This window comes from Cupressus sempervirens, chromosome 2, assembly GCF_028749045.1.
Source record: "Cupressus sempervirens isolate cs-2001-9-10 chromosome 2, ASM2874904v1, whole genome shotgun sequence".
Taxonomy (NCBI): Eukaryota; Viridiplantae; Streptophyta; class Pinopsida; order Cupressales; family Cupressaceae; genus Cupressus; species Cupressus sempervirens.
This window is the reverse complement of record NC_143119.1, coordinates 416,998,092-417,548,628: the sequence shown is the minus strand read 5'-3', so window position 1 is coordinate 417,548,628 and position 550,537 is coordinate 416,998,092. Positions and strand designations below refer to the sequence as shown.

Genomic DNA, 550,537 nt, shown 5'->3' with positions numbered 1-550,537 from the left:
AAAGGAAATTCCTAAGTTTAGACCCCATCTTGTGGTGGAGAAACTTGGAGAGTGAAAGGCAGGAAAGTGGATATGTAGGGATGGCCGATAAGACTGAACTTATCTTCACCATCTTTCCTACTTTTGTAAGCCATTTATCTTTCCAACAACCAATCCTAGCTTCTAACTTACCCAAGATATTATCCCATACCTTACCAGATTTCGCACCCTTTTCTAGCTCAATGCCAAGATACTTACAAGGAAAAGTTCCTTTGTTATAACCCATAATATGATAGATCTGGTCTTCTAGCATAGGATCTGTGTTCAAAAACTAAATCTTAGATTTAGAGTCATTCACTCTCTGACCGGAAGCTTTCATATATAACTCTATGATGGATTTAAGATTAATAGCCTCTACCTTTGAACTTTCACCTAGCAAAATTGTGTCATTTGTATACTTTTGATGTGTAATATTAGGGACATTATTGGTGACAATAATGCCTTTAATTTTCTTATTATTGTAAGCCTCAGTTAGTGCTCTCCCAAAGGCTTTGGCCATGATGATATATAAAAATGGAGACAAGGGATCTCCTTGCTTTATGCCCCTGGAGATTTCAAAAAAGCCCTCTAGAGATCCATTAATGAGGACCAAAATTTTGGTCATAGATATACATTTGAAAATAAGGTTTATCCATTGGTGGGAAAACCCAAATGCTTCTAATGTTTTATAGAGACAATGCTAGTCCATTATATCATAGGCTTTTTGGATATCAAGCTTCATAAACATGTATGCCTCTTTATTCTTTTAGGTAGAATGAATCATTTCTTAAATAGTAAGAATGCCATCCAAGATGGATCTACCCAGTACGAAACCTATATGTGTCATGTCCCCTTTTCAAATAATTAAAAAATAATAATCTTTGCTGAGGCAGGCAGGCCCAAGAAAGTGAAGTTTTAGAAAAAGGGGGTTAATCTTTGGAAATCGTTGGACTAATAAATGAAAATTATTATTAAAATATGTTTCATTAACCTCTCTTGGACGTGAGTTACAGTTATGCCCTCTTTTAAGGGGTTTTGGAGGCATTTTGGGCTCATTCCATAACTTGATTTTGCTGATTCTTTGTTATTCTTCAGAGGTTGCCAAACCTGTGGAGAAGGAGACCCAAGAACGGGAGTTTGCAGGTTTCCAAGAAGGCTAAGGATGGAATTTTGAAGCCATTCCATGTGCATGCTCATACAGAGTTTGCCTTTGTGCTGAACAGTGCAGATTTGTGGGTTTTCGGGTGTGTTTTTTTGTATGAGTTTGGTGTTTACAGTTGAGTATTTCATATCAGTTTGGGTTGCTGCTGTATTTCATACTTTAAGGTGTTAAAATAGAGCTGAATATATGTATTGGGACGTGATTAAACTTCTGAGATAGATTATTAGTGTTTTGTGGTGTTTCCGAGCATTTTTGTGTTAATTTCGGGAGCCCGATGAGCATAGTTTTTGTCCTACATTTGTGAACTGTTGTGTAAAGGCTATACGGATCTGGAAATGTCATTTTGTAGGCTGTTATGCTGCTGAAATTTCTATAAAAATTTCCATTTTCAGATTTATTAATAATTTGTGAAGTTGTGAAGCTTTTGGCACTATTTTCAGCATACCCGATTTGGGGTTTCTTCAGAAATTTGGTGGATCTTTGTGATATTAGTTGTTTGATCTTAAAGATCTGATTAGAGGTTGGAAATATCATGCAAAAATCAGAAAAGGGACATTTCAATATGTTCCTTAGAAATAATCTTAGGGAGGATTAATTTGAGTCGATTAGCTAATATTTTTGAAAAAAAAATTATAAATAGTATTACACAGAGCGATAGGCCTAAAATCTCTTTGGTTTTTAGGCTCTGAATTTTTAGGAATCAAAGTGAAAAAAGAATAGTTAATCTGGATAATAAGGATCCTCCCTTTTGCAAAGCTTTAATTGCTTCCCAAAGGTCTATACCTATGATTTCCCAACATTTATGATAGAAAAATGCCTAAAATCCATCTAGACCTAGGGATTTGTCTAGATTCATGTTGAAAACCATCAATCTAACTTCTTCTAGTGATATCGATTTATTAAGCGCTTTATTATCTTCCTCCATGACCAATTTAGGGATTATATTGAGCAAAGAGGCTTGGGCTACTCTATTGGACCCCTCAAAATTATTTAAATTTTTTTGAAAGTGCTCCACAAAGATATCTGCTATTTCTTTTGGGTCATCAGTCAAGATACCCATTTGATTACTGATGCTTGCTATTTTACTTTTGGCCCTGTTATAAATGGTGGAGTTTTAAAAATATTTTTTGTTATGATCTCCTTCCACTAGCCACCTTTCTCATGACTTTTGTTTCCAAAATATTTCTTCTTTAGACAGTATATCTTCTTGTTTAGCAAGCAATTCTTTTTATAATATATAGCTGTCATTATTCATGCCATACTTGATGACTTCTTGATTTAATTACTCTAGTCTTTTCTCTATGTCCAATTTTTCTTTAAATATGTTATTGAAGTGTTCTTTATTCCATTTCAAAATCTCTTCTTTGAGCAGCTTCATTCTGGACACAAAAATGAATATTTTAGAACCTTCAAACTTACCTAGCGACCACTAATCTTTGATGTGACTTTAAAAGCTAGAATCTAAAAACCACATTTTTTTACACTTAAATGAATTCCTCACTGGTTTAAGAGGCTTAGAAAAATCAATTCTGACGGGAAAATGATCAGAGCTAGCAATAGGGAGAATCAAGGATTGAAGGGAGAGATTATCTGAATCTAAGTCTCCTTTGATGAAAAATAGGTGTAGTTTTTATGCAATGTATGCAAAATCCTTCTGTCTATTGTTCCAAGTGAAATTCTTGATATTGCAGGGGATGTCAATTAAATTAAGACTCGCACACTAATTTTTGAAATCTTTACTTGATTGAGTGATCTATTGAGATCCCTCAGTTTTCTCATTCATATTTAAGATAGTATTAAAGTCTCCTCCTAATACAATTAAATTATTCTAATAATCTATCAAAAACTATCTAATATCTTCTCATACTTATCTTTTCTCTATATTACTAATTGGACCATATATGTTAATGAGGACAAATTTGAGATTTAATTTTAGAATTTTAACTAAACCACTAACCCAGTGGTTATTTGAACTTAGTAAATCCAAATTTACTTTCCTATGATCCTAGCTAACACCTAATCCTTTGGAAGCACCTACAGATTCATGAAAAATAGAGCTCTAGTTACCTAGTGAATTTCCTAATTTGATTCCTTCTTTCTTGTTTTGTTTAGTTTCCTAACTTATTATCATTTCAGATTCAAAATGTTTAATGTTTTTTTTTTAATATTCTTTTTTTTCTAGGGGCATTTAAGCCCCTTGTGTTCCATGTTGTGATCTTCATGAGTACTTGGGAAGGATCTTCCCATTCCCAATGTTAAAAAGCTGGCTGATTTTTTGCTTCTCTTAGGCCATACCATCTGCTTCTCTGAGTTCCTTGAGCAATTTCCTTCCTCTCCTAGATTTCAACTTGCCACATTTAGGAGATTTCATTCCTTCAAGATTTTTTATGATACCCAACTATTCCAGATTCTCATTTGCACTGTTAACTTTATCAGATTGATTATTCCCTTTGACCTTCTCTTCTTTGTCACTCAATTCTTGTAGTATCTTATCTATTATATGCTAGTATTTTGTGGAGAGTTTTTCCTCAACCTCATAAATCCTACTTATTGTCACAGTGTCTGTGCTTGACTTATTTTCTTCTTCTAGAGATCTAAGGTCCCTTCTTAGATCTTCAAATGTATAGTCATCCCCTCCCAACTATAGAACTTGTCTTAAAAGATCTTTTTTTTTGTGATAGACTAACTTTATCTTCATTCTCAAAATCAAAAACCCGAATTAGATCTTCTGAAAGCCTTTCTAAAATTCTTTTTTCCTCCTCTGTAAAAACTTTTGCTTCTAAGTCTTCTTTTTCTTCCAAATTCTTATTTAAAAAATCTTGGAAGATTTGTACTGGAATGTCTTCAGACTTGTTTGATTCTAGTATGCAAATTTTGAACTTATCTTCAGAATAGTCTCTCTTTGGGGAAGGAGTCTACCAACATTTGTAAAGCCACTTCAAGATCTTTTTATCGAGATGTTGAATTCAGTGAATCTTCAGTCTGTTGCTTTTGAAACTGTGAAAGGGGTTTGGTGAGTATACAATTTTCACTCACTAATCCTTCTCCAAATAAGAGAGATTGTTCCAAGACTTCAATATTTTTAAGAGGGGAAGCAATGCACTTCTTGCCTTCCATATCGGTATCTAAGGAGTACTTCTGATCACAATTTTCCTTAGTTACATCTTTCCTTTTTTTGACCTTCCTTTCTTTCCTCTTATGTTTTTTACTCTAATCACAACTTCTCTATACCAAGGTCCTCTTGTCTAAATTGGGGCTCTTTATCAATTTGTCTGACTTCTCCAGTTTTGGAAAGTGCCATTTCAATATTCTTATCTATTTTAATGATCCCTTTTTCTTAAAGACCCCCTCTGATATTATCCTAATTTGTTGTAGTAATGCTTTGCTAATTCCCAACCATTTGATATGTAGGATCACACTCTTTCTTTGCTCTGTCATTACTTGTCTCTTCATCCCTTATTTCATCTACTGAAACTATGATGCTCTTTAAGCAAGCACCCTTAGCTTCATAATCCTCTTGCATCATATTTAAATTCCTTTTTCTGATCGTGGAGAGGGGTCTGTCAAGATCTGAAGTCTTTTGAAGTGTACTGAAGTTTAACACCTACTCATCATTAATTCTAATAATCTCTGTGATCTTTCCCTCATCTCTCTAGATGTCCAGATTGTATATAGATTTGTTCATAATGATTTTAATAGGTTCAAGCTTCATCTTGTTTACTTTACAGTTAAGTAAAGGTTTGAGGTTATTACATCTCTCAAAGGAGGCATCTAATCTGATTAACTCTCCCATAGATTGACCTATCCTTTTAATGATACCTAATTGATTTAGTTCTGGAGGAATAGGGTTAATGGAAAACCACATTGGTATAACAAAATTTAAATTATCTTCATTATAGTTAGGAAGCCAATCAAGAAATTTAATAACATAAACATTATAAAACCAATCAGAGTCAGTAAGAAAAAATATTTTTACATCCTCCTCACAACAATGAATAAAAGCCAATCTATCTATATAGTAAGAGATACTTACCTGGTAGCCACAATAATCCTCCAAGCAATCGATTAGGTTGTGCAACTCTTCCTTAGGGTCATTCCAATAGGTGAATAGACTAACCTCCTAACATTCCTAGCAACAATCTTCCCTGTCTTGGTTGCTAATAATTAGTACCGTGTTTGCTTGATTTGGTGGATCAACATAGGAGGGTTGAGGGGAAATTGGAGTCCAGAGAGAAGAAGGGTTAGAAGAAAGCAATCTATGGTGCAGTGGAATGTAAAGACTAGGAGAAACTAGCGTTGAATTCTTTAATTGACTAAACTAAACTGTATCTTCGATGAAAGCGAATCTGGTTTGCTAGGTAAAGAAGGGATTGAGATTATGGCTCGCATAATTAGTGAGATTGAAGACATAAATCTACTTGTCTAGTTCAAAAGTTGAATGAATCAAATGATTTTCACCGAGGAGGGATGATGAAATAGCCAAAATTCTACGCCTAGGGCACAGATCCAAAACAAGATTTTCCTCACAATCCCATATGCCAACTAAAGCAGAGAACTGATTGGCAACCTCAATGTCAAAAATGACTCTTTCTCAATTTGCATAGCTTGAAAGTCCCAATACCTGAGAGTTGCTAAACGAGTAAAGATGTGCTCTATTTACTAGCAACGATGTTGGAACCTGTGGAAAAAACCCTCGATTTTTGGAGAATGGTTTACTACGGGAGAAGTCTCTAGCTGCTATTTGATGCAGATTAATTTTCTTTTTTGCTGCTCTGCTATTTGTTCTGAAATTCACTTTTTTCGCCATTTTTCTGCTTAATCCACTTGCATATCATATAATTGCTTTAAAATAGAAAATCCAAGTCTGATTTAAATTTTAAGTTTTAAAAATTATTTTAGTTTATTTTTAAAATTAGTTAGGTTTTAACTTTTTAAAATTAGGCTAGTTTACTTTTTTCTGTGTGGTATTTGTATAGGCTCATTGTTACAAGCACAAAAGTTTGTTAAGTCTAAACTCGATGTGGGACTTCACTCTTGCTTGTTAGGGAAAAAATAAATTTGGTAGTACACTTTGATTATTTTATCATCTTTTTTTTTAGAAATTAGCCTATGAGAAGTTAATCTATATTTTCTTTTAGAAAATTCAATTTTGATTTTGATTTTTTTAAAATTGACTTAGTTTTTAAATTTATTTTTAAAAATAGTTTATTTTTAGAAGTAGTTTCATTTTTCACCTTTTTTAATTAGTTTGGCTTTTATTTTTTATATATGTAAAATTTAAAATTCTCCACTTCTATTTTTTTAGTATTTTCTTATCAATTTTTTGTAATCAAAAAAAAAATTCTTTAGTCTATTTAAAATTATATTTCACTTGTATTGAAATAAAATTATAATTTAATTTATACACATTAAATTATATATTTTTTATAAACATCTATTGATTCATCATTACAACTTCTAATTTTATTATAGTTTTATATCATTTTTTTATATAGTCTAGGTTCTAATTTTTAAGTGTTTATTAATATTTTATATTATATTAAAAAATATTAATGTTTCTTTAAAAAACTAATATATATTTCATGAACTTTAGATTTTTATATAAATAAAATATAAATAATATATATGTTTTATAATATATTTAATATAGGTCATTAAAATATATATACTTAATATAACATATATTTTTAAAATATAATATTACTTTATTATGATTTCAATTGTGTAGTTATTTTTATACTATTATTATAATTATTCATTACTAATTTTATGTGTTTATTTAATCTATACTCTAAGATATAAGTACAATCAAATCAAAATCTCAAATATACATGAGCCAATCCATTTATGATCTATAAGAAAACATAAACCAAAAGTTAGCCATCAAATAGGGTCTCAAAAAACATAATCTATGAGGACAATATCATTTAAACAAAGAGTCTAATTCTTCATAAATGAAATATTTACTCTCTAGAGAAGTATCATTGCAAAAACAACAAAAGTACACTAAGATAAACATATACATACATGTGTGTGTGTGTGTGTGTGTGAGAGAGAGAGAGAGAGGTAGACTAGGTTACTAAGAGGGGAGGGGTGAATTAGGAAACAATAAAACTTTAAACTTAATCCACTAATTAAACCATCACCACATAATTTGATCTAGTTGCATGCATGACAAAATGAAAGCAGTAAAAAAATCATAACACTTTGAAACAAGATATGGTAACCCAAAAACCTTCCAAATAGAAAGTAAAATTGGGTGGGGATGATACCCAAAAGCTGTATGACTGTAGTATAAAGTTGGCTTGTTAAGGCTTACAATTGACCACTTCTAGTGATCTGCCCTGTTAGGAGCAGTAAGGATAGTTAGGTCCACCTTGTTAAAGGATTTACAAACATACAGTGAAGTATGAACTCTATTAGGAGATTTGGAATAAGACTATTAAGTCCACCTTCTTAGAGGATTTGACTGGTGCACCTATTAGGATGAACCGGTGATTGATCTCTAATCTAAAACTTTAATGTGTTGAATGAGATTCCTTGGATTTAAATGATCACCTAATTGTGATAGATAAGTCTCTGATATACCTTATACTACTTATAGCCTTCTTCAATTTGCACTCATCTACTTCTTACTTGTTCACATACTATTACTTACATTTTGGATATGATACAATAAATTACATATATATCAATCCATTTAATTACCTTCTGGAGTCAGCTACAATAACCAATTCATCATAATTCACAAGGTCAGCCCATTGTTGTAACTTGGCTTCTAAAGACAACTCGGTGATGTTCTGAGACTTAGCAAACACTATCAACACTTAGCAAACTCTGGTACTCAGTTGACATTGAGGATCAGTTCATATTTATCACTTTGAGTAGTAGGAACTCAGTCAACACTATATGACTCAATGAACACTAAGAAACTTGGTAGATACTGAAATGCTCAGTTAACACTGCGATGCTCGGTCAACACTGAATTCACTTGGTTAACATTGTGAGCTCGATAGACACTGATATAATTGGTTAATACTATAGAGCTCAATTAACACTAAGATCTTCATCACTTCTATTGGAAAGCTCAGTAGACTCTGCTACACTCGAGCAATATTGTAAACTGTCTTAGATGCTTGGTAGATACTATGAAGCTCAGCATGAACTGCAATCTGACTATTTAGCTCAACAACAACTAAAACCAATTGACTAAGTGTTAAGTCACTAATAGACAAATTGACTTTAATGTCAACAATATTCCCCTTTGGCATTAGTGATAAAAACACTTATCATACCAATAATCTGAATCTCCAACTTGGTTTTTACCGATGTATGTCATTGTAGCTTGGTAATCTCTTACTCTATTTTTACTCTTTTTTTTTTTTTTCAAAATTACTTTTGTAAACATATTTTATGCTTATATGTACATGTTTTTCATGTCATATTACTACTCCCCCATACATATATATGGAGCATGGTAATATTCTCCTTTTATACAAATAATCTTCTCCCCCTTTTTGACATAAATGCCAAAGGTGCAAAATATTTATAAGTTAATACCAAAATGTGACAAGAAATCACTGTGTACCTTCAAAATTATTGCCATGGTCTTGTCCCAATTCTCTTGCAATACCTTAGATGCATGGAAGGCTATATGTACTTTTGTTGAAAGCTCCATCATGTGATCAACTATGGAGAAGTTTTTGTCATGGATCAATGTCTTTGCATGTGCAATGTGTTTTCATAGTGCATCCATGTTGGGAAGGATCATGCCTTGAATATCTACAAGTGTGACCCTAATCTTGGCTTCTTCCCTTAGTAATTCTGCTTGAAGATCTATCAAGTACCTAATCTTCACAAAATGTGCAGAGTTGCAACTGGGATCAAGTGATGATTGCCATGCACTTACCTTCAAGTCCTCATCTATCTTGGATAGTTTATCCTTGATTTCCTTAATAAAGATAGATGTATTACTTAACTTAACAAATAAAGAAACAACATTATTTATAGATACTTCAAGTGTAGCAAGAATAATAGATAATTCTACTTGGTCAATAGCTATCTTGTAACGCCCCACCAAGGATCCAAAAGAACTATCCTAAAGTTTTACTAAGTTTGCCAAACATTTTTTTTTAAAGAATAAAAAGCATAACAATCATAAAGTAGTAGAAGCTATATCATACAATCATACATAAGCAACCATAACAGATTACATTCCTTAAGGACCCCAAGATGTTGAATCACATTTAAATTTAAATAATACTAAGTCAAATAAATAACACATCCACGTAAAAGAACAACTACAAGTCCAGTCCATTTAAATAATATACATTTGTTCTGAATGCCACTTGGTAATAAATTTGGAATGCACAATCATCCACTATACATGTCATATGGTATGAAAGGCTAAAAGAATAAATATTTATTAAATAGATTACATCATCCTTTTCAAATCCATGAGACAAAGTATGTTGCAATAAGTAAAATCATCCATCAAATAAATATAACCAGCCATCATAATGCACAAAAATATAATGAAAGGAAATGCAGACAAGGAACTCCAGCCACGACATCTACAGATGGATCTCAATGGTAAAAGTAAAAAGCACTACCACTCGACCTCGTGGTAACCCAAAAAGGTCCACTCCCACTGCACTGAGGAGATAGTCTCAAGTCTCAAACAATATATCAATCACAAAAATCAAAGTAATATCTAAGTCAGGGAAAACCCTAAAAGTAATCTAACTCAAAGGTTCCAAGATAATACGATATCTAGACCTAGAGGCAAACAAAGACACATAGGGAATCTACTATGCATGTGGGCAAGTGTTATCGTACGAATCAATGCTAGAGTTACCCTGGTAGTCTAACTTGACTTCGGCCCCCTAGCAACTCTATGCAGCACTAGTATCATTTTGTACTGACAAGGCATAGTAATGATGCATGGTCACAACCAAGCACCCTCTCTACTCCCATCCTAGTATGTACTAGCACTCGAGGCGTGGACGAGGAAAGATAAAGACTTGTATTAGGTTCATTTTACTCTCATTTAGTGTAGTGTTTTCACTTATTAAATAACCTACAATGGGTTACCTTGGCAGTCACTTTGGGCTCCGGCATCCGTTGCAAGCCACTTTCCAACATTACATATAGATAACCTATCCTAAGCTCATAAAAGTACAAATCAAAGAATCCTAGTATTCCCCTCAGTCCTATACAAGTGACTGGAAAGCATCAAAAGATAATTCAAAATAACACCTTAGTTCTTTACAAGCAACTAGAAAGCATCTAATCAAAGACTCAGAGGTCAAGACAAATATGTCATACCATTCGTCTCATTATCAAACAAGAACACTAAAAGCAATAACGAACAATAGATCCAAACTCATCATAAAGCATACCAGACACATTACCATGGTTGAGTTTAAAAGATCAAGATCAAAGCATCATCATGACATCACAAACACAAAACTCCCGAGCCTCTAGTAGACGTCCAAAGACTGGTCAACACTCTAGTCAACCCAAACCCAAAACATAAGACAACATACAGTTAACAGTGTAGTTTCATAGTTTCATTTGATTTTGAAACACATAGTTTACGTTAACAGTAGGGTTTAAGTTTTCATTTTAATGTAAGTTTTCGAGTATATAAGATTAAATTTTAACCCTTACAATTTATCCCATTCTCGTATTTGAACAAAATACACAATTACCCTTATCTTATGAGATTACAAAGATTATAATTAAATATCATAAGATGGCTTTAAAAAGATCATCTATTAAATTATTAAAATAATAATTATTGATTATTAAATAAAATACTCATGATTCTATTGATAATCAAATTATTAAATATAGTGCCTGCCCCTAGTTCACATTTCTGTTATCATTGTCAAATTCTTTTAGGCTGATTTTATGCATTGATTAGTTTTAGAGATATTGGATTTATAATATTATGATAGTATTTCATGTCTTGAATTATAAATTTATCGGTTATAATTGCTTAGTTGTTTTCATTTCACATGTTGTTAATGATGTCTTGATGATTCCTAATTAGTAAATGTGGTTTCTTTCATAACAATGTTAACGTGATGTCTTTAATGATTATTATGTTGTATTGATAGAGATGCATTATTATATGTACGCATTTGATATTAGACTTGTGATTTTTATGATACTTACCCCATACTCGCATGTGTATGGTATGCGTGTTTATTTTATCTTTCTGTCTGACGTGTTTGATGTGGTTAAGGGAGGGAGTCGTAGTCACCTACTAGTCGAGATCTTCACGATGAACCACTCCCTGCCATTGCCTATTTAGATTAGATATATATTGTATACATGTACATGCTCGTCTTTTATGCAGGATGCAGGTATCGGGCATCAACTTCCCTGAATTGCCAAGATGAACGTGCCTTATTACAAATACTCAAATGGTGAGAATGGGAAGATAACGATTAGGTCCAATCCTAGCCATAGCCTATAATACTTGTCCTACAAGGACGATTCGTAACAGACTGTCTACCCTTTTTAAAACCCATGAGTAATTTGTGCGTATGTTGTTTTGTGAGTCTTTGGTGAATTTTCTGTTAATTAAGTCTAATTAAAACATTAAATTAATGACTTAATTTAATGGAAATTTATTATGACATTTTGAATATTTAATTATATTTAATTAATTGAGAAATTAATTAAATTAAAAAAAAGAACTGAGTTTGAAGATAAAAGTTATAAGAATAGATTTAGAATGTGTTAATATTTAATTAATTTAATAATAATATATTTAGAGTTCATTTGTAAATAAATGTTAAATATTATTATTATGTAAGTTGATAAATATTTAATCAATTAAGTTTCAAAAAATATATATATATAAGGTGAAAAGAAATTAAATTATGAAAAAGATTTAAGTTCGCATGAATGATTTTAAAATATAGAAATTAATTAAAAAGATAAGAAAACATGTGAACTTGAATAAAGATATTTTAATAATGTGTACATTAGATTTAAAAAGTTAATAAATTAATTTAAAGCGAAGTCAAGTGGAAAGTTAAATAAAGTAATTTAATAATTCATTTGTCTTAAATAAAAAGGAAATTAATTGTGCATGAAAGAATTAATTTAATTAATTAATTATAATTTTAGAGTTGTGGGGATAGAAACCCTAAAAGGTAATTAGTTCTATATTAGGGGTTTTCGGGTCATTATTGCACACATAGGTTTATGGAGAGCAACTCGAAGGGTTTGGAAAGAAAAGAATTTTACGTGGCTTGAAAGATTTTGCTTGCAGTAGGAATTTGCATCTAGCTGTCAGAGGTTAGCATTAGATCCAGGTAGGATCTCGTGGCTTGATTGTATAGTGGGTTTCACTCTTCAAGTTTCTGTTTGCTCCGTGTCTTTTGCATGTGTTGTTTTTCTGGTATGCAATATTGTTCTTGTTTGAGAAATATCTGTACATGGCTTAGATGAATACTTCGTTGAGTTTATTTTAGAGGATTGTATTTGAATAAGAAATTAGTTAAATACGAGAATCTATTGGACATTGAAATCAAGCTTGAGATTTAAAAGATAAACGTCCTCTTTCAATAGATTTTAAGAACGAATATTCTTTTGGGAAAAAGTTTGAAATTAAAGAAAAAAACTGAATTAGAAATTGAATGGTTAAACTTAGTTTTCCTATCAGAATAATAATGTAAAGGTTATTATTATATATATATAATAATAATAATTTTATTGTAGAATTTGTTTGAAATGGATATCATAAATTTTTAATAAAATCAAAATTTATCAAATTATAAAATAGTTCCTAAATTTCAAATATAATAATTAAAAAAAAATTAATGTGCTGGACGGAGGCAATTTAATATTATATAAAAAAATAAATTTTAAAAAAAACAAATATGGGGAGGGGCGGGTTTTACCCACCCCCTACCCCCTTGTCCTTCTCGTGTGGTGGTCAGTCGTTGTCGCAACAGTGACTGCTGCTACAGCAGCAACCTACTACGGCAACAGCTGCCGCAGGTATTATAAGGGTTGTGGCTAGTTTTAAAAGCTGGCGGGCTTAAAACATTTTTAATATATATATTTTTAATTTTTATTATATTTTTATTATAATTTAGTTTTATTAAATTTCAATAGTATTGAAATTTTAAATTATTAAATTTAAATTACATAAAACTTTAATTATTAAATTTTAAAATTATATTATTATTAATTTTTATTAATAACTAAATTAGTTATCAAAGAATGAAATATGGTTTAAAAAGATTATTAATTAACTTAATTAGATTTGATTTAATTAAGAATTATTAATATCGAGAGTTATTTAACGAATGTGTAAACCTATCTATTATTGTTAATGATCATGATTCGATTAAAATTAGTAAAGTGTTACTTTTATAACTTGAAGAAATAAATGGGCACACTCAGACTATTCTTTTAGGAAAATTGACTTTTATTATGAGAATAACTTTATATATTTGAGTCGAATAGTCGAATGGGTTATTGGGTGGGATAAACTGAGAATCTTATACACTTAAACGTTCATTGAAATGCAAATTGAAAACTTTATTTTTGACTCTATTGTGTCTTTTCAAATCAAACCCAACTATGAATTGTATTGTTTGTTTGTAATATCTATGCTTTTGGATTTTGGAGTCGATTAGGTGTTGACCAGTCTAGGACGTACACCAGAGGTTTTAATGGAATTTCTTTTATACCATTTATGTGGCTGGATGTCATGATATGTCTTGTGATTCAAATTGAGATTATATTTATGAGTTTTACTTATGGAGCATTTATGTGTACTTGGATGGGAGAACCATCTTATTTTTAGGTTGCCTGTTAAGGAACCGAGTTCGATCATTATGGGTGTTGTGGTACGGGACACAAATGTGTTTTTATGTGCTTAGGAGAGGTTGTCTAGGTACATGACTTGGGAGTGGCTTGCAATAGGGGTCCGAGACCCAAAGTGGTCAGTGCCAGGGTAACCTAATGCAAGTTATGTAATAAGTGATAATCTAGTAATTAAAACTTTTGGGGGGGGGGGGGGGGGGGGGGGGGCGCGGGGGGAACACACTAAAAAGATAAGTTAAAGATATTTGACCCAACCATGCCTTGAGTGCTTGTATAGACTAAGGATGGGAATGGGATGAGTGCCTCGTCTTCTTGAGAGGGCTTTTTGGTTCCCACATGTGTGATGTTGAGGGTCCGAGGTTTAGAGTAACCAGTCCAGGGTAACTCAACACTTGAGGGTCTGGGGTCTATTAAGAGATCAGTCCAAGGTAACTCAGGCAGCCATGTGATGACACTCCCTAGTATGTAGCCTGAGTCTCCTCTGTAGATTTTGTGTGTACCTCTGGTGGTGTACTTATTGTTGGATGTGTTTATTGTGGTTATTACTTTCATTGATAATGATTGGTGATTCATGGATGATGTACTTTTGACATGTGGTTATTGACTTGAGGAGGATATCTTTCATTCACTTTATCTTATGATCTTGGTATTTGGTTTATACTTGGTTCGTGTATGATGTTTGGTTATGTGGTGTTGGTATTGGATTGAGTGTTCTTACCTTTGGATTATTTTATCTTCTTGAGTAGCATGTGTTACCTTTGAGGTAGTTTTGGCTATTAGGGGTACCTTGCTTAGGAATGTTTTATGTTTGATTAGCCGTATGAGGATCGTTCATTATCTTCCTTGCACGGTGGGAGTGCAAGCCTGACTAGGTAACCACGCGGTCGGGAGGTAGTGTCTTCTTACCATTTGGGTCCCCCTTCACATTGCTAGCTGTTGGATGTTCGTTGCAAAAGATGTACCTTTATCATTCTTATTTCTTATCTCAGAGACTTCTTTTCAGATGATGTATATATGTTATCATGTATTATGATGTATTGTATCTATTCTCACATACCTTGCGACATGTGCATTGGATGTTATTAATTAGATGTACTTTAATTGTATTAGTTATACTTATGCATTTGCTTATGCGATTTTGTATCGATTATTTCTTATGATCATGAGATGTTGTACTTGGAACTTAAACTAATTAATTTTAAATTATTAAATGTGACTCAACGTAAAGGAACCCTTGAGGAATTGAAATTGTATCTATAATTGCAAATGTGTATGTTCTTATTGCTTCCGCATTAATGTTATCTTGATGTTGTTAAAACTTTTTTTTAAAAAAATAGTTCAGTAAACATTGTAACATTTTAGGTTTATTTCTCTTGGGTTCCCGAGCGGGGCGTTACATTAAATAATAATAAAAATACATATATTTGAACATTATTGGTTTATATTAATTCAAATTAACTCCCTTAACATTTATCATTGAATAATCTGAATTACTAAATTAATTTAAAAAAATCAATCAGTAAATAGCTGAAGCCTTATATTATATTGATAAAATTAAAATAATTACAGAGTTTCTTCATTATGATGGGCACTGGTAGGAAAGAACGGAGCAAGAAAACCTCTAGTCTAGCCCGAGACTGAAGTCCTTTAATATAAAAAGATAAAAGGGGCATACCCCAGTAGATATTTACATGATTATTTGTGAGCATTTATGCTTTGTAACCTTGGATTAGATATTCCACGAGAGCTCCAAATAATGCAGTCTTGAGTTACATTATTGCCCCGATTACAACAAGACACCACAAGCTAACCACCAAATAGAGTTAGAAATTAGAATAAAATCAAAACCATCACATTAATGCATGGAGGGCCAGAACCTTAAATAGCCCAAGTGGTTCGATAAATGATACTCAAAATAAAAGTGACTGGGTTTAGAGGAATGAATCGCTCTGTTAAGTATATTCTAAAGAGTTAGATTTTTAAAAAAATGATAAGTTAAAAAGAAGGGTGACAATTTTTTAAGAGGATTTTAAAACCAATAGATCTGAGTGCAAAATTTATTATTTTATTTCCTTATATTGATCTAACTCTAAGTTCTTTGGGATAGATATTAGAAAATTGCCTGCTCATGCCACATTTTTTCTCTAAAAATTGAAAATTGAGAAACACGTAAAATAAGGACATAGCCATGGAGGAAAACTCCAGAGAGGAAGCACGAGTTGAATGCTCAGAAGAAAAACCATAAGGCCAATTCGCAAATGATAGAGAATGAAACTAACAAGGAAGAAAGAGTATATTGTATTGCATAGAGCATCATTTATGGAGGAATTTAAAAACCTATTCAACAGAGAAAGTAGTAATAATATAGACTAAATGACTGCTTATAAAAATGCAGCCTTATAACATTCATATAATGTGTCCTATACAACTGCTATAGGGAAAATGCAACCTCACTAAATTAAGCTAGCTTAACCAAAATACATAAAAGTTATACCCAAGATGAGGCTGGATTAGACCTAGCCATCAAAATTGACCCAGTTCACCTATTCTAATTTTTTAATTCTATTTTTTGAAAACCATAATAAATTATGAAGCTTCATGGAGGTTTTTAGCCTTTGAACCCAACGTAAATTCGTATGCAGTCCTTCCTCTACTGGATTTATCATAGTTAGGAAGATATAATTCCATTGCTTCCAAGTTCGAGAGGTCTACCTTTGGATGGATGTATGCATCAAAGGCCTATAGGTAATTCATCAACCAATCTCCACCTAGATCCTCTATGATTCCTCTCCATCTCAACAAGAATTGAATGCTTGCTTCCATCCTCAACCATTCTCTAAAAAAAGAATTTTGTCTCTGATAACCAAGCATGGATGCCTAGGACTACTAGCAAGTTCAAGGCTTCCCAATTCATGTTCCATAGAAGCTTCGAGGAGGGGGATTCTCAACCTTTCATCAATGTTGGCCCTACTACCTCTAGCCCTAGTAGCCAACATGGGTCAAACAGGTTGTAGCTAAGCCTAACTATATCCCATTTCTCTACACCTGCCTTAGCAAGGAAACCTATCTATTGCCCTAAGATGTCACTATTAGTTTTCCATGAAAACTCATTATTAAAAACCCCTTCTCCCAGTGCTCAGCTAACTACAATATGGCTCATGTTGTCTATCGACCTCAAAATTCTATTCCATCTTTCTTGTTTTACTAGACCATAGAAAGCCATGGTACGATTTTGGTGGGCATGATACAAATAGATGTTGGTATCCATGGGGAGGCTATATGATAGATCCGAGCTCTATAGTGTAATGTGTGAGCGTCAGAACTAAAATCCACTTTAATATAGAGCTTGGGGGGAAAAAATGAGAACAAGGAATGATGAAACCATCACCTAAAAGGGATTGATAAGATCACTCAATTTCATTATTAAGAAGATACTTGAGGTACGGGAGAAAGATATGCATCAAATTCTAGTATGAGAGCCCGATTTAATGATTGTTAGGAAAATCATGAATTCGTAAGATAGTTGGGAGTGAGTATTAAAAGGGGATATAATAAAATTTTCCTATCTCACTTTGATTAATTAATAACTAATTTTCTCCATTTGTACCTTTGTTTTCTAGGCTATCTACTTCGATGTTACCTTCTCTATAGATATGCAAGAATCTTACCTATTCAAAAAAATTTAATAGTTTTAGAGTTGCTTCTAGTCTAGAGTTTATAATCCATTTTGGTGTTCCTCCTTTCCTGAGGGCATTTAATATTATCTATGAGTCTCCTTCAATTATAATCTTTTTAATTCTAAGGTTAATATAGATTTTTAGACCTTCTTCTACTACTTCTAGTTCTGCCATGTTATTAGTTGTTATGTCTAGTAGCTTTGCTCTTTTAACTAGCCAATTTCCTATTACTTCCTAATCATGCATCCTATTCCTACCTTGCCTAGTTTTCCTATAGAGGCTTCATCAAAATTTAATTTTTTCCATCCTCTTGATGGGGGTTCCCATTTGCATTATTTCCTGGCTATATTATTTTTCTTTATATGTGAGGGGTAGATTAATGAGGTGTGGCCATTGTTTTTTAATCTCTGCATCCCATTCTATGAATGATCCTTCTTCTTTTAAACTTTTTCTCAGGTCACTATTCATAACTTCGGTAATGGAAACTTCAATTTTGGTGCAAATAGCTTGAAAGTAAAGTTCTTGATCTTGAAAAATGCATCTATTTCTTTCTTTCCAAATTTCCTGGGTTAAGATAGTTGGAGTGATATTCCATAATTTTGTATGTACTTTATTGGTTGAGTCTTTTGGCCAACCTATTAATTGATCTTGCCAATTACCTGCTAGGGGGATTGTCTAGTTGAGTTTGGTTTTGAGCTAGCCCCAACATTCCTATGCATATTTATAGAGGTATAGAAGATATTCTGCTGATTTTGAACTTTCCTTACAGAGAATGCATCTTGAAGGACCTTCGAATCCCATTTTTTGGATTCTATCGGCTTTTAGAATTCTCTTTTGGATGACCACCCATAAAAATATGATTGCTTTAGGAATTCCTGATGGGTCCCAACATAGATTAATTGGGAGGGTGCTTACTTCTCACCTTTGAGAGTTTGTAATTTTTTTATAACCTTCTTTGACTTTATAAATCCCATCCTTTGAGGCTACCCAATTCAGTCTATCCTCTCTGTTTTTAATTGAGATCAGATGATTTTTGAGGATATTTTCTAAGATCTCTTGATCCACCTAGTTAAGCCCACAGTGGGTAAAAGATTTCTATTTCTAGCATGTTTGTGTCTCTAAGCGAGTTACTTGTATATAGTCTTTTACTTTAGAGCCCCAAATTGACTTTAGGTGTGTTTTAGCATCTAAGGTAGCCTCTATGAGGTCTATTGGGGGGTGCCTATTCCATGAGTCTTCCTAGAACATTGCTTCATCCCCTCTTCCAATATCCCACATTAGGTATTTAGTTATCAGATGCTGATAATTCACTAGGAATTCCAAGTTGTTGAGCCCTTAGGGTCTTTCTAGTTCTGAATAAAGAGGTTTTGTTGGATGAATTGAGGTATTTTTTATATAAAATTATGGCCCATTTTCTATCTCTTTCTTGATACATTCTCCAAACTTGTTTACCTCTTAAGGCTTTGTTTTTCCATTCTAGGATTTTGATTCCTAGACTCCCTACTTCTTTAGGTTTGCAAATTTTGTTCTAGCTGATTAAAGTTGTCTTCTTTTTTTTCCTCTAAGTCATTCCAAAACAAATCGTGTAATTTCTTTTCTATTTTTTCGTTTATGTACTTAGGTAGTTGTGAGCAAGAGAGTTGGTAGGTGGGTATTGCTAATAAAATGGATTTAATTTTTGTTGTTCTCCCAGCCTTGGTCAACTATCTTCCTTTCCAAGTCTCAGTCTGGTTGTCAAATTTCCCTAGGATTTGATCCCATCCTGGATTGGTCTTGCTACCTTTATCTAAGAATATTCCTAGATATTTAAATGTTAAGATGCTCTTTTTAAATCCTAATTTGTTGCATATGTGATCTTCTCTTTCTGTTGGTGTATTTAAAAGAAGATTTCTAATTTTTTTGCATTAATTCTTTGACCCAAGGCTTTTGTATATGTTACTAGAATTTTTTGCATGTGTTTTGCCTCATTCATGGTGTTGACTCTTGCTAAGATTGTGTCTTTAGCAAATTGTTGAGGTATCATATTTTCTACATTATTGGTTACTTTTACTCCTTTAATTTTGTTGTGAAATTGCGTAGTTTTGATTGCTCTTCCAAAGGATTTTGCCATGATGATAAAAAGGAATGGGGAGATAGGGTATCCTTATCAAATCCCCCTTGATATACTAAAGAAGCCCTCTAGATTATCATTGATGATTAGGGAGATTTTTGGGGTGGATATGCATTGAAAGATGATGTTAATCCATTGTTTTGAGAACCCAAAAGCTTCGAGAGTTTTGCATAGGAATCTCCAGTCTACTTTGTCATAAGCTTTTTGGATATCTAGTTTTAATAACATGCATGCTTTGTTGTTCTTGTTTGTAGAATGGATTGTTTCTTGGATGATCGAGATACCATCAAGGATGGATCTCCCAAGAACAAACCCTATCTGTTCTTCTGATATGAGTTTAGGTAGAAATATTTTGAGATGATTGGTTGACTTTTGAGAACACTTTGTAAATAGTATTACATAGAGCTACAGATCTAAAGTCTCTTGGTTCTTCACTTATGTTTTTTTAGGGATAAGCATTAGGAAGGTATGATTGATTTCTAATAAGAGGGATCCTCCATTCCTAGGAGCTTCCAACACTTTCCATAAGTCTTCTCCTAGGATGTCCCAACATTTTTGGAAGACGAGAAAAAGGCTTATTTAATACTTTATTGTCTTCTTCTATAATTAGCTTGGGAATATATTTAAGCATTTCCTCTTGTTCTATTCTATTTGAGGTATCATAATTATTAAGAGTATCTTTGAAATAGTTAACGAAGATTTTTGCTATTTTCTTTGGATTTTCTGTTTGCTCACTGTGAATTTTTTTATTTTTGATATATTATTACGTGTCTTATTGTGTAGTGTATTGTTGTGGTAGAATTTCATTTTACAATCTCCTTCTGATAGCCACTTTCCCCTAGATTTTTGCTTCTAGTATATCTCTTCTTTTGCTAGTATTTCTTCTTGTTTGAGAATGTACTCTTTTTGTAATAGATAAGTTTCATTATTCATTCATTTTATGATAATTTCTTTATTTAATTTATCTAATTTCTCTTCTATATCTAGTTTTTCTTTAAAGATGTTAAATTGTGTTTTGTTCCATTTTAGAATCTTTTCTTTTATGATTTTTAACTTTGAAACAAAACAAAACATTTTTGAACCCTAGAAATGTTCTTCTTGTCACCATCCTTTTATTTGTTCCATGAATGTTTTGTCCATAAACCACATCTTTTCACATTTAAAGGGGTTCCTACTTGGTTTAGCCTATTCTTTGATTTCCATTTTTATGAGGAAGTGATCTGAACCTGCCATTGGTAGTATTTCTGCATTGATCTCTCTATCCAAGCTGCTTAGCTCTCCTTTTAGAAAGAACCTATCTAGTCTTTCTGTGATATAACAAAAGCCTTTCCTTCTATTGTTCCAAGTATATAAACTGTTTTTAGTAGGGATGTCTATTAGGGTGTTCTTCCCAATCCATTCTCTGAAATCTTCCATAGCTTTAGATACTAAACTTATCCCACCATATTTTTCCTTTTTTTTTAATATAACATTAAAGTCACCTCCTATGATGATGGTCTCATTCAGTTTTGTATTGATGAATGAACTAATTTCATTCCAGACTACGAATTTCTGTATTGATTGAGTAGGCCCGTAGACATTTATTACAGTCATCTATATGTTTGATTTTGTACTGATGACTCTGCTTCCCATCCAGTTATTGTAGGAAGATATATCTTCTATATTGACTTTTCATGTGTTCCATATGATTCTGACTCCACCTAAGCACCCTACGATTGTTTAAATTTTGATTTCCATGTTCCCAGTTTTTGACTTAATTTTATGCCTTCTTCTTTACTTAATTTAGTTTCTTGAATTAATATGATATCTAAGTCAAATAGTGTGAGATTACACTTTAATAAGTGTCTCTTGCCCCTAGCATTCCGAGTAGTGATTTTCATTGTTCCTTGGGAAGGCTATTCCCCTTCCCACCTTATAGAATTTTGAAGATCTTAGTTTGTTCTTTTACCAGTCCTGTAGCTTCCCTCAATTCCTTTAGTGATTTTCTTCCTCACTTTTGCTTGAGTTTCCCACAATTAGGTGTCTTTAGTCCTTCCTAATTAATTGATATACCTATATTTTCCAAGTTTTGTTCTTTTATCACATTTCCAACTATGTCTAAATCTTCTTTTGCTTGAATGTCTTCTATTAGTATTTCTTTGAGCATCATTTTATTTATTTGATAATCATCTGCTTTTGAGGTTTGCTCTTTTTCTTATGATCTTAATTCTTTGATTCCATTTCCCCTGTTGGGACTATCCCCTAAAGCTCCAAAGTCATTCCATATTACATGCTCTTCATTTTGAAAATTTATTTGCTCTATTTTTGGGGTTGTTCTCCTTGCTTATGCTTCTAATCCTCTTCCTTCTTCATTTAGGTCAAACATGTCCTTTCTATTGCTAGGAGTATGCCAAAATTTGTAACTCTTCTTTTTTTCTTTTTTGCTGATAGTGATGTTGCTCCAACAAACTGAATCTACTGGTGGGATACTTTGGTCTTGTTCTGATATCTCCAATTTATGGGCTTCTTTTTTATTTCTATCTTGCTCTGATTCCTTTTCTTTATATTTCTCTTGTTCCATCTATTTAATACCTAGTTTTTCAACTAGAGCTTCAGATGTCCCTTCTTCTAGAACTTTGGTCTGCCTATTTCTACTTTTTGATGTCTCCTCTAGATTTGGTGTGAACATCCTTTTTCCTTTATGCTCTCTGTGGATGGCTTCTTCTAGTATACTTTGATCTATCAAATCATTATGTATTAATAGGATCTCATGTGATAACATATTCATTTTTTTAATGTTGAGATCCATTTCTTCTATTGTCTCTATTTCCATTTGGCAATCCTTAGATTTTTTGAATTTGTGTAGTGAGTGCTAATAGCTCATGTTTGTCATCCATCCATTTTCCTCCTTGCCTTCTTCTTCCAAGCTCTCCTACTGATGCTCCTTTACTGTCTTTGTATTTCCCATATTTTGACTTTTATTCTTTTTTGATACTCTATGATTGTCTCTTTTATCCTTCTCTAATGATCTTTCTGTCATAGTTTTTTCCTTTTTCTTATATATTCTTTACCTTATCTTTTGACTATCTTTTAGATTGTTCTTGATATGCATATTGTTGAAATTTGGATCCTTAATTTTTCCTATTTCTCCTATATATTTACTAAAAATTAAGTTGTAAATTGATCTGTTTGTTATGATTTTCCTACTTACTTCATTGCTGAGATTTATTTTCACCAAGACTGTAGTCTTGTTGGTTTTAATTTTGCTGACTTCGATTCCTATGAGAGATCCTAGAGTTTTACCTATTCTTTTAATGATATTATTCTCCATTAATTTTGATGGTATGTCTGTGTATTCCATCCATTTGATTGACTATTTATTTTTATTATAGTTTTCTTTAAAGTTTGGTTGCCATGCTATGAAATTAATGTGATGCCCCTTATAGAAATAGTTTGATAAACTTAAGAATTCATGTTTTGTTTCTATATCTTGACATAGTATAAACCAATGTTTATTAGCATAGGGGGTTATGTTACTTACCTTCTTGTCCCATCTCTTGGCTAGATTGCATTCGAACTTACTTTTGAATTTTTTTGGCCTACTCCAATGCACATAAATACCCTTCTCGGTGCATTCCAACCATCTAGCTTCACTATGAGCATTACTGATGATTATAGTGTCACTATTCTTGATTTTGGCAAGATGCCCTAGATTAAGGCTTCTTCCTTTTCTTAGATTGATTGCTTCTTGATTTTTCTTTCGGTGCGAGGGATATATGCCCCCTTTGCTGGAGGAATTGCTCCCTTCCCTATATTATTTTTGGAGATAAGTACCTGATAGTCATATTTTCTAGTTCGTGCCCGTGTACTAATTGATGAAGGGCCTAATGGTATATTGTTTGGCTTAGAAATTGCTTTAGGTTGATCCGTTCTTCTTTTGTGGATGATTTTCCCTGATCTAGGGTTTTAATATTCTAAAATTGAGTATTTTGTTCTGGTAAAGAAATTTTTTGACTCCGCAATCTCTGAGCTATGTCATCTTCTTTGTTTTATGATGACAAGTGCCATTTTTTCCTTTTCTTGTTTTGAGTGATTTGCCATCCATCCTCATTTTTGCATGTTGACTTTCTTGGATGATTGAATTTTGTTCTACATGGAGTTAGATTAGGTTTTCAAAGTTGTTTGTTTTGGGTTTGCAAGTTTGTTGATCTTGTTGATTAGATGAGAGTACTTTGAATTGGTTTCGATTTTGCAATATGCCGATATCCTTCTTCTAGTGCAGATTTGCCTAATGGATAAAGGCAATTTTGTTCCCATGATTTTGCTTGAACGAGTATTCCTTTAGGGGATTCACTGATTTCAATATTTTGCACTAAATTAACAATTATTAGTTAATATGTATAAACTAACATTTACTAAAATTTAATATTTTAATAAAATTAAATTTAAACAAAATAAAATAAAAACAAATAACTTTACCTTACTTTTTATTTAAAAGCCCATGGGATTTTGGCTACCATGGCAGCTCTACTATTGTGATAGTGGAGTATCGTCGTAGCAATCCTCTGTGATCATGACAAAAGAGCTATCATGCGATCTCTTAAACAAACACTAGCAACCCTTTTTCTACCGCGACGGAAGATGGAATGGGAGGTGGGGGTGTGGTGGCCCTGCCCCATTAAATTTTATATTTATTTTATATTTTTTTTAATTTAAAAAAAAAATCTCAAACAAACCCCCCCCCCCCCCCCCCCCCCAAATAACATTTTTAATATGTATTTTTTTTAATAAACATAGAAAACTTAGTCTGATAGGAAAACCTAGATCAATCGATCAATTTTTTAATCTAAAATTTCCATTTCTTTTCAAAACCCTTCCTAATTTGTTTAATAGCTTTTAAATCTACAGAACAAGGGTTTTACCAATTTTCAATCCTCACATATACAGAAGAAATTGATATAAATCATAGTAATTCACAATGAAAGATAGAAAGGTTAATCTCAAATGAAATTTGGAAAAGAAATTCAAGAATCACGATGAAGATAAGAAATTTGAAGAAAAAAAAAACCTTTGGGTGAATAAAACACGAGGCTCTACCTAGTTCTGATGCTAATTCGCAATCACCCAAAGATTGTGAGAGAATTCTCTTCTCTCAAAACCTTCTCCTTGAAAAATATCTTCTCTAAAATTCCTAGTCCCTATGAAATGAACTCTCAATCTCTGATATGGAGTTCTTCCCTAAATTTGGGGCACTAATTGTGTGATCATGCAAGGGAACTCATTGATCATAATCTTTTAACTTTTTATTTACTTTTTTGAATATTCATGCATACTTTATGCAATTTTAAATATCTTTAATAAATTAATTTCTCTTTCACTCTTTATTTAATTTTTGAAGCTTTTTTTGATGAAATATTTATTAACTTAAGTAATAATAATATTTAGCATTTATTTAAAAATGATCTTCTAAATATATTATTATTAAATTAAATAAATATTATTATGCTCTAAAACTATACTATAAATTTCTCTTTGAATTTAATTATTTTTATTTAATTAATTTCCCAATTAATTAAATAAAATTAAATATTGAAAATATCATAATAATTTTCTATTAAATTAAATCATTAATTAATCTTTTAGTTTGACTTAATTAATAGAAAGATCACCAAAGACCTATAAGATGAAATATGAAAACCCATCATAAAATACTAGGGAGTGCAGAGGAGAAGAAACAAATAGAGGATGCCCTAATGGAAACGATGGCTAAACAGAAATACTCTCCCAAAGAGCTAAAAACACAAGTTCCTGATGTAATTCATATAGAAGTTGCACCAATATGGGAAAATGTAGTAAATGTTTCAAGAAACATCATAGAATAGACCTTGAGACAACTCATGCTAAGTCTCAATGACAAAGAGGTAAAGAAACCATTAAAGAAGAATCAAACAAAATTGACATACCGATACCAATATCTCGAAACCTTTCTTCACCTTGCTACTAGAAGATGCTATTTTTCTCGGTAGGGTTTCAGATACGGGAGAAATCTTTAACAACAATTTCTTCAAATTGCTCAAGGGTTCTAAAATCACTCTTTTCTCTAAAATCTAGAAATTTGCAATGGAACAATACATTTGATTTCCTGCTTTTAAATTTTATTTTCTTTATGATAACCTTTAATGCTTCATACAAATGTTTGCTCAGTGATAGGCTATTCTCCACTTTGTTTGGTCTTTATTGCTTGGAAGACACCTTTAACTTGGTACTTGGTAGAGTCACCAACTCGACATCTGCATCCAAAACTAGGTAAAGATATGCAACCCAACCTTTCTTAGTAAGGTCTTGCAACTTGACCTTGCTCAATAAGGTCTTCAACTATCATCATAGCTCGATGATCCTTGTGCGTCTTGAATGCTGATATGGATCTTCTACTTGCTAATTGGAACTAGTATGGGATGACTTCTTCTAAATATTAGTTCTAGTAATCTCCATGGATGTCTAAGTTGAAATGGTTGAGTTACCCAACTCATTGTCCTTGGTGTAAATAGTTTCATGACTTTGTCTTGCATTCTCTAGAGATTTCTACATTCATTGTTGCCTCATTTGTTTTCTGATATTATCAATCTTTGCTTTCTTTTCATCTCTAATTCTTCCTCTGTCCATACAGTTCTTGGCAAGATGTCCAAGTTGTACATACAAAACACCTTTTTTTAGTGTCTCTCTTCCTCATGTGTTTTTTATACAATTTTCTCCAATGTGTCCAAACTCACCACAATAGTGACACCTACATCATGTATTGCAATCCCAACCAAATATTGCTTTCACAATTCTCTCTACTAGGTTCCACTTCTTGGTGTTGTACTTTGAAGATTTATGTCCTTATTTGTTGCAATTGTGACACTTTCCTTCAAACTTAGGTTTCTCTATGCATTCACTTGCTCTATTTCCATGCTTATTATAGTTGTAACACTTTCCATTAGATTTTTCTTTACCATTGCTCCAACACTTATTTGATGTATGACCTATCTTACCACAATGATTACAAGTAGGTCTTTTACTCTTTTGAGCTCCTTTCTAAGATGATTAACCTTCATCTATGTCTATGTTGACTTTTCTCAATCAATTGATTCATGCTTTCTTGAGATTTCATCATTCTCTCATTGGTTTGTTTTTCCATGTTGAGATCATTTTGCAATCTTTCATTTTTTGATCTTAGGTTCATAAGATCTTGATTTTCATCATTGAGTTTATCAATAAAGTCTATTTGTTGAAGAGATAGTTGATGAATTTCATTGTCCTTTTCTTCTATTCCTTCTTTTGCTTTGTCTTTTTGTTTCAAGACTTCACACATTCTGATTGATTGGGTTTTTTGCTCTCTTTTCAGCTTTCTGACCTCTTCTTGAAGATTGAGATTCTTCTCAATTAGGTCTTTGATTTTTGCATCAACTTCATCTAAACTTCTTTCTTGGCATATGTCTTCAATTTTATCTTCAATGCAGGGCTTGTCATTTGTTTGTGCTGCAAGATCTTTCCTTCTTTGCAAGGATTGAGATAGTTGTTCCTTTTCTTTCTTAAGTTGTCTAATAGCCAATTCTGGATCCAATTTTCATTCTCAATAGTCTTTTCTAGCTTGTATACCTCCATTACCTCTGATATTTTCTCAAGCCGTTAAACTTTTGATGTGAGAACCAAACACTTTGATACCAATTGTTGGAAATATAAGGTAGGCTAGGTTACTGAGAAGGGACGGGTGAATTAGGAACCAATAAAACTTTAAACTTAATTCACCAATTAAACTATCACCACAAAATATGATATAGTTGCATGCATGAAAGAATGAAAGCTAAAACATTCATAACACTTTGACACAAGATATGGTAACCCAAAAACCTTCCAAATGGAAAGTAAAATTAGGGTGGGGATGATACCCACAAGCTTTATGACTGTATTATAAATTTGGCCAATTAAGGCTTGCAATTGACCACTTTTAGTCTTCTACCCTATTAGGATCAATAAGGATTGTTAGATCCACCTTGTTAAAGGATTTAAAAACATACATTGAAGTATGCACTCTGTTAGGAGATTTGGAATAAGATTGTTAAGTCCACCTTGTTAGAGGATTTGATTGATGCACTCGTTAGGATGAGCCAGTAATTGATCTTTGATCTACAACTTTAGTTTGTTGAATGAGATTCCTTGGATTGCAATGATCACCTGGTTGTGATAGATAAGTCTTTGCTATACCTTATACTACTTGTAATTCATACTCATCTGCTTCTTACTTGTTCACATACTATTACTTACATTTTGGATATGATAAAATACATTACATATATACCAATATATTTAATTACCTTTTAGAGTTATCTATAATACCAAATTCATCATAATTCACAAAGTTAGTCCATTGTTGTAACTTGGGTTTTGAAGACAACTCGGTGATGTTCTAACACTCGACAAACACTATCAACACTTGATAGACTTAAGCACTTAGTTGACATTGAAGCTTGGTCCATACTAATTACTTTGAGTAGCAAGAACTCAATTAGCACTATATGATTTTGTGAACATTGAGAAACTCAGTAGATGCTAAAATGCTCAGTTGACACTGTGATGCTCAGTCAACACTAAATTCACTTGGTTAACACTACAAAGCTTGGTGAACACTAAGATCTTTATCACTCCCACTAGAAAGCTCAATAGACTCTACTATGCTTAGGTAATACTATAAACTATCTCAAATGCTGGTAGATACTATGAAGCTCAGCATGAGTTGTAATTTGACTATTTAGCAACTGAAACCAATCGACTAATTGTTAAGTCATTAATAGACAAATTGACCTTAATGTCAACAATGTATGTATATATATATGTATGTATTTATATATATACATATATGTATATATATACATGTATGTATTTATATATATACATATATGTATATATATACATACATGTATATATATACATATATGTGTATATATGTATATATATGTATATATATGTCTATATGTATGTCTATATGTATGTGTGTAAATATACCACTAGTACATTTTGGCCCATTTTTCAATGAAACTTGGTTGAATTTTCTACCCATGTTGGCCGAATTTTCAACCAATGGCTTCGTGGCTATTTTTGTTGTCAAAATTTTGACATATTCTTGTATTGGTCAGAATTTTGACCAAACATTTGGTCGAAATAGGTTTCCTTTGGTTGAAAGTTTCACCAAAATTTGGTCATATAATTTGTCAAAATATTGACCAAGCTTGGTCAAAATGGCCACCAAGCATTGGTTGAAAGTTTGACCAATGTTGGGCCTTCATCAACTAATATGCGAAACCCATGACCAAACCGTTGGTCGAAATGTCGACTAAAGTTTTGTCGAAAGTTCAACCAATTGTGGTCTTTGATCAACTAGCATGCCAAACCTAGGACCAATGTATTGGTCAAAATTTCAACCAAACTTTGGTGGAAATGTCGACCAAGTTTGGTCCAAATTTTGATCAATATGATTAGTTTTTTTAGGGTCTACCACCACCTTGAGATGAGATTTCACAAACTAGACTCTCTTGGGAGCAAAAGGCTGGACTCTCTTGGTAAAGAGAAGCTTAAGAACATAAATCCTTCAAGCAATTCTTTAGAAGGGGCCATATGTAGCACAAACAACCATTGAATTGTACCTCAAATGATTTTCTTGTGAAAGTTCATCTGTGATTTATAGCCCTTCGTTGTCACCTTAAGTAAACTAATTAAACTCGAGGATTCAACAAGAAACTTGGAATCAAATCAAGGAATCAATCATACTCAAAGATCAAATGGAGTTCTCTAACTTTTTAAGTCACTCCCACAACCATGCTCATGAGCTTACTAACACTTTTCTTTGTTCCCATCTCTCCAAGCACCAATACCCTCCATGGCCACCTAGTGCACCTAGTGCCTCCACCATACCAAAACTCTAGTCGGGCTTCAAACCTTGATCCTAACACCTAAGATCATCTCAACATGGTACATTTTCCATGTTACAAATTCCCATTCACTCCTATCCACTCATCATTAACCCTTTCTCTTCTATAGCTTTTCTAGGCCTGCCTAGTAGCCATTCCAACATTGAAATCAGCAATTCTCTCCCAAAACCCCCCAAAAAACCTATCAAGGTTTTTGCACTTTCAAATACCCTTTTGAAAGTTACTAAGTTCATATCATTATTAGACTTTCATGACATGACTGGTGAACCCTTCCTTCACCCCCTAACCCTTCAACTAGGCCTAATTAGCCCTTGCCCAAAGAAGCAACTCTATCATCCACTAATCTCTAGGACTCCACAACCCAAAAAAGTCTTGAAAAAGGATTAGAATATGGGTTAAAATCATTAGGGGAAAATAATGCATCAAAAAATATCATTAGGGGAAAAGAAGGCATTAAGTTTTTCACAATTTTGTAAACTGTCATATTTGTTGCTATAGAAAGATTTATTCATTTAAATATGAAATGACGAAGTTAATTTGAAATTATAAAATGTTTCCTCACCACAATTGCAAATATTTCAACAACCCCATTCATTGCATCTCCAAACTTGGTCTTGCCTATCTTAAACTTGCTAGTTCCTACAATATCTTTTGTATGTCTAGTAAAGTACCTAGAGAAACAGAATATGGTTAATATATGAAATGCATGAAAGTGACAAAGACAAATAATTTATAATAGAATAGTTTAAGTTGCTTTTACTTACCTTATCAAAAGGATAATTAATACAAAAAATGCAACTGTGAGTCCAACCTTGCCAATAAAAGTGGCAACACCATTTAGCCGAACTTGTTGTAATAGGAACCATTTTTGTGTGTTCAAAATTTGAGTGTGAAACTAATAGTAGTGAATAGACATAATGGATAATTTGATAAGTCGGGAAGAGTCCAGGACAAAACTATTAGTGGAGTTTATTCCCCATTATCGTCTGATATACTTGCCATTAAAACACCCCAGTCAATATTTAATCCTACTCCATTAACCTATGATAAGCCAGTAAAATATGTCAACTAATTAAACATAGTCAAAAAGTATAACACTATTTCTTTAAGATAAATACTTACCGATATTGTTCCATAGTCATCTACCACATTACATCCAGACATCAAAAATGGATTTTTTAAATCTTTGTGAATCTGTAGCCAAAATAGGGAGTTAATCTAATAACAATATCCTAGCAATTGGCATCAGAAACTTATAAGATATCTATTACTTCAAAAAACATGCCATTGTCACAACATAAGAGAGATTTGCACACAAATTTTCTTTCCCTAGTAATGTTGGATTCATCAATTGACAAGGAACGCCCTTCAATTAGAATATGATCTACAAGGACCTGAAAAGAAATGATAAATATCTAAGAAATTAGTAATTCATTTTTGAAATAGACTAATAAAAGAATGTGTAGGATAATAATGTTAGGTAGTTTACATATATACCTAATCACCAATATTTAAAGGTAGAACATTGCCAACAAGAAGATTAAAAATGGAAACTTCAAATCTTCTTCGCCCTCAAATAACCTAAACATGTAATGTAAAATACTTTCAAATCAAAGAAACTAACAATAGAAGAAAAAGAGACCTAAAAAAAACTTGTCTATTGGTGAAATGCAAGATTGAGGGAAACAACAACAAGATATATACTTATAGTTGAATGTTCTTTTTTCTTCATTTAGACTTTGGAACTGTAGAGACTACTGGTAGTCACTAATTGCTACAAACAAAAAAGAAAAGGCACATAATAGTTTGTAAAATACTCTTCCTTCACAATGGTGGTGGTAGGGAATCTCTTAATGAGCCATCAAAGTCAAAGGACATTTTTTAGAAAATTTCTATGTTACATTGGCCCAAAATATACAAGTGTTCGCATTCATTCTAATTAAGTCTAATAAGAAATACACATTCATTTGCATATCTTTATTAATATACAGACTTCCAATTATAAGTAGATACCAAAATAATTGCTAGTAATAACACCAAAATAGATATGGAATTACATGTGACAATTTTGTGTACAAATTCAAGGCTGAAAACATTAAAACAATTTTGATGTAAACCTAAGATATAATGCACACCTTACTATGAGCACCTTTGGTTAGACACAAGGTACTGGAAAGATGATTGAAAAATGGTCGTGATATTCTAGTAGCAATTTGTAGAGCCTTTTGGTTTAATTTCCATGTCTATAATATTTAATCAATTACAAGAAACAGTGGTAAAGAGACCTTCAGAAGATTAAAAAAGATAAAATAAACATATTAATCTAATACCATGATCATAGACAACAAGAAAATATCACAATGTAGGCCACATGATGTTAGCATATAGCTATGCATTTAGGACAAGTTATTCATAAAAGCCTTTGGAAGAATCAAAATATATGGCAAAATCATAGCTGCTACTTCTTTTAACCAATTTGGATATTGCACTAAGAAACTTGATGATGTTAGTTCAAGGCATAAATCTACAACACCATAAGCTTGTTCTTTTGATGCCTTAGAACCTGCAAAGATAAATAATATCGATAATGTGTCTGTTTAAAAAAATAGATAAGGTACAAACATGCAATATATCAACTTTTTTCAATAAAGTATTAGTTTCCACATGTCTTAATGAGTATAATATCCTTGAGCGAAAGATTAAAAAATAACTAGATGGGGTAGTGGGGGCTAGAGAGTCATCTTGATGGGCTTAAAAAGATGCATTGTACAAAATTTGTTATTGGAACAAAACCTAATGAATACAATAGAATACTGTACAAACTTTGTTGAGGGATGAAAACCTAATGAATGCAATAGAACACCATGCAAACTTTGCTAAGGGATGAAAACTTGATGAATATAATATAATAGTAGTTGAAACAAGTAGAGGTATCGGGATCAAGATTATATTGCTTGGTAACTAAGCTAAAGATGATCAAGAATAAATAGCTACTTTGGAACAAAAAAGACTTTAGTAATAGTTTTGAAGAAAAAGAAAGGACAGAGTAGGAAATTGAGGAGCCCAAAAGAGTAGTGATTGATAAAGTAATGGACACAAAACTCTATCTCAAAGAAAAGAAACTATTAGCTAGTTAGGAAGATATCCTTGGTATGTTAGTTTGAGCTTCACTTGGTTTTGAGAATACTTTAATATTCTCTACTTAACAAGGCCAACCACATGAAGATGGAAGCTCATCTAGCCTCACTCCCCCTCCACCTAACATCAATCTAAATTCCCCATTATCATCTAATTACATACTTCATTCATTCATTCATCCATTTATGAACTATAATATTCAATCAATACAATCGCATAACATTCATTAATATCATATAAAATTCATTAATACACAATACTAATGAAGACTTCATTAACACATAAAAATATCCATTAACATGAAATAAAAATCAATATTAATATGCAACATTCATAGATAATAAATTTTTTAAAAATTCTTTCATTATCCAACAAAGTTTATCAAACAAGGTTTATCAAAGAGAATTTTAAAAAAATCATTTCTTCTTTTTGTTTTCTTAGCTCTCTTAAGAAAAAGGCTAATAGGAGCATTAATATCTTCCTCATTCTCCTCCTCTTGTGGCACATGTAATTTCAAATTAGGATGCCTCCTCCTATTTTGAGGAGCAGGAGGTTGCTGCACTAAAAAGGGCTCTGTTGCAAGAACAAGTAAATGGGTTAAATTGGCATACTCTTTTTTTTTTTTAAATTGTTACAAGTATTCAATTAATCGGTACAACATAACATGCATTTTTCTTACCTAACAATTCCACATCATGTACATTAACATTTTGATCCATTGCCACATCAACATGCTAAACACTTGGAACATGCTCCAATCCTTGACCATGATGTTCAACATGCTCTAAAATATTCAAAAAAAGGTTACACGTCAAATTGTAATTGAAGATGTTAAATTGTATTCATAATTGCATAATTAATTTCCACTAGAAAATTAATATCTCCACCACTATGATGCACATCATGGCCTTCATCATGCACAGGTTCTATGATAGGATATGAAGGCTACAGTGAAATGTTATACAATCAATTTATGTTTGAAAGTAACACCAAAAAAGAAATTTCTCAACTATTTAATTTGATTTACTTTTCATTTGACCAATTTAGCTATGTCTCATTTGGTACACTAGATTCTTGGGTATGGCTTTTAGATTCTTGGTATAAGCGTGCAACCACGACTTTATAGTCTTCCTTCAAGGCAATTTTTTATCTTCATCCATGGGCTCTACATTGAATTTTATGCCCTGTATATTTTGCTTAATATCGTCATCATTGCATGTATGATTTGATTAAACAAATTTTTTTGTAACATTATATTAAAAAAATTATACAAAATTCCATTGCTGCTACTTACAAGTCAAGCTTGATGATTCATATAGCCACCGCAGCCAAGTTTGTGTTGGCCAACCTTTTCTACTCTCGCTTTTGTAGCCATTGATGTGTTTTTTAGTCTATGAATAGTTTGAAACATGTTAGATTATAGATTTACAAAGATCACTAATTAGTGCATGATTACATTCTACTTAACAATATCGTGTCATACCTTCTTTTGCCCTCTTTTGGTTCATTTCCTTTATCACGTAGCCTTTTCTCTTTTGCATCTTCTATTATTTCATTCCACTCCATTAGTGTAATCATAGGAGGATGGTCATACTTTGGGTTCTCCTCTAGACCCCTTCTATATTGGTCCCTCACAATCTTTATATGTTTTGATGCTCTTTTGAGAAGTAGGGCAGTGTGTAAAATGGTTTTTCCAAAAAGGTCCTCAAAAGATGTAATGAGCTGATTTTTTAATTTAGAACCCTGGTCATTCCACCTTTTTGTAAAAAATAAAATTGTTAGATCAATAACTTTAATATAGTACAATAAATGGAATTAAAAAAAATAGTATAGCAATGATATGAAACTACGTACCTTTTACCTATGGTGGGTCCAAATATCCTCAATGTCATATCAAAAAGATGATCAAAGAAAATATTATTTCCTACAAAAACATCATGGGATTATTAGTTCAAAATGAGTTATGTATAAGTAAACTACAATTATACTATAAATAATAAAAAATTTAAAGCAACTGGAAGCTTTCATAGTTTTAATGGAAACATGGTTTTCTTATTTAGCAACAATGTCCCCGCAAATGAACTAGTACTAGTCACATGGGTTGCTCCAAGAAATGGATCAGCTTCAATAGTACTAGTCTCTATTGCTCTATCAATTGGAGGTCTATCTATTAGTGCATAAAATAGGTCCATGAGTATAAAATCTACCTAGTGGAACCAAATATTTTGCATATACTTTTTCACCTTCTTGCTTGCTTTCATTAAATATTTCTTGTATGTTCTAAAAGGTTTTATGAATAAAACAAAGATTCACTTACTGCATCTTTCTTTTTTACAGAAACTTGGCAACTAATTATGATGGACACGACTTCAAAATATTCTCTATTACATACACATTAGATGGTGTAGTCTTATTTAGTGACATAGTGATTGGTAATATTCATTGCATGTAATTTAGTAAGAATTCAAAATTGTTATTCACTAGTTATAGTGAATGCCTCCCAACTAGCCCTACTAAATACAGACCCTGCTTTATTAGAGTGGATTTATATCTCTTATTAGATGTCTCTATCTTGTCCTAGTTAGTGCTGAGAATCTTCCACACAACCTTTCATCGGTGTTGAATGAAATGTTTCCAATATTGACTTAATTATTTTTAATGTTGACCATATTGCTCCCTCCTTATTCATTGGTGATAATGGTTTGTAAATATATACATGTCATGAATTGAATGTTGCACATTGAGCAATCTAATGATGTACTAGTGAAGGTACATATGTTGATGCTAGTTATTTGACCCATCTTATGTGTTGGATGGGTATCATTTTTTATTGCCTATGGATGTGGCTTGCTACTATAAGTGAACATTTTCTTAGTAACTACTGAGTTCATCATATTTTCACATCACCAGTTAATGAGGAACTTCCATCAGTAATAATCATCTAAGAATATGTTTATTACACTCTGAGAATATTCACTTTAACTTTCATTCACAAAGACTTCTTTTATCCAAACTATTGCTCAATTCTTTAATTTTGCTATTAGTATTTTAAGGTTATTGCTATAGCTGCAATGATATGAAATTAGATTTAGGGATACATTGTAGTGATTGAGTTTCAATGGTTTGAAGTCCAACATGGTGTCACTATAGGCAATAATGATTGGGTTAATCACTGAGTGGAGAGGGTTCAAGAATACATGGTGATGAGCAATAGAGTTATCACTATACTTTATAGTAATGTGTTTTCTTGCTGAGTGGAGAAGGTGCCATTTTGATATGTTAATGAGCAATAAACCTTTGGATGTCACTGTATGTTATAGCAATTATAATCTATCACTAAGTGGTGACTGTGCAAAATATTTTGGTGATCAATATCGCTAAATCCTATGGTGATCATTACTAATCAAAGCAACAGAGGAGCAACCTAGGTAGTTAGCAATGAGATGAAGTCATTATTATAGCTTGTGGTGATCATCACTAATCAAGAAAATAAGATTTTAGACATAGCGACAAGTGATAAAGAAAGGCTATTGCTACATTTTATATCAATCATCACTAATCCAAGTATTAAAAAGGGCTTTGACAATCAATGATAAGGGTTTTGTGATCACTGAAGCATATGGAGATGAAAGGCTATATTATTTAGCAGTTATCATTATATGTTGTGTTGATAAAGTAAGTATGATCATTGATGGGCATGGAGTTGAAAATAGTTCATTATTGTAGGAATTTGATTATGGTGATCAAGAGACTCATATGTTCATATCGTTAATGGCTATAATGATGAAAAATTTAATATATTTTTATAGGCACAGAAATGAGTGCACAAGATGACCTCTGCCACCAGTTCATCTACTACAACAATAAAAAAAAAGGCTTTATGTTTTGATTCATGTCAAAAATAAATACATGAATACAACCTCTTTTGTAATAAAAGGGTAATCATTACAATGTCATGGTCACAAATTCTCATAAGTGAGCTAGTTAAGTTAACATTTGTGTTCAGTCTTCGTAGAAGATTTCTATTCAAAAAAGTATTAGGAATAGTCATGGAGAGCTTTAGTTCTATTCAAAAAAGGAAAGCTGAGAAGGTTAAGAAGGTGAAGGCTGAAAAAAAGTAGAAAGATGATGATGAGGTGTCGTGATGAAAATTGAATGAGGATCTCATTAAACAAATGGAATTCGCAGGCCCCAAATCTAGAAGAGGCAAATTTGCTTCTCCAGACAAGGTGGAAGACAAGTACAATGAGGTTGGAGATGTCTGGACTCGGACTAGAGGCTATGAGTTTTTTCTATATCATTATATGAGAAGAAACCATAAGGCACCCATATGTCATCCCTGGGAGATGAATTTGGGAAAATTAATAGTGTCAAATGTATTCTTCATTTTGGAGTTGGTCAAGGTCATTATTAGCAAATATAATGCTAAGGATAGATGTATATACGACAAAGATGGAGAAAAATTCATGGAAGTATCTATTAAATGAAGCATTTAGATTCACTGATGGCCTGACAAAGAAATTGTCTTTCACTAAATTGAAAAATGAATTTGAATGGTTAGATATCTCATACATGCAGTAGAAGGTGATGTTTCATAAGATAGAAAAGGAGTCTTTAACATTAGTAGATGGGCCTCCCTTCAATGTCAAATTGTTTAATACATACTTAGATATGACTTATCAATCATTCAAGTAAGTAGGGGGAATGGAAGCACATGATTTGATGGAGACTGGCCCTATGGTGTTAGCATCAAATGTATAGATGCTAGAACCAAGACCTTGTGATTACACAGTGTATGTTGTTGACAATATTCATACTACTTCTGTTAATTTTGATGATGTAGAATACACTACCTTTAATCATTACTCATTATTTATGCATATGGTTTTATATTTTGGACAAAAGAAAGGATTATGGGGTGAGGGTTTAAAGTTTAATTTAAGAGAGTTCAATGGGGATAGGAAACCAATTCAAATGTGGATGTTAGTATGGGATTATAGGTTCAATGCTTCTTATTATCTAATATTTGAAAATTACTTTGTGGAACCTTTGTATACATTGTTTGGATACCACTCTTTCCCTTCAATCAACCCTGACATCAAAAGATTCTTAAGACCTAAGGAGAATGGGCTAGGTGAGAAGATTAAGCATAATTGGGGAGACTAGTATGCTTATGACTATTTCACAATTGTAAGAGTGTTTAGATTTTAAGGGAGACCATACAGATTGCCTATATCAGTGCCAGATCAGGTTTCTTATTTGGACATTGTTAGAAAGATCTCAGAGTCTAGCAAGCAACATTTTGGATGTAAGGGGAGGAAGAATTCTTTCCTTCCTATGACCTTATCATTTGGAGATTTTACTATTTTTTCAACCAAGTCATATGATAAGATAGAAGAAAAATTGCAAAATGAGTATCATATGTATATTGTGGATTCTTGGAGTAACTATGATCCAAAAGGATACATTCATGTATGTATAAAATCATAAAATTTGGGTGATTACATTCACCATGAAAAAGAGTATGACTAAAGCTTCAAAAACATGGAATTGATTGAAGTACAACAAAAGATTGAGAAACAAGAAAGGGAAATGGAAGAATAGAGGCAGAAAGCTAGGGAGAAATTGAGAGAAGGAATTCAAAAAGTTCCAAATTCCCCTGTTCAAGCTTCTAGAATTATAGAAAGGTTAGTACTTCAACATGTGGAACATGATGTGCAAATCCTAGAGACAATAGATGCCAAGAAGGATGAGAGACTTTTAGAGTCTAGAAAAGTTGTGAATGATGATGCTTTCATCAAATTCAAAGAATTTATAGTTGTACTATATAAACATAGAGATAAATTGTTGAGGCAAAGTATCCCTAATATCTCTTCTTAGAATGAGCAGGAATTAATGTCAAATTTGAAGGAAGGTACTAAGAGAGAGGTTGAACACATGAATCTGGCAAGAGGGAGACAATTGTTGAATGAGGTAGCGGCAATGGTTCTACCTAGTTGGGACTTAAGTGCATCATATATTTTTGACAATTTGATCAAGTTGAGAAAGTAGGATATGAAGTTGGATGTGCAAGGAGTTAAAGATGTTATTATCGGATCATAATTTATTAAGGATGAAAAATCTATGTTGCTTTGGGTTTTATATCCACTGCATAAGAGGCCACAAATCATAAATGTTGATCAAGCATTTGGTCATTTAATGACATTAAAAGTTGGTGTCACAAACCCAAACAAAGTTGCAGGCATGCAAGTAGATCTTGCATTATTCAATGAAGTAAGTGTTAAGTAGCTTACTTTTGAAAGAGATAATTGGAAATCTATGTATGAAGATTTGTTGAAAATAGGATAGCCTTAGATGCATCCAAGGATACAATCATCTGATGAGGCCCTAATTTCTAAATTGAAGAGGTTGCAAGGGGAAAATGCTAAATTAAAAGATATCTCAATGATCAAAAGGGAGGTTGCTAATATCATGATTATAAATCATTTCAAGAAATTGATGGTTAAATTAGGCCAGGTTTGAGATGCTTATAATGTGTATGAACCTTTGGCCCAAAGACATAATGAGATGTATAAGAAATTGGTTAAAGAAAGAGATACCCTCAAAGAGATGAAGATATAAAAGAGGTTGAGAAAATGATCAAACATCATATTGTATATTCTCAAGAATTTCAGGTTTCTTTCAGATTGATGGAAAAATTAGTGATAGAGCATGGAGTTGTATCTTGGCAAGAAAAAATGGTGACATAATTAGTCAAGATAGATGGATGAATACATGCCATGTGATGTAGATAAAAGCCCTAGAAGCAACACAAAATGATGATCTAGAAATGACAAAGGATAGCGTGTAGATAGAGTGTATGTTTGAGATCAAACTCAAAGCTTGGGAAATTATCAACAATGTAGATCTAGTAGAGGATGACAAGTATGCCAAACACATTAGGCTATGGGATGATTTTATTGAATCATCATCATCAGAACTAGTGACATAAAGCCTTCTATTTTATAATTATGCTTTAAAGTGCATTCAGTTTGTTGTTAATATGTCAAATAGTTATAAATTTTGTAAACAAACAGACATGCCCTTTCACAATGTAACCAATTCGATGCCTATAATTATAAGGGTTGGATTTAAAATAGGATATCATAGGATAGAAAATTTTACATTGTATATCAGAGGAAGTCAATTCTTTTTGTTCACTTTGGATTTTGTCAACTGTATGCACCAAAAACATATGTAATAATGTGGTGAAGCATTTTGAATTTAATATAAAGGACTATATGCTCATTTGATCTTTTGGTGATATCGATTATATCTCTTTCATTTTGTTTCCTATGATCAAGTCTTAAAAGTTTTCTTTAATTGATAGTCAAATTGAATTTATGCAATAAGAAATTTTAGTATTCGAAGAACAGTTGTGTTGTGTTAATTGGCCAATTTGGGCATGAACACCATCCAAAAAAAAAAAATGCATGATTAGCACACAACAAAATATAACAAAAAAAGATTTTACCAATTGTACTTGGCATAGTCAAAGATGTTTGCAAGCACCTTGTTGTTGACAGTGCACTCCGCAATATCAGAGCAATGGCCAAAGGAGGCATCCACACTTCATCATGAGCTAGAGAATAGATTGTTAGTAAAGACATTTGCAATGGATAAAGATCAAATGGGATAATAGCTAGAAGCATCAGAAAATAAAAGTTAAATGTTACAATGTTGATGAAAACAAATAATGTTGCACTAGTAGGCCCACAATCTTCTATTATTGCTCATATTGTTTCACAATGTGTACAACTGTTACATTCTTTCTTCTCATAAGAATATGAGAAAGTATTGATTAAAGAGAAAGTGTAATAATATTGTAATTTTCAATAATGTTGAATATATAGATTAAATATATATTCTAATTTGGCATATATTTCACTACGAAATCAGACCCATATACATTACCCCTTGTATAACATTATTATATAACTTTTCAAACTTGAATGTTTAGAAGTTACCATTCATCACTATATAATAATCAATAGAAGGAAATCTCTTAAAGTGAATTTTTAAAAAGATAATTATCACCAAATAATAATTATTCTAATACTAGACATTACACACCATAATGAAGATCAAAGCTATTGATGGATGAATTAGGTGCAACCATATGGAACACAATAGATGCCCCTTCAAATGTTGCAAGGGGCAATAAGGAAGTGGTAAGTAATTAAACATATTTTAACGATATAAAAGGGTACATACGTTTGCTAAGTAATCAAACATTTTTTAACTTAATTATGTTAGCTGTTGCCTAAAATGTTCTTGAGAATGGAGCTGCTTTAAGTGCAACAAATAACTAGGAACACATGGAAAAATACAACTTGGGCATCAATATGGGTTCTGCTGGCATAATAGGATAAAGAACACCTTAAACAGCATAATAGAATTATAGAATCCTCTATTGATAATAGTCAAGTATCAGAGCCAACTTTTGATCCTAGGACCTATAGGTATGGGGTAATTCTAATATGGAATCATATATCACATAAAAGCCACATTCAGTTGTAAATTTTGATCATAGAATATGAAGTTGCATTTCATACTATAAATCTTATACGTAATATGACCTACAACTTACAAATGGATTTGTTAATAGTAAATAAGTTATTAGTTGAACTCAATGGTCATAACACTCTCACCTATCATCATCAAGCACAACCTAAACTAGTCCAAACTAAATCTGCCTTAAATAAACTCAATGGTGTAATAATGTTGTAATTTTCAATAATGTTGTAAAGAGAAAGTGTTGCTTACATGAAGGTTGTGTGCTACAACCCTCACCATGTTGGCCACGTGGTCTCGCAAGTGCCACAAAATCCTATAGAAGAACACACAATATTTTAGATCATGTGATACATAAGATACTATAAAATATAAACATCTATTGAACTTTTATTATTTCTTGAGATTAATTACTACTTACCTTCAAATATTTGACTCTTCATATCAATTCTTCTTTTAGTGCCTCTATCTCCTTGCTTGTGTCACTCTCAAAGATAAGTATAAGAATTTCATTAGTATATCTTTGTGTGAGTTGGTGGGCCATGAATATGGGGTTAGCACTAAGGAAAATGTCATCTAGAAATGCTATCATTTCCCTTTTCCCCATCAATAAGTATCAAGTTATGACATCACTATCAGTAAAATTCCATCAAAATAACTCTAAAGTGATAAATAAAAGAACATAATAACATGGCATTTGTTTCTATATAATTTGTACAATTACAATAATTAAGGTTTACCTTCATTGAAGAAGGTGTGTGAGATGGTACATCCCTCCTTGTGCATTGTGGTGTATCCATGTCACCCTATGAAAAATATATCCATGTAGCCATAAAGCCATAAAGAAAAGAACTATTAATAAATCCTTCAATATTCTCTATTGCATGATGCATTCATCGAAATCATAGTTGACATTAATCATATGTTGACATACATTCCATTTATCATGTTATTCATCATCATCTTCATCCATGTCATCATCATCGTCATCACCACCATCATCTTCATCACTATCATCATCATCTTCATCACCATTATCATGACCATCATTGCCTTGATCATGATCAGCTTCATTAGCATGATCATCATCATCATCACCACCACCATCATCATCACCATCATTGTCAGCATCCCCCAAATCTTCTTCTTCTTCATCATCATCATCATTGTGTAACAATCGTTCATGATCATCATTTACTTCGTCTTTTGATTCTTTAGTTCTTCTTCTTCCATCACATTATACTTTAGTGACCTTCCTCTAGGATCATGTCTAACAACAAATGACCAAGCCAATTTATGTAGAATCCTAAAGTAGAAAACTTGCTCACATTGGCTTGGAAGAACATAGGACTCATCTCCAACTAGCTCAAATGACCTTGTATTAATCATTCTTAATCTACTATCATGTTCAATAATAGTCCAATTAGGATCATTTCGATTCAGTCATAGCTTGTTCCATTTGATGATAAAAAGAACTAATTTGAATGAATTAAAGTCACACTCAAGTATATCATTCAAAATGCCATAGTATCTATTTTCAGATTATTTAGGATGTATTTCATTTCTAGAAAAAATATTGGTGACCTCGAAGACGGCACTTATCCTAGAATCATAAGTTTTCTTCATTTCATCTAACTTTTTTGTGTAAAATTTACGGTCATGGTAGTACATAGCTTTGTGGTGTTTAATATGCAATTATTCAAACATGTCAAGATTATTTACATCGATCTGTGAGTTGATATTAAACTTATGGGTCATGATTAGTAATCTTCTGCATATCTTTCTATCTCTTAAGCCATATGCTAGATCAAGTACCATTAGCGTAACATTGGGATCTCTGTTACGATGAGCTTCTTTAACCAATAATGAAACCCCATCCCATATTAATGAGAAACCATTTTTTTGACACTGTTGAATCCATACCATCATCCAATCAAGATTGTTTGCAATATAAAAATGTAGTGCATCTCACTCATGACCAACTATAAAAAAAAAAAACTAGACTAGTTAAAAAAAACTTATCTTGATGATAGATAAGAATTAATTAACTACAATAACATTTTATAGTTATCTCTCACTCTCCTCAATCTACCTTTCCCCATTAGGTACTCCCATTCAAATTGGTTAATAGAGTTGGGATCCCAAACGCAATCTATATGGATATTTGCTACAAACTTCGAAAGATATTCATTAATGTACACCATGGTTTGGTATACCATATATCCCTCTACCATAAAACCCTTAGGACATACTCTTTGTCGAACTAACCACTTCATAAATTTCAAGTGCTTCTCAACCATCCACATTGACCTAGTTTGTACAGGTCCAAACAATTCAATCTTCTCAACTTGATGTATGAGGTAGTGTTCTTGAGCATTGAAAAAAGTTTAAGGTAGACACTTTTGCATTTCACCCATGAGCTGTGGAATTTTTTCCTTCCAATATTTTATATCTTTTTTATCAATTTCTTTAGATGATAACTACCTAAAAGAAATTCAACACACAAGAACATATAAACAAGATTTCAAATAAAAATATATAATATATTACATAAAAAGTAAAGCAAGTCCTAAATATAATATATGTACAAAAAATCTAAGAAATTACACTTCTAACCTCATGTATTTTTCAAGATCATATATGACTTGTTTAATACTATTGTGAAACTAGTGTGGGAGGGATAGAGGTAGGACATACTGCAATCATTAAAAATGATCTTTTCAATATATTTATGAAATAGTAAAATAGGAGGTACATGCAATTTTACAAATATATTGTAAATATAGAACGTGACTTACCTTGGCAAAGGTATGCCAATCATGTATTTTCAACTTTGGCCCAAATTCACCATTCTTTAATACAAGATTGCTTATATTTGAAGCAAATCTTGTGGGAGATTTTTATTTATGAGTTCTTTTAATGCATCACTTTTTTGCTCCATTAATAACCAAGGAAGTGCACACATATTTATGTGGTCTCTATTGCTATTTGATTCAATTAAATCTTTCAATGCATGATTGGATTCATGAATGTCATTGCAAATTTTGACAATTTTTTCTCTATCATGCCTTCCATCTAATATTTTCTAAAGTGTCTCTGTTACATTCTTTCCAATATGCATAGCATCAAATAAATGCATGATTGAGAGATCCTTGTAGTACGATAACCTACTAAATTGAGTAGAATAACTTTTTATTCCTCTAGGAAGTTGGTCATTTATTCCTTAATGACCTTTATGAACATCAATTACATCATTACTAAATAAAAGACAATATCAAAATATAAATTTCAAACTTCAAACCACAAACTGAACATTACCTCAGTGATTTAATCGATCATATTCCAACTTCCATAGATGAGGGGTCATTCTTCATGGCCTTGATGTTGTCTCTTCTTTCCCATTATAAATATGTTTTTCAATAATTTGATACTTATGATTATTGTGGAGAAAGTGCCTAAACTCATCGATCACCTGCTTTCCTAAACTTCTTGATTGATGAGATTTCATCTTCAGACCACAAACTGGACATGTAAATTTTTCCTTTTTCTGAAGACTTAAAAGATCATGTACAATTATCATGTGCAACTTAAGCATACAACAATAATGTGTAAGCACTATAAAAAACTAAAAATATGTGACCTTAACAATATAACATATCAAAAAAATGAGTCAGCCTAGGGTCATCATGTATTGTCCATACAAGCATTATATGGAATTTAAATTCTCTTTGTCCTATTGGTCTATAGTTGTCATACATAGTGAACCCATTCTATAACTTCAAAAACTCATCAATAAGGGGCTTAATATACAAGTTCATATCTTTAACTTAGTACTTACCTAGTAATTGAATGAACATAAACATTACATAATTATTATGACCATTTTGATGCATTGTTTATAAATTAATTTAGATAGCTATTAAATGAAAAAATAATTGTTACAATAATTGACAACATTATGTACTCCCTCTTTATGGTCATCCAAAGAGGAATGTTATTGTTAATAAAAAAATAGACCACAATAAGTAAATAGATCTCATATCTCCAAATGAATTGACACCATTTGCTACTAATGAAAGCTTGAGATTACGAGGTTCTTCTTTAAAGTGTGGTCATGTTCCTTCTATCTCTTTAAATGCAAAACCATCCACATGCATTTACATAATGTCATCTTGACTTCTATTGCATGCATGATAATCCATAAATTGTGTCAAGCTAGTACACGTAAATAATCATTGAAGACATGGAATAATGTGAATGTACCAAAGAACCTTGCGAGGCACCTTTTTTGTTATTTGATCTGACCAATATCTACTAATATGATAATCAAGGCATTCTATTGTAAATTCATGTTGTTTATGATATATAATGTGATCATTGGGACATGCATGTATTGTCTGATACTTCATTCCAATTTGATTCATAATGGTAGATAATTCTCAGTACAGACGAGGTAGAATGTTTGATGGTGGTAATAAAGACTCACCTGTCAACCTACAACAACAAATATAAATTGTTTTTTGATTAGGAAAATAGGTTTTACAGGGATCCTGAAACCTAAAGTTTTACAGCAGAAAACAACTTAAAGCAGAAAAGACAAAAAAAAAGCTGGACCAAAAGGCCAGAAACAAAAAGGCCCGAAGCCTGAGAAACAAAGGCTAGGAACAGAGCCTGGCGGGCAGACTAGTGTCTCTTCTTTTCCATTGCTTGCAAGGTTTCTGCAGCATCACTTTCCTTCTGGTTGGCCTCTTCCTCCTGGATCGTGGGGAGGAAATGCATCTGGTCCCCCTAACTTTCCTGGATTCCAGTCTCTTTCTGAGGATCTTCCCGGCTGGTTCTGTGCTCTGTACTCTGCTCCATGTTCCCCATAAGACCGAAATTGGTCAAATAGTCCCCCAGATTAACAATGTTTTCATTCAAGGTATGGAGGGTATCCACAATTTGTTTAGTCACAATCTGGTGGACAGAATCCAGCCTTTGGACCTTCTGCTCGAGCCAGGTGATTCTGTCCTCCTGATTGTCTTTGGGATCCTGGCTTCTGTCTTTTTCTTGGCTACCCACCTGGTCTTTACTACCTCTGGCCTCATGATCCTTGACATCCCCCCTATTGTTGGTCTAGTTGGACTTGTCCTTCAGAGTCTCAATTTCTTGAAAAAGCCACTTAATGGAGCGGAAATTGTCAATCAGGTTGTTCTTTGCATTGTTGAGAAAGTTATAAATTGTTAATATAAAGAACAGTAATGGTATGCTAACATTGAAGATGACAAAAATGGCATACCTTGGCATACATGATATTGCTACATTGGATAAACCATTCATAACCTTCAAGTTTACCAACAACACTATAGTAGAGAGAAGATTTATTTGGGAGCCTTGGTATAGGGGCTTGTGTGCCTTCTCAAGAATTGGCATATCAAGACCATCTTCATCATCATTTTCAAATGCGCTAGTACCATCATCGTGATCATCTTCATCAGCTATGCCAATACCATTTTATTTAATCATGTTCTTTCACACATTATCTTCTTCTTCCATGGGAGTGTTATCCTCAACTTGGATATTCACACCTTCATGTTCCTCCAATTGGAAATCTGCATTCACCAATCATGAAAATCGTGGTCCCCTTTAATGTGACCATGTTGCCTAAAATGACTCTGAGCTATTGTGATTAGAATTCTTCGATTCTTTAAGCCCTTACACTTTTTGCAAGGACAATTACATTTATCAACTTTTCTTCGAAACTGAGACCATAATCTAATAATTCTCTTGTTATTTTGTTTTGGGTTCATATTGTCAAGCGTGGTCTTTCTTCACAAGAAAATATATCTACAAAAATATTGGAAATGTTGTACTTAACACTTATATCTGCACATATGGTTTTGAAGGAAACATTTGGTGTAATTAATGTGTATATCTGCAAAAATATTGGACATGGTTTACTTAATGTTTATACCTACACATATGGTTTTGAAAGAAAAATTTGGTCTAATTAATGTGTATATCTACAAAAATATTGGACATGTTGTACTTAATGTTTATATCTACACACATGGTTTTGAAAGAAAAATTTGGTGTAATTAATGTGTATATCTGCAAAAATATTGGACATGTTTTACTTAATGTTTATATCTACACATATGGTTTTGAAAGAAAAATTCAATCTAATCAATGTGTATATCTACAAAAATATTGGATATGTTGTACTTAATGTTTATATCTGTACATATGATTTTGAAAGGAAAATATGGTCTAATTAATATTTCTATCTGCAAAAATATTGGACATGTTGTACTCAATATTTATATCTGTGCATATGATTTTCAAAGAAAAATTTGGTCACCTCGCTCAAATTCACCCATATTATAATCAATGAAAAGTTGTCCACTTAAAATTCTCTTTGTTAATTATAGAATATACAATGCTCATTGTAATTTATTTAATCAACAACCTCATCACTTCGTATTTAATTGTCTGTCTATAGTAATTTTATAGTTAACATGGTACCCAGGAGATCTCGTTATAGCACAATGGAAATTATAAATTATTGTGACCATGAGGAGTACTTGAGCTCACTCAAGGAGAATGTGTTAGCCCAAATTTATAATCAAAGTGTTTTATTCCTTAGCTCCTTAAGTATTGCTGCACAATCTAAACTTTCTGATTCTTACTCACATTTATATCTATGATAAATTCTCATGGATAGTTATTGAAACTATACCTCTCCATGTTGAAATCGAATTTCAAAGATTCACCAATGTTGCTTCTCACTAAATCCTACATTCATATCACTCTAAGATTTCCTTTTGGGTGAAAATGTATGTCTTGTATTGGGTTAAAGAACATCTGTGGGTTCTTGTCACTTGAAATGTACATGGTTTGGTATAGACCTTGTTGACTTGTGGAAGTTTGTGATCTTGTGAAAATTGGCATGATGTCTAAGGATGTGTGCCAATGCACCTCAGTATGAGGAATGTATGCAAAATGCACTTTATTTTATTTTTTTTGGATTTTTTGAAATATAAGTATGAAAAAATGCACACTAAGGGTATGTATGAAAATTGTTTTTTGGAATTTTTGAAATTTTGGATTATGAAAATTTGACATCAGCAGTAGAATCCAGGAAGAATTTGATGAACTTTAGACTTCTCTTTTGGACTATTTTGATCAACTCAAGCCTCTAACTCTAAAATAGACAATTAAAAAATAATGAGTTATTCTAGGACTAGAAGTGATGTACTCTCCTGTACAACATATTTTTGATTAATTTACAACATATTGCAATTTGAATCCATGGATGATCATTGGAGGGAGGTCAAAATCATAGGGAAACTGAAATCTAATTGAATATAAACAATTTCATTTCAATGTTTCATGGGAAGGATAAATAGAGTTAAACGTGTAACTTGTTTGAACTAAAAGACTTGCTTATTCCCAAATTTTAACGTCTCAAGACTTGCAAGAAATGAAAGAAACCAACCTCCACTTGGAAGCAATCTATGATTAATCTATTCTAGCACATGAATGAAGTTACCATCCTTGTTCATGACACTCAAGTGATCATTTTTGCCAAGATCTTATCATTGATAAGTAAACTAAAAATAATCTCAATGCCCGCTCTCTACCAATCTATAATCACAAATGCATATAGTAAAATCATTTTCTATTCTTTCAATCTCGAGTTGCATACATCTTATAGCCCTTCAAGTGTTTTGGGTGCCTCTTCGAACAATCCTTGAGACTCAATAGTCTCCTTCCACATAGGTGTATCTTTAAAGTATGATGCGCCAAAATTGTATGTCCTAACTACTACTCCACAAGAAATAATCTACAGAAAGAAGAGATCAATCTCATTTGTTATTGAACACAAATCATAATCCCAAAAATATATAGTCATATTTGAAGAGCACAAGAAAATTATATTGCTTGAAATCCTTTTGCAATTAAACATAGAAGAAATCTTTCTAAACTTTGAGCTTCTCGTACATTGCAAGAAAATTCCTTTGAATGCCTCCTTCTCAAAAAACAATGCCATCATCGAAGGGGCACTACACTACTGAAGCAAAGTAGCAAGGGTTACCTAAAATTATATGTAGTGTTGCCGATGCATCTTATGGTAAAAAAGTTATGCATTGAAAACCCAACTTTTACTATCCTGATGTTGTTTGGCCCATCTTTGCTACCAACTTAAAAATTCTTGCTAGGCACAATCATTCAGAGTGACATTCACTTGCATTCAAAATTCTACAACTAATAACCTACATTTGAAATGGCCTGGGGTCGATGACTGACTTGAGAAATGAGCTCGATACCTCCTCCCACACTCATGATTGATTAGCTCATAGTGAAAATCAAACCTCCTGCACACTTTTCTCTTTTTTTTAAATGTTTATATTAATCCATTTTGGTCAAAATTTTGACCAAACAAATTCATGTTGCTAAAAAATTTGACCAACTCAGGATCTTAACCAAAAAAAAAAGTGAACATCAAATGGAACATGTCATAAGGTCAAAAATTAACACCAAATATACTAGTGTACACACACACACACTACATATATGCATACATATGTGGGTGTGGGTGTGTGTATTTATATACATACATACACATATAAAAAGCTGGACATTAACCTCAAACCAAATCATATATTAATATTTCTAAAAATTATAAGACAAATGATACTGACCTTTCTACAATAGAAGAAAGAGACATCCTACAATCATTAAAAAAGAAAACCAAAAAAAAGGAATGAACCAAAACACAAGCATGAATCCACCATACAAAAAAAGCAAGATAGACAAACCAAACAAAAATGAGAAAACTCAACAAAGGGATTCCATTGAAAGGGGGAAACTAGAACACAAACCAATAAAAATTAGAAAGAAAACCACCAAAGAGAGGTGTATCTAGAAAGACCCCAAAATTAGAGATGTAGTATCTCTCTTTTTTGTGTTCTACATGTCATCTTCATGGATGTGACTTTGGTTTTTCCTATTTTTTGATCATGTTGGACCCCTGAGTGCTACACCTTTGGGGTGATTGGACTTATGTTGTTGCATCAACAGACTATGTATGCATTAGATATGGTTGTGTGAAGCATGGTGCTTTGGTTGGCTATGTACCTAATTTGATATGCCTTTCTTTTGTTCTATATGTGTACTATTAATCCTATGTGATTAGTTGAGATGATATTATTATGTGGTTATTAATCATGTGTTACGCGTTTATGTGACATTGTGACATACACCCTATATAGTTTATTCTTGTGTCCATTCTGATATGATTCTTGTGCTTTTGATCAATATGTGACTTATGAGATTTATGGTGTTTTTTGATGGCTTCACTAAGGTATGTACCAATGGTTACCTAGATGGAGATGGTATAACAAAGTTATTTTGTAAGTACTCTTATGATGTAATCAGTGGTTGCCCTATGTGATGTGTTTGACTACTAAACCTTATTCTAGTGCATACAATAATGTTATTTTATATGTTAGATTATGTTTATAATAGTATTTTGATCATGTCTATATTATGATTATTTATGATTTTATCTAGTGTATATTTTAATCAAGGTTATAGATGTTATATCTAGATGATTTTTTGGGCTTTTATGATATATTATGCCATATTATTGTTGGGTATTTTAGTTTATTACTTCCATTGATATATGCTTAGAAGAATTGTGAAATGCTTTATTTAAATGTTTTAAATTCAATTGTAATGTCAAATATGGTTATATGCTGTGTACTAATGTATTGTGCCAATATTATGCATTTTACCCATTGGTGCTAGTATGAAGTGAAACGAAGTTGTAATCACTTTCTTGTATGATCTATACAGTGTCATGTTCTCCTTTGTTGTGATTATTTGTCACATATGTGCTTCAAATATTTCTATATGTATCATATCCATTTGGTGTTTATATTTTTATAATAGGTACTAGGTACATTAATTATGATTTATAAGAATTAAGTGCATACCTATATCTCTAGCAAAGGCACTAGGAGATAGTGACTTTGCCCTTGCATCCCAAGCCAATATTGTCCCTATATGGATGATGCATATGATTATTATATCATTATCCATTTGGCAAGTGATTAGTAAATTTGGATTCATACTACATTTATGATAGACTAGTGAACGTATGTGCATTAGAGTTCCTATAGTTGTTGCAAAAGGATTTTTAAAATGTTGATTTAATGTATTTTAAGAATTTCAGTCATTTAATTTTATTTTACCAGCTAATTTTTCATAGTTTGATTCCATATACTAGAATTAATTTATTTAATTTTGGTTAAGGCTTCGATTGATTATTTAAATGTCTAAATGATCTAATTTATAAGTCACTTTGGAAAACTGCTTATATGAGCAAAAGGTGAGTTTTATACTTCACTTGAGCTTGGAAAGTTTTTGAGTTTTTGCTCCAAAAAATTTTTGGAGAAACTATTTCTTTTCTTGTTGGGAGTGTCTCATGAATAAAAGCATTATGTATGATAGATTTTTGGATTCATGGTGGGATTCATATCTGTTGTCATGATATTCATCTAGTTTGGTGGAGTTTTCTTTTTGTGCATCATTTTGTCAATTTTTTCTCTTTTGTGTGAGGTAGATATCTTCACATATTTTCCTATGCTTTGTTCTTTCATTTTACTCAGATTGCATTAGTTTTGTCGGTTGATGATGTAGGAGAATCCTAAGGAGTTAGCAATCCTACATGTTGGAGAGATTTTGGCTTTGGAGTTGAGGACTCAGTCACCAAAGGGTGGTACTCGATCATTATTGGGTGTAGTGTTGCCAAGGAGCTCAGTTGTTGAAGGTTTACTTGGCATCTACACTATATTTCAGCATATATTTTATAGCCCAACAATGCTTGTAGGAGCTCGACAGTTCTTGGCTGGTGATTGTTGATGCTTAGAACTTTGGACTTTCTAAATGAAGTTCTTGCAGATTTAATCAATCATCTTGGTTATTTGTCGTAGGTTTATTTAATGGGTTTTGTAAGCCTTCTAAGGCATTTGGGTATTTTATATTTATGGTAGGCTAACTTGTGGCTTAGCTATGTATTTAATGTACTAGTTTATTTAATTCATAACTTGCTAGGATGACTTATGGCTTAGTTGGGTATAAATAGAGGGTATTGTGGAGTCTTGATTCATTATCATTCCACATGGAGAAGGAGTAGCTGAGAGGAGTGAAGTGTAGCAAAGCTAGTAGCTAAGTGTGGGCTTGGAAAACAAGAAGGTTGCTTGGTGGCTTATGAGCACAAGCTTAGATTCTTCTTGGAGTTTCTACTAGATTATGGTTATGAACTAGTTAATGGTTAGATCTTGTGAGGTCTTGTAGAATTACTATTGTATTTTCTTATGTATTTGGTTCTAACCTAGGAGGCCTTACAACTGGGCATGTTGAATTAAAATCTTATGATTTTGTTATGAGAATTGGCATGGTTGTGGATCTTAATCTATGTGTTATTGTTTATATTCTATTTTGTGGTTAATTTTTGGGGGTTATGACATCTCTTTTGTGGATTCTCCCACCTTCTATTACATCAAATGATATTAGGGGTTAAGTTTTCCTAAGCATATAGACATATCACCGAAGTTGAGGTAGTTTGCACTAGAACCTAGGGTGAAGATTGTCAGAGAGAAGGTTTGATCTAGTTGGAAATTTGTTACATAGGGTTTGTGAAGATCTTGGAAGATTCCTTCAAGAAGATTGGACCCTACAGGAAATTGAAGATCTCTATGATGTTGCAGAAACAAGGATCTCAGAGAAGTTTAAAATAGATTTAAGATCTAAGATGGAGTTGATGAAGAATGAGATCATGAGGGTCATAGCTAGTGTACCTTGGCATGTGGGTACTGAACATGGTTATGAGGAAGCCTTTGAAGACTTTGAGGTTGCTAGATTGAGTGGTGAGGATAAGACTAAATGTGTGGAGAGATATATCTGACACTCAGTTCAAGCTAAAGAATGAGATAGATGTTTCTAATTTCTCGGGTACTTTGAATCTTGAAGACCTGATTGATTGGATTGATGAGATGGAATACTACTTTGAGTTAGAAGATATTGGTGATCTATTTAGGGTGAGGTTGGCCTAGACTAAGTTGAAAGGACATTTTTCTCTTTGGTTGAAACAATTGCAAAGAGATAGAGAAGAGGAAGGTGAAATGAAGATCACTCATTGGAGATTAATGGTGACAAAATTGAAGGCTAAGTTCATTGATGTTGATTATGAACTTGAATATTTTAAGAGGCTACATAATCCAAAACAAGAGGATTTTTCTATGAAATAATATACCGAGGAATTTTACAAGTTGACTATTTGGTCTAGACATAGAGAATTATCTAAGGAAAATATGGCAATGTACATTAATGGCTTGAGATTTAATATTCAAGATGAGATTGGTATGCTGAATATTTCTTCTATCGAGGATGCTTATCAATATGCTCTAAAGGAAGAAGATAAGTTGAAGAGAAGAAATAAAGGTAATTCTCATGGGAAAGAGAAGAAGGATCTCTTGACAAAGGATAAATTGAGTTTAGATGAAGAACCAAAACATGTTGAGAAAAGGAAGAGGACAAGTAGTGGTGCATTTAAGGGTAATTACTACGGATGTGGTGTAGAAGGTCACAAATATTTTGAATGTTCCTAGAAAGTTGGTGATAGAACAATTGTTGTGAAGAAGCTTGAAGGCTCAATCAATTAACCTCAGTAGGGAGAGAGATTGTTGGGTCAACGAGTAATATTTGGTAAGAGTTCACTAGACCCTTGTCAAAGGAGTAATTTTTTTAGGACTCATTGTAAGTCTAGTTGTAAAATTTACAATGTGATTGTGGATGGTGGTAGTATAGATAACCTTGTTACTAAGGAGATGGTTCAAAAACTTGCTTTGAAGAGAATGAGACACCTTGTCCTTATAGGATTGGTTGGTTACAAGATGAACATGTTTTGGAAGTGAGGGAGCAATCACTTGTTGATTTTTAGATTGGGTAGCAAAGGGTCAAGTGTTGTGTGATATTATGGACATGAATAGTTATTACATATTTCTTAGTAGACCTTGGCACAATGATTGTAGGGCTATGCATGATTGTGTCAAGAATGTGATTACTGTTGAGAAAGATGGCAAGAAGAATTCCCTAATTCCTTTGCAAAATGAAGAACTTGGTAGCATGAACCTAAGTATTGGTAGTCGAGTTGAGTTGAAGGATTTTGAGAGGGTTAGAGATCAATGTGGAAAGAAAACCTATGACATGGCAAGGATGGGTGTGAAGAAGAAAAGATGGAACAAGGGAAAGAGTGTGCAAGTTGAAGAACTAGTTTGGGATTTATGTGCTAAATCCTAGAAGATGTTCCTCCAGCTACTAAGAACATCTTTTCACACCTGGGGTGTCTAATGCAGGAGCATCCTAGGGTAGTTAGCAATCCTACATGTTGGAGGGATTTTGGATTTGACGTTGAGGAATCAGTCACCAAAGGAGTGGTACTCAGTCATTACTGGGTTTAGTGTTGCCAAGGAGCTCGCTTGTTGAAGGTTTTCTAAACATCTACAATATTTCTCAACATACACTTTATTTCTCGTAAATGCTTGTAGGAGGTTGACAGTGTTTGGCTGGTGGTTGTTGATGCTCGACAATTTGGGCTTGTCGAATGAAGTTCTTGTAAATTTAAGCAATCGTCTTGGATTATTTAATGAATATGGTGTGCGATCATGACATGGAGTGATTGTGGGAGGCTGTAGACCTATTTGGGTCTTGGTTATTTGTCCTAGGTGTAATTGATGGGGTTTTAAAGTCTTCTAAGGCATTTGGGTATTTAATATTTGTGGTAGGTTGACTTATCACTTAATTATGTATTTAATGTAAGGGTTTATTTAATTTGTAACTTGTTAGGCTGACTTATGACTTAGTTAGGTATAAGTAGAGGGTCTTGTGGAGTCTTGAGTCATTTTCATTCAACATGGAGGAGTAACTGAGAGGAGCAAAGTGTAGCAGAGCTAGTAGCTAAGTGCGAGCTTAGGAAACAAGAAGGTTTCTTGGTGTCTCATGAGCACAAATTTAGATTTATCTTGGAGTTTCTACTAGATTGTGGTTCTAGACTAGATAGTGGTTGGATCTTGTGAGGTCTTGCAGAATTGCTATTGTATTTGCTTATGTATTTGGCCATTACCAAGAAGGCCTTACAGTCAAGCATATTGAATGAAAATCTTATGATTGTATTATGAGAATTGGCATGGTTGTGGATCTTAATCTCTATGATATTTTTTATATTACACTATGTGGTTAATGGTTGGGGGCTAGGACATCTCCTTTGGGGATTTTGTCGCCTTCTATTGCATCAATTGAGAGGAAGTTTTCCCCCACAAGTTTGTTTTTTCTTTTTATGCCCAGTTGGTTGAGAATGAGCTTTTCATATTGTATATGTGTGGGTTTTAAAATTTTCATATTTTTATGGTATCAAATTTTACATGTATTCCCATGATTTACATTTCACTCGATGTTTGGCAATTTGGATGCAAAATGGGTAATGGGTTTTAATTTCATTGATTTTTGAGGAATTTGAATTTTGGATGTTTTTATGTTGCAATCATTTCACATGCCACCCAAATTTGTATTGGGATTTTGTTAAATTTTTTGAGAATTAAAATGGATTTTCCCTCCATATTTCCAATTACCCCATGGTTTTGTTTTGTGGTTTTTGGATTCATAAATGAATTTGTACTATCAGCAAAGTACCCAATTGAGTGTATTTCTATGTTTTCTTGAGATGTTACCTTATTGGATATTTTGCCTCTTTCTTGGTTTTTTTTTTTGCATTGAGATGTGTGGTGATGGTTTTGAGCCCACCCACAAGCATATTGAGCATGCCTTAATGGGATCATTCAAGACATGTACTCTTGGCTTGAAGCTAATCAAGTCATTGAGCATTGGGGTTGGTTTTTTATTGCATTTCCTTGTGGCACTCATTGTATAATGAGAATGGTATGTAGGTTAGAATTGGTTACCTTGACCTAGAAGTGGTTGAAAGGGTAATGTAAATAAGTTATTAATTATAAGTGATAACCAAATAAACACTTGGGATAATGAAACATAATATAAGATAAGAGAATTTTACTACCTTGCCTCCTAAGGGAGTTATAACAAAGGTGAGTTGGTATCTAGCCTCTCAAGGGAATTTGAATGAAGACTCAATGCTACTTGGGCTAGTACGAGCCAAGTAATGACACTCCACTAAAGTCCCTACATAATAGCCTACCGAGTGTCATGAATAGTGTTCTAGAATATTTTATTGTGACCTACATGAGACTTTTTTAATCTTAAGTTATTCTTGGTTAGTGTGTTGTAGCCTCTTGTGTATTTTTTTTGAAGTTGAGTTAAGATCAACCCACAATACCCAAGAATCACTTGCATGCAAGCCTCTCACAAAAAGAGAGAAGCAAAGCTATGAAGGCTTGAACTCAAAGATCCACAAAATATGAGATATTCTGGATGTATAAAAGATATATTAAAATTGTATTGAATGAATAAGATAAACTTAGGGAGTAGCTAAATACCTAAAAATTGTTGTTGAAAGACAATGCAAATGGTAACCAGCAACAAAGGCCTAATCAATTACCCTAGCACAACCAAGTCTCTGTAAAGAGGAGAAATAGAGAAAGCCATATGGAAATAATGTCCCAAAAGATAGGAAAAAAATGATGATCATGAAGAACACCACTAAAGCATGAAGCTGCAAAGATTATCAAACTACTAATATGAAGAACCTCCATTTAATAAGACATGATAAGATAGAGAAGACTAAGTTTGAAGTATTGATCAATCAAATATGAAAGATATCTTTGTGGCCTCCAAAAAATAAGAATGAAAGAGCATCCATATGGTAAATTGTCCATCTCACTAAAATGCATAGTTACCCATCCATTGCATCTGGCCAGTACATAGGAACAAATATTGAATACATAGCTTACTCTATCAAACCAAGAAAGCATTAGATCCAACAAAACCCTAGAGCTTGTAAGTAGATATTATTATTGATATTGGATGCAGAGAGATGCAAGAAATTATGTTGAACAATGTGTCATTTGTTAGAAAGAAAAAGGAACCTCATCAAATGTTGGTTTGTATCAACCATTACCCATACCTGATAGACTTTGGGAATGTCTAAGTATGGATTCCATTATGGGGTTACCTAGAACTAAAAAAAGTTTTGATAGTGTGTTTATAGTAGTGGATAGGTTCAACAAAATGATTCATTTCATACCATGTAAAACCACTCATGATGCAAGCTACATCACACTTCTTTTTTTCAAAGTCATCGAAATTCATGGATTACTATTTAGTAAAGTGTCTAATAGAGATGTCAAATTCATGGGTCATTTCTAGAAATTATTATGGAGGATATTGGGAACAAATTTGTCCCACAACTCTTCATGCCATCCTCGGATTGATGGTCAAACTAATGTAATAAATAGAGTACTTGGAAATCTTCTCAAATGTCTAACAAAGAAATATGGGCAGACTTGGGATCAAGTTATATCACAGATAGAATTTTCTTACAATGACAGTATCAATGAAACTACTGGTAAGAGTCCATTCTAGATTGTTTATGGAAGACACCCTAGAGGAGTTTGTGAACTCAGGGAATTAAAAGAAGATGGATCAATCAGTGGATATGCTAAAGATTTTGCTCATTCCATGAAAGAAGTGCATGATCAAGTAAAGAAGAATCTGATAGAGTCAAATAAAAAATTGAAAGAAAAGGTCGATGAAGGAAGAAGAGATGTGAAATTTCAAGTTGGAGACTTGATATTAGTGCACTTGAACAAACCCAAATTACAAAAAGGAATGCCCAGCAAATTGTAGATGAGAAGAATTGGTCCCTACAGAATTTTGAAGAAATATGGACATAATTCTTATAAATTTGATTCACTAAAGTAATTTTTGTTATCATCAATCTCCAATGTGAAAGACCTAATTGCCTGCAAAGGACCTGAGATTTCAAAGGATACTCAAAAAGAAGAAATGCAAAAAGACGTCCAAGAGAGCAAAATACTAGTAGAACAAAAATTATAGGTAGAAAAGATACTAAATTCCATAATGAAGAAAATGAAAAGGCATCGAGTATACATGGAGTATCTCATTCAATGGAAAGGGTTACCAATTCTAGAAGCTACATGGATCAATGAGGAAGACTTCAAGAAATGAGGCATTAGTCCAACATTATTGCTGACTAAGCCAACTTAATCTCTTTTCGTAGAGGGGGAGAATGATGTGGAGCACCCTAGGGTTTTACTCCAAGCTTTAGTTCATTTTCATACTTATGATCGAGGAGTGGATCACATAAAATAAAGGGTCATCGAATAAGCCACCAAAGATGTCAAACTTTCATTCATTTGACATCTACAAGGTCAAAACTAATTCTTCAACATAATCCCATAACTGTACAAACTGGCAAGATAGTCAAAAAATAAGCTTAGCACATGACCAGAACACATCAAACAAAGCTAGTGAAGTTACGAAGGAAGGAAAGACAATCGATTACATTGAACTGCTAGTGGTTAAGGAAACATAACCATAATGAAATAATGATGAACAACAGATTAGACCATTTCACATTGTCATAATCAAGAAATGCTAAGTTTGACTAACAATAATGAAGCAGTGACTAAAGGCAAAATAGATCATTTCACATTGTCATGAACAAAAGATGTTAAGTCAGCAAAGAAACATCAAAGATGCAATCAAAGGAAATCAAGGTTGACACATGGTCATGACTATCAATGACTAACCATGGAGTAAGCTAATGAAGCTATGACTAAAGGTAGAATAGACAGTTTCCCTTCATTGTGAATAGAAGATGTTAAGTCAACAAAGCAGTAGCAAAGTAGTGACCAAAGGAAATGAAATGAGTTTGCAAGGTCGCAACTTAAGAAAACCATCCTTCACAAGGTCACAAGAGTCAAGAGATAGTTAAGGAAAATAACTATGAAGCCACACAAGTCTACATTCTCATGGTTTCAAGGGAGAGTAAGTAGTTAGGAAAAGAGGTGTGAATCCGCGACTAGTGTTTGCAGTGTCACAAAAATGAAGCAGACAATTAGAGGATAAGTCGCAAAGCTACGACCAGTTCTCGCAACATCATAACAATGAAACAAATAGTTAGAGGATAAGCTAAAAAGGCAAAAAAAAATTAAGAAGATGGCCAGGCATAACGTCACAACTTGGAATGCAATTAAGGAAGAAAGAAGTGCAAAGAGGTGAGAAATACTTGTTCGTAACATCATAGCTAGAAAAGTCAAAAAGAGAAAGAATACATGGAGAAAGGAAAAAGACATGTCAACTAAGAAACAATTACAAATGAGGAAAAAATTTGTAGAGTCGAAGAAGGTGGTTGAATGTTGAATCTTGATGATTTGTTGAACAAGCTAGCATGGAGATAAAAGTTGAAGGGTCTCAAATGGAAGAAAAAGGAAGAGAAGTTAGAGAGTTGGAGAAGGAGCATTATAAAAGCTAGCAGAGAGTTATTTTATAGTAAATAAAGTTTTATTGAATGTAATGTGATTTTCTGAATTCAATAAAGATAGTTCAAGTGTGTTAATCAATTTCAATATGTAATTTATCTTTTGTTGGTAGAGCTTAGTAGAGTAGAATTGTGTTGTGTAGGAGTAGCTTAATAAATGTATTCTTCTTGATCCATGTGTTTAGTCAAATGGACTTCTGCAGTCAAGAAGAATCCTCTATGCATATGTTCTTTTCTTTTTGTATGTGTGTGTGGTGGAGCTAGCTCTAAATTCAAGAAAGGCCTAGGCAAGCAAGGCATGTCTCAGTTAGGAAACTTGGAGAGAGAGAGAGAGAGAGAGAGAGAGAGAGAGAGAGAGAGAGAGAAAGAGAGAGAGAGAGAGAGAGAAAGAGAGAGAGAGAGAGAGAGAGAGAGAGAGAGAGAGAGAGAGAGAGAGAGAGAGAGAGAGAGAGAGAGAGTGCATGATGGATTTTTATCAGTCATGAGAAGTAGTGGCTTGATAGTCTTTTCAATGGGTAGGAAGCCTTGAGAAGGGGAAGAGATTAGTTCCTCTAGTATTAGGGTCAAGTAGTAATCCTCGGGGCTCAATAGTGAGTCTAAAGAGTTTTAGAAGAGAGTAGAACTCAAAGTAGAAGGTGACCTCCCTACCAAGAGGTAAGACAGGTAAACTAAAACTGAATGTATAATCTCATGTAGAAAGAAGAACCAGGAACATTGAGAGTGTACAAGAAGTACAAACACCTATAAAGGCGTGTGTCATCAACACATCATGAGGCTAATGCCATGGAAGGAATACTCATTTGAAAAATGAAGATGAAAAATGGCCAACATGAAGCCCCCCAAGGCAATAATTCAACACAAGTACAACAAGACACAAAGATATGCAAGATACTAAAACACAATAGAGTGGTAGTTTATCTTAGTACATTTGCAAAAACTATTGCAAAATATGTTAATAAGAATTAGAAAAGACATAAAGTATGTACAACTAAAAGTACAACCCAAGATGCGTCATCCCATGTAACGAAAATGATCCCAAACCTCAAATACCCAATATATCCACCAAAGTGCAAAAAATGCAAAAAATAGAATCAAATGTACCTAGAGTAGAATTTGGAAGAAAATTCAGCATAGCTAGAAAGAACACAAAACAATATTTTCAAAAATATATGGTTTTCAAAAAATGGAGTCTAGATTCTCAGAATATATCTTTCGGAGTGTAAAATAGAACCCCTCAATTTGAGTGCATAAACATGAAACCAAAAACCAAACCTAAACCATCATGATGGCTCAAAATGATCTTTTCAACGATATATGATTTGTCAAAAAATACCTCTACACACCCAAGATACGACCAAAAAACCATTAATATATTTTTAGGATAAAACAAATCAAAGAGATGACAATTTAAAGGTTGTTAAATTTCAGCTCAAGTTGATGATGTCAGTGACCTACACATGTGTTGACATGCATTGGTATCGCTAATGTCAGCATATTTTTTGCATGCACTTTTTTTAAGCACTTTAAAAAAAAAAAGGAATGCTTTTATTATAAAAGCATGAAACTTTTGTAAATAAAAGCTTTGTGCTCCAAAAAATTTGTAAAAAAGACTTCTCAATTTTTTATTTTTTTCTTATAAAAATAAATCACTACCTCGAGAAGCTTACCCAGGTTTGAAGGCAAAACATTTTCCTTACTAGTCAATTGTGTCCAAATTGGACAAATTTTATATGGGAATAATGGTTTTTGGTGCTACAAATCCAACGATGAGGTCCATTTGGGCTCAGAGTGCACCAAAAAAATTCCTCCCATATCTAATAAAAAATCCTCTGAAAATAAAAGATCTGAAAAATCGAGGTCAAACCTCTCATGAAGAGAATAGAGGCATGAAAGTTTGAAGCTTTTATACCATGTTGAAGTTGAGGAAAGATCAACCCATAAATCTGAAGAATAATTTTCATGCAAACAATTGTCACAGAAAGAGAAAAGCAAAGATAAAAGATGCGACATCCTTGATGTGCAAAAGATAAATTGTAATGACATTGAATGAATAAACGTTACAAAGAGAGATCTATCCTTGTAAAAGAAGATCAAAACTCTAAAAGGTAACTAACATATGTTGCGTGGTAATAATTAATTATTATATGCCTAAAGTCTAGTACCTTAAGTAAACTAGAGATAATAAGTGATCTAATAATTAAATCAAAATTATTTAATTAATTACTCTAACATTTTTTTCCCTTTGTGATTATGGTCGAGTTACTATCTCCATGAGCATAGTTGGGTAGGCCAATGGGTTCCACATAGTTGGGAGGAATTCCTAGCTATACTATTGTTGGGGATTGGTGTATAGATATGAAGTTCCTCCAATTATATGATTTGGTATGTGTATGATCACTCTCTTCATTGCATAGATATTTGAACATATGCATGCATAATTGAATTGTAGGTTTGATGTTGATCTACCCTTGTATATTTATGTTTTAAATTTATGTTACAAATCTATAATCAAGTGGATGATTCCTTAATCTGTATGTATTTGATACTCCTCAATTTGGACCTAGATTTCATTTTGTTTTGTACATTGGTATCATTGTGTCTACTCTTTTGTTGTTTAGAGAATCCCACCTCTTACATATTTTGGCGATAATGACTTCATATTTGGGGCTATGCTTAATTCAAGTGGATGTTAAAAAAATTGATGTGATAAGATTTTTTAGTTCCATCATGTTGTAGAGATTGGGAAAATCCCTTTTTATGTATTTTAAACAAAATCAATTTGAATTTATACGAAAAAGTTATCACTTCCAAAACAAAGTCCATATGAAGTTTAGTGCAATATCATATGACCAAGGATACTCTATCTTATAGAAACCACATGCTTGTCTCATATGGGAAGTAATTTGTCATACAAGACCCATTCGTGTGTCATATGATTCTCTCCTAGCATGCTATACCCTTTTCTCATATCAGAAACTATTCAACACTTTCATCCATCTTCTAAAAGACCTAATTTGTGTTTTGGATATACTTTTTCAAGTATAGACCATCCCATCCAAAATAGATTGGGTTATTTCTTATTGGTGTATATTTAACCCATGTTATATGTGAATTTTAGTACATTAGAACCAAATAACATGGTAAATGAACATCTTACTTGGGATAGATAGATCAGTATCCACCTCTCAAGATCTATGCATGTTTATCCAAATCTCCCTTGAATAATCTTGAAAATGCATGTTCTCCATTCTAAGTGTAGGGTTTATAGCTTAGGAATATTTTGAAGTTTTAGAAAGAATTTATTTTGTGTAGGTGAACATATCAGCTATGTCATTTTTCCCAAGTTTACATCTTGTTTAGATGGTCGATTAATGCACTTGGTTACTCCATTATGTTGTGAGGTTAACTATAAGAAAAAAAATGGTGTATATTTTATCAGTGTTCTAAGGATTCATGAGGGGGGCATTACATCTGGTATCATAGACCATGTTTATATATTGGGATCACTATGCATATGGTTCCCTCATAGTAGATGTTGTGGACATGTGAGTGCATGCGAATAGAGTTTTGAGACAATATTTTCTTAAATCTTGTGTGCCTATGTTTTATGTTTCGAAGTATTCTTGAGGAACTGATCTGAGTAACATATGGTGAAAGAAGTATAGTTCTTTGATTTTTAAACCTTTTGGGGATGGATAATATATATGTATGAGAACCTCTTTAAAGCATTTAAGACCATATGGTTGGTGTGTTGCTCCATGATTTTGATTATTTGGTAGCTCTATTTGGTCTATATGTGTGGATGCATTAGCAACTATGGTTATATTGTCTTTTGTTCTAACATGACATTTCATGCATATATGTTGATCCAAAATTGTTGGAGGAGTTGATATGCCCCTGTATGGCTTGATTGTGTGTGTGACCCCTTAGCTAGAGTCATTGATTGGTGTCTGTGTTTGGCCTTGGGTGCTTATTATTTTACTCCTTTTGGAGTATGGTGAATTATATTCATATGTTTATTTCTTAATGAAAATGTAAACAAAATAATTCATGTTAGCTATATATGACATCTTACTTGTTGTATTTTTATGCATACTTCCTATAGAGTGAATTTATGCACCCTAGTAAATTATGAAAAGAGACATAAATTAGTAATGAGAATAGAATTAATTATTGCAATTAGATCATTTGGGTTGATGACTTATGTCCATGAATTGCTTGGCTCTTAATTATTTTGGGAAATTTATGTGGATATGAAGCATCTAAGATGATTTCTTATTCAGTGGAGTCACATGAACCTAGAATGTTGTACTTTGTGACCTTTCATATACCTTGCATTAAGTGCAATAAAGTCATTGTGGCAATAGAGATTATTTGCTACTTGTGTGATACTAGAATTGTTATTAGACCCTGTGCATTGGGTGTTGTCATATTATTCTAACTAGTTTGATGACTTGTAATGTGAGTTTTACAAACCTCATTGTGGGAAGATGACTTGTAATGTGAGTTTTACATACCTCATTGTGGGAAGAACATTTGTGGTTGTTGATCAATCATTCCTCAAACCATTATTGTGTAAGCCCTCTTGTATGATCATGTTGAGCACCCCTCTAAGAGGTTGATTCTCATGCTCCAACCCCAATCTTCTTATCCTTGTGGAGTAAGTGCACTAATATGTTAGTCAATTAAGTGGATACATGGAAAAAAAAATCAAATATGAACAAAATTGATCGAATATCAAATATAATACTTGGAATTCAATCCAATTTGTTCATTGTGTACAAATATTTGATTTAGTTTGTTCATTGATGTATATGAAATTTTATATTTGATCCATTTTGATATATATGAAACTTGACATTTTTGAATCTTAAATTTTTTGCAATTGAAATTTTCAAAAACTTTTCTTTGTGTATATGCCTTGAAATGCAATCCAATTTCTTTATTGTATATAATTCATGTGGCGTATACCTTTCAACTAGATTTCACATATTTTGTATACCCAAGTGCTTAAGTACAAATAAGTGTAATGCTTTGAGATATCATCCTCCAAAATGTATTGCCTAATTTTCCTTAGTGCATCTTAGGAAAACTTTGGTCAAGCATTCTTGATAATGCTTGAGATATCATGTGGGAAAAACAAGGTCATTACTAGCATTTAACTAGTCACCTAGAGCCAATGGAGTTCTAGTAGATTATTTGAGCCCACAACAAACAATTTGAAAGATGCACGATTATGAAACTTTCAACTGAGCAACAATGTAACTTTTTCCACTAGCCGAGACCAAGTCACCAAATGAAAACCAAGTGGAATATCCAAAAACTAAGATGTAATGCCCCGCCCGAAGATCCTTAGAACAAGCATAAATAAAAGCCAAGATTTTTTAAAAAAATTTAACAAGTATGGATGCACACGAAAATCAACATACAAGGATCACAAAGATCACAATGAAAGACTAAACAAACTTCCAACACCAATGGATCTCCAAATGCCACTACTAACCAAAAATGACAAACTACGGAAGTCACAAAATGCATTCAAAACTGAAACATCCCAAATTCGAAAGGTCAAATACTAGGGTTAGAGAATGTAATAATGGGTATCCCAAACACCTTTCAAAACCTTTCATTTGAGAAGAAAAGTGTCTATTGGTTGCCCGAGTAGGTTTTCTCACAAACCCATATGATATTTCCAAATAGCCACAGGCAATACTTTACTAGTATTGTACGACATTTATACAATGGTCATGCGATACTTTTAGGGTTTAGGCAATAAAGCTCCTAAGGTTGTATGAAACTCTTCCAACATCGTACAACAATTTTCCAATGGGCATGTGATACTTTCCTATATTGTATGACATTTTCCCTTAAGGCATGCGATACTTTCTAGTATCACATGATATTCCTTCTTTGGGGGTGCAATACTTTACAAGTATCACCCAATGCTAGGACATTGTCTCCCAAGAAATGTAAGAAACATTCCAAGAACATTTATAGGGATAAAACAAAGAGTTAGAACCTCCACACTAGGAAGTACTAGATCCACAAGTTGTGGCTTGGACACCTGAACACAAAAGCAGTAAGACAAAAAAGATAACTAACCATCTAACCATAGTAGTATAAGAAAATGTACTGAAAGCAACATCACAATGTTAAAAAATAACTAAACTATTGTGTGGCTCCTCCTAACTATAATAGCATCATGAGACCTCGAAGGCCCTAGTCATCCTCTACATGTAACATCCCAAATTGTCAACTAGATAGTCAAAACTGTCTTACGAGGGTGTCACTACTAAACATAATAACATCATAAGAATAAGGAAATCTATCATGCTAAACCAATAAGCAATAGATACTACAACTAAGTAAATCACATCATCTAATCATATGCTAAACATCATAATATAGTAATGCATCAAATAACTAACATCATCTAAACATGATACCCAAGTATCTCAATAAAAGTATAAATCACAAGGTAACATTCTTTGGAACCCAAAGAACCAAATGAAATTGAGCAACGGTCGCACTAGGATAATAGACCATCTCTATAAACTAGTCCCCAGTAGTGGTATAGATAGCTATGCCTCCCAACCATGTGGAACCCATAGGTCCACTCCCGTTGTGCTAATGGAGATAATGATCCAACCATAAACACTTATAAAGAAAATATCCATGGCTAACACTCATGCCAGATAGTAAAGATGATTGGAACCAAGACCATGATTCAATGCAAGTACCATAGGTCCTAGTTAGACACTCAATGGGTCAACTATGTAGGGACTCGTTGGAGGATAATTCACTTGGCATCGAGTAGTTCAAGCTAGTATAGTGTAGAATTAACTACCCAACAGAAGGCTCTCACACTATGTCCTCAAAATTAACTAGATGCTCACACATTTTATTATCTTAAATTTACAACCCATTAATTTATTTAATTATCAATTAATTAAGCCTTCTTCATGCCAACCTGGGAAATAGTCACCAAGGTTGTGGTAGAAGCCCCTCCATGATGCTACCCTGCCCTACCCATACTCATCACACAATGAGTCCTCGTAGGCATGCATATTCTTAACCCACCCCAATGAACATGACTCAACTAAAATACAAACAGAAGATCAAGCCTCACAAGTCACCCAAAAAATACATGTGCATGTGCTTGTGTGTGGTGCACAACCATCAGGAAGATCATAAAAACAAGGGTTGGATGAGAACACAAGCAATAAAATACTCAATTGAAAACAAGCTTAGGATAATGGATGTGACACACATCCCAATGCAACATAAAAGTGCAACAATGGCTTGATTAATATCCTATAGATAATCCAAGTCCATGACCAACATCATGCCAAGAACCTGAGAAAATTGGGTGGCACACAAATTGAGGTAAAAACCTCAAAACTCAAAAACTTTGAAATTAAAGCCCATTTGGTCTTAGGGCACAAAATACGCAAAAATCTAATAAATTGAGGTTTAGTATGCAAAAACAACAAGCATAATGGTGTGAAACCCCTAACCCTCATCTCGAAAATTGGGGAAACGCTCATACCTGACCAACTGGGCAAAACTAGCAATCAGAAATGAAGGGGAACACTAGTTCTCACCCTCCTAACATATAGCTACCAAAAATGGAAACAAAAACTAAGCTGAAACAAAAAAATAGGGGAGCCCTACTTGACAGCCAAAGGGCTAAAACAAGAATCAACCAAATAAAATAAATATCCCATGGAAGCTGCCAAAAGTCGTAGCAAACCAAGTTCTCTTGTGTTAGATCCAACGAGACCAATCTCATGAAGATCTCACGCTCGTAGCTCTTACAATGAACAAAAATGCAATCCTCTAAAAGAGGATTTTGGAAAAAGCTCTCAATTTTCTAATTTCCAAAAGTGAGAAGTGAGGAATAAATTTCCTCTTTGGATGCTTATTCACTTTTTGAGTGAATAGTTGATTAGGGTAAATAACCAGGTGACCTAGTTAAACCTCGAATCAACCCAAACGAAAATAGGTTGTTCCAAATAATTGGAATTCATCTATGGCAAAGCTGCTAGAAATTAAAATTAATTAAAATAAAGCCCAAAAACCCTTAAACCAAAATCACAAAAAACCTTACAAACTTTTGCGACAAGATGAACCTCTAAATGCACATACACATTCACAAGTCTAATCACATAATGCAAATGAGTCTAGATTTCTTAAATCATCAAAAGGTTTAATTTAAACAATCAAATATTATATGTCGACCATACAAGGATGACATTGGCTAGATATCAACAACTGAATCACTAACTCCATATGTCACTACCAGGGGTATAAATCTTGCAAACTAAAACATGTGATCAAGTATAGTTGTATATAATACATAGCCGAAGCAATAAATGCATTAAATGACCTAATTTAACCATTTATTCAATCATACTAAATTAATCTATTTACATCACTCGCATTCTCATAAAGCATAACAAAGCAAGAATGAAGTAAATTACCATAGCATTAAATCCAACAAATAACATAATCAAAGACATGTCCAAATATTGGATAACCAGAAATCATCATAAAACAATAGTAATCTAACATCTATGATACTAGAGATCAAAGTATAGCATTTGACCCTCAAGTCATCTCAAATGTAAAAATAACACAAGTATCTCTTGGAACAACATATAACAAGGTACAAACTAAAAACACGAGAGGCACTACATGAGGTACATGATTTTAGGCCCTGGTAAGATTTTCCTTTTTCCAGATAACAATTTTTGATACCCCTCACAAGATCCAAGATATTTTCCTCCAAAAATTTATGCCCAAATTGGCTTAGTGCACCTTATGAACACTTTGGTCTGACATGTTGGGTAATGTTTGAGATACTCCATGGGAAAAATGAGGTCATCATTAGTGTTTACCCAACCTACCAAAGGCAATGGAGTAGATATTTTTTGTCCATGATGAATGATTTGAAAAATGCATGACTATGCAACTTTCAACTCAGAAACAATGCAACTTTTGCCATGTATTTAATGAATAAATGGAAGTGCACAATAAGATAGGACCTCCACTTACCATTGGCATTCAATACAAGAGAAAGAGGGGCTTCCAAAATATAACTCAAGTTAGAATAGAAAAAACCAAGGCGATAAAGGGATGTTAGTGCTAAAATCAAAATATATCAAGGAAATAAGCAAGCTAGTCCTTTTTCATGCATTGTAAAGTTTGATTAAAGATGTGTAATTGCAAATGCGAAAATGAGCTAATTAATTTAATGAGAAGTGTAATATATGTCTTGATTATAAATATATGCAATTAGCTCAATTAAGATATGAAAATAGGTCTAAACTAAAATATGAAATCAATGATTAAGTAATCACCTTGAAATTTTTAAAGGAATATGCCTTTTTTCCTTTAAAATTTTGAGAATATGAAAATGTGAGGGAGCTTCTGATTGCAAATTCATGATCATAGCAAAAATCCCCAAAAACACTATTTTTTCGTAGGGCTCCAGGAATACATTGACTTGGTGCGACATGTTTCGAATGCTTTACCATGAATTCATCATGTTCCTAGGGTGCAATACCAAAGTCAACCCAACTTCATCAAAAATGGTTCGGTGAATGATTTTTAAATCTCTGGTCATAATTCAACTATTGTTTCCCTACACAATAAAATATAGTTTTTAATGTTGTTGGATGAGGACTTTCCTTGGCCAAGTCCTATATTGAGGAATCAACCTTGAAATTAAGATGTAAATATAATGATAAAAGGAAATGTTAACATGTAGTAAGATTGAATATATCAAATGGAAGATACAATTTTTTTTTAATGCAATTGAATTTGATATGTGATCAAGTATGTAAATGTAATTGCCTTGACTCAAAGAAACCATAAGGAAATCAAAGAAACCAAAACCTTATGAATAGGAATGTATGGGGGATAGCATGATACAAGCTAAAAGAACTTGAATGATTTGGAATGATGGATCTCCTCCTTAGAATCTAAAATCCAGTACCACCTTGAAGGAAGAAGCTTGATGCAAGAAGGATATGTTTGAACATGATGAATTCTTGAAGAATGCATGTATGCTTGCTCTTGTGTATGGATGGATGCTTGATGGATGAAAATGAAATGCCTAAGCCTCCTTATATACTAATTTTTCAAACCAAAAACTAAGCAAGCCAACTCAAGAGCAAGAGTAAACAATTGACAAACCCAAGGCACTTTGGGCCCTACAATCAACATTTCTTGGGGAAGAGGTCGACTTGGGCTAAGCACTTTCTAGAACAGGTTGATCTATTCTAGAATAGGTCAACCTTAGTCCACTTGTTCCTAGTAGGGGTCCTAGAAAAGGGTTTGAGAGGCCTCACAAAAGTGTAGAAAGAAGAGGGAAAAGTTGAAACTGTTGGAAATTAAGGCCAAGAAGGTGATAAAATAGAACCTAAAGGACCATGGAAAAAGATAAGAGATGGTCTAGAAATTTAGAAAGGACTAGGAAGAAGAGAGAGACATCAAAACTACTCTGTGGAGGGCTAAAAGGTCTCAAAATAAAGTGTGTCCATTTTAAGATGGTACATTTAGCGGGTGTATGATGGAAGTCATACTCTTTGTAATGAAGGAGAAGAGATAGGGAGATAATGTTACAATGAGATAGAACACCATTAAGCTCAAAGAAACAAGCCCCCAAACCTAAGATCCTAACTCCATTATCATGTATAAGAGAATAAAAACAAAGTAAAAATTAAAAAAAGGAAAGGAAAACAAAAATAAAATCAAAAGATACGAAAAGGGGGTTAGTACCAACACTAAAATCAACTAGTTAAAGAGACCTTAGATAAGGAAGTGTCTCACTCACTAATATCATATTTCAAAGGCTATTACAAAGCATAAGAGATCACATAGAAAGGGTAAGAGAACTACAAAGGATTACACCCCTCATGATTCTATCATGCTAGCATACATACATAAATGTATGTATGTATATAATATTTCCCAATAAGGTTTATATACCCTACAATGAGTCACAAAAAACAAACAAAACAAAAAAGTAGATCAAATGGTGTAGCAAGTTTGTGTGTCTAGTAGTCAATTGTGTGCATCTATCAATGACTTTTGCATGCATGTGTATGTGTGTCCACCTATGAATCAATTCCTTGGTATCATCATGGAGTGTAAATGTATTTTCTCTCTCTCTAGATGGAAAAGTGTCCATTATCTATAAAGAAAATGTGTGTGTATTTCCCTAGGATGGAGAAGTATCACTGATACCCATTAGGGAGTGGCATGGAAAAGGTAGAAAAGTAAATATATTTCCCTAGAATGGATAAGTGTCACTAATACCCATTAGGGGTGGACATGTAAATGTAGAATTAAAAGTTCATTAAGAGTAAACTATATTATAAGGAGGGTATATGCATGCCCCCTCCTTATAATTACTATGTAGCCATAAACATCATGAGGAAGAGAATCAAGGATACCTACTTCTAGAAACAAGGACATATCCTTTAACAACAATTTGTTTCACAAAATTATTGAAGAGAATTGACTCTTGTAAGCTAAGAAATATATAAATGATGAAAGGATATTTCACTTATGAGAAGAGACCCTTGAAAGGAAGATCTCTTGTTAGAAAGACATCTACCTTCAAGAGGCATATTAGAATGAAGATAATGTATCTCCAAGACAAAAAAAAAAGGGGAAGAAGGACAAGAATGCACCTATTCACCCCATTTTATATTGGTGGAATAGGGATTCTTGGATGAAGGATGGAAAACTTTGAACACGGAGTAAGGAAAAATGTTTATAATGAACATGGTTTTGCAAATAAAGGAGAGTTGATCACAAACATGCACCTCTTGTGTATAGTAGAGAACCATGATCAAGACACAATAGAGAAGGGAGAGAAACCTCATAGGATGTGAAATTTCAAACAATGTAATATTCTAGAAAATATATCACATATAAAGTAAACTATAGATGATTGTTAAATGAAAAACATTGTTAGGTAGCAATAATCACACTGTCCATGAAACAAAGAATTACATACCCACAAATTAGAATGTACCACAGAATAATGTAAATCTATAGAGAAATGAAAGAGGGAGATGATAAGATACCATGTTATACTTACTTTAGTGAATGTGAAAGGAACAACAAAGAGATAACAAATCCTTAGAAGATAAGAGGGTGCGTAAGATAATCCTCTAGGATAGATCCCTTATAACATGTATAATAAAAAGATAATGTTGCACATAGAAATGTAACACAACAAATAAATGTAAATATATTGTAAAGAATGCACACCTAAAAGGGAAAATAGAGAGATATATTAAGCATGCTAAAACATATCTCCTAGATGCCAAATATATGTTTTGTATAAAGGATATTAAAGTATAGAAGACATGTGCCAAGGAGCTTAAATAGATTCCAAGAAAAGATGAACCTTATCCCCAATAAAGAGGGACAAATTGAAAGACCTATTGTGCCTCTCTTGAACATATTATTTAAAATAATAGAGACTGGCTCCATTAGGGAGGAGAAATGCTAAGTGATTTTATGAAGCAGAAATAAAATATCTCGTGTATAAGAAATCTTACAATTTCCAACTTTATCGTGAACATACAAAATAAATTCCATACAATCACAAAGTAAATGTTCATTATTGTAGAAAAAATGGCATGAAAATCTAGCTATATTGTTCTTTTGATAAGGTTAATATCTAAATTTAGGTGCAGTAAAAAGATAGTGATACACTCTTAATGCTAAGGCTTTCTGAGTATCATTAGGAGGTAAGGTTGGAATGTAAAGAAAATTGAAACAAAGAATATAACCATTTTCACATAACCCATAATAGATTTGAAATAAATATGCAATTAAAATCCACATGCAAGAGAATAGACAACATTACCACAAAAATTATGACACAAGATATACCCTGGAAAACCCTCCTTGAGGGAAAAAACCCAGCCTCCAAAAGCATCCATCACCATGTATTATTTAGAAACAAATAATATTGAAATAAAACCATGGAAGCCTTCAAAGCCATAGACACAACCAAGCAATCCATGTGAACAAGCATGAATCCACACATCCCATGCCATACTTCCAACCTTCACAAATGCTCCCTTGGCTAACCTATCAAGTGTTGTCCCACTTGACTCTTTCCCTTTTTTCCTTTTGTCTTGTCACACAAAAAACACCCTTGTGGTTTCTTATATAGTAGCAAGTCCCACAAAACCACTAAGTGGCATTACATAAACCATGTGCTACCTAAGCCCTTGACCCCACATTTAATATTGGAAATTTAATTCTTTTCTCCAATATGAAATAATTACATGAAATATTATCACAATATTACAATAAAACCATCAAGTATATCCCATGGGAATATTTACATGTTGCACATCCATCTAGGTGCAACATTACATAATAAAATAAAATAATAAAATATAATAATATTATGCAATGTTTGCAACACCCATTATCTCCCACTTGTTGTATACATTGCATAGGGTCAATATGAAGTCACATAAATGAAAAAAGAAACAATCCTTCCTAGCACATCCACCATCATGGATCAAAGTACATGAAGTGCTCCATCTTGGTACCCATAAAAAAATTAAAGTATTCATCATCTCAAACATGAATGATCTCACCTCCTATTATGTCACTATCACTGGACATACATAGAAGCCATCCAAAGAGAAAGTCACCCAACCTGTTGCATTAGAAGATCATAAAAACTTGTACCAACTAAAATTCCAAGCACAAAAAACCTAATCCAAAGGTAATCACATGTATCCATAGTTGTCAAAATATCCATAGTTGAAATAACACCCACAGAAAGTGCCAAACTCATCCAAGTATCCATATCTCCAAAGGTATATCAAGTGAATCTCACATCATCAACATATCCAATCTATAACTTGCAATCAAAAGCCTTAAGAGAAATACCTACCACATATATACCAAGAAGTTCCCATTGCAAAAGATAATGTCACATCTCTAACCAATCCACACACAACATCTAAAAGAAGTGAATCCATGTAGTCTCAAGGACATCCACAACACATAAACAAATAACCTGCAAGAACAACTCTCATAAAAAATTTCCAACAGTCTCCAAAGCTCTCCACAACCAACAAAGGAAAGAGATGAAGGAATAACCATGTCATCTCTAACATGACATACATGAGCACAAACTAGTGATCACAATATCCAACCAATCTCAAATCCAATGTAAGTAAAATCAAACATCTAGAAAGATAACCAAGACCAAAGAGAAACCATGCAAATCATAATTTGTATCGTGTCCTTCTACACATACCTCTAGATGTAAACTATGCAAGTATTATCTCCTCTATAAAACCACAACAAGAAGCATCAACAATACCCAAACCATACCATATAACTAATCATGGATGTAAGCCTCTCACAAGAAGATCAAACTCATAAACCATTCCTAATCCAAGGAAAGTGCCCAATATAAAACCATCTCCCAAATTTAACCAACATAACAACATATGCAAATGGAGATAACTAATGCTAAACCATCTCTCAAATGAACCCTCTAGAACTGAGTCGTATACTGTAGCGCAAGATCCATATCCATGAAAGACAAGCATAAACATAATGCACTTGAGAGAAACAATGGGCTATACCTCTCAAATTGCAAACCACCGAGTAGACCAAGAGTGGGAAATGAGAATACTCATCAAGATATCCAAGTCTCCAACCAAGACTCATCTAAGAACAATCTCCTCTGAAGTCCATATCAGGTGAATACCCCTCAGACTTTTGGTTGAAAGTAAATAACTGTCCCAACAAATACATCTCTAATCCAAGAGAAATCAGAATTACCACTATCTCTAAGTATCCATGAGCACCTGTAACCAATCAATCCATGCCAACTCCAAATGCAACATAGCAATGTCATGAAGTATTCATCTTATGATTAATATACTCAAAACCAAGAAACTAAACCAAGATCAATTTCAAAGTTCCAACCATGGCCTCAGGAATATAAACATGACAACATGATCTAAAGCATCTCAACAAAGACAACATACTCCATATGAGCATACTATAACATGTTACAACTCTAAATGCATATCAAGAGTATACCATGATATAAAAAAGAAACCATCCTCACACCAAGGATAAAATATCAAATGAAAGCATAAACCACACCTTTACCAAGAACCCCATTAGTCCTCAAGATGCAACCATCTCCACACACCATGAAGAAAAACCATCTCCACATACCATGAAGAACCATCTCCACACACCATGAAGATAACCAAAAACTTCATGAGTCCTCATAATCTAACCACCTTCACACACCATGAAGATAGTAAGTGCACCATGCAAATGTCAAAGATGCTTATGCAACAATAGGATCTAAGAAAAACCTCTAACATCTACAAACACTAAATAAATATATCAATGCCAAAAAATCTCACTCAACTATGGTACCAAGTCACCTATGGCATCATAAAATCCATCTCCTACATGAAGATCCTCTAGGTGTTAATACCACGTGAAACCAAGATCTCCAAACCAAGAAGATACAAACCAAAACTAGGAACTAATCTTGCACTGTCACCTCATCACTATCACAAGCTCCTACTAAAGAATTTATCCAAGCTATCCATGACATCATGATAAAAAAAAAACCATCCTCTAACCATGAGAATAAACCAAGGCATCAAACCATCAAAGAACTCAAAGTGCACATCATGAACTCCTCAAAAGAAACCAAATAACCATGATCCTCAATCAAGAAGATATATACCACCATAACCAAATTAGGAATCCAAACTAATGAACATCAAGGTTGTACTTGTATATCCAATCATGTCATGCCAAAATATATGGCACTATGATCACATCCATGAACTGAGCAACTAACTCTCAATATGTCCAACTTGTTAGCATAAAATAGTCAACCACAATCCTCCACCATGACTATACCTGGTAACAACATCTCGTCCCTTCTACATAAAGAAAAAATTAGAAAATTGTGTGACTTAGGGCATAGACAACCCAAATCCAACCCACCAACCAAAATATGCATCAATCATGAAAGATCAATGGGTAAAGATAACCCATATCCAAGCCATAAATATAACCTATAAGTATAGACTGCTTACAACACTACACAACTTGTAGACCCAACAAGTCATCATACATATCCAAACCAAATACTGATAACTATTTTATCACCATGAGACCAATTTGAAATATGAACTGAGTATACGATGATATCAAATCTTAAATCTCTAAACATACAATTTCATAAACTCACAATGCTACCATAGTCAATATATACCTCAAACTATTTAGATTAATATATCACTAAATAAACTATGTCAAACTTACACCAAATTTGAATCAATGTATAGAGATCTCCAAGAGCTTTCCATTGACTACTCCAAGTCCAAAATCTGACTCTATATGCCCAAGCTATGCCCTAATATGTGCTCAAAATAAATAACATCTAACTTTTAGGCTCTTAAAACTTGACAAAATGTCAAACTCACAGAACCAAACCTACACCAAATTGTAGTGCTCTGAATTATCTTTCCAACACCTATAAGAAGTCTAGAATCCAATATCCTGAGAGAAAGTTATGGTTGTTTTACTAAGATAGTCTTTTTACCAATTTCACTATGATTTATTTTTGTGACAAAATTTTTGACAGGATTAAATTTGACAACCATCACTGGATGAAACTAAAAAACTTTCGTTTCCTCTGAACATGGCCAAACTAGGGCATGTTATGTATCAAAAATTATGGAAACATCGACCCAGATCCAATGGTGAGGTTTGTTTTTATCTAGGAGGCCATTTCTGCAAGCTACCCCCTAAAACCCTCATTTAAATTAAACATCCAAAAAATCCATTTTGTCCAACAATTTCACATACCCAAAATCTATCAATATCTCATCATAACAGAAAATCCAAAATTATCAGAACTGCAATAAATAACTCATATATCTTATCATTTCTTTTTTACTCTCATGCATTCCCATGGATTCAATCTAGGGTTACAATAATAAAACCATAGCTCTAATATCACTTGTAAGGAAACTTGCAACAAAGAATATCATTTCCACATAACCCCTAATAGATCTGAAATAAATATGCAATTAAAATCCACATGCAAGAAAATATACAACATACCCACAAAAATTGTGATACAAGCTATACCCTAGGAAAACCTCATTGAGAGAAAACAACCCAGCCTCCAAAAGTATCCATCACCATGTATTATTCAGCAAAAAATACCATGGAAGCCTTCAAATCCATAGCCACAACCAAGCAATCCATGTGAACAAGCATGAATCCACACATCTCATGTCATGCTTCCAACCTTCACAAATGCTCCCTTGGCTAACCTGTCAAGCCTTGTCCCACTTGACTCTTTCCTTTTTTTCCCTTTTGTCTTGTCACACAACAAATACCCTTGTGGTTGCTTATATAGTAGCAAGTCCCACAAAACCACCAAGTGGTATTACATAAACCATGTGCTACCTAACCCCCTTGACCCCACATTTAATATTAGAAATTTAATTCTTTTCCCCAATATTAAATAATTATATAAAATATTATCACAATGTTACAATACAACTCATCAAGTATATCCCATGGGAATCTTTACATGTTACACATCCATCTAAGTGCAATATTACATAATAAAATAAAATAAAATAATATAACAATATTATGCATTATCTCAACATGGAGTTGGAAAAAGAAAGTGAAGATGAGGTCATGGAGGAGGAAAATGAGGTAAAGTATTGGAAGGGGCAACATAACCAAGACCTCATTAAGGGTGTTAGTGAGGAATGTGGATGGGAAGCTTAATACCATGCTCATGGATACCAAGACCTAAATCCTTATTACATTTCTAGGGACTATATTGTATCTCGTTGTATAAGTAGTGTGAAGGGTAGATCAAAAGAATGGTTTATCTTGAGGGTGATTGGAAATATAGTGTAAGGAGGAATGGAATTAGGAGGTGTATGTATAAGAGATGGGGGTAGGTGTGGGAGAATGTGAAGGAGATGACACATTGAAGAATTGGTTAATATCAAAGTTAAGAGGCACACTTTGAAGGTGATGGAAGGTATAAGGGGTGTGAGGGTATTGATTGTGGGGAGGATTAGGATTAGGAGCATTAGTAACAAATCTGTCAAACCATCCAAAAGATGAAAAAAAAATGCACATTAAAGTCCAATGATTTTCTTCAAATATGTTTTATTGATAAACCTTGTATTAATTAACCTCACAATAACATATACAAGAAAATAATGTAAAGACATGAATGTCATGAAATGAAAGAAACTTGTATAAACATCATATGCATGATAAAGAGATGCAAGATCAAGAGTTTTCATAAAAAAGAATTATACACCATAATAGCTTAGAAAATACCATTGAAAATAAGATCTAGCTACAAGATAGAAAATCCATTTCACATAATGAAAATAAATGACAAGGGAGATCAAGGGATCTAACCCCAAACTTGATAAGAGAGAAAGAAAGATTACACTCCAAGAAAGAAGTTTAGGTGTTGGGTTCACCAAAATGTTTAGGTGAAATTGATATCAAATAAGATAAATTAAGATATGCCTCAAGTTCACCAAAACAATTAGTGGTGAAATCGAAGCACATAGTAGAATAGGGCCTCCACTTACCTCTAACATTCAATACAAGAGAAAGAAAAGCTTCTAAGCATAACTATTAATAAATCTTAAGGTGATATTAGAAAAACCCAAGGAGATAAAGGGATGACAATGCTAATCTCAAACTATATCAAGGAAGTACAAAATCAAGTCCTCTTTTATGCATGTAAATTTTGATTAAAGATGTGAAATTGAGCTAATTGATTTAATGAGAAGTGTAAGATACATCTATGTGCTAGATATATGCAATTATCCCAATTAAGATATGAAATTAGGTTGACACTAAAATGTGATATAAATGATAAAGTACTCACCTTAAAATGTGTAGAGGAATATGTTTTTTTCTTTGAAATTTGTGAGTCTGAGATTGGGAGGAAACTTCTAACTACAAATTCACAATCACAATAGAAAACCCAAAAAACACTATTTTCCCAAGGCTCTAGAAACACATCGACCTAGTGTCACATGTTCCAATTGGTTTCGCATAAAGTCACCATGTTCTCAGGAAACAATAGAAAATTCAACCCAACTTCTTTGGAAATGATTTGGCGAATGATTGATAGATCTATTGCCATAATTTGGCTATCATGTTCTTGAAAATAGTAAAACTTAGTTTTTTATTTTGTTGGATGAGGGCTTGCCTTGGTAAATCCCTAGATTGAGGAAAAAACGTTGAATTTGAGATATAAATATAATGATAAAGGAAATACTAACGTGTAGGATTGAATCTATCAAATGAAGGATACAATTACATTTGTAGATGCCATCGAATTTGATATACGATCAAGTATGTAAATGTAATATCCTTAACTCAAAGAAACTATAAGGAAATCAAAGAAGCCAAAATCCATTGAATAGAAATTAATGTGAAATTCCATGATGAAGGATGGAAGAACCTAAATGATTTGGAAAAATGGATCTCCTCCTTAGAAGCCAAACTCCACTATCACCTTGAAGGAAGAAGCTTGATGCAAGAAGGGAATGCTTGAACTTGATGTATGCTTGAAGAATACCTTATGAACACATATATTCTTGCTATTGTGTATAGATGGATGTTTGATGGATGAAAATTAAATTCCTAGGAAACCTTCTCTATTAATTTTTGGGACCAAAAGAAAAGCAAAGAGACCTAGGAGCAAGAGTAAACAATTCACAAACTTGAGGTAGTTATGGCCCTATAGTCCAATTTCCTCAGGAAAAGGTCAACTTGGGTTGCCCTCTTCCTAGAACATGTTGACATGGGTTGACCTATTCCAAAATAGGTCAACCTAAGTTTCCTTGTTCCTGATGAGGGTCCCAAGAAATGGTCTAAAAGTATTTGCAATATAGGAAGTCTGAGCTATGCCTAGTAATGATCTTACTCTTGATGACTTGGAATTTATCCTACATTGAATTAAGTAATTTTGATAATAGTGTGCCTACAATTGGGAGTGCTTTCAAGATTTCACTAACCATTGGTAGTACACAAAAAGAAAAGAGCAGTAAAGATGAAAGTGAGTTAGTATCATAAGATTATATGGATGAAAATGAAGCATTTCTTGTAAGGAGATTACCAAGATGTAAAGGTAAATTACCTATGATATGTTTCAAATATAATGAAGTGTTTCATATTGCTACAAGATGTCCTAAAAAGAGGAGTGACATAAATGATTAGAAGGATCATAAATACAAAAAGAACAAAGACTACAAGGACAAAGGGAAGAAATCATGTTGTATTGGTGAAGAATAGCACACCGAGTCAAACATTGAAGATGGAAAAAAAGGAGTAGAAGTGGTGTATGTTGTTGTAAAAGAAGACCCTAATGAGGAAAGGTATGAGGATGGTAAAGCTCTTATTTCACATGTTAGTAAGAATGACACATGGATCACTGATAGTGGATGTTCACATCAAATGATTGGAGAAATTGGTAAGTTCAATAAACTTGAGGAAAATAATGGTGAAATTGTTAAACTAGGGAATGGTGTTGTATGTCTAGTGAAAGGTAGAGGTTCATTGATGTTAAATGATAAAAGCATGTGTGATTATGCATTTTTGATATAGGGACTAAAATATAATATGTTGAATGTTTCTTAGTTAAATAATACAAGTCCTAATTTGGAGTTTCATAATAGGAAAGTCAAGATCTATGATGATGATGATGGAGATCTAAATGGTACTAGAGAGAAAACAAAAGGTATTCTAGTTCATCTTAATCCTACAATCAATACATTTCCATCTATAAAATTTGAAGATGTGTGGTTGTGGCATAAGAGGGTATGTCATGTCAATTTTGAGAATATGGTCAAGGTCAGTAGAAAAAAAAAGAGTTAGAGGCTTACCAAATTTGTATAAACTCGAGCATACTAGAGAAAATGAAATCATCTTGGTAAGATGACCAACTCAAGCTTCTCAAGAAAGACACATACTTCTAATAAAATTCTAGAATTAGTGCATACATATTTATGTAGACCAATGAGAGTAGAAAGTTATTATGATGACAGATATTTCATATTATTTGTTGATGATTATTCTAGGATGATGGCATTCATGTTTATGAAATTAAATTCACATGTTTTTGATATGTTCAAATGGTATAAAGCTAGTGATGAAAAATAAATTGGTAAACAATTAAAATGTTTTAGATCTGATAGAGGTGGTGAGTTTATGTCTATTGAATTCACTAATTTTTGTGTTGAGCATGGAATTAAGACACAATTGTCAACACTAAGGACTCCAAAAATGAATGGGAGTGTTGAAAGAAAGAACATGTCAATTGTGGATTTTTCAAGAACGCTACAAATTAAAAAGGGAATTGCTCAAATGTTTTGGAGAGAAACCATTAACACTACAATCTACACTCTCAACTAAGTTCAACTGAAGAAAGGAACAATCAAGACACCTTACGAACTTTGGTATGGTCATACACCTAATGTAAGTTATTTCAAGATAGTTGGAAGTAGATGTTAAACTCATAAAGATACAAGGAATGAGAAATTTGATTCTAAAGGTGATGAAGGTATTTTCCTTGGTTATTCCTCTAAGAGAAAAGCCTATAAATGTTTGAATAAAGCTACTAACACAATGATTGAAATTGCAAATATAAGAATTGGTGAATTTGTAGAAAAGAATGGCAAGGAAAGAAAAACAGATAGTTGATGGTTACAACAAAAATATCTATGTATATGAAGATGCTTCTAGGGTAATGCCCGAGAAACAACATAGAGCTACCTAGCATCAACTTGCATTACTTGAGTTAGAGACATAATAACCTAAGTAGGATGCAAAGCCCCAATTGAGTGAAGATAATGATGAAAATCAAAGAACAAAATTTGTGCTAGCAAAGTATGTGAGAAGGAACCATTCACCTAAATAAATCATTAGAGATAAAAGTCTTGGAGTCATGACAAGAAGTTAATTGAAAGATAGTACATGTTTGATTGTTGAGTTTGAACTAAGAATTGTGAAAGTCGCACTTGACAATAAAGAATGGATTTATGCTATGAATAAAGAGATGGATCAAATTGAGAAAAGAAAAATATGGACACTAGTACTGAGACCAACTAACAAGAATGTGATTGGAACAAAGTGGATTTTCATAAACAAACTGAATGAGAACTGTGAAGTTGTGAGAAATAAGACAAGATTAGTTTGTAAAGGTTATGAACAAGAAAAAGGAATTGATTATGGCAAGACTTTTGCACCTATTGCTAGATTGGAAGGAGTCAGAAATTTGTTGCAATATGGAACTTATAAGAAATTCAAGGTATATCAAATGGATATTAAGTTAGCATTGCTGAATGGAATACTTGAAGAAGTTTATATAGAATAACCAGAAGGATTTGTCAAGCCTAATCAGAGGTGCATTATATAGACTGAAACAAGCATTGAGAACATGGTATGAAAGGTTGCATTCATACTTGATTAATATTGGATTTGTGAGAACAAGTGAAAATAGTAATTTGTATTTGAAGAGTGAAGCTGAAAACATGGTATTGACTGCTAAAATATTTGTGGATGATATCATGTTTGATGGTAATGATTTGTTGTGCAAATCATTTTCTAGTCAAATGAGTAAGGATTTTGAGATGTCTATTTTGGTGAGATCAAAAATTTTATTGGATTACAAGTTCATCAAACAAAATATGGTATGTATGTGACTCAGTCTAAAGAATATTAAGGAGATTTTGAAGATATTTGGTATACATATGGTGACACAATCCAAATTATATTAGGATGCTATTGCTGAAGTGAATGAGACACAATATAGATCAGTGATTAGGTAGTTACAATATATTATGCATGGAAGACCTAATATTGCACATGCAGTTGGAATAGTTGCAAGATTTTCCTCTAATCCTAAGGAGACACATATGACTTCTATTAAAAGAACATTCATATATCTGAAAGGAACTAAAGAATTTGGATTGTGGTACAAAAAAGATGGTGATTTTGAACTTAAAATATACACTAATTTTGATTGGGCTAAAAATGTTGGTGATAGAAAAATACAAGTGGTGACACTTTCTTCTTAGGAGAAGGATTAATTGCATGGTTGAGCAAGAAACAAAGCTATATATTACAATTTACTACTAAAGTTAAGTATGTTTTTGTTGCAATCAATTGTTCAAATATTGTTTGGATTAAAAAATTGTTGGAAGGAATGCAAGAAGAGGTTATTGAGCCTATCACTATCTATTGTGATAATACTAGTACAATAAACATATCTAAGAATCTTGTGATGCATGCAAAAACCAAGAATATATCTGTCAAGTATCACTACTTGAGGGGGGAAGGACAAGAGAAGCAAGTGAGGTGAGTATATGTGAAATCTAAGGAACAAATTGCAGACATATTCACTAAGCCATTTCCTAAGGATGTTTTTGAGTATCTAAGAGGTAAGCTAGTGGCCCTTTGCCTATCCAAGGTTAACTAAGCAAGGATGCATGTTGCATCAATTCATGGATGACAAAATATATTTTTTTGGAGTTGATGCAAGAGTTCACTCTTTAGGGATTATTTCCTAAAGATGTGTAAGTGATTGTAATGAAACTGATGTAAATAGTACATGCAAGGTACATGACATTACTACATGGTTTTAAAAGTTTCACATTGAAACTTATATTTACCTTTGGCATTGTTGTCAAAGGGGGAGAGAATCAAAGAAAATGTGATGAATTACTCTAGGCGAGATAATCTAATATAAAAAAGAGAGAATCAAAAGCTGAGATGATGTACATATGTTCTTGCATGGAAAAGTATACCCAAAGGGAGAGAGTTTGTCAAGACAAAGATGTCGAAGATATAAACTGAGTAAACCTAATGTTGAATATGTCACAGAGAACATGAATGGAGTCAGAGAGTTGAAGAGTTGTATTGTTGTCAATGCATACATTTGATTATCTTATGATGTAATGTTTTGTAACATAAAATCTTATGTTTATGTGTTGTCATCAATGCCAAAGGAGGAGATTGTTAGCCCCAACTGATAATATTTTCAATGTATTTGAAAGAGTCATATAAGTTGTTATGTTTTCATTGATATCAAGCCCTTAGTTGGTTAGACATTATGCTAATTCAGTGGAGTACCATATCATTCGATTGATGAAGATGATTTGATTAATGAAGAGGATTTGAAGAAAGTATGATGTTCAATGGATACTTAAATGAGTTAAACTATGACAGTATAATGTTAATTTGATCATGTAATGTTGTGATTAAGAGATGATGAGCATGTATATGCTAGAAAAGTTGCGCTAACCAAAATACAAGGTAAATGAAGAAATACAATATTAACTGGCCTGCTATAGTTGTCATCGAGCACCTGACAAAGAAGAGTTGAAGTTTAGTATTAACCAAGTAATTTTAGTGTTAGCCAAGTGATGTATTGCCCAAGTAAAGTTGGAATGTTCACTGAACTTGAATAGGAAGAACAAGTTAAGAAAATAAGTATAGAAATTTAAGAATGTCCATAATGAAGGGTGCTCCCCTTGATACCACAACACAACAAAAACAGAGAAACACCACCAATTGAGAGAACAAAGTATGAGCTTCTTACTATTTCCACAAAAGCAGAATTACATAATTATAATATGCAAACCCATGGGTGCCTTCCTTACAAGAGTCTGCAAGACCAAGTTGCGGATATCACCTAGAACTTCCCTAGATAACTTACGAGCCTTCCTTATATAGGCACTTTTTAACATTTGAGAAGATTCTAGAAAACTAAACCCTAACCCTTGAGGCCAACCAACCTCGTATTATATTATTTCATTACACTTTATTGCATAGGATCCATTCAAGATAATTTACAAATTACATTTTCGGATGGGTCCACTTATGGAGACCATAACTAGAAAATCATTGACCAAATGGGCTATTATAACCTCATTCTGGAATCCTCGACTAGCAATCTACAATGTTTAATTGCACAAGTGTCTATTCAGTTGAGGTTTCATCTTGTTTTGGAGCCATTCAGATATTCATCACTGGACCTGGAGTTTGGATAGCCAAAATTCATACCAAAAACCTGCAATAACTACACTAATACATATGATATGATAATGAAACTCATCGAGTAGGCTAATATATCTAAGATGAAGCTCCACATGAGATTAGAACAATTTGAGCACACAATATCAACTTACTAAAATTTTCAAGCTCCCTTAAATAACTACTCTACACAGGTATAACCCTTATTGAAAATAGAAAACTAGAAAACTAGAAATATAAATATTTTTAGGTGAGGCAAGATTTCTCTTACACCCAGGATGCTCATGCATCAAATACTTGGAATAATTTGATAAGTGACCAATCATGTCTCAAGTAGTCAAAGGAAAACCAAGATGGTCAACCTCCTCTTGTGCTGGCCATGATGAATCCTCCACTGGTCTCACTTTCCATTTGATCAGATACTCTTCATATGTTTTGTTCCTTTTGCTTCTTTTCACACGATTGTCTAATGTCTCCTCAATCTCCTTCATCACTAAAGTACATGATGAAATACTCCACTGTACTTCTGAAACTTCATCATCACCTCCTTCATATTATTTTGTCAGATCTAAAATGTTAAATATAGGTGAAATATTCAATTCAATAGGCAACTCTACTTCATAGGTATTTTTAAAATCATGCCTTTTTATTATCTTACATGGTCCAAACTTCTTTATTTTCAACTTATTATATGTACCTACTGGAAATATTCCTTCCTCAAATGAACCATGACTTCATTTCCAATCTGAAATTCTTTATTCCTCTTTTTCACATCTTCATTAGCCTTATATTGTGTATTTATATGTGTAATGTGATTCCTCGCCTCCTCGTGGATATTCTTCAAATGTTCAGAAAAATCTTCTGCTTCAGTGCTACTTATTTCTCATTTATTCAACTGCCTCAATTCAAAAGCATTTCTAGGATTCCTCCCATGTACAATCTAAAATGGTGATTTACCAGTACTCCTTTTCATAGAATTATTGTATGCAAAGTCTGCCTATGGTAAGATCAAATCTCAACCTTTTGGCTTATCTCCAACCAAACATCTCAACAAATTCCCCAAACTTTGATTCACTACTTGTTTATTCATCAGTCTATGGATGATGCAATGAAATGAACTTCAAATCTATCTTCAATTTCTTCCACAATGTATGCCAAAAATACCCAAAAAACTTGGTATCTCGATCAGAAACTATGCTCTTTGGAAGACCATGTAATCTCACCACTTCTCTGAAAAATAACCCCACCACTTGAACAACATCACTAGTCTTCTTGCAGAGAATGCAATGTGTTATTTTAAAAATTTTGTCAACCACCAAAAATATCGAGTCATGCCCTTGTTGTGTTCTTGGTAAACCAAGAACAAAATCCATGCTGGCATCTTCCCATGGCTTCTCAAGTACAGTTAATGGCTAATATAACCCTGTATTTTGCTTCAATCCTTTTGCCATCTGACATACTCTGCAAATTTGTACAAACTTCTTCACATCTTGTTGCAACTATGGCCAGTAATAATTCTCAATAACCAAAGCAATGGTTTTATTGCTACCAAAATGTCCAGCCAATCCTCCACTATGCTTCTCCTTAATAAGATTCTCTCATAGAACTCTTGGGAATGCATAACTGACTTCCCTTCAACAACATATCATCTTGGATTATAAAATCCAACCACTTTGTCTTGTGAAGTGTAACAAAGTTGTACAAGCTTTTCAAGCCTCACCAAAATCAAGATCCTTCGGATACAGATTCTTGAGTTCCTTGAACCCAATTACCTCAATCTGCATTTCTGTCAGCAAAAGTTGAAGTTAGTAAAATTATTTACTACATATTGGGCTTGGCTTTGGAGTGGGTTACATGTTTCAGTGTTTCTCATTGTACTCTTAATCCTTTTTTAACTAGTTGGATGTTCTTACTCGATTCTTCCAATTTTGGTTGCCTTTGTAAAGTTTTCCAATTTTTGCTCACGTGCCACAATGGAAGAGAGATAATCCAAAGAGAGAGAGACCATGCAAATGAGTGGGATTTGGTGGTCTATAAGAGTTGGGCTATTTCTAACACACTTATGTCCCATGTGGTGCTTCAAGGATGATTATTTTTCATTTTTGGACAATAGCATTCTCAAAAGTCAACCTATGCTAATAGTTTGTCCAACAAGTACTCTTGGTTTCAAGTAATAAGAGATTAAATGGAATACGGTCCCCCACCCCATTATTTTTTTCTTATAAAGATCAACGTTGATCATACAAACAAGAGTAACTTTTTTTGGTCTAGTGTTGTGTGTGTTATTTCTGATCATAATGGAAAAGTTTGTTGTGTCTTTGAAACTACTAAATGGCTCAAATAATGAGGTGGATGTTTAAGCTCTATCTTTGTGCATCAAAATTGTTGTTTATAAGATGTTTTCCAATATTTTGTTGAAATGGTACTTGTTAATTACAATTATTGCTATGGAGAGGAAAGTTCACTCTTGCAAGGTTAAAATCTATAATGGATCCATTTTGGTTATTTCTTTCCATATTTCACAATTTTGAATTTAAATATTATTATCGAGAGGCAAACAAACTAGCTCATAGGGTCTTGAATCTAGCTATGGAGAATGATTATTATTATTTAAAAAGTTGAATCTAAGCTATTAGAAATTTCATTTCCTTACCTTGATGGCATTAATTGATTGTGTCTTATTATCTAATACTCCTCACTGGCATTACGATGTTGGTTTTTCATTACTAATTACCTTTCTTCTTGTGCAATTGTAAAGTTTCCTCTTTTCTATTTTGAATGTCCAATGTATTTGGAATTGTCTCCCTATATTTCCTCTATCTAGTGCATATGTTGATGGTTTCTTGCACGTGTATGGGTGTTGTTGATTGTCTTTCTACTAGCTCAATTGAGTATCAACTATCATCACCTTCTATGTGAAATGTGTAAATGGACAACCCCCAAAAGAAAAGTAAGAAGAAAGATCTTGCACCATTTTGTGGGAACGAAGAGGTTGTTATTGAAGGGCATTTCATCATAAAGTGTGCAACAAATGAGTATATTTTAAGTAGTTTAAAAACATTTTGAAGGTGGGTAGCCTTAATGAACCTTTTGAGATGAGCCTTCACAAAATGGTAAATTTATTGGGCAAGAAGCATATTAGAAGAGATGGCTTGGAAAGAAACCTAAAAATGGATTAATTTTACTTTTGCTTCTCTAAATGGCTTAGCGCATACAATTTGGAATTTTTCTAGGCTTTGATTAGTTGCATTCTTCCATGGTCAACTTTCCTTGTCTTTGTAGTCTTCCCTACTATATTTCTCGTTATGATTGTTGGTCTAGTTGGTGGTTTTGCATAGGATTCTTAATGCTCTAAATAGTTGGAGGATGAGTTATATCTCAACGCTCTTACCCTATTCAATGACACTTGCCTTATTCTATGACATATGGCGACCATGCACCCTTGTCTATCTACTTCTAAGGATATTGCCAACTCCAATGAGCGATGTGATGGGTAACATATTCGTTCTAATGCTCAAGCCCAAACTTTGGTTTTTTCCTTGGATAAAATTTTGGTGCAACTTTATTGTGTCTTTTGTGCTCGAAGAATTGAGCTTTGTTTTTTAATATAATGCTTTTGTACAATTGGTTCATAAACATTTTTTTTGTTCTTGGCATGGCCTCTCCAATCCTTGTGTACAATCCTCCTATTGGTACCATGCTAATCTTTGGGCCTTGCATACTTCATTTTTTTCTTCATTTATATAAAATGGCTTTATCACTTTTAATCAATTAAAAATATGTACTGACATGATTAAGTGTATTTTTTTGCTATCAAAAATTTAAATTTAAAGGTTAAATAGTCTTCATTTTTTTTAATGTTTACTATGGTATTATTGCTGCAAAAAGCATGTGTTTATTGATACGCCATTACATGGGTGATTAAACATATACTATCATATTTATGTTGGTGTAATACAAGAAAATGTCATTTATTTGATGTCCAAAATAGAATTTTACAAGATTAAGTCTTCAATTACTTCCTTAGTTTATCATGGGAATTCATCATTTATTACTATGAGTATGTATTAATACACAATCTCTAGTATGATTGGCATGTAAAATATCATATCTATGTTTTAGCAACACAAGAAAATCTCAAATTTGTATGGATATTAGGGGCTGCAAATGCCCATTATTGAACCTTTTAGACAAATAATAAATATGAGATGATACATTCAATCAAATGCTACCTATGGACGCAAAATTGTTCCAAGAGAATTTCAATCCCTTAGCTATGATATGCTTTATGTCATATCTTATTTTAAGTATACTGAATGTAATGGATCCACTTTGTGATATATTGCAGAATACTTCAACTTTTGAATTGCTCTTAATCCCAATTGTCTCACTGTCTCTCTTGATAATCCATGCCTGAAAAAACATTGCATCTTGTTCAAACACTATATTTGACTATAAAATATTACATTGAAATTAGATCAAACACTACATTTAACTATTAAAGTAAATTACTAATATACCATAATTTCCTTATCTGAAGTACATAAAAAATTCTTACCGTTTTCCTATATCCTTCCACAAACAACCACCTGCATCTAAACCAAAAAATTGTCTAATAATTTTTTTCTCTCTATCACTCAAAGTGGAGTTGATCAAATTATTAACATCTTCCTGCATAGAAAGGCAATAATCAAAAAAATATTAGATTTACCCAATAATTTTGCTAACTATAATTTCTAATTCAGAAATTTTACATTTTTTCTAATTTAACAATCTTATAAAAAAACATTATAAACCTTAGAAAACTCACCTTTAAAATACTATTTCCTTCAATAAACCATGGTTGGTTTTCAAGGCTAAAATCAGCTATATGCTGTATGCAACAAAATATTAAATTAATCAAACCTGGAAATCCAGACCATATGATTATTGGCACTACTTTTATAAATATCAAGAACAATTTAAGGATTTTATGTAAGGGAACTTGTAGTTACATTTCTTGAAATGTCACATCGCTCATCATTTATATACCGTTCTCCCTCCATGGAAATAATCCTTGTTTGAGCCTATACAAAGTACAGTTTATCAAATTCATCTCATAAATACATAAACTTTCACCAAAAAAAAATCAAGTGACCTACCCTGATAGCATTCTTCACTTGTGCAACCGATACATTTAAGGTCCTTGCAATTCTCTGCATTGAATTTCAATTAATCTCATGGTATTCCATCTTTAACTAATGACTTGTATGCAATCTGCAACAAATAACTTTTAAGTAATTTGAAAAATCTATCACAATGTTAGTTGAAAATGAAGAAAATGCACCTCAATTGTAGGAGTTACATTCTCCTCTTTTAGAAGCATTTTTACATTATTTATTGAACCCAAAAGATGGTGAAGGTAATCAGGTAACCGTATGATCCTTGAATGCTTAACAGCAAACCTCCCTATAGCCTGCAAACCACATTATTATATCATTGAGAAAAAGTTTGGGTGCACACAGATAAGATATAATTCAAAATGAGGCTTAAGTTTTGGAAACAAATAACTTGAATGCATCCTAGCTTCCACACACCGTCTGATAAATCAACAATATAATGAAAACACTTTAAACTTGGCCCACCAATGCAGCATGCATGTATTTGGTTAACCTCTTTCAACAACTATGCATGCAATTGAAATATGTGTTATTAAAACATGCATATAACTTGATTTATATCACCTCTATTTCAAATATAGAACTAGTTTAAATCTGTAGTATCATCACAAATATGACCATATCTTGGAATTGTGTGCAAGAGAGTAGAGCACACGAGAATATTCTCATTGTTGAGTTTTCAAACAGGTTAATTTCTTTGAGTTCATGAGCATCAAAAGTGAATTTTGAAATAAGGCATCTCTCAAGATAGTGAAGATAAAGAAATTGACACTAATATTTCCCTAAATACTTCTTAGCATCTTCTTGAGTGTGAATGTCATGTAGCTGGTGCTTTATCTAGATTTGAGTAAAGAAAATTTTTAGTCAGTGAAACCCTGAAATCGCTATAATAAACACATTATCTGGTGGAGTTATTTTTACATAGTTATACTATCAAAGAAAAAATCATATGCACCTCCTCCTTGATGTGCTGCCTTCTACATATTAATGCATCATATTAATATGAAGAAGAAAAACTAATATAGATTTGATTTGACAAGGAGTATAATTTATTGAAGAAAACCGTAACATTGTTGAAGTAGGATACAAACAGAGGGTTAAGTGTCCATCCTTCCATAGAGAATTTACACATTCCTAAAAGTTCAAGGAAAAAACTTTCAAAACAATGACAAGGTACAATTAGCTCCAACTTTTAATATGTTTTTAATAGCTAAATTTAAAAAAAAAAAAAAAAAAACTCACACAATCATGCCCAGAAATCAAATATGACAATGTTTTAAATTGTCAAACTTGCATTCAGGATCTTCTTAGTTCACCTGTGGTCCTTAATTTGCCATCCCAAGACAACTTTGGAAGGAACGAATACAGGTTTCTCTTCAGTCAAGCTTTTCTCAATTTATTGACTGTGCATTGTCAATTAAGTTTCTTCATCCACACACCAAAGTCATCTTCAGTCGATAGTCATTTTTTGCAGTTGACTATACAACACATTTAACTGCATTGTTTTCTCATTTACATTTCTCTGTCTTCTGTGTGAGTTTATTATACATTTGGTATTACAATGGAATGTTTGTAAGTTCTTTGATTGCAGTAAAGTGGTCTAACAGTTTCATTATACCATGGAGATCCATGAGGGAACATGTCCATGAGCATGGACCCATGAGAATTTTAGACAAGGCCTTTTAAAGCTTATATATAGCCTCCCTTCAACACTCTTCAGTTGCTTAGAGTAGATATCAAAATGATTTGCTACAGTTTCAACAAATGTCCAAATTTAATGTTCTTGTGGTAGTTCAGCCTTCAGTGTCAAACATGGGTGCACCATTCACGTGTGATAGCCATGTGCAATTCCAATGTCCAAATTATTTCAAGGTGGTTCTTTCCCATTCACAGTGACCATTTGCCAACTATAACATGGTTGCAGTTCAAAGTTCCCTTTTGCAGTTCCCTTTTGGACGTTCAATGTTTCAGTTTGCAAGCTATTAGTATGGACTTCCTGAAATGCTTTTCTTGCAGGCTGCATAGCATTCTGGGTTCTAATGTCTATTGCATGAACAATTTTCTCATAACATCAATGCTACTACAAGTTATAATCTGGTATCAACTGGGAGCTAATCATATTGCAGACTTGACCCATGGTAGTTTTTTCTGCTGCAAATGTACTTATTATAAAAAATTGTGCATCCAACATGGAATATTGCTTCTTATCCGAGACATACTTTTGGATTCCAGGTAGCTTTTTTTAAGCATATTTTAGTGTTGTGCTGTTTGCTTAAAGATAATGCATTTAAGCTTCTAAATTTGTGTTAGCAGCATTGCAGTTAAAGAAGATTTATGGTTAAACTTCTCATTGATCATAGTTAAGCATTTCTGAATTTGAGTTATCTTTTAGAGCCACAGGCTACAACGTAGTCCTGTTGAAATTTAAAGAAAATCTTTTCTTTCATTTGAAAACAGAAATACTGAAGCAGTCAACCACCAGCAGCAAAAGCTAATAAAACCTTTCATATTGAACCATAAAAACCCTCCAAATATCATCGCTTGTCCCAGTGCTGACTGTCACCAAGCACACTCCGCCATTACTTTTCTAAAATTAAAAATAGCATTTAATTCTAAATTATTCATTCCTGTAGCTGAGGAATTGACCTTGGTTGATAATGATTTTCTATTCTTGGGCAAGAAAGATAAAACTCTGAATGGATCCCCCTTGATCAAATTGTTCCTTGCCATATGCTGGAAGTTGCAAAAAATCGAAAAAATTGTAGATGTCTTTAATTCAATTTCTAAGGAATGGGCAGAACAGAGTTTCCCATCCAGGCATGCCTCTCCTACAAACCCCACCTTTTCTCTTTACTTTGTCAAAATTTCAGACTTTTTTATTCTAGCATCCCAACATGAGTGTTTTGATTTCCCAGACTTTTCCCCATCCTTGATTCACAATAATTTACACTATTTTATTTTTCAAAGTCACATTTGTAGTCATTCCTTTGTTTGCATGCCTTGTGGCATGAGTTCCTCAATATCCCCAACCCCCAACTTTCAAATTTCCTTCGTAGGAGTCAAAGATGCTGGAATCTCTAGCATTACACTTTTGGCATGAGGAATGAGTAATCCCATCCTCCAAATGCGGAACCTCTAGCATTATACTTTTGGCATGAGGGATGGATAATCCCATCCTCCAAATGTCAATAGGATTGGGCCAAGGTTCTAGATGTAACTGCAAGAATTTTGAAAATCCTAAATTGAGGAATGTTATGGTCATTTCCCCCTATTTTCACAATGTTCCAGCCTTTGGGTGTGTAACCAGATAGTTTCTGCCTGTCCAATATCTACTTCCAATCTCTAGATCAAGTCCCCACATCTCCCATTCTCGATCCTTCTCCATGTCAAACTTTTGCATTACTTCTAAATCACTTCTTCCATTCCCCATGTTCCTTTCAAACTTTAGAAGCTTCTGAAATTCAAAAAGTTTAAGTATGGAGTTGCATTGGCCTTTTTATAAGTTTTGTAACTACTTGAACTGACAATAACTACTTCCTTCATGTACTTGTCAAAGTTCCAACAATTGGAATGTTAAAGGTATTAAAGGCTCATGAACCTCTAGAAATGCAAGAAAATCTCTCTCTGAGCCAAAATGTTAATTGAAGGCATTGCCCAAATTTCACTCATAGCTCATTTTGGCCAAGTCTTATCATTTTTCAAGTTAGGTGGAATTTGTCTTAGCCTCTTTCTAAAGCCTATCAACGTTTGCATTTGCAATCAGTTCGTGAACCAGGGTTGGAGTTCGATAAGCATTATTGATCTTGTTCATTTTATGTTTCCTTTGCATATCCTTTGTTTTGCCAAGTTGAACCTTACATGTCGCATACCACGAACACTTTTTGAACGTTATTCAAGCCTTTCTCTTTTCCATTTCTCTTTGTCGGAGTTTAAGTTAGGTTCATAAAGTTGTGTGGAAGCCCGACAACACAATTGGAACAATCTCCTTTATTTTCTTTGCAAATCTTGTCTTTTCTAGTTCAAGTCGTTATGGGTTAGCTCGATGGTAAAACGTGCACTACCCGGTCAACCATCCCTTCGTTAGTGTTAGTCACCCGAATTCAAACTTGTCTATTTTATCTAGATAACACTTGGTTTGGAGAAGTCTTTCATAAAGGCGTCAAGAAAATTGAGCACTTCATGAAGTGGTGTTAGAGTCTAACACCCGAAGTTGAACTTCTCACTTTAAAGGAGAAAGAGAGTGAAAAGAAAGAAGTTAAGGCTAGACAGAGGTACTAGAGAGAGAATTGGAGTTCAACAATCAAATAGAAACTTCTACTTGAAGGGAAAGAAGTAAAGAAAAAGAAAGGATAAGTGGGCATGGGTTTAATTTAGTTCATGAAGCCTCGTCAACACCTCTAACCACCCTAAAATGGGCTAGCCTGACTAGAGGTCCTATTTGTCCTAAATCATAATCTACTCCTTAATTATGTTAGTACGATTGTCCGATCACTTGCACAAGTCATCAAAATCCCTAATCAAGCATTCAACCATCATTAATTGATCACTAACCTATTTAATTAAATCGACCCCATTAAATTCTCTTGGCTAAAGTAATTAACTAAAACAAATTGATAAAAACTCCTAAATTACAACTCATCTCTAAGTGACAGATAAGTTGCTACTTGACCAATGGGACTTAACACACATGGATCACCTCACATGGATCAATTATGGGTTAATCATAATCACACATTGAGAGTTAATCTTAACCACTTATTTTATCTCAATTTCTATACAAGGAATGATTTTTGAGCTCATTTGATCCACACCTTTACATTCATATCCATATGCTGCAAAATGATCCCACTCACTTGCATCTTAAGTACATGTTGTAGGATTTTAAACTCATCTAGCTTGAATGTTTAAATCTAGATAACTTCAATTTTATAATGGAATCAACTCATTTAGTCTTAATTTGCTTCTACATTCTAATTGCATTGTTTCATGTTTGAATCTCTCATTCTAGGATGCATTGTCACTGATCATGGATCTACAAATGCTTGAGAGCACCTCAAGATGCATTTCATACTTGTTCTAAACAAAAAGCAATTGGACACTCTCGTTAATTTTTTTCTTTGTAATTTATATTGTATGCTCCTTATGGACTAGCAATCTAATGTTCTATTCAAGCTTGGTGTTGTTTGTGTAGGTACACTATTTCACACACATATTTGGCACCCATCGTGGGGCCTAGCCTCAGATCTTTCTCATCACTTTTGAGCTATTTGTCAAGTTCTAACCTTTAGTTTTGTAGATACAAAGCTGTTTCTAGGGTCAAAGGGTCATTTCAAGGAGCCTTAAGGATTGTTTCTGGTAGAGGTTGTGCTTCCTATCTCTGAGGTCATTTCTAGTGGCTATTGTGTCTCTTCTATGAAGGTTTGTTTATGGGATTCTTGGGTCGTTTTTAGTATATTGGGTGGATATTTTGCAACCGATAGTTTTGTGAAAATCCAATCACAAAATAGGTAGACCAACCAAAGCGTGTGAGACAAAATCTCTCCTACATAAAAGGGAAGGCTCCCCCTTCTCACCGTTCCTTGGATCAACTCAAGGTAAGCAAGAAGTTAAGAGATTTGTAAAAGGTGTTACCAATATTTTTTCCTCTTAACTTTCAAGAAAGAATCCACTTCATCGTGGAGCGAGTAATGGGCAAGATTAAATCTCTAAACAACACTTCTATCTACTAGTTGGAAACATGATACCGATAAACCAACACCAACTCAAAGGTTGATTGAAAGCATACTGGTTTGGCTCTAGGTCTTGTTTTAATCTATTCTATAAGAATAACCTCTACCATTGGGGCACAAAGACTTCCAGAAGTAGGGAAATTCTAACTATCTTTCGTGAATTTGAGATGGTAATACAAGCTGTAGGCAAAGCTTCTAATCTATGTATCACCACAATCGCTCCCAGTCAAAGATTCAGCTTCAATTTCTTCTTAATTCACTAGAATCTATTACTGAACACACAATAATAACATGAATCAAAGACAATAGGCTCAAATTACAGTCAAAGCTTCTAATTTGCTCTAGCACAATTCCTTTCAGTCAAAGCTTCGAATCCAATTTCTTCTTTTATTCACTTTTCTCCCAAATTGGTACTATACAATCAAAGTTATGCTTGCACAAGTTTGGCACAGCTTCTTTACATACAACAAAAGATGATTTTTACAATGAGGGGGGCACTCATATAGGCAAAGGAGTTGAGAAAAAGATGGAGGAAAAAGTAGGAGCAACTCAACCAACTTTGACCCAGTCTAACTAACAAGAGTAATTATTGGATTACATGTCATTACACATGTAAGTCGTAGTACATGTAATTACACATTTTCATGTAATACATCCTCTTCAATTACAAAAATGAAAGAAGAAGAAGAAGAAGAAAGACAAAAGAGAATTAAAACAATCCTAGGGATTTTGAAGGGCCTTGTACTTGGCAATGCAATCTCAGATGATAACAGGATTAGGAGCTCCCATATTTCGTGCCACTACATTTACCTTGATAATCATGGTGTTATGTCTTTTGATAGCCTTTGAATCTCTTTGATGAATTGTCCGTTGTCATTTGAAATCTTGATGTGATCAAGCTTTTTCTCGTTCAAGTTGTCGTGAATTCTCCTTCGTAGATTGACACATTCTGGAGTCTCTGACACTTTGAAAACCTTCTCAATGGTGTCCGGATGTAAACTCGGAACAACTTGCCGACAAGTATCTACAACTTTTTTCTGTATCCAATTGTTTGGCGCATTCCCACACGAACCCAAATTCGCGGACAACCAATGGGAAAATGAAGATCAAATGAATTACTGCTTCTTGAAAATAAAAGCATGTCTTCTTGACGGGATATCTCTATTCTTTGAAGAAGTTTTGACATATCTTGAAAAGTGTGCAACAACATGAAGATGATAACATCTACCAATGAGAACTTTGGAATTTGAGTTACAATGAGGAATCCATGAGGGATGAGTGTTCGAAGTATGGGTTATGTTGTCTTGTATTTTGTCACCACAAAATGTAGGTAACAGTACGAAACTTTTTCAAATTAATTTCGCATTTCTCTAAGTTTATTTCATTATTTAATTGGTTAGTATTGATCAACCAATCAGTACCAATTGATACAATGAATCTTTTTATTGAAGGCCTTCGTCAAGTTTTTTTTGTTTTGCTTTTTGTCGAGCCTTTGCTTGATTTTTGAAAGCTTCACAGTCCGTTCTTTGCTTTTGAGTTTGCGTTTGTTTGTTTTTAGTCATTTGGTTTTGCTCATGTCACGCCTTTCGTTTTCTCCTTCGATTCGGTCTAACCTAGAGGTCAATCGGAGTTGTCAGTCAAGAGATATGGTTATTTTAATGTCTCAAAAGTGGACATTTTAGGTGCAACAGCACGAATTTAAAAAATGATGTTATATTTTCATTTTGGCATTCACTTTTTGAAAATATAACATTTTACTCACTTTTTGTTATGTTTTGAAGTTACTTTTTATTTAAATTTATAACTTAAAGTGACTATAGTGCATTTTATGTTATAATTTTAAGTTGAGTTACTTTTTAATTTTTCACTTAAAGTGACTATAGAACTATATAGTTACTTTTCAAATTTTTGATTTTTAAATCAAATACTTATATAAATGTCACTTTAACTTAATGTTTATGACTTATATTGATTAATATAATGCATAAATATTATTTTTGACTCATATTGTTAACATTTTTATAAAAATAACTTAAATGCATAATTTAAAAGCTCAAAAGTGGACATTTTATGTGCATATGCATGTAAAAAACCATGAAAAGTGGAAACTTTTCATGTTAATGCATATGAAAATTCATTTTGAGGACCTTTTTCAAGTTATTACATCAAAAGCTTGTAAAAGTGGACCTTTTTGATGCAATGACATAAAAAGTTGAGTTTTCATGCTTGTGCATGAAAAAGGTGAGATATGTTTATAAAATATGTAAGTGACTCCAAAAAGTGAGATTTTGGAGACTTGCACATTTTAAAATATGTAATGGACTTCAAAAAGTGAGATTATATTCAAGATATATTTTAAAACATGCATTGGACTCAAAATGGTCCTCTTTTGCCTTCCAACATATTTTAAAATATGTAATGAATATAAAAATGTCCTATTATGTGAAGAAAACATGTTCTTGCTCCAAAAACCTTTGATTTTGCTCATAAATTTTGATTTTCTCCATGGATTTGAATGAAATCAGTTGCATTCATCATGTTTTGGAGAGGTGATCATTTTGCCCTCATCAAAAATCAAGTTATTGCACCCAAAAACGTGTTTGAAACTCCCAAGCTAGGGCACGTTGTTGGTATAAAACTCCATAAATCTTCAAAGTTTGATCACATTTTTGTATGGAATCAAATCGTTTTGGCCCTATTTGCTGATTACATCAAATGGTGATCACCATTTTTGTGTTTAAACATCAAATCGTTTTGTTTGGAAGATCACATTTTTTGCTTAGAGAAACACGTTTTTGCTTAAAATGCCCGGAAAATTGGGGTTTTAATCCACTTTTATGCATTTTGAAGTCACTTTTTTGCATTTTGATCCATGTATGTGCATTTGGGGAAGTCATTTTTGCATTCACAAGTCAAAAATACTTTAAAACATGCATTTTTTAATCACGTTTTTGCAAAAACGCTCCAGATTTTTTAATATAAAAGTCATATTTTTGTTCAAAAAACTCGAAAAATTGCATTTTCAGCCCATACATTTGATCAAAAGAGATTGTTTTTGAGTTTTAAATGCATGATATTGTTTTTGGAGACCATTTATTTGGCACTTTCATGTCAAATCCGACCATTGAATGTCCATTACATGCAAGTGTGGAAAAAGTCAAAAGGTTGTTTGAAAATCCGGATTTAAGAGAGAATTCGTCTTAAGACTATAAAACTTGCTATTTTAGCTCTTTCTCCTTCATTTTTGGCACATATTCTTCATGTAAGTGGACCTCTTCTTTCTTGCATTTTAATTCATGTTTATCTTTGCTGATTTTATGAATAAAATTGTTGAATGGATGCCATTTGTGAAAATCTTTGCCTTAGAATATGCATTTTTCTTTTAAATATGAATTTCTTTTTCATTTTGATGTCTTTGGTTCTTCCCCAAGTTCCAAATTCGAATTTCATCTTTGGAGTGCATTGCATCTTGGCATGTTTTGAGTTGTTTTCAAAGGTATGTTTTTCTTTTGTTTTGGTTTTGTGTGCTTGTTGCCGATTTTTCTCCATTTTGGAGAAGTTGCAAGTTTTTTCCCAAAAACTTGTTTTTCCTTCATTACATGCAAAAGCATTATCATTTTTCACATTCCATTTCCATGTCATTACATCTCACATTTCATCTGACAAATGTGATTACTTTTTTTTCACCATCATTCGCCATTTACACATGCATGTAATCCCATTTTTCACTCCATTTTTATCCATCTCATTTTTCACTTTCATTCGCACGACACGATTACACGAAATGTCTTACGTGTAATTGCATCTAAAAGGTCCAATTTTGACTAAAAGTCACTTTTTAAAAAGTCAAAAAGATGTCATTTTCTCCTCTCCATATGCATTCACACCTCCATGAGAAAATACATGTTTCTGTATCTTTCCATGCTTTCCATCTTAGCCTTCATCCCCATATGCATGTAAAGTGTATCTTTCATTCACACTTGCATCTCATTTCACCCTCCACCTTCCGTTACATGTTGCATTTACATGTAATCCATTTTCCGTGCAGTGACATCTTGAAAGCTCAAGTCACTTTTTGAAAATTGGCAATCTCCATTTACATGCATTCCCATGCACCAAGCACTTTACTTCAAAAAAAAGAAAAAAAAAAGAAAAAAGGGAGTTAAAGGTGCTGATGGAAAGTTGTTTCGAGTGTACATCCGAACATCGTCAAGAAGGTTTTCAAAGTGTCAAAGACTCCAATTTGTGCTGATCTACGAAGGAGAATTCATGACAACTTGAGCGAGAAAAGATGGATCACATCAAGTTTCCACATGATAATGGACAATTCATCAAAGACAGCTAGAGGTTATCAAAAGACGCAACACTATGGTTATCAACGTGAATGCAACAGTACAAGGTATAGGAACTCCCAATCTTATTATCATCTGAGATTGCATCGTCAAGTACAAGGCCTTTCAGAATTGTTCTTTTCTCTTCCGTCTTCTTTCATGTTTGTAGTTGGAGAAGACGCATTACATGAAAAAGTGTAATTACATGTAATGCGAGTTACACGTATGTAAAACGATGTAATGCGAGTTGCATGTAACCCTTTATTTTCTGTAGTTAGACTTGGTCAAAGTTGGTTGAGTTGCTCCCACTTCTTCCTCCCCCTTTTTCTCAACTCCTATGCCTATATAAAGGAGTGCCCCCTCATTGTAAAAATTATCTTTTGTTGTATGCAAGAAAGCTCTGCCACATTTGTGCAAGCATAACTTTGATTGTGTAGTACAGATTTGGGAGAAAAGTGAATAAAAGAAGCAATTGGATTTATAGCTTTGACTGGAAGCAATTGTGATAGAACAAATTAGAAGCTTTGACTATAATTTGTGCCTATTGTTTGGATTGATGTTATTGTTGTGTGTTCAATAAAAGAGCATAGAGAGTTAAGAAACAATTGAAGCCCGAGCTTTGACCAGGAACAATTGTGAAAATCGATAGCTAGAAGCTTTGTTTGTGGCTTGCATTTTCATCTTAATTCGCAAAATAGTTAGATTGTTGTTACTTTTAGGAGTCTTTGTGCCCTAATTGTAAACATTTTACCACATAGAAGTACAACAGGACTTAGAGCCAAACTGGTACATTTTGGCTAGCCTTTGAGTTAGTTAAAATTTATTGGTATCACTGTTTCCAGCTCTTGATAAAAGTGTAGTTAGAGATTTACCTTGCCCATTATTCGTTCTACGAGTAAGTGGATTCTTTCTTGAAAGTTAAGAAGAAAGGATATTAGTAACACCTTGTTTAAGATCTCTCAACTTCTTGCTTACCTTGAGTTGATCCAAAGAACGGTGAGAAGGGGGAGCCTTCCCTTTAAGGTAGGAGAGACTCTGTCTCACACGCTATGGCTGGTCATCCTATTTTGCGACTAAATTTTTACCCAAAACTATCTATTGCAAAATATCCACCCAACAGGTTAGACACTTATGGAGCACATATGATGGCTGGAAATGAACCAAAAAGCATATGTATTTGGATGGAAAGGGCCAAAGTCGAACTTGGAAAGATGGATTGCATGTGAGCAATGATGGGCTTTTGTGGTATGGCCAAGAATGCAAGTTGGGATGCATATGGATGTGTGCAAATGTAAAAGTGTGACCTTTTACCAAAATCGGATTCTTTAGATGCGATCGCATGTAAAGTGATTTACATGCAATCATGACTTGATGTAATCATGCAATTAGGTTCGAAGAATGAGATTATGTGTAAACACATATAAAGGATGGAATCGCGTGTAAATGGAGATGGAAGATGAGATTACATGTAATTGTGGATGGAGAATGGGATTACATGTAATCACATGTGGAGAATGAGATGCAATGTGCTACGACATGTAATGATGGGTGTGGATTGAAATGATGCACTTGCATGAAATGGTGAAAGGTGGAATGAAGTGAAACGTGCTCAAGTTTTTGGGAAAGAACTTCCCAATTTCTTCCAAACAAAGAAAAATGAGAAAGCAAGCAAACAAGCACAAAAGAAACATGTGAAGAGGCAAGTTACTTTAAAGTGCAAATTCGAATTTGGAGTTTGTGGAATATCCAAAGTATGAAAATGAGAATTTTCATCATATTTAAAGAAAAAATGCACTATTCATGGTGTATATATCAACAAGTGTGCAACATCAAGCTAAAATATGCATGGAAATAGCAAGATAAGCATGAATTGGTGAGCAAGCATGAAAATGTCCACTTACTTGGAGATTAAAGAGCCAAAATAGCAAGAATCAAAAACTTTGAAGACCAACTCTCCTCCAAATCCAGATTCTTAAACAATAATTTGAGTTTTTCCATACTTGCATTCAACAAATATCAATGAGCAATGATGGGTCGAATTTGACATGAGAATGCCAAAAGCGTGGTCTCCAAAGGCAATAGCATGCATTGAAACTCAAAAACAACCCCTATTGATCCAAACATATGGGCTGGAAAAGTCATTTTTTGAGTGTTTTTAACAAAAACGTGCCCTTTTCATGCAAAAATCTGGGTCATTTTTGCAAACACGTGGCTCACAAATGCATATATATTGATCATTTTTTACTTGTGAATGCAAAAATGACTTTTCCAAATGCATATACATGAACTCAAATGCAAAAACTTGGCTCCAAATTGCAAAAGAGTGAATGAAAAACCCAAATTTCTGGGCGGTTTTAGCAAAAACGTGATTCATAGAAGGCATGAAATGAAACATTTTTGACATCTAAAGGCAAAAACGTGTTCTTCAATAGCAAATATACGGATCAAAACCTCAAAACGACTTGTATTTGAGCCAAAAACTGATCAAAATTATCCCAAATCTGGGCTTTTTTAACAAAAACGTGGCTCTAAAATGCAAAGATCTGAGTCATTTTTGTCTTGGATATGCAAATCATGACCCCAAATGCATGTGTATGCATTAGAACTCAAAAATGCCCCCTTTGTGATGGATATCAAACCATTATATGGGCAGATCTAAGCATTTTTGATGAAAAAAGTGTTCTTGGAGTAGGAAAACATTAAATTTTTTGCCCTTGAATCTTCAATTTTGGGTTCAACGAAGACATATGCATGCATTAGAAGACAAATCACACCTTTTGGATAAGATTGCATGTTTTAAAAACATGCATAAGAGTCTCCCCATTCAAATCGCACCTTTTGGATGCAAGTGCATGTTTTAAAAACACATGTAATGGAGTCCATAAGCAAAATTGCACCTTTTGGAGGTCATTGCATATTTTGAAAACACTCAAATATGCATGTCTCACCTTTTGGGAATCATTGCGTATATTAAAACACAAGTAATGACATGTTTTATGTGTTTTCAAATTGTCTTTTCATTCAAAATCGCACCTTTTGGATGCATAGGCATATTTTAATGAAAATGTGCTTGTAGACATGTTAGCACGACTTATGTGATGAATTAAGTACATGCCAATTTTAATTTTTGAAGAAGTATTACTCAAATGGGTTATAAATAATATTTACACTATATAGATAAATATATAATGTGCAAATATCATTTTAAAAGTAATATTTACTCAAATGTTTTGAAATAAAACTCAAAAATGAAATCAAACTATATAGTTAATATAGTTACTTAAGCGAAAAATTAAAAAGCAACTCAACTTAAAAATATAAAATGAAGTGCTCTATAGTTATTTTAAGTGAAAAATTAAAATGATAAAGTAACTTAAAAACATAACATAAAGTGAATTTATGCTTTTCAAAAAGTGAATGTCAACTTCAAAATATAACATGATATTTTAATCCATGCGGTTGCACCTGGAAAGTCCACTTTTTGGGCACTAAAATGGTCATATCTTTTGATTGCCAACTTCGATTAAGCCCTAAGATAGATCGAATCGAAGGGAAAATCGAAAGCAATAACTTGAGAAAAACCAAAGGACCAAAAGTCAACAAACACACTCAAAAATGAGAAAAATGGCATTGAAGGCTTCAAAAATCAAGCAAAGGCTCAACAAACAGAAAAATTAAAAAGACTTGACGAAAGCCTTCAATAAAAAGATTCATTATATCAATTAGAAATGATTGGTTGATCAATACTAACTAATTAAATAACGAATCAAACTTAGATAAATGCGAAACTAAGCTGAAAAATTTCGTACTGTTACCTACATTTTGTGGTGACAAACTATAGGACAACATAGTGCTCAAGGGTCCCCTTTAGGGTTTCTTGAGTCATTTTTTGGAAGGGTAGTTGATGCTAATTCTTCTTCAGCAGTTTCCAGTAACTTGATTTACAAAATTGAAGATTTCCTAATGACTAAGGTGTGATTTGATGTTGTTTGATTGGTCTATACGGCCTAACATGTGTTTGCAGGACACTTGACAAAGAATGCTTGTCAAAGAATGCTATATTTAAACATCATGACTACTAATGCTTGGCTTGTAGGTTGTCTTTGAAGTGGATTTGAAATGTTGTGTTTGCTTCGTGATTTAGTAGGAATCTGGTAATTAGCATTGTACTCTTTGCCTACATTGATGACTTGTAGGGAAGTATACTCTTCTCCTTCTTAAAAGAACCATAAACCTAGACCAAGTTAGGAGGCATTCCTAGAGGCAAAAAGGGCTTGATTGCAGGTGATTTTGTTAGAAGTAAGGGGGTTATGCTTTTCTCTCTTCAAGAGAATCAAAACCCTAGAAGCCTTTGACATTTTCATAAGCATGTTGGCTAAGGTAAATGAAATTTACTTGATGTTTCTTGGAAAGATGAAGAGGTAGATAAGTATGCTCTTCTCTATATGAGAGAATTAGAAACTTAGGCCCTTGAGTCCGATCCACTTTTTAAAATTTTATCTTTGGAGGACCTATCGGTTGAGTTAAAAAGATCTCGAGAAGGACCCAAGTGAGAATAGGTGGGCATCAGCCCTTCCATCTCATTATAACCAAGACACTCTCTTGAGATGAAAATCTCAGTTACTTGTTCATTTTGGCCAAGGAACCATGATTTGATCTTTTCCTTGGACACGATTGGATTTTGTGTAGAGCGGAACCAATTGAATCTTGCTTGCAAGACTACACACATTCAGGTGCTCATAGGGCCGAGAGGCCTTAATCCTACTTGCAGGACTATAGAGGATGGGTATGAAAGGATTTCTCTTTGATTAAGAAACTAAGTTAGTTTTCCACTCGGATAACCTTCGAAATGTTGGTTATACTTGTTCAAGGTGAATAGTAATCACCTCAATAAATTCACCATATTGAGCCCCTATTGATGTTACTATTTGGGAATATGGCTGCCATCATCCATTGAATGTTGATTGGCCTACCATAAGTTGAGAAGCCTTTGGGTGAACAAGTCGTTCAAGTCTCTACCTAGGTCATATAGGGAGGAAAGATGTGTTTGATGGTCTAAACAACTTGCTTGATGTGCTTGAACTAACATGAAAGATAGTCTACCTCAATTAACAAGCGTTCAAACATTTGCACTACTCTCGGACCTACAGACAAGTTCACATCAGACAACCAAACAAGTTAGTCTTCACGAATTTGACCCTACATCTTGACCAAGTGGAAAACTAATCTCTGGTGTTGCAGAATATCATTTCTAACTCAAGGTCGTTTATGGGAACTAAAGGGTCACTTTTGGCTAAAGAGTCATTTTTGGATAAACGGTCATTTTTGGGAGCTAAAGGATCATTTTTTGGGCTTTAGTTGCCCTAAGGCTACGAATATTCATTTCTGGGAGACCCTATCCTATCTGAAGTGTCATTTTTCTTCAGTTGTTTCTATGAAAGTGAGTAGTTCGCCATGTACTATAAACAAGGTCTTTGCATATTCTAGTACCCTTTTGGATCCTCTATCAAACCTAGTTGTTAGAGTCATCAAATCTGATGTTAGACTTTTTTTCAAGTGTGCCCAAGTTACATTGTCAAACATTCAAACCAATCTTGCTAGCTATGTGCGTCTTGCTACTGTCAATCAATACTTTTGGTTCTTGGCTCAACATCAAGGTAACAATCCTTCTAACGCTAAAACTTATAGATCCTTGTCACATATCAAACTTTGTCACAATTACTTATCAACCTATTTTGGACACACATACTTTCATAAACACTATACCTCTTTTGACATTGGGACACTTTACTTCGAGACTCTCACATATGAGGCTTTCATGGTTCTTACAAAATCCAAGGCATATAATTTAAACACTAATAATCCTTTTACACAAACTGAAAAACTACCCAGACTAATAACATTTGAACACTGTGAAACTTCACAAAGGAATCCCCTATTTGACTTAGAAACACCTACTACACAAAGTACAACTCGAAGGAATCCCCTATTTGACTTAGAAACACCTACTGCACAAAGTACAACTCAAAGCACTCAAAGAACAACACCTACAACTACTACAAGCATGTCTCAACATCAGTATGAGTGTGATAACAATCAAGAAAATCAGAACAATCAAGACATTGATGATAAATCCATCTATCCTCATTGAGCAATGTCAAGCTTTGCAATTAGAATTTCAAGAAATGAAGAAAAAAAAGAAGGCCCCATAAAATGAGTATTCCTTACGAGCAATCCATCCTTTTCTATTTGATCATGATTCACACATTTTCCCATCTCCTTCAAACATATAAATGCTAAGGTGTGACAATCCAATCTTTGATCAAGAAAATGATGAACCAGATATAGCCTATTCACTTGAGAGTCTTCTCTATCTACAAGAACATCCAGAAGAACCTAATCATCCTTAAAAAGGATCTTTACTCCTTTGGGACAATCATATGAATTAGTTTTGGAAAAACTTCCCAAGAACAATCTCATCATGTTGCCTCAAACCGCCACCCATGGAATATTATTCTTGGGCAACTACTATGCATATCATCAAAATAATAAGCATAATGTTTCATGGAGTTGAAACATAAAATCCAAGATCTTATTGATGATGACTTAATTGAAATTGAAAATACTAATGACTTGTCTAATGAAGATACTATTCTCAACCAAGATCAGATTAATGAACCCATGTCTAGTAGTGGTTCTATTGTAGGCTCTACTTCTTCCAAAACTCATACATCTCTTAAAGCATCAAATGTAGCCAACATGACTCCATCAAACAGAGAACATAATGCTTTTCATACTGACTATGTCTACTGTAAAGGGCTACCTCTAGAACAAATCCAAGCTAATCTGCATTTGGCTGCAAATCTTTTCAATGCTTCTAAAATCAAAGATCCTAAACCTTCATGAGCTACCATGACTATCGTGCATACTCCAAATAGTTCTTCATCAGCTCTTCAAAAATCCATCATGCAGACCCAAGATACTCCATCGTCATTAGAGTGGCTCCATATCAAGAGGAGTATCCAAAAGGTGAAGAAACAAGTATCAATAAAGATCAAGATCAAGATCCCTGCATGCCCTTTCATTTCTTCCAAAATGTTATCCCTCCATCTCAAGAACAGCATATCCTTCCACGTCTTATATTATCCACCTCCCAATCAAGATCAAGATATCACTTCCACCATTTCCAATGAACTTATTGAAATCAAGAGAAAACTACTCTTCCTAAGCTATCCAATGATCCTTGTCAAGATCAAAGTATCTCCTTTTTCTCGTGTTATACTTCTCCATATCCACCTCAAAAATCCCCCATTCTTCCTAATTCTTGGCATAAGAACAAATACCCCAAAGCTTCAGCTGCTCCTATCAAAGTTATTCACAAGCCTATTGGTATAAAAATGTATCCTAAAGATAAGAGCCTTGGCCATGTTGCTCACTCTATAGATGTTAATATCCCTATCCATTATTCATTCGCATCTTCCAAATCCATCCTTGGTCCTTATATCTCAAAGCCAAAACCTTCAAACCTTCTGTCTAGATTGGGTCCTTATATCCCTCCATCTCCCACACCTATCACTTCTAGCTTGTCATCTATTTCTCCCATTATACCTCAAGATCAACAAAGACATCTAACCTCGACAAATTTTCATCCATCCATCCATCTAAACATGTCATATCAGCCCCATCCATCCACAAATCCCAAGTATTTTGGAAGCAATTCAGATGTACAACATAAAAAGAAGAAATACAAGAATCAATTTACATCTAAAGATCACCATCTTCTATCTAATCGACATGTGAATACAAAGAAAGAAGAAATATTCAAGAAACCACACAGGTCCACTAGACAAAGAAGAAAACCAAAGAAAAGACGGGTTCCTAAATCCATCATTGAAGAAATGCTTCCTAAAGCATCCAAAAGAAAAGAAAAATCAAAAGCTAGGTAGATTCCCAAGTCTCTCTTACAAGACCTGAATATTAAATGCAAATCAAAGTTGGCATCCAAGCTTCCAAAGGCTTCCTCTCTATCTTCTTCCAAATATCTTCAAACACCTCATGCATCAAAGCCTCAATCTACTCTATCTATGTTTCCTCCATCATTCCACCACCCTTCAAGGAGTGTGTCAATGTTAGTATTACCTACTTTTACATCTACCCTTGCGCAATCCTTTCAATGCCCTATCCACTACCCCACACTTACAGCCTTATTCTCCATATACCTTTATTTGTTTTATAACCTCCTTTTCATCAACCTATCACATCTTTGAGCATGCATTTTAGAGGCCTTAGCCCAGCATAAGATGTCCTTCAAGAGGAGCATTATCCAAAGAGAAAAAGGCTTGGTTTCTTTCCAAAAATTCAATAAAAGAAAAAAAAAATGAAAAAGAGAAAAAGTGCCTTGGTGAGAACCTGGTAAATAAGCACCTTGGCAACAAAAGTAAAGAGAAAAAAATCCGTCCTATGGCAAAAACCACTTCTTTTGACACCTTGGACAAGTACCATGATGAAAATCTGGCAAATAGGTGTTATGCATAATCCTCAGCATCCAATTACTGCCTCTTTCACCTTTGCTTGACAATGTTGAGCTATCCATGAGCATTGGTTATCCTATCCATCAACTACCATATCATGATCTTGCTTATCCCAAATCATTCACTCATAGCCTCCAGAGCTAATTCCATCCTGATCATTCTACCCTACCAACCTATCCAATTGACCCCTTGGTTTGATCAAAAGAAAAAAGAAGAAAACATGGTTCTTCAAAGCCTCGCGACTAACATGTCCACTCTTTTGAGCCTGCATGCTTTCATGACATCAAGTTATTATCTTATATGCTATCAAGCTCATTGATTTCCATTAATTATCCAAATTATGCTTCATATGGCTATATTGCCTTTTCTTAGCTTGGGCAATCTTGAGGAGACAACCCTTGAGGATCGCAATCACCTGCTTCAAACATCATTACCTATCCATCTCATTCTTCATCTTGCTAATCCATAATGTCTTACACCTTGCTAGACACCGAGGGAAAAACAAGGTGATTTTTCTTGAGAATTGGTAATCTCTAAAAGTAAAAATAAAAGTGAAAAATATTCCTGAAGAAATACAAAAAATTAAATGTAAATATCATAAAAATCCAAAAAAAATTGAAAATATCTAAAAATCCAAACAAATCAGAAAATTTAAAATCTAAAAATCTCAAATCTTAGGTTGTCCTAAATTTATCAGCAATACAACATCTTGTATCATCTTTATCCACATCTCGTCCTTTGGAGAATCGTATCTAGCCAAGGGCAAGTTCATAGTCATCCTATAGAGTATTTCCACCAAACTTTGTTAGCCTAGGTCATCGTCTAGGGAAGTTTTCGACTGGCATAAGACAGTGTTTCTTAACACTCACACAACACAATCACCATCACTATCATGAACAATGGTGTTTCTTAACACTACCTACCTATAATAGACATCAAATTAGTGTTTTCAACACTTTAATCAACAATATTTCTCAACACTTTATCGGATGGCAACTAACGTTGAACCTAAGCAACAATGTTTCTCAATACCACATATGTACAAACAAACATTCTCATCCAAACAAAGAAACACATGCTGAAATCACAAAGTAAACAATTGATGCATTTTGAACTATGAATGCTTATATTTTTCTGACTCTCTCTATGATATCTTTAGACTAGAGGAACATTGCTGAACATTTGATTTTTCTTTGCATTATTGTTGATTTTCAATTGTCATAAACCCTAAGCAACAAGATGATGTCTAAATGACTAGAGAAGCAAGCACTGGGTGCATGATGTTTTCTTTGTTTTCCACCTATGATGATTGTCCCAATGATCCTAAGGTTTTTCCTAAAGTAGGGTATCCATCACGATTGGATCGCCACATGTACCTCGAACTACTTTATATGGAATCTTCGATGAGGTTGCATTATTCTCCTTGTTTGTTTGTTTGTTTAAATTAACTTCCTAGTAAATGTGTATGCAGGATTATGTACCCAAGGATATGAACAAAAAAAATAAGGGTCATTATGAGTCACTAAACATATTTTACCCACGAACAGACAAAGATTATCTAAATTAAAAGGGAGTTACAAGTCATTTGGGCCTATATACCTTGATGCTTAAGTTCACTTTCAACATTGCATTTGTTCTAGGTAGTATTCATATCTTCATGATTTCTAAATCTATCAATGGAGATTGTACTCACCTAAGATGTTCATTACCAAACACTCCATGATGAAAATTTGATCCACTTTGAATGATTGGTGACAAGTCCTAGAGGTTTTAGTTTAGCTACATTCATAGTTAATTTAGTTACATAAATATTTCGTTCGCATGGACCATTGAGCTTAGAATTGTTCCTATTACAAATGAGATCACTAATCCACAATGGAACTTGAAATATCACAAATCAAAATCCAAGTTCGATTGCTTGTTCAAATCAAATCAATCAACAACAATATCATCAAGTCATAACTAAATAATTCTATCATAGGTGTATCAAACATCTAATTGCAAATCGAAATCTGAAAGATCCCCAATCCCAGTGACCTTGGAAATTGACGTTTGTTTCAAAATTTGAGACTTCAACCAGAATTTTGTACCTCTTAATAGACTTATAGAATTCTGATTTCTTTTTGGTTTTTTCTCCTTTTCAAGTTTTTAGGTGTTTTTGAAGATATATGCAAGTAAATGACAAATAACTTCGAACTAAGAATGATGAGCACCATTCATATATTAAAAACACTTAACAATCTGTAAATGATTCAAATCATACCAGGCGTAGTATTCAGATTTTTGTAGTCAAAGAAATAAATATATCAAATGGATTTGTTGATGTCTACAATGAACCTGACGCTAGCTGTAGAAGGGTTTTACAATCGGAAAAGATGGAGAGCTTGCTGTCACAAACCCCTGTATGATCTCTAAACTGCAAAACATGGTTGCTAATAAGGAATGGCAACGCCCACAATACAAGCCCGAGCTGCCTCTGGAAGAAATGCCCAAGCTAGAATAGGCTGGCCACCTAGCTGAATGTGATGTTTCCTTTTGATAAATGGTGCTATGAAGAATGTCGATCCTTGCCACAAAGAATAGTACCTTCCAACTCGAATACTGAATCACCAAATCCTTGTTGAGGTTTGTGTCCCAACACTCCAAACTCAGGGTTTTCGTCCCAAGCCTCTCAATCGCTCCACCAGAGCCATTTCCAATCTCACGAGTTCCAAATCTCAAAAGATACTCCACAATTAGGTTTTCATCTCCGTATAACTCCTCCCAAGTACAAATTGAACCCTAAATGAGAATTACACTTTGCACTTTATAATAAAATAACATTTTCCCAAATAAAGGCGTCCAGGCTATATGAAAAACATTACTTTATTAAAATGTCATAACTCAAAGTGCCAAAAAGTCTCCGGATAGTGAAAATAGTTTATAATAATCCAAGCCATTTCCAACGAGCTATAACACAAGGGGGGCACATCTGACCAAACGAAGCCATATTCCCCTTATTACTTTGAAATGGCTATATAAATAGCCTTATTATAAATTATTTAAATGCTAATTTAGGATATATTTAAATATACTAAAATATTCCCCATTTTGCCTCTGAAAGCCCAAACCAACCAAATAAACATGAAACTGACCATGTCACCTATCTATGACTAATACTAGATGAGATGGGACAACTGGCATTCCCTTCCCTACAATCTAGGGATGCTCCTAGAAACTAGGGAACACACCCTGTCATCCTAAAATTGAAACCATGGAATGGTCCCTTGGAACCTCACATCTGGAAACTGCCACATCCTCCTAAAATGTAGGGATGGATCTAAAATCAAGGAACTGCACCTAACTGGCTCCCAATTGCCTATAAAGTCAAGCTCGGTCACTGAATATCCTGTATGAGTCTCTATCCACAACTGCTAGCCTACGAGAGCCCCATGATAGGCTAACTCACACAACTCTGCTAGTCAGGCTAAAGAGGGGACATGACAATCCTCCCTTCTCGGAGATGCTTGCCCACAAGCAACTTGAATGCCGGGTGCTACAAAATGGATTCTCCCCCCAAGTGGTATCCCCTATTGGTGGACCTCTCCAGCGTACCAAATACTCTTGAATCACCCTACTTCTTAGTCGTCATTCCCTCACCTCAGGAACCAAAGTCAACTTACCTTCCTCATCCAAGGGAGGTAAATCAAGTGATCCTATATTATGCTGCCCTAATGCCTTTTTCAAGCATGATACGTGGAACACATTATGAATCCTACTATTAGGTGGTAACTCAACCTCATAAGTAACCTCTCCAACTCACCTGAGAACTCTGTAAGGTTGGTAAAAACAAGGTTTGAGCTTCTCAGATCCCCCCCTTTAAGGGTGCTCTGTTGGTAGGGTTGTAAGCATAGGAAAACCATGTCATCCACCTCATACAATCTCGGTCCTATGTCGATCAGCATACATCTTCTATTGATTCTGTGCATGCTGTAAGTTCTCCCTAAGAACTCATGATATCCTGGTTCTCCTGTAACCAATCATGTGCCAAAGGAACTCTGTTGTCACTCAAAGCCATATCAACAAAAGATAATGCATCGTAGCCATAAAGAGCTCTAAAAGTAGACATATCAGTGGGCATGTGGTGCGTAGTATTATAACAATACTCGCCCAGATACAACCAACGCACCCATGCCTTATGCTGCCCTGACACATAGTTATGCAGATACCCCTCAATCCACTTATTAACTATCTCCATCTGCCCATCCGTCTGAGGGTGGTAGCTGGTACTAAGTGTCAAATCTATGCCCACGAGCCTAAAAAGTTCCTTCCAAAAGTAACTCAAGAATCTGTTGTCCCTATCACTCACTATGGTCTTAGGGAGACCATGGAGTCTGAACACCTCCTTGAAGAATAGCTTAGTTACTTAGGATGTTGTGAAATCAATTGCAATCGAAAAGAAGTCGGCATATTTAGTCAACCTGTCCACAATGTAAATACAATCCTTCCCCTACACTCGAGGAAGACCTGTAATGAAGTCCATAGAGAGTCTCGTCCACTTCTGCTCTGGTATAGGCAAGGGCTACAGCAAACCAGCCGAGAAAGTATGCTCTGTCTTGTTCTGTTGGCAAGACATGCATTCACGAACATGGTGAAAGACATCATGCTTGAGACCCTTCCAAGAGAATCTCTCCTGTATCGCTCTATATGTCTTACTATAACTGGGGTGCCCTACTAAAGGAGTATCATGGAGGATATGCAAAATCTGTCCCTTTAATTGTGATTTAGGAACAAGGTAGATTCTTTTTTTGTAGTAGATGATATCATCAATCACCCTGTATTTATTATCTTACACCAATCCATCCATGATCTCACAAGCATGCTGGATTTTGGAATACTCAACTAAAACTTGAGCCTCCCAATCTGCTGAAATCTCACTCAATGAACATAGGGCAGCAAGTGATGGTTTCCTAGAAAGTGCATCAGCAACAATATTCTTCTTCCCCTTAATAAATTCTACGTCAAAATCATAGGCTTGAATCTTGCTTACCCACTTTTGTTGATGAACATTAAGCTCTTTTTTATCATGGAAATATTTCAGACTATTGTGGTCAGTTCTTACTATGAATTTGTTGCCAACAAGATACTGTCTGGATTTGACTAATGCATGCATAATAGCAAATATTTCCTTATCATAAGTAGAATACAACCTCTCACTATTACACAACTTCCAACTCTCATAAGCAATGGGATGTATGTTCTGCATCAAAACAGCCCCTATACCCTCACCTGAAGCATCACACTCAAGTGCAAAAGGCTATGAGAAATTAGGGAGTGCTAAAACGGGACATGTGCTCATAACCTCCTTGAGTCTGTCAAAGACTCCCTGTGCCTGCTCTATCCATCTGAAGGCTCCCTTCTTCGTGAGATCTATCAAGGGTGCTGCTAACTAAGAGAATCCCTTCACAAACCTTCGATAATATGCACATAAGCCAAGGAATCCACGTAACTCAGTAATGTTCCTAGGATAGGGTCAATCCCGAATTGCCTAGATTTTCTCCTTATGCACCTTCACTCCATCAATACTGATCACATGGCCCAAATATAAAATCTCACTGAGTCCAAACTCACATTTGGACAGCTTAGCAAATAGAGACTGACTCTCCATGATGCTAAGTACCTCCTCTAAGCATCTGAGATGATCCTCCCCAGTACTACTATAAATCAAGATATCATCAAAAAACCCTAGAACCAATTTCCTCAACTGCTTGTTGAAGATATGGTTCATACAGGACTGGAAAGTGGCCGGTGCATTTATGAGACCAAAAGGCATCACAAAGGATTCATAGTGCCTATAGTGACAACGAAATGCAGTCTTATGTATGTCCTCGTCCCACACACGTATTTGATGATAGCCTAAACGAAGATCGATCTTAGAGAAGTAGATAGCTCCATTAAGCCTCATCAAACAACTCATTAATGTGTGGAATGGGAAATCTATTTTTGATTTTCTTGTTCGAGGCCCTATAATCTATACACATTCACCATAGAAGAAGCAAAAGGACTAGAGCTAGGGCGAATGAACCCCGTGTCTAACAACTCATGAATGGTCTTCTCAATCTCATCCTTGTATGCTCTAGGATGACGATATAGAGTGGTGATTACTGGCTTAGCTCTATCCTCCATCTCTATCCCATGCTCAAATCCTCTATTAGGAGGTACACCTAGGGGTGTATCACCAAACACTCGACCATGTCAATCCATCACTAACTGTATATCAACATGAAATGTCCTGCCATCCTGAGGTGTAGGTGTCTTGGGTTTCACATAACAATGTGTAGCCCAAATCACGTCATCATGTCTAATGATAGTCTCCATCCTGCGAGAAGACACCTCCCTAGGTCCACCATCTGATGATGTCCTCAAGATAGTCTTCTTCCCTCCAGAAAGGAACTCTAACTGCATACAACGGGGGTCAATAATGTACCATTCAATGCCCTATAACCACTGCATGCCCAAACCACATCATAATCCTCTAGTGGAAGTGCATAGAAATCGTTTGTCAAGGTATAATCCCCCATCTGAATTCTAAGTCGAGGGATCTTCCTAGTACAGCCCAATACTGTGCCATCTGCAACCTTCACCCCAAAACCAGCAAACACCTCATACTACAAGCCATGCCTATCCACTAATTTCTTATCAATAAAATTGTGCGTGGCATTTGTGTCTACCAAGCTCATAACCCGCCAGCCCCGAAGTGTTCCTTTCAAACGAAAGGTGTGAAATCTAGGATAACTAGATAGAGTAGCCATAGTCACTTTAACTGATGCCAAGGGCCTAGAAATGTCTAACTCCAACTGCGGATGCTCCTGCTCAATCTCATTCGGACTATCCTCAATATCAGTGTCGAGAATCTTCTCATCTCCCATCTCAGATGCAACCTCAATCAAATGAACTTTGTCTTTACCAAGGCAACGGTGTACAAGCTCCCATGGCTCCTTACAGGAGAAGCATAACTTTCTCCTTCTCAAATCATTCCTCGTCTCCTGGTCCATCCTAGGAGGTCGAGGTGATGGTATACCTCTACCTTGGGAAGTGTTAACCTTCTGTGGAGGCCGAGAATCCCTGAATGGCTTCTTACATGTCTAATAAGAAGTAGGGGTGGTGCCCAGTCTCAAAGTCACATCAATGGGGTCCTTAAGAGTGGCTGGCTTGAAAGCACATACCAATCCCTTAAGCCTATCCTACAGTCCCTCAATAAATAACATCACGCTATGCCTCTGAGGCATATCAAGTACCATAACTGCAATACGCTGAACTCATTAACATACGCCTCTGCATGTCCAGTCTGTCTAAGATGCGCCAACTGCATATAGTTGAGTTTTGTGTCCTTATAGTCAAATCGGGTAATGAGATGTTTAGTGAACTCTGCATAGGAGTGAACCATTGCATGGATTGGTGACCAATCCATGGTGCCACCAGTCATAGGCAACCTCGTCTAAATGCAAGACTGCAAACTGAATAGCATCACACTCAGGCATGGGCCTCAAAGATAGATATATGTCGAGCTTGTGCACCCAAGCTCGTGCACTCGTACCACCAGTACCATCATATCTGCTGAGGTCATTGTTATGTTGTGGCTTGTGGATCCTGTCTCCTCTAAACCTGGCAGCATCTCTCCGTTGTGCACAATACTGGGGAAGAGGAAAAGCATCCCTAACCTCCAGAGGTAGGGCTCTCCACTCATCCATGGCTACCATAACTGAATCCTAGAATCCCACCTCGGGTGGCTCTACCTGTGCAAGATGCTCACTCAGTACGAACCATAGAAGTAGGGGTCTATCCCTAACTGGTGTACAAAGGCGTGCATGTCTGTTGGAATGAAGGGAATTCCCAACTAATGTGTGGGATCTATGACTATGCTGACTTCCTGCGATTGAAACTGATATGCTCTGCCCCTATCTCTCATGCTTGCCTCCATGTCTATCCAACTCCATCCGTTCCAAGATACCCTGTAACCTTTCCAAGGTATGAAATCCTGGGTTGTGTAGTGATGAAAGTTTGACTCTCTTCCTCCTCCATTTGGTTCTATCTGGCACCTCTTTGTTCATCTGCCATAATAATTTCTTATTCAATTCCAAACCCTTGCTCGAATTGAGCTCTCCTACGTGTATAAAGTTTTTTTATCTCAACTCTACCCAGATGCATAGAAGTGTCAATAAAATTCACAGGTTGGCAAGATCAAAGCTCTAATACCACTAAAAGATCCTCAATCCCGATGACCTTGGAAATTGATGTTTGTTTCAAAATTTGAGACTTTGACCAGAATTTTGTACCTCTAAATAGACTTACAGAATTCTGATTTCTTTTTTATTTTTTTTCGTTTTCAAGTTTTTAGGTGTTTATGAAGATATATGCAAGTAAATGAAAAATAACAAATAACTTCGAACTAAGAATGATAAGCAACATTCATATATTAAAAACACTTAACAATTTGGAAATGATTCAAATTGTACCAGGCATAGTATTTAGATTTTCGTAGTCAAAGAAATAAATATATCAAATGAACTTGTTACTATCTACAATGAACCTGATGCCAACTATAGAAGGGTTTTACAATCACAAAAGATGGAGAGCTTGATGTCACAAACCCACAACCACAAAACGTGGCTGCTAATAAGCAATGGTGCCTACAATACAAGCCCAAGTTGCCTCTAGAAGAAACGCCCAAGCTGGAATAGGTTGGCTGGCTAGCTGAATGTGATGTTTCCTTCTAATAAATGGTGCTATGAAGAATTTCAATCCTTGCCACAAAGAATAGTACCTTTGAACTCCAATATTGAATCACCAAATCCTTGTTGAGGTTTGCGTCCCAACACTCTAGACTTAGGGTTTTCGTCCCAAGCCACTAGAGCAATTTCCAATCTCACAAGTTTCAAATGTCAAAAGATACTCCACAATTAGGTCTTCATCTCCTTATAACTCCTCCCAAGTGCAAATCAAACCCTAAATGAGAATTACACTTTGCACTTTATAATAAAATAACATTTTTTCCAAATAAAGGCATCCAAGCTATAGGGTAAACATTACTTTATTAAAATGTCATAACTCAAAGTGCCAAAAAGTCTCTGGATAGTGAAAATAGTATATAATAATTCAAGACCTTTCCAAGGATCTCTAATGCAAGAGCACATCTGACCAAACGAAGCCATATTCCCCTTATTACTCTGAAATGGCTATATAAATAACCTTATTATAAATTATTGAAATGCTAACTTAGGAAATATTAAAATATTCCCCATTTTGCCTCTAAAACCTCAAACCAACCAAATAAACGTGAAACTGACCATGTCACCTGTATGTGATTGATACCAGACGAGATGGGTCAACTGGCAATCCCTTCCCTATGATCTAGGGATGCACCTAGAAACTAGGGAACACACCCTATAATCCTAAAATCGAAACCATGGAATGGTCTCATGGAACCTCACATCTAGAAACTGCCACATCCTCCTAAAATGTAGGGATACCCCCTAAAATCAAGGAACTGCACCCAATTGGCTCCCAACTGCCTGTAAAGTCAAGCCCGGTCACTGAATATGATATATGAGTCTCTATTCACAATTGCTAGCCTACGAGACCCCCATGATAGGCTAACTCACATAACTCTACTAGTCACACTAAAGAGGGGACATGACAAAATCAGATGCTTTGAATCATCCAATGAACTTGGAGATCCTAGCTAAACTATATTTTATCAACACTAAATCAATTCTAATCAAATTCTAATTGATTCTAAACATCTTCAACTTGATCCAGACGACTTTTTTATCAATCTAAGATCATCAACAATACTTGAAATCAAGATCTCATCAATTTTTATTTCATTTTTTCTCCCGATGGGGGCATGATCATACCTAAATCAATCAATTTCTCATCAAATCTAGTAAGGGGTTTTATCAAAATCAGTCAATCAATTATCAAATCAAATCAACGAATCAATCAAATCAGCTATCAACACTAGGGGCATGTCAAATTCTCTCCATCAAGTTGGGATTGTCGGAGAATTGACTTTATCAAGAATCATATCAAGTTGATTATCTACGCCTAAATCAAATCATCTTACAATTGATTAGTTTCGTCGCACCAAATCAAACTAGTTATTCTGTTTTATCAAGCATCATTGCTTTGATATCTTTCTGACATTGATCAATTTCATCACTTCAAATCAAATTGGTTATTTGTCATCATCATAATCTTTTAGATGTTCAGTTTCATTGCTTCAAATCAAACTAGATATTTTAGTTAGCTCATATCACTCTTCATTCCATCAAGTTTGAAGTCGGTAAGGTCCATTCTTTTTCCATCAAGTTTAAAATTAATGGCTTAAAACTTTCAATCAATTGAATTTCATTTGATCAAGCTTGGGATTCTTACTTTGCAAATCAAGAATAGTTTCATTGCTCCATATCAAACTATTCTTCGAATTAACATCATCATTTCTTTGAATCAACATGTTGCTCGCACATTGATTCGAAGAGGGGCAGGTGTAACCAGCCTAAAATGGGCTAAGTCTACCTAGAGGCCCTATTTGTCTTAAATTAGAACCTACTCCTTAATTATGCAAGTACAATTGTCCAATCATTTGCATAATTCATCAAAATCCCTAAACAAGCATTCAATCATCATTACAACTTATGACTAAGTGACAAATAAATTGTTAATTCGTTAAAAACAAATTGATAAAAACTCCTAAATTACAACTTATTACTGAGTGACAAATAAATTGTTAATGGACCAACTGGAGTTAACAAACATGGATCAATTAAGGGTTAATCCTAAGACACATTGAGAATCAATCTAATGGATAGGAGTACATCGACACAAGTTACATAACTGGACATTGTTTGAGCCCTTATTTGTCTTAGGCACCTACAAGATCACCAGAACCAATAGATCTAGCACTAGCACCAGAAGCACCAATAGCTTGAATTGGTTCTCAATCTAGTGAGCACATCCATAGAAACAACTCATTTCATCTCAATTTCTATAAAATGAATGAATTTTAATCTCATTTGATACACACTTTTACATTCACATCTATATGGTGTCAAAATGATCCCACTCACTTGCATCTTAAGTACATGTTGTAGAATTTCATACTCATCTAGCTTAATTGTGCACTTTGCATTTAAATAACTTCAATTTCATGATTGAATCAACTCATATAGTCTTAATTTAGGTGCATTGTAATTGCATTATTTCATGTTTTAAACTCTCATTCTAGGATGCATGGTCATTGATCATGGATCTGCAAATGCCTGAGAGCACCTCACAATCCATTTCATACTTGTTCTAGATAGAGAGCAATAGGATGCTCTTCTTACTCTTTTGCTTTGTAACTTGCATTGCATGCACATTATCGACTAACAAGCTAATGTTCTATTAAAGTGTAGCATTGTTTGTGCAGGTACACTATCTCACACACACAATGCCCGACAATGAAAATTGAACTTTCTTTATAAAGATCAAAAAGGGGAAAATTGTAGTACTCTGTCATTAGAAGTCCAACGTAAGGATATTGTCCATGGTAGAAATGAATGTAATGCCACATCATCAGCCCCATTGGTGAAAGGTAAAAAGGAAATAAGGATCAAGATTTTTATCTACTATAATGATCCGTTCATCCCGTGTGCCAGATAGCAGTTACCCGTTGGTCCCATGTGCCTGACAGCCAACTACCCGTTGGTCTCGTGTGCCTAATGGCCAGCTACCCGTTGATCCTATGTGCCTAAAAGGCAAGTACCCGTTGGTCCCGTGTGCCTAATGGCCAGTTACCCGTTGGTCCCATGTGGCTAATGACCACTTACCTAATGGTCGTACAGTATAGCTTCATGGAGTGAACAATGATGTAGGGACTATTTGGGGTGGGTTGTACAGTAGCTTGGAATGGAGTACAAATGGTGGTGTCGATTGACTGTACGGTAGCTTGGAGAGTTGTACGGACAGAGATGGCCGCATGGTATGGTAATGTTGTAGCACGGACAAAGATGGTTGTACAGAATGGTAATGCTGCAACACGGACAAATGCGTTGCACGTTGCGTCAAACCAAGGGTAGCCAATGGTGTACAATAATAACGCCCCTATTAACATGTAACAACTATAAATTTATGTAACATCTATTACTTTTGAAACATTATTTTGATTTCCCATAATAATTAATTAATAATGATATTAGATATCTTTATATTAATTAGTAATAGATATAATAATTAACAAATTTATTGATTTAATAATATGATACTAATTCCTTAATGATTAAACAAACAAATAATTAGTCTACTAGAGGCATAAGAAATAGGTGACTTTGAATAACATAATATATTAATCGCAACCCTTAGAAAGGGTCACGAGGTGGTAGCCCCGCCATGTATAAATAGTTAAATGCATTATGGAAGAAAGGGGGAGCAAACTTTAGCAATTATAAGGAAGGAGACAAGAAGGACAACACTTGGCCACGTGGACACTATTGATTAGCAGACATAACATACCATTGAGGAAGGAACAAGGGTATGGAATAAATCGAGACCATTGAGTACAAAATGCAACACAGAGCACAGAGGGATCTAAGAAATCGTTGAATCTTAAGGAAGCTAGTAAGAGGTACGAGCATAACCACTATCACAAGCAACGACGTAGAGAAGATAAGTGATGACGTGGGATCCTTCGTAGCATTTCACACACTGCCTACAATCTAGGGGGGACACGTCATAAAGTAACAAGGACTGTGAAGGAGGCTACTTGCATAGTAACGTGGATGCATAGACTTCGGATAGTACAAACGGGACAGTTAGTTTAAAGGTCACAAGTGTAGGCATCTGATCCTACTAATGAAATAAGGGGGTGTGCCACGTAACCGGTAAGTAAGGTGATATATGTGAGGTTTTACTTTATTATTATTATTGTGGTAAAGTAATGTTTTCTCACCTTATTATTATTATTAATATATTTTGTATTAAAATGTCAAATATATATAAAGGAAGAGTAATTGCAATATACAAGGGTATTGACAAGTTACTCTAGGAATAATATATGGAAATATAATTATTGAGTTTAAATATTGTCTACCGTATTGTGAAAGATCCCTGATAGATGCCCTTGCTGATCTGCTGTAGTTTTTAAATTAATAAACTATATTTTCCTGTGATTTCTTTGATGGTCTTTGAGAATAGACAGAAGTTGCAGAAGGTTTTGTTTTTGTTTTGTGTTTTTTGATAGTTTTCACAATAGTAATGAATAATGAACAATAAACATGAGAGGAGACTGAAAATAAATAAGAACATAGAGCCAAATCAGAATTGCTATAAATCGTACCAGGCAGATTTCTGATTTATAAAGCCAAATAATAAATCCAATGCAGTTCCAAGGAGCTTACATCCAACAATGATACCAAACTGCTGCAAATGGCAGCCGTAAGACTGCAAGGAATCACGTCCTAGCTGAAAGAATCAATCTGTAACGCTGAAACCATAAATTTGCAACCTGAATCCACAATAAAGAATGGCGTACTCTATCCCTGATAGCAACACACACTGTCTGAAGAATCCAATGCCAATAACTGCTGAGGGCTACGTCCCAGCCAATCCAGAACCTGGGGTTTGCGTCCCAGATGAAGAATTGCTCTCTCAGAGCCAATTCACAAAAATAAGTTTTCCAATATGCAAAAGATAATAAGAAATTAGGTCTCCATCTCCTTATATCCCCTTCCAATTGTAAATTGAACCCTAAAGGGAAATTACACTTTGCCCTTTAAATAAAATATAATAAAATAACATTTTCCCAATTAAAGTCGTCCATGCTATAGGAAAAACATTACTTTATTAAAATTCCATAGCTAAAGGCACCAAAAAGTCTACAGATAGTAAAAATCATGTATAATAATTCGAGACCTTTCCAATGAGCTATAACACATAAATGTACCTAAGCAACTGATGCCAAAATCCCCTTATTACTCCAAAATGGTTATATTATTAACCTTATTTTAATTTATTTAATCACCAACTTAGGAAATATTTAAATATATTAAAATATTTCCCAAATGGTCCCAAAAGGCCCAAAATGACCAATCAAACATGAATCTGATCTTGTCACCTGTCTGTGACTGATGCCGGACAAGATGGGTCAACTGGCAGTCCATCCCTAAAATCTAGGGATGCTCCTAAAAAGTAGGAGACAGCCCCAATCAACCAAAATTGAGTCCCAATGACTCCCCTGCTGTGTGCACCTCTGAGAGAACTGTCACTAAACTAGGAGTTCCTCCTAAAAAATAGGAGATGCACTCTAAGTCTCCAAAATGTTCGCCAAGGTCTCAAAATGCCTCCTAGACCACTCCTAGTCAATCCCTACAAATTAGGAATCTCTCCTAAATTATAGGAAACTGTTGTCTACTGCTCCAAACTACTTGGGAAGCTCATGCATGACTCTCAAAGCCCCTGGGTTGGTTCCCTCTATGCTCTGTTGGCTTATGGGAACCAGTTAATAGACCAACCTTGCTAGAAATGTTGTCACTAAGGAAGGGCAGAAATTGGGGACATGACATATTGGTATTGGTTTAAGAAGTGATATTTGTGTACATAAGATAATTAATTATTTAGTACATATATTTCTTACAAAATGATTAAGAATCCATAGTGCCAATATAAGGACATTGCTCGCCTATATAAATGGCTTCGTGCCAATATAGAGTCAGGAGTCATTTTAATATAAATGGCTAAGATGGGAATTGATGGAATCTCATAATGCTAGTGCATGTGATGTGATGTGATATAACCTATCGTATAAATGGCTTATTGTGCTAGTGCGAGTAGTTACTTTATTCCATGTATAAATGTCTAAATGAGTAATGCATATATAGTGCTAGTGCAAGAAGTGAGATCCTCATATAAATGGTTATCATGCCAATGCGAGAGATGAGTAACACTGTATAAATGGCTAGATGAGAATGAGATAATGACTAGAACTATGACAAGAAGAGTATATTTATAATTGCTATTATTTAAGCCTAACATTAATTTTGCAAGTATTAGTGTCCCAATCTAATCCTAAAAGTGAGGACATTCTATGTACCGATAGAAGGTGGATTCAATCATGCAACAAAAACTTATAGATTCGAATTCATGAAACAAGGCCAAACAAGAGATTGAGTACGAATAATCCTTCAATTAATAATTGCCAAAAGATGGTGCTCCGATTTGCCAGATCCGAGCAAAGTACTACATACAACAGAATAGGGTGAGGGTTGAATCCCACCGAAACCGAACAAGCCAAGTGGGGAAGATATTTCACTTCCGAAATGGCGAACAATAGAGAATCCCAACGGGAATTTGCAGTACAAAGAAATAATCCAAAATGCATACCTACAACTAAAATAAAAATAGGTCCAAGATATATTAAATCAATCAGAACCACAAATACAAATATTAACCGGGGCCCCATATTAATTAATTAAAGTAACTAATTAAAGGTCCTTTTATTATATTTTTAAATCCTAGGACCAGCTAATTAATTAATTTAATTTAATTATTACATTCAAATTTGGGGACATTACAAATCCTCGCTGCCCAAAGATTGCTTGCCCTCAAGGAATGCATCATCAAACGGAACGCCAACAACTCTAGGGTCCCAAATCAAACGCGCAGGCGAGACAAGTGAAATGACATCAATCCTCCGCAACACCACATTGTCATCAAACTTTCGCTGCACCACTCTGATATAAATATTGTCTCGTCCCGAGTCACCAAGATCCCAAACTTGAAATTCATTTGTGTAATCCATCATGATTGCTACTAGGGAATAGACTTCATAATTAGCCAACTGTAAAGATTGCTCCTACAAATAATCCTCGATCGAATCCGCATCACCAGGAGGCTGAACAACTACTAGTAGAAATTACTTATTCAGAGGGTCACTAGTAGAACCCGAATTTCCATCAAGTTGATCATTGAGCATTGGTTCAATGATATTTGTGCAAGTACCTTCTTCCAAAATTTCCTTCATCTTGGTCTTAGGTACCAAGCAGATTGTGTCTTTGTGGCAAACATTTCGCCAACCACCTGGTATCTGTCATCTTGTACTTGACCATCCAATAGTTGGCACGCAAAAGTATTCTTGGAGTATTCGACTAATAGATGTGCCCTCTAATCGGCTGGAAAATGAGCCATAGTGTAATCCAAGTCAAAGCTCTCCATTCTCCCAACAGGCTGGCAGAATCACCAGCTCTGATTATACAGCCCATTCTATATGATCCATCCTGTACGGCCCATTCTATACAGCCCATCCTATACAACTCATTGTAATACCGTACAACCTCACAGCCTTACATTCACTTGTCCCCCTCGCCATACATCATTTGTGCTCCATTACCAACATCGTATGGTCATACTCTCATACCGTACAACCCTTCATAATAGTATAATATTGCCACCGTACAACAAGTTCTACCATCAACACTAGCATACGGTCACCTCCATTAACATCTCTGGTAAATAATTAATCGTAGGGTTGTGAAAGAAAGGAAAACAAAACATCATAGTGGTATCAAAGCTGGTAATTTTGCTAGCCTGTTGGGAGAATGGAGAGCTTTGACTTGGATTACACGATGGCTCAATTTCCATTTGATTGGAGGGCACATTTGTTGGTCGAATACTCCAAGAAAACTTTTGTGTGCCAACTATTGGATGGTCAAGTGTAGGATGACAAATACAAGGTGGCTAGCGATGTCATTTACCACAAAGACAGAATCTATTTGGTACTCGAATCAAAGATGAAGGAACGGATTTTGGAGGAAGACATCGGCACAAATATTGTCAAACCAACACCCAATGATCATCTTGATGAAAATTTGGGTTCTATCAATGGCCCTCCAAATGAGAAGGTTTCATCGATGGTTGTTCAACTTCCTGGAGATGCTATGGACGATTCCTTGCAGGAGCAACCACAGTGGGTTGAATATGGAGTTTACACTTCAATTGTGCCTAAGTTGTGCATGACTACAATTTTTTCGTGTGAAGTGCTTCCTCATAAAAATAATAGAATCCACATGTGTTGTGAAGTTCCTAAGGAGATCGATGATATCAGAGTGGCGCACCAGAGCTCGAATGGCGGTCTACTCATCTCAATTAAATTTGTGATCCTGAAGAAGCATGGAGTTTTCAGTAGATATAGCAATTGCATCTGTGCATGGTTTGGGATCCTCGAGTTTGCGTATTGTTTGAGGACAAGCAATCTGTGGACGGCGAGGATTTGTAATGTCCCCAATTTTTTATGTAACAATTTAATTGAATTAATTAATTAACTAGTCCCAAAATTTAAATAATATAATAAAACGACCTTTAATTAGTTACTTTAATTAATTAATATGGGGCCCAAGTTAATAATTGTATTTGTGGTTCCAATTGATTTAATATATCTCGAACCTATTTTTTATCTTAGTTTTTGTTGGTAAGTGTTGTTGTCAGCTATCTTTATACACCCTCGAAAAGGTTTTCCCTGACGGGTATTGAAGTACAGCTTGTAGATAGTTGTAGATATGCATTTTGGATTATTTTCTATGTACTGCGAATTCCTGCTGAAGTTCTTTGTTGTTCACCATTTCAGAAGTGAAAGACCTTCCCTATTTGGTTTGTCTGATTTCGACGGGATTCAACCCTCACCCTATTTCGTTGCCTGTAACACTTCACTTGGATCTAACAAATCAGGGAACCATCTATTTGTGAATATTGATTGAATATGCCTATGTTCAATTTTCATTATTGGATTTCATCTTGTTCGTGGTTGTATTGTTCAAAGTCACTTCCACTACCCCCACGTCTTCTTCTGTACAACTACACAAACATACAGACTCTAGATTAGCACACAGTCATTTCGTAGTAACACTGTACGGCCCATCCTGTACGGCTCACTGTAATACCATACAGCCTCACAGGCTTGCATTCACTTGTCCCCCTCACCGTACATCATTTGTGCTCCATTACCAACACCATTACCAACATCGTACGGTCATACTCCCACACCGTACAGCCCTTCATAATAGTATCATATTGCCACCGTACAAGAGGTTCTACCATCAACACTAGCGTACGGTCACCTCCATTAGCATCTCTGGTAAATAATCAATAGTAGGGTTGTGAAAGAAGGGAAAATGGAACATCACATCTACGTCAGAAATGTCCATGACACGGTGGCAAAAAATATTTATCATTGCAAACTCTGGCTTCTGCCAATCCCACGGATACCAACTATTTCTAGATGACACAAATGTGGCAATATCATCACTGGAAGGGCAGATCATTTAAAACATTCCAAAAGCACCAATGCATGATTTAGAACAGTTGGAAAGAATTCAAAGAGGAACTGTTTTAGATTGTATCTAATTTAAATTTTATAATGTATTTAAAGATTCAATTACAGAAACTAAAAGGCATATTGCAGAAATCTAAAAATATGTAATACAACGACATTAAAAAGGTCCAAATTTTCTAATCCCCCATGTCTTTTGAGGCATGAGTGAGATCAGGAGTAGATCTATATTCAATTCTGAAAATAAGGGAGAGACAACAGTTATTTACCTTTTGACATGTTCTATTGTACAGCGAAGGGGAGCCTTTGATCTCTCTCACATAATCAAGGAAATAAAGGAGGATTTTATGAATCTTTGTGTCCACTCATATTCCCTTTAGATTGTCATTTTCCTTTGTGTTTTACAATCACTCCTTGATATTTATCATTTTTTACATTAGATCATGGGTGTGACTAGTATTTAATCTTTGAATCTTAACTTGCTCATACTGCTTAAAGAATTTTTATATATTTGCTGACTCATACTTGTGTGTGTCGTGCTGAATGATCTTTAAGTCATTGGTTTCCATTCCTTGATTTCCAAATCTCTATCCACATTCACACCATGGTGATGGGAGGGTGTTAATTTACCTTTCATGCTTCCTGGCTAAAAGCATACCCCGCTTTATTAGTTTTAGATCATATGAGGTAGTTGTACCTCTAAAATCTAGAGGAAAATTGCTAATTCAATAGAAATTTCTCCAACTGTTAATTTCTGATTCGTCTTTCATATTGGCCATTAAGAGTCATTTTCACAATCAGTTTGAAAGACCAATCTATTAATTAACAGATTTTTGGTGACTCTGCTGGGGAAAATCAAATCAGTGTTGATGTTGCGTTTCCTCAAATATCTAAAGGTGCCTCCTATAGAACAGAGATAGGCAGCTTTGTTGCTTCTATAGATGATAGTGACAATGACAAAGATGAAGGAGATTCCTCCTATGATACAGTTAAGAAGAATTTGTTAGACGTGGATTTCTTGAAGAGCTTCTATAGTGGTGTGTGGTTCCAGCCTCAGTTCCAGCCTCACAAAGTTCATCCTTCCTTTCTCCGAGTTTTGCAAAATACTGGGAAAAGACTGATGGTGAGAATACCTTGCTTGCTCAAGATCTGAATATGCCCAAAGAAAATAAATCTGCATACAGGTTGGCCTAATCCAGATACTAGAGAAGCTGAACAATCTTGGTCAGCATAGATGATCAAGTGGCAGAACTGAGACATGATGGCGAAGTTGTTGAAAGCTAGCTATTAAAGTGATCAGAATTCCATAAATTCATCTGCAAGAATGAAGATCATCGAGGCAGATTCTAGAGGAATTTTAATGAAGATAAAAAGCCAAAAACTTTCTTGGAACGCATGCAGGCATTTATGAAGGAAAAATTATTTTCTCTTGAAGGGAACAATAAAGAGATACCATCAGAAGATCCAAATGTTGTTCTTTTCCCTAATTGGTGTCTGCAGGGTTCAGAAGATGGCTTCTTATGTGGAAAAGGTGTCTCTCTTTCACCCCTCGTGTTCAAAGATGAAAATTTGTCATGATCCTAAACCTGAGGTAGCTGATTGTGGTTCTAAAGAGCATAGTGGTGAGCACAAGGGGGAGCTCCAAAGGGAGACTGTTAAGAAGTGCATCATTCTTGAATATCCACTGAAAAAAATGACTCGTATTGAAACAAACTCTTTGATTGATGTCATCGTGGAGGAAGAGGATAAGGATGGTGTAGCATGTGCAAGAATATTTGGAAAGCCTTGAGGAAATTTTGGAGATGTGTAGTGCCTAGGAAAGGTAAATGATGTTTCAATTTTGCAGTCTCCTCTTTCTGAAAGTGAAGATATGTAAGTTTTGTCTTTCCTTCCTAACTTTGATCAAGAGTTGCCTTGTGAAGAAGAGAATACTATGATGATGGATGAGCTGATAGTTGTAGCGGATAAAATTTATGTTGGGCATTGTCATGATCTATTGAAGGGGTGTTCCATTCGAGACTTAATCATTCCTCTGACAAGTGTGTGTAAGATGATGCAGATAATGACTTTCTTTATGCAGATTCTTTTCAGCCTATCCAGTGTGATATGCATACTCTCTTGGTGCCTCTAGAAATGTATCATGAAAGATGGCTCTTTGGTCATGAGTCCTTGCACCATGATTCAATTATTCTTGTGAGTTTTCATTTAATTTGCATACCACTTTTGTATCTGCTATTTCTTCATGGATACGAATTCCTTTCTCGCAATAGATCTGACTTCTCCCAGCCTATTAACGGCTTCGCATGAGTATCTCTAGTTTTGTAGCTTGAGGTAGGGTCTCCTTGTGATGTAAATGTGTAAATAAGTTTTTGGTGTCTTGAGGGCTAAGGTGGTTTTGTCTTTCCAATTTTGGTGTGCTCATTTTTTTAGTTTGTGCCCAGATCCCCTCCATCCTTCTGCAAAGCAACACCCTGTCCTCCTGTTGTTTTTGTGACTCTACTGCACAATGGATAAAGCATTAATCCTTTCTAAGACTTTAGGTCCCTTGCATTGTCTTTTGCAGCCCATGTTCCCAGTCAAGCCAACTGTTGTTGAATTTCGCTCATAGCTCATTTTGGCTAAGTCTTATCATTTTTCAAGTCAAGCAGAACTTATCTTAGTCTCTTTCTAAAGCATGTCAATGTTTGCAAGCAGTTCAAGAACCAACACTGAACTTCAATAGGCATTGTTGAACTTGTTCATTTTATATTTGTTTTGCATATCCTTTGTTTTGTCAGAGTTCAACTCAATGCGTCATGTCCTAAGAACATTTTGTGAATTTTATTTAAGCCTTCGCCTTTGTCATTTCCCTTTGTCAAAGTTTAAGTTAGATTGACGAAGTTGTCAAAGCCCAATGGCATAATTGTAACTCGGTCTCCTTCATTTTCTTTGCAAATCTTAAGTCTTTCCTAGTTCAAATCCATATGGCGGAGCCTTCATTATCTGGTCAACCATCCCTTTGTCGGTGCTAAGTTACCCGAAGTTGAACTTATTTATTTTATTCGGCTAACACTTTTTTTGTAGAAATCTTTCATAAAGGTGTAAGGAAAATTGAGTAATTGATTAGGTGGAGTTAAAGTCAAATAGCAAAAATTGAACTCCTCACATCAAAGGAAAAAGTGAGGTAAAAGAAATAATTTTGTTAGCATGTCAGCAAATATGAGCAATAAGCAATATTAAGATTGTGCAGAAATAAGTTAGAGAAAAATACAATAACAAATAGATTTCACGTGGTTCACCCAATACGGGATACATCCACCAGAAAAACAGCCATCCACTCATTTTACTATCCAACAAAGAGAAAATTATAAGCTGATGATATTTCACATCATGCAGCCACTTATTTGTCAAGCCTTTTGAGGCGGTTTATAATGTTGGTTAACACAATTAACTAAAAAAATTCATGATCCTAGCAAGGATATGTTATGAGTGTACAATATTTCCATGATCAATGCCCACATACTAACAGTTAAGGCTAGAGAGAGTCAAAGTCCAATAATCAAATAGGAATACTTAAAGGGAGCAAAGTAAAGAAAAAGAAAGGATAAGTGGGCACACAGGTTGATTTAGATCGCCGGGGCTCGAAAATGAAGGTTGAACTTTCTTTATAAAGTACAAAAAGGGGAAAAATGTAATACTCTGTCATTTGAAGTCCAGTGAAAAGATATTTTCCATGGGGAAAATGAATGTAATGCCACACCAATATTTTCTGCTGAATCGGACATGTCAATGGCATGGTGGCAAGAAAGATTCATCGTTAGAGACTCTTTGACTAATGCCAACCCGATACAAAGCAGTTATTTTCAAATGAAGTGGATGTGACAATATCATCACTTGAAGGGCAAAGCAATTGAAACATTCTAGAAGCCCCCATGCATGTCCTCAAACATCTAGAAAGAGTTCGAAGAGAGGAGTCATTTTAGGAAGACGTATCTAATTTTATTTTTGTAATGTATTTAAAGATTCAGTTACAAAAACTGAAATGCCTATTGGGTACATCTATAAATATGTAATAATCCAATAACATTAAAAAGGTCCAGATTTTCTAGGATGTAAAAATCCTTACTTGCCTTCCACAAATTTGCTGGTTAAAAATGAGAAATGTTTGGATTTTGTGTTTCTATTTCTGATTTGATAACTATACCTTTTTAAAATTATTTTCAGACATATATGAATTGATAATGAACAATATTGCAAAATGACACTCTCAGAATTCTCCAAAATTTATTTGCTCTAATTGAAATGCTGATGGAAAATATATTTGAGGTGCAAAACACAACAAATGATCTATGAAGTGCAGTTTTTAATTTGCAGGAAACCACCACAAATGCAATTGAAAATTCAAGTCATTTGCATTCATAAAATTCTGAAATAGATAAATAACCACTAGAACCTGATTGGCACAATCAGCATTATTGATTCCCCTTGAATTAGTGAATTGCAAACTCAGAAACGCATGTGCTGATCACCATGTGAGTGCAGAATGTGCCACGATATCCAAAGTGGTATGCCGTCAATGATCCAAGCTGAACGCTGAACCTACATAGCAGATTGCAGGTACTATGGTCGCCTTGGTTTCTGAATCACGTGCTGCTGACTAGGCAATCTCCACACAATTGAACCAAAATTGCAGACCTATTAATGGATGTCATCCAAACCAAGGGAAATGGTGTCGGTTCACAATTAGCCTCCTAGAACCTCAAAATGCTGCTCCCAAATAATAGTCAGCAGCTCTAACTTCTCCTGCCGATTCACTTCTTTTCCACACTCAATCTAATAGCAAACCCTCACACCTGCTCACTTTCGAATATGATAAATTTCTTCCTTCACACAATTCTCCGTAGACACAGATCAGAGAGTTGGAGAAAGCTTGATCAATTGTTATATAACTAGAAATACTTAGAAAGAATCCTCTCCTTAGCCACAACAAACAACAGTAGGAGTAATTGCCAGCAAATTTCAAATCCACTATACTTCAGAAGTGAAATGAAAACACTTCTTAGCTACAGTGATGAATAGTAGAGAAGTCGGGCAAACTTAGCTATACCTCATTAGCTAAATTGCAAAAGAATTTCCAAACCCTTATATATCAACAAGGGCATACAATTAAGAACTCGGGAAAAAGCCACAAAGGCACAAAATCAAATATATAATCAAGCATGATTTTCTCAATAAAATGAGCTCATATTTATAATGCCTTTGTTGACAAAAGTTTCCAAAAAAACTGAAATTGCGAAAGTTTCCCAAAGAACTCAACTCTTTTGGCAACATTCTGATGATAACTCAATCTTCAGCTTAAGTGAAATTATAAAGTTAAGTTATAACTTGATAAATAGTCATTTAATTATTTAGTAATACTTTGGCCACTAAAAAAATAATAACTCCCAAAATACTCATCATTTAAATATGTTGTCTGAAATAGGAGTCATACCTATTATTTCTCCATGTGATCAAATGCACTTTCCAAAAATAGAAAGGGTCCATCTCGATCAACACCAACTTACCACAAATAGTAAGTACACAAAACTAAGCCCAAACGAAGTCCGATCTGAGCCAAACAAAGACCAACTTACAGCTTACTGAGATGTGGAGAAGATAAGACTCTCCCAAGCCAAGCCACTGCTACAGAAGACCCTCTATCCACAATAATTAGCCTACGAGGATCACAATAATAGGCTAATCCCTTAAACTCAAATGCTGACAAAATTGGGGACTTTACATTCCTCCCTCCCCGAGATTGCTTGTCCTTAAGCAATTCGGCAATACAATGAACTCCAACCTCCAATACAATGAACTCCAACCTCCACCTGGATCCCAAATGAAGAAGTACATGGCATCCCTACCAACACTGAACCAACTACATGCCAATATCATCGAGTCCATCAACATCACCTACAATATAGCACCCAACATCTGTGCTAATGATGTGAAAGTCAGGGCATCACCAAAAGATAACTCTATAGGAGATCTCAACATACTCTTCTTCCCCGTAGCCACCCATATAATATATACTGGACTGGGATCGTGATCATCACCAACAATCCCAAAAAAAGATGTAGCTACAGGAGAACCATATGCACTCATGCCAACTATACCTATAACTACATCCTCGTCAGAAACTGTGGCTACAAGAACATCACCAACCGTGGCTATAGAAAACTGAACTGCATCTACAAATAGTGAAAACCGAGTCCAACTCCTCTCTCGTGGGTGATCAAAATCAATCTCAAACAGCAGATTGTCATAAGACAATGTTGCATCCATGTCAAATATAGGATTGTCCACAAAGTGTACCTTATCATCATTGACATGTATACTATCATCAGGGCACACATCTACAACCACTACATATATATTGCTAAACTCCTTGCTAAATGGCTCAACCGACATAGAAGTGGTTGTTGATATGACAATATCCTCGCATGCTCCTACGCTCACTATCGTTGCATCGCCATCAAATACATGATCCTGGGAACTCATGCCAACAGCTGCATCATCTGACTCAACCTGACATGAATACTCGTCACATTCCACCATAATTGTGCCAAACACATGCGGTGTCTCATAAGAAATGTCCCGCACATCTGTAGCCACAACTATATCATCACATTTCGCTCTTCGAAAAAGTGATATCAGGCTCTGCTCAAATCTCGGATTTGAAATCAGCTGGGTCATTTGTTTGTGATTTTGATTCAATTTATTCACTAACACATCCAACTATTTGACAATACCCTGTATCTTAGAATCTCCATCCCTAGGCGTAGAAGTGTGCCCTCTACGGGTATAATGAATACCAAACCCCCTGTCACCATCCATAATGTTGAAAACCAAATCTCCAAAATAAGGCACTAATCAAACTAAGCCCAATTCCTGCAGGTTGGCAGGAAACCGCTCTAATACTACTATAAAAACCCTTACTTGCCTTCCACAAATTTGCTGGTTGAAAATGAGAAATGTTTGGATTCTGTATTTCTATTTCTAATTTGAAAACGACGCCTATTTAATATTCTTTTCAGACATATATGAATTGATAATGAACAATATTGCAAAATGACGCTCTCTCAGAATTCTCCAAAATTTATTTGCTCTAATTGAAATGCTGATGGAAAATATATTTGAGGTGCAAAACACAACAAATGATCTATGAAGAGCAGTTTTTAATTTGCAGGAAACCACCACAAATGCGATTGAAAATTCAAGTCATTTGCATTCATAAAATTCTAAAATAGATAAATAACCACTAGAACCTAATTGGCACAATCAGCATTATCGATTCCCCTTGAATTAGTGAATTGCAAACTAAAAAACGCATATGCTGATAACCATGTGAGTGCAGAAGGTGCCACGATATCCAAAGTGGTATGCCATCAATGATCCAAGCTGAACGCTGAACCTACATCGCAGATTGCAGGTACTATGGTCGCCTTGGTTGCTAAATCACGTGTTGCTGACTGGGCAGTCTCCACACAATTGAACCAGAATTGCAGACCTGTTAATGGATGTCCAAACCAAGGGAAATGGTGTCGGTTCACAATTAGCCTCCTAGAACCTCAAAACACTGCTCCCAAATAACAATCAGTAGCTCTAACTTCTCTTACCGATTCACTTCTTTTCCACACTCAATCTGATAGCAAACTCTCACACCTGCTTCCCTTTCGAATATGATAAATTTCTTCCTTCACACAATTCTCTATGGACATAGATCAGACAGTTGGAGAAAGTTTGATCAACTGCTATATAACTAGAAATACCTAGAAAGAATCCTCTCCTTAGCCACAGCAAACAATAGTAGGAGTAATTGCCAACAAATATCAAATCTACTATACTTCAGCAGTGGAATGAAAACACTTCTCAGTTACAGTGATGAACAGTAGACAAACAAACAAAGACCAACTTGTAGCTTACTGAGATGTGAAGGTAAGACCCTCCCAAGCCAAGCCACTGCCACAGAAGACCCTCTATCCACAATAATTAGCATACGAGGATCACAGTAATAGGCTAATCCTTAAAACTCAGATGCCGACAAAATTGGGGACATTACATAGGAACCCTTATTCTTCGAAGCATGAGTGAGAATCAATCAGGAGTTGGCATCTATATTCAATTCTGAAAATAGGGGAGAGACAACAATGATATGCTTTGGAACATGTTCTATTGTATAGTGAATGAGAGCTTTTGATCTCTCTAATTTTATCAAGGAAATAAAGGATGATTTTATAAATCTTTGTTTTTGTCATATTCCCTTTAAATTGTCATTTTCTATGATATGTTGTGACTTTGTGATCCAATTCAATGGGCATTATCTTAGATATAACAATCCACCACATGCTTCAACTAAAACATCATTCACTAATAGATTAGGAGTAGGACTATACTTGTATGCATTTTATGATTCTACAATCTATCAAGGGAAACATGGATAGATAGCCTATAGAATTAAAGAGAATTATGTGCTGCATACCAACATCTTGTTGTTATGCAACAATGTGCTCATTGGCTTAATAACAAGTTTTATATGCAATAGGTTCGTCATTGATCTAGTGACAGCCTTTTTTGTCTAAGCATACACCAGGTACTAGTACAACGCTTCCAATTTTGTTCATCTTGAGTCATGATAAATCTCATTGAGGATACCTCTAGGGAATCCCCCCTTGGATCTAGATGAGCTTGAGATGAAGAAAAGATTACCCACTCTCAACAATTGGTCCATTGCTGCCCTACTAGGAAGTTTGTTATGCTAGGTCTAACACCCCTAACACTAAAAGAATAACCTACCTTTGAAGATTTGGAAACTTAAGTACCAATAGATTTTTTTTATTTTATGTTCATTGGAGATTCTCCCTAAGTTCTTTCAAAATGTCTTGGCTTTGCTATATCGAGTCTCCTTCCCTTGGCAACTTTTATCTACATTCACCAAACCAAGAAAAAATAGGGCATCATATCTAGTCAAATCATTGAGCGGAGCTTTACCAATCGACACATGAATTTTTGTAGTAACACTCTCCAAGGTAGAGTCATTTGATCCATGTTGATTTTTGTCCTACTACATATTCCTCAATTATCCTTCAAACTTCTTGTTGACAATTTCTTTTACCCATCTTTTTGAGAACGATAGCTAGTTCTAGGAGTACACCATGGGATCTAAATGCAAACCCAAATGCTCAAGTATCACCATGCCACCACTGTGACTCGTTTTGTAATGCCCATAAAATCTCAATCCTGTACATGTCAAGTTAAACAACTCCTGCCAAAAAGTGGTTTGGATCCTACCATCTCCATCATCCATATTTTTATGCAATCCATATAAATTGATCACCTCTTGAAAATAATTTGACAACCTGAGAAACTACGACAAAAAAGTGTGCAAGATTAGTTAACTTGTTCTCAACATAAATGTAAGTTTTGGGATATCCATGAGAAGATTTGTGATTGAATCCTTCCAGTTCTGAACAGGATTAGGCAAGAAGCGTGACAAACTCGTACTGAGTTAATTCCTTATTTGTTGATAAATGATGCATTCTACCAAATACTTGAGGGCATCCTCAATCTCTTGCAGGGCTAAAGGTTGCATTGTGAAGAATCAAAAACCTTCAATTGAGCATTAGAATAACCTTCTTGAATCTTAGATCATACAACTATACTGCAAGCCAAAAATTTCATAAATTTGTGTAAAACAGATTGCATACAGTCCAAAATGAGGTTGCAAACTCATAAATTATCCAAAATGGTATCAAAGTCATCAAAGCAATCGCATTGTTTTCAGCAGATCTAATAGTTCAGACTTCTCACAAACAACACAATACAAGGAAAATTTCTTAAAATCTGCAGATGTGTACCTATATATGTCTGGAAACAGTAATCCAAAGTATGAAATTGCAGAAACCATTAATATGAAGATAGTATGGTAGCCACAACACTACAGATCTTTTGTGTAAATCCGTAACACCAGCAATATGGAGGCTAGAAATAACCGATTAATTACTGAATTTCCTTCATTAGTAATAACAAAATACATATTTTTTGAAAAAATCAGTAAAACTATGACTTAAAAAACTTGAACAATTGTGAAATACGGTGGCAGGAAATGATGATGGCAATAACCCGAAAGCTAGAATTGATGATGGGCAAATTTTCCAATATGTTTCCTCTATCACTTCTCTTCCCCATTTGACTTGGTTATCTCTTGCAAATGTATCCAAATAGGAATTTATTCCACCTAATTTATGCTACACTACTCTGATTTTATTGTGAACACCTTCTTAAGACTTTTTTGTAGTGCCATAACTACTTCAATGGAAAGATATCCCCATCATGCCTCTTCCCCAACTCTTGATGAAATACAGTGACAATCTTAGACCAAGATCATCAAGAACCGTACTATGAATCCAAAACAACCAAATACCATCATAAAAAGTGTCTCGCCTATGGATGAAGTCATAATTTGATGTTCTGTCCTCTTAGCCATGACAAATCTCAAAGCTCCAACTTCAATGTCTTGAAGCACCTCCTATTTCACTTTTGATCTAAACTTCAGCTCCATAGTCTAATACTTTAAGGAATTCTCTCAGAAAATATAACCATCGCACATCCAAATCCATGACACTCTCTCCTTAACCAATATAGAAATCATCAAACATTCAATGTCTTCCCAAGGTGATGATAGGCTGATATATGTTTACAATGCAAGTAATGGTGAAGCCATGTGTAACATTGAATCATTTGAGGTATATTGTATCTAGTCCCCTCTTAGATGCCATATCCTCATCTATGAAGTTAAATTGGCTGGATACACTACAGTCAATACTATAATCTTTTTCCCATACAAAACCCCACAAACTTTGAATGCGTGATACTTAGGTGCACCTAAAAGTGAGGCAAAGATACCTTCTTTAACTTCTTTGTTTCCCCTTACTCTATCTCTTCTTTGTTTCTCCTTTCTCTATCTCTTCAACTTCACATTTAGGATTTGATGGAACATTTTCACACATCACTCCACTGCAAAAGGGCCCCCCTCTTTGTTTTCGCTTGCTAGCTTGGTTTGTTGCAGGTGTTTGTTAGTTATCCTAAGCTTGGCAATATTTTGGTATCTTAGTCTCCTAAGCAATTAGGAATACTGGCAGTGTCTTGTCAAGTCTATGAGGGAACTTTGATCAAGTTGTGAAAGAGGTATGGGGTTGAGGAAGTTGTAATTGCTAAAGCTTGGAATTGAAGGTGAAGCCATAAAAAATACACTAAATATAGTTGTGAAAATGTTGTGAAATGTCACTGAGGTTGCAAAGAGTTGTTTAAATCTTGTCAAGGTTGGGAATCCAGGTCTTGAACATGAAATTTGGAAAAAGCTAAGTGGAATGAAAATTCGAGTCAAGTTGTTAGTTGAAGTTAAAAGAAATTTCCAAATCCTTAGTCAAAAAATGCAAAAATCCGAGTTTTAAGTGGAAGGATGAGAAAACTTGTTCATTTTCAGCTCCATCTTGCAAATCATTTCCAGCTCTACCATTGAAGCCCACCCTAGAGATGTACGGGGAAAATTGAAAAGATTCAAGGAAGTTCAAAATTGCAAATGAAGATCTATGCAATGGAGATGAAACTTCTTGTTTGCAAGTTGAATTTCAAAAGATAAAAGTGAAAATCCTTAAGAAAAAAAGGAGAGTAAAAATAGTTGGTTGAGAATGCAATAATCCAAATGATTTTCAAGAGAAGAACAAACTTTTTTAAGGATTCCGGCTTCCCCTCTCAAACCCACCTTAGGCAAAAAGATGAAATTCAAGCTCTTGTTTGTGAACGAAAAAGAAAAATGAAGATGAGTTTCAATCTTCAAAATGGAAGACTTGGATTGCAAGTGATCATTTCCAGCTTCAATACTCATATGTGCCCTCATTTGACGTCATTTCCAGTTTCAATGCCTATTTGAGCTCACTTTGTTATTACATCTATGATTTCTAGCTAGTTTGTAAAAAGCTGCTCATCTTAGAAGGATTTCCAGCTTGCTTTAGGATTTCTGTCCAAGTACATTTGCATTTACAGCTTATGTTCTAAATTGTGTGCAATTTGAAAAGAAAAACAAGGTTGGCCTTCTTTGAGCTACTTAAGATGCAATCTTTCATTAGACACCTTGAGCACTGTATAAGGAGGTTAGCGAAGGTCATTTCAAGGCATCATTCAAACACAAATCCAAGGCAGAAAATCAGAAACAAAAAGCAGGCTCTAGCAGTGAAATCAGAATTCAAGAGCATTCAAGGGCAAATTGTAAGGTGCAACAATCAGAATTAAGAGGTGAAATATGGATTTCAATCAGAAAATGGAAGCATTCTCCAAGCCCTTAATGCAAAAATCATCTCAGAAGGGCAAAAATATATCAGATCTCCTGCAGAAGATGTGATTTAAAACATGGAGAAGGCAAAATCAAAAATCAGATGGAAAACAAATTCAGACAAATTTGAAGCGTGAAGACAAACAAATTCAAGGAAGATTGGAGCAATTTTATCAAGGAGGAATCAGAATTCAGGCATGAAAAAGTCATCTTAAGATTTTGCATTAAGAAATGTAAAAGGATTTTCAAGTCCATTTACAACTTGTGAAGAAAAAAACAATCAAATCCCAACCCAGAGTTGATTCCCATTGAAGAACTTGTTTGATCATGAGAATATTTCTAGAGTCCTTGTACTTCCCATTTTACTCATAGATTTGATCCAAGGGTTTCCTTTGTCTTTGCAGGAATTGAAGTGTAGGACATCAATGAAGAGCTATGATCAAGCTCCGGCAAGGGAGGTGGAAAACAAATTAAAGTTCAAGAGAAGACTTACAACATGAGGAGAGGACTTCAAGATCAATGAAAAGGATTCATCAACAAAGGCGAAGGAAGAGACCAACACATCAACAAGGCAAGTTAGAAGATTCAAACTAAATACAAGCACAAGAAGAAGATTGTTCTACAAATGGAGAATGTTATCACAATCTTGGACCCAAGATCAACATGAAGGACCCAATTGTTACAATAAGAGGAAGAAGTGAAGACGAGCAATTTCAGAACAACTCAAGGAGAAGATTTTTATAATGATGAAGGATGAAAATGAGGAAGAACATCAATGAAGAAGAAGAAATTTGGGAATATGAACCATCACAGCCAATCAAAAGGCTTAAAGAAGTTGAGTGTCAAGAGATACACCTAGAGATGCAGAGAATTATTTATGATAATGAAGAAATGGAATTGAAGCAAAGATAACAAGACATACGTGCTGAGGTGGCACCCTCTCATCTTCAACCAATCATTTAATTCCAACTCAACATGTCCAAGCTCATCCAACCAGACTCATTCACAAGTGGACATGTAGAAAGCATTTAACGTAATACTACAATGAATTTTCTCACTGGATCATCCTTGAAAGGATATGTACCTAAAGATTTGTAATCATCTTATTGAATGACATTAAATGTTTATAATTAGCAGTTGTAACTAGCCTTAATTAGGGTTTGCTTAGAACCATCTCTGCAACACCAATAAAACAGTTCTAAATTCGTCAACTATAAATCTCATTGTAACATTATTATTCATTTGTAAGGATGTTTGGCCCTTGATTGCAGGAATGCACAAAATTATGGGCAATAAGTTAATCATTTCTCTGAAGAAGCTATAATATAGTACCGCTGTGATTAATGAAATTCTTCAGCAGGCATTTAAGAGTCTGTAATGTCATAGGACCCAAAACAGACACACAGCACATCTTGCTAACCATAATTGAAGGATTTCTCTATGCATAAAACCTTAAACCCTACAGCATAACTCTTTCTCTCGGGACCCTTTTTCAGATTCTTATCCACTCAAGTGATGGACATGCACATACAGCAGTCAAATGTAATGAAACCAATATATAGTAGTCGTGTCATTAATATATTGTTTGGGCATTAGAGATGGATACACCGGTGCAATTTTGTTTGTCCAACAAGGAAAAAAACTGCTTACCAAATCAGCCTTTCTTGTACAGTCAATCTCGATATGTATACTCCAATGTCAATGCATAAATGAGAACTACAGTGTTAAATTGGGATTGGCAAGTAATGCTAGAAGAGTATTCATATGAGCCTAAATAATATGTAAGGAGGGGAGTAAAGAGTAAATACATTACCAGGCGAATCCACCAATACACAAATGTTGATAGCTTGACTCCCTTAGTGTAATCAAACTTTTTTAGGCCACGAACAAGTCCTTTCACACCTTCCTGAAAAACAAGACAAGGAGATAGAATGTTTGAAAAAAAAATTGCCCAAATAAAATTGTTTGCAATGGCATTTGGAATTCACTATATTTATTTCCAGATCCTTTTTTACATGTTTGAGTGTCAGTACCTGAGTCAATTCTTGGATATCAATACCCATATTTTTGTACTTGTTTGCAACTGAAATCACCAGAGGGGTGTTAGCCCTCACCAATTTATCTATTGCCATCTCTGATTCGAAGAGACTTGCATAAAGCTCTTTTGGAGAGAGATTTGTATAAGCAGCCCATTGTATATAAGAGGGTTCATATCCTAATTTTTCCTGCAGCCTGAAAATAATCAGCACTTAGCACAATCAACAATCCTTACACAGGGCTTGTATTTAAACTTTTTTTTCTATCATCTCTGTACTTTTGCCCATGACTTATCAGGAAGATTCTATGAATATTTCTGATGAAAGGAAATCCAGTAAATGTTATAACATCCTAGATTCTTTTCGTTGGTTTGGTAACTCAAAGCAATGACATTTCTAATTATGAAAAAATTATGTTCAAATCCAATTAACCTTCCAATCGTGGGATATGTAACCACTCCTAGCCGGAAGGTATCTGATACCAATCTAAACAAGTATGTAGATCCAAAACTGACAAATTCTGTTCGTTTTCTGTTCAAAAATGAGGCTTACACTTTAACATATAGACAAAACGCATTAATGAGGAAATTAGAATGCACATTTAGAAGGTGTTCAATGCTTTAGGAACCTAGGCATATTCTTGCTTCTGTAAACATGTTTTAACAGCTACTCGTAACAAGCAGAGCAGAATACTCTGACAAAGAGAATCAAAGGCTCAAAAGAAACACTACATTCTTGAAAGATTCAACTTCCACGATATATGATTGAGATGGAAATTCAAGAATAACCTAGAATCAGTTCTGCTCTGCGTATCGGTGATTTTGATTCTTGGCATCATGTTTTCAGATTATGAGCGCAGAGCAATGTTATTATAATATTGGAAATGTAAATTAAACATTGAAAAACTGCACCTTTTTTTGCAGTCCTCCAATTGAGCTCCAACTCTGATTTTCTTGGCGAAGTGAATGACCTGTTCCTGACTAGGAAATTCTTGATTATGACTGTCATTCATATTTTCTGACATGTAACGCTGTAAACCATTTGCTTCAACACGGGCAGACTGTCTCCATCTATTTGGCACTGGGTACATTTTTCTATCTTCAGATTTCTCTTTAGACATACGGAGTCGTCGGCGTCGAGCAGAAGGGTTCCCGGAACGAATAACTTGAAAGGATGCAAGAGAGTGTCCAGGACTTATTCCAGCTATTTCAGAAATGCGTTGAGGATTCTCTACCTTACACGGCGCTTGCACTGTTTGTAATGCAGTGTAGATCTTAGGCCTTTGGGCACGGATGGTATTTTTTTGAGCAATGAAGCTAATCTTTGAATTTGGATCAATTAAACTGGATAAACACATAGCTGTAGTGGCTGTCATTGGTCGTTCCTCGCCTTTTGTTTCACTCCTCGTAGAAACTGCATAATATAAGCTGCAAATCACGAGTCTCAATTTCAAACTCCCTAGTTGAAAAAAAAAGAAAAAAAGAAAAATCCTTTCGTATACCAATTCAATTTGCCGTTTTCAGAGTGATCTTAAAAAATTGAATTATGATACTGAAATAAACAGAATTTCTTACGGGGACAGAGATGGTGTGCACTTCAACATCCAATTTTATTTCATTTCAAGTCTCAACAAAAACTAATACAATACTGAACTTCACCGGAATTGGATTTCCTCCGGTGAAACTCATAGGAATGACAAAATCAAATTGGACATTTGAATTTTAATAGACCATAAATTCGAAATTTGAAGAACAAAAAAGCGTGTTATCCATCATACAAAAGCATTCCAGAAAACAAATTCAGTTCCTGGTTGACTCCAATGACGTAACAGAGTAATCAATGGAGCTAGCATTTAGTGGGCTTACCTGTCATCAATGTATTCAATTTTACAGCATGACAAGCTAACCAAGCCAAAATGAGGGGCTATGGAGGGGATCTAGAGCGCGTCTGAATGTTAATATCTGGGAATCATGGGTGGTGATGGCATTAATAAGACAACTTACATGCCAAATTGGGTTAGCAGCGTAACTACTCCTGGCATGCTGATGAGCATAGAAATCAAGTTTCTGCACTCTATTCACATTCAATGGTGAAGAGGCGGCAGTTCTCAATACTGCATTGCCCATCGTTGATGTCTCCGTCTGATCTGTTTTATTTCTTTGGTGGTGGGTATTGGGTGAACCCCTCTTACCTCCCCGCGAGCGGCCTTCACCACCCTTTTTATGACATTAGTTGGATTTCCTTACTGTCCTATACGCTATTCCATGGAAAGTAATTTGCATGTGTACAACTTGAATAAGCTATTTGGGCATGTAAAGTTCTTTGTTACAACGGATTTTTAGTCCCTGCCTAAAGACAGAGGACTTATGTTTTCTTTTGCCCCTCCCCAATTAATTTCATTTCCCCAAACAAAACTAATATTCTAAGGTTTACAATGTCGAATTTTTTAAATCAATTATTCTGGTGCTATTTCCTTTTTTTTATTGGTTCGCAAATTTCCTGGGGTTTATGGGTTTTTTTCCATTCAGAAAATCAGTAAAATATTAAACACTATGGCAATGGGCGGCAGTGGACAAATTATATTGCTTATGTCATACGTGCTTCAAAGTGACTGCCGCATATGTTAAATTAGTTTTTCAAAATGGTACAGTTCTATAGTGTATATTTTGTATTTGATTTGGATTATTGACTGCCACATATATAAAATTAGTTTTTTAAAATGGTACAGTTCTATAGTGTATATTTTGTTTTTAATTTGGATTATTTAAAAAAAATAAAAATAATTTTCAATAATAATAATGATTATAATGATTTTTAATTTTATTATTTTCTAAATAAAAAATTAATAAATTAATTGTAATTATACATAAATTTAATTTTTTATTGAATAATTAAAATTTTGGAGTTAGGAAAAGTTAAAAATAAATATAAATTAATATTTCTATTTGAACTTTTAAGATTTATTGATTTTCTTTCTTTAAATCACATTTGAAAATAAATTCAATTATATAAACATTAATAAGACTGATGGAGAGTTAAAATTCATTGATTTTGGGTATTGCAATTCAAAACTCACCACTTATTTGCTTTGTAATTTTCTTCTTATTTTATTTTATTTAGAAACATGATGATTTTAAAATATATAAGATGTGAAAGTGCAACAAGTAAATTTATAATTTTGTTTTTTAATTCAGAATTCAAAATTTATTATATTTTTCACAATTTTTTAGTAATTATTAATTAATTTTTTTTTAAAATCATCATTACCTTACCAAAATAAAATTAATTAATACACTTGTTAATAAATTGAAATTATACTTTTAAAATTTCCATGCTAAATTAATTAGTCATATTACTCCTTAAATTTCCTTAAAATTACTTAATCCTAAATAATTTATCTAAAACAATCTCCTTCTTGCACTTAGATTTAATACTTTATACTATTCAAAATTTCTAATATATTTCACCTATAAGGCAGGGACTTAAGCTCTCCGAGAGCTCTTCTTTTATTAAGATTTATAATTGAACTTAGAAAATGTGTTAATGTTGAGTTTATTAGTATGTTAGATACCTTGGCTATGGAGTAGATTATTTATACCTAAGATAATTATTTATTTACATTTATTTATACTAGTATAGATATCTTAAATAAATCTATTTAAAGAAATTGTGATAGATATCCACTACAAAATAATTGTAATTTAATTTACCACATCTAAAATATTAATATTTCCTTTATCTCCATTTATTTAGTTTTTTACTAACTAAGCTTTTATTTTAATTTCTTAAAAAATGGATGATTTATATCTCTAAATGTGAGAGATATTTTATGTGATATTTATTAAATTATTTTTAAAAGTATATTCTATTTATAATAAGATTTAAACTTTGACATGTAGATGGTTGTCAAATTTAATCTAGAATAATAAAAGTTAACATTAACACGCTCACACCATCCCACTCCCCCATTCTGCCATTGTAGAATGCCTATTGGCGTTAAAGATTGAAAAATGAGAAGAGCGGTGATGTAATTTTTACTTTAATTAATAAATATAACCAATTATCATATTAAGTGCAAATAATATATTGTATAGACATTGTCTTTTAGATCAAGAGCGAGGAGTCGGAATGTGTGCACCCTAATTTTGGAGGTTCACATGGGTCGCCATGTGGATCCCACACTCTCTCTTTTTCACCACCCCAACTGGCCTATTTGGCAACTTGAAATCAAATGTAGAGCCCATTTCAAATTGTCTCACCACATGTTCAAACACGATTGGTTGAAGGTAGGCAAAACTTGACATTTCAATGTGTCAACTGGGATGTGTGTGACAACCAAGGCAAACATAGGAGTCTTGCCTTGCATGTAGACTAGGGTGGTTGCATCGCATGTCACTGCAACACCACCCTGGCCATCAATACTTCATGTAACTACCTTACACTGCAACATGCATATGCATTTACTACACATCAAGTCACCTTAATTTCACTTAAGGGGATGCCTTTTAACATCACAAATTCATTGAATACACTTTCTACATGGATCAAGACTTCTAGCATTCCTTTCATTCGTGTTCATTATGGAGTCTTTCACCAGTTGGGAGTTGTTGAATAGAGAACCTTGCAAACATAGAATGTTGTCATTATTTTCTCAATTTTGGAACACCTTCTGCTTCAACTTTGTAGATATTTGTTGGATTTTTATGTTTTCTATTGTTATGTGGAGCCTAATCAGACTCAGAGGTTAATTTTTTCCCACTTCATTGAGTGCAATTTCCCCCCAGTTTCTCCTATAGGGTTTGGGGATAGCACCCCCATGCTAAGAGTCAATGGGGCAATGCCCCTTGCAATGTCCAAGGGTAGCACCCAGTGACCCAAGTCAAGGTCCTAGGGGTGCGCTCCTTACTACAATACTGGGCAAGATCGAAGGGCAATGACCCTAAAGCCAAAAATAAATTTACTATTGTAAAATGCATCTAAAGTTAATTTTTTCCTTATTGGACATCATATTCTAGCCCTAATTTTTTAAGTGCCAAAAATCTTATATGAAATGGCTTAGGGTAAGGGATTTTATAATGTATGATGATTTAGTAGCTTCTTGCGATGGTATTGAGTCGCAAGGGATTGCAGATTGTAATCTGATTGAAATCACTACATGTAATAAGAATATTAAACTCGATGTTTGGTGGGCATAGCCTAGGGATTGGGGGAACCACGTTAAGTATTTGTATGTTATGTTCTCCTATATGTGCTTTATTTCTTTCTGATATTGGTCATATTTACATATAATTGTTATTTTTGTCTCTCTAATACTAACATTTTCTAAGTTGTCTCATTTTGTTTCTTTGTTTCTTGCTTAATTTTTTAAGTGGTTGTCGGAGAAACCTTTGTTTGCATGCAATATGCTAAGTAATTTGAGGTGAAAGACGTAGATGACAATGAGAGGTAGGAGGAGATATGGGAACTCGTTTACCTTTTGGTCTTTGATGGACATGTGGATATCGTTCCTCACTAAAGCCACCTCTCACCATTAGGGCCAATGAAATCTATGTTGTCTGATTTTGTTTACATGTTTTGCTAATAGTAACCTCCATTGTCCTTTTTTTTTTTTTTGTATTTGATTAAAAATGATTGTTGTGTATTGCTTTGTGCTATTGAATATGATTTATTGTGTAAATTAACATCATCAACCTCAAGGGAATCATACTCTTGTGTTATAGTGTCACTAGCATATTCGCAACGAAGGAAACTCAAAATTTTTTTATAGCAAGCATTTATGTTCACATTATGCCTCCTACTATGCACGTATGTGTTTTATTATTCGCATTTTACAAGTATTATTGGTTTTTGTTAAATAAATGTTGGGGTTTAAGGGTTTAATAAGATTTTTTCTTTAAAGGTTTTAGAATGCACTAATGTTGAGCTTTAAGGTTTTAACAAGCTATCTACAACATGGTTTGACAAGGATTGTTAATGGGTTGCAGTTATTTTTCATTTTCTCTATTATATGGTTCCATTTGAAGTGCTTTTTTTTTAGTAATGTCTTTCAAATAATTTGTATGTCATTTGTTGTGTATGGCTTTGGCATTTTGACTCTTACTAGTTTCAAGATTCTTTTTGCAAATTAGGTTTTGTAGGTTTTCATTTTTTGAGTTTTGCAGGTCTTCATAGTTTAAAATAAGTTGTATATCTTTTGGCTTCTATTTGCTTGCCACAATTTCAAATTTAGTGTTAAGGTTTTAAATTTGAATTCCAATGTTGGGGGTTAAAATTGTAATAAGTAGTCTGCTTGATGGTTTTAATGTGATTGTTAATGCTTTCCAAGTTCATTTTATTTTATCTATTTTGGGTTCCCAATTTTAATGTGGAGGGTTTATAATTTTATTTGAATTATTAAAGATTAAGGTTTTGATAAGTTGTGACCTTTTTTTGGATTGTATTTCACTTTTAAGGATATACAATTCATTTTTATTTTTTTAAATAGGGTTTCAATTAGTTTTAAGGGTTTTCAATTTCACTTCCAATGTTGGGTGTTAAGGGTTTAATAAGTTATATGAGCATTCGCCCTAAAATGGCCTATCATAATTTATAGCCCTAATTTCCATTGAATCACCTTAAACCTAATCAAAATTATCATATCAGTTGAACATTAGGCCAAATTGTGTAATTGGTTGAACCACCTAGTTGCATAATTAATCTCTAATTAGACATTAAAGGTACAATATCAAAAGAATTAATCTATTTAATTATTTATTTATTAAAAAAATTATTAAATCAATAACTAAAAAACCTCATTTTCTAGAGTTATTAAATAAAATAAATTAATCAATCGATTATATTTTCCAACTCATCACTAGAAGACAAATATGCCCATTTAACCAACCGAGTTCAATCACATGGATCAAACAAGGATGAATCTGAACTACTTTTGCAATTGAATATCAACCACCAATTTCCTATGAAATCTTATAAAAGAACATCAACCCAAGCTTATTTTCAATCTACAATTCAAGTAACTAAACTATTTCAAACTCGTTCTAGGATATCTAGCAAGAACTGTGAAAGCATTGAATATCATTTTGAGAGTTGATTTCATTCTAGATCATCATGTTGAATCATGTAGACTACACTTCCACATTTGATCATATATTTGCATTTATTTTCTTAATTTTAATGTTCAATACATTTTTTTATCATGGATTTCATCATAATTTGTATTATAGTCCAATCACTTGAAAATGATATAGTCTAATCAAAAGGCCTAATTGCCCTAAATATTCATCTAGAGATCAATAATCAAGCAAGAGATATTAATTAACTATCCTAGCATGATTAATTGAATCACAATAAAAGTTTGTCTTACTAAGAAAATCATTTAAATTTAATTAATAAAATGTCCTATTATCCACTAAACTCACATAAGGACAAAGGACTTAATTCCGACTAGTCAAACCAAAGTGCAAGAGTCACTCAACTTGCAATTGCAATCATCCCTAAAAGATACATCTCAACCCTCCAATTCAAATGGAAATCTATTAAACCAAGCTCAAGCTTGAGTCATTTCATATCTAGATTTTTCACATAGCCATGTGTTGTCCTTTTTTTGTTTAGATCAATTCTCTTTCATTCATAGCACACTTTCGTGCCATCAATTGTTCTAGCTTGCTTCAATTGCATATCAATTATTTAACTTAGCTCATCAATAATATCTTTTACATTAATGTAGATTGCATATTTTTGAATCTTCCATTTCATAGCAATCTATTCATTGACCCAATGCTTAATCTAAGAGAACATTCATAATTAGATTAAATTCACTATGACTAGGAAGCTATACTTTGGCTTTGATTGTTGTATTTGATTGATTTATCATTGTAGAAGTGTTTTGTTTCTATATTTGGATGTGTACCATCTTAAATTGGATGTGCTTCAATTTAATAATGATTCAGTAGCCATTTTAAGTGGGGTCTTCATTTATTTGCATTTCTCCCATTTTTCCCATTTTCTTCTCATTTCCCCTAGGTGGAATTATGGTGGGACCTAATAGATCCTCCTTGGCCTTCCTATTTCATGGCATAAAGATCAAGGTATGATATAACCACTTGGGTCTTTCCTTTCCTTCCTTCAATCACTCAAAATCTATTTTCCACACTGTAATGAACTTTTCTTGAAAATTGCACCTAATGCCTAAAGACATGGACTTGTTTCGGGATCCCAAGAGAATCTTGAGGGTTTTGGGGCCTAGTTAGCAAGGACATAGTGCATCCCTTCTCAATCAAGGATGCAATGCATTCTTGTCCAATCAAGGACGAATTTCATCCTTGCTTGGGGCTTATTTTAGGTCCGCTTCTGGGGTCCCAAGTTCAAATTGATCCAAGGTGTTATTTTTAAAGTATAGTAGGCCCACAAGAGAAATTTAATTCAAAGAACTTTGTAAACAAGTCAATTTACCTCATTTTGGATCAATTATTCATATCACACACTCATAATATCATTCACACTCAAGTCTTCAAGTCTTCAAGCATTCAAATGATTAGTCATTGAAGCCATCTTCAAGCACATTCAAGGAGACCCTTTTGCAAGTTTTTTAAGGGGAGGTTTCTTATGTTTAAGGTGCTTTCAAAGGGATTCAAGGAGTTCATTTGGGGGCTTCATCATTCATCTTCTATATTTGGGCTACAACCCTTCAAGACCTAGCTTCCTTCCTTGGGAATAGTAGAGATTTTCATCAAAAGAAGGTTTCTCACTCACATTCATCTTCATTCATATTCCTCTTGATCCAATTCCATTGGTAAAGTAAGCCAATTACATTTGATTTTTGAGATTTTACTATTTTAAGGTAAATTTGTGCATTTACTTTACATTTCTAGCATTTCAAATATTTCAATTCCAAGGTTAATTCATAAAATAGGGTTTGACCAAGGTGAACCCCCCATTAACAATACAAAATTCACTATTTTTCACATTGTGGGTCTTGAAAGCAAGAAAAAGTTGTGGATTTGAATACCATTTTTGTCAATATTTAGAGATTAAAAAATGGTTTCACATTCAAAGAATGTTGATTAGGGTCGTAGTTCATCCCTATTGCCTAAAGTTGTCCTTGCTAAGAAAATTTGACTTTTCCAAACAATTAAATGATTTTTGGGTTTCAAAGATCTCACAATTTCATGTGTAGGGCTCAAATTATTCATTGATTCGAGTTATATGGGCATAAGAAAATAAAATTCAAAGTTCCTCTTCGTTCTTAAGGTGAGTCTTCTAATTACCTTCTTTATTTTAGTACATATACTTTCTAAATCTAGTGTCTTAACTTCATTTCATAGCTCTTTACACTAGAGTTTTAATAACTTTTTAAATTATTTCTCTAATTCTATAACCATTAGATATTTGTTTAAATTAGTGCCCCTTCATCATCTAGTTGGCATTAATCTCCTTAGATCTAATCACCTTACAATTAGAGTTGAAAGGATCAATTTCCTTGATTTCCCTTTGAGGTGTTAGATTATGTGATGGACTTAGGTTTGTTTCCTTTCTTCACATTTACCCCTACACATATTTGGTGAACTTGACGAGTGACATTTCCACTTCTGATTTGGTGTTAGATTCCCCTTTGCATTTTGGAGTTAGATTGTTGCATGTAATTGTATATCATATTTGTTAGAGAAAAGGATTGATTTAATTTCATTTTATTAAATTGACTTTACTCCCTTCTTAAGATTTCCCTTTATGCACATGCATATAATTAAATATTAATTATTAAATATCATTTACCTCTTAGGGTTTCCCTTTTAAGTTTTATGATATACTTCTATAAGGATTGATCAATTGTAAATCTCAATTCATTCTTTCAGTCTGATAATATAATCTTTTCATATTTTTAGAGCCAAACCCTTGCCTTCTCTTTGTCTTTGCTTCTTTGTGATAGGTTCTTGCATGTAGGTGTTCTTCGAGTTTTGTGGATTTGTATTGCTCAAATCCTTCATGGTATTAGAGTTGGATCTATTGTAGCTTGTTCAGGTTTTTCAAGAAAGTGGGAACGAGGGTTTGTTGGATCAATTCTAGTATATTCTTAATATTTTTTGTGAAAATAAGGGGATCTCTAAAAATTGAAGCTCTTTGAGTCCAAAGAGACATCACCATTGGATTATGAGTGCATCAAAACCCCTATTTTCATATAAATTTGTCGATTTTGGACAACATTGATTAGGGAGGAAAATTATTTTTTGTATACTAGGGTTGTACAACCCTAACATGCATCTGAACACATGTATGATTTTTTTATTAAAAAATCTCAAAAAAAACACTTTTTAAAGAAAAAAGTGGCATTGAAAAATTAAAAAGTTTGCACATAGTGAAGGTGCATGCATTGATTTTTTTAAACTTTTCTTAAAAACGTGCAAAAGATGCATGCATAATGCTAACATCAACAAAGTACTGGTGCAGTAGGTCTGACAGCTATTGGTCATGACATTAGTATTTGTTGAACCAAAATTTGATGGTCATTCACCCATAAATGTTTGAGTTATTTTGTCCTAAAGACCTATTGATGGTTTTTTGGTTGTAGCTTAGGCATACAGAGGTATATTCTAACAAATCTTATATTGTCGAAAAGTTGATTCCGAGACAGACACATTTATGAAGGTATTTTTTGGACATTTTTCTATTTGTATGCCTACTTTTTTGCTCAAAGTTATATGGTGCTTTCTACCTTTCGGGGGGCATAACTTGCTTGTTTTAGCTCTATTTTCTGGACCCAAAAAAATGTCAGAAAACTCTTCTCAAGAACTTTCTAGATTATTTTTTATTTCACTAGTACATTTTTCTAGGTATTTGTGATAATCAACTGAAGCATTTGTTCTCTTTTCTTGTATACACATTATTTATGGCATCTGGGGTTCATTTTTTGTATCGTGGAGGGTGTTTTATTTTATTGTTTATGTCATTTACATCAATAAACCAGAACTATTAAAAAAAATACCTTCTAAAACAATGGTCGAGACCTCTTTTTATCTAGAACTTCTGACCCCTCATAACTATCACACATGGAAGTCCCTGATGACATGACTTCTCTGGTCAAAAGGGATGTGGTCTTGTTTAGACACAATACAACCAATTTTATAGAGGCTTTTTGAGGTCATGTAACATAGGAACAAGATGAATGAGGTAATGTAGTTGATTTCTTTATAGGTATCTAACAGTCTACAATTTCATCTTGATGGGTGCAATACCCCTCTAGCTATGTGGAACAACCTTAACGGCTTGTTTGGTATAGTGAATGAGTTTAGGGCACTTTAGGTTGAGGTAGAACTTACCTCTGTTGTACCAGATTCTTTTCCTTCCATTGAGGACTTCTTGATGAATCTCAAGCATCATAGATCTTTATTATTGAGGGTTGTGGGAAGATCAAGACTGACATTAGGTGTATTTACCTGATTCTTTCTAAGCTTTGTGAAAAAATTTAAGATTTTTTCTTCTAACTTCCATTCCACCATGGATGCTTTGGGTACTAGATTTACCATGCCATCCTTTGAGGTTTTTTGTGATCATTTGACTCGAGAGCAAGCTAAGATCTCTCAATTGGATTCTCTCATAGGCTCACAAACTTATGCATTGGTAGCTCAAACATCTTCTAGAAAGAAGAAGAAGAAACAAAAGTCACATCCTATAGAGTCTCAGATTGATTCTAGCCCTCACATCTCATCAGGCCCACCTCCTCCTAAGGGGGATAAATCAAAGCCAAATAGACTGAAGTGTGCTTACTGTAATAAGCCCAATCATGATGATTCACATTTCTATGAGAAGAAGTTAGATGACTATGCCAAATAGGTTTCAGATTTGACATCTCTCCTTTAGAAGAGAAACATTTATATTCCTTCTACTTCTCATAGATCTTATTCTTCATCATCATTTCAATCAGATGGTAAAGACATAGGAAAGTGTCATGCACTATGTATAACTACTACTCCACATTCTTCTAGATGGTTAATGGGATCAGGTGCTTCACACCATATGACATCTTCTTAGGATTTTTTCTCTTCTTTTAAGGCTTCTCCTACTCCACACATTTTGATGGGGAACAACATTGTTATAACTGTGTATGGGAAATGTTCTATTGATATTGATGATGGTACATTTCATGATGTATTATGTGCATTGTGTTCCATCTTCTTCCTCCAACCTTCTATGTATTTAACAGATTACACAGTAGAACAGGGAAGACAATTGAGTTTGCACAAGATTCAGTGCATTTCAAAGATAGTGAGACAAGCAATATTGTTGTTATAAGGAATTTTGATCATTCTTCCCACTTATACTCTTTCTCTCATTTTGCTCCACCATCTCCACTATCAAAGATTCATTATCCTTCTTCACAAGAGACTACCGAGGTGAAGTCAAGTCACTTTAACTTATGTATTGTTCTTGAGACCAATGTTGTGACTTCTACACCTGCACCTCATGTTCAAATTCCATCTATTACACAAGATTACTCTTCAACATTGCCTAACATTGCAACTCCAGACATTGAGCCACCTAGTGTAGTTGCTGAGGATATATCACAAGACATGCATCTCCTCTCAAATGACAGATTCAACACACCTATTATCCCACCTCCATTGGAGATTCTATTTAAGGATTCACATGCATTCTCCTTTGAGCATCAACTAGGACTTCCAACTTCACCTTACATTTAGGGGTTTCATCCTCCTTGTCCAGTGCCTTTTTTTCGCTTATATTGGAGTGACATTGGTGTGTTCATCGACATAAGAGTTCTACCATTCTTGGGGGGGGGTGCTATGGAGTCTCAATCCTCTATCATGGGGGTTTTCATTGTACTTATGGTTTTGAGAAAGTCTCTTGAGACATATCATTTGCACTTTCCCTTCTATCTCTTTTTGGAGTAGGGTTTTTTCCCATTGAGTTTTCTCTATTTCTTCTTTTCATAGAGATTTGGTTATGATTGGGTACCTCATCAGGCCTTATTGTTGGGACCCAAGTTTTCTTTCAGCTTTTTAGTTTCCTTTCTTTTTCATGTATTGTTTCTCATCTTAAGGGGGGTGTTAGAGTAAAGGATTAATATAAATTATCTTTAATCCCTTCTTAAGATTTCCCTTTATGCATATGCATTCTTATTTAATAATTAAATATTAGTTATTAAATATCATTTACCAGATTAGGGTTTCCCTTTGAGGTTTTACGATCTCCTTCTATAAGGATTGATTACTTGTAAATTTCAATTCATTCTTTCAGTCTGATAATATAATATTTTCATATCTTTAGAGCTAAACCCTTTCCTTCTCTTTGTCTCTGCTTCTTTGTGACAGGTTCGTGCATGTAGGTGTTCTTTAGGTTTTATGGATTTCTATCACTCAAATCCTCCAGTTATAAACATATCTATTATTTTTGCATTGCATTCTTCATAATTTAGTTCATACCACAAGGTTAGATTTCTTTTGAGTGGTCTTTCTCTCTTTTTTGGTGTATGTGCTTCATTACCTTAAGCTCTACTTATAGTATTCATGTTAGGAGAATTCATAAACTCATGGCTTCCTTTGATCCAAAATCTTTGTATCTTCTCTTTACAAACCTTAATGTTACTATGGTTTCCCATTATGCTAATCCTTCCATGGAGAATGATTCTTTCCATTCATCTCATGATGAATATGAGGCTTTAAGAGTTCCTCCTGAACAAGTTCATAAGCTTGCTACTAAGATTAAAAATATGCACGATTTACTTACTCAAGAGGATCACAATATTGATATTATTATTGCTTTTGATGCTCTTAAGAAAGTGATACATAATGATGAATATGGTGTTGATCTTTTTCTTGGTCTTATTCACCTTATTTACTCTCATGTTATGCCTTTTTCTCAAGCCACATCTAAAATAGGAATGGTTCCACCTATCACTAGTGTTGAACTCCTTGCCTATTTCCACACCTATATCTAGCATTATTGCATATGTTCTTCCTATTGTGACTACTTTAATTTAATCATCCAATCATCCAATCATGAGTCTTCCTATTTCTTTTATATATGTGAGTGTTCTAGTGGTTCCCTTATCAATTGAGCCAAAAGAATTGAAACATTTGCTAAGTGTTCCATGTTTTATCTTGGCTTAGGGTTTAATTCCTATGAGTCTTTCTTGCTCGATGCTAGGAATCATAGCACAATCTTAGCCAACTTCAGAGACTAAAACTAATTAATTCAATCTCCACACTTTAGGCTCTGTAGACATATGATGGATATATGATGTATGCAGACAAATAAGATATAGGATATCACCTTCCAAAAAATTGTACTTATTTTTAGAAATAGAAGAAGACTGGTCTTTTTTCGTTGGGAGAATATAGTCAATTTAATATTAGCTACAAATATCAAATTGCATGAAGATGGGTGTGCTACCATCAATCGCTGGATGGAGAACTTGAAGTCATAAAACCCTAGTTGATTGTATATAACTTCAAAAGATGAAGACCAATTACACAAAACACACACAAGCATATGTGTTTTTCTTGTTCGAGGGTTTTCTCTAATTTCAATCTATCAACAACAATGTTAATCCAAAAGGACAATTCACAAATAACAATATTGATGATCGATTCCTGGACTTTGGAATAGAAACAAAGTATTTTTATTAATTATGAAAAATAAAAGTATAATTGGGTTGTGACTCGTTGCAATATCTATTCTATTCTACATACATATATTCACTATTTTATATTTTTATTATCTACCCCTATGTATCCTTTTTTCTTTTTACTAAGGTCCTAGTACCCTTTCTTATAAAAAATGAAAAGGTGCAACAAAGCTTCATACTTGTACAAAAACCTAACTAATAACTAATTGCAACCATTCACCAAAATTTACAATAACAAGACTTAAAAAGCTCAAGAAAATTATAATTCGCGTATCATGTCGAGAATTTCAACAAAGTGATGGTTCCCCTATAGATCTTGGAAATCTGCAAAGATCTATCACACCTTGACCTTATCCTCTTCAAGCTCCAATTCATGGTTGTTGCTAGTGAAGCTTGCATATCTAGTCTGTAACTCCCAAGTAGCAACATACATACAATTGAGGACATCCAGCTGGTCTTCCTGGGTCAGAGTCAAGTTTGGTTGCACAACAGGCCTTGAATCATCCTCTACATTGTAATTTTATATTGGTAGTCCCATGGTTTTGTTTCTTTGAGACCTGCAAACTAAAACACAAATTTTGTATTATGAGAATGTTGTTGACAAGCAACCTCATGGCATCCTTTTAACAATGGGTAGAAGTGCATTAACTTCGACCATCTTTCCACATGAACCATCATAAAGTAACTGTCACATCTAATTTAAGACCAACAAATATACTTAATTGTTTCTCATGCCTCTCCTACTTTGAGGTTGAAGAAACAACATGCATATTTGACTTTAACATTGATTTTCACAATTATAGCCTTGAAGAAATCTCCCCTTTCTAAAGTTACAAGATCGAGGTAACATTGTTCTATAGCTCGAGAAATTGTGAAATCAAGTTGTTAGGAATTCATGATCTGCAAAATTGCAAAATGAGATAAGTTTGATTTTTCCTTGTGAAAAATTGTGATATTAGATGATCATTATTCAATGCTCAACAAATCACAAAATCAAACATAGAAGATTTTGCCAACTTTAAAATTGGGTCCCACTTTATATCACTTGCCAAATATTATGATATTTTGGATATCTAATATCCCATAAATATTATATTTTTGAAATAGCAAAAATTCATTATTGCATAACCCTACTTAATCTAGGACTCCAAAAATGAGAAATGGCTCATCCTGAAGGAATTTTTTTTGGAGTATCATTAATGGCTCTTTGTGGGGATGCATATTACTTTCGAATATGACGGGAATCCAATTATCTCTAGAACAAAAATAAGAAAGACAAGTAAAATCAGCCCTATTCTAATAATGTACAAGTAATGAACATACCATATTAAAAGAAAAAGGGTTCAAGATATTGGCTATGAACAGGAAACTCCTATATGTTCTCATTAGTATCCTATAAAAAGAGTGATTTCTCTCCTACTTTCTCAGATATGATAAAAGAACCTAGCCATAAAGCATCAAATTTTCCATATTTTCCTTTCTCTCGATCCTTTACATTCTATTTCAGCACCCAAACGCCAACATTAAATGTTCTGTCCATTCTTATTTTGTCATGAAGATATGTGTGTTCAAATGGAGTAGATGGTTAAAGTATAGAAATGACTTATCATGGAACAATTATTATTTTTTCAATAATGTCAAACTTGCTACTTGCTAGTGAGACAATTGCTAATTTGGTCTAAATGCTATCATTTGATTGATTGAAAAGAAAGGATGACAAGAGTACCTAGAGGAAGGTTGAGTTAGATAATATATAAAAGGAGCACTAAGACCAAGTAAGACTTTGATGATATAGTGTATTATTTATCTACTTAAAGCTATAATGAAAGGATACTTGAGAAAAGACAAGAAGAAGGATAAGCAAAGAAATGTGTTTGCCAAGCCTGACCAAGAAAATAGTGGAAGGTGAGCAAGTTAGTGTAGGCCAAGCAGAAAGTTAGTTGAAGACAATCGAAGGAAATTCAATATGTATCAGGCAAAGAGAATTCTAGTAGGTGTCGAGCAAAGGAAGTTTAATATGTGTCAAGCACTAGTAAGACTTAGTGTATATTGAGCAACCTAGTGTTGATCGAGCATCAAAAGACAATTATTGCTAAGCAAACAACATGTTATTTTTGAGTGCAAGTAAAATGACTTTGATCGAAGATTTGAAGAATATGATCCAACAAATTTGATTTCTTGAATTGTGTGAAGCATGTGGAAGATAAGTATGATGAGATAGTGGCACATAATTCATGATAAACCATTTGAAGACAAATTTGAAGAGGATTGTAAGGGAAGTTTCTAGAGGGAACAAAATGGAAAAGAGGGTAGATTCGATGAATTTGACCTAATCCTAAGATGGACAATTATGGTAAAGTAGAAAAAGATCTAAATTCTCTATATAAGGAGATAGCAAGCCAGAAGTGAAGTGTTATAGTGTGAACCAGAGATAGACAAGGAGTCTTTAGGTGTTGCTTCTTTTGGTGGCCGAAGGAATGAACCTCCAGTTGGCATGCTAAACAAGAAGGCTTAAGGACATGAAGGCTTGAAGGGTAAACAAGCTATCAAAGACAAAGGAGATTGAATGCCAAGTAGAATGGAGGATTGAATAAGAGATCTATAATCTGCAAGCGAGTTGTTTTGTTATCAAATCAAGTCCCATTGTTACTTTTTATCAACTGTATGAGTTTGGATAAATCCTTTGGATTAAGGTTGACCTAATTGTCATGAGTAAATCCTTTAACAAGGTGACATTTTAATGGAATGTTCTGAAGTCCTCTAACAAGGCTCACTCCTAATAGGGTGATTGAAATCCTTTAATCAAGGTCACATTTAACAGTGTGCATTGTAACCTTTAATAGGGTTGGCTCCTCATAGAGCTCACTTCATAAGAGTGAAAATTGGTAGCACGTTACTGGTTTTTTTCCCCAAATTGGGTTTCCACATAAAATCCTTGTGTCAAATTGTGTGAATAATTTTGTGGTATTTCATGTTTTCATTTCTGTAAAGCTCATTTGACCTAGGACAATAATATACTATGGTTTGAGATATTGGATGATCAATGCATGCACATGTATTTGTTAAGTACTGAAAAGTTTTATATGTATATTTGGACCTTGGTTAACTGATTCACCCCCCCCCCCACCCTTCAATTATTCTAAAGTATTCCAACAATGTGACCCTTTTCTTGTTTTCAATGTTATGCTCTAATGTTGCTCTCTAGTACTCGTCTAATTTTGCCAATGCATTAATGTTTTCATCCATAAATTTAATCTCATGTATTTTCTCTTCCTTAATGAATTTGTAAATTGTTAATAGGTTATTCTTAGGAATCCTAGCTTCTTTTCCATATAGAAGTTCAACTATGAGAGTTTAGTGGCCTTTTTTCCTGTAATCTTGTTCGCCCATAATGCAAGAAGCAACTTTGAATCCCAAGCCTTTTTGTTATAACCCAACATCCTTTTGATGATCACAAATATACTCTTATTAGTAGATTAATCCTGGTCATTCCCTTGAGTATGATAAGGAGAAAAGTAGGAGACAAATATACCATATTTACTACAAAAATTGGAAAACTCCTCTGATCTAAAGCACATACCATTATCAATAATAATCTTTTGAGGAACTCCAAACTTGTTCATTAAAAAAACTGTAACAACCATTCTAGTGGAGGGTCTAGTTGGGATTTTTATAATGATTTAGAATAATTGTGGTGGGGGGGGGAATGGGGGCGTGGTGAATCAATTATCATCAGGTCCAAATGTACCAATTTAACTATTAATCACTTCATACAGATTAATAAATCTCAAATAGTCACCCAACCTCTATAGCATATCATCAACAATTTATTTTTCATGCAATATCTTATCTCTTTGTCTCTATATGTGTTTATTACCTATAAATAAACTACTCTAAAATATAGCATGCAAAACAATAACATCCACGCATGAAAATAACACTTTGACACCACGATTTAATATGGAAACCCCAATTTGGAAAAAACCAACAATAAACATGCTACCAACTTTTCACTCTTCTGAAGTAAGCTTGGTTAAGAGCCAACCCTATTAAAGGTTATATAGTACACTATTAAATGTGACCTTGTTATAGGATTTAATCACCCTGTTAGGAGTGGCCTTGTTAGAGGGCTTTCAAACATTCCATCCGATTGCCACCTTGATTTAAAGGATTTACAAACTGACTATTAGGTCAACATTGGTTAGAATGTAACAGTAGGTTTGATCTATAAAGTACAATTCACTTTGAAAATTTAGATCTCCATTTTCCCATATAGTGGTTCATTGATAGGCCTCCATTGACATCTTAATCATTGATTGTCTTGACATCTCCTTAAGCAATCACACTTCACAAATTCTTCACACTTCACCTATGTTGTTTTCCTCTTCACAACCTCTCCTTAAGATTGCTAATCAATAATGAACCAACCTTGCAACTCATTCCTTATGCCTCCTTAAATAGGTAATTTTGATCTTTTTTCGCTTAAATGTCACCATTGATCTTAAGGTTGGGTCAGATTCATCAAATCCTTCCATCCTTTTATTCTCCTTATTCTAGAGAATTTTGATTAAATCCTTTCCTTTTATCATGTAAAAAACTCTCCTCATGCATTAAATATGCTAATTCATCAATCGTTATCTTCCACACACTTTGACTAATTCAAAATTTCCACTATGTCAACCTCAAAATCAAATCTTTCTCAAACTAATACTTTTGTTGTCACTCAAAAATCATTGTGTTCTTTAGCTTGATCATCACTATGTAGCTTGGTAGATAATAGTTTCTCACTTGACATCAACATACTCGCTCAACCACTACTATGCTCATTCATTACTATATTCCTTCATACATTTTCTCATCCATAACTAACACTCAGCTTGAACTATTTTGCTTGGCCTCTACTTAAGTTCTTTAATCTTTTGCTTTAGCTCCTTCATTAACTATGCAATACTGGTACTCAATCAAGCTTATCCTTATGAATTGTTTCAACTCTTAGCTTCATCCAATTGTCTTTTGTACTTCATGTATTGATTGAAAAACACATCATCTTGTCAAGGACTAACTTATAAAGTACCCAATGTATTTCCATGATATTTAACACATCTCAACTCAACCTTTCACTAGGTCATCTCATGGTCTCTTCTCTTCAAATCCTCTTCATTAATCAAATGGTATGGCACTCTACATTGTTAGTAAAATGTCTATCTAGTAGGTTTGACACTCTATCTTACCAATAGGTTTGACATCGATGACAACATAACAATTTCTCCAATTATAGTTTCCAACAATCTCCCTCTTTGGTATTGATGGAAACAACTCACATACTTTACTTATTGTACTAGTTACCATTCAATCCAAAAATCTTCAATATTGTATTGTTAGATCCCTCTGTATTGGTGTTCTTTCTTTCTTAGTTTCATTTTGATTCTCATCCATGTGAGGATGCTCCCTCTATCAACTCAATACATATTTTTTTCTTGGCAACATATGTCTCCCTCTTTGTATCCATCCTAGTATGGTAACTCACTTGTACACTTCTCCCTTCTACTCACACATTCACATCTCTTAAACTTATCAATATTGTATGGTAACTTACACATTCTCTCCCTCTTTAGTAATGCCAAATATATTTACCCATACACACACATTTTCATGTCACCATTCTGACTGATATAATAATTTCATATCAACATCATCTCCTTGTAGCTTCTTCTACTTAGAGGTTAGTTCCTTTCGTCTCTTTTTCATAGCTTTAGGAAGCTCCTAAAGTGTGACCTCCTGCATCAATCTATAAGATATTCTGATTATAACAATTGATGTAATGCAACATCTGTACTCATTTTTCTTTAGGTAGTGGAATGACCCCTAACTTGCCTCGTAGATACTCAAAAGCATCCTTAGGTAGTGTCTTAGTAAATATATCAGCTAATTGTTCCTTCATGTTTACATATTCCAATCCCACTTCTTTCTCTTGTACTAGCTCTCTCAAGTAATGATACTTGATCTCAATATACTTAGTCTTTGTATGCATCACATGATTATTTGATATGTTTATAGAACTTGTGTTATCACAATAAATCACAATAGGTTCATTGGTCTCTTCCTTCATGCCTTTCAACAATTTCTTGATCAATACAATGTTTGAATAATTTACTACTACACCAACATTTTCAAACTCTGTTGTAAATTGTGAAATACAATTTTACTTCGTAGTTGCCCATGAAATCAATATTCTTCCCAAGAAGAAATCTCATCAACTTGTGCTCTTTTTTCATCAACACTCCCTGCCCAATCAACATCTGTGTAAACTTTCAGCTTAAATTTATCACTTCTCTTGTACCATAGGTCATGGTCTTCTATTCCTTTTAGGTATCTCAACATTCTCTTTATTGGCATCATATGATTCTCTCTAGGATTAGCATAGATTATTGCAAAAATTCCAACAAATAATACAATGTCAATTCTTATGTGTACAACATATTGTAGTTTTCCAATTATTGACTTGTACAATGTTTGATTCACCTCAAGAGAATCATCATTTTTCAACAATTTGTGTCTAGTCACCATAGGTGTTCCAATTGGTCTTTAGTCTTCCATACCAAAAGACTTCAAGATTTCTTTGATATAATTTGGTTGAGTAATGAAAATACCTTTGGTCATCTTATAAACTTTCAAACCAACAAATAATTTAATCTCTCCAAACATTGACATTTCATACTCTTTTCATTTGATCGGCAAATGACTTGCTCAAAGAGTATTTTCCTCCAAATATGATGTCATCAAAAAAAATCAGCTACCAATACCCTATTTTAAGCTTCACTTTTCAAATACAAATTGCTATTATCATTAGTTCTTGCAAAACCAATTTTTAGCAAGTAATTGTGTAACCTTTCATACTATGCTCTAGGGTCTTGCTTCAAACCATATAAAGCTTTGTGTAACTTACATACCATATTCTTTTTGTTTGAATCAAAAAATCTTTCAGGTTGTTCAATGTAGACTTCTTCCTCCAAAATTCTATTAAAAATATAGATTTTACATCCATTTGGTATACTTTAAATCCTTTGTAAGTAACATATACAAACAAAGTTCTTACTCCTTCCAACCATGCAACTAGGGAAATTTTTTCTCCATAGCAACCCCTTCCTCTTGTGCATATCCCTTACAAACTAGTCTTTCCTTATTCCTTGTGACTTCACCTTTCGCTTTCATCTTGTTTCCAAATACCTATTTAGTACCAATCACATTCTTATCTTTGGGTCTAGGTACCAATGTCCATGTTTTCTTCTTCTCAATTTTCTCAATTTATTCATTCATTGCCTTGATCCAATCTTTACTCTCTAAAGCATCTTTGAAAAATTTAGGTTCAAACTTTCATAATAAGCATGTTTCATTCTTTAATCTTCTTCTTTTCATGGCTCTTGAATCTTTATGTCCAATAATTTGATCTGGTGCATGATGTCTTCTCATATACTTTGCTAATACAAGTTCAGATCTTGGTTCCTCTAGCTATTTTCCACTAGATTTTGTATGTTCAACATCTTCTATTGTCTCTAGTTGCAACTCAGTTTCCTTTGTCTAATGGTTGGCACTCATAGTCTGTTACTCAACTCCTATAGCCTGATGCTTGATAGACTACTGATGCTCAACAAAACTCTTCTATAGTTTCTCAATAGTTCTTGGCAGCCACCTTTTCTGGTTCAAGTAAGGTGATAGGTTCACATTCATAGATATAGTCAAACTTTATATAATCTTTAGGTTATTTCTTGCATTCTTCTTCATTTTTCTTTGCAATGCCATCAACTCTAAAACTTTCACTTTCCACAATTTTGTTAGTGTTGGAATTCAAACACTTATAAGCTTTGTTTTTGGTAGAATAACCTAGGAATATGCCTTTATCACTTTTTGCATTGATTTTAAATTTTCTTGCATCTTTCTATATGTAACATTTGCTTCTAGAAACTTTAAAATAATTTACATTTGGTGCATATCCATACTAGAGTCCAAAAGGTGTTTTGTTTGTTCCCTTCTTCACTTGAACTCGATTTAGAGTGTATATTATAATGTTAACTTCCTCTCTCCAATACTTCTATAAAACATTATTCTCCATCATTAGTGTTCTTGTACAATCTATAATTTATCGGTTCCTTCTCTTAGCTATACCATTCTGTTGTGGTGTCTTTGGTGCATTCATTTGCCTCTTGATTCCTTTATTATTGCAAAATATATTGAAATCATTTGAAATGAATCCACCATCTTTATCTGATCTCATAAATTTCAAACTCTTTCCTAATTCTTTCTTCACTACATCAAGATACCACTTAGACATTTGAAATGCATCAAATTTTTCTTTAAGAAACATCACAATCACTATTCTAAAAAAATCATCTGAAATGCATCAAATTTTTCTTTAAGAAACATCACAATCACTATTCTAAAAAAATCATCAACCATCAAAATAAAGTATTTATCACCATAATAGCTTTTTATTACAATAGGAACACATAATTCAGTATGAACCAACTCCAAAATATCATCAAAAGAATAGGTCTTGCTCTTGAAACTAGACTTTGTCAATTTACCCATTTGTCATTGTTTTCACATCACTTTATCAGGTTTTCTTAATCTTGGAAAGCAACTAACTCTTTTCATTTTACTAATGCTTACTAAGTTATCAAAGTTCACATGACATGGCCTCTTATGCCATAATTAAACATCTTCACATTGTGCAAATAGACAAGTATCTTTAGATAGGTCTAGATAGAACAAGTTACCTCTTGATTTCTCTCCATTTCCAACTAGTTCACTAGTAGTATCATAGATATTTGCCTTCTAGTTTTGGAAATCAACTTTGTATCCCAAAATTATCAATTATGCTACAATAAAAAATTTATATTTTAAGCCATCAACCCAATATACATTGTCACATTTGATCTTTTCATTTGGTTTAACTGATCCTTTACCCTTCACATAACATGGTGCATCATTACCAACCATAACACTACTTCCATTATAATGTTCAAGCTTATCAAACTTACTTGTATCACCAGTCATATGATGTGAGAAACTACTATCAATTATCCATATACCATTCTTACTCACATGTAAGATCAATGCAATTTTCTCATCTTCATCAGATTCATCTTTTGTTCCTACATAAATAACTTCTTCATCATGATCATTATAATTACTATTAGAACCATCCTCTTTAGAAATATGGAAATATTTATTAACTTTGTCTTTGTAGTCTCTATTGTCTTTGTTTCCTCTATCATCTCTCCTTCCTCTGTACTTGAAATCTTTCCTTTCATCTGTGTCATCTCTATCAGGGCATCTAGCAACTATATGACCAACTTTGTTACATGTAAAAAAAGATAATAGGAAGTTTACCTTTGTATTTTCCTTTTCCTCTACGAAGTCTTCTTACCAATAATTCTTCAAATTCATCAAGATCATCATCATATCCACTGTCACTTTCTACATACTTGCTTTTCTTCTTTTTCTTAGATCTGTCAAGGGTTAGTTGTGCTTTGAATGCAAATTCAATATTAGTAGGGGCATAATTATCCAAATTTGATAGTTCAAATTTAGTATTTTTACTAATCAGACTATCCAAGGTCACATCATTATTAGGTGTACACTTGAATTCTTGAATTGTAGATACTCTAATTGCATAGATAGGAAGTAAAGTCCTCAATACCTTACTTAATAATCTCATTGGTTATATGTCCTCTAACTCATCTAATAGAACTCACCACTTCTTTGATCTGGCTACAATAGTGTGCAATATTTTGACCTTCTGACATTTCATGTCATTAAATTTTTCCTCTCACGATTTCTATCTTGGCTCTCAACACATTCTTGTCTCCATCATGGATTTTTTCCAACTTGTCCCACATTTTCTTAGCACTAGTGCATTACTTTACATCATCAAAATTTGTGTAACTAAGGGCTACTAAAAGTTCATTTATCATTTGGTTGTGCTCCTACTTCTCTTTTATTTATTCAATCACCATAGGTCTAGGTACCTCAATTTATTATTTTTCAAGGTAGTAAGACGTGGAATCTCCAATTCCATATAAGTGCAATCTAACCAATCTTTTCCATTCTGGGAAGTTCTCCTTGTTTAGCTTAGGTACCTCTTTCTTGTACATCTTGATATTTGGCTTGAGTCCTTCAAACTTTCCTAAGAAGCAGCAGTGTTCTGACACTAATTGTTATAATGAATTATAATAACTAAGAGAGCGGGGGTCGGGGGGGGGGGGGGGGTGAATTAGTTATCCTCAAGTTTAGATGTACCAATTTAACTTTTAATCACTTCATAGATATTAATCAATCTCAAATACTCACTTGGTCTCTATAGTATATCATCAACAATTTAACATTTCATGCAATATCTTATCTCTTTGTCTCTATATGTGTCAACTTCCACATGCAAAACAATATCCACACATGAAAATAACACTTTAACACCAACATTTAATGTGGAGTCCCAATTTGGGGAAAACTACCAAGTAACATACTACCAAATTGTCACTCTTCTGAAGTGAGCTTGGTTAAGAGCCAACCCTGTTAAAGGCTATACAACACATAATTAAATGCATTCCTATTAAAGGATTTAATCACCCTGTTAGGAGTGGCCTTGTTAGATTACTTTAGAACATTCTATTAGAATGTCACCTTGATTAAAAGATTTACAAAATGACTGTTAGGTCAACCTTGATTAAAGGATTTTGGAGTGATAAAATGGTTAGAATATAACACTAGGTTTGATCTATAAAATGCAAATCACTTTGAAAATTCAGATCTCGATTCACCCATCTACTAGTTCATTGAGTAGCCTCCATTGACATCTCCATCACTGATCTACTTGGCATTTGCTCAAGAAATCACATTGCACAAACTTTTCACACTTCACCTCTTCTATTCTCCTCTTGACAGCTTCTCCTTAAAATTTTCAATCAATAATGAACTGATCTTCAAACTCAATCTTTATGCCTCATTAAATAGGAATTTTTTATCTTTTATCACTTAAACACCACTGTTGATCTTAGGGTTAGGTAAGATTCATTAAATCCTTCGATCCTTTTTTTCTCCTTCTTCTTTTAGAAAATTTTGATCAAATCCTTTCCTTTGATCATGTAACAAAATCTCCTTGCACATTAAATATGCCAACTCATCAATCCTTATCTTCCATACACTTTGACTAATTCAAAATTCCAACTATGTTAGCCTTAAAATCAAATATTTTTCAAACTGTAACTTTTTTTGTCACTTAATAATCACTATGTCCTTCATTGGTCATCATTGTGTAGCTTGGCACAAACTATACTTTATCACTCATCATCAACATGCTCACTCATCCATTACTATTTTTAGTCATTACTACATTCCTTCATACATTTTCTCGACAATAACTAATACTCAACTTCTACTTGAGTTCCATAATCTTCTGCTTCAGCTCCTTTATTGATCATGCAATATTGATACTCAGTCAAGCTTATCCTTATGACTTGTTTCAACTCTTAGCTTCATCCAAATGTCTTCTATACTTCATGTATTGATTGAAAAACACATTATCTTTTCGAGGACTAACTTATCAAGTGTCGATTGTATTTCCATGATATTTAACACATCTCAACTCAACCTTTCACTAGGTCATCTCATGATCTCTTCTTTTCAAATTCTCTCCATCAATCAAATGATATGGCACTCTAAATTGTTAGTAAAATATCTCTCCAGTAGGTTTGACACTCTATCTTACTAATAGGTTTGACATCAATGACAATATAACAATTGCTCCAATTGTAGTTTCCAATAGGGATAAATTCTACCCATTTAGTCAAATAATCCATGGGAACCAAGATCCAACCATGCCTATTGCTTAATTTATTACTAATATCCCCTATAAAATCAACTCCCCACATATAGAATGGTTCTTCTTCTTGTGAGGGTATGAGAGGAAAAGCTCCATAGTATCTCAATTATCTTGGATTTTTTTGACATGCTTCACACTTTCTAATATAAGCACAATAGTCCCTGAAAAGATGTGGTCAACAATATCCTACTCATAGAATCTTGTGAGTACTTGTCTTGGTAGAAAAATATCCTCCATAGGTCCCTTCATGCATCTCTTTCAACATTATGGATTCTTGATTAACATCTAGGAAAAATGTAATATGTCATCTCTATTTTTTCGATAAAGATCCCCTTGGATAAGGATATATTTTGTTGCTATAATTTTATAGTTATTTTTTTATTCTCATTCAAACCCTCATGATAATTCATACACCTTAGGTAATATACAATATTAGATTACCAAGGATACATTTTCAATACTTACTTGGGAGTACTCTTCTTCCACTTGATTTATTTGTGTCGCTTCCAAGTTAGAAATAGTCACGAGCTCATCTAATCCCTAACCTCTTACTAACTTGGTTATTTGAATATTGATATTCAATTCTTGGATTTGACTAATCCATCGACACCTTCTTCCTATAGTCTTTTTTTGTCTAAAGATATCTTAAACTACAACATTAGGTACATATGCTACAACATCAACACCTACCAAATATGGTCTAAAATATTTAACCATTTCTACCAAAGCATATGCTTGTTTCTCATTGATGTCATAATTCAACTCTGAATTTTGCAAGCTTCTTCTAAAAAGGAAATTGGTTGTTCATGTCCTTCTTCATTTTTTTGGACCATGACTACAATAATTGTATGATATAATGCAAAGGAGAATATTTGAATAGGTTTCTTGAAATTTGGTGCCTTAAGAACAATGGCCTTTGTTATTGCTTTCTTTATATTTGCAAAATCATATAAAGCTTAATCATCCCAAACCAAATTTTCTCATTTCTTTATCATTTTGGACATAGGCTTAATAATTTTTGCAAAATTGGATACAAATCTCCTTACAAAATTAGTCTGCCCAAAAAATTATTGAATAACTTTAACAGTTTTAGGAATTTTTAATGTTATCAATAGAAAACAATCTATCAGGATATATTCTTACACCTTCTTTGGATACAATATGTCCCTATAATTTTCATTCTATGAATCCAAACTAACACTTTTTGGATTAAGAGATATCCCATATTCAAGGGATCTCCTAAAGATTTTTTTCCAAATGATTATAGTAATCCTTTTCTTTCTTTGAATAGGTAGTAAGGTCATCTTGATAGACCACCAATATGTGATCACTAAGTCCTCAAATGCAACATTCATCACTCTTTGAAAAGTTGCTCCAACATTTGTCAATCCAAATGGTATTCTAGCATAGAAATGTGTTCCCCATAGGGTAGTAAATGTCATTTTATATTGTTCTATTTCCTTGACATGTTAATCTCATATTGGTTTTGACATATGAGTGACAATATACTTAAGTCATTTACTTAGTTCATGCCGAACAAGTAATCCATGCCGAGTGACAAATATTTAGTATGAGCCGAGTAACTGGTAGGTGTCAAGTCACTCAAGTGTCTAGCAGATAGTTTGTGTCAAGCTATTTAGATGTCAAGTCATTCAGAGGCCAAGTTACAACATTGAAGTTATTGTTGATGTCGAGCATCAAGGACTTCAAGTGTCGAGTTACACAGTTTTGATATTGTTGTTTGTAATGACACAAACTTATATGTAAACCATTTTTGGGCCTACTGAAGGGTTTCTTTATGATCTTTTGATGATAAGGATGAATCTTAATTGTGAATCCCTATGCATTACATGCATCCAATCAGAAGAAGGGAAGGATTAAGCGACTAGATGGGTGAATCATAATTGTTGATTCATACCTAACCCTAAGTCACCTAGGTCTTCTTAAGGAGGACAAACCCTAAACTTTCTAAGAATTCTTAAGGAGAATTGAAGAGAGTTTGCATGTGCAAATAGAGCATTCATGGTGATTAAGGTGTTATTATTTGAGTTACATTGCAGAATCAGTTAAAGGAGAACATAGGAAAGGAATCAGAAGATGACAAAGTTACATCTGATCAGAACGGATCAAGTACAGATTAGTATAGAGGTGATCTAACATCAAGCTGCATAGTGCTAACCGAAGGATCGTTGCTGAATCATTCTAGTAGGTGAATTAGTTAAATCTTTTAATAGAGTATTCCTAACAAGCTATTGTAAATCCTTTAACAGGGTGCTTACTTCATTGTAAGTTAAAGTCATCTCACCTAGAACACTTCTAACAAGGTGTTGAAATTCTTTAATAGGGTAAGATCTAACAATCTTGTAAGCCTTTAATAGGGCAAACCTTTCACAGGGTAGATCATGTTTCATGTTCAAAACATTGTAACCTTCATTGAATACACTTTATTACTATAGTAGTTAAGATTTGTGGGTGTCATCCCCACCCCAGTTTTACCTTCTCCTTGGAGGGTTTATGGGTAACCAAACATCTTGTGTCATATATGTGATTGAATGTTTTACTTTCATACTATGGATGTATATGCTTAATTTGGTATTGCGGTTTATATGCATAGATTATGAGATGGATTTGTGGTGGATGTTTTTGAGCTTGAAAGTTTTAAGTGTTAATTCACCCCCCTCTCGAAGTTTACTTGCCTATTGTATTTCCAACAATTGGTATCAGAGCCTAGTTCTCTGGAAAGTAAAGCTTTGCAACTTTGAGGAAAGATCTTGGAGATGGATGTCTACAAGTTGGGAAAGACTATTGAGAACCAAAATGATTAAAATACAACTTTTCCTACATTAGCTGAATGAAGCAAGAGATAAGTCAAAGCAATCATTGAAAAGAAAAAAGGAAATAGCTATTGAAGAGAATGACACACAGTACCAAGAAATTGACACTACTAAATTGTTTGCAGATAGAAACACTAATGAATTTGATGCAATAGTTGCAAATCTGATGGAAAAGAATGGAAGCCTAACTGAAAAGTTTAGAAATCTCAAAAAAGAACAAGAGATCCAATCAATATTTCTTTGTGAAGTGACCGAGCAGAAAAAGAAAGCTGAAGAAGACAAAGTCATGATTGAAGATGACAAAAGGATTTTGACAAATAGACTGGAAGAGAAAACATCAGAGGTAAGTAAGATTGCTAACATGCAATTGGAAACTTTGAGTCAAATAATGATTGCAAATCATGAACTGAATGCAAAGGTTATTGAGATTGACACACTAAAGTTGCAGAATGAACAACTAAGAAATGATTTGAAAAGAGAAAAAGAGTTTGCTAAAAGTTTCAATAAACCTATTAAAGCCATCAAGTACTTAGAGAAATTGATGAGATCCCCTAGATCCAACAATGAAACTTCTGGATTGGGTTACACTAGAACGAAAGAAGGAGAATCATCCAAAAGTGGTGAAGAAAGAAGTAACAAAGGTAAGAAATCCAAACCTTCTTGTCATAATTGTGGTAATATTGGTCATACTGCTCATGTTTGCAGAAGCAAGGCTACAAATCAAAATCCTAAGAAAAAGTGCATGGATCATTGCCACAAATGCAAGAAAAAGGTCATCAGGCACATGAATGTAGAACCAAGACCTTAAGTACACAAAGATTTCAAGGATACTACTATAATTGTCAAAAGTATGGACATAGAGCATATGAGTGTAGATCTAAGCCTAAATGGTCATCAAACAAGCAGACAAAGGTAAAGCACAATGACAACTCTTATAATTGGGATTATAATACTAGGTATAGTTGTCACTATTGTCAAGAGTGGACATGCTACTAAAAATTGCATAAGAACACATTTCAGAAGTGATTACAAAATATGGTTGAGTCAAACCACATGTTTTAGTTGTTTGAAGACTAGTCACATAAGTAGGAATTGTCCAACAAGGTCAAAGGCACCAAGAAGTGATTTCAACAAAGGTAAAGGAAAGGAAAATGTTGAGAATGTTAGAGGTGATATGAACAAGACATGGAAGAGAAAGGAAGATTGTAGTACATCTAGTTCAGATGGGATCACTTCACCCAATGGGTCAGGTGATCACACCATCTCCAATTAAGCAATCAAGAGGTGTGCATGGGACTGATATTTAAAAGATATAATATATATCAATTCCAAGGAATTAGTTCTAAAAAGATTATATTTGCATGAAGAAAGATGCAAAGTGTTGTTAATAATCTAGAAGAAATCTTTAAGTTTTGTCAGTGTTCATGTTACTGCCGAGCATGAAAAGTTTCACTATGCTTGCTGAGTGAAATGTTAGTTCATGTTGAGCTATCACAAGGTGATAGTGTTGACCGAGCTCGTAGTGTTTTCCGAGTGTAAGGGAAACTTCATGGAAGCTGAGTGAGTTGAAATCTCTATTGAAGCAGAGCTTATAGTTGTGTAAGCACTTAGCATTAAATGCAAGGTTTTAAGGTCTATATGATGAATTTCTACTCATTTGACATCATTCAAATTTGAAAGAGAGCAGGAAGAGTGAAAGGTGATTTAAAGAAATCATTCCTAGCATTTTTAAGCAAGATCCAACAATTGCTTGATATCATCACAATAGATTTTCAAAGGTATTTATTATGTGTCGAGCTACATAGTTTGAATTTTCACAAACCATAGTTTACATAATGGTGTCTAGTTCTTCAGCTCCTAAGGTTAAAGAGGGTGAAGAAGTTTTGAATGTGCAATTGGTAAGCAAAGAGATTAGACAACCTAATTTTAGAGCCATTCCTAATATTGCTTAAAAGTAAGATCCATCTGGTGCGTTGTCGATGATACCACCTCGAGTTTTGATGATTCAAGATGTGAGATATTGCTAGACATGCAAGGTGGCTAGCATAGGAGACATGGAGATTAGGGAAACCTAAGGGAAATTGTGTGAAAATGAAGTGTTGAAAGAAGAATTCAAAATTGTAGAGAGGAAAGGGTTAACCTGTGCCCTGGATTTCCCCAAAGTTAACCTGTAAAAAAAGAGAACAAGCATTGCAGACCTACATTAGTACTTTCTGTTAGCGATGTTAGTACCTTGTTGACATGATGATATCAACATGTGCAACATCCTTTTTTATGCATTAAAATAAACTTTTAAAAAGCAAAGGTTTTTATAAAGTTTTAAAACTTTATAAGAGATATTTTTTTCTTTAAATCTCTGTAAAGAGGAGAAATAGAGAAAAACCACATGCGAAAAACCCTACTCCAAAAAGAGATGGAAAGAATGCTCCAGAAGATAGGAACAAAAGATGATCATGAAGAACACCACTAAAGCATGAAGCTACAAACATTGCCAAACTGTTGATCTAAAGAACCTCCACTGTATAGAATATGACCAAGTAGAGAAGAATGTCTAAAGAGTTGATCAATCGAGGATGGGAGGTATCTTCATGGCCTCCAAAAAAAGAAATGAAAGAATGTCTATACGGTAAATGATCCATCTCACCAAAATACATGGTATCAGAGCCTTGCCTACTACTGCCTGTTCTTATTTGAAGAAAAAGAAGAATGAGGGTTTGATAGAAGAAATATGGGATTTTTTAGTTTATTGTGTGAAAATAGGGGGGTCTCTAATTTTTGGATCACTTTAAGAAAAAATAGACCTCACTGTTGTGCTTAGAATGTCCAAAAACCCCTAAATCCATAAGGCACTTCAATTTTGGAGACAGAGAAATTATGGGCCCTTTTTTAGGCATACCAGGCTGTACGACCTTTGGTATGAACTATGAGGTAATTCTTTTCAAAAAGTCACCAAAAAAAAAAAAAAAAACCTTATAAAGTTTTAAAACTTTATAAAAACCTTTGTTTTTTATAAGTTTATTTTAATGCATAGAAAAAGGATGTTCCACATGTTGGTGTCATCATGTCAGCAAGGTATTGAGGTAAGAAGGTACATCTGACAATAGTGCAGGTCATGACGTGAGCCAAAATTTGATGGCCTTCAAACCGTCACCTTTTTTAGTTTTTTGTCATAAAAAGCACTTGGCAATATTTTGGTCATATCTTCGTCATACAGAGGTATTTATTGACAAATCTTATATTGCTAGAAAGCTCTTTCTAAGCTTGTCATGATGGTGTAGGTTATTTTAAATTTTGATGTTTTTTGGTTTCTCATTTATTTAGGCAAATCCAAAAGTTCTATTTTGCACTCCAGGAGACATATCTTGAGCATCTGGTCTCCCATTTGGGAATTTTTTATATCATTGGAAAGATCTTTCTGATCTCTTTCTAGTGATGCTAGTTTTTTTTTCCAAATTCTTCTCCAAGCACATTCTATTCAATCTTTTGCATTTTTGCATTTTGGTAGATATCTTGGTTGTTTCAAGTATGGGGTTTGGTACAGAACTGGCACACTTTCTGAGACAATTTTGGTACTTCTATGCCCATTTTGGGCATTTTGGCACAAATCTTGAGGTGGTATATTTTATTTTATTTTCTAGCACTTTTTTGACCTACATGTGGTTTTTTGGCCATAACTTGCTCACCGGACTTCATTTTTTTATCCAAAAGAAGCGTCAAAAATTGATTCCGAGCCCATCATGATGGTGCAGTTTATTTGGATTTTTTATGCTATTTGGTGGCCTATTTTGGCTATCAAAGTCAAAAGTTATATTTTTCACTCTGAGAGACATATTTTGAGACATTCTATTTTCTAGATTCTGGTCCAGGCACACCCCATTTAGTTTTTTTTGCTTTTCTACATTCTGATGGATATCTTGGTTGTTTCAAGACTGGGGATCAATTTTGTTGTTTTAGATAATTTTTCATGGGTTATAATATCTATTTAATTAGCCTTATGTCCCTTTTGATCTTTGTTGACATCCTTTTGTAGAATTTTAGCAAAAACACTAAGATAAAGTGCCACTTTATTGCATTTCAAGATCTTGGACATCTTTGTGTTTTGTTGTACTCACACTATATTCTAAAGTGCCTTGGAGGGTTTTATGTTGGCCATATTCACCATATTCCTTTGTTAAGTGAGTGTTCCTTCCACAACATTAGCCTTATGATGCGTCAATGACACATGCCAGTATAGGTGTTTGTACTTCTTTTGCACTCTTGATGTTCCTAGTTCTTCTTTCTCAATGAGATATGCATTTAGTTTCAGTTTTCATGCCTTACCTCTTAGCATTAGAGGGGGATTATGTTGGTTCTATTGATTTCTTTGTTTGATGGAGTGAGCTATGTATATAGTATTTGATCCTATGTACTAGGCAATTACTGTGGCTAGATACCTATGCATTTCGGTGAGATGGATCATTTACCATACAAACATTCTTTCATTCCTATTTTTGGAGGCCATGAAGATACCTTCCATCTTCAATTGATCATCTCTTCAAACTCAGTCTTCTCTACCTGGTCATGTTCTATATAGTGGAGGTTCTTCAGATCAACAGTTTGGTAGTGTTTGCAGCTTCATGCTTTAGTGGTGTTCTTCATGATCATCTTTTGTTCTTATCTTCTGGAACATTCTTTCCATCTCTTTTTGGAGTAGGATTTTTCCCATTTTGTTTTCTCTATTTCTCCTCTTTACAAAGATTTGGTTATGCTTGGATACCTCATCAGGCCTTGTTGCTGGGACCGAAATTTACTTTTAATAGTAGTTTCTAGTTTTTTAGCTACTCCCTAAGTTTATCTTAAGGTGGGGAGGGAGAGTTAGAGTAATAAGATATTGCCTTATTAATTAAATCATTTTGATTTAATTATTAAGTCACTTATTATCTCTAGTTTACTTAAGCAAAACTTTAGGCATATAATAATTAATTCTTTTATTAATTATTAGTATGAAACCTAGGTTTTACCCTATTAAGGTTTTGATCTCCTTTTATAAGTATTGATCTCTTTGTAACCGATTCATTCAGTTTTGATTATAACAATCTCTTTTTTGCTCATCAAGAATGTCTCATCTATGGATCTGGCAATTCCTGCCTCCATAATTTTTGCCTTTCTCTTTCTGTGAGGGTGTTTACATGTAGGTGATTCTTGGGAGTTGTGGGGTTGATTATTCATCAACTTCAACAAATTCTATATGGTTGGAAAATGGATAGGTGAAAATCACAAAGAAATTTGTACATAGAGTAAGAGGGTATCTGACACTTGACCAACCTAAAACCATGAGCAGTGAGTCTAAAGAGGTCATTGAGAAGAATATAGGGGCTGTGTGGAACAAATGAGGCATGATAATTGATACTATCTCAGATCCCCTAATTTCTTTTGTAGTGAGGATTATAGCACATAATTTCTATCAATCTAGTAGGTTCAAAAATGTACCATGTAGTGTTGTTGACATGGGCTATAAGATAGTTAAGAAGGATCATACATATGACCTTGTCGAGTTGCAGATGCAACAATTGTCAAAAAATTTGGGAGCTATAAGGAAGACCAAAAGTGCACAATGTAAATTTGGTTCAATTCTTGTGTGTGTATTCTTTTATGTACAAAATACATTCTCTAATTTTGGTAAAGTTGCATGGAAAACAAATAAATCTATTGCAGTGCATATAGGTGAATTTATTGAGCAACTTGGAAACAACTTTGAGTCAATCACGACTAACTACTTTGAAGATTTCAAGCACTTAATGAAGGAAAGACTGAGGATACCCATTTCACTAGTTGACAAACATTTTAATGATGTTTTCTTTCTAGTTAACACTGATTTTACATATGTTCAAGTTGCAGTTCCAAGGGTAAGGTGGCTAAGACCACTAGGTTATGAAATCAATGTGGATGAGGCCTCTATAGCAATCACAACATTACTTGCAGAAGATTTAGATGCTAAAGCTACTACCTTTGGGAATTATGATGTGGAAAAATCTAAGATAATGATGGATTTGAAGACTACCACAATCATAAGGAAGAAGAACAAGATTGTGAAGAAACTTAAAGAGAAATTTGGTAAAAGAGTAGATGAAGAAGAAGAAGAAGAAGATGATGATGATGAAGAAGAAGATATTCCTACTCAAGCACCACTAGCCTTAACTCAAGGTCAAGGAGAAGATTAAGAAGAAGAAGTAGAAATTGAAGAGGGTGTCAAGGAAGAAGAAGCCAATGAAGCACCTGAGCCAAAGAAGAGGAAACTTAAGATGCCAACAAATAGAAAACCAAGGAAGGTTTCAAAACCTAAGCCTATAGTTCCCTCTACTAGAGCAAGCATAAGGGCTACTACGAAAAAGGCTCAAGAAGAAGATAAACCAAAAGAGAAGAGGGCTAGATCAACTAGCAAGGAAGAGGAGCCTGGGAAGAGACCAAAGAAAAAATACATAGCTCCAATTGAATCTGATGAAGAGAAGATTGAATCTGATGATAATAGCCAATTTCAAGTGGTAAGTCACCGTCCTTCTTCAGATTTAGATAATATATGTGAAGATATAAGGAACAATGCTGATTTATCTAGTCTTGCACATATTGAGTTTGGAAAACTTGGAAAAGTTGAGATGAACCAAGTAGAGGAATTATCTCATAGAGTTGAGAAAAAGTGGCAATATAGTCTCAATATAGAAAGACAAATCAAAGAGACTACACTTGCACAATTGATGCTAGAATTGGATATGGTAACAATATCTAAGGAAATAAAGAAGCATGTAGGGAAATTTGCACCAAAATATAGGGCATTCTGCATATTATAGAATGATATTGAGGATGTTGTACAAAATACCACTCAAATTTGGAAATCATTATATGGTTTGAAAAAACCTAAGGCAATTGACCAGACACCAATTGAGGTGGGTGAGGACAAAGATGAACACCATCAATTAATTGAGGTTACTGCAGTTGACACTAAGATAGTTGCACAAGAGGAAGGCATTGAGACACATGAAGAAACATAGGCACCAACTGAGGATGAGCAACAAATAGAACAAAGTATACAAGATACACTAGTGTCGAGTGCCAGTCCTCCACATTAGGTGAATATAGACATTGATACTATATAGATAAAGGATGTTTCTGATACTGTCACTCAGAAAAGCAATCCCTTTATAGAGGAAGACTTGAAAAATATACTGGTAGAATCCAGCACCTAGGCTAAGCTTTGTGAAAATCCTATACTAGTGAGTGTTGATGAAATTGAGAAGACAAACAAGGCATTTGCAGGGGAGGAAGTACAGAAAAAAGTGAAATCTACAACCCTTCCTCAATTCACATTTGTACAACCTACATTACCCATTGTGGTCTATCAAAGCAAGGAAACAATAACTTCCACTATTAGTACATTGGTACAAAATACTCCAGTCTTATTCAATTTAAAGGAAAATGAAAATGACAAGAATGAGACAATTGGAGAGCATAAAGATGAAATAGAAAAGAATGAAGGAACACAAGTTCTAATAGGTCAGGTAGATACTCCTAAACCTATAGTACAAGATCAAGGTGCATCTGTGAGTAAAGAGAAAGGAAAGGGTAAGATTGAAGAGCTAGATATGACTACAAAACCTAAGAAGCAACTAGCAATACAAATACTAGTGAATTTTCTAGAATTTGCTTCTCCTCCAAGTCAAGCTCTTCATAGGTTGAGTATAGAAGCTATACCCTTGCAATCATCAAGGCCAAATCCAAGCACATCTAAGGTAGAGGAAGTTGCATCATTTGTTGATGTGAACTTGGATGAAGTGATTGAGTTGCCCAAGTTTGATTTTGCAACCATCACTATTGAACAAATGAGCATACTCCAGGATGCTCTTGCAAGGAAGAAGAACCAAGAACTACTTAGATAGAAGCATAGGCAGAAGCAAGATTTGAAAGATATCAAGGACATTTTTCTTAATGCATTTAGCCTACCAACACTAGAAGAAACAAAACCAATCATAGAGAAACTGACTAGTTTAGTGTAGAAGGTAAATGAGTCAGACCTAGATTTAAATGTAAAATCACTTGAATGGTCTAAAAGAAACTTTCAACACAAGATTGATGAAAAGATATCAAGTGCTATTGCACTATCATAGGTTGAGCTAGCAAAAAAAATTGACAGTGTGAAGAAGTTACTAGAGAAAATTTTCTCTTTGTACACCAAATTGTGTAATCCAACACTCTTTACACAAGAAATAAGGAGCCACATACCAAATTTGGAGAGTCATATACAATCATCTGGTATAACTCTACCAAGGTCTCCAGCCTAGAGTGAGAAAAATTCTAGGAATTTCTTGAATTCCCAAAGTCAATTAGTAGTGTTACATATAGATGAAGCAAATATTAAGGCTAAATTGATCAACATCTAGTCTATCCTAACTCCACATATGGAGATATTGCACAAGGAACTAGCCTTTGCTGAAATATTCATGAAGAAAGATCCACATCTTTCTACTCATGAAGGCTTAGTTCACCTTGCTACTGAGCTGGCCATCCAAATCAAGTCATTGGAGGTAGCTTGTGACAATTGGGATGTTGCTTTAAAAATAATGCTTGAGGTCCACAATTTTTTTTTGGAAAAATACACTCTAAGTGTATAACCCTTTGACATAAGTGTAAAAATGGGGGAGAAATAAGAATATGTATGGGGGAAGATAACATTTTTGGGGAGCAATAAATGACAAGAAATAAATTACTTAGATCAACTTATGCAAATCTACTCAGGAGGAGGAATGGTTTTGATTTAGATACAGAATGACGCAATCAACTCAGGGGGAGTTACTAAATTTTGAGCTATGAATGATGAGTCATAATTTTTTTGCAAAATTGTGATGTTTTGAAGTTTTGTATATAAGTGGGTATTATTTGAGTTATGATTGAAAGGCTAAAGGTTATTCATGCATGACCACATATTTTTCCACTCATGTCAAAGGGAGAGATTATTAATCTCATATTGGTTTTGACATATGAGTGATAATATACTTAGTTCATGCCAAAAAAGTAATACATTTCGAGCATAAGTTGTTAGATAGTATATGCCGAGTGACAAATATTTAGTATGAGTCGAGTAACTAGTAAGTGTCGAGTCACTCAAGTGCCAAGCATATAATATGTGCCAATCTATTTAGATGTCGAGTGATTAGTGGATGTTGTGTCATTTAGAGGTTGAGTTACAACATTGAAGTTACAGTTGATGCCAAGCTTCAGAGACTTCAAGTGTCAAGTTACACAGTTTTGACATAGTTGTTTGTAATGACACAAACTTCTATGTAAACTATTTTTGGGATGACTTAAGGATTGTTTTACAATCTTTTTATGATAAGGACGAATCTTAATTGTGAATCCCTATGCATTACATGAATCCAATCAGAAAAAGGGAAGGATTAAGTGATTAGATGGGTGAATCACAATCATTGATTTACACCTAACCCTAAGTCACCTAGGTCTTCTTAAGGAGGAAAAATTCTAAACTTTCTAAGAATGCTTAAGGAGAATTAAAGAGAGTTTGCATGTGCAAACAGAGCATTCATGGTGTAAGGTGTTACGATTTGAGTTACATTGCACAATTAGTTAAAGAAGAACATAACAAAGGAATCATAAGACAATAGAGTTACATCTAATCAGAAAGGATCAAGTAGACATAAGTATAGAGGTGATCTGACATCAAAAAACAAAGTGCTAACTAAAGGATCATTGCTGAAACATTCTAATAGGTGAATAAGTTAAATCTCTTAATAGAGTAGTCCTAACAAGCTATTCTAAATCCTTTAATAAGGTGCTTACTTCATTGTAAGTTAAAGTCCTCTCACCAGGCACACTTCTAACAAGGTGATGAAATCCTTTAACAAGGTGAGATCTAACAATCTTGTGAGCCTTTAACATGGTAGAACTTTCATAGAGTAGATCATATTTCATGATCAAAACATTGTAACCTTCATTGGATAAACTTTATTACTGCAATAGTGAAGATTTATGGGGGTCATCCCCAACCCGGTTTTACCTTCTCCTTGGAGGGTTTTTGGATAACCAAATATATTGTGTCATATATGTGATTGAATGTTTTACTTTCATGCTATGGATGTATATGCTTAATTTGGTATTTCAGTTTATATGCATCAATTATGAGGTGGATGCATGGTGAATGTTTTTGAAGTTGAAAGTTTTAAGTGTTGATTCACCAACAACCCCCCCCCCCCCCCCCCCCCCCCCCCCAAGTTTACTTTGCTATTGTATTTCCAACATTGACATTGACTTGGTTGTAACAAAAAAAACATCCATCATAGCCAAGAGTTCATTTCTTGTAACCTTTTGCAATAAAACCTCCATGTTTGGAAAAACATAATTACCTTCTAATGATGATGTATTCAAATTTTTGAAATCAACACACAATCTTATATCTCCATTATTCTTTCTAATAGGAACCAAATTAGAAACATGTGGAATATCTATTAGGTTTGATTATACCACCATCTCTCATTTTAACCAGTTCTTCTTTCATTTTAGGGTCTAGCATGGGGTTTATCGGTCTTTTCTTCCACTTGAAAGGCTTGGTATTTGGTTTCAAAAGTAGTTAGTGTCAGAACAAGTCTTCTCTATATGCCTTTAAATCATCATATGACTAAGAAAACACATGTCTATATTCCCTTAATAAAGCAATTAATTCTGACCTTATTCCATTTGATAATTTTTTCCAATAAAAATTTCCCTAGGAGAGTGCTCATTCCCAAGATTAACTTTCTCAATCTGTACATGTATAGCAACATGTGTGTGAGTCTTGAGTTTTTCGTGTTCATCAAAGATGTTCTCCAAAGCCACTAATCCTTTTGGTATATTGTTAGACTTAAGTTGTACAATTTCCTCTCCACAAATTGTATGCTTGCCATCTTGATTATCAACAAGATCACTCCAATCAATACCAATATCTTGATAATCTTCCTCATATATTAGGAATTATAGAAAAAAAATTTATCTTTGAAAACTTTCTAGTTATGTACATTATTAGGAACATATAGCCTATTTTTTATTTCAACCTGCACAACTTCTCGTAATGGAATGCCAATTTGTTTGATGGCTTAATTAGCCATCATATCGGCTAAAAATTTATCAGTTCTATTAATCCAATTAATTGAAAATACATTAAAAAAACTCTAGTAAATCCCATACATAATTTTTGTATCTTTTTAAAGTTTAGTTCTTTAACATAAATTTATCTCTAATTTGATATATTATTAATTGAGAATCTCCAAATAATGAAAGCAACTTTATTTTATAGAATTTTATCATATTTAGTCCTAGGATTAGAGCCCCATATTCAAAAATATTATTTGTGCATTCAAAGTTCAACAAAAAAGAGTACCTAAACACTTTACTTGATGGAGATGTAAGAATTAACCTGACACCATTACCTACACTTTACAATTGCAATAGTGAAGATTTGTGGGTGTCATCCCCACCCCAGTTTTACCTTCTCCTTGGAGGGTTTCTAGGTAACCAAAATCTTATGTCTATGTGTTAATTTACTTTATGCTATTGATGTGATGAATGGTTAGTTATTTTAGTTTCCAAGAAAAGTTATGATATGGATGTATGGTGATTTATTTTTTAAGGTTAAATTTTTAAAGTGTTGATTCACCCCCCACCCCCCTCCGCCCCTTAGAATCTACTTTCCCATTGCAACACATGAGATGACTATAAAATAAGGGTTTCAAGAAAGAAATAGTTGTTTTGAATTGAAGGTATGCTTGTGCGGGAAGCTAAAGAAGAATTCGAAAGTTGTGAAGTAAGGTGACCGAGTAGTGTAGTGAAGAGATATTGCAAATTAGTCACAGAGACATGATGACAGTTTGGATAGAGTTAGTGCAAATAGAAGGATCAAGGTGTTGTTACATTCTAACTAGTGCATTAGGTGAATCTCTTAATAGAGTAGTCCTAATAGGCCTATTGTAAATCTCTTAATAGGGTACTCATTTAATTGTGATGTTTAAATCCTTTTGTAAAGGTAGACTTAATAGTCTTGTAATCTTTTAATAGAGAAGATTCCTCATGGGGTAGATCATCATAAGTGATCAAATTTTATCCCTAATTGACACTTTGTTACTACAAAAGTGAGGATTTTATGGATATCATCTCCAAAAAAAATTTACCTTCACCTTGGAGGGTTTCTATATTACCAAATCTTGTGTCATGTGTTGTATACTTATTTATGTGATTTATTCATGCAAGCAGATGGTAGATTTGATATTACATGTTATTACATGATGATGCATGATTAAGGCTAATATGGTGAACAAATGTTAAGTATGATTTATGTTTGAAGTGGTAAAAGTTTTGAAGATCCTTATTCACCCACTAGCCACACACCCCCCACCCAACATTGTTTCCATTAGATTTCCAACATTTGGTATCACAACCCACATCCCTAAGAAAGAGGTTTAACCACTTGAGAGTTAAAGATCTTGGTGGTGGAGGCCTACAAATTGGGAAAGATGATTTAATATTAGATGTTTTATTTTCATATTGCATTGGAACAAGTTAAGGATGCAAAAGAGGAACTAAAGAAATCCTTGAAAAGAAGGAAGGAGATGGAAATCCAACAAAATGACACATGATACCAATGAAACTGATGCAACAATAGAAGATCTATTAGAGAAGAATAACATTTTGAATGAAGAAGTAAGAGAACTTAAGAGATAACATGAAATACACTTAGTAAGGTTATGTAAAATCATTGAACAAAATAAAAAGTTGGCGAAGTTAAGACAATGACTAATGAAGATAAGAGGTAGATGGCTACAAGACTTGATGAAAGGATCAATAAAGTACAAAGTATGACACATAATCAATTTGACATGGTCAATTAATTATTAAGTGTCAATCATGGATTTTCTAGGAAGGTGGAAGATATTGTAGATCTAAGATCAGAGAATAATCAAGTGAAAAATGAATTGAGAGCTAAAAAATAAATCATTGAAAGAATGAAAAAATCTAGAGAGGTCATGAGGCAAATTGATGAATAGCTAAGAGCATAAAGAAGACCTTGTGATACTAATAGATTAGTCTATACCAAGTTCATATCATTGATTGAGCAAGGTAAGTCATCAAAGCATGGACAAAAAAGAAATGAAAAACCAAAGAACAAGAAGCCTACATGCTATCACTATTAAAGACTAGGTCATACAACAAATTTCTATAGGAGAAAAATTGGTAAGTCAAATCCTAAGCCAAAATTTAATGGTCATTACTTTAAATACAATAATCATGGACACCAAGCATATGAGTATAGATATCTAGATGTGTAGGTTATTGCTACACATGTCAGAAGTATGGTCACAAGGCACAATATTGCAAATCTAATGCAAAACATAGTTGGACACCCAAAGGTCAAGGCAATGCAACTATGAAAGGTAATCCAATAGATTAGGATTACAATACTTAGTTTATTTTTCAGTTATGTGGAAGGTATGGACATATTGCAAAAAATTGTGCAAAGATACATCTCAGAGGAAGATTAGGAAACTAGAAGTACTTTAGACCAGTATGTTTTCATTGTCTGAAGATCAATCACCTAAGAAAAGAATGTAGGAACCAAAAACCAACACCTAATGTTGAAGAGAACAATGGAAAAGAAGAGGTTAATGATGAAATAGTGAGAAGCCAAATGAATCAATCTGGAAGAAGAAATTTGTTGGAAGAAGCAGTGCAAATGATGAATTTATGATCACCCAATCCAATGGATCGGGTAATTCCAATACCTCATACTAAATAAAGAGGTATATATTGAACCATATTTCAAATTGTCAAATTATCCATCAGTGCCTAAGATTGAAAACATAAAAGTCCAAATTAGCATGTGATTAGATGCATAAGGACTTATTTGTAGAGTAGATTTTCTTGGATGCCAAGTTGAAAAGTTAGTGATAACCAAGTGTTAGCATTGGAGGATGAAAAGTGTTAAGTGATCGAATAAATTTTTAAGTGACCAAGTCATAGTTTTGGTCGAGTTCAAACTAAGGTTTGTGAAGTGTTACTACCAATCTTTTCAGTATTGACCGAGATAATTGTTGTGCACCCACTATGTGTAAGGAATATTAATTAGGCCCTAAAATAAAATTTCTTTAGCTATATTGAATTTTTTAAAATTCATTTTGGTTACCTTGCATTGAATTTTTCAAGAGAATTTAGAGCCCAAGAAATTTGTGAGTGAATTGTGTGAATTTATGAAGATTTACTACATGTCCTCAACATTGTGAGAAGATTTGTGAGACTTGCATTATGACTAAGAAAAGAAGAATTTTGAAAGATCAAACCCTAAGTGACATAATGGCATCCAATTTGTCTACAACAAAGAAGAAGATTGAATCAAAGGTTAGTAAATGTGAATTAGTAAGAAATGAAGTTGTTAACCCACCAAAATTCAAAGCTTATCCAAAGATTGTGCTGAAGGGGGTGCATCAGGTTCTTTATCCTTGATCATGCCAAGAGTCATCTTGATTCATTATGTTTGATCATGTTATATGTTTAAAATTGGCAAGGTAGTATCTTTCAAGTTGAGGAATGCTTATCAAAAGCTGTGTTGATGATAAATTGAAGGAAGAACACAAACAAATTGTTGGGAAAGGGTTAACACGTGCCCTGAATTTTCAAAGGGTTTTAAAAATTTAATGGATTAAGATTGTCTTTCACTGAATTCATCATATGAAGATATAGTTGGACAGTGGAACAATTGATATCACTATGAAATCATACATCGAGACATTGATTATCCTGTCATGGATAAAGTGAAGACAATTCATTACCAGAGCAAATATGTGATTAAGGCAAAAACACTAGCAGTATGGAATAAGTGAGGCATGACTATCTCCACTATTATTGAAGCCAAGATTGAGTTTATAGTGAAGGTAATTGCACATAAATTACATTAGTCTATCCAATTAGATAATTTTCCTTATGTTATAGTTGACATTGCAAGGAAAATTGTGAAGAAAGACCACAACTATGACCTTTCTAGTCTATAATTGACATAATTGGTTGAGAATATGGAAAACATCAGAAAAGAAAAGAACACCATGTGTAAGTTTGGTTAAATACTTGTCTATATATTGGTTTATGTTTGGAATTATTTTCCTACAATAGGTAATGTCACTTGGAATAAGAAGAAGTCGGTCACTCAAAAAATCAATAAATTCATGAAATAATTGGGAGACAATTTTTAGAAGGTCATGGATGGATATTTTGAAGAGTTTAAGCATAAGATGAAAAATATGACAAGGATTCCATAATACCTAATTGAAAAATATTATGTTGATGTTTTCTTTCTAATTGAAATAGAAAAGTCTTATATTTAGGAAGTAATACCCATGATGGAATGGTTGAGACCATTACCATATGAAATAAATATTGACAAAGCTACAACTACAATTATTACATTGTTAGATGAACCTATTGATAAGGATGCCAAGCCATTTGGTAGATATTAAACTACTAAAGTAAAGAATACAGTGAAGATCAATGCACCTAAGATTGAGAAGAAAATAAAAGGCATGATAGAGAACTTGGAAAAAATATTTGGTAAAAGAGTCAAACAAGAAACACCATTGCAGATCACTAAAGGTAAAGGTGAGGATATGTCTAGTAAAGAAGAGGAAGAAGGCAATGAAGAAGAGAAAGTAGAAGGAAAAGGTAAAGAGATTGTGCTTTCCAAGCCTTAGAAAAGAAAGAGTACAAAGAAGGTCACCAAGCCTATCCCAACTACACAAAGAGTCACAAGACAAAGGACAAAGGAAGCTACTATAGCAATGATCAAGCCCAAGAAGTATCCAAAGCTACTAAATATTCTAAAAGAAAAATATTGAAAAAGAGGAAGAATACTTTAGAAGAGGCTAAGCCTAGAAAACCATGAAAGAAGTAGAGGAGGAGAGTTATTATGCCAAAGTATTATGAGGAAGATGATGAAGAGATGATTGAGTTAGAAGACACAAGCCAATTTAGAATTGTAGTACACAAGCCACCTCATACTATAGATGAACTTTGTGAAAATATTAGGGGGAGTGCAGGAATGGAAGGATTCAAGTACATAAAGTATGATAGCTGGACAGTATAGATAAGGCCAAAGGTGATGTTGTAGTTTTGGATACAATGGAAACATGTAAGTACACACCATTAGAGTTAGGAAATTTGATACCAAATGAATTATATAATAGAATTGATGAAAGGTGGTAGTATGCCTTAAAAAATGAGAGACAAATAAGAGAAGGTACATTTGCAAATATAATACCTAACCTAAGCACAAAAAAAATCTCTAAAGTCATGAGTAAGTATAACATCAAATTTTTTCCTAAGAGAAGAACATTTTTTATTTTGAAGAGAAAGATAGAGAATATAGTATAAGAGAGTAAAATAATATGGAAGAAAATCTATGGATTAATGGTTGATAATGAAAAGGAGGATGAGGTCGAGCAAGCTGAGGTTGAACATGTTGAGATAGATAACACAAAAGATTTCAATGATAATATTGTTCAACAAGGTGGAGAACAAATAGAGACATTCACAATTGAAGATGAACCAGAGGGAAGTCTAGTGAAAGATGCAACAAATGAGAATGCAATGGATGAACCAAAAAAGTAATCCATGTTGACTAAGCTAGAAAGGAAGGAGGAAGATCTATAATCAAAGTCAACACATGAGACCTTGTTAGATCCAAACCTTATGATTGTAAAAGTTAAAGATTATCCTAAGGTTGACACACAAGTGAGCACTCAACAAGTAAACTCAAAATTTGTTATTCCTACTATTCCTATTGTTTCAGTTAGTCTAGTTGATAAGTTAGTCTAGTTGATTATCAAGGTGATGTTAATGTTGGTGAGGCCAATAAATAGAGTACACTAGCTAATGAAGGTAAGAATGCACAAGATCCTAAATAGAAAGATGATGCTAGAGAGGGAAATCATAATGAAAATGAGAAGGAAGAAAATATCCATAATAATAAAGAAGACAAGTCTACTACTAGTGAGAGACCACATGCCTCAAGACCCATACAAGAGGGATAAAAGGAGGTAGAACAACTAAGTTCCACCAGTGAACTCAATATTAAAGGTGACAAGGAGAAGAAACATGAATCAATGTAATAAGAGAACAAACCTAAGGAGAAGAAGATAGATGAAGAGCCTAAGAAGTTAGAGGAGACAAAAGATGAGCCTCAAAGGCTGAGTCTAGAAGTACCTATACAAGAAGATCAAAATATTTCAAGCTCCAAAACACCAAAATCTTAAGGAAATCAATTGAAGAAGAAGGTAAAGTAGTTACACAATCCATAAAGGGTAAGCCTGTTACTCTAGATGAGGAGACTATGATTCCTAACTGGGACACATCTAAATTAAGTGTTGAGTAGATGAGGATACTTAGTGACTTGTTGGATAGGAAGGCCAAGAAACAGGAGATGAGAAAAGACCATCAACAAAGGCAAGTATTTTATGACATCAAAGATATATTTCTTGATACAATTGTTATTTATAACTTAGATAATAATGGCCCCATCATTGACCAATTGATCAATATTATTGATAAGCTATATGACCTTGATATTGATGCTGAAGAAAAAATTATGCAATGGTTAGAGAGGAAATTTAAAATAGAGTATTGGAGAAGGTTGCAACTAAAATTGCAATGAAGAAGGTTGAGCTCTCCACTCTTATTACAAATTTGGAACAACTAGCTACTAATGAAAATACATTATTTTTAAAAATATGCAATGTTCCAAGATTCACAAAGAAAATAAGGGAGAAAATGGATAAAATTTATGAGGATTTATGCAAGTGTGGATTACTTATGAACTTGGATCCTAGTTCTAATTTAGTGTATTTTTTAAAAATCAGGTTTCTCCAAGATAAATAATCATAATTGTTACAAGAGGAGGGCAACACCAAAAAATAGGTCACTTCCATCAAAGACTTATTATTACCTCATTTGGAAGTAATTAAAAGGCACTTACAAGTTTCAAAGGATCTAATGAAGAGTCAACAAGTGTCTATAGTAGACAACATGGTGGATCTTGCAGCCATAGTAAAGCTTGAAAGACAATCTTGAGACACTCAAGAAGAATTAGGAAAAGACTATATATATTGTAAAGAGATTGCACCACCCATTTTTTAATGAGTTTGGTATACTCCCCATGTCACAATTTAATGTCACTAGTCAACGTAAGTAACAAAAATGTAAGAATTTGTCTTAGGGAAAAATTCACCCAAGACCAAGAAGCACAATAACTAGCACAAAAGACCAACAGAGTATGACCAGAATAACAATATGATATTCAATTCAATGTATAGTACACTAGAGGTGCCTATATATAAAGGCCTCTATGATGCATCTAGAATGCCTACAAGTTAGCAACATGATAAGTCTTACAACTAGGAACATGTCCACCAGGTGTGGGTTATCCTCCATTACGCACATGAATTAGTGTGACAATGAGAGGCTAAACCTACAAAGGTATAGCATGTACAATTATGTTGTAGACACCATGTGCTAAAATAGAGTTTCTTACTCCAGCATTGTCAACATGACAACTCAAATGAGTACGCAAACTCCTAGGTGTCTAACCTAAGAAATAATAAAATAATGCATTTATCCTAAGTAAACTTAAGTAAAGTGTAAATAATAATTATTTACAGTAACAACCCCCTTAAGTGCAACTTAGGGGAATGCACTTAAGCTCACAAAAGATAGGATGAAATGCATAATGGGTCCTGGCAATGAGGAAATGTTAGGTACCCAAGTACAATGCAATGCTGAAATGTAATGAAATGCAATGCTGAAATGGAATGAAATGCAATGCAATCTCTCTACGAATGGAGAAAGAGGGAAAACCTCGTGGCAAAAAACCTCCCCCAAAAAGAGAGATATGTACAATAGAGAAGAGAAGGATCATGTGATCCCCTTGGTGAAAAATCCCTCATCCCCAAGAGAACTCATAAATGAATATACTTGACCTCCGTGAAGGGCTTGGTGAAGATGTTGGCTACCTACTACTCAGTGGGACAATATTGCAGTGTGATGACCTGCTCATGGATCAACTCTTTGATATAGTGCGCATGAACCTCAATATGTTTGGTCTACTGATGTTGCAATGGGTGCTTTGAGATCTCAATAGCACTCTAGTTATCACAATAGATGATTTTGGGTCTGGGTAGATCAAAGCCAAACTCCTTCATAATTTGTTGTAGCCAAATAGCCTCTATTATTGCATTCATAGCTCCTCAATACTTAGCCTCAGTCGATGATAGAGAAATGTTGTTTTTATTTTTACTCTGCCAACAAATGGGGCTAGAACCAAGATGAAACATATATCCTGAAGTAGACTTGTGAAAATCAAGGTCCCTTGCATAGTCCGAGTCTGTGCATCCCATTAACTAAAGACCTATATCAGTCACATAGTGTATCCCATGTGTATGTGTACCCTAGATATAATTTAGGGTGCATTTGGATGCCTTCCAATGAAGTTCATGTGGTTCTTGCATGAAGAAAGAAACCATGCCAACTACAAATGAGATGTCAATGCATGTATGTGTCAAGTAGATGAGGCTTCCCACCAACTATCTATATAAAGTCGCATCAACAAGTGGAGAGGAACACTTTGTCTCTAGCTTAACACCTAAAAGGAATGGGGTGGATGTAGCCTTGTAGTTAGTCATGTAAAACCAAGCTAGAAGATCAAGATCATACTTGGGCTATGATAGTGTTATCCCTGATGAAGATTGATGTATCTCTATACTAAGGAAATAGTGAAGTAGACCCAAGTCTGTCATTGCAAACCTGTCCAGCAAAGTAGCCTTAACATTGTTAATGATGGATGCAGTACTTCCTATAATGATCAAGTCATCCACATAAAGCACAAGGAGAAAATAAGAATCATCCCTCTGAAGAATGTAGACATTCAGATCAGAATGACATCTGGTGAAGCCTTTGGAGAGTAGGAAGGAATCCATCTTGGTGTACCAAGCTCTAGGAGCTTGTTTAAGTCCATAGATAGACTTCTTCAATTTTCAAACCAAGCTAGCATCCTATATGAATCCCTATGGTTGCTCCATATATATCTCCTCATAGAGATTACCATTCAAAAAAGTGCTCTTCACATCCATTTGATGAACAACCCATATTTGAGCTACTGTAATAACTATTGTCAAGTGAATGGAATTCATCTTTGCAATTGGTGCAAAGGTCTCAGTGTAATCAATGTCTGGTACTTGAGAAAAACCTTTTGCAACAAGGCAAGCCTTATGTTTATCAACACTTCCATCCGCTACAAATTTGGTCTAATTGATCCACTTACACCAAACCAATTTTCTTCCCTTAGGAAGAGAGACTAAGTCCCATGTATCATTTCTCATAAGTGAGTTATATTCTTCCTCCATTACCTTATCCCATTCTGGAATACCTGATGCTTCTTTAAATGATTATGGATATGAAGTAACTACAATATAAGCATGTGGGAGTGAATTGTGTTGTGATCTTGTCCTCCTTGTATCCGAAGGATTCCCTACCAATGGTCCTGCCGCATCTAATGTCTACTTGGCCCATCTAGTTCTAGTGGAAGAAGATGTAGTAGGAGTATCCTCAACTTCAACTGGCTGATGCCTCTATGTTGGTCGAGGATGAAAATCTTCCAAGTCACTATTTTCACTATCACTTTCTTCAATGAAGGAGGAAGAAGAAGGTGTTGAAGAAGAAAAGCTTGGACAACTTTCTTCAAAATGTACACTCCTCTCATAGAATATATCATGTGTCTCTAGATCCATTAACTTGTAGGCTTTATGCAAGTCTGCATATCCAAAAAAAATGTAAGATTTTCTTTGAGCTTCTAATGCCTTGCATTTCTATGGAGGAATTCTTGCCCATGCAGGACAACCAAAGACTCTAAAGTGCTTAACCATAGGTTTCCTACCAATCCATGCTTCAAAAGAAGTTACACCATCCAAAGCTTTGTGAGGACTTCTATTCTGAATATAGTTAGCACAATTCATTACTTCCACCTAAAAGAATTGATCAAGAGACTTGTTTTGTAGCATGCAAGTGGTCATCTCTTTGAGAGTTTTGTTTTTCCTTTCAGCAACACCATTCTGCTGAGGCATATATGGTAGTGAATGCTGAAGGTCAATTCCCTCTTGAGTGCAAAAGTCTATTAGTCTTGTGTTCACATACTCCCCCCATTATCTGTTTGAAGAACTTCGATGAATTTTCTTGACTGATTTTCCACTTGAGCTTTGAACCTGAGAAATTTTTCATAAACTTCACTCTTGTGAGCCATGAAGAAAACCTAAGTAAAGTGAGAATAGTCATCAATGAAGGTGAGGACATAACGAGACTTGCCAAATGAGGGCACTGGAAATGGGCCTGACACATCACTATGAACTAATTCAAGAACACATTGTGCTCTCCAAAACTTCCCCTTTTCATACATTTTTTTTGGATGTTTCCTAAGTGAGCAACATGAACAAACACCTTCTAAACACTAAATTTGAGGTAGACCATTGACCATATTCTTACTGCTAAGCTATTGAAGATATCTGTAGTTGAGATGTCCAAATCTCTCATGCCACTATTTACTTTTTACGTTTGAATATAATAACAAGGCTTGTGCATTTGATTTTGGCACAAAGGAGGAGAAATTTTAAAGCCTTGAATCATGATTGAATCATGAGTCATCCTTAATTCTTTTCAGTACCACTAAATTTGGAAGAAATTCCACTTTATTGCCACCTTTATAGTGAGTCATTTGCTAACATATAGAACATCCTTGAACACTCCATTTTTCATCTCAATTTCACCTTTGCCTTCAACTTCCACCTTAGTATCATCACCTACAAATATGTGTGGTACCTTTGAATGTGTCATGGAAGAAAAATCTCGCTTTGATGCACCCATATGATGTGTGGCACCTGAATCAATGATCCATTCCCCCTAACTAACAATGTTTTTGAGTAAAGCATGCCCTTTGCCCTTAGAATTCGAGGATGAATTACCTTTGTCCTTATAAGAATTAGACACTGGAACATTGTGTTTCTTCATGATGTGCTTCAACTCATCAATCTCCTTGTGATAACACTAATGTTCTTCATGACCCATCTTCTTGTAATAGGCACACTTTTTCTTCTCCTGATTAGAGCCCCCCTTTTTGTTTGTATTTGAGGAAGACTTGCCTTGTTGATTTGATGGTGGTGTTTTCTTTTTTGTATCCTCTTGTTTTTTATTCTTCCACTTCTTCTTTTTGCCCTTTCCTTTATTTAAACTTTGACTAGCTGAATTTTGAGAACCCTCATTATTTGCCACCAATGCCTTAGACTTAGATGACTTGAGAATTCCCATTGATTGCAACTTCTTTTCTTCATCGTCCAATAGTTAAGAATAACCATCAAAAGTGACTTTCTGATAGGCAACCCCTAATGTAGTCTTGGTGGTGTTGTAAGAAGAAACAAATGTGGAGTACTCAGATGGCAACTTATTATGAATGAGATGGATCAACCTGTCATCTTTAACAAGACTACCATAATCATCAAGCTTTGTTCTTAATTCATTCACCTTAATGATGATCCTATATAGAATCAAATGTCTTAGGATCTCGGGAGACAAGCTCATCTTCAATTTTGTAAACATCCTCTCCAGTCACTTTACAATATAGGTTTATGAGGGCATCCCAAGCTTCCTTGGATGTTTTGTACTTCTAGATTTGATAGAATATTTTGTCTTCAACCCCCAACATAATATCACCTAGGGCTTTCCTATCTGCCATTTCCCAAGCAATAATATCACTTTTAGATACTTGATCACCTATTGGTTTAGGAAGGGTACCATCAACATATTGAGAAACTTCATTATGCATTAATTGACACCACATTTTAATTGACCATGTAGCATAGTTATGTGGTGTTAATTTTGGAAACTTAAGAATTCCCATGACGTAAGAAATGAAAGCTAACAATAGGAAAAGAGGAACACAACACCAAGAGACACCCCCCTGCTTACTCCATCAAGAAACACCCCCCCCCCCCCCCTCCACAAATGAAAGATTTTGGCACTTAGTGCGATTACAATTGCAACTTTCCAATTTTGGCCTTATTGGTCTTCTAATTTGTTGTTTACAACCTCCTTTTGGAGTCCAAATCCGAAACTAAGCAATGCACAACAATTTAAGCAATACAATGCAAAGAAAGGATCTAATTTTGAAAGTGGTATTTTTATCCACACAAGCCTATAATATGATTGAAAATCTAGAAAGTAGACAAAAAATTACACACTTTCAAAAAAATGAAACCTAATTTGGAGTCCATATGAGTCTGTACAGAGAAATTGAAGTTGCAAAATGCACGATTGGATAGGTATAGTCACCAAAAACTAAAATTTTTGACAAATCCATGCACCAAATCTAGAAAAGAACACCACTAAAAAGCTTAGGAAATTCTACCCAAAATTTTAAAAAAATTGTATTTGATTTGGATCATGGATGACTGAGATATGGCCTCCCAAAGTCGGACTGTCAAATCAAAAATGAATTTGGAGAGGGGTTTGATCTAAAAAATATGAGGTTAAATTTGACATCCAAACGACAGTCACAGTAGTTCAGATTTGCCTCTGGATGATGGTCAAACAACTGTCAAAATTAAGACAGTGAATCACTGATGTCAGCAAAAAATAGGTCCCTTGGCTGACGTGGCAGCTGACATCAACATCATATAGACTGTATGGATTGGTTTGATGTGTCTAGGTCTAGATCTGATGTGGCTTGATGATGTGTTAGTCGTACATTGAGTTGGACACCTACGTGGTTGGGCCTACATGACAAGCTGACTTAGATGTCATGGTGACGTGGAGGGGTCCACTAATTGGGCTGTGTACAGAGTTTCCTATGGATGTGGAGGGGTTTATTAAGCACCACATGGTGCTCTAGATGCAGTCCTATTCCTATGCCACATGGTAGGACAACTATCAGGGTTGCTAGTGACTTTTTAACAGTGGTTGGGAATGATAAAGTTGCTAGGAAATAGGCTTCGTCCAGAGGATGTGCAGAGTATTGGCATCGTGTAGAGGGCCGTCAGAGTATATTTGCAGTGGCCAAAGATTTGTTTGCGGTGGCCTCAATAGGAGATCAATGACATGTGATTATTGGAGGCAGGTGTAAAATCCCACATTCATTGTGGGAACAAATTCATAGGGTGATAAAAGGCAAGGTCCATGGATGAAAAGAAACAAAGCTGTCAGTGATGGTTTAATCATTGCTAGACTTGGTGTGTCTTCGCCATATTTAAATGTTGATCATCGAGAATTTGTGGAGTAATCGACTAGAATTTGATTGATGCCATTAGTTAATATATGTGCTAGAAATATTGTGTGAGCCGCTTAATAAATGGAATATTTCAGATTCTTTGAGAATATTCCTCCTACAGGGGCTAGGATTTCACCACCCAATTCCTGCAAAAAAAATTTATGTGCAGGCCCAATAGGCCATAAAATATTCCAAAAATAGAAATTCAAAAATATTGGCAAAGAAATATAAATGTAGATCTAAAACAAATTAAATGTGCAGATCTAATAGATCTTACCGTACTTGCAAATTGGGCCTTCGGGTGCCAATTTGTAAATTTTTTTTGCCTCAAAATCAACTATGGCCCAACATAGGTGAATTTATAGTCAATTTTCATCGAATCAACACTCTGAATGCAATGGTGAGGTTTACTTTGGCTCTAGATGCTCCCAATATCTATGAATACTTTGGATCTAGATCGAGGTGTCCTTCGAGAGGTGAAGCAAGATCGGTCTCCAATGGCTATGAAATGATGCCTCTATGGCTCTGATACCATATAATAATTTTCCTTAGGAAAAAATTCACCCAAGACCAAGAAGCACAATAACTAGCACAAAATACCAATGGAGTATGATCAAAATAACAATATGATATTCAATTCAATGTATAGTACACTAGAGGTGCCTTTATATAAAGGCCTCTATGATGCATCTAGAATGCCTAGGAGTTAGCAACGTGATAAGTCTTACAACCAAGCACATGTCCACCAGGTGTGGTTATCCTCCATTAAGCATAGGAATTAGTGTGATGATGAGAGGATAAGCCTATAAAGGTGTAGCGTGTACAATTATGTTGTAGACACCATCTGCTAAAATAGAGTTGCTTACTCCAGTGTTGTCAACATGACAACTCAAATGAGTATGCAAAATCCTAGGTGTCTAACCTAAGAAATAATAATATAATGCATTTATCCTAAGTAAACTTAAGTAAAGTGTAAATAATAATTATTTACACTAACAAAAAATAAGGGAGAAATTTTCTTATCTCAAGTATGAGTATAAAGGGGGAAATGTATGAAGATTTTGAAAAGAAAATGCAATGTAGCACAAGGGGGAAATTAAGTAATAAGGATATAGAGTTGAACCAAAAAAAATTAGAAAAATATTTTTCAAATGTAAGTTACTATGTATAATGATTGAGATACAAGTATGGAGTACACCCTAAGGAGGGGTAAATGTTAAAGAAAAAGGTTGATTTAATTTCATTAATTAAATTGCCTTTTCTCCATTCTTAAGATCTCACTTTATGCACTTTTTGCATTCATTTAATAATTAATTAGTAATTATTAAATGACTTTAACCTTTTAGGTTACCCTCTATAACTTTTTAGGTTACTCTTTTGGGTTTCAATCTCCTTTTAAAAGGACTGATCTTTTGTAATAATCTACATCTTTCCTTTATCCAAGAATACAATTTTCATGTTTTTAGAGCAAACCCTTGCCTCCTCTTGTCTTTTTATTCTCTGTGACAGGTTTTCTACATATAGGTATTCGAGGGCTTTGTGGATTTGATTTGTGTATTTGCTCAAATCCTTCATGGTATTAGAGCCAAATGTGTTGTAGCTTGTTCAGTATTTGGAGAAAAATGAGAATGAAGGTTTGATAGATCAGATCTAGAGTTTTTTGGGTATTTCTTGAGAAAATAGAGGGTCACTATTTTTTAGAGTAGCTTGAGGCCAAACAAACCTCACAAATGGATTCAGAAGGTGTAAAAAATCCTATTTCCATATAAATTTCATATGTTTTGGACACCATTGATCTGAGAGACAAATCTTTTTTGCCTAGTACGGCCGTACATCCTCTGCGCACACTCCGATGCAAGATTTTTTCTAAAAATTGTAAAAAAAAACTAATTTTAGCGAGTTTTGACCCACTGTGTTCAACTAACCACAGTGGCATTGCTACAATCACTGCTTAGCGGCTCTATAGTGGCTCCGCTAGTGGCTCTGCAATGGCTTCACGCCCCACCCTACCACCATAGCTTGGAGCGGTGCTTTTTCTAAAGTTTTTTTATTTTTTTATTTTTTTAAATAATTTTTTTCTTGCATTTCTAGGGGCTCTGTTGAGTTTTTCATCGTAACTTGAGCATACGAACATCTTTTTTCAATTTGAAAGAAGCACTAGAAAGCTGGTTCTGAGATGGAGATAATGGAATAAGAATTTTTGGGTTTTGATGTAGTTTGGTTGCCTATTTGGGTAGTCAAAGTTAGATGTTCTATTTTTCACTCTAGAGGGCATATCTTGAGCACCCAAACTCCATTTTTTGAAAACATTATATTTTTGGAAAGCTAGTTTAGTTCTCTTTCCAAAAATGCTAGTTTATCTTCCATATTCTACTCCAAGATCTTTCTATTATGGTTTTTTCTTTATTGCACTATGGTGGATATCTTGGGTGTTTTAGGTCTAGGGATCATTTTCGTGGCATGAATTTTTTTTTTGGGGTTGTACTATCTATTGTAGCAGCTCTTTTCCCTTTCCAATCATTGTTGATATCATTTATAAGCATATTTATGCAAACACACTGAGATAAAGTGCCATTCCTTACATTTTTGGAATCTTTCTCATCATTGTGACTTATTGTACTTGCACTACATTATAAAGTACCATGGGGGGATAGTTGTTTTCCTTTTAGTGACCTCTTCCTTGTCAAGTGAATGTCCCTTCCATGACATTAGCCCCATGATGTGTCAATGACATGTGCCTTGATAGGTGTCTGCACCTCTTCCTCACTCTTGATGTTCTTGGTTCTTTCTATTTTGTAGGAGATATTGGCCCACTTTTTTAGTTGCCTGTCACCTTAGTCTTGTCTGCATTGGGGGGGGGGGGGGGGTTCTTTTCCCGTTTCTCATAATTCTTTGGTTTGATTGATCAACTCTTTAGGCTTTGGTGTTTTATGCCTTCTATATCTTCGAGTTCAGTTGTTTGCCTTTGTTTGCCTCTTGATTTGATGCAGATTACAGTCTTCTCTACCTAGTTAGGTTCTATTTTAGAGGAAGTTGTACAAATCAGTAGTTTCTTTTTGATAGAGTTTGCAACTTCTTCATGCTTCACTGATGTTTCTTCATGATCACTCTTTGTTCCTATTTTTTAGAATATTCCTCTAGTTGGAGGCTTTTGCAGTCCTTTACTAGGTTTTTAGCTATCTCTTTTTGCAGTAGAGTTTCTCCCACTGGGTTTTCTATATTTCTCTATTTCATAGAGATTTGGTTGTGATTGGGTACCTCATCAGGCCTTGTTGCCAAGAACCAAGTTTTCTTTCAACATTGTATTGTAGTTTTCTTGCTCTTTCTGCATTTTTTATAACTACATTGTTGCTCATCTTAAGGGGGGGTGTTAGAGAAAAAGGTAAATTAAATTTCATTAATTAAATTTCCTTTTCTCCCTTCTTAAGATTTCTCTTTATGCACTTTTTGCATTCATTTAATTAATTACTAATAATTATTAAATGGCTTTTACTTTTTAGGTTACCCTTTGTAACTTTTTAGGTTTCAATCTCCTTTTACAAGGATTGATCTTTTGTAATAATCTACATCTTTTCTTTATCTGAGAATACAATTTTCGTGTTTTCAAAGCAAACCCTTGACTCCTCTTGTATTTTTCTTCTCTATGATAGGTTTTCTACATGCAGGTATTCGAGGGCTTCATGGATTTGATTTGCATATTTGCTCAAATCCTTTAATAAATATTTTGAAGTTTTGTTATGATAGATTTTTTGAGCATGATAATTGTTTTTGACACTAATGCCAAAGGGGGATATTTTTTACCCTAAGGTAATCTTAGTATTGTCTATTAGTGCAAAACACTAATTCATTTACTAGGAAGAGTTTGTCATTCAACACTACAACCGAGCAAGTACTAAGGTTAAGTTTAAATAAGAGGAAGTGTATTAGTTCATGACGAGGTAGATAGAGTTGCCAAGAACATCAATAATCACCAAGGATTCTAGTTATTTTTGAGTGCTACATGAGCCAAGTAGTTCAGAGGGTAAAAAAGTTCAAGTTGATTATAGTTCATGTCAATGGACAACATGGAGAAATAAGAAAGATTGAGCATCAAGAAGGTATATGTGCCAAGTTACACAGTTTGAGTACATTAGTTTGGAATGGCACAAAATCCTATGTAAACCATTTTTCCAAGAATGAATCATGTCTCTATGTTTGAGGAGGTAATTATGCATGTGATTATGCATCATTAATCCCTATATAGTGTTATAGACCAATAAAAAAAATGGAGAGGTCAAATAGTAAAAAGGAAGAATTTGGATTGTTGATTGTGATCTAGAAGCTTCATGAGATGGCTATAAAAGAAGCATTTCAACCAGAAATAGTTCTTGCAAATTGAAGGTATGCTTGTATGGGAAGCTAAAGAAGGATTAGAAAGTTGTTAGGTAAGATGACCAAGTAGTGTAGTGAAGAGATATTACAAATTAGTTACATAGAGGTGGTTATAGTTTGGATAGAGAGCATATGTTATCAACATCCAAAGGATCAAGGTATTGTTACATTCTAACAAGTGTATCAGGTGAGTCTCTTAACAAAGTGGTCCTAACAGGCCCATTGTAAATCTCTTAATAGAGTACTCACCTTAATTGTGATGTTTAAATCCTTTTGTAAAGGTAGACTTAATAGTCTTGTAAGATTTTAACAAAGTAGAAACCTCATAGGGTAGATCATTAGAAGTGATCAAATTGTATCCCTAATAGGCACTTTTTTACTACGTTAGTGAAGATTTTGTGGGTGTCATTGCCACCATAGTTTTACCTTCACCTTGGAGGGTTTATGCATTACCAAATCCTATGTTATGTGTTGATTACTTTTTTATGTGATTTATTCATGCAAGTAGATGGTAGATCTGATTTTATATGATGATTCATGATTATCGTTAATATGGTGAACAAATGTTAAGTATGATTTATGTTTGAAGTGGTAAAAGTTTTGAAGATCCTGATTCACTGCCACCCCACCTCTTAGCATCTAAATTTCCCATTAGCTTTCCAATAGTTTCTAGATTATATACTATGTCATGAAGTCTTTATCCCAAAGAGGTGACCATGGTCTAAAGTCAAGTCTCACAATCTAACATAAGGGGTCAAGGGTTCATATCCCATGCCCTTTTCTACTCTTAATACTAACTTGTTTTTAATTCCAAGTTATTAACTATCTCCTCCTTTATGGTTCTTCAAGAGAATATTAAGTGAGATGCTAATTAGTGTTTTTAGAAGGAGGTAGGTCATGGGTTTGAGTCTCCTAGAAGGTTTTAGTGTACGTTTTCTTTTTATTATCATCTTTTATTTCCTCTTAAGTATATTTTATTTTACTTTATTTCTTTATAAAACTAAACAATAAAACTAGACTCACAATGTTTCTAAATTAAAGTAATGTATGCAATTAATAGTAAATATATATCTATTTATGCATATATGTATGCACCCATATATACTCAGATAAATACATCCCATTAACCCACACATACATCATGAAATCATGATCACATAAACCACATTACAAAGTATCAAAGTACCATCTCAATACCAAGACTATGCATAAAAACCACCAATATAAAAATAAAATGTCACAATACCAAATTTGAGATAAAAATACCAAAGGATTCACAATTGGTAGTTGACTCCCTAATCAAGAATTATTAGCTCAGGGTGCCTATATAGATCATGTTCCCATCTCCCTTTTAATGACAACTGATTTGAGCATTTTGAGGCATTCTCAGACCTATGTAGCTAGATGGAGTCTATGTCTGGTAGCTACACACAATTGCATCACCAACTGACAAGATACAATACAAATGCGTGTGCACCTGCGTGCGCACACACACACACAATGCGAGGCAATGAAGGAGGAGTGTGACATCATGTAAATCTCCCAAAGAAGTGACTAAAATTGCCTTCCTCATCTAGAAGGCATGCTAAATGGAGTAAACACACATATAAGTATATAAGCATAATGGGTTAGTTGGGTCAGCTTAAAACCAAATCATCATCATAAATTAAATGCATCCATAAACAATGTGTCCAACTTAGATATTGAAATCATGATACCAAATTTTAATTATAAGCAACATATAAAGCATAACTTGAGGTACATATTGAACATTATACTTACACCATATATTTAATCTTCTAAGAACATTATATAGGACATGATAAAATACAAAGAAATTCCTAAACATTATAAGAAGACAAGAATGTATAAGAATATAAATGTTTCTAAACATATTACAACATAAGAACCTAGTTGATTGAATTGCCTTTATAAGGTTTCTATGTAGATAGATATCATTATTTTAGTGATTGTTTGAAGGTTATTTTAGTTTTATTTATGATAGTGTTTATCAAGATATAAAAATCAAGGTGCATGATAAATAACCTTATCTTCCAAAATAGCCCAAGTGTATTAATACTATCACCAAACTCTACTCATTCTAGCTAGGACTAAAGGGGTATTACATCCTCCACTCCTAAAACTTGACTTACTCCTAGAAGTCATAATGACTCTGTTATCAAATTTCATAATTACCTACCTCAGCTAAGCTGTCATATCATAATTAAACATAATGATTTATTAGGAGTCAAAATTTATCATAAAAAGTTCTCAAATGCGTGTTCATAGCCATGTTTATTTCCATGAGTTAGTTTTATGACTTTACCTAATTTTATTCTATAATTTTTACCTCCTTCAATAGACCTTATGGAAAATCATTCATTCTCTAAAATTCTTAGTCTATGTATTAACACAATCTATATAGAGACCTGCCAACATCCAAAATATATATGATGACAATGTTTTTATGTAAATATTCATGATTGATTCATAAGACATAGAATATTAGTCTTATTATTTCCATTATGCCTCCTTTATTGTAGTTCCATTAAATGAACTTCAATCCCTTAGCTTTTTTTGAAAGGTAAATTTCAAAGCCAAGAAATGTAGTTATGATTTTATTCTAGAAAATTTATGTACTAGCATAAACAATGCTATAGAGAATGAACGTTATCTAGTTAAAGGTACTTATTACCACTAAAGGAGGTAATAGAAAATAATTTCAATACATTTTTTAATTATATATCTCCTCAATTTTATTAGGTAAGGGGTGGAATTTCTTTGGGTGAGATGACATCTTGATGGTCTTTGTTTGTAACTATTTCCTAGTATCAAAACATTTCCTTGATTAAAATTGCTTCTCATAATCGTCCCAAGTTTTCCTAGCTTGAAATGGCTTTGGAATTTCTTACAATAATTTAAAAAAATTATCCTCAACATGTGATTTTCTTGATATCAAGTACATCTTCAGTTATTTTCTCATAGTATTTTGTTATTTATATACATGACTTGCTAGCCCTTAAGAATGATTTCGTACCACTAATCTATTAACAAGAATAATATTCATACTTTATTAGTCATTCAACTATTCAACCCTTCTTAAGAGTGAAGAGATATATAATAAGAAGAGTGACTGAAGACATAGTATTTTTGACAACTTCTTATTTATATTTCTCTAAATTGAGTTTGGGAAAGAAAGAGAATATGTATCTAGTATTATGGTTTGTCAATCTTCTAGACCTAAACAAGGATATAATCTATCAATTTATTTATCTAGAAATTTTAAGTTGTCCCCTATAAGAATATTTTAATTTGAGGTAGTGACCAAACATGTTCATTAGCTAAGATATATTTACTTAGGTATCAATGTGATCCTTTTTCTATACCAAAACCAATAGCCTTACAATATAGGGTTCTTTGAGACTTAGAATCTTATCATCTCTTGACCTTTATATGACTATAAAGGATAGTTTTACAATAACCTAGTATTACCTTATTTACTTAACTCCATTATACTAGGCATCTACATCCATAATCATAACCCATGAATTTAGGAGGGTGTTGATGACCTGATTTTTAAGCTAGCAAGAATTTTGTCAAAAATTGTGAAAATTAGGTGGAATTGTGTTTGTCATGGTTAGGGTTTTTGAAAATTGTGTTAACCCTCATAAAAACCCTAAGGAAAATTTTATGTTTTATGTTTCGATGGAGTTCATTCAAAATTTATTTGCAATAATTAAATAGGGATATAAAAAAATTCTTGCTTATATCTTTATATCCCTAAATTTTGAGTTAATGTCGCTTTATGTTTCATGACCTTTTGTGTCCTTTAAGTTATGATGTTACAAAATCTCTTTAATCACAACATCACTATGTTTTGCTTGCTAACCATGTTGAAGGTTGTGAGGAGGAAAAATGGTCTATTCTTACCTTAGCACGGCTTTGTAGCGATTATTGTCAACATTCATGTTGGAGGTGCAAATGAGCAAAACAATGGAGAGCACAAGATCACAAGTCATTTTTGGTTTAAGGGAAATTAAGCTACGATGTTGTAAATAGAAGGAAATAGTTAATAAGAATGTTAGCACAACATCATAGGTGGTCAAATAGAAAATAAAGCCTAAGTCACAAAGATGGAAAAAGACAATAATGATTTCCTTTTAAGGTCATTGCATACTCACAATAAGTTAAGAATAAACTCAGGTCAAAGTGGCGAGGTTGCAAAAGCTCAAGATTACACCTTCATAGGGTTACTAGTTGAGTCAACAATCTAAGTCATGAAGTAGTGATAAGGAGCAAACAGTCAAGTGAAAAGGTTATCACATGATTGTACAACTAAACCATGAAGAAAGATTATAAGTTGCGAAAATGCAAAAGATATATGACAGTTAGGAGAAATGCTTATTGTTCTTTCGTAGGGGTTTGAAGCAAAGTGATAGATTAAGTTGTGATCAAGTGATCAAGTGGTTAAGTTTTAGACCGTCACAACATTACATGAGTTTACAATAGACCTAAGAATATAGTAACGAAGTAGTGAAAGCTTTGAAACTACACTTTTACAAGCCTCAGCTGAAGTTAAGATTTTTGGGTTGCAAAATCGTGAAGTGGTAATCAGGTATAAAAGGTGGTCACAACATTTTAGGGAGAAAAAGTTGACTTTAGGTCAAAGATGAGAAGTAACAAACGATTTATGATCACATCTTCACAAGTAAAAGACCGTGGTTAAGAAATAATGTTGCAAACATGTGAACAAAGAAGTTGTTTTAGTAAAAGGTGCTTATCGCACTCTCGCACAGTTCTGTAAATAGTTAGATTGTTAAGTTGTGATGTTGTGAGATGAAGAAAACATTGAGGAAACTAATCAGTGAAGCATCTCCCAATTAGAGTAAGTATCTTTTTTTATAGTTGCGACAAAGTGACAATGATAAGATCAAAAACATCACAAAATCACAAGCAGGAAAGATGTTAAGGGCTAAGTGGTGATGAAGATGTGAAGTAAGGAATAAAAGGTTATCGCCTGATCCCAATAGTTAGAGGAATAAAGTGTTAAAGGGTTATGAAGCAGTGACAAGCATAAAGCAAGGTGTTCATAGTTTCACAAGCCAACATACTGAGTAGTGAAATGAAGTTGCGAAGGAGTGAATAAAGGCAATTACAACATCACAAGCCAGACTTAATAGTTAAAGAAAGAAGGTGTGAGGTTGTAAAATAGTAAACAATAACCTATTTCACATGGTCATAGCTAGAAACAAAGAAAGAGAAGAAATTGCGGTGAAGCAGTGAAAGGGTGGTATCGCATAATTACAACTCTTCGATATGAAAGCATAAAATGATTTTCAATGACCATGTTTAAGCTAGATAAAAAAGTGACAAGTTGGATGTACAAAATGTGAAAAAGCATAAATTTTGTCAAGTTTTCGAGGATTGATATCTTTTGAAGTGTTCCAATTTGAAATTCCATCAATGTCGCACTCTTGTTGCAGAGATAGATAAATTCTGAAAGATACAGAAGTTTTCATTACTAGTTTCATAATTGTTTGAATTTTTTGAGAAAATTTTGAGTTGCAGAGTGATTTTAAATGTTTTTTCAGCATACAATGTATAGAGTTGAATGAATTATTTGAAGAAATGGATCAAAAGGAAGGAGAGTTGATTACACAAGCAGTAATTAAAGAATCTACTTCATAGACAAAAGGCCCTAGCTCGTTTGTTGAAGAATGGATACACATTATTCTTGGTTCTAGAAATGCACAAGCTACAAATGATCACACTTTCAGAGATCCCTATGTGTTTTGTAGAGATACAAAGGTTCTAGATAGAAATGGACATGAATTGTTTTGGTTCTTCTACAAGACTAGGATGGAGAAGGTTCCAGTCTGCAACCCTTGGGTCAAAATTGGGCAAGCTGATCATGCCAGACATTTTTGTGCACGTGGACCTGGTGAAGGCCTTAATCAAAAGCTACAATATAGTAAGTCCTTCTACTAAAGATACATAAGAATCTTCCTAGCCCTAGATAAAGAGACATTCATAGAAGCATTTGATTTGGGAGGCCCAATGTCATTTCCTATTGACATTAATGAATTAACTGAGAATTTCAAGAACTAGAAGAATTTTTATATGGGTCGAGCAATGACAAGGCATATCCCCATGTCCCATAAAGAGAAGGGAGAAATTACAAAGACGAAGGAAATAGAAAAGATCATGCCTCTTGAGTTCTTCCAAAGATACTTCCAGAATACTATTTTTGACTTGAATAAAGTATTAGGTTCATATGGAACCATGAATGCCCTAAGGGGACACTATGTCATGGAATTGAATATTCAAGATCCCAACACCAATGTTGGGTATGATTTTGTAGCATACATAATTGAAAAGATACATGAGGAGACCACTGCTACTCAGAAAAGACAATTAGAGAATTTTAGATTCCCTCATTATTCAATGATCATGCATTTAATCTTGTTCAAGAATGTTGATGCATTTGATCAAAGCTGCTTCAAGTCCACATAGGAGTGGGGAGAAAAATTAATAGTGCAAAGGTAGACAAGGGTATGAAAAAGGTTCTACTCATATTCCAATGTCATTTCTTTCTATAATAATTTTTTTCATCCTATTTTAGAAATGATAGGATTAGTGAATGAAAGAATCCATAGAAGTGCTGAAAAGGTTATTAAACCTAAAATGTGTTTTGATGTTGGTAAACAATTAACATATGATTGGGGAAGTGTCTTTTTGTTTGAAGAATATACTATTATTAGAGTTTTTGGTTGTCCTTGACCACCCCACATTCTACCCAAATATGTCCTTGGGAGACTAGGGTTTGTAGAAGTGTTTTGGAAATTAATATCATTGAATAGAGAATATTTAGGAAAACTTGTAAAAATAGGAACATTCTTGTCTAGATGCACCAAAGTAGGAGACTTTGAGATAGGCAAGAATGCCATTGAAGAAATAGATGCTTACCTAAGAGCCTATAAATTGTCAACTAGACTAGCCATGACATATGACCCCTATAATGTAGTCAAAAATGCCTTGAAGAGCATGAGAGGATATAACCTACCCCGTACAAAATCTATGTGAGAAGAGGATGTCATTACTGATAGGTTAAATGAGGATTTTTGTAGGGAAAGGATGATAAAATATAGAGATGTTTTCAGTTTTGAACATGAGATGAAAAAATATGAACCATCCTTTAAGGGATGCTTACTCGAGAGATTATAAATTGCTAACTAGACTAGCTAGGACATATGACCCCTATAATGTAGTTAGAAATGCCTTGAAGAGCATGAGAGGATATAACCTCCCCCCTACAAAACCTATGTGGGAAGAGGATGTCATTGTTGATAGGTTAAATGAGGATGTTTGTAGAGAGAGGATGATAAAATATAGAGATGTTGTTAGTTTTGAACATGAGATGAAAAAATATGATCCATCCTTTAAGGGATTCTATCCTAATTAAGGCTACTGGTCAAGATTGGACAAGTGTGTAGAGATTTTTGATGAAATAGTAGCACAAGTCCTTAAAGTAATAAGGAAAAAGGTTGACCCTAAATATTCTAATGATGACATAGCTATTGAAGTCACTGGTGTTGAAGAAGATCAATTTGAGAGCTCAGAGTGCACAGAGCAAATAAATAAGAAATACAAGATGGTAGAATTATCATAGAAGGCTCAACAAAATGCCCCACAATTTCTTCCTAGGGGCAGTCAATACTTTGATGATATCAAAAGGAGATATTTGGTATCTCAGGCATACGAGGATGAACAAAGGGCCAAGAAGCTGCAGTTGCAAGCCCAAATGATTCATAACAAAATCATAGAAGCAACTGAGTTCATGATTGATAACAATTTCATCAAGACAAAATAGTTTATGATATTCCTCTTCAAATTGAAGAAAAATGATTTTTCTTAGCCAGGGGACTCTGACAATGTAGTTGCTGGACTTGTTTAGAAATTACAAGAATATGACCCTTCCATTGAAGCCCTCACTATTGAAGAAGCAAAGAAATTGGTGAGATGAAGTGGAATGATTGTCTTCCCAGTATGGGACATAAGCTCTTCTTTCCTACTAGACCAAATGAGAAGACAAGATAAGTCTATCTCATTTGAGGATAAAAATCAGGGAGAGCTAAGAGGCTCTGGATATAACATTGATTCCTAGACAATGGCAATATGGAGTTTAGCTCCAAAGGACCAAAATCCTGCTTTGATGGAAATCAAGGAATCCCCAAGAGGGAATGTTATCTTTTGGAATGTACACTCCACATCTAGTAGCCAAATTTATGGTATGCACACTTCAATGGCTCTATTAGGTAAGAACAAGATGGATACCCTTCAAGAATAGTTAGATGGATCTTATGAAAGATATATTAAAACTAGGAGAAGCTATGAGGAAGAAATTAAGAAGATATATGTCTTAGAATAGAAGAACCTCAAGCTAGAAAATGAGGTAGAAACATTGAAGAACATTATTAGAATAACTACATAAGTTCATGATAGAGGTGTGCAGATAGAAGGCCATGTACCTAAAACAAGGGAAGCATCAGAACAAGCTATGGAAGTTGATGAGGAAGAGGACTTGGAATCAGACAAGGAGATAGAAATCAGAACAATCGAGAACTTGTTGATTCACAAAATAAATGCACTAAAACTAGTTTCTTAGAATGTGCATAGCAACTATCTTATGTTGCAAGGAGTAGAGTATAGATGTTCAGAGGCTATTGCCCTATTGTCTCCATTGTTCACTATATAGGGTCCATATACTCCATTTTTTCATAGTCTAGTACCTATACTTACACAAAAGAATTTTTTTCCAAAGGTAACTATCATAAACACCAACAAAATGATAAATAAGGCGAAAGATCTAAATAGTTTCTTTGGTATAAACTACAACTGACACAAAATAAAATGAAGACAATTTCCATAGGGACACCCAAGGTTGTATTATAGTAGGGAGGAAACAAGAATGGTTGAATTGATTTAGTTATCTCACATGTGTGTTCTTCCTTTTTAACTATGATATTGTTTATTCTCATTTCATATATCGATGATGTAGATTATATGGATGTATGTTATTGCAATATGTATTTTGTCTTTATTCAAGCTAGTAGATTTACTTTTATGCTCTTGAGTGACCATTCTTTAATTACGTGGATTTGGTACTCCTCGGTGTGGAGGCTTCATGTTTTCATGCATCCCTTCTTGAATTATTTTCTTGCTATTGGTTTTATGTCACCTAGGAAGGGCATTATATCACATGACTAAGTGAAGTCTCATGTGAGTATGTATATACTCACATGGAAGGGTGAAGTCTCATGTGAGTATGTATATACTTGCATGGAAGAGAAAGGTCTTGCACAAGCTTGGTTGGGTGTGTCACCTAGTTTGCAGAGTATACTCATCTAATATCCAATGCTGACTCATGTAAGCATCTAGGTCATTTTGTTGCATGACAAACAATGAGTGTTTCAACACACTTTGAAAAGATATAACTTATAGTTTTGGATACCCTTTGGGTCTTACATCTTCTTGGATCAGAACATATTAGTTATATGAAATTTTAAGTACAAGTTGGCATACTCTTATTTCTTATACTTAAGATATATTTTATGTATGTGATGATTCATTTAAGATAGTTTCCAGTCCTCCACAAGTTAAGATTAAGATTCTAGAAAATCTCAGGGCTTTAGGATTTTAGACTTAGCCAAATTTTAGGGTTTAGCATTTGTCTTTAAGCATGATGTCTAGTAGATGAGTGGATGGAACCTTGGGCTCTCATCTTGTGCATGACCATTTGAGGGCCTCTTCTTATTATTCTCAATTATGTTATGGTTAGCTGGAAATGGACTTTTATGTTTAACCATGCTAGGAAATTTTACTTTGGGCTTACAAAGAACATCTCCTTGGGTATTCTCATAATTTGCATGATCTTTGGTTTGTAACTTGTGGTTTAGTTCTTGGGGATCTGTTTGTAATACTTTCGCTTGTGTAAGTGAACATGTGAGTTTAGCCATGTTCCCTATTGTATTGTCTTGATTAGATGTTCCATTCTTGCACTTGGTTACTTTATGTTTTTGTTAAGTAACTTATCTTAAGAAAAAAAATTATTCAGTGCGTGTGTTATCCTTGTGTTCCAAGGATCTCCAAGTGTGACATTACACTCACTCTATTTCCAATCTTCTCTATTTGGTCTTTACTTGGTTGATTCACACCTTCACTCTTTCACTTTACTCTACTTGATCTCCTCTTTTCTTTGCTTAGTTCATTCATCTATTCTTTCCTTCAACAATTTCAAAAATAATTACCCACATCAGCAACCAATTTTTTTGTTCAACTACTCCTTATATAGTAGTCTTGGTGCTTCCAGATTCTTCAAATTATCGCCACTTAATCACAATTGTCAATCTCAAGTTCATTGCATGTACCCACTTGTAAAATATAACTTCTCATAGAATTTTGTGTTCATTCTTATCCTTCTTCGATCTCCATCATTAAGTCTTCATTATATTCTTCCAATCATATATCTTGTAACAAACTTTGACTCACGTCCTTGAACTTCTCAAACATTCTTTATTTCCACCAAAAGTCAACTTTAGATTCTATCTTTACAAAAAAAAAATTTCTTGTTTTTACTCAATGAAAATAAAATTTTACTTGGGTAATATATCGCTCGGTTAGTACTAAATTCACTCAGGTAACACTAAACTTTGGCTTTTCTTAGCAAACACTCGACAAACACTCTAGTCACTTGGTGCACATTGTCCTCCTTTTTTAACCTTGTCACTTGGTGTAGCTTGTATAACACATTGCATTACAATATTACATGATTATAGTAGGGAGGAACAACATAAGCATGAATTATCTCGATGATACAACAACATAAACAAATCACCCCAAGGGTATTGACCACTCACAGGTCTTAACACGATCACTCAAAAAGAAATAGAATCAAGGTTGCATCCACCAAGATGACTTACAAGAATCAAATGGGAGAGGCAATACAACAAGCAGAAAATAGATTTGATTAAGCACAATAGTGCTAAACCTAGCAGATCAATTTATATTTTTACTTTCTAATCAATGTAGTAGAAAAGTCTCATTAATCAAGTGGACCTAAAAAGTTTGTGAAATCCTATATGGTAACATCAATTAGTGATGCTTGTAAGTCCTTTAAAGAAGAACACTCTTTAGATAGGATCAAGGAGTGATAAGGTCAGGATGATCTTTTGGTGTAAATCCTCTAACAAGGTCACACTAACAATGCATATGTAAACCTTTAACAAGGTTGTCTCCTCACAGAGGTCACTTTAGCAGAGTGAAAATTTGGGGTTTCTAGCCTGAGGTAGTTTTTCCTTTTATAGGACATCCACATTAAAAATATTGGTGTCAAATGTGTGATTGGTGTTATATCAGAAGTTGATTTTCATGTTATTTACTTTTTATAGAAACTAGGTAATGACTAAGTTTTATTACTAACATTCAGTAGTAACTGAAATAGTGAATGAACATATTGGAGTAATTTGATTATAAGTTTTAATTGTGAAGTTGAATGAGATCATCGAGTTACTATTTATGAATTTTTTTTGGTATTAAAATGTTTGAAGGGACTATAGGATAACTGAACATAATTGATTCAACCCCCCAAGTTATCTAACAAATAATTGACGAAAAACACATTTATAAGTAAATAGATAACACTTAGTTAATTCAATAACATTTCATATTAAAGCATTATTTAAAAAGAAAAAAAAAAAAACATTTCTCATCCATATTTTCTCTAGAAGGCATTCATTAGAATTAAGGGCAATACCCCATGCAATTGCTAAGTTTATTTTGGCAAGTAATTTGTGGACCTTATGACCTCATGAATTGATTTTTGTTGCTTTTTTAGGAGACATAAAAAATAGAATGTTAATATGAAATCTTAAGAGTAAATTTGCTAGATAATTTTTTTTGAGCATAAGTAGGATTCAAATAAAAAAGAAGGAAAATAATTTGTAGAGCCATATGTTATTTTTGTCAATAAACACTGATTGCTTATTCTAGGCCCCTCTTTATTTCAAAGCTTATTTTTAATTTTTAAGTAGTTGTTGCTCTATTGATGTAGATATACTTCTAAATTATCAATTTTCCATAATTAAAAAATGTCATGGGAATACTCCATCATAAATTTAAGTATAAATTGTGCTTAAGTAGCCACACAGAGACATAGAGTCAACCAACTATGTTGTGAGATGGGCATTGGAAAAGACCAAAAGAAGTGTGAGATGAAATAGTGTATTTTTTGCAATTCCAAAGAATAAATTTTTTTCAAAAATTATTTTATTATGTGATGTCTAATAGTTATGTAAATATCTAGACAACTAACACTTAATTGATTTATTTAATGAAGGCCACATTGTATGAGAAAAAAATTGACATTGAGAAAATATATTACAATTATTTCTTTACATTTATTTAGGCTTACCATACTATCTGTGTTGTGATAGATTTCAAAATGCATTAACTACGAGAATTCAACATGGTTTTTTAATGGTGTTGACCAGTTTTATCACATCATTTTTTGTTGATCTCAAGTTTTGGATTTGGCAGATCATTGTTCCTTTGAGTGAGTGCCCCTGCAAGTTTGTCCCAAAAGTGTTCCATAAGGTAAGGATTTTAATTTCCTAGATGTGGTTTTACCAATATAAGACTTCCATAATGCTTGCAACTAGCTTGGAAATTTTATTTTTAATAGGATTATTTGTTGGCCATGCTCCTCTTGAAAGTATGTTTCGAGATTGGGTTGCCAAATCTTGGGCACCTCATGTGCTTCACCTTAATGGCATGCAAAATTTGATCAAAGTAGTTTTCGTTCTCTATTTTGGGAACCCTTCTTGTAACACCCCACCAAGGGATCCAAAAGAATTAACCTAAAGTTTTACTAAGTTTGTCAAACATTTTTTTTTTTAAACAAGAAAAATAACATACACATCAAACATCAAATAGTGGAAGTAATAACATACAATCATCTATAAGCATCCATTACTAGTTACATTTCTTAAGGATCCCATGACATTGAGTCACATTTAATTTAACTAATACTAAGTCTAGCAACTACCACATCCATAAGAGACAATAATTAAAAAGTCCAATGTCTATTTAAATAATATACATTTGTTCTGAATACCTCTTGGAAAATGAAATTCGGAATGCTCAATCATCCACTGTACATGTCACATGGTATGAGGGGCTAAAAGAATATACATTTATAAAAATAAAATTCCATCATCCTTCTCAGATCCATGATACAAACTGAAATACAATAAATGAAAGCATCCACCATAAAAGATATATCCATCCATCATAAAAGATATAAACATCCATCATAATGATACAAAGATAGAATGAAAGGAAATGTAGACAAGGAAACTCCAGCCATGGTAGCAATGGACGGATCTCAATGGTAAGAGTAAAAAGCACTACCATCCGACCAAGTGGAACCTAAATGGCCCACTCCCACCACCTCGAGGAGATAGTCTCAAGTCCCAAATAGGGTTTCAAACTAAATAACAAAAGTACTCCCTAAGTCTAAGAAATCTTAAAAGTAATCTAACTCAAAGGTTCCAAGATAATTCGACATCTAAACCCAAATGCACACAAAGACGCGTAGGGAATCTACTATGTAAGTGGGCAAGTGTCATCGCATGAATCATGCTAGAGTTACCATAGCAGTCTCTCAAGACCTTGACCCCTTAGTGATCCTTATGTGGCCACTAGTATCCTCTTGTACTAACAAGGCATACTACAGATGCAAGGTTGCAACCAAGCGTTCTCTCTACTCCCATCCTAGTTTGTACTAGCACTCAAGGCATGGGCAATAACATATAAAGACTCTTATTAGGTTCATTTTATTCCCATTTAGTGTAGTGTTTTCACTTATTAAACAACATACAATGGGTTACCTTGGTAGCCACTTAGGGCCTTGGCCCCCATTGCAAGCCACTTTTCGACATTACATATAGATAACCTACCCTAAGCTCATAAAAGTATAAATCAAAGAATCATATAAAATCACCTTAGTCCTATACAAGTGATTAGAAAGCATCAAAAGATAATTCACAATAATACATTAGTTCTCTACGAGTAACTGGAAAGCATCCCAAGAATACTAATCGAAGACTCTAAAATGGTTAAGTCAAGTAGGTTATACATTCACCTTAGCGTTACACAAGAACATTGGAAAACAATAACACAAGAACACTGGAAAACAATAACAATCAATAGGTCAACACACATCATAGAGCATACCAAACACATTACCATGGTTGGGTATGAAACATCGAAATCAAACATCATCATGACATCACAAACACAGAACTCCTGAGCCTTTGGTAACATCCTAAGACTGGTCAAAGCTAGGTCAAACCCTGAAACTTGAAAACATAGACAAACATAAAAAACAGAGTAGTCTTATAGTTTGGTTTAATTTTGGAAAACACATAGTTCTAGTTTACGGTAAGGTTTCAATCCTTGTTTCAGTATAAGTTTTCAAGTGGATAAGAATTACAGTTCTACCCTTGCAATTAAACCCATGCATTTATTTGATTAAAATAAAGAATTACCCCCATAATATTTCAAATCAATTCTCTAAAATATTCTAAGGATACTCAATAATTTAAATAAATTATTAAAATAATTCTCACTAATTTAAAATAAAATCATTGGCAATTTCATTAAAATCAGAATAAAAAAATTAAGTAAATCCATGACCTTATTAGCTAAATTTCATTACAAAATAAATTTAATTAAATTATACTTAATTGCATTATATTATATTATGTTAAATTAATTAGTAATTAAATACTTAAAATAACTATATTTTAAATAAATTATTAAAAATTAAAAATAATTAATAAAATTTTATTTATTAAATAATATTTAAAATTAATATTAAAATAACATATTAAAAAACTTAAATAAATTTTTTTTTAATACAAATTATACACAACGAATTTATTAAAGGAGGCACTATTTTAATAGCTGTCGACCCTTTTAAAAGGGCAGCAACCTACTGACGCAGGCCTGTGACAATACTTGCGATAGCAGTGGCTGCCGGTGTATGGAGGGAGGGTATGGGGTTTTTTCCCACCCCTTCCACATCCAATTATATATATATATATATATATATATATATATATATATATATATATATATATATATATATATATATATATATATATATATATATATATAATGTTACAAATCGATACCAATAAATTTCATTTTACTAAATTTTATAATATATATAATTTTAAAAAAAAAAATAGCCCCCTCCCTTTTTAAATAGTTTAAAAGATATATTTTTTATAAGAGATTCTAACAATACCCAGATAGGGAAAGTATGACAACCCATTAAATTTATATGCTAAAATTTCAATTTTATTTCAAACCCTCCCCGATTAAAAATACTAAATACTTTAATCTACAAAACAAGGGTTTTTTATTACTTTTCTAATCTCCACGCATATAGAAGATATTGACATGCATTCAATAATTTACAACATTGAAATGTTCAAGGGTTCATCATAGAGAAATTCAGATTTACAATCCATAGGCATGAAGAAGACAAGAAAGGGAAAAAGCATAATAAATTGTGCGAATAATCACAAGCATCTACTTGGACTCTAATGCTAATCGCTACACCCAAGAAGATTGTGAGAGAAATTCCCCCTCTCAAAACCTTCTCTCTTCTGAAATTCTTTCCTCTTCCAAAATTCATTGTCCCTCAAAAATGAACCCCCAAGTTGTGATATGGAGTTCTCTCCTAAAATCGGGGCACTAATTATGCGATCACCTGAGAGAACTCTCTGCTCACCAAACTTCAACTCATTATGAACTTTTCTTAATCTTTTTTCATGCATGTTTAATGAATTATAACTTTAATTAAATTTTTACTTGACTTCTCTTTTTAAATTAATTTGTTAAATTTTAATTTCATGCGTGCATCATGCAATCTTAAATTTTTTAATAAATAAATCTTTTTCACCACTTAATTTATTTTCAAACATTTAATTGATAAAATATTTATTAACTTGAATAATAATATTATATAGCATTTATTTAAAAATGAACTCTAAATATATTATTATTAAATTAAATAAATATTATCATGTTCTAAAATTATTCTTATAACTTTCATCTTTAAATTTTAATTCTTTTTATTTAATTAATTTCTCAATTAATTAAATTAAATTAAATATTAAAATATCATAATAATTTCCCATTTAATTAAATAATTAATTTGATCATTTAATTTGACTTAATTAATAGAAAAATCACCAAAGACTTATAAAACAAAATACAAAAACCCATTATCTAAAAACCACATACAAGATCAAACTAAAGGGTTATAATCACGAATTAACATCATTTGACTTATTCAAAAGGTAAACAACTCGAATACTTGCCCTAATGTACTAAGACAAATGGCTTAAAGGTTTAGGATTTGGACTTAATAATTTATCTTCCCTCTTTTACCATTGAGATAATGCGATAGGGTATGCTCATCTTGGCAATTCTAGGAAGTTGATACCCGGTACCTACAATCCGCATAAAATCCATTCATGTACAAACACATTATTCTGAGCTAAATAGACAATGATAGGAAGTGGTGCATCGTGTAGATCCCGACTGGCAGGTGACTACGAATCCCTTCCTTAACCACATCAGAAATACCATACATAAAGAAAACACACACACACACACACACACACACCACATACATGCAGTATGGGGTAAGTATCCATAAGAAATCACATGATAATCCATCTAACTAATCATCATCAATAACTGAAAACAATGTAATAATCATCATGCATACATGAATTATAGAGTACCAAGTAATCTCATCATATAATTAGTTGAATGTGAAACAATATCTAGTAATCTCAAAACAATACTGTAAAATCCAATTTTTCCAAGTCTAAATTATCATTCAACATACTCAAGGAATACAGTTAGTTATATCATTGATGTTCATGTGAATAAGATTTACCGTTAAAAATAGTTATACAAAATTTCTTAACTAAAAACTTGAATTACCCTCAAATGAAATTACTTCAGAAATTAAAAACCACATACCTCAAAAAATTGAGTTCAAATTAAACTAGGGAATGCTTCTGCAACCATCTGGGTTAGTCCACAAATACACTATAACAATTTCATATGGCAACTATAATCTAAAAACCACTATCTTAAAATCATACTTCTATTATTTTAAATTAGGGCATCTCACACCACTGTATCAATTAGGGCATTGTTTACCTTCGATTCATTTAGGGCTTATGATACCGCTATCTCACTTAGGGCTTCCAATACCACAAATTCATTTTAGGGCTTCCACGACCACAAATTCAACTAGGCTTCCATAACAATAGATTCAATTTAGGGCTTCCACGACCATGGATTCAACTGGGCTTCCATGACCATGGATTCAACTAGGGCTTCCAATACCACTGTATCATTTAAGGTTCCAGTTGTCACCCAATCAATCAGGGCTTCGAATTTACTTTCCTTCCAATTACTTATCTATGATAGTTTCTCAAGAGTAGATAAATTCTTATATTCAATATTCATATAAAAGAAAACAATTCACAAATCAATCCAGGTGTAAAATAACGATAACAATGAATTTAACTCAATTCAATCTTACCTCTTCATAAATAAAAATGATAATACCTATTTTTGATAAACAAATGAATGCATAGCTCATCTCTGTCTAACTCATGTTTGACATCTTGAGTGAGGTGAAACATTGTTAGGGGCTTAACCACCCAACCTCGAACCACAACATATCCCCACATGATCTCTAATGAGAAAGGCCCTCCCTACCCAGAATTGACAAGGGGCATCTTAACATCCACTAGGCATCATGATATATAACATGCCATATGACTTGGCAACAGGAGATCGTCATAATGGGAATTTGCATGAGCTATTAATTAATTCATATTAAATGATAAATATTGAAATGTCATAACTGATACTGGTTCATATTATTGATGATTCCTTTCTCACACCTCATCATCCATCTTTTTGGCTACATAGCCGGGTGAGTCCCAGGTATCCATAATTTTCAAAATAGCTAGTTCTAAGAAGATTATATGAATCCAAAATTTCACCCTCTATGGTTACATGGTTATGTTCTTTAAAGATTCCAAGATTGATTGTTTAATTCTTATATCCTTCAGCATAATGATTATGGATCTATACTAAATTTTCCTTGGTTTCAACAAAAGATTCATAATACTTGTCTTTCATAAGAGTAGAAAAACATTTATATTCATAGTCATTGTAGTATATCCAACCTGGTTCTAAGGCTTAGCAAATATTGATTTTTTTTTTGCTTTATAATCTATAAATACTAGTTCTTCTTGAGAGTATATCCAATATTTCAGAGGTAGATGGGAAATACTCTTGTATAAGCTTGTATTGATATGATCCCCTTATTAAACAAAGTTCTAACACAAATTCTATATTCTAATACAAAATCTACATTCTGCTTTATAACTTACTATTCAATACTTAAACTTTTATACAACCATCATGAGAAACAAAGAAACTTCTACAAAATTTACATGGAACAAAATAAGTACTGTAATTAATGGTGATAACATTGGCATGATTGTTGATCCATGGATTTCATTTTATTTCCATCTTACATATCCATTACTGGGTAAATCATATGGTTATTTATTCTTTCAAAAACATAATGAATAAGGCAGGATGTCGTCTGATAAAGTGTTAGGAAAATAATTGGATTCAGAACATAGAAACCCTTACGTAATTTTATCCAACTCATCTCCTTGCTCCCATGGCTAGAGGCAATAGTCTCTTGTTCGATAAAGATAATACACATAGTAAAAATCAGTCGCATGATTAATGACCATGGAAAGCCATCCAACAAGCGTTACATGATGACTAGCAAGCATAACTTGAAACAATGTCTTCTTTATGAGGATTATCACTAATTTAGTAACTACCGACTTAAGAAATAATACCACATTCAAACCTTATAGGAAATGAATATGAAAAAGGGTACATGGGTTGTGGTAGGGTCTGACGTGACTCTACCAAAAGTCTAAATAAAAATAACCTTAATGTTTGGTATGATTCTGCCTACCAACTCAGAGGTTTGCGGCTTGATAGAATTCAATCGATGGCATAATATGAACTCGGGTTCACTCTGAGAATATCTATCAAGGTTTCAATTGCCAAGAAAATTGAATTTTGAAAGAGAAAGAAGAATAGATGTCGACAGTCAAGGAAGTCCATAATATAGAGTAAGCCTGTCTCTACGGCTACCTACAGTTACAAGATTCATTTCAAATTCCTGAGAAATCTAAATGAATTTTAAAAAATAAATTCTATTAAATATGCCAACAATAATTGGTTAAAAGCAAGAATAGTAAAAGGAAGAGAATAGAATTGGAAGATTAAAATTTGAAGATTATAATAATACAATTATTATAATTCGATCATTATTATAATGTACAACTATTAAATTATTAAATACTAATGGTGCCAAATCATTTGATTATATTTAAATGATCATTTATAAACAATTATTAAAAATACTAAGACTAAAGATAATTTAAAATCCTTTAATATACATTTAATATTTTATCTCAATTATTTTAATTAAATTATTAAATAACTCATGCAAGTCCCGCAAATGTATTCTGGCTAGGTCCTTTACCCATCTGCCCAGTGATGGTGATGCCCTGCCTAATTCTTTTTTGACAGTGCTTTCACCCCTTCGACATGCTTCCTGAAAGGAAAATTCTTCATAATTAAATTATATATTATTTAATCATAAATAATCATAACAATTTACCTTTCATCTTAATTCCATGAATTCGTGATTAACAATCAACTAACATGTCATCTTCTCTTGAAATCATAACGACTAACTATCTTACCAATTCGCCAGATTATATCAAATTAAACTACCAACTGACTTCATGTGAATCTCAATGGCTATCTTTCAAGCTGGGTCAAAAATTGGGATGTAACAAATACTACTAATAATCAAGCATAAAATTGTTCTAAAAGAGTTCGACAATAATACCAAAAATGCAAACTAGGTGCATGCACTACATCCACTCCCCTAGACTTAGGCTTACTCTTGGAAGCCTACAAGAATGGTAAAACTAAAGAACTCATTGTGCGGGTCTCATTGGATTCTTTCCCCCTATGGGAGGATGTGACTCCACTAAGAACACTACAACAATAATATCCAAGATAACAAGGTACTATGATAACCATAAAACATACTACTTTCAGTCACTTAGAGCAATATGATTCTGGTTTAATAGTAAACCAAAAACCATATTGATCCAACATTCATTCTTTTAAAAAGTACTAAAATGGATCCCCTAAACACTCTAATCAAAGGATCAACATCCCAAATCCATTGGAAAACATACAAGATGCTATAGTAACCATAAACCATACTATTGTAAAGCATAAATAAAAGACACATATTTTGAAAATAGTACAAGTTCAATTTCTAGTTTTGCCTATTTTTAGGTTTACATATATTATAGTTTTGAAGTCTAAGTGTTAAAGTTTGAAGTGTACAACTAAAAGTTTAAGTTTTGTTTTAGTTCAACTAGTTCAAGTTTCAGTTTGAAATAAATATACATAACAATAAAAGTTTCATTTTTGTTCAACTAGTTAACAACTAGTGGCGTTCCAATATACCTAGATCTCCCAATGTAGAAACTCAGGCTCTGATACCATATGTAATCCCCTGCCAAGGGATCCAAAAGAATTAACCTAAAGTTTTACTAAGCTTGCCAAACAGTTTTTTTTAAACAAGAAGAATAACATACACATCAAACATAAAGTAGCGGCAACAATAACATACAATCATCTATAAGCATACATAATGGGTTACATTTCTTAAGGATCCCATGACATTGAGTAACATTTAATTTAACTAATACTAAGTCTAACAACTACCACATCCATAAGAGAGAATAATTAAAAAGTCTAATGTCCATTTAAATAATATAGATTTCTTCCAAATGCCTCTTGGTAAATGAAATTCGAAATGCTCAATCATCCACTGTACATGTCACAGGGTATGAAAGGCTAAAAGAATATACAATTATAAAAATAGAATTACATCATCCTCTTCGGATCCATGATACAAAGTGCAATACAATAAATGAAAGCATCCACCATAAAAGATATATCCATCCATCATAAAAGATATAAAGATCCATCATAATGATACAAAGATAGAATGAAAGGAAATGCAGACAAGGAAACTCCAGCCATGGTAGAAACAGATGGATCTCAATGGTAAGAGTAAAAAGCACTACCACCTGACCACATAAAACCTAAATGACCCACTCCCACCACCTCGAGGAGATAGTCTCAAGTCTCAAATAGGGTATCAAACCAAATAACAAAAGTACTCTCTAAGTCCAGGAAATCCTAAAAGTAATCTAACTCAAAGGTTCCAAGATAATTCAACATCTAAACCCAGAGGCACACAAAGACACGTAGGGAATCTACTATGTAAGTGGGCAAGTGTCATCGCACGAATCACGCTAGAGTTATCTTGGCAGTCTCTCAGGACCCTGACCCCCTAGTGATCCCTATGCAGCCACTAGTATCCTCTCATACTGACAAGGCATACTACAGATGCAAGGTCACAACCAAGCGTTCTCTCTACTCCCATCCTAGTCTGTACTAGCACTCAAGGCATGGGTGAGAACATACAAAGACTCTTATTAGGTTCATTTTATTCCCATTTAGTTTAGTGTTTTCACTTATTAAACAACTTACAATGGGTTACCCTGGCAACCACTTCGGGCCTCAACCCCCATTGCAAGCCACTTCCTGACATTACATATAGATAACCTACACTAGGCTCATAAAAGTATAAATCAAAGAATCATATAAAATCACCTCAGTCCTATAAAAGTGACTGAAAAGCATAAAAAGATAATTCACAATAACACATCAGTTCTCTACAAGTAACTGGAAAGCATCCCAAGAATACTGAGCGAAGACTCTAAAATGGTTAAGTCAAGTAGGTCATGCATTTACCTCTGCGTTACACAAGAACACTGGAAAGCAATAACAATCAATAGGTCAACACACATCATAGAGCATACCAAACACATTACCATGGTTGGGTATAAAACATTGAAATCAAACATCATCATGGCATCACAAACATAGAACTCCCAAGCCTCTGGTAACATCCTAAGATTGGTCAAAGCTATGTCAAACCCTAAAACTTGAAAACATAGACAAACATAGAAAACAAAGTAGTCTCGTAGTTTGGTTTAATTTTGGAAAACACATAGTTGCAATTTACAGTAAGGTTTCAATCCTTGTTTCAATATAAGTTTTCAAGTGGATAAGAATTACAGTTCTACCCTTGCAATTAAACCCATGCATTTATTTGAATAAAATAAAGAATTACCCCCATAATATTTCAAATCAATTCTCTAAAATATTCTAAGGATACTCAATAATTTAAATAAATTATTAAAATAATTCTCACTTATTTTAAATAAAATCATTGGCAATTTCATTAAAATCAAAATTAAAAAATTAAGTAAATCCACGACCTTATTAGCTAAATTCCATTACTAAATAAATTAAATTAAATTATGCTTAATTATATTATACTATATTATGTTAAATTAATTAATAATTAAATACTTAAAATAACTATATTTTAAATAAATTATTAAAAATTAAAAACAATTAATAAAATTTTATTTATTAAATAATATTTAAAATTAATATTAAAATAACATATTAAAAAACTTTTTTTAGCAAAAAATTTAATACAATTTATACCCGGCGAATTTATTAAAGGAGGCGTTGTTTTAATAGCCACTGACCCTTTTAAAAGGGCACGGTAGCAGTGGTTGCCGACATACGGAGGAGGGGGGGGGGGGGGGTATGGGGTATTTTCCCACCCCTATCTCATTCATATTATGTTTTAATTTTTTTTTTTAATATATAATGTTACAAATCAATACCAATAAATTTCATTTTATTAAATTTTATAATATATATAATTAAAAAAAAGCAATAGCCCCCTCCCTTTTTAAATTGTTTAAAATATATATTTTTTAATAAGAGATTCTAACAATACCTAGATAGGGAAAGTATGACAACCCATCAAATTTATATACTAAAATTTTGATTTCATTTCAAACCCTCCCTGATTAAAAATACTAAATTCTTTAATCAATAAAACGAGGGTTTTTTTATTACTTTTCTAATCTCCATGTATACAAAATATATTGACATGCATTCAGTAATTTACAACATTGAAATGTTCAAGGGTTCATCATTGAGAAATTTGGATTTATGATCCATAGGCACGAAGAAGACAGGAAAGGGAAAAAGCATAATAAATTGTGCGAATAATCACAAGCATCTACCTGGACTCTGATGCTAATTGCTATGCCCAAGAAGATTGTAAGAGACTTTTCCCCTCTCAAAACCTTTTCTCTTCTGAAATTCTTTCCTCTTCCAAAATTGGTTGTCCCTCTAAAATGAACCCCCAAGTTGTCATATGGAGTTCTCTCCTAAAATTAGGGTACTAATTGTGCGATCACCTGAGAGAACTCTCTACTCACCAAACTTTAACTCATTATTAACTTTTCTTAATATTTTCTTTATCTTTTTTCATGCACGTTTAATGAATTATAACTTTATTTAAATTTTTACTTGACTTCTCTTTTTAAATTAATTTATTAAATTTTAATCTCATGCACGCATCATGCAATCTTAAAACTTTTAATAAATTAATATCTTTTTCACCTCTTAATTTATTTTCGAACATTTAATTGATAAAATATTTATTAACTTGAATAATAATATTATTTAGCATTTATTTACAAATGAACTCTAAATATATTATTATTAAATTAAATAAATGTTATCACGTTCTAAAATTATTCTTATAACTTTCATCTTTAAATTTTAATTCTTTTTATTTAATTATTTTCTCAATTAATTAAATTTAATTAAATATTAAAATATCATAATAATTTCCCATTTAATTAAATCATTTAATTTGACTTAATTAATAGAAAAATCACCAAAGACTTATAAAACAAAATACAAAAACCCATCATAGGAAAACCACATACGAGATCAAACTAAAGGGTTATAATCACAAATTAACATCATTTGACACATTCAGAAGGTAAAAAAACTTGGATACTTGTCCTAATTTACTAGGACAAATGGCTTAAAGGTTTAGGATTTGGACTTAAGAATTTATCTCCCCTCTTTTACCGTTGTGATAATGCAATAGGGTATGCTCATCCTGGCAATTCAAGAAAATCGATACCCAATACGTGCAATTGGCCTAAAATCCATGCATGTACAAACACAATATTCTGAGCTAAGCAAACAATGGCAGGAAGTGGTGCATTGTGTAGATCTCGACTAGCAAGTGACTATGACTTCCTTCCTTAACCACATCAAAAATGCCATACATAAAGAAAACATACATGCACACCATACACATGTAGTATGGGGTAAATATCCATAAGAAATCACATGATAATCCATCTAACTAATCATCATCAATAACTAAAAACACTGTAATAATCATCATGTATACATGAAGTATAGAATACCAAGTAATCTCATCATATAATTAACTGAATGTGAAAGAATATCTAGTAATCTCAAAACAATACTACTAATAATCAAGCATAAAACTTGCCTAAAAGAGTTTGGCAATAATAGCAAAAATGCGAACTAGGGGTAGGCACTACACTTCTCATGTGCAGGGAGTCCTTAAAAATGACCTGCCGTTTGTTTACTCGTCCATCTTGGTTTCTCAACCGTAGTCACGAGACTTTCTAGTCTTTGATGAGAAGAATATTATGTTTGAAATTTAATGACAGATAGTTGACTGAGAGGTGGGGGGGGTGGGATGAATCAGGAACCACTTAAAACTTTTCACTTAGAATACTTCTACTTTGCTTTATTAGACTGTCTAAGATATTATCATGCATGGAACATAAAATAATAAAAAAATCAACATCATAACACTTTGACACAATATTTGGTAACCTAGAAACCCTCCAAGGAGAAGGTAAAATTGGGGTGGGGATGACACCTACAATGGTTCACTTCCTGTAGTAACAAAGTTGTCTTGTTAGGGCTTACAATTGATCACTTCTAGTGATCTACTCTATTAGGAGTATGAATGACTATTAGGTTCACCTTGTGAAAGAATTTTACAATAGAATGAAGTATGTACTCTGTTAAGAGATTTTAAAAAGGATTCCTAGGTCCACCTTGTTAGAGGATTTACTTGATGCAACTATTAGGATGCAATCAGTAGGATGATCCTTGTTTGCAACTTGATTTGCTGATATAGATTGTTTGAAGATTATAATCACATGACTATGATAGATATGTCTTTTCTCAGCACTTTATACTGTTTAGTAGCCTACTAATCAATCTACTCTATCTTCTTCTTGCATTCCATATTCTCTTTCTCTACTTTCTTACATCACTTACATTCATCTCCATTTCATAGATTCCATCTTAGATAAAACAATTTACCTTTCTTATATAGCCATCAAACAATATTTTCATTCTAAGTTGACTTCAAAAAAAGAGGTGACTTTACAATAATCAAATTACATCTTTAGGTCAGTTGAATGTTGATGCTTGGGTCACATTGTGCACTCAAGTATTATGCTCATGCTCGAGTAGTTTAGTAAACTTGGCTGATACTCTAGCACTTGAGTAATACTAGATTTTTGAGTGATATTCTGGCACTCAGGTGACACTGGATGCCTTGCTTGAACTGAGAACTTGACGAACACTATTAGTTCAGTTCAAACTGCTCACTTGATTTATAGTGTGATGCATGTCCATGTAATAGTGCTTGGTTAACACAAGATACTCTCAATTTGATCGGGCTACACTGAAGCATGTTGACTGAAGAAAATCTCGCTTGCAGTACTAACCAACCTTCTTGAATGACTTAAATGTTTTGTCACTAATTGATAATATGTCTTCCCTTAGGGTCAAAAATCTCCCCCTTCGGCATTAGTGACAAAAGCACTTATCATGTGTAGTTTTGTCATCAATCCAAAACTCTTAATCAAAAAATTTCAGTCAAACTCCCCCTTTCCATATGCTTGGATCTGTAACTCAGATTGAATTGAAAAAACTGTGGCTAAGTCACAACTGAATGATTCTTTGTTTTTTCAAAATTGTTCTTGTCCATTTGCTTTATATATACATATACATATATGATTCCCCTTGTACATATTCCTCTACGTATACATAGATTTTCTACATTTCCCCCGTGTTTTTGTTACAAATGCCATAAACATATCTTTACAAGGCTATACAAAAATGATTGAGAAATCATGATGCACTTTCAAAACTAAAGACATAGTTTTATCCAATTTTCTTTTAATACCTTCAAGATGTGCAATTCAATCTGAAGTTCAATTGATAACTCCATCATGAGATCTGCAACTAAAAAATTTCTATCATGAATTAGTGTCTTTGCATGTGCAAGATGTTTTTGTGCTACATCCATGTGGGGAAGCATCATACTTTGAATAACTATTATTGTTGCCCTAATCCTAGTTGCCTCCCTAAATAGTTCAACTTGTAAATCTATCCAAATTATGACCTTCACAAAATGATTGGAGTTGGAACTCAGGTCAGATGCCAACTAATTAGCACTATTCTTCAAGTCTTCATCAATCTTGGCCATTTTGACTTTTATTTCCTTGGTGAAATTTGGTGTATCACATATTTTGAAAATAAAGAGACAACATTATTTACAGCTCCTTCTAATGTAGCAATAAGATTGGACAATTCCACTTGATCAATGGAAATTTTCTTGGCTACATTTTCCAAAAGTTTATTCTCAAATTTTCTTTCTGCCCTTTGCAAAAGTTTTTATTGACCATTTAAATATTTATTGAATTTATTCACAATATCAACTAATTTCTCAATGATAGGGGCTTTATCATTTACCTCAATTTGCATCATATCCAAAAATATGTCCTTGATGTCTTCAAGAACCTTTCCTTTGTCCCTTTCTGGCTTGAGTTTCCTCTGTTGAGCCCTTACCCATTTATGATTCATCTTAGTTTTCATATGTTCAACCTTTGTTTTCTTAACCAAACTTTTTTGTATCTCGATTCATACAATTTCTTTCCAAATGACCTACCTTTTTGCATACATAACATCTTACATTATTATAACTTTTCCTAAAGTGTGTCCTTACATAGTTTACTCCAATGTGGCCATGTTCTCCACATAGATGACATCTTCCCCATATTTTTTAGTCCCAACAAATAAATGCTCTTTGTCTGGTTCCATTGTGTTGATTATTTGGATTCCATTAATTTGATCTATACTTAGAAGCTTTGTGACCTTTCTTGTGACATGTGAAATAGTTTCCTTCAAACTTTGATCTAGTTTTGCATTCATTTGCTTTGTATCCATACTTGTTATAGTTATAGAAACAACCTTTCAACTTGGGTTGTATGGTATTACTATGGAAAACATTTGATTTTACCTATTTTTTCAAAAATTTTGCATGTAGATCTTTCGTTCTCCTATGCTCCTTGTTGTGATGATTCTCCTTGATTAGTATACCCTAAGCTAGTAGTGCCTTTCAATATATTTAAAGTCTATTCATATAATTGATTCACACTTTCTTGTGACCTCAACCTTCTTTTATTGATTTCCTTTTCAGCTCTTATTTCATTTTGGAGTTTGTCATTCTTTGTTCTTAGATTGGTGCTTACATGACTTGCATCATCTAGGTGATTTTCCATATCTTCCTAATGTTGTGATAGCTACAAGATTTCATTGGCCTTTTTTTCTAATCTTCTTGCAAGTAATCTCTTACCTTAATTTACCATTTCTTTGTCATTCGCTGCTTTGTTCTTTAGTTCCATGACTTTACATAGGCTAACTGAGTGACTTTCCTACTCTCTTTTCCATTTTCTTACTTCTTCTTGTAGAATGGTATTTCTTCCTAGTAGATCTTCTATGGCTGCATTTGCTTCTCCTAAACTTCTTTCTCTACGTAAGTGTTCTATTCTTTCTTCTATGTATAGATTGTCAGTCATCTACATAGCTAGCTCTTTTCTTCTTTTCAGAGAGTGAGTGAGTTGCTCCTTGAGTTTCTTGACTTATTCCATACCCATATGTAGATCAAGTTTGTCATTATCAATAGCTTTCTCTAACTTATACACTTCCATTTCCTCAGATCTTTTCTCTCAAGTAGTTAAGCCTTTGATACGAGAACCTTGCTTTGATACCAATTGTTGGAAATGTAATGACATACATGTGATTGAGAGGGGGGAGTGAATTAGGAACCACTTAAAACTTTTCAATTAGAATACTTCTTCTTTAATTTATTAGATTGTCTAATATGTTGTCATGTCTCCTTTTCAAATAATTAAAAATAATAATCTTTGCTAAGGCAGGCAGGCCCAAAAAGGTGAAGTTTTGGAAAAAGGGGATAATCTTTGGAAGCTAATGGACTAATAAATGAAGATTATTATTAAAATATGTTTTATTAACCCTTCTTGGATGTGAGTTAGGGTTATGCCCTCTTTTAAGGGGTTTGGAGGCATTTTGGGCTGATTCTAGAACTTGATTTTTGCTCATTTCTTTGTTATTCTTCAGAGGCTGCCAAACCTGTGGAGAAGGAGACCCAAGAATGGGAGTTTGTAGGTTTCCAGGAAGGCTAAGGATGGGAGTTTGAAGCCATTCCATGTGCATGCTCATGCAGAGTTTGCCTTTGTGCTGAACAGTGCAGATTTGTGGTTTTTCGGGTGTGTTTTTCGTAAGAGTTTGGTGTTTCCGGTTGAGTATTTCATATCAGTTTGGGTTGCTGCTGTATTTCAGACTTTTAGATGTTAAAATAGAGCTGAATATATGTATTTGGATATGATTATACTTCTGTGATAGATTATTAAGTTTTTTGTGGTGATTCCGGGCTATTTTGTGCTATTTTCGGGAGCCCGATGAGCATTGTTTTGTCCTCCGTTTGGAAGCTATTGTGTGCATGTTATAGAGATCTGGAAATGTCATTTTGTAGGCCATTATGCTGCTGAAATTTTTGTAAAAATGTCCATTTTCAGATTTATTAATAATATGTGAAGTTGTGAAGTTTTTGGCACTATTTTGGACATACCCGATTTGGGGTTTATTGAGAAATTGCTGGATCTTTGTAATATTGGTTGTTTGATTTTGAAGATCTGATTAGAGGTTGGAAATATCATACAAAACTAGTAAAGGGACATTTCAGTGGTATCAGAGCCATGATCTTGCCAGCCTAAGGGTTTGTAGAAGTTTGCATGTCAGTTTTGACAACTACCTAGATCTTGCATGTCAATTTTGACAACTACCCAGATCTTGCATGTTAGTTTTGACAACTACCCATATCTTGCATGTCAGTTTTGACAACTACCCAGATCTTGCATGTCATAATTTATGATTGCATGTTGCTTCTAATCAGCTGCATGTCAAAATTTATGGTTGCATGCTACTTCTAATCATTTGCATGTTAGTTCTTGGTGAATTTGGTGGTTGCATGTTGCTTCTAATCAGTTGCATGTCAAAATCTATGGTTGCATGCTACTTCTAATCATTTGCATGTTAGTTCTTGGTGTTTGAAGAAGTTATATCCTATTGGGGTTACACTCTACTTTATCCAGAATGGACAGGTATAGTATAGAGTCTCAGAGGACACGATCTTGGACAATTGATATCCAGAGTCAAAATAGTAGAAAGGATGGTTATTTAGACATTCGAGATAAACTTATGAAAATAAGCCATGACATGTCTAAACAGTTGGTTGAGCACCACCGTATGATGAATGACATGTTGTCCGACCCAGCTAAGGTGGATAAGCTGACTGGATTTCTATTTGGCAGATTTTCTCACAGGGCAGATGACACAATTACCAAGAACTTGCATGAGGAGTTTGAGAAACTAGCTTATAGCCAGGAAAAGGTCTCAGATTCTACTTTGCCACAGGAGGTAGTGGGTTTAGATGATGATTATGAGGATGTTGTTGTGCATGATGGTGAGATACCTGGTAGAGATGAGCAGACATTGAGCATTCATGACTTTGCTGAGAAAGAGTACCAGGCACAGTTAGATGCTTCATCACATGAGGTTGAGGCAGGTAGTACTTCACATGATTTGTCTAGCCAGCTAAAGGTGAACAAAGATAGTATTGTGACTTCATTATCTCATCATGATAGGATGCGAGATATGATAGAGGATCACATTCAGATGATTCAGTTACAGGGTAGACATAAGGGAGTTAAGGAAAAGTCTCCTTGTGTTGACTTACAAGCGATTAGGGAAGGAATGGGAACGATGAAGTTGAGTTATTTACATCTTCTATCAGATCATGACCATCTTCTTTCAGATCATGACCATCTTCTTAGCCTTGTCGGAGACTATTCAGATGCCTTGAGGAGGAAGGAGGAGGAAGTTGACAGGCTTTCTCACGAGCTTGAGGACACTCGAGCTTCTTTGGTGAATACTCCATTGGCATTACAAGCCTGGGAGAGACATGGGGATAAGCATGGCATGGAATTAAGTTTAGTTTCATCTTGCACTCCTAATACTCAGCTTTTTGCGAATGGTAGATCATATGTGGACATTGGTAATATTGCAAGTTCATCTTGCATTCACATCCAGGATATAGGGATAATGTCAGACAGGTATGTGGAATTAGTTGGTATTGGTCATATTACTCAGGTGAGGATTTTGCTTGAGTTACCAGCTGATTATAGTTTATGGATATGGACTCGAGATTGTTATATTGGCATTTGGGATTTAGTTGACTGGAAATCTTTAACACTTTTTGGTAGCAATGATTGTTTGGGTGCTATCATGGATTTGATTAGCAGATTGCACGGTGTTGTCTTTTCTTGTGCCAGGAGCTTATCCGATGTTGGTATTAGTTTTTATACATCGGTGTTGGGCTTTGTTCATATATCCAGTCGACCATACTTGCTGGAATGTGTTGATGATATTTCATATTTGGCAGTGTGTACAGATGAGTCCCAGGATCATATTGACATTGATGACATCCAGGAGGATGCAGTGGGCAATTTTGAAGACTTAGTTTCCTTGGGTACAGAGGAGTTGGACAGCAGTGCTAATGTTTTTGATACTCCGTATGTTGATATGAGCTTTAGATTTGATTCACAGGATATGGATGGTAATACTCTAGAGACTAGTAACTTTGAGGATACTCCTTTAGACAGTGCATTAGAGGAGGTTTGTAGGAGACAGTCAAGCCAGTGCCATCATGTGTCTAATCAGTTGAGAGTTAGTGACCGAGACATTGCTATCACTTGCCAGCATTTCGATGCTGCTCGTCAGTTGTTAGCAGTTTATGAATGGGGTTCTCCTACTAGTGATGAGCAGGAAGGCAGTTATCTTTCCTTGACAGAGATCCACTCTTTATGGGAGGCTATTCGGATTTTTAGATAGAATTATATGCAGTTGGTAGCTGACAGATATTATCTTATGGAGTGGGGTAGTACAACATATGATGCATTGTTGGCCAAGGAAGATGAGGTGAGTGAGCTTACTGAGCAGCTTGAGGTGACTTCTGAGATTCTTGAGAGTACACAGTTGGCTTTCAAGGAGTCACAATTTCATTTGGCTAAGGTGACCATGGAGTTAGAGCAACTACAGTCTTTACCTGATTCTATACAGTCACAAGCTGTGGTGTTTGGTGATCCAAGGATGTCCATGGCCGAGATTGTCAGAGACAGTGGAGATGGGGATGCATCCATCCTTGATACTAACATTGGCATATCAGGCTCATTCCCACTAGAGTCAGGTTCAGTTGAGTTGGGTGTTGTAGCAGATTGTTGTATGCCTGACATGGTGGTGGCCTCTAGTAGTGATGGCACAGAGACTAGAGATGTATCAAAGATCATGTGTGATGTTGGTGAGCCGATAGTTGGCATGGTTCCTGCTAGTAATACTACTCCCTTAGTGATGTCTTTAGAGGTAGTAGTCAGTTCCAACTTGGTTAGTGATCGGTTGCAGTTAGTTACATCTAGATTGCAGTCTGAGCCACTGATTGAGATTGGTGCATTCTATCAGCATTACATTATGAGGTATGCTCATCAATTTACCTTTGATGACCATGTTGATGAGATGATGATATAGAGATGTACTTTGGTTCCTAGTGCTTATCATCAGTTATGGGATAGTTTGATGCCTCGGGATGAGAGTTGTGATGGGCACGACATGGTGATAGGTTTTGCAGTTGACAGCTTGATAATACGTGACTTAGAGCAGGAGTTTCAGAGTGATGCTTCAGCGGGTGTTGTTATTGATTCTACTCCTTTGGCTATGACATCTCCTGACTTAGCTGGTGATCAGTCACAGTGGGTTGTATCACTTGTTCATGGTGAGCTATTGATTGAGGTTGGTTTTTTTTATCAACATTATATTGCAAGGTATGTACATCAGTTAGCATTTGATCCTTGTGTTGAGGAGTTGATGGCAGGCAAATTTGGTTTGGGTTCCAATTCTTGTTGTTTATCTTGTGATGGCTTTTCACCATCAGGGGTGTATGGGAGTTATGGTTATGAGATAGTGGTCGGTGATCTACAGAGTTGTGTTGATTGCAGGAGTTGTACAGTGTGTGGATTCTCCATACTTGGTACAGTTTCATTCGGGAGCATTCACCATTGTTGCAGAGTTGGATTGTACATTCCGTATAGGCTAGTGGGATGCGTTGATGGTATTTACTGTGTTGATAGTTTGATTTGTCCACTTTACTTGGGTTCTGATGTTCTAAGAGCTTGTGTCTCATGGGTTTCTAACTGTGGTAGTGGTGATTTTGGAGTTTGGTTGAGCTATAATTGTCAGTTTGGTTATGGATTCCTCTTGGTTATATTGCAGAGGATATTGCAGGAGCCTGTGTTAATTGGTAGCAGTATAGTTCATGACTACATTTGGGATCCAGGTGGATTGATTGGTTTATTGTTCAGCCATTGCTTGAGGACAAGAAATGTTTGGGAGGGGAGGACTTGTCATGTCCCCTTTTCAAATAATTAAAAATAATAATCTTTGCTAAGGCAGGCAGGCCCAAAAAGGTGAAGTTTTGGAAAAAGGGGATAATCTTTGGAAGCTAATGGACTAATAAATGAAGATTATTATTAAAATATGTTTTATTAACCCCTCTTAGACGTGAGTTAGGGTTATGCCCTCTTTTAAGGGGTTTGGAGGCATTTTGGGCTGATTCTAGAACTTGATTTTTGCTCATTTCTTTGTTATTCTTCAGAGGCTGCCAAACCTGTGAAGAAGGAGACCCAAGAACGAGAGTTTGCAGGTTTCCAGGGAGACCCAAGAATGGGAGTTTGGAAGTTTCTAGGAAGGCTAAGGATGGGAGTTTGAAGCCATTCTATGTGCATGCTCATGCAGAGTTTGCCTTTGTGTTGAACAGTGCAGATTTGTGATTTTTCGGGTGTGTTTTTCGTAAGAGTTTGGTGTTTCCGATTGAGTATTTCATATCAGTTTGGGTTGCTGCTGTATTTCAGACTTTTAAATGTTAAAATAGAGCTGAATATATGTATTTGGATATGATTATACTTCTGTGATAGATTATTAAGTTTTTTGTGGTGATTCCGAGCTATTTTGTGCTATTTTTGGGAGCCCGATGAGCATTGTTTTGTCCTCCGTTTGGAAGCTATTGTGTGCATGTTATAGAGATCTGGAAATGTCATTTTGTAGGCCATTATGCTGCTGAAATTTTTGTAAAAATGTCCATTTTCAGATTTATTAATAATATGTGAAGTTGTGAAGTTTTTGGCACTATTTTGGACATACCCGATTTGGGGTTTATTGAGAAATTGCTGGATCTTTGTAATATTGGTTGTTTGATTTTGAAGATCTGATTAGAGTTTGGAAATATCATACAAAACCAGTAAAGGGAAATTTCATATGTTGACATGCATGGAACATAAAACAATAAAGAAATCAACACCATAACACTTTGGTACAACATTTGGTAACCCCAAAAACCCTCTAAGGAGAAGGTAAAACTGGGGTGGGGATGGCACCCACAATGCTTCACTACTACAATAATAAAGTTGGCCTGTTAGGGCTTACAATTGATCACTTATGGTGATATACTCTATAAGGAGTATGAAGGATTGTTAGGTCCACCTTGTGACAAGATTTTACAATACAATGAAGTATGTACTTTATTAAGAGATTTTACATAGGATTGCTAGGTCCACCTTGTTAGACGATTTACCGGATGCAACTATTAGGATGATCCTTGTTCACAACTTGATTTGCTGATATGGATCCTTTCAAGATTGTAATCACCTTATTGTGATAGATGTGTCTTTGCTCTGCCCTTTATACTGCTTAGTAGCCTACTAATCAATCTGCTCTATCTTCTTCTTGTATTCCATATTTGTTTGTTGTACTTGCTTACATCACTTACATTCATCTCCATTTCATATATTACATCTTAGATAAAGAAATTTACCTTTCTTATATAGCCATCAAACAATATTCTCATTCCAAGTTGGCTTCAAAACAAGAGGCACCTTTACAATAATCAAATTACATCTTGAGGTCAGCTAAATGCTGATGCTCGGACAATTCAGTGAACTTGGGTGATACTTTGACACTCAGGTAAAACCGCATGCTTGGGTGATATTCTAGCACTTGGGTGAGATTGGATGCCTTTCTTGAATTGAGAACTCAATGAACACTATTAGCTTGATTCACATTGTTGACTTGGTTTACATTGTGATGCCTATCCATGTGATAGTGCTCAGTTAGCACAAGATACTCGCAATTTGCTTGGGCTACAATAAAGAATGTTGACTAAAGGAAAGCTTGGTTGTAGTGTTAATTGACCTTCCTAAATGACTTAAGTGTTTTGTCACTAATTGACAATATGTCTTGCCATAGGGTCAAAAGATTAAGGTCCCTATTTGGATTGAGTTTCATTGTCTTCCCTTGCATTGTTGACATTTTTTGTAAAATATTGCAAGGAACCTTAGGAGCATTATTTGCATGAAGCCAAATTTTTTCTTCCATGTTCTCCCTTAGAAGAGAGTTTGTGTAAAAATTGATCTTGGTAAAGAGCTCAAAGAAACTATTGACATTCACATGGGTGGGCAATATATTTCCTAGTGAGTTGTATATTTGGATTTTCCCAATACATGTTTCCATTGTAAGTTTGTAGATTATAAGATCAAGGATAGTCCCTTGGTGACTGCTAAGACCAAGTCTCCTCCTAAGGACATGGTTCAATCTAGAGCCCCAGATACCCCAAAGGATGATGTAGGTTGGATAATTGTGTTCCGTAAAGGAAAATAGTACTAGTTTTCTAGTCCAAGTAGGATTTTCCTTCTTCTCCTTTCCACCCAAGGATTATGTGCCATCAAATTTTTCCAATGGGTTTTCTCCCTCGTGAGGAAGTTCAAACCCTATTTCTCAAGGGATTTCTCTTTATGTCTCCTCTTAAAGTTCAAAATGATTATATTTCTTCGTCATTGACGTTAGCCGCTATGTTCTCTCTTAAAGTTTAGAATGATTATGTTTCTCGTTCACCAAGAGTTTACATTCCATATTGATTTCTTTGGTTTCTAGTGCTTTGGCTTCCTTATGTCATTCTCACAACCCTTTGGGGAGGGATACCATCAACAATGAAGGGTTGAGGAAAAGATAGGTGATCCTAGGGGACCTTTACCTTATTTTTTTACTCATATTCAAAATTCTTTCATAATCATCTCTCCTCTCCTGAGGATGATGACATGAATGATGCCCCAGAATAAATTTCATTTCTTGTAATGATCAAAGTCTCATAGAGCCAATAGTGGCATGTTGTGATGGTTAAGTTGTTGTGTTTTTATCCTTGCCATCAAGGTTCAAATCTCATGGGGATGAGGTCCCCCGTTTGTGGCCTCACTGGTTCATAGCTCCAGGTCAAAGCGTTTACCCCTCTTTTTTTTTTATAAAAAAAGGTCTCATAGACATCTCACACAAGTACTTAATGCACGATGTTCATCATAGGTTTCTTGGAGTTGATGTTTCTTGCCTTCAAGAAGTTAATATTACTATTTTTTTCTCAACGAGGCATGTCACATTATATGGTCCAATAGTTTAATTTTTTCTTCCAACCATGAAGTTGGTTGTAGAGGGGAGGTTACCCTTCTTTTACCACATTGGCAAGATACTATTTTTAGTCATTTTGAGGACACCATGCACAAATTAGTTTGAGTTCTTATGCAAACTAACAATCATGCTTTTGGAATAATTTATACTTGTGCTCCAATGATGCAATGTAGAGAGCTTACCTTTGGTGGTGGATAGATGACTCACTATCTTCTGCTAATGGGGTTTTGTGTGGAGACTTCAATATGGTTGAGATGAATTCTAATAAAGATGGCATTTCACCATTATCATGGACAACTATTAAGACAAATGCTTAATTCTATACATGTAAAAAATAGGCCTTTTAATCCCAATATCAACCACTACCTTTTGGATGCACTATGCCATACTTGGAATAATTTACAAGCTTGTTTTGATAGAGTTTTGAAATGTCTTGATCATGCCATGATCTCTAGTCAATCTTTTTTCTCATTTGGAGACAAATCATTTTTTTTCCAATTTGACCATTTGTTAATGTCACTTTGTCAGATCACTTTCCTATAAAATCTAGAATTAAATGGATGTCTTTCCACATTCACTTAAGTCTCAAGTTTTTCTCAACACATTACTATTGATTCATCCTCCTACTCTAGTCCACATTCAAAAAAATAGGAATTCAGAGCCTAGTGCTACTCAACCAACATGTTGGATTATGTGGTGGAATAATGTGATTTATAAAACAACTAAATTTCTTCATTTTTTATGGAAGATTGTTGACAACTGTGTTGCTAGAGGTGATCAGATTAAAGCATGTATGCATTGGTTAAAGTTGGATTGAGCTAGCAAGGATTTGTTCTATTGTCTCCATGCTCAAAATTCCTCGCTAGACATTACATGATTGAAGAAGGCAATTCAGCTATCATAGAACTTTCATAAATTCTTCAAGATTTCATTAATCATTGCTAGATTTTTTTTACTGCTCAAGTACCTCCCACTACCAGTCAATAGGCCTTGGAAGATTGTCTTGAAGTAGTCTCTTCTCATCGTTCTGACTCCTAAAGGGCTTTCTATGATCATTCATCAATCGTAAAAAACCTTAAGGTTAATTATTTTACCATGGAAGATGATAAATCCCCGTGATAGCTTACCATGTGAATTTTACAAACCCCTTTAGGACTATCTCAGTTCTGACATACATCATGTATATATTGAAGCATTTCACTTAGGTACATTAGGAAAGGAATTAATGAAGGGAATATCAAGTTCACATGTAAAGTTGACGATCCCAAAGATATTTGTAATTGGTGCCCAATTACCTTGTTGAATGTATCTTACAAATTATAGCTAGAGCTCTTGCTTTAAAAATTCACCATCTTCTCCAAATTGTGCATCTCAAGCAGACCAATTTCATCCAATCCATATTTATCTTGGATAATATTATGGTTGTTTGCAGGGGCATGGAATGAGCCTATCATTCTAACTAGAAAGTCATTTTTCTAAAAAATGATTTTGCCAAAGCATATGATCGCATTGAATGAACTTTTGTTTTAGACATTCTTATAGCTCTTGTCTTTGGGCCCCACTTTATCGTTTATGTGCAAATCTTGTTTGTTGATACCTATGCTTGTATTACAATTAATGACTAACAATCACATACTTTTTTCTTGTACAATTTTCTCCATCAAGGTTACCCTCTGTCTCCATCCTTGCATGTCCTTGTGTGTCTCCATCCTTGTGTGTCCTTGTATGTCAAAAGTACTAGCTATGGATTTATAATTTCTTTAGCCCATTGTGACCATATTTTTTTTCTCTTGGCACATGGTTCTTTTGGGTAACCCCTAAATTCTTGTCGTCTTTTTTGCAACTCTAGCATACTTTGAGGATGAAAATCTTATTTTACATATGGAAAGACATAAATGTGACTATATTTACACATGCCCATACTGATACTAATTTTTCTATCTAATTTTTCAATTTTTGCTAAAGATTACATATGTAATAATGTGATATTACAGATCCAAGTATAGGCTAACAAGGTGGTTCTTGAGGTGGCCCACTTGTAAAAGCTTTTTCTATATTGGGGTAATGCCCCTTATATAGGTCCTAGAGTTCCACCAGATAGTTCTGTTAGTAGTGGCTATTTACCATCTTGTGGTCATCGTCATGGTCGCAACTCCCATGCCAGACATTCACACACACCACATTCCCCAATTCCCTGACATTGTTCATGTGATTGATGGGATTCCAATCACAAACGGTTTGGTTCTCCACCTCCTTGTGACATTGCATTTGGGTGGCTCGTTATTGGTGGTGTTCCTCCTACTTGTCTAGGTTGGCCTAGTTTAGGGAAACATTTTGGTTGGTCATCCTCCTCTAAATGGTTTCCTAAATTGTTGCTGGCTATTTCTCGCATCAAAAGGAGAAGGAGATTGAAGAAGAAAACGTAGATCGGTGGACTCCTCAAAACCTTGAGCCAAATCCCACATAAGGTTGGGGGAAGGAGGACAATCGTGACCCTCCTTTAGTTGGTGCTCCTTTGGTTGCTGAGGGGTTCTTTGTTTTGGACATGCCCATATGTTTATTGCATTTCTCATGTTTCTTAAGAATGCCCTTATGTGCATCGATAAAAAAAAAGAATGCCCTTGTATTTATTGGGTTACTATTCTTTGGAAAAAAAACCTATTTGACGCTATAGAAGGGTGAACTATATTTCCTCCCAAACTATTTTTTTTATGTACTTCAACTTAAAAATCACTTAGCCTTGCTAAAAATCATCTATCTATCTATCAATTTTTAATTTAATATATATAATTAACTATTTTAAGTTTAAATTAATTTTATTTTTATTTTTATTTTTTCCCTTTTCAAGTAGAGGACGGCTTTAATTAAAAAATATATAAATATCAAGTCGTGGAAAACCGTTTCTTGTACTAATAACAATAATAACCGAATGCAGGAATGCCATCTTTTTGGTTGAGGTGCTTCTATCAACCTTCTGGCGCCTTATTCCGCTTTCTAATTATCTCCATATAAATTTAGCAAGCATTTTTCAGTTTGCCTCTGCTAGAGTTTTTGGCGATGCCCCCAACGAGAGTCATAAGAGGAGGAGGTCACGCTCGTTGCAGTGTAGGCTATGGTACGTTTTTCCAATTTCCTCTCTTTGAACCCGACTAATATTCAATGGAGGGGTTTTCTTTTTTAATTTACTGTTTCTTAAAACGAGCTAGAGGACTTCAAACTAATCCTTTATGTTCCTGGCAATAAGTGGGTGATATTCGAAGTCACATAATTTACTGCAATTTTTTGTGAATTTTTGTATATGTGTTACCGGAGATTCTGCATATTTTCTAAAAAAATTACTCCAAAGAAATAAGCTATATTGAATCGAAGCACTAGTCTACATTCATCATAAGTTTACAGTAGTTTGGTTTCAGCCTCAGTTTTAATGTCAGTTTCCATATAGTTCACCTCCCGTTTCAGTAGAAAGAGGGCACGGTAAAGCCATGCTTTCATGGAGAAAGAGAACTTCTTGTCCAACTATTCAGATGTTTTCTTCAGCAAGGGGAAAGCCTTTAAATTATCTAAGATCATCTCAATTTTATGTTAACACTAATTCTTTAACAAGGTGGATGGTTCTTCGTTCAACACTGTCTGAGTAGAGTTGATTCTTCTGCGAGACCTGGACAAATAAAAAATCAATCTAAAGCTAGTTCAAGACACCAATTGACACTATCTAAAACATTAAAAAAGAAAAAGTTTTAACCCCTTTTGTCAACCGAATTCTTACAAGATTTCTTTGATGGATTTAAGGGATCATTCTTGTAAGAAAGATTTCTTTAAATAGTTTTTAAATCTTGACAATTAGATCTAGACTAGAAGAAGTCATCATGGCCAACTAGAAACTTCAAACTGATTCCGAGATCCTCCAAATTGAGAAAAAGATATTAGAACGTGCAAGATTAACTTGATAGCCACCAAACAACAGATCAACAGGGTGAAGTCTTTTCCTTTTCTTTTCTCGTTAGGCACATCGATGAATAGTATTGCTATTTTATATATGTTGAGAATTTCCGAAGGTTTATTAAAAGGATTCTCTAAATCTCTTTGGTTGCAACAGAGATTCCCTTGAATCCTAAAGATAATAGAGACCACAGTCACCCATTTTTCTGATTTACATCCTATAATCCAATTTACTGTCTCTTTTCTAGCACTTTCTCAATTAACCCACAAAAATCAGTGACCAATTTGTTCATTTTGTCCATGCATGAGGTAGAAGAATATCCACATGAATTATAATAGATTCTATGCAAGGGGAGAGTACATTTTGACAAACATGAAACCTTTCTTGCCAGAACATTTTTATAATCCTATGTATTAAGCACTACTACATGTCTATGCTATTATGAGGTAATTGGTAAATACTTGCTTATTAATAACAGAGACCGAAAAGTCAATTTATACAAAAGGAAGAGACGATGTTTCCTTAGGAAACGATCGTAAAGAATAGAAACATTCTATTCCAGAGAAAGCAAAAAACGAAAGCAAACTAAAGCTAAAGATATTTACAAGATAACCATTAACTAATAATAGATGTCTTATCTATTATTGTAATACCCTCCCTTAATGGTTAATCTATCTAACACACCAAGCTGTCCTCTGAATTTGACAAACTTATCAGGACCAAGAGGCTTGGTGAGAATGTCTGCAGTCTGATCTGAGGTAGGAACATATTGCAGATCTATAGTTCCGTCTTCAACCAGCTATCGTATGTAATGACAATGAACACCCACATGCTTGGTTCGTTCATGGAAGACTAGATTCCGTGCTAACTTGATAACGCCTTCGTTATCAACAAACAGAGTAGTCGGTCCTGCTGGTGACATCTGCATATCCCCAAGCATCCGACGAAGCCAGACAGCTTCACATCCTGCCTTAACAGTCCCTCTATATTCAACCTCTGTAGAAGAGAGAGAAACTGCCTGCTGCTTCTTGCTGGTCCATGTGACTGCACCGGATCCCAAACTGAACACATATCCAAATGTTGATTTTTTATCATCAACAGAGCCTGCCCAATCTGAATCTGTGAACCCATTGAGTTTAGGATTAGAACTCCGAGAATACAAAAGTCCATAATCAGAAGTGCCTTTCACATAACGAAGCACACGCTTTGCTGCCATCCAATGATCAGCCTTAGGAGCTGTCATAAAGCGTGAAATATAGCTGACTGCGAAGCTAATATCAGGCCTAGTAGCAGATAGGTAGATGAGGCTGCCTACTAGTTGCCTATACGTAGTATCATCAACGGAAGGAGAATCAGACTTGGCTGATAACTTGAGACCTTTCTCCATAGGTGTAGATGCAGGTTTGCAATCCTGCATTCGGAATTTGTCTAACAAGGCTCTGGCATATTTGGACTAAGAGATGAATATACCAGAAGACTGTTGCCAAACTTCAACACCTAAGCAATAATGCATGAGCCGAAGGTCAGTCATATCAAAAGACTGGCATAAGTGTTGTTTGATTCCTTGAATCAAAGATGCCAAACTGCCAGTGATGATCAGATCATCCACATAGATAACCAGAAGGATGATGTCACTGTCAGTAGCCTTGATGTACAGATTTGAGTCTGAAGAACTCCTCTTGAAGTCTTGATCACTGAGGTACGTATCAATCTTGATGTACCATGCCCGAGGGGCCTGCTTCAAACCATAGAGAGCTTTTACCAATCTGAGAACCTGATGGTCTTTACCAACAACCTTGAAACCAGGAGGCTGCGTCATGTAGACCTCTTCATGGAGATCACCATTCAGGAAAGCACTCTTTACGTCCATCTGATGGACCTTCCAGCCAAACTGTGCTGCCATGGCTAGGACTAATCTGATGGTGCTCATCTTTGCAGTAGGAGCAAAGGTCTCCTCATAATCAATGCCCTGACGCTGAGAAAAGCCCTTTGCCACTAAACGAGCTTTGTACTTATCCAAAGTACCATCTGATTTGTATTTGATTTTGTAGACCCATTTGCAGCTAATGGGTTTCTTCCCTGGGGAAAGATCAGAAAGGACCCAAGTGTTGTTCTTCAGCAGGCTCTGGTGTTCAGATTGCATGGCCTGTTCCCACTCTGGAATTCCTTTAGCCTCGGAATATGTTTGAGGTTCAAACACACTGTGAATGTTGGCCATAAGAGCAAAGTTAACAGAATCTATAGTTTTGCTCTTTTTCCGAGTAGTTCTCCCATCAATGAGCTCATCATCATGAAGATAAGCAAGTGTCTTAGCCCACCACTTAGGCCGGAGAGGAGAATGACCAACAGTAGTACTAGGAGATGCTTGATCAGCAGGATCCTGATCAGAAGAATCTGGATCAAACTCAGGTGAAGCATCTTCAAAACTAGGTGATCCTGCAGGAGAAGCCGAAGGTGGCTGTACAGGTATCACTGGCAGGACTGGAGCTGTAGGAGCTACTGGAGCCCTCCCATCAGGTGGACCTAATGGAAGCTGAACTCCCAAATCATGAACCTGCATAGGCTGGTCTGCTGGATTAGGAACAGGAGAAACAGGCATGAATGGTCCTCGCTGCTCATCAAAGACTACATTGCGGCTGTATATGAGACGAGATGTCTCAACATCAATAAGGCGGTAGGCTTTGTGAAGACTGCTATATCCAACAAGCATCAGTTTCTGAATCTTGGCATCCAACTTGGTGCGTGAAGCATCAGGGATCCAAACAAAAGCAAGAGAGCCAAAAACCTTCAGGTGACTGATTCTGGGCTTGCGACCTGACTAGGCCTCTTCCGGAGTTTTACCTTTGACCGCCACTATGGGTGACCGGTTCAACAGATAAACTGCAGTGTTAACTGCTTCTGCCCAAAAATGCTTCGGAACATGTCTGTGTTCGAGCATGGAATGAGCCATCTCGGTGATTGTCCTGTTTCGACGTTCAACTACACTGTTCTGTTGTGGCGTGTGGGGTGTGGTGAACTGGCGTTGGATGCCATGTGTATCCAAGAAGCTGGAGAAAACATTAGAACAAAATTCCCTCCCATTGTCTGATCTAAGAGTAATAATAGATTTCCCAGACTCTTTTTCAACTAAGGGTTTAAACTTCTGAAATACAATAAATTCATCGGATTTCTTTTTAAGGAAATACACCCACATTTTTCTATTGAAATCATCTACAAACAACAGAAAATACCTGTACCCAAGAACAGAAGGAGTGGCCATAGGGCCGCAGATATCAGCATGAACAAGCTGAAGTACTTGAGAAGCTTGCCAAGAATCGCCACTGGGGAAAGGTGTACGATGTTGCTTCCCAGCCTGACATGCGTCACAAACTCCAAGGTGTTGGGTTTGAATCTCTGGCAAACCAAGAACAAGCTCATCCCGAGCAAGTTGTGAGAGATAATGCACATTTAAGTGCCCATATCGCTGATGCCAAAGTGTGCTGATGGAAGATCGCCGAGCAGCCATAGCTAAGTCCTGAGAATCACCAGAATCAGTAAGTCTGAAAAGACCATGATCCTCAAGACCAACTGCAACAGTAGACTTAGTCGCCCGATCAGTGATGGTGCACTGATGTGAACTGAAGGTGACTGCCAAGTGTGGAGAATGTCACAGCAACTGACTGACCGAGAGTAGATTTAGTTCCATCCTTGGAACGTAGTACACATCAAGGAATATGAGCTTCCTCCCAATAGACTGAATTTGAATGTTGCCTTTACCAACAACCGTGTACTCTTCTCCACCACCAAAGATAACAGAATCTGAATAAGGCTGGTAGTCAGTAAACCAGTCTCTGTGGTGAGTGAAATGTCGAGAGGCACCTGAATCAATGTACCAGGCAGATGACTGTACATGATCTGCGGGTCTTTTAGCCATGAAGGCGTAAAAGGCAGATTCCACCTGCTCAGTGTGCTCTGCACTGTTCCCTTTGGGTTGCGAACCTGATTGCTTAGACTGGGCAGCTAAGCGTTTCTGACATGCAACCTTCATGTGACCATACTTGTGGCAATAGTTGCATTGAATGTTCTTCTTTTTGGTACCATCGGATGCTGGAGCAGAAGACTTCTGCTGAGATGGTTGCTGAAACTTGCCCTTATCCTTCTGAAAGGATTTCGCAGCAAAGGCTTGCTCAGTGGAGGTGGAACTGGAGCTGCTACCGAACTGTTGTTTCCACCGATCTTGCTGAAGTAGCAGGGTGCAGAGATCAGTGAACTTTAGATCAACACCAGTAGATGTGATGTTGAGAGTCTCGATAAAATGCTCATAGGAATTTGGTAAACTCCGAAGAGTGATTACCACAATATCCTCTTCCTCCATCTTGCGACCGATGGCAAGTAACTGATCACGGATTTCCTGAATCCGATTCAAGTGTGCCTGGAGCGAGGTACGCTCATCCATGACAATAGAAAACAGAGTGTTTTTCAGAAAGAAGGCTTTGCTCTTGTCGGAAGTCTCATGAAGACCTTTTAGATGTGTCCAATTTTCGGCCGCTGTCTTGCCGGATGGAATCTGAGAAAGCTGGTCATCAGCTACAGAGAGTTTGAGAAGCATTACTGCTTCTCGATTGTTCAGATCCCATGTATCTTGATCAGGACCCGGAGAAGTCGGACGCTGCTTAACACCCAGAACAAGTTGATCGGTGTTTCGATATTTGAAGATTGCGATGATGCGCTGCTTCTAGGTTCCATAATTGCGACCATTGAATTTGGAATTATGCTCGAGCAGAATATTTGTCAGAGATGCCATGGCACGTTTTTCAATGAAAAACTGTGAAAATTTGTGAAGGCACGTTCTTCGAGGCAAAAATACGGAAGACCCAGAAGAATCAGAGAATGACCCAAAAGAGAGCTCGAAAAACCCAGAAGGAATCTATTGTCGTTTTCTGAATCCGCTGGCTCGAAAATTGAGGCACAAAAATCGAGGCACCCAAAAAAAACGGATGACAACCCAGTTGAGCTCTCGAAAAACCCACCAAGAATCTGCAAACAAAAAATTTTTTCGACCCCAAAAATTAGGGTTTCGAAAAAAAACGGCCCTAGCTGAAAAAAGCTTGAAAAAACTTCAGATTTCTTGATGAAAAATGGTCGAATCTGCTTCCCAGAGCACGATGACAGACTGAGATGGCTAAGAGCATGAAGATTTGATACAGAAACATGCAGATTTTCACCCCTAAAACGTGAGTCTTCAAAAAATGGCCACGATTTCCATGCGATTTGCAGACCTGTAATTTGGGAATTTCTCCAAGCAGAAAAACCCTAGGTGGGTTTTGGAGAAATTAGCTGAAATAATTTTGGAAAAATTTAAACAAATAATTTCAAGAAGAAATTATAAATTTTTCCGAAAAAATTTAAATATTTAGCTCTGATACCATATTACGAGGTAATTGGTAAATACTTGCTTATTAATAACAGAGACCGAAAGGTCAATTTATACAAAAGGAAGAGACGATGTTTCCTTAGGAAACGATCGTAAAGAATAGAAACATTCTATTCCAGAGAAAGCAAAAAACGAAAGCAAACTAAAGCTAAAGATATTTACAAGATAACCATTAACTAATAATAGACGTCTTATCTATTATTGTAATATATGCAAGAGGGATTAAAGGCAAGGGGAATCCTGAGATACCTAATAATATGATTTCTGCCAGCTTGAATCCAAGTTGATTCAATAATATTGCCCGCACCCAAGATGAATAGACCTAGTATGAAAGATCTTGGAACGATAAGCTATTCAATAAATATCAGTTCTTGTATTTATACATATTTAATTTATTTTTCTCTAGATCAAGAAACAAGTATCATCTGCAAATTATAGCTTAAAAAGATCGTCATTATTTGGAAAAACATGCTTCCTTACTAGAGGTCTCAAAGAAGAGTCCATTAGGAAATAGTAAAGTGATTAAGAAAGGAAGGTATTAATGTAGAATTTTGTTTGGTGCACCACTATCTAACAGAAGGGTCCACGAATTTTCTATTGACCTTTACCTAAGCCAAGGTCTCTAGAAAGAAAACTTTAACCATCCTACAAAAGTAAGTGTCAAATTAATAAAAGGCCACCTATCCTATCATAAAGGATCTACTTTTGAGTCGGTTGAGTTTTTCCCTCACTAAGGAGGGTTTTTCCTAGGATAATTACTTTGTTATTGTTTGATTGTTTTTCCATTTAATTTGTTTTATTTCTTTTTATTATCTCTGGTTCAAAATTTAACAGTTGAGATTTCTTTAGAACTTTAATTAAATTTAAACATCCTCATTCTTAAGGTTAGAGACCTTTAAATTGAACATTACTAGTCTCAGTACTAGAAACAATTTGAAAAATCATTTCACTTGGGTGATGGTAAAAAAGAATGCAAACAATATTACTCACAATATTATCCTTGTGCATAGGTGGGAATCGGGAGAATGAATATTTATTTCATCATATAAAACCTATTTAAATTGAAATAATTTTTTTTAGCTCCATTTTGGTCACTAATGGACTTACCTCTTTATAAAGGTTCAAATAATTCTCAAATCTTTCTAGCTTTTATCTTTAGTCATCAACCATAGTGAGTTTTAAGAATCCAAAGGGCCTTTATATTCAAAACTAACAAATTTAAAAACACATAGTTCTCTCTAGATAATCTAAGTTGCCAATTCGGAAGTGGATATGGGATGCTGGGATGAAATTTTTTTTTGGATGCAGATAGGGGAGGAAGCATATCTATTTATATATGTATGTATGTATTTATAAATTATATATATAAAATATGCAAAGAAATGCAAGAAATATACAAAAACAAATCATTTGATAGTATTACTACGATACTTCACCCTTTATCAAAATTCAAGATATTTCAAAATTCATATCAATATGTGCTTGTTCAACATTAGAGTTTAGTCTTAGACAATAAGTTATAAGTTCCAATAGGTCATGTTCAAGATTCCAACAAATAAAAACTTAGTTCATGATTGAAGATTCAATCAACTAATATGCACCAGATTCGTATGACTATGATACTTCACCCTTTATCAAAATTCATATCAATATGTGCTTGTTCAGCATTAGAGTTTAGTCTTAGACAATAAGTTATAAGTTCCAATAGGTCATGTTCAAGATTCCAACAAAATAAAAACTTAGTTCATGATTGAAGATTCAATCAACTAATATGCACCAGAGTTTGAATCATAAGGATTTGCAAGAAAATCCACATTCTCATCATCATCTCCAACCGCTGAAAGATCATTTGAACCAAAAAGGGTTCCACTTATGCTAGATGTACCACGTGCCACATTATCATCATTAGGATGTGCAAGAAAATCCAAATTCTCATCATCATCTCCAATTGCTAAAAGATCATTTGAACCAAAAAGGGTTCCACTTATGCTAGATGCATCGTGTGCCATATTATCATCATCACCATATCTGAGTGTAGTAAGATCATGAAGTGTTGCATCCAAATTTGCACACTCAGGGGCTACATCTCAAAGCTTTGTTGTCTCGTCCTTGTAATGATCATTCTCACGTGACAAGAGACACAAGTTGGTGTAGACAAAGACCAAGTCCTCAGCTTTCTTGGAGCCTAATTGGTAGCATACAAATGAAAAGCAAATTAATTTTAAAGAATGTGTGAAACACTAAATTCTAAACATAAAACAAAAAAAATTAAAGACTTACTTGTTATAGGACCCTGATTACAAGAGGTTGAAGATGGTTGAAAGGTTGACCATACATGTACCACCATTTGATAGTTCCCATTCTATTTTGGTCCTTTATAGCAAATGTAGAATGCTTCAATTTTAAAGCAAACAGCTCAAATTCTAGCCTCACTTTTTCATGCATTTCTTCCAGTGGGAGGAGTCTTGTAAGAGCTTTGTGGCACCCCTTGGCAACCTCCTCATCTGCAAATGGTGCATCTCTACTGGACATACCAAGTACCTCCTCACTATAGTACTTAGGAGATAAGACATATGCAAGGAGGTGTAATGGGGTACTCATCTTCTCCCAGCAATGGTGGATGATTGCTTCCACTTGATTGCATAAGGCTTCTCTTTGTGTGGGGTCACTCTCATGTGCTTGTATAGAATGTTTTACCTTCTCAACCATGGTGGCCATGCCATCATACACATTCCCCAAGAAAGGTTTATCTATATTAGAAAAGCGGAGCATAGTCATGATGGGCTTGGTGAAATCTATTAAATATGCCACACAAGCCCACTAACTCTCATCCAAAACCAAATCCCTGACCCTTTGGGCTCTTTCTGAATTTGAGGCCTTCTATATGCCCGATTGACTAGAGATGACCATTTGGCTCAATGTATCTTTTACCTTGAGGAGCCATCTCATAACAATTGTATGAGATGCGAAATGCATCTCAGTAACCTAAGCAAGTTAACAATATGTCAATTGACAATAAAATTATAAATTTGAACTAAATTACAAATCCATGAAACATTGAAACTTAGTATTTTCAAAAAATTAATTCACCTTCAGCGACTCCAATTTGGAGTGTGTTCTAAACATGGATTGTGACATGTGGTGGTTTGTCACAAACATTTGTATCTCCTCCCCATTTTGGTATATTTTCTTCATCCAATCTATTTGAGTGCCAATCTTTTGCATGACCAAGTTAAGGAAGTGTATGGTGCATGGGGTCCAAAAAATATGGTCATAATGACTCTGAACCAATGCACTTGCACCCCTGCAATTTTTGGCGTTGTTTGTGACCACTTGTACCACATTCTCACTACCCATCATCTCGATGGCCTCGATGAGAACTCTACAAATGAATTCAGAATCTTTCACTTCCCCCTCACAATCAACAACCTTAAAAAACATTGTCCCTTTAGGGAACACTCCAATCACATTAATCAGTGGTCAGTTTCTTGTAACCTTCCAACCATCTGACACAATAGTTAGACGCGAAGTTTTCCAAGAATTTTTGATTGGTTGAAGGTCTTTCTCTATATGTGTCTTTTCTTGTTGCAATAGAGTCGTACACACCTTTTAATACCCCAGGCTTGTGTAATCAGCTAGTGATTCTTTGATTGCTGCCACCATTTCCTTCTAATATGGTGATTTCACCAAGTTGAAAGGAAGCCCATTTGCATAGAGGCAACATGTAATAGCTTCATCAACGCCGTCTCTTGCCTCCATTGTAAATGTGGTGTACAATGAGCCTCTTTTGTGGGTTGAAATTCCTGCTTCTTCCTCATCCTCTTCTAGTACAGGTACTTGCAAGAATGGGTATTGGGAGGATACAATTGGTTTAGTGGGTGCATGCATTTTTCTCTTTGAGGATGGATCTTGATAGTAACGTTTTTTGATCTTTTGATCAATGCATCTGTAACTTCTTGTTCGCTTACAAATGAAACTATTTCTGTACTAGTCATCCGAGTACCATTTTTGCCTTTGCACATTCCAAATCCTCTCCTAGCAGGACCCATAAAATGAAGCTTCACTCGGGAATATGAGCTCTTGAAAGATTTTCCTTTGTTACTTTGACATTAATTGCACTTCCAATAGTATGAGCCACCTCCTGAAACTTGTGATATCCTTGTTGTATGCCTCCACAAAGGAGATTCTATATCAGTTTTGAAATTATTAGTCCTTCGCCCTCCTTGACCCCCATTGAACTTTGACTAGCACTACAACTGGCATCCATTTTTTCCTAGTTTTTTGCAACCTATTATATAAGAAAATAAATAAATTATAATTAGGTCCTAACAACTATGAGAAGTAGGTTGTAGTTGCAAACAAAGTTCCAAAATGAGTTGTGAATGCTTCAACATTCACCTTTAGGGTCATTCTAGGGTTTCATTGCAGAAAATGATCTAAAAAGGTCAATTAATGCACATGCGAATCAGGTAACTTCAGTTTCTTTTTGGTTTTTTAATGTGTTTCTAGGCACTAGGCCCACGAGTGCCTTCAGATGCGTCTGGAAGCCCTGTGGAGGCTTCCCAAAAGCCAGCCACAGGCTTCGTGATGTGTTTGGAAGCTAGTACCTAGTTTCCAAATGGCTTACAAACACATCCGAAAGCTTGTGGCTGGCTTCTGGGAACCCTCCACAGAGCTTCCATATTCATCCAACATCTTTTTAGATCAACATCCGAATCCAGAGCCCAGGTGGACGAACTGGTATCCTAGTAGATAACCATTGGAAGCATACACAAAATATCAAATACTTGCCTAATAAAAACAATCTCAAATTTTCTTCCCTCATGCATGATAACTCATACCCATTACTATAAGGATAATATTGAAATTCACAAATATTGGCTGTTTAGATCAACATCCGAATCTAGAGCCTACGCGGATGAACTTATATCCTACTAAATAATCATTGGAAGCATAGACAAAATATCAAATACTTGCCTGATAAAAAAAATCTCAAATTCTCCTCCTCATGCATGATAACTCATACCCATTACAATAAGGATAATATTGAAATTCACAAATATTTTGTTATCATTTATGACCAATATAACCATAGCTTGTCTTTTACTTTTAGTATGGCTAGTGTAGAAAGAGGAAGTACTTGGCCAAAAAACTATAAGAGAAGCTTTAATTACATAAGAGAAACATTTACCTCTTGAAGCAATAAAAGCTCTAATGATTTCTTGAAGCATTGAAATTCTAACAATAGACTTTTTATTATGAGGCTCAAGCTCAATTACTTAGTTAGGCACGTGAGGGCAATTTTAATCTTTTATACAAATTTTCTTTTCTTAGCACCTTTTCACTAAACTCTATAAAAAATTCTCGAACTTTAATTTCTTAATCTCACATTCTAAATCTCCATTCAAGCTGGTTTCTCAACACTATTATCCTAATGTCTCATCACAATTCATTGGCTTTGTACCACCATCATTCATCTACTCCATCTCTTTATTTCCCATGGTTTCAGCTACTCTTAACATCTTGATGCAACCTCTATTAGGCACAAAATTCTTTTTGTTTTGGAAATTTCTATGTGAACCTTAGAATTGTAAGACTTAGTAGGTAGTTAAGGGTCTAAATTTCTAAATTTCTAACAGCAGCTAAATTTCTAACAGCAGGTGTTTCTTATTGAATGAATTGATTTTCAACTAGTATGTAATCCAATGTGCCAGTCACTCCTTATTTCAAAACTATCAAAGGGCTGAAGGAAAATGAGAGAGAAATTCAATTGTAAGTCTTTGGGTGAAAATTACAACTTATTCCTAGAAGGAACAATCTCTTTGCACTTCTAGAAGAGTTACGTTATTCTTGCACATCTATTATAAGAACAAGTGGTCCACTCAACACATATTACATCTAGGTGATGCTTATAAGGGTAAAGCATCAAAAATTCTTGGGGGATGATCCATTCTAGTACCAATCTGATTGAATCATTGAAGCATGATTAATGCAGGATGTTTCCCCATGATCAAGCCTAGTTAAGTGCGCTTGAGCCTGGAGTAGGATTGGGATGGGTCATCTCCTAGGAAGCCTTGATGCTTCATCCTTGTGAGCACCAACTATATGGAATGAATCCCAAGTGGACCGTTGATGCCCATGAAAGATGGATTTGTGTATTCTACTCATGAAATATGGGCTGATAAGTTTGACTTGAAAACTATGCAGCTCAATCATGATAAAACATCACAATAAATACCTTTCTCAATTAAAAATATAGACAATCCTTTCATAAATGTTCAATTTTTTACATTAAAAGAAAGAGCTCAAGCTTCTAACCTTACAAGCTCACAAAAAAAAAAAAACATTTTAAATTAGTGACTGTAGATTGTAGTATAATCTCTTCTATCCATGACATGAAAATTGGTGCTGTTTCAATCCTTTTTGCACTTGCCTTTGAAATCTACCACAGGATGATGAAAACAATCAGTTTCTCTAGGACTTACGTGATATATATCTTATGTTTATCATCCACCATTTGAGTGTCAACACAAAACAACTCAATCATACTGTCAACTCCATATGAAAGCAGGATTACCTAATGAGATATAAAGTGTTTTGTCTGCTGTTATACGAATCAGAACTACTAACATAAATTTATTCATACCTTCACCCCTTTCAAGTATCTCCTCGTTGGAAACATTATGGCCAAAGCTTGCACAATGAGTACAACACTTGTAGACCCCTCTTCATATAATTTTTCCATGTGTAAAGACTGCTAACTCATTTGATTTGGAAGATAAACTTCTGCTGTCGCAAATCAGAATTTTAGTAATATCCTCTGTACTATATTTGGAACCAAAAGTTGAATTCTCACATGCCCCTCCCAAGTGATTAAAAGTGGTATTGTCTTGAACAAGTGCCCCTTCTAATGCACCCTATTTTAGCAGTGGGTGGTAGTCAGTGAGGCCAGTCCATTATTATGATCCTTGTGGTCTGGCAGGATGTTTTCAATTGTTGATGATATTGGCATTTTCAGTGATATATGTTGATTTTAAGTAATAAACTTCTTTTGTGCACCAAGTGGGGGTATTCATCATTAATTCACATGGAATATAATCCTTAGTCTTAAAAGCAATGCTTTTAAATGAAAGGTGTGTTGAAGAATCCTTTTGACTGAAAAGTGTCTTCATGAAGCTTTACCTTGTTATTTATTATGAATTCAAAATTATTAAATAAAGGCTTTATTACGATAATAGACAGTTTCTATATCTATTTAATAGTTATCTATTGTAATCTATTGTAAATATTAGAATCTTTCTAATATTTAGTTCATTGTTAGTTATATGTTACCTAGAATATAATGTTTCTATTCTTGATGACTATTTGCTAAGGAAACATCGTCTATTCATTTGTATATATTGATCATTTGATCTTTGTTAAAATCAATCAAGTTTTTAAATATTTTCAAAAGATTTATAATTTCCCATAGAAGTTATCCAAGCAAATTTTTTAATATTTTTTTGCAAATTGATCTAGAGGATTAATTAGTAGATCCATCATTTTTCTTGCAGATTTTTGAGTTTTTTTCCAAACCAGTTAGGTTTTTTTGAAAATCCTAAATTTCTGTATCGGTTTTGATTTTTTTTGTAGATTCTTTGTGTGTTTTTGGAGAGCTCAACTGTGTTGTCATCTTTTTTTTGGGTGCTTTGATTTTTGCATAGTTCCAAGAATCACGGCGATTCATGCGATTCACGCGATTTGGTGATTCGATTCAAGCCAAACGATTTTTTGTGAATCGGTGAATCGAATCAGCGATAAAGGGTTTATGAAATAAGTTACTCACTAAATTTCAAGGGTTTTTTAAATTTTCCGATTCATGGCCGATTCGATTCCGATTCATGGCCGATTCACGATTTGATTCGGCCTTGCTGATTCCGATCCAATTCCGATTCTTGTTACTTTGGATTTTTGTGCCTCAATTTTTGAGCCAACAGATTGAGAATGTGATATTAGATTCTTTCTTGGTTAATTGCAGAGTGACGAGACTTGCCGCAAGTCGGGCGAGTCTCCCAAGTTGGTGAGTCTCAAATGGTTTACTAGGTCAAAATGATCTGTGACCCGAGCTCGGCGGTCAGGTGAGGTGACTCGCCTGACTTGCGAGTCAAGTTGTGACTCACTGGTCAAGATTGACTTGACCCGACCAAATTTAAATTTTTTTAATAAGTTTCTAGAGGTTTGTATGAATAGTCTTAAGATTACAAAAGTTTTCTCTTTTATTGTGTCTATTCATAATTTCGTACTGATTGAGAATGAATAACTTATAAGAATTTTCAATTTAGCCTATTATCTAAGGCTAAAAAAAATATTTTAAATGCTAATAACACTAAAATGGTTATTTCCATCAGATTTAACTTTTAAGTCTCAACTCTAGATGAGACTGAATGAACATCCATAGAAAAATATGTAAAAATCTTAAACATATACATATTTGTAGCCTGAAAACAAGAATTAGGTTCAGACAACTACCTAGGATGCATATAAAAAACTAAACTTAAAAGTCAAAATTGTACTTTATTGTAAATTTTTCAAACTTGAATATCATGATAGATATTCATAGTTCAATGCCGAATTAAGAATAGCAGCATTGAACTTCATATGGGTCTTGACTCTCTATAATGATCTCCATTGTTAACATCAACATAAGATGTAGGTAGATTTGAAGAAATAAGTGTTATTTGTACTTGGTAAAAGTTTGTTGTCTAGTTGAGTCCTCAAACAATGAAATCGATGTATGTTGAAGTATGTGATCAAATTACCTTCTATTTCATGATGTTATTGTGTCTTTAAGCTTTATTCAATAATGGGTGCATGGAATGTTCTTTAAATCATAAAAAAATTCAAAATTTCAAAGTTTTTTCACTTTGTTGAGTCACTGCCGAATTTGAGCCAGGTCACGAGTCAAGTTACCCTTATTGAGTCCGAGCCGGGTTTGAATCACATTACTATGGTTAATTGAGCTCTCTTTTGGGTACCTATTCATTTTTCTGGGTCTTCTGACATTTTGCCTCAAAGTGCATGCCTTCACAAATTTTCATGTTTTCACTGAAAATGTGCCATGGCATCATTGACGAATATTCTGCTTGAGGGAACTTAGAAACTCAGTGGTCGGAATAATAGCACTTGGAAGCAGTGGATGCTAATCATCTTTGAATATCGTGACAATGATTAGATGGTTTTGGGTACTACAACTCATCCTGCTCATTCTTGTCTTGATAAGATTGCTGATGATCAACATAATTAGGAGGTAATGATGCTTCTCAAATTATTAGTAGTTGATGAACAAGTCCCTCGGATTCCATATAGCAAAACAACTGCCGAGATATGGGAGCACCTAAATAAACTACATGAGACTTCCAATAAAAATAGAGCTTTTTTTCTCAAGAACACTCTGTTTTCTATTGTCATGGATGGGCAAAAATTGCTTCTAGAACACCTAAATAGGATTCAGGAAATCCATGATCAATCGCTTTCCATTGAATGCAAGATGGAGGAAGAGGACATTGTGGTAATCACTCTCAAAAGTTTACCCAAGTCCTATGAGCATTTTATTGAGACTCTCAACATCATTTCTATTGGTGTTGACCTCAAGTTTACAAATCTTTGCAAACTTTTGTTTCAACCAGATCAGTGGAAACAACAGTTCAATAGCAGTTCTAGCTCTACCTCCACAGAGCAAGCCTTTGTTGCTAAATCCTTTTAGAAGGATAAGGGCGAGTCTCCTTTACGGCAGTCATCTTTGCAGAAGTCCTCTGCTTTAGCATCAGAGAGCTCCAAGAAAAAGAACATTCAGTGCAACTACTGCGACAAGTATGGTCACTTGAAAGTTGAATGTCAGAAATGCTTAGCAGCCTTTTCTAAGCAATCTAGTTTGCAGCCCAAAGTGAACAATGCAGAGCACATTGAGCAGACAAAATTTGCCTTTTATGCCTTCATGGGTAAAGGACCTGTAGATCATGTCAAGTCTTTAGTCTGGTACATTGATTCAAGTGCCTCTCATCATTTCATCGACTGTAGAGACTGGTTCATTAACTACTAGCATTTTGTAGATTTAGTTGTTTTTGGTGGAAGGGAAGAGTGCACTGTTGTTGGCAAAGGCAACATTTAGATTCAGTGTATTGGGAGGAATCTCATTTTTCTTGATGTGTACTATGTTCCAGGGATGGATCTGAATCTACTGTTAGTCAGTCAATTGCGTGACACTCTCCACGATTGGATGTCACCTTCAACTCACATCAGTGCACCATCACTGATAGGGAGACTTAGTCTGTTGTTGCAGTTGACCTTGAGGATCATGGTCTTTTGAGACTTGTTGATTCTGGTGATCCTCAGGACTTAGCTATGGCTCATTGGCAGTCTTCTATCAATTCACTTTAGGCATCAGTGGCATGGGAACTTAAATGTGCGTTATCTCTCTTAGCTTTCTCGAGAAGAGCTTGTCCTTGGATTGCCATAGATTCAGAGTCAACAACTTGCAGTTTTTGATGCATACCAGATTTGGAAGCAACATTGCACACCTTTCAAAATTGGTGATTCATGGCGGGTTTCTTAGGTACTTCAACTTGTTCGTCGATATCTACGACCCTATGACCACTCTTTCTGTTCTTGGGTCTAGGGATTTTCTAGTTGTTTGCTGATGATTTCAGTAGAAAGATGTGGTTCTATTTTCTTAAAATGGAATCAGAATTTCAAAAGTTTAAATGTCTAGTTGAAAAAGAGTTTGGGAAATCTATTATTGCTCTTAGGACAGACAATGGGGGGAAATTTTGTTCTAAAGAATTCTCTAGCTTTTGTAATATTCATGGCATCAAGCATCTGTTAACTACAACCCACACCCTACAACATAATAGTGTAATTGAATGTCAGAACAAAACAATCATTGAAATGGCAAGATCCATCCTCAACCACAAATATGTTTCGAAGAAGTTTTGGGTAGTAGCAGTTCACATTGTAGTCTACCTTTTGAATCACTCACCCACTGTGGTAGTCACTAGCAGGTCTTCAAAAGACGCTTGGTCAGGTCATAAGCCTAGAATCAGTCACTTGAAGGTTTTTGGCTCTCTTGCCTATGTTTGGATCCCTGTTGCGCCACACACCAAGTTGGATACCAAGAGTTAGAAACTCATGCTTGCTGGATACAGTAGTCTTCACAAAGCCTACCACTTGATTGAGACTTCTTGTCTCCTGTATAGTCGTGATGTAGTCTTTGATGACAAATGAGGACCATTCATGCGTATTTCTCCTATTCCTGATCTAGTAGATTAGCTTATGAAGGCTCATGATTTGGAAGTTCGGCTTCCATTAGGTCCCCATAATGGGAGGGCTCTAGTAGCTCCAGTAGCCTCCCATAATACCAGTGATACCTATTCAAACACCACTGACTTCTCCTCCAAGATCATCCAGATATGTAGATGCTTCACCTAATTTTGATCCAGATTCTTTATATGAGAAACCTAATCATAAAGCAACCTCTAATACTAATGTTGGTCTTTCTCTTCTCCGACCTAAGTGGTGGGCTAAGATAATTGCTGATCTTCGAGATAATGAGCTCATCGACAAGAGAATTGCTCGAAAAAAGAGCAAATCTATGGCCAACATTCACAGTGTGTTTGAACCTTAGACATACTTTGAGGCTAAAGAAATTCCAGAGTGGGAATAGGCCATGAAATTCGAACACGAAGGGCTGTAGAAGAATCACACTTGGGTCCTTTTTGATCTTCCACCAGGTAAGAAATCCATTGGCTACAAATGGGTCCACAAAATAAAATACAAGTTTGATGGTGTTTTGGATAAGTACAAAGCTTGTTTAGTTGCAAAAGGATTTTCTCAGCGTTAGGGTATCGATTACAAGGATACCTTTGCTCCTACGAAAAAGATGAGCACAATCAGATTAGTCCTAGCCATGGCAACACAATTTGACTGGAAGGTTCATCAGATGGACATCAAGAGTGCAAATTATTGCAATGGTTGCAGTTCATAGATGTGTTGATAATGTATTAGGAACTTCCAGGAAACTATGACAAGCAAACATATATGATATTCTATTACCTCTGAAAGTAATGGAGAGTGCTGAAACATAATGCAAAGCATGTGATTGTTTCATAAAGAAATGTGGTCTATTGGAGTGCCATGATGTAATGAACTCTGCTGGCTCACACTAAGCAATGCTAGAGAATGTTGTTTCTTTTGTGTGGTTTTTGCAATATATGGTTTTTGGATTTTTCAGACATAAATAAATGCTGAAACAAATAGCATGAAATGTAACAATTGGTATGGTTGCTAATCTAGAATTACAATTGCAATTCAATAGAGACAATTATTACAGACAAAATTCAAGGCAAATGAACATACTATATAACTTGGATAAGCGTTGATGTCTGATATAATTATTGCAGCAGACCTAGAATTTCCCATGCCAACTCCAACTTTTCAGCTTCATGGAAAAGGCTGCCAGTAGATTGCAACATTGATCTTGCAACATCAAACTCACACCAAACATGACCCTTAGTATAGCCGCTGCTGTAGCAAACAAATTGCAGCCTTATACAGGTTTTGGCTGCTCTACATTCTTCAACGCCACCTTCAGATTTGGCCGCCCAGACAATACTATGTCTGCAGATTAAAAACACCAGTTCACAGCTTATTTCAATGCCTTCAAACAACAGTTTGCAATAGAAATGAAGGGCATAGACAGTAACGTCCAGCAGCAACTTCCTTGAAGAAAAATCATAGCAGAATGATGGATAATAGGTATACAACAACACCTAATTGTCGAGCCTTATTGCAGAATTAACCTCAGAAATCGAAGCACAATTTACCATGTATTTCAATGGTTCAAAGTGCAAACAATTGGAGGAATCAGTCCTCTCAAATCCCAATGAAGAAACCCTTCATGAAACTCTCCAAAATCATAAAAAAGAAAAGGAAAATAGAATGAATTCATTTCTAAAGAAGCATTGCTTTTATAATAAATAAAGATGACTTCTTTAAGACACCTTCCACTTAAAAGCCCCTTTGCTTTATCCTCAGACACATATTTGAATAGTATAATTTATTAATTCCCTTTTGCTTCAAAAATGACCTTTTCAACCATATTATGATATTCTAACACACAAGGTCATTGTTTCTTGTGCCCAAGATTTCAAACTTATCAACCCAATTTTGACAAGCTTTGACACTAAGATGGCCAATATACAATACCAACAAAAATAGAAACCTTAGTTAAATAATAATTATAATTCACTTGTTTTGTGAAAATGACCGAAGAAGCATCAGAGTCGCAATTTGACAACACAAGAGTGATCCTGATGAAGAAAGATGATGAATGAACTTGACAGGGTGACTTAGTAAAAATAGATGCTCCCTCCAAGTTTCTTGGAGCCTATACCAGAAGCCAGAAATAAAAATTGAGACCATCTCTCAACTCCTCTAACTCATTTGAACTCATTGGAACCATCTATTGACTTACAATAAATAATAAGTCCCTCAAAACAGAGCCAAAAATCATCATTGGCTACTAGAGAGCCTAATAACTCCACGACAAGGTACTCTAAAAACTAGTATCAACCTACAAGGACCCAATGATAGAGTGAATCCATCAAATCTATCACAACTCAAAAGTAGGGACATTACTATTCACCCTCCCCAAGATTGACTTCTTCAAGACACCTTCCACTTAAAAGCCCCTTTGCTTTATACTTAGGCACATATTTGAATAATATAATTTATTAATTCCCTTTTGCTTAAAAAATGACCTTTTCAACCATATTATGATATTCTAACACACAAGGTCATTGTTTCTTGTGCCCAAGATTTCAAACTTTTCAACCTAGTTTTGACAAGCTTTGACACTAAGATGGCCAATATACAATACCAACAAAAATAACAACCTTAGTTAAATAATAATTATAATTCACTTGTTTTGTGAAAATGATCGAAGAAGCATCACAATCGAAATTTGACAACACAAGAGTGATCCTAATGAAGAAAGATGAATGAACTTGACGGGGTGACTTACTAAAAATAGATGCTCCCTCCAAGTTTCTTGGAGACTACACCAGAAGCCAGAAATAAAAATTGAGACCATCTCTCAACTCCTCTAACTCATTTGAGCTCATTGGAACCATCTATTGACTTATTATTATAATAAGTCCCTCAAAACAGAGCCAACACTCATCATTGGCTACTAGAGAGCCTAATAACTCCACGACAAGGTCCTCTAAAAACCAGTATCAACCTATAAGGACCCAATGACAGAGTGAATCCATCAAATCTATCACAAATCAAAAGTAGGGACATTACTGTTCACCCTCCCCAAGATTGCTTGTCCCGAAGCAATCCCAGAGAAAAAAAAAACGTCATAGTCCACTTGGATCCCAAGGGTAAAATTATGCAATATCATTTTTGTGCACAACCTACTCCTCTAGCATCAACACCCAAATAACTGACATTAATAATAGAATCATCTAAAAACTAATTATAGGATGTATTAGGCAACTCATTGGAACTCAATCAAATTGAAGCATTGACTCTGTTAACACCTAAGTCCCAATATAATTGACCCTCACATCTAGTTGTATCGTGGAGATAGTAGAAACCATAGGTGCCTGTGACACAACCTCCATCTCTATTCTCTGAGCTATCTTGGATGTGTCGATATTGCAAGTGATCTAACTTGCAGTTGCTGATCCCATCTGCAAAAGATGATGCTTACCTATCCCATAAAGAATGGTATGAAGTTGGTGCCAAACCACACTTGCACAAAACCAAGTCATCTACCAGTGGGTCAAAAGAAAGATGATGAGCACTCCTCACTTGTGATTGTAGTAAAATGCTCTAATCTCTGTCAAAGGCTCATTGAAACCAAAATGGGCATCAAGAGATGGCTCCAATCCCTTTGTTTGAACAATTGGTTGGGCAGGATCCTAGGTAACCCTCTTAGCAAACTCAACCACAAAATCCCTATGGGGAAGTTTTGTAGCCAAAGTCTCGACAATATTTCCCACCAAACGTTGAATATCACGAGAATTCCATATGAGATTACCTTAGAAGCTTTGTATGGTCCCTCATGCAATTTTGGACTCTTAAGCAAATACTCCATAAATGACTTTGTGTAGTAGAAATTATATGAATTAGCATCAACCTATTCCCCTGCAATTCCCAACTGATCCCTCTGAAACTGTATCACTTATGTCTGTGACTATTAGCTTTGACACTAAGGTGGCCAATATACAATGTCAACAAAATAAGCAACCTCAGCGTATTTAGTTAAATAATAATTACAATTCACCCATCTTGTGAAAATGACTGATGAAGTATCAAAGTCGAAATCAGACAACATATAAGTAGTACTGATGAAGAAAGATGATGAATGAACTTGACAGGGTGACTTACTAAAAATAGATGTTCCCTCCAAGATTTTTGGAGTCTAAACAAAAGCTTGAAATAAAAATTGAGAACATCATTCAACTCTAACTCATCTGAGCTTATCGAAACCATTTGTTGACTTACTATAAATAGTAAGCCCCTCAAAATAGAGCCAAAACTCACTATTGGCCACTGGAGAGCTTAATAACTCCATAACAAGGTCCTCTAAACACTAGTATCAATCTACAAGGACCCAATGATAGAGTGAATCCATCAAATTTGCCACAACTCAAAATTGGGCACATTACTGTTTGCCCTCCCAAAGATTGTCTCTAAGCAATTCTAGAGAAAAAACAAACATCACAGTCCACCTGGAGCCCAAGGGTAAAACTATGTAATATCCTTCTTGTGCACTTCAAAAAAAGATAAGTTTATCTTTTTGATTTTTAGAACTTTAAGATGAAATGTATAAAATTTATTTATTTATTTTAATCATATCTTTAAATATATTGAGATTCTCATCTCAAAATCAAACTATTGTTTTTAGGATCAATTAAAGGAAGATTGCAAGTAGATTCAACACTAAAAACTAGAAAGGAAGGTTATTAGTTATGACCTTGAGGAACAAACAAATTTGGAATTATAAATAACCGTCTCGGAAGGGGACATTATACAAAATCTTTATGCTTAAGTTCATGATGGATAGGGAGTGTGCATAGGGGGAGGAGTAAATTTGTCGCATTGGGGCAAGAAAATCCCAATATGGATGAAGATTTGAGGGAGCCCCAAGCTGAGCATGTCCAAACTCAAGAAGCAGTAAATCTACCATCCACCATAGAATCAAGCATATGCTAAGTGGGTAGGGAGTGTGCACAAGAGGCGTAAATCGGTCACATTGGGGCAAATTGTTAAGGTTGTAGCTTCTATTGGATTGTTTTTTATATGAGATACCTTGATGGTAAATCATCTTTAATAAATATCTTATATAGATATAATATATATTATATGTGTAATATAATATATATATTATATTATTATACATTATATATTATTATATAATAATATAATAATATATTACATATATGGTTAACATATTAATATTACATATATGCTTAGGATGAGTTACATATATGGTTATTTATATTACTATTATATTAATATGTTAACTAGTGATGTTTAATTGTGGAGACATGTCTCTTCATGAGACATGTCTCCTCCTTGCATATTTATAAGCCTTCATTTGCATTTGGAACACAATTAGTAAAAATGACATTATTAGTACATTTGCAGCGATCCTTGAAATTCACATGGTATCAGAGCCAAACTATAAATGTAAAGAAAGAACTTATTTTACAAGAAGAAAATCATTGACATGCTCAGCAAGGGAGAGACAGGGAAATTTAAAAAAATAAAATTGAACATGAAATTAACACCGCCATAAAACATGGTAAGAATTTGACTGAAAATTATTGGGAGAGTGCAAACTGTTGACAACGTTTGATATTACAGTCAAAGTGGATTTCAAATCTTTGTAATTAAAGGTTTAATGAAGCCACTCCTCGCCCAACTATGACACATGATATATAAATTAATTTTTCATGAATACCTACCTCACTTACAATCAGCAATGTATATGAGAATCTCTAATCCTTTGGCTTGGAAGATCACTCATGATTTAGTAATTTAGGTAGTGTGAGGACGGTGTATGGTTATTCCTATCAGCGACAAGTGCATATTAGCATCAACATACACTCTTTAAAACATTGAAACTTACACAGTCACATGAACAAATAGAAATATTCCATGGAGCATAATAAATTCTTATCAATGGTGATTTGTCTATTATGAATGTTCTTGTTGAAGGATCTGAACCTTCATGACACAACAGGTAGAAGTTGATGAGAGTAGGGAAAGAAAGAAAATGCTCAATTTCTTATAAAACTCAATCTCCTCGCTCACAACATGTAGATCTTAAGATATTAAGTGTGATTAACCTTATTAACTTAGTTGCATACACATAAAATAAATAGCAGGAACACATATTATCCATATTTGGAGAAATGCTTGTAGAGTCAGCCATGATTAGATGCAAGCCCAATTTAAAGTAGATGTAAGGTTTGATCAGAACCAAGCATTACATGTGAGCCTCTACTCCTAATTCAAGAAGATAGATGCCCTAATTTTCCATTTTGCACTCATTCAAAATGTTCGTGTTGAAATAGCAATATAAGGTGGAACAATGATATCATAAAAATCTTGCTAATATTCAAGCAAGAAATTGAATCCTGATCTTGATGTTGTACCGTTATTTAGAAGGATTTTGAAACAACTCTTTTAATGGCTCTTCCCTTGACCTAATGGCTTTTGTTGGTCAGAGTGACAACATCATATTGATCTATCAAACTTCCAAGGTTTGATGTATCTCAAAATTTATGAAGGAAGATGCAACTCATACAATAAAAGACCAGGGTACATTCTAAGAAACCAACCTATGATCGAGCGTACAATATAAAATAACCAACCCGTGCTCAAGTAAATAGTCCGAGCATTCAATCAAAAATTAGGCCCTTTCACGACCAGTAAGGGGCAATCCCAAGGAACGAAGGTCGGGCCATTCACATCCAATTGGATTGACAGAGGTATAGATGCACAGTTGTATGGAGTCCATGCCCACCGATTAAACCCATCTGCACTTATTAAGAAAAAGAGAGATTGAGATCTAGAGGGAGCCTGGCAATTTAGTAGAGGCAACCCTGAAAGAGAGGGAACAATTAGAGGATGTGATTCAGTCAACTCTCGGCGATCTCGGTCATATTGATTCAGAAAGTGAGCACGCTTAAATTTTTAGTCACTGGGGAAGATTAATGTGTTGGAACATGGGTATAAAACTAGAGCAGAAACACAAGGATCATTGCGAGAGGATTGAATAGGAATATAATTCATCTATAAATGGAAGTGTTCTTTTCAAATCTGTTGAACTAGACTATTTGATGGTTCAAATTAAGCATGTGGGAATTCTGCATTGTGGGGGGGGGGGGGGTGAATGATTACCTTAACCAATGTTTCACTCCCCATTGGAGGCATTTTCTGATTTGATGTATATGGACCTTCATTGAAACAACTTGTATCAAGGATGTTAATGAAAGAAGAATGGTACATTAGGAAGCTTATGACAATAGTTTCAAAGAAGTTGTAATCAGATTGCATAATATGAGTCTCTTGAAGCAAATATCTTTGATGATTGAGATTATGTGTATCCTTTACATTAAGAGGGAGTATGACACTTCTTCAAAGACAACAAAGGAGCTTAGAAGATTAATACTCAAAGGGAGTCTAGAAATAGATGTGTATGATTGCATGACTTTGATGGGCCTACTTTTGAGTGCATCATGAGGAAGTATTGTCTTATCACCAGAAAGTCAGAAGATTGATATTAGATTCAGAGAGAGTTCGAGAGGCATTCTTGGGTGAAGAGAGACTCAAAGAGAGTAACTACAGGACCTGACTTCCCAGGATCATTGTTCAGAAGGAGAAATTTTGAGATGCAATCCTTTGTAGATGATATCTTCTCTATGAGGAGAAGTTCTAAGTGAAATTCCTTTTAATGTGCTCTCCTTTATGAGAGAGAAGTCTGAGGTGAAAATCCTTGTTCAACCCTCTAGTAGTAGCTATGGTGGTTCATGGTGGATATCATGTAAGTTACTACATGATGTTGTTATGATATGTAATGAAAGGTGACGATCTTTCATTGACATATATAAATAGAAGGTAACCATTGTAAGGTGATGATCTTATAAATGGTAGACCTGTTATCATGACAAATTTCATTAAATTGTTGTCCTAGAGTGCTGGAAATCATGACAACGAATAGTCAGAAGGTAACCATTATAAGCTTGCAATCTTATAAATGGTGGACCTATTATCATGGTTCTTTGGGCTGGATTTTGCCGAAAACCATGATAATCAACTTGTTATAGTTCTTTAGACTGAATCTTGCCGGACACCATGACATAGGTACTACTATAGGCCACACTTAAGGTGGTGTTTTAAAGTTATGGAAATTGCTTCAATTGTGTGTTATAAAAAGTGAGAAATTTAGCCTCGTAGTGAAATTAATATCATACTGAAATGATATCTCTTCATATTCTTGAGAGCATAATGTGTTCTATAAATCCTCCCTAGCTAAGAGTGTAATGCCCCGCTCGGAGATCCTTGGAACAAGAATGAAATGCAAGCAAGAATTTAAAAAAAAAAAAAAACAAGTATAAGTGTACATGACAACAACATACACAGATCACAAAGATTGCAATAGAAGACTGACAATCATCCAAACACCAACAGACCTCCAAACGCCACTACTAACTAAAACATAAATGAGAAAACATAAGAGATCAACCAAGCTAAAAGCCAAATTTTGACTCTTGAAAATTGGCTAAGTTTGAAATCCTGAAGCCCTGAAATTTTCTAGAATCTTTATCTTAGCTTGTAAAGGTTTGGAACCTATCTCAAATGAATCGTCGCATATATTAAAATATATCTTATGTATAAGGACGATATATTTTAAACCCCTTAGGAAATCTGTTTTGAACTAGGAAGGTGTAAAACCACAAAGGGTATCCAAAACCAATTTCCAAACTTTTCTCCGACAAGCCTAGATAGCCCCTTTTTTTTGCACGAAGCCCAAGAATACCAGATTCTCGCGCGAAGAAGTTCATAGTGCCGCATGAAGAAGTGCCTTCTCGTGCAAAGAGTTGTGACCAAAACACCTATACTAGTGTAGGGTTTCGTGCGAGGAAGTGCCCAGCCACGTGAAGAAACCCACCACACCGCGTGAAGACTTGCATCCTCGTGCGAGAACTTAAATCAGCATGCACACACAAAAAGCAATAAAAAGCTAAGGAAATTACAAAACAAAGTTCCTCCACACCGGGGAGTACCGGATCCACATTTCGAGGAAAGAACACTTGAATCATAATTGAAAGATGGAAAACTGGAAGCAAAGTCTAACCATCTAATCAACAGCAAAGGGAAGAACATAAATGAAACATCGTAGTGAACTGAAATAACATCGCAATGAGAAAAATAACCAAACTAAGTACGCGGTTCCTCCCAATCGTCAATGGCATCATAAGACCATCGTGGGCCCTAGCCATCCTCCGCGCGTAACATCCCAAGCCACCGATCAGATCATCAATACTATTGTGATAGGGACGTTACTACTAAAACATGCTACAACATAAGCATAAGGAAATCTAACATGCTAGTAGTAAAGCATAAGACAATCCTACAAAGTAGATAACCTCGCCTATCACATGCTAATCATCATAATAATGAAATGTGACAGTAACTATCATCATCTAAACATGATATACAAGCATACCAATGAAAGCATAAATCACAACAAAGCATACTTTGTAAACCGAAGTACCAAGTGATAACATCTAGCAACGGTCACACTAGGATACAAGAGCGTCTCTGTACACCGGTCCCTAGTAGTGGTGAAGGTAGCTACACCTCCCAACCACGTGGCACTTGTAGGTCCACACCCACCATGCTAATGGAGATAAAGATCCAACCGCAAACACACGCAAAACAAACATCCATGGCTAACACACACGCCAAGCAGTATGATGACTGAATCCAAGACATAGACAATGCATAACTACAGGTCCTGGTCAGACATCTCAAAGGGCTACTAAATAGGGGTTGACATCGTGGAGAGTCGCTTGGCATCCAAAAGCCCAAGCTCGAATCACGTAAATGCGAAACTTTTCATTATCTTAAGTTTTATTACCACCCAATGTTTTATTTAGTTATCACTTATATAAAGCTCCCTCTGCCAACCCATGTCACCATGATCTTCGGGCCGTGAGATAGAAGCCCCCTCCATATGCTACCCTACCCTACCCATACTCATCCAACGATGAGTGCTCGTAGTCATGCAAATTCCCAATCCAACCCCAATGATCACAACTTCTGGAAGTACAACGGAAGATCGGGCTCGCCAAGTCACCCGACAGATGTACACGTGTGTGGCGCACCACCATCATGAAGATCATACACTAGGACTAGATGAGAACTCAAAGCAGAAAGTCAATCAACCGAAAACATATTCGGGATGAAGGATGCTACACGCATCCCAATGCAACATAAAAAAGCAATAAAGGTCCGACCGACATCCAAATGGATGATCCAAGTTCATGACCAAACTCATGCCAAGAAAATTGGGCGGCACGCAAAACGAGGGAAAAACCCCAAAACTGGAAAAATTCCAAAATTAAAACCCAAATGGCTCATGGGTGCAAAAACACCAAAAATCCAATAATATTTGGGTTCGGACATCATATGCAAAAATGGCCAGCATAATGGTTTGAGACCCCAAACCCCCATCCCAAAAATAGAGGAAATGTTCATACCCGACCAACTGGGTAGAACCAACAAACAGAAATGGAAGGGAACATTAGTTCTCAACCTCCTATCAAACAACTATCAAAAACAAAAGCTGAAACAGAGCAAAGACCATAAAATGGAAAGGCCCTACTTGAGAGCAAAAAGGGCAGATTCTGAAAATGGCCTAATAAAATAATGAGCCTGCTGAAATTGCCAAAAGTGGTGGAAAAGCAAGGTCTCCCTGAGCCGGATTCAATGAGACTGATCTTGCACAAAACCCACGCTCACAGCTCCCAGAACGAACAGAACAAGAATTCTTCAGAAGAGGATTTCCAAAATGACTCTCAAATTCCTATTTCTGAAAAGTGAGAAGTCCATAATGAATTCACTTTTCCATTACTTATTCACTTTTTGAGTGAATAGTCCATTATGGAAAATAGCCAGCCGGAGTAGCTAAACTCTAAATCGACCCAAACAAAAACAACTTATTATTTGTAACGGAAATTCACCTAGGGCAAAGCTGCCAGAAATTAAATCCAAAAAGATTTAAAGCCCGAAAACCCAAAATCACAGAAAATCGCTTAACACTTTCGCGACAGAGCGAACCTCTAAATGCACAAACATGCTCACTGGTCTAATCACATAATGCAGATGAGTTCAGATTTACTAATCATGGAAAGGTTTAGATTTAAACAACTTAAAATAAGGATACATCAACCACACAGGGACGACATTGGTAAAATATGAATAGCTGAATCACTAACTCCATAGGCACTGCCAAGGATATAATTCCTGCACACTAAAACACACAATCAAGTGCAATTGCATATAATATAATAACTGAAGCAATTAAAACATTAATTAACTAATTAATCCATTTACATCACTCACGTTCACAGAAAGCGTAAAGAACAAGAATGAAGTAACTAACCATAGCATAGAATCCATCTCATAACATAATCAACAAATATGTCCAATAAACCATAAAACCGGATATCATCATAGATCTACTGTCATCTCAAAATAGCATCAACAGGAAAATATGATAAATTGAACAGCATAGCAATATAGCATCTATGTTACTGAAGCAATGTATAACATCTAACCCTCAGGTCATCTCAAAGTACATATAACAATAAGAGTATCAAGTATCTCTCGAATCAAAATAGACAAGGTATAGACTGCAGACATGAGAGGCACTACATCCTCCCCCACTAGCATAGCCTTACTCCTGGAAGCCAACAAAAAGGTAGGGGTACAATCCCATTAGTCGTGTAGCATCTTCCCAAGTCGCAGAGGTGTCATCGCTCGGGTCCCATTGGACCCTTACCCGCTCTATGTCCCGACCTCATAAGGTCAGCCTCCGCTGTTGTAGGATATGAATGGGCTCCAAAGTAAGATGCCCGTCCGCTACCTGCAAAGCATCCCAATCAAGAATATGGGTCACATCCGGAATATATTGCCTCAAAATAGAAACATGAAAGACATCGTGGATGTGCGATAGGTTAGGTGGCAACGCTAGTTGATAGGCAACAGGACCAATCTTGTCGAGGATCTCAAAAGGTCCGACAAAACGTGGCGCCAACTTAGAGCCTTTCCCATAATGGATGGGGCTCTTCCTTGGATGCACTCGCAAAAACACCCTATCGCCAACAAAAAAGTGACGATCCAACCTATGGGCATCTTCATACTTCTTCTGCCTATCCTGAGCAGTAACTAAATGCTCTCTAATACAAAAAACCTACTGCTCCATATCCTGAAGTATATCTGGACCCAAAAGAACTCGGTCCTCTAAAAGATCTGTAATATCCCTTTTCGAATATTATACCAAAACTCGAGATATAAACTTACAAATTTAAATCCAAACAGTAAACTAGTATGTGATACAAATTTCAGAACTTTAATCGATTTGTTACCAGCAGATTTGCATACGAGAGAACTCATAAAAGATTGTTTATTCCTCCAATATTTAGAAGTACATTATAGACCAGTAATTAATCACCAATGGTTGCCTAATATCGTTACTGTATTATACATCAGCAATACAATAACATGCAACAATTCAGAATATCCAATCTTACAAACAGAAATAATAGTCAGATTGGCAATACAGATAAAACGTGAAAGAAGGCTAGGTTTGCGTCCAACCTCCAAAGTTTCTTCAAGGGTTTGCGTCCTCAAAGAAATAACCAACAACTATTTCCAACTTCTAGATTAATATTTGTCTTCAATATTATAATCTTCATATATCCTCCCATGTGGAGTCTGTTGTACCTTTATACCTTTTCCTAATGTGATGCACGCTCTTTTAGGCAATGTGGGATAAAACACCTTTTAGTCACTTAAGTGAACATAGTAACTTTAAAAAATAAAGTGACAAGTTAAATGACTTTAATAGTCACTTAGTCAGGAGACCATATAATCATCAGGCATTAAAATAGCTGACCAAATGAACTCAGATAATCACATGCAATAGCTCGTTGGAAAGCTCTCAGCGAGACACTTCCAAACCAACACCAAGGTACCGAAAATACTAGGCTCTGATTACTTACTAAAAATAGTAAGCATCTGGACAACCTGCCAAAACTACTCTGATGGGTCTGGAACTGGAAATGTCTAGGCCAAATCTTGAACTTAGCCCTGCAAAGAACCTTTCCGCCCCTGAAGCCAAGGCGAAGCGAGCTAGCACATAGAATTATAATGTCCCAGAAAAAAAGGGACATTACAAAGCCTCCCCTCTCAAAGATTGCTTGCCTTCAAGTAATCCGCTCATACTTGTAGAAACCAAATGCCAGGATCCCATACTCGCCTTGAGAAGACGATTCTACTCCTCAGTCAATGTAACCTGACATGCATCACCTCAAATCCTGAATAGTGAGGCAAAACAAGAGGAATCGATGTGCCAAATAACTGAATGCCAGGATCCCAAGGCTCACCATTAAGGGTCACCAACTGCTATCTGCTGTGGCCCTGTGTACCAATACCCTCAGTCAGAATGAATGTCTCACTCCATAAGTGACCTTGTGAGTCTCTACTGTCAAGTGAAAATGGGAGCTCGGCAATATGCCAATATCCACCACAAGATGATAATATCCAAACTCTCCTCCTAGCTCCTCGATGAAAGGCAATACATAAGGACGCTCCCCCTAGATCCCAAATGAGAACTCGCACACTGTCTGAGATACCTTTGACCAACTCCTGTAATATCTGCACCACTGTACCACTGTACCATCCCTCCAATATTTGTACCGATGATAATGATAGATCCGACCAATCTAACTCAATCACTATATCACCCAGGCGAAAAGAAAGTAATCCTAATCTCTAGAACTTTGATGTGTTAGAAGGCTGAAATACACAGATCATATTCACAGCATAATCCACTAGATGTAAGATACTATTAACACCTAGATCCCCGATCAACCAATACATCGTGTCAAACTTGTCGCCACCTAGATCCCAAAACAATCTAACCCCACATCCATTCGCCATATGGAGGTAAAAATACCTGGTAGCGTCTATAACATAACATCTCTCTACAGCTTCTGCTAAACTCCCATGGATGTGATAACTAACCAAACCATCATGCCAACTGACACCATAGTCGTCCTGTAACCATGTACCCATAAGAAAACTTTGTGACATAGAAGTAGCAAACCATGTTGGATACATATCAGCATGATGTATAACTGACAACTTTCCCTGCAAGTAGTCCCCCACAAACAGCTGAGTTGGATGCTTGCATCCGCTAATCCCACCTTCCGAAGATGGTGAATACATCTCACAAAGGATGATATAATTCTGGAACCAACCCACACTAATGCATCATCAAGTCCTCTGTGTGTGGGTCAAAAAAAAAATGATGAGCACTCCTCATTGTGTATTTGCGGTAAAATGCTCCAACCTCTATCAATGGCTCATCACTAAAAACACTTGAATCAAATAGCTGATCCCCCTGACTCTGAAAACCCACAAATGACATCCAAAATCAGTTGCATGGAATGAAGTGACATATTTGCTTCCAGGAGATGGAAATAAATCAACAAGAGAGCTATACTCCTAACCGGGTGACACTCTGCGAATGCCCTGTGTGGATGATGGAGTAGCGTCGTGTACTACCACACAACTCTCAGGAGAATCCATCATTGTGACACAAGAGTTACTAGTAAATTGTCCTGTATCAATTGTCACGACATTGACCTTAGGAGAACTCGATACAACTAGTGGTTCTCTATTGTTCTCCACCAAGGTACTCGTCCCAGCTGAAATATTTGTAATAGATGTAACCACATCCCTACTACAACCCATGGATATAAAATTCTTATCAACTGCCTCTGTATGTAACTATACTATATCTGCAGTTGGTGGAGACTATGCCAAACTCAACTCCTCTGTAAGCTTCTCAATTTGTAATTGTGACTCTTGAAGGGCCAACTGGGCATTCTGCAAAGAGTCCATAGTCACCTCAAGCTCATGAGTGAGCTTATCAACCTTTTCATTTCCCTACAATGTAACATAACAAATGCGATCCCACTCGAGAAGAAAATCTCCATCTGCAAGTAGTTGTAGGTAATTTTGTTTCATCATTCCAATCGCTTCTTGGAGTGCATGTATCTTTGCAAGGGAAAAAATACTATCACCATGCTCATCTGTCAAAGGAGTACTCCAACCATAGGTGGTCAACATTTGACGAGCAACATCAAAATGCTTAATGTTTGTGGCAACCATCCTGTCATTAACCTTCAACTGGCTTGCTAAATGATGATCCCCTTGTGACGAAACATTTCCGCACAAATCTTCCGATTTGTCATCCGCACTGTGATATAAGGCTGAATCAATGTCACTCACCATATGATAAGCAACATCGTGTATGCTATCATCTAGGCACTTCTCAATATCTAGGGTTTTGTTGCCATGCACCTCATAGGATGACTCAACTGGTAAGGTAGAAGCTGCTGATATAACAGTAGCTTCATGCACTTCCACTTCCAAGGTGACTATGTGCCCATCAATATCATGATCTTGGATTCATTGTCATCAAATGAATTTTCTGATTTGTTTTCTAAGGTCTGATTTTTGCTCTCCATAAGGTCAGCTATGTGATGGTCACTAACTGCTGGGAATTCATCATAGAGGCTTGTAGATACTATAGAGACCTCTTGTTCCTCTTTCTCTTCACTCTGTGATGCAGTCCTCTTAATAATGGAAATCATACATCATGCCACTTTGTTTAGTTTTGCAGGGTCTGAAATCAATTCTGTAATGTCCCCATTTTAGCAGTTGACCAAGTGTGTGTGCGTTAGCCTTGTTCTACATGGTCCCGAGGGCTAACGAAGGGTTTAATGGGCTCTTGGAGTGTTTTGGCCTAGTCATTTCCAGTTTGGGCCAAAACAAAGTTGATTTACTCAGTTTCAGGCATACTTACTATTTTTAGTAAGTCGGCAGGACACAGTGCAGGTCAATTTTGGTGATTGGATTCGATACTCCTCAGTGAGAGCTTTCCGATGAGCTATCACTCGCATTATTCGGAGTCCGATTGCTAATACATTTTAATGCCTGAAGTTTTATTAAAGTAACGTCTAATTTAATTGTAAAATATTAAAGTGTTACTTTAATATTTGTTTTATGGTGATGTGTACCCAAGGGAGACATAAGGGGTATTTTAATATATGTTTTATATATTACACATCTTTTATCCCACATTGCCCATATGAGTTGAGCGGACCCTTGGGAATTGAATAAAAGGAAGCATTTGCGGCTTCATTAGAGAGGTTGAATATGAGAAGAAATTGGTGTGTGAGTTGCAGCTCCGTTCTTGGCATTTGAGGACGTCTATCCTCTCTTGTAACATTCTAGACGTCATTCCCTTGGGGTTTGGCCTTTGGAATTCTTTGTTATTGGCTTCATTATCAAGCAATTTAGTTGCATTTCCGGCTACAGGCAGATTTGGTATTTTGCTCATATCTTCTTCACTACTTGTCCGAGGCTTATGCCGCTTGGAGGGAATGGTATTATGAAGGTAGTGGACTGATTGAAGGACAAAGTATTGTAGCAGCAAGTTCGTAGGCATGGGCTGGAGTATTATGTCAATACTGCTGAAGTAATTAGTGAGTTGATAAATCTGCCATGTATTTGGTTTTATGAATTTTGAAAATAACATTTTATTAGCAGCAGTTCATTTCCACTTTGCATATCATTGTAGTTTCTTTCTTGTTTATGTTGTATGATACCAATTGCATGCACGAAACACAACAAACAATAAACTTTTGATTTTCGGAGTTATAAGGGGTTTAAAACATTAAACGAAGAAATAAGGAGTTGAATGCAAACTGTTTGACATAATTCCTTTCAGCAATTTGGTTTAGTTTTTTGGGACATCCAGGGGTGCCCATTACAGTGGTATCAGAGCTATAAGTCCTGCCATCTTGTGGAGGTCTTATAGGGAATTTGGAACAGCCGGATAGAGGGAAAAAGTGTTTGACGAAATGTCAAAACACTAAAATCAGAAATAAATAAAAAACCCAGGCTAAGCATTTATGTTTGAGCATGCGACAGGGGTCTTATAATTTCCGTGATACCAGAGCAAGACAAAATAGGATTTCAGACTTGCAAAGCAAACAGTCTAGTACATCCGTGTAGGTGGACATTGAATCCAACCATACAGATACAGAGGAGATATTCTTTGATCAGGACAATAATATGGGTGATTGAGATGACAGGAATACAGGATTAGGCGGAGGCGGAAATGCTGGTCCAGATCAGGGGGAGGTACTGTTCAGACAGTTATTGGATACATTAGAGCAGGGGCAGCGTATGCAGCAGGAGCAGAATAGGCGAATGGACATGATGTTGCAGCTCATGGCTAGATAGATGGGTGTCAATATTAATCCAGGTGATGCCAACAACAGAAGCAATAACAATGAGGGAAACAATAACAACAGGGGAAACAATAACCATGGAGGCCAAGGCAACAACAATGGTCCTGAGAATAACATTAATGGTAATAATGGACACGGCAACAATGGGAATGAGGCTGATAACTTTAGACACGTTGCACGCCCAACGCGGACTGCGAGCTTGAGACCTCTTCTACCCACTTTCTCACCCAGAGATCCGGTTCAACCAGTAAACGAACCGCAGATTACCGAGTTACAAGATCAGTTCAGGAGGGACTGGGAGGCTAGTGGACCGGAGTTTCAAGCGGATATTTCCCTCAGAGATTATATGGACTTGAGGATGAGACACATGCCTAGAGCAGGAGGGAGGAATCAAAACTTTGAGCTGAGGAAGAAAGTTGGAAAACTTTCTTTACCTTATTATGATGCTTCAGGGAAGATGACTGCACGAGCTTGGGCGCAGAAGGTAGATACATACTTGCAACTTAATCCTATGCCTGAGGAGGAGGCTATCAAGTATGCGGCTATGCACTTGGATGGCGTTGCACATGAATGATGGCATCATGGCATGGTGACTTTGGGGCATAATCAGATTACATCCTATGAGGAATTCACCGAAACATTGATTGAGAGATTTGACACTAGGGATCCCGAGTTACATTTCAAGGAGCTAGCACAGTTAAAACAGTCAGGTTCTGTGGATGCTTACATTGTCGAGTTTTAGCGCTTGTCTGTACTTGTTACTGATATCTCTCCTAGGAGATTGGTGGTGTTATTTTGTGATGGTCTTGCTGATCCATTACGAGGTTGGGTGAAGGGACATGATCCACTCACCTTAGCTGAAGCAACTAAAAAGGCACGAGATTTAGCCCCTTCCGTATCCGAAGGAAAAAACCATTCAACAGATTCTTCCTACCGCAAGGACAAAGACAAAAAACCGTTTCAGAAAGAGTATAGCAAACCCAAAGAAGGATCAAAAGGACTAGACAATGAAACCTTGAATGAACTTCGAAAGAAGAAGCTGTGCTTCCATTGTAGAGAGCCTTGGGACTTATCTCATAAATGTTCTCTCAAGGCTAAGGCAAATCAAATGGAGTATTTTTCAGCAGAAGATTCAGAGTCAGAGAGGGAGGATCAGTACTCCGATTCAGATGAGGGTAACACTATAGAGGAGAGCAACATTCCTAAGGATAATAGATCGTTGGCACACTTGACAGGGGCCCAAAAGGCAATCACATTTAAGGTCAGGGGTACTATCCAGGGGCAGAAAGTGATATCTCTTATTGACACTGGGCCTACACATAACTTCATAGATCCACAGTTGGTAGCCAGGAGAGGGTTACAAACAGAGGAGCATGATGGGTTTAGAGTCATGGTGGCTAACGGTGATAAATTATTATGCACTCGGAAGATATCTAATCTTCGCATCAGGTTTGGAGATGGCTATGAGTTGGAGGATGAGTTCTATGTTGTGGACATGGGAGATTATGATGTCATCCTCGGCATGACATGGATGGCTTCACTAGTTGAGTTCACACTCAACCTAGCGAAATTGGAGATGAGATTCCAGCATGAGGGCAGAATTGTGGTACTTAGAGGACTTTCAGATGGAGGTTGCAGAGTAGTGTCCTTGAGGAGAATGCAGAGACTTTTTCGTCATGATGATATAGAGTGGGCGACAGAGTGCTACATTATGCCAACTTCACTAGAGCCACAAGAAAAGAGTCATCCACCAGATGTCCAGAAGATACTTGATAGACACGCTAAAGTATTTAGCGATATTCCTCATGGGGTTCCTCCTGACAGAGGGATGGAACATGTTATTGAGCTCGAGGAGGGAGCCAAACCAGTTATGATTACTCCCTATCGTCATCCTAAGAAACACAAGGATGAGATAGAGAAGGCAATTAAGGATTTGTTGGAGATGGGGCATATCAGGCCCAGTAAGAGCCCCTTTGCTTCAGCAGTTGTATTGGTAAAGAAGAAGGATGAGACGATGCGCATGTGCATCGATTACAGGGCACTGAATAAGAAAACAATTAAAAACAAGTATCCCATTCCTAGGATTGATGAGCTGATTGATGAGTTGCATGGGGCGTGCTTCTTCACCAGAATTGATTTGCGATCCGGATACCATCAGTTCAGGATGAGAGCAAAGGACATTGAGAAAATAGCCTTCCGATGTCACTATGGCCACTTTGAGTTCATGGTTATGCCATTTGGTCTAACCAATGCACCCGCTACATTTCAGAGTTGTATGAACCAGGTATTCAGGAAGCAGCTGAGGAGATTTGTCTTGATCTTCTTTGATGACATCTTGGTCTTCAGTAAGACCTGGGAGGAGCACTTACATCATCTGGAGGAGGTGTTAGCTATTCTGGAGAGAGAGTCATTGTATGCCAAGGAATCTAAATGTGAGTTTGGCATGACTGAGCTTCTTTACCTTGGGCATATCATTAGTGCAGATGGCGTTCGGGTTGATCCCGAAAAGATTAGAGCTATTGTAGAGTGGCCTACTCCCACAAACCTTACACAGCTTAAGGGATTCTTTGGTTTATGTGGTTTTTATAGGAGGTTTGTTAAGGGATTCTCACAGATTGCTACACCCTTGATAGATCTTACCAGGAAAGGAGCCTTCATGTGGACAGGGGCAGCACAGAGGTGTTTTGAGCATTTCAAGCAGGTAATGTCTTCATGTCCAGTTCTAGCTCTATCGGATTTCACGAAGCCTTTTGAGCTTCATTGTGATGCATCAGGTGATGGGATTGGAGCAGTATTGATGTAGGAGAAGCATCCCATTGCATTCGAGAGTAGGAAGCTCCGAGGAGTTGAGAAAAGTTATTCTGTCTATGAAGAAAAGTTACTCTTTATGGGAGGCTATCCGGATTTTGAGACAGGATTATATGCAGTTGGTAGCTGACAGAGATCATCTTATAGAGTGGGGCAGTACAGCATACGAGGCATTAGTAGTCAAGGAAGAGGAGGTGAGCGAGCTTACTCGGCAGCTCGAGGTGACTTCTGAGATCCTTGAGAGAACACAGTTGGCTTTCAAGGAGTCACAGTCTTGTTTGGCTGAGGTAACCGTGGAGTTAGGGCGACTGCAGTCTTTACCAGTTTCTATACAGTCCCAGACTATGGTGTCTAGTGGTCCGAGGATGTCCACGGTTGAGATTGCCAGAGACAGTGGAGATGGGAATGCATCCATCCTAGATACTAGTAGTGGCATATCTTGTTCCCTTCCACTAGAGTCAAGCTCGGTTGAATTGGGTGTTGCAGTTGAGCATTGTAGTTCGCTCGACATGATGGTGATCTCTACTACTGATGGCGTGGAGACTTGTGATATTGTACCAGAGATCATGTTTGATGCTGAGTAGTCGGTAGTTGGCATGGTTCCTATCAGTAGTACTACTCCTTTGGAGGTGTCTTCGGAGGTAGCGGCGAGTTCGGGCGTGGTTAGTGATCAGTTGCAATTAGTTTCATCGGGATTGCAGTCTGAGCCACTGACTGAGGTTGGTGCATTTTATTGGCCTTACACTGTGAAGTATACTCATCAGTTTACCTTTGATGACCATGTTGATGAGATGATGATACGTAGATGTACTTTGGTTTCTAGTGTTGGTCATCAGTTTTGGAATGGTTTGACTCCACCGGTAGAGAGTTGTGAGGCATATGACGTGGTGTTGGGTTTGGCGAGTGATAGCTGGATGGTTCATGATCAGGAGATTGGGGGTGATACTGCTGTTGTTGATGATTCAGCCGTAGTTCTTGTTTTCAATCCCTTGGCTATGCCATCTTCTCACTTAGCTAATGACCAGTCACAGTTGGTTGCATTATGTTTGCAGGATGAGTTGGTTGGTTCTTTTTACTGGCATTATATTTCAGAGTATATTCATCGGATTGCTTTTGATTCATGTATTCAGGAGTTGTTGGCAAATAGATTTGGTTTGAGTGATTGCTATCTATTGTGTGATGCCTATTGGCCGTCAACGGGGCATGGGAGTTATGGTGATGCCAGCATGGCTGGTGATCTGCAGAGACATGTTGACTCCAGTTGGTGTACAGTGTGTGGATTCTCTGCTCTTGGTGCAGTTTCATTTCGGAGTGTTCACCATTATTGCAGAGATGGATTGTGCGCTCTATGTAGGCCAGTGGGATGTGTTGATGACATTTGCTATGTTGATAGTTTCAGTTGTCCTCTCTACTTGGGTTTTGATATTTTCAGAGTTAATGTTTCATGGGTTCCTAACTGTGGCAGTTATGGAGTTAGAGTTCAATTGAGCAGTGGTTCACGATTCATTCATGGATTCCTCTTGGTTATTTTGCAAAGGATTTTGCAGGAGCTTGCGTTGGTTGACTGCAGTACAGTTCATGACTTCATTTGGGATCCAGGTGGATTGACTGGGTTGTTGTTCAGCCATTGCTTGGGGACAAGCAATTTCAGGAAGGGCGGATTGTAATGTCCCCATTTTTGGCTGACCTCGTATAGCGTGCCGGATTTGCCTATCCTCGACTCTCGTAGGCAAATGGTGTGGAGAGAGAGTCAATTCTACGGATCAGATGGTCATATTTTGCTCTTGAAGAAGTGTTAAGAGGTTATATTTCATTATTATGTGTTATCGGGGCCTACATGTTATAATTTTAAGTTGAGTTGCACTTTTTATTTTATAAAATTACTTTATTATAAAAAGTGCATTATAATGAGATTTTATAAAGGATGTTTCTAGAAGTTCTAGAAAAAGTGCATTATAATGAGATTTTATAAAGGATGTTTCTAGAAGTTCTAGCAGCTTCTTAGAAAAAGTGAATAAATAGAGGGCTGGGCCTCTCATTTGGACAGGCTTGGATTTGAGATTTCTTCTACTTCTTCCATTGTGGAGCAAATTTGTAGTCTCTTGGGTCTGCAAATATTATTCGATCTTTGGGAACGAATCACTCCCCTAGATTGGCATAACTGAGGTAGTGAAATATCTACTGAAGGGTTGCATAATTGGAGTTGGTATTCAGCCATCTCATTGGTACTTCATCGAGAATCCGTTGTAGGGTTTGTCCGTGGTTGGAATAAGGGCTCAAATTCATCATAGCATTGGTGGATCATTTTGGCAAGGGTTTGAAGACATAATTGGCACATTTTCAGAATTGCAACTCCAGGGTTTGGAATCAAATATTTGCTCATATCTCCTCAACCTATTGGGGAACTATTCTATGCTTTTGGGAGGGCACAATATGACCCTAGGTGACCCCAATTAGGGCATTTTCGTCAGCAGTAAAAATACAAAAAAATCAGATATTGAAATCGCAGTCTCCCAGCTACCTGGTACGGCCAACACAGGGTTGCAGATTTGTCACAGTTGGAGGGCGGTTTGGGCAGATTTGGGGTGTCGACTTCATCAGCCGTCATCAGCAAATTAAGGCAGCGATCCAGGTTCTTTTACATTGCAATTGAGTTGATAGTTGATGGCAAAAAATGTAAAAGTTGCATTGTATTCACTGCTGTAACAATCATATATATTCCAATCTGAACAGTGATATCATAGCATTGTATTGTCTTGTCAAGGGTTTGGTAGATTACAATCAAAATTGCATAGTTAGACAGTTCATTAATATCTGCTATTTAATTCAGTCAATTTGTGTGTTCAAATCAGTCCTTTGTTGTAATCAGATTAGGACTGCATTTATGAGGGTTACATATGGTCTTCCATCTATAATCATATGCATTTGCACCACATTCCATAAATGTCGGTAATAGCAAGCTGAAATTTGCCATAATCTGAATATTGTTATTGGTACTGTTATTGTTCATTGGCATTGTACTTTGTGGTTTCGTTGCACAACAATTAGCCTTATTCGCAGCTCTATTCAGTTACATGCCAAGTGTTTGACAAATTGTCTCAATCCAGTTTGAGGGTTTCAGTGGCCTTTATAGTAAGGGTCATTACACGGGGAGTTGAGAAAAGTTATTCTGTCTATGACCGAGAGATGTTGGCCATAATGCATGCATTGGCCAAATTTCGATCATATTTGGTAGGTGGACGTTTTAGGATCAAGACTGATCACAACAGTATTAAATACTTCATGAGCCAGCGTGATCTTAATGACTAGCAACAAAAATGGGTGACTAAATTGCAGGTTTATTACTTTGACATAGAGTTTGTCAAAGGTAAGAAAAATGTAGTGGCTGATGCCTTATCTCGGAGACCTCACTTATGTGCTCTGGCAGAGATTTCAGGAGATTGGAGAAATCGGATTATAGCAGAGTATGTGGGAGATGCCTGGGCTTTTGGATTGATTTCAGGTACCATACAGGATGATCGCTATGAGGTGATAGATGGATTGATCAGAGTTCACGACAGGGTTTATTTGATTCCGTCATCACATTTGAGAGAGGCGATACTGAAGGCATTTCATGATGCACCCACAGCTGGACATCCGGGGGTCTTCAAGACCTACAGGCAGATCTGAGAGCGGTTTTCATGGAAAGGGCTCAAGGATGATGTTCAGAGGTATGTCAGGGAGTGTGTGGTTTGTCAACAGAATAAGGGAGAGCACACATTTCCTGCAGGGTTATTACAACCCTTGCCCATTCCTGATAGGAAATGGGAAAGTATTTCGATGGACTTCATCACTGGTTTACCACGAGTGCAGGGAAGGGATTGCATCTATGTGGTGGTGGACCGCTTGACGAAGTTTGCTCACTTCTTTACTATTCCATCCACTTACATAGCAGCACAGGTGGCAGATCTTTTCTTTAGAGAGGTATTCAGGTTACATGGGCTGCCCAGATTCATTGTCAGCGATCAGGATAGTAAGTTTATGAGTTTTTTTTGGCAAGAGTTGTTTAGGTTGTGTGGTACAGATCTTACACCTAGCACTAGTTATCATCCGCAAACAGATGGGCAAACAGAGATTGTGAATAAATGGGCGGAAGGATATTTGAGGAACTATGTAACTACACAACAAAAGGCTTGGATCAGATGGTTGCATATGGGAGAGTATTGTTATAACACCACTTATCATATGTCCATCAAGATGACTCCTTTCATGGCACTCTATGGTTATGAAGCACATAGCTTCATGGATTTAGTTTTGGGGGACAATAGAGTGCCCAAAGCCAAAAACTTATTGCAGGATAGTCAGGACATCCTGAAAGTGCTCAAAGAGAATATACAACAGGCCCAGAATCAACAAAAATTGTATGCTGATCAGCACCGAATAGAGCGTAGCTTCGAGGTATGGGATATGGTTTACTTGAGGCTACAACCATATAGACAGTCATCGCTCAAGAAGAGCGGAGCTGAAAAGTTGAAACCTAGATTTTATGGTCCCTACAGGGTGATTCGCAAAGTGGGCAAAGTCGCCTATGAGCTTGAGCTTCCAGAGGGTAATCGAGTGCACAATGTGTTTCATGTGTCTAGGCTTAAAAAAGCCATTGGTCAGAGTGTAGTACCTTCTGCAGATTTACCCCCTTTGGATGAGGAGGGGAAGCTTGTGTTAGTACCTGAGGCTATTCTGGACACCAGAGAGAGGAAGCTTAGAAACAGGATAGTGAAGGAGTATTTGGTCAGATGGAAAGACCTGCCGGAGTAAGATTCTACATGGGAGAGTGAGCAGGTTATTCAGCAGGCTGGACTGAGATTGCTTGAGGACAAGCAATTTCAAGGGGGGCGGACTGTAATGTCCCCATTTTAGCAGTTGACCAAGTGTGTGTGCGTTAGCCTTGTTCTACATGGTCTCGAGGGCTAACGAAGGGTTTAATGGGATCCTGGAGTGTTTTGGCCTAGTCATTTCTAGTTTGGGCCAAAACAAAGTTGATTTACTCAGTTTTAGGCATACTTACTATTTTTAGTAAGTCGGTAGGACATAGTGCAGGTCAATTTTGGTGATTGGATTCGATACTCCCCGGTGAGAGCTTTCCGATGAGCTATCACTCGCATTATTTGGAGTCCGATTGCTAATACATTTTAATGCCTGAAGTTTTATTAAAGTAACGTCTAATTTAATTGTAAAATATTAAAGTGTTACTTTAATATTTGGTTTATGGTGATGTGTACCCAAGGGAGACATAAGGGGTATTTTAATATATGTTTTATATATTACACATCTTTTATCCCACATTGCCCATATGAGTTGAGCGGACCCTTGGGAATTGAATAAAAGGAAGCATTTGCGGCTTTATTAGAGAGGTTGAATATGAGAAGAAATTGGTGTGTGAGTTGCAGCTCCGTTCTTGGCATTTGAGGATGTCTATTCTCTCTTGTAACATTCTAGACGTCATTCCCTTGGGGTTTGGCCTTTAGAATTCTTTGTTATTGGCTTCATTATCAGGCAGTTTAGTTGCATTTCCGGCTACAGGCAGATTTGGTATTTTGCTCATATCTTCTTCACTACTTGTTCGAGGCTTATGCCGCTTGGAGGGAATGGTATTATGAAGGTAGTGGACTGATTGAAGGACAAAGTATTGTAGCAGCAAGTTCGTAAGCATGGGCTGGAGTATTATGTCAATACTGCTGAAGTAATTAGTGAGTTGATAAATCTGCCATGTATTTGGTTTTATGAATTCTGAAAATAACATTTTATTAGCAGCAGTTCATTTATACTTTGCATATCATTGTAGTTTCTTTCTTGTTTATGTTGTATGATACCAATTCCATGCACGAAACACAACAAACAATAAACGTTTGATTTCCGAAGTTATAAGGGGTTTAAAACATTAAACGGAGACATAAGGAGTTGAATGCAAACTGTTTGACATAATTCCTTTCAACAATTTGGTTTAGTTTTTTGGGACATCCAGGGGTGCCCATTACAAATTCATTCATTCTTTTATGATTTTCATCCAACCTTTTCAACTCTGTTTAAGCTTTTCCATATCCCGGTCCCACTGCTTACTTGAAGTAAACGTGATTAACTAACTGATTCAATGTTCAGTTCTCTGTAATAAACTTCCCAGTTCTGTAATACCAATGACTTGCTCCGTAACTGAATGATTGTTTATAAACTCCTGCTCAATAATTTATCAGAATTATCATCAAACTATATTTGCTTCTTGTGGTGGCAACCTTTAAATTGTCATCTAGTTGGTTCTTGCTGTAGGTATCATTTTCCTTTACACTGAAACCACAAAGAGTCTTCAGCTTTAATACTGTCCTATACAACCTTGAGTGTGCTCAAATATTACTGTACTGATTCTTTTTCTATATTTCCGTCTCTGCACTTGTTATACCTGATCACAAGACCCTTTTCTGCAAGCAGGCAATGGAAACAAATCTAGCTGTTGTAACTTAAGACAAAATGCAACTTTATTCCAACCAGGACAACCCTTCTAAATAATTACAGATGAATAAGAACCGCAAGTAATATCAGAAAATGATTAATACTGTACTAATCCACACTTAAAACTTCCTCAGAAATACCGAATGTTTGGCATTTGACATTAAATCGAACATTTCATAAGCAGCTTGAATATACCCTGTTGCCACTATACTATTCTGGAGCAATTATATCAATAGGGAAACTGAATAATAGAATTGTGGTTTTGTCAAACAGTTCACAACCCCACTGGAATAATATCCACTATATAGATAGTTTTAGGTGTTGTACATAACCAAGGAATTCCAAAACTGCTTTGATGTTTTGAGAACCATTTATGAGAGCTTACCTTTCACATATAAATTAACAAAGACAGTAAAACTCTTTGTTCACCTAAAGTAAGATTTGAAAATCTGATTACAATGATATAAGACAATTTATTTTGAGATTTTGAACTGGGCATCATTAAGTGTCTTTGCATTACCAGTCATAAAAATAAACCTTACAAATGCTGATAACTAGATGATGAAAGTCCCAAATTAACGCACAAGAAACTCAGTTAAATGACAGTATGGAATTCTGAATGGAATGAGATATACAGTCCCGCGCTTTTATTGATGCCGAGTGGAGTGTAGTTCAAACCACAATGAATTAATCCAACACCTGCATTTAACAGCCACCAACCCTTGATTCGTCTGTGCTTGTGTATGTATGAAGGGACTCCTGTAGCTTACGTTGAGCGCTAAACATCTACCTGACTGTCCCCACTTCTCAAATCACTACAACCCGACACGTTCCTGCTACTAACTGTTGAGCCACGACTGGAATTGTTCTGCCTTTAAAACCCACGACTCACTGTAATAACCCATGCTCAGACCTGCAAACGAACCGTCGACCTTCAACTTGCGGTTAACATTTAACGTTGATACCACTATATGCTGCGATCGTGAGTGGTCTCCAATAGTTGGCGTCCTTCGAAATTGGTAATTTTGTCTGCCACAACATCTTTTCTTCCTCCTTTCATGTGCCTGGAAGTTCTCTAGTCTACCTACGGCTAATCCCTACTACCTTCGTGTGTAAATCTGTGCCTGTAACTTCTCAAAAACAACATTAACCATGCTCGCACCACTGGTCTATGGTATTAAACGCTGCTTGTTCCCCATTCGCTCGGCCCTTATTAAAAAAATACTCTTCGTGCCTGCTATAAAACCGACCCTAAACTCGCATCCTCTGTAACTTGTGCTAGGTTAAAACACTCTCATTCAATGAATTTCCCACCCTTCATTACTGCACTCGACCATGTATTCTGAGGGCATCCCACGTGAGGGTTTGCTGTCGGTTACTTCTAGAAATCTCTATCTTCCTATTCGCAGACCCTATATTAACTTGGACATTTTTTACATGTCCATCCGGACTAGTGCGATGATCACTCAAATACCCCTGGCAATGTATCTCTTGCTCGAACTTGGAAATGGCGACTGTATCTCAACCCGTGAGGAGTATTTTTGATGTACTTACAATGCACGACATTCAACACTTGTTCCTTTCAGCCGCTTGTCCATCCATCTGCATTGGTGTTTAACTTGAACTAAAAGAAAACAACCACTTTCCAGTCTGTATATTCACAACCTGTATATTCTGAGTTTGCCAGTTATTTTTTTTATATAAACTAAAATTCATACCTCCTTCATCTTCCTTTTCCTTTGAGTCTTCACTTCTGTAAATTATTGAATCTATTCAAACCTCAGATTTAAGTAAAATGTGAGTACTAGATTTAAAAAAATAGACTTGTACTTCTAACATTCCAAAAATCTCTCCAGACTGTTACAAATACCATTGTTATTAAGCCTCATAGGCTGGCAAGACCTTTGGCTTTGATACCACTGTAATATCCCTTTTCGAATATTATACCAAAACCCGAGATATAAACTTACAAATTTAAATCCGACAGTAAACTAGTATGTGATACAAATTTCAGAACTTTAATTGATTTGTTACCAACAGATTTGCATAAGAGAGAACTCAGAAAAGATTGTTTATTCCTCCAATATTCAGAAGTACATTATAGACCAGTAATTAATCACCAATGGTTGCCTAATATCGTTACTGTATTATACATCAGCAATACAATAACATGCAACAATTCAGAATATTCAATCTTACAAACAAAAATAATAGTTAGATTGGCAATATAGATAAAACGTGAAAGAAGGCTAGGTTTGCGTCCAACCTCCAAAGTTTCTTTAAGGGTTTGCGTCCTCAAAGAAATAACCAGCAACTATTTCCAACTTCTAGATTAATATTTGTCTTCAATATTATAATCTTCATATATCCTCCCATGTGGAGTCTGTTGTACCTTTATGCATTTTCCCAATATGATGCACGCTCTTTTAGGCAATGTGGGATAAAACACTTTTTTTGTCCTTTAGTCACTTAAGTGAACATAGTAACTTTAAAAAATAAAGTGACAAGGTAAATGACTTTAATAGTCACTTAGTCAGGAGACCATATAATCATCAGGCATTAAAATAGCTGACCAAATGAACTCAAATAATCACATGCAATAGCTCGTTTGAAAGCTCTTGGCGAGACACTTCCAAATCAACACGAAGGTACTGAAAATACTGGTCTGATTACTTACTAAAAATAGTAAGCATTTGGACAACCTGCCAAAACTGCTCTGATGGGTCTAGAATTGGAAATGTCTAGGCCAAATCTCGAACTGAACCCTGCAAAGAACCTTTCCACTCCTGAAGCCAAGGCTAAGCGAGCTAGCACACAGAATTATAATGTTCCAGAAAAAAAAGGGACATTACACGATCCCAACTCAAAGGGGTTCATCATGGTCTACTGTACAAGGCCTGAAAAGGTGACTTGCCAAGAGAACTATGATACCCATTGTTGTATGCAAACTCAACAAGGTACAAATAGTCCTCCCACTTCACCTGCCTATCCATAACATACATGCGAAGCATATCCTCCAGAACTTGATTCACTCTCTCAGTCTAACCATCGGTCTTTGGGTGATAAGCTGAACTAAAATTGAGTTGCGCACCCAAAGCATGCTGGAGAGATGTCCATAGTGTAGAAGTAAACACTGGGTCTCTATCCGAAATGATCCGACGAGGAATCCCATGCAAACGAACAATATCCACTAAGAAAACATGTGCTATAGAAGAAGCTGTGTAGGATGTTCTCATGGGTGAAAAATGTGCTACTTTGGACAACTTGTCCACTGTCACCATGATACAATCATGTCTCCATGATGACATCGGAAACCCTGTGATAAAGTCAATGGATATTGTATCCCACTTCCACTCAGGAATGGTATGTGGCTGCAAAAGACCCGTTGGATGCTGATGCTCTGCCTTCACTCTTTGGTAGTCAAGACATCTAGCAACAAAATCAGCAACATCATGTCTCATCCCTGCCTAGAAGTACAACTGTTTGAGATCAGCATGCATCTTCTTGACTCCAGGATGTGCGGAATACGGTGCATGATGTGCTTTTGACAAAACTAAGGTACAAAGATCACTAGACACGGGTACATAGATATGCCCCATGTGTCGCAGTAGTCCATCCGACTCAAGAACATAAACTGAAAACCTACCCTCAAGGGTACGTCTAGACTCAATCTCTGCGCTCACCTCCTAATACCAAGTGTCACTAGGCAAAGCCTCCAAGATATGGCTTCGCAAGTCCACTCCCAATGACATCACTGATACCTCATATCGCCTCCTGCTCAACGCATCCGTGAGGACATTCTCCTTCCTGTTGATGTAATGAACATCAAAGTCATACTCACACAGGAACTCCATCCAATGACTCTGTCATGCATTCAGATTTGGTTGGGTAAAGATATACTGCAAGCTCCTATGATCGCTATGCAACTCAAACTTGTGTCCCAAAAGAAAATGCGTCCAACGGACAAGGGCATGCACTACGGCCGTGAGTTCCAAATCATGAGCGGGGTAGTTGAGCTCATGGTCCTTGAGTTTCCTAGACTCATATGCAATCACTTGATCATCCTGCATCAACACCGCACCCATGCCTTCTAACGAAGCATCTGTGCAAACCATAAAATAACCTACAGGATTAGGCACTGCAAGGACTGGTGCATTGGTCAAACACTCCTTAAGAGTATTAAATGCTGCCTCGCACTGGTCTGACCAAATAAACTTCTTCCCTTTCCTCTAAAGAGAAGTGATGGGATGAGCTATTCGTGAGAAATCCTTCACGAAGTGATGGTAGTAACCTGCCAATCCCATAAAACTATGAACTTCTAAGACATTAGTGGGTGCCGGCCAATCCATGATAGCACGAATCTTCTCCGGATCCACTGCAATTCCATCACCAGTGATGATATGTCCCAAATACTTCACCTCGGACTAGAAGAACCCACATTTACTCAAGTTTCCATATAACTGATGGTCTCTTAAGCACCACAATACCTGACGTAAATGGACTTCATGCTCCTCCATAGTCTTCAAATAGATCAATATGTCATCCAAGAATACTATGACACACTGATCGAGGTAAGTGCGAAATACACCATTCATCAAATTCAAACACTGATGGCGCATTGGTTAACCCAAAGGGTACAACCGTGAACTCATAATGCCCATACCATGTATGAAAGGTTGTTCGATGAATATCAGCCGCTTGGATATGACGCTGATGGTATCCTGACTTCAAATCAATGTTTGAGAACACTCGTGCTCCCTTCATCTGATCAAACAAATCATCTATCCTCAGCAAAGGATAACGATTCTTCACCGTCACCTTATTCAACTGCTGGTAATCGATGCACAAACGCAACGAACCATCCTTCTTCACGAAGATGACTGGTGCACCCCATGGGGATACACTAGGACGAATATGGCCCTTGGCCAACAATTCCTCTAACTGCAATTTGAGCTCACTCAACTCTTGAGTAGTCATGCGGTAAGGAGCTCGTGAAATTGGTTCCACTCCTGGTACAAGATCAATTCGAAAATCAATGTCACGCTGCGGTGGCATACCTGGAATCTCATCAGGAAACACATCAGCATACTCACGAAGGAGTGGGTGATCATCAAGTGTCACCATACGACTCTCGGCTTCCTCAAGATCACTGACAGACACTAGGAACAACTGACAACCCTTCCGCACACTCTGCTTCAGCTGATTAGCTGAGATCATACAAAGTGAGACTGGTCTTTGAACTCCCAAAAGTTCCACCTGCCCACCTGTGTCATCAACACACTGTACCACCTTACGATGGCAATCGATATTCGCCTGATGGGTGGCTGACCAATCCATGCCCAACACAATGTCATACGATCCCAGAGGTAGAATGCGTAAATTCACTGTGGTGGTGAAGGTTCCCAAATTCAAAACACATCTCCTAACCAACGAGTTAATAGCCACCTTAGAACCTGTGGCTAACTCAACCTGCCACCTATCAACTTGACGCATTGCCACTAGCCCACATCGCTGAACAAGAGATGGTGAAATAAAAGAATTTGAAGCACCGGAGTCAAACAAAACTGAAGTTGAAATGCCATGCAACGTACCTATAGCCTCGACTACTGTACCTTGATGCTCAGCTTGACGGTTGTCAACCGCCGCAAAGACTCTTTGATTTTGACCCGCATCTCCTACAGTAGGCTCAGATCTCGCTACGTCCTTACCAGGTCCTGAAGATGGTTTAATGGAACACTCAAAAGATCTAAGGGCCAGGCTGACCACAAGAGTAACAATTTCCTCCAAAGTTGGCACCTGTTCCACGGCCACCCTGAGTAGCACTCGAGTAAGGTGCACTACCCCTACTGGAATTCTGCTGACTGCTCTGAGGAGGATGGTCTTGCTGCGATTTTTGTCCTCAGTTTTGATTGTCTCCTTTCTTTCTTGATGAACTAGAAGGTTGCCTCTTCTTTCCCCAAAACTTCTTCTTACTCTTACCATGATAACCACCCTGAGAGGGTTTTCGTTGGGACTGGCCCTTCCTTGAAGACTGGGAAAACTAAGCATCCTGTCCAAAATTCCGAGCACCTTGGTTTTGAGAACCAGATTTACCACTGTAACCCCTAGCCTCATTGCTCTCTATGATCCTTGCCTTCTCAACGGCAAGAGCAAGTGTCCTCGATTGATGAGCACGAACATCTCCAATGATGGAGTCTCTGAGGCCCCTAACAAAATGTTGGGTAATGAGTGCATTGTCATGACTGTAGCTCAAATAATGTTTCAGACCAAGAAATTTCTTCTCATACTGATCAACCGTCATAAAGCTCTGTTTAAATTCATGGAATTCATCAATGCGAGCCTCACGATATTGTGGTGACAGAAACTTCTCTTTGAACCTTTCTTCGAAGATCTCCTAGGTGAGATCCGCGACATTAATACCAAGTCTTTCGCTCTCTCCATCCCACCAAATGGAACTATGTTCCCTCAGCTGCGTGATCGCACAATGGGCCTTTATGTTGCTCCCATAAGGTAATAATGAGAAGCAACGCCCCATGTCAAGTAACCAGGTCTCAGCCTTGAGTCCTGTTCCCTGGCCATCAAACTCTGGTGGTTTGGACCTCTGAAGTTCCTGCATCATCTCAATCTGCGTGAGATCAAAATCATCCCAGCCATGGCCCCTCCATCAGTGCCTTCTTTCGCTGAGCGGTGTACGAGAACGTTCACGTTCACGCTCATGTTCCTCCTCTCTATGCTCCGAACGGTGGGACTCTCCATGATGAGATCCCTCTTCCCGCTCCTGATCATGCTAGTGCTCCTCAACACGAGGGCCCATTCGAGCAAGAATTTCCTGAAGCACTGGCATCAATGCCCCCAAGAGATTCTGGTTAGCATTGTTACCCTGTTCTCCCTCTCCTTCCAGCCGTTCTTCTTCTCGGTGTTCATCTCCACGATTACCACTACGGGTACCACCACAGCCACCAGGTCCACGTAAAGGAGGCATCGCTACGGGAACAACAAGATACTGTCAGAACAAACAGATCACAAGCATAAGAATTAAAACTATGAACGAACAAGATATCAAATAATAAAACATAGTATAACAATACACAACGGAAAACAAAACCATAGTGGAAGCATAACACAGAGATCCCAATGTTGCAACATGGGCTCTGATACCAGATGTAATGCCCCGCCCAGAGATCCTTGGAACAAGGATGAAATGCAAGCAAGATAAATTTTTTTCTTTTAAAACAAGTGTAAGTGTACATGAAAACAACATACACGGATTGCAAAGATTGCAATAGAAGATTGATAATCATCCAAACACCAACAGACCTCCAAATGCCACTACTAACCAAAACATAAATAAGAAAACATAAGAGATCAACCAAGCTGAACGACAAATGCTGACTCTTGAAAATTGGCTAAGTTTGAAATCCTGAAGCTTTGAAATTTCCTAGAATCTTTATCTTAGCTCGTAGAGGTCTGGAACCTATCTCAAATGAATCGTCGCATATATTAAAATATATCTTAAGTATAAGGATGATATATTTTAAACCCCTTAGGAAATCTGTTTTGAACTAGGAAGGTGTAAAACCACAACGGGTATCCAAAACCAATTTCTGAACTTTTCTCCGACAAGCGTAGATAGCCCTTGTTTTTCACACAAAGCCCAAGAATACCAGATTCTCACGTGAAGAAGTGCCTTCTTGCACGAAGAAGTGCATAGTGCTGCGCGAAGAAGTGCCTTCTTGCGCAAAGACTTGCGATCAAAACACCTATACTGGTGTAGGTTTTCGCGTGAGGAAGTGCCCAGCCACACGAAGAAAACCACCACATCGCACGAAGACTTGCATCCTCGTGCGAGAAAGTGCAATATCGCGTGAGAACTTAAATCAGCACGCACACACAAAAAGCAATAAAAAGCTAAGGAAACTACGAAACAAAGTTCCTCCACACCGGGGAGTATCGAATCCACATTTCGAGGAAAGAACACTCGAATCATAATTGAAAGATGGAAAACTGGAAGCAAAGTCTAACCATCTAATCAATAGAAAAGGGAAGAACAGAAATGAAACATCACAGTGAACTGAAATAACATCGCAATGAGAAAAATAACCAAACTAAGTACGCGGTTCCTCCCAACTGTCAATGGCATCATAAGATCATCGTGGGCCCTAGCCATCCCCTGCGCGTAACATCCCAAGTCACCGATCAGATCATCGGTACTATCGTGATAGGGACGTCACTACTAAAACATGCTACAAGATAAGCATAAGGAAATCTAACATGCTAGTAGGAAAGCATAAGACAATCCTACAAAGTAGATAACTTCACCTATCACATGCTAATCATCATAATAAGGGAATGCGAAAGTAACTATCATCATCTAAACATGATACACAAGCATACCAATCAAAGCATAAATCACAAGAAGCATACTTCGTAAACTAAAGTACCAAGTGACAACATCCAGCAACAGTCGCACTAGGATACAAGACTGTCTCTGTACATTGGTCCCTAGCAGTGGTGAAGGTAGCTATGCCTCCCAACCACGTGGCACCCGTAGGTCCACACCCGCCATGCTGATGGAGATAAAGATCCAACCACAAACACGCGCAAAACAAACATCCATGGCTAACACACATGCCAAGCAATATGATGACTGAATCCAAGACATAGGCAAGGCATAACTATAGGTCATGGTCAGAGATCTCAAAGGGCTACTAAATAGGGGCTGACATCATGGAGAGTCGCTTGGCATCCAAAAGCCCAAGCTCGGATCACGTGTGGCAACACTCTCAAGGTACAACTTTCTATTATCTTAAGTTTTATTATCACCCAATGTTTTATTTAGTTATCACTTATATAAAGCTCCCTTTGCCAACCCATGCGCAATGATCGCCGGGTTGTGAGATAGAAGCCCTCTCCATATGCTACCCTACCCTACCCATGCTCATCCAATGATGAGTGCCTATAGGCATGCAAATTCCCAACCCAACCCCAACGATCACAACTTTCGAAAGTACCACGGAAGATCGGGCCCTACAAGTCACGCGACAGATGTACACGTGTGTGGTGCACCACCATTACGAAGATCATACATCAGGACTGGATGAGAACTCAAAGCAGAAAGTCAATCAACCGAAAACATATTCAGAATGACGGATGCTACACGCATCCCAATGCAACATAAAAAAGCAATAAAGGTCCGACCGACATTCAAATGGATGATCCAAGCCCACGACCAAACTCATGCTAAGAAAACTTGAGAAAACTGGGCGGCACGTAAAACGAGGTAAAAACCCCAAAATTGGAAAAACTCCAAAATTAAAACCCAAATGGCTCATGGGTGGAAAAATCTCAAAAATCCAATAATATTTGGGTTTGAACATCGTATGCAAAAACAACCAGCATAATGGTTCGAAACTCCAAATTCCTATCCCAAAAATAGAGGAAATGTTCATACCCGACCAACCGAGTAGAACGAGCAAACAAAAACTGAGGGGAACACTAGTTCTTAGACTCCTATCAAACAACTATAAAAAATAGAAGCTGAAATGAAGCAAAGACCATAAAATAGAAAGGCCCTACTTGACAGCAAAAGGGGCAGATTCCGAGTACAGCCTAATAGAATAACGAGCCCGCTGAAACTGCCGAAAGTGGCGGGAAAGCAAGGTCTCCCTGAGTTGGATCCAACGAGATTGATCTCGCGCAAAACCCACACTCACAGCTCCCAGAACGAACAGAACAAGAATCCTTCAGAAGGGGATTTCCAAAATGGATCTCAAATTCCTATTTCCAAAAAGTGAGAAGTCTATAATGAATTCACTCTTCCAATACTTATTCACTTTTTGAGTGAATAGTCGATTATGGAAAATAGCCAGCTGGAGTAGCTAAACTCCGAATCGATCCAAACGAAAATAGGTTATTATCCGTAACGGAAATTCACCTAAGGCAAAGTTGCCAGAAATTAAATCCTTAAAAATTTAAAGCCCAAAAACCCAAAATCATAGAAAATCGCTTAACACTTTCACGACAGAGCAAACCTGTAAATGCACAGACACACTTACTGGTCTAATCACATAATGCAGATGAGTTCAGATTTACTAATCACCGAAAGGTTTAGATTTAAACAACTTAAAATAAGGATATGTCGACCACACAGGGATGACATTGGTAAAATATGAATAGTTGAATCACTAACTCCATAGGCCACTACCAGGGATATAATTCCTGCACACTAAAACACACGATCAAGTGCAATTGCATATAATATAATAGCCGAAGCAATTAAAACATTAATTAACTAATTAATCCATTTACATCACTCACGTTCGCAGAAAGCATAAAGAACAAAAATGAAGTAACTAACCATAGCATAGAATCCATCTCATAACATAATCAACAAATATGTCCAATAAACTATAAAACCAGATATCATCATAGATCTACTATCATCTCAAAATAGCATCAACACGCAAATATGATAAATTGAACAACATAGCAATATAGCATCTATGGTACTAAAGCAATGTCTAACATCTGACCCTCAAGTCATCTCAAAGTACATATAACAATAAGAGTATCAAGTATCTCTTAAATCAAAATAGACAAGGTACAGACTGCAAACATGAGAGGCACTACAAAGAGGGAGTGTTAAGGTTGTAGCTTTTGTCGGAGTGTTTTTAATATGAAATACCTTGTTGATGGTAAATCATCTTTAATAAATATCTTATATAGATATAATATATATTATATATGTAATATAATATATATTATACATTATATATAACTATATAATAATATAGTAATAGATTACATATATGGTTAACATATTAATATTACATATATGCCTAAGATGAGTTACATATATGGTTATTTATATTATTATGATATTAATATGTTAGCTAGTGATGTTTAACCGTAGAGACATGTCTCATCTCCTCTTATATTTATAAGCCTTTTGGATTTGGAACACAATCAGTAAAAATGACATTATTAGTGCATTTGCAGCGATCCTTGAAATTAACAAGCAAATCCCAATATGGATAAAAATCTGAGGGAACCACAAGTTGAGTGTGTCCAAACTCGAGCAGCAGTAAATCTACCATCCACTACGGAATTTGGCAACCTATTGTAGAACAAACTAAAGGAGATTTGTTAAAATTCACATCCTCAAGAACTCTTGATCTCTAGACAGGGGAAAGGGCACAACATTTATGATTGAAGTTGGTAAAACATTTCCTTAACCTTTTCTTATTTTAAATTGTAAAAAGGAATCTAACAAAATTTTAACATGTATACTCTATGTCTACATCATGTCTTCATGCATTCATGTGTCTACCTCGTGTTTGCATTGTGTTGTCACGCATTAATTTGTCTACTTTGTCTTCATTCATATGTTCTTGAATACGCCATCATATACTGACATGTACACTTTTGCAAGTTTCTAATGTGCATGCAGGGAAGAGAATGACTCTGAGTTATGAATAATTAAAAATCAAATCAATTGCTTGAGGACAAACAAATTTGAGAGGGAAGGACTGTGATATCCCCATTAAAGTAAGATTTATATAATGAAATATAAAATGAATGATTAACATAAATAATAATATAATTATAATATTATAATATAATATCACACAATATATTATATTATAATAATAATAATATTACTAAAAAAATAATTTTTATATAATTATATTTTTAATTTTAATACATATTAAAAAGATAATCATAATTATAATATTAATAAATATTAATTAAAGTTATCAAAAAGACACCTTTTCTTATAATAAAGTATATAAGGGAATAGTATATGTGCCATGTGAAAAGGGTTTGTATTGTAATATGGGTCATGACTTATAAGTCGCCCCTTTTCAATTAGATATTATTTAACATTAAAAGCAATGTTCATTATCGATATTATTTGTTATGATTTTCTATCAACTTTATTATTTATAGTGTGGATTTATATTAATGTTATACTTCAATATTAAAAATTAACAAGACTATGCCATATTATGGACTATTTTTCATTAGATCGATTGATCTAAATGAATATTAGTGTTAAATGATTGTAGTAGTAATATTTATGTTGAACATTAATATTGAATATTAATGTTCAACACTATTAATATTTACTAACATTTTATTTGATCTATTGTTTATTTATAAGCTATATGTTTAATATTTCTCATTTAACATATTATGTAGTTAAATTCATTGATTAAATAAGGATTCATGCATTTAGAGCAGATTAAAATATATATAAATTGCATTGTTAGTACATCAATTTGGGTCATGGCAATTGCATTGAGATAGGAAATTGAATCTGAACTGCTCACATATTTTTTCTCAATGAATGTGTGCTGTTGTCCTCACACAATTCTACAACTGAGATACAACTACTTGGTACCTAAACCGATACCTCCACTGAAGAAGTGGAAACCCTCGCCGTATCATCCTCCTCCCATGACTCTACTTTTGCCTCAACAGAAAGTCCCTGTAAATCTTGATTCGAGGACCCATCCAAAACCTCCTTGGGGACATCACCGAACAACTGGCAAGGAGCACTAGACCCAGTGCAGCTCATAAAATCATCAAACAAATCATCAGAGGTGTCCATACTATCTATATCCATATCTCCTAATAGAGCCTCAATTGTTGTCCCCTGACTTTGCACACATGACTCCATGTTAGGTTGTGAATCATTAATGCAAGAGTAGGAACCAACATCCGCTGTTCCACCCAAATCACCAACATCATAGTTGGGTAACTCCATACATGCACTGGTCTGATATGAGGAATTCACTGCCTCCTGCACTAAATCAACACTGCAACAACTAGCAAATAAATCAGTGTTGAGACTCTTTATACAGTCTCCTATAGAAACTACCTCCTTGAAAGAGTTTGAACACTCAGTGGTAATGACTACATCATCTGACTCCTCACCCTCCGTAGAAATAACTCTAGATCCTCAACTTGCTGAAGCTTAGTGCTGGTGTTTACCAATGGCACTGACACATCTACACGTCTCTGTGAAATAAGTCCATCATCAACACTATGGTTAGGCCTAGAAGGTGTCGTACTATATTTAGGTACATCTAAATCATGGGCACTTGCTGGGGAAAATTCAAGCCTCCTTCCCTGGAAACTCGGTACCGACCTACTAAAGGCATAAACCATATACCTCATTGCTCTATCCACTATCACTAGATTCAACAACCTCACCGCCAACCTCTACTGATGCAGCTTATGTTTTTGCATACTCTCCCACAAAGCATTCATTTTCTCGCTATTTTCCACATTGCTCTACCAACTCCCAAAACTACTAGGCCTCCTATGTTTGTCCATAGTTGGAAATTGGAAGAGTGTTGGTCACTCCCAAAACAATAGCATTAAATAAATTTCCTACCCCACAGGATGGCAGGAAACTGCTTCGGTACCATTGTAAAAACCCCAATCGGCTATAACCTTGACAAACACCGATTGCCCTTACTATTTATTTGTTTAACATTTTGTCAAACACTAAGCAAGCAAGCTATAATAGTGAATTTATAGAGTGTAATTAATAACAACTGAATTGGCACCCCAGAAATACCGTAAGCATTAATTCATTTAATTCTAATCCTACATAAGAACTACAAACTGAAATAGAATACAAATACCATAATGAATAACAATGTTCAATTCAACATTCAATGATTTTTACTCGAAATGCATTTGTTGATCACATTCTATATATTTAAATTAAAGGAATGTTGTACCTAGAAATGTTTGAACAATGACTTCCAACTGTAAATATCAGATAATACGACCCGAGCCTATACAAGGATGCCGACAATAGATAAAATTGCAGCGAGAGTCCACTGCAAGTTGCCGCTGAGAAGTGCAAGGTATCTAGCGTCATTACAGGCAGTTTGGATGCCAATCAACAACAGATTCAAATGCCAAGATACAGGGGTATTTCCACCCAATAATAAGAGATTAAATACTTTCATCTTGTCACCGATACAAAGGATGTATGCTCCAGGACTAGGCAATTAGATGCCAATAATATGTAGAAATATGTAACGTCCCCGTTTTTGGCCAGTTTGTGCAGTTGAGCTCATCATAGCGACCCTCGTGAGCTGATAGGGTGTTTTGGTGGTCTCAGTTGATTACTTACTATTTTTAGTAAGTCTATTATGGGTAGTTGCTATTTTAGCAGCATAGAGTGAATGGCTTGGCAATTGGTCGTCACCTGAGGTTGATCATGTTAATAATTACATTTATTTATTCATTGAGTTGCATTATTATAATAATGACTTAAAGAGATATTTCTAAAAAACAAGTTGGAAAGTTTCTAGCGTTGAGTTCTTTTGGGAAACTTCCATGTTTTCTGAAGTGGAATTTTATGGAAACTTTTACCAATGAAAAACTTATAAAAAAACATGCTTGATTATATTTGATTTAGGTTCTTAACTATATGCTCTTCTTGATGTGTAAGGGTGGAAATTCTTTTTGCAATTTAGCTGCTGAGGTATAGCTAAGTTTGCCTAGCATCTCTACTATTCATCATTGTATTTGAGAAGAGTTTTTCGTTCCACTATTGAAGTATAGTGGATTTGATATTTGTTGGATTCTCCTGCCGTGTTCATTGTGGCTAAGGAAACGAACATCCTGGAGGTTAATTAATTGTTGTTGTTTGGCAATTAAGGAGGGATCGAACTGGTTATTGTGATAGCTGGAAGTGTTGTTCTAGAAATATGTGTGGTATTGGGGGGTTTCAGTTTGGACATTACTGAGGTATTGCAGGTGATTGGCTACATTGAAATACAGCTAGCAAGTGGCCAAGTAAATCTTTTGCAATCACATGGGTAACCCGTGAAGTGACATTGACATCAGACATCCTTTATAATTCTGCTGCTGTTGTAATTGGGATTTGAATTCACCATTCGGATATTGGGCATCAAGTTTGGTTGCATTCGAAATTGGAGGTGGCAGCCGTCAAATATTGAAGCCACGTGAATGCATTCGATACGTCCTTGCTGATTGGAGGCAATTGCAAATATATTCAGCAAATAGGTTCTTGCAAAATATTGTAACTTGATAATAAGTTTGCTCATAAAAACTCGTCTTTCCATTTCAATAAATTAAAATAATTCTGGAGTTGTTTTTGTGGTCATTGTGTTTTCCATTGTGTTAATATGCAATTTGAAGAATTCAAAGAGATATAGTTTAAATAATATAAAACAATGGAATTAGTTCATTGGCTGTCTAAGATTTGTGGAGGAAAAACCAAGGGTTTTTACAAAATATGGTGCCTACATACAAGTTTAGCAACCGCCCAGTCACATATATCAGTACTGTGAAAACAAGGAGTCTGCTTCAGAAATAACCACACAATGATGATACTTGGAGATAATAATGTAAACACCTAGAAAGGAGTCGAGAAATACCAACACCCAGTACAAATAGATTCTATCAACTTCAGAATTCCAACCGCCATAATAATGAAATCTAACTTCTCATAAACAATATGCCACAGTAGAGAAGTAATAGTTGCAATACCTCAGTTGCAATTGCATAGATAAATCAAGAATAATCATCTCTAGGCAAGATCACCAAACCCTTATACCTCAGCAAGGGCAAAGGAAAAAAAATGAGAAATTCTTCACAGGAAACAAAAGAAAATAATAAATCGGATGCCTTTATCATCAAATGGGCTCATAATTATAACCCCCATAAACACAAAGTTTCCCAAATGCAACTTCACTTAAGAAGATTCTCTTGCACAACATCATTTTATAACATTATTATAATAAAGAGCTATTATAATAATGAAACTTTAATAAATAATTTATAAATATGAACCCTTGCAAGAAATAGCCATATTCGATACAGGTGACGACCAATTGCCAGTGCCACTGTTTGCACTACCAAATATGGAAACTACTTAAATTTGACTTACTAAAAATAGGAAATCCACAATTGAGACCCCAAATCACCTTGTCATCTCACGAGGGTCCTTGTAATGAATTGACTCAATCCATTGTAGGGGCTGGCCAAAAAAGGGGACATTAAAGTTAGTTACTAACCCAAAAATGGTTAGTTATCAAAATGATGTCTATAATACAAGGCAATTTGTAATGTAAATGGGGGCAACATTTTGAGGAGAAACTTTGCAGAATTTTATAGAGAAATTATAGTTCATAGGTTTTTGAATTTGTATATTTTCAAAAGAAAATAACCAAAAAGGCATTTGATTTGTATATCGTAGATGTATTTGTAGTTATGGTTATTAATTTCTCATTTGTTAAATTGATTATTCCTTGTACTTCAAATATATTTAAAACATGAAACTTGTTGAAACCTTGGTATCTTGGTTAGAAAATGTTGAAGCTACTTGTTTCCTCTATGTGGAGATATGTTCTATTCCTTTAATTGTTCTTTAATCCCCTTTGCACGTGGTTATCCTTTGGGAACCTCATATGCTATTTGCATGTCTACTATTGGGATTTGTGCCATCCATTTCTGCTAGTTTTGTGTTTTCTCCTTTATGTACTTCCCAGTTAAAAGTACAAAAAAATCCTAAATACCCACATCATATGAGGGAGCTTTCCCTCTCAAACGTAGAGGAAGATTGAAATGAGATAGTGATTTGATTGTAATCTATCCAACTATTGGTAGTGAGAAATCTGTTTACCAACACACCTATATCTTCATTAAAGAATCTCCACAAGACACACATATATTTTGTGACTTCTTCAACAAACATGGATTACCTCACACAACCATGGAGGAAGATCCGTGACTTGAGGATAGGAATAATTTTTCATTCAATGTCCATGTATTTCCTCATGATTTTATTGGAACCCAATCTTTTAACACTCCACTTTAGTTCTCAAGGTTCCGTGGTTTATGTGTTAGGCTCTTCACAACAACCTTTATTTTCTATAGAAATTTCTTTGAATCAAACTCCTCTCCAGATATACAACAATTATGACAGCTAAAAGTGCTCACGAAGATGGTCTTTCAAAAAAGATCAAGCTCAAGCCCTTGTGAATTTCTCCATGCAGAGATAGAATTCCCTTTTTTCTCAGAAATACATGTAATGTCTCCTCATATGACAACTCAGAATTTAGGAACCACTATGATCTTGGATGTCTCATATATATAAATTAAATATACATGACAATCCTCTCTTATAATTACTCCTTACAATTAAGTTTTTGTCGGTTGTGAATATGATTATCTTTGTCATCAGTTGAATACGATCTTTTCATGAATCTATAATCCATCGTGTGTATATATTTCTTCTTATCTCCTTTCCCTTCTTCATTTTCATGAGGCTTTGATTAATGATATTTCTAATTGTCAATTCTTGATTACTTATTGTGATCATGCAATTGTGCCTGGATGTATAGGGTTTGATATGATTTCTTAAGATAGTGTTTACATAGAAGTTTGCCAAGTTAGATGTAATTTCAAATGCTCCAATTATTGATTTTCTTATTGTAGATGTAGTTTCTTATCGTTGGGTACAACGCTCGATTAATATATATGGTGTCTTGCTTACATATGTCACTCTCCCCATCTCAAGAATAACTATAATATGCCAATGCTAGTACTTGAATTTTCATAAGCCCAAGGATTGTCGTGCTCCATATGATTCTTAATTCTCCTAAATTAACATGGATCACTGTATATTCATGATCACTCTGGGTCATTCAATTTTATTGATCCTCCATACTTTAGTGACACCTATGATACATGATGCTTGGTATCTTTATTGTCCTTCCATTGAAATCCTCTTCTGCTATTAGTATCATGTGATTTAAAGGTATGGATCTGTTAGATGGTGCCTATGGTATTCCTTTCTGCCTTGTTTATAATTACTCCCTGGATATTCTTAATTGACCCCTTAATAAGGTGGATAGCTGTAATAATCCCTGCTTGCTTTGATCAAGGAGATCAAGTTTGGGCTAGAAGTATTTTGTCAAATAGCTAGCATGTAACCCGGGTCTTAAGCTTGGATATTGCTGTAAGAAATCCGACTCACGGGAATACAGTAATGAGACCAAAGGAATGCACAAACAATATGAAAACTCAAGAAATAACAGTTCTGAATTTTTATTATTCTCCACTACAGAAGACCTCATAGAACATTTAATCAATCCGAAACAATGAAGGAGTAATCACTGACTGTATCCCAACAAACTAATCTATCTTTACATTACTAACACAAGTTACCAACACAAACAAATGATAAAGAGAACTTGATATAAATCGCGAATAACTGAGGAACTGTGCTGCTGTCTATGGCATGTCTTCAATGCTCTCATTTCGGGACTGCTAACTCCCAGGTACTCCAACATGCACCAGCTACTGGTAATCTGTCATAGCGTGGTGTCTTTGATCCGTGAACTCTCTACAACTGAAGGTGTCCATGCAGTGTGTCTCTTGGAGAAGCTTGGATGACTGTCCACTTTGTCGTCCAACCCTCGCCAACTCTCATGTGAATTCTTGTTGCTATAGGTTTGATACCAAGTAGAGCATTGACTAATATATGAGCCACTAACACCTGAAGATAGGCTTCCGCAAGGTACTCTTACCACTCTCCTAGCTATGTATTAACTGTAATCTATTTTTGCCGTCCAAACACAAGAATACTAGTACTGACCTGTACGTGCTAGTTACCCTGAAATGACTTCAAGCACCTATACTTTTTTTGTTGCTGAACTTCCACTTCTTATAAGTCTTTTAATTCATTGATTTGGAATCACAGATCTGAATTGCAAATGTGAGATACTAGGTTTGCGTCTAGTCTCACTGTTCTTCCGTAAGGGGTTTCATCCTTAGGAAATATCCAGTCACATTTAAGCATCTCTTAGGATTTGAGAAAATAACATATATTCATGGTGGCAATCCCAATGTAGCTCCACGCTTTTATAACCTCGATATGAGAGAAGACACAAACAACTCGACAATGTGGGATTAAAAACCAATTTCGTCTTTTAGTCACTTAAGTTAGTTTATAACTTTATAACATTAAAATATTTAAATAAATCACGTAAGTCACTTGAACTTTAATATCTCTTGAAATACTTGTCTGATTGTCATGCCGTTTAAAATAGGAATCTCTCCTCATAATTACCCATGTGACCAAATACAGTTTCTAAAAATAGAAAGAGTCCATCTCTATTATCCCTGACTTACTATACATAGTATGGCAAATGTAGTCCAAATGACATCAAACGAAGGCCAAATCCATAAATTGCTGAATGTTAGAGATGAATCAATCCTCAGACGACCCTCTAACCATCCTCATTAGCCTATGAGGATTCAATATTAGGCTAATCCTTGAAATTCTGATGCTGGCAACCAATGGGGACATTACAATAGCCATGTCATATAACTAGTCACCATTTGTAAGCTCCCTTTTTATATGCAAACTTTCCAATATTTTTTGCTGGTCATAAATGTATAATTTACTATCTATTTCTCCGTTGGACAGATCTTCGTAGCTGCTCCTATCCTCTCTTCAGACATGACTTCTGATCACACCCTCTTCGTTGATGGTTCTCCATTTTTCTGTTCTTGCTGTCTGTTTTTCTTGATGACCATCATCTGCTCCAGATTTCCCTAATCATCCTTCATAATTGTTGTCGGTAAAATTATAAATAAGCCGACGGGTAGATTAGCATGTTGTCGGTAATTATTATGTAGCCGACAAGTAGAATTAATTATTTTCGAATGGGCACGACGGTTGAGTCACCCCTTCGGAATGGTATATGTACACCGTTCGAAATGGACTTTGGATCATTATTGTTGTAATCATCATGGGAAGCACTATGTAATCTCTTTGGCATATATGCGAATAATAAAAAGAGTACTGTTGTGTTACATGTTCTTGTCTATTGTCTGTATGCACTAAACTATTTATCCCATACGGTAAACATTTGGCGCCATTGCCCCATGAACCTGGAATGAAGGCAAAGGAATGAAGACTAATGCCGAATCAGTTGAACAAAAATAAGAATAAGTTAAAGGAAAAAGATGAAATACACACCACACAAGGGAATTTAATTTTGGCACAACAGGCCGAACGTAAATGGAGGTTTTAGCAGATTGCCGACGGACACTGAAGCACCGAGGAATTGTTGGAAGAAACTCGACAGCAATTGGATTTGGTGGAAGAAGCAAGGGAGGAATTTTTTTACCCTGTAGACATTGAGGGAAGAGAATCTAGACGGAAGGGAATTAACTCGCATGGCTCGGAGTGCCGAGGGAGCACGAGCGTGGAGTGAACTCTTCGTCTGCAATACACTTCCAGAATAGATAAATTTGCTTAATGAAGACCCTTCTTCACCAAATAGCACGGCTATGGAAAATAAGACGACTGTCCGAAATAGCGTGGGAGTGCAGAACAGCGCGGGTGCACAAAATAGCACGAGTACACAACAAGTACCTCCAACTCGAATAGTAATGGCTGGACCAAAGGAAAAATTGTCAAAGTTTGATGGTGATGGAACGACCGATCCAATCAGGCATTGTAAGACATGCGAAAGAATTTGGACGATGAATGACGTAACTGACACAGATGAATGGGTCCAACAATTTCTAGCAACCCTACGGGGTGTGGCAATTGATTGGTTTTCAGATGCCGACCCTCAGAAACTAACTACATGGGTGGGAGTTAAAAAAGAGTTTATCACCAAGTTTCAATTGCTACAAGACGACAATGAGATCATGGCAGAAATCTACACCACAAAGCAAGGAAAAAATGAAATAGTTCGTGTATATGCTAGAAAACTAAAAGAATTAATAAATAAAATGGAAAGTAAGCCGACAGATGGGCTGAAAAATAGATGGTTCATTGAAGGACTATGCTTGGAGTTAAGGAAGAAAATGAAGATTATGCTGCCATCATCATACACCGAAGCATACAATCGGGTGATGGACTTAGAGAGTGAACAGAAAACAAAAAAGAAGAAGAAAAGTAGCTCATCCAACTTAGATGACTCGTCTTCGGAAGAAGATAGCAGTGGTGACGAAAATGATAGTAAGAAGGTCCGAGCTCTCCAAAAAGATATGATCAGAATAATGAAGGAATTTAAGAATATGCAAAAAGAGACGAAGGGAAACGAGCTATGGTGCACAGAATACAAGACAAAAGGTCACACAAAGGGGTCTTGTCCGAAAAACCAGTTCTGTGATATCTGCCAAATTATAGGACATTCCACAAAGGAATGCCCCTTCAATATAAAAACAAGAGGGCATCAACAAGTGCTCCTGACACAGGAGGCTTCTGTATCAGGAGGGAGCAGAAACACAAGCAATGATGGTGTCACTTTGGGTGGGTACAAAGATAATAGAAGAGGTCAAAACAACAATATCAACAACAATACCAACAATAATAATGGGGGCCACAACTGAATTTAGTACGATGCAAATGGCTGCTTGATGGTTCAATGTTGAGCATGCAATTTGTGGGGCCACTTTGCATGGAACTATACATCAACAAATGTACCAAAGTTGTTATGCAGATGGTGCGGTCTTGGAGATCATGAAGATGCCAAGTGCCTGAAATCAGGAGTGAATTTGATCAGCATCGGCACGGACAAAGAAGAAGTCTTGGCAATCACCCATAAACAAGCAAAATTGTACTCTGACCCGATGGAAGAAAAGAAGAGATTGGGAGAAGGGTAGACGGAAATTGAGAAAGCAATGTAGGCAGAGAAATCACAATTGAAGGACACTACCGGTACCTCAACGAGGAATTGCACAAAACAAAACATAAGGCAGATATTACAAACTAAAATACTAGTCAAGTTAAATGATTTGATCCTCACAATGCCTCAACTAGGGACAACACTCACGAATATAGTCCCGACTGCTAAACTACCAAGAGAACATGGAAGGGAAAAGGAAAGTGGAGCAAGTGCAGTGGACCCAATGCTGCTAGCCGTCACATTCAGACGGCATCCAATGGTCGTAGAGATGGGTATATTAGGAATGGTCCTCTTTGACACAATTGTGGATGGAGGTTCCGGGTAAACATTTACCGTATGGGGTAAATAGTTTAATGCATACAGACAATAGACAAGAACATGTAACACAACAATATTCCTTTTATTATTCGCATACATGCCGAAGAGATTACATAGTGCTTCCCATGATGATTACAACAATAATGATCCGAACTCCATTTTGGATGGTGTACATATACCATTCCAAAGGGGTGACTCAACCGTTGCACCCATTCGGAAATAATTAATTCTACTCGTCGGCTACATAATAATTACTAACAACATGCTAATCTACCTGTAGGCTAATTTATAATTTTACCGACAACATCATCCCCCCAAAAAAGAAAAGTCGTCTCCGGACGACCATGCAACGAAACTCAAAATTGAAAATTGCACAACTAATTACATCAATACACAGATACTAGGTAGGGGGATGGGTCCCTGGTGTGGTAGGTGTCTATGCTCTCAGTTCACTCAGCTCAGAGCGTAGCTTGTAGACTTGCTCCTTTCGAACTTTCAATTCGGCTTCTGCTTCCATCTGAAGCTCTAGAGCTGACTACATCATCCTCGCAATCTCTCCCAATTCCTTTTCTTTCTCATTTGCTAGCTTCTCTTTCTCTGCTGCCAATTGCTATAACTGACTCTGTTTTTTTAGCAAGGCTGCCCACTCGGATTCCCAGGCTGCCCTTTCTACGGCTAACTTGGCAACTGACTCCTCTCAAGCCCTCTTAACTACTGCCTGATCTGCCTGGCTCCTCCGAAGGGTGTAATATGCCTCCATGTATATTTGCACAATCTCTTGAGTCAATGTCTATCCGGCTCCCCAAGCCCGGACTCCCCGTGGTGGCACAATCCTGACTCATTTCTGTAGTTTCCATGCTTGGCCAATCTCTTTCCTCAAAGAAAATTGTAAAGGCAGCTGGGCATCCTGCTCTCATAAAAGATACCACTCCCTCCAGCTTTTTCACCATTGAGTCTAAAGCCCGTGCCTCCGTAGTTGCCACCACCTATCGAGCCTAAGTTGTTAAAGCGACTATATCAGCAAAGAATGTTTCCACTGGTTCTGATGCCATTGGGTGTTCCTGCTGTACCCGCATAGCCTTTTCTACTACTTCTGCACTATGTGACGGTCCCACATCCTATACTAGCTCTACTGCTTGTGCCTGCTAAGTGTTTTCCTTTGGAATTTTGTCCCGTGTAGGTGTCTACATTTAGGCCATCCAAGGTACTGGAGTATGGTGGAACCACACACTTAAGTAGGTACTCAACCTCTAAGTTCTACTCTCCCTATCTTGCTTAGGTGATGCTAAGAGTGCTGAATCCACCATAACTACTGCATCCAAGTGCACACCAGACGTATTCTGGCTCTCTACTATCTCTGGTACTGGTAGTTTGGGTACCTCTATGGTAGTCTCCTCTCTCTCCTCCAGTACACTCTCTGTTGTAGGTGCCACGGTTTCTGCTGTAGGTGCCTGGCTACCTTTACAGTTTGCTTTGAGGAAAGAGGTTGGCCAAGCGTGGAAACTACGAAAATGCGTCAAGATTGGGCCACCACGAGGAGTTCGGGCTTGGGGAGCTGGATAGAGACATTGACTTAGGAGATTGTGCAGATATACACAAAGGCATATTACACCCTTTGGAGGAGCCAAGCAAATCAGGCAGCAGTTGAGAGGGCTCAGGAGGAGTCAATTGCCAAGTTAGTCATAGAAAGGGTAGCTTGGGAATCCGAGAGGGAAGCCTTGCTAGAAAAATAGAGTCAGTTACAGCAATTGGTAGTAGAGAAAGAGAAGCTAGCAGATGAGAAAAAAAAAGAATTGGGAGAGATTGCTGGGATGATGCAGTCAGCTTTGGAGCTTCAGATGGAAGCAGAAGCCGAATTGAAAATTTGAAAGGAGCAAGTCTATAAGCTACGGGCTGAGCTGAGTGAACTGAGATCATGGACACCTACCACACCAGGGACCCATCCCCCCACCTAGTATTTGTGTATTGATGTAATTAGTTGTGCAATTTTCAATTTTGAGTTTTGTTGCATTGTCGTCCGGAGACAACTTTTCTTTTTTGGGGGGATGATGTTGTTGGTAAAATTAAAAATTAGCCGACAAGTAGATTAGCATGTTTTCGGTAATTATTATGTAGCCGACGAGTAGAATTAATTATTTCTGAATGGGTGCGACGGTTGAGTCACCCCTTCAGAATGGTATATGTACACTGTCCGAAATGGACTTTGGATCATTATTGTGGTAATCATCATTAGAAGCACTATGTAATCTCTTCGGCATATATGCGAATAATAAAAGGAGTACTACTATGTTACATATTCTTGTCTGTTGTCTGCATGCATTAAACTATTTACCCCAAACGGTAAACAATAATTCCCTTCGCCTTCCTTTTCTATCTCCATTATGTACCTCATGGATTTCAAGGATAACATTCTTTGGATGTGAGATATTTCTATTTAATCATATGCTTCTTTTATTCATAGATATTCACAATTTAAATTGTAGTTATTATATTATATAATACTTATAATACTAGTCATTGTTTAGCTATTGGCCTTTAATTCTAATTGCATCCCCGTTAATTAATGCAATCTTCTAATTCTTACCATTTATTTGTTTAGATATCTTTAAAATATAAATTTATTAATTTATATATCTTAGTAAAAATATTGATATTGATAAAATATTAAATTATATTATTACAGCCCTCTCTCAATATGGAGTATACTACATCAATTAATATGTCCTATCTCTTCATTATTAATCTTAACATTTAATAAATTACTTTATATTATATCATATTAATTTATTTTAGTCATTATATTTATTTAATATTAGTCAATTATTGTATTAATAATATTATTGCATTCAATTATAACTATATTATATTATTGCGGTTATAGCGAAGTTTGAGGATGGTTGGATTGCGGTTAAAGGGAAGAAGGCTAAGCCTTCTGCTCCCCCTTTAGATATGACCCTTCGGTCGCGTAAGGGTAACCTCATTTTAAAAGGATAATCTTTTGTTCCCTTATGTTGACTGGTTCTTCTGGGTTGGTGTTATGGTCTTGTCTCTGGTTTTCTGGTATCTGGTTTGGATAGCCTTCCTGGCTGCTTTGCTCCAGTTTGTTTGTCCTTTCAGATTCCAGAGTTTTTGGTTATTTTTATTGGTTATATCTGCTGGTTTCAGGTCCTTGCAAAACCTGGTTTAGTTGTTTGGCTGGTTTCAGGTCCTTTTAAAACCTGGTTGTGCTTAATGGTTTATCTTTCTCTTTGATGTAATGGGTTTTGGGGCCCCTTCAAAACCTGCTTTTACCTTAATCTAAAACTATATTATATTATTTTTCACTATTATCATATTATATTAACAATATAATGAAAAATGATACTGACATTTATAGGTATATTTATTATTATTTATTTGTCTAATCATTTATTCTTATTATTTATTTATTAAATTTTACAAGAACGTTACAGTCCGCCCTTCCCAAAAATTGCTTGTCCTCAAGCAATTCTAACTTTCCAAACATGATGGTGACTTGCTATGTTGATATCCAATCCAATGATTTGAGATGGTTATTTAATGTCAAGTTAGAACTGTAATGCATTAATAAATATAAGCTTATCAACTTGAAATATTTCATCATATTATGAAATTTAAAAAACAATTCTAAAAGATACTAAAGGTGAAGAGGGTGTTACAGTACAAGCACTAAGGGGCACGACACAACATTACATTATGCCAGTATAATTGCTGTAGGGTGGTTATAGGGTACTTGTATGATGAAAGAGTAGGCCAATGACAATAGGAAGTGAGTGTTGTACAAAGCTGAAAGAACTTTTGTTTTGGAGGTCAATAACTGGTTTGATCAAACCAAGTGCACAGGGAATTAGAAGACACAATACGGATAGTTTTGTACAGGAGGGAAATTGTATGGAAGGTTTAAGGGCTGCTGGAGACATTATAGTGGTATTAGAGCTAGTGATTTTGCTAGCCTGTCAAGTGTGGATGCAGAATGATCATAAGGTATACCCATGGTTTGGATGTATTTTGTGTAGGTGTTGAGCATTTGGAAGTTGCATGGAGTTGTAGATGTGCAATGAATATTTGGAGTTTGGAGGATTCTATGGGATGAACTACACTGATAGTTGAATGCTTTGCTTGAGAACACAACTTTGTTGGTAGTACGTGGTAATGTAGACAATATTGGGTTCTGTGCGTGGTGGTTGAATAGGCTTAGTAGGGTGGAGAAACTGCAGGTTATTTGGGTGATCCACCATTCTCTACGGAAGATGCATTGACTGTTGTGGTGCAATGTGAAAAAGCCTCTTACATTTGTAAGGAATGTCAAATCGATGCTATGTGCCCAACACAAATCTCATTTGTGTGGCTATTTGAAGCATCTCTTGTAAATGGATGAACCTTTGACCATGTTGAAAGTGAAGGCCGATCGAGAGGAGCGCTTTGGATATGTTTGTGTTGAATGTGGCGCTTGCGGTTGAGTTGTAGGTGGTCATCACCAGTAGTTGGAGGATGCCAATTTTGAGTTTGTATAATGATAGGGTGGTATAATTATGGTCTCTTAGCAATGGAAAATGCCACTATGATTGCAAATGAGTATTTTTCGCTGGAGAGTTGAAAACCTTTGTCATGAATGGGTAGATTTGTTGTTCAAATGACTTGTAGTCGCATGATACAGAGATGCTAATCTGGGTCTACCAACTATGTGTTACTGCTTCAAACATTGTAGGAATTGTTTTACATGATCAGACAGTCATTTTTGTTGAAAGTGTTTTTAGCGGGAATATTCAATGCACACATATTGGCAATATGTAAATAACAACATTCCTAAAGCACGTTGAGTTATTGATTTTGAAAATATTTGTGGCTTCTCCTTTGACTGTGTCACAAATAATAACTGTACAAGTTCATTTATTATCGAAAACAACAACGATGTTTGCAAGTTCTTGAAAGAATTTGATCTAATCATGTCTTTGGAGAAAGTGGCGATAGTCCCCATCTCATGGTGTAAAGACTGGAAAGAACAATCATAGAAACCATTAAAGATGCCCCTTAGAGTAATCAACACATAATTATGATTCGTATTAAAAAAGAAGTTTATCCATTTTATCATATGGGACTTGTGAAGTGTCTGAGAATTATATGAAATGATTCTTAAGAAGATATACTAGATAATTGCACAAATGGAACAATCTATATTAGAAATATGAAATAGAAGTTATACAAAGAGAAAATCAATCAAATTTCAATATCATCAAACAAAAGAAAAGACTAGGAGAGGAGTTTCCACACAAGCTGGCGAGATCCTTAGCATTGAATAGGAAGAAGACAATATAGGAAGTTGGAGGAAGAGTAGTCAAGTATCGTGAGAAAGGTTTATGATAGAGAAACCACATAGCTATGCTATGACTAGCCACGCACTCTAACATAACAAATGCGACATGAAGAAATATCAACCTGACAGTCATTCAAGAATATTGTCGACAAAGATAATAATATGATTAAATAAAGATCTAAAGATCAATGCAATCGTCAAGTATTCATGTGAGCTACATACTATTCATTGTGTTAAAGCTTGGATGAAATAGAAAAATCAATAATTGTGGCTCCAATTAGTGTCTTAATTTTCCTTGAGGAACATAATTAAAGTCATATACATTTGATCAAATTTTAATAGTGATTTTGTCTTAGATGAATATTGTTGCTTCTCTTACATCATGTTATAATGATCACAAATCACCCTTGTGCATCAGTGATGGTCTTGTAATCCAAATATTAATATTGACAGAGGCTTATCCTTATGGACATTTGCATATTGGCCATATAATCACTTTGTGAAGATTGATGGCTGAATAAATAACTGAAGAACCTTTAATGCTGGAGTTGGCATCCTCACATATATTGGATATAAATTTGATGTCGAATACACATTTGAAAGACTAGAATCTCAAACTTGTGTGGGGTTAATTCACAAGTATTGGATGACTTCATATTGGATACAAGTGAGTAGTACCATTCATCAGATAAGAAATTGCAACATTCAATTCGAAGATATTGTATACGAGTGTAGGAGATGAGATGTGTTGCTTTCATTAATCCCACTATAATCAATGCACACTAATAGCATAATCAACGAAACTTCTAAATGAATATCATTTAATAAATGAATAGCATTAATCCTACATTAATCGGCATTCGCCACTGCATGTTCATTGCCATTCAACGAAACTCCAAGCTATAAGTGCAGGTAATTCAAACCTATGATAAATTGGATATTTGTGTTAAAGTTGTAGCTTCAGTCGGATTAATTCGATCTAAGATACATTGTTGTTATTGGTAACATCATTTCCTATATATACGTATGCATGTAATAATAATATACATTATTATATATGTTATAGTATATTTTATATATATATATATATATATATATAATATTATATTATATATAATACATATATATATATTCATATATATATATATATATACATATATAGAAATTAGTATTATTAAATATATTAATTAAATGATAATTAAACCTTAGAGACATGTCTCTTCATGAGACAACCTCTCATATTTATATGAGATCCAAATCTGCATTTGGAACACATCAATTACAATGGCCATGTTAGTACATTTGCAGAAAAACAATCCATGTTACTTCAACATGGTATCAAAGCTATACTACAAATGTAAGAGAATAAAATCAACAATAGGAGATCTTAATGGTATTGACCAATGCGACATTAGCAATCAAAATTGTTCCTTGTGAAAGGTTCACATGAAAGAACCAATACTTCAAGATAAAGGGATTTTTATGGGACAGCCTTCTGAATATCGTGCTCTGCCTTTGGAGCAGTCAATCTGACTGAATTCACTTCTGCGATCTGCTACTCTGGCAAAGGCATTGGAAGAGTTGTTGTTCTGTTATTCTGCCATCACTAAACAATGATATTTTCAAGGAAATTTCAAACATCTATCATCTGGTTATATTAGAGCTGATGGCAGAGCATGTAGCCTCCATTGCTTGTCAATACACAACAATATTAGAGAATAATACTTACAGTATAGTAGTATATGATCAAGAAGACGATGGTGCAATCGTAAGAAGACACAGGATCATCCAGTGAGAACTGCAACATATATCAGATTCATTGCAACAACATTTCTGCCACTGTGAGTGACTACTGCAGCGTACATAAAACCCGAAGACATTGAAACTCTAGGAGGTCCCAGAAAAGACAAAAAATCCTCATAATCTAATGGAGCATACAACTACAGAGATTGAGCCAAACCAAGATGGAAACTCTGATAAATTAATGGAGCAATTGAAGGAAAATGGAGGTCTGAACAGAGGCAGCAATTTAGTGGGAGGGCACAAGGATAACTTGCAGGAGCTATTGAAATAATAATATCAAATCCATCCGATGTGGATTCCACCACGTCACATGTTAAATAGATTGAAGAACTAAAAAGTTAATTGAAATGACATGAATTGTTTTGTATCATGAAGAAATTGTTAGTTTTTTCCAACAATAACATGCCGAGAGTTATGGATATGATTCTCAGGTCCTAAAGATTTTTGAAGCCAACTCTCTTATGTTAGCAAAGCATAAAGGGTAATAGCCAAACTATTTGACACAAACACCTAAGAAATGGGAGTGAGGTGGTCATCACGCCTCAATCGGGATTGTGTATTGCACTTGATGTGAAGGATAGAGTTTATAAAAGCCCGAGATGTATTTGAAAGTGCATCACAATACCCTTGTGTTTCAGCTAGAAGACCAAATAACATGATCGTTTTATTGTATTACATGGATCAACCTTTGCATGCTGAACACGTTGGTGAGCCATGTACAGTAGGAACTGAGTACTTCCAAATACTAGGCACATTGAAAAAGACTTCCTTGACATTATCATTATTTTGATTGAAATATAATTGCGCTCGGTATTTTGGAATATGCAAGAAAGAAGGTAAGTCAAATTAAAGATTCAAGAAACTCATTTTGCAGGTACCACAAGGATTGGAAGTAAGTACAATGATTTTTTTTATGTTATGAATTTATTTTATATAATTGATAATTAATTTCCTTATAGGTAGATATAAGTGGAATAATATTTATTTGATATTATGAATCTTAACAATATTTGAGGTGATATTTTATAATTAATATAAATTATTATGTATGGAAAGATTGATTCAAATGGTATAGTATGATAATAGATCTGATTGACATGACTATGTTTTCTATAATCTTTATAATGTTCGTATGTAAGATAATGATCTCCATTTGATCTTGACCAACATGGCTGAGATTAAGGATTCCTGAAATATTAGAATAATGTAAAAGATATAAATTAGAGGAAGTATTAATATTAGTATAAAGAGGATGATGAATCAAGAAGTATAAAAGATTGCATCAAAGATGTTTATGTACATATAATTATTTTCCTTGAGTATTACATTTATCTATTTATTGTAGTCAGCCTCTTATTTGTAATTCTATACATATTATAAATAAGAATTATTTTTCTTGATCTCTTCCTCGAAAAAGAGGGAGATTGAGATTCGGAGGGAAATTGATATTTCATTAGAGGCAACCTTGAAAGAGAGGGAGCCAATAGAGGAAATATGTATTCTAAAGAGTAAAACATATACAATCTCCTTAAAACCAAGGTAAACCATACTACATATCAAAGTGAAAGGTGAGAAATATTCTACAAGGAAACTACAAAGACCCTCTTGAAATTGGAAAATCAGATAGAATCAAAGCAACTGTATAGAGGGGACTTTACAAATTCACACCAAGTAGATGATGATATGAGGAATAATAGCAATGATGGATCATTCATGGAAACAGAACTTCAATACATTCCTCAAGATATGAATTGCATAGAACAAAATTATCGCTCATGAGAGCTAAGTATCACTAACAATGTTGATGGAATGAGTTGGAATTTTACATTGTGGGTGGAAATAATAACTAATGTTTTATTCCCACTTGAACCATCTTTAGAAAGGAGATGTTCCATGACTCTCATGGGCAGATAAGTACTCGTATATTTTACATTTATCTATTCTTTTATTTATAATCCTATACATAAGAGTTATTAGGCTTGATCGTTTCCTTTATGTCTAAGGACATTCTTGCAAGAAAAGAAGGTTGGTACTTTACACATGCTACCAAATATTGTGCAAACTCGATCTTATGATAGTAGCTCCAAAGAAGCTGATGATCAAGATGGATAAAGTGAGGCTCTTGAAAAAAATATCTTTGATGATTGAGATTATGAGATCCTTCTACATTAAGAGGGAGTATGAAACTTCTTCTAAGGCAATGTGAGAGCTTGAAAGATTGATACTCAGAGGTAGTCTAGAGATACATGTGTGTGACTGCATGATTTTGATGGGCCTACTCCTATGTATATCATGAGGAAGTAATGACTTACCACCAAAAAGTTGGAAGATTGATATCAAATTCGGAGGGAGTTCGAAAGACATCCTTGAGCAAAGAGAGCTTCTAATGGTGCAACTAGAGGACCTGACTTCCCAGGATCATTGTTCAAAGGGAGAATTTTGAGGTGCAATCCTTTGTTAATGATATCTTCTCTATGAGAAGTTCCAAGTAAAATTCCTTATAATGCATTCTTCTCTTTGAGAGAGAATTGAGGTGAAATCCTTTGTACCACCCTCTGACTTGGTTCATGCTGGTTACTATTTGATATGTAATGAAAGGTGATGATCTTTTATTGACTTATATAAACAGAAGGTAACCATTTAAGGTGACGATCTTATAAATGGTAGACTTGTTATTGTGACAGGCTTCATTAAGTTGTTGTCCCAGAGTGCTGGAAGTCATGATAATGAACATATATAAAAAGAAAGCAACCATTGCAAAGTGACGATCTTATAAATGGTAGACGTGTTATCATGACATAAGTCATGATAACAAATGTATCATATAGAAGATAACCATCGTAAGGTGGTGATCTTATAAATGGTAGATCTATTATAATGATAGACTTCATTAAGTTGTTTCCCTAGAGTGCTGGAAGCCATGATAACGAACGTGTCATGATTAGACTTCATTAAGTTGTTGTCCCAGAGTGCCAGAGATCATGATATTTGTCATGATAGAGACTTTGACATTGTGATTTCTTGTTATTTGATAAACTAATTTAAATTGTTGTCCTAGAGTGTTGGAAATCAGATAACTCATATCCTTCTAGGATATAAAATATTATTTTGGTAGGCATCAAAGATTTGATGCCAGTGCACATACCAAAAGAATATATGTATGATGAATATTATATGATTGATATTTCTTGTTGAATCTCACTTCGGATTATATTGAAAGATAACATCTTAAGTTAATGGATTTATGTTGATATCCTTAAATTTTCCATTCCAAAGAATATAATATTGAGATGATATCTCTCCATATTCTTGAGAGCATAATGTGTTCTATAAATCCTCCTTAGCTAAGAGGGAGTGTTAAATTTGTAGCTTCAATCAGATTAATTCGATCTGAGATACATTGTTATTGGTAAATCATCATTTCCTATATATACGTATTCATGTAATAATAATATATATTATTGTATATATTATAGTATATAATATGTATGTATTATATTATACATATATGTATATATATATATATATATATACATACACACACACACACAAATAGTATTATTAAATATATTAATTAAATAATGATTAAACCTTAGAGACATGTCTCTTCTCATTTTATATGGGATCCAAATCTGCATTTGGAACACATCAATTACAATGGCCATGTTAGTACATTTGCAGAAAAACGATCCATGTTACTTCAACACTTTGGTTTCCATTCACATGAACAACCAAACAACTTTTTCTCCTAGTGCCTTTCAATGCCTAGAACTTATCATTTTAACCTATGATAGAGGCATAATTTGGATGATAGGGATAGGCGAGAGGCCTTGGAATTTTTTCAAAGGTAATACAAGGGTTAATAGTTGCAAGGCATTGATGTTCATTAAATACTAACAAAGATTGTAGTCATCCCCGGTGCAAAGAATGTGATCAACTAGGTATTCTCAATTTTGGATATGTAGACAATGTGATTGAATTAATACAGAATCTAATTGAGGGCCTCCTAAACCTGTTGGTTCATCATGATTGATCTTCTTAATAGTTTGGAATATTGAAGGGATAATTGTAATGTCCCCATTTTCACTAGCATCGGAGTTTGAGAAATTAGCCTACTATTGTGATCCTCGTAGGATAATTATTATGGGTAGAGGGGCTTCTATGGCAGTGGCTTGGCTATGAGAGGGTTTAGTTGTTTCCACAATTCAGTGAGTTATAGGTTAGTCTTCATTTGGCTCAGATTGGACTTCATTTGGGCTTTATTTTGTGTACTTATTTTTGGTAAGTTGAGTGTTGATTGAGATGAACCCTTTCTATTTTTGGAAATTGCATTTGGCCACATGGAGAAATAATGTGACTCATATTTCACATATTTAAATGATGAGTATTTTGGGAGTTATTACATTTTTAGTGGCCAAATTATTATTAAATCATTAAATGGCTTATTATAAAGTATAATTTCACTTAAGTTGAGGGTTGAGTTATCATTAGAATGGGGTGATTTATTTGATTAGTTATGAACCAAGTATTAAATATAAAAGTGCAAGGAATTGTTATTCATTAAAAGAATCTATGGAAGCTGCTAATTAATGTTGTGTTGGTGAAGCTTCTTAAGTGGAGTTTCATTTGGGAAACAAGTGGTTTTGGAGATTATAAATATGAGCTCATTAAAGGAAAAGGTATCCAATAATTTGATTATCTTATTTGTTTTTGTTGTCTTGGTGACACTTTTGAGGTTCTAATTTTGATACCCTTGCTGAGGTATAAGGGTGTGTAGCTTAGAATCGCATTTGGAGTCATTGCTAAGGTATAGTGATCTCTATATATTCTAGTACTTGTTGCATCTCCCTTACTGTTATTGTCTATGGCTGGGAGTATTGTTATTGTTGAGGCAATTGCATTTTTGGGTTTTCTGGAATGTCTTATCTTTGTGTATACTGTGATTGTGAGACACCCTTGGTTAGTGAATGATTGTTTTGAAATCAAGTAGTCAATAACTTGGATGATTGAAGAGTTGGAAGTTGAAGTTATTGTATGCAAACCTCCGTTGAACATTGAGACACCTGTGGCTGGCTTTTGGAGACCTTTGTATGTGTTGGAGTTTGTTGTTCCATATTTTGGCTAGTATTAGTCATCATTGAATGCCTGCAAATAAATTTTAACACATCCACGATCACCTTTAATGATGTGTGTCCAACATCTGAAGGCCATCATTCAACCTTTAGAACCTACGATTTCTTTTTGAGGGACAACTAATTGATTTACTAGCTCGTGTTTAGATAATTAGAGGCCGTGTGGAAGAATTTAGGGACAATGTTGATGGTTTGAAGGCCTTCATTCATTTCCAATTTGTTGGCACCATTGTTCTGGTAGTGGCTAAAGATTCAATTGCTCATTGTACGGGTTCTAGTTGAAATCTTTAATGTTAATTCAAATTTTCAGTTTCATACTTGTATTAATAATTGGAATTGCCAGCAAGAAATAACTTGTAATAGTTTCCAGAAGTACTGTATGATTTAAAATTTGAATTTATTTGGTATTGGTTTAGCAAAGCCAACAATGTGCAAGTCTTCCCTTGCAATCTAAATTGGTTTGGCCATAGTTATAAAGAAACCTGCTTCATCCTTAATTATTTTCAAAATCTGGTAACTTGGAATCAAGGAAATTTGTGAATCAACAAAATATGGAGGACATTTTCAGTGGTATTAGTGTTTCGTGCCAACTATTTGACGAAATATCAAACCACTACTTCGCATAGAATTTGTTGTGTTGGATTTGTAACCGCTGAGGGTTATTACAGTAGTATCAGAGTGGTTTCTTGCTAGGCTGCAAGAATTGGGCTTAGTTGCTTGTATGTTTAGTATTTTATTTAGATGTCAACATTTGATTTGGTGACTGGTATTCAGTATCCATGGAGAAAGATAGAGGGCAGGCTGGTTTCCAGGCTGATTACTAGACCATGGATTACATTCTCACTTTACGGGCTATTATTGAGGAGGCTAGACACAGATCAGTGAAAGTTTACTGCTGCTTTGTTGATTTTCACAAGGCTTTTGATTCTGTTCCTAGGATGGCTCAATTTTAGAGGCTTCAGGTGATTGGAATTTCAGAGATGTTACTAATTGCTATCATGAGATTATACAGAACTATGGTGGGTAGATTCAAAACTCCTGAGGAATTCTCAGTTCCGATCCATAGCATCATTGGGGTTAAACAAGGCTGCCCTCTCTCCGCCACTTTGTTCGGTTTGTATATTGATGAGCTTGAGGACTTCCTTTTGAAGTCCTCGCTCCCAGGTGACGGTTGCTACTTACACTAGGTTTTGATCTCCATTCTTATTTTCGCGGATGATGTGGTTCTTCTTGCTTCTTTTCCTTAGAGTTTACAAAGGCTTCTCGATAGTTTGGCTTCCTTTTGTGATCAGCGACAACTTATGGTTAACCTAGGTAAGACTCGGGTTATGGTCTTTGATTGCTTAAAGATTTCTCATCTTCACTTCTTTTTTCAAGGACAGGAGATTGAGATCGCTTCTTCTTATATGTATTTGGGAGTTAAGTTTTTTGGACCCCGCTTCAGTATGAGAGCGGTGATACAATCCAGAGTTAGTAAGGGTATGGGTTATCTTGCTATCCTTGAGAAATAGTGTTTTAGACACCATTTTCAGGATACCTCATCCAAGTTATCCTTTTTGGACTCCCTTGTTTAGCCGACTGTTCTTTATGGCTCAATGGTTTGGGGGCCTTCTCTCCTTGTTTCTAATTGGGCCTTGATCTAATGGGTGTAGACATTTCTTTTACAATGTATCATTAGATGTCACAGGTTCACTTCTTATAGTATCATTCTTGCTGAGTTTGGTGCTCTTCCCTTTAGTCTTGCGGCCATACTTGATCTAATTTGGTTCCTTCATCACCTTCGTGATTTTGCGGATTTGGTTGGAGAACGTGATAGATACTCCTACCTGGCATATTGTTCTTCTATTGCTAGTGCGAGTTTTGACACTAGCTCTTGAGCTTGTTGCTGGTATATATAGGCATCCTCTATGCTGAGCTCGATTGGGATTGATATTGGCCGTCTCTTTCCTTATCAGTTCTCGCTAAGTGCCCCTACTCATCTCCTCCCATCACAATAGGAGTTAAATGAGCATGTCAAATTGGATATCTATAGACAATACATTATCACCACCTGGACTAACCCTCTTGGTGGCTTACATCAGAGGATGGCCTTCTATGTTGAGCACTTTCTGGAGATCAGTGATGGGATTATTGTTCGTCCTAGTTACCTATCTCGATGGTGCTGCCATGCCCTACGTATCTCTCTGGGGTCCTTCAGAGTTGGTTCTCACCGTCTTCAAGCTCAGACTGACCATCATATTGACCGCAAAGAACGGATTTGTAAGCTGTATACTTTAGTAGAGGTCGAGACGGAGACTCACTTTATTTTCCGTTGCCCTATCTTTTATGAGATCAGAGGGAGATTTTATTGTCTCTTTCAGCTTTCTTTACTTATAGTGACCAACGGTGTCTCGTGCTCTATCTTTAGGAGGCCACCCTGCTTTGTAATAGTACTTTACAGTTACTATTTCCTTTTCGGCGTACCTCTGATCAGCTCAACTGCCTTTTCCTCACCCTTATCTCCTTTACGTGGTGTGAAAAGGCCGTCTAGTTCTATTAGTGCTACTGGTCATTCCAAGTTTGTCAGACCCCGTAGTGGTTTCTTATGTCAGCGACACTCCTCCATGAGCTCATAGAGACATATCAGGGCTTTTGCCCACTTGCAATCTTTTCCTTCTGTGACTGATTTCCTTTTGCCAAGGAAGGACTCCTAGCCTTTGTCTTGGCCTTTCTCTGTGCCTCTCTCTTCCTCTTCTTATTTATTGTTGTTCACTTTTCTCGGACACCCTGTGGTGCTCCTGTTGTTGTCAGCTGTCTTGTTGTAAACTCTCAGTCCCATAGACCTTTTGTGGTCTTTTATTGGACATTATTATCTTATCTTATCTTATCTAGGTAGACACTATACCCACTGAGGGCATACTTCACTACCTAGAGATGAAACATCTAATATATAGTTCAACATTTTGAGGTAGTTGAATATGATAGTGGATGAATTGAATCAAAATCACAAGCGATTGACAAATTTGTTTTCAAATCCAAAAATTGAGTAGAGTGTGATATCGCTTTTTCGTAGAGAGAAATGTGATGATATAGTGGTGGCTACGGATGTGCCAAGCATTTGTTATGAGACATTGCATGAATTGGCCACAAGGGATGTGGAGTGTGATTGAAATTCATGGTAGGATAAGCTAGATAGTGCATTTATTTGGACGAGTTTCCAGGATTGTGCATTTGATGGCAATGTAGAGAAAGTGGGAGTGAGAACGTGCGATGATACTGTCATACCAGCAGCTACTTCCATGATAGATGAGCCATTTGGTGAGTACCTAGCCGCGGTGCCTTAGATGTTCAGGCGTGCATTTTTGATAGTACACACGATGCTGTACTTTATTAGGTGAGTGATGTTTAGACCATATCATGTTATAGTGCAGATCTTGAGACTCACTTTATGGATAATCCTATGTTTGAGATGGATTCAATGTTGTCTTATGAAAACCCTCTTTTTGAGATTGATATTGGTCACTCGTCTGAGTGGAGTTGGCCACAACTTACACCATCTGCAGACATTGTTCAATTTCATATTGCAGTAGTTGCTGATGTTCCTATATCCACAGATTTTGATGAGGATGTGGGTGTTTCCGATACAGTTGAGATTTGTGTTTGGGATTCTTCTAGTGCATTGGGATTTCAACACAAGGATCGCAAAGGAGTTTTGGGATGTGTACATGGTGTCAAGTACATATGGTTTTACTTTTGAATCTTGTGTGTATGATCTTTTTAGGTGCACAGTTTAGGTGCGCATGTGTCAGTGCATATGACGATTCACTTGACATAGTTTGGGGAAGCAAGCTTGGCCAATTTTTTGAGTTGCTCCTCTATGAGATATACACACTTGTGACATTAGTCAAATTCATTTCAGTTTGGCAAATTTTTCAATTATAATGGTTATGATGCTATAGGAGCTAGTTGGTGATAACAGGGATGGTGCATGACTCTACTTCTAGGACCTGGGTGGACATGTGTTTTTTTGGTTTTGAGATTTCTCAGGGACAAGTAATCTTAGGGAGGGCAGCCTGTAATGTCCCTATTTTTGCTAGCATTGGAGTTTGAGAGATTAGCCTTTTATTGTGATCCTTGTAGGCTAATTATTGTGGATAGAGGGTCTTTCGAGGTAGTGACTTGGCTATGATAGGGTCTTGTCCTCTCCACAATTCAATGAGTTACAGGTTGGTCTTCGTTTTCTCAGATTGGACTTCATTTGGGCTTACTTTTGTGTACTTACTATTTGTGGTAAGTCGAGTGTTGATTGAGATTGACCCTTTCTATTTTTGGAAAGTGCATTTGGCCACATATAGTTGTATAAGTTGTGACTCCTATTTCAGATGGCATATTTAAATGATGAGTATTTTGGGAGTTATTATCATTTTAGTGGCCAAATTATTATTAAATCATCAAATGGCTTAAGTTGGAAAATTCTTAGATAAATGGATATTTGGTGAGATTGAGTGATGTGGACTCCAACTTTGTATTTCATGACAAGTTAAAGCTTTTGGAGATCAAATATAACTATATTAGAGATGTGGTGCAATAGAATGCTATCTAGTTGAGGTACATTAAACTAAAGAATAGATGATTGATAGTCTCACCAAGTCTCTTACCAAAGCAAAGTTTGTGCATTTTTCAGACAAGCTTGGAGTTGTTGAGAATGAAGCCCTTGTTGAGAGGGAGTCTCAATATCAATGATTTATTGAGATGTAGTATTGTTTTTCTCAGAGAGGGAGAAGTTTGAGGAGCAATTCTTCTCTGTTAGGGAGATGTTTGAGGTGAAATCCCTAGTAGCAATTTTTTTTAGATGGAGAAATTTGAGGTATCATTCCTTGACACTTGTAGCATTTTTCTTTGAGATGGAGAAATTTGGGGTATCAGCCCTTGTAGCATTTTTCTCTAAGACAGAGCAATATGGGGTATCAACCCTTGTAGCATTTCTATATAAGATGAAGAAATTTGAGGTATCAACCCTTGTAGAATTTCTCTCTGAGATAGAGAAATTTGAGGTGTCAGCCCTTTTTCTTCTCCATGAGAGAGAAGTTTAAGGTACAATCTCTTATTCCACCCTTTGGTAATAGCCATGGTGGATCCACCCTTTGGGAATAGCCATGGTGGATGTCATGTGAGATAATCCATGACTTAGCACTTTGTATTTAATCACCCTCTAAGAGTAGCTATGGTGAACGTCAAGATGAGATGACGGCATTGTGTTGAGTGATTCTGTATTTCCATTCCTAGGAGTAGCAATGATGGACCCACCCTCTAGGAGTAGCCATGGTGGAGGTCATGTGAGTGATTTCATGACTAAATACATGTTGAGTGGAGTAACTATGGTGATTGTCATTGTGAGATGATGACATCACATGAGTGATTTTGTGATGAGCATTTGTGTTTGCTTACATTTTCATTCATGGGAGTAGAATGATGGACCTACCCTTTGGGAGTAGCAAGAGTGGTCATGTGAGTGATTCAATGACTGAACGCTTATGGAGTAATCGTCTGGGAGTACTTATGGTGACTATCATCATGAGATGACAAAATCACGTGAGTGATTCCATTATTTGCATTTTTTATTCATGGGAGCAGCCATGATGGAGCCACCCTCTAGGAGTAGCCATGGTGGACATTATAACTCAAAACATCTGAGAAGATTCTCCCTAGCTAAGAGGGAGTGTTGATGTTAGTTTCGGAGGACAAGCCAAAAGTTATCAAAATATCCTCCCCAACTAAGAGGGAATGTTGATGTTAGTGCCGGGAGGACGAACTAAAAGCTATCAAGAAGAATTCCTGTGTAGCTAAGAGAGAGTGCCTAGCTAAGAGAAAGTGTTGATGTTATTCTAGCTATTGTTGGATTTCTTTGGGTCGATATAGATAACATTGTTTATTGTGATATAATAATTATATTGATAATATAATTATTATATTATATTGATGATATAATTATTAAATTATTGAGATAATATAATAATTATATTCTTAATTGTGATAGTATAATTATATACATATAGTTTTTTGGCAAAGTGGCAATCCACTAATATATTAATATTATTTAAAACTAGTTCAAAGGCTCACGGAGGAAAGAACTAGCAAGAAAACCTCCAATCGTTACCATAATAAAAAAAAGATAATTATATTCAATTAGATCGAGGCCCTAAAAAATACCTTTATAATTCGGATTACAGAAGTGTTAAAATGCCTCATCTAAGATAAAGATCCTCTGAGTGCCCTAAATTCGATAGTCACCTTATACAAATTGCATATTGTAGAAAAAACAACAATATCTGATAAACATTCTAACTGATTTATCTTATTCAACCTATTGCATGAAGTACAATTAAGTATTTACATCGACTAGAGTATTGGAAAGCCAAAAAACTTCATCTAATGTTGAAGCCTGAGCAATAAATTACTTCGATCTGAGTGTAGAGAGAGGGAACTGATATCAAACCACCAAGTTGACAAAAGATGGAGAGCCATCACCAAATGGTATTTAGGCAAGATCAAGCAGATGACAGCCATGTCGTAGATTTTAAACAAAATACCTCCCGAGTGAATACCCCACTGGGAACCAAAGGGCGAAACCCACCATATCTTTCAAAGAAAGTGGGGAAGAAAAAGAAAGGAAGCCCAAAAATCCACCACTCACCCTATAGTGATAGTCGATGAAAGCAACACAAAACTTCAAAGAATGTCAAAACTTGAACTCCATTCCTCCATTTGTGAAGAATTTTGTCCTTCAACTTGCCCACCAGTGCACAAAATTTCAAATTCTAATATTAATCCGTCAACCTTAGCTTGCAAAGGTGAGATAGGAGGAAGCAAGAGCTGTGATGGACCAGCGACATCAACCATCGACCCTAAAGCTTCATTTATGTTTGGATAGTATATTGACCTCCCACAATGTAAATATTTTCTCAGGATACATTACATCATAGTGAACTCCACGCACAATTTTTTTAACTGAAATCAAGCTATAATTTTGTTTTTATCAAGTTCTATATCTTTAGAAAGGTTAGGGAAGTTGGCCACATTATGATTGATTGTAGTGGAGACCATTTAACATTATCACACCCTATATTTGTCAGAATATCTGCAACAATATTCCTATCAAGTAGCATGTGCAAGAAGGAGGATTCTATTAATATGTCAATTAAACTCCTGGCATGTTGTAATAGGTATGCATTTTTCCAACTGCTCAAAGTCCTATTGATGCACGCATGAATATCTACTGTTGAATCTCCCTTGATGTGTAACTTGATTATCTTTATTTCTTTGCCAGATTATCCCTATAACAAAGCATAGGCTACTACAGCATTGTTTGTTCCAAGGGGAATTGGTTGTGCCAAATATGCAATTATGTTTCCTTGATGGTCACGAAGACAACCTCCAATCCCAGATGCATCTAGATTTCCCTAGAGAAACTGTCAAAGTTCAATTTAATAGAATGTAATGTAGGAGGTAAGCACTTAACATCAAACCTATTGTTAGATTCTTGCGCTATGTTTCGGGCCATAAAATTTGTGGTAGATGGAAGAGGTATCGATCTGTTTGCCACCGAGATCCTATGAGGTGATGACAAAATGCTCATTTGAATTTCTAATATGAGCTGCAACCACATTGGCTATTCTTTTCCAAGGATGACAAAACAGTTTCGAAGGGAGTAGATTTATTTTGAAAAATTTGCTAGTTTCTGTCCCACCATATTTCCCACACAACTAAAGTAGGTGAACACTTCCATAGGCATGAATAATATGAATGAGGGACTGATATTGGCCATCCTTGAAAAAGATCCCATAATGTTGCTGGTAGAGGCATAATTGCATTAAGTTGTTGTAGGATGTGAAACAAGCATTGTTGAGGAAATTCACAATGGAGTAGAAGGTGGTCCACTGTTTCAACTTTGAATGACAGAGAACACATTGGAAGGCTTGTAATATATTCAATTTTTGCAATTGTTACTTGTGTGAATTCGTTTATTCAAAGATAACCAAGCAAAACACCTTGCTTTGGGAAAAGTAGCAGTATTCCAGCAAAATGTAAATGCTCTGCATTTGGGTCTCTCTTCTACCATGTTCCTTATTGCCTTATAGCCTATCTTAATTCTATATGTACCATCCTTTGCAGAGGCCCACATGGAAAAATCCCTTTGATTTGAGATCAAAACTTCTCTATCATTCATTAGCTTTTGAAATAATACCTTCTTATCTTCATTTGGTGGGAAGTGCTAGGGTCCTTCCAAGATGCTTTCCCAGTTAGAATGTCTATAGCCTCAATGTAATCCACTATTGATTTTCCCCAATGAATTTGGAAACTCTTAATATAATCGTCCCATTAAAAGGACAAGGAAAGCGGTGGGACTCCATTCCATGAATCTTCCCAAAAAAGGACCCTTACCCCATTGTTCACTCTCCATGTAATGTATTTGGTTACTACCTCTTGAGAAGAGATCATGTAGTTCCATATTGCCAAACCCTTAGGGGGATCCAGAGCTTTAAATATCCTAGTAGAGTCTTGGGAGTCAAGATATTTACTTTGCATGATATGACACCATTTATTTTGTGGTCTCTCACACATTTGCCACCTAAAGCCCTATTTCTTCTGGATAAATCTTGAAGACCTACTCCACCTTCCGTTTTACCAAACGACATATCTTGCAAGGACATCAATGGGATCTTGGCTTCCCCATTCATATTGATAGACCATAGAAACTCCAAAATAATTTTTTCAATTTGCTTGATATTTATTATGATTATATTAATTATATAATTAACATTTAATTAATGGGATCACATGTAAAGGGTGGTGACCTTTGGTGAAATGTCACATCTCGCATATTCCAATGAGATGTACAATCTCTTCATTAAAAAGAATAAAAAATTGAATACAAGTGTAGATTGACATGCTGGCAATAGAGTTATTGCCTGAGGTTAAACAAACATTTTAAAAACAATGAGGTATCGTTCAATAGACACAATTTAGGAACTATAAGAAACTAATGATGTAATCACAACATTATTAAGGCAACTTAATGAAGACATAGTCAAAGAGGAACAACAAACCATGGAGGAAACATTGTGAAAATTGGCAAAAGGTAAAACAAATGGAGATCATAATGAACATGGTGACAATTCCATCACCAGAAGGTCAAACATTTAGTGCTTGCATTCTTGACCATGGATGTTGTTGTTTTCGCAAAGAACAAAAGCACCTCACATAGAATGAGAGCCCCACTTTCTAGGAAATGTAAGAGCAAATGAGGCAAGACTGGAGTGATGCTGAAGGATACATATCCTTAAAAGGAATATGTAGATCTTTGAATGAAATACTTACGATAGGTGTTAAAGCTTCATTCGGATTGAAGCATTCTTATTATTATTACCATAAATTTAATATGTTTATTGATATATGTTTGTGGTGATGATATAATAATAACACATACAAATCTATATATATATATATATATATATATACATATTATTATTAAACTTATATATATATAAATATTGATATAGTAAATATATTAAAACTGATAATGAGTAATAATAAACAAGTTAAACATTAAACATGTTTTGAGTTAGTACCGATATGATTATTGGTGATATAGTTTAACTTAAATCCAACGATGATAATAGGACTCATGAGAGGCTGTGGCTCCCCATGGCAATTGCCACGAGGGAGTCAGAACCCCTCATGAATCATGACCCCCTAAGACATATAAGTGAAGGTAATCGGTGGCTGTTGTATTACTCAATCAATTACAGTGACATTGTAGTATATACAGCAGTCATCGAAACTCAGATTGGTAAAAGTCTATCTCAGCCTTATAACAGTCTCTGACCATTATTGATAAGAATATCAGAGATATTAAAAGGAACATTAAATATATATATAAATAAGATATTTATAACTGCACATCAGTTATTGAGATTTCATAATCAGAATTTAGATTTTCTCTAGAAAAGATCAATAATCTTAACATGGTATCAGAGAATAACTAGAGAAAAATCATAAATCAGATTGGAATAAGATTTTATATTGAAGACTATATCAACTTCAAACAAAATGGTGATCGGAATCAAAGTAGAAGATAGATTGGAAGGGGCTGGAAACTTTTCTACATGGAAAATTCGAATTGTAGCACTACTTGAAGAACTCAAGCTAGATACCTTCATAGAAGATCTAAAGATGCTTGAAGAACTTGAAAAGACAACTTGGAAAAGACGTAACAGTAAAGCTAAGAAGATTATTGTTGATGCTGTTAAGGACCATATTCTTCCTTCAATAGCAAGATTGAAAACAGCCTATGAAGTATTCAAAACTATAAAAGAGACATTTGAAATAAACAATACAAGTAGAATACTGACATTAAAACATCAGCTCATGAATATAAAAATAAACAAAGGAGAGACAATGGTGACCTTCTTGAGAATCTCTGAGATAAGAGACTGACTTGCTACTATTGGAAACAATATAGATGATGAGGAACTTACACTAATTTCTCTAAGAGGATTACCTATATCATGGGAACCTTTCATTCAATGTGTAAGTCGTCCCTCACTTCCAAAATTTGATCAACTCAAGAATGAGTGCATTTAAGAGGAGTGATAATGAGTAATAATAAACAAGTTAAACATTAAACATGTTTTGAGTTAGTACCGATATGATTATTGGTGATATAGTTTAACTTAAATCCAACGATGATAATAGGACTCATGAGAGGCTGTGGCTCCCCATGGCAATTGCCACGAGGGAGTCAGAACCCCTCATGAATCATGACCCCCTAAGACATATAAGTGAAGGTAATCAGTGGCTGTTGTATTACTCAATCAATTACAGTGGCATTGTAGTATATACAGCAGTCATAGAAACTCAGATTGGTAAAAGTCTATCTCAGCCTTATAACAGTCTCTGACCATTATTGATAAGAATATCAGAGATATTAAAAGAAACATCAAATATATATATATAAATAAGATATTTATAACTGCACATCAGCTATTGAGATTTCATAATCAGAATTTAGATTTTCTCTAGAAAAGATCGATAATCTTAACATGGTATCAGAGCATAACTAGAGAAAAATCATAAATCAGATTGGAATAAGATTTTATATTGAAGACTATATCAACTTCAAACAAACTAGTGATCAGAATTAAAGTAGAAGATAGATTGGAAGGGGCTGGAAACTTTTCTACATGGAAAATTCGAATTGTAGCACTACTTGAAGAACTTGAGCTAGATAAATTCATAGAAGATCTTAAGATGCTTGAAGAAGAACCTAAAAAGACAACTTGGAAAAGATGTAACAGTAAAGCTAAGAAGATTATTGTTGATGCCGTTAAGGACCATATTCTTCCTTCAATAGCAAGATTGAAAACAGCCTATGAAGTATTCAAAACTATAAAAGAGACATTTGAAATAAACAATACAAGTAGAATATTGACATTAAAACATCAGCTCGTGAATATAAAAATAAACAAAGGAGAGACAATGATGACCTTCTTCTTGAGAATCTCTGAGATAAGAGAGCAACTTGCTACTATTGGAAACAATATAGATGATGAGGAACTTACACTAATTTCTCTAAAAGGATTACCTATATCATGTGAACCTTTCGTTCAATGTGTAAGTTGTCCCTCACTTCCAAAATTTGATCAACTCAAGAATGAGTGCATTTAAGAGGAGTCTCGGCTAATACCAAGAGGAATCTGCACAAATAGGAAAGGGAAGATTCAAGCCCTTCAAACAAACAATAGGAACAAAGGAAAGAAGAGGAAGTTTAAACCAAAGAGAGGAAATAATTCTCAATATCACAAAGAGATTTATCTGAAGTCCAATGCTATTGATGTGATAAATTTGGTCATGTTCGAAAAAATTGTCCGAAAAGAAAAATTCAAGCTACCATATCTAAATCCCATGAAATTGAAAATCCTCTATTCCATTTAGCCTTATCAAGTGAATTAAATTCAAGTAATAACATTTGGATAATGGACAGCGGAGCTTCAAGACATACTACTGGGTTTAGAAACCAATTTGAAACATTCAAAGGGTATTCTACAGAAGTAGTCACAATTGGAGATAATTCTACTTATCTAGTAAAAGGTACTTATCTAGTAAAAGGAATTGGGACCTGCTCCTTACAACTAAGAATAGGAGAAACTCTTCAATTAAAAGATGTTCTATTTGCACCAGGGATAAAAAGAAACTTGATCTCCATTTCAGGCCTAGCCGACCAAGGATACCATGTCACCTTTAATGAAGATAAAGTGTTATTATGGCCAAAAAAATCCAACATATGAACACTATTTTTATAGGATCTAGAGATGGAAGTCTGTAAAAATTATGTATTAAAAACAAAAAACAAGCACTAAATGATGAAATTCATAACTCCAATGAACTCTGACATAGAAGATTAGGGCACCTTGGCTTTAGTGCTCCTCCTACTATAGGGAAAATCACTACAGACATATCTACTCTCTAATTTAATCATGTTAGTACTAGTAAGGGGCGTGCTTTAGGAAAATATAAGAAAGCATATTTTGCTATAAGTAAAAAAAAGTAAAAAATTGTACTAGAACTTGTTCACACTGATTTGTGTGGACGAATGTCAACACCCTCTCTAGGGGGATTTTTGTACTATGTGATGTTTATTGATGATTACTCTAAAAAAACTTGGATATACTTTCTAAAACTTAAAGAATCTAATTAATTTTTACAAAAATTCAAAGAATTTAAAGCCCTACTGGAAAATCACACTAGAAAGAAAATAAAAATGATAAGATCAGACAATGTAGGTGAATATACATCTAAGATCTTCAAAGATTTATGTATTTCTGTTGGGATTAAGAGGGAGAATGCAGTACCTTATAATGCAAAACAAAATGGGGTTGCAGAAAGAAAAAATAGAACTATTATAGAAGCCACAAAAACCATGATGGATGATCAAAACCTCCCTATTTCTTTTTGGGCTGAAGCAACAAATGTCGTAGTTTACATTCAAAACAGAAGTCCTCACGTAACATTAGAGAACATAACTCATGAAGAAGGCTTTACAGGAAAGAAACCAAATCTTAGTCATTTGAGAATTTTCAGTTGTTTATTCTACATTCACATTCCCAAAGAAAAAAATCTAAATTAGAACCTTCCAGAAAGAAAGGCATATTCGTTGGCTACAGTGAAACAACTAAGAGATACAAGGTATATATTCCAAGATAGAAGTATGCTGAAATCAGTAGGGATATTAAAGACAAAAATGTTGCTTTCAAAATATCCTTGAACAAAGAAGATGAGGAAGTGAAAAATCAGAGGGAGTACACCATAGAAGATGATCACACAATTGAGAATCAGAGGGAGAACATTAGAGAAGAAAATTCAATTGGAAATCAGAGGGAGAATTTTCCCGAAGATAGAGACACCCCTACATCTAATGTTGAGAATGGTGAAGTTTCAAATTACAAGAAAAGACCACTATGGGCAACAAAAATGATTGAAGAGAATAATATTGAACCAGATGAGATACTAAGAGAAAGTAATAAAACAAGAAACCAAAAATGCTATGTTGCATTGATGACAAAACTCACAAAAATAGAACCAACTAATGTTGAGGAGGCCTTAAAATGTCAAGCATGAAAAGATGCAATGATAGAGGAATATCAATCCCTCCTAAAAAACGATGTGTGGAATATTGTTCCTAGACCTAAAGACAAATCAGTTGTATCTTCAAAATGGCTATTCAAAATAAAGTATGCACTAGAAGGTAGCATTGAAAATCATAGCCAAATTTGTTGCAGGGGTTTTTTCTCAAAAGAATGAAATTGATTATGAAGAAATGTTTGCTCCAGTTGCACGTTACACTTCTGTAAGAACCATTATCGCCATTGCTACATCCAAGGGATGGAAAATACATCAAATGGATGTAAAAACAGCCTTCTTGAACGGTATCATTGAAGAGGAAGTATATATGGAACAACCTAAAGGATTTACTATACATGACTGAAAGTGATATGTATGTAAACTGAAGAAGGCCCCCTATGGGTTGAAGCAAGCTCCTAGAGCTTGTTATGAGAGGATAGACAATTATCTTCTCAAATTGTGATATTCCAAAAATGAAGGTGATCCAAATGTATATTTCAAAGTATCTAACAATGACATGTTAATACTTGTTCTTTATGTTGATGATTTGTTGAAAACTGGAGTAGATCACCTTATAACCAAATGCAAACAGGATCTCATAACTGAATTTGACATGAAGGATCTAGGTCTACACTATTTTTTGGGTGTAGAAGTATGACAGGAAGGAGATTACATCTTAAATCAAGAAAAGTATACTACAGATATATTGACCAGATTTGAATGGTGGACTATAAACCATTATTTACTCCAATGGAAACTAACCTTCATAAGCTTACAATTGAAGCAATAGATTCTAAACTAGTAGATCCTACTCACTATCGGCAAATTGTTGGATCCCTTTTGTACTTAGTGAACACTCAGCCAGATATCTGCTATGCTACAAATGTGTTAAGTCACTTCATATGTAAACCCAAGAAGATTCATCTAATGGCAGTGGAGCACATTCTAAGGTATCTACGAGGAACAATTGGACTTGGGATGAAGTATGAGAATATTGAGCTACAACTTCAAGGGTTTACTGATTCAGACTGGGTAGGCAGTTCTATTGACCATAAGAGTACGACTGGATGTTGTTTTAGCCTTGGATTGGCCATGATATCTTGGTTCAATAGAAAATAGTTAGTAGTCGCTCAGAGCAATACGGAAGTAGAGTATATGGCAGCCTCCATGGGAGTATGCGAAGCAGTGTGGCTAAGGAAAATTTTATATGGACTGTTTGGAAAACCACTAGAATCCACCATAATTCACTGCGACAATCAAAGTTGCATTAAACTATTAGTTAACCCAATTTTCCATAACAGGTCCAAGCATATAGAGATTCCTTACCATTATATAAGGGATATGGTGGATAGAGATGTTATGAAGTAGATGTATATCAGCATTGAAGAATAAAAGGGTGACATCTTCACCAAACCAATTGCAAGATTGAAATTTGAGTATTTTAGGAATAAACTTGGTATAACTAAACTGTAATTCAATGTTATTTAAATTTGTTATTGAATATTTAATAAAATCAATATTGCAATATTGTGGATGTGTTATGGCAAGAAAGGTGATGATCTTTCATGCGGATAAGGTCATTATTGTAAGGTGACAATCTTGACAATAGGTCGACTTGTTGTCATGTGTCTCTAAATTGTTAGAACACATGATGACAGATGTATCTAGATTGACTACATTGGGTTGAAATCCTGGAATACGTTGGATATCTTGATACAGATGTTATCACTGGATTCAATTCTATAATAGACAGGAATAGTGATAACTGTTGTGTCATACTTGTGAAGATGAATAGACTTCATCATCTCAAATTGATATGAGTGCATTACTATATAGGATGCATTCAATCCTCTTTTGTCTAAGAGAGAGTGTTAAGACTCAAGAGCATAGCTTCATTTGGTTTGAAGCATTCTTATTATTATTACTATGAATTTAATATGTTTATGAATATATATTTGTGGTGATGATATAATAATAACACTTACAAATATATATATATATATATATATATATATATATATATATATATATATATATATATATATATATATATATATATATATATATATATATATATACACATTTGTTATATATACATATATATACTTCTACATAGTATTATTAAACTTATATATAAATATTCATATAGTAAATATATTAAAAGTGATAATGAGTAATAATAAACAATTTAAACATTAAACATGTTTTGAGTTAGTGCCAATATGATTATCGGTGATATAGTATAACTTAAATCCAACAATGATAATAGGAAGTCACGCTCATGAGAGGCTATGACTCCCTGTGGCGATTGCCATGAGGGAGTCACAATCCCTCATGAATTGTGACCCCCTAAGACATATAAGTGAAGGGAATCGGTGGCTGTTGTATTACTCAATCAATTACAGTGACATTGTAATATATACAACTGTCATCGAACCTCAGATCGGTAAAAGTCTATCTTAGCCTTATAAGTCTCTTTCCAAATGTGAGTTCAAGATGACCAAGATCTTGTAATTGGGACATGTCATTAGTGCCCAAGGGATTCAAGTGCACCAGGAGAGGATTCAAGAAACTCTTGATAGGCCCCCAACTACGGAAGTTATAGAGTTGCATGAGTTATGCAGACTGTGTAGTTATTAAAAAAGGTTTTTGAAAGGATTTTTCATAGTTGAGAGCACAACTAGAAGACTTTACAAAAAGGGCAGCTTTCCATTGGGATGAGAATGTGCAACATACCTTCGATAATTTGAAATAAATATGAGCACGTGCTTGTTACTTGCACTTCTAAACTTCACTCTATCATTCGTCTTGGATTGTGATGAGTTTGGTGAAGGCATTGGAGCTATGCTAACACAAGACCATTAGCTCATCACATTTGAGAGTTGGAAGCCCTCAGGATTTGAATGATTGTGCTTGATCTATGATAAAAATATGTTCGCTATTATGTACACACAAGCCAAGTGTCGACAATGTTTTGTCAGAACAAGAAATGTTGTATGAATAGACCACAATAGTCTGAGATATTTTCTGGAGCAAAACGACTTGAACAAGTAGGAACAAAAATGGGAGAGCACAGTTTGAGCATAGAACTTTGGCATAGAGTATGTGATGGAGAATAATAATGTGATGTTCAATGTTCTATCAAGAAGGCTCGCTATATGTTCTTTGTCACAGATCTCGGTAGATTGCAACGCACATTTGTTGGTTGAGTACCCCAAAAATTCATTTGTATGCAAATTGATGGATGGAGAAATATATGATGACAGATATAAGGTGCCTAATGATGTCTACTCCAAGGATATAATCTATTTGGTACCCAAATTGAAGACGAAGGAGAAGATTTTGAGGGAAATTCATGACTTGCCTCTTACAGGACACTTGGAATACCTCTAGACATATTGGAAAATTCAACAAAGATTCATTGGAAAGAGCCTCAAGGACGATTTCCTACAATATGCATGGGAAGGTTCTACTTGCAACAGAATAAACCGAAGCATAACTTGCCTGTCGAGTTACTATAACCCTTATCAATACTTGATCAGAAATGGGAGAACATTTTGATGAATTTCATAACTAGACTTCCTAAATTACAAGAGAAGGATTATATATGGTGAACCATTTGAAAAAATATGCCCATTTCTTTTTCCTTCTCTCAGGATTTCAGAGAGTTCGATTAGTTGGGTTGTTTTTTCGTGAGGTGTTTCGCTTGCATTTCCTATAGAACATAGTCGATCACAGGGATAGCAATTTTCTCAGCATTTTCTGGATGGAACTTTTTTGTTTGGCTGAAATGGAATTGTTGCTGAGTATGAGTTACCACTCATAAATGGATGGTCAAACGAAGATTGTGAACAAATATTTGGAGGGCTACCTCAAGAAATGAAGAAGGAATTTGAGATGAGTATGATAAGAGAGATGAAATACTTCTTGGGATTATAGATTGTATAGAACAAGATAGAATTTTCATATCACAAACTATCTTAAAGATGTGTTGAAAAGATTTGGTTTGGAAAGTTGTAAACTGGTTGGAACACCTATGGTAACTAGTTGTTAATTGTCTAGCAAAGATCAATCCCCTAATGTTGAACATAAAAATTATAGATCTATGATTGGCGGGTTGCAGTATTTGACACATACTATAACGGATATAGCTAATGCAGTTGGAACTGTGGCAAGATTTCAGGCAGATCCTAAAGAGACACACTATGCAGGAGTTAAAAAAAATTTCATATCTTTAAAAAGCACACTTGATTATGGTTTATGATATGATAGATCACATGATTTTACTTTATGTGCATATACTAATACTGATTGGGAAGGAATTGTAGATGACAAAAAAAGCACCAGTTGTGGAGCATTCTTCGTAGGAGGAAGATTGGTTTCTTGGCTAAGTAGAAACAAGATTACATTTCAGAGAGTACAATAGAAGTAGAGTATGTAGCAGAAACAAATAATTGTAATCAAATTATTTGGATGCAACGGATGCTGAAGGATACTGGAATAGAGTTTACTGAACCTATTATCATAAATTGTGATAATACAAGTATAGTAAGTATGTCAAAGAATCCAATTTTACATTCAAAGACAAAGCATATATCTTTTGAGTATCACTTTTCGAGAGAGAAAGTAGTAGAGAAAGAAATCAAATTGGAATATGTTAGTACAAACAAGTAGATAGAAGACATTTTCACAAAACCTTTGGTTAAGGATACATTTGAGTACTTGAGAGGTATGCTTGGGTTATGCCCCAACCTACTTTTGAGTAGTTGATGTAGAGATTGCATCACAACCCAGCTGGTAGTTGGACTAGATGGTTGATGCTTCTCCTATTGGGGAGTATGCGTGATTGAGCTGAGTCATTGAGGACTCTTGGCATTGGTATTTCACAGTTTCTTTGGACACTTGAGTTGAAATGATTAAACTTAGGGATTTGACATAATGATGCTTTTGTCATTGATGTCAATTGGGGAGAGAATAACACATGAAAAACATCCTATGGGAGAGATTATCCTTTGGGAGAGAATTGTGTACATGATGCTTGATATATTCCTTATGGAAGAAAGATGGCTATGTATGGGGGACATTAACACCTTCCTTGTGTATATTGGTTTTTGTATGGTTACATTCATGAGCAACATGAATTGGGGAGTAAAGGTAGATGAGGAAAAAATATATTGCAGTTGAGGAAGAGATATATTTGGCATTCATGGTACTTAGATGTTTTTAATCTTTTTCTCCATTAATGATAAAGGGGGAGATTGTTAGCATGAATGTTGATAATATTCCTATGGGGGAGTATATTAGCATTGCTAGAGACATGATTTAGTGGTTATGTGTTGCATTCATGACAATGTTGGTCATTGATGTCAACATGCTTGTTATTCTGAGAAGATTGGCAGAGTTACAAATAAAGAAGTGTTTAGCGTGGTTCATGGATTGAAGACCAACTTATGCCTACTTGAGGTTATGTTCTACAAGTCTAGATGCTACAACTAAGAGCACATGCGGAAATATGAAGACTGGATAGCGTCATGAGGATTTTATTGAAGGTAGCTTTCAAACAACATTTCTAGAAAGTGAGTATTATTGTTTCGATTCTATCTCCTCACAGGGATGGAATTGGATTAAGCGGACCAAAAGAGAGGTTAAAGAAATGATAGAGATGCCTTGGCTAAGAGGGCATTATTAGAAGATCACCGTATGGAAAGTTATGAAGACTACGAGCCGATAGTTTGCTTGTAATCTTGAAAAGATGTAAATTGTAATGTAATACCTTGTAATGTCTTAATATTGTCCTATATTATTATTGTAATTTGGGAAAGCCTCAAGGATGACTCAATTATTTACTTTAGGGCTTGGTATAAAGGAAAGGTTATTTCCTTGTGGTAGAGTGTGGTTTTGATCATAAGATCATTTGTTGGGTATGTGAACTTGAAAGTGAGATCTAGTACGGATAGTTATTTTATGAGTAAAACTTGAATAGGAATATCTTTTGATCAGAGTAGAGTTTGGTGGGGTTGATGCATGGTAAGCTTAAAAGGAATTGATTTGGCAAGATAAGTTGCTGGTTGGACAGTTGTCACTTCATACTTGTATTATTCAATGAGAATAGTACTGAGGTTATTTGGACAATGGGTTCAATTGTCCTCCTTTCAACTCTTAACAAGGTTGGCACAACTCCTAACAAGTTGGGAATCTCCTAACTAGGATTTAGAGTCTCCTAATAGGGACTCTTATGTACTGATTGTATTTCATTGACTCCTAACAGGATCTATCCTTTCAAAAAGAACTTTTATATTAGTACATCATCTTGTGGGCATCATTCCCACTGGGGTTTTCCCTTTGATCAAGGGTTTTCTTAGTAACATATCTGGTGTTGTTGTGCATGGTTATCTTTCTATGGTTGTTGCATCCACTGTTTACATGTTTCATAATTAGGAAAGATATTGAGAGTTCTTTTAAATGCATAACTGATTCACCCCCCCTTTCAATTATCTTGGTGGACTTTAGTTTCTAACAATTTTGAGGTAGGGGATATTGATTAATTTTGGCTACAATTGTATAGAAAATCTTCTTTGAAGAAAAGTAGTGCTAAGAAGTTGAAGCCATAGTTCTACTGACCTTACAAGGTGGTTCAGAGGGTGGGTGAATTTACCTATGAGTTGGAGTTTTTTAAGGGAAGTCAGATTCACAACATTTTTCATGTTTCATGCCTTCAAAAGGCAGTCCATCAATGTATAATAGTTTTTGAGGAACTTCCAACCGTTGACGAAGAAGGAAAGCTTATTTTGGAGCCTGCAAAGATCATAAATGATAGAAAGAAAAAGCTGATGTCATTAACAATCAAGGAGTATTGAGTTCATTGGAAGGACCTACAAATTGAAGATACATGGGAAAGCAAACAAATTTTGGAGCATTCGAGTTTGTGATTGTTTGATGACAAGTAACTATTGGGTCAAGAGGATTGTAAAGTCCTCAATATAATTAAATATTGGAATTGAAATTAATTATCTACATGGCCTTGAAACTTAATAAAAATATCTTTTCGGCCCTCTTTTTAAGTTAGATAAAACTATTTTTGCCATATAAGCTCGTTTGTAATCCTTTGGGAAGCTTCTTGCAATACATTTATAAGGGAGGAATTTAGCATAGTTGTAGGCATGGTGAATTTGATATTTTCTTTGTATTTGAAAATCCCAGTTGGAGTTCAATGTTGTTCTAGATTGAGAGGTGCAAGATCTACCCTATTTTGTATTGGCAGTTTTAGTGGGAGTAACCTTTCACCCTAATGTTCCTATTGGTTTGGACTTGTGAAGTCTTCTGTTAAAGACTTTCTAGATGAGATTTCTTTGTAATTTGAATTTCTTGTTCTTGGTGATTCAGTTTATCCTTGGATTTTCATAGTGCATAATATCTTGTATCTATTTGCAATATCATTGAGTGATCTTTGAAAGGAACAATTGTAGTATTGTACAGTTTTGGATGAAGGTGATTTATCATATGGTTTTGTATGGAGGTGATTTATTGTATGGTGGTGATTTATTGTATGGTGAAGTGTGATAGGATGTATGATTTGGAGGCGTGTCGACCTACACAGTATCATATGAAAGTGTCAATTACCGTACGAACATCAAGGGGGTGAGACAACATCGTCGTATGCTAGTAGAATCATCATACGATGGTTAACAGGTAGCTTCTGTGTGGTGGAAGAGTAGGTTGATGATAGTAGGAAGTGACTGTTCTACAAAAACGAAAGCGTGTGTATGCTTAGAGGTCAACAAACAACCAAACCAAACCAAGCTTAATGGAAAATAAAAGACATTGTACAGAGGGTCGTACAAGAAATTTCGCACATGAGGGCAGTCGTATGGAAGGGTTAAGGGTTGTTAGAGACAATACATTGTAGGGGCATTGATTGCCAGGATTTGTGATGTATTCACGTCATTATTCCATTGCAAGTGGGGACCCCCTCTTTTCTCTTTGGTAGTAGAGTAGTTATTTCGATGTAGCCTTAGTTTAGTAGCAATTTGGAGCATTTAGGTCAATAAGCTTAGTTTGGTTAAGACTAGATGTGGGTTATGCCCATTAGAGGGTTAGGCCAATAGAGGAGTAGTATTTTTAACAAGGCTTTAACACTTAGTCAAATCCTAAGGAACCTAGAATCTCATGGCAAGTCTGATTTTAAGTCCTCATCATTAGGAGAAAATGGAGATAAGGATGGAAACTTTCACTTGGAGAGGAAAGTTTAACTGAATCTAAGGATGAAGTGAAGACAAGTGCAATGATGGATTAAAACTTTGAGTACTCACTAACGGCTCATTACTATACTACATTAGAATCTATGTTCTCCATAGGAATGTATTGGCATAAACTTCAATCGGTTGTCTAAAGGAAGTTCGCTAGACAAATCTAAATGGATGGAATAACAATAATCTAACCTTATTAGAAATGTCCTCTTATTTCTTCGACACTATTGAATGGTTGCAAGCAGAGGTCAATACAATCACACATACTAAGGACTATGATTATTAATTCCTAAAAACACTGAAATGAAAAATGTGACTACACAGTGGCAACATGTTTTTCTCTATAGAAACAAATCGCTTCACAAATATGCCGAATCCAAAGAGATTCGATGAAATGGTGGAATCATGGAAATCTAACACTAACAGATTCTACCTGTCAACGGCTCGTGAATATTATTGACCCACATTATTCAAAGCAACATCACAAGTTTTATTGATTAATGAAGCTTATAGTTTAGGACACTTTAATAAATGATGATTATGGGAACTATTCTATTGTGATGAGCAATAATTTAATTATGAAATGTTGATCTCTTAAAGCAAGTTCGTAATAAAATAAAATGCCTAATTATGATGTGGTAGGATATAAGAGGCATGATATTTCACATGAGGAAGGGCACCTCTTATCATAAAAGAAGGCATAAAATGGAAAGAATCTAGTCTAGACCTTGAATAGAAGAAATGAATAGATAATTGAAGGAAAGTAGAAAAGAAGCATGCAACAAAGAGAAAGGGAATATATTAAGGAAAGAAAATAATAGCACAAAAGTTGAGATTTAGAATTTTTGAGTTGTTCATTAATAAAATCCATAGTGGAGAAGTTCAAAACATATCCAGGAAAGGGAAGGGGGAATAACTAGTAAAAGGGATATTCAAGAAAAGTTATGGCATAGTGTAAGGACCAACTTCTCCTTAGAAAAGAATAATAAGTTTACTAGAAGAATGATCATAACAACTCAACAAAGAATTCACATCATTTTTTTGTTTAATTATTGATTACTCAAGAGATGAGTCCATATGAGACCTAATTTCATTTAGCCATCCAGGCTCTTCTATCTAGGGAAACAAATCGGTCAACCAGACCACCTTCAATTTGTTAAGAATAGAAATAAACAATTGTTTTAAAAGGCCTTATTCCATCAATTATGAAGGATCTTGTATAGACATGAATATCAATGTACTTTGATAAGAGATTTTCACCTTTTAGGACCATTTGGGTCCAGGGCGCTTGCCAGAATTTCAAAACAAACCCACGGGTGTGCCAAGGTTCTTAGCAAGGTTAACACAAATCTACACCCTTCCTTGGATTTCGGGCATTAGGTGCTAGATTACCAAGAGTTTTCTAATTCCTATAACCCTTCTCGAGTTTCAGGCATCTGGCCAGGTATAGTTACCTTCCTAAGAATCTCTTTGTTTCCAAGTTATATTAGTTTAGAAGTTTAAAACTTAATGAGGAGTAAGTAACCACAAAATCTATGTCCAAGGTATCTGTGCTTTGGACGTATCCTTCACCTTCCAAGCTGCCTACATACTTGTATCCATGGGATCAAGACACCAATAGAATGAGCACTCGCTAACGATATGTAGTTCTGTTTGTACTAAGTTGATGTAACTACTATGGGAATGACCCTTTTGCGACTTGATTCATTTCCAAGTAGGTATTCACCATCATACATCCACTCGGACGTATCAGGCGGTAGCCCATAATATCTTTCCTACCTTCAACTAATATTTTATTTAGAAACATAGTTAAATTGTGTGAAGTGTTTGCCTATGTGCACATGCCCTACTCCTATCTGTTATCATTTCCAAATCTTGTTCTTTTCTAAAATTATTAACAAGTCAACCTAGTTTTAGTAAATGGTTATCCAGAGTTTATCGACTGAAGGCTCTTGTTAAGCTGAAGGTAAAACAATATATTTTCTTTTGAGCCAAGTGGATAGGTTTAACTTTGAGTGAGCTATAGTTCATCTACTCAAAGTCAAACTAGTGATAGGCCCAAATAATATTAATGGCTGAAACAAATCAATGTTTTGTTCTTTCCTAGGAAATTCTAACAGCAAGCTATTGAGGATTAAGTTGACTTCCTTATACCCTGAACTTGTCTACTTTATATATAATTAAAAAAATCTCCAGATTTTTATTAACTCACAAGGTGTTAACTGAAAATTAGACCTATAGTTTATATAGTTTATAAACAGGATAAAATAAACATTTCAAAAATAAAAATTTATAGCTAATATAACTTGGACTTCAAATTAGCTTATGTTCTCCTATAGGATGATTGCTATTCTATGAATAAAATCTTTACATGAAAATGATAACAATGATCCTTTTTTTATAGATTTTTTCTAGAATTAAAAGGAACTGTCATAAGACCTTTTTCCAGTAATCAGATTTATACAATCATGGTATAGAATGCACAGATCATTTTTAAACAATTCCGAGCCCATAAATTTGATGTAACAGTGCATAGTACATTTTTTAATCCTCCAGCCAACAATTCATAACAGTAAGGCATTATGTCAAACAGTTGATATTCATTCGTTGCCCTTCCTAAAATAAGCTTGTCTAAAACAATATTTAAGCATTCATTACTGCTGTGAGGTATATTGTCAAGCAGTTGGCAATCTTTCTACTTAATTTTCTACACCCCAGAAGACTGAAATTATAATCTTTTGTTCCCATATAGGGGATTGCTTAAGGAACTACTTAGTCTTCAACCCGTATTAAATTCTGAACATACATCATATATTAATAAATTATAATTTTTCTTTTCAAAAAAAGGAAATCATAGGGAGAATGTGCCATTTCTTAGACCTTATTGCTATATTGAACTAAATAATAGCATAACTTAAAGCAAATAAAAATGAAAACAAACCCCCCATCTTCTCTTCCTAACTTCAGTCACTTGTGAGCTGAAAAGCTATGAAGATCATTTTCTAAGCCCTACATGTCATGCCCAAAAATCTAGCGCAAAAAACAACTACAATTTTTTTTTTAAGGTAAGCTTAGGTTCTTGGCACAATGCTAGTTTCTCTTTCATACTACATCAATATGATGATCAAATCCAAGCTTCTCGTACTGATCCCTTAAGCACAAAACCTGCAATTACATTTAAACAAGAACCATGGAGGCTCACCTCTCAACCTAGGCATCATTGAGGCCACCCATCGAGCTAGGAGAACCAAGACTCAAACAGGTTACAACCCAACAAGCTCACAAATGCATAAAACATCACAATTACAACATTGAACTTCCCCAACCATGGCTTCAGAGTGATTCACAAATGGAATCATAAACATAGGGTGAAGGTGGGCTCTTCAAGAGGAGAATTGCCATAGCTTTACAAGTAACATAAAATGAAGATTACCATGCCTCTACAAGGCTTTCACAATACATTATTCTGTCCATAAAACTTCCCTTATCACACCCAAAACTCAATATTAATAACTATGGCTTCAATGGAGCCCATACTCCATGAAATTCCTCCCTTCTCTATGAGAAGAGGCTCTCAACTACATTGTCATGCCCAACTAACCCCTTCATCCAAGGCTTCTCTTCTCTTCCAAGGGTGAGTGAAGCCTTCACACCCAAAACAACACTCAATCCAAAACCAAAAATCAAGAAAGGAAACAAAATGCAACAATCTTCATACTCATCTCAACACAACATAGCAATAATTTACATACAATATGCATTCACATTCCTACATGTTCATAATTACAACACCATTATTTAAGATTCAACTGAAGAGCAAGTCCATGGCAAGAAGCACCAACCTTGGTCCTATGCAAATGGCAATGAATGTTGAGATGGGCTCCCTTTTCCTTAGCTTACAATCTCCAAAACCCTAGGTGTCTCTAAAATTAGAGTGGGTGAACATTTAACTAATTTTCCCAAAGCCCTCTAAAAAGGCCTCCAAAACCTCTAACCCATCCACTATCTCAAAAATGGCAAAGACATAAGCCTCCTTTTTCTTACACTATTGTCCCTTACAAAGATATAAGCTTGGCCAAGTATGAGGTAGAGTAAAGTGTTATGAGACAACTCCATTTTTGAAATGCTTAGAGAATGACTTGTTTAGAGGGTCCTTAAAGTTATCTAGACCTTCAAATGGTGAAATTTAGACCCCTAACTTGTAATACTATCATGTGGGCACTTAATTTCCACTAAAATGACACTTTAGGGCCACTTTTAAGTCTTCTAAAGTCATTAGGAAGTTTGAATTCGAAATTCAACTTTGATGGTGACTTCTAATAACTCTTTCAAGTGGGGTTACTTGAGTACTTCATTGGGCTTAAGTTTAGGTTAAGTGGCTTCTTGCTCAAAACCCTAATTGACATGTCATCCACACATGGACATTACAAGTGTCAAGTGACACCTTACAGCACATTACACATCACAATGCCATGTCTCTAGTTACTACATGGATTTAAATCTATTACACACATACAATTCACGTTTACAAAATAAAACACAACAAAACAAGGTTTCAAATCTTTCCAATAGATTCAACCTTGGCTTTACCATGTTCACATAAGTTTAGGCCTTGGTTCTCCTATTAAATTTCATGGTTAAATTTCCTGCACACTAACTCAAGTATTAGTAGTCCAAGAAAAATGCATGTAAAAATATATATGTACAACAGATCAATATTAAATAATGTCATTCAACATTAGACATGCATATTAATTCATTTCAATTAACTTTTCCTTTCTAACAATATCTTATGAAATACTTGCTACATTAAAATATCATGATCTACACATCAACATTAATCCCTACTTCAAACATAACCATTTTAACATTCTGAGTATCATCATGATTTAGTTTCTATCATAACAATGATACACTAAAACATATCCATTTAAATCATTATAACATATAAGATAGGTCCTAGTACAACATGAGTCACCATAATGCAGATATTAAAGATACAATGATAATCTAAGTCTCTGTCTAACAAATCAAAAGTGTGTCAAAACATCGAGTCATAAGGTATTGAAATGTGAATAAATCATCTATGCTATGATGGGTTGGGGTGAGGCCTCACACCACAAAACAAAACTCAGATACCTATAGGCTAATGAAATTTATACCAAACATTATTAAGAAGAGAAAGAGTTGAGAAATGGTTATCTACAACATATTGTAAAGAAACAACATACTTGTGCAGGCTGTTCAGTTTGTCACAAGCAACAGGTGGAAAGGAATATCTAGTCTGGTCTTCCTTGCAGCACGATAGTTGGCAGGCCCAAAACAAAAGATGCAGCTTCCCCTTTTCCTTGGTGCTCTTCTAGTATTTCTAGCTAGAGGACTAAGATGGAAAGAGGGAAATTGGAAGGTTCACAGTTTGTTTTTTTGTTTCGAATCCTACTATTTCTTTGTCAACTGTAATTTGCTTTCCTTCTTTAGCTATGGATGCCCTGATAATGATGGCTCTCGCCTTTTCATATTTCTCCTTAGTCAGTGCTAAACTTGAAGATCCTTTTGTCTAAAAATAATATGAAACTTGTTCTTGCCAGCCAACCAAAAGTGGTGGCTTCCTCATTAAGCTAAATCTGATTTCTCCTAGCTCTATGTTGCCACGTTGCCTATAGGCGTCTATTAATGACCCTTCTCCAGCCACACTACCTGGTGACATTTTTCCCCATTGAGAGTTGGACGCGTTTGCTTCTACTATTGGCTTAAAGTCTTTTTTTTGTAAAAATTCAGAGTGACTCCTGTAAATGAAAATGCATTTATATTCTTTCATTTAAAAAAAATCGTGGGCCATTAGTTTATTTGTAAACTTCATAACTTTTCCATGGTTGTGGACCTTGTGGTGTTTTGTTTTAAAAAAAACGAAACATGTTTTCCTATTCCCTTTGTTCTACGATTTGCAATAAGGAATGGCATAAAACTTAAAAGTTTATTATTAATATTATAATATTTGACTTACCAACAAATCAGTTTAATTGAATTATTATTATTCATAGGCAAATATGTCGTTTAGTACATTAACATTTATTTGACCTTTAATAGTTACATTATTAGCAAATGGGCCTCAAATATAAGAAATTAAAATATCTAAAAGTGAGAATCAAAAGGCTATAATGATTTAGCAAATTGAAACAAATATCAAAATCAAAACCTTGTACGAGAATTATCAAACAACTAGAAATTGATATGACAAATATCTTGATTGCTAATGTAAGGTTACTTTGTGGAATTAATTATCAAGTTGGGTTATCCTTTGCGGAATCAAGTATTGGCACTTAGAAGTGACAAATATGAGTACTCATTGACGGATCATCACCATACTACATTAGAATCTATGTTCTCCGTAGGAATGTATTGGCAAAAGCTTCAATCGACTGTTTGAAGGAAGTTCACCAGATAAACCTAAATGGATGGAGCAACAACAATCTAACCTTATTACAAATGTCCTCTTCGTTCTTTGACACTATTGAATTGTTGCAAGCGAAGGTCAATGCCATCACACATAACAAGGAATGTGATCGTTAATTAATGAAAGCACAAAAATGGAAAATGCGACCACATAGTGGCAACATCTATTTCTCTGGAGAAGTAAACCACTCCACAAATATGCTCAATCCATAGAGATTCGACGATATGGTGAAATCGTGGAAATCTAATACAGAAATATTGTACCTTCGAATGACTCGTGAATACAATTGGCCCATATTCTATAAAGCAACATATTAATGAAGCTTACAATTTAGGATGTTTTAATAATTGGTGAGATGGCTTATGAGAACCATTCCATTATGATGAACAATAATTTAATTACGATATGTTGATCTCTTTAAACAAGTTCTTGATAAACAAAATGCCTAACTATGAAGAGGTACGATAGAAAAGGTGTCATGTTTCAATTGAAGAGGGGCACCTCTTATCATAAAGGAAGGTATAAAATGGAAAGAACAATAGATAGTTAGGACCATGAATAGAAAAAATAAAACAGATAATTGAAGGAAAGAAGAAAATAACTAAGCAACGAAGATAAAGGGAATATATATAGGAAAGAATAAAATTTGAGGTTTAGAATTTTAGAGTAGTTCATTTATAAAATCCGTAGTGGATAACTTCAAAATGTATCCTACAAAGGAAAGGAGGAAATCACTAGTAAAAGTGATATTCAAGAAAAGATAAGGCATGGCCAAATAAGAATAATCAGATATCAAAACAACCTGCCATCATACAATGCCAATAAAACAATTGTTTATCAGGGTCCAAGAAAAGAACATAAGGAAAGGGGGAAATCACTAGTAAAAGTGATATTCAAGAAAAGATAAGGCAAAGGCAAATAAGAATAATCAGATATCAAAACAACCTGCCATCATACAATGCCAATACAACAATTGTTTATTAGGGTCCAAGAAAAGAACATAACTTTAATAGTAATGACTTGAAGAGGTGACTTTCTATAGAGGATAAGAAATTATCAAATGAGGATATTAAGTATCAAATGAGAAGAATTATAACAAGGAATAGGTGCTAGTAATATCAAGAAAGAACAATCACCGAAAGGTTTATCCACCATTAATTCTTTATTTGATTATTGTAGTATATATTGTCAATAATAAAAATATCACTTAATTACCAAAGAAGCTATCAACATGAGATCAAATGATTGAAAAGACCACAACATTGCAAAGAAGTCTACAACATAAGTCTACGAAGATTATTAATAACACAAGTTTGCAAGTAAGGTCAAATATTATAATTTTGCAAAGAGAGAATTTATGACAGTTGTCCCTATTTTTTGAGGTAGCCCCAGGAGACATTACATTCATGAAGATTTCAAATGTGAAGATTGCCTAATCTTTGAAGGATAAAAGACTACAAATAAAGAAATTTGGGAATATGAGCCATCTATATCAAAGGCATGATAATGAGTATAAAGAGATTTTTCTTCATCTCTAAGGAATTGATCAAGTTTACAAGATAATTATGTTGAGGTGATGCTCATTCATCTTCAATCAATTAAAATTTTTCTATTCCATATGTCCAAGATTAACCAATCCAATCATTCCAAGCATACATGTAGAGGGCATCTAATGTCTCTACCTACTCAATATTCTTATTAGATCATAATTTTTTTCTAATTTTTTCCTTGGCTCATAAATTTGTGCCTTTTTGTAATTTATCAACAATTTAATTCTTGTAAGTAATAGTTAAATTAGGGTTGTGTTGGCATAATCTAGGCAATTGATCTCAAATCAATCTTGGTCCTTCATTGTACTTGATCTCCCTATATAAGGCGATGCCAAATCATTTCTAAAGAAAGACTCGAAAAGATTGTTGATATAGCAATCCAAAAACTATTCCTTCTTTATTGTTGTTATCATGGTGAATGTGAAATTTAGTTGAATGAGGGTTGTGTTGGCATAATTTGGGCCATTGATCTCAAATCAATCTTGGTCATTCATTGTACTTGATCTCCCTATATAAGGCAATGCTAAATCATTTCTAGAGAGACTTGTAAAGATAGTTGATATAACACTCTCAAAATGATTGTTGATATAATGTCATGTCCCCAATTTTGGCTGACATCGTTTAGCGTGCCAGATCAGTCTATCACAGGCTCTCGTAGACTGGTGATGTGGAGAGAGTCGACCAGCGACTATTTGGCAGTATTTTGTCCTTACAGTTGATTAGTGATTTGGGCCTACGTTTGTTATAAAGTTACTTTATTCGGGCCTAGTTTTATAATTTGATGTTGAGATGCACTTTTTATTATAAAGTAATATTTTATAAAAGTGCACTTTATTTCATAAGAATATTTGGATGCTTCTAGAATGTTTAAGTGACTTCTAGAGGAAGCTACTGAGAAGTGAATAAATAGACCCTATGGATCTTGCATTTGATCATCCAATTTGTATTTTCTCCCTTGACATCAGATTGTGATTTAGTCACATGGTCTATTATGGAGCCAAGTAGTTTCAGATAGTCACTAGGTCTTTGGGAACGGAGTCTCCCTTGGATTTTGCATAACTGAGGAGGTGAAATATCCTTTGAAGGGTTGCACATTTGGAGGTGATACTACAGTCACTTCAGCTAGGGCATCATTGGGCCTAAGGCCATTTTCAGCATTTTAGCATTTCAGGAGGCATTTTTAGCAGGGCCAAAATTATAGGAGGCCGTTTTTAGCAGGTCTGAAATTATAGGAAGCCATTTTTAGTTGATCCGAAATTTTAGGGAGGCATTTTTAGCAGGGCTGAAATTATAGGAGGCCGTTTTTAGCAGGTCCAAAATTATAGGAAGTCATTTTTAGCAGATTCGAAATTTTAGGAGGCTTCTTTCAGCAAACCCGAAATTATAGGAGGGGGGCATTTTTTGAGGACTATTCATTTTCAGTCATGGATTGATTGCAGGACATCTTTAGAAGGCTTAATTGTGGTGGAGGAAAGATTTATAGCTGCTGGTTCATTTTTGCTACAAGTCTGATCCAATTTTCAGAATTTCAGGATAGGGCTTTGGAACCACATTTTTCTTCATATCTTTCTCATTACTTAGCATATCATTCCGGGTATTTTTGCATTGGATTTCTATTGTCGAGGAGATAAAGATAAGTGCATTTTGGAGTTCCAAAATGCCATGATTTTATTTTTAAGGAATTTTTTCAAAACTCATAGACATTTTCGAAAACTTGCAAGGAAGTACATTTTCAGATTTGGGGTGACTTTGGATTGGGTGTTGGCATCTTTAGCATTGGTAAATATTATTACAGCCATCTACAATCAAGTTCTTCACTTCTCATTTGGCATTTGGCATATTTTCTGAGAAATGTATATTTTCAGCTGAGTACAAAATATAGCTTCAGCACTTTATTATTTTATATGGTACTTGTCTTTGTTTGCCATTTGGCATTATTGGTATCAAAGGAAGGCCAGGATTTTGCAAGTGAAAGAGTATTGTAATTTTTAGATTATCTATATTGCCAACCTAGGATTTGATTGTCATATTTTGTAGTCCATGTAAATGCCCAGAGTCTTGGCCATATTTCATAAGCATTGTATTAGAAATTTCATTGCAATTAAGGAGATAATAGTTGCTGGTGTCATTTGAGCAATTCAATATCATTTATTATTAGTTAGTTAGTTTGCACACCAATTGTTTGTAAAAATGCCAGTTGGCTGTAGGTGTTCATTTCTCATGCTTAGATCATATATATGCATTGAATATTACCAAAATTAGTTGCACATTCATGTTAGGTCATTGTTTAGACAATCTGGAGTCTTCTTGCAAGCATTCTTATTGATGCAAATTGAAGAAAAGAGTCATTTTAGCAAACTGAAAAGTTATATCAGTCATATGATCCCTTGTATGCAAAGTGTTTGAAAAAATTCTTCGAGCCTTCAATCAGCATTTTAAGGTCGGATTTGAGCAAGGTCATTACATATAACACTACCAAAACTATTCTTTATTTATTGTTGTTATCATGGTGAATGTGGAATTCTGAATATCACATAGTTTCTGCATTTCCTCACTTAAATTAGGATTTTCATTTATGCTGAATAGAAATAAAAGTAAATGAATGGAAGATACTGTTGTTGGTAAATAATGGTGAAACTAGTGATCTGCCTTTTGATACTTGATGATTACAAGTGTCAATGCAAGGCTAGTCTGGGCTTAATTGAAAGCATTTAGCTTCAATTAGAAATATTCATTTGGATTGCCTCTTCATTGGGTATTTGAATGATTATTAACAAGATGAAAATCATACCTACATCTTTAGAAGCAAGCATCCTCCTTTGCATAGTCAAATTAGCGAGGGAAGGACTAGTTAGAAGTCTCACCTCAGCATCAATGATCTTTTGCATTGTTAGAGTTAGATTAAAATTCCTAAACTCTTATCCTTTTTGCAATTGTTTTGTTAAGTAGTTGAAGCATTGCTAAATTAAATTTTGCAAAGTTGATATCCATTGAATGAACAACATGAGTCCCAAGTGATTATCAACAAATCACATCATGTTGTGTCTAAACATAAATTTGAACCTTGGATTCCCTTCTTTGATTCATCTTATAATCTTTATCATACATGGTCTCTTTGTCCAAAAGGGGAATAGATATTTGGTGTTTTATCTTGGAATATGATGCATTTCATTTTTACATAATGAAGCGGTCACAAAAATCACATCACAAGGTATAATGTGTGCCAGTATCCCACTCTTCTTCCTCCCTATTGATCCTTTCTTTGTATCCTTCTAGTATCTGTTATTCTCGGATCCTTTCCTCACATTGGTATTTCAATTCAATAAAATTTTGTGCAAAAAACCTTGAGATTCTCCCAAGAAGATTGGAGGCTACAGTGTGGTTCACTATGAGTTCATCACATATTGTGCCCTCAAGGATTGCTCACTCCTCATCTTCCCGTTGCATGTATTGATAGATCAAAACTTCCCACAAGTATACCAAGTCTTGCGTCAACCGATCCTTTGGAGTTTCTTCCTTGTTGTCCCCATTGTCACTTTCTGTTATTAGCACTTGTTCAAATAGTTGACCCATTATTTTTCCATCTTGTGTGTTGTCATCAGATCTCCAGCTTTGAACAAGTAATAACCCCAAAATGTTTATTCCTTGGAATATTTGTAATCTGTGTAGTGTAACAACCGGATTTCCCGGGTCTAAATTAACATCAAACATATGCATAGAATACGGTTATCACTTCGATTTCATAAGAAGGCAGTTACATAATTCATGTTCATGTGAAGAAGATTTACCGTTAAAGTTAGTTAAACAAAAATTTCTTAACTAAATACTTGAAATATCTTTTAATGAAATTACTTTAGAAATTGAAGTCACATACCTCGGAAAAACTGAGACTGAAAATCATCTCAGTATGCTTCTGCAAGCACCCGGGTTAGTCCACAAATACACTATAACAATTTCTCAAATCGACTGCTATCTCAAAAATCATTTGACGAATACCACTAAATACCAATATAACTTAAATTAGGGCATCACATATCATCTTACCAATTAGGGCATCAATTACCATCAGTTTATTTAGGGCTTCTGGTAGTGCTTTACCACTTAGGGATTCTACGACCACAGATTCAATTTAGGGCTTCCACGACAACGGATTCAATTTAGGGCTTCCGCAACCATGGATTCAACTAGGGTTTTTGATACCACAGATTTAGTTAGGGCTTCCAATACCACCATATCAATTAAGGTTCCAGCTGTCACACAATCAATTAGGGCTTCCGATTTCTTTTCCTTCCGATTGCTTCTCTGTGACAATTTCTCAAGATTAGATAATTACTTATATTCAGTACTCATTTATATGAAGTAAAATGATGATAACAATGAAATACTTCAATTTAATCTTACCTTCTCATAAACAAAAATGATAATAATTGTTTCCGATAAACAATTGATTTCATGGCTTATCTCTGTTTGACGCATAACTGACATCTTGAGAGAGGTGAAACATTGCTAGGGGTTTTACCACCCAACCTTGGACCACAATATATATCCCAACATGATTTCTAACGAGAAAGGCCCTCTCTACCTAGAATTGACAGGGAACATCATTCCATCCACTGGGCATCACGATATATATACACACCATACGACTTGGCAGTAGGAGATCACCATAACAGGGATAGGCATGAGCTAATATATATTAGTTTGTTTATGTATGAATGTATAGGTTACTGATTTCATTCTTGCATTACTTATTCACAGGTTCATCCACACCACCTCACCATAATCAGGCCATCACACTGGTGATTTCCAGGTGTATTCAGATTAAAGATCACAAAGATATTTTACAACTTCTTCACCACATACATTCTTTGGTGTGGATTCATTAATCATCTCATTATGAAAGAAAAGTATGAATTAAGTTCTGATCAAATTGTTATTCAAGTTTATTGTAGCTTAATCAAGGATGATACTCTAAGTTGAAAACAAAGATTATCAAAAAGAAATTAAACAAGAATCTTCTCTTATTGTTTTAGATTGGAAGGAAGAAGGTGGGTTCATAATTTGTCTTAAACGTAGTATATTCACGACTTGGGTTTTAGTTATAATTTGATTCCAAAATATATTTGCCTAATTGTACAGCATGGTTTCCATTATTAGGATCATAATACAAATGTATAAATATCTAACTTCATCTTTCATCCTTTGCATTTCAATGGAACTGTATAATGTCAATATCACTATCTTTTACCACTAGTGTTACGGAAAGAAAAGCAAAACTGAGAATCCTGTAGAACATGACTCCTTAAAATGCTTGGATGGGTCCTTGACTACTTCATTGTGAACTGGGGCTGATTGGTGGAGGCTTTTCCTAGTCATATTAAATAGCAGAAAAGCATATGCAAAAACTTACATGACCTGAACGTTTTGTACTCTGTGGCCAGAAACAATAAACTCCCACACTACTCTTGCAGTGATCATATGAAAGGAATAATGAAGAGAGGAAGACGTATGCCTTATCACTACTCCCTGGTGTTATTTCCTCACATCGATGCCCTTCTACAATGGGTATATTAACAGATGTTTTAGATGGGTTTCTGAGCATAAAGGAATGAATGTGCCGTAGCACCAGAGCCAGAGGAGAGCGTTAATTTTCGACTCTTGATATTGATTGAAAGCAATAGCAGGTGATTGGAAGGGTCACGAAAATGCAAAGAGGGAGAAGTTATCCCCAAAACAATCATCGAAACTCTTATCTAAAGGTTGGCTTGGCTATAAGGCTACCTACAGTTACAAGATCTATTCGAATTCCTAAGAAGTTTATGTGAGTTAGAAAAAAAACATAAATTCTATTAAACATGCCAACATTAATCAGTTAAAAGCAAGAACATGAGTTGGAAGATTAAAATTTGAAGATTATAATAATACAATGATTATAATTTCGATCATTATAATGTACAACAATTAAATTATTAAATAATAATGGTGCCAAATCATTTGATTATATTTAAATGAACATTTATAAACAATTATTAAAAGTACTACGTCAAAAATAATTTAAAAACCTTTAAGATATGTTTTATAAATATTTTTATTAATTAAAAAACTCAATTATTATAACTAAACTATTTATTTAAATAACTCGTGTGATTTCATAGATGTACTCTGTTCTGAGTCACTGGGTCCTCTATCTGTCTGCCCAGTGATGGTGACGCCCTGCCTAATTCTTTTCTGACAATGCTTCCACCCCTTCGGCATGCTCCCTGGAAGAATTTTCTCCATAATCACATTATAAATTATATAATTATAAATAATCATAACAGTTAACCTTTCATCCTAATTTCATGAATTCGCGATTAACAATCAACTAACATGTCATCTGCAGTTGAAATCATAACAATCAACTAACATACCATTTCGCTAGATTATATCAAATTAAACTGTCAACTGACTTCATGCGAACCTCAATGGCTATATTTCAAACTAGGTCAAAATTTGGGATGTAACATGCAGTGTAAACAAAGATAAATAAACAAAAACATGTCATATAAAATGGATAAATTAATGAACACAATCATAGGGCAGAAAGATGTGATCGTTTATTACCTATTGTAATGCTTGTTCAATTATGAATGTGAACGGGTTTCCCAACCAAGCATAGATAGTGCTCGACAGTTAAGGTTTTCAATCATTGGCAACCAATACACCTCTCATGAACAACTAATTACACTGTCAACTACTAAAAAGACTTAATAACATATCATTTATTTATTATCGGCAGTCCTTCCTTTCATATTGCAATTCAGTAACTTAAAGGAGGTTTTCAATTGTTGGATGGATGTACTGATGTGACAATTGGACTGCTTTTAATTTTATCTCTTTTACCAAAAGTCTAGCTTGCAAGCACTATTAATGCTTTAGATAAGATGATGAGCTGCACAATTGATGAAATATTGGTAAAGGTTGTGTTGGAGGTCGGTGCACAAAATATAGTCCAAATAATAATAGATGATGCTAAAAATACATGATAATAGGAAAATTTATTATGGAAAATGTGGCACTAATTTGGAACTCCTTTATCATCCCAATGGATGACAATTTGTTGTGGACAAGGAAGATTCTTTACCTCTACAACTCACATTGTGTAATTAGCTTCAGATTGCACTATCAAGTAGATCACTTTCAGGTTTTGAACCAATTTTTTAGCATAGTAATTGAATAAGGAAATAATATGATAAAAGAAGGGCCGTGACTTGAGCAAAGAGAGATTTTTGGATAAATTCTACAGTTCTTCCTACTAGTCTAGCTCTAAGTCATTTTTATTTGTCAAGAGGATGAATATTTCTTGAGAATGCCTCCAACAAAATGCTTTTAAGGGCGTTCTTCAACTCTAGTAGAAGTCTTGGACTGCCAATATTCATTTAAATATTCTTTTAACACATATGCCATTTGCTTTCTTCCTTTTTTGAATTTTTAACATGCATTGAATGGAGAAATAGTTTTAGTTTTTATTGTCATCTTGTATGTATTTTAATGCATCCAATTTGCCTTCAAAAATGATGTTCAACCCCCATGAAGCTAAGTATTTCTTTTTTCCTTCACATTTTGTCATCAAAGGGAACTTATTTTGCATTGGGACTCTTTCCAAATCTATACAAAGTTTGTATCATTTTATACTTTCCTAAGAATGAAATTTCTTTGTATTTCTAGATTGATCTTATTATGATTCATTTTATATATATTCATTTTGGAAAAAGTGTTAATGATATCTTATGCACACAGATCAAATAGGACTTCCTAATGATTACCATGAAGAATTGCCAAGGCTACAACAACAACAACTTAAAAAATTAAAGTGGAAATCTTATAAAGGGTTAATATGGGCCTTGAGAATTGATCATCGGAAAATTAGCTGGGTAATAAGTTAATAACCCATACTTCTAATTTTTCAAGTTTAGCTTGTGTAATTCAACATTGTCAATACCCATAATATTATGGTGTCTAATGCACATCTACTTGGGGTTTACATGCATATGTAGATATGTTTGTCGATTTTTTACTGTTACTTAAACATATGGATGGATGTATTCTTGAGATCTTTTACACATGCTTGAAATATGCACAAACATTATATGCTCATGCACATGCATTGCTGGATATGCTTGCAAATATTTTCCTATCTCTACCCTTTTAACTCCTTAGACATGGAAGTACAATTTTGGATCATACATATGTCATAAAATCATTTTTCTCGAACAAAATAAGAAGAATATTCTTTAGTAGCAGGTAGTGCTATACATGGATGTGATGACCCTCGATTAAGATGATAAAATCAGTAATATACAACCCATACTATGTACTTGATTACAGATTAACAATAAAGTTTATAATTCTAAGATTCACATTATTTTATGCATTGACAAATAATTGTATTATTGATGCTATCTATTTCATATTATTATTATGCTATAATAATATTTGATTTCATTAATTATATTATCATAATATATGTACATGTATATAAACATAGTTTTATTATCAGAAAAATATTATTTAATTAATATTAAAAGCAAAAAAGAGTATACAATGTTCAGGAATATTGACCACCTCCCTAAAATACAATCCATACCATTTGGCAATGCCACATTTAGAGACTTAGAAACATACGACTATGTATACAAAATGGGGTGGACATTCATCCAAAACACCTTGAGCAACATCTCAAAGTTTACATTTGTTATTTGGACACCGAAAGACCACCACTTGACCACTTATAGGACACATATAAGATGAAAAGGTGGGGCAGAGGGAAGGGTGATGAGCCACCCATTGCACATGCCCCACCACAACCCAAAGACACCAATCTCAAACACCACCATGTAACTTGTTACATCCCAATTTTTGCCCTAAAATTTTTAAGCTAAATATAGCCGTTGAACCAAGTTAATTTTTCATGTTCAAGTGAAATTGAGTTAGTTCATAATAGTTGTTATATCATGGTAGTTATAGCCATTGTTTATTTATTCATATTCATGTGAAATTGAATCAATTAATTATAGCCATTGCATCGATCTGATTATCAAATGAAACTAAGTCAATTAAATCTAGCCGTTGTGTTCATGTAAAATGGAATTAGTTAAATTTAGTCACTATACATTTATGATGAATGAGTTAATTATTATAATGAAATTTTCTAACAATCACTTGATGATTTTGTTTAACAAATTATGAATCTTGAATTGATGTTTTGGCAAGAATGTTGTTTTAAATGTTTACAGGATGAAGACCAGAGAGAGAGGGGAAGCATTACGAAACGAGGTCATTGGAATGGGATGGTCATAAGATTCAGTCATCAGGAGTGGTAGGTTTGACCTCAAAATCGCCTTGGCAAGTTTATTAGGACTTGACAATAAATTTCTTGGTGGAACCGCAAGAGCTAAAAATTAAAAAAATAATATAAATATTAAAAATAAACAAAGTTCTTACCTTTATTAAATTTATCAAATAATAATATCACTTAATATTATTTTACTCTCTCGATTAAAATCATAGATAAATAAATACAAAGTGGCACCATTACATTAAAATTATTAATCCAATAATGCCACCTTGCAAATACGTATTTATAAACTTAACCAAGATGATAAGATAATATTAAATAATATTAATAAATAAACTTTTCATTTCAAATTTTCCCTCTTCTCTTATTTCTTCTTTTTCAAACCGATTGAATAAGAAATCGAATATGAATCTTGTAACGGCAAGAAGCCGTAAGGTCATTCCCATAGTATTATATGATGGCCTTGTCGTGTTTCGGTATAGAGAGATATCCGGCTTGTTCTTTATTCTACCACTTCTCTTTTGATTTCCTTTGCTCTGTTGTGGTGCCTTTAACACCCAAATTAATACGTTTTTGCATTCCCATAATCAACTACTTTCGCGCGGAGATCTGAAGGAGGCCTTTGAGTCCAAGTTATAGCAAATTCAACTACAGAGCAGTGAGTCACGTAAGAGACATCTTGCATTTTCTTCCTTATTTTATTCTTAAAACCTGTTAAGCTGAGTCGACTTTTGAGTCTTGTTCCAAGTTTTTCCAGATCGTATTAAAACAAACCGTCTTTCATATGCTCTGGAGTATACGTAAATCATCTTTAAGTTTGTAATTACGTCCACTTCATATAAGCATAACCTTAGTTGGATATAATTGTTTATCCAAGTAATATTTTCAAATTAGTCTAATGTCTTGAAAGGACAGAATATATTCATGATTGCCAATCTTATGAATAATCTCTAAAGTTCATTTAAACTTTACTTTCATTCTTTGAAAATACGTTATAATATTTGATAACAGTAATGAGAGCACCAATGATATCACCCAGCTAATGCCAGAATGAGGTGATGAAGGTGCGAGTTATATAATAAGGATAATTGTTCAAGCACCAGGGAGTCACCAGCCTAATGGCCCAAATTATGGTGATGAGGTGTAGATGAACCTGTTGAAAATAGAAACAAGAATGAAATCAGTAATTAATACTACATAAATAAAATCTAAAGCATTTAGCTCATGCAAATTCCACTTTTGAAATTATTTGTCAAGCTGAGTGGTGGAGATTGGGTTATAAACCCACATTTCGAAATCCTTGGCCAGGGTGGTAATAGGAAGACTTGCCACAAAAAATAGATCGTGTTGTTGTCTAGACGCTTCAGTTATTCTTTCGAATAGCTGCTGGACCTCAACTGATGAAGGGCCGCTCTGATACCACTGACGAAGGGCCACAGCACCCTTACCAAATCACAACCAAGAATGCAACAATATGAAGAAAATTTTATTATACTTGAAAATCCAATAGCAATTACAATAACATTTCTCCAAGATCTCTCAAGATCCAATCCAAGCCTAAGCTAGTCTAGATCCACACTTTGGTAGAAACCTTCAAGATCTCAACTTGTGCTCGCAAGCCACCAAGCAACCTCCTTGTTTCTAAACCACAGTCACTAGCTCTTCTCACAAACCTAAACCAAGATCCAAGTGTAAACTGCCTCACATTCGGCACTCTGTCTACACACTCACAACTCTATCACAATCCTGCTGTAAACTGCCTCACATTCGGCGCTCTGTCTACAGACTCAGGAAAACTCACTCTTCACTTCCTCCTCCTCTTTCACACCTTGAAGCCTTCCAAGCTTTCCAAGCTTCACCTTCCACAACTTTCACCTTTCCAAGCTTTCCTTCCAAAGCTTCTACTTCCCAAGCTTCCACTTCTCAAGCTTCTCCTTGAGCTTCTACTCCTCGAGCTTCTCCTTCTTAAGCTTCTCCTTGAGCTTGATTAGAAATTCTCATATGCCTTGCTTAAATAGGCACTTACCACCCAATACATGACTTATCCACAACCTTCTAGAATTCCTCCACAACCTTCTACAACTTCCATAACCTTCTACAATATCCACAACTTTCTACAATATTCATAACTTTCTAGAATTCTTCCCACACACCTCGACAAATGGAATGACAACCATATATTTTTTATTTTTTTATTATTTCTCCTCTAATTTTCGTCACTTTCTCTCTCCTCCACAATTTTTTTTTTTCAATTTTTAAAAAAAAAAAAAAAATTTTCCCATGCAACTCCTGCATCATCAACCCACCTAATTACTCCGATGGCTGGATCAATGAACATCCCAAGCTCGACCTTGGGGTAGGGAGGGCCGTTCTATTAAATTAGAACCTGTGGGGATAAGTAAAAAGGTCCATGGCTGGGAGGTTAAGCCTATGTTAATGCTTCTCCTCTCACCAAAGCCAGAGCTTGGACAAACAATTAAGAAAGTCTCACAAATAAATCTGTATGTTCTTTTTATCCTGAAAATTTAGTATTTTCCTTCAAGCTTAAAGAATCATTTACTGTAAAGTTTGATATTTTCTTTAAATTAGTTAGATGATCATGCACATTTAAATCTGCATTTCATTTCAGTAATTATAATTAATTTAGTATTTACTTTCAGCTGATTATGTTAATTATTAGCTAATGAAAATCTTGATAGAATTAAAAGAAATGAAGACTTAGTTTTCAGTTTCTAAAACGTTATTGAATTCTATGTCATATGAATATTAAATTCAATGCAGCTAGTTTAAAGTTGAAGTTAGTTATAAGAAAACCGGTCGTTACATAACTCCACTTGAGCAGAAGAAATCCTAGAGGCTTCAACCACCACATTGTTGCTACCAACACCTGCATCCAAATGGACTTTGTGCCTACACGCTCAGTTCCTATGAGGGGGTACATCCATACTTGCGATCCCAACTTTGTCCTCTACCACCACTATTTCTTCCTCTATGTCCAACATCTCCGCCCTGGTCACGACCTCACCTCACTATACTCCACTCCCTTTTTGGTTATCCATCTCCTCCCATGCTCTTATCAAGTGTAACCAAAAAAGGTCCAATTTCATCTCCTTTCTAGGAATTCCAGCGGTCATCTCTAGGTCCCAATCATTGTATGGAGTCCACCACAAGGGCCTATGCTCTCCTTGATCTTTCTTCCTTGCAAGAGTATGTCCCAAACCTCTCTGAAATAGAAAAAGGTTCACATGGGGTTGATAGATAGGAAAGCCTAGCCAATCTCTGTGAGAAACAGCAAAACCTCGCCCTACATAATTGAATATTTCCTCTAACCCAACTCTCCCCTTCGACTTCGCACATCTCTCCACAATATGCTCCTACTCTTTGGGGCTGAAATGTAACCCTAAAGCATAGAGGAGAGGCAATGTCGAAACTTGTCCTCCACTTGAATTTTGAGATTGTGTATTCAATTCCTAGTAAAACCTAGATGACGTTGACAAAGAACAGATGGATTGAGGTGAAGGCATTCCTCATCCGTTCCTCGATTTTAGGCCTTTTGAAGGCCATTTGTTGTTTTGCAACCCCAAACGTGAAATTGGCCTCCATTTTATCCTTCAACCTTCTTCTTCTCCACTCACTTTGTCATTTCACAAACCACTCAAATGCCCTTGAAAAACTTAAAAGGCTGGAGTAAATAGCATACATTCCTTGCATTGAACGCATGCATAGGAGAATGTGCAACATAGGGCAATTGAATTTGCTAGCACCACCTTCTCACCAAATTTATTGTTAAGTGTGTCCTTTGTTGTCTATTGATATGTCAAACAGCTTCTCAAGTCACATCAATAATATATGTAGTGGTTGCCATGATGTCACAATACTTCTCTCCCTATGTCACTACTACCTTAGTTGCCAACTTGGACAATGAAGTGACAAGTGTATTTTCCTCCCAATAAAAATGTGAAATTTTGGGAAGGACATAATTTTTGCTTGATAATGTCAACCACTTTTGACAAATGTCATGCATGCATCTTGTCAGTCGAGATGACATTTACAAAAACTTGAGAATTCCCATCAAAATGTAAATTTTCAACATGCAACCTTTGTGCCAAATCAAACCCTAACGAATCCCGCTTGAACTTTTTCTTCATTGTTAGTTCCTACACCCAATAATTTCTTTTCCATGGCAATAATATTGCCATTAGCATGCTTCATCGAAACTCACCTTGATCCATCCTTCATCTAGAGCACTCCAATGAATCTCTTCCTTACACCCCTGTCGAAAATCAACATTCACACACACATTAATAGGTCTGTATTTCAGCATACTTCATGATCTTTGGAGATTACTGTTTGATGAGCTAAAAGGATATTTACTCATCTTTTGGTTTTCTATTGCTATATTCACTCATTTTGTTATGCTATTATCAAGTCTAGAGCACAACCATTCCACTAGCTTCTCCTTGCCCTTAAATACCCTCCTATTTCTATCTTTCCATATCTCCCAAACAATTGATGATGGGCATATCATCGAAAGTACCTCAGTCCTTGTTAGGCCTGTAACATTTTCTTGAAAGTAGATGGAATGACTCCCTGGAAACTTAGCTTTCCAATCACAAATTTCCAACATTCGAGTTCACAACTTTACATTACAATAATAGATGATCAATTCTTTCCACTTTGCATTTGCACATAGGACATAATAAGGGGCCATGATACAAATATCTCATCAACCTTTCTCTTGTCAAGATTTTCCCCTTGTAAGACAATTATGTAAAGCAAAGTACCTGCCTTGGGAAGGCAATATTTATTCCAAAATAAAGCTGTAGGTTCTTGCTCAACCATTTTTGCAGCTTTTACAAGTTTATACCCTATTACAAACCATATGATCTCATCTTGTTCTCCTAATAATAAAAAATTCATATTCTCCCCATTCTATTAGAGTTCCCTAAACTCATCTTCATTAAGTCCCAATACACTTTCATCTTTCTATTTCCATTTGATTGTTCCTTCTTCATGTGTTCTGATGAGCAAATCTGTAATCTTATGCCCCCATTTTGCTTGTGTTTTGGTTTTTAATCCTTTGTTATGGTCTCCAAAAATTAAAGTTGGTTGGCCTTTAACTGAGTCTTCCTAGACTTTTAGCATTCTCCTCGTCTCTTAAATTCCTTTTAATATGGTCTTTGATTACATGCCTACAATTAATCATGAAGTTCCATATTGTTGAACCCCTAATTGGGTTAGCAATTGTAAGAATCCAATCTTGTTCTTGGCTGTCCATATTCTTTCTTGAGAGAACCTTGACCCACTTCTATTGCAAATTATTGTAAATCATCCAATTGATTTTTGCTCCCATCATCTCATTCATTAGATTTCACCTTCTCAAACTTGTATTGCTTGCACTTTTTGGGTTGCATATATGTTCCCAAACCAATAAAGGTATTTTATCTTTCTCCTGCCTTCCACTCCAAAATAAACTTCTCATTTTTTGCTCAATTGTCTTTAAAATTATGGGAGGGATTTCTATACACATCATAGATTTTAGAGGAATGTTGGATATAACAAATTTGAGCATTAATATATGCCTTCTGAAGGAGAGCCATTTTCTTTTCTGTCCCTCCATCTTCCCAAAGAAGCTATCCACTAATTCATTCACAAATTTAATCTACGTACCTCTCCAAACAAAGGTAGACCAAGGAACTGACCTGACAATCTCCATCAAGCAAAAAGTAATTGATATTTTTATCTTGCCATCTGTACGTTTCAGCTATTCGTGTTGATTCAATGTTGTTATTGTAGGAACTAGAGAAATATGTAGAAAATTCAAAGGATGATTTCCTTGTAATCAACAAACATCATTCCAAATGGATCAAAATCTTAAGCACATTTTCCCTTGTTAATGATTTCTAGTCGAGTTTTCTACTCGTCTCATAATCATTTTGGCCATTTCTGATACGTCCTTTGATGTCATTTTAAACTTAGAATGCTTTGTTTGAACTATAGGGAAAGCTATAATATACTAACTAATTTGCCACTAAGTTTTATGTTGCTTCCACTAGTTATAATTTCAACAATTAGTTTGCTTATTTCACTTTAGATGTTTTCTGTAGTTATAGTAGTTTAGCTACCTCCATTGTCTAGAACTTCATTCATCTCTTCTAATTCTGTTCTACAACATCACACCTATGTCCTCTCCAAGACATGGCTGATCATAATAGTTGACAATAAAATGTTGAACTTGCATAAAAATTTGTTATTATCTCATCTAGGCAACCAGACTCACAAAAATCAAGAAACATCCATTTTTTGCTATCAATAGTCTTCAAGAATTGGTAAACACTCTATATAAATTAATACCCCCCAAATTATATATGTCAAGTGCCAAATCTATTAAGATTGTATCTTCAGTCGGATTGAATTGACCTGAGGATAATTCTTATATGGTTACTGGGAAATCATCATTTAGACAAATATATCTACTTATATATTATATTTAATAGATATTATATTATATATATATATATATATATATTATTGTCAATAAATTATCTAATGATGATTAACCAATTAATTATGGTAGTGTTATTACATTTGAAAAAGAGGTCCTTGTTACTCAACATGGCATCAAAGCCAGGTTGCAAATAGTATTGACCCTACAAGTCCTGATGCATACTGGAGCTCCAGATCAATAATCTCTAGATAGATTTGAACATCAATATCATGTTAATAACTATTCATTAACGGAGAAGGGAGGCTCATCTGATGCTTTTGGAAGAACAATAATGAAGGAGAGAAGACATCGACTCAAAATGAATTGCGAATCAATGGAATGCAATATGATTGGAGCAATAATCTTTTGAGAGGCAAAATGAGCAGTCAGTGACACACTCATTAAGAAGATGCATTACCTAGCGTGTTTTGTACAACAAGCACAAAAGAGAATACGAAGAATGGATACAGAAAGATAGTCAGAGAAGTGTTACTCCTCCATGGCACACGAAACAAACAATCTAGTAAAGCGTAATGGCATAAACCCCAGCGACCAACGATCAACCAAACAGGTTGTAAATTTAGACCATAATATATTTGTTGGAACTTGGATGTGTCATCACGTGGTCAAAAACAGATATCATGGAAAATCCTAGACCTACATAATGGCTGTGATAAATTGTTATGATACTCATATGCACCAATGACTATATGCGTCATTGCATAAGGAGTCTGTCGGGAGCATTGATTGATGCTTTGGTGATGCATATGCAATTAGTTCAATATCAAAGGAAGTTATTGGAAACAAACTGAATAAGCAAAGGGTAGATATTTGGAATTAAAGATATGGATTATTGAACATTGAAAAGTATGGTAACATAATACTAGAGAACATGGAAGGAGGTCATCAAATTACATCAGAAGGGAAAGTTGTTAAAGGTTAGTCATCGAACATCATACACTTTGGGCACTCTGCGCAACTTACAATATATGACAGAGAGAAAGAACATGATACTACACCCTCATTGCATTAAGAAATGAAATCATAGAAGTTCATTCTGGCAGAATGATAATTGGCTATGTAGGAGAACAGTCACAGCATAAAGAGAGAATCCAATTGGTTGCAATATGCAATACAAAATATCAGATGCACATCGACAGTGATAACAATTTGTATTGTGATCACTATCTAGTATCTATACATTTTAAAGAATTAAGTTTCCGACAAGGAGCGATCATACGCAAGGGAGGATAATTAAGCACTAAAGCAATCGACCAAGGGAATTAGATAAACATTATAGTCCCCAAGGAAATTATATCAAGAAATTATACTACTGATAGCTATACCCATTGAATCAAAGATCATCGACATACAGTCAACATTATCAGGGAATAGAAAAATTATAGAGAATAGCATTAGAGAGGGAAAAGAATTTCTCATGGGAACAATATTGATTACTTGGAAAAATGTCATACATATAGTCATACATTTGTCATATTCAATGCAAAAATTTAAAATATATGAAACATTTCCATCCAAGCATATTGATAGAGAGAAGATGGCGACAAATTTGGGTTCAAAAAGAAGAGAAATTAAGTGCTTCCTGAATGGGGTCATTACATGATGGGGGGTACTTTCTTGATAATACATGAACTTATTCCTGCTTTGAACTACATTCCCCAATCCACCAAATATAGTTTCTACGTGAAGATGATTTCCATTGACAAAGAATTGCCAGTGTATCCATTCTTGCATTAGAACTTATACCTGTGGTCTAATATATCCACGAAGACAGATTTGAACTCATGTTTTCCTGTGGCATCTGCACATCAAAGGACATAAAATACTCTTGCAATCACTTGAGGTGAAAATGAATATACTTGTGGGGGGTTGGAGGATACAAAATGAATATCACTTGACCTCTTGGTAAGAAATTCAATCTCTGGAACTTCCAAGTCTGATTGGAGTATTCTCAGCTACAAAATCTATGATCATGAGGAAAGCTTATTGCCGAAATTGGTAATGGTGGAGCCACTTGAGAAAGAGACTGCGTCTGATTTTAGTACAAAGCTATCTTCAATGTTTACAACAAATGGAGAGGATAAAATCTCAATCTTAGTGTCTTGGCATGTTTTTAGGCCTATTCCAACTACAGTTGTGGAGATGGCTATCAACCTATACTTCTATGACCTTGAAATTACAGAACCTTCACATGTAATAAACTTAAAGAATGTGCAACCCATTTGCAATGTTTGAAGACTTTTGGTGAAGAGTATGTTAGTGAGCATATATGGTTGCAACTAATTTCTGAACCAGTTATCTTACTTTCATGATATCCATCATTGGGTGACATATTGAAGAGTGGGTGACATATTGGATTCACCTTATTTGAGAAATATGTGCAGCAAATCAGAAAAGATTCGTGCAGTTAGCATCAACCTGAATAGACACAAGTCAACTCATCACCTTACTCTTTGGCAAGTGGACATCAGCAATAGAATTGGACAGTCAACAATAATGTTAAGTAAAAACAATATTAGATGAATTTACAAGTCTATATGGATAATCATCGAATAGAAGTAAAGGGAAGATGAGTAAGTGATTGGAAATACTAAACAATGGAATAAGTGGGAATTTACATTGTGGGGGGAATAATAACTTAGAAAGGAGATGTTCCACTCTCAAATGTATATGGATCCTCATGTGCAGATAAGCATTCATATCTTTTACATTTATCTACTCATTGTAGTCTCTCTCCTATTTGTACTTCTATACATACTATAAGAGTTATTTTCCTTGATTTTTTTCCTTCATGTCTATGGATCTTCTTGTAGGAAAAGAAGTTTGGTACTTTACATATGCTACCAAATATTGTGCAAACTCAATCTTTTGACAGTAGCTCCAAAGAAGTTGTAATCTATAATTCATTAGTCATCTAATGATCAAGCTAGATAAAGTAATGCTCTTGAAGCATAAATCTTTGATGATTGAGACTACGAGTATTCTTCTACATTAAGGAGTCACCTCTTCAAAGGCAACATAGGAAGATTGATATTCAGAGGGAGTCTAAAATTACATGTGTGAATGCATGATTTTGATGGGCCTACCCCTGTATACATCATGAGGAAGTAAGGACTTGTCACTAGAAAGTCGAAAGATTGATATCAAATTCAAAAGGAGTCCAACAGGCATCCTTGGGCGGAGAGAGCCTCTAAGGGAGTAACTAGAGGACTTCTTCCCAGGATCGTTGTTCAGAGGGAGAATTTTGAGGTGAGATCCCTTGTTAATGATCTTTTCTCTGAGGGAGAAGTTTGAAGTAAAATTCTTTGTAATGTACTCTCCTTTATGTGAGAGAATTCTAAGGTGAAAAACCTTTTTCCATCCTCTAGAAACAACTATGGTGGATCCACCCTTAGACTTGGTTCATGGTGGATATCATGTGAGTTACTACATGATGCTGTTGTGATTTATGTCATGAAAGGTGACGATCTTTCATTTGATATATGCGTGAGGTCACTACTACAAGGTGATGATATTAGCAATAGCTTGACCATGCTATCATGATAAACTTCATTAAAGTGTTGTCGTGGAATGTGTCGGTAATCATGTTAACAAAGTGCATCACGATCAACTACATTAAATTGTTGTCCCAGAAATCATGATATTATGGTTGTTGTGCTGTATTCTTGATCCATTTTCGTGATAGACTACATTAACTTGTTGTCTCGGACTATGCTGGAAGTCATGAAAATAAGTAAATCATGATAGTTCTAGATTGAATCGGAAATCATGAGATCAAGGCTGACTATTTGATCAACTATGTTTGTGTCCTGGAATGTGTCGAAAATTAGATAGTATATATTCTTAAAGGGATATAATTGTGTATAAGCATTTTTTATGCAAAATTGAATATGAGATTATTGAGATTAAGAAATTGATCATATCCTCCCTTGCTAAGAGGGAGTGTTAAAGTAATAGCTTCGGTTGGATCTGATATAAGTATATGGAATGTATTTGTATATACATGCATATATGTATATGTTTTAATTATTTCACATTCTGATATCTCATGCTATTTGATACCTTATGATCATGCCCTGATCGGGCTGTATATATTAATATATATATACTATTGTGATAGTTCCTCTAATTTATCAAGCATCGATTCATGACATTAATGATGCTATATTTTTTGTTCTTGTTTTGCTATCTGATAGACTACATTTAGTTGATGTCGGAGATCAGATAACGCACACCTTTCTAAGATATTCTTTTGGTAGGCATCAAGGATTTGATGCCAATGCACATACCAGGAGAATATAAGTATGATGAATATCATATGATTGATACTTCTTGTTGAATCATACTTCGGATTATAACATCTATGTTGATGGATATATGTTGATATGCCATTCTAGGAATATCATATTGAGATGATATCTCTCCATATGCTTGAGAGCATAATGTGTTCTATAACAATCCTCTTTAGTTAAGAGGGAGTGTTAAGATTGTAGCTTCAGTCAGATTGAATTGACCTGAAGATAATTCTTATATGGTTATTGGGAATTCATCATTTAGACAAATATATCTACTTATATATTATATTATATATATATTATTGTTAATATATTATCTAATGATGATTAACCATAGAGACATGTCTCTTCTCTTCTCATATTTATAAGTTTTTTGTATCTGCATTTCGAACACACCAATCAATTATGGAAGTGTTATTACATTTGAAGAAGCGATCCTTGTTACTCAACAAAATCTCATAAAGACTTGGAAAATCTCATTACGACCTGTTCATAGAGTCTCCAACATCTTCACTAGATTGTAGTGATTATACTAATAGAGTATTCACTTCTCCTATGATCCAAAGTGGTTGTCTTGCTCCTAATTGAAGATTGCATATCTGAGTTATTTGTTATATCCTCCACAACAAATAACATTTGTTGAAGAGGAAGACTTTGTAACTCTCTTCGTTCTTTAGTTTATTGTGTTGACTTTTGTTTTAATTGAAAACAATCAATATGGGAGTTTGGTCTGAAGTTTAAAATGCAAAGATATCATATGTGACTCCATTCAAAACAACCCAAACCTCCAAATGTCCTTGTGCATTTCCAACATGACCATCATGCATAACTGAAAGATGTAATGTCCCCATTTTTGCCAGCATGGGAGTTTGAGAGATTAGCCTATTATTGTGTTTCTCGTAGGCTAATTATTGTGATCCTCTTAGGCTAATTATTATGAATAAAGGGTCTTTTGAAGTAGTGGCTTGGCTTGGGACGGTCTTGTCTTCTCCAAAATTCAGTAAGTTACAGGTTGGTCTTTTCTTGGCTTAGATTGGACTTTGTTTGGGCTTAGTTTTGTGTACCTACTATTTGTGGTAAGTCAGGTGTTGATTGAGATAGACCCTTTCTATTTTTGGAAAGTGCATGTGATCACATGGAGAAATAATAGGCGTGACTCCTATTTTAGACGACATATTTAAATGATGAGTATTTTAGGAGTTATTATATTTTTAGTTGCCATATTATTATCAAATCATTAAATGGCTTATTATAAAGTTATAATTTAACTTAAGAGTTGAGGGTTGAATTGTCATTGAATGTTATAAAGTGATGTTGTTTTGGACAAGCTTCCTAAGTAAAGTTATTTCCAAAACAAAAGGTCATTTGGAAACTATAAATATGAGCTCATTGTGAAAGAAAAAACATTGATTGAATATTATTTTCTTTTGTTTTCTTTGTGACATTTATGAGTTTGAAGTTTTGCACCCTTGCTAAAGTATAAGGGTTTGGTGTGCCAAATAATTCATAGTTGAGGTATTGTGAATTATTCTTTAAGAATTTGATTTAGTTGAATGATTGTGGTGCCCTTCTATTTTACTCTATGTAATAACCCTGTTTGGTTGTAGTTAAATCAAGCATCAATTTCTTTCACATTTCAGTGGTTTGATATTTTGTCAAACACTTGGCAAGTAACCCAATTACCATTGAACATATGATGTCTTAAATTTTCAAACACAATATTTGGATGTACAACAAACTGATCACTAATTTATTTAATTTTGGCCTTATAAGTTTTGCATAAACAAATACCAAATGCCAATAAATGATTCTGAAATGATTCACACCAGCCTCTGAATTCATTCATTGAAATACCATACAACAATATAATGAAAAGGGAATTTAATTATTGGCTGATTGCTATAAATCAGAATTTGAAGCCAGCCTATTACCAGCCTGTTATACTTTTAAACTATGTAATATAAACTGAATTTTACAAATTAAGAACTTGGTCTTTGCCGTAGAATGTAATTGCAAAGTCAAACTGAAAGCCGCCTAGTCCAATTTCAATCTGGCGTTCATAGTCTACCCTTACAAATGCTGCCCAAAATTGATATAGAATTCACGCCAAACACAAGAACCCTTGGCATTCAAGCTGAAAATCCAACACACTAATTTTGATGCAAATCGAACAAACTAGGATATCCAAAATTACCAAACTCCAATTTGAAGGCTAAGCCCTAGCCCAACAATAGAGATAATTGAAAATGAATTAAATTAAATTCATTAGCAAGCTAGTTGCTTCTCAGCCACAATAGACATAGTATGAGAAGTCTCTTCAATTTAGATTGAAAATTAAATCAATACCACTTTACCTCAACAGTGGATTGATGCACAAACTCAATCTCAAACCGTTATACTTCAACAAGGGCGCAAAACCACAGACTCAAAATTGTCACAACGACAGCAAGCAAAGAGATAAACAAATAATCAAATGCTTTTCTCATCAAATGTCCTCATATTTATAATCTCCAAATGACACCAATTTTTCAAAAGAACTCAACTTAAGAAGCTTCCTCTACACAACATTAAAATATAATAAAGTGCCATTATTCTGACACACAAGGCCACTTTTTCTTGTTCCCACTATTTAAAACTTTTCATCTCAGTTCCAATGAGCTATAATACTGAGTTGACCAACAAACAACACTAAAAAAAATAGAAACCTCAATGTATTTAGATGAATAATAATAATAATTCACCCATTTTGCGAAAACAACTGAAGAAGCATTAGAATCGAAATCTGACAACACCAAAGTGATCCTGATGATAAAAGATAGTGAATGAACTTGACAAAGTGACTTACAATAAATAGATGCTCCCTCCAAGATTCTTGGAGCCCAAACTAGAAGCCCGAAATAAAAACTAAGAGCATCACCCAACTCCTATAACTCAACTGAGCTCATCGGAACCAACAATTTGACTTACTATAAACAGTAAGTCCCCCTCAAATGAAGCCAAAACACACCATAGGCTGCTGAAAAGCCTATAACCCCACAACTACGACCCTCAAATCGTACTGTCAACTCACGAGGGTTGCGATGGTGAACTGATCAAGCCAACTGTAGGACCTTGCTAAAATGGGGACATTACAGTCCTCCCTCCTTAAGATTGCTTGTCCCCAACCAATCTCGGAGCAAAATGAACATCACAGTCTACCTGGATCCCATGGGTAGAAATACGTACTATCCATGATGTGTACAAGCAACTCTTGTAGCACCATCACCCCAATAACGAACATCACCATGAGAATCATCTGAAAATTGACCCTAGGCATTGATGAAGGCAATAACTCATTAGAACTCAACCCAATTGAAATACCAACTTTGTCCACACTTGAGTCCCCATCAAACTAAGACTCACACCCAATTGCACTGTGGAGACAGTAACAACCATAGGTACCTGAATCACTATCATCAATTCCAACCATTGATAAAGTGTCCTGGGTGTGTGGATCCCACAAGTGGTCTAACTTGTAGCTATTTGTAGTGCCTCTTATGTTGTCATTCTGCTACAGTGTTCCATTTTGTTCTTGGAGATACTTGAGATACTCTAGTGGTGACCATTATCATATTATGTTATTATTTTATATGTGGATAACATTTACTTTATAGTTCAATAACTGGATATTGCTATATGATGGTTCATGAGTTATGTACCTTATTTAATGTTATGTATCTGATGGATTATGTTGTTTAAACATCTAGATTCATCTTGAAAATATGTTGTGGTACATTAGATTCATTTTGATATACTATTTACTATTTTACCTACATGATGTGAGTATTGTGGACATTGGAGATGTCGTGTTATGGAGTTTATGCATAGGTGATTTAGTAGATATGTTCTAGATGGATATCTATGTAATAACCCCAACAGGTTATAACTTCTTCAAACACCAAAAATCTTTATACTTCAGTTGTTTGACATTTCGTCAAACACTTTGCAAGCAAGGGTCATCTGACTGATATAACTTTTCAGATTGCTGCAGTGATTCTTGTTTGGATTTGCCTCAAAGAGAATGCTTACAAAAGACTCCAAATTGTCTAAACAATGACCTAACATAAATATGCAACTAATTTTGGCAATAGTGAATGCATATATGAGTTCTAATCATGAAAATGATCACCTACAGCCAACTGGTATTTTAACAAACAGTTGGTATGCAAGCTAATTGGCTGATAAGAAATGATATATTAACGCTCAAAGACAACTATTAATGACCAGCAATTGTATCTCCTTAATTGAGAATGAGTATCCAATACAATATTCATACTAAGTTAGCCAAGACTCTTGGCATTTACAAAGATATCAAAATATGATGATTGCTGGTAAAGTAATATGCACCTACAGCTGCCAATGAAAACTAATGCAATACTAAATATCTAACTTCAATACTCCCCTACAACAGTACGCTAATTACATGCATGATTAAATACAACTAAAGCCATGGATTGCTGATACCATTGTGAGAAATGTAAAAATGAATGATGTATCTATTAATGAATGATAGGTCTGATATGAAATGACAATTACAAAAACACTCTATAGTGAAAGGCAACTATGAAAATACACATCAGACCTGGCATATGAAGTCGCCTTAGAGAATAGATGTATTGCAATACCACTGAATAGAAAATAACCTCCTCAAGTGCCCAAGTCGTGCCTCTCTAGCTGCCGCCCCTGATTGTAGATGGCTGTAATAATTTTCTTTGCTTATTCGAATTTGCTTTTTCGGATTGCTTTTTTTTGTTTTTTTGGATTGCTTTTCCGGACCTGCTTTTTCGGCCTGCTTTTTCGGTTCTGCTTTTTCGGCTTGCTTTTTTTCGGATTGCTTTTTCAGCCTACTTTTTTCAAATTGCTTTTTCGGCCTGCTTTTTCGGCTTGCTTTTTGTACTCAAATATTTTTTCTCAATGTAGCACAAATAGAAGACTGAAGTATCTTCCTCCCAGCTGCAATAATTCAAGTGATATATCATACCCTCAAAATCGCGTACCAATTGAGAGTTTTCGTTCTCAATGGCCACAAATATTTTTTCTCAATGTAACACAAATAGAAGACTGAAGTATCTTCCTCCTAGCTGCAATAATTCAAGTGATATTTCACACCCTCAAAATTGCGTGCCAATTGAGAGGTTTCGTTCTCAATGGCCAGTTGTGACTATTGTAGAAACCCTAGGCTCCACAATGCACATCAACAAACATCAACATCAACAACAACAAATCTGGATGATTAGAATGAAGCCCGGGGTGCCTATTTATTCTTTTTCCTCCACTTTCTCCAGAAGCTTCTAGAACATTATTTTATTTTATATATTAAGTGATTTTATAAAATATTTTATAATTCAAGTCATTTTATTAAATTAATTAAATATAAAGTTACCTTTTAATATTTATTTATTTGATAACTTTATAAATAATTAACTTAATACCACTTATTTATTTAATTAAAATAATTAATTAGTCATCCTCATAAAATATTCATTATTTTGGACAACCTAATTAATTAAATTAATTAAATCAAATTGCCTCCAAAATGGGGACATGACAATCTATGCTGATTATACATGTTGCTTTGGCTTTGATATTTGTACCATTGCACTTGACAGGTTGTGTGGAGTGTGTAGGACTTATAACTTCAACAACGACATTGGAGATATTGATTTGACCATTCCCTTGAGCCAATGTTGCCTTCGGTATGGGCAACGCATCCTTGTTTTTATAGATTAGATTACCTTCTGGTTCTCGTAGTTAACCTAGTTTTCCTTATGTTTAGACCAGCTGTCTAGATTTTGTTTGTGTTTCTAGATTTGCTTAGGATCTCCTCGTTTATGTCTCTGTGGGCTTTCTGCTTGATTTAACCTTTTTGGATTTTGGCCAATTGGCTGTAGATGGATTTTCCAAGTATTTTGGATCATGCAGATTTTTGGGATTTTTGGATTTTAATTAAATAAATACTATTTTAAATCAATTAATTTTATTTTAGTGAGTAGATGGTTTATTCATCTCCGTAGTTCTGACGCCAGGATCCAACTCATCCGTCTTCAATCACTTATGTTTGTTTTGGTGGATTCAAGTGATGGGTTTTGATAAAGTTTCTAATTTTTGGAAATTATATTAAATTATCCTAAATCCTATTCTTTTGGGTGATTTTTTCTTTATAAAGAAAATTTTTGCATTTATAAAATTCATTCATGTAGACTTGGGCAACTTTTATCTTGGGGAGCAAGTTTGGAGTTTTTTTGAAACCCTCTTCCCGTGGATTACTGTTTTGCTAGATTTGGGAGTTCTGCTTGGTAGAATTTAGCAAAGTTTGTTGCATAGTGTTGGTAGTGGGCAGGCCGTTATTTGTTGCGCTTCTTGGCAGAGTCGACAGCGTTCTTGTTTTTCTACCTCTTTTCTTCAGTTTCGTGGGGTTGTTCGTTCATTTGTGAAGTAGGATTTGTGATTAAAATTCTATTTTGAAGGTTTTTGTTTCAGTTCTTGCTTGATTAGACTTAGGATATGTGGATCTATGTCCATACCTCTTTTTGTTCAGTGGGTTATCCTGGTTGGGATTTTACATGCATTTTTCCTATTTTTGAGGATTTTAAATACAAGTTTTTGAATAGAAATGTTGGCTGTTTTTCTCAGTTTTCAAGAAATATTTTATTGGATTTCTGCTTGTTTGATCCTGTTTGCTCAATGGGTTTTCAATCTTAAAGTTTTCGATTAAACTTTGGTTTTGGGCGGAAATTTACTTCGCTGAAATTTTTAGTGCTGTCCAGATTTTGGACGTTTGAATCACTGGATTGAGTTGGAGTTGGTTAATTGTTTGGTTACCCAATCCACTCTCTTGTGTCTTTCTATTTCACCCTTGAGTCTTTTCGTTCTCATCCAACCCTAGTTTTATCTTCATGAGCATGGTGTGCCCTGCTACGTGCACGGTCCCCTACACATGCCTATCGAATCTTGAGAGATTTTTATCTCCATGATATGCTCCAATGAGTGTTGTTTTATCATGAGGGTTTGGGTGAGGATTTGCACGTCTTCAAACACTCATCACTTGGTGAGATAGTTGTGTATGTATGGGTAAAGATGTGGAGTGGCCTTTGCTGTAGGAACCAATACAAAGTGGCTGGGATGACTGCATACATGAGGTTTTTACTTAATAAGAGAAAACTAAATAAATTAGGGTCACTTAATCAACACACAATATATTTGGGATGTTCGGATCGTTGTTTGGCATGTTGCCATGCCCAAGGAATGTTCGGATCATCATTTGGCGTGTTACTGTGCCCACACTCCACCACAACCCCATCATAGTATTTGTAGATGTTTTGACTAGGACCCGATCTATTGCATTATCTCATATTACTTTAGTACTTGTTACTGCTTGGTATGTGTGTAAGCTATATGTAACTATACTCTACTTGGTCGGATCTCTATCCCTTCAGCACGTAGTTATCTTCATCACTACATTAGACCGATGTACAAGTTTTCCTTGGTGCTGTTTGTTCACTTGACACCTTGTGCTTAGGCATTGTGACTTCTCTCATGATTATTGCTTATCTATTTGGTTGCATGTGGTTTCTTGCTTGGTAGATGCTTCTTGTTTCACGTGATGCACTACTTGAGAGGTGTGCCGTAGGTGTATGTTTCATTATGCTGTATGTTACACCGTAGTGATATTGTACACACACTTTGATAGATGCTTTTGTATTATTATAGTATATTAGACCTTTAGGGTTCTTTTGATTACTGCATTAGTACAATGAGAATTCCAGCTTAGGACCATAGATTGGGTGGTATGGAATATCCTATGCTCGGGGGCTGACTAAGGACCTGATGTCTTATGAAGCTATGATTGTGTTGGGTGGAAACAGGCACTGAGGTGGTGTGGATTGTCTATTAGTTCCTGTTATATATCACTGTGATGTTATTTTAGTACTGTTGCATGTGCTCTTATTGGTTTATAAATGCACATGTGTAGACGCTGAGATTAGATGTTTTACTTCAGTGATCTAGTCCTGTTAGTTATATCTTGGATGCATTTATGCTTACGAGTGTCTTAGCCTCGTCATTATTATTCCGGTACTCCCCAGTGTGGAGGTTAATGTTTCAGTACTCCTTTATGCTCATAGTGACGTTTAGTCTTATTCATCATTTCAGCATGTTTAGAAATTAATCTTGTGCTTTTAAATGAATCTCATAATCTTATGTTAGAGATGGAATGAAAAATGCAGGTTAAGCACACTTAGATGGTTTATCTTTCGGTAATTGAGCGTGTTTGCAAGTAATAATGCTTGAGATTCTTGGAATGATTATATGGTGTTAGTCTTCTGTTGCTTATGTTGTTGCATACTGATGTTATCGTACTTTAACAAAAAAAAAATGTTGGACTTGTTTAATCCTTGTTTTCCAAGGATTGTCGGGCGGGGCATTACGTTGTTGATCCCATCCGCAAAAGATGGTGCCAACCCATCCCATAATAGATGGTATGAAACTGGAGCCAACACACACTGATGTGAACCAAATTCTCTACTTGTGGGTCAAAAGAGTAGTGATGAACGCTCCTCACAGTATAATGTCAATAAAAACTCCCAATCTTTGGCAAGGGCTCATCGGTATCAGTCTAGGAATTAGAAGATGGCTCTAATCCCTAACTCTGAAGTACCAGTCATGCAAGATCCTGGGCAATCCTCTCAGCAAACTCAACCTCGAAATTCCTATGGGGAAGCATAGTAGATAGAGTTTGTACAATCCTTCCCACCAACCTCTAAATAACATGAGAACCTCAGATGAGAGTACCCTCAGACACTCTGTATGAATCCTCCTACACATCCAAACTCTCCAAAAGATACATTGTGCAATAGAAATTATATGTGGAAGCATCAACCTGCTCCCTTGCAACCCACAGTTGATCCCTCTAAAAATGTGGCACCGCCAATTGTCCAATGCTATCAACTGTATGAGATGAAGAAATAGATTCACTTCCAGTAGAAGGAAGCAAATCATCATGAGAGTTTGACTCCATTGATATTGTTACCTCTTCTAGTACCTAATGCACCCATATCCTAGATAGATGTGTCGACCACATCATCATGTCCCTCATCCCCAAACGTGGAAGCAAACTCACCACCAACCACAATATGTAACTGAAGAGGGTCTGGGTCTGGGTCTGGTGTAAATTGTACCTACTTTAACACCACGGTAACCTCATCCTACTATGAATGTGACTCCTAAAGAGCCAATTGAGTATACTGAAGAGAGTCCACAGTCATCTCAAGCTTCTGGGTGATCTCAGCCACCTCCTCCTCTTTTCCTAACATCTCATAATAGGTGCTACCTCACTCTTGAAGGTAATCCCTATCAGTAACTAACTGAGAGTAACTATGCTTCAAGATCCTAATAGCCTCTCAAAGTGCATGAATCTCTTCTAGGGAAAAACTAGTATTACTGTGCTTATTTGACATGGGAGCACTCCAACTAGATATAGCTAGCATCTGACGGATAGCATCATAATGCTCAAGACCTAAAGAAATGTCATAATCACTCACCTTTAACTGACTGGTCACATGATGCCTTTGTAACCCCTAACTCCCATGCAAGTTCACTATTTCACTAACTGCACTGTGATAGGAAACTGAATCAGAGTTGCCCACCACAAGATCAAACACCGCATGTGTGCTATCGTCCTCACACACCTTTGCATCCGAGATACAACTACTCGGTACCTCAACCAATCACTCATCCAAAGAAATGGAAGCCCTCGCAGTATCAATCTCCTCGCACACCTTAGCTTCCACCTCAATAGTAAAATCCTATAAACACCGATCCTAGGACCCATCCAAAACTTGCTCAGAGCTATGCTCCACAAGGACGCGTCCCTTGCCTTTGTACCCTAGTACCTGTACCAGGTACGAAATGGGGATGCGGGTACAAATTTTGGCCATACCCTGCGACGTCCCTTTTTGAGGGAAAAGGGGACGGTCCCCGAAACGCCAAAAAAAATTTCATAGGAAACTTGGGTACAGATATTTGTACTGGGGACGGCGTTCCCATCCCTCGCCCGTTCCCTTTTGCCCACACCGTCCTCTATTTTCCAGCCAGCTGCGGGTGAGTTAAAAATTTAAAAAAAAAAGTTTTTAAAAAAAAAAATTTAGTCTTTTCTATTCCGTCCAGGGCCCACATGGATGTTAACCCTAATTTGTCTTCTTAAATAGTTAAAATTGGAGTTCATTGCTCATTTGGAGTTGTTTGCAAGTTGGGAAGAGGAAGAGGAAAACATTCAACAACAACAAAAGAGGAGTGTGTTTTGGAGGTGGAAGAGGAGGTTTTGCCTTCATTTCTACTTCATTCCAGGTATGTTTTTTATTTTCTTTTTGTTTGATTCAAACTTCATTGTTGTTTGTTGTCATTTTTCATTTTTTTCAATGACATAGAGAGGGCATGTAAATGGAATATTGAAATATATTTTTTTGCTATAACTTGCAGCACTATACTATAAATCATTATAAAATCCAAAGGCAAAAGCATGAGCAGCAATGAGAATGAGGGAAGTAGTGATAGCATGGAAGTTGCCATGCAAGAAACGCAAGTGTCACAATTACAAAGACCAAGAAAAAGACCTAGGGCAGCCATTGACGAGCTTAATGTAGATGTCCCTATGGAAGATGCAATGCCTAATTCATTTGAGTGCCCTTCCAAAGCCCTAAAACAATATGCCAAAGGCCCATTCAACCCTAAGAAACCTCTCCTACAATTTGCCACAAAAGTAGACAAGAATAAGAAGAAAAATTCAAGGGGTAGTAGGGAATGGGAGTGTCATATATGTAAGAAGCATTATTTTGGGAGCTACACAAGAGTGTATTGCCATCTTTTATGGATAGGTGGGCAAGGGGTGAAAGGTTGCAAAAAAATTACGGAGGAAGAAAAAATTGAGGCCAATAGGTTGTATGTGGAGGGGGAGTTATTGAAATCCGGGGGTCCTACGAGTAGCACATCTACACCCTCATTGACTCCCACTAGCATTGTTAGTAAAGGGAAGGGAAAGGCTGAGACTAAGAGAGATACCAATGTGGCTGATTTATTTAACATACAAGCAAAAGAGAGAGCTGAAGAGTCCATTGGCAGATTTCTTGTTGCTCATGGCATACCATACTATGTTTCTCGTTCCTCATTCTATAAACAAATGTGCAAAGATATTTATGCTTCTAGTCCCTCATTTGTACTGATGGGGCTCCAAATTTTAGCAAAATTTTAGCCCTAAGCATCATGGAAAAGATAGATATGCTTATACAATGATTATTCCAGGAAGAGCCTGCAAATATAAGAATGTGATATAATGATCAGAATGGGAACATTTTGTTGAAGACAATTCAGTTTCTCCAGAGATTCCTAATTCAAAGAAGTTAAATAGTATTGGCATAGGTGATATCTTAGCATCCCTAGCTGACAGTTATATAGCAACACATATTTCTGCTACCTATAGAATGCTTCTCCTAATCCAAAAATGAAGGTAAATTTGACACACATGGTAAATGTGCACATATGGAGGTTACCAATTACGAATCTATATTGAGGTAACAGGAGGAAGATTGTCCCAAGTATAGATTGTTGTATGTATCCCCATTTTATAAGGAGATATTGCTCAGTCTGAGACTTTTTATGAGTTAAAAGTAATTCTTCTAGTTCTGAAGATATTGCCTGTTCTTCATGTCAAGTAGAAGTAGTTTCTAAGAAAGAAAAATGTGAGCCCATTCAAGTTTGTTACTGCAAAAAAGATGCCTCGACATATTATTCTGAAATTACAACATGTTGCACTCACTTTACATGCTGATTTGCACTTCAGTACAATTTCTTTGCTCCAACTTATGGATGTACTAAATAAGCTTTTTCTAGAGCAACAACATCTATGTTTGATTAACAAGAATGTCATCCAGGTTGAAGGAAATCACAGGTAGAATTTCCAACTAAAGCAAGTGAAGCTGTAAATCAGAGCTGTATGCTCCTTCACAAGTACTTGAACGATTCTGTGATGAAGGCTATTGAAGCATGCAGTGCAGACCCTTCATGCATGAAGAGGATGTTAGACATTATGGCTCATCAGGCTGGTAATCAGTCTCTCAATCTTTATCGACTTGAAACATTAAAACAAGTACTGTGCAAACGATTGGAAGTAATGATGGAAGAGTATCATAGATGAATTTGCAACCTCACTGTGACATTGTCCCTACTGAATAAAGATAGCATTGACAGTGCTAAATTCCAATGGATGATAAGAGCCGACAAAATCAAGCTTGTCTCATACATTAAGGAGAAAACTAGATATGCAATTAATCCAAGTACTGTGTTTGATATACAGGTTAGACGTATCCACGAGTACAGGAGGCAGCTATTGAATATTTTGGGAATTGTATATCGGTACAAAAGGATGAATGAAATAAGTCCAGAGAAAAGGTTTATTAAAGATTTGCCCTTCGTGTATGCATGTTTGGTGGTAGAGCATTCACAATGATATTGTACAAGCCAGAGATATAAGACAAGGATAAAATGAAATACATGCAAGACTGGAAAATATGCATAAAATCAATACCTCAGAAAGCCGGAAGTTATATTCTATTTAAGATATCTGGAGGTGTGGCTGAGTTCGTAGGAGAATATAGTCACCTTCCTGCGGCAGCAATATTCATATGAATGACGTTTTTCATCCCACGTCCATGAGTCACCAAGCGTATGATCAGAAAGCTATATAAAATGAAACGTTATGTCTTCAGAAATATATAAAGACTAACGATAATGCAGATTAGATGATTCCCGGAGCATAAATTTGTGTGTTTAGATTGAAAAGTTTAAAATATATGCTTGTGCACCGGAAGTCTTTGCTGTAGCTTTCTATGGTGAGGAACGATATACATTGATGGCCTGAGAAAGAATGCGAGTTTTCGAAGACTCAATCTTTGAATCGGGTTTGCCTCTACCTGTGTCAATGGCATCCACAGGGCCTTCAGGTAAATGTTTCCTATCAGATTATTCACTTGTATGTTTCCTTATAGTGCCCTTTTTGTGTTTTGGTAGATTGCAATTGGATGAAGGAAGTCATTTGACGGGTGAAGAATTGCGCAGGAGAAGATGAAATAAACGATGCCCAAAAAAATATAAAAGAGAATAGTCTAAAGTGCCAATTATGTTTGGGTCCAAATAAAATTATATATTGGTTAGCTTACCCAAATAAAATTAATTTGGTTGGTTTTTTGTTATGAAGGGATATGATGTTTAGTATAGTAACCGACACCCCTTACTCATATTATAAATATGAGATGTAAAAGCCAAACAAGAGCGACTGATGACATTATTGTTATTCATATTTTAAAATTTCTGCCTTGCGATGATGTATTATATTCTTTTAATTGGCAAGGGAAATGACCTTTTGAACTAAGCTTCTGGATGGTGAATTATGGAATAAATTCTTGTGCGATTCCGAAGTTGAATTATATTAGATGGATCACCTGTAGGGAATGTCTCTAGTACGATTTTATTTCGGGATCAGTAAGAATATTTATTTAATTTACTTGCATTAGAGTTTTAATTTTTTATTAAGTTGTGTCCTTTATAAACGTTTTTTATTATTTTCTATAAATATTTTAATATTTGGATAAGTGGACTGGATCGTTATTGCATTTTAAATTTGATAAACTTAAATATTGTGAAATACTTTATTGTTTCCGTATTTAGGTCTAATTTGTCTCTGCAGGAGTTAAAGTGCATTTTAGACTAATTTGAATTGCATTCATATAATTGATCCGTCGTGTCTGAATCATTAAATTTATTTATAGTTGGATATATTAAACTTTATAAAGTTGTATGTTTCAACTAATAATGTTGATTCTATTGCCCATTTAATTAGGCACTGGTCTTTTACTCCTGATTCATAATCCATATGCTGGCAAATGTTTCATTTCTTTCCATTGAAGAAATAATATATTCATCTGTTGCATTAATCTATACTTATTCTTTATTTTAAACATTACTTCAATCATTTACTTTTGTTCTCAGTTAAGTAATTCACAATCTTAAAGCTTTCTATAATTCTTTCCATTTTGGAAGCCTTCATAACACTTGTGTTCTAATTAATCTGCATTGAGCATCTTGGATCTAAGTGTTTCCTCCAGGATTAGGTACACCCACCTCGGTTTTGCAGAGCCGAAAGTGCAGGGAACTCGTACCTTGTTGTTCAGTTCTGTCAAGTTGGCCTTAACCAATTGGATATCCCAGCATTGAGCAGGCAAGGCTCGTAGGATTCCAATCTGCGATTTTGGGAACCAACATGTACCACCAGGAGAGACTAAATTACACACCACTATCCTTGATGGAGGATATGAGGAAAACATGGATGAGTGATGGATGTTCTATTATCATGGATGGTTGGACCGATATCAAACATCGGCCACTCATCAATCTTATTGTCACTAGTACAGTAGGGGCCTATTTTCTTAGAGACGTTGATTGTTCGGGAAAAAAGAAGGATGCATCCTTCCAATTTCAAATTTTGAAAGATGCTATAGAAGAGGTAGGGGCTTCAAATGTTGTGCAAGTAGTCACTAATTCAGCCCGGGTGTGTAAATCAGCTGGATTGATAGTAGAGAGCACCTATAGACACATTTTTTGGACCCCATGTTGTGTACATGCATTGAATAACACCTTGAAGGACTTTGGAAAAATTGATTGTATAAAGACTATGGTGTTTGAGGCTAGAGACATGCAAATGTTTATTTGCAATCATCACACATCTCTTGCATTCTTTAGGACATTTTCCAAAAAAGAATTCCTCAAGCATGTGGAGACTCGATATGCTAGCTACTTCATTTTGTTGGAGAGGATGCTTGAGGTCTAAGAGGCCTTACAATCCATGGTGGTCAATGCAGAGTGGAATAGATGGCATGAATCAAGCACCCTTGATGGAAGACTTGTCAAATGAAGAATCCTGGATGAGAATTGTGGACCACAATGAGGTAAGAAACTTAAGAATTGGTGGACATCATAATTGTTATTATTGCTGATTTAATTTTAAAAAAATTCTGATTTAAGCACTTGCTGATTTTTTTAACATATGATGTTTCTCACTTGCAATTTTCTTTCATTTGCAGATACATTTGCTCCTTCATTGACCCTATTGTGTAGGTCATTAAATATGCTGATATTGACTCTCCTAGCCTTAGAGAGATTTATGAGACCTTTGATAGCATGCTTGGGAAGATCAAGCAAGCTATTAAAGATAAGGAACCTACTTTGGAGTTCTATGAGGAGCATCTTAAGCCCATTGTAATGAAAAGGTGAAACACTATGAACACCCCACTTCATATGGCAGCCTAGGCAGTCAATCCAAAATGGTATGCACCAAGGCCTGGGAGAGTGCCTCCATCTAATGATGAGGAGGTGAGTTTAATTTATTAAAGAATTCTGATTTTATAATACGTTTTAAAATTTTTTATTTTATTTGTAAAGTTTATAAACTCTAAGTTCTCACTTCTTAATTTTTGTTTGTTCAATATAGGTGAAGGAGGGCTTCTTCAAGGCCCTTTCAAAAATGTATAGTGCAAAGGATGTTGCAAAAATTCGAGGGCAATAGCTTGACTTTGCCAATCTTTGTGGTCCACATTTGGTAGACCAGAGGCGAGGATTGATAGAGCTACATTAGCTCAAAAGGACCCAATTGGATGGTGGACATGGCATGGTAGAAACGCACCTGAGCTGAAAGACCTTGCCACCTGTCTTCTCTCACAGGTTGCAAGTTCCTCTGTTGCAGCGAGGAATTGGTCTACATATAGCTTCATTCAATCGGTCAAGAGGAACAACCTTACCTCTAGACGATTGGAGAAGCTTGTGGCTGTTCACAGTGTATTGCGACTATAGGAGTGACAGAGTCTTGAGTATCGATAGACTCTAGCACTACATTGGGATGTTAATCTTGAGGGTGCATTGCAGATTGATGAGGATAACACACCCTCAGGGCTGCTTGGTGTTCCATTGGATGAGGACCCTTTGCTTACCCCTGCCAGTGATTCAGAGGATGAGATTGATGATGATCTTGATTTAGATGGAGATTTAGATTCCTACAGGACAGCCATCTATTTGGCTTTCCGCTTTTCAAATACTCAGATACATTATTTCTTTTGATTATTATGGAGTTGGACATCTCATTTACACTTTTAGTATTTACTTTCATTATGTCATTTTGATTTTCATTTCATGCATGATGATGATAGATTGATATTTGGAGCCTTTGGGCATTTTTGTTAATTGTATGCGATATTTGGATATATCATCATATCATATTCTCATTTTGATTTTAATCTTAATAGTTTTCAATTTCCATGTATTCTATGGTGAATGGTTTATCGATGTTATGATTTATCATTGTTATGGTATGCATATCAGAAATATATCTCTAAAGAAGTCTAATTCTCCATATATAAAAAATTTAAAATCCCCTATATTTTATAGCCGTCCCCTGAGGTCCCGTCCCCTAAATTTTTGCTTTGACCTGTACTCGTACCAGAAACACGTTCCCATCCCCTAAAACTTCCCAATCCCAGAAACTCCGTGGAGCATAGGCTTAGAGTCATCAGTTGATACCTGGCAAGGGATATCATACCCGGTCCAACTCATAGCATCATCAAATAGATCATCAGATGTGTCCATACTATCTGCATGCACATCTCCTGACTTCGTTATAACACCCATATCACCAACATCACAGTTGGGTGACTCCATACATGCCTCAGTCCCACCTAAGGAAGAAACTACCTCCTACGTTGGAGCAACACTATAATAGATGACATATAAGTCTCCAATAACAACTCCCTCCTCAGGAGAGTCTAAACAGTCAGTGACAACTATATTATCAACTGCCTCTGAAGTAACCGTAGTGACTACTTTGGGAGCCTCAACTGACTAAAGCTCAGTGCTGCAATCCACCTGGGGCACTGACACATCCACATGTCGTTGTGAAATAAGTCCATCATCATCACTGTGGATAGGACCAGCAGTTGTCGTACTTAATATAGTGAAATATCCCAAACCAGATATTTACTCGATTTCCTTTTCAATAGTATATTCAGAACTGAACATTGCAGATGTACTACAAACACAATCGAAACCCGTATAAATTCCAACAGATATTTATTTAGCTCCTTGAATATAATATTCAAAACTCAAACATAGACAAATGTAATATGATACAACAATAAAACCAGAAGATTCTCCACAAGATAATAACCAGTTCTTTCCAAAATAATATTCAAGATTCGAGCATATAACAATGCATTACAAACTAGTAATATAAAAAAACCAGCAAACTCTTATAACTCCTTAAAATATGTTATTACATTATACAATAACAATACAATAACCAGCACTAACAAATCCAATCTTAAATACAGTTTAACAATCAGATTGGAATACTAGAATAAGAAGCTGTAAGCGCATATGAATCACCGGAATTGATGTCTCCCTAGACAATGGGTTTGCATCCACTATCTACCACCACAAGGGGCTATGTCCTCGTACTAGCTGAAAGTTGGAGCTTTCTGAATAACTCTCACAAGCGAGAAAACTGAAACTGAATCATAAATCAAGCATGCTAATTGAATGAGTCTCATCTCCTTTTATCTTCACAGTTGTGACTCTTCGACTCCCTTCCTAGCCTTTTGTCTTGTCTCTCTTTGTCCTATTTGGCCCCCATTATAACATTAAATTGACCTTATATATTTTGAGTCCATGCTTTCCAAGTCAATTTTAATATTTTAAATAATATGCCTTTAACATTTCTAATGTCCCAGAAAAGGGGACATTACAAATCTCCCCTCCTTAAAACCTTGAAATTGCTTTTCCTCAAGCAATTAGTTCCAGGATCCCATATGAATTTGCAGGCAACCTTGAAGCCCAATCTGAAAACAATTTCGGCCACATTGCGAAGCAAGGAGTCACTCTTCAACCCATCCATCAACCAGATTTCCAGATCCCATATAAATCTATAAGATTTCACTATACCTGTAGACTGTACAACTCTAACTATCCTCGCATCTAGTCTCAAACTAAGCAGAACTATAACCAACTCCTTAATAAACCATAGATGCATATTGTCAACACCAGGATCCCAAACCTTGTTGTCATAACCAGCCAATATGATAAGATAGAAATATATCAATGAACTATGCATGACCCAGGAGATGGTGACAACTTGACCTAAATAGATGACGTAATAAACAAGCCGCTCAAAAATTGAAAGTAACACCTTGAGCGGATCAAATACCATACTTTCATCATCAATTTGGAGAACCTCAGGGTACATATGTACTATGAATAAGAATGAAGCTAAAAGAGCATTCCCTATGATCAACACATAACTCTCCTCAATACTACACCAAAAACTCTCCAAAGGCTGATGTATATAATCCAACCAACTCTTGTACGGTGTGAAATCAGGAACACTATTTTGATTGATCCAATGACGCACAACCATAGTCAGTTTACCACTCCCATCCTGTGAATGAGTTTTGCTATTAAGAACTATAGCTTGATCTGAATCTTTGAAGTCAAGGTCATCCTCTTCCTAGAAATCAAGAGGAACTCTCTCCTCTACCTCAAAAAGTGGATTATTAGAAATCCAAACAGCGTCTACCTCAAACAAAAGGTTGTTTATAAGCTGAATGTGATCTGAAGTTTTGAAACTTGGTCGCTTGGGGAAACTATCCAAATCATACGTTTGCTGAATGTAATCAAGTTCATCAATTACCTCTAGGAAAAATTCCTGCCTCTCTTTATCCTCATGTTCCCGAGAATGATTCGTGATCCTAATCTAATTTTTTGCTTCTTGAAGGGAAATCCAAGTATCAACCAATGCCTCATGAACATACTCAAGCTCCTTAATCTCATTCCTTTCTTTATTCAATTGGTCGATATAGGATCCAACAACCTTAAGAGTATAATCCCTATCGGAAAGAAAACATAAGTAATCTAACTTCATAGATTCCAAGGCTATTTTGACTACCTGTAGATCAGCAATAGGCCAATCTCCTTTCTCTTCCCTTTGTGCGCTTCTGTAGACATCCTCAACCATCTTGTAAATGTTGTCATGATGTACTAGAGATGCCACAACTCTATCTTCATTGACCTTCACTTTGTTCTTTAAGGTGTGCATTTCATTATCGTCATGTTGAAGTGGTTCATCATCTTGCAGTGTCATCTTAGGTTGTTCCTCAAAATTCATTTCATGGACATCGAGAATATATGTTTCATCACCTCTCTCAGAATCATAGGTATTCTTTCCCTTGTTCTCTTGATTTGTATGCAAAGGCCAAAGTGTTGCCATGTTATCATTTACATATAAGGAGTCATTATACAAGGGCCCCGACCTGCTATTACCTCCTGTGCAACCTATCTCATCAATTTGCTTGTCAAAGCTAACCTCCAATTCACAAACAAAGAAACTTGTACCCTATGTAACAACTTTTGTGTGATCACGAGAAGGTTGCAAATCCATGGTGGTTGACTGTTCTTCTTTTTCGAGATCCTCTAGTAAGTGATTTTGGCCTGCTGTAAATTCTTCATACAAACCTTTGCTTGGTCTATGTCAAGGAGATCGTGAACCAAATCAAAGTACTTTCTTTTTGCCATGTCTGTCTTATTTTGTTGCTCTAGATGAAGCTCCTAGTAATCACTAAATGATAAATCATTTTGAACTCGGGTAGAAATTTTTTGATAATCCTTGTAAATGTTGAGTATTTGTGTTCTTATATCTGCTGATTGTGGTCCCCATAGTTCAAACTATTCAACTCTTTCTAAATATCTTTTTGTGTCTTGGTGTTTCGGACTGCACCATCTATGTTCATCAAATTTTTATGCTATCATCTCCAACCATCTTTACATCAGTATTACTTCTTGTATTTATATGTCACTTGGAATAATTTTGAAATTATTGCTTTTCCCCATAGCAATCAGATGAAGTCTGCATAAGCTTAGTTTTGTCTTTATCTATAAATAAGGCATGTGAATGAAAGGTATTACTTGATTCTGTTTGTGATTTTTGCAAAACATATTTTGTATCACAATCAAGAGATTTTGCATATGACTTATCAATCTCATTAATCTCATGTTTGGCTTTTGAAATTGTCATTGAGTTTGTGTTGTCTGCCCCTTGTTTCATATAGTCCTTTAACAGCTCGCACAATGCATTTCTAGTTGAATTTCCAAGTGAGACAAATGTTTTGAGGGGCATGTTCATTGTTTCTTCAGTTTTAGATGTGTATAGTCTCTTTTTCTTGCATTGGATTTGGTTGACGACCATCAATGTTATCGACATCTGACATACTATGTTGATCATGTGCCTATTTACAGATTTTTAAGTTACTATTGAACTAAACATCCTTATGGTACTATAACTCTGCATTAACCATCTCAAAAAGACACACTTTGTTCCTTGGCTCTACACACTTATTTGTTTTCCTAGGTCCAAATTCAAATGGCATTCCATAGGACCCTTCTGCTTCATTCGTGAAAGATGATAAAGCGTCTTCTTCCTCCACCTCTAGTTTTTCATCATCTAAGAACATGTATTTCTTAGTACCGCCAAGAGGTTTCCAATTAAAGTTCTTGGAAATCTTTCACTTCCCTATACCTTGTCAGCAAACACATTTCTTGAGAGATTGTTGACTGTAAAGAGCATCTTGTGAATTCTCACCCTTCATTTTTCTTATTAGTGCTATTGTTTACCTCTGATGATACTGAACACTTTGATGCATATGCTACAACCTTCTTTTTAGCTGCATATGCAATAATAACTGGAGCATGACTATTATCTGCTCCTTCACTATTATAACTGTGAATGCTTTACACAATTACCCTGTATATTCTGATCCCTTCGATAATAGAAAGTGTCTATGGAGATGCCTGTTTCCAACCTTGCAGCCTCATCTTGACCATGTCTATGTAAATACTAAATATGCCTATCTGCCGTATCCTCAGAGCTTCTTTGTTTCTCGCGGTTTGTTTTCTAACTTTATTTGCTTAGAAATATTTTTCAAAGTTCACGATTAACAACTATCAGACTAATGCAAGCATTTTTTCCATCCATCACAATGAACCAACATAATCAAGAATTGTCGTTGAGAGCATGAATTTGTAGAAGGAAACCATCGTTCATAATGAAGCAAGACAATTAAAACACACTTGCCACAATGGAACATGGAAGAGAGAGAGAGAGAGAGAGAGAGAGAGAGAGAGAGAGAGAGAGGATGCTAGAAAATGATTCCACGATGGTTGAACCAAAATATATACTAACAATAACTTAGGAGAAAATCATTTTGACCATTGCTCATTCAATACCTCCTATTCCTCATGCAATGAAGTCCATCATCAAAATTGTCAATGAAGTTGTAACAGCAATTTCCTAGGGCCCATAATATGACAAATATGATATTAATGCTATGGAATTAGATTCTTCCGACCTTGAAATGTGTAACGACAACTCTCAAGTCTTATGGTTGCGACGTCTAACATGCCCGTCTTTAAGACACAACCTCCTTTACTGCTCAGAGGCACTCCTAAAGCGACTCCATAATCCTTCGGACACATCATTCCACCTGCTTCAAATTTCGTATATGGTGTAGGTGTTTCTTTCTCTTGTTTTGCAACCCTCCTTGGCAGTTACAAATTTTTCTAGTAACATCCATTACTAGTGGGCTTGATAACTAATCCTTTGTATCAGAAAGAAGTCACCGCAACAATAATAATCTTTTCTATGTGCTCGATAACTAATCCTCCGCAATCAGAAAGAAGAATCACCGCAACAATAACAATCTTTTCTATGTGACGTTTAACATAAATCATGAACCTCCCAACTAGCGTGATGAATAATATTCTGATTCGGGTCTTAAAATGAGATGATATCCTTCATGAGATGTGAGCGGTTGCTGTGGGTTTGAAAGGATGAAATCCTCGCTGCTGCCATGAGAGGACCCTGCTATTTCATTGTGAGTTGCTCACTATCTCTATGGTGACATTGTACTCAGGTCTCATCCTCATCATCATTCCACAAAATCTGATCTATAGAAACTCTCGTGCAGAATTTTACTATCCACTGAGAATGGTGCCTACTGATTTCTTCTAACTCCCTCGTAACACTATATTGTGGTCTTTTGCTTGCATATCTGTGTTACACCTGTTGCAAGAATTTTGACATTGTGAGAGGTTAATACAGAGGATGGATTGTCCAACTCTCCTGACAATTAAAATTTAGAATAAATTCTAGTTCAGTTGATGCAGAAGATGGTATTTTCAGGACGACATGTATAATGAATATTTTCTCCTCAAAAATACTCCTTTCCCAATTAGAATATGGCTTGATTGAATGCTCAAATTTGACTATAGCGTTGCAATGTATTTCCGCAACCTTGATATTTTAACTTGAATCTTTTGGGACTTAAATTCCTTTCATATAAATCGGGACCAGCCTTAAGAAAAATAAAATATATATCTTTTCCACTTTTACAAATAATAATAGTTTCTTTCCATTATTGCCAGGGGTCAATAACATTCATACTTTAATGTCTGATAATCTTGAGTATCTTCAGAATTCGCCTTTGATAAATTCTGATAAAGATTTACTATCAATTTCCAATAACCACACAGGCTAGCAGAAAACACTATTCTAAAATAACTTCATAGGCTGGCAAGAGGACCAACTTTGATATTATTGAAATATCCCAAACCGGATATATACTCGATTTCCTTTTCAATAGTATATTCAAGACTAAACATTGCAGATGAATTACATACACAATCGAAACCCATAGAAATTCCAACAAATATTTATCCAGCTCCTTGAATATAATATTCAAAACTCAAACATAGGCAAATGTAATACAATACAACAATAAAATCGGAAGATTCTCCACAAGATATTAACCCGTTCTTTCCAAAATAATATTCAAGATTCAAGTATATAACAATGTGTTACAAACCAGTAATATAAGAAAACCAGAAAACTCTTATAACTCCTTAAAATATGTTATTGCATTATACAACAACAATACAATAACCAACACTAACAAATCCAATCTTAAATACAGTTTAACAATCAGATTGGAATACTAGAATAAGAACCTCTAAGGGCGTATGAAACAGCGGAATTTATGTCTCCTTGGACAATGGGTTTGCGTCTACTATTTGCCAGCACGAGGGGCTACATCCTCATACTAGCTAAAAGTTGAAGCTTTTTGAATAACTCTCACCAGTGAAAAAATTAAAACTAAATCATAAATTAAGCATGCCAATTGAATGAGTCTCATCTCCTTTTATCTTCACAGTTGTGACGCTTCAACTCCCTTCTTGGCCTTTCATCTTATCTCCCTTTGTCCTATTTAGCCCCCATTATAACATTAAATTGACCTTTTATATTTTGAGTCCATGCTCTCCAAGTCAATTTTAATATTATAAATAACATGCCTTTAACATTTATAATGTCTTAGAAAAGGAGCATTACATATAGGTACATCTACATCATGGACACCTGTCGGGGAAAACTCAAGCTTCCTTCCTTACAACCTCGATGTTGGCCTTTTAAAGATGAAAACCATATACCTCGCTGCCCTATCAACTGTCTCTGGATTCAACAAGCTCTCTGCTAACCTCTCTTGATGAAGCTTAAGTTTCTCCATACTCTCTTGCAAAGCATTCATTTTTGCGCTAACTTCCTCATTACTCCACCGACTTCTAAAACTGTCAGTCCTCCTATGTTCGTCCATGCCTAGAAAATGTTAGAGTGTTGGTCACTCCAAATGCCACAACAAATCTGAAAATAAAATAACTTTCCTACCCCACAAGATGACAGGAAACCGCTTTGATACCACTGTAATAACCCTCTCTAGTTATTGCTAAATCAAGCATTAATTTCTTTCACATTTCAATGTTTTGACATTTTGTCAAACACTTGGCAAGAAACCCAATTACCACTGAATATATGATGTCTTAAATTTTCAAACACAATATCAAGATGTACAACAAACTGATCACAAATTTATTTAATTTTGGCCTTATAAGTTTTGCATAAATAAATACCAAACGCCATTAAACAATTTTGAAATGATTCACACCAACCTCTGAATTCATTCATTGAAATACCATACAACAATATAATGAAAAGGGAATTTATTTGTTGCCTGATTGCTGTAAATCAGAATTTGAAGCCAACCTATTATAATTTCAAACTATGTAAGATAAACTGAATTTCACAAATTAAGAATCTGGTCTTTTCCATAGAATGTAATTGCAAAGTCAAACTGAAAGCCATCTGGTCCAATTTCAATCTGGTGTTCGTAGTCCACCCTTACAAATGCTGCCCAAAACTTATATAGAAATCACGCCAAATACAAGAACCCTTGGCATTCAAGCTGAAAATCCAACACACTAATTCTGATGCAAATCAAACAAACTGGGATATCCAGAATTACCAAACTCCAATTTGAGGGCTAAATCCTTGCCCAACAATAGAGATAGTTGAAAATGAATTAAAAACTAAATTCTTTAGTAAGCTAGTCACTTCTCAGCAACAGTAGACACAATATGAGAAGTCTCTTCAGTTTAGATTGAAAATTAAATCAATACCACTTTACCTCAATAGTGGATTGATGCACAAATTCAATCTCAAACTCTTGTACTTTAGCAAGGGCACAAAACCACAGACTCAGAATTGTCACAAAGACAACAAGCAAAGAGATAAACAAATTGTTGATGTTTAGCGTCAAAAGAAGCAAACATGAATGCTACCACTGTTTACTTTGCATCACAGAGATATAAAAATCTGCATTCTGGTACTGATATCTGCTTTACATTACAGAGAGATAAGCATCAAATTTACCCCTGTTTGATATGTATCATAGAGATATGTGCATACGTATATATATTCATACTTACATATGCATACATATACATATGCATATACCTCTGTCATACATACGAATTGTTGACAGCAAGGTAAGATTACTGTGGATCAATTTATATTGATAGGGCTGCATATTATCAGCGCCTCATTACTTGTGTCGGGTTTCATACCCGTGTTTTGTCTTGCTTGGTTTTAAGCTTTGTTTGACCTTTTGATTATTATCGGGCGCGACTTATATAATTTGCTGGGCAGTTACATTAACTAAACATGCCTCCCAAGAGGCATGTCCCTACGTGGCTTTTTTGCCACGTAGAGACATGACTCTTTGGAGTCATGTCTCTTCACTCATATATATATATATATATATATATATATATATATATATATATATATATATATATATATATATATATATATACTTGCCTCTACCGCTGGGAAAAGTATCGATCAAAGGCATACTAAGTACCTGCGGAATAATATCACCATTGTTTATTGTTTATTGTTATCATTCTCATTCTACTATACAACGATCAGGAGTCTTTGCCATTGCTGAAGAAGGAAGGCTAATCAAAGGTTATTGCAAGTCACAGTTCAGATAAGTTATTATATTCTGCATAGTTTGATTTAGAATTTATCTATAGGCATTTGTAATTGTTTATCTATCAGTGATCCTCTATTCTTAACATGGTATCAGAGCAGTACTGATAAGAAAACTATTACATAATATTAATTCTAAATTTGAGACGAAGTTAAAGGAAAGAAAAGTTTTTGTTAAGCATTAAAATGGTGAATCACGTAAGAATTGAAGATAGACTAGATGGAGCATCTAAATTTTCATCTTAGAAAACCAGGCTATTAATAATTCTAAGAGAGATGGAATTAGAAAATCACATTGAAACAAATTTACCCATGCCTGAAAATGAATCCAAGAAAGCAATATGGAAAAAGCATAATAATAAGACAATGAAAATAATCATAGATTCAGTAAAGGATATATACTTCCTTCCATAGCCAATCTTAAAACTGCATTTGATATGTTCTCCACTATTCAAAATACATTTGAAATTAATAATACAAGTATATTGCTAACTCTGAAACAAGATCTACTTTACATTAAAATAAAAAATGGAGAATCCATTACCTCTTACTTCCTTAGAATTATTGAGTTAAAGGATCAACTTGCTACTATGCAAAGTCAAATGAATGATAAGAAACTAAGCATGACTACTCTTAGAGGTCTTCCTCTATCATGGGAAACCTTTATACAAGGTTTAAGTTCACATCCTGAACTTCCAAAATTTGATCAACTAAAGAATGAATGTAGTCAAGAGGAGTCTAGGTTAGCCTCCAGAGCTCTAATTCCAAATCAAGATGGTGACATCCAAGCATTGTACTCTAAATCTAATAAGAAAATAAAGTTCAAACATAACAAAAGGGACAACAAAAAAAATCACAAATCTCACAGACAACGTGACTGGTCCAAAGTAAGATGTTTTAAATGTGATAAGCTTGGTCATTCCTACTATGTATGTCTTGAAAAACAAAAATTCAAGCAACTTTAGCAGAAGTTAAAGAAGAAAATAATGAGAAAATAGATAATGAAAATTATGCATTTATAGTAGCTCTCTCAAGTGAGTTAAGCGCTAATCACAACACTTGGATTATAGATAGTGGAGCTTCTCGTCATATCACTGGATTTAAGGATAAGTTTGAAACCCTCTCAAATCATGAATTAGAAGAAGTAACTATTGGAGATAATTCCTCTCGCTCTATTAAAGGAATTGGTACTTCTTCTATTCAACTAAATTTTGAAATCACTCTTCAACTCAAGAATGTCCTATATGTGCTAGGGATTAAAAGAAATCTTGTCTCCACCTCTGGACTTGTTGATCAAGGGTACAAAATTGCATTTCAAAGAGATAGAGTTCTATTTTGGACTAAGAACTCATCTATTAAGAAAGCCATCTCTATTGGGGTTAGGGATGGAAGTCTTTATAAGCTTTGTAATAATCAAAATCCTAAGTTAAACTTAACCCTTAGTAATGATAAGTCAAATTCCATTGAAATTTGGCACAGAAGACTAGGTCACCTTAACTTTCGAGCCTTATCATCTATAGGTAAAATTGTGAAAGGTCTACCAAATCTAAAATTAGATCATTGTAGCATTTGTAAGAGTTGTGCTTTAGGCAAAAATACTAAACATTCATTTCCTAAAAGTGATAATAAATCTAAAAGCATTCTTGAATTGATTCATACAGATCTTTGTGGTCCTATGTCAGTCCCCTCCCTTAATGGATGTCATTTCTATATAATTTTCATTGATGATTACACTAAGAGAACATGGATTTATTTTCTAAAACAAAATGAGTCATTTGAGGTCTTATCCAAGTTTAAAGAATTTAAAGCCTTAGTTGAAAATCAATTAGGACAAAAGATCAAAACCCTAAGGTCTGACAATGAGGGAGAGTTCACACCTGATATCTTTAAAAACTTCTATATTTCTATTGGGATTAAGAGGGAGTGTTCCATACCTTATAATCCTCAACGAAATGGAATAGCTGAAAGAAAAAATAGATCTATTGTTGAGTTAGCTAAGGCTATGTTACATGATCAAAATCTTCATTACTCCTTTTGGGCTGAAGCATCCAATACTGCTGTTTACATTCAAAACCGTTGCCCTCACTCTATATTAGAAAACACCACTCCAGAAGAAGTATTTACCGGTGTTAAACCTGACTTAAGTCACCTAAGAATTTTTGAATGTCTGGTCTATATTCACATACCAAAAGAAAAGAGAGCCAAACTGGAGCCTTCCGAGAAAAAGGGAATATTCATTGGTTATAGTGAAACTTCAAAAGGGTACAGGATCTACATTCCTGGACAAAGAACAATTGAGATTAGCAAAGATGTTATATTTGAAGAAAACATTGCCTTCAAAATTTCTAGTAATAGTGATGAATCCATTTCAGAAGAAGATCAAGCTACATAAATTGAGAGGGAGGATAATTCTGACATCTCTTCCATGTCAAATTATACAAAATAAAAAAAAATCATACCAACAAGAAAAGACCCCTTTGGGCCAAGAAAATGTTAGCTGAAAATCAAGTTGAACCAGATGATGTAATTCAGGAAAGTAAAAGAACTAGGAATCAATCCTATTATGTTGCACTGCTATCTGAACTCATAAAATCTGAACCCACCAATGTTAAAGAAGCACTTTCACATCAATCCTAGAAGGAAGCTATGATTGAGGAATATAACTCTATCTTAAAAAATGATGTATGGGACATTGTACCAAGACCCAAAAACAATTCAATTGTTTCTTCCAAATAGTTGTTCAAGATTAAACATGCTGCAAATGGAAATATCGAAAAATACAAGGCAAGATTTGTAACTCGAGGTTTCTCACAAAAGGAAGGTATTGATTATGATGAGACTTTTGCCCCTGTTGCCAGGTATACTTCAGTTAGAACAATCCTAGCTATTGCTGCATCTAAAAGATGGAAAGTACATCAAATGGATGTCAAAACAACATTTCTCAATTGTAAGATTGAAGAAGAAGTTTATGTTGAACAACTAGAAGGGTTCAATACCTTTGATTGCAAGACACATGTTTGTAAATTGAAGAAAACACTTTATGGTCTTAAATAGGCTCCCAGAGCCTGGTATGAAAGAATAGATAATCACCTATTGAAATTGGGATATGCCAAAAATGAAGCCAATCCTAATCTTTACTTCAAATCTGAAAGTAATGATATGGTTATCTTTGTATTATATGTTGATGATTTACTAATCACAGGTGATGAACATCTTATAGAGAAATGTAAGCAAGATCTCTCAGCTGAATTTGAAATGAAGGACCTAGGGTTACTTTACTATTTCTTAGGATTAGAAATTTGGCAGTTGGACAACTGCATTATACTAAATCACGAAAAATATACAATTGATATATTAACCAAGTTTGGAATGATGGAATGTAAATTGGCTGCTACACCTATGGAAATAAATCTACACAAATTAAAGGATGAATCTGAGGATGTGGATCCTACTTACTACAGACAAATTATTGGATCCCTGATGTATCTGGTTAATACCGGTCCTAACATATGCTATGCAACTCATACCTTGAGTCAGTTTATGTGTGCACCTAAGAAGATTCATTTGCATGCAGCTAAATACATCTTGTGGTATCTGAAGGGAACTATTGGAATGGGAATCAAATATGACAAAGTCAATTTTGAACTAATTGGATACTTAGATTCTGATTGGGCTGGGAGTTCTATTGAGAGAAAGAGCACTTCAAGATATTGTTTTAGTCTTGGATCTGGTATGATTTCTTGGACTAGTCGAAAACAAACTTCAGTAGCTTTAAGTTCTACCGAAACCGAGTACATTGCATCTTCCTTGGGTGCCAGAGAAGCAGTATGACTATGAAAGTTGCTTTCAGATTTCTTCAAAAGACCTTTGAAGCCCACTGTGATTTATTGTGATAATCAAACCTGTATCAAGCTTTCTTCTAATCCTGTGTTTCACAATCGCTCTAAACACATTGAAATTCCATTTCATTACATCAGAGATATGGTTAATCGAGGAGTCATTCAATTGGAATATATATGTACAAATGATCAAACGGCTGATATCCTTACCAAACCTCTTGCTAAAGTGAAACTGAAATACTTCAGAGAAAAAATTGGTATGATTATTTGTAATGGAAAATTTTGAAATAAAAGAGTTGTTTCATTTAAGATTTTGTTTCCATTGGTTACTTAATAGTATTTGATATGTAATGAAAGGTGATGATCTTTCATGAACATATTCAAGTGTAAACTAATTATTTACAAGGTGACGATCTTGTAAATAATAAGATTATTTTGGGCTTCTCTAGACATTGCTTAAGTGCAAGTAGAGATTATTTTGGGCTTCTCTAGACATTTCTTAAGTGCAAGTAGAGATTATTTTGGGCTTCTCTAGACATTGCTTAAGTGCAAGTAGAGATTATATAAGCTATCTCTAGACATTGCTTAAGTGCAAGTAGAGATTATTTCCGAGCTTCTCTAGACATTGCTTAAGTGCAAGTAGAGATTATATGAGCTGTCTCTAGACATTGCTTAAGTGCAAGTAGAGACTACATGTGCCATCTCTAGACATTGCTTAAGTGCAAGTAGAGACATTTACTGTTCATATGATGTTGCTTATATGATGACTCTAATTTAATTGATGTTTTGCTTCTCCCTAGCTAAAGAGGGAGTGTTGATGTTTAGCATCAGAAGAAGCAAACATGAATGCTACCACTGTTTACTTTGCATCATAGAGATATAAACATTTGCATTTTGGTACTGATATCTACTTTACATTATAGAGAGATAAGCATCAAATTTACCCCTATTTGATATGTATCACAGAGATATGTGCATACGTATATGTATATTCATACTTACATATGCATACATCTACATATGCATATACCTCTGTCATACATACAAATTGTTGATAGCAAGGTAAGATTACTGTGGATCAATCTATATTGATCGGGCTGCATATTATCAGCGCCTCATTACTTGTGTTGGGTTTCATACCCGTGTTTTGTCTTGCTTGGTAAGATTACTGTGGATCAATCTATATTGATCGGGCTGCATATTATCAGCGCCTCATTACTTGTGTCGGGTTTCATACCCGTGTTTTGTCTTGCTTGGTATTAAGCTTTGTTTGACCCTTTGATTATTATCGGGCACGACTTATATAATTTGCTGGGCAGTTACATTAACTAAACATGCCTCCCAAGAGGCATGTCCCTACGTGGCTTTTGGGCCATGTCTCTTCACTCATATATATATATATATATATATATATATATATACTTGCCTCTGCCGCTGGGAAAAGTATCGATCAAAGGCATACTGGGTACCTGTAGAATAATCACCATTGTTTATTGTTTGTTGTTATCATTCTCATTCTGTTATACAGCGATCAGGAGTCTCTACCATTACTGAAGAAGGAAGGCTAATCAAAGGTTATTGCAAGTCATAGTTCAAAAAAGTTATTATATTCTGCACTGTTTGATTTAGAATTTATCTATAGGCATTTGTAATTGTTTATCTATCAGTGATCCTCTCTCCTTAACACAAATAATCAGATGCTTTTTTCATCAAATCTCCTCATATTTATAATCTCCAAATGGCACCAGTTTTTCAAAAAAACTCCACTTAAGAAGATTCCTCTATACAACATTAAAATATAATAAAGTGTCATTATTCTGATACACAAGACTACTAGTTCTTGTTCCCACAATTTAAAGCTTTTTGTTGTGGTTCCAACGAGCTATGATACTGAGGTGATCGACAAACAACACTAACAAAAATAACAACCTCAACATATTTAGATGAATAATAATTATAATTTACCCGTCTTGCAAAAACAAATGAAGAAGCATCAAAATCGAAATTTGACAACACTAAAGTGATTCTGATGATGAAAGACGATGATTCGACTTGATGGGTTGACTTACTATAAATAGACATCCTGTCAACGTTTCTTGGAGCCCAAACCAGAAACCTGAAATAAAAACTAAGAGCATCACCCAACTCCTCTAACTCAACTGAGTTCATCAGAACCACTAGTTTGACTTTAAATAAATAGTAAGTCCCTCAAATGGAGCCAAAACACACCATAGGCTGCTGAAAAACGTATATCCCCACAACTAAGACCCTTAAATCTCACTATCAGCTCACGAGGGTTGTGAATCGTGATGGTGAACTAACCAAGCCAACTGCAGGAACCTACTAAAAATGGGGACATTACACTCTATCTGGGAATCTTGTCAATGCTGAAGGTTTGATATTGATAGTTTGGAATTGAGCTCTATTATTGTTTGGTGTTTGGATGGCCATTGTAATTGCTAGCTAGCATCATACATTTATGAATATTAAGTAATTAATTTTTGAGTTTGAGTTGGCAGCATGTGAATGGTCTTTGTTAAGTCTGAACTTTAATATCATCTATTTGCAATTTCAATTGCCTAGGATTCCAGTTCATTGGTGTTAGGGTATTGGGGAAATTGGGTGACATTTATCACAAGCAAATTGGTGTCAATCTTCAGAACGGAGCATCCGATTTTGTGTGGCATTTCTTCTGCATTTCAGTCTGCACTTTGGGTTTTTTGATATAACTCTCGTTGGGCACATTATCTTTTAGAAATTTGGGCATTTGTTAGAATGCTGCAGCTATGATTTCAAACACCTATATCAGGTGATTGTATCTCTTTTTTCAGCAAATGCTCGAGCTAGTGACTCTTGCAATTAATGTGACTTTCACAGGAGAAGGGTTGTGAATTTTGAGTTAGCAATGTATAGGCTTGGAGAAGCACTTCTAAAATCAGGTGCAAATATTTGATCATGTAAGAAGTTTGTATTACCAAATAAAAAACACATTTTCCAATAATGTTTGTGAAGTTGAATGTCCAGAATTATTGGTATTTGTTTCAGATTTAACTATGAAGTTTCTTTTTTATAAATACTTCTATATTTCAAAGTCCAAGGAATCTAAGAAGTACTTAACATAAGCAAAAGGGAGATTTATGTGTCCATCTGTCAGCAAAATTAGGGAAGTGGCATGTTCACGAATTACATATTAGTAATTTAATACATTAGCTCATTTTAAATCTTATAAGCTGGACTGTTCTAAAATTTAATTGAACTCATAGTTATTTGGGAAAATTAATTTGCTTTGTGTAATATCATCCAATCCGAAGTGGGGTTCCATTTGGTCTCTTGACATTGGTATATGAGATTTTCCTTTTGTAAATGTTTGATGAATTGTCGAAAGACTAAATTATGGTGTTTGATAAAGTTATAACTAGGAGGGATTATTAAAAAAGATTGGTAATGTTTGATTTTCCTTGCTTAACTGTAGAGCTTCGACTCTATATATGTATCTAGCTAATGTAAATTGGTTCTTGATACAAGTTTTAAATACTGTATCACCAAATTAGTAAGTTGCAAGAGATTTCTTTGGAGAGGTTCGAACCAAAACTGGATCTTCTATCAAGACATTATATGATCACCTTCATAGAAAGGATTCAAAGGGAAAACTCCAATTCTTGGTTTAGTATTGCTAGAAATTTCGTTATGATGACTTACCTTTCTACTAATAGAAGGTCTACCAACAACATTTTGACATTGCAAAAGTGTACTTTCGTCTTGATGATAGACTGCTTCTAAAGATGGTGTCATTATTTGAGGAGGAAATTCTCAAAATGATGAGATTTTCGTTGCTTATGGTGCATGTGACAACTGTATGGAAATAATCTAACCTCTAAACAAAATATTGTATACATGTCCTCAATTTTGACATCACAAAATTGAGGCAACCCTACAAAATTTTCTCATGGATTCGTAGGCGCATCCTCTTTGTTTTATACATTGACGAGGCATCATGAAAACAATTCATTATCTCTGAATTGTTCTTTGTGTAGTCTTTTCTATGTGTTATTTTGAAGGTTTTCCATCGAGATTACCCCCATTTGTTTGTAGGGAAGAGTTTTCCTTCTCCCGCTGCAAATGCTCGATTTTTGGCAAAATTTTGCATCTTTTCTTTGTTTTTCTTTATGTTGTAAATAGTCTTTGGTCTTGTTGTTTCCTTAGGATAATAACCTTTGGAATTCTGCTCGTTTCAAGCTAACTTAGGTCAAAATCAGAGTTGTCTAGCTAGAGTTATAAAGGAAAAAGTGGGGGTTTTCAGGGCAACTGCATATTTTTATTAAAAATCTCATAAAAGTGGGTTTTTTATTGATAATTGTATGACATAAGATTATATTTGGTATTTAAAGTGGACTTTGTAGTCCATTTTAAAATTTCAGCTCATTTTGAGTTGATTTGACCATAGTTTTTTATGTTTTATGAAAATAGTCTTTTTCAAGACTATTTTTCATGTTACTCTATTAAAAACTATAGTTAAATATTAAATATAATTACATGAGACAACTTAAGTGCATAAAGTGGGATTTTTATTACACATTGCATACATCAACATGCAAATCACTATGTGAAAACCCACTTCCAATAAAATATAAATTCCAGCATTAATTTAAATAGATTTTTTCAATGCAGTAAGACATTTTAATGTGTCAAGTGGCTTTTTAATATACATTTGCATTTTTAAAACTTATTAGATCAATGTAAGTGGCAAAATCTAACCCATTTACATAAGTTGTTTCATGTAAAAAGGTTATTTTAATTATATTAATGCATTTAAATGGGGTTTTTCTAACCTATTGCATATTCATTTTTTAAAATTACCACTTAATGGACTTTTAAAGTTAAAATATATGTTTTAATAACATGTAAATGCACTAGGTGGCGATTTTGGACCCAATTGCATGTGTATGTAATATCTAAAAACCCATTTCACTTAGCCTAAGCCAAAGTGACATTTTTTGTCTCAACTAAATGCATTTAAAATGTGTTTTCATGTTTTAAAACCCCACCAAGGAAAAGTGGCGATTTTTTACCTAGTTGCATGTCTTTCAAAAACATGTAAATTGTCTCCAAAAGTGCATTTTGCACTAATTTATTCACTAAAAGCTCATGGTGGCAATTTTCCAAATAATTGCATGAGTTTTAAAATGTGTATTTGCTTTTCAAAAGTCTGTTTAAGTGACTTTTAAAATCTTATAAAGCAAAAAGGTGATTTTGGAGCACATTGTATGCATTATAATATATGCATTTGCATAAAGAAATCTCATTTTTAACTTGCAGCCTGCATTTGGAGAGTTGTTGGGCACATTTTTCATATGCAAATGCAACCAAAAAGTGTGTTTTTACTTCAAAATATGAGACTTTTGGATCAAACACCCAAGAGTGGTGATTTTTAGCCCAAAACAACATGTTTTTGGCTCTCAAAACTTCACTTTTTTGGGCTTTTTGTCCAAAAATAGGTTTTCCAGCCTTGAAATGCTCATATCTTGAGCATTTCTTGGTCGTTTTTGATGATCTAAGGGTCATTTTAGCCTACAATCACCCAAAGAACACATTATGCTAGTTAGAAATGGAGTTTGTTGAGTGTTTTCTTAATTTTTCAACTCATCTAGGGCATGGTTTTGCTCAAAAATGCCCTAGTTTTGAGCAATTTGCACCAAAACAGAAAGTGATTGGATTAAGGTAAGTTTGAAAGTATTTTCTATCCTTCCTAGCTTGTATTCAAGTCTTCTAAATCACTTGATGTGCTTTGGACGCAATTTTCCAAATTCTTTGCATGTTGCACATTGCTTGGTCAAAATGATTGCTAAAATGATGCAATTTTTTTCTCTAACTTATTACACTTGGCAAGCTATGAATTTTGACTCATCTCTTGCAAGGATTGAGTCAAGATTCGAAGTCTATTTAACACTTCATCTTGCAATCTTTCTAAATCCAAGAAATCTCTTTGATTGTATTTTCAGATTTTTCACAAGTGCTTAAAAAAGACTTGCTCTCTTGCCTTTTGAGAAAAAGATATGATTCCTTATTATTTTTCTTAAGGTTTTTTTGTTGTGTTGTGTATGCAAGTCTCATTTTTTACATTTTCAGATTTGCATGTTTTTGTATATATGTTGTCTCTTTTTCTTTTTCTATCTTCTTCAAGTTGCATGTGCAAGGTCCCATTTACTTGCATATGCAGTCGGGGATAATATCCCATTCTAATATGGAAGCAAGTCTCTCTTTTCCCCTCATGAGAATGCAAGTGCAAGTCTCACCAAAATGCATTCGATGAACCTCCATATGGCTACCCTATGGATGAAGAAGAATTTTCCACATGCTTGTTGCATACATAGTATGACTTACACCTATTAAAGCATGCTATGTTTCCATTTCATTACACTTCATTCTTCATTTGCACATCTTAAAGCTCTCTGTTCGAATATGCAATCCACTCCCAAAAAAAAACCTGTTTTTGGATTTTGTACTCATTTTTGAGCCATTATGAGCTTCACCCATTTGCTCATTTTCTGTCCACAATCATCTCAAACACTTTCCCTACTCATACTTTGCCCAAATCCATCTTTTTACACATCAAAAGCGAGAAATGGACCCATCTATGCTTGAAGGAACATACAATGGCTTTTTCTGGAAACTCAATAATGACAACAAGCATAACCCCAAATATGCAAAGAAGAAAGAGGAACATGAAGCAAGAGTGATCACATGATGGAGCCTACAATGAGGTGAAAGAATGATTACAGGTATAAAGTGCTTTCAAGTTGATTAATTAACACTCAACGAAACAATCAAGGATGCATATTCATACTCTAGTTTGAGATGCTTCCACCAAACATGAGCACAACAATCGTAGAGTATCGGGCATCTTGTTGCAGCATGAAGACCAGTAAAGCTTGATATAATATAATTTGTGTCTTGTAAGACACTTAGAATATTATTTTCAATTGACATAGTACATGTGATGGAAAAACAGGATGTAATTGTATGTGATAGTATCACGTGCAAATTTATAACATGTAATCAAGTTGCAATTGCATTAGATATGCAACTTTGAATAAAGTCAAAGTAGTTAGAGATTAGTCAAGGCGGTTGAGGTTGTTCCACTTTTTCCTCCACCTTTCTCTCTCCTATTTTCTTATATAAAGAAGGGAGCTTATTGTAAATAATCATCTTTTTGCAAGGCAAGAAAATTTTGTCAATTTGTATATGCACTCTAAGACTTTATGCTTGGATGTAAATTTAAATTGCTATCAATAAAAGAGGCAACTTGTTTTCAAACTTTGTGTTGATTCAAGGTGTTATGTGACGACATTTTCTAGATATTGATTGTAAGCTTTGGAGCTTTGATTAAGAGGGATTTGAATTTAATTGTGCAAACTTTGAGCTACCTATTGCATTCAGAGCCAATTTGAACTTTTGAAGACTTTGTATTGGAGGAGGACAAATTGTAATAAATAGTAGTGACTAATTACTTATTTGAGTTTTGTTCGAAAAGAAAAGAAGAAATTTCAGATTTCGGAAATGAGGGTTGTAATAGTTCTTATGTATTAATTGACAAGTGCAAAGTGCATAGTTATATTAAGGGTGTTTCAAATAACAGAAAGGAAAGGTATATACAATCTAAGAGGGACATTAAAAGTAAGTCATTACCTGATTAATTGCAGGAGGTATCTTAGCATGGGCCAATAGGTCTAAGTGTTTTTATTAAATTTGAGAGTATCCAGTAAGAGACTTTGTGCCTTACTATTTATTCTGCTTGAATCCTTTATTCGAGACAAATGCAAGAGACTTTGGGTTCCTGTTTTTGTTTCACAAAATATAAAAAGTAAATTGCTTTCCCTAGTATTGTTCTTACATCAATTCCAAGGTCACCGGTATTATCGTAGAAATAAGATACATTTTGTTAAGTTGGAAAGTTAGACTTATATGCAAATCATTCCTGAAAAAAGAGGAATTGATCAAGAGAACCATCCTTTTTTCTATTTCAGTTAAGTTCCCATTGAAGCCACCCACGATAAGAAGGGAGCCTCCCCTATTGCTAAGAGGAGAGAGAAATCTCTTGAAATGTCACAATTTTGTAAGTCGTAGTTAGTGACGTACAAATTGTTTAGCCAACAATACACATTTGAGCTTTATAGAAGCTTCTAGTTCTTCCTCTTTGAATTTGGAGATGTTGCAGACAAATATCAATGGTGAGACTTAAAACCTGTAGAATCTTTCGCACTATAGGCCTTTTACAACAACAGTAATTGCCAAACATAGGAAAATGTAAGCCAACAAATATAATCTATGGAGGAGATATATTACATCCTCCATTTAGCTCGTCATTATACTCTTCACTAGCTAAAAATAATATTTGTGTCTTGAGCTATACATGGAAATTTTTCCAATGACAAATATAATCCCGTTAGTTTTATTGCCAAAAAGCTATTTCCCAATGGCTGTGTAATATGGCTTGACCCAGTTTTGATTAGATCTGGTTGAGTTGATTCAACTCCATCTCTACATCAATAATTCTTAACTCTGAAAATCAGTCATGCTACCTCACCATCACTTGTCATATCCCCATATTAAGATAGAATTTTAATAATAATTAGATAATACAATGTTATAAATAAATAATGACAATAAAGTTATATTAAAACTAATACTAAAACATAAAACTAGGAAATAATTATTATTTAATCTATATTATTAATGAAATAATATTTAGTATGATATTTTAAATAATTAAAAAATAATTAAATTTCAATGAGTAAATAAAGAAATAGAATTAAATACAAGAAACAATATTGTAGAAAGTATGTTAACTTTCTAAATAGAATTTAATAATAAATAATAATAAACACAAATAAGTAAATAAATAATATAACATAGAATAATATAAATTAACTAAATCTAATGAAAAGTCAAGAGATGTTTAACAAATAGATATGACTCCTTAAAATATAGATATAAAAGGAAGGAGAGTTTATTTTAGAGTGGGAAAAAGAGGAGAAGAGAGGAGTTCAAAAAAGGAAAAATGGAAGAGGAAAGTAATATGAAGAAAATAAGGAAGTGACTTTCTGAAAAGGTATCAAGGACATTGAAAGGATGTGAACCTTTGCAAGGGTCATAATTATGAATAGTTTTGAGTCTTCAAAAATATTTTGATTATAAAGTACTGGGACTTTTCCAAAGGATTTTTTGCTATGAAGTGTTGTAACTTTTCCAAAGGATTATAACTACGAAGTGTTGTAAATTTTCAAAGGATTTATATTATGAAAGGTTGTGACTCTTGGAAAAGAAGAAACAAAAACAATATATTTTGTTCTTTCCTTATAATTTTAGAAAGTAAATATAGAGTTGAGATAATCTATAAAGAATAATTCACTGAAGGCCAACTAAGAATAGAGCCATATGGATCAAAAAAAGAGGAAGGTAAGAAAAGTATGTTTGTGGATTATATTTGTCTAATTATATTTATGAGTTTATTTATATTAATGACTCATACTTGTGGATAATATTGTGTTAGCTTATGGGGTTAACACCATGGATATTAATGAGACTTGAAGAATAGAGCATGTGAAATATTAAGATCTCCATTGTCCATTATGGCCAAGAATCAATGTAGACTCAAAGCATAGTGCATGTAAGATATTAAGATCTCCATTATCCGCCATGGTCGAGTATCAATGTGCTAGAATATTCTGATGTTGTCAACATATGCATATGTGATTGGCCTTGGATAGAGGATGCCTGTCCGAGAAGAATCTTAAGGGGTGCACTCCCGGGAAGACAACAAGGTAGCTATGAGCTAGGAAGCCCAATCTAGAGACGTCCTTAAGATTGGGGTTAAATTAGAGGGTAGAATAACATAGTTAGTTTTGTTATTGTTGTTATTCTAACCATTATTTTGCAGGTATTACTTGTCCCAAACTAACCCTAATAGTGGGGACATTACATGACTCACAATTATGGAATGTATGTTTTTTCATAACTAATGAAGCCTTGACTTCAGAAAAATCACCTTTGGCACTAACAAGTATAGAAGCCATCCTGGAATATCTCCAACTAATGAACAATCTTGGTTAACCATGTATAGTTTTGCTTTAATATTTGCTAGCAACCATGACTATTGTGGTTGTTTTACAATGATTTTTTCCATAAGAAAATTTATTGTTCGTTGCCCTCAACCAAGCCTCCAAAGATATGTGTGCAAGACTAGGAAAATTTGAACATTAATAATCTTCAACAGATAGTATATTTGGAATGTAGCTTGATGCTGGATTACATTACATGTGCTCGCTCAAAATTTGTGAAGACCCACCATCTTATATTATTTTTGTTAAGAGGTCGGATAAATCAGATTGCCGAGCATATATGTTTCGACATAGTATATTAAAGCCTAATAAAGCTTTCAATATTATTCACGACAATACAATAATCTTAAACTCTCTATTTGTTTTGTTCTTAAAGCTTTATAATCTTTATCACCAAATACTCTCTATCTTAATATTCACCCCTGACATCAATTATTTGTGTGCCAATTAAATAATAATAAAAATAGGCTCAAACCAGATAATAATCCTTTGTGGCAATATTTAAACAATCTCCTTAGTATTTCTGTTCTGGAAAATATGACATCTGCTTCTAAATGGATATTTCCAAACTTTGAAGAAACTAGATGGTACTATTAGATATGCCTAGAACTCCACTTCACTTTGGTAATAAATTCTACCCTCAGCCTCTTCTTAGACCAACTTTACCAAATTGTACTTTGTTCAACTTTCAAACCTCACAGGGAAGTAGGATACACAACTTTGATACCACTATAGTATTTGTTTTTCAACATGTTTCACAATTAAATTTCAGAAAGCAATAGATATCTTTTTGCAAATTAAACCAGCAATGTAAGTCAGCAAATGACACAAATTTCTTAGAAATAGTTATTGCATTATACTTTCAGCAATACAATAACATAGCATAGAATCCAATCTTACAAACAATAGTAACAGTTAGATTGGGAAATCATATAGAAAATGAACCAACTCCAAATGTGAACTCCATCATGATTCACCTCTAATGTTGAATTGGTTTGGTGTTTGATTCAATGAGTAGAGCCTGGAGATGCCTGTCTTCAGGGTCTAAAAATGAAGCTGAACACATCACAAATTTCTCCAAGCTAAACTCAAGACAAAATCAATATCCTGGCATAGCTGCAAATGAGCTTCTCTCCCTTCGTTTAGCTCAACCTGGTGACTCTTCACCTGCCCCCTTCTTTTGTGTCCTTCCACATTTGTCACCTTTTTTTAAAATAAAAAATGTCTTAAACTAATCTTTCGTAAGATCCCAATTAATTCGCTCAAAAATTAATTTATGCATTTGGTTTAAACTTTTGAATGTCCCATAAAGGCGACATTACATGCTTCGAAGAACCTATCAAACAATGTGTTCCAAGATGATGATGTTGTGACACATATTTTGAAAAATCAGTTGAATATCACTAATGATATGATAGCTGCATCTTTGATACATTTTGATGACACACAAGATCATTTAAGACCTAGATTGGAAGGTTCAAATTGAGACGGAAAAGGGTATGGGAACTGATTCTTATTTTACAGATTTGCAGGGGGTCAAAGGGGTCTTAGAATCAATGAAATCTGATTATTTTTGTCTATTTTTTAGACAGGGATCATATATTTAAGGTTGGTGAAGTATATGATGATAAATTGAAGGAAAAGGAGGATGAGGTCTATAAGCTCATCATGGAGCTTAATAATACACGAGATATTGGAGAACACGCAGATGGGTTTTCAAGGAGTGAAAAATCAGATTGTTGTCACTAATCATTTAAAGGAAAATGAGAACAGGGGCAGGATTGGATTTTTGATCAAGGAACTTCACAACACATAAAAAACTTATGATTTGGACAAAGATCCCTAAAAATCAAGCAATAAACTTATTGGAACAGCCAGAAGCTAAGTATGAGCTGGGAATAAAGGATGATATTCAATTGGTTGACAATTCTTTTTTTGAGGTGGATGTTGATTGGATTTGATAATCCTCTCTTTGAGTTGAATGAGGGAGTTCTTTCTTACTCCAGTGATTAGAATGGAATTGATTGCATGATTTGGGACTCAGGTAAAGTTCCTATTGGAGTAGTGGATTAACTTTTATAGTTAGTATTGCTGTCTACCTATATACTAGTTTAAATTTTGATCTATAGATCAGATGGATGGGCTCTTTGGTTCGACAAATGAGTAGCAGTTCATGGTTGAGGGTGGATGGTAGGTATGATTTGATCAAAGGAGATGTTTTTTCAGCTTCTTCCTTACTCATGATTCCTATGTCTTAGTTGCATTTCAGATTGATTATTGAAGGTGGATTCACAAGAGTTCACTATGGGGAAAATGTGTGAATTTATAATCTGAAGACAAACTTGTAATAAATAATATTTGGAAAAATATGGAGTAAATATCTTAGGTGGATATTTCACTCAACTTTATTCTTTCCTCTCCAATGCTTGAACAATACAATGACCCTAAGGTTTTAATTTGATAGAAAAATTTGAACACTAGCACCTATTGATTGCAAAAGAAAAAAGAGGGGTTCTCCATTTTTTATGAAGTGATGATGTAGAAACCTCACAAAAGGCCCACATGCATAATAACAATGGTTTCAATTAATGAATGCTTGGATTGATGGACTTATGAAAAAGAAATGAGATGTTCATAAGGTTTATATTAATTCTTACAAATCACTATTAAGACCCCCAACCAATTTTGTGTAAAGATTTCAGATTGAAAACTTTTAAAAATTTTCAAACAGTTTGGATACAAAGTCTATTCTTAGTTTTTGTGTTATTATATCAGAATACAGCTGCGTTTTAATGTTGAGAATTAGCATAAGAAACATATAATAATTAAGACAAGGATGTGAAGGAAAAGGACTATGAAAACACAATCGAAATTACTGATATTGCTTCTTATCAAACTTGAGCTCAACAAGGACATCTCTGATACTACTGTAATTCAAGGTTCTATCATTTCATCAAACAGTTTCTAACTTTCCATGGTTGCTATCATTTCATCAGCAATTTCACAAGTCTCAATGCATTCTTCATGAAGAAATAATGGAGCAGCATTATGATTATGTATAGATTCATCAAAGGAGCCTATCTCTTTTTGGATTTAATCAATTATAATCTGTATGTCACCAACCAATAGATTTGTATACCTTTCATCTGGAGAATTTTGTTTTTCTTTCTCTTTCTTATTTGTCTTGTTATTTTGCTGATTTATCTTCCTCACTGACCCCACAATTGTGATCAAGTGTCCAAGATTTCTGACAGGTGAAACGTATTTTCTCTCTTCTCATCTGATTCTTTCCCTTTCTTGGACACCTTGTAACTTGTGTAACTTGTGAATTAAGTTTCTCTTCATTTTCTGTCTCCTCTTCAACACCTGGTTTGAAACTTCATTCACATGTAGGCTTATTAAAGACCACTGGTCACTCCTCATAAATACTTCTAGTTAATAAACACTCTTTCCTTGGCTGGCCCATACAACTTTTTGCAAGATCCTTGTACAAACAGATCTTTAGCTATCTTATGGTGGTGTTGTTTTGCCAAATCATTTTGTAATGCAGTCTTGGATGAAAGTCCATGTAATCAGTGAATGACAGATCTCTCTTGACATGTAGGAAAAATATTGCATTCATCTAACATGTTGAGTACCTCTTCCCTTTTATCTTGCTACAAATTTTAAGCTAATTGTTGTTATGTTAGACCTTCATGATCCTTTCTGGAACTTTGCATTTTTCCCATAATAGTTTAACTTGCTGTTCACAAATTACTGATTTTCCCAATAAGATGGTAAGTTCAATGTTCTGATACCACTGTAAGACCCCCTACCAATTCTATCTCAAGATTTCAGATCTGAAACTTTGACATTTCATCAAACAGGTTGGATGCAAAGTCTGTTCTCAATTTCTAAGTTCTTATATCAGATTGCACTTGAGTTTTAATATTGACAAATAACATAAGAAGCACATAATCCTGAAGACAAGGATGCGAAGGGAAAGGACAATCAAAGCACAATAGAAAATCACCTTATGCTCCATGCGGACATGTCTCTGTCAAAGTTTCCCCACACCTGTCTTAGGTACAATACACGTCATGCCCAAAAATTAGGGCAAAATTACACCAACTTTTTCTTTTGAAAACATGAAATACGACATAATAATTTACATTAGGATCATAACCACATCACATTAATTTAATTTCCACTTTTCAGAATCCTTCCATATAGAACATATTCAACATATTGAATTTATGATTGTGGTGCAAACTTGGTGTTCATAAGTAATTATAGCACAACTGCTATAGGAGGTCCTATCGCAGTTTGACATTGTTTGTAAATGGAAAATGAATTAAATTTGGGAATACGAAAAAGGTTTTTAACGACTATATTTTTAACCATAATTTTTTTTTACTCATATGAAGTAATTGATTCATAGAAAAACAAAGTTTATTTGCTTAAAAGAGGAAATCAGTTGGATGTCATAACCAATATACAATTTAATAAGAAGGTTATTGGAAACCGATTTGAGAGAGAAAAATGCAATTTTAAAGAAGTTCCTTTATGATATTAAAAAGAAAAACAATCAACAAGAAAGGTGATTGAGAATTAGGAGACAAAACCGGTTTTACTAAAGATCAAGTTTGTTAAGAAGATTTTGATCAGAGTAAAAAGAATGTGAATCCGGCCTTTGGTATCTCAAAATACCATCAATATCAAAACTGTAACTGTTAAAATGGTAATCAAATGGATCAGAGTGCAAAGTTTACTTGACCATTTCAAAATGATCATCACCTGCAAGGTTTTGCAACACCTGCTCTCTCAGGTTTGTCCTTATGGTAGATATAGTAGTAATATTTCTCTTGCTAAGAGCGAGCACTCTGTTCTTCTTTTCTTTGATATACTCAATACCAAAGTTCTCTAGTATATATACATTAGGTTGTGTAAAGATGTATTTTAGCTCCATATGATTTGTTTTCGATTCAAATGACTCATCTCTTAGGTAGTGCCTCCACATTTGCAAGGTATGAACTATCGCAGCCAACTGAAGATCTTGAGGTACATAGGTAACCTCATACTACTTCAGCTTTTGGGACTCATAAGTTACCATCCCATCATCTTGCATTAATACACCAACCAAATCATCACCTAAAGCATATGTAATCACTTTGAACTATCTATTCGGATCTGGGATAACTAGGATAAGAGCACACTTGAAATTTTATTTCAACAACTGAAATGAATGCTCACATTCATCTGTCCATTCAAATATTTTTCCTTTCCTTTGAAGGGATGTGATAGGAGCTTCTATTAGGAGAACCCCTATATGAATTTCTTGTAATAGCTTGATGAACCCATGAAACTCCTAATCTCACATACGCTTTGTGGGTTTGGACATTCAAGAATAGCCTTGATTCTAGCAGGATCAACTGCAACTTCATCTGTAGAAATAATGTCCCCCAGATAGTGAATCTTCTTCTAATAGATCGAACACTTCAATATCTTCCCATATAATTTTTTGTCATGAATATGTTGTAAACCTATATGTAAGTGCTTCTCATGTTCTTTCAAAATTTTGGAATAGATCAAAATGTCATCTATAAAGATTTCCACAAACTTATGTAAGCAATTTCTAAATACACTCTTCATTAAATTCCTTAATGTTGCAAGTGCACTCGTTAGGTCAAATAGTAGGACAAAAAAAAAATAAGGTATGTACCAAATTCTAAATGCAGTTTTTGTTTTATCTTTATCCTTGATCATTTCTACAAATGGAGTTGTAGTTGATAATGCTAAATAGAAGCTTCTATCATGTTCCTTGAGAGGAAAGGGTATAGATTTGAGTGACCGGACAAATGTGAGCATAATTTTCAGTTGTTGAAACAAAAACTCACATCTATCCCTATCTTAGTTATCTTACATCCGAATGGGCAGTTCACAGTGGTCATAGATGCTTCAAGTGATGGTTTGGGTGGTGTATTAAAACAAGAAGGTAGGGTGGTAGCTTATGAATCTTGAAATTTGAGAAGCACGAGGTTAACTGTGCACCTCACAATCTTGAGTTGGCTGCAATATTTCATGCATTATAGATGTGGAGGCACTACATGTAGGTAAGTCGTTTGAATTAAACATGGATCATATAAGGCTAAGATACATCTTCACATAGCCTAACTTAAATGTCAGACAGTGAATATGATTTTGGTATTGAGTATATCAAAAGGAAAGAGAATAAAGTAGTTGAGGCTTTTAGCAGAAGCGAGCAAATTTTTTCTATATTTACCAAGAGGACACATTTGAGAGAGAAAGTGTTACAAAACTTTGTGGGAGATGATTATTTTTAGATGGTCAAGTCAACTCTACACATTGATCCACTTGATTACCGTTTTGACAGTTATAGTTATGACGTTGATAGTCTTTTGCAATATGAGGGCCAGATCTACATTCCTAACCAAGAAGGGTTGGAGAAGTTAGTGATGGTAGAGACACATTGCACTTACTTTTTGGGACATCGAGAGGCGATGAAGATGATTGTCAATATGAGGCCACTGTACTTTTGGTGAGGGCTAAAGCGTGATGTGCCTTCTTACATTACCCAATGTTTGGAATGCTAATGAGTCAAGGTTGAGCATGTTCTAGTTGGATTACTCTACTCACATGACATACTAGAGTATAAATGGAAAGTCATCACTATGGATTTCATCTAGGGATTACCTATGACTAGGAAGAGGCATGATGTTGTTCTAGTTGTGGTTGGTAAGCTAACAAAAGTGGCCCATTTCAATCTTGTTAGTTTGCAAGATGGATCCTTGCCTCTAGCCATGAAATTTGTGTAGGAGATAATCTAGATTACATGGTGTACTTGAGACCATTATATTTGACAGAGATACAAGGATGACATCAAGGTCCTGAGCGACCTTGGATGTTTCATCAAACATGCGACTTAATGTTACCACATCTTACCATCCTTAGAAAGATCATCAGACAGAGAGGGTGAATCAAGTGTTAGAAGATTTTCTCTCCATGTACTACATGGATTAATAGAAAAATTGGGAAGAAAATTTTCCAAGGTTGAGTTATCTTATAAAAAATCATATCGTGCTTCTTTGGGGACAACATTGTTTGAGGCGCTTTATGGGTTGCGAAAGTGCCACACACCTATCAGTTGGGATGGAATTGAGGATTGGATTGGGGTTGGTTTCAAGATGTTGTGAGAGATGGAAGATCAGATGGCATTAATCCACCATCAATTGAAGGAAGCAATTGATAGAAAGAAGAGCTATGCAGATAGGAATTGTACTTTTAGATAGTTTTAGGTAGGGGATAAAGTTTTTTGCACGTGCGTCCTCACAGGAGTTCAATCTTTTTTGGCAAGTCTTCCAAGCTTGCACTAAGATATGTAGGGTCTTTTGATGTCCTAGAGGCCATGAATTCTGTTGATTAATGAATTACCCTACCACCTACTTTTTCACATATCCACAATGTTTTTCACATTTCTTTGCTTAAGTCATATCAACCTGATGTGTGTCACATCTTAGACTTGCATGCTTTGCAAGTTCAGAATTGAGGGGTTGTGCTGGTGGTGCCTACCTACCTCATTGATCAGCCCACCATGCGGATATGTGATATAGATGTTTTGCAATACATGGTGTAGTGTGACCAGTTCTCTATCAACAATGCCACTTGAGAGGCTGCACATGATATAGCATCAATCCTTTCCACATCTTATTGAATAAATTATTTTTATTCTATTTTCATTGCTGTGTATATATTCTGATTTGTTGTTCTCATTTTGTTGTATTTTATGTGATATCGAGTCAATGTCTTTTCAGGAGGGATGTCACAAATCGTCCTATGGTTTCATATATTTCAAGATCTTTGGAACAATTGAATACTTTTGACTTAGTCTTTATGGTTCAACTTCGAGTTGATATACTTTAGTTGCTTTGTTGGACTCATTGGTCGATGTTTTGATGTTAATTTATCTTATATGATCAACTATATGACATTGTTGTTATTTGATGTTTATGATTAGGATTATCAATTTCTTATGGCTTTCAGATGTTTAATAAACATAATGATGATATAATCTTCTTGACATAATGATATGGCGACTTAATTAATGGATGTGCATTATGATGATTTTGATGATATTACTTGGAAAATAATGTGTGTTTGTTTATCTTGTGCATTAATAGCTGAAATCATCTTAGTCTAAAAGATTGCACAATGAATATATATGATAATGTCTAGACACATGAAACATATTGGGAAGTGGTCTAGAAAATTCGGAGCCTTCAAGAAAAGTAGACATCAGATTGCATAAGAGTAATTCAAAATGTTTGGCGGATATACTTTGAAAGAGTGATGAAGAAAAGGAGGAAGTGCCTGCCTAAGTTGGGTGACAACAACAAAGAAAATTAGAACTATTATTATCAGGTTCTGCCAACTCTTTCCCGTTTTGGTGGCTCTTTTGAAATATCATGCAATTCCTTACAATTTGTTGTCAAGATGTTTGTTCCTATAAAAAGAATAGAATAGCTTCTCTAGTTTTCTCACTGTTTAACCTCTTTGAAATTTGTGTAACTGTAATACTAGTATGTGGCCCGGTTTAAATGCTTGTGGTCTAAGACGATATATATATACATATATATATATATATATATATATACATATATATATATATATATATATATATATATATATATATATATATATATAAGGAACTATATGTGCCAAATTATCATTGGTAGCTAACTCCCCTGATGCCAAATTCTCAAAACTTCCACTATCAATGACGACCTTGAAACATTTTCCTCCAACTTTGCATTTGGATTTGAACAAAATTTTCCTCATTATCGACCCTTAATCACGCTCCGCATTACATAATGCTCTTCTAATCATTAGGGTTTCTCTATCTTTCAATTGATTCAAAAGTTGAGGAGATTCTTTCATTGTGAATGCATTTCGGTTGATGCTACCAATCTTCTTTGAATTGTCATGTGTACACTCAAATGCTCTATGTCCTTCTCCACATTTGAAATTGTTGAAGAGAGTAGCTGCGATAGAGATCTTTATCTTTGGAAATATGAACGTTATTACCGTTATTGTTACGTTCAGTTGAAAAGGACACTTATATTTAAATTGTAATATTAAATGTAATGACATGTGTCATTTGACATGCATTGAGGCATGGAAAGTCAAAGAGTTGTTATTGTATTTGTAATAAAGAGTTTCGTTTTGGGAATTTGAAGATACCTTCGGTTGGAATGTGAAGAGTCTCTCCTTAAGTTATTTATATTGCATTAAGCGATAGGAATTGCACACTTGAACTTTTATGATCAATAAAGAAATATTTTTGTTGTGTTGTTGGGTGTTTCCCTTCATTCTTGAAGGGTTCTCCCAGGATATTTCTGGTGTTTATTGGTTCAGTTTTGGCTCCTTATTGTTGTTTATCACCATTGATTTCTAGGCTCAAAATTTAACATGGTATCATAGCCAGGTTTGATTACAGCAATGTAGGAAGTCTTTTTTCTTCTCCTATCTTCAATGATCATTAGATCTATTTTAATAATTTACTTGTTCTCTTATTCAAATTTCTTCCAAATTCATATTTTTTTGTAGAGTTCTTTGATATTGTTGATTTGGATTTCAATAATGTTTCAGTTTGGTTTTGTTTGGATTTAATGCTGAAAAGTATTTGGAAAGCTATGATACATGCACATATATGCATTTTCTTGTAGATTGACAGATTGATTTTTCCACAGATGATCTTTCAGGCATACTGTTGCAAAATTAGTTCGCCTATGGGATTGTAGTTTTTGGGCATCTCATGCTTCCACTTTAGCATCCTTCTATGCTTCATTTTGAAGCCTCCTTTTGCCATTTTAAAAATATATCAGCTCTCTTCATGATGTCCGCAATGGATTGATCAACCATCATTCTACATTTTCAATAGAAACGATTATATATTTTCGGTAGAATTGATTCTCTTTCTTATTGTCTAATTGCATGTGACGATCGATCATGTGAGTCATTCTTGTCTTTTCTAAATCTAGAGGTCTCAATTTCGCTTACTATGATTTTTTATTTTAAAGATACTGATTGCACGAGAACCAGAAGTAGATATTATTATTTAATTCTACATGTCGCTATGTGCCGTTTCAAATTGTGAAAGCCTTTCATATTATTATTTTGTCAATTTTCTTTTATAATATCTGATCGTTTTATTTATTGGGTAACAGTTTCATTGCCTTCATCTATTATGATAGACATTAACTACATATCTCGTTTGGTCTTTTTTATTTTGTGCGAAGATAAGAATTAAGAGATTGCATCGCTCTAAATTCACTTAGGTTGGCTATTTCTTTTTGATAACTATGTCTTATCTTTGTGCATGGTGTAATTTAGGATGGTTTGTGGATATGAGTTACTGAGAAATCTTGTTATGTGTATTCACCACTTTGTTTTTAAAAGCTCCATATGTTGTGCATTCATATTCTGTAATTTGTAGCCGTGTTTGGTATATATATATTTTTTTAAAAATATCTTGGCTTCGTCTTACATCCTCTATAATGGAAAATGTGTTGACTAAGCTTCTTGATCTCCCAATCTTGAAACGTAAATCATTTCCGTGGTATATCTGGCTCTTATTATGATATCAGTTTTTGATGGTTTGCGTTTTGTATCATATCATACTTGCATGCTATGTTAGTCTTGTTTGTTGACTTCAATGCCTTGGAAATTGCACTTGCCCTCTTCTTCTTGGTGAATAAAATTGTGATTTGGAGATAAATAAATCAAGATCAAATCAAGTGGGTTGGTTTTCATGTTTTGGAGTTGAAAGATAGTGGTGTCAGTTGTTTTGGAAAGTAGTTATCGTGTTCCAAAAGAATTGGTTTATCCTTCTCATAATACATCTTTTCCGTCTGCAGTGATCTTGCATGCATCGAGGCATCTCTAAGGGAGCAAGCTAATGAAAAAAAGGAGGGGGGGGGGGGGAACATTTGGCTCTTGAGATCTCGATGATGGTAGGATGACTGCAAAGGTTGTTTAATGGATTATGGTTTGACACCATCATAAAGAGAAGTATTTTATTTATTTATTTTTTATAATAAATTGGTATTTGCATCTTGATATATTGGGTTGATCTCTTTGTTACAGGATGAAGCAATGAGATGAGGTTGCTTTGAAGTCAAAGGGAGAGACTTAACTTTAGAGGGAGGCTTCATAAGCTATCTTCTTGTGAGAGTTAAGAGGGAGTACTTACGAAATCTCCTTCATTGTCATATATGCTTGTGATGCTTATGGTATTTGTAAAATTTGACTTAAATAGAACTAAGTCTTATTTTGTTATGCATATTTCTATTCTTGTGTGAATAAATGAGATTGTAAGATCAGCTATGATAACTCTTTCACTATGAGATAGTGAACATCATGTTGAGAGATTCTGTGATGGGAGTTGGATGTCATGTTGAGAGATTCCACGATAGTTCACTTTAAGAGAGTTTGTGAATAAAGGCTTAGCTACGAGTCTTGCAAATCTTTTCATGTTGAGTGATTCTATGAATATGAGTAATTCTTATAGGGTTTCATGTTGAGTGATTCCATGAATATGATTGATTGTAACAAGTTTTCACAAATCTTATAGGATATATGGGATGAGATTTTATCATTAACATTTTGGTTTCCATCTTGTGTGATTGTTCAATTAAAGATCTCTGGCTAAGAGGGAGTGTTGAAGATGGTAGCTGCGATAGAGATCTTTATCTCCAAAAATATGAACATTATTACCGTTATTGTTATGTCCAGCAGAAAAGGACACTTATATTTAGATTGTAATTTTAAATGTAATGAAATGTGTTGTTCGACATGCATTGAGGTATGGAAACTCAAAGTGTTGTTATTGTATTTGTAATAAAGAGTCTCGTTTTGGGAATTTGGAGAGACCTTTGGTTGGAATGTGAAGAGTCTCTCCTTAAGCTATTTATATCGCATTAAGCAATAGGCATTGTACACTTGAACTTTTATGATCAATATAGAAATATTTTTGTTGTGTTGCTGAGGTTTTTCCTTCATCATCGAAGGGTTTTCCCAAGAAATTTCTAGTGTTTATTGGTTCAGTTTTGGCTTCTTATTGTTGCTTATCACTATTGATTTTTGGGCTCAAAATTTAACAAAACAAGTTCCCTTGAACAAACTCTAATCTTTTCTTTTATAACCATTACCTCTAGGGTAACCTCCTCCTCTCCCTTAGTAGGGATTTTCTTCTTTCCATTCTTCTTTGACTTACTCAGATCTTAATAAGATCTTCCTCTCCCGTTAATGTCCTACCTCTTTGAAATCTGCCACCTCTTCCTCTTTGTCCATGTTCTTGTCTTTTGTTCAATTTCTGCTCAACTCCGAGGGCGAACTGATAAGCTTCCTCAATACTTTACATCATAACCAAACAAATCTAGCTTGAATAGCTGTCCTCAAATCATTTAGATATCTTGCAATTCTTTCAACCTCATCATCGATATGTTTAGATCCGATATCCAACCTGTAGAATTCTTTGGGATACTTCATCACAAAAGATTGCTTTTGCTTTATATTTTGCATTTTTCTTAACAAACTAACTTGATAATCACCAAGCAAGAATTTACCCTTCAACTTATTCACCATCTTATCCCAAGACTTGATCTTTTCTTTTCCCTCCTTTGTCTATCTATTTGAAAATGTTCCCACCATAATGATGCATGCCCCTTCAATTTAGTAAAATCAATTTTCACCTTTTTATCTACATTTATACTTTCATTTTCAAAATACTTTTCCATCTCAGCAATCCAGTCAAGAAATTCATCAAAATCTAGATTACCATCATGATCTTGTAAATTGAAATGTGGTTTTTTCATAACTCTAGTTAGGGCTCTTAAAAATCTTTCATCCCTTTGTTCTAGTATAAGTACATTATCTACTGCAATAACTTCTTTAGCATACTCATTATTCGCATCATCAATATGTCTTGCTCTTCTTTGGGCAGTCTCTACTGCTTCAAAACTAGCTGAAATTTGTCTTAACATATTGAATAATGTTGGATCCACATCTCCTGTTCCTCAAACCATCTTTGCAACCCTCTTTAATTATAGGTTAGAACTCAACTCTACCACCCTGCAACCAGACTCAATTAGGGCTACACAACTTTGGATTTGCAACACAAATTCATAGGAAACAACCTTTGCTTTGGTACTTCTTAAATCAGACTCAGTTAGAGAGACCTCAACGAGATCAGTCCAATTGTTCAACAAGAGTAGACACACGGGAAAAAACTAGTATGGAGAGAACCAAGCGTGATCAACATTCATTAATAGAAAATCAGATGTATATAGGTTCAGCAATTGGCTTTCTTACATGCTAGGCTCATAAATGCCTGATTTGTTATAGTCTTTGTCGAGAGACCTTAGATCCAATCTAGTTGACTCAATCTTGATACCAAGAACACTTACTTTACAAGAGTTACATTACATAACAATAAATAGGCATCAAGATACGTAGGTTGACCTCATGATCCAAAACATTCCCCAAGAAGTGGAACATATTAAATCACAAATAGGTCCACTCTCAAATCATAAGGAACAAATGACATAACACAATTGAAGGCTTGTAAGTCCAGATTTAGGACCTCATATAATCCAAGGAAATGGCTGAATGTACCTAAACGATTGTAGATTTTCATCGCAAGATAAAGATCCACGGTCATGAAAACTCACAACAACATGCTACCCAAGAGAAGATGAATTGTAACTCGAGTGACAAATAACCAAATGAGTTGTGAACCTAGGAATAGGAACATGACTAGGTCTAGATCATACTTCAATCATTGCAAGTGTTGAATCAAACAAACAAAGGATTAGTGGAATGGTCAACAGACTGGAAAAACTAGAAAAGTGAACACAATATTTCCCAAAGCTTTAGTTTGTGCCAAATATTATTAGTGTTTGAAAGCTTCTTATGACACTCCATTTGGCAATATCTTTGATTTCCATGAAGAATTCACAAACTTTCTTTTGTCCAACTCTCGTTAAATCCCTAGAGGTTTTCATCCCTAGATTTTCATTTGTTAATGTCAAAGCATCAACAATTTTATCAAATTCAACAAAATACCTCCACATGATCTGAAAATCCTCCCCTTGATCTTTAACAACCTTCCTTAGGGAAGCACATATCATTCTAGCTGCCCATCTCTTGACATTCCATATTTTTGTCTTCACATTTTCCTACTTTTAATTTTTAAATTGAACTCTAAGGGAAATAATTAGAAAGTGACACTTAATTTTATTATTTTACTTTATTTTAATATAATAATTATTAATATATTAAGTCATCATTAAAATATTTCATCCATTTTTCAACAGTTTAATAAAAATTAATTTAATTAATTGTCACTATAATAAATTGGGAACATTACTGATGGGTGTTATGAGCTTTTGTGGGAGATAATTTATAGTTTGAGAGTTTTCAACGTTGATGGCTTCTTGAGATATTACTATCTCCTCATATTTGATAGTTGTGACAATAAGATAATTCAGGATCCTGACATTGACATGTTTGATGCTTTACTTCAGTGGGATTTGATGAGTGGCTTCACAATTTTGGGCATGTTGTCTTTATATATAGTAGCATTGTGGATTGGTGGAGCAAAATTCTTAAGGCTGATATGGGATCTAGGTGTTAGGTTTCAACATGCAGGTGGAGATTGCTTGAGGAAAAGCAATCTCTGAGAAATTTTTATTGTAGTATCTCCTTCTGGGGACTTTATGAGTTAATTCAATAGTTAAGTTGTCAAATTATATCAAATTAAATGACTACTTAGTTTAATTATTTAATAATTTTTTAAAATAACTTTTATGGAGCCTAGTAAAAATTAAATAAATTTATTTTAGGTTAAAAATGAGGAAAAAGAGAGAAAAAATCTATCAACAGTCAACTAGAGGGAAAACAAAGTCACAAGGATGAGCTATCAAAAAACTTTGAGAGGCTCATTTTGGATATGTTCTGCTTATGTTTTATTATTGTTTTCTCTTGGAGAATTTTGGGGAGGATGGAGACCTTAAGGATTTCTTGGTGGAATGGATGAAAGCCTAATCCATCTTTGGAGGTGAATTTGCGATGGACTTCATAGCTAGGAAAAGATGTGAAGTTATAATCTGAAGACAAACTTGTAGTAATAGATAATATTTGGAAAAATATGGAGTAAATATCCTTGGGGGATATTTAACTCAACTTCATTCTTTCCTCTCTAAGGCTTGGACAATACAATTGGCCTAAGATTTCAATTTTATGTTCAAACTTGAATATTCGCTGCCACCTTGCAAACCCAAGATTTGGACTCCCGAATTGCTGCCAACTTAGTACTGAACTAGTACGTTTGACTGCAAAAGTAAAAAGTGGAGGCCTCCATTTGCAATAGAGCTTTTGTCTGGAAACCTTGCAACATATCCCACATGAGTAATAAATATGGTCGTAATTAATGAATGCTTGGCTCAATGAACTTTTGAAAAATTAATAGGCATTCATAAACTTTATATTATTTCATACGAATCACTGTTTACTAGCAAAGGCATCCACAACAATTAATTGAGGCACGTGATACCAAGACGAAATTTGTCTTTAAGTGGTATAATATCAAAGAAATAGAATTACAAAAGGCTTCAACACTGGAGTAGTTTAAAACATACACCAATTGAAAATTATCAGGTAGAATATGAGGCATGTCATATATAACTCAAAAGTATAAAACATACAAAACTCCATTGAACACTTTTTTTTTTAACATACGAACTTAATTTCTCAAATGTGATATTGCTATTAACTACCACAATTTTGGGAATCTCTTTATTACTGAAAATTGTCTTTGAAGGAATACTACACAAATTTGAAATCATTTTGAAGTAATGTAAAAATATCTAGCTGCCACATACAATTGGAATTTGGTTTCCAGAGAACTCCCATGGGTTTTGTCCATAGATTTCTTAAAGTGTCACAAGAATCTCTCAAAAATCTTCCAAAGAAATTAATTAACCAAGCATAAACTGAATGATCATCTCCCTGTACTTTTATGGCACTCTTTGGAAACTCATGGCATTCCATTAACTTTGTATTTTGGCTTTCTCCTTCTTCGTCTCTTTATTTCCTCTTTTAATTATTTAATTAATCTGTGATGTCCAGATAAAGTGACATTACAGGGGCTGATTGACTATATTCAGTAAATGGATATTTTGGGCAAATTTTAGAAAAGGGACATGGCACTAGTATAAAAATAAGTACTATAATCGCTGGACCATTGACGATGAGGGTGAGACAATGTAAATTTAATATACTAATGGAATGTAAAGTAAGCTGATCCTAAGGTAGCATCTTGTGTATCTATCAAACTATATGATTCAAAAAGTCATTTAATTTTTATCAATCTTGTACTAGAATAGATTTTTTGATTTGTATAAATTGTTAGTTATTTTATGCAAATCTAATAAAAAGTATATATAATTCAACAAATTTGTAATGTCCCCATTTTTAGTAGGTTCTTGCAGTTGGCTTAGTTAGTTCACCATCATGACCCTAATAAGTGGACATTGGGATTTGAGGGTCTCAGTTGTGGGATTATAGGCTTTTCAACAGCCTATGGTGTGTTTTGGCTCTATTTGAAGGACTTACTATTTATAGTAAGTCAAACTATTGGTTCCGATGAGCTCAGTTGAGTTAGAGGAGTTGGGTGATGCGCTCAATTTTTATTTCGAGCTTCCAGTTTGGGCTCCAAGAACCTTGGAGGTAGTGTCTATTTATAGTAAGTCACCTCGTCCGGTTCATTCAGAGTCTTTCATGATCAGGATCACTTTGGTGTTGTCAGTTTTCGATTCTGATGCTTTTTTAGTTGTTTTCGCAAGACGGGTGAATTATTATTATTATTCATCTAAATATGTTGAGGTTGCTATTTTTGTTGGTGTTGTTGGTTGGACAAAAAGTTTTAAATTATGGGAACAAGAAAGAGTGGCCTTGCGTCTCAAAAATATTAAGTTATGGTGGAAAAGGTCATTTTTTTATCCAAAAGCAATTAATAAATAATATTGACACTTTATTATATTTTAATGTTGCGTAGAGGAAGCTTCTTAAGTGGAGTTCTTTTGGGAAACTAGTGTCATTTGGAGATTATAAATATGTGGACATTTGATGAGAAAAGCATCTGATTATTTGATTATCTTATTTTTCTTTGTCATCTTTGTGATGCTTCTGAAATCTGATTTTTCTATGCCCTTGCTGAAGTATAAGGGTTTGTTCTTGAGAAGTTCATTGTAATTCACAACTTAGGTATTGTGAATTAGTTTTTTGAGAATTGTTCTTTATCTCCATTGTTGTATACATTTTGGTTGGGAGATACTGTGGCATTGGAAATTTGGAATTTGGACGTCTTATTGTACTATTATTACTGTTGCTGAGAAGCAACTGGGTACTGGTTAATTTGGAGTTGTTTGAGCACCCATTTATATTTGTTGCTAGGTGCTATTTTCTATCTGCACTTTGGGAGCAACGTTTTACATATTTGCAATTGCATTTGTTTGTTGGAGAATTCTTTTGCATCTGCTAGACTTCATTTCAAAAGGTTTCAAGCATCGTTATGGGGAGACCCTGTTACAAGATTCAAGAAGAGTTGGCAGATTAATGGATTTCCGGATAATAGATTGATAAACAGAGGAACAAATGTGTTCCTTATAAAGAATTACAAGGACGTTGTTTCTAAAAGAAACAACGTAGATTGAAGACGGAATTAGAAACAAAACTAGAGACAGAATAGGAAACATTCCTATCTGGACTGAAGAAAAAAGAGACGGGATAGGAAACATTCCTATCTAGACTGAAAGATGGACTACAGACAAGCAGTTGACTATTATAGAAAGTATAAGATATTATCTTAATACCCTCCCTTAATGGTCAACGTACGAATGTCGGAACATTCTGGGATAATTGAGACCCTCCCTGGATCTACAGAATGTTGAAACCAAGAAGCTTTTCCAGAAGAGTGCTATGACTCAAAATAGGTTGCATTTACAAAACTTCGTTTTTGTGGAAAAAACGGTAAAACCCAGAATCTCACACAACCTTTCGTATTACAGACAACTTGAAATGATTTTTGAGGAGAAAATCAACAAACCCAGAATCTCACACAACCTTGCGTATTACAGACAACTTGAAATGATTTTTGAGAAGAAAATCAACAAACCCAGAATCTCACACAACCTTGCGTATTACAGACAACTTGAAATGATTTTTGAGGAGAAAATCAACAAACCCAGAATCTCACACAACCTTGCGTATTACAGACAACTTGAAATGATTTTTGTGGAGAAAATCAACAAACCCATAAAAACAGGAACAAATTCAAAAGGCGAAAAATGCAGCTTCGCCTTGATCAGGACCCAGAGAAGTCGGACGCTGCCTAACACCCAGAACAAGTTGATCGGTGTTTCGATATTCAAAGATCGCGATGATGCGCTGCTTCCAGGTTCCATAATTGCGACCATTGAATTTGGAATTATGTTCGAGCAGAATATTTGTCAGAGATGCCATGGCACGCTTTTCAATAAAAAACTGTGAAAATCTGTGAAGGCACGTTCTTCGAAGCAAAAATACGAACGACCCAGAAGAATCAGAGAATGACCCAGAAGAGAGCTCGAAAAACCCAGAAGGAATCTACTGTCATTTTTTGGATCCGTTGGCTCAAAAATCGAGGCACCCAGAAAAAAAGGACGACAACCCAATTGAGCTCTCGAAAAACCCACCAAGAATTTATAAACAAAATATTTTTTCGACCCCAAAAATTAGGGTTTTGAAAAAAAAGGCCCTAGCTGAAAAAAGCTTGAAAAAACTTCAGATTTCTTGATAAAAAATAGTAGATTTTTCTTCAAGGATCGATGTGTATGGACGAATGGGGCTAGAGTGTGCTGAAAACACCAAAAAACGGCGTGAGTTTGCAGAGCCGAATGCAGAAAACCGTCTGCAAAAAAACTATACGTTTTTTTTAAAAAAAAAAATTATTGCTCCCGTCTTTCACTGGCAGAGGGTCTCGGTTTTGCTTTTGCCCTTGAAAAACCGTGGACTTGAACACGCAAACCATCTCTCACTGAACCGAAATCAGAAAACCCGTCATTTTTTTTTTTTTTTTAGCACAAAAAAAAAAATGTGAGTTCCTCAGCCACAAATGCGAGTTCAAAAAACACGAGTAGGAAAAAAAAATGCGAGTTGTAGATGAAATCGTCCACGATTTCCCTCAATTTGCAGATTTTGCAAAAACAAAAAAATCTTCCCACGATTTTCAGAAAAGAGACCTAGCTGGATTTCGAAAAATTTGAGCAAATAATTTCGAATGAAATTATAAATTTTTCAAAAAGTTCAAGAACTAGGCTTTGATACCATGTTACAAGATTCAAGAAGAGTTGGCAGATTAACGGATTTCCGGATAATAGATTGATAAACAGAGGAACAAATGTGTTCCTTATAAAGAATTACAAGGACATTGTTTCTAAAAGAAATAACGTAGACTGAAGACGGAATTAGAAACAAAACTAGAGACAGAATAGGAAACATTCCTATCTAGACTGAAAGACGGACTACAGACAAGTAGTTGACTATTATAGAAAGTATAAGATATTATCTTAATAGACCTGTCTTCCCCCTAAAAGTCACGTCTCAGTCTCCGAGACGCCTGTCTGGAGACCTCAAAGAAGATTGGAGACTTCATGACGAAGTCTCCTGAAGTCTCCCAGTCTCCTAATCCAAAAAGTGAAGTCTCCCCGAAGTCTCCTAATAAAATATAATATTAAATAATTTTATGTATTTTAGCGCTCAATTTTAATGTTTTTAATGCAAAAGTTAAGACCAATGAGATACAATATGGTGATTATGTGAGTTTTGAAATATTTGGCTCCATATAAATGTGACATTACCATAATTATTTACTTTAGTCTTTTAGTTTTACAATATTACTATTTTCAAATTTTGTATTTAGTATTAGACTCTTTAAACCATTTAAAAAAATTGCCGTCTCCAAGTACCCCCGTCTCCTATTTTTGAAAAAATTTTGTGCTGGTACTAGTACCGGAGACCTCTAAGTCTCCCCGTCTCCCAGTGACCTTGGTTTCAAGGCATGTCTTACTTGTAAGTTCATGGATTGTAACTTCTATTTTTTCTGGGTATTGCAGATTTAGATAATAGGGCATATTTTATCAACTGGGTTGTTGGTATTTTGTGAAAATAATCAATCTCTAAGTTGATATTAAAATCTGAAATTTTCAGCGGTATATTCCCTATGTAATATTCAAATATTTGAGTTGAAATTATTATTGTAATATCTTCTATTTTGCTGCTATATTGTTGTAACATAAATTGTAAAACCTCAAAAACAAAAAAAAGAAATCATTTCTCTAGCACAGATTGTTTGAGAGCCAGTAGGGCTCATTATAGTGGCATCAAAGGTTGCTTGCAAAGTTGTTTGACAAAATGTCAAACAACTGAATTATAAAGGAATTTGGTGTTTGATGAAGTTATAACCGGTTGGGGTTATTACAAAAATTTTCAGTTTTCAATGTTCTACTATATTGCATTGTATACAATTGTTAGTTCTTTTGCTAACTCTAACAAATAGATTAGTAAGTATAGATAGAGATGAGGAAATCAACAATCTTTAGGAATAAATATATATGAAAATGCAGTTGTGTGCTATTTAACGTATAAAAACTTTAATTTATGTATTAGTTTGGTCACATGCTTAAATGGGTTTGATATAAGTGGTGATTATTGGATGGGATTATTATTTTTTACTGGTTTACTGTAATGTGATTCACAGTTTTTTTAATGTGTTACCAGGGACTTGAGCTAGCAATAGAGGAAATCAAGAAGGCACTTGATATCCATCAAGAGGAACATAATAAAATTGTGCAAGAGCTTGAAGATGATTTCAGGTTGTTCCTGTTGCTTCTATTTTCTCTTACTTTTGTTGCCATATTAGTGAAATTTCTTTCATTCTAGGCAGGCTCTGTTTATCAAATTCCAATGCTTATAGATATCAACAATCTATAGATTAAAACCATACAATTTCTGGAGTGTGCCATTTCTCAAATTAATTGCATTTTAGTTTAGACATATGCAAACTTTTCACTTAAGAAATCTAGTAAGTCTCGTATCAATCTCTCAACCCTGTTTATTTTCAATGAATTGCTCCTTCCAACAAGCTGCAATATTTTCTCTTCATTCATTTGTCAAAATGTTATTTATTATCTCCAAGGAAATATTTTTCGGTCTGGTGACTTATTTTTTCCAAGAGATATTTTATGGATACATTTTAATGAGTTGATATGTAATGTGATTAGACAGATAGAAGAAGAAGCCTATAAAAGGGCAGAAGTTTATGGAAAGGATTATGGAGTGAAAATATATGTAATATTCCCACAGTCCCTTTTCAATGCATTTACTACATTTATTGTTTGTTTTGTTTATGCTAACAAGAAAGTTAAAGCCGTTGAGATTGTCTCAATACATTTATCCAAATAATTTTTTTTTGGTTATTTTAATACTAGTTCAGAATATTTTGTTTCTGTCTCTTCCATATTTTTTCTGTCAGGATAGTAAATAATGATCAACTTGCCCAGTTATTTAAGTGTTTTTTTACATTTCATTATAGCGCTCTAATCTTGATATTTTGTTTTAGGAGGACGAAGGTGAAAATTTAAAATTTTACAACCAGAGCATCATAGGCAAATCTGCATGGATAAAGTGGGCAGCAGATGGTAAATTTAAGAAGGTTCTCATCATTGACTATGATTTGGAAAATGTATGTGCATTTCTCTTGAATTATTCTTAAACTTATTTCACTTCTACTCTACCCTTCTCATCATATTTAACTTTGTGCATTATAAAGAAGGTATTTGGTAAGATGATTTTTATACTTCATTGAAATTAGCTTTGATCAATATTACTATAACTATCTATAATTTTTCAATTTCTGATTAGGGTACCAACTTTCAATAGGATGTAGACTGTAATTTTCTTTAATTTTCTATAGTGTGGCTTGATTTTCCTCAAGTTACTACTTTTTTTCAAACTACTTGTTAAACTTTGTTAGTGACCGGTGACACTGTAATGAGCCCTGCTGGTTCACTCCTCAAAGTTTAATTTTTCTTGTTTGACATTTCATCAAACAGTTGGCAAACAAAGTCAAGCTCTTATTTTTTGTGTGTATGCAAGAGATTGTTTATGAAATTGAATAGTAAGCATGAGATAGTCAAATATCTCAAGTTTTGAAATTTATATCTCCTTGCAAATATGTACAAGATCATGAAACTAATTATTAAATTTAAATGTGCACCTTTTTATCTTCAACAAATAATCACCATTTGCAAGAATGAAGGCAACTCCATTGTTATGATAATTTGCAGCTGCAAAAGTCAAAAATGAAAACCCAAGAAATTATTGCAGCTCCCTTAAATCCAAATGCCACCATTTTCAGAACTGATTGCAGCCTATGGAATTGCAGCACTGCCGTACTAGGGGAGATTGCAGCCGATAGAAATGTGATGCTAACCTGAGATATTGCTCTCAACTGTTGGAAATTCAACGCTGCCTCTATGATTCTGATTGCAGGTGCTTAGTACATACTCCAGGTGCATCAAGCACAGACTTTTATTGTAAAACTACAAGTCCCTGTCATAGCCATCCATATTCCTACCAAATTGTAGAAGCTTTGCAATAGACTCAATGCTATGAAACTCATTCCAATCCCTCTCCAAAACATAGTTAGATAAATAATTGAATGATATACAACATCATGCAATTCTCACTTGGTGTTTCAAAGAATCAAAGTATTGAAATGGTGAAGAATTTATAATTCTTCAAAAATGTTGAAACCCTTGTTTCAATCTCTTCTCCTAATGCAAAGTTATCAAACGCACAATAAAAAAACATAAACAATAGAATGAATTCCTTTCTTTCAAGCATTTCTTTTATAATAAATCAAATTCAAGTAGCTTGTCTCACACACTTTTAACTAAAGATCCTTTACCTTAAAGTACTTCTTAAACACACCATTCACTTAAACATATTTCTTTTAAGATTTAGAATTATATTCCATGTGAATTAATAATTAATATTAAGTACCCCATTAGGCACCTAAAAGTTATTTACTGCTTAATATATCACTGAAAGAGTCAATATCATCACCAATTGAATATAGTGCTTAGGTGCCTACCAGAAATGGAAACTGCCATTACTAACTTACTAAAAATAGAAATTCAATCACTATGGACCCTCAAAACATCCTACCAGAGTACGAGGATCACAATGGGGACTGACCTCATTGACTACCTACAAATTGCTAAAATCAGGGGACATTATAGTCCTCCCTCCTCGAGATTACTTGTCCTCAAGCAGTCGCTGTAACCAAAGGAAGATATTGTGATGTCCCCGATGCTATTAAATAATAATTGTTGTATATGGCTGACAATTAATGCATTTATCTCTCTGACCCACTCTTAATTTTATTTTTTGTAGCAAGTCATCTTGTCAGTATTTTTTATAATCCTTTGGGAAGCTTCCCCGAGGTCCTTTATAAGGCCAACTTCTAGCTTGTTGTAGGATGCTATTTGAATGATTCTATAGTACTATGATCGGAAGTAAGAGATCTTCCCTACTTGGCTATTCTAGTTTTGGTGGGAGTCAACCCTCACCCTATTTTGTTCATTGTTTAACTTTTCTCGAATCTAGCAAATTAGAGTACCATCTTTGTCTGCAATTATAAATTCTGCAATAGATTGCATATACTTGATTTGGTCACTTTTCTTGGCAAATTGTTTTGTATTGGCATACATTTGTGTGGTTGGAAAATGTCTTAATTATATCATTAAATAAATTTGTACTAGGTTAGGCATGATTGGAATTGCACACTATGAGTTTAGTATTTGGTGCTAACATCCTTCATTTGTCTATATGACTTGTGTATGTCATTTACCCTCCATATACTGTATGAGCACCATGTTCTCATTGTACAACACTCGACCCCTACCTCTCACGATATGCCTCTACAAGGTCACCGTATGGCCTCCCCACTCTCTCCCCCGTATGCTGCCTTCCCTACTCTACTTCTTTACCATACACCCACATAACCATATGACCAACAAACCTATACGAAGCATAATTCCTTCACTATACACATTCATCAAACTCCAACTCCGTACAACTTTGGCAAAATTGGCTCTCCCACTTGGCTTTCATGGGACAACTGTGTCAACCTGTTGTCAATAGGAGAAAGGTATATTTTAGTGGTATCTTGCCATCCGGTGGGTAATGTTGGATGCCACCAAGATCCTAATTAGTAGGCAGGATAGGTGAATCAAGCACCAAGGTGATGACACTTCTAAGGGAGCTAACAAGAGGACAACAACAATTGAGTGAAAATTTGTTGAATGGAGAACAACTCAATGAGACCTTGGCAAAGGGGCAAGAACAAATTGGTGACCCTTCAACTTTTGGTAGAAGGAAGGATGAATGGAGGACACAATGGGCATGGCGACAATTCTCTCAATAAGAGGCTTCACACAAAGTGCTCCAACACACAACCAATGATGTCAACATTTACCCAATGGTTATAAGAATGTGGGAAATAAGAACCTACCTTCCTCGAGATGCGAGACTAGTTTTGACAAGACTGGTTTGATGTTGGGTTTGGAGCAGAATTATCCTTCAAGGATTATGTGGATTTGCAGATGAGATATTCTAGGAGATAGGGTAATTACAATGATGACATTAAACACAAGATTTGCAAGATAAATTTATCATGCTTTGATGGATCTAGGCATACATCAACACAAGCATGGGTTCAGAAGGTTGATACATACTTCCAACTCAACCCTATGCTTGAATAAGAGGCAATAAGGTTTGCAACACTTCACCTAGAAGGATAGGCTCATGAACGGTTGCACCATGGGATGGTCATCCTTGGTCATGACCGAGTTACTTCATATTCTGACATTGTCATCTCCCCAAATTTTAATGTAATAATTAAATTTAATTAATTAATTAATTGGTCCCAAAATTTAAATAATATAATAAAAGGACCTTTAATAAGTTACTTTAATTAATTAAGATGGGGCCCAAGTTAATAATATGTGTATTTGTGGTTTCGATTGATTTGGTATATCTCAGACCCATTCTATTTAATTGTTTTTGTAGGTAAGTGTGGTCGTTGGTTATCTTTGTACACCCTCGAAAAGGTTTACCCGATGGGTATTTAAGCATAGCCTATAGGTAGTAGTTGGTATGCAATTTGGATTATTTCTTTTTACTGTGAATTTCCGTTGGAATTCTTTGTTGTTCTCCATTTCGGAAGTGAAAGACCTTCCCTACTTCTCTCGCAGTTTCGATGGGATTCAACCCTCACCCTATTTTGTCACTAGACCATTTGCTCGAATCTGGAAAATCGGAGCATTATTACTATTTTCAAGTATTATTCTGGAATATCGTTGTGTCTGGATATCATTTGGATCTATCTTTGTTTGTGTATTAACAAGATTGCATTCACAAAAGGTGGTTTAACGTCCCAATCTCAAGCACCTTTCCGTACAACCCTCAAATCATCAAAGTGCTTCATTCCACTTCATCGTACAACCTACTAACCATACCATATGACCAAGTTGGCAGCCATTTTCACTATACGAACTGACTTCTTGTTTGTCACACGGACACAGGCCTCTCCCGTACGGCCACCTAGCTGCTTCACTCTCCATTGCACATGTCCACTGTACGGTCCACACACATGACCATCGTACGCCTCTTCCACTGACCTACGACCCACATATCCTCTATGTATGGCCGGTTTGTTCATCTTCTTCCCCCTTCTTACATACCATACGTCTACCAATTACCATATGACCTCCCAGTTTCAACCTACGGCCTCCATAGTAACCCTTCCAAATACCGTAATACCTATCTAGGTTTCCCTGTACACATTGGTAGAGTGGATTCGAGACTTTGCCAGGCACACAAACGAACAAACCTGTTTCTAAGGATTAGTTGGACATCGGAACATCATAGTGGTATCAGAGCTAGCGATTCTACTAGCCTGTTGGGAGGATGGAGAGCTTTGACTTGGATAACATTATGGCTCATTTTTTAGCCGATTGGAGGGCACATCTGTTAGTTGAATACTCGAAGAATAATTTTGCGTGCCAACTATTGGATGGTCAAGTACAGGATGATAGATACAAGGTGGTTGGTGAAATCATCTACCACAAAGACAGAATCTACTTGGTACCTGAGACCAAGATGAAGGGAATGATTCTATAAGAAGGTACTTGCACGAATACCATTGAACCAATGCCCGACGATCAATTTGATGGAAATTTGGGTTCTACGAACGACCCTCCGATTAAGCAATCTCTATTGATAGTTGTTCAGCCTCATGGTGATATGGATATGATCGAGGATTATTTGCAAAAGCAATCTTTACAGTTGGTTGATTATTTAGTCTACACTCTGGTGGTAATCATGATGAATTACACAGAAGAATTTCAAGTTTGGGATCCTGGTGACTTAGGACACGAAAATATCCATATCAGAATGGCACAGTGAAAGTTTGATGGCAATGTGGTGCTGCGGAAGATTGATGTCATTTCACTCGTCTCACCTACACATTTGATATGAGACCCTGGAGCTGTTGGCGTTTCATCTGATGATGGATTGCTTGAGGGCAAGCAATCTTTGGGCAGCGAGGATTTGCCATGTCCCCAAATTTTAATGTAATAATTAAATTAAATTAATTAATGAATTGATACCAAAATTTAATTAATATAATAAAAGGACCTTTAATTAGTTACTTTAATTAATTAAGATGGGGCCCAAGTTAATAATGTGTATTTGTGGTTTTGATTGATTTGGTATATCTCGGACCCATTCTATTTAATTGTTTCCATAGGTAAGTGTGGCCATCAGCTATCTTTGTACACCCTTGGAAAGGTTTACCCAATGGGTATTTAAGCATGGCTTGTAGGTGGTAGTTGGTATGCAATTTGGATTATTTATTTGTATTGCGAATTCCCATTGGGATTCTCTGTTGTTCGCTATTTTGGAAGTGAAAAACCTTCCCTACTTGGCTCTCACGGTTTCAATGGGATTCAACCCTCACCCTATTCTGTCACTGGACCATTCTCTTGGATCTAGTAAATCGGAGTATTATTACTATTTTCAAGTATTATTCTGGAATATTGTTGTGTCTAGATATCATCTGGATCTTTCTTTGTTTGTGTATTAACAAGATTGCATTCACAAAAAGTGGTTTAACATCCCAATCTCAAGCACCTTTTCGTACATCTCTCAAATTCATTCCCCTTCACTGTACAACCCATTAACCATACCGTATGACCAAGTTGGCTATCATCTTCACTATACAAACTAACTTCCTACTTGCCGTACGGACATGAGCCTCTCCTGTACGGCCACCTAGTTGCTACACTCTCCATTGCACATGTCCATCGTACGACCCACACACATGACCACTGTACACCTCTTCCATTGACCGTATGACCCACATACCTTTTGTGTATGGCTGGTCTGTTCATCTTCTTCCCCTTTCTTACATACCGTACGACTACCAGTTACCATACGGCCTCCCAATTTAAATCTATAGCCTCTGTAGTAACCCTTCTAGATATCATATTGCCTATTTAGGTTTCCTTGTGCACATCAGTAGAGTGGATTCAGGTATTCGCTAGGCACACAAATGAACAAACCCGTTTCTAAGGGTTAGTTGGACATCAAAACATCACAGACATCACAAAGAAACTTATAGACAACTTTCAAGGAAAGGACCTGAAGCTCAACTCAAGGAGTAGACACAATTGAAGAAAACTGGATCAGTAGAGAGCTACATTGCAAAATTTTAGAGGTTATCAGTATTGGTTACAAACATTTTAGAAAGAATACTAATTGTGTTTTTATGGATGGATTGACCAAGCCCTTAAAGAGTTGGATCAAGGGTTTTAACCCCAACACACTCAAGGCAGCAACTAAGAAGGTTCGTGACATGGCAACATCCTCTTCATATTCCAAAGGAAATTCACACACTAAGTCATTTGTTGCCCCGAAGGAGAAAGACAACAAGTCACTTACAAAGAAGCCATCATTGGATGAAGCTACTAGACAAGAGCTTAGGAGGAGGAAGCTCTATTTTGACTCTAAGGAATCATGGGAAATAAGGAACCAATGCTTAGGAAAGGAAAAAATCCATTACATTGAGGTTGTCTTTGACAACAAAGAGGAGCTACATGAACTGGAGCTGAAAGAAAATGATCAGCAAGCCTCCAAGGAGGTTAACATAAACTGTATAGAGGATTGTTGTGCCGGTATGGCAAGGAGGCACCATTGCTCTTGTTGGAACACTGAGGTGTACTATTGTTTGGTTACAATGCACTCTCTGAGGGAAACTAGTCATAGTCATGCTCGACAATGGGGCCACACTTAATTTTATTGATTCATCACTTGTGAACGAAGAGGTTTGGCTATGGAGGTACATGCGGGATTCCAAGTCAAAGTGGTAAAGAAGAAACATCTTATTACGTACTCATTTGATCCCACAACTGAGCATTACCCTAGGGAACAATACAATGATAGATGACTTCTTTGTAGTAGATCTAGATGACATGGAGGTCATATTGGGCATCTAGTGGATGGAAACTCTTGATGAGTACACACAGAGTTTCAAATGAATGGATATCTCAATCCAATGGATGGAAGCCATTTTTTGACATGACGACATTGTCTGGGCAACACATTGTTTGATCCCAACAAAACCGATGAAGGGGCAACAAATTGACTACCAATAGGGTGAGCTTCAGGTAGTGTTAAATAAACATAGTATGATCTTCACCGACATCCCTCCTAGCATACCTCCACGTAGGGGCTTTGAGTATACCATTGAGTTTGAGGAAGGAGCCAAACCCGTCATCACTACACCCTATCACCATCTTAAAAAATTTAAGGATGAGATAGAAAAGACAATCCAAGAACTCCTAGAGAAAGGATGGATTAAGTCCAATTCCAATCCTTTTGTATTGTCAGTAGTTTTGGTTAAGAAGAAGGATGGAACCCTTTGGATGTGTGTAGACTATCATGCACTGAACAAGAAAACCACCAAAAATAGGTACCCCATTCCTAGGACTGACGAATTGTCTGATGAGTTATGGTGTAGTCTATTTTTCTAAAATAGATCTGTATTTTGGTTACCATGAAATTCTCATAAGGGAGAAAGATGTGGAGAAGACTACCTTTCATTGTCATTATGGTCATTATGAGTTCTTGGTCATGCCATTTGGTTTGACCTATGCTCTAGCCACTTTCCAACCATGCATGAACTGCATCTTCAACAAACAACTGTGTAAGTTCCTACAAGTGTTTTTTGATGACATACTTATTTACTGTAAGACATGGGAGGAATATTTGAGACATTTGGATGAAGCACTCAGGATCATGGAATCACAATCATTGTTTGCCAAGAGATCTAAAGGTGAATTTGAAATTACAGATATTGTATCTAGGACACATCATCATGCTCAAGGTGTTAAGGTACATTGGGAAAAGATTCAAGCCATCTTGGATTGGCCGCCACCTAAGACTCCCCAATCTGTGTGGATTCTTAGGATTGTGTAGTTATTACTAGTGTTACACTGTACTGGGGTACGTCGGGACAAGTTTATGAGATGGAGGGAAATAGGCCTCATTTTCGGGATGATAGGGGGATGACCAAGGGACGATGGCAAGGGGAGGACAAGGTGGGGAAGGGTCTTGTATAGTATACATATAGAACATGAAATGCTAGTTATGAAATGATGTTTTAGCAGAACATACCAAATTAAAATACTTGAACATAGAAAAATTGCAACGTGAACTAGAACCATTGAACATTCAACATTGTAACATATTACATACCCAATAGTAACATTCAAAAATCAAAATTCAAATACCCATCCCCATCCTAGTGACGGCATGGTTGGGGAATGGCAAAGGTAGGGGTACTTGGGTACTCAAGTACCTAATGCGGGGATGTCTTGGGGACAAGTACTTTGAGGTTTGGGAGGGGGTGCGAGTCCCCGTGTTACGCTGGTTATTATAGAAGATTAAGATTAGCAAGTGTTAAGATTAAGGGCATTTAGTCAAGATTGGATCAAGGGCATTCTCAATGAGTGTTGAAGTTAAGAGGCCATTCTAATGAATGTTGTAATTCTTAGAAAGGAGTCAAGACAAAGACTACACATCTTGAAGGCTTACTCATTCAAACAAAAAGCAAGACCTAGCAAGACAAGAATCAAAAGTGTTACAGTACATCAAGATAAGTTCTGTTCAAATTTTTATTTATTTCTTTTTATTTCTTTTTATTAAATATTTTCAAGATGATAAGTACATATCCATGAATGTGGTATAGTTCTAACCTAAACTTTAAATTGCTATTTTAGGATTAAAGTTACACCAAAGGATCACATTGCTTGAGGACAAGCAATTTTAGGACAGGTGGATTGTAATGTCCCCAATCAGAACAATGATATGATTAATATAATATAATATAAGATTAATACAATAACATATTTTAATATAAAAACATCAAATTCTTAATATAATTACAGGAATAACAAGATATATGTTCTAAAATACAAAATGATAATAAATAATATAAAAGAGAATTTAATTATATTTCTTACTAATCTATAGCTATCAATATACAAACAATATAATTAATAATAATATTTCTTACCTATGTAATATATGTCCAACAAACGACTCTATAGTCAATAAACCTATATTATAATAAGGGGCAAACATGAATAACGATTACCAATATTAATATCACTATCAATACAAATAAAAGTTAAAATCGAATATAATTAGTCAAGTGATCATATCAGAATCGATAGAGGGTTGACAAAATTGGCCATCTTTGGTATAGTTAGGAAGAGAAATCAAGTGATTCCCAATAAGCCAAGGCAAGGAAAATATAAATCTGCTCCATCAAACATCATCGTAGATTGTAATAATATCGAGCGCCGAAGATAGTAAAAAATCAAATGTCTAATATTGATCAGGGCTTAATCGAAGAAATCAGTGATCGATAAGAAAATCGTATCATGACTTGGCAAATAGTAATTGATTCATTAGTCATAATAATGGACAGATCCACAAGACATGCCTTTTCCCAAACTGATAACTAAGGGCACAATAATATCCTAATTAAAATATATTTGAAACATCATTTAAGGGACGGAATAAGGGTAACAGACAAGAGATGTATCTCTTGGAAAGCACCCCTTCATCATAACAAATATAAAAAGAAAATCAATTTCTCTCTTGGAGTATCATGAAAGATATGTATAACACTATCTTATCCCTTATGGAGTACTTGGAGGAGAGCAGCACTCAGAGAATTCTACCCAATATGAATAAGGAAGAGCTTATAAGAAACTGTAAGCAAGTTCAGAGGAGATGACATAACCGTCAGAGGATACATAGCAATCAGAAGGCTTGTGGTAATTATAGAAGGCATATAGAGTGATGGAGAATTAAATAAAAATAAAGAAAAAAGAATGGACAATGAACAATTATAGGGAGGCATGTGTATAAATCTCTTTCCTTTCTCACAATACAGTAAAGACAAATACAAGAAGATAGAAGGAAAGTTAAGGATAAGGAAAAGATCCCAGTCTCCGATTTGGAACTCAGCGTCCAGACCAAATTCACGGGAAGAGAATTTTCAAAATGCACCAATGTGATACGGCTCAACTGGTAAACACTAATAGACTTTTGAATAACAGAAATTCATTATCATATATTCTGAACTGAGACCATAGGGAATTGTGGACTAATTTAAAGTACATTGTCATTATTTTGGTTATTGGGGAGTAAGGCACAATGAGATGGCATAAACTGAAATTCATAAGAAGACAATATACCAGCATAATCATAAAGGAAGGATAGAGAGTTTTTCAGTTCTAATGACGAGGTATATATATTTAGAAAATGTGATTGAAGAAAGATAAATAGCAAGAAGCATATGTAAGGCATGGATGAACTGAATTTCACACCATCAATCCACTGTAAGAAATAAGTGTTCTAGAGTTATACAACAGAAAATCAGTCATACGTACTACATACAAGACTATCTCATATCATTCAGATAGAAATCTATTCAATAGATTTAAGCCATTAAAATTCTGAAATTTATAAATTATATATATATCTGAGGTGTGTATATGTGAGAATTGATAGAAGATCATACAAGGATAATGATGATATAGACAATTCACAAATTAAATCCCATACATACATTATGACAAAGTAAACAGTTGGGCACAAATGATAATAGAAAGAGGGAACTCTAAGAATTTTGTATAAAATCACAATGTTCTAATAAGGGACATTACAGCTGTCCATATTCCTACCAATTCGCAGAACCATTTCAGTAGATTCAATGCTATGAAACTCATTTCAATCCCTCTCCAAAATGTAGTCAATTAATTAATTGAATGGTATACAACAACATTCAATCTCAGATAAATCTCAGACCTTTACTCAGAAGATAGAGCACAATTCACCTAGTGTTCACAGATTTAAAGTGCTGAAACGGTGAAGAATTTACAATTATCCAACAATGTTGAAGCCCTTCTTTCAATCTCTTCTCCCAACACAAAGTTATCAAATGCACAATGAAAAAACATAAGCAATAGAATGAATTCCCTTTCTCACAAGGATTGCTTTTGTAATAAATAAAGATGACTTCTTCAAAACACCAAAAGCAGTAGCTTCTCTCACAAACTTTTCACTAAAGAGGCTTTGCAAATACATTTTTCTATTTGAAGCCTTAGTTTAATAATTTTGAATTAAAATTAAACAAAACACAAGCTAAAAGCTTTATCAAGGTACTTTTCACTTAAAAGGCTTTAACACACCTTTCACTTAAATAGATTTCTTTTAAGACTTAGATTTTTTATATTTCATGTGAATTGATGATTAATACACGCACTAGGTGCCCAAAAGCAATTTATAACATAAACTCTATATATCACTGAAAGTGCTAATATCATAGTTATGGGACTTGACTAGCCTTTGACTCGAAAAGTCAAAATCTGACTTGGACTCGGACTCGGCCAGGACTCGAAAAATCGAAAGACCCATGAAACTTAAAGATTTGTTCATGCATCATTTAGTCAATTAACATCAAATACACAATAATTGAGATAAATGGAAGTTACTTAATACTTATACAGAATTTTGCATAGATCACATAAGTATAACAACGAATTTCTGAAGGAAAAAAACTGAATAACATAATATAAGTTAAACGTAGTGTCACTATCAAATGTCTACAATATATGAAATCCATGGAATCAAAAGTTGAAAACATATATCAAAATATCAGCTAGAGTGTAGAAGACTAAGGTTCATAGTAGCCTATGCCCTCCTATGAATACGCCTAAGATAAGTCATGGAAGACTCAAATATTGAGAAATATGTTTGTTACAACTTATGTGCGCATTGTAGATAACAACAAGGCTCTCAAGTATGTCTATCAATTTGCTTGGGGAAACACAACCTTTTAATGGTAAAATTTTTTTAATAACAATTATAGTTGGTTTATAAATTTTTGCCAAGAAAATGATCAAGGACATAGCTAGCAACACATATACACATAAGTCTAAAAGTTTATAACTTTATGTGCAACACTAGAGAGTTCTAACATTCATGAACACGTAAGTCTAAAAATAAAAATAAAAACTCATATATATCATTATAGAATTCTAACACAAATGTATGTAAATCTGAAAAATCTTTACAAGTCTAAAGGTTTATAACTTTATGTACAACACTAGAGAGTTCTAACATTCATAAACACGTAAGTCTAAAAATAAAAATAAAAACTCATATACATCATTATAGAATTCTAACACAAATGTATGTAAATCTAAAAATATCTTTACAGCATTACTGAACTCTACAATGCTGAAAGCGACTTCTTCATAATGAAACCCAGATAGTAACCAATATTTGTAGTGATCCTTCAATTTGAGTAAATATCCTTTATTTTGAGATGTAGGGCTATTCAGCTGTGTAATTTGATATAACCTGGTTAACGACATTTGAAGATTTAAACATTAAATTTCCTATAATATTCAAGATTTTCAGAGATAAATTTGAATATTTAAGATTCAAGATTCAATCCTTAATAAATTCCTAACATACCACAACATCATTTTCAGAATTAATATAAACTGAAAAAAAACAACTTCTAGGAATCTCTATGCTGTAAAAAATTAAAATAAATAAATTTGGATGAGTCCTGGACTCGGGATGCGGGACTCGCTAAGTCCATGTGGACTTATCTAGGACTTGGCCGAGTCGGAAAGGCCGCCTTAGACTTGCAGAGTCCTGGAACACTGGCTAATATCTTCATTGATTGAATATAGCACGTAGGTGCCTACCAAAAATGGAAACCACCATCACTAACTTGCTAAAATTAGCAAGTCGATCACCATGAACCCTCAAAACATCCTACTAGACTACGAGGATCATAATGATGGACTGGCCTCATTGACTACCTGCCAACTGCTAAAAATAGGGGGCATTACAGACACTAGCATTGCACACCCTTTGGCTCCATGTTAAACACTTTTGACTTGGAACTAGGAACCAATGAGGCTGAAAATGGGGAAAGTCTTCCCCTTATTACACAAGTGAGGCTCAAAACTGTGAGTACACTGGATCAGCAAAGGCACAAGCCTGTGATCACAATAGCGCAACAAAGATTTGAAGTCGGATGGGAACACCAACACCACCACCACTTAACCAACAAATCAAGTGGTGAAGCCCCCCAAGTTACTCCTTTTTAAGTAGAAAAGAGTTACAAATTAGGTTACTTATTTCTAATCACTTGGTTCTTAAGATTGGAAAGGTAAAAGCATATGTTGTTCAAGATTACATTATATTAAAATGTTGTGTTGAATGGAAAGCATTAGGTAGCATGCCAACCAATATGAGGATGTTCTTCAACAAACTCAAAATTTGATGATCCTACCCAAAGTGACGTGACTCGGACCCGGCTTGGACTTAGCAAGGGTAACTTGACTCGTGACCCAGCTCGGATGCGACAGTGACTCGGCGATGACTCAGCAAAGTGAAAAAACCTCAAAATTTTGAGAATTTTTAGGATTTAAAGAACATTCCATGCACTTATTATTGAATAAAGCTTAAAGACCCAATAACATCATTAAATAGAAGATAATTTAATCATACTTGATAATGCACATACTTAAAAGTCAAACATACATCAATTACATAAGTACAATACTATAAAGGTAAATTGCTAAATACTATATTACTAATAACTAAATAGTAGCTGAAGGAAATATTATAAAAGTAAAACATAGAATCATATATAAAATGATAAATCCATGTAACCCATCAAAATGTATATGTATTATAAAATTCAACACATCAATAGTCATCATCAAATGTTCCAAATTCTGATCATATGTTAAGTTAAACAAAAAGTTAAAACAAGACTATGACTATGGCTCCTAGTTGGAGGCCTCATCTTCATCGTCATCATCATCCCTAACCTCAACCTCAACCTTAGGCTTAGTATAATCTATAAAATGCCTCTTAGTAAGGTGTCTAAGGTAGGTCGTGGATGACTGATTAGCCATAGCATCAGCTTGTGAGGTGCCTCTAGGATCAATTGTACTTGTAGACTCTGGCTCTGCCAATGCCTGTGAGGTGCCACTAGGAATAATTGGAGCTCTCTGGTCCTCTGTTGCCATAGCCACAACCTCAGCTTGGCCCACTCTATTTGCCTAGTCAACCCACTGTAGGTCCTCATCATCAAAGATAGGATCAGTAGCCTCAATGATCTACTCAGACTTTGGATCAGCCTACTCTAGAGTAATCAGAGAGGTGTCACTATCCAAAATCTCCCTAGTCCTAATGCACAGGTTGTAATGCACAAAGACTAGCCTATTCATTTTCTCCATAGACAACCTGTTATGCCTCTTCGAGTGGATGTGCTCAAAGATGCTCCAGTTGCGTTCACATCCAAAAGTGCTACTTGGCTAGCTCATTATGCAGATGGCAATTTGCTGAAGGTTTTTGGTTGAAGGCCCAAACATTTGCCACCATCTATCTGAATTTTGAAAAAAGGAAAGGAAAAAAATATTAGTCTCATTTCAAAATTTGAACTTTAAAGCTAGAAATTTAGAAACTAGATTGTATAAGGCTTAAGCTGCAATTTTTACCTGGCTACAATTTTTTATGACCTTCTTTGCAAATTTGACTTGAAAAAATGGGCCCTGATGCATTATTATAGGCATCCATCTCAAGCAATATATCTATGGCATTAGTGGCCATCTTCGATATCACAATGTATAGGCCACTAAGAACCTTCTCATCTGCCTTGAAATCTTCACAGAAACAGTATGCCGAAATGAGGTAATAGGCTGCTGTGTGGATGGGCTTATGAAGTTGATTTTGCCATCTCCTATCAATTATGTCCCAACTAGGGCCATAGTTTTCCTCAACTCCTACATATTTGGCCTTAATAGCCTCCTTGGCCCTATCCATGCCCTCATATATGTAGCCCATAGAGGGCTCCTCCCCATCGGCAACTCGTAGGAGGGCTACAAGGGGCTCAGTGATCTACTAAAAATTTAAACAAAAAAAAAATTTAGTGAATGATGAAACTTTGCAAAGTTGCACAATGAAAATAAAACAAAAATATGTATGAGATAAGTTAATTTATAAAATTTTAAGACTTGAGCTTTTAAAATTTAAATTACCTCCACAATCTTCGAACACGGCTTCCAAAAATCTTCATCATCATAAATGCATTTTGTTGCATCTATCCATCCCTATAGGGGTGGTGGCAAAGGAAGAGGAACTCCATTTTAGACGAACAAACATGCACCTCAAAGCTAACTTTGAACTTAGCAAGGATTTTAGTGTGATAAAATTAGAGGCAAATCTTGTGATACCGGGATGAGCCAACTCCTTTCCCTTCGTGTATTGCCTCATAGTGCTGAGGACCAAGGCATGATTATAGATGAACTTACAAAGAATTTTGGCCTTAGCAACACATGATTTCACCCATTTAAGCTTGCCAATATCGTCTAACATGAGGTCGATGCAATTGGCCGCACATGGAGTCCAAAAGATTCTTGGGTGTCTCTCCATCAAAAGTTTTCCTGCAGCAATTTTAAATTAGTTAGTAAACAATGAAAATTTTTGATGTATTAAAAAACTTTTAATTTTCAAAATTTAATGAAAAACTAAAATAATTTTTTTAGAACTTAGAAAGTTAGAAGTTAAAATTTTACCTGCAGCAACATAATTAGCTGCATTATCAGTCACCACTTAGACAACATTCTCTTCCCCCACCTCCCTTATGACCTCCTCAATAGCCTCACATAAGAATTTTGCATTTTTCACATGTGAGGAAGCATCTATAGACCTCAAAAACATGGTGGATCCTGAAAGTGAAAATTAAACAAAATAATTATCATTCAAGAATCAATAGTCAATAAAAAAAAAATTGGTTATTCAATAATACATTAAATTGTAGACTTCAAGAAGTAGAGGATGATGAATTACCTCCGCTAGAAACAAGAAATTTAGGAGAGTCCTATTCCTCCTATCTATCCATCCGTCCGTCATAATGGTACACCCCTTTTGGCTCCAAATCTTTCTATGGTCCTCCAACTCAAGTTTCATCTCCTCAACCATATCTAGTAAGAGGGGGCCACTCAACTCATCTTCAATGGGGGCTTTATACCCCTCGCCACAGATGGAAACTGCATCAATCATCCCCTGCCAATAAGGAGTCCTGCTACATTTATAAAAACATTTTAATTAGCATATTTCAAATTTTCAACTTCAAGTTAAAAGTATAAAATTGAATTTAAATTTTAAAACTTAAAAGTTTAAAACGTAAAACAATCAAATATAAATGAAGTTGAAGTACTTGGCTGCTATAAATGGTATGTTGTAGAAAAACCAAAACTTGAAAATTGCTCTTTTTCCAGCTTCATGGATCTCCCTGTTCCAGCCCAAGCTCTCAAGTGAGGGTTGTGCACCAAGAGTGGAACACGGTACAAAAAAATTGTCCAACTTATATTTTCTGACTCTAGGACGAAAGGTAAAGCCAGTATTACTAGAAGGGGCAGCAACTGCAGCATCACTAGCAGTGCAAGGAATAGATGTAGAAGAAGTACAACTAGCAGAAGCACTAGGACGATAGGGGGGAAGGGAAGAACCTTCTCCAACACAACTTACTAAACCTAGCCCGGGTGTAAAGCTAGACTCAGAAACATTTCCAGATGAGCGTGGTAGGGAATTGGAACCAATTTGAGCTAACTCTGCTAATTGTTTTTTTCAATTCCTTTTCTTATTCATATTTTTCTAAGGCAACATAACAAAAATGTTGAGCCTCAATAGTTGCAGCTCTATAAGGCTCAACATCATGATCACGTATGCCAGCAATATGGTATTTCAATCTATTTATCCCCCCACTATTAACGATTTTACAAAATAGACATTTTGTTTGAGTTCTAGCTCTACCTGGAAAGTCTATGGTGTACTTCCAACACATCTTTTTTATTGCCTTTAGAGAGCTTGGGTTTTTTAACCTCTAGGAGCCATTATGAGTAAGGAAAAATGTAAAAGTTTCTACAATAAGACATTCTATACCAAATATTACCATTTAAGCATTGTATTTTATGAAGATCCAAAGTGTAAAAAAAACCCATAAACATACAAAAAAAATTCATGCAAAAAACCTATAAGCATAGAGAAAAAAATCATCAAAATCTAAAAAATCAACTCTTACCTCTTTGAAATTCTTTGGGGAGTGTTGAGAAGAGCTCCTATAAACTCCTTGATGATCTAAATGCAAGCTCCAATGTCACAAATGCAAGCTTTTCTCCTCTTCCTTTCAGCTGGTTGCAAAACAATGACACTCTATTTCTCTTCTTCCTCTTTCTCTCTTTCTTCTTCTCACTATAGAGTGTTATGAAAGGCCTTTTAGGGTTATAAGAATAACAATGTACAAAAAGAAAATATTAAAAAAACATTGTTTGTATCAAATTTTAACCCAACTAGGCGTCTGCTGCCGCGGCCGAGTCAAGTGGCTCGTGACCCGCGAGTCAAGCGAGTCACATCACCTAACTTGCCGCCCCTAGGTCATGGGTCATTTTGACTCGGCAGGCCGGTGGTGACTTGCCGACTCGGGTATCTTGCCCAACTCGTGGCAAGTCACGTTACACTAATCCTACCACAGTTGAAAAATTTAGACTCGAATGGCCCAAATATTTTGAAAAAGTTAGAATGGCCAAAAGAAAATATCGGTAATAAATTGGAACTTTTGTTAATCATTTAAAGATATATAATTTCTTAAAAGATTCTTAAAAACAGTTGTCAGTTATACACAATTTGTATTTAAAATGTAAAATCAATGTTCCCAAACTCATAGCAAGTTGTGCGAGTTGGCAAGTTGGGTCAACCCAACCGAGTTATGCCAACTTGGCAACTCGGTTCACTGAGTTTTAGGCCAGGAGTCACCCAAATCGTCGAGTTGGCATAACTCGCCCAACTAGCTGAGTTCAAGCATGCATAACTTGATTGGGTTTGAGTATACCTTGCAAGTTTACTTTGCAATTCAACACTTGTCTCAGGGAGCAGGAGGATTTATAAAAATATAACATTTAAGTTATACTTTATGTTATATTTGTATAAATACTATCCAGATGTTTGAGATAGATTTCAGCTTCATAGGAGATAAGATGCAAAATCTAGATTTTTGGGTTTCCCAAACTCACCAAATTCCAAGATTCAACATGCATTTAGCACTCTAACCCTCCATAACATATTCTCTCCTTCTAAGGTCAAATTGAAGCTAGAACATGGATTGTCTAAAAGTTTTAAGTTTTTATCTCATTTCATCCAAAACCCTTTCGCTGTAATTCCATATTCCTAATAAACTAAGCCAAAATTTACATTTTATGTATATGAAGGATTTATCATTTATGTTCCTTGTTCATGTATGTGATGACAAATTAACTTCAATGTGATGATGTTATAGTGTCTTAGTGTTTTTTCATTTTGTAGAGTCAGCCAACTCCGAATTTTCAAACTTAGATTTCAAATGTAAATATAAATATATTTACTTATGTTAAAAATTTAAAATATTTACATATGCATTTATAAATTTATGAATACTAATGTATTTATGATTACATTATATTTATTTTCAAATGTTAAACATGTATTAGCAATTTACTATTTCTAATTCATATATTTAAACTCTATTTAAAATATAAAATAAAATATTTACTAACATGTAAATTATCCAGAGGTGTAAGACATTATCTAGACTTAAGGGTACTCTTTAGATCTTGTGGATAGGGAGAATAATATTTTTGTCAAATACCATGACATTATTTCCAAAGAGGAGCCTTTTAGAAGAAAAGATCCCAAAAGAGGATAGAAACACCAAATTCTTTTATATGACCGCTCTTGAGTGTAGAGCTTCCAACATAATTTCTCACTTAACAAGTCAAAGAGGAACTATCAATAATGAAGTGAAAACTCAGAGCATGATGGTTAAGTTCTTCTGAGATCTACTATCTTCGGAAGGGGATATGAATCTTGATGATCATAATCATCTCTTGATGCTATCCCCTCTATTTTGGATAAGAATCATAAGTAGTTTTCTTCAATTTGCTCTTCCTCTGAGATTAAGGAGTTTGTATTCACCTTTGAAAGGGAATGGTTTCCCTTTCAAAAAGATGTCTCTGATGCAGTCAAAATGTTTTTTGGGGTAAAAACTCTTTTGAAGGAGGTCAATACTACTTTTCTGGTTCTTATTCCTAAGAAGCCAGGTGCTGACTCCTTAGACTGTTTTAGATCGATTAGCCTTTGCAACTCTATTTACAAGATCATCTCTAAAGTGCTCACTTCTAGAATGCTCAAGATCCTTCCAACTATTATTTTTCCATAGCAGAATGGATTTGTTTCTAGCTAACAAATTTTGGATTACATTATTAGAATCCATGAGAATATCCACTCCCTTCAAAATTCTAATAATCAAGGATTCCTGATGAAGCTTGATCTCTCCAAAGCCTATGATCGAGTGGATTGGAGCTTCCTTTGTAAAGCCCTTTAGGCCTTTGGTTTTGGAAATAAGGTTATCTAGATAGTTATGCAACTCATCTCCACCTCAACTATGGTTGTTATTGTAAATGGATTCTCTTCTCATTTATTCAAACCCTCGAGAGGGTTAAGATAAGGTGATCCTATTTCCCCTATCTTTTTTATCATTTTAGTTGAGTGCCTAGGAATATTCGTTTAGAGGCACATTAACATGGGAGAGTTGCAAGGTATCAAACTTTCTTCGACCAACCCTACTTGCTCCCATGAACAATTTGTACATGACACAATTATTGATCGGTAAGTCTATGAAATATCCCAAACTGGATATTTGCTCAATTTTTCCTCAAAATAACATTTAGATCATAAACATATGAAACCGTATCATAAATAAACTAGCAATGTAAACCATGGGAAATAACCAACTAGTATTTATCTGTTTGTTTCCTCAAGCTGATTTTTGTTGTGAAGTTTGCACATCATTGCCCCAAAATTTTTGGGGACCCCCTTTTTTTGGTTTCCTTAGCAAATTTTTTAGAGTTGTCCAAAGGTTTTCGATTTGAAAATTTTATACCTTGGATGCCTTCGGGCCAGGAGGGATATGATTGGGTTTGTTTTCAACTAGTGGTAAACTTGATTTTTTGGAGCGTGTAATTTTGTCCTTAGGCCAAACAGAATTCAAAAACAACATTTTTTCGATGGTTAAAACCTGGCAGGATAAAATTGCAAATTTTTGGACTTAGATGGAATTTTGAAAATTTGAAATAATTGTATAAGCTTGAGCATTTTCAAAATGAATTTGTTAGATTTAGTCATTTAGGAAAATCTTGAATTTTTTGGTGAAAACGGAAATCTTTTATAGTGAAATTGAAATTAGATTTTAAATTTTTGATTGCTAGGAAAATGATTTATTTTGTTAAAAATTTGAAATTATATTGCAAAATTGAAAGTGGACTAAATTGCATTAATTGGGTTGAAATTTTGCCTAGAGGATTTTTAAAATGTTAAAGGAATTTGGTGAATTGGATTTGAAAATTGATTCTAGCTTGCTAGATTCGATTTTAATGATATTTTAATTGCCAAAATGTTATTAAATGAAAATTTTGAGATCTGCTAGGCTTACCTTGTTTCTATTTTGCAATTTCCAATCAAAACTAGAAATTAATGGGCCAGTTTCACTATGGGCTAAGTAAATTTAATGTTGCATTTAAATCTGGACCATTAATTAAGGGGCTAATTTAATTTTGTTTTCCCTCCAGGCAGGTCAGCCCACTTGGAGAGACAAAAAGTGTGGTTTAACAGGGGCTTCTCTTATTTTCTCATTCCTTCTTCCTCCTCCTTGGATGTGTGATTCTCTTCTAGAGGTGAATTTCAGACTTGGGCGATTTTTCTTGGGGCAGATTTTCCATTTCTTGGCAGCATTTTTCTCCTCCTTACTTGGGCGAATTTCTGCCCTAGGGCAATTTTTGGAGCATATCTAATTTTTTCCAACTCGGGTGATTTTTTTTGAAGTTTGATTTCTCCATCTTTATTTGGTGAAGAGGCTATATGATTTTAAGGTCTGATTTTTGGCAAGTGTGGGCAATTTCAAGGAATTTGGAATTCTGATTTTTTTTTTTGCTAGGGCATCATTATTTGCAAGAAGGATTGAAATTTCTGAGATCTAATCCAAACTTGAAGAGGGCCTAGTTATTGGTAAAGGCAGATTTAAGTTAATATTCTATTCATTTTTAGAGGTGAAGATTGGTTTTAAAGGCGGATTCTATTCCTTGTTCTTGCTTGCTTCATTTCCCTTATTTTCTTCTTGCACTTATCAGCCACCACCTCATCATTCCATTGATAGGCTGAAGTTGGGAGATATAAGTGTAGATTTCATGATAGGACATTTGGAGAGGCAGAAATTGGCTAGACCACCTAGGATTGAAGTTGGGAGATATAAGTGTAGTCCATCCTAAGGTAATGAAGAGGAAGAAATAAGCTAGATTCCATCAATAGAAAGAAGGTTGGAGATTGATAAGTGGAGTCCATATCATTTAGAATGAAGGGGCAAAAATAAGTGTTTAGGATGGTAGATGTTAGTGCAAGCAAAAACCTAAAGGGAATGAATACCCAAAAAGACAAAGAAGACATGACGCCTAAGACCACCTTCTTCTCGAAAGTGAGGTGAATAAGTGATACCAGTATCGGCATAGTGAACATGATACAGTTGAAGGATAGATTGAAGGGAGGACAATCCCTCATGGCAAAGAAGATCTACAAGAGCGGAATTGTACATGTAGGGGCTTTCTCTCCTACCTTGCCTTCTTCGGAATTGGAAATGGAATGTGCATCCCGGTTTGATATTGTTACCAAGTCCATCATTTTTGACGAAGGGAAGAGAATGTTGGCTAACATCAATGGACAAGTAGTCAAAGAAGTATTTAATATTCCCCAGTATAAAGGCATGATAGTGGTAATGATGGATCAGGCGGCCAAGTTATTTCAGGATAATCAGGAGGCTTACTTCATTCATCTAAAGAAGAATTGGTTACACGAAGGTAAGAAGGGAGTTACCAAGTTGTCAAAGCTCACCAGGTTAGACTTCAAATCAGAATATGACGATCTTATTGTGCTTCTCAGTAGAATCATGGGCATGGCTCAAGGTATGCAATTCAAGAACTGGATGTATTATTTTATTGATGAAATTGAAAATAGAAAGAGAAAATTTGATTGGGCTAGAATCATAAGTGAGAATCTAAAGTTGCAACTTAGGATAGTGCAAAATCAAAAGAAATTCTATATGGGGTCCTATCTTTTCTATCTGATTGTGAAACTATATGAAAATCCTAGACTTAAGGCCTTAGGAGTGATTGGCAATGGGTCGGGGCAATGTTTGGTGCATGAGTGCTATCCACAAAATGATGCCTTTGCCATGAAGACGGTAAGGATATTACAAGGGACACTTGCTAGAAGGCTCTCGTTTGAAGCAAAAGTAAAAGTCAAGAAGTATGGGAGTTGGTTCATCCAATTTTCACAATTTACATACATTAGAGTGGCAGGAAGTACAGTTTGTCCCAAGAGACTTCCAAGGTACCCACACGACAAGATAGTTTTGATGGAGTTCGCTAGGCAACTTGAGCATTATGACAAGATGATGAAACTTAAAGGTGAGACAGGGATTACCTTCTCATTTGGAATAGGCGATGATACTTGCCCCAATCTTGTCGCCTTTGTAGTTGTGGAGAAAGAGTTAGATCAATATCATCCAGGATGGTATAGAGAAAGACAAGGATTCGATACTAATGGTCTTATCATGGCATCTCACGAAAACACATTCAAATATATTCCTACTATAGAAGATTTTTGGGCCAATGCACAGGATGACTTTCATGTGAGAAAGTTGGCTTTCTCAAGATTGTCAGTGGGCATGATGAGGGCAATCAGATGGAGAGGCCTTGATATTCTCGATCAATTGGAAGATGATGAAAATGTGCTAAGAGAAGATTATGATACAATGGATGGAACACAATTGGGTCCAGTGGATTGGGATGATCATCAGGATCCTTCCTTAGAGGCAGTTACAAGGATAGTTGATCTACACACTGAGTTGTGGTACAATGAGAAGTTAAGACAATTACAAAATCGGAAGGTACGCCTTAATTATGAGAAGATGAAACCAGAGGGAGGTCCAGTGGGATCAGTTGGATAGAAAGGTGGGGGCAGTAGCCAGCAACAAAGAGCAGTTAAGAGCAAGAAGAGATTTTTGGAGATTGAGAAAAGTAAAGAACATCAGGAGCCTCCAACAAAGAGACAGGATGCAACACGTCAAGGGAGAGCATAATTGAGGCTAGAGGCCAAGTGGATAATACAAGTGGATAAGGGGCCGTAGTAGAGGTGAGCTCTGATTTGGAAGCGGTTACAGTGATAGTGCCGAGTACTCTCCTCTCTCCGAGAACCAACATGGAGATGATGTGACAGTCACTAGTGAAGAAGAGGATAGGCCAATTGATATTGAGGAAATAAGCCAGGTGCCTGAGGCCGTTGGTGATGCTTTGCTAGTCGAACCAAATCCAAATTTAGGGAGATGCACTGCACCACCATGGTTAAGGCAAATGCTTATGCCAAGAGGCAAGGTGGCGACTGTTCGAATAGTTAAAGATATTCAAGGGTTAGTGGAAAAGGATGATAGCGAGAAACATAAACAAATTGCAAAAACGGTGGCAAAGGTAATCAGGAGTGATGAGTGTAACCGAAAAGTTTTGATTGCTATACTAAAGGTTAGCAAGGCAGTGGATGAGATTGTAGCTCAAGAGTATGAGATAATAGAGCATAACTTGGGAAGAATCACAGATGACATAGAATGTGAGGAGATCTAGGAAGGAATGGTTTCAGTTAGAGAAAGGTTGAGGAAGGAAAATGAGAGGATTGTAAAGTTGGAGGCTAAAAACAAGTATTGGAGAGATTGCCAGCCTATCCAACAGTTACACTAGGTAGCCCTTCCGCAAGACAGTGGGAGCAACATAGAAGAGATATCGGCTCAGCTGCACGAAATCAAAGATTGGACCAGTGATATAATTCAGGATGGGAAAAATTTCTTTCTTTCATTTATCTCGACATTCAGGTCATTGGTGGCTATTAGAGACAAATTCAGAACATTTGAAGGGGAGTGGAAGGCTTTCCTTCTAGTTAAGGACTTAGCCATTCCCAAGCTACATGCATTAATTGAGCTACCGGAGAGATATTTGGAGAGAACCAAGTTGGTAGATGAAGGAGGAATGAGTACGGTGGAGTCTTGGTTTGTTGCCTTGACTATCAGATTGAGGATTTTTGAAGAGATACAGAACGAGATTGCATAGCACAACCTAGGTATTGACACTTCCATTTCAACCATGATGAACGATGTTGGGGCTACATTTGATTTTAAAGGTATCAAAGAGGAGAACGTCAATGAGACAGAATTTGGGTCAAAATTGGATGAGTTGGGGAAGGTTGCCATCAAGAAGAAACATTTGGGCACTCTTGCCTCCCTCAATGCCTTATCGGATATACGAAAGAATATGAGAAGGATCATGAGAAGACATTGCAAGCAGTGAGCAACATGATGAATTCAGCTAATCTCAAGATGAGGCACATGTTTTGCCCTCTCATGATGGAAGTCAAGGATAGGTTAACCAAGTTCATCGCTTTGGCTAAGAAGATGAAAGAAAAGGGTAGAATTATATTAGAAGATCATTTGATGTAAGCTCAAGTGGAAAATTCTCCTTCTTCTTGGGTAGGATAGGTGTCTGATTCTGATTGGCTACCATTTTGGTACTTTCTCATTGATTGCCACTTTTTCTTTTTTCATTGGTCCATTGATGAGGTGGCATCTTCTCATTGGTCGATGGGGTGGCACCCCTAATTAGGGTTTCTGAGATTTGATCTGGATCATTGATTTTGCCTCATAATCTCTACCGTTGGTTGTAATTTTGGTCCCTATATAAGGCCATTTGCTCTCATTTGTAAAGGGTTGAAGAAAATTGTTGCTTAAGATAATACCAAAATTGCCTCTCTTTATCATTGTTGTGACTTGCATGGTGATTAAGAACATTTGGTGTTATTGCATGGTTTCTATTTCCAATAATTAGAGTTAAATTTCATTGAAGTTGTTAAAGTAGATTTTATTTCAAGAAAGTTGTTAAGAGTAAGAGTAGATCGATAGTTGTATGGTGATATTAGTGGATGTTTGACAGGGATCTATAAACTAGGCCACTAGCATTCTAGCAGTTGGTTAGGAAGCCTTGCATGGTAATCTAGTCTTTTTTCCCTTGAATCATTACATCTATGGAGGTAGCGCCACTGGTAAGCTTTCATCAAATTTGATCCCTGTCCATTTGCTAATTTTTCCATCCATAGGAGTAGAGGTAAAGTAGCAAGTAGTTGAGTAGTTGGAGTTCATTTAAGAAGAAAGTTAGAGAGGTATAAACCATTTGAACACGCACCCTCCATTGTCATCAATGTCATTTAACACTCATATACATTGCAATGCTAGATTCATCACCATCACAGCAAAAGTCCAAGTTATCTTCGAATGAATAACATAAGCCTACCTATGTGATTAACCAACAAATCACTATAATATAACTATGTTAGTATCCACAGGTGTAAAGTGGAGTTGTTCTCATGTCTTTGTGAGGATTTACTTTTCAAGAGATGAATTGAGTGTTTGATATTCCATATCAAATATTCAATTGGTATATGTTATGTAGTGGTACAAAATTGACATCAACAATATTCAGCACTTGAATATAGGCAGATGTATTACAAAACACAATAGAAAATCAGTAGATTTACCATAAGATATTAACCCGTTCTTTCCATAATAGTATTCAAGATTCAAACATATAAAATGCGTTACAAACCAACAGTATTAAACTAGTAAACTCTCATACAATCTCCTTAAAACATGTTATTGTATTATACAAAACAATACAATAACCAGCATTAAAAATCCAATCCACAAGTGTAAAGTGGAGTTGTTCTCATGTCTTTGTGAGGATTTACTTTTCAAGAGAGGAATTGAGTGTTTGATATTCCATATCAAATATTCAATTGGTATATGTTATGTAGTGGTACAAAACTGACATCAACAATATTCAGCACTTGAATATAGGCAGATGTATTACAAAAACACAATAGAAAATCAATAGATTTACCATAAGATATTAACCCGTTCTTTCCATAATAGTATTCAAGATTCAAACATATAAAATGCGTTACAAACCAACAATATTAAACTAGTAAACTCTCATACAATCTCCTTAAAACATGTTATTTTATTATACAAAACAATACAATAACCAGCATTAAAAATCCAATCCATAGGTGTAAAGTGGAGTTGTTCTCATGTCTTTGTGAGGATTTACTTTTCAAGAGAGGAATTGAGTGTTTGATATTCCATATCAAATATTCAATTGGTATATGTTATGTAGTGGTACAAAACTGACATCAACAATATTTAGCACTTGAATATAGGCAGATGTATTACAAAACACAATAGAAAATCAGTAGATTTACCATAAGATATTAACCTGTTCTTTCCATAATAGTATTCAAGATTCAAACATATAAAATGCGTTACAAACCAACAGTATTAAACTAGTAAACTCTCATACAATCTCCTTAAAACATGTTATTGTATTATACAAAACAATACAATAACCAGCATTAAAAATCCAATCCTAAATATGGCCTTATAGTCAGATTGGAAAACTTAAGAAAAGAACCTGTAAGCACATGCAAGACACCTGATGTGACGTCTCCAAGGACAATGGGTTTGCATCTACTGTCTGCCGACACGAGGGGCTACGTCCTTATACTAGCTAAAAGCTTAAGCTTTTTGAATAACTCTCACAAGAGAGAAAACTGATATTGAATCATAAATCAAGCATATTCAAATGAAAGAGTCTTTTCTCCTTTAATCCTCATAGCTATGACTCTTCGACTTCCCTCCTGGCCTTTTGTCTTATTTCTCCTTGTCCTTTTTGCCCACTTTATAATACTAAATTGACCTTTTATATAACGAGTCCACGCTTTCCAAGTCAATTTTAATATTATACATAATATGCCTTTAATATTTTCAATGTCTCAAAAAGGGGACATTACAGTCTACTCTTAAGGAAACTAGAAATATGAAGCAGTAAATACTTCTTCAAGGGATATTGGACAATGGATCAACTAGAATATAAGATTCTAAATTTTTTTTAACACTTGTTGAGAGGTAGAGGATTATTTCTAACATTTTAGGATGTACCATTGCTAATCTATTGGGGGTTCCACTTGGCCTTAAGTCTCTTGATTCTTTTTGTCGTTCTCTAATTGATAGATTCAACAGAAAACTACCTAGATGGAAGGGTACCCTCCTTAGTTAGGCTGACAATGTTCAATTTCTCAAGACTACTCTCTAGAACTTGCTGATCTATGGATGACTATGGGCACCTCATCATTTTTCTTAGCATAACCTGCTTGAGATCCAACTAGACAATTTTCTTGGGCAATTTTGAATGATGAGCCTTAGGCCTTAGTAACCACTTCCAATTTATAACTTCATCACAAATGTTGACTCCAACATTGTAAACACTTAGTGACCTCTCCTTGGTTTTGTGCACAACCAAATGATGCATTGGGATCCCAAAGGCCACAAGAATTGCAAGTGGTGTGAGATTTGTCAACATCTTGCCATTTGTAACCCATATCACCTCCCCTTTGATTTGTAATGCCTTTCACATTACACGCTTAGGTTCAGACATTGGATGACACGAAGGAATCTAGTTGTCACCACAACTCTGCTTCTAACTATCTTCTTTATTAAGAATGTTAGAATATTTTGTGATCAAATATTTTTCTATTGAACTTGTTCATGTTGAGGCATCCCAAATTTGCATTGCCAAATTTCCATTTCGACATGAGCTTGGATTCAAGAAGAATTCCCTTCACTTATTCTTGATCAAAACTTGCCTTGAGAATCATGATCTTTTGGATTCTGCCATCTTCTAAATAGAAGCATAGCATTCTAATGGGACAGCTACAAACATTACACTACCACGACATGGTGCAACCATTCGGGTTGTCTCTAGCCAAGGATGGCCTTTTATGCTGAGCACTTTTTGGATATTCAGGATGGGGTCATTGTGTGCCCTTTTTACTTGTCTCGGTACTAGTGTTACGGCCTATGCATCTCCTTGGGTTCCTTTCACGTCGGCTTCCACTGGCTCCACATCTAGACTGACCACCAGATTGACAAAGTCGACCGGAGGTCTTTGTTCCTTGGTTGAGGTTGATACTGAGATTCACTTTATCTTCTGGTGTCCCACCTATTATGAGATCAGGGGGAGGTTTCATTGCCTATTCAAAAAGTTTAGAGCTATTTCATCTTTCTTTAGTTACATCAATTAACAATGTCTTGCTCTTTACCTCCAGGAGGCCATGCGGCTTCGCAATCATACCTTGCAAGATCTATTCCCTTTAGGATAGACTCTTAATCATCTTGTAACTTATTTTTTCTTGTTGTTGTATCCTGCCTGGGGCACAAAGCAACTACTTGATCCTCCTACTTCTAGTCACACTGGGCTTGTGCTGCCTTGCAGTGGATTCACTCGACAACAACACTCCACTTCCAGTGGTACTCTGAGACGGTCTAGGGCTTGCCCTTGCCCTGGAGCTTATCCTTTGGTGTTGGAAACTGCCTGATCCTCCTACTTCTAGTCACACTAGGCTTGTGATGCCTTGCAGTGGATTCACTCGACAACAACACTCCACTTCCAGTGGTACTCTGAGACAGTCTAGGGCTTTCCCTCGCCCTGGAGCTTATCCTTTGGTGTTGGACGTTTTCCCACCTAGGAAGGACCTTTAGTCTTCCTTCATGGGTCCTTTTCTTTCTTGTTTGTTCCTTTTTTGGTCACCATTTGGTGTTCCTATTGCTGGTTGTTGCCTTTGTTGTATGCTTTCAGTCCCTTTGACCCTTTTGTGGTCTCTTGTTGGACATTAATAAATTTATCTTATCTTTTTAGAAATGAAAAGCATTTCTACACCTATTTCAGACTTAGTATAATTTCTTACTTGAAGAAGAAAACCTCTTTAAATTTTAAAATATACTAAAAAATGATTTTTCTTTCTTCTAAAAACTCAGTCCCTCTTATTTTGATCTTTCAACTTTGATGTTTGAGAATAAAAATGAAAACTCTTCTTAAATGAAAATTGTGCCCGCCAATTTGTCGAGTTGTAATGAGTTCAGTAGTTGTATTAAATATTTCCCCATGTTGCTATTCTAGGAGAAATTCTTTGTAGTCCTTATAACTTGCTAAAAATCTGTCATTTTTAATGCCATGTGTCCTTGTGTTTATAGAAATTTCTTACTTGTTTTAATTTCATCATTACACTTCCTTATGGACACCCATTAGATATAAAAGTGGATTTTTTCATATTTAGGAAGCTTTTAATATTTTCAATGTATTGCAGTTTAATTCTTGGGTGCCAATTAGGTGGACATACAGATTTCCCAACTTAGGCACACTTGAGACATTGCCAAGGATTCCATGTTTCAACAAATTCCAACACTTTGATGTTTCTTACCACCTCAACCTTGAATTTTCACAACTTGGCCAATTTTTTATCAACATTTGCAATTCCTTCCATGGGCACTAATTAGATAGATAGGCACAAATAAGGCACTTATAAGGCTTTCAAGAACTTAGAGAAATTTCTTAGCATAAGCAATTTCATGGCCATGTGCCCAAATTAGATAGGAGGCAAACTTTTAAGCTATTAATGAGCATGTAGGATTTTGTGCCCTAGAGGGCATTTTAGACCCAGTAAAGGATTTTCAGAACTTTGAAGAATTCCCTAGCATAGTTAAATTGGCACGCTTGAGTGCATATGAAGCTAGGAAGTGGATTTTTGAATGTTTGAAAAATTCATTGGCAATGGTGCTTGAGCTCTCGTGGGTGTATTTAACATATAAGGATTAGCACCCCAAATCGCTACTTTGGCATCATGGAGGATTTTTGCATTGGGACATGATTCCTTGTCATCCATGGATTAGCACTCTGAGGCGAATAGAGCTTGGAGGTAGACTTTTCACTTTTGAGGAAATTCCTGGACCATAGTGATTAGCACTCATGGGCACTTTTGGAGTTGGATCAAGGATTTTCAATGCACTTTGTCATTTGTGCATCAAGACATCCTTCTCAATCAACACTTAGCTATTTTTATCTTTTGTTGCCTTTAATTTTTATCCTCGGCTCTCTTGAGAGGTTGTTGTGGAAATTTCCATGACTTCACCATTTTCATACTTTACCATTTTGTGCATTGATTAGGATGTAATCAAGTTTTGATCCAAACTTTGTGCAAATTCAACATTTCCTCTGCCCTTTCCACTTTTGGACATTTCTCCAAAAATGTTTTTAGACTTGGTGGAATGTAGACCAACTCCCCCATTTTTTCACATTTCAGAATGTAGAATTGGATTCTTGTCTGCCTCTTCCTTTGTTAGTTCTCACATGTTGCCAAACATAGACTTGCTAAATGTGGATTTACCATAATTAGTTTGTTTAAACACAAAATTAGACCAACTCAAGACATAAATAGACTTACTAAAGATAGAAATTTCCAGAAATAGAAAGCTAATTGAAATGCTCAAATTTTTATTGGCATCCTCTGTGAAAGATCAATTTCCTTTTATACTTGGCCAAAATCAATATTTTCACAAAATTCTGCTTTAAGAACCAAGGCAGGTGACATTTCACTTCAATGCTTAGCAGTAATCGCTCAATGGTCATTCAAAACACGAGGAACTTTTGGGAACTAAGCCAATCTACTAGGGACACTAAAGAAAATGACCAAGTGACAAAAAATGCAGGGTTCCCTATTGCGATGGGGCAATGTCTGAAAAAGTCATATCACTGCCCAATCCTCCCTCCACATTGACCTGATTACTCCTCTTACTATGCTACATCTTCATTGGGCTATTATCTCTTTAACACATGGTGGTCCCACTATTCGTAGTTTGTGATCCCTTTATATATTTGCCCCACCACATTTGAACAGTGCAGCCCTCCCAAATTCCTACGCAGTCCCTTGATCTTCTGTTTGCATGATTGTTTTGGCACCTGTAAAACTAGATACCCTTTTGTGCTACCATTTCACACTTGTTCCACTTGATGCCTTGGTTCTCTTTTCGTCGAAGTCCATCCCAATGTAAATGATATGGAGACATCATCTAATTCCGTTTCTTTCCTTCTTTGTAATTGTCCAGCTACATCTTTGTTCGATGAATTTGGTCGATACTAATGAAGTTCATTTGATGCCTTTCAGTTCAACAACTTCATGAATGCTAGTGCATTCCATCAGAGCATTGATATTTTTTGGGTTTATTATCTCAATGCATTTCTTTATTTTCCCACATTGGTCTTAATCTCCACCTCTCCCTTGCATTTTCCTCTTCACTTCATGTGGAATGCCAGTAGAATTAACTTTACACTTGTCAATTGCATTGTCTATCGGTTTCCAAACCTGGTCAACAAAACAATTTTGTGCATTGCTGGCACTCATAGCAATTCCATGCGGACAGCTTTGTGAGGTATTCTATCTAAAATTCAGCTTTTTCAAATTTAAAATCTGCCAAATATTCTCTCTCTGCAATTTTTTAATGGATGTGTAAATTATATTTCAAATCATCCATTTTGGCACGTGATGGGAGGATATTGGCAGAGGTTGTGGGAACTGCCTTTCCACCGGTCCACTGCATTTGCCTAAAGTTTCCAAAATATGGAAGAAATGCTACAAAGCTGTAAGCATCAGGTTGTACATAAGCCTTGCCATTACTTCGACACTTTACTTCATATATAAAAGATTCCATAGATAATGAGGTTGTAGAGATTTAAGAGATTTAGGTGCTGACATCAAAAAGCTGACGATGGAATGCTAACACACCAAAACAGAAATCTAAAATAAAATCTTGTATAATGAACAAAAAAATATTTTGGTTGATGCTAATTACCTCAGACTGGGATGCTCTCGTTGTGGGTTTCCATTCTCATTTTTCATAGGTCTACAGTTTATTTCTAGGATCCAAGATATTACCAAGTTTCCCCTTTATAGCATGGTTTCTTGATTGGATATTTCTAAAATCATGTTTAATATATCCTAAGGGTGGGAGTTTCTACTATATAACACATAGAAAGAAGCTCTCCCATCTGATATGTCGAATTATACCAATAGTGTTCATTTGGCACCCTGAATGTCTAGGCTTGGATAATGTAGTCAAATGTGAGAGAAATATTGTATACACTAATACAATATTTCTGTTGTTTCAAAAACCATAGTCATGTTTTATGAAGATACAACATTTGCAAAGATATGAATTAATTACATTTGGGAAACTAAATTCCATTTGGGGGTTATAAATATGAGTCCATTGTGAAGGCAAAAGCATCTGAACATCTGATTGAATATTTTTGCTTTATTTCTGAGGTTCCGAGTTTAATGCCCTTGCTGAATTATAAGGGCTTGGAGTTTTGAATTATGTATTGATTCCACAACTGAAGTATTGTCAACCAATTTTGGACTATTCCATCTTCCATTTATGTGAATTTTGTTGCTTGGAAGATGTCCTTGGTGGATTGATTTAGTTTTACTTCTCTATTGTATTTTATTGTATCTGAGAAGTCAGTGGTTGGTGAAAAATATACCAGCATTTGATGGAGTAATTAAGCTGTTGTGAATTATTTACACCTGCGTGTGGGGTATTAGAGACATTTGTGCACATTCAGGAGACTGACATTCATTCTCAAGGCAGTGGTTGGCTATTAATGATTTTTCAACATTCTTTTCCACACTGCATTCAGACGCTACAAGCCTGCGATCAAGTTTCAGGAACCTGCATCACCTAATTAGGGCTTGTAATCATCTCTCTAAGCTCTGTGACTTGCCTCTATACTTGTGGCTAGCCTATCAGACGTTGCATTTGAATTGTTCTAAGGTTGTGACTGTCAATAAAGACCCTGGGAATGCAAGGGCAGCTTGTAAATATATCTTTTGGGATCTTCATTTGGATTATTGGGACGTGATTGTTTTCCAGGGAGTTGTGATTTACTAGTTTGTTATTAAAGCCAAGGCAAATCCAACATTTGATATAATTCCAGGTCTTTTAGTGGATAATGAATTGTTGCTGCTACCTATTGTTGAGAATAGTTGGTTAATGAATAAAAGTTTGGTGTGAATACCTTGTCTTTTAGCATTATTTATTCACATAAGTTCTTGAGGCAGAATTAAAATCAATATTGGCATTCACTTATGCAACATTCTTAGACGTGATTGTTTTCCAGGGAGTTGTGATTTACTAGTTTGTTATTAAAGCCAAGGCAAATCCAACATTTGATATAATTCTAGGTCTTTTAGTGGATAATGAATTGTTGCTGCTACCTATTGTTGAGAATAGTTGGTTAATGAATAAAAGTTTGGTGTGAATACCTTGTCTTTTAGCATTATTTATTCACATAAGTTCTTGAGGCAGAATTAAAATCAATATTGGCATTCACTTATGCAACATTCTTAGAAATTAGTGACCAGAATATTGCAAGCACATAATTGTTTCCACTAGTTTGGTTTCAAAAATTAGAGAATTATATTTGTGATGCAGTGAGGCCTGCCAATTGTTTGACAAAGTGCCTAATTATTGATTAGTAAAGAAATTTGGAAGTTTGTGAAGTTATAATCTTGTCAGGGATATTACAATGGTATTAGAGCGGTTTCTTGTCATCCTGCAAGAATTGGGCACAGTTTGATTAGTGCCTTATTTTGGAGATTTGGTTTTCAGTGACACAGATGGTGATAGGAGATTCAAGTCAGGTAGACATTATACCTATAGAGGACGTACTTGTCCACCTAGGGATGGAGAATCAGAAATACAGTTAAGTATTCTGAGACAATTGAATATGTTAGTGTGTGAGTTGAATCAAAATCACAAATAGATGACAAATCTAATCTCAAATCCAAAATTTTAGCAGAGCGTGATATCACTTTTTCGAAAAGAGAAATGTGATGATACAGTATTGGTTGTAGATGTGCAAGAAATGTCTAATGAGACATTACATGAGTTGGACACAGTGGATGCGGAGTATGATGGGAATTCACTTCATGTTGAGTTGGGTGATGCAGTTAACATGGGTTCCAGGGATCGTGCATTTGATGGTGATGTAGTAACAGAGGGAGCAGGAAAATCAGCAGCAACTTCCATGTTAGATGAGCCAACTAGTGAGGTACATAGCACTAGTACCTTAGATGTTTAGGTGTGTGTTGTTGATATCACACACGATGTTGCACTTCATGAGGTGAGTAATGTAGATCTCGAGGTTCACTTTGTGGACAATCTTGTGTTCGAGATGGATGCAACATTGTCTTATAACAATCTACTTTTTGAGGTTGATGTTGATCACTCACCTAAGTGGAGTTGGGCTCAGTTTACGCCATCTGTAGACATAGCTCATTCTCCTATGGTGGCATTTTGTGATGTTTCTGTATCTACAAATTTTGACAAGGATGTGGGTGTTGTTGATATAGTGGAGGTGACATGGTGCACCAGGCTCTCTTGTAGCTTCATCTTTTGTAGGGGTTACTAGTGATGATCCAGATTGCAGTGAGGTATATGTTATGGGGAGTGTGCATTACTTCACATTTGATCACTGTGTGCAAGATTCGTATCAGGTGCATAGATTGTTTGTACTTGATTTTGTCGATTGGCGGGATGACTGGGTTGGTGCAGAGGACATGCCGAGACCTTCTATGGATTTGACTTCAAGTGACACTTTGGCATCTACATCATTAGCATAGGTACTGGATGCTATCTTACTAATTATGTTGTGGGTTTTGATGGTGTTGGTTTGGAGATGGTTTAATGGTGAAAAGGATGTCACATATTTTTTCCTTTGAGATCCAGGTGGAGGTTGGAATTTAGTGCATTTCTTGATTGCTCGAGGACAAGCGATTTTGGCAAGGGAGGACTATAACGTCCCCATTTTTAATAGGTGTCTACATTTGGCCAGGTTAGTTCAGCAGTGTGACTATCATGACTTAACAAAGTGATTTGAGGGTCTCAGTTGAGGACTTAATATTTTTAGTAAGTCTAATTCAGCCAATAGCCATATTGGTTGGGTTCATATTTATTACTTATTAAAGTTAATTATAATGGCACTTCATTATTTTTTTTGTTATAAAATGGTGTTGTGTTGGTGAAGCTTCTTAAGTGAAGTTGCATTTGGGAAACCAGGTGCTATTTGGGGGTTATAAATATGAGTAAAAAATAATCCAATTGAATCCTTTTTTCTTTTGTTGTCTTGGTGACATTTATGAGGTTCTGAGTTTGATGCCCTTGCTAAGTTATAAGGGTTTGGAGTTTTGAGTTATGTATTGATTCGACAACTGAAGTATTGTGCATCAATTTTTGAGTATTTCATCTTCCATTTCTGTGAATCCTGTTGCTTGGAAGATGTCATTGGTGGATTGATTTAGTTTTACTTCTCTACTGTATTTGACTGTATCTGAGAAGTCAGTGGTTGCTGAAGAATTTACCAGCATTTGGTGGAGTAATTAAGCTTTTGTGAATTATTTACACCTATGTGTGTGGTATTAGAGACATCTATACACATTGAGGAGATTGTCGTTCATTCTCAAGGCAGTGGCTGGCTGTTAATGTTGCCAACATTCCTTTCCAGGCTGGGTTCAGACATTACACGCCTATGATCAAGTTTCAGACACTTGCATCACCTGATTAGGGCCTGCAATCATCTCTCTAAGTCCTGCAACTTGCCTCTATACCAACAGCTAGCCTATTAGGGGCTGCGTTTGAATTATTTCTGAGGCTGCGACTGTCAATAAAAACCCTGCGATTGCAAGGGCGGCCTGCAAATATATCTTTTGGGGTCTGCATTTGGATTACTGGGACAAGGTTGTTTTCCAGGGAGCTGTGATTTACCAGTTTGCTGTTAGAGCGAAGGCAAATCCAACATTTGATATAATTCCAGGTTTTTTAGTGTTCAATAAATTTCTGCTGCTACCTATTGTTGAAAATAGTTGGTTAATGAATAAACGTTTGGTGTGCATACCTTGTCTTTCAGCATTATTTATTCGCAAGTTCTTAAGGAAGAATTAATGATCAATATTTGGCATTCACTTATGCAACATTCTTAGAACTTAGTGGCCAGAATATTGCAAGCACATGCTTGTTTCCTCTAGTTTGGTTTCGAAAATTAGAGTATTATATTTGTGATGATAGTGAGGCCCGCCAACTGTTTGATAAATTGCCTGATTACTGATTAGTAAAGAAATTTGGAAGTTTGCAAAGTTATAATCTTGTAAGGGTTATCACATATATTAAAATTTGAAATTTGTACGTATTAAAAATTTGAATTCATTTTCTGGTGTGTGTATTAACCTCTAATTTTTATCTGTATCAGAATATGCATGTATTTGAAAATATTTTTAAAAATTTATATATTTTTTCAGTGTTTGATAAATTTGCTAAGTGCTTTCCCATTTTTTTGCTAAATTGTAAGTTTTAAATCTTTGAGACAATTAAGTAATTGTTGAGTCCAGTTTTTGAAAACTATAGTATGGAACTTCTTGGTGATGTGTATCTATTCCACCTTATCTTCTGTTGTGATCCTCATCTATCACTTATTTTTAAGTTGTAATGAGATCATGTAAAGCTCTCTTGAGTAGGGTCACATATTTGATAAAATGTCAGTAGTTTAATGATGTGGTATTCTCTATATCCTGATTTTTTCTTTCTACTTTATTGTTTCAAAATTTGATTGGCATAATGTTCATATCATAGTACAAAAATAAAAAAATTGCTATGATGTGCTCACAATTGAATTAAGGATAATTTTGTAATTTTATTGAATCGTAAAGCTGATGCAGAGAGACAAAAGACAGCAATAAACTAAGTGTCATGAAGGCGCAAATATTAAATTCCAGAATGCTTTTTACAGTTGGTCATTGGTTTCCTGATAAGAATTTCAAAGTGTTTCCTTTCTGAAGTGGTTGGCATAAAGTCCAACTATTATCAACTAATGCCTTTTAAAAAAAAACTATGATGTATTTTTCTTACCTTTAAGCACTTCTTAGACCATACAACTCTGCCATAGTTGGGCTTTTACTTTTACTATCTCTATAAGACTTTAAAAGATAGGTTGCATGCTTGACGAGTCCTGTTGAAAGCCAACTTCTTTAATAATCACAATCACAACTCCAACATATCTTGCCACGTCTTCCATACAAAGCATGACCTAAAGAAAAAGTGCAGCAATTTCTCTCTAGGTGTCCATGGTGCGCTTAATGAAGTCTTGTTTAAATTAGGACTGTTCCAAAGGTTGTAGAAACTTCCAAATATACTCCAGCTCATTCCATATGCCATGATACATGATCAGTCAGACTAATTCACAGGTATTGGGCAAGAAAAAGGGTGCAAGTATTTGGAATAGCTAATACAAGAAATACCTGTCCTTGCAAATTTGTTTTCTCTTGCAAAATCGAATAAATTTGTTGTTACCTAGCAATTTAAAAAAACTTGAAAATAAAATCTCAGAACCAAGACACTAGAATCAAATGGCACAAACATTCAGCACAATCATGAACTTCATATGAGTCCACTCAATCAAGGTGGAGGGTTTCCATTCATGAAACAAATGGCATTAATGGTCTTTTTCCTTTAGCTAAAGAATGAACCTGGTTAAACCTCCAAAATAATCAAGGTTTTGATTAAATATTCAAAATAAGCTCTCATCAAAGGTCCCATCTAGAAGCACTCTTTAGAAGAGTAAAATATTATTATTTCCTTTCAAAAAGTGACTTTAGACTAATTTGGAATAACTGAATATAAGTTGTCTTTTTAGTCTACGAAGTCGGATTCGCACCTGGCAACCTGGATTTGAACCCAAATGGGAAAAAAAATGTCCGAACCCATGAACCTAAACTCGAACCCGAATTTGACCCCAAACCTGAATGGGTAACTTAGTTTTAGTTTTTTTGACAATTTGATGTTGGATTGTTTAATCATTTTATTTGCACATCCACCCATAGCTACAAAAATATTAAAATGGACCATGCCAAAATTTTCTTGAGCTCCCAAGATATCGAACTTTATGAAAATTGGGTCTTTCAAAGATATAAAACTTCTCCAATTGTGGAGAGCTCCCAAAATGTTGAAGCTACATGTATAAGTATAATCAGACTCACTTGATTTTTGCAAAAGTTGGTGTTCTCCAAAAATTCTGGAGCTTTGTAAGAATGCTTCTAGGCTCTAATAGAAGAAAAGCTTTTCTACTTGTGTAGCTGTATATGTAGTGGTAATTGGAAAAAAGTGAACATTTCTTGTCAATCGATTAATAGTCACATATATACAATCTCTCCCTTGGGCCTTTGGCTAACATGTAATGAAATCCATGGATAAACATTCCCACTTCTAGTCGAAATTTGGAAGTGGTTGAAGTAGTCTTGTAGGGAATGTGTGCTATTGTGTCTTCTCGTGACATACAAGGCACTTGCTGACATATACAAGGACATTTTCTCTAAGCCCTTTCCAAGAAAAGATCTATTGAACTTTCCTATATGTTTGAAATATCTTGGGTGTCTGAGCATCGACTCATCATGAAAGAATATAAACACCTTTCTATTCATCTCCAATCCTGGGGTCAAATAATTTCTCCCTTTGTAAATGATTTCTCATTTACAATTGTATACTTGTCCTGAATAGACCCCTCAATGATCCCCCTAGCCCAAGTGTCGTTGGCATACTATACCACAATCATATGCTGCCAATCCTCTAAAATCTGGACTTGAGCTCAAATGTGGATGGCGAGATAAAGTATCAACAACAACATTTTGAGTTCCCTTGACATAACTGATGTCAGAGTCATGCTTTCAATTTACTAACCTGCTTCTATAGTGTCATGTCCCCTTTTCAAATAATTAAAAAATAATAATCTTTGCTAAGGCAGGCAGGCCCAAGAAAGTGAAGTTTCAGAAAAAGGGGGTTAATCTTTGGAAACCGTTGGACTAATAAATGAAAATTATTATTAAAATATGTTTCATTAACCTCTCTTGGACGTGAGTTACAGTTATGCCCTCTTTTAAGGGGTTTGGAGGCATTTTGGGCTCATTCCAGAACTTGATTTTGCTGACTTCTTTGTTATTCTTCAGAGGTTGCCAAACCTGTGGAGAAGGAGACCCAAGAACGGGAGTTTGCAGGTTTCCAGGGAGACCCAAGAACGGGAGTTTGCAGGTTTCCAGGAAGGCTAAGGACGGGAGTTTGAAGCCATTCCACGTGCATGCTCATACAGAGTTTGCCTTTGTGCTGAACAGTGCAGATTTGTGGGTTTTCGAGTGTGTTTTTTGTATGAGTTTGGTGTTTCCAATTGAGTATTTCATATCAGTTTGGGTTGCTGCTGTATTTCAAACTTTAAGGTGTTAAAATAGAGCTGAATATATGTATTGGGATGTGATTAAACTTCTGAGATAGATTATTAGTGTTTTTGTGGTGTTTCCGGGCATTTTTGTGTTAATTTCGGGAGCCCGATGAGCATAGTTTTTGTCCTACATTTGTGAACTGTTGTGTACAGGCTATACGGATCTGGAAATGTCATTTTGTAGGCTGTTATGCTGCTGAAATTTCTGTAAAAATGTCCATTTTTAGATTTATTAATAATTTGTGAAGTTGTGAAGCTTTTGGCACTATTTTCAGCATACCCGATTTGGGGTTTTTGGAGAAATTTGGTGAATCTTTGTGATATTAGTTGTTTGATCTTAGAGATCTGATTTGAGGCTTGGAATATCATACAAAAATAGAAAAGGGGACATTTCAGTGGTATCAGAGCCATGATCTTGCCAGCCTGAGGGTTTGTAGAAGTTTGCAGGTCAGTTTTGACAACTACCCAGATCTTGCATTTCAGTTTTGACTTTTGAGAACTACCCAAATCTTGCACGTCATAATTTATGATTGCATGTTGCTTCTAATTAGTTGCATGTCAAAATTTATGGTTGCATGCTACTTCTAATCATTTTCATGTTAGTTCTTGGTGAATTTGGTGGTTGTAGAAGTTTGCATTTCAGTTTTGACAAGTACCCAGATCTTGCATGTCAGTTTTGACAACTACCCAGATCTTGCATGTCATAATTTGGTGGTTGCATGTTGCTTCTAATCAGTTGCATGTCCAAATCTATGGTTTCATGCTACTTCTAATCATTTTCATGTTAGTTCTTGGTGAATTTGGTGGTTGTAGAAGTTTGCATGTCAGTTTTGACAACTACCTAGATCTTGCATGTCAGTTTTGACAACTACCCAGATCTTGCATGTCATAATTTGGTGGTTGCATGTTGCTTCTAATCAGTTGCATGTCCAAATCTATGGTTGCATGCTACTTTTAATCATTTGCATGTTAGTTCTTGGTGTTTGAAGAAGTTATATCCTATTGGGGTTACACTCTACTTTATCCAGAATGGACAGGTATAGTACAGAGTCTCAGAGGGAACGATCTTGGACAATTGATAGCCAGAGTCAAAATAGTAGAAAGGATGGTTATTTAGACATTCGAGATAAACTTATGAAAATAAGCCATGACATGTCTAAACAGTTGGTTGAGCACCACCGTATAATGAATGACATGTTATCTGACCTAGCTAAGGTGGATAAGTTGACTGGATTTTTATTTGGCAGATTTTCTCACAGGACAGATGACACAATTCCCAAGAACTTGCATGAGGAGTTTGAGAAACTAGCTGATAGCCAGGTAGAGGTCTCAGATTCTACTCTACCACAGGAGGTGGTGGGAAAGGATATTACACAGATTGATAGTAACGGTCAACTTGATACTCAAATTGAGACAATTGTTTACAGGTTGTCAAAGGGTGATGCCACAGGTATTCAGGATGGTATAGTTACAACAGGCAGTGACTACAGTGTAGTGGGTTCAAATGATGATTATGAGGATGTTGTTATGCAGGATGGTGAGATACCTGGTAGAGATGAGCAAACATTAACCATTCATGACTTTGCTGAGAAAGAGTACCAGGCACAGTTAGATGCTTCATCACATGAGGTTGAGGCAGGTAGTACTTCACATGATTTATCCCGCCAGCTGAAGGTGAGTGAAGATAGTATTTTGACTTCATTATCTCATCATGATAGGTATGTGGAGTTAGTTGGTATTGGTCATATTACTCAAGTGAGGATTTTGCTTGAGTTACCAGCTGATTCTAGTTTACAGATATGGACTCAAGATTGTTATATTGGCATTTGGAATTCAGTTGACAGGAGATCTTTAACACTTTTTGGTAGCAGTGTTTGTTTGGGTGCTATCATGGATTTGATTAGCAGATTGCACGGTATTGTCTTTTCTTGTGCTAGCAGCTTGTCCAATGTTGGTATTAGTTTTTATACACCGATGTTGGGCTTTGTTCTTATATCCAGTCGACCATACTTGCTAGAATGTGTTGATGATATTTCATATTTGGCAGTGTGTATAGATGAGTCCCAGGATCATATTGGCATTGATGACATCTAGGAGGATGCAGTGGGCAATTTTGAAGACTTAGTTTCCTTGGGTATAGAGGAGTTGGACAGCAATGCTAATGTTTTTGATACTCCGTATGTTGATATGAGTTTTAGATTTGATTCACAGGATATGGATGGTAATACTCTAGAGACTAGTAACTTTGAGGATACTCCTTTAGACAGTGCATCAGAGGAGGTTTGTAGGAGACAGTCAAGCCAGTGCCATCATGTGTCTAATCAGTTGAGAGTTAGTGACCAAGACATTGCTATCATTTGCTAGCATTTCGTTGCTGCTCGTCAGTTGTTAGCAGTTTATGGATGGGGTTCTCCTACTAGTGATGAGCAGGGAGGCAGTTATCTTTCCTTGACAGAGTTCCACTCTCTATGGGAGGCTATCCAGATTCTGAGACAGGATTATATGCAGTTGGTAGTCGACAGAGATTATCTTATGAAGTGGGGTAGTACAGCATATGATGCATTGTTGGCCAAGGAAGATGAGGTGAGTGAGCTTACTGAGCAGCTTGTGGTGACTTCTGAGATTCTTGAGAGTACACAGTTGGCTTTCAAGGAGTCACAGTTTCATTTGGCTAAGGTGACCATGGAGTTAGAGCGACTACAGTCTTCACCTGATTCTATACAGTCACAAGCAGTGGTGTTTGGTGATCCGAGGATGTCCATGGCCGAGATTGTCAGAGACAGTGGAGATGGGGATGCATCCATTCTTGATACTAACATTGGAATATCAGGTTCATTCCCACTAGAGTTAGGTTCAGTTGAGTTGGGTGTTGTAGCAGATTGTTGTATGCCTGACATGGTGGTGGCCTCTAGTATTGATGGCACAGAGACTAGAGATTTATCAAAGATCATGTGTGATGTTGGTGAGTCGGCAGTTGGCATGGTTCCTACTAGTAACACTACTCCCTTGGTGATATCTTCGGAGGTAGTAGTTAGTTCCAACATGGTTAATGATCAATTGCAGTTAGTTTCATCTGGATTACAGTCTGAGCCACTGACTGAGATTGGTGCATTCTATCGGCATTACACTGTGAGGTATGCTCATCAATTTACCTTTGATGACCATGTTGATGAGATAATGATACAGAGATGTACTTTGGTTCCTAGTGCTTATCATCAGTTATGGGACAATTTGATGCCTCAAGATGAGAGTTGTGATGGGCATGACATGGCGATAGGTTCTACAGTTGACAGCTTGATAATACATGACTTAGAGCAGGAGTTTCAGAGTGATGCTTCCGCGGGTGTTGTTATTGATTCTACTCCTTTGGCTATGACATCTCCTGACTTAGCTGGTGATCAGTCACAGTGGGTTGTATCACTTGTTCATGGTGAGTTGTTGACTAAGGTTGGTTTTTTTTATCAACATTATATTGCAAGGTATGTACATCAGTTAGCATTTGATCCTTGTGTTGAGGAGTTAATGGCAGGAAGATTTGGTTTGGGTTCCAATTCTTGCTATTTATCTTGTGATGGCTTTTCACCATCAGGGGTGCATGGTAGTTATGGTTATGAGATAGTGGCCGGTGATTTGCAAAGTTGTGTTGACTGCAGGAGTTGTACAGTGTGTGGATTCTCCATACTTGGTACAGTTTCATTCGAGAGCATTCACCATTGTTGCAGAGTTGGATTGTGCATTCCGTATAGGCCAGTGGGATGCGTTGATGGTATTTACTGTGTTGGTAGTTTGATTTGTCCACTTTGCTTGGGTTCTGATGTTCTAAGAGTTTGTGCCTCATGGGTTTTTGATTGTGGTAGTGGTGATTTTGGAGTTTGGTTGAGCTATAATTGTCAGTTTGATTATGGATTCCTCTTGGTCATATTGCAGAGGATATTGCAGGAGCCTGTGTTAATTGGTAGTAGTATAGTTCATGACTACATTTGGGATCCAGGTGGATTGATTGGTTTATTGTTCAACCATTGCTTGAGGACAAGCAATGTTTGGGAGGGGAGGACTTGTCATGTCCCCTTTTCAAATAATTAAAAAATAATAATCTTTGCTAAAGCAAGCAGGCTCAAGAAAGTGAAGTTTCAGAAAAAGGGGGTTAATCTTTGGAAACCGTTGGACTAATAAATGAAAATTATTATTAAAATATGTTTCATTAACCTCTCTTGGACGTGAGTTACAGTTATGCCCTCTTTTAAGGGGTTTGGAGGCATTTTGGGCTCATTCCAGAACTTGATTTTGCTGACTTCTTTGTTATTCTTCAGAGGCTGCCAAACCTGTGGAGAAGGAGACCCAAGAACGGGAGTTTGCAGGTTTCTAGGAAGGCTAAGGACGGGAGTTTGAAGCCATTCCACGTGCATGCTCATACAGAGTTTGCCTTTGTGCTGAACAGTGCAGATTTGTGGGTTTTCGGGTGTGTTTTTTGTATGAGTTTGGTGTTTCCAATTGAGTATTTCATATCAGTTTGGGTTGCTGCTGTATTTCAGACTTTAAGGTGTTAAAATAGAGCTGAATATATGTATTGGGACGTGATTAAACTTCTGAGATAGATTATTAGTGTTTTTGTGGTGTTTCCGGGCATTTTTGTGTTAATTTCGGGAGCCCGATGAGCATAGTTTTTGTCCTACATTTGTGAACTGTTGTGTACAGGCTATACGGATCTGGAAATGTCATTTTGTAGGCTGTTATGCTGCTGAAATTTCTGTAAAAATGTCCATTTTCAGATTTATTAATAATTTGTGAAGTTGTGAAGCTTTTGGCACTATTTTCAGCATACCCGATTTGGGGTTTCTGGAAAAATTTGGTGGATCTTTGTGATATTAGTTGTTTGATCTTAGAGATCTGATTTGAGGCTTGGAATATCATACAAAAACAGAAAAGGGGACATTTCATATAGATGCTCATTGAGGTCTTGTTGTCCTAGGAAATGTCTCAAGTTGTTATGATTAGTTTTTATGCTAAAATTTGATTCCTACAAGATACTTCTTGATCTTGGCCAATGCGTGTATAATGGCAAACATCTCCTTATCATATATGTTGTAACTTCTCTCTAGTCCTTTGAATTTTCGTCTCTCATAAGCGATCGGATGTTTATCCTGCATAAGCACAACACCAATACCCTCTCCAAATGCATCACATTGAAGCTCAAAAGGCTTCATGAAATTGGACATTGAAAGAAAAGGGGATGTTTAAACGTCATGAGATACTCTTGTGTCTTAGCCTATATAAATGAACCTTTTTCATCAAATCCATTAGAGGTGTTGCATGACCTAAATATTCACTAACAAACTGGCAATAGAAGCCACATACACCCAAGATTATGCGTATATGTGTGGGGTTCTCAAAAGTAGGCCAATTATCAATAGAGAAGATCTTCTTAGGATCCGTTCACACACCCTTTGCACTAATAATGTGGCCTAAATACAATAAATTTCTCATCCAAAAATCACACTTGGACTCTGTAATGTCCCCTTTTTGGGACATTTGAAATAATGAAGACTTATTTTATATAATGTTAAAATTGACTATGAGATTAAGACTCAAATTATTAAAAGGTCAATTTAATGTTATAAAGAGGGCAAAAGATCAAGGAGGAACAAGATGAAATGCCTTAAGGAAGTTGAAGAGCCACAAGAGGATAAGACGAAAGCCAGAGGGAAGCCGAAGAGTCTTGGTTTGTGTTTTAATGGGGAAAGAGGCTCATTAGTGGATATGCTTGATTCATGATTCAATTTAGTTTTTTCTCTTGTGAGAGTTTGTAGAAAGCCTCAGCTTTCAGCTAGTTTGAGGACGTAGCCCCTCGTGCTAGCAGACAGTGGACGCAAACCCATTGTCCCGGGAAACATCAGTGCAAGTGTTTCATTCGCGCTTACAGGTTCTTATTCTAGTATTTCAATTTGATTGTTAATTTGTATTTAAGATTGAATTTGTCAGTGCGGGTTATTGTATTGCTGCTATATAATACAATAACATATTTTAAGAAGTTATAAGAGTTTTTTGGTTTTTATCTTACTAGTTTGTAACGCATTATTATATGCTCGAATCTTGAATGTTATTTTGGAAATAACGGATTATTATCTGTAGAGAAGCTTTTGGTTTTATTGATTGTCTCGTTTTACATTTTTTATAATTGAGTCTAAATATTATATTCAAGGCGAGGTTGGATAATGTTGGTTGGTATTTCTACTGTTTTCGATTATGCTGGAAATTATCTGCAATGTTTTATTTCTGAGTATATTGCTGAAAGGAAAATTTAGCAAATATCTTGTTAGGGATATTACAGACTCTTAAGCATACAACGGCTCCTTATCCAAAATACCCAAAGTTTTATCCAAATGTGCAAGATGCTCTTCCCATGTGCACTATATACCAAGATGTTAAAGCTAGCATAAACTTCCTCAATTGAGGCTAGAAGACTCTATTCATGGTAGACTGGAAAGTAGTAGTAGTGGTTAGCTCAAATGGAATAACCATAAGCTCATAAAATCCACAATGAAAAAGGAAGGCAATCTTTTCTATATTCTTCCTGTAATATCCCTTGCAATTCTGATTTTAATTTCTTGATTTCTAACCCAAGAATTTCTTCAAACACTTTGCACACAAGGGATATATTGCAGATCTGAATTCTGATTTCTTTTTAAAAGAACTCCAAAACATTTAACAATGAAGATGCAAGTTTTTTTGTATTTTTTGTGAAACACGGAGCATTGACTATGAATGAAAAAATATACATCTACAACAATAAGACATTAGGGCAACAAATTTTGATGTAAAACTTTGATATAAATTAGATTACAAATGATTTCTAAATTCTTACACATGCCCTAAGATATTCAAATCTATCCTCTATGCAATACAAAATGAAATGGATAAGAACCTGAAAATTGCTCAAGAAAATATGGATTTTACTGTAGTGAGTTCCTGTAGTAGTGGCGACACTGTAGTAGATCACTATAGTAGCGATACTGCTGTAGCAATACTGTAGCAATGTTACTCTAGGAGCGATAGTGTAGCAAAGTTATTGTAGCAATATCCAACTTATTCCTTCAATCTCACTCCACAAACCTGGCCCTCGGCCACAAATTTGGCACAACAAAAAGATTGATTTGTTTCTCCAATAGCTGCAACCCTTTAGAAGGTATTTCACCACCTCAGGTTTGCAAATCAATGAAAGTGTTCATTCCCAATGATCAATGTAGCAACTGCAAAAACCCTTGGCTCCACAAGTTATCAGGTAGAGTAGATGGCAACACATTTGATGATCCACAATGAGGTTGGCCTCCCTATTTATTCTTTTCCTCCAATAGATGGACCTCCTTCTAGAAGAAATAAAATAATAATTAATTCCTCTTAGAAGATTCTTTTAATTTATTTATTTAACTTTTAGTCACTTTTAATTAAACCAATTAAATATAAAGTCACCTTTTAATCTTAATTTATTTAATGACTTTATAAGAAATTAATTTAATCAATTTCTCCTTATTCCTCCACTTAACCTTCAGAGAATGTAAAGGCTAAGAACTCCACTAAGAGGCTAAAAAGATGGGGACATTATACTTCTCTCTAATCCTGATCTGAAATCAATCTTTGATAAATAACAAGCAGCATGTAACTCATTGATCAGCTGATCTATCTGTCAGATAGTGTACCTATTTTTTATGGTACTCTTTATTCAAGACCCTATATCCAATGCACATATGCAAGGCACCATCTTTTCCTTCACTAGAACAATTGATGAAGGAAATGGTTACTTACATGGCCTAATTTGTCGCATAGCAAGAAACCCTTTTTAATCGTTTTTTCAATCTCTTCCTTCAATCACTTTGGGTACCGTAAGGTGTGATCACCATAGATTTTGCACTTTCCTCCAACTCTATAATGTATGAATTTGGAGGTGTACTAGGTGAAATGTTGCCATAAACCTTCCCATGCTTAATTCTTAGCTCTTAATGTCTCGATAGTATTTTGTCTTTTGCTGCCCCTCCTGTGTAGGCATCAACATACACTCAATTGCCCACTCATGCATGTCATGTTGAAAGAGTCTCTCCATTCTATTAAGAGTAATCATCTTGAAATTGTTATCCTTGATGGCTTTCATTACATTTGTCTTCCCATCCACCTTTAAATACATCGCCATCTCATGAAGGTCAAGCATAAACTTTCCTATGTCATGAAGCCATTGCATACCTAACACCAAATTAGTGTCTCCCATTGTCACCACATACAAATTAGTTTTGAACTCATAATTGTTTACATGTAATGGAATTCTTGTAATCATCTTGTTACACTTAAAAGTGTAGCCATTTGCAACTCTCACCACTATGCCCTCAAATTCCTCAGTGCAGATCCCACGTCTCTTCAGTAGCCAAGCATAAATAAAATTGTGTATGGTGCTTGATTCCAAAAAAGTAATATAATCTTCTGACCAGCAAGGACACCACGCATTCTGAAAGACCTTTCTTGTTGAGTACTGCTGAGGAGTGCTTCCTTAAGTTTGTCATCCTTGTGTACATCCATTTTCTCTAACCTGTCAAGCTTTTCTACTGTACTATCAGCCTCAAATTCTTCCTGATCAGCTTGGTGGTCTGAAATTTCAAATTTAGAATCTTCATAGTATGCTCACATGACACAATGTGATTTCCCCTAAGGTCTTAATGGACAATCATGGTTTGCAGCATTGGGCCCTCTGTAGTAGAAACATAGTTCCTTTTTCCTCAATCCATTTAATGTTTCCCTATCCAAAGGTGCTACTGTTGATTTTCTATTTTGATCTTTGCCAGAGTTTGATTTCTCTTTGTTTTTAGGAAAAGATTTGTTGTCTCAATTGGAGGAGGATCTCGGGGATGAAAACTTGTTTTGGGAAGCGGCAAGTTCCATACTCCTTGCTTTCTTCATTTCTGTTTGGTGTGTAGGTGGGTCAAAAGCCTTTATCCACACTAGCAACCTCTAATTGGAAATGTTGGTTACCAAACATGACAACTTTTGGAACTCTTTGATGTAAGTCTCCGAACTATCCACCTGTCTAAGCTGGGCAAGGTCTCTAAAATTTGATTTTGGATCCTTTTTATCAAACCTTTCTTTTAGTAAATCAGCAAACTCCTGATATGTGGCGATTTCCTCATGCTACAAAGTAACCATCCTATTATGCCACTACTCATGAGCCACTACATCATGATGCAATGTAGCAAATTTTGTTGCAGCTCTCTGTAATAGGCCTCAAAATGAAATAGGTATCCAGCTTATGTATCCAAGACCGTATTGTGATTGTCCCATTCCCATCAAAGAATGGTAAAGTGAGCTTTCTAGTAGCAAACTCTAAAACCCTATGCAGACTTCTAGGCCTTCTGTCTTGCCTAACTATGGTAGTCTCTCTTTTGTCTCATATACGGATCAAAGTTCATATGCTCTCTGATATCAAGTGGTAGAAAACTCCACTCATCATGCACCATCATAACATTATTTGCAAATCAACCTCCTCATCTCCTCTTCTTTCTTCTTCTAGTTCATCTCTCAAGAATGTGGATCTTGAAGGCCAATCTGTTAAAACTAGAGCCCAAAAATCAATGAAGATAACCAGCAAAAAATAAAGAGAGAAAATTGAAACAAAGACACTAGAAATATCCTGGGAAAACCCTTCGAGAATAAAGGGAAAAACCCAACCACACAACACAAATATATCTTTATTGATAATGAAAGTTCAAGGGTACAATATCCTTTGCTTGATGTGAATATATAACAATAAGAGAGACTCTTCATATTATAATTGAAAGTCTCTTGAGATTCTCATAACTTCTATAATTAATTGACTCTTCAAATATTCATGCCTCAATGCATGTGAATGACACATGTCATTTACATTTAATATTACAAATTAAACTTAAGTATCCTTTTTAGCTAAAGATGACACTAATGGTAATAACATCTAGATTTTGAGAGATAAAGATCTCTATCGTAGCTACAAACTTTAACACTCCCTCTTAGCAAGAGAGAGATCTTTAGCTAAACAGTCACATAAAGCTGCAACCAAAAATGTCAATGATAAATTCTAATCATACGAATCCAAAACATAATTCATGGAGTTACTCAACATGAAAACCTATAACAATGAGTCATATTCATGGAATCACTTAACATGAAAACCTGTAACAATGAGTCATATTCATGGAATCACTCAACATGAAAAGATTTGTAAGACTCATAGCTAGGCCTTTATTTACGGACTCTCTCAACGTGAACTATCATGGAATCTGTCAACATGACATCCAACTCCCATCACAAAATCTCTCAACGTGATGACATCATACTCTTTCAACATGATGTTCACTATCGCATAGTGAAAGAGTTATCATAGCTGATCTTACAATCTCATTTATTCACACAAGAATAAAATAGACAATAACAAATTAAGACTTGATTACATTTAAGTCTCAAATTTTATAAATACCACAAGCATCACAAGCATATATGACAATGAAGGGGATTTCATAAGCACTCCCTCTTAATTATGAAGCCTCCCTTTGAATCTAGCATCTTCCAAAGCAAACTATTTCCTTTCTGTTGTGAGGTTTTCACACCATTGCCCCAAAAAAATTTCGGGACCCCCTTTTTTGATCACCTCGGCAATAGTTTTTGAAGTTGTCCAAGAGTTTTTTTTTGAGTTTTGAAAATTTTGAGCTTTGGACACCTTCAGGCTAGTGGGAGAAACTTAGATTATTTTCACCCAGTTTTTTTAACTTGATTTTCCAGAGCCACCAATTCTATCCTTAGGCCAAACAAATTTCAAAGTTAATTCCAACTTGGCAGGATAAAATTGTGAATTTTGTACTTAGACATTTTCTTTTGAAAATTTGGATATAATTGTGTAAATTTGGATAATTTTCAAAAAATGAAATTTTTTTGTTAAATCTGGTCTTTTGGAAAATCTTCAATTTTTGATGAAGAGAGGTTAATTTTGTGATGATGAAATCGAATTGCAAAATCGGTTTTTAGGCTCTAGAGAAATAATTTTGTGTTAAAAGGCTAAAATTGCTTAGCTAAATTGATTTGAATAAAAATTGCAAAATTTGGCTTTAAATGGATTAAATTGCCTTGAAAACTTTTTAGTCTTTAATGAAATTAGTAATTTAATATTGAAAAATGGCTTTTGGCTAGCCAAAATCCAATTTTAATGACGTGTTAATTACTAAATCTTTATTAAATGGAAATATTTAACCCCTCTAAGGCATTATTTATTTTCTTTTTGCAATTTTAGTCCAAATGGCAATTTAAAAAGTTAATTTTCATCATGTCAAAATAAATTTTGGTTAAGTATTTAATTGTGGGCCATAATTTTGCATTAATTATTTGTTTTTCTTTCTCCCAAGGTCCAAGTCGGCCAGCTAGGGAGGGTTGGTGGAGTTGGCTATAAGAGGAAACTCCTTCCTCTTCTTTCCTCACTTCTCATCTTCTCCTCCTTGCTTTTGGGCGATTTTTATTTGAGGGCAAATTTCACTGTTGTTGGGCGAATTTTCTTCTTGGAGCAACTCTTTGGTGTTGGGCGATTTTCCTTGCAAGGCAGTTTTTTCTCGATTTTTGGCGATTTTGGTCTTAAGGGCAGATTTCTCTTCCATTGGCAATTTTCTTAAGGGCAGATTTGGCCCTTGTCTTGGGCGATTTTTGGTGGGAAGGCAGATTTTTTATGGTGTTGGCAATTTTTTTTTGCAAATTCTGACTTTTTCAAGGAGCTATGATTTTTGCCCTAGGTTGGGTGATTTTATTTGAAGGTGAATTACATGATAAATTTCTGATTTGCAAGTGGATTTGAAATTCTCAAGGTCTAATCCTAAATTCGAAAAGTCACTATCCGGCTATTGGTTAAGGTGAATTTTAATCATTTAGAGTTGAAAGGGGTCCTTAAGCTGACATCCTTCTTTCATTCTAGTCTAAGGATTGCTTCCCTTGGTTCTGCTAGCCTTTTGGTCCACCACTCTACCATCCCATAATAGGGCGACGAGTTGGAGGATGTTAGTGCAAGTAAAAATCTCAAGCGGACAAACACTAAGAAAAACAAAGAGGATATGATGCCCAAAACAACTTTCTTCTTGAAAATGAAGCAAATAACCGACACCAATATCGGTACAGTAGACATGATACGAGTGAAGGACAGACTGAAGGAAGGACAATTCCCCTTGGCAAAGAAGATACAGAAGGCAGTTGCATATCCTAGCCCAAGCGTTGACACTTTCATATCAACCATGATGAGCGACATTGGGGTGGCGCTTGATTTTGAAGACATTAGAGAAGAGGATATCAATGAGACAGGACTTGGATCGAGATTGGAGGAGCTAGAAAAGGTTGCTATCAAAAAGAAGCATTTGATCACCCTTTCCTCCCTCAATGCTTTTATTGGATTCGCAAAAGAGTAAGAGAAGGATCATGAAAAGATACTACAAGTAGCAGGCAGCGTGGTGAAATCAATGGAACTCAGGGCGAAGTATACACGTCCTCCCATGGAGGAAGTCAATGAAAGGCTAGCTAAGTTCATTGCCTTAGCTAAAAGAATGAAAGAAAAAGGGAGATTTATATTAGAAGATCATTTGATGTAAGCCCAAGTGGCAATTTCTCTTTCTTCTAGAATAGGACACATGTCTATTTCTGATTGGCCACTATTTTGGTGCCTTCTCATTGGTTTCCACTCTTTGCACTTTTTTTATTGGTCCTTTGACGAGGTGGCGTCTTCTCATTGGCCGATAGGGTGGCAACCCTAATTAGGGTTTCTAGGAACCAATTTGGATTGTTGATCTTGTTTTGATCTCCACCGTCCGTTGTATTTCTGGCCCCTATATAAGGCCATTTGCTCTCATTTGTAAAGGGTCCAAGAAATTGTTGCTAAGATAATACCAAAATCGCTCTCTTTTTCATTGTTGTGACTTGCATGGTGATTAAGAACATTGGGTGTTATTGCACGGTTTCTACTTCCACATAGTTAGATTTCTTTTCAAGTTGTTAAAGTTGGTTTCATTTCAAGTTGTTTAAGCAAGAGTAAAGTAGATGGATAGTTGCATGGTAGCATTAGTAAGTGTTTGATAGGGATCACTACTAGACCACTAGCATCCTAGCGGCTTGTTGGGAAGCCTTGCGTGGCAAACTAGTTTATTATTCCTTTGAATCATTGCACCTGTGGAAGTGAGGCTGCTGGTTAGCTTTCATTAGGTTCGATCCCAGTCCATTTGCTAGTCTTCCATCCATAAGAGTAAGAGTAGGATAGCAAGTAATTTAGGACTTACAACTAAGGAGAAGAAAGTTAGTAAAACACCAGTCGAAAGAACCATTCACCCTCCACCACCATCACTTTCCATCAACATCATGTAGCTTTCACAAACCCATCACCATCGCTATCATTCCACCAAAGTCCAAGTCATCTTTGAATGAACAACGTAAGGCCGCCTACGTGATTACCATCGAATCACATTGATAAAACTAAGCGAGTATCCACAAGTGTAAGGAACATTGGAGTTATTCTCATATCCCATGAGCAATAACTTTTCAAGAGAGGAATTGTATGTTTGATACTCCGTATCAAATATTCAATTACTAATATGTTATGTAAGTGATACAAAACTCTCATCAACACTTTCTTGTTGCAACTATAACTACAAGAGATGAAAGATCAATCAGCCAAATATACCAAACAATAGCATATTCTACCAATATTGATTTCTCTCATGTTTGTCTTTTTAGATCAAAATTTTTTTTGATGTGCAAGAGGAGTGTAACCAAGAATCTGTGGGTCCCAATTCAACTACAAGAGCAAATATTTTCAAGAGCCGACAAGACCCAATAATCCACCAAAATAAAACTAAAGACCATAATTTTTCTTTGAATAAAGCTGGCAACTCTAGCGTTACCGACCATCAAGGAGGCATTACCATATTGTAATGTCCCCATTCCTGATCGCCCTTTTCTTTGCTATTATTCTTCAAAATTTGACTAATAACATTTTATTGTCCTTTCCTTTTTAGCTTGGGATGGATATTCTCCATACTTCATTGAAAAGATCACCTTGATTCTTTAGAATTGAATCCTTGCTTTTCAACCATATGAATCTTAAGTAATTCTGACACTAATTACAACATCATATTTATATTTGTAACATGGGCATTTTGTTAAACACTTGTAAGTTGTTATCATTCCAAAGCATTAATTTCTTAGAGACCTTAAATCAAACTCTTACTGTCTTCACTAAACAAGGAGATTGCTAATTTGACTCGAAATGAGTAATCTTTATGATTGACTTAATAGAAATCCATCCCAAGAAATATATAATATGATCCTATATATATATATATATATATATATTCATTTGTATACAGGCTGGTGTGAGTAATCAGATTTCAAAACTCTATCAGGCCGACAACATCATAGAGAAGATAATACCAAACTCAAGTACCAACTTCATAGATATAACTACTCCCACCAAATATAATATTCCAGCACGGTTATAATGAAGAGAATCAGATTTGTAGCGTGTGGAATCTCTTTTTCTTTTGGGTAAGATGATTATTATTAGAAACCTTCCATAGTTCTGTCTGATCGCTGAAAGATAACTAAGAATTTTTCCTTGATGTCTTTCTACTAATAATGTCTCTAACACTCCCCTCATCCATAGTTTGTTGTCTCTACAGAATTAATAGTATTGTGTCAGGTGTATAGTTGTAGATTTGTATGCCACCGTGGAGTGGAGATGAAGAGTCAGATTGAACTATGGTGTTTTTGATCACTGATTCTTGTCTATCCTTATTCTTTCTACGCTACTTGTAGTTATCTATATATCTTGACTGGATTGCTGATGTCTTGATCCTTCAGATTTGCAGAAGATATGCCATCTTGTAGAAAACACTAGTTGTTGGTTGAAGGAGGTTGAGATTCATGGTTTGTTGTTTGCTGAGTGAAGTTGACACTCATGGCTTGTTGTGGGTTGAGATGGGAAAACAATTACTCCTCCTTGCTGATTTCAGATTTAATCAGCTTGTCCGGTTCGGTTCTGATTTGTCCAATGTTATTATTGCCTTCTACCCTAATTGTATTGGCTTCCTATCTTCCTTCAATTTTTGACTCCCCCTTTTTTTTCCTTTCCTTGCAATGATCCTCCTGCTTCTCATATATTTGTTTGTGTGACTGGGAAGAGTCACGACTCTTTCCTAGGTGGTGCCTTGTAGTTTATTTAAATATGCATTTGTTATTATTTAATTTTCATATCATCATACTCTGATATGTATATTATATTTAGACTTTAGAATAGATCAAATATATGTGATTTCTTATTTAATATGTTATTGTATACGTATGATAGTTGTCTATCAACTATTTAGTTAAGTTGTAGATTATAATTGCTCATATTATATGTTTTAGTTAACTATTATTTTATTTATAATACTAAATTATAACATATATTATATATATTATATAATATATAATAATTTATTCTTGTTTTCTTATTATGGTATTGATCATATTAATCACATTATAACCATATGATTATATCAATCAATACATATTATATTTTTTTTTTTTACTACATTTCTAATTTATTATTAAACCTTATAAATATGGGGACATGACAGTCCACCCTTCCTCAAATTGCTTGTCCTCAAGCAATGTAGAACCTATGGTATAATGGTGTATCCAATCGAACAATCTTTGATGTACTATAGCGTTTGTGGTTCTTGTCTTGCTAAGTCTTGCTTTCTTTTTGGATGAATAAACCTTTAGAGATGTGTTGTCTTAATTCCTTTCTAAGAATGACGACATTCATTAGAATGGCCTCCTAACTTCAACACTCACTGAGAATGCCCTTGATCCAATTCTTGATAGAATGTTCTTTAATCTTAACACTAGCTAAGGATGCTCAATACTCCTTAAGAATGTCCTTACTTTTGGCACTTATTGAGAATATCCCTAATTCTTGGCACACACTAAGAAAAATATACTAAGGTATATGAAAATAGAATGCATGCACAAAATATATATACATTAGTGTATGAAGACACGATGCAGACACGATGTAGACACATTAATGCATGAAGACATGATGCAAACACGAAGCATACACATGTTTAAGAGCTTTGGTAGATTCCTTCCTACAAATTAAGGTTAAGCAGTTGTTTCACAAAACATATTTCTTCATGATATTTTGAACCATACACTCCAGGTTTAGATTGTTGTCCCTAGCTCCTTGGCAGATAAACCTACATCATGTATTAGTACTTCAATAAAAAATATTATTTAATCTTCTAAGTCTATAAATATAAGGTCCTAGTTCCCAATTTAAACCCTTCTTAAGGAGAAGTTGTGATCAGATGCTTAGCTCCTAGGGGAGTGCTTCCTAGGGCTCTAATTAATAGAACAACTCTCCACTAAGCACCATCTTCTCAAAATACTTTTCTTTAAGACCTTATGGATAATCAATCTTGATGTATCCATCCTTCCTAGGAGAGACTTCTTTCTTATCCTAGGCCTTATGGATACCCACTTTTGGTGTATCCATCCTTATATATGCATATGATTTTCCTTAACAGTATACATTGTCCTTCAAAGAATATTTTATCCCCTGCCTCACTTCCTTAAGAATATTCAGTTACAAAATATCTTGTGAAGTCCTTCAGAGAGGTTGGCTCTTTGCCTTAATTCCATACTAGGAATTATGTCATTCAATTTAGAATGTCCTTGCTTTAATCTTTATTTCTAGTTTGATACAATTGAGGAGTCTTTTACTTAGTTACTCATAACCAAATTCTGATCTGATCTGATATCTACTATTGCCTATAACTTGCTTGATCCATAATAGATGATATATCTGAGTAGATATGTCACTGTTTCCAAGATGTTATTCAGGCAACTTTGATATGGATTATACCTCCGTCTGTTAGAGTTTGAATAAAGTATTCAATCTTTATGTGTTCTCAATGGATGACGTCTCTTGATTATATGAACTTGTTAATCTCAATGATGATCATCTGCAGCCATGTCACTAATGCTTTCCATTGCTTTAAGCTTTTGGCTTCCTATATTTGCCTTCTAAAATAATTTGTTCCCCTTATTATCACTTATTGTCTGGTCTACCTATTCAAAGCTATTCTATATTCTTCTTCTTGTTCGTTGACTTTACGTATCTTTTGTCATTCTTCTTAAACATGCCTTTATGAAAAATTGTGTTCTCATATACTGATCATTATTTAAGATTCATCCTACAGGATGGCAAGATCATGCTCTGATACCACTGTAATGTCCCCATTCCTGATTGCCCTTTTCTTTGCTGTTATTCTTCAAAATTTGACTAATAACATTTTATTGTCCTTTCCTTTTTAGCTTGGGATGAATATTCTCCATACTTCATTGAAAAGATCACCTTGATTCTTTAGAATTGTATCCTTGCTTTTCAACTGTATGAATCTTAAGCAATTCTGACACTGATTACAACACCATATTTATATGTGTAACATGGGCATTTTGTTAAACACTTGCCAAATGTAAGTTGTTATCATTCTGAAGCATTAATTTCCTAGAGACCTTAAATCAAACTCTTACTGTCTTCACTAAACAAGGAGATTACTATTCTGACTTGAAATGAGTAGTCTTTATGATAGACTTGATAGAAATCCACCCCAAGAAATATATAATATGATCCTATATATATATATATATATATATATATATATATTCATCTGTATACAGGCTGGTGTGAGTAATCAGATTTCAAAACTCTATCAGGCCGACAACATCATAGAGAAGATAATACCAAACTCAAGTACCAACTTCATAGATATAACTACTCCCACCAAATATAATATTCTAGCATGTTCATAATGCAGAGAATCAGATTTGTAGCTTGTGGAATCTCCTTTTCTTTTGGGTAAGATGATTCTTATTAGAAACCTTCCATAGTTTTGTCTGATCGCTAAAAGATAACTGAGATTTTTTCTTTGGTGTCTTTCTACTAATAATGTCTCTAACACTCCGCTCATCCATAGTTTGTTGTCTCTACAGAATTAACAGTGTTGTGTCTAGTGTATAGTTGCAGATTCGTATGCCACCATGGAGTGGAGATGAAGGGTCAGATTGAACTATGGTGTTTTTTATCGTTGATTCTTGTCTATCCTTATTCTTTCTACGCTACTTGTAGTTATTTGTATATCTTGACTGGATTGCCAATGTCCCGATCCTTCAGATTTGCAGAAGATATGCCGTCTTATAGCAAACACTATTTGTTGGTTGAAGGAGGTTGAGATTCACGGTTTGTTGTTTGCTGAGTGAAGTTGACACTCATGGCTTGTTGTGGGTTGAGATGGGAAAACAATTACTCCTCGATGATTTCAGATTTAATCGGCTTGTCTGGTTCGGTTATGATTTGTCCAATGTTATTATTGCCTTTTTCCCTAATCGTATTGGCTTCCTATCCTCCTTTGATTTTACATATTTTTGGTAGATGGAAATATCGGAAACTGCCCACTACACCACTTTGGTTGCCAAAAACACCAAGCAAGAGGCTATAGATATGTATGTCGAGAGTTCTAAATCTGGCTATTGATGGAGATGAATCAGATGTTCTAAGCACGCAAAGTCAACGCCCACAATTTGGATTGTTTTCGATGGCTTTTGTAAAGTGGCATGGGCACTGGCTTTCAGAAAGACATATATCATGGTATCAGATGATTGAAGTATTCTTCACCGAATCCATGAAGCTTTTGAGCACCACGTTGTTCATGAATGATTTTGCCCCAAAATTTGCCTTATACTGCCATGAGTTTGAGTGCACAAAGGTAATAGACTGAATTGCTTTTCAGAGCTTCCATTTATGATGACCACTGTAGTCCCTCCATTATGTCAAAATCAAGAATACGCAGAAGGAATATCCACCGCAAACATTGATTTCACCTGCCAACTCACGCGTCGATTGAGAGGAGATAATAGAGCGGGGAGTCTAAATAAATTGCTGCTCAATGGATACCTGATCAAATTTCAGTACTTTTCCTCCTATAATAAAAAAAAAATATCGATCTCAGTTTTTTTTTTTAAAACCATATTAACAAACTTTATAAAGAAATCAATTAAATTATTGAACCAATGCAAGGACTGAAGATTCATGTTACAAATATGCCATCAAGAAGATTAAATTTTTCTTCTGCTTGTCTTAAATAGATTCTCAAGAATCTAGAGAGATTTCACCTAAGCGTATGTGGAGACAAGGGTAAACAATGTAATCAACAACATCCAATTGTTATCATGTCATCTTTCAAAAACGAGCCACCTCAACACACTCGGAGCCATATCATATCAACTCAGCAAAAAGAGAAGTATGAAAGAAGCAACTCACAAAAGACCATAAGAGAATACCTGTAAATTAATCTTGATACTGCCAAATTTCAACATTTAAAATAAGAAATCACAATAGATACATGAACTAGAGAAGAGATACTTCCTTAAATGTTGTTATCCAACTAGGCTCTGATACCATGTTAAAACTAGAACCAAGAAATCAATGAAGATAACCAGCAAAAAATAAAGAGAGAAAATTGAAACGAAGACACCAGAAATGTCTTGGGAAAATCCTTTGAGAATGAAGGGAAAAACCCAGCCACACAACGCAAATATATCTGTATTGATAATAAAAGTTCAAGTGTACAATATCCTTTGCTTGATGAGAATATATAACAATAGAAGAGACTCTTCATAGTATAACCGAAAGTCTCTTGAGATTCTCATAACTCCTATAATTAATTATGACTCTTTGAATATTCATGCCTCAATGCATGTGAATGAATCATGTCATTTACATTTAATATTACAAATTAAACTTAAGTGTCCTTTTCAGCTGAATATGACAATAACGGTAATAACGTCCAGATTTCTAGAGATAAAGATCTCTATCGCAGCTACAAACTTTAACACGATCAACAATGCAATTAGGTGTTCTTTGTGCCCTAGGAATCCCAACTGCACTCCTATTGTCCTTTTGATCACAATGCCTCTTTCTAAGATTAGAAAAATTCTGAATAGCAGTGGTGAGTTGCTGCACTGTATCAGCTACACATTGTTGTCCCTCTTGTAACCCTCACATGGTTTCTCTCACCTCTTGGTTTACATCTTGTGGTGGACTATTTTCCCTTCTCTCACCCATACCTTTACCCTGTTCAGTATCTGTAGATGACTCTTGATGAGTATTAGTTAACCTTGCCACTATCTCCTCTTCCAATACCTATGATGGTTGCCAATGTTTCTTGTATTATCTCTGATAATACCTTCTTTCCCTGTCACTTGGTTGCATTTACAATCTGATTTTAAACACTATGGATGGTAGGAAACTGCTCTGACACCAAGTAAGAACCCTTCATGGCTCTAACTGCTAGACTGTTTCTGATGTTTTATTGTTTTGAGATGGAATTACATAAAAAATATACATATGCTGAAATAAAATTTCTGGAAATGAACACAGCAGTACTTTGGGCATAGAAGACTATTTGTATTACTTTTTCATCAATACATAACACTAAAATATTTTACATTAGAAAGCGCACCCATTTTTTCATTGTAGAAATTACCTGAGACACTTGCTGGCAGAAAAAGAAAACATTCAGAAGCTTGTATCTCCTATCAGCAACAAATCCCCAAACTGGTGGTATCAATCATTGTGGTTCATCTACGCGTCCTTCTTAAAAAAAATTACTGATTTTTTGAGTGCCTACTTCAACAAAATTGAATCATGTACAGAAGAGAGGTTAGAATATATGAATAACCAGCAAAAAACAATGATTTGAATTACCATGAGCAGCCAATAACTCCTAAATTCAATGCCCTCAGCTTGCTATGAAAAATATTCCTTCAAGTTATCAATATCATTTATGAATAACCCCTCCAATCAACACAATGATGAGTCATGAATGAAGCCAACCAAATTAGCAATATTAGGCAAATATTTTACACATTTAACTCCTTTTACAAAGATGATGCAACACTTTTGAATGCCGATAAGCTTGAAGGACTGCAAAAACCCTTTGTCTCTCACAAACTCCAATTCTTGAGAGTAGAATTTTCAATCAAAGCCAAAAGTGACTTCTACAACCTCTTTAATAGATAACTCTCATACAAAGAGAAGTCGAAGCTCTTCAAAGAGCAGCTTGGATGACTTTACACCAGAAATGAATAATCATTAAGCATTTTAATGTCTTTTCTCTATAGTTGGTGCATTGATGGTTAATTAAAATTAATGCTCAATGTGACCCCAACTGATGATGCCATGACCCTCAGTTTAAGTAATGATATAAAAATCATAATAACTTAATAATATATAAGCTCTTAACAATTATTGTTTAGTTAGGCCAAATAAACTTTAATATCTCCATTATTACTCAACTTTTGAATTTCATGTAGACTGGGAGTTGACATGATAAAGTTGCATACGACCATCCCCTATTTCAAAAAATAGAAAGGATCCCTCTCTAAGCATCTCAAAACTTACTATAAATAGAAATTACTACATATGGAGTCCAAGAGGCCTCAAACGAACACCAATCTTGCAAAATTCTGACCATGGAAGAAGCTTCATCCCTTAAAGGGACCCTCTATTCAACCTTATTGACCTACAAGTGTCAGTGATAGGCCAATCTACTCTTCTAAGTGATGTCAACTTCATCAACTAGAAGTTGACATCATAGAGAATGTTGAACAAACCAAAATGGGTCATTGCATAAGTGCTCCTTACTTTGTCTACACTTAATGCTTCTCTTGTTCACTAGTTTCTTAACATCCTTCATCACAACTTTTCCATTTCCATCACATCTAATGCTATACATCTTCATGCCAATAGCAATGGGTTTATTCATTATTTATGCATACTCATGTTTTAGTGAAGAATGTTTGATTTTTAATGAAGAATGTTTGATTTCATTGTGGTTTCAAGGTATAATTAACTGCCACCCATTCCTTTACCCTTATCTAATTATATCTACCATTATTTCATATTCAATTAATTTAAGGAGGATGTCATATGATCAGGTCTAATCTTAACTATATAGGAATATACATGAATCTCTAGATCGTAATTGACAAGATTTGTGATCATATTAATATTAAATACACTTTTTGTACTTCATTAAATCTAGATAGTGTTTAGTGTCACTGTACAAAAATGAGTGTCAACATAGAATTCTTTAAAATTTAAAGCTGAATGGACAGTAATTGATGAAAAGATGATATTTATGTGGACAATAAGCTTACATGACCTTTCTATCACACTCTCATTAGGGTTCTAGCATTTTCTTTGCATAAGCTTTCCATAGTTTGATGCATACTTAGCAATTTTCTTAGGTCTTAGATCATCTCCAAAACTTTTCCATGAGAGATATCAATTTTAGAGGTCTTCATACTTCATAGACACATATATAGGGTTTGGAGCTCAAATTCTCATAGAAATATAGAAAAGAAAAATACTTTCTATCCTACTAAAAATTATTAAAGGTGATGCATGTGTATCTAGGTCTTCACAAAATAGTTGAAAATATATCAAAGGCCTAATGGACTAGAGAACCTAGCAATAAGTAAGCAATTATTCAAAGTGATTAAGTCCCATTATTCACACAAAGTATGTTGCTACTAAGTTACTAGCAAGTCACCTAAACTATAATGATTGGAGACAAGGACTAATCTTCTTTGTGCCATGTTCTGCACATGTGACATTAGCATGCCCTCCATGGCTTGCCTCAAGATTTCTGTGTATGTCATCCCTTAAGACATCATGAAGCATCATATGGAGCTTACTTAGCTTCTTCAACAAAACTATCTGCAGCTTCAAAGCAAAATACTCTCCAATGAGAAGCCAAATGCAGGTTTCAGATGTCACATAAACAATTACATAAGTTGAAAACCCTAAGGGATATGCAGCTAATTATATCTAGTGCTACTAAGATACACAGCTTTCTGAAGATTAGACTCAAACTCTCAGCCTAGTGGAAACAAGCATGCTGAGTAGGGCGGAGCCAAAATGTTGGTGCAGCCCATCTAAATGACCATGGCCTTGCTCTCTACAAAGAGCTTCTCACTTCAGTGCACATAGCTACGTTTTGTTTCTTTGTCTAGACGTAGTAGAATATCCTTATGCAAAGTTTACCTTGTTATAACTTTCCAATAAATATTTCTATAACCAAACTCTCTTTGTGCTCTATTGAGTTGCCTTTTCCATCCCTAGGGTGAGAATTTGTGTTATAAGTTTTCCTATCACCAAAACATATTTATTTGTATAATGGTGTCATTTTTCAATAAAATTATAATCACATATTAAAGAAATGCTCTGAATTTTCAAATTTTCTTTTATTCAGTTAATGTCTAAGGAGTTCGCTAATCATTTCTAAAAATATCCAATTTCATCCTTGAATTTAATTATGACCTATTATTTACTAGGGGGCACATGAACTCTTGCATGTGGAAGAGAAATTGTATGAGTGGTTGGATCTGAATGAGGTACTATGATTATTCTATCTATCCAATCATTCCATTCACTAAACTTATAATTTATGTGACTTCTTAATCGCATCTCTTTACAGCTTTTGCCTGAAGATGTTCTATGGGAAAACCCTAAAGAAGATAATCACAAACATATGGTTTCACAAGATGGTATATATCTCTACGAAACTAGTCAGTTGATGGAAATGGTATGTATCATATTTATTATTAAGTAATTTTATTCCTTGCATGTTTCAATTGATTGGCATGGATGTCTTCTCAAATTTATTCAGCTGCCCTTAAATGAGCAACTGTTACTAAGCAGACGTTACATAGATGACTATCATTTAAATTTCTTGATATCATGTCCATTTAATCTTGCAATTTTAGTTCCTAAAAACCGGTTCTTCTCATTGAGTGACTGAAAATAATCAGATTAACAATATTAACGGGTCACCATTTGATGGGAAGAAAAGTTCAAAATTCAGTAGTTTGTTTTGATCTGGAAAAACTCTTAAAATAATGAACTAAAATATATGCCTAATAATATATTGTAGTTTTTCAATAAACAAAATGGGATAAGTTATGTAGTCTTATCACTAATACTGATATCAGTTTGTTGTGTTGGTATAATGATGTCCACTTTTGTTGCTGATCTGTTTAAAAATAGTGCTTTGAACATTTATTCATTTAAAAAAAAAAACGTGAGACTTTAAATCTATGGTAAGAAGTGATAAACAATTATACCTTGTTGTAGAGCCCTTGGCCATATGTCAAGGAGAGGAAGCTACGGAAAACCTTTTGAAATTCAAAGTTTACTTGATTTGGTAAGTTTAACTCATTTCTTTGTCATTATATGTTGACATAGAACAAATATCTGTGTTGACAAGTTTCTCACCTTCTAGTGTCAACTACTACCTATGTTTATTGAGTGATAAAGGTTTGTATTTGTATTATTCTGGACTATAAGTATACTGTATTGCAATATAGTTTGATATCAAGTGAATACAAAATGAGTCCTTATTAGGTATCCCATTGTCATATGCAGTCATCTGTCTTTTCATTTCATTTTATTGAAGGATCATGGTTCTTTGTTATGAAGTTTTAATTTCATTATTATGTAGATCCTGTCACTTTTTACCATTGCATTTATGTAATATTTCCATGAACATCTCATGAAGGATAGCCAACCACATCTCTTTTGAATCAAATCTATGTAACCAGAGCCTTGAAAAATATTCCTGTTTTGCATGTACACACAGTGACACGCAGACACATGCAAAGCAAGAGAAGAAAAGTTTAGCTATGTCATTGGATACTTCTCCCTGGCTTCCTGAAATTGTACCCCATTTCTTTTAATGACCCTTAACTGTCTTTGCTGTAATGTTGGTAAGCAAAGATAATTTTTTGGTGCTTTGTGTTTGTTTTCAATTTTTTGTGTTTTGAGTTTATATGGTTTTTTGTGCTTTAATAAAATATGTATATAAAAATTGAAATGCACTGCTAAGACAAACTTGCAAATAAATTGCAAGAGAATTTGCATTCATCAACTTCAAATTCCTCAATATGCACTAACCAAACAATATTCAGCAACAAAGATTTAATTAATGACAAGAACCTAGTAATACAAATTTATCTCCACCATTAAAATGCAGGCTACTATGATTGTAAGTGGCCTTTCTCAGAGACCAATGGGATTTCAGAATACAAGGTGATTGCCATCAAATGCTAATGCAGCTTCTGTATGAATTCGCAGCAGGTAGAAATACCAAACATAGGCCTGTAATTACAGATTGTAGGTACCTTCATAGTGATTGCAGCCTATCTAAGGAATAAATTGCTGCTATAAAACAGTAATGGCAGCCAATGGAAATGCCAAACGCTGCCTAGTAAAATGACAGCAGCTCACCCATACACCAAAACAAACTCTCCCAGCCAGCAATGCAGGTATGTGTAGTGCAAAATCAATCTCTCCAACAGATCGAGCCCCTCAAGAACTGGATAAAGAAATTAACAATAACTCCAGATTTGCCACCCAATGATTGACTTCTCAGGTACAGTAAAAACTGTAGGAGAAGCCACATTGAAATTCTGAGTGTTCCCAAATTCAAGACTCCACTATACTTCAGCAATGGAGTATACCTCAACCTTAAAACCCTATTACCTCACCAAGGGAATTGAATTCACAAATCAGAAAACCTCTCAACCAAGCAACAAAAGAAAATTAGACAATTGGATGATGGATGATAGATTCTCATAATGGGAGCCCTAGTTATAATCCCCATTGTGCAAGCTAGCTTCAACTACACACCTTTCACTTAAAAAATATTTTGCTTTAACTTCAGCATATAATATATTTTATTAATTTCTTTTTGCTCCCAAAAAGAATATTTTCAATCATATCATGATATTCTAACACTTGAGGTCATTGTTTCTTGTCCCCAAGTTTTAAAACCTTTCAGCGTAGTTCCAACAAACTATGACACTAAGGTGACCAACATACAATACAAGCAAAAATAACAACCTCAGCATATTTAGCTGAAAAATTACAGTTCACCTATCTTGCAAAAATGATTAAAGAAGCATCAAAATCAAAATCTGACAACACAAGAGGAATCTTGATGAAGAAAAATGATGAATGAATCTGACAGGGTGACTTAATAGAGATGCTCCCTCCAAGATTCTTTTAGCTCAAACTAGAAGTCAGAAATAAAATCCAAGAGCATCACTCAACTCCTTTAACTCAACTGAGCTCATCAAAACCAACTATTGACTTACTATAAATAGTAGTGTAACACCAATACTGGGGTACGTCGGGACAATGGGATGCCAGGCCGAGTTCCTGAGATGTGGGAAAAATGAGCCTCATTTTAGAGATGGTAGGGGGATGGCCATGGGACAACAGCAAGGGGAGAACAGGGCATGAAGGGGTGTTGTATAGTATACAATGTACATACAGAACTTGAAATGCTAATTATGAAATGATGTTTTAGTAGAACATACCAAATTAAGATACTTGAGCATAGCAAAATTGCAACATGAACTAGAATCATTGAACATTCAACATAGTAACATATTACATTCCCAATAGTAACATTCAAAAATCAAAATTCAAATAGAAACTCAAGTGCCCATCCTAGCGCCAGAATGGTTGTAGAATGGCGAAGGTGGGGATACTTTGGTACTCAAGTAAATAGTGCAAGGATGTCTTGGGGATGGGTACTTTGAGGTTTGGAAGGGGATGCGAGTCCCTGTATTACATTGATGAATAGTAAGTCCCTCAAAACAGAGTCAAAACTAACTATAGGCTACTCGAAAGCCTAATAACTCCACAACTGAGACCCTCAAATCTCCATTCTCATCTCACAAGGGTTGTGATGATGAACTGACTGAGCCAACTGCAAGAATTTGCTAAAAATGGGGACTCTCCTTTCCTAAGATTGCTTGTCCCCAAGAAACTCCAAAGAAAAAATGTATACCGTAGTCCACCTAGATCCCAAGGGTGAAAATATGCGATATCTTTGTCAAACATAACTGACTCCTATAGCACCAGCACCCAAATAATAGATATCAATAACCAAATCATTTGAAAAATGGATGAAGGCACTAATGGAGGCAACAACTCATCAAAACTCAACCCAACTAAAACACCAACTTTGGTAACACTCGAGTCCCCATCTAACTAATACTTGCACCCAACTACATTGAGAAGATGGTAACAGCCATAGGTAATTGAAACATTACCACCAACTCCAACCTCTGCTAAATTGTCCTAGATGTGTTGATACTGCAAGTGATCTAACTTGCAGCTATTGATCCCATGTGTAAGAAACGGTGCTAACCCATCCAATATTGGATGGTATAAAACTAAAGCCAACCCACACCAATGTGAAACCAAATCCTCTACTAATGGATCAAAAGTGACATGATAAGAACTCATTAGTGTGTATTGTCGGTAAAAAGCTTTGAACTTTGTTAGTCTCATCAGAACCAAACCGAACCATGAAGTCCCTGTGGGGAAACATTGTAGCCAAGGTCTCTACAATCTTTCCCAATAACCATCAAATACCATGAAAACCCTGGATAAGAGCACTCTCAATCTCCTAGTATGGTTGATCTTGCAAATCTGCACTCTCCAATAGATACTCCATGAAAGGCTCTATGTAGTATAAATTATATGAGGAAGTGCCAACCTACTCCCATGCGAGCCATAACTAATCCCTTTGAAAACATGGCACTGCCAACTATCCAATGCTATTAGTTGTATCAGATGAAACAACAATTTTGCTCCCGACAAAAGGAAACAAATCTTCATGAGAGCACATTCCCACATCAAGTGATATTTTGACCAAGTCTTGTGAAGGTGAGGGAGTAGTTTCAAAAACTAATGCACAATCTGAAGAGTCCACTGCTTCCATGCCAACCAATGGAGAACCTAGCACAACAACAATCACTCTGGAATCCTCCACTAATGCCCTCATCTCCTCTGTGACTTCTGCACTCGGATCCTAGAAGAATGTAACTACCTCATCATCACATCCATCCTCCCTACCCGTAGAAGTAAACTCACCAACCACCACCATCTAAAGTTGAAATGGATCTGTGGGTGATGTTTACCGAACATGCTCGAACTCCATGATCACCTCATCCAACTGTGACTATGACTCCTAGAGAGTCAACTGAGTATATTGAAGAGAGACCACAGTCACCTCAAGCTCATCGGTGAGCTCAACCACCTCCTTCTCTTTCCCTAACAATGTCTCAATAATCAAGATACAACTACTCGGTACCTCTGGGAACTCCTTATCCAAAGAAGTGGAAGCCCTTGCAGAATTGAACTCCTCACATGTCTCAAGTTCCCCCTTAATAGTAAGTCCCTATAAAGATCGATCCTGGGACCCATCCAAAAACTCCTCGAACTCATTACCTACATTTGGAAAGGAATATCAGACCAGCAACAGCTCCTAGCATCCTTAAATGAATCATCATAGGTATCCATCCTATCTATATCCACAATTCCTGACTGAACATCCATTGTTGTCCTTTGACCCTGCATACATGACTCAGTGTCATGCTGTGAATCCATAATGCCAGAGCCTAAAATAACCTCTATTGACTCCATCGTAACACCCAAATCACTAACATCACAACTGGGTGACTCCATAAATGCATCGGTCTCATCAAAGTAAGCCATTGCGTCCTACACTAGATCATCACTGTGACAACTATCATAGAAATTAGTGCTCACACTCTTTGCATAGTCTCCAATAATAATCCCATCCTGAAGAGATTTTGAATGGTCAATGGTAGCAACTACCTAAATAACATCTACATTATCTATAGCAACAACTCTAGAATCCTCAACTTATTGAAGCTTAGTGTTTTTGTCCACCAATGTCACTAACACGTCCACATATCTTTATGTGGAAAGCCCATCATCAAGCTTACGGATAGGACTAGTGGGTGTCGTACTAAACATAGGTGCATCTACATCATGAATACCTTCTAGGGGAAACTCAAACCTTTTTCCTTGCATCTTGGGTGATGGTTTGTTAAAAATGGAAACCATGTACCTTTCTGCCCTATCTACCATCCCTATATCCAACAATCTTGCCTCCAACCTTTTTTGATGCAGTTTAAGTCTTTCTATACTCTCCCTCAAAGCATTAACTTTCCTACTATCTTCCTCTCTACTCCGCTAGCTCCCAGAACTATTAGTCCTCCTATGTTTGTCCATAGCTAGAAAATGCTAGAGTGGTGATCACTCCAAATATAATAGAAGATCTGAAATAATAATAAATTTCCCACCCTATGGGATGACAAGAAATGGCTCTGGTAACCAGTTTAATGACCGTTAATTGTCTCTCCTGTAATGCTGGTAATCTAAGATGATTTTTGGTGCTTTGTGTTTATTTTCAATTTTTTGTGTTTTCAGTTTATATGTTTTTTTGTGCTTTCCAAAAATATGAATATAAAAATTGAAATGCAATGCTAAGACAAACTTGGGAATAAATTGCAAAAGAATTTATATTCACCGACTTTGAATTTCTCAATATGCACTAACCAAACAATATGCAGAAACAAAGATTTAATTAATGAAAAGAACCTAGTAATGCAAATTTATCTCCACCATTAAAATGCAGGTTGTTGTGACCATATGCAGCCTTTCTCAGAGACCAATGGGATTTCAAAATACAAGGAGATTACCATCAAATGCTAACACAACTTTTGTATGAATTTAGTCCCAACACGTCAAATGTAGGTACAAATACCAAACACAGGCCTATAATTTCAGATCGCGGGTACCTCCAAAGTAATCGCAGCCTGTCTCAGGAATAGATCATTGCCACAAAACAGTAACAAAAGCCAATGGAAATGCCAACACTGCCCAGTAAAATAATGACAGCTTACCCAAACACCAAAGCAAACTCTCCCAGCCAACTACACAGGTATGTTTAGTGCAAATTCAATCTCTCCAGCAGATTAAACCCCTTCAGCACTGGATAAAGAAATTAACAATAACTCCAAACTTTCCACCCAATGATTGACTTCTCAGGTACAGTAAAAATTGTAGGAGAAGCAACAATGAAATTGTCTATAATCCCGAATTCTAGACTCCACCATATACATCAACAATGGAGTAATAAATCAGCCTTCAAACCCTTGTACCTCATCAAGGGAATTGAATTCACAAATCAAAAAAATCTCTCAACCAAGCAACAAAAGAAAATTAGACAATTGGATGATGAATTCTCATAATGGCAGCCATATTTATAATCTCCAATGTGTAACTTAGCTTCAACTACACACCTTTCACTTAAAAGCCTTTTTGATTTATACCTAGGTGCATGATATAATTTGTTAATTTCCTTTGGCTACCAAAAATGACCTCAACCATATCATGATATTCTAAAACACGAGGTCATTGTTTCTTGTACCCAAAATTTAAAACTTTTCAACCCGGTTCCAATGAGTATGACACTTAGGTGACCAACATACAATAATAACAAAAATAGCAACCTTAGCATATTTAGTTCAATATTAATAATAATTCATCCGTCTTGCAAAAATGATTGAAGAAGCATCGGAGTCAAAATCTAACAACACAAGTTATCCTGACGAAGAAATACACTGAATGAATCTAACATGGGTGACTTAATAATATAATATAGACGCTCCCTCCAAGATTTTTTCAAGTCCAAACCAGAAGCCAGAGATAAAAACTGAGAGCATCACTGAATTCCTCTAACTCAATGGAGCCAAAACTCACCACAACTGAGACCTTCAAATCTCCACTGTCAGCTCACGGGAGTCGTGATGATGAACTATCCAAACCAATTGCAAGATCCTGCTAAAAATGGGAAAATTACATTTTTAGTGTAGAGGGATCAACAAATACACTCTAGCATGACTAGTCATATTATTTGGATCTTTATATTTTCTGAAGAATTTAAGCAGAAGTGTTTATACTGAAATATTGTTATCACAAGGAAAGATTACTCATAGATTTTAAAACTGAAGCTGGAGAAAGAAAAGCATGTTTCAATTACAAAATATACACATCATTGTCATGATGGACCATAAACTAGTAAAATCATCTCAGACCACATGAATTGAAGATTCCTAGAAAGAAAATTGACAAAGGTAGGCATACAAAAAAGAATGTTTGATCAAGGTGTCCAAAGACCCTAAAATCTATATATATTTTTGGTCAGAGGACAGATCTGTGCAAGTTGTTCTTGAAGATACTCATTTAGTTGCTGGTAGTAGAGGCTGTTTCAAAATTAATGCAAAGCGATGAGGCTGTATGTCACCATGGAGTTCAAGGAGTCGACAAAGAATGAATTGTGCTGGTGACCAATTTGATGGAGATTTGAGATGAACATATTTTGCTTATTACAGCAGCACTCGTTACACTCAAGATTCCAGGATTGTATTTGAAGGCGGATTATTGGAGGCACAAAGTAAGGAAATGGCCAACCATTTCCCATTAAATGCTTTGTACTGAGAGGTGGTCAATTGATTCTGATGTCTTTGGATAACTGAGGAAGAATTGCAGGAATATTCCTTTCCTTTGAAAGAGAAGCATCTGAAATGAACTAATGTTTATGGACAAACAATCCAAGGAAAGACTTTGATAATTTGTCTTGACTTCAAACACCATAGTTTTAACTTTTGACAATATGTTTCTTTTTTCAAGCTATTACAAGTGCAGCTAACTTTGTCGGACAGTTTATAATAATCTATCTTTCATGCAAGATTTAAAAGTTGAAGATCAAGAGGAAACTTATGACTTATCACTCACTCTAGAGAAGCTTCACTGCTGCCAGCTATATGTTCTTGAAACTTTGATTAGGCATCTGATTTGGATAGATACCATACCACAGGTATTTGAGGAAATGTAATCTTTAGCCATGATATGATTAATCATAGTTGTAGATTTTGAGACATGCAATGTTCATTATTTTTGGGATCTTGTATCAACTCCTATTGAAATATTTTAAGACTACGCCTGTGGAGGAACTTCCAAATAATCCACTGCATAGGAATTGATCATTGGAAACCATATGAGAGGAGTTGGGAGGGGACATATCTTTTTACCAAATTATATAAGGAGGATTTGTGTTTCGGTGCAATTTCCAATCCACTACCATGGCCAAGGCCTGGTTAAAGTATTTGATGTGTTTGAGACTTTAACCCCAATGGCCTCGGCATGGTTATTTTCCTCCAAGATATAAGTGTATACTTGAATTCAGCCAGTCCATGTCTATTAAATTTGGTTGAATACCAACTACCACTTCAGCTTCATGTGAGAGAGAATCATAGAGAAGAAATAAGCCTTTGAGAATATGTGTAAGAGTACTATTCTTGGTTATAACAGCTATTATATGATGCCTATGATGGATACAGTCAGGAGGTTATGGACAGTTGCATCAAATATTTGTACAGTTGAACAGTATTCATGTAATCCAGACTCTGGCACGATGTGAATTAGTATTTCTCTCTCTTCTCTTCTCTCTATATTCAGTACTATCTACTGGTATGATATATTGTTAATTGTAGGAATAGTGGTCTTAATCAGAAATTCTGAACCTGCAGGCAAGGAGAACAGATTTTTCTGGTTTTGTAGAAAATGAGAATGATCTTGATCATAATTTTTGAACCTGAATGAAAACAAGAGTGTTGAGTGCAAGTAGCCATTTGAGATTTGAATCTGATTGTGATGTGCTTTAGTTTGTTTATCTTGTGTATGTGCTGACAGATAGTTCTATATCTACAAACATTTTAAATGCACAGAAAATAGCGGGGTCTCTTTTGTGTAAATTAATAAGAAAAGAAGAGAGACAAAAAGGAAAACTGAAAAGTTACAGATGTCTTGATTAGAGGGGTGATTCTGGAATTCAGCCATAATTTGTTCCACAATACCTTCCGATGGCTTCTAGATGTGCAATAGGCAATAGCGAGAAATCATAAATCTACTACAAGTATATGAACGCAGAATAAGGCAAGGGTAAAATTTTGTGATGAAAGGGCCATAAGAAAAATCATAGAAAAAGGATTTTATCTAGAGAATAAGAGGAAGAGATCTTTGAAAAATGGTATCATAGTTGAGCATAAAGAAAATGGTGGACATCCCTTGGTTTTCATTCTTAAACTAATGCAATGTTTCTTTTAAACTTGGTGCCAATTGACACCAACTGGCAGGAAGGACTGGTTTTTATTATTTATTTGAGATAATCCTTGTTTTGCAAATGTGATCATTGTTGATGTCTGGAGACAACTCGTATACCATTATGGAAACTCTCTCAAACTAGGAGGCAGAATTTCATTATTTTGTATGTCCCAGCATGAGTAACAATCTGGTTCTAGTTGTCTGATTTCTACACAAAAAGATATAGAGTTACTATTATGTTATTGTTAAAGTACATTAAGATTAAGATTGTGTGTAAGCTTGCTGCCTTTGGTTTGGAGAATAGAGTCTCCATGCTATGGTTATTTGAATTTTTGTGGTCTTTCTACTTTTGAGAACCATACGATGGTATAAAGATTGTCACATGCAACAAAATGCCATAGTTACATCACCGTCGAGGATACGGGGAGGACAGAATGAGAGGATGGCTTTCCGAGAGGTGGGGATTGTTGATGTGAGTTTTATGTCACTAAAACATGCAGAATTGAATACCCAGTATTCCAGAATGAAACACTAAATCTCCAACTGTCTCTTGAACAAGGATGCTTATATGCTAAACAATGTAGATAGATTGTGTGATCAAATGAGATAACCCCACGGTTCCTTCTTAATCATGGATTTTCACTCAATTATAATGATGTGATATGCTTGGTATCAAAAGGGACTTATGTTCGATCAATGGATGTCGACTTGACTTTAACTTTTTTCTCACCAAACAAACTGTGAAGGATAAGGGTTTAGAAGGCAAACCTAACTATAAGAATGTAAGACAATGGTTATCATAGGGTGAGCCTCTAACCAATCCTTTCTTGTCTGTCAACTGTAATGTCCCAATTTTTAGCAGGTCCTGCAATTGGCTTGGTTAGTTCACCATCGCAACCCTTGTGAGCTGACAATAGGATTTGAGGGTCTCAGTTATGGGGTTGTAGGCTTTCCAGCAGCCTATGGCGTGTTTTGGCTCCATTTGAGGGACTTACTATTTATAGTAAGTCAACTGTTGGGTCCAATGAACTCAGTTGAGTTAGAGGAGTTGAGTGATGCTCTCAATTTGTATTTTGGGCTTTTGGTTTGGGCTCCAAGAAGCTTGGAGCTAGCGTTTATTTATATGAAGTCATCCCATCAAGTTCATTCATCGTCTTTCTTTATTAGGATCACTCTGATGTTGTTAGATTTCGATTTTGATGCTTCTACAACTCTTTTTGCAAGACAGGTGAATTATAATTATTCATCTAAATAGGTTGAGGTTGCTATTTTTGTTGATGTTGTATGTTGGTCACCTCAATACCATAGCTCGTTGGAACTGGGTCGAAAAGTTCTAGATCGTGGGCACAAGAAACAATGACCTTGTGTGTCAGAATATTATGTTATGGTGGAAAAGGTCATTTTTGGGAGCCAAAAGAAATTTATAAATAATATTATAATGACACTTTATTATATTTTAATGTTGTGTGTAGGAAGCTTCTTAAGTGAAATTCATTTGGGAAACTTGTGCCATTTGGATATTATAAATATGAGCCCAATTGATGGGAGAAGACATCTGATTATATGATTATCTTATTTTCTTTTGTTATCTTGGTGACACTTTTGAGGTTCTTATTATGTGCTCTTGTTGAAGGATAAGGATTTGAAGTTGAGAGGTATTTTTGAATCACTGCTTAGGTATAGTGATTTAATTCTAAATTTGGTTGAATCTCCTTATTGAATTCATCTATGGTTGCGAGAGAACATTGTACCTGAAAAATATAGAATTATCATTAATTCTATTTACCACTGCTGAAAGGATTGATTTGGCTGAGGGTTTGTATTTGAATTGAATTAATAAATTCAATCTGGTTGTAGCTCTCCATTTATGTATTAGTGTTTCTTTGGAGACACACGTAGCAGGAGGGATCTTTCACCTTGGGCGGATATCAATCTACAATATCTTTGATCTATAGGCAGCTCACAACATCATTGGGCATTATTATCTGAAATCACAAAGATTTGCAGCCTATATCAAACATTGCGAAACAATTTTGTCGATGAAGTGGGAGTGTGCAATGTAGGGTCTGTTGCAACCATTCTATAAAAGATATTTTGGACAGGTCCATTTTTGTAATAATTTATATCATTGCAGCATTACTGTGATCAAATAAGAACTCAATATTATAAGTTAAAGAAGACTTGTAATTCAGAATTTTATATTCTAAATTCGAAGGGTAGAATTACATATCAATGTTAGGCATTTATCAATGCAAATTTTTTGAGTCTGTTTCATGTGACAATTGTGAGTAAAACATCACTAGCCTTGTGTTTGAAAGAATTGTGTGCCAAGTGTTTGATGTACTATCAAACCACTGATTAGTGTGGAAATTGATGACTGTTTGAGCCATAACCTATTTGGGTTATTATAGTGGTATCAAAGTGGTTTTCTACCATCTTGTGGAGTAGGAATTTTTATTATTATTTCAGATCAACTGTTGCATTTGGAGTGACCAACACTCTAGCATTTTCTAGCCATGGATAGACATAGGAGGATTAGTAGTTTTGGAAACCAGTGGAGCAATGAGGAAGTTAGCACAAAAATTAATGATTTGCGGGAGAGTGTGGAGAAACTTAAGCTTCATCAGTAGAGGTTGGCGGAGAGCTTCTTAGATCTAGAGACAATTGAGAGGGCAGCAAGGTATATGGTTTATGTTTACAGATGTGTGCTTGCGAGGATGGTAGCACACATGCAATGAGCGATCTTGTGGTGGGTAGTTCTAATTCAGTTTCCTATCACAGTGCAGTTAGTGAGACAGAGAGCTTGCATAGGAGGCAGTGTTATAGAGGCATCATGTGACTAGTCAACTGAAGGTGAGTGAGAGTGACATTTCTTCAGCTCTTGAGCATTCTGATGCTATTAGTCAGATGCTAGCTACATCTGGTTGGGGTGCTCTTGTGTTAGAAGAGCATGGTGATAGTAGTCTTTCCCTCGTAGAGGTTCATGTTCTTTGAGAGGTTGTTAGGATCTTGAAGCATAGTTGCTCTCAGTTAGTTGTTGACAGGGATTACCTTCTGGAGTTGGGTAGCACCTATTATGAGACGTTGTTAGGGAAAGAGGAGGAGGTGGTTGAGCTCACCCAGGAGCTTGAGGTGATTGTGGACCGTCTTTAGTGTATTCATTTCGCTCTTCAGGATTCACAGTCACCATTAGATGAGGTTGCCTTGCAGGTACAGTCAACACCATCCCTAGACCCTATTCAACTGCATGTTTTGGTTGGTGGTGAGTTTTCTTCTATGGTTAGGGATGATGGACTTAATGATGTGGGAAAAAAAATTTGTCTAGGATATGGTTGTAGTAGGTATAGAGGAGGTGAGAACATCAATGGAGACGAGCTCTCATCGTGATTTGCTTCCTTCTACCAGAAGCGAATCTATTTCTTTATTTCATATAGCTAGTAGCATTGGACAGTTGGTAGTGCCACATACTTGGAGGGATCAGTTGTGGGTCGCAGGGAGCAAGATGATGCTTTCACATATAATTTCTACTGCAGAGAGTCTTTAATGGAGTATCTATAGGAGAGTTCAGGTGTATGGGAGGATTCATACAAAGTGTTAGAGGGTACTCTTATCCAGCGCGCTCATGTTATTCAGAGGTTGGTGGAAAATATTGTAGAGACTTTGTCTACAATGCTTCCCCATAAGGATCTTAAGGTCAAGTTTGCTGAGAGAGTTGCCCAAGATGCTGCCCAACCAATAGTTTTGAGTCAAAGATTGGAGTCGTCTCTTAATTCCCAATTTGATACTGATGAGCCATTGACAGAGATTGGAGCATTCTACCAACATTAAACAGTGGGGTGTATTCATCATTTTTCTTTTGACCCGCAAGTAGAGGATTTGGTTTCACGTTGGTGTAGGTTTGCTCAGTTTCATACCATTCATTATGGGATGGGTTAGCACCATCTTTTGCATATGGGATTTGCAACTACAAGTTAGACCACTAGTAGTATCTACACACCCATGAGAGTTTATCAGAGGTTGGAGTTGGTGATAGTTATTCAGGTACTTATGGTCATTATCATTTGCACAGTGTAGTTGGGTGTGAGTTTTAGTTTGATAGGGACTCAAATGTTGACAGAGTTGGTATTTTAGTTGGATTGAGTTTCCATGAGTTGTTACCACCATCAGTGCCTACAGTTAGTTTCAAATAATTATGTCATTGATATCAGTTATTTGGGTGTTGATACTAGAAGTGTTACTTCTACAATGCAGGGATAGAACATAGTTCTACCCTTGGGATCCAGGTGGACTATAATGTAGGCTGTTATAAATCTGAGTTACTTTCTTGGCATTTCTTTTTAATTATTTTGTATTTACATATATATCTAGCGCTTGCTTCAAAGTGTTTGACAAAATGTCAAACAACTAAATAGTAAAGGAAATAGGCATTTGTTAAATCTATAACAAGTCAGGGTTATTATAGAACTTGAGATGCGAAGTTTGGTGATGTCCATAACATTGAAATGCTATTGTTTTGAGATGCAAATCTTGATGTTAGATTAGAGTTGTACAGACATATGACCAGTTTTGTGAAGTGCAACGAAGGCAAATCAGATATTAAAGATATCAGCAGCATTAAGAGGTTTTGTAGTTATCTTCTATAGTGAAGAACATTATTATATATTGCATTTTTGGGCAGCGGGCTCATCTTGCATACTTTATGTAATTATAATAACAACTCCTAACAAGTTTGAGGCTTCTAACAAGGCCTAGTCCTCTAACAAGGACAGAGACACTATACGGATGTAATAGACTCTTAACAGGGTCAATATTTTTCACCAGATACTTTTGATTAGTAGATCATTTTGGTTCACTGTAATGTCACCATCTTTTGAGCATCTTAGTGGAGTTCTTAGCCTTTACATTCTTTGAAGGCTAAGTAGGGAAATAAGGAGAAATTGATTAAATTAATATCTCATAAAGTCATTAAATAAATTTAAAATTAAAAGGTGACTTTATATTTAATTGATTTAATTAAAAGTGACTAAAGTTAAATAAATAAATTAAAAGAATCTTTTAGGAGGAATTAAATATTATATCATTTCTTCTAGAAGGAGGTCCATCTATTTGAGGGAAAGAATAAATAGGGAGGGCAGCCTCATTCTTGAGCATCGAATGTGTTGCTTTCTACTCTTCCAGATAACTTGTGCAGCCAAGGGTTTTTGCAGTTTCTACATTGATCGTTGGAAACGAACACTCCCATTGATTTTCATAACTAAGGTGGTGAAATATCTCCCAAAGGATTGTGTGTTGGAGAAGACAAATTAGTCTTTTCATTGTGCCAAATTTGTGGCCTAGGGCTAGATTTGTGGAGTAAGGAATAAGTTGGATATTGCTACAATAATGCCACTACAGTAACGCTGCTATAGTAACTTGCTATAGTGACACTGCTAGAATGATTTGCTACAGTGATACTGCTATAGTGATTCTCTACAATGACACCGCTACAGTGATTTTCTATAATGGCGCTGCTATAGTTTTGTCGCTACAGTGACTTGCTATAGTAAAACTCAAATTTTTGGAGCAATTCCAGGTTTCTATCTATTACATTTTACATTGTTTGAGAGTAGATATTTGGGGCATTGGTAGGGTTCTCTTAATTTTTTGTAATCTGATTTCTATCAGAATCTTGTCAAAAGGGATTAGAATATCATTGGAAATCATAGCAGGCATTGCCCTAATGTCTTATTGTTGTAGTTGCATATTTTCTCATTTGTAACCAATGCTATATGTTTCAAAAAAATACAAAAAAAATTTGTTGTTGGTTGTTTGGATTTTTGCAAGCGTATCAATTAAAGTTGGACATATATCTATATATATCCCTTGTGTGCAAAGTGTTTGATGAAATTCTCAAGTTAAGAAATCAGAATTGCAAGGGATATTACCGTGGTATCAAAACTTGCTTACAAAGTGTTTGACGAAATGTCAAATGACTGAATTATTAAAGAATCTAGTATTTGATGAAGTTATAACCGATTGGGATTATTACAAGGGTATCAGAGCTTTAATCCTGCCATCCTGGAGGGTTGAAGTTTCATATACAACCACAACAGTGAGGTCACCTTAGGGATTTCACTCGTAGGAGATCAGAACAAGAACAAAATCAGTTTGAGAATATACCCATAGAAGAAATGGGTGAGAAGGGAGGAGAAGAAATGGGAAGAAACAAAGAAAAGATGGTGGAGACAATGAAGAAAGAGAAGCATGAGAGTTCTTTAGACATTTGGCAGTGGAGCAACAATAGATAGCTGAAGCTTTACGAAAAATTACTACAACGATACAGAAGATGAACCCACAGATCAAACAAAACCAAGTCCTAGATGCTAATAGGAGTATAGTACCAAGAGCTTCCTCCCGGAACATTCATAGGCCTACACACCCTACCTTTCTCAGGGATAAACACGAAGATGATAATGCTGAAGGAGAAGCAACATTTGCAAATTATCTTATGGCAACGAATGTTGAATGGGAATCATTGACACCAGAGGTTAGGGAACACCTAAGCTTTGACAAATTGCTAAGTCAAAGGAGAAAGCATTGTAAGACAAGGCAAGCTCGAAGACCAAGTGACCAAAACAGAGGTTTGAAGCAGTGTTCCGGGACTCTGTGAGTCTGAGCAGGACTCTGCAAGTTTGAGGCAGAGGCGGCCTTTTCGAGGCAAATGGCTTCTAGACTCGGACTCAACCGAGTTCTAGCAGAGTCCACGTGGACTCGGCGAGTCCTGAGCCCAGGACTCTTCCGAATTTTTTTTTCAAAGATAGAGATTTCTGGAAGGTTATTTTTTGTCACTGTATATTAATTCTGAAAATGATGTTGTGATATGTTAGGACTTTATTACAAATTGAATCTTAAATCTTAAATCTTCAAATTTATGTCTAAAAAACGTGAATATTATACGAAATTTTATGTTTAAATCTTCAAATGTTGTTAACCAGGTTATAGAAAATTACATAGCTGAATAGCCCTGCATCTCAAAATGAAGGATAGTTACCCAAATTGAAGGCTCACTGCCAATATTGGTTACTATCTGGGTTTCATTATGAAGAAGTTGCTTCAAGCATTATAGAGTTCTATAATGTTGTACAAATATTTTCATATTTACATATATTTGTGTTAGAATTCTATAATGATAAATGAGTTTTTATTTTTATTTTTAGACTTACGTGCTCATGAATGTTAGAACTCTCTAGTGTTGTACATAAACTTTTAGACTTACGTGTATGTGTTGCTGGCTATGTCCTTGATCATTTTCTTGGCAAAAAATTGTAAGCCAACTATAATTGTTATTAAAAGAGTTTTACCGTTAAAGGTTGTGTTTCACCAAGCAAATTGATAGACATACTTGAGAGCCCTTTTGTTGTCTACAATGCACACATAAGCTGTAACAAACATATTTCTCAATATCCGAGTCTTCCATGACTTATCTTAGGCGTATTCATAGGAGGGCATAGGGTACTATGAACCTTAGTCTTCTACACTCTAGCTGATATTTTGATATATGTTTTCAACTTTTGATTCCATGGATTTCATATATTCTAGACATTTGATAGTGACGCTATGTTTAACTTTATATTATGTTATTCTGTTCTTTTTCCTTCAGAAATTCGTTGTTATACTTATGTGATCTATGCAAAATTGTGTATAAGTGTTAAGTAGCTTCCATTTATCTCAATTATTGTGTATTTGATGTTAATTGACTAAATGATGCATGAAAAAAAAATTAAATCCTTAAAAATCTTTGAATTTCATGGGTTTTTCAATTTTCCAAGTCCTAGCTAAGTCTAGTCGTCGAGTTCAAGTCCGAGTCAGATTTTGACTTTCTGAGTCAGAGGCTAGTCCGAGTCCCGTAACTATGGTTTGAAGCATGCACAACACAAATTCACATCAGCTATGTTTGATCATAGCAGGACGGTTACAACTCAATCTTGGACTCATAATAGAGGAGAATGATTTTATGTCTTCTACTTCCAATAAGGTGTGTAAAAACTTATATGATGAATTTGATGGACATGCAAATTTCAATCAGGAAAATAGTATGACAGCCTTGGGCGATGATTTGTCTACATCATCCTTACAAGAGGTTTCACAAGAGGTTATGGAAGTGATCGTGGGTGTTGACACTCAAGATACCGGTTCCATGAATGGAGATTAGATAAACAATTCTAATTTTTATGACATTAGTTATGAAACCTTGCATCCATAAGGGCCAAATGCTATCCTTGAGATGTCACTTGGTAGTACTCAAGAAAGGGGTATTAATGACACAATGATGCAGATTCATGCATTGATGAGTCTAATCTTTCAAATCAGACCTTAGCAAATGAGTTTGAAGATTCAAATGTTGGCATGGAGCCCCAGAATTGCGAGCTAGAAGAACATATAGTTGAGTTATCTATTGAAGGACATAGCAGCAATACCTTGGATGTTGATGTGCGCATGGACAATAGCACACAACATAATGTGTCTAATTCAGACTCATTTCAGTCGAGGAGCTTGCTTTGGAATGGGCAGTTACAAAGACCTCATCATTTGATTGAGCCACTTAAGGTGGATATGAAAGTTGATTCTCTACAAATGGAGCAGCCTCTTGTATTTTGATCACGCATAATGAAGGTAAATCTTTACAATGGCATGATATCATTATTGATTTGTTTGAGGACAATTGTGTTAAGCACCACTATTCTCCATATAACACTATGATAACATCCATTGATAGCAGCCTTACACCTATTGGTAAACCGAAAGATATCAATTATACAAGAGCTGGTTTAACATACTTTGGCATTAAAGAGGTGAAGAAGTTTAAAGAAATGAATGATGAATGGTTGCAGAAAGCTAAAAATGCTAAATCAGCGGCTGCCAATACAAGACAACATCTTCAAGAAGTCAAAGGAAAGGTCAATCTGCTCAACATAGCAAGGAAAAAGAGGATGGATAACATTAGAAGATTCTTATTTCAAACTGAGAATGAATCTAAAAATGTACCTAGATCCAATGACAACAATGAAGTTGACGAGTCTAATCAATTAAAGGATTTGGTAAAGATTCCAAACATGAAGAAACAAAAACAATTCGAGGGTTCTTCATGTGCTGCTGAAGTTGCTCATAGTGTGGAGACTCAATTGAAGGTGAAGAAGGATGAGATTATTGCAGCATTAACTCATCATGACATGATGCACAAGCAAATTGAGGATCATATTTGGGTAGTTCAAAAAAAGTTAGATCCCAAGGGGGATTCAACCGCACCCCTAGCTAGAGAAATGCTTAATGATTTGAGTAGAAAGAAGTTTTGTTTTTATTGCAAAGGGGCGCATGATGCAAACCATGATTGTTCATTAGGGTGTGAGGGGAAAATTGACTATGTTATGTGGGCATATAATGAGAATTGTGAATTTGAAAATTTAGATCAGAAATTTGATTAAGAAGGGTCTGAGCTAGCAGAATCAGAACATGAGGAAGAAAGGGCTGAAAGGGAAGAGTTGGTTCAGCTATAGGAAGCATGTCTCACTAACATACAGTGTGAGGGTTCCTTTAAGATGCGTGGAGTTTTAGTTGGGAAAAAGATCATTACCTTGCTTTATACAAGAGCCCCACATAAATTCATTGATGCTTGGTTGGTTGAGAGATGCAACATTACAGACTGAGGTATTGGAGGGTATAAGAGTAAAGGTTACAAATGGCTACACTCTTAGGTGCGACAAGAAGATTTCAAATCTGCCCATGCATTTGAATAGCTTTGATTGTAATGCAGATTTTAATGTGGTAAACATGGAAGATGCTGATATGGTATTGTGGATGACATGGCTTCATGACATAGATTGTTTTTTGATGCCAATACATGAGGAGCAACGAAAACATGCTTATCATCTAGACATACAATAGTTGAGGCAGTTTGTGTTAGTTTTCGTGTACAGCAAAATGTGGAGGGATCATATTCCACATCTTGATACAGGTTTAGGTATTCTTGGCAAAGAGACCTTGCATATCATGGAATTCAAGTGTGAGTTAGGTTCTAGAGAGCCATTGTACTTAGGACACATCATTAGCACACAGGGAGTATGCATGGATCTAGACAAGGTCAAGGCAATCATTGGGTGGCCTATACCTGAGAATCTCACACAACTTAGAGAATTTTTGGGGTCATGTGGTTTTTATGACAGATTTGTTCATGGATATTCATGACATGGAACACCACTTTTTGATCTAACCAAAAAGGGATATCTCGGGAACTATATTGCAGGGCAGCAAAAGGGATGGGTTAAGTAGATGTCTTTGTGAGTACTGCTATAATATCACCTACCATCCTTCTATTCAAATGACACCATTTATGGTCTTGTATGGTTATGAGGCACCCAACTTTCTTGATTTGTTGATGAATGATAGTAGAATGGCTAGTGTTGGAGCTTTGCTGCAAGAAAATCAAGATGTCATGAGGGTTCTCAAGGAGAATATTGAGAGAGCACAAAACCAACAGAAGCAATATGTAGATTGGAAAATAGTTGAACGTTCATTCGAGGTAGGAGACATGGTGTACTTGGTGCTACAACCTTATAGACAATCTACACTAAAGAATAATGGTGTAGGGAAGTTGAAGCCACGATACTATGGACCCTTCAAAATCATTAAGCATGTGGGTGAGGTAGCTTATGAGTTGAAGTTACCAGCTGTCAGTAAAGTCCATAATGTTTTTCATTGGTCACATCTTAAGAAGGCGGTAGGACATCGTGTGGTTCCTTTCACAATTCTACCACCCTTAGATGATGAGGGTAAGTTGATTCTCATACTTGAGGCTATATTGGATGTTAGGGAGAAACAGGTGAGCAGACAAGTTATCAGGGAATATTTGATCAAATGAAAGGACTTGCTGGTTGAGGATGCTACTTGGGAAGGTGAGGAAATTTTGCAGCATTTGGAGTAGACATTGCATGAGGACAAGCAATTTTAGGGAGGGTGGACTATAATGTCCCCATCTTTTTAGCATCTCAATGGAGTTCTTAGCCTTTACGTTCTCCAAAAGCTAAGTGGGGTAATAAGGAGAAACTGATTAAATTAATTTCTTATAAAGTCATTAAATAAATTTAAAATTAAAAGGTGACTTTATATTTAATTGATTTAAATAAAAGTGACTAAAGTTAAATAAATAAATTAAAAGACTCTTCGAGAAGGAGGTCCGTCTATTGGAGGAAAAGAATAAATAGGGAGGGCAGCCTCATTTTTGAGCATCGAATGTGTTGCTTTCTACTCTTTTGGATAACTTGAGCCAAGGGTTTTTGCAGTTGCTACATTGATCGTTGGGAATGAACACTTCCATTGATTTGCATAACTGAGGTCGTGAAATATCTTCTGAAGGGTTGCAGGTGTTGGAGAAAACAAATTAGTCTTTTCATTGTGCCAAATTTGTGCCTAGGGCCAAATTTGTCGAGTAAGGAATAAGTTGGATATTGCTATAGTATCGATGCTACAGTAACATTGCTACAGTAACTTGCTATAGTGATTTTCTATAGTGACACTACTACAGTGTTGTCGCTACAGTGATTTGCTACAGTGACTTGCTACAGTAAAACTCATATTTTTGGAGCAATTCCAGATTTCTATCTATTGTAATCTGATTTATATCAGAATCTTGTCAAAAAGGGATTAGAATATCATTGGAAATCATAGCAGGCGTTGCCCTAATGTCTTATTGTTGTAGTTGCATATTTTCTCATTTGTAACTGATGCTATATGTTTCAAAAAAATACAAAAAAATATTTGTTGTTGGTTGTTTGGAGTTTTGCAAGTGTATAAATTAAAGTATGGCATATATCTATATATATCCCTTGTGTGCAAAGTGTTTGATGAAATTCTCAAGTTAAGAAATTAGAAAATTAAAATTAGAATTGCAAGGGATATTACAGTGGTATCAGAGCTTGCTTACAAAGTGTTTGACAAAATGTCAAACGATTAAATTATTAAAGAATTTGGTATTTGATGAAGTTATAACCGGTTGGGGTTATTACATTCACTCCTCCTACCTCACTATTTCCTATTTCTAACACCAAAGCTTAGTTACTCAGAGAAGGCTTAATAGCTTGAGTAAGATCTCTATGGATATGGATCAGTTACAGAAGAACCCAGAAGAAGCTCTTGAAAGACAAAAGAGAGAGATACTTTGAAAGACAAGTATGAAGATGCTAAAGACTACATTGAGAAGATAAAGGACAAAATTGAATATATTAGATTTAAGAAAGAGTCTAAAGATCAGTCCAAGGATTGCAATTAAGTTTCGAGGCTTAAGAAAGTGAATGAGATCCTGAAACGTGAGATAGAGATTACAAATCTAAAGTTAAGCTTGAAGGATGATGATAAGAAGGTTGAATTAGATTTGAGATCTAAGAATGCAAATCTGAGATCTAAACTTGTCAAGATAACATATGAACTTGAATCATCAAAGTTGTAGTATGCAAAACTTGAGAAGTATAATGCAATTGTGAAAGGAGAGCTAACATAGTCTAAGCAACATCTTGATAAGTTGTATTCTAGCAGTGAAAAACTTGACAGGCAGATTTTTATGCAAAGACCTATGAAAAGACTAGTCTTGGATATTTTGAAGGAGAATCATCTAAGAAAAATAAGGTTACAAAGGAATCAGATATTGTGATCCAACAACCTAAGCATGCAAAGGAAGATTTGAACAAGGTTGAGTCAAAACAATCTGAAGATGTATCTGGGCAACTTGAACAAGTTGAATCACCTAAAGAAGTAAGGAATCAATTCAGAGGAAGATGCTATGCATGCAATGAATTTGGTCACATGAAGAAGGACTGTACAGGTAAGTCATTTTAAACCCCTTTCTGGTTATTGTTATGATTTTCATGGTTTTGGTCATAAAGCTATTGAATGTAAGAAACCTAAATTCAATAATGATAATAGTAGAATGTTTAGAGGTACTAACCTTGCAACTAATAGACCTATTGGAGGAACCATTATTATAAGGAATGACATTATGTGTTATAAGTGCAACAATTTTGGGCATATAGCTAAAGATTGTAGAGCACAAATCAATAAGTCAAGACCTAGATATGGAAACAATGTTATAGTTTGTCAGATTCGTAACAACTTGGGTCATACAGAAAGGTTTTCTAGAATGAACAATATGAGAATGCCTAACAACATGAGGAATAACATGAGAAACCCAAATCCTAGATGGAATATGAACAACAGTAGAAGAAATGAGAATAATAGTAATAGTTAGAAAGAGAATGTGAAAGATCTTGTAGGAAACCTTGATGAATCATTTGTCAAGGATAAGGAACTAGCAAGCATATGTTGTGTTGGAAAGCCAGTGAAGTGAAGCATCCGAAAACATATTGAAGTCAGTTATAGTCACCAACCAATCATAATCTGATTGATTAATTCATTTCATTAATAAATAGAATAGAGTTACCATAAGAACAGTATAGAAAACCTTAGGGAAGGAATTGAGACTTGGAAAGTTAGTATGAGGTAGAGAAGGATGTAAGGAAGCTATGGTAAAGAGCGCATGAGATCTAGAGTTTATAAGTTAGTGTACAAAGTAAAAGTTCACTTGTAGACAAAAACAACTTTTTGTTACCTACGTACTTGCGCAATTAATGCAGAAGTTAATAGAAAGAGATGTAAGGATCAAAATTGGATTTTTGAGTACCATTTGATTGTGCAAGAAGTTAAGTAGTCCTTGGAGCGAATTTAAGAGCAAAATTGAAGTGCTTTGGAGCATAATTGAAAGCGAATTGGACAAGTCCTAAGTTTCACAAATCTAAGATATTTATCGCTTGCACAGTCATACTTTGAAGTTAAATTTGAAAAGAATGACAACCCCAATTGTTTGTGATGTTAGTGAGAAACCTAGATACAAGTTTAAGAAGCACCCACACATTTCATTAGAAGATGACCCATCAAGAGCATTTTCACAAGTGCCTAGTAAGGTTTTGCACGTAGAAGACTTTCATACCTATATTCACTATAAGTTTGAGTCAATTGATGACAATGACATTCATGAAGACATGAACCTAGTATACAACAATGTCCTAATACTGAAACATGGGTTTGAACATTTGGGAGACCTAAACATTACTAAGCATATGTTTTGTTCAAAATTTGATAACCATGAGTGAACAAGGATAATTTTGAGCCGTATACATGAAGATATGTTCTGGATAGGAGATACTTGTTATGATTGACAACAATATGAGTCACTAATTAATTGGATTAAGCAATGAGGGTAACAACCCTGTAAATGTGAAGAATGTAAATAAATTCATTGAAACAAACCTGAAAATAGTGTCAGATGGAAGAAACATGAAGCTAGAGATGATCAAGGAAGTTGATGTTAGACTTGTCAGGAAAATAATCGGATACAATATGACTTATAGTTCCAAATTGAACTTTGTACCTATAGGATTCATCCATGCAGCACACATGATGACTTTGAAAAGAGAGAAAGTTAACATGTGTGAACTTCTAAGACAACAATTACTTCACAACATTGACAGAATCAACAAGACCAAGAATGCAATTTTCAGATTTGAATTCTTATTGACACATTTGTTCTTCCAAGTAGTAAGAAAGTTTCCTAGTATGCTTGATTGTGAATGGAACTCCAACAAATGTACAATGGACCTAATTACACCCTACTTTAGAAAGAAACTAGAGGATAGAATGACAGAAGATATCACTAGGATGATTAAGAGATTTCAAGCAAAAATGAAACAAAAATTTAGGATTCCACCATCCCTACTTGAGAAGTACGAGGATGAAATTTGCTTTATGGTTGAAACTGATGTTACATGCATGGAGGCAGTAGAGCCAAGAGTATGAAATGACAAAGGAGTTAATTGAAGGATATGCAAAGATCATCTTGGAATCAGAAAAGAATAACGTGTGTCCTAGATGGGACACCTATGAAGAAAAATTCAAAGAAGTTGTCATTCAACTACATTGTAAGGATATCAAGAAGAGAGTTGATAAGAAGATAGCTAGTATACTGAAGAAATCAGGTATGAACAAAGAAGAATTTAGAGAAGCCATGGGAATTGTAATTGGAATGAAAGCAATTGGGCAATCTGATATTCTTATTGCCAAGCCATTAGCCTTTGACAGTACAGAAGAGGGAGTAATAGTAGCAATACCATCTATGCAGACACCTATTGCACCTTATGCAGTGGTTGCACCTTATGCAGTAGCACCTGTGCAACCAACATTTATTCCAGCAATTCAGTCAAAAGATGAAGAAGATGTCAATATAATTGAAGTTTTGTTAGCAACTCCACCTAGCACTAGAAGATCATTGAGATTTGCAGAAGTAAAACAAGAATCAATTCAGCCACCTAAACACAAGAGATTAGAAGAAATGACCAGTGGTCCAGGGAAGAAAAGGAAGACATTAGTTACTTACATGGGTAAGCAAAAGAAGAACACTGAACAAGAGACAGAGAGATCAAATTCAAAGAAAAAAAGTGCAGAAGAACCTAAGAGAGAAACATATAAAGGAAAATCAGATGTATCTACTGGAGAAAGGAAGAAATGGAAGCCAAGAATTGAAAAGTTCAATTGTATGATCATAGATGTGATGGTAATGACTTATACAACAACTTTGAGAAGTTTGAGCTAGAGAATGCAGGTAATAAGGCATATGATATTGAATAGCAAGAAATTCACCGATATACAAGGACTTATTCCTAAGGATTTGTATACAAGACTTGTAAATAGAAAGAAGCGAGTTGTTGAATAGGATAAAGGAACAAGGGAAACATTAATAAGGAAATGATGCAAAGTAGAAGGTGATCACCTTGAAAGAATAATGAAGAATATTGAACCTTTACTAAGAAATAAGACTAGAGCCATATTAATAATGGGAGGAAATTATGAAGAAGTCAATAAAGAAACTAAAGAGGCTATTGTCAAGGTTATGACTTCTACAGAAGCAAGCTCAAAAAAGGAAAGGAAAGTAATAGGGGGAGAAATCCCTACTCACTCTACAGGAGAGGTAAAAGTAGAGGAACAAGATATATCAATATCTACGCTAGCAACAACATAAGCAAAAAAAGATACAAAGATTGAACAGGCAATAGAACCATCAGAGATGCCACAAGTAACAATTGGCACAGATACAACGCATGTGGACAGTACAAGCATTATAGTGGACACAGCAGAAGATCCTTTTTAAGGATTTTGGCCCTTCTATTGTTGACAATTTGGTAGATTGCACACGCTCCGAAGATGAAGGGGAGGAGGAAGAAGAAAGGAAGAAGCAAGAAAAACAAAGGAAGATGAGAGAAGAAAGGAAGAAGAAAGAAGAAGAAAAGAAGAGAGAAGAAGATAAGAAAATCTTAAGAAAGCGGATGAGAAAATGAAAGATAGCTGAAAAATCATAGTTCAAGAAACTTCCAACTTCAAACCTCAACTGCAACATCTTGAAACAGAGGACACACCCATGCAAACAGAGGCAGGAAGGCAAGAAGCAGAAGCCAATACATCTATTCAGAAGACTCCTCAAAGGGAAAGTGAATTGAGCTCTTCAAGGTCACCACTTGAATCAGCTTTGGCAACTCTATCTGGAGAGGATGATGATAAAATTGAGTTGATATCATCTCTGAGCAAGATAATTGAGAAGAACAAAAGAGTAAAGAATTTTCAAAGTTCATTAATGGAAGTCACTGACAAATTGTAGAGTATCATATCAGTAAGATTTATTGAACGAAAGCCTCAAACAAGGGCAAAGGAAGTGATCAAGGCTTTTGATAATGATTTCACAAAGTTATTAGAAATTGCAGCTAGAAAGGCTCAAACCCGTCATGATGTTGAAATGTTCAAAAAGGTTTGTGAGAACATTAGAGAAGACTTGAAGAGTCTTGATGTACGCATCAAGGAATTAAGGTGATGCTTGACTGAAGAAAAAGTATTACATGGAAAATGTATTTTCTCACATGATTTTGTCAAAGATATCTCAGATGAGCTAACAGTCAAATTAACAGAGTTGAAAACCTTTATTACTAAGCTACAAAGTCCTAATGTACAGATCATGGACTTAGAGAATTCGCATAATTCATGATGGCATTGGGCTATTAGAGTTGAAAATGGAAAGGATAATGAAAAGATTTTCACCATTGAGAGAGCACCTTACCTTATAGATTGACTATGTGCAAAAATAGTTGGATGAATGCCTTTCGGCTAAAGCATCATATGAAAAGTTTGTGTAGTCAGATTTGAATGCAATAGAGATTGCATCTTATGGGCTATGTGCATTAATCAGCATATCTAAAGGAGTCAAAGAAAGGTTTGACAAGGAATTCTCTCTCTTAAAGAAGAATTGTGTGGATTGCATCACACAGATATCCACTCAACAATCTTAAAGGTAGAAGTTCAAACTTTGATTTGTATATAAGTTTTGACACCACCTTTGTCCTTGATGTCAAAGGGGGAGTATAGTAAAGGAAAATTGTATACGTGAATATAGTAGGAAAATTATATAAGGGAATATAGTAAGAAAATTGTATAAGGGATTTATAAGCGAGAGCATAGTCAAAGGGGGAGTATCCTTATGTAAAGATGATAACAATAAGATAAGATCCACAGTTTTTGTAAATTTTGTAATGGCTATGTGAAGATTCATAAATTTTGTAATTTTCTTTTGGGACTTAGCCAATTTTCCCATATGTTTCCATCAATGCCAAAGAGGGAGATTGTTGGCAATTTGGCTAGGGTAGATGATACAAGGTTATCATTTATGGCAACATATATTCAAGATTAAGTGAGCAAATCATGAAGATGAAGTTTTGATAGGACTTTGAAACTTGTCTAAGTATCACAGAGTTTATCTATCAGCACATACACTATTTTGATTGGCGCAGTTCACAGAAGCATTATTGGCACGTGCGCTCTCAGATGCAACTAGTATGCAAACAATACAAACAGGTTTATTGCAGTTTTTCCAGTTGTAGTAATGAGCCGATAAAACAGGATAAAGACAAGGAATCAAGTATTTTATGCTAAGAAATTATTTTGTTTATCAAAATAAATAGTTGACCAATTAGTGACGACATTCTAGATGTGAACCCTAAGTGAGCAAGATATAATTTTGTATTTTGGCAAGCATATAAAGGCATGAAGGCTGATATTGCAGGCTATTATGAAGTAACTTGGTATAAAGGACAAAACTTCAAATGCGAGGTTTGGTGATGTCGATGAAATGCAATTTTTTTGAGATGTGAATTCTGATGTTAGATTAGAGCAGTACAAACACATGACTAGTTTTATGAAGTGCAGCAAAGGCAAATCAGATATTGAAGAAATCAGCAGTAGTAAGAGCTTTTGTAGTTATCTTTTGTATTGAAGAACATTATCGTATATTGTATGTTTGGGCAGTGGGCTCATCTTGCATACTTTCTCTAATTGTAATAACAACTCCTACTAAGGTTGAGGCTTTTAACAAAGACCGAAACACTATATGGATGTAATAGACTTCTAACAGGATCAATATCTTTCACTAGATACTTTTGATTACTAGATCATTTTGAGGGCATCATCCCCACCTAGGTTTTCCCTTGGCTAGGGTTTCCCTAGTCAACAAAATATGGTATTTTGTGTTAAATTATTTTATGGTTGTGTTTACTGTTCAGCTTAATCAGTTTACTTTCATATGCAAGTTATAATATTGTTAATGATATCCATAATTGGGAAGAAGTTTGTGGAATATTGATTCACCACCCCCCCCCGTATTTCCTATTTCTAACAAAATGTCTCACCTATCACCTTTCCATCCTAGAAACGCTTTACCTATCATACAAATGAGTTTCTATTATAACCATATAGGCTACACTGTCTTGTGAACATCATTATGCAATTGCATCTCTCCATTCACCACAGATTTGATAAACCAGTCAAATCACCTATCATTTGTCACACTATTCTGGTAGTTACACACTTCACCAATCATCTTACTCTTCTCTTCACCAGAAGCAATCAACAAATGCATCTCAAGAGATTGTCCCAATGCTCTCGTGATGATCACACACACTAATTCTTACTGCAACACTCAATTCTCCATAATTACTTGGCAACATACTAGGAACACTAGGCCAATAGTTGTCATCAATGACAACACAATAACAGATCATCATGCAATCCAATCATCACTCTTCTCACTATCATCACATCATCAGTTATGCTAGCATTGTAATACATACGCAAGTTTTATTTTCCTTCGAGATCACATTGTTGATGGCTTTCCAAGGCTGCCTTCAGCTACTACAGGCTGTCTATCTAAAGTTGACCTCTGAGTGCGTAACATTGACTTTTGCAACTGTTGTTGTTGTAGACAATTACAGGCATGTTGGGTTTGTACAGAAGCCTTAGAGGTTGTTTCTTTGCTGGCAAATGAATATCATATTTTTAGTGTTTGTTAAGCAATGAATTCAATTGTTAATTCATCCCTCCACCTCTGATTTGTAATTGCAGATCTATTCTGAAGAAATCTGGCAACAAGTTTGAACTGGCTGCAAATGCACCTCCGAATTGTTGGTGCCAACTATAGGAAAAGTTGTATGGCCAGCTAGGAAATGTAGCTCTAATTTGAGTGGTACACATGGGTGTAAAAGCATCCACAACACCTCGAAAGCAAACCTCTCAACCTCCAGTCTGAAACTAACCCTGAATTCAGTCCAAGCCCTAGCTGAAATGGTGATTTTTTCGCTCAATTTAATGGGGTAGCTTTCTCCCGGTTAAGTACAACCTAGCTATAGATGAAAACAATTACCAAATAGCTCAAAATGACTCACAAATTCCATGTAGCACTCTGAGCCTCCAAGAAAGTCCCCTAACCATCCTGTTGGCCTACAAGAACTTAGGTAATAGGCCAACCTACCACTCATCTCCCATTGCCTAGAAATAGGACATTAAATAATCCATAAAGTTTTCTCCATTATTCAAATTATTTTTCCTTCTTTTCCATTAGATTCTATATATCTTGTCAAGAGTTTTGATTTGAGAGGTTGAATAGCAAAACTAATTACTATTCTAGTGTGGTTATTATTGTTATTTGTTGTTTTACTTTACCATTCTAATTCTTATCTTCTTTGGAACTTTTCATGTTTGAAATGTTTGCATCATCTATGGCAACAAATTTATAAATTTTCTTTTTCTTCTTCATTACCAATTATGTGAAAAGGATCGGGAAGGGAAGGAAGAGTTATATGATGTAATTTTGGAATGTCTCAATGATTCCACCATCATGTTAAAACATTGATCAAAGGAGATACTCACAAAGGAGCATTAATTAGCACGGGCTCTAAGCATTCAATCTATAGAAGAAATTACATAATAAACGTTGCCACTGTAGCAATGAGTTAAGTGCAATATTAATAGAGGTAGCTGTTTTAGATGGAAAAAGTCAAGGTTGGGCGGTTGTGGTCGTCCAAGAAATGAAATATGTTTTTAAACTCTTCTGATAGTCTGTTAGCTAGAATCACTAATTTATCCTTCTAACCTTCCCACATAAATTAATTATCAAAATGGTTTAGATATCCCCTTGTAATCTAAAAGTAATGGGTCCTGGCCTAAAGCCTTGTTAGGTACCCATTTACAATCACTAGTCAAATTTTTCACACTGCTTTCCATCATCATAATTGCTTTGGGTTTTCATGGCTTACTCCTAACCATTACATTTCTCAAGTGGTTTCTTGCTAACCACAAATTCTTCACACAAATGGTTTCTAACTGACCATAAACTTTACACTTGAGTGGTTTTAGCTAACAAGGAATCTCACATACTAGTAAAACTTCACAAATGGTTTCGGATTACCATAAATCTCACATGATTAGGAAACTAGCTTATAATGCACACACATCTTGATCATCACTTTGGGATTTCTGCACAATTTTTTATGCTTCTTATATACCTGCCTTAAAATTGATTATTGAGTCAATATAAAAAGTGATCCATCTACTGAGATACATGGGTACCCAGCCAATGTACTCGGTAGCTCTATAGGAATCCTTTTCACCTACATGATTCATTAATATGTTAAGCCAAAACACTTAAGGGTGTCGGGTACAACTGATCGTGCACCTCTCCAATGACTCAGGTACAACAAAAATCATTCCATTGAAACACACTGTGAGTGCTCAAGGATCCTAGATTTTATGGGCTACATTGGCCTCATATATTGCTTCCAGAAATTCAAAAGCAGAATGCTACAGAATTCAAAAATCTCTTCTTATTTGTTGCACAGAAATATAATTCTATTATTTAAGCCTATTTTAATCTCAATAATATGGGGAATCTTTGTTTTACCTCTTCTTTTCTTCTTTACAGTGATTTCAACTATATTTTAGTGATTTAGGACAGATTTAGAATAGGCCTGCACAACTTCAATTGTTTTCACGATCTCTTTGCCTTCAGCTACAACTAATTAATCTCTCTAACTCCGATCCAAACACTTCAACCATCTCAGTTAGATCTAGATTTTTCTTGACATTAATGATAGCAAGGATCTCCCACAATAGACAACTATTTTTTGTGGTTGCACACTTCTTGACATTACAAGGACTTATTTCAACCCAAAAATCTTTTTCAACACCTTCAGATCCTTTTTTAACTGATAAACTTCAAACAACATACTCATCCCACAAAATTTTTAAGCAAATTTATTTAGGAAAAAAACTTGCACATATACTTAGGTATGGACCTTTATTGACTCTTGGCAGACCACTTGTGATTATCTTCTACTTTACAACTGGCCTCTTTATGCTTGAACTGATGACATTACCAATCTCAACACAGCACTTCAATCTGGGGCATCCTCTTTTACAGAGTGGTTTTTGCTCCATCTCACCTTGGGCAGATCGGCAAAACTCTTTTGCTCAGATCGAATATCTTTGGTGGCTTTTTTTGTGATCTCCTTCGAATTGGACATCTCTGCTGCTGCTGCACTATTGACTCCTCCGATTTTTATTCTCAGACCTTTATTCACAAACATCAGTTTCAACACACCCTATAATTTGTGCAGTATTTGAACAACATTCTTGTTTCTACTATGCAAATAGCATATACTAGGCTGAAACTCAACCCAAAAATCTTTTTCAACACCCTCAGATCCCTTTTTAACTGATAAACTTCAAACAACATACTCATCCCACAATATTTTTAAGCAAATTTATTATAGGAAAAAATCTTGCACATATACTTTGGTATGGATCTTTATTGACTCTTGGCAGACCACTTGTGATTAACATCTTCTACTTTACAACTGGCCTCTTTATGCTTGAACTGATGTCATTACCAATCTCAACATAGCACTTCAATCTGGGGCATCCTCTTTTACAGATTGGTTTTGACTCCATCTCACCTTGGGCAGATCGGCAAAACTCATTTGCTCAGATCTACTATCTTTGGTGGCTTTTTTTGTGATCTCCTTCGAATTGGACATCTCTGCTGCTGCTGCACTATTGACTCCTCTGATTTTTATTCTCAGACCTTTATTCACAAAACATCAGTTTCAACTCACCCTGTAATTTGGGCAGTATTTGAACAACATTCTTGTTTCTACTATGCAAACAGCAGACTTGGCTGAAACTCAATGCATGACCGAGCACCATAACATAGCTCAAACTTTATCAGATTAGTTTGTGGTTAACTCCTCTGGCATATCTACAGAACTTTACCTCATAATATAAACATACAATCTTCTCCTTTCTCTTTTCAGGATCAGACCAATACCCCAGATTCATCGGCCCCTACAAGTTTGTGGGATGGTTTACCATTGGCTTTGATACCGTGTTAAAACATGGATCAGAGGAGATGCTCACAGAGGAGCACTAATGAGCACAGACTCTGAGCATTCAATTTATAGAAGAAATTACATAATAAATATTGCTTATACTATAGAAATGAGGTAGGTACAATATTAATAAAGGTAGTTGCTGAAGATGGCAAAAATTAATGTTGGGCAGCTGTGGTCAGCTGAAAAGTGGTTGCAAATGAAACATGTTTTTAAACAACAGTCTATTGTTAGCTGGAAAAATTAATTTATCCTTCTAACACATTCGTAGCCTACTCTATCCAAATTAAGTGCCGCATATTGTATGACCTCCTCTTCTATCCTCTTCTATCATTGGGTTTAATTGAATGTAGGTTTGTAGTTTCTGCACCCTTACCTTTGCTCTCGCCTTTGCCAACCAATCAAAGTAAGGAATTCTCAGCTGGCCTACCTTCTTCTAAGTTCTTAATGTACATCTTTATATAGAATAGAGGAGAAATGGCATTAAATCAAGTTCAAAGATAGGTAAAGATTATATGATCATAGTCATACACTTTTCTGAGGGTCATTGTTACAGCCACTATATCAAATATTAACATTAGTAGGAGTTTTTCCCTTGTGGAAAATACCATTCTAAGCCCAAGTGGTAAATCTGCAGGCATGGTTAAATTGTAATCAAACATTTAACCTAGCTTTTCTGTTCTAATTCATTTTTAAGTAAAAGCATAATTGTAGAATCATTGAAGAAATCACCATCCTCAATTTGTATGGTGTTATAAATATTATTTTGGGAAACTACTATAAATTGATTCTAGATTTGATAATTTTAAGAGATTTTGGTGTTTTGGAAGAGGTTTATGTATTAGATTAAGGCTAATATTTGAGGAAACACATTGCTTTTAAACAGGTAGAACAGGTTTTATGTGAACCGGTTGATCCTAATCTTCTAGATGAAGCTTTGAATTACTTGGAAGTAAGAACTATGCTTTCACTATGTTTTCATAATATACACCTTTCAAAATGCTTGAAACTAAGGATCGTATGTTGTATTTATCCACTAACTTATTTTATTTATTGCTTCTTATGTACTTTAAATAGGTCTGTAATTAATATTTCTTATAAAAATGTGCACATTGTGAGGTATAGTGTAACAGTATGGTGGATCTTTTCATTGTACAGGAACAAAAGCATTTGCTTGACACTGCTCTAGAGTCAATTACTAATAAGATTGACCAGCTTAGAGGTACATTTTAGGAAAAATTCATTGGATAAAATTTAGAAATTTCTTCATTTTAGTATGTGATCATTGTGTGTATTTCTTTCAATTTTGATTTAAGACATGCCAATGATAAAATAATCTAAATGAAGTCTGTTTATAGTTTGAAAGCATATCCAGAACATTAAGCCTAATAAACCTGATTGTACATGTATTAGAGGTCTAATAAAATTTTTTTTTATTGATAAAGATTAATATATAACCTTATATGAGTATGATATAGATGGTGGCAATAATCTATGTCCCCAACAAACAGAAGAAGAATTAGAAGAACGTGGCGATAATGGAATTAAAGGTGCTCATAATAAAGAGGCTGGTGGCAGAAGCTATGACAATAGCATGAGTGGAGATAGTATCAGTGATTGAAGTGATTTTCTGTATAATTCAGATGATTAACAATGGCTTTTCATTGAGTATTTATTCAACATCTAATGGAAGGTATTGAGTATATTATTTGATAATTCATGAAAAATGATCTCCACATTGAGCATTTATTGAACAGTTGATGAAATTTTGATTGTGCTTGACATATCTTTCTTTGCGAATTTGGTTGTTTGACCCAATACAAATGTTCTTAAGATGTTTTCCAAAGGTTGACATTGTAAGCTAGTAACAATTTTAATATATTTTTCTAAAAATACATGGCTTTTTTAAACTTCTGTTATATGTTTCTTTGACTTGTATGATATGTGTTTTCTTAATTAGGAGACTTGTATTACTCTTTAAATTATGATATAATAGCTATTATAAATTTTTACTATTGTTGATTGTTCAATTTTATTTTTAAAGTTTATTGGCAAGAGTATTTTATGGTAACTTATTCTTGTAGTTAAGAAAAAAATCTTTTTTCACAATAATAACAACAAAATATAAAACATATTCAAAAATAGTAGTCTCCTTAGGGAAGGAGTGAAGTGGTTGATGGGTGAGGGTAGCCAAGTTAATTTCTGGGAGGATACTTGTTTGATGGGCAAACCTTTCGTCTGAACGAAGTTTAATATTCTTAGAGAGCATCTCCAATTGCAGGCGGGAAGTAAGGTGATGGATTTCATTGGGTCGGGTAGGAAGTGGAAGAAGATACAACTGCACCAAGGTTATTTAGATGGAGGTAGTCTAGCGGACAACCTGGATGAGCTTCTCAAAAGATACAGGATTCTAGGGGTGGCTCAAGGGGACACCTTCATATGGAAGGAAACCTCGTCTGGGGATTTTTCTGTCAGTTTTTCTTATAGGATGATATTTGAGAAATGTATGGAGCCTAATTGCTGCCCAAAAATCTGGTTCATCCATTTGATTCCGAAGGTCAATATTTTTTGATGGGTCATTATGCATGGGAAGATCCTAACCATAGATAACCTAAGGAAAAGGGGATTCCAATTATCAATAGATATTATCTTTGTAAAGGTGAGGAAGAAAGTATCCCCATATGTTCTTGGATTGTAGCTTTGTTATGAACATCTGGGGCAGGTTGTTTTAGAAGTTGGAGATGGTATGGGTTTTCCACAAGGGATAGATCAATTTGCTGTGAATTGGCAATGTTCATTTCTCCACCCACTCCTTATCCAAATGTAGAAAGTGATTCCCCCCCCCCCCCCCCCCCATGTCTGTTGGGGCATTTGGAAGGAGAGAAATAGTGAAATACAACATGAAAGATGGTTGGGAAATCAAAAGGGTGATTGAAGATATTTGGCATTTATTAACTATCCTAAAAAGATATGACTTGCAGCATATTTACCGAGAGGGCAACCCAGTGGTAGACGTGATGGCGTTGGGGATGAGAGCACATGGCTTACATTGCTGGAGAGAAATTGGAGTGTTACCAAATTTGGTAAGACTTTTAGTGAGTAAAGATAATATCTCGTGATTGGGTCTACTTGGATAGATTTTATGGCATCTAGTGACAACTCAGTGCTGAGTCGATTGATGGGGTCGGTTCACAATAGACAGATGGCAAGGAATGACGAAAAGGGTACTTCCAATAATAAATGTGTGTGGTTCGAAAGGGAAAGTAAATCAAAGTACGATTTGAGTGTATTTTTAATGATTTTTTTTATCATAACTGTGTACTAGATGCCGAGTAGAGTGGTATAGGGGAAACGACAGTTGGCACGTGATAACAAATCAGAGAAGTGACATGGGTATTCATGATAGTAAAGACTTTTATGAGTATATTGTGCAACTTATTTTTTCGCATAAGTGTGACTATGATTTTAAAATTTGCCTGTAGTCTAGAGCTTTGAAAGGAATGAGAATTGTGGTGAAGGTTGTTGCAATGTGGGGAGATTTGTTGCATATTGAGCCTTCAATGATTGAGGACAGTACCCATAAACCCCTAACCTCGTTCATGGAGGCACTGAATGGTTTTGATGACAGTTGTTCTCAGCAATTTGTGAATTCCTAGGATGATAGAAAGGTGCCAGTTAATGGTATTACGTTTCAGGTTTCTGAGGAAATTATTTCTCCGATGACAAGCCTTGCAATGAAAGGGAGAAAATGGTAGAAGGTGACTCGGGTTGCGGACAAATCTAGCCTGAATCACTTCTTCCAGGAGGATGAATAACCCATTCGCCATCGTGGAGGGTTTTTGTGTGATAAACTTTCGGAGCCATGGAATGAAGTTTGCTTGGTGTTGATGAAATATCTAACCCTGGAAGGGAGATATGGTGTTTGTTACTACTACCATTTTCCCCTCCTAAATCATTTTTGCCAACATGATTTTATTTCTAGTTCTTTCTTCCTATTACATGAATTAGTTGATATTGTATCTGATGTTAAGGAAAAAATGAAAAGGGGGTTAATTATACAATCCTCCACCAAGGTTTGATGTTCCGTCTTTAGCAATTTCATCTAGCATTGTTACCCTTGTGAATTGTGGAGGTTGCTACCCTGACTCTTCATAACCCTTGCCCCCACCATATCCCTTTGAGAATCACTCGCCCTAGAGCCCTACCCCTCAACCTTCACCAAGTGGGTCCCCTGAGGAGATGAAGATTCCTTCTCCTGGTAAAAAAATGAAAACAAAGAAAGGGAAGGAGATGGAGCTGGAGGACTCAGAAGAAGAGGTTAGAGGTGGAATGCAAACGTATGAAAGAATAGCAAAAACTAATGCCAAAAGGAAGATGAGGTCCAATGCTTCGCAGGAGGATTTGGATTCTGAAGAGATGGCCCTCCCTAAAGAAAGAGTGAAATAGAAGACGTCGAACTATGGCCGGGGGAATGAGGAGGGTGGAAATTTTAGACTCTTCTATGTCTGGCTCAAGTGATGAGGTTAAGGGGAGCAAAGAGATGACAAACATCTTTGCTTCTATTACCATGAGTAGAGTGGACCTTATGCAAGGCAAGTTCCCAAAAATAGTAGAAAGAGCCCCCTCCCCTATGATAGTGTCCTCTCCGACTAAGGCGATACCTAAAGATAAGATTATTTTTAACCCCTCGGTTTTGCAAGATAACAAAAATGACATGGTGGAGGGTAATTCGGATGGTAAGTTGGAGGTTTTTGAGGAGGCCCATAAGTTGGAGGTTAAAGATCTGAGACAGAGGATGCAAGCTTTTGTCAAAGTTCACCATCAAGGTAACACACATGGCGACCATTACTCTGCACCTGCTGAAGGATAACTAGGAGGAGGACTTGACTCATGAGGACTCCAGAATGTTGTAAGATTGGGCCAACATCCTCCTTAAAGGGAAGGATGAGAAGAAGCCCAATTAGGGGTTGCTCCTCTTTGTTTTTTGTGTTTAATGGTTTACTAGTTTAAGGACTTAATCAATTTAAAGGTTGTTATGCCTTTGTTTATAAACTCTTTCCTTTTAAGTAGTATTGTTATAGGAAATCTTGGACGCTTGGTAGACTTTATTATTATGCTTTCTTCGAATGATGTTTTTGTTTTGATAAGCAAGTAGTAGGGGGTATCTTTTGTTTGGTTGGTAATCTTTTGGTTGTTGGCTACCTTGACTTTTGTAAGGACCAACCTCTTGTTTTGGTTGCTTTATTATTCAAAAATAAAATATAAATGTCTTTACATTTATGATATTATTTAGAAAAATAGATAAATATTTTGATATTATTGTTAGTTCCTACAATAGTTGGAATACAAGTTACATAAATTAAATATTTGCATTTATTTTTTAAAAAAAAAGTGTTAATCATTTTATTATTACCCTATGTAAAGTAAGACTTGTCCTACAAAATTAACATTTAACTCTTAACACTCAATTAAACTAAAACCTCTCTAAAACAAGTTTAATTATAACCTTAACTTCAATCTTTATCAAAGACGAAAACAATTTAAACAAGTCAACCTTAATAAAAAAAATTAGAATCTCATGAATTTAATACTAAATCAAACTAAAATATAATAATAAATCTAATGAAACAATGAATCAAATTTAACCTTATCTATGTACCCTAATATGAACCCAAAAAGAGATTATATATATATATATATATATATATATATATATATAGAGAGAGAGAGAGAGAGAGGGGCGGGGGGGCGAGGAGAGAGTGAAAGAGGGTGATTAGGGGGCATATCTAGAGAGACATATATGCTCATATTTTATTTTTAATTGAGAGGGGGACCAAGCATATGCTATAACATTAAATCATAACCCTAACTATAGCCTAAGTCTAATACTAACCTCAACCTCAAACTCTAATTATAAACTTTATCTCATCTTAGAATCATATAAGATTATTTGTTTCCTTATTTGAAGAAATCTCATTGTATTTATATTCTCCTTTATAATCATAGTCCATTCAAAAAGTCACACCCCTTCATAATTATAACCAAAGTGAAAAGTCACAACCCTTTGTTGTTATAATCCTTTTGAAAAGTCACAATCCATCATAATCATTATCCTTTTGAAAGTAACAATATATTATAATTACATCATATTTGAAGAGTTACGACCATTCATAATTTTCTCTTTCAAACAAGCGATACATTTGTTAGAAAGTCACTTCTTTAATTTCTTCTCATTACTTTCATCTTCCATTATTTATATTTTCTCCTATCTTATTGTGTAGGAGTCTTATCTCTTTATTGCATAACTCTTTATTTCTTATTAAATTTAGTTAATGTATATTATTTTATCATATTATTTATTTACTTATTTACGTTCTACAATATTATTTCTTGTATTCAATTTTATTTACATTATTATTTTTTATATATATTATAATAATATTTCATCACAATTTGGTATTTTAATTTTTAAATACTAATATTAATATATAATTTTATTATCATTATTTATTTAATAATATTTTGCATTTAATTGTTATCAAAATTCTAGCTTAAAATAGGTAATGACAAAGAACTACTTGAGATATCCTTTCCTTTTCTTGTAGGGGTCAGACACATATATGGCTTGAATACAACTACTATTAACAAAGTTAATCCAAATTTAGCCAACTTTCCTATTAATGCATCCAAAGTAACTTTAATAGAACCTAAAGATTTGACTTCTTAAATAGTTGAGACTATAATAGCATACTTAGGCAATAAAGTCCTGAGTATTTTACTTACCACATCCTCATCCTCAAGAGTACCTTCAACACCTTTGATAGCAACAAAAATATCTTTGATCCTTTGGCTATATTATTCAATGTTCATTCTCCATCATCCTCATTTCATTGAAATTTCCATCCAAATGATTATTTATCGTACCCTTTTATGCATGTGAGTCTTCTCCATAGACTCTTTCTAGTTTCTATCACATATCAAAACCAATCTCTAGGTCTTGGACATTGAACTATTCTGCATCAGACAATGTGCTAGCTATGACTTCAATAATAGTAGTATTCTCTTGTTGTACCTTGAACTGATCTACATTAAGAGTGCATATAGGAACAATATATCTTGTAACTACAAGATTCCAACATTACTCACCCATACCTCTAAGATAAGGCTTCATCTTGCCACACCACATTGGGTAGTTCTCCCTTGTGAACTTAGGACCTTCCTTCCTCATCATCTTGGATCTTTTCCTCAATCTATTAAGCTTCACTGCAACTGAGGACCTAAGCTCTAATACTAATTGTTAGTCATAAGGCATTAGATTATTGAGAGGGGGTGAATGAGTAATCAAATGAATAATTAAATTTTCAACCTTTTAAACCTTTAATTAATAAAGAACTTTATAGCAGCAAGTAAAAGCATCCATCACATGAAAACATCCACACATTTGACACAAAGATTTTGGTATCATAAAAACCTAACTTGTATCAAAATCATGATGAGGATTAGTACCACAAACTTTTTTCTCTTTTAAAGTATGCATTGTTAGGAGCTTAACACTATTAGGAGTTGTAAAGATATTGTTAGGTGTCACAATGTTAGGGAATTTAAATCTATCCCTTTTGGGAGATTTACCCTTTTAGGGGCAGCCTTGTTAAAGTATGTTGAACACTAGCTATTGTGTCACCCTAGTAAAGAATTTACAAGGACCTATCAAGATCCACATAGTTAATGGATTTTGACTAATATAAAAATTAGGGAACACCAGAAAGAATGATTTATGTAGCAACACTACCTCTACCTAATGGTTTCTAGTAAACCTCAAACTCACTTCTCAACACACTCAAATTCTTCATGGCTAGATCACAGCTTGCACTTCTTTTCCACACTTCCTTAATCATGATCAATAACACAAACCATTCATCCTTCACTTTTATATACCAATTTTCTAACTCTAGCACCTTAGTTCAACCCTAAATGTGTTATTGATATTAAACTCCAAATATTTCTCATATCCAATTTCTATAAGACAACATCTTATCCTCTACAACACTTTACATGATTGTACCAACTAATTCATAAAATTTTGTACCAAAGGTCAAACACATTTGACCAACCACTTGCTTCCTCTAGAATCTTCGCCAAATGTTGTTCTTGATCAGTGTGATGTCATATAATACCCTCCAGTTGTTCATACACATCATTGGATCACTACCAACTCGTCCAAAGTTACTTCAACCATTCCACCAATTTCTAATCATTAATTAACTAATTGTTATTCAAGAACTCATTCTTTCTTAATGTGTTCATCAAAATTGCCATTGCTTCATAGGTTTCATGTCACTACTTCATTGATCGTCTTTCCATTTTAGAAATACGTTGTGTAATGATAATAAGTTTCCATTATAACTACATCAGCTTTATTGATGTCGTTTTATCATCATGTGATTGCACCACTCTATTCAACATAGATTTGACAAACCAATAAAATCACTTATCACTTGTCATTAATTGCTCTAGTATTTATATTATGAATTCATTGATCATCTTACTCTTCTCGATTGTACACACTCACTACTACATTTGGCATCGATTTTTGACAGTCATTCGTCATATGGTGTGATAATATGCCATCAAAAAACTAACTAACAAGGTCATTAGTAAACCAACATCATAAATTTTGAAAGGAAGTGCAACCATCAAAATTCTTATGTATCCAACTAGCTGTCAGAAATGAGAGGTCATTGAGATTCTGATGCCCCAGGCATGTAGAATACAATTAGGAAAAGAGAGTTTTGTTGACAGATATATTGATGGGTTGTCATTAGAAATCTAATGATAGGATCATCGCAATATCAACAATATTAAGTTGAATTTACTGACGAGGATGTTGTTGTGAGTATGGCATCCTTGATGTCCCATTGATATCTTATCAAAATTTTGACTATGTGAAGTTGAACTACCCAATGAGAGGATGTTGTCACAAGTATGGCATCCTTGTTAGACCCACCATCAAAAATTGTTCTAGTGGCATTGTAATTTTGATGACTTGTGCATGGTACTTTTGAGGAAGAAATTTAGAGGCAATAAAATAATAATCCATGTGCATGAACAACAAGTGGAATTGAATAACATAATTTGCAATACATGTTTGCATTTTTGTTAGAGGTCTATAGGATTTTTAGGTTATAGATAATTGAGAACGTCGGAATTATGACCACTATAGGTGAGAGAATATCCTCAACAAGCCAAAAATAAAGACTAGAAGACTGCTAATCAAAATAGTTATGCACTCCCCCTATTAGGAATCCGCCAAGGAGTTATAACCACCAATAATTTTATGAAATTCCTCAATATATACAATATTTACTACTGTGTATAAGATTTTCTTAGAGAAGGTACATGCAGAGGTGACAAGAAGACATATCTGTCGAAGCATTGTTGGGAGCTTGACCTAGCCCCAAATGTACTAGTGACAATTTTGTAAGATTTGGATATCTTTAGTACATTTGTGGCTAGGTCATCTCCTAGTGATGTTTGCAATATGGTTAGTTAGATGTCTAAAGTGTTGTCATTTGTGGCAACATGTATTCAATATTTCATTTATGTACTTAGACTTAGAAATTTGTTTAAGTGTTAAACAGTTTGCAATAGTACAGAGACAAATATGATGTGTACAAATGACACACTTCAAGTTAGCTCATGTGCAGTTGAGGATAGCTATATGAAAATGACATGATGGCGTAGGTTAGTGCACATATGTGTACAAACAAAATGGTGCAAGTTACAGTTGATTTACCAATTTATGTATTTAATAGAACATAACAGAGCATATCAGAAATATGAGTTGTACGACTTATGAAATTATTTTGGTGACAAAATAATTACTAAGTCATGATGGGTCAACACTATAGATATTAATCCCTACGTGATTTTATAATAAGTCAAGCGTGTGAAGATATGAAGGTTGACTGAGCAAAGATTTATTAATTTGCGAGATATAAGTAAAGATCTTATCTTGCGCAAATAAGGAGGAAGATGTATGACATGTGAACTATTGTGAAGATAGATTGAAAGATATGCAAGCCTTATGTGATACAAAATCTGATGTATGATCAGATCAATTGCGATTTTCAGCAGTGAGAAAGTATTGTATGTATACCTATACTTGTGAAGAACTTTATTGCTTATTGCATGTTAGGGCAATGGGCTCTTCTTGCATACATTATATTTGATCTACCAACTCATAATAGGGTTGAAGAAAATCCTAATAGGGTTGAGGCTTTTAATAGGGCCTAGTCCTCTAACAAGGACTGGAGACACTATATGTACTTCATAGACTCCTAACAGGGTCAATATCCTTAACATTCTTCTTTTGTTTAGTGAATCATCTAGTGGGTATCATTCCCACCAAAGATTTCTCTTGGCCAGGGTTTCCCTAGTTAACAAATAATGGTGTTATGAGTTATCTTTGTGTATGGTTGTATTTACTATTCAACATTGTTGGTTTACTTTCATATGCAATTTATAAAGTAATTAACAATATTTAGTTGCAGAAAAAAGTTTGTAAAATACTAATTCACCACCCACCCTCTGCTCCCCCCGCCCCACCACCCCCCCGCCCCACCACCCACACCCCCCCCCCCCCCCCCCCCTTGCCCAAGTATTATCTATTTCTAACAATTGGTATTAGAGCATAGTTACTTTGAAGAGGCTTAACAGTTTGAGTAAGATCCCTATGAATATGGAACAGTTAAAGCGAAATCTTGAAGAATCTCTTGAGTAGATTGACCTTCTTACAAAAGAAAGAGAGAACCCAAAAGATAGATATGAATATGCAAAAGTTTACGTTGGCAAACTAAAAGACAAGATTGATGATCTACAATCTAGTAACGAATCAAATGTGTAGACTAGTGACAATGATGAAGTAGGATATATCAAGAAAGAAAATGAGATCTTGAAGCATGAGTTGAAAATTGTTGAACTTAAGTTGAGCCTTAAGAAAAATGATAATAAGAATGCATTTGATCTGAAATATGAGAATGCAGACCTTATATCCCAATTGATTCAAGCAACATCTGATTTAGATTCTATCAAGATAGAACATGTTGAGTTAGAAAAATACAACATTATTGTGAAAGGAGAGTTTACATAGGCTAAATAGTAGTTAGAGAAACTTTATACAAGTAGTGAGAATTGATGAGAAGATATTTTTTTAGAGACCCTCTTATGACAAAACAAGTCTTGGATATCTTATTGGAGAAAAGTTAGCCAAGAAAGTTGAAATTAGGAAAGTACTAGATCCAGTTGTAGAAACCCCTAAATAAACTAATCGAGTCATCTAAAGGAGTTGAACTAGTTGATTTTTATGAGAAATTTGATGAACCTAAGATAATAGAGCAAGTTGATCAACCTAAGCAAGTTGAATCACCCAAGGAAGTTAGACATGAATTCAGAGGTAAATGTTTCATATGCAATGAAGTTGGTCATATGAAAAGAGATTGGATAGGTAAGTCTTTCAGACCTATTACTAATTTCTATTGTTATAATTGTCATGGTTATGCACATAAAGCAGTAGATTGTAAGAAACCTAAGTTTGATAGTAATAATACAAATAGTAGAATGTTTAGGAATACTAACCCTACAGGTAATGAAAGAGGAAGATTACATGGCAAATCAAATGATGGTGAAAGAAAACAGATTGTATGCTACAAATGTAACAATCCTAGACACATTGCAAGGAATTGTAGAGCACCTAATAGTCAGAATGAAACCAATCAAAGGAGGAATACACTTGTATGTCAGTTATGCAATAACTTTGGACACAAAACAAGATTTGTAGAATGGACATAAGGAACTTCAACATGAATCCTAATCATAGAAGGAACAATAACAGAAATGACAGAAGAAATGATAATGACAATGACAACAATCAGAAGGAAGTAATCAAGGAACATGTTGATGAATTCAAAGAAGCATTTGTGAAAGCTTGTAATCCAAACAGTTTTTATACAATGTTGGAAGAACAATATTTTGATGCACCTAAAGAAAATTGAAGTCAGAAGTTGTTTGTGACTCATCATATCTAAATTAAGCAGTTTTAGCATAGACAAAGCATCGGTTAATCAGAATTGATGTTAAAGAGAGAATTAGAAGTTGTGCAATTAACAACAGGTAGAAGACATAGAGAGGAAGCAAAAGTCGAGTGTGCAAGCTTAGATATGATCACAAGAAGTTGTCAGATAGAAAACAAGTTTACTAGTGATCAGTGATGACTTTTGAAGTTTTTGGTAGATGGACATTTAATGCAGAGTCTGATTTGAAGTGATATAAAGATTGCAAACAAGATTGTGAGTACCATTTGATCATGCGAATATTTTAGAGTGATTTGACAATGATTTCAAGTATGAAGAAATGCATTTGAAGTGCAAAGTTACAGAAGCCTTAAATGCGATATTTTAAGGTATTTTATGAAGTTTGAATTAAATTTCTATTGTATACAGTGAAGAATTATGGCAAGTCGGACAATATATGATGTAAGTGATAGGCAAAGGTATAAGTTCAAGAAACACTCATTTGTTTCTTTAGTGGATGATTGTCATGGCCAAAATATCGAGGAAAAAACACATGAATTTTTTTTTATAATATTAATTAATCTACTATGTTAAAACAAGTTTGACTAAAGACACACAAGACACATTAGATTTTCCTATGTGCCATATTTCATTAAAATTACCTTAACACTTTATTCCCATAATTAAAATAACCTTTATTAAATGTTGATTTAATTAATTATTCGAAACTTTTTATTTCATCCCTTAATCATATTTCAATTTACCCCTAATACTACCTAATAGTTTAATGTTCACAACATTCCATCAACTTAATTAAATTTATTATATCCAATCATAAAAATGAAAATCAATTTTCAAATATAAAACTTATAGAACATAACTTATAATCTAACACTTACTTTATATATATAATAATAAACCAACCTTTATTTAAAAGAATAACTTACATAGTAATTAAATCCTAATTTAACTTTATTACTTACTTTCTAAACACCTAACTAACAACTTCTACCTTTACAACTAATTTGTTTCCTTTACTAATACCCATGAATTCCAATAACTAATAAAATATTACTACAATTTTATTTTTATTTAAATATATATATATATGTATATGTATATATATATATATATATATATATATATATATGTATATATATATATATGTGTGTGTGTGTATATATATATATGTGTGTGTGTATACATGTATACATGTATATATATATATGTGTGTATATATATATACATGTATACATATATGTATGTATATATATACATGTATATATATATACATGTATGTATATGTATATATATACATACATGTATATATATATATACATGTATATACATGTATATATATACATACATGTATATATATATACATGTATATACATGTATATGTATATACATGTATGTATATATATACATGTATGTATATATATATACATGTATGTATATATATACATACATGTATATACATATACATGTATATATATATACATACATGTATATACATATACATGTATATATACATGTATATACATATGTATGTATATATACATATGTATGTATATATACATATGTATGTATATACATACATATGTATATATATACATATGTATATATGTATATACATACATATGTATACATATATATATGTATATATATGTATACATATACATATACGTATACATATACATATACATACATATGTATATGTATATGTATACATATAATATATATATGTATACATATGTATACATATGTATATGTATATGTATACATATAATATATATATGTATACATATATATATATATATATATATGTATATATATGTATGTATACATATATATATGTATGTATACATATATATATGTATGTATACATATATATATGTATGTATACATATATATATATGTATGTATACATATATATATATATATGTATACATATATATATATATATATATATATATATATATATATATATATATATATGTATATATATATATATAACTTTTTCCTAATCACATTCTAATCCTACCTTGTCCCTAACTAATACCTACTAACCCATAATAGCCATCCCTATCACCTAAGGCCACTTGGCAAGTGACCCACACATCTCCCTACACAAGAATGGGCATTATCCAAGTAATTCTCATGCTGCCCCAAGTCTTCCTACACATTTTCAAAGGGTTGCAGTCCTTTTTCCAAGCATAGTATGCTCACATGTCTAAGGCATTAAGGAGTAAGGAAAAAATAAGTGAGTAATAAACCTAAAGTATAGCTTAAGGTTTTTCTATGCACGTGCGTGCGCACACACACACATGTTCCTACATGTTTTCAAAGGGTTGCATTCCTTTTTCCAAGCATAGTACACTCACATGTCCAAGGCATTAAGGAGTAAGAGGAAAAAAAGTGAGTAATAAACCTAAAGTATAGCTTAAGGTTTTTCTATGCACACACGTGTGCGCGCACACACACATATAACACAATAGCATAAGTAACGTAGGCAAAGGCATATGGAGCAGTTGGGTTGGTTCAACAACATATCTAGTAGTAGAAACAATAGCACCCATTGAACCAACACCACCAAGGGCAAGGGAAGCAACACCAGTTGCAATAGCCCTTTACTATATAGGGAGGCCCTTTACAATTATATAGAGGGGGGGAGGGGGCATTCCTTTCAGTTCTAGTCCCAGTGTCCAGTTGACTAAGAATCAAGAGCACCACCGGTTATAAGTAGTGACCCACCAGCCAACACTATATAAGTTAGCCAGACCAGCAAGCTACCTTGATCCAGCAATCATTGATTCTTTTGAAGCAGATGAAGCAAATTCTACAGATTGAACAGTCGACCCATCAGTGGTAGATTATGTTATTGATTAAGCAGTCGCCTATAGATCCTATAATGGTGGGGGGGCAAGTTGTTGATGTTGATGAAGCAAGCAGAAACTCTCAACTCCCTCCATTTCCAAGTCAATATGCATGACATCAGCAAGAAGGTACGCTTGGTTTGAGGGTAAGAGGAAAAGGGGGTTTTTGGGATGTGACTAGGTTAGTTTTTTTTTTTGGGGGGGGGGGGGAGAGTTAGGTTTAAAAGTTTTATGGGTGAGGGGGATATTTGAGAAGGTAAGTTTACTCTAGTTAATGTATTTGTTCAAGGGGATAATAAATACATACTTAGAATTTTATGAATATAATAATAAATTTCAAATATGGTCTATCATAATTTTTTTGAAAATTTAATATTTTTTTCCATACAAAGGACAACATCCTAGAGGTGGATGTTTTAACAATTTTTTTTGGAAACTTTTTTTTTTGTGAGAACTTTTTTTTCTTTCAAATGAGCAAAGGTTTTGTGAGGGTATCTTTCGAACTTCCTAGTGATGATATTAGTGCCAATTTCAATAGTTTTAGGGGTAACTCGTGAGATAAGAAGAATGTATTCCAACTTAAATTTAAAGCTAAAGATTTACTAATGTGTCTACTAAGAAATTTATTATGCAATGATAGGAAGTATATCATTTTGAACTTGGAACTTAATTAACTAATGGAAGTCTATATACATTTTATTTTTTATTTCTTTGTGCAACCCCCATGACCTTACAATAACCAAATTGATCTAAATTCATGATTGAATTCAAGGTCACAAGAGGTTGTAATAAGAAGTAAACTAGCTTCTGGCACTAATGTATTTAAAATTGAATTTATAGGAGTACAAGGAATGCCATAAGAAATGAATTGTTCTTTTTTTCAGCATACATGGGCTAGCCACTTCATATTTATTTTATTGAAAAACTTGATTCAAGGACTCAATCGAGAAAGAATCAAAAAATAAAACTCAATATCATTGTCATTACAAATATAAAGTTAAAAATGAATTTTATATCAGGATCATTTTCCTAAGGAGAAGTCTCCATAAAATTTGACTCAAGAACTCCAAAACCCTGAAGCCAATTTGGCTCCCTATCAAGGTATCAACTACACAATCTGCAAATTTACATCAAGATAACCATGGAGAACTGAAACTAACTGGGTGACAATCAGATTTAAACATATAGAGACATTCAACCAACTAATTCCATCCTAGGTTTGCACAACAGGTTCCTTATCGAACCAAGACTAGAGAGAAGGTGGATTTTTCTAGGGTAGGAGATGTCAATCACAACACCAAAACACATGCCTTTTCTGAGGTTAATAATCACAAGAACTTCTATTCTTTCACTCTTTAACTCCCCAAACACAAAACAATTTTTATTGACAAGTAGGGGCCCATAACACCCTACTTTCTCCCTCTCCTTATCATGAGGAGAGACTTTGCACTACCCTAGAGTCCAACTAAGACCCTCCTCCTGTACATGGCCACTTCTACCCTATCTGAGGGTGAGTAATGCCAACACAACCCTTACAATTTTTCCCACAAAAATAACTATAAAATATGAAAGGAAAAACAAATAAGAAATCCATAATAACCCATCCCTCACATGTTTCATCACACATAGGAATACACACACATGCAATAGGTCTGCTTAAGCAAATAAGAACACAACATGAAGAACAAGGTCATGAAAGATCCTACCTTCACAAATGGTTATAACAAATGGAATTTTTAAGAAGAGTTAATCCTTCTTCCTCCTTCAATCCTAGCTTGACTCTCTATAAATGTAGAGAATGGGTGAACACCCTTCAACCCTCAAATTAGCAATTAAATAGGCTTCTAAACTCACCCACCTAAAATGACAATAACTTTGGACTTGACTCAAGCCTTCTAGGGTCTTCCAACTTGATCTTATGATTAAGACAACTTTTTGGTGAAGTATAAACTTGGTAAACTCAAAGAGAGGTTCAATTTTTGCACTAAAGGGAAAATGAGATATTTAGGAGGTCATAAAAGTCAACATAAGGATCTAGAAGGGTGGAAAATGTCCCCAACCCATACACATACCCCCTAGGCACTTGGTTTGCATTAATTTTGGCTCCCTGGAATTATTTTAGGACCTATAAACTGGCTTGAAATATTTGAACTTTCTAAAAACCCTTGGAATACAAACTTTCCACTAAACCCTAATTAGGGTAATTAATCTAGGTTACCAACTAATTAGTCTTAGGTTACTAACTTAATCAATCTTGGATTACTAGGTTACTCTACTAACCCTAATTAACATGTTGATACACATATACAAATTACAAGTGTCAAGTGACACTATAAGATCCATTGTTACATAACATTAAATACTTTACAATTACAAAATGATACACATATTTAGATTATGATACAAATAAAATACGAAACAACAAGGTATGTATCTCTTCATTAGACTCAACCATGGGTTTCACAAATTGTACATAGAGTCAATTTCTAATTCTATGTTAGATTCCATGGTTAATAATCCTGCACACTCACACATCAATAACTCGAGAAAAATCACATGTATATATTTAAAACTCATTTGGATAATCACATTAATCAAAACATCAAACTTTTATTTAAATAACCTTTATCTTATTTTTGCTCACATATTTAACCATTAGAAATTGTATAATTAAATTATTAATCATATTCCTAATCCTGAATTCATTTACTATAATACATCATCATTATGCATGCTTATAAAAAATCAAATAACATGATTAAACATTTTAAAATAAAGCATCACATGACATAAAATAATATAATAATGTCTAGTCCATCAGACAATTTCTCGACGTATCGAGTCATAATGTATCAAAATAAAAATGTATCAAATGTGCTATGATGGATCAGGGCGAGGCCTCACAATGATCTGTTAGGAGCATTTTCTCAAATCACTTTGAATGTGCTTTGCATAGAGGATGTTTGAAGTTACATTCATTGCAAGTTTGAAAGAATTGAAGATGAGGACATACATAATGATTTAGGAGTCATGTGTAATAGTGATCGTACCCTTAAATCCGAGTATGTGCACCTAAGTGAGGTGAATTTGATCAAGTATATGTTCTACACAGAGTTTGACAATCATGAGTGGACCAAAATCATTCTGAGTAGAGTTCATAATGAGATGTTTTAGATAGGTGATGTACCAGTCACAATTGATAATGACCTCATTCACAAGGTCATAGGTCTAAGCAATGAAGGATGCAACCTAATGAATGATAGAAATGTGAGAAAGATAGTTGAGACAAACTTGTACACTAGATTTGATGGAAGAAGCGTGAAAGTCGACATGATTTAGGACAAAGGAGTAAAAGTATTGAGCAAAATTCTTAGATATAAACTAAATCATAGTTCTAGAGTGAACTCAATGCTAACAAGATTTATGCATGCAACATATGTGATGGTCGTAGAGAAAAGAAAGGTAAACATGTGTGAGATTGTTAGAACACAACTGTTGGACAACATTGCAAAGATAAAGAAGAACATGAATGTAGTCTTTAGATTTGAGTCTTTGTTGAAAAATCTATTCTTCTATGCAACCAAGCAATTCCCTGGAATGACAAATTGGGATGATGATGGATTTATATGAATATAGTAACACAGTGTTACAATATGAGATTGGAAAATGTTAGAGATAGTGACATTGACAAAATGATGAATAAATTTCAATCTGAGATGAAACAAAAATATAGAATCCCTCCCTCCATGGTAGAAAAGTATAGAGATGAGATATGCTTCATGGTGGAAACTTATAATACTTGTATGGAAGTAGTAGAACCAATGGTAAAATTCATTGAACCTATGTGATAAGAGATGAGTGAAGAACTCATAGAAGTGTATGCACAGATCATACTACAAGAAGAGAAGGACACTGAATGCCCTAGATGGTGTACCCATGAGGAGAAGGTAAGGGAATTTCATTATGAACTTCACAACAAGAAAATTAATAAGAAAGTGGAGAAGAAGATAGATTCCATCCTCAAGGAATCATGTATGACTCGAGAGGAGTTTAATGATGTCAAAGGTATTGCAATGGAAATGAAAAACAATGGATAGACTAAGGTGATAGTAGAAACACCAATTTCTATTATAACACCATCTAAAGGGGTGACAATTGTAAAACCCAATGTGCTTTCACATGCTCCCTATGCAGTAATTGCGCAAGTGCAACCAATCAAAGTTCAACATGATCAACCAAGGAGGCAATCAGAGGATGACACACCTATTGCGCAAAGAAAATATGAGAGATTGGTGAAGAAAAAGTAGTAACCTACACCATCCTCCAAGAAAAGGGTCAGGCAAACCACAAGTGGACCTAAGAAAAGAAGAAAGACACTGCAAATCATTGATTTTGAGGAATATGATGATAAAACTGAGGAGAAACCAATTGAGAAAGCAACAAAAGAAGGAAGAACACCAGTAGGCAAGAAGGCATGGAAAGCAAAGGTAGAAAGTTTGAACATGCAGATTATTAATGATGATAATTTTGTACAATTGAATAGGTATTATAGCTTACATAATAATATGGATAGAAGGCAATTAGAGAATGCCATAGTAAGGAATATGATCTTGAGGATCAAAAGATTTGATAGTATACAAGGAAAGATCCTAGAAGATCTCTATAATAGGTTACTATATAGAAAAAGGATAGTAGTAGAAGAAGACACCAAGCTAAGAGAGAGCATGGTTAACAAATTGTGCGACGTAAACACTAAGGAAGACTTGGACAAATTTTGAAAGGCATTGAATCCCTACTAAGGAATAAAAGAAGAGCTATTCTTATGGGAAGAAGCTATGAGGAAGTAAGGAAAGAAACAGAGGAAGCCATTAGGAAACACATGACTTTAGTACCTCCAGTCATGAAGGAGAGTGCACAACCATGATTAGATAGTCCAGTATATGTCAAAGCCAGTACTCCCACTGATGGTGAAGAAGATGTTGAAGAGACGCATCAAGCACCATCATCTCCTCACATAGTTATGGGTACTGAATCCATGCAACTAGATAGTACACACATAATAGTAGATGCAAAAGAAAACCCTTTTGTAGCTTATGGAACATTAATTTGTTGGCAATATTACTGCTTATACCAATTCTGATGAAGAACATGAAGAAGAAGAAAGAAAGAGGAATATAGAGAGAAAAATATTAGAAGAAGAAGAAATAAATAAAATTGTAGAGAAGAAAAGAAGAAACAGGATGAGAAGAGCAAGGAAGAGGAAAAAAAGAAAGAAGAAGAATAAAAGAGAAAAGAAGAAAAGAAAAATAAAGTAGAAGAAAAATCAAAGAAAGAAGGGGAGAAACAAAAAGAAGCTGAGAAACAAAGAATACAAGAAGAGAGGAAGAAGGCTGAGGAAGAGAAAAAGAGTATAGAATTGAAAGCAATTATACTTATTTGCATAGCAACTCCAGTAGCAACAACAACATTAGTATTATCTTATGATGATGATGATCAAAAAGGATTGATGATTTCTTTGAGAAAATTTCTCCAAAAGAATAAATTAGTTAATTCTTTAGAGAAGACATTATCAAAAGTCTTGTAGAGAATGTAGGAGACAGTTCACACAACTGCCACAAATTCAGACTTGTTGACTAAGTCTAAAGAATTGGTGAAGTCTTTTGATGAAGAATTCACAACCTTGCCTAAAATTGCTTTAGTACAAGCATAGGACAAGCATGATGCATCACTGTTTGATAAAATATGCACAAATGTGATAAATGACATAAATTCATTAGATGTATGCATCAAGGAGTTGAGGAAGAACATTGGTGAAGGTAAGAAGTTGTATGGAAAGTGCACACTGTCATACAATTACCTGTTAAATTTTGAGAATTAGATCAAGGATCAATTGAATGAGCTTCGTACACTCACCACCAGGTTGTGGTTACTAGAGGCCATCATTGAAGATTTTGGAACCAAAGTAGAGAATATTCATAATGAAATCAAAGGCATAGAGACTGATAAGGAAAAGGTAATCAAAAGGTTCTCTACTCTTAGAGAAATTTATTCACCTAAGACCAATATTTTGCAGAGGCAATTGGAGGAGTGTCTTACAGCCAAGGCCTCCTATGACAAATTTTCTTATACTAACTTGAGCATGGTAGAAGTGGCATCCTATGCACTCATTAGTATCCTTGAAAAGTTAAGGAGAACTAGAAGAATGAAGTTGAGAGACTGAAACTTGTTTATGTAGACTCCTTTTCCAGAATGACAAGTTGACCAGGAAAGGGCCACATAGTTTTGTATACATTTTTTGACACCTTTTTCATTGATGTTAAAGGGGGAGAAGTATATGTAAGAAAAATTGTATATACATTAAGGAGAAGTGTATATGTATATGTAAGGGGGACTACACTTGTGTACCAATGTAAGATCAATGTAAGGAGTGATAATGAATGTAACGATCCATCAAGACATAAATAAAATTGTTATGTTTTGAAGGTATTTCTTTTGTATCTACTTATTTTTTGTATGGCATCATTTTGGGACTTAGCCAATTTTTCCCAAATGTTGCCATCAATGCCAAAGTGGGAGAAACTTGGCAATATGGTCACTTAGATGTGTAAAGTGTTGTCATTTATGGCAACATGTATTCAATATTTCATTTATGTATTTAGAGATAGAAAATTATCTAAGTGTTAGACAATTTGCAATATACAAAGACAAATGTGATGTGTATGGATGACACACTTTGAGTTATCTCATACGCAGTTGAGGATAGCTATATGAAAATGTCGTGATGACGTAGGTCAGTGCACAAATGTGTACAGATAGTATGACACAAGTTATAGTGGATTTACCAGTTCAGGTATTTAACAAAATAGCACAGAGAATATCATAAATATGAGTTGTACTACTTAAGTAATTATTTTGGTGACAAAATAATTACTAATTCATAATGGGCCAACATTATAGATATTAATCCTTAAGTGATTTTATAATAAGTCAAGTGTGTGAAGATATGAAGGTCAACTAAGTAGAGATTTATTAATTTGTGAGATATAAGTAAAGATCTTATTTTGTGCAAATAAGGAGAAAGATGTGTGAGATGTAAACTATTGTAAAGATAGATTGACAAATATGTGAACCTTATGTGATACAAAATTTGATGTATGATTAGATCAAGTGCGAGTTTCAACAATGAGAAAGTATTCGTATGTATACTTATACTTGTGAAGAACTTTATTGCTTGTTGCATGTTGAGGCAGTGGGCTCTTCTTGCATACATTGTATTTGATCTACCAACTCCTAACAAGGTTGAAGAAACTCCTAACAGGGTTGAGCCTTTTAATAGGGCCTAGTCCTCTAACAAGGACTCAAGACACTATATGTACTTCATAGACTCCTAACAGGGTCATTATCCTTAACATGATTCTTTTGTTTAGTGAATCATCTAGTAGGTGTCATTCCCACTGGGATTTTCTCTTGGCCAGGGTTTCCCTAGTTAACAAATAATGATGTTATGAGTTCTCTTTATGTATGATTATATTTACTGTTCAACATTGTTGGTTTACTTTCATATGCAAGTTATAAAGTAATTAACAATATTCAGTTGTGGGGAAAAATTTGTAGAATATTGATTCACCCCCCTCTTAGTATTATCTATTTCTAACAAGTACTGATTTAAAAAATCATGTGTTCTCATCACCTTTGCATATACTTCTTTGATCAACTCTAATATACAGGTTAAGGCAATATATGTTGAGGAAATTTAGAAAATTGTTGGTCGTCAAAACTCCTTGGTGGTTTTCTAATAGGTGAGATCTTAGATATTTTTATTAGAATTCTTTTGGTCTATTAGCTATTTCAATTTTTTTTCTTTTTTAGGGCATTACCCTTGCCTGTAGGACTTAGAATTATGACATTTTTCACAGTCTATAACTAAAAAAATCTACAGACATCTCTAAAAAGCATGCAAAGATGTGTTGGAATTTTTTTTTTTAGCTCTACCTATTGTCCATGCTTATGTATTGGGGTTTCAATTGTCCTCAACTCGCTTTCTCAAAAGTACCATTTGTTTATGTGTCTGATAGTGGAAGCAAAATCACATGAGAAAGACCACTACTAATCTTTGATATTGAATTAGGACTTCCTCTTGCATTACTTGAAACCAAGAGATTGACATAGTAAACATTTGAAATTAGCATTCATAAATATAATATTTACATAGTTCCCTTAATCAATTCCACAAATACATAGGTCTCTACTAGAAAAAAAGTTTCTTTTGAACATAATGACAATGAGATTTCCTCGAGGCAAATTTATTAAAGAGGTGTTCTCCTCCTCTTGTCACTATCTTAATCTATACAACATTGTATTGATTCCTAGAGGTTGTGTTTTACAATATCTTACAGTCAACAAGCATCCTCCATAAACCATCTTTCTTAAGCACAATAACAACATGTGAATCACATGGTAAACTATAAGGCATCTAACTAAGGTTGAAGACATTTTCCCACCTTTTTTTCTTCTATTAGTGACCCCCCATCAATATGATTCAATATTCTAGTTTGGCAAGTTCTTAAATTATTTGCACAATCCAAAATTAGTTAACAATTAAAATTAAAGCAACATATAGAGCCTTATAAATGCAACCATAAAAATTCTTCTCTTCAAAAGAGAAAATAATTAAGAAAATAATAAATTACAAGATCTACTACAAATTGGCATATATTTTAAGTCACAAAGGAATTGCCAAATGTGGAATATACTTAAAATAAGTACTTTATAATGTCAAACCACATTTATTTTGGTTCCCGCATTGACAAAAACAATAGATATATAGAACTCACAAATTGCTTGGTATGCAAGTTCACAACATAAATATTGTGACTAAATCCAAATGCAAATATAATATGTTCTGAAATTAAGGATATTGACATAGATAATGTACAATGTGATACAAAACAAATCTCTACCCCAAAGTTCTAAAATATACTACAATAGAACAATACAATGATTATTCAATTAAATATAATTAGAACTATGTATTTTTCAAGCCAAAGTGTTGTTGCAATTTTGATATCATCTAGCAGTTACATGAACATGTATATCCACGTGGATGCTTCTGAGACACAAATCAAAACTACTATATTGCAATATACTCCTAACAAGTTTTTGATAGCTAAGACAATATGGTTTTGGATAAAATGAATTTCTATCTTTGCTGACATCTCTTTTGTGGATTGCACAATATTACAATGCAAAGACACTAGAAAAATATCTAATATTGACTCAAACACAAATGGTCGATAATGCCAACTTGTTCATGCCAAATTGAGTTGACTATAAAATTCTATATAATTATTAGTAGTAAATTATCCAACTTACAAAATGAAATATATTTAAATAGTAATACCATTTGAGGTTTACAATACATGGATATATAATATAATTGAAATTATCATTAGAGGGACATAACTATTGTTGTAAAATGATGCAAAGTTCTAATTAAAAATTAATGTTGTTGCACCATCAAACTAAAACTAAATAAAATGAAGCATTAAAGGAAAAGGAAAGGTGGTTATATAGTCCACGACACTATGCCATAGTTTTTGGGTTTACATATGGTGACAGTGATATGGGACTACCTCGTACTCTTTTTCGAGAGGCGCTTGGCGCTACAAACGCGGCGTACATACCCTACCCCCTAGTGGGATTTGAACTTGTGACCTCTCTTTCAAGAGTACAAGTTCTTTTGCAATTGATAGCAAAAGAGGTCTCCTATTCATAGCCTTATTTTATAGAGATGAGTAATCCAATTGTGACACATGCACCACTCTAAGACCCTTGAGATGCCACCTTTCCCATAGACTCCAACCATCCAGCCTTCTAGAGCACTCAATTCAAAACCAATTAAATCACCATAATCTCTCAAAGGTCCTTAGATTTACAAAATGATCAAAAAAATAGAAAAATTGCAAAGTGAGAATGGAAAATTTGCACAAAAGGTTGTGAAGAAACTTTTCAAAATTGCTTGACAACTTTCTACAATAGCCAACTTTGTGTGGTTAGAGGGGATTTTGGTCAATTGAAATAAGTTTGGATGGTTTCATAAATGTTGTGAATGCAATGAAAGACATGTAATGGTCAAAGTTGAATGATTTGGTAAAATATATCAAGAGATCTTTTCAAAATCCATGGTTTTCCCTATATGAGTAGTTTGTCATAGATATCTTAATAGAGATAACTAACTGAAAAGACTTGTAAGATATTTTGAGTTTATAATACCTTGAATTCTCTACCTTTTGGTGTTGTAACTAGGTCATTTCCTTTGATCTAAAGAAAGATATTCAATTTCTTGTAAAAATGGTTAAAGCCCTACCTATGGTTACCAATACACATAATAAAATGTAAAAATAACAATTATTTTATCTAATAAACCTCCAAATTGGTAGGAGATTACAACCCTGTTACAAGTTTTGGAAGGCAGAAGGACCCACTATCCAAACAACTTTAGGGGTAAGACTACCAAACTCATTGTCCAAGTAGCCTTAATATTATTCCTTTCAGAATAATACCTAATGATCAACTATCCGCTAGCATTGTCTACCAAATATAATCACTTCTCTCTTTCACCATGCCTCTGCTACACCAAACACTTCTCTGGTCTTTGTTGGGACTCAAAATTGAAGCCCTGATTTTGAGTACCATTGAAAAAATCAAGCCCTTTAAGCGCTTTTTAATGCATGTGTACCTTGTTGTCCATTCGAGGCCTAAGAGGTGTTAAATGCTTCTAACATCTTGCATTCAGTACATCTATGCATTCCATGATGATAAGTTTCCATTTCGAGTCATTTGGTGATGTTTCATTTTGAGTAATGACCAAATCTGCATTTTTGCCTATGTCAAACAACAAAAGGAGGTTGTGTTTGCATCTGAATATCTCGCACCCAGTAACATTTCATGACTCACTGCTTTGGGTGTGTTTAGTATCCATACTAGAGAATCTATCTTTTAGATTTTGAGTCGTTTTGATATATTTTGACTAGGTTTTGAATCCCTCAAAGTTGGTCATTTATTGTTGTCATGCTGATGCAAATTGTTCAAAATTTTGGGAGGCCCTGTTTGACTAGTTATAACTTTGACCCAATTGACTAAAATGAGAAAATTCTTTTTGCATTGTATTCTGGAGGTCATAGACTTGCTATGTTTTAATTTTGAGCTTATGAAAAATCCATTTGATCAGTTTTCAAATGCGATTCCAAATGCAATTTGTAACTTTTTACTATTGTCAAGAAAGGCAGATTGGTCAGTACCCT

General features: G+C 35.0%; 2 protein-coding genes across 8 annotated transcripts; one reads left to right on the top strand and one right to left on the bottom strand.

Annotated features, from left to right (window-relative positions):
- Positions 1 to 89,147: 89,147 nt before the first annotated feature.
- LOC149572874 (RNA polymerase sigma factor sigA-like) lies at positions 89,148 to 143,716 on the bottom strand. Of its 2 annotated transcripts, none has more exons than XM_089812010.1 (10): positions 143,458 to 143,716; positions 142,504 to 143,019; positions 141,590 to 141,788; positions 141,370 to 141,462; positions 90,447 to 90,575; positions 90,262 to 90,315; positions 90,115 to 90,186; positions 89,931 to 89,993; positions 89,679 to 89,791; positions 89,148 to 89,533 (listed from the first exon to the last, which is right to left on the bottom strand). In XM_089812010.1, exons 2-10 carry the CDS (start codon positions 142,965 to 142,967, stop codon positions 89,419 to 89,421), a joined length of 1,302 nt encoding a protein of 433 aa, XP_089668136.1. In that variant the 5' UTR covers positions 142,968 to 143,019; positions 143,458 to 143,716; the 3' UTR covers positions 89,148 to 89,418. The 2 variants fall into 2 exon arrangements, with proteins under 2 accessions (XP_089668136.1, XP_089668135.1); XM_089812009.1 differs by lacking the exon at positions 143,458 to 143,716 and adding an exon at positions 143,167 to 143,276 and having other exon boundaries at positions 89,254 to 89,533.
- A 95,103-nt stretch (positions 143,717 to 238,819) lies between these two features.
- Positions 238,820 to 526,200, top strand: LOC149572873 (protein EMSY-LIKE 1-like). 6 transcript variants are annotated; one of them, XM_089812004.1, is made up of 10 exons: positions 238,820 to 239,005; positions 355,182 to 355,315; positions 427,932 to 428,026; positions 428,435 to 428,501; positions 428,773 to 428,895; positions 491,741 to 491,800; positions 491,884 to 491,991; positions 525,177 to 525,242; positions 525,449 to 525,512; positions 525,802 to 526,200. In XM_089812004.1, the coding sequence occupies exons 1-10, from the start codon at positions 238,948 to 238,950 to the stop codon at positions 525,909 to 525,911; spliced, it is 885 nt and encodes a 294-aa protein (XP_089668130.1). In that variant the 5' UTR covers positions 238,820 to 238,947; the 3' UTR covers positions 525,912 to 526,200. The 6 variants fall into 6 exon arrangements, with proteins under 6 accessions (XP_089668130.1, XP_089668129.1, XP_089668131.1 ...); XM_089812003.1 differs by having other exon boundaries at positions 525,769 to 526,200; XM_089812005.1 differs by lacking the exon at positions 491,741 to 491,800 and having other exon boundaries at positions 525,769 to 526,200.
- The last annotated feature ends 24,337 nt before the right edge of the window (positions 526,201 to 550,537 follow it).

Coding starts and splice junctions, on each gene's coding strand:
- LOC149572874 (XM_089812009.1), bottom strand. CDS start 143,195: ATGTTGAAGTGCACACCATCTCTGTCCCC. Junction 90,316..90,446: donor ATGTAACTCCTACAATTGAG/GTGCATTTTCTT, acceptor AATTCAATGCAG/AGAATTGCAAGGACCTTAAA. Junction 89,994..90,114: donor GATGTGACATTTCAAGAAAT/GTAACTACAAGT, acceptor TGTTGCATACAG/CATATAGCTGATTTTAGCCT.
- LOC149572873 (XM_089812003.1), top strand. CDS start 238,948: ATGCCCCCAACGAGAGTCATAAGAGGAGGAGGTCACGCTCGTTGCAGT. Junction 239,006..355,181: donor TCGTTGCAGTGTAGGCTATG/GTACGTTTTTCC, acceptor TTATGCACACAG/ATCAAATAGGACTTCCTAAT. Junction 428,502..428,772: donor ATTATGGAGTGAAAATATAT/GTAATATTCCCA, acceptor ATTTTGTTTTAG/GAGGACGAAGGTGAAAATTT.